Genomic DNA, 490,909 nt, shown 5'->3' with positions numbered 1-490,909 from the left:
AATAATGACTGTTGTTCAGGATGGTTGCGAAACATGGTCGCATACTCTAAGGGAAGAACGTAGACTGAAAGTGTTTGAGAATAAGATCCTAAGACGAATATTCGGGCCCAAGGTGAAACGGGAACGTTGAATGGCGGAAACTGCATAATTTATATGGTTTGCCAAACATTGTTAGGGTCATCAAGTTTATGAGGCTCAGGTGGGTAGGTCATGTAGCCAGAATGGAAGGAAGTAGGAACGCTTTCAATTTTTTTTTTTTTTTTTTTTTTTTTTACTGGAACTCAAATCAAAAAACTACTATTCGGAAGACCTAAGCGCAGATGAGAGGACAATATTAAGATGAATCGAGCAGAAATAGGAACAAAGTAGAGGCTGGGTTCAGTTGGCTAAGAATCTAAATCAATGGAGAGCTTTTGTAAACGCAGCATTGAACCTTCGGGTTCCATAGGTCATAGAGTGAGTGAGTGAGTGAGTTAAAGTCAAGGAATATTATTAAAATATTGCTGAAATTAAAGACTACTTAATTTCCTCAGTGTAAATGTTTTGGTACTGAGAAAATACTGATAGGTGAATATTTCGTATTATGGAATGTTAGCTGGCTATATTTTAATCAGCTTATCTAACCACTGAGAATGTCACCATCGACTACGTGGAAGGGAAAGCTTCACATGGTATCACTGCTGCCGGAAGTAATGTAAATAGTCCAGAGTTTCAGTTTCAGAATGAATGAACGAATAGGTACGCCAACATCGAAGCTATTTGTGCCCGTCATGAGTTACAATTCCTGTTTCATTCCAGTAGGGAGCAGGTCAAAACTCCCACACTCAGAAAATGTCAAAACGCTCACACAAACGGTCATAACTTCCACACAAATGGGCAAAACTCCCACACATAACAACGGTCACAATCCCCACATAAATGGACAAATCTGTCACATAAATGGACAAACTTCCCACACGCAGTAATTGTCACAACCACCACACAAATGGACAAAACTCCCACAGCAGAAACTCCCACACTCAAGAAATGTCAAAACGACCACACAATCGGTCATAATTCCCTCACAAATGGATAGATCTCCCAAATGCACGAACGATCAAAACACCCTTGTACTTCTTTTTATTGTTTTTAGCGTGTGAAACTTACAAGACGTGCAACCAGGATCATTTCAAAGTGTGGGAGATTTGTCCGACGTGTGGGAGTTTTGTCCATTTGTGAGGCGGTTGTGACAATTTCTGCGTGTGGGAGTTTTGTCCATTTGTGTGGGGATTGTGACCGTTGCTATGTGTGGGTGTTTTGTCCATTTGTGTGGGAGTTATGACCGATTCTATGGGCGTTTTGACATTTCTTGAGTGCGGGGGTTTTGGCTGTGAGAGTTATGACCGTTCGTGCATTTGGGAGATTTGTTTGTTTGTGTGGGAGCTATGACCGATTGTGTGGGCGTTTTGACATTTCTTGAGTGTGGGAGTTTTGACCTAGACTCTTTCAATAGACATGCTGTTGTATATCCTAACAACAATGAACACTTATGTATCAGCTGCAGTAACTTAAATTAGGGGTGTGGCCACTGTAAGGCAAATGAAGGTCCAGCCCTCCAAACGATTTCGTGCTTCCCTTTCCTAAATGGGGTTCGTTTGTTACTTCTTTATTAAGCTTGTTTAGTGCTTACAGCGAACGAAGAATGTTTACAACAGGATGTGAAAGAAAGATATTCAGAAATTAAACTTTAAACCATCGCAACTCGTTAAAGTAATTAAACAACTGAAATTAATTATCCACTTTGTACTCCTATTTGCGTAACCAAATGCACAGAGGTGCGAATTCATTACTATATTACTGCGTAGCAGGTGATAGAACACATAGGTAAAACGAAACACATGGTTGTTTCATGACATTAGTCTTGAACCAAACGAGTCTTTGAAAACAATACGTTTAATTGCTTGATGTAAACATTCGTAATACATTCGACTCAAGCAGTGTGTGGGCAGTTACTGTTATTGTTTTAAAAAATAATTTCTTTTCTTTACGCTCTTACGAACATCATTTTGTAGATTAGAAACATATTTGGTAATTTCTTCATATAAACTATATACATATATCTTTCGCTACTGGAATTAAAAGAAAACCACAAATTACTTCCGTCTCCACCTTAATGGTAACATTTCTGTAATTGATAGTACCGTAAGTAACCATATTCCAAATGTTCGAAATGCGACATGTGTCAGGAATTCATTACTTGTTCATTTATTTAAACGTTTTCGACAGTTACTGGTATTTACATTTTTCCTAAGACAAAGTTACCTAATAGCGTTGCCACGAGACGAGAAGAGTTGAGATTGTAAGCTGTCTCGTGCAAACGCCATCTCGTCTCAGAACTTATGTTTGTCTCATGGAAGTCTCTGGTCGTTATCGAGACGATGCATGAGATATATTTGTCTCGTGGCATCGAAGCGAGACAGTTTAAAATCTCGTCTCGTGAAAATGCCGTCTCGTCGCGAAAATTATGACTTTCTCGTCTTGAATAAACACAACTTAATTAAATGCATTATAGAACTTTCATCTCAATAAATGTTTACAGAGTAAATTAAACATTTAATAGGGGAGTGTGTTATGAAATAAGTAGATAGAAGGGAAAGTTCTATAATGCATTAATTAGGTAGTGATGTCACGAGACGAGACAATCATAATTTTCGAGATTATAGAAATGTGAAAATTGATTATAAAATTCCCTACATTACTGCTTTTAAGAAATAGAATTTACTGGAAGCATTCTATATGCATAAAAGGGCATACAGAAGATAATTACGAAACATTTGCAAAAAGAAAAGTAATACATGTAGAAATATGGCATTTTTTCTTACTTTCATATCGTGATGAGTTTTAAACATATGTAGTAATTTTGTTTATTTTTCTCATATACGAAAAAACAAAAAAATATGATGATAAAAATCCATGTATGAAACTCGAACCATCTTCAACCACACATTTACTAATTAATTTTACGTTCTTGCGCTAACCAACTACGCTATCGATTTCTTAAATGCTGCATATCTGTTCTACTACAAGACATGAGTTTCATTTATGATCATGTTCCAATTCGTCCCTTTTGATAGATAATTTTCACTTTTTGCTTTATTTATACGGAGTCTGGAGACATAAGAAATGTTAGAAATATTTGATTAAATGTCTTGTTTGTGGATATGAATCAACATTGTTCTGTCACTGACGTGGAGCTCTCAGTTCTACGTTGGACTACAGAATCCCCTCCCGGCCTAGAAAAATACCCTTTCCAACAGAGTTGATAATTTTAGTAATTTCGGCCAAATTAATGCTTCTTGCTTCTTTCTTTATTTTAAAATAATATTGAACACAAACATTAACAATGTGTTTCCCATTAATCTTTCATGCTGTGGAAACCTTCCAAAACTTCGAACATATAAAAAAGCTGCGATATTTAAAAAAAAAAAAAAAAAAAAAAAAAAAAAAAAAAACGCTAAAGAGACGCGTCATTTATTTTGTTCGTACCTGTACATACTTTAAATAATAATAATAAAACAGGGCCCTATTTTAATCCATATGATCTTATGTCGCAATAAAACATCATCTTAGTGGTTATTAAGAATATTTAAAATTCCAGTCTCATGCTGATTTAAGTTTGCCACCATATTTAGAATTCATGCTAAATATAAAGTGTTACGTTTGACAATATATAGGAGTCGCATCCGGAAAGTATTTTTTCCAAAATCCTTGAACAGAAACAAAACACAATTGAAGGGAAACATTTATTCTGCCAGATGCAGGATGTGTTCAGTTATTTTTCAACATATGCACCACCGGAATTTAGACATTTGTCATACCCTGGGACCAACATGTCTATACTTGTGTCATAGAACTCGGCCGCTTGAGATTGGAACCACTATTTGACAACCTCCTCCGCATCATTTTGCAAATGTTGATGTTGACCTGACAGGAATATCTTGAGGTGTAAAGACAGATGATAATCGCTCGGAGCAAGGTCCAAGCTATACGATAGATGATTCAAAATGTCCCAGCCAAACTGCTGCAGGAAATTTGTTGTCCCAGAACACTGTGAACAGCACTTCCGTTCGGACACTGTCTGCTTGCTCATGACGTTAGGCCTATAGACCTAGCACAGCTGACGATAGATTTCAATTGGCGCTATGCTCTGTGCATTCAAAAACTTTATCACTGCTCGCACTTCACACGCGGCGGGAGCTGGAATAGGAATGTCCATCTTCAACCACTGCCACGAGCTACTGCAAGGTATATAAAATAACAGGTAGCCCCAGTTCGCGATTAGCGTTCTGATTGGCTCCCTGTCCGTGACGTATTGTGGAGGTATCGGTGACGATTTTTTTCGCTTGCCTGCTTGTTACACTTCGCGCTTTACTCGTAAAACTGAATTCACAACATAATTTTGTACTTTCTTTTCTTTCCAAATACGAATAATGAGTTTTTCTACTCACAGATAAGACAACATAATTTAATAAATAAATAAATACCGTCAATTATCTATACAAATAAAAATGAATATAATGTTTGCTTGCTAACTTATTCTAGACCTTTGGGCCGATTTTACAGTTTTTAGTACATAAGTTAACCTGGCCTGACTAAGATTTTTGTTACATTACTTTGATTAAAGGGCGAATCCTAAGGGGGTAGAAGAGGTTCAAAATTTGTGCCTAAAATATAGTATCTCACGAGCCCATCAAGTTAGAAAGATGAAACTCGGTATATAAATATTTTATGAAGCTTAAGGGAAAAAATGTCCCGTTGTTTTTGAAGTTTTTCGTTCTAAGGGGAAGAGGAGCAATTACTATTCATATAAATAAAAATAAACACATAGGTAAAAATCATTGTAACAATGTTTGACGACTAACTCCTCCTCGACCAACTTAAAATACCAACTATTTTTGGTACTTTAGTGCACCCAGGCCTAAAAAAAAAAAAAAATCATCATTTTTCGGCTAGGGGTGAGAGGAGATAGGAAAGAGACGACAAATAATCGAAAACAGCCGAAATTGGTGTTCAGTTAATAATTTTCGGGGTCACTCTCCCGATACCGTTTAAGTCCAAATCCATCCTCTTTGGGAAGGGGTGACATTATAGATTTTTGTCATTACACTTTCGCTGAAACGTGAATTATAAGGAGGGGGAGGAGTTCAAATAATTTCCATAAACCAATCCTCGCCATGAGAGCATTTCAGGTAGTAAAATACATAAAGCAAACATAATTCAAAGTATTCAGAGATTCCGGGTATGTAATAATAAATTAGATTAGGTTGTGATAGGATAGGTTAGGTTACGTTCCAAATTTAATCTACCCTAACCTAACATAACCGAACCTAACCTAACTTAATTTGGTTAGGTTAGAAATCCAACCTAACCTATTGTATTTAGTGTATATTAATCAAACTGTCACATATCGTCACTGCAAAATATTTCCTTTACAGTATTAATATTCGTTTATTACTCAATACAACACTTTACATTATGTGCTACAGGTTACAAGTTGCACATCAGATGGTTACAGGTTGTAGAGTGGTATACATGCATAAAAAAGCATCTTCACAGGTAAAAATTTGCAGTAATTTGTTCTACACTTTACCCTTCGATTTCTTGGAACTTAGTTTCGTGGCTTAGCCCCCACTGTCGGTCAGCCCTTCAATTATAAAAATAATGGTGAAAGTGCACTTTGAGCAGAACAAGTGATTTTGCCACACAATGTGGCATTGGAGAAAGAATAAAATCAAGGTAATTTGTACGTAACAAGTACGGTTCGTTTAGACAATATTAGGTTAGGCGAAGTTAGGTTCGTTATGAATGTTCTGCTCAAAATGCACTTTGAGCACTTTGAGCACTTTGTCAGAATAATAATTCAGATACTCAACAAAACTTAAGAATATCATTTAAACTAAATAATATATGAGAGTATACATTTATATTCTCGTTGGTACCCCCTTCCACTTCGCTTTACGTACATAAACTCCTTAAGTTTCAGGCCCGCAGAAACAAATGTCAATAAAAGTAAATTATTGTTGTTACATATCTGTTTTCCAAATTGACTAGTTTACCTTTTCCCCATGCTAGTTTGGTATCCATAATGAAGTGACAGCGTTAGATCTTAAACACTACTTTTGCGGGAGATCTTCAGACCCTTTGATTATCTTGTGGTGAAGAGTGAGCAGAACATATTCGTGCGTTATCCATATTAAAAGTGTTCTTTTGCTTACAGTGGGAAATCCATCTTCTTCGAAGTTCATCATTTTTAGGGAATCGATGGTACATTATTTCATTTATATTGCTTCCTCTGTTATTACAATAAGCTAATGCGCAATTAAGATGGTTTTTGCCCATCTTGAAACAGTAGTGTAATTGTTTATGCAGTATTTCACTTGCCTTGTTGAAAAATACTGCGATACCTTCACGTGACGTCACCGCCCTCAAAGTATCCTGGGAAAAATGAGAGCAGAAAAGCTGAATCAAGAGTCCCCTGGAGCTACTGAGAGTATTAGGGACGTTTCGCTGGCGCATGCGCATGCTAGGATCTTACTTTCTCACGTGCATGCAGTCGCTTCGCGCAACATACCGTTTGCTAGCTATGGGACGCGTGGGAAAGTTACTTTCTGGATGCACCTCGTATTTGGCAATTTTTACCTCGTATAAAGGAGACAAACATGGCAATGCAAATCTACAAAAATATATATTCAAGTCCTAGAGAAACTCTAACAATATATATATATATATATATATATATATATATATATATATATATATATATATATTTTTTTTTTTTTTTGACAATTTCTAACTTTAAAACGTGGACTAACATATCCTCCCAAATTTTGAAAGGCGAACTTCAATGTACCCAATTCTATGAGAGAAAATACCCTCTATTATCATCCATATAAGTATATACTACATTAAAAAGGATAACATGCGTCAAAATTATCTTTATTTTGAATTTTTGGCAATTTTTTTCTTAAATCCATAAAAGGGGAGCAGGACGAACTAAATTTACATACTGCAACGGAAGTAATTTATTGTAAGGAAAACGGGTTGTAATTGATTCTGTAAGCTTGTGCAAAAGTTTGAGGGACACTCACTGAAGCTTTTCGCCCCCTCATCTCAGATTGTTGGCAACCCTATTATTCGCCTAGCTGAGTAGGTTTCTCTTAACCAAGAGGCAGCACACGCGTTCATTTAACGTATTTTTAGAGACAATTGAAAGAAAAGCTAATATAAATTAAATGCTTTCATCATTTTGTCATAAGGAAACTACGAAAAGGAAAAAAAAGTTTCTCAGGAATCCTTCTAAAGTTATTGCACGTTATATTACTGAATATACATTGAATATTTGTTATTGTTAACTCACACATATATTTCATTTAAAAAAAATCAATATATCTATTTGCACATTAAATTATGTACTATTTTCAGGAGTTTGCCTTCATAGCTTTGCCTAATAGATTATTAGAAAAGAAAACAAGTTTGGATACCACTCCTCTCTGTCGTCTTTTGGTCTGTCTTTGTTAATGGGAGAGGAAATAAAAAACATATTCATTAAAAAAATATTATTTGCTTGTTTTAACCTCGCTCTTCCTTCCCTGGAGCAGAGAAAGTCCGGAGCACGTGTTTCCATTTGAAAAGAATTCTTTTTATGATTCTCAAATTTAAGGGGGTGCGCCAATGCTCCCCTCCCAAAATTTTATGAGAAGGCAATGTTCCACTGGAAGCTATTTCTTAATTTTTTTTATATGCAACAGTATCTTTTAAAAATGTACACAAGAAATATGTAAAGTGTTTTTCTCCACTATCTTAGCTTACACGCATACCACCGTCGCTGACGCGCCTATTTCATTCGGATGGACTCCCACGCGGACTGATCAAATTCTCCCTGCCTTAACTCGGTTAGATGTACTTCTTGTTGCTAGTGATTAGCTAGCACAGGTTGGTGTGTGTATTTTGCACATTTTTTTTTCGCACATACCCGTCATCACTGTCTACCCTTAGCTTCACCTGTACAAGATTGTATAACGTAACTTCGCTCTCTGGAGAATCGTGAAGGAATTCTAATTTTTCAAAAATTATTTCTGGTGGCTCCTTTGAATTGGATGACAATAATTCTCCAGGTAATCGCTCCAGGTAGGAAAAGTAAAACATCAACAATTATTTCGAGTGGTATTCTTAAACTAAATCTGCACTTATATGTGTTCTAGTGCAGGCCCGTATCCACGAGTGTCTAGGGGGGCCGGGCTCCCATAACTTTTCACGGCAGGTTTGCAAATGAAATATAATATAGTGATGAACTATGTGTTGGATCGGTCTCCCCTAACTTCTACCGGGTCCCCCTACATTTTTGGGCTGGCTACCGGCCTATTTTAGTGTAGATATAGAATTAAAGCATCACAACTAATACATGTTTGCATCGCCACACTTTATTGTTTAAGCAGAAAAGAAATTAAAATGTTCTTTAATAGTTATTTTGATATATAATTATTTCAGGTAATTTTCCACAATAGTCCATTTAAGGATAATTATTTTAAGTAATATGGTACTTGATTTTACTTGTAATTAATATTGATTAACATTTAAAATAACCACGAACTCATAATAGAATGTTTTAAAATAATTAATAATTAATTTTCAGTTAGCTACAGTGGTCAGTGTCAAGGCAGACTAAAGTTACTAATACAGAACTTCAAAAAATATATATTTAGGCCTATATTACAAAGCACTTTATTATCGATCGTAACCCTTCCAGAATTAATCGCACATGAGAATTGTCGAGAATTATCTTTCAATTTTGAGCGAAGAAGAAGAAGAAAGAATAATAGTATTTGTTGAATTGTCAACAAGAAAATTATTTTAATAAAATGAGTTTTAGACTATTTTTATTATTGAAATAAATATTAGATACTTCTTTTTCAAAGGTATATGAATCTGCTGCGTAAGTATTGATATATTATTAGTTTCCTTAAAATACTTCTTTTTTTCATTTATTGTTTATACACAATTCATCAGACCAAGAAGTACCATATAGAATCATTAGGTTATGAACTTAAACTTGCTGCTGGATTTATGTAGAAGGGGAAACGCATTATATAGAGAATATTTTTTTTTTAGAGTATGGAACAATTTAAAAATTAAGAAACCATACATAGCATAGCATTCATTGCATAGTCTACTTAATATCTTTAAGTAAGCAATGCACAGCTTAATGCAAAACAAATACAAGTGCAGCAGTAGTGGCTTTTGAGGGAAACATCCAGTGGCGGCCTCTGAGGCAGTGACGCCGTGACATGTCACTGCCTTGAGAGGTAGAAGATTCAGAATATTAAAAGAAAGCGAGTTAAATTTCATAACTGCTTCTGAATTTCTTCCTTTTTTCTGCCCGCTGCCGTATCTATTTAGTCGCAAGACCTAGCGCGAAAGACCTAGCGGTGGCAACTCTGCTTCAGTGACTGTCACCAGGCCCTTACTTCTGAATGCTGCTTGGCATAGTGGTATCACCATATACGCGCCCTAACAGCTGTGTACGGAAAAGGCTTTCCATTGCTTCTAGCTCGTGACAACGAAAGCAGCGTTGCCAGACTCATAGCTCGGAATTATTCCAAAACCTGATCGAAATGATGCTAGATTTGGTCAAATTATGCTAGATCCTCATAATTACTAATTCAGAAGTTTTAAAAGAAAAAAACGAAGTTGAGATACGATAACATAACAAAATACGCAGAGCGCAAGGATGCGTGAGTAGAACTCAACCCTTCACGCACCAAAGCTTTAACTCAACTAAACTAGTGCAGTCGTTGCCAGACTCAATGGCGTATATATCGTATAAATGAATGCAAAGTGTTTGTTTACATATTTTGAAAGAAAATTACCTCGCAGCATAAGCGGAGTTGGGAATTGTCTGCTGAAGAGGAGGGGGGGGGATTCTGGTCGGTCTTGGACCTTTCATTTCAGGAATAAAGATGGTCATGAAGTCAGAAATAAAGATGGTGAAGTTGTCAAAAAGTTGGGGGGGGGGAGAATGGCCCCCATAGCTCCGCCCATGCCTCGCAGTTAAAGGATTAGAAAACTCTGGGTGGAGCCACAAAAAAAAAAAAAAAAAAAAAAAAAAAAAAAAAAGAAAGAAAAAGCCCAAAGCCGTTTCTAACTTACTTCGGAAAATAAGACTGGCTGTATGGTTTACCGACTGTATGAATCAATGGAAGAGGATACATTTCTGCCGTTCTTTTTCTTCCCACAACCAACTTCTTTCTCATCTCCAGGTTTTGCGGCTTTTTGATAAACTTGCTGAAATTATGCTAGATTTGGGCAGGATGCTAAAAGCAAGATGCTAGATGCTAAAGACATGCAAATTATGCTAGATCTAGCATCATTATGCTAGATCTGGCAACGCTGAACGAAAGCTTGTCACGCAGAATCCGAAAGCAGCCGATATTTTACGATCTCATATATACTGCTTGGGGGTTGCCGCGGGTTTCTCACACCAGGTGGAATTTTCAGTCTCGTGGAGTAAATACAGTTTACGAGTATCGGAAAGATCTAATTGATCTTATGTTAGCAACAGAAAACTGTGAAGATATAACAGTACAAACCACCTTCACTCAAGCTTCCGCGTACAAGCTATTATTAAATGAAGAAAATTTCATATTTTGGTTGACTTTTTTCCACAAGATTATGCCACACGTAGAAATTATTTTCAGCCAACTGCAGAAGAAATGTACTGATCCTGTCAAGGTTCGAGAACATCTGCATAATTTTGAACTTGGTATGCAGTCAGCCAGAGAACAAATTGACAACATTATTCAGGAAGTAGAAACAGAATTAGAAACTGCAAGAGACGGACCATGTGCAAAAATATGGCGAAGTGAGGCATTCTATAACGACAAAAAAAGACAAGAATTAGAAGTTTGTGATGCAATCCTAGTGGAGATCAAATCTAGATTTCACTTCACTGAGCACCTTGTAGCTACGAGATTATTTGCTGTAGAAGAATTTGACAATTACAAAAAGGAGTTCCCCGATAATTATCTCAGTGAGATGGTTAAAAAAATATGCCTTCTTGGAGGAAAAGAAATTAAAAAGCGAACTTCAAGTATGCTATTCGAGACACGAACTGAAAACGGTGTCTGGCGCGGTGTCATTCTTAATGTTCATTATAGACGATGAATTGTGCGACACGTTTCAAGAAACAGTTAAACTCTTAAAGTTATTGATAACTATGCCAATGTCAACAGCAGAAGCAGAGAGATGTTTCTCGATGTTGAACAGAATGAAAACTTTCCTAAGAAATACCATGAAAGAGGGAAGATTAACTGCGTTAGGCATGTTGTTATGTGAAAAGACATTCGTTAATGAGATAGGTAATTTTAACAAAAAAAAAAAAAAAAAAAAAAATTATCGACGTCTTTTCCAGCAAGAAAAATCGTCGCATGGAGTTTCAGTATCGTGCATCTTAACTAGTCAACCAAACGTGTTCAGTTGAAAGTTCGAAGAGAATAAACAGTGCAAGTGAAGTGTTTCTTTTTAAACAGTGTACTCGTGTTTTATTCGATATCAGTGTGTATGTGTCCTTTTTATCAACAAGATAAATAATAAACTTAGTTAAATAAGAGCATCTCAAGATTTATTCTCAAAATTTGATTTCTGAATTCACTTCAATATATAACTGACTGGCATGAAGAAGAATAGAACTTCAGTGAAAGGAGCAAGAGAACCAGTACCTACCTGATTACTGATAATGTAAGCACAATCGATTATAATTAAATTGAAATTCTATATATGTTATAATAATAATAATAATAATAATAATAATAATAATAATAATAATAATAATAATAATAATAATAATAATCTAGTTCTGTCACTACCTAATAAATTGTCACCAGCCGCCACTGGAAACATCAGTAAAAATTTACAATGGGTTAAGCGTTACAGATAGGACCCAGAAAGAAAGGAATCTACCCTACCCTCTACGGTCTAGTTTGGGCTCGTAAATATTGGGATAAGGAGGTGAAAATTCGAAAACCAAAGTATTGGAACTTACATGAAATTTTATGTAAAAAATACGGGGTGCCTGCCATAGTTGTGATATAGGGTGCAGTACTGTGAGGAAAAATATAATATATAGATCCAGTGAAGAGATTTTCACTTTGTATTAGGGATGGCCAATTCCGGAATTTTTACTTTCCGGAATCCGGAAAGTAAAATCGGAAAATTCCGGATTTCGGAAAAATTCCGGAATTCGGAAAAATTCCGGAATTCGGAAAAAATCCGGAATTCAGAAAAATTCCGGAATTCGGAAAAATTCCGGATTTCGGAAAAATTCCGGAATTCGGAAAAATTCCGGAATTCAGAAAAAATCCGGAATTCGGAAAAATTCCGGAATTCAGAAAAATTCCGGATCTCGGAAAAATTCCGGAATTCGGAAAAAATCCGTATTTCGGAAAAATTCCGGATTTCGGAAAAAATCCGGATTTCGGAAAAAATTCCGGAATTCGGAAAAATTCCGGAATTCAGAAAAAATCCGGAATTCGGAAAAAATCCGGATTTCGGAAAAATTCCGGAATTCGGAAGAAATCCGTATTTCGGAAACATTCCGGAATTCGGAAAAATTCCGGATTTCGGAAAAAATCCGGAATTCGGAAAAATTCCGGATTTCGGAAAAAATCCGGATTTCGGAAAAATTCCGGAATTCGGAAAAATTATTTTTTCTTTTTGTAATCCTAAGAATTTTGTTCAAATGCAAACGAACAAATTTCCTTTTTGTAATCCTAAGAATGTATGATGCAAGTTAAGCTGAAACTTACATCCTAAAGTATACACTACTCAATCTTCCCATGGTTAATGAGATGTAGTCCAAAAGTACGATGTACTTCTAATATTTAATTTTTGTTTTACCGTGATATTGTCCAGAGGTAAGACATATATCACACTGAGATAAACAACTTGACATAATGAAGATGTTATCATACGTAGTTTTCCAGAAAATCGTGAGAAACGATTTTTTATGAAGTTAAAATATGCGTCGCTTGTTGCCAGTGTGATGCAATTGATAACTTTTATGCTGGAATAGTCTTATTATTATTATTATTATTATTATTATTATTATTATTATTATTATTATTATTATTATTATTATTATTATTATTAATCGTTTATGTACTGTAAAAGAAAAATATGAACCGTTAAGTAGTAGATTTTATCTGTTGTTTTTTGATATCTTCTAACAGTAATAAGAAATTGCTTGTAAATACGCAATGATTATCAAGGACAATGGCATATTAATGTAAGGACTACTCTGCAGACTAGCAATAAACAATAAACAATAACATAAACAATAGTCCCAAAAAAAAAGTAACTAACTTGGGCACGTCAGAATATTCGCGAGAATATAGGGACGCATTGAGACTAGCAAAAAACGTGGTGTTATTATTACTCAAAGGGCCGTACGATGGAGGCTTTAACGTTAATGTTAATGGCACCAATGAACACTTACTTGCTCTAATGGTTAACCTCACTTTTGAGATGATTCTTAGAAGTGGGCGTGTTGGCATGCAGTTGGAGTACTAACGATTTGCGTCACTATCGAACACTAACGTAGCACTAGCGACGTTTAAAGTCGAAATTGGAGTCTGACATAAGTGGCTTGTCAACTTCACGGACATTATATTTTCCTTGAATGCGAGAATTTTGCGCCCTACCACAAAAATAGGAAAAAATGCGCTCGCAATATATTTGCACTGGAATGTTTGCGCCCTACCCCAAAAAGAGGGGAAAATGCGCCGGCTATATATTTGCACTGGGATGTTAGCGCCCTACAATTCAACTTATTATTGTATTGTGTAAAGTAACTTCCACTCGCACTTGAACTAGGCTTGCCTCTCATCGTCTCAGTGAGTTACTCCATCCGTTATAATATTCCGAACAAATGAAAAAAAAAAATACAATTTTAGTTCACTAAAGGGCAATCCATACAAATACAATTTTTCATTATACTACAAAATTTACAATAAACGTATAAATGACTGATATATAATTATTTATTAATATAATCAAAGAGTATAATTTAATCTACAAAAGGCTGTTTGGCTCTACCCAGATATCTCTGTTCACAATCCTTGAGAGTTGTTTGGCTTTTCAGGACACAAAATATAGAAAAGAAAATGTAAAGTGAATGTAAAATCAGTTCAGTAATATTATCAAGAAAACTATGTACAGTGTGTTTACTTGCTGGAATTACACTTCAAACACACAATTGCGTTCAGTCGTTCTTTCAGGAAAAATGTTCCGGGGGGCACATTTAGTATTCCGGAGGGGGGTCACTGCTGGTACTATTCTATTTATTATTATATTATAGACGTATTATTTTGGTCTCCTCCGAGGGGGCACTCTGAGAGCTCTGGGGAGGCCAGTGTTCCCCCAAAATCATCTCTGGAAGAAGCAGTGATTGCGTTGATCCGTTGTGTTCTTTTGGCTTATATTGAAGTTTATTCTCCCCTTATATAGCCACAATGAAAATAAATCACAAATGGCATGGTTGTGGGGGGAGGATTGTTTATGCTGTAATGTCAGCCCCTCCGAGGAAATGCGTAAGCTCCAATAGGTTCTTTTATTTCGCAGGTCTCAAACTTCCCGGTGGAGGTACATCGCAGGCGCAATTTTCCCTGTTCTTGAGGTAGGGCGCAAATTTCCCAGACGCAAAATTCTCGACACCGTTCGAATGACCTCGGAAGACGATATCTTTTTCAATACTTTTTTTATATTCTTTTACTCGAGATTTCTTCATAGCTTCTTATTAAAATACTTACTAATATATCCTCATTTTATTGTCCTAACCAATCAATATGGGTATGTTGTCAGTAAAATATTTAGATTGATCGAGCCTCTGGTGTGTAACCACAGTATTTCATATCATGCCCCCATTAGAAATCTTGGCTAAACGAATCAATATATGTTGCCAATAAAATAGTTTAGAATGATTGAGCCCCTGGTAAATAACCATAGTATTTCGTGACAGATCCCCCCCCCCCTTCCTATTACCATATTCTAACTACGTGCCTGACTCAGCTAATTCTCTACATTCTTTACCAAGCACACATTTTCTAAAGCGGAAAATGCTCTCTAAATACCTAAGCTCATTATTTTCAGCAGATGTACAAACTGGGTAACATTCTATCTACATGAATGTTATATAGGTATGTCGATTACTGGAAACCGCTTCTCGCTATCTATTACCATATTTACTATATAATGATTAACGTTAAAACCGGAAATGGTTGATTTGTACCGCTTCCGGTTTGAATATTACATTCATCAGGGAACTCGATTCTTAACTATTGACTCTGTACATCATGGCCAAAATTGATTGGTAATCCATCAGATAGTTCTTGAGACTGTTTGTTTCACTGACGGACAGAATGAATATATGGCTATAGAGTTTTCATAAACTAAATTCGTTAATGAGTGATGATGGAACAAATATAAGAAAGGGAACCAAGAGTACCACCGGGAAAATTTTCGAACACAAAATTAGCCATCGAAAACCCACATGTCCTGGGTTAGAATACCATAGATGAAAACTCTACCACTGAGTCATCAATCACCCGCTTATTAGTTTTGTTAACTATTATATTAATATAAATTAATGAATGCCTGCTTATGTTAATTATTGAACAATTACATTGTATACTTCGTAAAGTCAAAAATTATAAATTTGTATTTACTGTACATACAGTGAGCGCAGAAAGTGTTCGTACACCTATGCTATTGAAACGAGAATGCCTGCGAAAAAGAAACAGAAAATTTAAGAAGTGTAATAACACACACAATATGAATAATGAAAACTAAGCTTTATGAATATATCAATAAAGAACCACAAAGACAAGTTTAATGGTCAGAAAGTAAATACATTCCGTAGAAAATATATAGAGTAGACGCAAAAAGTGATCGTACACCTGACGTACGAATACGAAACAAAGATACCACAACTGGGGTTCACTAGTATTCACCTGAGTATACACCTCTGTATAGCATGACGAGTAACAGAATGAGTTTAGTTGTGAATAGGAGTGAAAAAACTGCACGGTGGGCTGTCGAAATGGGAAGCAACCGAACAGAAACAAATGAGGAGACAAGAAAAGTAATTATTAAAGTGCATAAGAAGGGTAAGTCTTTGAGAAAGATAGCAAACCTCAGGGGCAGATCCAGAGGGGGGCGATCGGGGCCATCGCCCCCCCCCCACATGAGGAAACTTTCTTATTTTATATATAAATAAACCCATCCATAACAAGTTTGGAGCTCTTAAAAGTAGCAGTATTACTGCCGACCGCCCCTTCCCCAGAAGTCCGTCCTTCAGCAGCTCTTGAAACAGCTTCGCACACCTCCCCAATCCCCAGACATGAACCCCATAGAACATCTATGATCTGTTCTGGAGACAAGAATCAGAAGGCACAGCTTGTCTACTAAAGAAGGTCTAAGAAAAGCTATTCAAGAAGAATGGGACATAATCAGTCCCGAAGCTACAGAACTACGAACTACTACAGGTGAAATCAATGCCACGAAGACTACAGACAATCATTAACGCACAGGGTAATCCCACAAAATATTAAATAACGTAATATACTTTATAAGCATTAATTCAAGCATAAGTGTACGGTGACTTTTTGCGTTTACAAAAAAGGAATTCTCTCTTTTCTTCTGAACAAAACAGTGATTGTGTTTGTTTGGCCTTTCTCTTGTATATAGAAATAAAATGTATGAATGTGTAGTCTTAATTCTGGTTATATATATATTTTTCCACCTCCCGTTCTCATGCTAGCTGTTTTCAATATAAAGTATGCACGGTGTACGAACACTTTCTGCGCTCACTGTAGGTATGTTGACAATAAGCGAATGTTATTAGAATATTTGTTGAGATTTATTTTCCTTCACTGCCTTTCGCCTGATTAAAAAGTAGTTTGCAGTGCTTTGGAGCAGCTGCAGGTGGGAACGCGATAATGTTTGAGACATACCGGCGACTTTTTTGTGTGTGAAAATAAGATCTTTCTCATAAAGTAGTAAATAACTGCAGTAGCAATTGTCTACGTAAATGATAAAGACATATCCAACTACAAGAAATTAATACAGTATATATAGCCTATTCATTATTGTGTTTCTCTTTTAACAACTACTAGCTAAGGATGGCCAATTCCAGAATTTTTACTTTCCGGAATCCGGAAAGTAAAATCGGAAAAATTCCGGAATTTTTCTAAATTCCGGATTTTTTCCGAATGTCGGAATTTTTCCGAAATCCGGAATTTTTCTGAATTCCGGAATTTTTCCGAATTCCGGAATTTTTCCGAATGTCGGAATTTTTCCGAAATCCGGAATTTTTCCGAATTCCGGAATTTTTCCGAAATCCGGAATTTTTCTGAATTCCGGAATTTTTCTGAATTCCGGAATTTTTCCGAATTCCGGAATTTTTTCGAATTCCGGAATTTTTTCGAATTCCGGAATTTTTCCGAAATCCGGAATTTTTCCGAATTCCGGAAAGTAAATTTTCCGATTCCGGAAAACAAAATTTCCGGAATCCGGATTCCGGAAAATTTTGGCCATCCCTACTTTGTATGGTATGTAATGTTGGATAACATAATGGAGATCAGATGTTAATAGTCCAAACGGCTTGTGTATAGCCCGCTCCCCCCAGTTCTTTGTCACCGGAACTGGAAGAGTTACTACTACTACTACTACTGCTATTACTACTACTACTACTACTACTACTACTACTGCTATTACTACTACTACTACTACTACTATTACTACTACTACTATTACTACTACTGCTACTACTACTACTACTACTACTACTACTACTACTACTACTACTACTACTGCTGCTGCTGCTGCTATTACTGCTACTACTACTGTTGCTATTAGAGGAAAAGGTTTAAATATGGGCTACCACTTTTATTTTCGTTCTCATTTTCAAACAATTTATATAACTGAAAGTTTCAATGTTCAATAATATATTTCAAAGATTAGTCTTTAGTACAAATATTATAAAGTAGATAAAAAGTACATATTTCTTTGCAAAAAACTAAGTTTTTTTAGGAGCTCCAAAATTTAAGTTTTAAAAACTGGTCTAAATATGGGCCCCAGTTTTAAAAATCGAAAATAAATACATAGACCTTAAATGGATACAAACCAAATAGTAAGATTAATCCAAATGCAAATGAACGTCCTACTTGCAAAAATCACATATGTATATGTCAGCATCTGCATCCCACATTCAGTGTGTGCCCACATCAAATACATTTGGCACATAACCCACAATTCGTTAGGACGGTAATCACAAAACATGCAGTTTGCATTGTTCTCTTCTGGAATTTTTTTGTCCTATCGGGAGTTCAATATCACTTTCCCCGCTGTCAATTAATTTACCATCAAAACAATCTCCATGTTCTGAATCATTACACTCCTGGTTTTTACCTTTCTTCTTTCCCAATTCTGAATTTTTTTTCTACTCCTCTGTTTCGATCCATTTCCCTCCTCTGCTTTTCTGGAACAACCTTGTTTTCTCAAATCTTCACTGCCATCTTCTATGTTTTCCTTAGAGTTTTCAAAATCCAAATGCCTTTTTCCTTGTTTTCCTTTCGTTGATGACTTTGCTATCGAAGCGGACAAAGCACCTTTATATGGAGAACCTGTTATGCAGGAGGCGCCTGCAGTCTTCGGACCTCGATTACTAACTTTCTTGCTAATTGCAGGAAGTGGTGAAATATCGAAAGGTGTCATAAGACCTAAGGACGACGTCCCAGAGCATCTTTTGTCACTTACGGTGCGAAGTGACACAGAAGGTAGCTGTGTCTTCGATCCAGAGAAAGAATCCGAAGATGATGGTTCAACTTGTTGGTTATTTGGCCCAGATAATTTGGCAGATCCTATCTCAGTTGGGATTTCTGCAATTGCCTCAGTCTGTGGCATTACTTGACATTCTTTGGCTGCAATGAAGTCAACGTCTGTGAAGATATTTTTATTTAGAGGATAAATCCCAATTATCTTAAAGCCGTTCACTGCTATCTTGCCTGATTGTACCTTCAAATACGCTCTACCAAAAGGTTCCATCATATCATCCGGAGTGATTGGCCTTTGTTGCTGAAGGATCCACATTCTAAGTTCCTCACTATAATAGGCCTTCAGAGATCCCATGAAAGTTTTGTCCAGGGGTTGAAGCTTATGAGTGGAGTGAGGAGGTAGCGAAATTATGGTCACGTGACTATCTCTTGTTATGTCAATCACCTCCATGTTCCGAACATGGCTATAATGTTCCTCCAAGATAAGTAGAACTGGTGAGCTGTCTGTTAGGACAACCTTCTCTATGAAATGGAGGAGCCATTTTGTGAAGATATTGGCTTGAACCCATCCAGATGGGGAAGCAAAACCAATAGATCCCGGATGACAACCTCGCATTAGCTATTCAGACATATTCTTTCTTGGAAATATCACAGCTGGTGGCACGAAATATTCGCTGGCACTCATACATGCAATAATGGTCATTGTAGATCCCCTTTCCGCGGACTTCAAAGCAGCAATTTGTCTTTTTCCTTTTCTTGCTAAGACGTACGGAATTTTACTTTGTAGAATGGTGAGTCCTGTTTCATCTATGTTGAATATCCTGTCGAGTGGGTAATTGTTCCTCTCAAACGCTTCTTGAAGGAGTTGGAAGAATCCTCCAATACTTTCTTTGTTGAACCCTAGTGCACGAGAAAATGACGTACCGCACAGCTTGCGTAAGGATAATACATCCTTATGATGTTGGAGAAAGATGTCTGCCCAAGTTCTTCCCGCTTCAGTGGTTACAAATGGGTGTGGTAAGTTATTCTTTACAGCCAACTGATAGGCCATTCTTCTTAAATCAGCAATTGTGAAACCAAAAAGTCTCTCCTCAGTAAAAAGTAGATAAACTAGCATCTTCTCAAGTTCGTCTCCCAGAATAGTTTTGTGTCCTAATTTAGTTTTCTGCTGCTTGCAAAGGTGTTCCTAAATCTTGCTTACAAAGCCTCCGAAGCGTTGTTCGAGGAACATTGAATATCATTGATGCTTTCTTGGTTCTCATTCTCTTTGCTCTAACTCCTGTTATTGCTTTCTCCATATCATCTTTGTTCCAGTTCTTGCGTCTTCCTGATGCTTCATAGCTTGGTTTCGATCGTGGCATCATGGAAACATGTTTAAAAATGGACTACTAGCCCATATTTAGACCAGTCATTATAGCCTATATTTAAAGAATGACGCCAAATTGTTTTGAAATGTTTTGATGGTGTATCCTTATAAATACTTACGATTTAAACATGGAAACTATAAACGCTATGTAGTAGGAATACAGTTCATATGAGGCAATTGGTTTAAAGCATGTGTGGAAACAAGAAACGTAAAGAATATACATACCTACAAAACTTTTAGCTCGACGAAATTGTCTTCTGCGCACTGAACAGCCAACAAGCACAAGTACACATGCTCCGATCTCGCCGCCAACTGATACTTCGTCTTTTGTGTATACAAGTAACGAGTTCTTACAGTTTCCGCCTGAGTGCAGCACTGTGGAGTGCACATATTGCTGCTAGCCCATATTTAAACCCTTTCCTCTACTACTAATACTACTACTACTACTACTTATATCGAGAGTACTACCCAACCAACCCCTACGGAGCTTTAACCCCTTCCTACTACTACTACTATTACTACTAACTACTACTACTACTACTACTACCACCGGTACTACTACTACTACTACTGCTACTGCTACTACTGCTGCTACTACCATTACTACTTATATCGAGAGTACTACCCAACCAACCCTTGCGGGGCTTCTAACCCGTTCCTACTACTACTACTACTATTGCTACTACTGTTACTACTACTACTTATATTAAAGCTTGCTTACCACAAGATTTACATCTTAAATTTTTATAACATGCGATTCCGATTCATTATGAACTAATATGAATCGTTAGAACTACTATGATTCGTTAAAAATCACTGGGGGCAACGGGCTATACTCAATCCATAAACCTTGTGACGTCATCATTGTATACATAATTTGGACTCCTGAGGATTTGGTATAAGTGAAAATTGAAAATTGTAATTTTGGAAATTGTGTGTGTAACAAAAAGATACGGCAAAATTTCACGGGTAGATTCCTTACGTGTAGGCAAGCAAAAAAGTTCATATGACCATATGCCGAAAAATGTATCGTTACAGAGTTACGGGGATTGAGCCACCTGACGGTTTGAAATAGTCACATTTGGTCGCCCATCCATGTGATTCAATTTGAACCTCAATAACTCAGCTCATAATTAAGCGAGAAAGATAATTTTAGTATCAATGTATTCCTGAAGGACAAAACTTTCCGCCGATATGCATTTTGTGTATGTGGGGGATACCGCGGCGGACGGGAGAGAATAAAGTACCTGCTTTTCCGATTTATGCATCAGGATTTTAATAATGGCATTCCTTCTCCCTTAGGGGTAAACTCATAAAGTTGGTATATGATGCAATGAGATAGTCTACTGTATGGTAATAACCTATATACAGTGGCTCAATAAAGAAGTCGGACATATACATACTTGCACATTCCATGAGGAATAAACATTCCAAGAGTATTCTACATATAACAAAAAATATATTTTAATTACTATACATTATCTACTTATGAAAAATAGAAACATCAATGACAAAACTAAATTTCATGACTATAAAAAATACAAAAAGTCAAAACATGGCGTAAATCCATGTCAAAAAAGAACTCGGACACTTAATTTGTAGCAAAATTTTAGAATGTTATTAGATATTTTTCATATTTTGTAGTTAATCCTTTATTTTTCACGATCGCTTTCAATCTTCCTGGCATGAATTTTACAAGTTTTTTGCAGAAGGAAGGATCATCTTTTGCCCATTCAGTATGAAGTTCTGATTCCAAGTCTTCCTTTGTTCTAATAGTATGATATTTTAACTGGTTTTCCAAATAAGCTCATAAGTGCTCAATAACATTAATATCAGGAGATTGCGGAGGTGTTTCCAGCATATACGGACAATCATACGGGAGCCACAAACGCACATTGAGTGCTTTGTGCTTGGGGTCGTTATCCTGGTAGTACTGGAAATTCTCTATTATTCCCAATGTTTCAGAACTTTGTGCCAAATTTTGCTTGAGAATGTTTAAATACTTTATTTGGTCCACAATACCATCGATTACACAAAGTTTACCTGGACAAGCAGAGGACATACAGCCCCAAGCCATTACCGAACCATCTCTATGTTTCACAGCGGATCGTAGATTATTCGCTCTGAGTTCTCCATTAAGGTTTCGCCAGATGTAACATTGATCATCTGAGCGGAACAAATTAAATTTACTTTCGTGCACGAATAACACAGCGCTCCTAAACAAAAAATCTTTATTTTTATAAACTTTTGCAAAACTAAGTCTCTTTTGCCTATTGCACTTGCTTACGAACGGTATTTTACGGGCTACTCTTCCATGTAACTTGCTTCTCTTAAAACAAATCTTAACGTTTCGGGATGCAAACTTTTATTAAGATGTTCTGATACTTCTTTGGCCAGTTTAGGACACTTGTTTTGAAGTTTTTATTAACCTATAGTACAATCCATCTCTCGTGTGACTTTGAAAACACTCTAGATCTACCACAGTTTGGTGTATTTTCCACTGATTTAGTTGATTTAAAACGTCTAATAATATCATGAACTGTGGACAGTGACCTATCCATTATTTCCACAGTATCACGAACTGATTTTCCCTCTTTATAATGTTTTTGAAAAAGTTCTCTTACTGCTAAAGATGTTTGCCCACGTTGACTTCCAATTTTAACTTTTAAACACACAGTTTCATCGACGTAAAAATAGTACGACTTCAACTCGCTTCTTTTGGACATCTAAAACTGTCAAGTAGACAAACTCTTGGAAATTCCCCTATTAAGCCCAAAAAGAAAGAGAGTGGTGCTAACTGTCCGAGTTCTTTTTTGACATGGATTTTAGCTGTATTTTCATTTTTTGCAGTTTTTGTAGTCATGAAATTGAGTTTTGACATGCATGTTTCTATTTTCGATAAGTAAATAATATAGAGTACTTAAAATATATTTTTTGTTTTTTGAAGCCTACTCTTCGAATGTCTATTCCCTCTTGAATGTGTGAATATGTATATGTCCGACTTCTTTATTAAGCCACTGTAGGTACTTATTGCTTACGTGAGGGGAGAAGAGGAGGCCAAATTTGGCCAATTTTTTTGGATCTCAGTTTGAAAATTACATTTATTTTTAGGGTGGGTCTATATAAGGCTACTACGCAACAAGTACACTTACAGGGTATTACCATATAGTAGACTACTTCATTGCTTTACATACCAAATTTTATGAGCATACCCCAAGGGAGAAGGAATACCATTCCCAAAATTTTGATGCAAAAAAACGATGATACTTTATTGTCCGCCGTAGTACCCCTCACATACATAAAATGCATATCGGTGAAGAGTTTCGTCCTTCAGGAACACATTGATACCAAAATTATCTTCCTAATTAATTAATTATCTTTCTAGCTTAATTAGAGGCTGAGTTACTGAGATTTAAATTGACGGGCGACCAGAATTGAACTATTTCACACCGTCAGGTAGCTTAATGGCCGTAACCAGTGTGCGAATTAGATAATCTATATTGGGGGGGGATAAAATTAGGCCAAAGGACATAGTCTGAAGGTTCAAATTTCAAAATGAGACAATAAATGCCTTACTCCCCATATATATATATATATATATATATATATATATATATATATATATATATATATATATATATATATATATATATATATATATGTGTGTGTGTGTGTGTGTGTGTGCGGCATGTGTAATAAATAAGATATTTATTAATTTAATAAACCTACCGACAATAACTATGCACATATATATTGTGTGAAATACACACACCTCACTAAACCTTTCTGAACGTGTTTTAATGTTGTACTCACTCTTGTCCCAGTAGCTCTCTAAGGTTTATTTAGTTAATAATTTGGCTCGAGCGATAGCCATGATCACAAGCATATGTTAATTTTTCCACTCATGTTGAAAGCTTCCACTTTGCATTAATACATACAGGTTGCGAAAAGAAACCTACTTCAGTCTTGTGAAAACCACTAAAATTATCAGTTAAACCGGACATTTTTTTTAAAGAAAATCTAGATATTAGCCTATCAAATAAGAAATGGATTGTTGCTGGTCCCGATTTCTCACATCAAGGTCAAATCGAAGGCAAAATATTTAAAATCTCTCAATTCAAATTTCGAGCTTGTGCTTCTACTTCCCGCTAAAGCTGTGCTCATCACGACTTTTCCCCTCCAAATATCGATTCCGTGATGGGCACGGAAAGTCAACACTTAAAAATTACTTTACTGTTAGGTTGAAGATGAGTTGATTCACTATGGGCTACGTTATTCAAATAAAGTAAAACATTACACTGAAGTTTTTCAGACAACATTAATTGCGTGGACAGCAAACTGTACAGCGAAAAGATGGAAAAATGAAGGGTTATCTTTTTTTTTTAAAAAAAAAAAAAAAACACCGCTCCAGTTGAAATGCTTATACAGACACGGACAATGACACGGAGAACCAGTCGTATTAACAAATGCTGAAACAAATCTTGAATTATTCGCTTATTCACCTAAAAATCACCTTCATTAACATGTCTGCTCACTAGGAGCGTATCCTCCAGCGTGTACGTTAACATATACTTACGAGAGAATACCTATATCTCAGATTTTGAGTACAGTTTCAAAAGTTCATTTCCGTAAACTGTAAAAGCAGTGATTACTATGCTAATTATCACAAATTAAATGCAACTTTTGAGTTGCATACACACAACCTACTAGGGAATGAAGACCATGTGCTAACAAAGAGTACACTGGAAAATGAAATAACATGTTATAACAAAAATTAAAATAAGATGATAATCGATACAAATATAGAGGATGAATATGACATATCCGAACTTCGCCTAGTATGGTAGAAGAAGCTATTTGTTTACTTCTTCTTGGCCAACCGCTAAGAACATTTATAAATCTAAATGTGGCTTTGTTATACGCAATTAGTACATTCAAATTCACAAACGATGACGAACTGAAGGGTACGAAGGTACAGTTGCAAGTAACAACCGTAGTCATAATAATATAGTTCTACTAAATAACGTTGAAAATAGTGGGTAATTAGGTGGTAAGTAGAAATGACCAAAACTGAACAGTTTACATCGATCATTTCGAAATACAGCTAGAAGATTAAATTTACAAGAAATAACAAAAATCAGTGAAATTTTGAGTTATACTAAGCATAGTTTGAGGGGGAAAGCGAGCATCCCCGGTGGGGATACTTCAGCTAACTTCTTTGGGGGGGAACAAAATGTGATTGAGGGGGAAAATCCCCCTCATCCCTCCCGGTAATTCGCACCCTGGCCGTAACTCTGTAACGATGCATTTTCCGACATAAGGTCATATGAACCGTTCGCTTGTCTACTCATAAGGAATCCCTTTGAAAATTTGCCGTACCTTTTTGTTACACCCTGTATCTCTCTTGGGAGGTGATTCCTCACAGTAAGATAAGGCAAAAAGTATAGTCTGACCTGTGTGCATAAATGCTTTCTTTTGAAGTTATAGGCTGCTGAAAATATAACAAACGAAGCACTATTCTGTAGGGATGCGCAAGAGACGAGTGGAGAGACAGGATTTTCCTGACAAAATTCAAGTCGAAACACGGCTCTTCCAATAGAGAAATATACATTTTTCGAGTCGAAACATCACATTTACAGCACATTTTTGAGACGAGACAGCCACAAATCTTGTCTCGTGCGCATCCCTACTATTCTGGCCAGAAATAGAAATCAGTTTTGGAGAAAACCACAACCGATTTTGAAGGAAACCGAACCGGACCCGGTTTTTGTGCCCACCACTATTAATGTTTGGAACCTTGCATTCAGCGGAAGTGATGAAGTTACTTGACTCATCTAAATGTAAAGGAACCAGACGAGGAGTCTTTCCGTTCTTTTATTGAAGAAGGAATGTCATTCATTACATTGTAACAAAAGTGTTGTTTGTCTCTCTTAACTTTTTTTTACACTGTTGTTCAAAAAGATTAAATTCAGAAGTAGTTCATTCTTGTGATATTTAGATTATGTATAATAAATTGCTAACCAAAGATTTTCATTTTCCATTAATTTCAAAAAATTTGAATCCGTTCTCTTATTTTCAGTATTTGTTTAAACCGATAAAATTGGAGAAATGTCGACTGACTTGATACAACGACTCAATAATAACTTTGATTATGATGTTTTCTTGTTTAATACAGTGCAAGCAAGGCTTAAGCAATCAGGTAAGAAAAAAAAAAGAGTTATAAGCATTTAGTAATAATATATTATTATTAATATTATTACCAAATCTTTTAGAACATACCCATTAGTTCGTTTTAATGAAGTAAAAAGATAAATATTTTGCACACAATTCAAAAATTGCGTTAACATCTTTTATATTTAAGCAATATTGTTAAGAATGGCGTAATGTGTTGTTGGTAGTGTTGCCAAATTTTTTCAGAAAGCAAAAGTTAAGAATTTTGCGATTTTTATGAAAAAAGAAGGAAGTTATGTAATAATTCAGAATTTACATATAACAAACACATTATATAGTTTCACTTACAAAGGAAGTACTTGGGCTCGAACGGATGATTACGCAGAAAAAGGAAAGCATGTATAATATTAGCACCCCGGAAGCAAACAATGATGTCAATTTTTCTGTAAGATAATGTAAACGTCCGCAAGAGCAGGGCAAAGTAGAACACCTGCCATAACTACAGAGCGTCTATGAAGTCTGACCCGTGACATTTTTGCGGGTTGGGTGGATGGAAAAATTGGAGCACACGTATCCCATTATTTTTAGAGACACACATGTTGAACGAAAATGTATTGCTCCTGGGTCCCAAACAGGGTCCACCTCACAATTTTCAAATGGTAAAGGGGTCAAGTAGTATATCGTTGGAAAGGTATTGTGAAAATAAACCAGCTGCAATAATTCCCTAGTCTGTATGCGCACCCTGTGCAAAATGGTGGTCACAGACTCCATGACAACTGTGTTGACATTTGACTGTCTATCGTTTTGTACAGGGTGAACGTAGAGAATCGGGACTTGCTCCATCTAGTTTATTTTCACAATATCTTTCCAACGATATACTACTTGACCTACCTCACCATTTGAAAAAAATGGTTGGATCCTGTCTGGGACTCTCCGGGGGACCCTGGAACACAACTTTTTCATTTAAAACGTGTTTTTCCATCAAACCAACCCTTTTCCGCAAAAATGGTCCGGGGTTAGATTTTATAGACACTCTATAGTTATGGCACGTGCTCTACTTTGCCCTGCTCTTGCGGATGTTTACACTACCTTGCGGAAAAACGGACATCACTGTTTGCTTCCGGGGTGTTAACAATATACATGCTTTCCTTTTTATCCGTATTCACTCGTTCGAACCCAAGTACTTTCCTTGTTAGTAACACAGGATAATTTTAATTGGACACTAGGACAGATTCACTAAAAAAATAAATGCTATACTTACAACTCAAAAAGTATATTACAATACCCGCTGGAAAATTATGTAATTGGCACCTCACGTTAAGATGTAGGTCCTCGTATTATATTGCATCAATGCTAGAAGAAACGTTTAAATCAAACCCAATGAACCAATTATATTACACAAATCTTCGTTGCCTTTCAATTCCATTTTAATGAAGATTTTCCATTTGTTAATATTCCCACATCCTTTTTTATACGTTCAAAAACTCATATCAATATCAGATATCAAGGTCATATCAATATTTACAATCACTTGGTGTCTTCCTTTTATTATTTCACAGTAGTTCCTGACATCAGTGTATTCTGCTTTTATTAGTTTACAGTATCTATATTCTATTCCTGATATCAATATATTCTGCTTTTATTAGTTCACAGTAGTTTATATTCCTGACATCAGTATATCTTGCATTTATTAGTTCACAGTAGCTTCTGTTGCTGACATCAGTATACTCTGCTTTTATCAGTTGCCAGTAGTTTCTTTTCCTGACATCACTATATTCCGCTTTTATTAGTTTACAATAGATTTTATTCCTGACATAAATATATTCTTCTTTTATTAGTTCACAGTAGTTTCTATTCCTGACATCAGTATATCTTGCATTTATTAGTTCACAGTCGCTTCTGTTCCTGACATTTGTATATTCTGCTTTTATCAATTGCTAGTAGTTTCTTTTCCTGACATCAGTATATTCCGCTTTTATTAGTTTACAGTAGATTTTATTCCTGACATCAGTATATTCTTCTTTTATTAGTTCACAGTAGTTTCTATTCCTGACATCACTACATGCTGTTTTTATTAGTTCATAGTAGGTTCTGTCTCTGACATCAGTATATTTTACTTTTATTAGTCCACAGTAGCTTCTATTCCTCACATCAGTATATTCTGATTTTCTTAGTTCACAGTAGTTTCTGTTCCTGATATATATATCTTGCTTTTATTAGTTCACAGTAGCTTCTGTTCCTGACACAAGTATATCTTGCTTTTATTAGTTCATAATAGTTTCTGTTCCTGATATATCTTGCTTTTATTAGTTCATAGTAGTTTCTGTTCCTGATATAAGTATATCTTGCTCTTTTATTAGTTCACAGTAGCTTCTGTTTCTGATATCTATATACTCTGCTTTTATCAGTTACCAGTAATTTCTTTTCCTGACATCAGTATATTCTACTTTTATTAGTTCACAATAGCTTGTGTTATTGACATCAGTATCTTCTTTAGTTTACAGTAGCTTGTTACTGACATCAGTTTATCACGATCAAGCAAAATTTTCATATGATTGAAATGGTATTGACAAACGAAAGCTAAGATGCTACAAAATTATTCTTAAATAAAGTGGGGAGCCGGCTAGGTAGGAGATAGAAGTGCAACCTGCTGCAATTTATGTCTGAATACTGATTTACATTGAGTTGTTAACAATATATGAGAAAATCAGTTTCTCTAAATACATAAAAAAAAAAGCTTATAAAAGTATTGTAGAGGTGACCATAACTATTATTTCTGTTATTTAATAGAACAAAAGAAATCGTTTTACGGGGGAAACAAAAACTTATAAGGTAAATCGTGCCTAATTGTTGAGTACCTTGTGTAAATGGTGTTTCAATGAAATGATTTTGAAGTGCAATAACGTATTTTGTTAATAACCATAGTAAGAGAAATTTACATGATACGATAAGGGAAAGACTAAAGTTTAACGTAACACATGTTCGAAGTGTCCATCCTGACGATTGGATACTTCCCTGACTCTGATGTATATGTTATCAAAAACCTTACCAAGGGTGACATGACTAACCACTGCCATACACTGCTCAATGTTTGCTCCTAATTCATTTCAAGATGGGGTTTAAGCTTGAATAGCTCCTGATTGAGTTAACGCGCATAAAAAAAAAAAAATACCAGGGTTAATGTCTGAACCACATGGAGGGCACTCTAAGCTTGTCCCTCCCTCCCCCCCAAAAAATCATGGATAGAGATTACAGATCACACGATTGCGGAATTTGTATGAAGGAAATTAAGGACAGATTCTGTTGTACGCGGTTTAGCCTCATCCTGCTGGAACCATTGCCGAAGGCCAAGATAGAAGTAATACTCAATCATTTCCAAACAATTTTCTGATGTGACATAGCCATCAAAGAAGAAGTTGCAATTATGCCACGTTTTGATACAGCACACCAAGCCAAAACCTTTTCCGGATGTAGAGGTGAGTCTGCCATTTCATGTAGGTTTTCTGTTGCCCAAAATGTTACATTTTGTTTGTTTACTTCACCTGACAGATAAAAGTAAGCATTTGTTTGTACACCACAAGTTTTCAATAATGTCCGGGTCATCAGCAGTTAACGCACTGAACTGATTTGTAAAATGCAGACGCCTTCTTTTTGCAATGTCTGTTAATTTTTGAAGCATCTGCATTTTGTAGGGAAACATTTGCAGGTCTTTTCGCAGAATACGCCAACATGATGTTACGGACATTGCGTTTGCTGCTGTCAAACGTCGCTGAGATTTTAAATCGAACTATTCACAACAGATGCTCGCACTACTGCAATACGCTGTTCTGTACGCACAGTTGGTCTGGATCCCTCTCTTCGAAGTCCTGTAACATTACCAGTCTTATTGCACTGATCAATACAACGCCATATGGACTTCGTGGTTGGTGCCCATGCACAATGAGTAGGACTCGTCGTTGGACACCAACAAGGAAGCGTGATTCAATGAACCAAGTCACCAATGAGATCATCTGCTGCAACATAAGTCTAGGGTCCGCCATTATTATACTGGACTATGCAATCTGAAACACAACAAAAACAAATTGTGAAACAAAGTTTATACTTTGTTTACTGTGTATTTACATACATGTATTACTATGTTATTATTCAAATAAATTTTGTAGCCGCCAGAAATCATGACTTTTTGGATAAAACACCCTGTACAATAACACACTTGCGATTATTGATATGATTGATTGTCTCTATCTTTCGCAATCTCACAATATTTTGCGATTATGAATAGTTGAAATCGTGATGCTACAGAATCAACCTGATATGATGAAGAAAATATGTACTATGAGTAAAACATAACAAATTTTAAAGCGAACATTTGTATGCTATTGCAGGATTGAGCTCCTTCGTGGCTAAGAGGTTAGCATACGCGCCTTGGCGTGGGAGACCCGGGTTCGATTCCCGGTGGGAGCTCATGTGGTTCGGATTCCACGTTAATCAGTAGGTCCACGTCTCATATAGCCTCGCTGCTGAACGGGACGTTAAACTCAAAATCAACTCAACTCAACTCAGCTATTGTAGGATTCTTTATTTAATATTGGTACTATTAAAACATAATTATAAACTATGCTACAAAAATAACATACCACCTTGTAATAGATATTTACTTAACTTCTGAAACAATCTTGAAATAAACACACACACAGAAATAACATGTAGTCACGGCAGGATTTCTATATGGGCTGTGCACCAATAACTACCACTACATTTGATTTAAATTTTTAAGTTTTTAAATGCCTTTAGGCATCTGTGGTGTGAATGAGGAATATGACTTTGTTCAGTGACTCCTTTTCCTTCAATCTTCAGAAAATCGACTTAAACTATTGCTTTTGCAAAACTAAGTTTTCTTTTAAGCCTCAAACCTACATATAACAGCAGAAAGTTTCGGAGAATGTTGCTTTTTCACTGCTAGGTTCTCATTTTAGATAGTGTATATTTACAGTGAAGGGAGTGCATGTACTCCTTTGCACCCCCCTAAATCCGGCCCTGCATGTAGTTATCGCATATCTTGTCATCACCCTCCCTCTCCCTCACTTTGGCGGACACGGACAATATATTATTTATCACAGGTGCGCAATCTCTCCTATTATTGCATTCAATGAATGTACTGCGCCATATCTCCTACTTCATGATTGCATGAATTTTTCTAATGTGGGTAAGAGAGACACACACCTGTATACGTCAAAGGAATTTTCCAGATGACGGTAAGCTACGTAAAAAAGCTAGTTTTGACATTGAGCTAATTTATTAATTAATTTCTTGATTATCTGACATCAAACCTTTCCTGTCAATTTATATCTAACGCTTGTGAAAATGTAAGTACCGGTACTTATTTTGTTCACTCATGCAAAATGTGGATCATATTTCTCAGCGAAGTTCTTATATCGACACATGAAATGAACTGACACACTATTTGCGTAGTTCCAATTTTCTGTTCGTTCTTTTCATTAGCCAGCCTCTGTCCTTCCTTGCCCTCTAGCCTTCGGGCAATCTCTCCTACCGAGCTATCTCTCCCTGCTTTACCTTATATTAAATACGATGTATATACTTCAACTATCAAAAGAAAAGGACATTCGCTATTCAAAGTGTTTTTCGATAGTTTTTATATTATTATTTTATTTTCATGTTTAATTTATGTTATGTTAAATGGTTTGTTGTTTAATGCATATGTGATATATTTATTTATAATAGATGCAATTTTGTGTAGTAGAAATTGCAATTGAACATATTGTCTGTTAATTCCTGATTCTAATAAATATTATTGTTATTATTATTATCATTATTATTACTCTAGAAAGGATGACTGCTCAAAATTGGATAACGAAATTGAAGAAGCAACAGCGTGATGTTGAGAATTTGAAACTCCGAAACCATTACATGAGGCTGCTACTTACGTACGCACAAAATGGCACCCTTAAAGCACCTTTCACAAGCAACCCACCTGCTGGAGTATTGCCAGATCTCGACGACAAGAAGGTAAGCTCAATAAATCAATATGTTTTGTTTTAGGCAACACACTTAGAGATATTCTACAATTGAAGACCTGAATTGATGAACATCTCAAGTTTACTGGAGTATTTTTTTCTGGAGGAACAATATATATTGAATGTTTTTTGTTTGAAAGTGCCTTTTCGTGGTTTGCCCTATTAATTTGTTGTCCTGAAAGTGAAACAGACATTTCAATTGAAAATATACGTATATAGATGCCTGTGGGTTTGGGATAGTTTTTCAATTCAAGTTCTCAATTTGAAATATTTTTTTTTGTTAAGTACCGTTACATGCTCAATGTATGAATAGCAGAGTAGTAGGCCCCCCGTTATGCCCGAATGACTCATCCTCACTCTCTTTTATGACCGGGGTGAAAGGTCAATGACCTAGGGGGACATAGGACCACCCCCTCTTAATTTTGGCAGGGGTACCATGGCCCACCCCCTAAATTTTGGCAGGGGTACATAGGACCACCCCCCTTAAATTTTTGGAAATTGCCAAATCTAAAAATTGGGTATGGTAGCATAGGACCATAGTATGTACCTCTATTAGTATTGGGTGTCTATGTCGTTCCCTTTTATGCGTAAAAAATTGCCAAAAATTCAAATTTCGGGGGTTTTTGACCTAATTTATCCCCTTTGATGAGGTGTTATTACCTTATATAGTTATATGGGCGTATACAGGGGTCCATTCCCTTTCATAACATATGTGTATATTAATGCACCCCTTGAAAAATTTGGGAGGGGTACCTTGGCCCACCCCTTAAATTTTGGAAATTGACCAATTTAAACATTGGGTATTATAGTACAGGACCCTAATATGTATTATGATAAATTTGGGTGGTCCACCTCGTTCCCTTCTAGGGGTACAAAATTGCCAAAATATAAACGTAAGTAATACGTTGTACCACGTGTTTGGTTTCGACCTAAGTTATCCCCTTGGATGAGGTCCTATTACCTTATATGGTTATATGGGCGTATACAGGGGTCCATTCCCTTTCATAACATATGGGTATATTGGTGCACCCCTTTAAAATTTTGGAGGGGTACCTTGGCCCACCACCTAAATTTTGGAAATTGCCCAATTTAAACATTGGGTATTATAGTACAGGACCCTAATATGTATCATGATAAATTTGGGTGGTCGACCTCGTCCCCTTTTAGGGGTACAAAATTACCAAAGTATAAACGTAAGCAATACGTTATACCACGTGTTTGGTTTTGACCTAATTTATCCCCTTGGATGAGGTGTTATTATCCTATATGGTTATATGGGCGTATACAGGGGTCCATTCCCTTTCATAAGACATAGGTATATTAATACACCCCCGGGAGGGGTACCTTGGCCCACCCCCTTAAATTTTGGAAATTGCCAAATCTAAAAATTGGGTGTGGTAGCCTAGGACCATAGTATGTACCTCTATCAGTATTCGGGGGTCTATGTCGTTCCCTTTCATGTGTAAAAAATTGCCAAAAATTCAAATTTCGGGGGTTTTTGACCTAATTTATCCCCTTTGATGAGGTGTTATTACCCTATATGGTTATATGGGCGTATACAGGGGTCCATTAGCTTTTATAACATATGGGTATATTAATGCACCCCGGGAGGGGTACCTTGGCCCACCCCTTAAATTTTGGAAATTGCCCAATTTAAACATTTGGTATTATAGTACTGGACCCTAACATGTATTATGATAAATTTGGGTGGTCCACCTCGTTCCCTTTTAGGGGTACACAATTTCCAAAATATAAACGTAAGCAATACGTTATACCACGTGTTTGGTTTTTGACCTAATTTATCTCCTTGGATGAGGTCCTATTACCTTATATGGTTATATGGTTATGTATAGGGGTTTATTTCCTTTCATAAGACATAGGTACATTTGTGCACTCTGGGAGAGGTACCTTGGCCCACACCTTAAATTTTGGAAATTGCCCAAGTTTGTGGGACTCATTAGTAAAGAACCGGAACTGTTAGAACTAAAACCTCTGGCAACATTGTGGTGCAATAGTACACGTCAGAACATGATAATGCAACGTCATCAGTTTGGATCATATATAAGTATCGTTCGAGTTAGTATTCACGATAACGTCATCATGGCTACTTGTCTGCAGTTTCTAAACACACGTGATGTGATGAAATCATTTACCAAGATTACTGATTTACAACAGAATGTACCTTATAGAATCTTAGCTAGCCAAATGATCCCTACAAAGTTTGGATTAAGGATCGTAGTGAAGCTTGAAAATGATAAGAATATAATTTTACCAGCAAGATATTTTCCCATGGAAGCATCAAAACAAGAAGAACTGCTGCGTTTCTTAAATACTGGATCTGTATCTTTATGTTACAAAGGATTCTTGGGTCGAAGTCATCGATTTAAATTTAGTACACAGCCAGATTCGTCAGCAATTGTGATGAAATCATGAATTCAAACGTCAGCACATCAGACATAGTTGTATGAATTTGGTTGGTCAGCATGACGTCAGCAACTGTGATGAAACCATGAATTCAAACGTCAGCACATTCCTTTCCAATGGCGTCAGCAATAACTATAAATCAACCAATACACTATCATCCCACGAAATCATTTGAGCAAGTGCTTTTCAGGAGGAAAGATGTGTACTTCTAACGATAAAGAGTTCATCTTCGCAAGCTATTATCCAATAAATATATTTCAAACAAAACATGTGATGATTGGTATCAGTGCTAGAACATTTGAACCTGTGATTCGATTGGGCAAAGCAGAACAATTTGGTGTACAACTGACCTGTGAAGAATGGCAAATATTATGTTCACGAATCGACCAAATGAACGATTATTTTCATGATGAGCTAAATGTGACCATAGTCAAATCATTAGGCTCAAATCATGAAGTGGTGCTGCGTACAGTCCTCGAAGAGAAGATGGTGCTCTTACGTAAAAAGAGTACATTGCATGTCCCTCGCAACATGGTGTATCTAACACAAACTTTTAAAAATGTCAAACCAAACTTTGAAACAAAATTTTTGAAACGAAAAAATTTGGAAACGAAAAATTCAAACAAAATTTTAAAACGAAAAAACTTTTCAAACAAAATTTTGAAAAAAAATTCGAAACAAAAAAAAATTAAACAAAAAAATTGGAAAGGAAATATTTCAAAACAAAAATTTCGAAGAAAAAATTTTAAACAAAATTTTCAAATAAAATTTTTCCAACAAAAAATTAAAAATTTTCAAACAAAAAATTTTGAAACATAAATTTCAAACAAAATTCTGAAACAAAAAAATTCAAACACAAATTTGAAACAAGAGTTTTCAAACAAAAACTTTCAAACAAAAAATTTTCAAACTAAAAAATTTCACGTTTCACGGTTAACCGTCAAACTTTATCCGGTTTTTAACTATTCGATTAACAAATAAACGGTTTTGATCATATTTATCAGTGAGTGCAAAATGTTGAACGAAACCAAGATTTTTAAATGTTAAACAAAACTTAAAACTGAATGCAGCAAAGATTTGAAAATCAGCAACCAATCAGATTGCACGAAAGATAGTGATCAGCCAATCAGATTGCACGAAAGATAGTGATCAACCAATCAAATTGCATCAACAATAACTTTGCCAGTGTTGTAGCATGTATTCCCTTAAGACTATGAGTCATAAGATTCAATAAGGTTAGCTATGTATCCCTGTACACTACCTCATCAAGGTCAATCACGTGGTACATCGCATTGCTTACGTTTATATTTGGCTGTAATAATCAATACCAATGACGCAATTTCATTTGACAATTCTCAAATTATCCTACAAAGTTTAAATGTACCAATGTCCTGGACTCCTAATCCCATCATAGGTCAATAACTGATCACGTGATCATAATGATTTACCCAATGAATGAGATACTATCCAATTTTAAGAACAATTACCAATTATTGATATGACAATAAGAAATGTACCCCTCCCAAAATTTAAGATTGGTACACAAATGCACCTGTGTCTTATGAAAAAGTAGTAAATCCTGTAGTTATTCAATAATAAAGCCGGTCAATAACCTTTAAATTTTGAATATTTGGCCATAAGAGGAACACCAACATCTACAATGGTCCTAGAAAACGTTTACCGAATTTTGTTATCTGATAATTCCCAAATTTAAAAGGGCACATAAACATATAAAGGTAATAAACCGTATAACGTGCTAAATACTTATCAAAGGGGTCAATAACCTCCGAAATTTGATTTTTGGTAGTTCTTTACCCATGAAAGGGAACGATGTGGACCATCCAAATTTATAGTGGTACATATTTGAAGACCTGTACGAAGATACCAAATGCTTATATTAAACAATTTCTAAAACTGAGTGGATGAGCCAAGATACCCCTCCCAAATTTTAAAGGGTGCATCAATGTACCCATGTCTTATGATAGGAAATGAACCTATATACATGACCATATAACCATATACGGTAATAAGATCACATCAAACGGAATAAATTGGGCCAAAAACCAAACACGTGATACAACATATTGATTATGTTTATATTTTGGCAATTTTTTTACCCATGAAAGGGAACAAGGTGGACCACCCAAATTTATCATGATACATATTGAGGTCATGTACTATGATAGCGAATGCTTAAATTGAAAAATTTCCAAAATTTAAGGGGGTTGGCATTGGTACCCCTCCCGGGGTGCATCAATGTACCTATGTCTTATGATAAGAAATAGACCCCTATACATGACCATATAACCATATAAGGTAATAGGACCTCATCCAAGGGAATAAATTAGGTCAAAAACGAAACACGTGGTTTTACTAAAATTTGGCAATTTCGTACCCATGAAAGGGAACGAGATGAACCACCCAAATTTATAGTAATACATGTTAGGGTCCAGTACTATAATACCCAATATATAAAATGAGCAATTTCTAAAATTTAAGGGGTGGCCAAGGTACCCCTCCCAAATTTTTAAAGGGTGCACAAATGTACCTATGTCTTATGATAGGGAATAAACCATTATACATAACTATATAACCATATAACCATATAAGGTAATAAGACTACATCAAACGGGATAAATTGGGCCAAAATACCAAACACGTGGTATAACGTATTGCTTACGTTTATATTTTGGCAATTTTGTACCCCTAAAAGGGAACGAGGTGGACCACCCAAATTTATCATAATACATGTTAGGGTCCAGTACTATAATACCAAATGTTTAAATTGGGCAATTTCCAAAATTTAAGGGGTGGGCCAAGGTACCTCTCCCAGAGTGCACAAATGTACCTATGTCTTATGAAAGGAAATAAACCCCTATACATAACCATATAACCATATAAGGTAATAGGACCTCATCCAAGGAGATAAATTAGGTCAAAAACCAAACACGTGGTATAACGTATTGCTTACGTTTATATTTTGGAAATTGTGTACCCCTAAAAGGGAACGAGGTGGACCACCCAAATTTATCATAATACATGTTAGGGTCCAGTACTATAATACCAAATGTTTAAATTGGGCAATTTCCAAAATTTAAGGGGTGGGCCAAGGTACCCCTCCCGGGGTGCATTAATATACCCATATGTTATAAAAGCTAATGGACCCCTGTATACGCCCATATAACCATATAGGGTAATAACACCTCATCAAAGGGGATAAATTAGGTCAAAAACCCCCGAAATTTGAATTTTTGGCAATTTTTTACACATGAAAGGGAACGACATAGACCCCCGAATACTGATAGAGGTACATACTATGGTCCTAGGCTACCACACCCAATTTTTAGATTTGGCAATTTCCAAAATTTAAGGGGGTGGGCCAAGGTACCCCTCCCGGGGGTGTATTAATATACCTATGTCTTATGAAAGGGAATGGACCCCTGTATACGCCCATATAACCATATAGGATAATAACACCTCATCCAAGGGGATAAATTAGGTCAAAACCAAACACGTGGTATAACGTATTGCTTACGTTTATACTTTGGTAATTTTGTACCCCTAAAAGGGGACGAGGTGGACCACCCAAATTTATCATGATACATATTAGGGTCCTGTACTATAATACCCAATGTTTAAATTGGGCAATTTCCAAAATTTAGGTGGTGGGCCAAGGTACCCCTCCAAAATTTTAAAGGGGTGCACCAATATACCCATATGTTATGAAAGGGAATGGACCCCTGTATACGCCCATATAACCATATAAGGTAATAGGACCTCATCCAAGGGGATAACTTAGGTCGAAACCAAACACGTGGTACAACGTATTACTTACGTTTATATTTTGGCAATTTTGTACCCCTAGAAGGGAACGAGGTGGACCACCCAAATTTATCATAATACATATTAGGGTCCTGTACTATAATACCCAATGTTTAAATTGGTCAATTTCCAAAATTTAAGGGGTGGGCCAAGGTACCCCTCCCAAATTTTTCAAGGGGTGCATTAATATACACATATGTTATGAAAGGGAATGGACCCCTGTATACGCCCATATAACTATATAAGGTAATAACACCTCATCAAAGGGGATAAATTAGGTCAAAAACCCCCGAAATTTGAATTTTTGGCAATTTTTTACCCATAAAAGGGAACGACATAGACACCCAATACTAATAGAGGTACATACTATGGTCCTCCCGGTCATAAAAGAGAGTGAGGATGAGTCATTCGGGCATAACGGGGGGCCTACTACTAGCAGGTTCCATTTTAATATACTAATGAAAAACCGTAAATTTTTTGCTTATACCGGAGACTTTTACCTCTTCTCTTCCGAGAAAATCCTGAAATAATACAATTGTGATTGTATTATAATATTGTTAAGATTGCAATATTACGTATAAAAATGCACAAAAATCAAACACCACACCAAAAAAGTATTGCCGCACAGACTTCAAAAGGTGTCAATAATGTTGTTATTAAATGTCTGAGAGGCAATTAACACAGTGGTCCCAACGTGGAACCTTATAGAACCCCATCTCGAGAGACAGAAATTCCCATTTTGCTTCTTAATTTCTCACGCGTTATAATAATTAGAAAATTTTCAAAATTTATAAAATATGAAAATTGGAACTACTATAAATCATTTACTGTTTTCAATATTTGAATAAGTTTTTAATAAATTCCGATCTTCTAAATTCCTAATAAGTATTTTCCTTAATTAAAAGGAACTATTGAAATTGTTGAGGAAAAAAATACATTTTATTATCAGAATTTAGAACTTCCATCAGGCTTTTTGTCCTATAATATACTACTGAACGTTATGAAACTAGGCTCTCCAGTTAATTTTGTAGAGATGTTCTAGAAGTTGGCTATTTCTCGTTTGATAATTTACTTTCTTCCGTTTATGATTCTCTTTGGGGGCGTAAATAAGGGCCCCGCAGACCTCTTATTGCGGAGGGCCCTAAGCTTTCAGGGTCCCCCCAAATCGTGAAGTGGGACGTAGAGAAGGGGCTCACTTCACGCTGTTTACGGGAGTTCCCCCAAACTTTTAGTTACGCCACTGATTCTCTTTTAAACTTCAGAGTACAACTAAAGTTCCTTGTTGCTTTTTTTTTAAAAAAAAAAAAAAATAGATTCACAAATTTCTGCATAATTCATTTTCACATTAACATGCACTTTCCAATAACAAAATTTGACAATTAGCACTGATTTAACGTTTATTCAAGCATCATTAGTCTACTTCCCGCTCACAGAGAATTTTGTTGGTATCGATGAAATAAATATATGGAAAGTCCCATATATGCTGCGTATTTTGGTAAAAATTCCCTTAATCCCTTTTTAAAAATAGTTTAAAAATCCCACAAAATGGGATTTTCCCCGCGGGTTGGCATCATCGAATTATTCTGGGTTTCTCGGTGTTTGCGACTAAGGTCAAATAATGCAGTGTAGCCGATTTTTTTTTCCCAGTCATTAAATCTCGTAAAGATAATCCAGTACAGGCTGACAACTGTTTTAAAAATATATAAAATCTTACGAAATAGATGTGCACACTTAATTAGGAAAGCAAAATGAAATTTGTTCGAATCTAGCAAACAACACTGGTAACTCGAAAATTTTGTGGGAAAAGTTAAATATATTAGGGATCAAGAGCAGTAGGAAACAAAATATGGCTAACAATAAATTTATTGTAGATGATCTTAATAAATTACATATGACGAGAGTCCAGAATGTACAGAAAGCGTTTTTTCCTTTGAAGGTGTCAGTCCTCTAATAGTCATGAAGGCCATCAATAGAATAAAATCAAATGCTACTGGAGCTGACCAAAGTAGTATTAAATTTATTTAAAAAATTTTGCCTTTTATACTAAATCCTATCACTAATATTTTAAACCATTCTCTTATGAGCGGCACTTTTCCATCTGCTTGGAAAACAGCTGAAATCCTAGCGTTCTCCAAAACAAGTAATATCACCAATATTAATGATTTTCGGTCAATTAGTATTTTACCTGCTCTTTCAAAGGCATTAGAATACATTGTTAGTGATCAAATTCGAACCCATCTAATGAAAGACAATTTTTTTTATCCATTTCAATCAGACTTCAGAAAGTACCACACTAGTGCTACAGCTGTTACTTGTCACTGACGACATTAAACTAGCAATAGATAGAAAGCAAGTAACTATTCTTGTTCTACTAGATTTCTCTAAAGCTTTTCAATCAATTGTACATAAGATTCTCTTCCATAAATTGGCGACGAAATTTAACTTCTCCAATGGTGCTGTGAAATGGGTAAAAAATTATCTACAGGGATGGAAGCAATTTGTAACCGTAGCCGATACTTCTTCTGCACTGCGGAATCTCTCACGGCGTCCCTCAAGGAAGTGTCCTTGGCCCTCACTTATTCTGTCTATACATTAACGACCTTCCTTCTGTCTTACAATACTGTAAGTATCACCTATACGTAGAATATTTTCAAATATACCTCAGGTCAACCCGAAAACTAGAACAATTCAATTCAACAAATGAATGACGATTTACATCGCATTTACTTGTGGTAAAATTAAAATGGGTTAACCATAAATCCACTTAAATCGAAGTACATTTGTGTCTCCTCTAAGCGACTTATATAAATGCACCGTTCGAATATACCAACAGTAGAGATAAATGAAACAATTATTCCATTTTCTGAAACTGTTACAAATCTTGGTGTAATAATAGAACAATCCCTTGGGTGGAAACTTCACATTAACGCTGTATGTAAGAAAGCGTTCTGGTATTTGCATTCACTCACTAGGCTAAAGAAAATTCTACCCACCGAAACAAAGCTACTACTTGTAAAATATCTAATGCTTCCTCACCTTGAATATTGTGATGTAGCTCTATCAGACTTAAATGAAGAATTAGCGTACCGTTTGCAATGTATCCAAAATGCCTGTATACGGTTTGCTTATAATCTCGAACGATCAAATCATTTAACTCCATAATACAGAAAGCTGGGCCTTTTGAAACTTTCTGATAGACGTTATTTGCATCAACTCACACTTCACTTTAAGACTTCGCACTTTCAACAACCTTCCTACTTATTTCAACGTTTGCAACCACTAAATGCTCACCACCATCACAATACAAGATCAGGTGTAAATAAACTCCTTCCTCTTCCTCTACATTCGTCAAAATTCTACTCGAATGCGTTCTTTGCATCCACGATCCGTGCGTGGAATGACCTTCCATCCAATACAAGACAATCTCAGTCAATCAACCTATGTAAGAAGTCGGTTGAGCAGATCCTCCATAAGTCTATCAAGGCTTACTAATATCTGAAAAAAAAAATGCTGATTTTTACACCTCCTACTTTTTCTTTTGTTCACTAAATGTATGTGACTATATTATGTGGTTATCTGTAGTAATCTAAGTAATCTATGTGTGCATGTGATGCGATGCGTGTGTGTGTGTGTGTGTGTGTGTGTGTGTGTGTGTGTGTGAGTGAGTGTGTGTGTATGATTAGGAGTGTTTTATATATATTTTATTATTATTATTGTTACTAATCATACTATTGTATTGCATGGTCAAGTGGGAGACAAAGCATGATTAGCCTTATCTTCGCCATGTAAAATAGGGCTAAATAAATAAATAAATAAATAAATAAATAAATAAATAAATAAATAAAGGTTTCTGTTACAGCGATGTGATTCACCTGAATACAAAAACGTTCCAAGTTAATCTATTGAGCTCCAATTATTTTGTATTAAAAGTAAAATTGGATGTAATATTATGGAAGTGAATAGCCCTTGGAGAGCACAGATGCCGAGGAATAAAAACACTGAAAATACGAAAAAAAAAAAAAATGACTTGGGATGTTTTTCAATCAGGTTCTCAATTGCCATACCAGTTACTATTTTCCTAATATACTTGTGTTTTTAAATTTTTGGGAGTGGGATTCCTTAGATATTTGCGTAAGTACTTGTCAGCTGCTGTTAAAAGTACCCTGACTTCAGCGCCGTAACTTGGGGGTGGGGAAAGCATTAATATTTGAGCCCCCTAGAAAAAGTTGTTTTGGGCCCTCCCGCAAAATTAAAAAAATAAGCCCCTTCTTTCCATCCTTCTCTTACTCTTTGTGGGCCTCCTGGAGCTTATGGGCTCTCCTCCACGCTTCTGGGCCGTTCCATACATGACAAATTAATTAAGGGGACAATATTGACAAATCCCAAAGCCATACGAATAAATATTATTTCTAGAGCCCCTAATAGTAGACATTTTTTTTTTACTGGAATGGGCCCACGACTGATTTTTATTTTATTTACCTTCTGTGTGCTGTTTTGTTTATGTAATGTAGTGAAATGTTTGATGCTTCATTTATAATTTCATGTTCATATCATATATGGAATAAGAAAATTTTGTTTTTAAGTGGTCCCCCTCGAACGGCTGGGAGCTTCCCTGGGAAGGGGGCAGTTGCCCCCTGCCCCCAACAAGTTACGGCCCTACCTAAGGTATTCTTGTGGAAAAGGGATTTAGGTCAGTATATTACATTACTCTTCTAAATATGGTGTTTGTATTATATTGTATGAATATTTATAACTCATTCATACATACATTCAACAGTAAGAACTATAAATAGAGGAAATCATAATTAAACAATAACAATAAAATAACGAAATGTGAAGTTCGCAGGAAACTAGTAAATAAGTGAGAAGAATAACAAGAATAAATGAAGGCTAACATCATAAAGAAAAATACAAATAACAACAGATTCTAATAACATAAATAATATTAAAAAGTTATTGTCAGGCACAAAACAATTTTCTTCTTCTTCTAACAGAAAAATTAGACAACATAATTAACAGGTGCTTTTAAAGTAGGAAAATCTAGTCTAGGTCTTTACCTGGCGGTATGGTTCCCGATTGCATAGACTTCTTTGTACTGCCATATTTATTCTTTGAATTAGGAAGGTGTTTGGTTTATCATTACTGGATAAATGGCTGATGCGTTTAACTACTTCCTTTTTGATGTTGAGGCTTTCTTTTCCCCACGATCTACTGGATTCAATGGCAATGGGTACAAATTGGTACAGGGTTGGGTAAGTGCAAGTGGTCCGAGGAACAGAGTTCTAGGATACAAGGAAGCACAGTAAAGGAAAGGACATAGTTCTCTGACCTGCTTATAGCAGATGTTGAAAATGACCACCATGCATCTCTTAGGCCCTGGTCAGCAAGTTGCAGAAGGCAGATCGAAGCTAGGGTACTGGAATTGCTGCAATCTCATCAGAAATGTTCTGCTGCAGTTTTTGAAGACTATGAGGGTTGTTGCGATACACATTAGACTTGAGGTTTCCCCACAAAAAGTGATCGCACATGGTAAATCAGGTGATCGGGATGGCCAGCTAGAGCCGATACCGGACTGACTTCTGCTGATAACTTTGTCAGGAGTAAAGATTGTGTAAATGTGATCCATGGTTCGGCGGGCTGTATGGGCAGTTGCTTCATTGTGATGGAAGTAACCGTATGTCTTTTCCTCCTCCGTTAATGCTGCCACAATGCTGCCTCCGTTAATGTACATGTTTCGGAATGTTTTTCCCCTTGTTTAAACATCCTGTCTGACGCCATTTAATGAATAGTCGCTGCATTGCATTCTTTGTTGTCATTGTGACACCATGAAATTCTTGAGCAAACAATTGACCACACATTTTCCACGAATTTGTTTTCACGTAACTTTCCACAACGAACATCCTCTGGTGCACTATGAGTTTCATCTTCACCTGTGCACTGCTCAACCCACAGTGACACAGCCCGCACAAGATCTCAACTGGCGGTGTGGTTCCAAGCATACATTCACGTCCAATCTTATCCACTTGTTCGAGGGGCGTCATTTAGGAAGGGGCAGGGAGAGGAAATTGCCCCTCCCCCTGCGTTTGAGATTTATACAGATGTTATCAATAAAATAGTAGAAAATCAGTGAAAAACGCGAAATTTTACTTATATCAGGGGGTCTTGCCCTCCCCAAGCAAAATCTGAAATGACGTTCCTGACTTGTTCAGGCTATTTTTATTTGCCCCACCCTGGTACTTCTCCGTTAGGTTACTGTATTTTTTCTTTTTTCTCTTTTCTTTCGACTACGACATTGCCCGCTTGAAATGAGGACAAAGGAGGATTGGAAGGAGCGATAGTGCCCTCTCTCCAAAGTATTAAGGTCATCCCATCTGGTCTTTTATCTATCAAAAATTACCAAGAAATGGGCATTTAAATAGACTTGAGGAGGATATCAGTCAAATCAAATCATTAAAAGTTTAGATCATTTAAAAGAAAACTGATAAATGATTCCTGAGGTAAATAAACAGCTTAGGGACAATCCTACCATCTTCTGATATCTGTCCGATATAAATATCCTCCTGACATCTTTCCGATAAGTGTTCTACAATGTCCTGATAACAATCAGGTGGCTGATAAATCCTATCAGCTGGTTGGTACTTTGACAGGAAGTTCAATTGCCTGTTAACAGCTATCAGCTACTTGTTAGTTGTCGTGTAGTGAATCATGGACGAAATCGAAGAATTGTTGATGGTGTCCGAGGACGATGAGGAGATTGTTCAATATATAGTGAGGCCTAGAAGACCAAAAATCATCAGACAACGAATCGATCACTTTGATAAATGGGCTGAAGAAGATATTTCGATTGACAAAAGACAGTTGTCGTCAGCTGCATGAGGAAATTGCTGACAAGATAAGAACTCAAACTGATAGATAAGTTTTAGTTCGAATATATGGCAATTTATAACGATAAATAGTACCCGTTGGGTACAAGTGCCCGCATATAAGCGCCATGTAATTTGTGTAGTTAGGAGATGAAGAAATATATTCTATATAAAATATAGAGTTTAATTATTGAAATTGAATGATATATAAAACATATCTAAATTATTAATCTAATTTACATATTTTTAGAGGTGGAATATCAAATAACTGAATTAATTAAAAGCTCAGATTGTGTTATCACATGTAGTATTATAAAATGGAGTGTAATATATAACGAAATTAACGTTATAAATTTTAGCATTGCTTCTTAGGTTGTAAGGACGAACAGCAATATTTCTATGTATATGGTACCAATGCATATGTAAGTGTAGCCTAAAAAGTGTTTATTACTTAAGTTTGTGTTTGCCTTTACGATAGTGTACCCCTAGACTATAACATGCATAATCAAAAAATACCGGTACTCATTTCTGTTTCCCATGTTTTCAATAGGATAATTTAAACAAGCACACTGAAAACGCACTTGACGTTTCAATTGTTTTCAGTATGAGCAACAGAAAACCAACCAACCAAATGGTCCGTTAGAACCTTGCTTCGGGTTAACTATCTGACAGAGTATATATCAGGCACAGTACATTGTAGAACGAACCACGGGTTAAAGTAACTGACAACTTCCTGATATCTAATTCTGACTGATAGTAATCAGAAAGAATATCAGGACATTGTAGGACTGGCCCTTAAACAATAAAGCTGGTGCAAGTATTCAAGACGTTAACGCATCCGAGCGATTAATTTTGATTTCTTGTGTTTCAGATTCAGGAATTGAACGAGACTTTCCTGGCTTCAATGCAGTCGGAGGAGAAAGGAGAAGGAGTTCCAAGCCCTTTCCAGGCCTCTGAAGACGCCGCTCGTTTTCTCCAAGCGCATCCAGCGCCACGCTGCGGCGCCTTTTGTTACCTTGCCGTGGTCAATAACAAAAGGGAGCAGTAAATGGAATTCTTTGAGGAACCACTGCATTTTCACCAATGTAGGATTAACAATAAAAAAATCACCGGAAATAGTCGTTAAGATTCTACGTAATAATTGAATGACCTTACGAGAAATTCGGCTGCATGTATTATTTTTCATATTACTGCAATATTTTGGTTTAATTTTCACTTTTCAGTTCAGATATTGTTTCAGGGTCTGAGATTCTCTTCAATAAGTTACAATGTTATTTATTATTTTGAAAAAATCAAAATTTTCTCTGACTAATATAAGAAAAAAATAGAGAAATAGTGTACCAAAATTCATTACCTAATTTCTTGTATATGAAGGGGAATTGAATAAAGAAAATTGAATAGAGTAAGGCGATTTAGGCTTTTTAATTTCAGAATGGAAATTTGAGAAAACATTAGAAGTGATGATTGTGAGAAAATTTCCAGGCACAGATCATTGACAAAACTACGATGAACATAGGAATGGAAGCAGAAGAATGGTACACTTCTGGTCATAGAAACCTAAACAGCGAAAAAAACTAAGCTCGAAAAATAATACTTAGATTCTTAGGTCCCTCAGATCTGTGCTTATAGGGAAATCTTATTTTCCTTTCGTTCTGCTACAGAGTAGCATTATCATTTGGAGCAGAAATATTGAGGCAATGTCCAGAAGTGCGAAGTGCACACTTTGAGTACGGAAGCTTGAAGTATAGAAGTGGAATGCACACCAGATGTCAGGTTAACTTTTGATCCGCACTGTCCCAGCACCTCATCGTGGTAGAACATGGGACATTGGTAACAAAAGAAAGGAGAATTTCGTGTGCTGTAAAAATAAACTAATGCTCATTTTTAAAGGTGAATAACATTCAGGTTACTTTAAAAATTTAAAATAATATCGTACAGATTGACAATATGGGGAACCATAAGATGACAGAAGTATTTTTCATGTGTGCTAACAGCTTTAGAAGTTGTATTCGGTCGCCATATATGTAAATATTTATAATTTTGGATCTCTCATGTGAGGGTTAACAAGAACGGAGCGTAATGGCAATGGTTATACACATATTGGGCCTTATGCATGCACTAAACAAAACACCGAACTATTGACGATGTTCTATTTTTATTAGACATGCTTGTGCGAGGGAACATTTCTTAACACACTGGGAGTTAGGAAGCTGATGACATTGCTGTGGGCCCTATTTACAAGCAACGTGACTTAACTTCTTACTTGTTAGTCTTTAAAAGTAAGTTAGAAAATTTATTGCAAGCGAAGGCAGGCAACTTGCAAGTGTGTTAGGAGTGGAAAGTACCGAGGGGAGCGCTATTTACAGAAAATGTGGCACAAAATTACTTTGGAATATGCGTAATGCATCAGATCTAAGATAACTCATATTGTTTATAATTGTTTCCTGTATGATGGGTTACACAACAATGACACCGTAATTGTACTAGTCTTACCGTATTGCTTTATTCACAGGCGTACTAATTGGGATATTTTTACCTATTGCGCTAATATTTAAGTTCCTCAGATGTTACTCTTTCTTTGTGAATCTATAGATTTTACCAGTAATTCTTCTAAATAGTGGCTCCATATTCTTAATCTGCACCAAATATTAATATTTGCAAGGATAGCAAGGAGAGAAGTGTTATAGTTGAGGATTAAAATTTACTGGAAAAAGCTATTATATCACTATGAAATACCAATGTAGGCCTATAAGGAGCACACATAGACTGGATAACTCAAATATGATAAAAAGAACAACAAGTGTAAGATTATTATCTAATAAACCTCCTTAAATGTAGTCCTGTGCGTTGTATACACACTTTAATCATTGCATGCACTTTACTAGAGTATTCTGAGCCACAACAAGTAATGCGGGCTACTGAGCTTTCGGCGCCCTACTTCTCTCTTGGCATACACCTACGTATCTTCTCTCTCTCTCTCATGCTCACCGCCCCTCGTTCAAGTACAACTATAAATAAAAAACTGGAATATAATAAGAACTTTATGAAAATTGAGCGACGGTTTTATGAAAGAAATACAGCATGTATGTGATGTAATGGCTTTCATTGTTCAACTACACGGAAGGGATCATTTCTTCATAATCGTTTCATAGTGCGTACAATAATATGTTTATAGGCCTGTGAATTAAGAGGAACTTGTAAAAAAACTTGATAAATGTGTCTCACTTTTGGTCAGTTATCAAAAATACAAAATGTACGGTAGTTTGGCATATTACAGTCCCTCACACAGATCAACTGCAAGGAAATATGGTAGCCTTAAAAGGAATTTATTTGTTTAGAATCAAAGCTTGAAAATTATGCGTTACTATCTATCTACGAACTAATAATTTTTAGCTGTCGTGGTAACCATACAATGATGAATAATATAGGTATTCATTATTCTATTCTGTATCTTAAAGTTTTAATTCATATGGCATTAAAGTTTGTGAATTACGTGCCCTACGGCCCTTTTAAATACAGTCAATTTTAGCAAGTAGCAGCATAGAAGCACATAATATAACAGTGGCGTATTTAGGGGAGTGCTATCGGGCTTAGTCTCTTCCGAAATAAATTTGTCAGTTTTTCGCATTCCACATATAAATAGGGGAGGATCCAGGACGGAGTTCTGGGGGGGGGCGGTGGGTTGTAATACTGCTACTTAGAGCTACTTTTAAAAGCTCCAAACTTTGGGATGGGTTTTATTTGTATATAAAATAAAAGTTCCCTCTTCTGGGGGGCAATTGCCCCCGTGGTTCCGCCACTGCATATAACAATAATCCTTCTTATCATTTCTAAGGATTTTATTGACTTTCCGTTTTCTAATGTTCTTTGTTCAGAAATAATACTGTATTTGTCATATTTCATTCCATATAAAAACTGCATTTTTTCGTCCATTCCACTCTTCTGTTTATTTTTTAGTTGTTATTTTCTTTCGTTTCTCCTACCATACTTTCGACTGTTGTTAGTTGTGATTCAAGTCGATCGTTGTTAGTTTTGATTCAAATCGGCCGTCGTCAGTAACACCAGAGCTGATAAGCGAAACTGGTGCTCCACACCAACTTATACGGATATGAATATAACAGGACTTTAGTTATTATAGCAAAGTAATATTTACATCGTTCAGTTATAAACAAAGGTAAATGTTTGAATTAAAGAAAATCAAGAGGGAGAAATAAGTAGCCCGAGAAACTAGGTAGGACAAGAAGATGCTTCCTTTTTCTTCTATGAATAAAACAAACGGTTAGATTCACTCCTAAATTTTTGTATCATATCTCACATGATTCACCAGTCTGCAAATTCTTGCCATTAGAACTTCAATTTATACATAAATTAAAATATATTTAATTGTCCAACTCAGGGGGCAATTGCTCCCTGCTTCCTCGTGTTCTGCATATCCCTCTCCGAAACAAAATCCTAAATACGCCACTGAATATAATAATAATAAAATATTTGAAAGAAAGAAATCTGAGTTTTTAAAATTGTAAGACTACAGGGTTGGTCCAAAAGGTAATGAGACTGAGTCTATTAACAGAGATTTATTCTTTCGATTTTAACAACTCAAAATTCTTCAAAATAATTCCATTGGGCGTTGATGCACCGCTGCCTGCGCGATTTTCATGATTCATATGCTCCCTGGAAGCCAGCTTCCGAAATGCCTTTTAAAAATTTGGTTACGGCCTTCTGGATGGCGGCAACGTCATCAAAACAGCGACCTTTCAGGGCGGTTTTCATTTTGGGGAACAGGAAAAGAAATCTACTTTACCTTCCACAACCTCCACTATTTCACGGCACACGTCAACCTGTCGTTGTTTTTGTTCATCACTCCAAACTTTTGGCACCAATTTTGCACAAACTTTTCTCGTGTTCAAATTCTCAGTTACAATGTGGTGTACCGTTGACTTGGACATGTTAAGTTCTTCCGCTACTATAATCGCAGAATCTGCCGACGGTCAGAGTCCAAGGGTTTTTCACCTTTCACACGTTTTTATCCGAAGATCTCGTCGAACGGCGTCCAGATCCATCTTTATCCTCAAGTGTCCCCCGCCCGTCTTTGAAGCCGTTATGCCAGCGAAAAACCTGGGCTTTTGACATGGCATTGTCTCCGTATGCCTGTTCAATCAAGGCAAAAGTCTCTGAAGCAGTTTTGTCCAAATGAACGTTGAATTTGATGGCGTATCACTGCTCTATCGTCCGCTCCATTTTCCCCTTTTTATCCCGTGACCAAAATGAAAAAACACACTTTGCGCAACGATCGACCCTCATTCTCTCACTGCTCAGAAGCGACTGCTGCGCAGTGTTTCTAAAGTCTTTTCAATCTTAGAACAAAGTAGACGTAAACAAAGCGAAATGTATTACTCCGCGGCTCATACGTGCTTCGGCAGCGAGAGACGTGAACAGCAAAATCGTCTACTTACTTACTGTCGTCACATAATTTCCAAAGTGTAAAGCTACAGTTGGTTGGTAAATAGTAACGCACTGACACTGACCACTGCTATGTTGCAAATATGTATTTTCTTAAATCCTTATATAAACGAGATTGCCTCTGTTCCTGTTGTCCTCTTTTGTGTTTTATAACACGAGACGAAAATGGATTTTTGTCACACATCGTCGCCATGAAACTGCATTCTACAATAATTTCAAATGAGTGGGATAGGCAGGAGAAGGCATACGCATGTGCAGTAAATACTATTACGGGTGAGGTTGAAATAAAGCTACAACTGTTGTTAAATATTATATATATTGCGTTTATTATTACAAAATGCAGGACAAATTCAGATATCTTTATTTGAAATTATTATTTTAGTAGGGATTATATTGCGGTAGGATACTAGTGCAGTGAGACTAACAACCAATCACTGGTCATCGACCTACTGCTAGTCAGGTGGGTTTGTTTACATCTACTTTTTTCTAAGGCTGGAAAGAGAATAGATTTCTTTAAGAAAATTTCCCTCGACTGGCAAAAATATTCCCATTTCTTATCAATATTTCCCTCATTTCTTGCTTGTCTAATTCCTATGACAGAAGTCATAAAATTAATTCAGCTATATTATACGATGTGCCAACTACATTTGCTTTATTCATTTAATTTTTGATTCTATTTTTCAAAACCTTTTCCTTCACTTCTTTAAAAACAAAAATACAAACTACACCCAGCTAAGGACGGATGTAAATTATGCTATTTTGAACACACACACACACACAAACTATTGCTATGTGCTGGTTTATTTCTGAAGAACAAAGAAGCATTTAAGCACTTATTTAAGTCAATCAATTTGTGCGAGAATTTCCCTGGATTTTCACATTTTATCGAAAAAATTACCTTTTTAGTAAATTTACCTATGAAATTTCCCTAGATTAGGGAAATTTCCCTCAAACTACGAACACTGCTGCTGCACAGTGCTATGGTTAGATAAGACGCCCACCACCGATACCACCCATTGAGAGCTCTCTGGTGTTGACTGGAGCGCTGCGCAGCGGTCAGTCTCATTACTTCTTGGAGAAACCCTGTATTCAGGCCCGCAACCAGCCACAGAGGTTGTGTTGGCCAAGTCATTAAAAATGCATTTACAAATAGCTAAATTGTGTTTTTTGTATTAATAATAGTAGTTTGTGTTAAAGCCTGGAGGGGCCACGAAAAGTTTAGGGGAGGCCAGGCCCTCTAGCCCCCTCTGGTTGCGGACCTCCCTGTATTACTATTTTTTGGACTAATAAAGTGTAACGTACCCCTTTACGGTACCTTGCATTGTTGTTGTTTTCCGTTGTTTTGTTTAAGTGGCCCCCATTTAGTATAGTCGTGCCATTGGTTTAAATACACGTTTTATTTGTTTTTACATGTTAGCTATTAACGTTAGTTGTTGAAATGTTTCTTTACTATTAATACAAGCCTTTGGGTGGCAAGGTTATTCAATAACTGCACACTATATTCGTATATAACTAATATTAATTGCGAATGATTCCTAACTTTATATCGGATTCTTTTAAATTTTCTACGTGAAATCTATGATGAATGTGTTAACTTCTTATTATCTAAAACTTACTTATGATATTAATTGCAAACCTTTCGTAGTTGAACAGTAGTGATTAGTTTTCTACTGTCGTGTGTTGATGCATCATGGGTAGTGAGATAAATATGGCGCCTTACATCGTTTACACTCCGAAGAGGTGGGGGGCGCCTATTGGTTTATTCGACCGGGACGGAAAGGAACAAGTAAGTGATGTGTACAAATATTTTGGTTCTTAGCTTGAAGAATTGTTAGTTTAACTTAATATATCATATTTGTTGATAATCCATTAGATTTTCAAAATTTAAGATGGTAATTATGATAAAGTTTATGTTTTGTAATATGAGATATTGTGGAGTAGCTGGGTTTGTAGTGGCCAGGAAATGCATGACGCTCCACTATAATGTATTAACGTGAAATATGTGACGCTATAGGACCTCCAGGAAAAATTCGAAATTTAAAAGCCTAAATTGCTATTCTAGGACCAAAGTGTATAAAATTTTTAATTCGAAATAACCTGTGATGCATTAGACAAAAGAAATTTTGGAGGTCTTACCTAAATTATGAAGAACCTATTGTGAACCTAAGCGTCACCATTACCATTATCTCTTCGTTGTGAAGAAAATAGAAGGATATGGTACATCTGTTGTTTCTGGCCGAGACATTTTGGGACCGGCCCCTGCAACTTAATGGAGAGGTAGGATCCAGAATAGTCTGGACTCGCCCCACAACTTATAGCAGGTAACGTTAAAGTTTACCTTTTCTTTCATGGGAATTATTCCGAACTGAATTCACCCTAATACATGGTACCATTTGCGTTTTAAACTTTGAAATATTGAAAGACGTTAATTGCTGGAAAATTTCATTCGTACGTGTTAGTAACATGACAGCTATGTGCGAATAGTGTTTCGTATTGCGTTACGCATCTAACAGCCTCATCGTGATATTACCGATGATCTGCTAATATTATTATCAAAATTTCTAGTATGCATCGGTACGACTATAGAATTAGTTTCCAGTACAAAATTTTACCGACTTGATTAAATGATGTAACTTGAAAGCTTAGGCTAGCTCAGGTATGGTCAACTTGTCGTTTTCTTTTGAGTAGTGCGATGTATTGATCCATATAATTAAATAGTATGCTTATAGTATAATCAGGAAAGTACTAAACATTGTATTTTTTGTTTCATATTCATTTGTATATATTGCATGCTCATTAGTAGGGATAATCAATGTAGTTTTTTTATGTTGTAAAATGTGGCCCATGACATGTAAGCCAAATTTTATAATACAGAACAGATGAATTATGAAACAATTCCCAAAGTGGAATATTAATGTAGTATATAAGTACGGGCACATATGCAATATTTGATGGACGTGCACGGAACATTTTCCGTTATCATTTTACTTTTAATCTCTTCCCTGTACTTTCCTGAGTTTTAAATGAAGGATAAATGGATCAATGTATAATAATATGAAATAGTGGTAGCCAAACATCGCATTTTGATGAGTATTGTTTCGTTAAAAGGTAGTAAAATATTTTGATCTGTTTGACCTGCCAAAAGAAGCTATTAATAATGTATCATTTATATGTTTATCTTTTCTTCCTTGTACTGGAAAGCTATGAATATAAAAATCTTGTTATAATAACAACATGTATATTGAAATCTATGTAGTGATAAAACGTGAAAATTGAAACAGTCCAAAGTCAAGATATTTGAAATCGAATGTATTCCGAAACCAGTAATTTTATATCAACCTTTCTAAATTGAAATTCGATTTTTTTTTTTTGTGAATCAATAAATAATAACTTCCATTTTGAATCTATGATTCCATTCCAGAAATTCATATTAAATATCTAGATTATTTGATAATAACAATGTACATCGTAAGCTCGTGTCGAACATGTGCTAGATGGCACACCAATTAAAACCTCATTGTGGGTCTACCACTATAGCAAGAACCTGTGATAAATGTTAAATTTCCGTTGCGCATGTAAACTAGAAACTAGTATGCGTTTATCTTCCACTATTTGGCTTGATATTCTTATACTGAAATTTTTTTATTATTTTGGCTTGGTACACAGAATGAGGTTAAATTAGCCAAGCTACTGAAACTTTAAAATACGTTGATTTTTTTCTTTTAATCCAAGATTTTGATTTGTTTCGAGATTTTTCATCATTCCTGAAAAAGGTTGTTACAAAAGTAAGAATATTACTACACATCTAGTTACTAACCAAGATTTTTATGATAATTATTAACATTAAGGACACTAATATAATATAGTAAAATGAATGACAGAAAAAAAGGGCTCATAGTTCTGAATGTGAAAAATTCGTGAACCTTAATATATATAAGAATCATAAATATTAGGTGAAGTGGGCCAATACCAACACCTTTTTCTTCTGATGTTTTTAGAAGAAGAAGCAGAAAGAAATTTGGTAACATCAACGTTCTTTTATAGGATCAGTTACCGATAGTTTTGCATATACTTTAAAAATCAATTAAATCCTAAAAGAATTGATTACTCCTATAAAAAAATTAAAGAAATTTATTGAGTAACATATATGTAAGTATTCATTATTAATAAAATAAATGAATTCCTAAGAACAATAATAAGTCAGAATGATATTGTGTAGCTTAATGGCTGCAATTATGTGCTACTATTTACTATTGCTAAATCATTTAGTCCTATCATTGAGATTAATATTGCAACAATATAATGAAAAAAAAAGTATAGCGTTCAAATCGAAAATGGTTAATTTCTACCAAGGACAATGTTTAGCAGAAGGGGTCTAGCTATTTATTTCTAAAAGATGTTATAATTTCGGTAGTTTATGTTCACATTAGGTTAGTTCAGGTTAGTTTCGGTTGGGTAGGTTACTATATGTTAGATTATATTAGCGTAGGGGTCCGACATAATTTTCGAAAAAATAATCTTCACTTATTTCTATTAATATTAGGCTAGTTTAGATTAGTTCAGGTTAGTTTAAGTTAGTTTAGGTTAGGTTATGTTAGGTCTAAGTGCTTGCATCTTCTATTTCTCCCGTAAATTTCGCATTTTTACGTACTTCTGAATCCCTTCTGCTAAACATTTACCTCTACCAATTGTGGTTTAAATAGAGTGTTAAGGGAGGAGATGCAACCTTTAGACCCCAATTAATTAATTAATTTTCAGGAAGCCGCATCGACAAACGTGCACTCTCAGCAGAACATTCATAGGAACAGATTCACCTGAACCGGTTCCTCATATAAAACAGGTTCGTAACCTAACCTAACCTATTACGTACAAATAACAGTGATTATACTTCTCCAATGCCACACATCCTGTGACAAAGTCACTTGTTCTGCTCAAAGTGCACTCCTACCACCGCTTCTCGAAATCTTTTAAAGTTTTTGTTGTATGGAAATCAATACTAAAACCAAAGAAGTATCAAATTTCAACCACTTCAGGTTTCGATAGAATGTTGTAGGTGATAACATGTTCTCTTGAGATGCTGAATCAATTACTAAAACCTCTTATCGCTGTCTATTACCGTTTTCGTTATATGGCCATAAACGTTGAAACCATAAACACTTAATTTAAACCACTTCCGGTTCGAGTAAAGGGTTAGCGGAAGAGATAGAACTTATTCTTGGGACGCTGAATCGATTGCGGAAAACCGCTTCTCCAGATCTGTTATCGTTTTTGCTTTGATACTTGTCAATAGACAACGTTCTATAAGACTACCAATCTTATGCGTGGTATATTTTGGAAATTTAATGATAATAAATTTTGTTTCATAAGTTAAGCTACGCTTAGAGATGTGCATGTTTCGCCTCGAAAATATGTCATAAAAATTATATATCATCTTGCAAAATGTCTATATTTCTGTATTGGAAGAGTTTCGTCTCGCCTTGAATCTCGTCTCGAAAATTCACTCATGTTGTCTCGTGTAGCCCTGGCCATTAGGGATGTATGCAGTGGGTGGGTGCTAGGAATGCGGATTTTATGGCATTTTCACTTGAGACCATAAAATATTTCAAAATAATAATAATAATAATAATAAAAGAAAAATAAAACCACTTGTCCAGTGACGTATTTTGAAACTGAACGTGTTTACCGCAGCTTATATAGGATAAAATGTTTACAGTACAACAGCATTTCTCGACAGTCTACGTATTATACTGTATTTTGATATAGACCCTATATACAGCATCGAATGCATAGGCTTAAATACTGTCTTCGCAATAATCATGTGCTTACTATAAGTGTAATTTAAGCCTTTTACTTGAGGCTATGAAGGTTGGAGTCAGAAAATAAATTCCGAAAAGATGTTTCTGTAAATTTAGTCTTAATTTCATTTTTTTTTTTTTTACAAAATTTAATATTTATCTTCATATTGAATTTGGACCCATCCCAAAATAAATTCTTGCGTATGTGTCCACTGGCCATAATATATTTGCGTTAAGAATGATATGTCCAAGTTTTTTAATAATAAATAGTCGAAATTTACCAGTTGATAAAAAAAATAGCTTATATTAAAGACAGAGGGAGACAGATACAAAAATGTCCAAGTATGACTCCTTATATAGTTAAAACAAGATTTTCAAATGTTACTATTTAGGGATAGGCACGAGTCGAGCTAAAACTCGACTCGAAACTCGAAGCGAATTCGAGTCGAGTCAAAGGTAATTTTCTCGAGTCGAGTTCCGAGCCGAGTCACTATTTTGAGGTCGAGTTTCGATTCGAGTCGAGTTTGAAAAATGGCTCGCTCGTTTAGCTCGTTTTAACTCGTTTTGAAATCATGGCCTGATTAGACTGGAAAGCGAAAGCTATGAGAAATGTAAGCAGTAATGTGGAATATTTTTAGTGTTGCTCACGAGGTGAGACACTGCTCGCATCTCGCCTCGTCTATAACGAGACAGTCTCAAATGTCGTGAGCATTAACATAAGTATATACTGTAGTTCTCACCACCAAGGCTGAGACCTGCACGGTGCAAGTTTTGAGCCGAAGCAGAAGCTCAACCCGTGAAGGGATGTTAACCAGCTTAGCTCGGTTCAACTGAACGAACAGCTCGAGCCGGCTTGGTTGAGATGAAGCACCGACTCGGCTCAGGTGAACCATCGTCTCGAGCCGGCTCGTTTGGGGTGAGCTGTTGGCTCGGTTCGATAGGGTATGAGTTGTGAGCCTAGTCGCACGAGCCGTTGACAATCCTAAAACCGGACCAAGCAGTTTTGAATATGTGTGGCTGGCGCCCTCTAACTTTTAACGATTTTTGGTTCGAGCTCGGATACTTGCCCCTCCGGAATTCAAACCCAGAACCTCGTGAATGATGTCCTTGCCTCCTAGATTTCACGACTACCGAGGTCATCAGTCAACTAGTTTTTAGTATTCAGATACAAACCACTTATATTTCATGTTTATACACGGCGTTGTTTAATAATAATAATAATAATAATAATAATAATAATAATAATAATGTTATAGTAGTAGTAGTAGTATCATTGATAATAATTATATTGTCTATGTAGGATACTTGAAGAAAGTACTTGAAAATACACACAGCATTTGGCTCGATTTGGCTCAACTCGAAACTCGAGTCGAGTTTGATAAAATTTTTCGAGCCGAGTTCGCGAGTGGAGCTCAAAGATGTCTGTTTCGAATCGAGTCGAGTTTCAATGAAAACTCGCTCGAACTCGCTCGTGCCCCGAAGAAAGAATCAACTTGCCTCAAAAAAATGTCAGTGTGTCTTTTCAAATCACACCAATATTATTTAAAGAAAAATATCAGTCACGTAATGATGTTTTGAAAGCGTTAGCAAGGGTTCCCACAGACAGGTTTTAGGGTGCAACTTGAACGCATGAGATTATTTAGTGGACATAATTTTTCATTGAAAATGGTACTAGTAAACCGAAGAACGGGAAATTTTGGTGAAGCAAAGGACAAAATGATAAATTTCGGAATCGGGCCCAAACCCTTAGTGGAGACTCGGGGTTGAAGCCCCTTTCTAAATCCGGACCTGAGTATCCTAGATTTTGCCAGACCCCAGTATGTAGTTAGCATACCAAAAAGTAAGTATTATGGCCAAACACCATGTGGGTTTGTTTTCTCGCGGTTTTCCCGTTTCTCCTAATTTTCGTAATTTCAACATTATCATCCATCTCATCATCTGCGCCTTCCTTAGCCTCTTTACATAATCGTAAACTAAAAGAAAGTAACTGTCAATTTGCAATGGTTAAGACTAACCTTGCCATCTGCAGGGTGTTTTAAAATAACACCCACAACATTTGGTAGGTGATTCCTGACACCAAGATAAGAAGAGATAAGTATAGACCAACCTGGGTGCACAAATGCTTCCTTGCGAGTTATATTCTGCCGAAAACATGGGGAAAAGAAAGAACTTTAAAGATCCATAGCTCCAAAACCATGGGACCTTCCATAGTCGGGTCAAGACTTCACTTAGGAATTAATATGTGCCCTATATAAGAGTAGGCCTACATGTTTCAGAATCCTGCAGTACTCACGCAACAATTTTAATAGAGGGAATTTGGTTATGGGCATATAATTTGAAATACTCACCAACCCCCTCTATAAAAATTGTTGCGGATGTACCGCAGGATTCTGAAACATGGATATTTGGATAGGGCACATAATAGTTCCTAAATGAAGTTTAGACCCAACAACGGAAGGTTCCATAGTTTTGGAGCTATGGACCTTTAAAGTTCATTTTTTTTTTCATGCTTTCGGCAGTCTATAACTCCGAAATAACGGATTTCTGCACCCAGGTAGGTCTATACTTTTTGTCTTATCTTGGTGTCAAGAATCATCTCCCAAACGTTGTCGGTGTTGTTTTGAAACACTTTGTATATAAATTTTATTACATTTACCTTCTCTTTCAGTCAGTTTTCCGAATCATGTCTTCAGTGTTATATCTGCTTTGTTCATCCGAATAAAAAATTAGATAGTTACCCTTCCAACCTAACTTCACAGATATTTATTTATGGAGTTATACAAATATGAATCATAGAAAGGATAATTAATAAATTCAGCATTGAAAACTAACCTATAAACATACCACTCAAGTACATACAATTCTTTTAGATTTTCCGTCTTATTCTTATATATATATATATATTAACTGTCTCGTTTTCTCATTTCAGAGTTTTCTTGTAGTTGAAGGGAAACCAAGCTTGCACGATGAATTCGCCTGAATTGAATCCAAATTTAGGTCGTATTGATGACTTAAATGAGATGTTTAACCTGGATTTATTTAGCTTCCACACTTATCAAGGTGGTTTGACTAAAAAAGGTTAGAAAATATATTTTTCTGCTCAGTTTTATAATATGTACAAGGCTTTACAGCTAATTAGTAAATTAAAAATAAACATAAATATGTTTTAGGAACAATATTCAAATATTTTGTTGTTTCATATAAAAACGAATTAAATGAAATACGTTTGAGATGACGTTTAAACAACAGAGATATTGTTATTATTATTGACATATTTATACCCTAACACAGTTAGGTATTTTAATAACTATTTGTATTACGATTTTCATGATTTCAGTATTTTCTTGTAGTTTATACAGGGTGTTTCAAAATGAATTTCGAAGTTTTAAGCCTTTGTATCATTTATTACATTTAACGTACAATTATAAATAATATATCAAATGAAAGAAACTCAAACAGTTTTTGCTACAAGTGTTTAATGTGAGTACCATTCGTCACACGGCACACATCGAGTCGATAGGTGAGAAAGGCCTATAAACTTTCCGTCGGGATATGGCACGAAACACATTCAATCTAGGCGAGCCTAGTTGTAACTGTGCCATCTCGTGGAGATTTACTAATCCCCAGATGCGAACACTATGAGTGTACACATCGTCGCTTAGGTGAAATATCGATTCATCACTGAAGATAACACAATGCAGAAAATCTTTATCATCATGCAGCAACATTTCATCAAACATGTAAACCGTAGTCTGTAGGTTTTAGAGCTTGTAGCAACTGCAAGCGATAAGGACGTAGTTGTAAGCTTCTCCTTAAAAATTCTCCACACAGATGATTGCACTATAGCTACAGATTCATTCTTTGCAAAATGCAAAAACGCATTTATGGTCACTAATCGCCATCTTTGCTACTAGCGCTTTCTAACGGCAGATAGAGGAAACAGTAGATGTGCATGCGTACGTACAAAACTGTTTGAATTTCTCTTTCATTTGATGAAACACCCTACCTAGCTATGATAGAAAACAAGACGTCTTCGTGCTGCAAATAAATGCTTGTTGATTTCCAGTGGATTTATCTTCATCCAAAGTGTCCCAGAATTGTGCTTTGTTTCTTCCGTTAAATGTAAATTCCGAGATGGGACTATCTTTTTCCGCAAATAAATTGAATTTAAGAACATGCAATCCCACATTATTTTATTTTGTAATATTAAAAAATGTCTTAAATAGATTACTTTACTATTCGTCACAGGTATGTTAATCCCTTTCTGCATGATTTTTTTCTTTTAGCGAAAAAAAAAATAACCAGTATTGGAAATCCTCATATGGGAACTTGAAAAATGAATTACAACTTGAATTTTAGATTTTTCACTTAATTTCGACGAGAAATAAGTAAGTGCCATATATGACACACTTACAACTCACAAAGAACATGCCAGATGACTCCAAAATCTCTTATTCATACACGTCAATATCTCACACAGCAGACAAAACAATCATTTGATGCCTTTGATAAATCACAAAAAAGCTAAAGTGAAAAAAGGGGTATGTGTCATATATGGCACGGCAATGCGGTAAGGGGTTAAATTAAAGCAATTGAAATAAAATAAAATAGATGATTTGTTATTGTCGTACCATCAAAGTTCCGGTGCTGACGAATGTAAAGATTGTACTGCATTTTCCTGGAACCGAAAAATGTCTACAGTAGACATGGATAGTGCGGAATACTCGTTAACAGACGCTAATTTGGTCTTTCTTTTTATCCGTGTTAAAAAAAAAAAAAAAAAAAAAAACCGAAGAAGCTTGATTTGTAACGTTGAGTAAAAATTTTAATTTACTTGAATGACAAATTCAAAACTTATTTTCAGTGTGAACAGAAACAGTTAATTTTGCGATCCCTTTCTGTTATAAAAAATACGTAAGAAGTAATCATGACATTCTAATACCTTTTTTTTCTAAAAAGAAATAAATCTTCCACAGTAACGTTAATAGTTATTATCATCATGTTTTTGCTTCAGAGAGGGAACAGGCTCAGAAATGGATGCTGAAACTGGTGTCAATCCCACAAGAAGTTGAGTTTTACACGCGACGAAATGAATACATGCGCCTTCTGGTATCGCATGCACAGAAGCACAAATTGGGGCCTCCATTCACTCAAAATCCACCTACAAACCCACTTCTGCCACCACTAACGGAGGCTTACGTAAGTTTTAGAAATATGGTGTCAGTTCTATAATAAAGATTTGAAAACTTTAAACTAGCACTACTATCTCTAACTACCACCTTGTTTTTGTGTGTGTGTGTGTGTGTGTGTGTGTGTGTGTATTGTAAACTAAATTAGTGTAGAAGTGTAAATTGGTAGAATTCATAGAATTTAGTTAATAATTCTTATTTACTGTAGTATACATGTGAAGTTCGATTTTCAGTGGAGCCTCAAGTTATTCTGAAAGGCATTAGACCTGCATTTGACATTTATAGTACGCTGGGCACACTGTAAGCAACCACTCAGTCCCATCACTCGTTTTGGCAATCAAAAGGGATTTTTGCCGTATCCCTCCTTCGAAACTACTTTTGATTATAAACCTATGGACAAGCCATGTCCCTACTGACAACCGCATAAATAATAATACTGTAGTAACAATAAATGCATGTTGTTTATGTAGAGATCGAAAATTTTTTAATGGTATCAGATACCCTTCTCCCTCCCAGGGAAGTAGTAGGTAACGGTAGGAAGATTGGACGAGGGCGAACTAATTGCGTATTCTACTCTGATGTATTATACACACCTATAAGTCGTGGTAGGTCAAGCTGCCGCCACTCTTGCTACACACAAAGCCAGCATTAACTTAACCCTTCACTCTCGGTAGCTGATAATACGTTGTTATGAATAGTACAGCAAGGGTAAAAAATAATTCATAATAAGGGGTTAATCTCGATACTGTCGATACACTTTTATTCATCAGCTCTTATTTATATTTTCTGACCTCCTAATACAAGCCAGTATTTTATAAATATTTATGTTCTTACGTTTTAAAAATTTATTACAGAAACAAGGAACTCCGCGAATAAAAATATTGTAAGCATTTTAAGATAATTTTTGTAATGTCCAACTTAATCGTAGGGAACATAAAATGATGTACACTGTACATATGAATAAATACAATTTTTCAATAAATAATAACGTAAAACGTATGAATTAGGCAAATTTACTCCAATCAAAGCGAGAAGAATGGACTTAACTAATTAAGGTGACTATTCGGATAAAATGTTCTACATTATTTTTGTTTATTTTTTAAAAAAACAGAATTTTATTTAATTTCATGTCACATAGCATTTGCATCTAAAGTTATGATGATTAGTCAATGAGTGCAGTTTATATATTCTCTCCGATCGTTCGTACTGCAACACCCGAAACCAGAACCCACCGGCTGCCACTGGTGTTACCCAGGATTCTCATATCCAACACTTGTAACGTCCATAAAAACCTTCCCTTTTTTCTTTCCAATCAATTTTTTTTTTTTTTTTTTTTTTTTACGGTTTCTGCACAAAATAAATACGCTTTACTTTATTACATCATTTTCTAAATAGCTCTGTATATAAAATAAAGTGATTTCCAAGAGAGAAATGGGTATTTATTAAGTGGTTAGACTTATTGTTGCAGTTGATGGGAAGTAGTGTAGTGTTACTTAAGTCATCAAATGTGAATTAAATAACTAGATAAAACCTCTTGTGCACTTTTTCTCAACCGACTAATGTACTATTATTATTTCAGATGGATGCATTGAAAGCTCATGAAGCTAAGAAGGTTGTGCCACCAAAAGGAGGAGACCCCAACCTTCCTCTGATCTTTAAAGTCTCTCCTGATGCTGGGAAATTCCTTGCGTCTCAACCTGTTCCACGATATGGATCCTTCTGTTACATAGCTGTTGTTAGTGAGAAAACCACTTGAGTCAAGTCACCAAGTCACAGATTTTCACATACAAAATGACTGTCTGAGCTCCTATACTATTTACTTTGTAAACCTGTTCTGCAATATTATTTGTACTGTCTACATGATACCATTCTGAACACTTTTCGCATTGGATGAACTTGGTAAAGCTTTGAAAAGTTATTTTTGAAAATGTAGCCTACAAATCATTTTGTTTACCCGTGCAAAATATGTAAAGGATTTTAAACAGCGACGATGTTTCAGACATAATAAAGATGTTTTATTATATTTATTGTTATTGCATCATTAATATTAAACATGAACAAGGAAAATGCACATTCGTGTAATTTTCTAATTTTTAAGTATGGATACGCTTAATATAGAAGAATAGTTGTTATAAATCTGTTGACCCATGTGTTAACCAAGTGCAAACGCTTCTAGGTCATTCCTATGGTCTCACTTGTCTAGAGAGACAATATGGTCACTGAAACTGAACAACTTAAATCCCTCATCCTTCTACTGTTAGTGACGTTACTTTGCTATATTGGCACAACGTAGTATTAGCAAACATTACAGCGAGCTGTTTTTTTAATTCGAAGTCCAAGGAAGCATGGCAAACAAATCCAATCCAATATCCATATACAATCCAATTATCCAATACCTCACCATCATCATCATTATCATAAGGTCTTCCGCTAACCTCTTCGTCTTCACGTACGATTTCTCTGTTTTGATATCGTCCAACCAGTTTCTCTTTTGGTGTCGCTAAAATGAACAATGATACTTCCGATGCTGTTTAATCCAAATTCAGCCTGGCAACTTGGGGAAGATATATATATATACATGTAACGAAGCGGGTAACTGACACTAGGTACTAATATTAACTACCAGTACTATTATTAGGAGCCAAACTATAGTTTAAACGAAATGAAAATAAATGAACATAACTAAACTAGCCAAACTAAATGAAAATAACACAAAATATTAAAGACGCTTACCTAATTGTTCAAATATATATATATATTTTTAAGCTCATGTTGCGTCAGAGTCCTATTTTCCAGAAATCTTGATAAGTCATTCTGAAGCTCATCTGAACACAAATTTCGGCTGTTCCAGGTTCTGTTGACATTCTGTTCGTATCATTTGACCATGAACGCTTTAATTTCACTAAACACTTGTTCGACATATGTATTACTTCCAGTTTCATGTCCCACAGTTATGTCGTGTAGGCTAAACAAGACAGTTATGATGAGAATGAATGAAATAGTGGGATGAAGAATTCGGAAGGAAACGGGAGAACCCCCAAGCATTACTGACTAGTATAGCGACAATATACTGTATTATTTTGAACAAGTTGATCCACCTGTTTTCTCCAAAAATTCACTTCATAATTTACAATAATAATAATAATTCTTCTCCAGTATTATAGATTTCGAAACAGAAGCCTCGTTCTACAGTTCATTTCTATCGAAACTTATGTTAACTTTCATCTCCACATCTTTAAACAATAGAATGAAAACAATGTTGGTGGCGCACTATTATACAGGTGTAACAATGAAAATAATTTAAACCTAGCCCTTTTGTTACAATGACAATTTAATCCTTGTAAATAACTGTAAAATACGACATATACGAGGGACGTTCAAGTTATAGCCGGAATTTCTTCTTTTCTTTCTGTTACGTACTGAAGACAATATGCGAATCTGTTCTTTTTCAAAGAACTCCCCATCTACACGCATACACTTGTACTAACGGTGTAGGAGTACCCGTATCCCCGAGGCACAGAATTCTTTGGGACGATCATTCAGTCATTTCACCACACACACATTTTGGCTTCGTCGTCGGTGTGGAATTTTTGTTCACCCAAGTGCTCCTTGAGGAGACCAAAAAGATGAAAGTTGCAAGCCAGTAGATCGGGGCTATACAGGAGATAGTGTAGGATCTCCCAATCAAGTGTGGTGATATCTGTGGCTGTATGAGGACGCGCGTTGTCATGCAGGATGATGATGCCATTCTTCACAGTTTGTGGCCGTTTTCTTCTCAAAGCCTTTGACTTTGGTTCGGTGGAGATTTTGTAGTACGCCACATTGATTGTAACCCCGCGTGCCAAGAAATTAGTGCATATCACCCCGTCTTTGTCCTAGAATACCATCAGCATCACTTTGCCAGCGGATATTTGTGTCGTAATTTTTTTCGGCGGTGGAGAGTCTAGATGCTTCCACTCCATACTGGAGCGCTTTGACTCTGGAGTGTAATGATGCACTCAGTTCTCATCGCAGGTGATTATCTTTGCAAGGAAGCTCTCGCCTTCTTTATGAAATCGCTGTAGATGCTGAAAGGAGACATTTTCCTTACACTGCTTCTGGTCGAACTTGAGCAATTTTGGGACCTATATGGCTGTGATTTTCCGGATTTGCAGGTGTTTGTGGATGGTCATTTCCACACTTTCCATACTGATGTTTGTTTTTGCACTCAAATTTGTCACACTGATGCGTCTATTACACAGAATAAGCTGCTTTTTGGTTTCGATGACTACAGTAGCTTGGCGTGGAATACGGGCCACGTTGAGAACGGATTCTCTTCCTGCTTTGAATTTTCAACACCACTCGTACACTTGCGACTCAGGAGGAACTTGATGATACAGCGCTGCTCCACTGGGGCCGCCAGCTCCACACTGCCAAGCTTGTTGCTATCATCAATCGCCGCTCTCTGAGACCACCTCCTCAACTGCCCTTTGTAGCAGAAAAGTGTCAGGACTGCCCTATCACAAGATCCAGTGGTGCCCACCCCCCCTTATGTCCATGACGCACCCCCCCGCAATTGTCTATCCATAGGTATTCTTCCATGAAAAAAAAACTTTTCGATTAATTTTACCCCCTCGCCCGTCAAACATATTTATATAGATTTTTAACCCCCCAAATATTTCAATGACGCAGTTTGCGTCATAGCCCCCCCTTGTGGGCACCCCTGCAAGATCGGACACGCACGCCAAGCTGCTCATTGCAACAACATGTAGAAAAAGAGACTCCGCTTATAAATTGAAGTTCCCTCGTATTATGACATCAATTGCATAGATAAATTAATTATATTAATTTGATATTTATGCACGTACATTTAGTTGGTTGGCCCGTAGACCCGTAGAACGCATTTAGAAACCGAGGATTTTGGGCGCCGTCCGTAGATCTGGCAATGCTACTTCTTTCCCTCGTTTCCTGACTATATGGTAAACGGTATTGTAAACGAGTGAATTACTAACTACTCTCTATGGGCTGTCTATGCTCTGACTTTTGTTACTACTACTACTACTTGTTTACTGTATTGCGCAACTTGATGATAATAAGGATGATGATGTCACCTTTCCACATTACCATGGACGAGCAGTTACCCGAAGGGGTCAGTCCTCCGTACTAGGTTAGGCCTACACCCGTTCAGAGAACAAGCCCTTCGTGTGTATGCTACTTCAGTGCAATATGGAATGGAAGACTCAAATACAAGCCTGGATTCGAACTCGGGACAAAGCCTTGACTCAATCTTGGTCGTTGACTCTCACGGCTCGTATGCATACCTCCGACCTTTGACTGTGATTTGAGAACCCAATCAATTGCCAGGCATGGATACAAAACGCGAGTACTTCAACTTTCCAGATTAAGCAAGCGCTCACAAGGAAAAAAAAAAAAAAAAAAAAAAAGTAAGCTCGAAAATAAAATTAATTATTTAATAAAATATTGCTTTTGAAGCCAAAAGTTGTCTAACATGAAGAAGATTCCACAAACTGTTTTCCAAGCACGGTTTCCATTCTCATACAACGCAAATATGAGGTTTACTTATATTTGAAATAACCCTTGCACTAGCTTCCGCTTCCTAATGAAAATATATTAAAACACCAGCAAATCTCTACCTAGCAATACGAATACAGTTCTGCTTGTGAAATGAAAAGTTTCTTCCACTGAATTATTTATTATAAACTCCAAATAATAATAATAATATACACAGTAACGTTACATTATTCAACTTCCAAAACAGGTTTATCCAAATAGTTTCATGTACCGTACTTCAAATAAAACTGTCCACATTTAGTATAGGAAAATTAGTTCGAAGTGCGGAAAAATAGTATAACAAGCTGAAAATTGGTGGATGTGTTCTTTGGATACCCCTGATTAACATACTTAAAATCCCAAAAAATCCCACCTGGGCAACATGCCGCCATCTTGGAAAATGGCCGCCATTGAAAATTTTTTTACTTAGGTTCCTTTTGAAGGCCATAACATCGGACACAAGAGAGATATTGATGTGCGGTTTGCGCGAGGTTATCGCAGACACTCCAGACTATTCACCGAAAACAACATTTGAACCTTTAATTGGAAATCTATGTAAACAAAGTATATAAAAATTACAACTGCGAAACTTTTTCGATACATATTTTCAATACAACTCGATTTTCGCTCTTTTCCGTCCGTTTTATCAAAAAAAGTAATGAAGCAAATGTTGTAGAGCACACAAAATTACACAAGAATATATCCTAGTTTTGTCCAAAAACTCAAGTCTGAATGATTTAATAGAGCGCGCAGTAAACGCAGTGTCACTTGCTTAGCCTTAGTTGCTGCACAAGAATGTAACAAAACAACTTCCAGATGGGCAATACTTCCATATATTTTACTTCGAGCATTTTCTTTTGAAGGCACCTACGGATTTAGAGCATCCACGTCGTTTGCTTGCGGTTGATATCAGGTTCGGCATTTCGTTATCGGTCAGGTCTTCATGTTCTTCATAGATCATTGAATCTGCAGTATCCTCTTGATTTGTACATCCCTCAATTGCACAGTTGCTGCAAAATGGTGAGCATCGAAGTCCATCTTTCCGACAACCAAAATATTTTTCACACCCTACGTGGCAATTGCAGCTTACAAGGTTCATCAGCATATCTCGAGCTGGAGGTTGAGTGCTAGGGACAGGTATTAACTCACCATTACTGTTTTTCTTCCTGGACTGGAGGGAGGGACACACCACGCCATTCCTGAACCTCATGATACACTCTTAAGCAAGGTTGCTTCGCTGCTGCTGATGTTGGAGGAAGGGTTGCTAAATCGAATGTTGCACCTATTTTCTGTTTAGCAACAGTCCTGACGTAGCACTTATATCGAGTTTTGTTAAGCCCATCGGAAATTTTTCCACCGTACATAGCGACAAGAAATTCTTCACCAGCCGTCACGATCTCATCAACTGCTGCATTCTCCTTATTAAAAATGTCCACTTCCTTGCGAAGGTTTGGAGATGCTTCCAGTGTCTTAAAAGCGAGTATTTTTCCTCTTTTGAAAGGTGCCGATGTGGTGTCACAGCCAGATATTGCGTAAAGGAAAAGCATATGATTATACATGTCACCCAGGGCCAGCTGCAATTTCGTAGATTCGAACAATTTTGGGGGGTGCGACTTCGAGCCCGGTATAAGCAACCGAATGTTATTATTCGTTGGTGCAAATGCCGTAAGAAGTACTAGCAAGTCGGTGTCTGTGCCCACAATAACAGGGTTTTCCTCACTTTTTCCCAGTTCGATAGCAGTAACTACTATGAGACGGTCAGCATCACCCGAAGCGTTGATCACAGTAATTCCATTTTCTTTTAATTGTGATCCTAGAAGCGCTATGAAGCTTGCCTTGTTCGCTTCATTTCCTAAAAATTGATGCTGTAAAGTACTTGCTTCAGTTTGCAGCTCTACCAGCACTTCTGAAGACGAAAGTTGTGATCTTCGTCGCATGCGCTCTGTGGCTTTTGTTGTACATTCCGTATAACCATCAAAAACTATCGTAACCTGTCCTTTATAATTTGCTTTGATGAATGAAACATAGCTCTGATATACATCACTGAAAGTCTCTGGTCTTGGCCAGTGAACTCGATGCAGTAAATCTCCTCCGTCTAGAACAAAGCTTGAAGTTTCAGGAAAGGTTTCAGATGGGGGGCATATTTTCTCCATAACACCTCTTAAAGTTGACTTTGTGCCTTTCCTAAGCATAGTTGCGTCGAAGAGTGCTGGTGGCATCGATGCCAGTTCGTAGTTCATACAACCTTCCAGTTCCTCTTCACTTCGAACAACGCATGCCATTCGATGGAACAGCTGGTTAGGATTCACAGGAATCAATTCACCCCGAACAATCATGGCATTCGTCATTGCTGCAAGAGTGACTACCTTGTCCTTCCGTTGAAGCTTGATGTCCGAAAAAGATTTCCCATTAAGCTTCTTTAAGGTCTTAATTCCCTGTTCGTAAGCTGAATCACAGTTCACTGTTTCGTCTGCTATAACACCACTGTGCAAAGAAACTAGAAGATCGGGAGGTTTCTCAAAAGGAGAATGCGTTCGTAACCACATTGCGAATATTTCTATGTGCCTTAAGTCCCTTTTTTGGCAAGCTTGTCCAAGTTCTACATGCTGTTGTGATATTGCGATAGCTACACCTGCGAAATCTTCCAAAGCATCAAGTACCTTCATTGATGCCGGCATAGAATGTATCCAGCGTGCGAGAACAGAGTCGGATATATCACGACCACGAGTTAAGCCTCCGGTCGTCTTTATATTCTTCATCAAAACCTGCTCAATGGTCAAGTCTGACCAAACTCCGCTCCAGAATTTCGATTTCCGTCGTACAGTGAAAAGTCCCTTCTTCACGAATTCTTCATAGTCGGAAGATGACAAACATGATTTCAGCTTTGTCATCTGCTGCAAATACATTTGAGCAGATTTCGCATAAATAATATGGCCACCGGCATGCAAATAAAGAAGGATTTTTTGTACGCTGAATAAGTGCAGTGCCCAATCCCCTGTGCGTTCTGCTCTAACAACATTACGCATGATTTCTACCTGCTCAAAGTACTGGACCCATAGTTTGCCTGTCCTGCTTTTCAGAGCTTCTACTTCTAAAGCTGTTTTAATCGATGAAATAAGCTTTCTCACTGCATCGGTGCGTAGAACATCATCTACTTTTTTCTTCCCCTGGAATAAAAGTTCATAATCTTCTTTAACTTCTTTCAGTCGTTCTTCACACAGCACTTCATCGTTAATGATTTTGGTCACAAGCAATAAGCAGAGAGCATTTTGAGTTAAGAAGTGAGCTCGTAGTGCTCTAGCGTAAGAATGTTCTGTCAACATACAGAGTTTTTCGCAAATAGTTGCTGCCAAAGCTCTTCTAAGCCACTGCCTTCCATAATTGTTCCAACGGCACCCATGAACGACATTAACAAATGTAATCCTCCAAGACGTACAATCACTTTTGAGAGTGGGCTGTCAACATTTGCTGCTAAAACGATGTCCATATCTTTAACGTAAAATGGCTGATCAAATGTTACGATACATGATGACTGATTTTGTTTCTTGCACTGCTCCGATGCAAACTCTAAACAGGAGTATATAGTCGACATGTTACTGGGTATAGTCGTATATAGTCGACATGAAATTTTCTTTTCCATATTTGGGAAAATAAATATACTCACATACTTGGTTTTCTCGTACGTAAGAAACTAACGAACTTATAATTTGCGAAGATATAGTTTTGTACTTTCAAGTGCAAATATTTTGATTGCTTTTCATATAAATGAAAAAGGCACATAACAACCGGAGAAAAAAAAATACTGCACTACACATGGTGCCGTGTTTACTGCGCGCTCTATTAAACAATTCAGACTTGAGTTTTTGAACAAAACTAGGATATATTCTTGTGTATTTTTGTGTGCTCTACAACATTTGCTTCATTACTTTTTTTGATAAAACGGACGGAAAAGAGCGAAAATCGAGTTGTATTGAAAATATGTATCGAAAAAGTTTCGCAGTTGTAATTTTTATATACTTTGTTTACATAGATTTCCAATTAAAGGTTTAAATGTTGTTTCCGGTGAATAGTCTGGAGTGTCTGCGATAACCTCGCGCAAACCGCACATCAATATCTCTCTTGTGTCCGATGTTATGGCCTTCAAAAGGAACCTAAGTAAAAAAATTTTCAATGGCGGCCATTTTCCAAGATGGCGGCATGTTGCCCAGGTGGGATTTTTTGGGATTTTGAGTATGTTAATCAGGGGTATCCAAAGAACACATCCACCAATTTTCAGCTTGTTATACTATTTTTCCGCACTTTGCCCAATTTGGGCCTAATTTTCCTATATTAATTAACATGGATCCGCCAAGCCGTGAACCTCGAACACCACGTTCAAACAGATGACAGAACTGTTTTATACAACCCTCACTGACAAATCAGTTTACATTCAAATGTAGACATTCCCCTAACATCTTGAAAGCATAATTTTAGTTATCTTGAGGGTTGAATCACTGATTGCATTGTTTTCTTGAAAGTTTCCCAGGAACCATTCAATACGGGTCCCTCCTATGATACAGCATCCCGCCATACAAGCGTCTAGAAGCCTATTACAACAGAACTATGGGTAATTAAAAGCGAATCATAGAATTGTTTTCATGATGACGTAATTGAAAACCAATTAAATCTACACCTTTTCTTTTATCCTTCTAGAGTCTAATTGATTATTGGATACCTGGATTAGAAAAGAAATATGTTTCCGAAGAACGTAAAATGTTAAATATGGCCGAACAAGAAATTTTGAAGATTAAAATAAATTCAATCCATTCCAAAAAAAATTCAATCCATTTCCTACTTCCCTCTTAGTCATTTCGAAAACCCTAGCAAATAAAATAATAATAATAAAAAGTACCATCCTTGAAACGAATTTCCTTACTACAAACTGTATGAAATAATAAACTATTACAACAAATCCTACACTACCTTTCCTCTACAAACAAAATATTGAAATGACAAATAATAATTAAAAATGCTAATATGAAGAAATAAAATCAACTGCGTAATCAATATCTATTACATGAGCATATTCTCATGCGCCATGCTTGACATTACTCACTTCTTTTTTCTCAGCAGTTGGATTTTTTTTTTTTTTTTTTTTTTGCGAAATATTCCAAATGCTCCATGTATATTCCAGATTGGAACATCCAACTGGGATGTTACAGTAGAATTCATGAGCTTCCATTGTTGGCAATTTCATTGCTATGAAAATAGTCGAGTAACAGTTTAAAAGTAGCCAAATTCCTGTATTACTGATGGACTACACTTTATTGTTGTCATCGAAAGGTGTTTACTAAGTCGCTAAATCAGCATATTTCAAAACCTAATTTCACTTAATTTAATGTCTAGAAAACTTATGGCCATTTTGTTCCTGTCCTGAATTTCAGTTTTCTAAATAATTTAATGAACTTAAATAATATACTGTTTGTACCAGACTTAGAGGTGCTATAGAAATTTCATGGAACTATCCCGTTTTGTGCCGAAGAAAAAAGAAAAATGGAGAGAGTAAAAATGAAACAAAAAGAATGATTATGTAATGAAAAGAACAAAAATTATTAAAAATAATGTTTATTATTATTTATTAAGTTTATTAAATTGTCTTTGGGAATGATATGATTGAATTGTATAATCCGACTGTGACTTGTATTAATCCTTGACTGAGAAAAATAAAAAACCTCTAGGTTTGGTGACTTTAAAATTGAGCCGGAAGTTACTTAGTAACACAGCTCATTCCACGTGGTAGGTGGTTCTTTGGTTAGTTCGAGCAAAGATACCAACGGAATCGGAAAATGGACAGCAGGAAAGACAAGGAAAAAAAAAAAAAAAAAACGAGTTTATTCCAAAGTTTATTTGTAAAGGTGTACTTGGTTTCGAATTAAGTCGCAAGTTGGCTCATTCAAGTATCCTTTAATTCCTCCTTGTTTTGTTGATTATATTTTTGGACCCGATATATTAACCGTGAGCAGGGATTTATTTGTAGCCAGGGAAGCCTGGGAATTTCCCCTCTTCTAAATTTTGACTTCCCTGTCTATCTAGGTTTAATCCAGACTTCCCAGCCTGGGAGATGTTTTCCCCCTTTCTTAAGTTATAAACTGGTTTGGAGTGCAATGATTCATGTTTTAGTAGCGATTCTTTATTTTTTTCAGTATATTTATTGTCACGAGCTATGTTGGTCTTGTTTATAAAATTGCTTCCCGAAGAATTGTTCATAGAATTGCTTTCAGTTTCTTCTGCAGAGTGTAAGAGAGGCTTTTCCAACTTAAACTTACAGCATACTGATGCTAGAAAACATTTATCTGTAAAAACCCTCGAATCTCTTCTTTCCATAAACGTTAATGGGCCAGACATTACCTCTTTCAATGGAGAAAAGTATGCCTTCAGCTGGATAAAAAGTGAATATCATGTTGCTACCGACAAACCAACTGAAAAAGACGATATTGCATGTAAACCAACCTCCTATTGCTTCACTATTCTAAAGTGAGGTACGCTGTGAAAATATTAATTTCTAAAGACAGTGTTAGATAACACGCCGTAAGTCATGCTTTAGCTTAACTCAAGGTGAAATTGGCAGTCAATCATTTCTTGTGATTTTGTTGTAAAAACTGTAAATATTGTAGGCTACAATGGCTGTTTCAATTTCGAGAGTAAAAGTGAAGGAAAAGGTAAAGTATTTTTTCCTAGGTAGCATCATATTGGTAATTGTTTAATACATGCTCATGATTCGTCGGAGATCAGATTACAGTCTTTGTTCAATTCTGGATTCGTTTTAATACCAGTATGTTTTGTTGACCAGAAGTTTACTTTCAGCAGAACAATGCTAGGGTCACACACCCCTGAATCTAATTTTATTAAGTAGAAGGAGCAAGTGCAAAAACTCATTCATGATATGACGAATGATATTTAATACCGTCTTTCCCATTCTATTTAATAAAATCAGGTTCAAGTGTATGTGCACCTATCACTGTTCTGCCCAAAGTAAACTCTTACCTTTTATCGTATTTATTGTTCGGGCGAGGAATTTGGTTTTCAAAGACCAAATTAGAACGCACTAAAGAATTATTTGTCATAACAAAACTGTTTAACGTAGGAGTGTGACACTTGTTATGACAAGTTGTGCAGATTGCAATGTAACTATAGGGCTTTTATTGGATGCTGCACCCTTGTCTTCAGCAGTAGGACGAAAAGTAGCAAGGTAACACATGTAAACTAATCTACCTAACCAAATCTTATCTAACGTAGCTACCCGTATTTATCACAAAACTTTTTAAAAAGGTGAAAAAATGAACTTGGGGACCGCCTATCAAACTAGTAGCATTATTTTAAAGTAGGTAGGTTTAAAAATAACGTTGTCCCAACCCGACTTTAAAGTTGTTCTGTAATACGGAACACAATTTTGCATAAACATTCCCCCCTTCTACAAAATCCACAAATAAATCACTGACCGTGAGGCATTTGTAGTCTTAAGAGTCTTCACTACAGCGAAATAAACTACCGCTAACTTTAAAGTTTTTCTGTAATATCTTTAAAACAAATAAACATATTCGAAAACCAGAAACGTAGTGAACTAGACAACATGATTTTGCATGTGATACCGTTACCACACCTCATCTATCTGCTTTCGATTTGGAACTGTAGAAAAATTTGGAATTTTTTCGGGTTCAGTAAATAGCGGCATACCCAAAGCAGATAGGTGGAAAGCAGCATGTGGTGAAGGTATCACATGCTAAATCGTATTGTCTAGTTCACTACGTTTCTGCTTTTCGAATATTTTTATTTGTTTTGAAGATATTACAGAAAAATTCTAAAATTAGCGGTAGTCTAATTTCGCTGTAGTGAAGGCTCTTAACACGGTTTTGGTCGGGAAGAAAGTCTTGCTCTGGTCTGAATTGAGACATGGACAACAATTTTGTGTAGGACTAAGGTAAGGAAATCAGCAGCCTGCTTGTAGTTTCTTTATTCAGTATTAAAGCACCTTATTTTAACGTATCTGATCCCTGATTAATGTTTTATTAACGAATTTATTCACCTTGATAAATTTTCGACTTTTCTTTTGAGGTTCATTTTGACCACGTGTGTTGATCGTTTGAAGCTGGCTTTAGAGTTGATTTCTTGTTATAACTTGGTTCATTTAGGATTAGTTTATATAATAATTTATTATTTTTGTTTCGTTTTCGCGATTAATTTGCATTAGTTTCAATTCACTTACGTTTTCTTATGCTAATATTATAACTGGTCTACTTTTCCGTTAGATTCCATTATAGTTTAAAATAAAAATAGTGTGAAATAAATACAATATATAATCGTTGTTGAACAGTATTTTGTATTTAAGTGTGTTACTGAGAGAGAAAAATACTCAAGTAGCTAATTTTTTAGTTTGAATATTTGAAGATTTTTGAACTTTGTAACCGCTAAAACTGTTGTGTAAGTTTTAGACTTAAAATCGCATCATCTATCATTTTCAATCAAAATTTGAAAAAGTTGATTTTTGATGAGAATCTTGGTTTGTACACTCGGGTACAAAAGTTGTTAAGTTGGCGGGATAACATAACTCCCAGTCAATGTTGTAAAGTATATATATATATATATATATATATATATATATATATATATATATATATATATATATATATATCTTGGTTTAATCAAACGTACGTTAACCATACCGTTATAATTCAAATTTATATCGTATTTCATGTACATTTGATTGAATATTATTCGAATATTACCCATAATAAATTGTTACTTCTGGAATTTTCAATTTTTCAATCGTATTGAACATTTCAACTTTGCTTTCATTCTTTAACTATTGTCGACTCATGTGTTAACGTATTAATAGAATCTGGGCGTAAAATTCTTTCTAGCTTGACCGCATTCCATGGCCACCTCTTTTGTACAGTTGTTGCGGTTTCCACTTAATATTTTCCCCTTTTGGAGAAAGTAACCTTAAAATAATCGGGACTGAATTGCTGTGACGTGCAACGAAGTGTTAATATTTTCATGGGCGTCTGGGCCTCCCGACACTTGTCAGGAATGCCTCCTCTTAGGGGTGACCATAATTGTATTAAAAGGTTATAATAAATGAATATAAATTAAGACAACTATTACAAACAAACATACATTTATTATTTCACAACATAATACATACTTTTTTCTTAAAAAAATATAATACATAACGAATACTTTGTATACATATATATTTATTGGAGGAAGTTAACAACTTAGTCCTTTTTCGAGGTGGTTGTCACAAGAGCCTCGGCTTCTGTGGACAATGAGTCAATGATACTATTCACGTTTCCTGAAATAATATGCACCCGTTCCTTATTCTTTGGTCCACTAGTCCTTCGGTCGATAAGATTGCTTTCACTTCCGTCGCTATACGACGAACTCTCGTCGCTGCTGGAAGATGAATCTACAACAAAGAAAGAAAAACACGTATCAGAAAATTGAAAATTCTATTATATTATTCGTGATAAAAAGTGACATATAGAGTATGTCCCAATAAAATGTATACTATAACACTAATAATTATTATGATACGGAAAAGTTTCAAAATTCAAGTGTAATGTGAACAACTGTAAAAACCAGCCATTTATAAAAAGTGTTCAAATTGTTGGCCATTGTGATCCAGGCACAACTAATACAGGGTGTCTATCGGTCACGAAAGTCACGAAAAAGTCACGAAATTTAGCTTTTGGGTTACGATTTTTTTTTTTTTCTTTTTTTAACTGTTCAAATGTAAGTGCAGATTGGAAAATTTTGTTCTATAAAACGTCAAAGTTCACCACCAAAAATGTCTATGGTCGGCTTTAGACACTACCAAATCGCAAGTAAAGTATGTTTTAATCGCATGGATGAAAATTCGACCTAATTCGCACCCAAATTCGCTCTTGAAAATATTAGGAAATTTTATGATTTGGTAAAGAAAAGGTCACGAAAAAGTCATGAAATTTCATTTTGGAATTTTAGTAGACATCCTGTGATAACGCTGACAAATGGAATCCAAAACGTTCCTAATCGTTGTGACTGGTATTTCAGCACATTTCGTTTTCAATGGCTGCTTTCAACTCATTGAATGTAGCTGGTCTTGCTCTATAAACATTGTGCTTGACATGCCTCTTCGTCCAATCCATCTGTTTTCAGTAGGTGTTCGTCAAGATAGGTTCCTATACCGTGATGGTAGTGGGAAGGTGCTAGAAATCCTATTGGTAATACCATTTTTAACAGTTACGAGCTGTTGAAAAATGTAACATTTAAATATAAAATGTAAAAATGTTAAACAATGTATATATTTTATTGGAACACCCCATATACACTACAGGGGCGGATCCAAGGGCGGCTATAGGGGCTATAGTCCCCCCCCCCCCCTTCTTGACGCTCAGGTATACACTGGATAAATGGGTTTCAATCCTGCTTTACACTGGACAAAACGGCAAACTATGGTTTAGCCCCTCCCTTGATCATATCCTGGATATATATTAAGGTTATACGGGTCTTCAGACCACGCTTGATGTAACCATGTCTTTCCACACCATGTGCTTGAAGTAAACAGAACACACTACAGACAACAGCAATGAAGAAGACCTCGCCAACATCCGACAAGTGACGCAGAGGTAAGCTGTCAGCAACATTTTGGTATAAAAGAGGACAGCACATCATAGAAGACAACAATCTCGCCCGGTTGATTAAACTACCAACTCTCTAAGACGCCTGGTCATTGAGAGAAACCTAATCAACAAATTTTAATTTCAATCTCTAAGACACACGGTCATTGAGATTCACCCAAACAAACACACCCTAAGACAAATGGTCATTGGGCTCCTCTAAAAATTTAGCTACAAACCTCCAAGTTATTAGAGGAAATTTGTATCATTTATAATATTGTATTCAAGACTATAATTTTATAACAAAAGTTGAAGGGGAAGTACAAAACTCCCGTGTACCATCATTAGCTCTACCCTATAGATAGAGAAAACTTTACATGGTACAAGCGTCGGAGTCTATCCGACAGACATTCTTGAGAACTTTCCTATGGGACACTAATTTTCTTAACATAAAACGAACTTAGAAAGTTTTTTTTTCTGATAATATAAAGTGCAGTGTGTTAGCGTTAGTGAAAATAAGACAGTATCTGTGTCGTTACAGCGCTCTCATAACACACTTACAATACAGGGATAATTTGAGAGATGGAACATATTCATCTGACGATGAACACGCATCAGAAACAGTTTCTTGCTTTCCCTCACAATCATTACTATATAAAAATCTATACTGAAACCGGAAGTTCTAGCATTTCTTACTACTTCCGGTTTCAGTAGAAGAATAAAGCTGAGATGAAATGTATTGTACGGATACTGAATTCATACAAAAAATAGTTTGTTACAGTTTTCACTTCATGGAAAGCAATACTAAAACTGGAACTAAAAGTAAGCACCCCGGACAAAAACTTAGTCACCCCCCTTGGTACTTACGTTAATACCGTGTAGCGCCACCCCTGGCCTGGATGCGGTCGGGAAGGGAGTCCACAAGAGTCTGCAAGGCCATCACATCCAGTTGAACCCACTCACGGAGGATAAGATCACGCAATTCCACCAAACGTCGGGGATACTGATGTTGACGTTTCAACCGCTGTTCCAACTGGTTCCACAGATGCTCAATTGGGTTGAGGTCTGGCCATTTTGCGAGCCATTCGAGGTGTGGTAGGCTACCTGAGTGTTCCTCAAACCAGTCACATATGGGTCCAGCTCTGTGAACCCTGCTGTTGTCGTCTTGAAAAATGGGGGTGTCTATAGCAAAGTCATCGCGAAGAAAGTGACTGAAGGGCAACACCTGCTCGTCCTGGATGTTAAAATAAACGTGCTGGTTCATGTTCGTGGACACCTAAATGATTGGGCCCACCCCATAGTACGAAAAACACCCCCAGAACATGACAGACCCACCCCAGCCTGCACCTGACCTTCCACACACTGCGAGTGAAATGCTTCATGTGGCACAATGCCGGGCATCATTCGAATAGAGGCAAAATCGTGATTCGTCAGACCATATGACACGGGGCCAGTCTGCTATTGTCCATGTTTGAAGAGTATTGGCCCACTGCAGACGAGCAACTTTATGTGCATGTGTGAGCAGTGGCCTTTTGCGAGGTACCCGACTCCATATGTTCATTATATTTAGTTCCCGTCGCAATGTTCTCTCGCTGACAGGTTGGACTGGGACTGCATTCACGAACTGCAGTAATTCCTGACGGGTTTGGAAGCGATTTCGATTCACAACGCTGGACACCCGTCTTCGGGCTCGATCTGTGGGGATCTTTTTCCGATCACAGTTCTGGCGTTGTGTTTCATGGCCACATGTTTTACACCACTGCTTGTAGACACGTTGAACAGTCCGCCGGGAAACACCAACAAATCGGGCAACTTCAATCACTGTGTGACCATGGGCACGGCCAAACACGATTGCCCCTTTTATGCCACTCCGCCACGTCCGCACTCTTCCCCATCTTGCCGCACACACATAGCTTCGATCGGTTCTGTCACTCCACAAAAATGCCATCTGATGTCTCGAGGCAGTGTATGCACGTTTGGCCATGTGATTCGACCAATACATCATCTGTACCTGTTTGCCGACGCAGCCTTGCTCTCGTGCGGGGGTGACTAATTTTTTGTCCAGGGAGCTTATATTTCTATAATTTCCAGTTACAATAGAAGAGATAAAATTTATACTTGAAGCGCTGAATAAACACCAGAAAATAAATATTCACTATATTTTACAGTCTTGCTCTATCGTAATCAATAAAGAAACAGAAAGTCATAGTATACGGTATTTATACCACTTCCGGTTTCAATAGAGAAATAGAGTCAAAGATGAAACCTATTCTTACGTACCAACTCTATATAAATGGAGTCACTTCTCTGCATCTATTACCACATTGTACCACTGTAACCAGTGTTGAACCACAAAACTTCCAACTGACATACAAGACTCGAAAGACCACTTCACGACATAACTAATCGTTTTGGGCCTATCGAGAAGAATACTTAAAACAGAAGTACGAATAAATTTCTGATACTTTCAATCTTAAGAGAGATATAAGAGAAGATGGAATCTTTCGTCGGTCTTTGTAAAGAGATACAAAACAAGATGGAATTATTTGTCTGTCTGAGCAGAGAGATATAAGATAAGATGGAATCTGTATGTCAGTCTTAGTAGCGAGATAAAAGACAAGATGGAATTTTTCCTCGGTCTTTGTACAGAGATATGACAAGATGGAATCTTGTGTCGGTTTTAGTAGAGAGATACAAGACAAGATAGAATTTGTTGTCGATCTTTGCAGGGAGATACTGGATGGAATCTTTTGTCGGTATTAGTAGAGAAATACAGGATGGAATTTTTTGTCAGTCTTTGTAAGGAGATAAAGGATGGAATCTTTTGTCTATCTTTCTACGGAGAAACATGATGGAATCTTTTGTTAGTTCTTGTAGGGAGAAACATGATGGAATCGGTGTTTGCAGGAAGACAGCAAGATAAGATGGAATCTTTTGTCTCTGTTTGTTGGGAGATAACAAGACAAGATGGAATCTTTTGTCGGTGTTTGTAGGGAGGTAAGACAAGATGGAATCTTTTGTCGGTCTTTGTAGGGAGATAACAAGGTGGAATGTTTTATCGGTTTCTGTAGGGAGATAACAAGACAAGTTGCATTTTTTTTCGGTCTTTGCAGAAAGATAACGAGTTGGATTTGTTTGTTTGTCTTTGTAGAGAGATAAAACACAAGATGGAATCTTCTGACGGTCTTAGTAGGAAGACAAAAGATATAATCTTTTGTCGGTCTTAGTAGGGAGATAACAAGACAAGATGGATTTTTTTGTCGGTTTTAGTAGGGCGATAACAAAACAAGATGTAATCTTTTGTCTGTGTTAGTAGGGATAGAACAAGATGGAATCTCCTTTTCGGTCTTAGTAGGGAGATAACAAGATAAGATGGAATTCTTTCTGGATCTTACAAGGGACGTATGCGAACCGTTACAGCTAGATATTTGTGGAAATTGGTATCCTGACTAATTGTGAATCGTAAATTATCGTAGTGATAGTCACTCCTTCCGGAAAGACCTTGTTTACCCCCTATGTATTATACATATATCAAGAAATGACAAGGTTAGGCTGTGTTCAGTTATACTCCAAAAACACCGGAAGAAGGCAAAAAATGAAAAAATCTGATACCTAATGGAGGGTCACACGCAGGGATGTAATGGAGCGTATACGCGGGTATACGGCGTATACCCACCTCAAATTCTTGGAAAGTATCGTATAGCCACCTAAAATTTAGGAAGTACGCAAGTATACGCTACGTTCGATCAATAGTATACTCACTTCATTGGAACAAACAACTGCTTTTCATGTACTTTATTATTATTATTATTATTATTATTATTATTATTATTATTATTATTATTATTATTATTATTATTACTATTACTATTACTAAAACTATTACTATTAGTAGTTTTTTTCAACTTACTGAACAAAAAAAGGGCCGGAGTAAAAAATAAACATTTTTCTTCGTTGTTTCCTCTTCTTTCAGATAAAAAGAAAATTGAAGAAAATTTGTTAACAGGAAGGAGTAGGAAACAAAAGTCAGGAAAGATTCGGAGCGTATGAGCATGTCACAGCAATCTTTGATCATTTCGATACAGTCGTCACTTCGAATGGGAATTTTCCGGGAATTTATGTACAATCACAAAGAAAATATGCATTCTATTACTATATTATGATATCAAAGTTAAATTCGTTTTTATTTCACAGTATATTCTTACTGTTGTCCCCAAAGGAGTGTTTAAAATGTATATTCTGAACGGTATTATGTTATTTTATTAATATTTTATTATATTTAGAGAGTGCATAAATGTGTATTTATTTACAATATGTTCTATGCAAGTAAATATGAATGAAATAATGGTATAGAAGTCCACATACTTTTAAAAGGCTAAACAGTTTAAAGTTATGTGTAAGTGGATTTTCTAAACTTGACTCTACTACTGATATTATAAACATATTAAAGTTTTAAATGTTATAAACAAATTAGGTTGGGTAACTGCCAGAAGACACATGTCCCACCATTTTATCAACATTTGCACATAAATATTTATGTTCACAATATTTGCAAGATACTGACTTATCTTTATAATTTTGCAGGTAACATTGCCCCACAGGACCTTTCTTCCTACCCATTTCTCGAAATTTCCATGCGTTAATTCACTATGTAAGAGAAGTCCGAGTAGCTCTTCAGAAATTCGAGTCAGAGACAGGAGACAGACTGACGTCTATTACTAACGGTGGCTCGGAGTGTATTAATTGTACTTGATCTCTATTTCTACACAATTTCTACATTACTTTACAAAATGGTTCCTTTTCATCACTTGTAAATTAGTACTTTGCTACTTTTTAGTGCAATTGCTACTTTTTAGTGAAAATGGAAATGAAACTTAAAAAAATCATATTATTAGTTATGTAAAGTACAGTCAACGAATTTTATTTTTTTTTTAACTTCCAAATTATTTAAAACCTAGAAGTAAATAATAATAAATAAAAATAAAGTAATTAGTCATACGGTTTTTATAATTTGGAAGATAAAGTAAAGAAATGGAAATAAATACCTTCCTGGGAATTTATGTGCCAGGGAAAAAACCGGGAATATTCCCATTTTTTATTTTCCTTCCCACCGGGACACATTCCCACTGCCCATCACTACCCGAGATGCGTTTTGGAACTGGATGGTAAACTTGACGGTGCCAAGTGGAAACGGAGGGGTGTGACGTCCCCTCTTAAGGGAAATTAAAGGGAATCTTTCTTTCTTAAGGGAAATTAAATAAAAACACCCTTAGTTTTCAAGATGTCAAGATTAAAATTTTGCATACGGATTGTGTAGTTTTTTATACCCAATTACCTGAACCCGGTTCTTTTAGGAGGAGAGCATTTTTTGTCTTTATCAATTTTTCCTTTTTTTTCCAGGGTGCGTCTTTATTTTATATATTTAACAATCACCAGATACAGCTCAGAGGCTAGTTTATACTGCATATCTAACAAAAATAATAATAGAAAGGATTTGGGAAGGTATCATCCAGGGCTTGTTTAGTAGGTACTATCCTGGTATTCGCCTGGTAGCACTGAGGAAAACCACAGTCAGGATGGTTGGCAGCGGGAATCGAACCTGCGACCTACCGAATGCGAAGTCACGCTCTACCACTTGAGCTACTTCTCTCGGAAAGATTGTCGTCTGTGATTTTTAAAAATTGCTTCTGACGGGAAACCAAAACCTCCAATCGAAAGAAATTATTGGACTAAAGTTTTAGTTGGGTATACCGATAGTATCCAACTCTAACTTCAGCGCTAGTATCAGGGCTTAATTCAACCATAAATTGGCCTCGAAAATGTTCTCTAAGGTGCTTGTTTGCTGTTTGGTCGAAGCGGCTCTTTTAAATCGCTTCTGAAAAAAAAAAGAAAAAAAAAGAAAACAACGTTTAATTGAAAAAAAAAACTTATCGGACCAAGTTGCAACACGAAAAATATTCGATCATAACGCCACTGTAGGCGTCATATGCTTAATTCGGTTTAAAATTGTCTTAAAATTGGCATAGACCCGATGTGATTACCCTCAAGAGCTGCCCCTTTATACGAATTTGTTGAAGTTTACCGTCAGTTTTCAACACCGTGACTGTATGACCTATTGTCCTACATTTTAAGGTGGAATCCCAGAACCATCGTAATGCATTAAAAGCAACAAATTCTAGATTTGATCTTATGACAGTGGTATAACCTAAGTTTATTTTTGCTTTTCCGAGACATCTAAATTTCTAAGTTCTAAGTGTGGTAGTTCATGAAAAGCTTGTCTTCGTATTATTGTATTGTTTATTTGCCTATTCTTTATACTTAGCTATTAACGCTTCAAGTCATTAATTATTTGCTCATTGGGACATAGCTGTCCTTATTTTAATTGAATAGTTGAGTAACATAGTAGCCTAAGTACCAACAACAATAAGGCCAATATTAGTGTTAATACGGATACTAATTTCGACATTATTGTTGTTGGTACTTAGGCTACTATGTCACTCAATCTATCAATTCTAAAACGGTCATGCGCCAACGAAATTAAAATTAAACTTTTTCTATTTTAATGCAATTATGATCCGACAAAAGAAAGCTAAATCCATTCTCCGAGCAAAAGAACAACAACTAAACACAATTTGGGAGAGAGAGAAAGAAAGAGGTTGTAAGCTGCAGGACGGACAAACTACAGATTGAGGGCGATGATTCTCTTCTTGGTTATGGCATTTTCAAAGCAGCAAGTAGGCTGTGGTACGCGACCGATTTGCAATGTTCAAATTTAAAATTACTCCAAATGTACTCAGCATTTTAACTCAAACAAGATATGTGTAGTTCTGTGTACATCAAGTACATCCTTTGAAAGTGTCATAGCGACCAAAGGAATGAGCAAGGTGGCGGAAACAATATTGGTCCAAATCATTTTTTTTCTTCTTATAGTTACCAGTCATACAAGTACAACCACTTCTACAGCCTGATCTATTTAACGCAGAGGGCTAAATAAGATCTTAAATTAATCTATAACATATAGGTAATCTTCTTCTTAGTCTCAGGTTGATAGGTCAAGTGGTTCGGTAACTGCTCTCCAAAACATAGCTTTCCATTCAGACTTCTCTTGTTACATCATATATATATATCCTGCTTGTTATGCAACCGATACGCGCGCAGAGCCAGTGTGAGTTGCCTATAAGCAAGGCTATTTAATAACTTTCTTATGAACTTTGAACTTTAAATCTTAATAGTGCAAAGACTAATAGTATTGAAAGGCCCGATATATAATGTTTGTGTGTGTGTGTGAAAAGGCATAGAGCGTATACCCACCTAAAAAATTAGCATTACATCACTGTGACCAAGAGTCATACATGTACAACCACTTCTACAGCCTGATCTATTTAACGCAGAGAGCTTAATTTTATGGCATTAAAACAGTTGGCAAAAAAAAAATCTTTGAGTTTTACGTCCCACAATTATGCCGGCTAGGCTAAAGGAGACAGATGATGAGAAATGAATGAAATGGTGGAATGAAAAAAGTGAGAAGAAACGGGAGAACCTCGAGGAAATCCATGCACACGGTTTTTGTCCACGACAAAATTCACTTGGCGTGATCTGGGATCGAACCATGGACCCCATGCACCAGATTTGAACGCTCTACCACAGAGCCCCCTCGGTCCCAAAACAGTTAGCATAAAAGTGAAAAGAAAATAAGCAAAAGGTGGGTCATTAGTGTTGCCAAACAAGAGAGATATAAGGCTGTAAAGTTGAGAATTATGGGTTTCGTAGATAGAAATGAACAAATGTAGAACAAGACTGCAGAAGGAACCAATGTACAGTAGGGAGTACAGCATGCACAGCATTCAGTGACTAACGGACTTGATACAGGATTCATTTAAAAAGGGCACGGTGATAGATGTGAATCGAGAGTATAGGGAATGTTAGCATAAAACACACTGCATTCAGGTTACCAGTAATATACAAGCGCAAAATATTTTAACATAATATACCAATACATATAACAGAAAAGCCATAGAAAGTATGACAAAATACGTACATTTCTCGTCCTAACCGCACACTTGATATGAAGTATCAAATCCGTTAGTCACTGGATGCTATGGTTTATTTCCTATTGTACATCTGTTCCTTGTGCAATCTTGTTCTTGTTGTACATGTGTTCGTTTCATTGTACGGACCCTATAATTTCTCAACTTCAGAGCCTTATATATTCATTCTTTAGAAACAATGATAACCTAGTTTTTGCTTATTTTCTTTCACGTTTTATGCTAATTGTTTTAATGCTATAAAATGGTATACGTTCTATTTGAAAAACTATAAGTTTGTGTTGGGATGGTTAGTCATGGGTATACAATTGCTTTCTCCTGAAATAGTAGAGTTAATAAATTAATAGGTCAACACTGTTCATTAAACGTCACCTATCCCGATCACTGTAACACAATCCACCGGTCAGTCGTTTTCGAGTAGCGCGAAAGGAAACACGTCGAATGTAACCGAAGTGCCTGCCTAGTATAACGGTAATTAGGTGCTATGACTGCCGTTATGATAAGTTAATTATGCATCAGTGGGATGCCTGTCACGTAAATAAAAGATTAAGAGGTTGGTTTTTATATTTTATTATAAAATAGATGATGATGATGGTAAGATGGATGATTAAACTGAAAGATCCAGAGTTCTTTAAACAAAGGGGAAGAATTTAAATTTCTGATTACACCGGTCTACACATTGACCAGAAGGGTCTCGGTTTATGACCGGGTGTCTCGTTAGCTGAAGGCTAGATCGAGACGGGAAAGTGCCAATGCAAGGCTATGCGTAGTCATAGAGTGATGACTTCCTTTTTCCTCAAATGAACCTCTTTGAGAAAACAATTCAAATATGGTTTTGTCTACTCACGTATATCACTGCCTGATGCTGTCCAAGGAACTGGCTACTGATTACGAATCTGTTATTGCTTTTGGAACGTTTAAGCGACGCACTAACACTTGTCTTCGGTTGACGAGGTCCTTGGTTCAAACTCGCCGGGGAAATTGGATCCTCTTCTTCTTTCCTCGATGGCGTTGCCTCGCAGACTCGCTGATCTCGCTGCTCGGCTTGGAACCGTGTAGTCTTGGGTTCGAACTCGGCTGGCGGCTGTCCTTTGGCGTCTACCTTCAGCGGATCTGGACTGAAACCTTGGAGTCCTTCCTGTAGGTCGTCCTGGGTATAGACGGTTCTGGACACTCTGACTGGCCGGTTCAGCTACCTGGACCTCTGATTCTTGAAGTTACATCCCTGAAGACTGGCGCCGGGTCCTATGGGTCCTCGCGCAGAGCGACGGCGTTGACACACTATTCACTCGTGTGAAATGGATGAGACTGGACGAGTAAACTTTCTAATTCTGGGCTTATATATGAATAAGCATCCTGGTTTACTCATATAGGTTTTTAATTTTAATCTGGGGAAAGTGTGTAACTGTGACATCTTCGTTTCTATTTCCAGAATAACAGTTTGTACTGAAATCGTACTTGATGTCTACAGCTTCACACAAGAAATGTGAATTTCTTGATTCCCAAAGATGATTGTTAAAATAAACGTATAATTCACTCCATTTTATTCGCATGTTCGCTACATTCCTCCGACCAAGATATGATGCGGGCGACATCGAAGTATGCGCTAAGGCTTGTATAATTCGTCCATTCGTGTCTGAGGCAAGAAGATCTGGTTAAACACCTGTATGAACAGAGTTGTCTGTATACTTTGTCGGGGAACGCATGCACTGTTTGGACGGCAGAAGTCAACGTTAAAGGTAACGGTGAGTAAACAAAACCTTACAAAATCATGGATTTCATATTCCACGTAGCAAGAGGCTTGACAAAAAAGGAAGGTGAAAGGGTAATATCTTCATGTAAAAAAAAGGCATGAAGGATGAATGATATATACAGAGAGGTATACAAAAAATAAAATTGAAAAAAAAAATGAATGCCTTTTTGTGGCTTATTGCAAAAAGTGCAAAATAGTTCTCGCTGGTTCTTGCGATATGGTGAAAAAAAAGGAAAAAACAAGGAAAAATGTATATTCCATCACAAAAAAAAAAAAAAAAAAAATCAGTGTTTACACAAGTTTTGCACTGAACGTCCACAATCAAGGGGAAGTCCTGGACTGGCAACTTCAATGTCCTTGCCTCTCGTCGCCGGTGACAGGAAGCCTTGTTTGGGGGAAAACACAAAAAATGAAGAAAACAAATACTGCATGTTGAACACATGTCCACAGGGGAGGTGATGAACCCTGACGAAAGTCCTGTATTCGTCTGGGGAAACAGCACTTGAAAAAAAAAACACACAATTCTTCACTATAAGATGTTCCATGCGAAATCGGTGTGAGCAAGAAAACCATATTCGAGCTCTCGAGGTTCAAATCCTGATTATATAGCTATGGATCACATAGTGGAACTGTCTTGAGTGAACTCCAGTAAACCTTAGAGAGAGTAATCTATTACTACTAAGTTAGGTATGGAGTGGGGGAAAGAGCACACACGTAAACGAAATACAATATTCCTAAAAAAAAGGATAAAATGTTTGTAAAATCGTTTTCCTACGGGAAGAAAATGTATCCCAAGGCTCCAACGGGATGCTCCTGTGGGACTTCCGGGGGGGTGGGGGAAGGGTTCCCGTGGGTATGGACATTTCCCATAGCAGGGGCAAACGTGACGTGACGTTTCGCGCGTTGACTGTTAACTAAAAGATGAGTTGCCGGAGAGAAGTCACCACGGAGGGACATGGGCGGGGATATGGGGGAGGGGGACATGGGAGAGGACATGTTGGGGGACATTTTGGGGAAAATGGGAGGGGATGTGTTGGAGGACACCGGTGTCAGCAAAATTTCGGGGGGTGGGGTGTTGATTGAATCGCTTTCGGGTGGTTGTAAAGCATCAAACAAATGATCAAGTTCAGCGTCATTTGTGTGTTGTCGTGGTGTAGCCCTATATTGTGACGTGATGTTACGTCTGTAAAAGTGCGAACAACAGTTGCGGTTTTTCGTAAAAAAGCAAAAACAAAAGATGAGCAGAGTTAACAGTCCAGCGACGACGATACATAGCAGCGTAACTATTATGACATCTGACAATTGCATATTGAACATGACTCCTGAAAAGACAAAAGGAAGATGTCTGCAGGATAAGGAGCTACCGTGAAATTGGTATTGGTACTGTAATGCTTTTTTTTTTTTTTGACCGACTCATGAGAAGTGACACTGCAGAGAGGGGGGAGAGAGAGAAGAAAAGCACAATTTTCTGGAAGTAATGTGGTGGCCAGCCACAGCTTCAGAAAACCGTGTTGTTCTCTATTTTCGTAATGATCCTGACGTATTGGCATACCAAGGGAGGTCAGTGCACTTTGACTTCCTGGTGAATCCCATACGTCACAAGCATACGAACAGGGAATACAGGGTTGCAGGTTGTTGGTAAAACAAAGTTGAAAAAAAAACACCTGCATGTAGAATTTCAAAACATGCGTGTCGATAGGAAAAAGAAAGGGGGATATAATTTCGAGTTATTATACCAAAAAAAAAATCCAATGGTGATACGATTGCATATTGAGTGGGGCGACGTGGAAAAGTGTCACAAGACAATGCTGGGTAATCACAAACACTGGCAAACCTTGTAGTGAAAGTTTGAGTGAGAAACACGTAATTTGCATTGGTAGTCACTTGCAATTTGTAAACGTGGTTCCTACCGTGCGAAAAAAAAGTAACGCGTGTGAAGTAGTGATTCATTTTCGAGGAAAGCACGTGTTATTACATGAAATGCATTCATCTGTTGTTACCACGTGTTGTTAAGTTACAAGTGTGTTGTGAGACTGACAACTTTTCAATGGGACGAAAGAAGAAAAAAAAAAAAAAAAAGGAGGGACAGATGCGGAAGGTGTCTAAACGGAGTACCACATGTAAGTACCTCAACCTTTTTTTTTTTTTTTTTTTTTTTTTTTAATGAGCGAAGTTGTGTTCATTGTTTCGTGATTTTTCCAGGTCTGAAATGATGCGCTGATAGCTTTACAACTACTCAAAAGGTTTACCTAGTCAATTCAATATTAAACTCTCGTGTACATATGGTGGAATGAAAAGAGAGGAGGAAATTAATACTGAATTAAGAAGGTAGGGAGGAGGAGGGGTTTGAAACACAACAGAGTGATTCGCAAGCAAGGATTTGTAAATGACAAAGGAGAAAATCCAGAGAAAAACCCATAGCAGGAATTAGCAAGAAACGTACGTTGGACGCTATTGACTAAGCTATGGTTTTGTGATGGAGTTCGAGCCTTGCTTAGTGCAAATACTGCCTGTATTTTGTTTCAAAATGGGGGTCAGATCGGTCTTCAGGAAGATAGAGCTTTAACCGATTTTTAGCAACTGGAGTCGGTTTGCCTTCAATTGACAATAAATACGAGTTTTCATCCAGTTTAGCCAAAACTTGATACGGTCCTTGGAATAAAGCTCTTAAAGGTCCTGCTTCGTTCTTTTTTGTGTACAATCGACGAACCATCACCTGGGATTGTGGGACAAACTCAGTCGGAGTTTGTTTAGCGTGTTTCTTGTCACGAAGACGCTGAAACACTTTCTCTTTCTTGTAGAGGACATAATCCCGGAGGTCGGCTAGCGTTGTGAGTCTGTCCTGTAGAACCTCGTTATTCACGGGGGCTTGGAGTACCCTGTCAACCGCGAACACAGGTTGAGCACCGTACAGGAGTTGGAAAGGAGAGACAGCAACGGACGTAAGCGGGGTTTTGTTCACACTGGCGACAGCCATTTTAAGAAACGTTGGCCATTTCTTATGGTCTTCTTTCGTCAGAAAACGGAGCGCGTCTTGTGTAGTTTTCACGTGACTCTCAGAAAACCCTAATGTCTGATGATTTGCTGGTAAGGTGTATCGAACCTGCACTCCTAATGCGTCTAGAAACTGCTTTGCTTTCGTAGACGTGTGGCTAGATTGTCTATCGGTGAATAAAACTTTAGGGCATGAGTACGGAATGATTATTTCTTCCATAAGGAAAGAAATGAAAGCATCTGAAGTTGGGGTGACTATTGGGTGAACGACACAGAAACTTGTGCTGTGCTCCACTGCAACGTAATAGTACTGATATCCTTCAGGTTCGGAAGGTATTAATTTACCACATAGATCCACTGACCATGCCTCAAAGAGACCGTAATTCGGGTGTCTTTGTACGGCGTCAACAGTAGTTGGTTGAGGTCGTTTAAAAATCGCACACTCAGTGCACCGCTTTAACCGATGGTAAAGCCATTTTTTCATTTGTGGTATAAAATATTTAACCTTCAAGATATTGTACATTTTACAAAAACCTGGGTGTGTCAGAGAATGCACGTGAATTTCATCAAAAACTGCATCTCGTAACTTAGCTGGAATGCATAACAACAACCGGTTTTCAGGAATTGCAGTGACTTTTTTGTACAGGATGCCTTTAGATAACACAAAATTATTGGTATAATTCTTGTATTGTGGGTGGTCCTTGTCGTCTGTTGACAACACTTGCCAAATAACAGAAAAATACGGGTCTTCCCGCTGTAGGGCAGCGATATCAACATTTCTGTCTAATGCTAGCAACTGAAATGCATGAGGTTCTTCATTCGCTTCTCGTTCTGTCTCACTTGTGAGGGGGAGGGGGTGACGCGACAATTGATCAGGTATTGTGTTTAGAATTCCTTTGACATGTTGAACATCAAATTCAAAACTGAGGACATACGCTCTCCAACGTTGTAGTTTGGGTGGGAGGTAATTTGAAGATTTTAGTGCTGTTGTAGCTGTGGAGTCTGTGAAAATTGTGAACTTTTTACCCACTAAATAGCGATAGAATTTTTTCAAAGAAAAATAAACGCCAAAATATTCCAGTTCATACACGGGTGGTTGAGTTTTTCGCTCGGGGTGTCGACTGGATGCATACATCACAGGATGATATTCGGTTCCTCCTATCTTTCTCTGTAAAAGACACGCACCGACGCCGTGCAGGGATCCGTCGACGGCGACTGCGTGTTCAGTGTTTTCCACTGAATAGATCTGTAAGAGAGGAGGGGAAGTGAGTTCCTTTCTCATCCAATTGAAGCTGGCTTCACGGGCCTCATTCCAAACTAAGGACTTTGGTTTTCCACGCAAAGCCTCATATAATGGTGCTAGTTTTGTGGCCATATCTTTAAAATGGTTTCGAAAGTAGTTGACTGAAGACAACCAACTACGTAATTGTTTGACTGTTTTAGGTTTTGGAATGTTCAAAATTGCCTCAATCTTTTTCTCATCGGGGCGAATGTTACCATCCCTAATTTTAAAACCAAGGCACTTAATTTCTTGTGCACCAAAAACTGATTTTTCGAGGTTAAAAAGAACTGAATATTGCTGAGCTGCTTGTAGCACTTTTTCAAGATTTTGCAACAATTGTTCGAAATTTCACGAACCTAAGTAGAGGTCATCAATATAGGATGCTAAAACTTTGGGGCAAACGTCTTCAAAGATTTGACGTATCACACGCTGTAGATTAATGGCAGAATTTTTGTGACCCATTGGTACAGCGGTTAGCTGATACTGTGAATGGTCAAGATCTAAAGACGGCACCGAAAATGCAGTGAATTTCCTATCTTTTTCAGCTAATTTCAACTGGAAAAAGGACTGATGGAGATCCAAGGATACAAACAGCTTAGCATCTGCTAATTTCTCTATTGTGTCCGAAACTGAGGTTATTGCGTCCGATATTAAATCGCATTGAAGGTTAAGGCGGCGAAGATCAAGGACCAGTCTCGTATCCTGCGAGTTAGGCTTCGGGACAATCAGAACGTTGTTTCGAACGTCAGAGTCCGACTTCTCAATAACCCCTTGACGTAAGAGTTTGAGAATCTGTTCTTTAGCCTTGGGCCTAAGCCTGTGAGGGATTGAAAATTGGGGTGTTTGGAATGGTTCGCGAGAATTGAGATTTAGACTCGCCTCAAATGCAGCAATGGATGTAAAGTCATCTGGGTGCCATTTAAACACATTTGCATAACGTGTTAGCAACTCACGTAACTGTTCCTGTTGGTTCAGTGGTAGGGTACTGTCAATGTTAAACTTGGATGGATCCACTAAATGCGCTATTTTGTTCCATCTCTCACGCGTAGCTTTTCGAACCTGGTCTGGGGTGGGGGTGTACAATTTCTTAATTGTATTCACCTGAACACGCTTGTCATTTTGTTTAACAAAAACTTTTGCTAGCGCTATGGGCGTGTTTTTCAAAAAATAACGAGCCACTGGTGACGCATTCACCACTGGTACAAAAAGCTGCGTGGTTTTCGCTACAGTACACACGATCACACATTTATGCAAATTTCGTTCAATTGGAGAGTGAATGTACAAATCCTCTGCAGTGATGTTCAGTGGTAAAATCAAAGGAACTAACATGGCAGTTCGGGGTGGAATTAGAACTGTACGTTGAGTACTTAAAACAAAATCACAATTATTCGTAATGTGAAAAGAAAGCAAATTAGTTACTTTCGTTTCCATGGCAACCGAACTATTTTGGTAAGTGGGCCGAAACCCGTGATGCTGCAACGTAATTGTATTACTTTCATAATTTATACTCGCGGATTGTTGTTTTAGAAACGTATTCGAAAGTATAACCGGAAAATCTCTAATAGGAATTAACCGAAACAAAACTGAAAAAGATCTATTATTAAGTTTTATCGGGATGACACACGCTTGAGAAATCTGAATCGGAGTATTAGCAATGCCAAACAAGGTAGTATGCATCTCAAAAGGTTTCGCGCCAGGAGGCAAATTGTAGTAACTCAAAATATTCGACTCAGCGCCTGAATCGAGGAGAAACATTGTTTGTTTACTTGCTAAATCTCCCTGAATAAACATTAGGTCGCCTCTGTGTACTAATGGTAAAATAATTTGTTCTTTACTGTTATTGTTATTATTATTAGACGTCTCGCTAACGGGAGTGTCAACGGAAGCATGAGGCACATAAGCAGGAATGTGCTGTGTGCCGGAAACAGAGTCACGAGAAGGAAGGGTTGTTTTCGCTGGAGAATGAACAGGAAGGTGTGGAGGGGAAAACGGGGAGGGAAAATGCACGCTGGCTGGAGAAGTGAGCGACTCACCTGCCTGAGCAACTGTTACGGAGGCCGGAGGAGCGGGTGGGCTCTGGGCAGAGTGCATTATAGTTGATGGTGGTGGGGGAGGGGGTCCAAGACCCCCCTTCACAAGTTTTTTGGATCAGTAATCTGAACTAAAGAAGAAGTTTGTGAAGGAAGCGCTGGGAGGGAATTTGCACCAAATGTATTGACACCTGGGAAATTTGGCAAAAAACAGGGGTGTGGAGGCCAGAAAGGTGCTTGCACCGCCATGGCGTGCTGGAAAGATTGATTGTTTCTGTTAAATTTCCCTTTCTTTTTTCGTTTCTCGTTTTTCTTTTTCTGAGAGCTGTTGGAATTTCCACTTTGCTGATTAGAAAAAGGAGTATTGCTCTTGCAACGACAATCACAGCAAGAGGACACAGCGCGCGAAGTAGGGGAATGTGATTGCTTACGAACAGTTCTTGTAGCTTGAGGGGATGCAGAACGGTTTCGATGCGTAGTGGAAGTCTCATACTTCCTATCAAGCTTATTTGCTTTACTAGAAGCAAAGTGAACCCGTTCCTGCGACTCAATATGTTTGTTGAACTGTAGTTGCAAGTGCTGGATTTGAGAAACTATTTCTTTCAGGGTTTCACTGGTGTCTTGAGTTGAAACAGCAGGGGGAGAGGGGAAAGGAACCTGTCCTAATTTCTGATCTGCACCTAATTCGTAGGCTGCTTGCCGCAGGCGAGCTTCTGAAATAAGCTTTTCAAATGTATTAATAGGTAACTGCGCGAACTGCTGTGTGTATCTCGGTAACATAGAAGAAACAGCTTCCAAAATAAACTCTTTATCTGGCATATTTCTATTCAAAAGATCTGCTAAATATTTCTTTTCGTATAGAAAGAGAGTTAACGGTTCTCCTGGTTTCTGCACACGCGACCTGAAAGCACGGAAACGTGAAATTGTATTGCGAGTTGCACCAAACTCATTCAAAAAATCTGTTTTTATTTCATCCCACGTTTTATTGCGAAAGGTCTCTTTATGAGCCAAAAACCAAAACTTACTAGGACCGTGGAGAGATGACTGCAAAACGCTTAGAAGTTTTTGATGATCCCAATTATGCAATTCAGAAAGACTATTAAATGAATCGATGAAATCTTGGGGATCTTCAGTTTCTAACGCTGAAAAGGTGGGAAGGGGCGATGACGGCAGAACAACCGTCGTTGTTTGTGGGGGATGTGGGGATGTCTGCCTATGTCTTGACATCTCTAAAATTTCTCTCTCTAATAATTCTCTCTAATAAAAAACTATGCAACACACACAAAAAAAGTTGAGAGAAAAAAAAGGAGTTCCAAAAGTACAGTAGCACAGTAAAATACAAGATTATTGAAGCATACAATCAGGATTACGTGTTAATCTGAGGAAAAAGAAGCCAAAATACTCTATTATTAATTAATGCGGGGAGCCATATAACGGTAATTAGGTGCTATGACTGCCGTTATGATAAGTTAATTATGCATCAGTGGGATGCCTGTCACGTAAATAAAAGATTAAGAGGTTGGTTTTTATATTTTATTATAAAATAGATGATGATGATGGTAAGATGGATGATTAAACTGAAAGATCCAGAGTTCTTTAAACAAAGGGGAAGAATTTAAATTTCTGATTACACCGGTCTACACATTGACCAGAAGGGTCTCGGTTTATGACCGAGTGTCTCGTTAGCTGAAGGCTAGATCGAGACGGGAAAGTTAGAACATGCCAATGCAAGGCTATGCGTAGTCATAGAGTGATGACTTCCTTTTTCCTCAAATGAACCTCTTTGAGAAAACAATTCAAATATGGTTTTGTCTACTCACGTATATCACTGCCTGATGCTGTCCAAGGAACTGGCTACTGATTACGAATCTGTTATTGCTTTTGGAACGTTTAAGCGACGCACTAACACTTGTCTTCGGTTGACGAGGTCCTTGGTTCAAACTCGCCGGGGAAATTGGATCCTCTTCTTCTTTCCTCGATGGCGTTGCCTCGCAGACTCGCTGATCTCGCTGCTCGGCTTGGAACCTTGAAGTCCTGGGTTCGAACTCGGCTGGCGGCTGTCCTTTGGCGTCTACCTTCAGAGGATCTGGACTGAAACCTTGGAGTCCTTCCTGTAGGTCGTCCTGGGTATAGACGGTTCTGGACACTCTGACTGGCCGGTTCAGCTACCTGGACCTCTGATTCTTGAAGTTACATCCCTGAAGACTGGCGCCGGGTCCTATGGGTCCTCGCGCAGAGCGACGGCGTTGACACACTATTCACTCGTGTGAAATGGATGAGACTGGACGAGTAAACTTTCTAATTCTGGGCTTATATATGAATAAGCATCCTGGTTTACTCATATAGGTTTTTAATTTTAATCTGGGGAAAGTGTGTTACTGTGACATCTTCGTTTCTATTTCCAGAATAACAGTTTGTACTGAAATCGTACTTGATGTCTACAGCTTCACACAAGAAATGTGAATTTCTTGATTCTCAAAGATGATTGTTAAAATAAACGTATAATTCACTCCATTTTATTCGCATGTTCGCTACACTAGTGTAAAGTGTGTGTTGTAATTCCTTTCTCTAGGCAGAAGGGAATAATACAGCTGCAGTTCGTCGTCAAATGAGAGCTTTACGAGGAGGACTTTGATTAATAGTTGTTTGCGAAAGTGTTCCAGAAAGTTTTAAGAACGCACATACACAAGAACAGAAGTTTGTTGGAAAAAAAAAAAATCGTTGTTGAATGCGTCAATCACGTGGTTCATGAAGGATCAGCTCACTATTACATTATGACCATGGCGAATGGCTACAAGAAACTATGTATGGTCCATTCCAGAATTGTTCACCACCAATCAGGTTCAGTAATCCGGCGGAAACTTTCTTCGCGGAGCTCATTGGAAAGTTTATGCCAGGGTATGGTAAGTGCCTTCACGCAGTTCCTAAACTTATTCTACGTTGAAAAGGCTAGCCATATGAAGAGATCTAGAAACTAATACAGCAGATTGATCGGGCCATATCCGACCGTTTCAAAGTATACTTATTCTATAAAAAGCCGTACCACTACCATCACCGATTGTGTTCTATCGGACCACCAGCATTATGGACTATCGCTCAATATCGTAATTTACTGCAGCAAACTACGCTGGAACACAGGTATATATATATATATATATATATATATATATATATATATATATATATATATATATATATATATATATATATATATATATATATATATATATATATATATTCTATCCCATTGTTTCCTCCATTTTTTCCACAGATCATTAAGAACGATGTTACAGACGTTGTTTTCAGAGTTCAAATGTGCAGAAATCCATTGGGCTTGCGTCAGAGCTTTTGACCGGAAACTCAAGAAAGGGAATAACATGGAATTCCGTTTCCTGCTTCATGTCATGATAAAACCAGAAGGATATTGTTGGACGCTCTATCCCTGTGAATCCGCATCTGGTTGTTGTTGACTATCGACACTCCGGCATCTGCAAGCTGACACCACACTAATAACGACGTCAGTTTCACGGTTAAGGCACCGGATATAAACCGATCAACTTTTCATATACGCATAGAAATCTAAGAAAAAACACAAGAGAGGTTTGAGATGACTAACTTACCTTGGAATAAATGCTCCAACGTATCTCCATCTCTGAAGCACACAAATACTTTGCTATCAAAGCCATGACATATCTCGGCCACTGATTTATTCCAATTCCACAGAATAATCACTTGTTGCCTGTCGTTGAAATCTTGAAGTAACGTTCTCAGACCCTGAGAAAAAAAAGCCACACATCACATAAATACAAGAATGATAATGCCAAGATAGAGAAGCTTCCCTTGCCCGCCCGAACTTCCGACCTATATTTGTTTTTGAAAAATCTAATTTAAATTTTGAAAGAGAAAAATTCATTTCTAAAAATTTTCCGGTCATTCTTTTCTCCCTCTTCTTTTAATAATTTAGAAAGAGAAAGATGGAAGACGAAAGTCTTTCCTTAATATCGGGAAAGACATAAATTTACTCCCTTAACTTTCTCTCTATTTTTCGCACAAGCTAGTGGAAGAAACAAGGAAAAGTCCCTCGTATTTTCTTCCTGCCTTACCGCTGAATTGTTTTCTTATTTTGCTCTTCTTGATCGCTTTACGATTAATCCTTCCTTATTTAAGGTCTGAGGATTGAGTGGGCCATGGAATATATTGTAAAAATAATAATGTAAATAATAATAATCAAATAATAAATACTTAATATAATAATCAATAATTATTATAATCAAAAACTGATACAAACTGTAATCAAACACTTATACTAACTATGATCAAAAACTCATACTAACTGTAATCAAAAACACATACTACCTAGGTATAATCAAATTCATACTAACTACATTCAAAAACTCATACTAACTATAATCAGAACTCATACTAACTAAATTAAAGAAATCATTAACTATAATCAAAAACTCACACTAACTATATGCAAAAATCCTATTAACTATAATCAAAAACTCACACTAACTATAACTAGAAAGTTATATACTAACTACAATCAAAAACTCACAACAGTTAATAGCTCATACAACTATAATCAATAACTCATACAGCTATAATCAAAAACTCATACAACTATAATCAATAACTCATACAACTATAATCAAAAACTCACACTAACTATAACTAGAAAGCTATGCTAATTACAATAAAAAAAACCACAACAGTTAATAACTCATACAACTATAATCAAAAACTCAACAGTTAATAACTCATACAACTATAATCAAAAACTCAACAGTTAATAACTCATACAACTAGAATCAAAAACTCACAACAGTTAGTAACTCATACACTGTAATCAATAACTCATACAACTATAATCAAAAACTCACAACAGTTAATAACTCACACAAGTATAATCAAAAACTCATACTAACTACGAGGGTAATTCAGAAAGTAATGCTTCCAAGCCCACTACTTGGCCAATAGTATTGCAAAACTTCTGAACTGTTTATCATTAATGCGCTGATGTTTAAGCTATAGCATGTCACTTGTTTCACCTTCCTATCTCTTCTCGTTCCAGAGTAATAGAGGAATCTCTGACATCCACTGGTGACGTCCGGTTACAACAGCTGGCTGTCATTGAATTTCTGACTGCGGAAGGTTGTGCGCCCAGGAACATTCATCGCCGGTGACGAGTCGTGGATACACCATTACGACCCGGAAACGAAGCTTCAGTCGATGGAGTACCGCCACACGTCCTCTCCTCCGCCAAAAAATTCAAAGTTGTCCCAACTGCTGGGAAAGTGTTTGCTGACATTCTGCCTTATCCTGCCTATAATCCGGATCTTGTGTCCTGTTACTTTTGGCTCTTCCCCAAACTTAAGGATCACCTTAATGGCCAACGCTACAGTTGTGACGCGGAGGTAGAAGCACAGTTCAGCAATGGTGTCGCCAGTAGCCACCACAATACTTTGCCGAAGGTATTAAAGGCCTTGCTTTCGCGTTGGAGAAAGTGTGTTGCTCGTAATGGGGACTATGTTGAAAAGTGATGCCACCATTCGTAGCTGACATTGCAAGCTTTCCACTGATACTTGTATCTGTGCTATCTGTCACACACAAATAAAGACATCACCTTAGAGGCATTACTTTCTGAATCTCCCTCGTATAATCAAACACTCATACTAAATATAAACAAAAACTCATACTAACTATATTGAAACAGTCATTTCAAACGTTTCAGCAATTTTCCCGTGATGCGACCACAAACAAGATTTCTCTCATGTTTATTTACATAATTTCCGTACTATTGTGAACAAAATATAGGGAAGAGATTAACGAATATCCTAAAGTTGTTTTAAGCTACCCCACGTAGTGAGAAAGTTAGAAAACAATAATACCACTTTCACACAACAATGTAAGTTCTACCAATTCTGATTTTAATGACAAATTTTAGTTGGAAAAAATGAAATGAAATCTTTAAGTTTTACGTCCCACGGTTAGCTAGGCTAAAGGAGACGGTGACAATGAGAAATGAATGAAATGGTGAAATGAAGAAAGTGGGAGAACCCCAAGGAAACCCACACACACGGTCACCAAATTTTAATCTGATACAATATTGTCATTATCTGAAACGAAGTTACAATATCACAGAAAAAGAATTCAACAATGGCAAAAGTGAAAACATAATAACCTTAGCAACAGTAGTGTCAATGTGTTGAATATGCCTTCCATCTATAACAACTGGTATTTGAGTTCCTTCCTCCACAGAAGTCTTCTTCAAAATCACTTCGTTGACGTAGTCGGAAGATGGGAAGATCAGGCTACGGTTTGGAGTCACCAGTAACACATTTCGGGACGCTACCTATATAATGGAGAAAAATTCAGATAAACTGTATATAATACACATATTAACACACAAAACAGAACACAGCTTATAGATTCTTCATTACTTGCAAAATGCAAGAGAAGTCTGATTGACCTGCTTCATAATTAGACTGCGAAATTTTAGATTTTAAAAATTAAATTGCTAGCTAGGATAAAAGTATTCAGAGCTGAAGTTAACTCTAAAAATGGTAAAAATACGCATTAAAATCAGAATATAAAAGATATATTCGCTATGATTTACATATATGCCTTCTTCATATGGTATCCTCTTTTCTTGTTTCTGAGATTAAGGAGCGAATTTTTCAGTGATAATCGAAAAATACTCGCAAATGTAGAAAAAAACATTAGCATCTTTTTTTTTTTCAGAAAAATATCTGCTTCCGATTTTTTTTATCTAGTTTTACTATCGCACACATAAAGTAATCGTGACTAATTGCTAATTGTTTAAGTACTTTTGCTACGGTGACTTACTTATTACATACATTTTACGTGTTCATAAAACTATATTACTTTCTCTATTTTAATCTAAAGATAGTTAGTCAGTAAAGCACTTAAATTATGACGGAAAACTGATGTTATGTCTTAATAACCAATTGTCACCATCTTCATGCATGTATTAATTAATTAATTAATTACACAATTCGTAGTACAAAATATTTTGTGGTCTATAGTGGAAGTGGACATGGAAGTCTAATGTTAACATTGAATTAAGCTAGTATTTTTAAAGTAACTTGTTAAGTAAAAATTAAATTAAAGTTCAGTGTAGTGATCTCGTTAAGATTGATAATACAATATTTATTAAATTTAGTGGGTTGTTGAAGGGTAAAAATGAAATGAAATCTTTGAGTTTTACGTCCCACGGTTATGCCGGTTAGGCTAAAGGAGACAGTGATAATGAGTAATGAATGAAATGGTGGAATGAAGAAAGTGGGAGGAAACGGAAGAACCCCGAGAAAACCCACGCACACGGTGTTTGTCCACCATAAAGTTCACTTGGCGGGGGCTGGGTTCGAACCCGGGACCCCAAGTGCCAGAGGTGAGCGCTCTACCACTGAGCCACCGCGGCCCCCTTGTTGAAGGGTATTTGAAAAGAAAATGTAGAACCTTAGACTAGTCTAAATTAGAATTTAAGCGTTACTTTCAGCAGCGAGGCTATATGAGACGTGAACCTACAGATTAACACGGGATCCGAATTACATGAACTCCATTGGAAATCGAATCGGTCCCTTACACCAAAGACCGAGACTCTGCGCTAATTTAACATAGTCACGAAGCAGCTCCAAAATGCAGAAGTGGACGTAGTAGTCTTATATAACATATTTTTATAATAAATAGGTGAAGTCCCGTGTACGTTATTGACTCTACCTACAGAATATTACAACATATGTAACATATTTTAAATAACTAATTTTAAATGAGCATTACATATACATTTAATGTGTTCATGCAGTTTTATGGAAAAGCAACTGAAAGTTGGTATCTATACTACTTGTTTATTCAAAAGTGGATACGATGCTTTCACTTGCGCAAAGCGATACATTAAGAGTCCCCATCACTGCGAAATTAAAATACCGCTAATTTTACAGTAATTATATGATATCTTCAAATAGATAAAAGATAATCGAAAAGTGGATCAAGACCTCCCTAGACGATGTTATTTTGCATTAGGTACCGTTATCACGAGTCACCTAGGAGCTCTGCGTTTGCAGTTATTTAGAAACGCGAAAATAAATGCCGAGTTTCTAAATGGCAGGAAATCGAAAGCAGATAAATGAGTTATGATAACGGTATCTCACGCAGAATAATATTGTCTAGGGAGGTCTTGTTCCCACTTTTCGATTAACTTTTATCTATTTGAAGATATCACATAATTACTGTAAAATTAGCGGTATTTTAATTTCGCAGTGATGAGGCCTCTTAAATTCCTTTGCACCTTAAAAAGAGAACAAAATTAAATACATAGCTTCGTATTTCAAACATATGTAACGCACTATACTCAAGCATTGGAGAAACTTGTAAGATGAAAGAAAATAACTACTTACGGTGACTCTTCGCACATCTACACCAGGTCGTGCAGTGTCATAGAGAATAAATAGCAAATTAACAACTACGCCTATTAGTATGCCATACTCTAAACCAATGAACAGACAGCATAGGAAGGTAGCGAAGAGCGGGATTACATCAGTTTCTGAAAATAGCAACAACAAATAACTACATGTTGATACTATCTATTAATAATGCACCTACTCTACAGCTCAAATCTACTACTAATTTTTCGTTTTAATGATAGAAGAGAACGTATCAGTGCCAGTACTTTTCAAGAAACTAATGTAATACTAAGTCTTTTCTTGAATTCAAATACGGAGAGCGTAGCAGCATAGGATTTTCAGCACTAGCTGTGAGGTAATTGGAGAGCTACCTGAATTAAGATGTAGGAAATTCCGGTCTAGAAAGCTGGAAATAATGAGAAGCCAAAGTACTGATCAGACACCATTTAAACAAAATCTATCTGGTGGGGCGTAGCCTTCATGAGCTGTAATATCAAGAAATTGTTTTTAGTGGAATATCGTTAACATCGAAACCGTGATCACGAATAATAATGAGTCCATTCATTCTAAGTGATCAAGCATGTGCCGCTCGACCATCTCCAAAAAATCTATTTTTTTCATGAATGTTTATCCTATATCAGAGTACTTCAAAACCACAATTATTTTTTACAAAATCCCATGGCGACATAGGGGCTGGCGCCATTTTGCGTTTTTTTCGATTTTAGGCGTTTACGTTGTTTTCAATATCTCAGCATGTATTTGTCCTAACAAATTGAAAATTGCTGGACGTCTCCAACTCGTAAAGAGCTAAAACTTTGATCTCTTAACATTTTTGCCTAAAACCACTTGAAGAGGGTGAAATCAGGGTCTCCAGTAGCAACACTTTTGGGCATTGAAAACATGTTTGGGAAGAGGAAACAACTGACGTAGAAGTATGAATTTGTGTGTGTATGTAGTCCGGGGACATAAGTTAATAAACAAAAATTTACAGACCTGTAGTTGCTTCCAAAGGCCTGAAAAAAAAAAAGAAAAAGAAAGAAAGAAAAAAAGAAAAAAGAAAGAAAAAAATCGTAAAGTTGAGGAATTATGCCAATTTAGCATATTTCACTGTCCAATATCTCCAATGGGCCTGGATAGAAAAATCTGAAATTTTGGGAATAGTTAGTAATTTAGTATACCATAAGGGACGTCAAGTCTAGGAGGCTTAGGTGGGCAGGTCATGTAGCTAGAATGGAAGAAAGTAGAAACGCTTTCAAAGTCTTGAATGGAAGACCTATCGGAAAACGACCATTAGGAAGACCTAGGTGCAGATGGGAGGACAATATTAAGATGGATCTCGCAGAGATAGGAATACAAAGTAGAAACTGGATGCAGTTAGCTAAGGATAGAAGTCAGTGGAGAGCTTTTGTGAACGCGTCGTTGAACCTCCGGGTTCCATAGGCCATAGAGTTAGTTAGGGGTCAAAGTACTAAGTAATGACGTTATACTCTAGGAGGTGTTTTGTTCATAAAATCTACTGGAAATTTGTCAGTGTTTACAGTCAGTAAGCGTACACTGACTTGAGAATGTAGATCAAAAGAAAGAACAGCAGTCTCCCGCATGAGTTCACAGTTAAAACAAGAATAAACATGATTGAGTATCATTGACATAGCAAGCAGCAAGAGCAAGGAATACTTACGGACTTTTTTGTCAAGGGTGCATTTTGACTTTCCTCGCCTTTTGCTGATAGCGGTATTCTTCACCAGTGCTGCTGTGGGTCTGATAAGACAGTGTTACAACTAGAGGAAAGAAACGGGCTTGAGAGCCTTGACTGGATTAAACATTCATCCTACTTTATTTTACTTCACAACAACAAATTTAAAGTAGATTTTATGAACAAAACACCTTCTAGAGTATGACGTCATTACTTAATACTTTGACTCCCTTCTGCTCAAAAACACAAAACGCGCTTTGTTGTGTGCTATGGTATGGTATGGTATACTATGGTATACTAACTACTCCCAAAATATCAGATTTTTTTTTTCTTTCTTTTTTTTTTTTTTTTATCCAGACCCATTGGAGATACTGGACAGTGAAATATGTTAAATTGGCATAATTCCCCAACTTAAAGATTTTTTCAGGCCTTTGGGGTCAACTACAGGCCTGTAAATGTTTGTGCATTAACTTAAGACCCCGGACTACATGCACTCACTCACCCTGATATAGGATAAACATCCATGAAAAAATTAGATTTTTTTGAAAAGGTCGAGCGGCACTTTTTCTTTTTTCTCGATCACTTTGCATGGATTGACCCTATTATTATAATAATAATTATTATTATTATAATTAATAAAATTGAAGCGACAGTTTGTTATTATTAATAACTATTAATACTTTACATGCTATAAATGGAGGAAATGACTAATTTTATATCACACCAAATTCTTCTCTAGGTGCAAATTCAATTATATGGGGTGTGCTCAAAAAGTATCGAAGATTTGGTTGGCAAATATACATTTATTGATTTGGAAATTAGAAACACTAAACCCCTTCAAAGTAGTCTCCTTGGTCATGCACACGCTTCTCTCAGCGCTCGCACCATTGTTGGGAACACTTCTGGAACGCAGTTTTTGGAATGGTGAGCAACCGTGTCGTCGCGTTTCGTATGATGTCTTCTCTTGACTCAAATTGAATGGCATTTTCAGCTTGAGAAATAACCAAAAGTCACACGGAGCCATGTCGGGTGAGTAGGGAGCCTGATGACTCACAGGAATGTTGTGTTTGGCTATGAATGCCTGAATCAAATTTCGCGGGCACTCTCCTCATGCCCAAATTCTCGCTGAATGTGCCGATCGGACTGAATGATTTCTGCTTGGGTATCGCCAAGCTTTTGGCACAATTTGATGCAATATCGATGTTAATAAAAGAAATCGGACGACCGCTCACTACACGTCTTCACTCGTTGGCCTACTGCCACAGACTGACGCATTCTGTGGGCGGGAAAAAATTTACGATCGCGCATGAGTGTCTTCTCTACATTTACACTGAAGAAAGTCTCCTGCCCTTCATTGGTTTACGCGGGAAAAAAATAAGGTTCGATACTTTTTGAACACACCTCGTATTTATTCAAAAAAGAAAAATGCACGACTGGATTGAAATTTGATATCGTGTCTCTGACTAGACCATGCTGATCCGTTAACCATTACGCTACCCCGTCGGTTCCCTGAACAGTCATACAATCCATTATTCTTGAGGTCGGCAATTCAACGGTCAGAAGTGTTTTGAAATGCAAACACTGGGTTAGGGTTTCCAGATTTCTGGACAAAATGTAAGGATACTTTCGATTTTTACTGAAAATTGCGAAATAACTTAAGTAAATGAAATTATACCGTCGCTTACGCTTTACATTAAATTAAAATTCTACCATCATAAAATTAGTATCTTGAAAGTGAAAACAGCTAACTAATCTGTTTATGATATTCAAACACACACGACACAGAAATGCTTTTATTTTATTTTTTTTTATTTTTTTGTAAACTTAAAATGATATTTGGTTCTTTACATGTTATGTTTTCAAATGTGTTAAACAGAGGGACAATCATGGGAGCTAAGGGGCTTCAAGCCCATATCTGTGATTGTCCTTTCAAGGCGACGCTTCTTGCCCGGGGTTCGAAATAACAGATTTTTAGATTCACTGACGCCAAAAAATGGCGCCAGAGTGCAGGCAATTTGCATATTTAATTTCAACTTAAAAACAGCATTGTTTGAATTGAATTATTTGAAAATAGGGCAAAGAACGGTTTTAAGCTATAGTGTTTAGCCAGCTTAAGGGTTGTGTGGAACAACAATAACATCAACTAATAATAATAATAATAATAATAATAATAATAATAATAATAATAATAATAATAAGTTTGTTTGTTTCTTTGTTTTCGATATAGGCAGAAAATTCGTGTTTCATTGATTTTAGCACACAACGTTTCACAAACAGCGTTGAAGTATAAACAAACGTCTGTACATGAAAACAATCGCATGAGTATCAAAGAACATCAAAGTCTATCTACATGCAACATTTGGTAAATATATATTGTTCTTATTAATGGTTGCTGTTTTATGAACGAAGAACAGTAATAAAAGTAATAATAAGTACACCACATATAGAGTAAATTGAAATATACGGGTGCGTAAGTTCATTTGTATGTGTATCCCATCTTTTAGATATTCTACCCCAAACTTCCTGCCGCTACAGTTTACATGAAAGGCGGATGAACCACGTTCTATTCGAATGTTTCACGGTCAGCTATTGGCTCTCAACACCATTATTTCTGTGTTTCTAGATTGAAGTTCCACTTACTATTAACTAAAGTGACTACAGAATCAGCTGACGCTGGAATCATCATATACAATGCATCATATGCGCCATCCATTTGTTAACAGACAGGATTTCCACTCAAACCTAAGTAATCGAATTCAAGGCTGAATTCAAGGCTTTTTCACTGATTTATGGTCCAAAATTTTCCAATTTTACGTTCGGAAAGTTTATAAAAATAACTTTTATTGACCGTACAACGATAATAAAAACCGCCCGGTGTGGCTCCTAGTAAGTTTATTTTTGTTATTATTAATTTGAAAATTTTCTTGATTTTCAAGGTTTGATAACGAAATTTAAGGCTTATTCTAGTTTCATATACAGGGTTATTACAAATAATTGACCCGATTTCATAAATTCACTGTAACTTTATTGGACATATTGTCACAAAACTTTGAAGACATATTCAAAAACTCAAAATTTGTTTGTGTTGCAGATTCGCTTCTGATTTCTGCCACGAGAGCGCAGCAGTGAGCATTTATTCAAGATGGTGACAGGTGCAGAAAAAGCACTGTTGATGCGAGCTCTTGAGTTCTGTTAGGTTTATTGGCAAATGAGGCCTAAACACTGTATCTTTCACATAACCCCCCCCACACACACACACACAAATTGCATGGGGTTAGGTCCGTAGAGCATGGAGGCCATAACAGGAATTGCTTATCATCATCCGCACTACGACCGATCCATTGGTTTTTCAATCTCCTGTTTAGAACTTCATGAAGATCGAGATGGAAGTGAGGCATCCTGAGACCATAAACTGTGCATAATATCGCCCAGTGGACTTGACAGTTGGTGAATATTTGTCGAACTTTGTTCGGAAGTGTCGCTGCACTGTTAGGACAGACTGATGTGAATGGAACTCAAGCACAACATAAGCTTTCTGCAGCTGTCGCAATCTTGAATAAACGTTCAATGCTGCGATCTCGAGGCAGAAATCAAAAGCGAACCTGAAAAACAAACACACACACACACAAATTTCGAGTTTTTCAATACATCTGCAAAATATTGTGACAATATGTCTAATAATAAAGCTACACTGAATTTATGAAATCGGGTCAATCATTTGTAATAACCCTGTACATGAAATCTACCGCTAATTCACAGTTTCATCGTTAGGTGAGCACACTGACGGAAATACCTTTTAATATTATACTTTAAGTCCTACTGTGTAATACATAATACGATAAAAAGGACAATAATTAAAGAAAAAAATCATACTTACTTTTACTCCTCCATAGAAGTGGAACAGCTTCATATTCAACCATGAACAGCACTGCACAAACTATAACGGCTGACAACACTGCTTTCGGAATGTAATAGAAAGAAGGAGTCAAGACTTTTAAAGCCAACAGCACTAGGACACCTGGAAAACAACATTACAGTTTCAAAATTACTACAAATGGCGCTTTAAAAAAAGAAATTGAATTAATGGAGCTTACAGGCAACGAGCACGCAATGTACAAATTGTATTGAATCAATGTAAAACCTATCAGAGAAGTCACCGGTTGCTAATTTTTTCAAGGAGTGTTGATGTCTCTGTCGCTGACAGAAGTAAATATCCATGAAATTGTTGGAAGTTGGACAAAAGATACAAGCAGAATCCTCCATATACATGGATTGTAGGTGGGACAGCCTAATTTGCCATCATTGGTTGTTGACCTCGTCAGATATTAGCGGTAGGCTACATGAACTTTGTGGATATTAAATAATAATTACATAGGTGATTAAGCATTAGCAAGAATAGTACATTAAATCATATTATGGTGATACTACATCAATGTATGTGTATTAACGCACTAATATACAGGGTGTTTCAACGAGGTTTTAAGGCTTTGAAGTATTTATTACAATTAACTTACTGTTTTGTACGCAGGCAAGCGCATGCACTGTTTGCTCTGTCTGCCGTTAGAAAGCGCTGGTAGCAAAGATGACGACTAGAGAGCAGAGAGCTTTTTAAGTTTTAATTTTGCAAACACTGAATCTGTAGTTACAGTCAACCATCTGTATGAAGAATTTTAAGGAGACACCTACAACTACGTCCTTAATTCTTTGCAGTTGCTACAAGCTCTAAAGCCTATAGACTACGGTTTACGTGCCAATTTTGTAAATGAAATTTTGCTGCACGACAATGAAGATTTTCTGGATCATGTCGTCTTCAGTGATGAATCGACATTTCACCTAAGTGGCGATGTGAACACTCATAGTGTTTGCATCTGGAGGTCAGCAAATCCCCACCAGATGGTACAATTGCAACGAGACTCTCTTAAATTGAATGTGTTTTGTGCCATATTCCGGCGGAAAGTTTATGGTCCGTTCTCGCCTATCGACTCGGTGCGTGCCATATGACGAATGGTGATCACAATGAACACCTGCAGCAAAAACTGAGTTGCTCTTTCGTTTGATCTATTATTTATAATTGTAAGTTAATTGTGATATATACTACAAAGCTTTAAAACCCCGATATTCTTTTTGAAACTCCCTACTGTACCTAAAGAGTGAACATTGTTACCTTTGACGCAACACATAGGAAACAATATTTACTATATACATATTATAATCGTTTGTTGTAGAAATTTAAATTTATGTTTAATTATGGAGCGGAATTTATGTTTATTTTGTCTTATGCACTGTGTGTTTTGGATGACCGTATAATATTTAATATAACGTGAGACCAACTATAACCCCACATTAATTTTAAGCATGTACACATATGTAATAAATACCTACCAGTACCAGAAGTAACTCCTACCTTTAAACTTAGGTTGTGACTGTAATGCGAATCTGATATACAAAGCGCGCACACACACACACACACAAACACACAGAAAAAAGCCGGTGTTTTATTATAGTTTACATAAATTCGAAACTAATTAGTTTCGAGTTTCCTGACTGAAAGCAACTATTTTTGCTTTCCTGTGATTTAAAAACGGCCCACAGTGGACCGACAACTTTCACGTTCATTAAGCAATATAAGACAACACGAAAGCACCTTATACTTTTACTCATAATAAGATTTATTTAAAGCCCTAAGTTATAGGTGGCATTCAAGGATTACTTCAACCAAAACTGGCTGAGAAATTCTGTAACAAGTATAGGGAAGTACATATTACAATATTTCGAATGTGAAAACAATACGTTACCTGTAACCGCTCCACCCAAAGGAGTACACACGCCACTAGCGTTATTAACAGCAGTTCTTGTAAAAGAGCCTGTCACTGGGAAGGAACGCACAAAGGATCCACAAAAATTGCAAGCACCCAGAGCTATTAACTCCTGTGTGGCATCTATGGCTTTTCCTTTAGCTGGAAGAAAAGAAAAATATCTGTAATTAACTCAAAGTTCAGTGTTATCTCAAAGCATTTTAGTCTTTTTTTTCTTTCTTTTTTCTAAATCACTGGATAACTGCCTAACTAGTAACATTAGAAATCTATTCCTGGCACTTGAGTCCTGTGTTAACGGTGTTGAGAAACTTTTTTTAAAGCTCATTGAGTTGTACGGGGGAATTCTTTCTTTCAAATGAGTTGGGCAGTTATTTTCCAGCTCTGATATTATTGTGGTTATGCTATGATTTACACAGAACAGGACGTATGCAAGAGGTATCATAGCAATAACCAACTTTCTTAGTAACTTAAGACATCAATAATTTCGTACACCAATATTCATGATTAATCTTTTCTATTGAAATGAAAGAATAGGATTTGTGGGGAATGTTTTAAGTGTGTGTAATTTTAGTTCAGTAGTGTCTATTTGAAACGTCCCAAGTACTGACTCATGACTAGGCATTGACAAATATGAAACAGGTACACTCATGTCCAAAATGATTGTCGCATATCTATAACTGACTTCTTGTAAGAATATAATTTGATAATGATTTTGCAGGGTAGTTTTAATACTTATACTATGTGTATAATCAGGAAATGTATAATTGTGGTAAATTTCATAAGAAAGGAATTATAAATACGAAAATTAGAATGAGTAAAACAAAATGTTGCTAAATGGACAAGAAAGTTTTATTTTCGTTTTATTGTTCTTATTTACCGCTCTTTTGACATGAAATTTGCCACGTACATGTCTTTGGCAATTATACACATAGTAACATTATAAGAAATACCGGGCGAATTCGTTATCATATTATATTCCTACAACAACATATTTATAGACATGCGACAATAATTTTGGACATGAGTGTACATACATATCTTATCGTTGCTTGATATAGTACACAATTAGTAGTAAAGTGTTCCTCCTCGTAAGTCTTCGTCGGTATTACTATGACTTTGGAAAAGCCAAGTAGTTTTTGATACTCGACTCGAGGTGAGGTTATTTAACTTCCTGTATTCGTGGTAAAATACGTAAAGACGTGTACCTCTGAAATCCACTTCTTTTATCATATTTGTCAATGCATGATAATACACGCTGAATTGTGAAAGCTAGCTGACTTTAGTGCTTGGCAACGATTTCAAAGACAGAATTACATAAGCAGTTTTACAGACAAAGAATTCATTAATTAATCAGAATTTCGTTTTGAAATATCCACCATTTCCTTTCGCTGTTCGTTGAATGTCCTTCGAAGAATACTGAACTAAAAGTAAAATCACGGACAGAAGTTTAACAATGATATTGATGAGCGTCTGTGATATTGTTGACTTCTTCTTCAAAACTAGTTAAAAGTTCATTGCTTTTTCAAAATGAATTTGCAATATTTATAAATTTAGTATCACTTAAATTAACATTTGATTATTAAATATAAAAAAAATCATATAAAACAAAATTTAATTTTCACAAAGTAAGAGAAATGCAAACAGATTTGACAAAAAAAAAAAAAAAAAAAAAAAAACTAAATCGAATTATAAGTTTTTTTCTTTTTTTTAAGAGAGAGAGAGAGAGAGAGAGAAAAAACAGAAAACGTAACCTTCCATATAAACCAATAGACTAAAAAACACATCAGACTTTTATATTCCGGACACCCTTCCTTTAAGCCATTCGTTTTTAGCCAAGCGTTACCAATCTTCGCTAATGTTTCATATCACATTCTGTAACCCTCAGGAAGAGGGGGGGGGGGGGCACGGTGGCTCAGTGGTAGAGCGCTTACCTCTAGTGCGTGGTGTCCCTGGTTCGACCCCATGCTGAGTAAGTTTGTGGTGGACAATATTGTGCCCGTGGCTTTTCTCGGGTACTTCCGTTTCCTCCTACTTTTTCATTCCACCAATTCTTCTATTATCGTCCACTTACTTTAATCATCGTTTCCCTTTATGCTAAAAAGGTTAACGTGGGACGTTAAACTTATTGATTTTGAAAGCCTCAGGTTTTCAATCCTACCTTATCTTAAGCTAACGTCATGATTTTTATTTTCCTTTAGTTTTCGGCAAACACTCATATCATTTTTTCGACAGCTATTTCAGAAGTGACTTTTCGTATTGTGTATTTTTCTACACTGATGGGTCACTACGAAGAAGACATAGAAGCCTTAAATGTGGCAGACAGTCCGCAGCAAAAGACCTGCAACATGAGGATGTAAGTTTATTGTGAAACGACGAAGTCTTTTGCTCCAAAATAAGTGTGAAGGGGAGGACCCGGATGTTTCTTCTGGCGTTATTTGTGTCACTTAGACACTATGTTGATTCCCTGGGCTGTTAGGCGTAGTTTCACAATAAACTTACATGCTCATGTTGCAGGTTTTTTGCTGCGGGGTGTACAAGTGTGAAAGAATTCATAGCCGCGAAAGTCTAGCATAAAGTCCAGAAGTCAGTAGATCCATTATAGATGTCCAAGATGAGACACAGGGACAACGAGACCTTGGATGTCTTCTGAGCTATGGGAAGAAATAAACTGCAACACACAGCCAAAGTAAATCAATTTTATAGCTGGGGAGTTCTCCGATGTGCGAGTACTGGGGAATCACGAGCCATATCAATCGACAACAGATCAAGTGAATACGCCAGTCAAGGAAGTACTGGTATGTCGTGAAAGAGTTGCATATCACAATGCGTGAATTTCACTCTCCCCTCCTCCTTAAAGTATCCGACCAGGCTCTAGAAGTTTGCTCCTTCTCTCTGGCTAGACATCAAGAGAGTTTCATAAGAATCATTGGATGGGTATGGCTGTGATCGTTTCAATATAAAGCATACTTCTTTAGCCTCTTCGTCAGGCAGATTATAGCATCAAAAGACAACGCGTCTAGGAAAGCAGGTAGGAAAGGAAACAAACAAAATTGTACAGCAATGGGAAATCTAGTTATGACTAAAAGAAAGTGACATTTCAAAGGGCACAGAGGGTGACGTTAAATTAAAGATTTCATTTCATTTTTTAAAACAAAAGAAACTTCGTTTACTAAATTACTTGTATCACCTTTTCGAATATGCTAAACTTTGACGGTAATGAACTTACTAAGTACTTACAGAAAGCTTTGGCAATAGCAACGCTCTCCAGAACGGATATTAACGGAATTACAGCAATCGATGATCCAAGTTCTTGACACATCTCTGTGAAAGTGTACGTCACATTATTGTGTTCGGTCCAGAACGGTGGAAGATCAAATGATGGGAAGCCCGCTTTGATATCACCTGAAAATAATAATAAACAATAAGATATAAATAAATATAGGTAGCGACTGGAAATAGGGCTGACAAAGTTAGGAACTTGCAGGTAGGTGATGTCATAATCAGAAAGATACAGTACGGATACTGGTACGGATGTAATTTAAGCATAAAACATACCTGTAAAGTCAATAATAGTGAAGAAATAAATAAACAAAATAAATAAATAAATATAAATAAAAATTTAAAAAAAAATAAAATAAAATAGAAAAAATGCCATAAGGTTCAATGGAATCTTGGCATAAGGAAAGCATTATGCAGAGTATTAACGATCAATATGTTTCACTGTTCGGACATATTGCTCACGTTGAAGTTTGGAAAGTGCGAGCCAGTACTGAGAGACCGTGTGAAATGTAATAAAATGACACCTGTGAAGAAAAAAAAAAAAAAAAAAAAAAAAAAAAAAAAAAAAAAAGAGGGGGTATCGTAAAGTTCTAACTATCACCAGGAAGTTATTAAGATACGATGATGCCATTTTGTCGGTGTTGTTTGGTTTTTATGTGCATGATGTTAAGGAAAGAAGAAGAAGAAGAAGAAGAAATAGTAGTAGTAGTTGTTGTTGTTGTTGTTGTTGATTATTATTATTATTATTATTTTTACAGGGTGAGCCAAAAGTGACCAAAGTGCAAGATGGATAAGATTGAGGCCCGCAGTGCGATAAAGTTCCTGCATTTAAAGAGTAATAATGCCAGACAAATTCATGACGAGATGAAGACTGTGTATGGTGGTGACTCCCATTTTATGACACCATGGTAAGGTGGAAAAGGAAATTCCAAACTGGTCGTATGTCCTTCACAGACGCTCCATGACCTGGAAAACCGTCCCTGACGGACGATGCGGCCACTGTGAAGAAAGTGGAGTGTTTAATCCTCGAAGACAGACGTGTAACCATCCAAACGATTATGAATGAGACTGGTCTCAATTATAGTAGTGTGTGGAAAATTGTCCATGACAAACTTCACATGTCTATACTATCTGCGCACTGGGTTCCTCGTTTGCTGACACCTTTTCAGAAGCACCAGCTCACTCATTTCAAGTTTCTGTCGATAAAGCAAGGGCGTGTTGTCTTGTAGGTATTGCAGCATCCGCCTTATTCTCCCGACCTCGCACCCAGTGATTTTTTTCTTGTTTCCCCAAATGAAGAATCCGTTGCGTGGTCGCCATTTTAATCACACAGATGACGTCATTCATAAGGTGGAAAAGTGATTTAAAGCACAATGTGCAGACTTCTAAAATGACGGAATTCGTAAAGTGAAGGGACGCTGGAAGAAATGTGTAAATCTATGTGGTGTCTACGTAGAGAGGAGTTAACAACAATCCCTGTATCCTGATTTTTTTTTTTCTTTTTTACTATGATAATTAAAACTTTATGATACCCCATCGTAAAGCACACAAGGTTGATCGACAAAGGGTGTAATAAAATAATAAATATCAGAAGCACTTATGAAGAAAACAAGGTAGAGTAAATAATGTATTTTACCTAAAATTAAGTGTACAGGGAGCCCATCACAAAGTTTTCGGCGCTGCAGCCCTCCATGCTACGCTCAAAATAAAACTAAAACATCTAAAACATGAATAAATGCTTGTTTTTAATTCTCTAAGTACAGTAGAACTTCGTGTACGAAAATCATAAAATAATAAAAATTTAGTCAGCAACTATCATTGATTGATTTAGTATGAATTTATCCTTAATACTTATGTTCGAAAGCAAGTCTCTTCCCGTTAATACTGTAATCATCAATGATTGTATATAGAACAGTCAATATTTGTTTTTCTTTCTTTTTATATTCTACGCCTAATGCCCTAAGTTCCCATGTTACAGTGGAGTCCCGAAAACTCTGCCTAATGTGGACCAAAAGGTGACCGAGTTTGTGAAAATGCCAGGTTATCGGGAATTGGGTTAAAAAAAAACAATAAGTACGAGTGTTTCTTTAGAAAATACAATACTGTACTTGTATGTATTGTGTGCTTGAGAATACAACAGAGAATAAACAGCCCAATTACCCTTAAACAAAGGAAATGTACGTACTTTATGAAGTCAAAGAGCCTTTACTATACATGAACATGAAAATTAATGAATACACACTGTACACTAATTTACCTGATATGACAAACCTCAGAAAAATATCCGGCAATGACCTTCAACAGATCTGCGCGCGGGCTTTTCCGCCCTGCCAGGGTGTAAACGAGTTATTCGGACTGTCGCATTATCAAGTGCAGAGTTTTAAGGAGTCTATTGTATTACGAATTTAAGAAAAAAAGAAAAAAAACTTTACCTGTTAACTTAAATGGTTCTTTTCCATAGACATCAAGTATATAGGCAATAACGCAACCCAGAATTACAGCTATTGCATTTCTTCCTAGAGATAGTAGCCAAATGCTTCTTTTACCAATCTTCTGCGCCAAGGTGTACTGAGTATTTCTTTTAAGCGTTGAATAATCTTTCATTTTCTGGAGGAAAAAAAGGAAGTTTCATTTAGTACACTTTTTTTTTATTATTATTGAAACATCAGGCCCGTATTTAGGTAAGTGCTATTCTGTGCTCGAGCACAGGGCGGCAGAATTTAGGAGAGACAACATTTTGGACTTTTCTTTTAAGATTTAAAACAAAGTAATATTTAAAACTAGAAACCCGCAGAGTCCCGCGCAAGCGCGAGAAAATATGTTAATGGTTTAATTCGTTCTAATTACGATAGTTACTAATTAGCTAGCTTATTTCATTATTAAAAAAAAAAAAAAGTCATTCCCACCCCGACCCCAAGGGGTGAGGGTGAACTTGAACATCATAAAAACCGATATCGTTAAACTTTGCCACCTCGAAAACTATGAATTCAACACTATCTGTCGTTTTCCATTACTTTTAAAATCTCGCTCCCTCCCTGGGAAGTGTAGTATGACCTTGAAGTTGAATTGGATTAAAACTGTTACTATTTATCTCTGCGACCCCAAAAACTATGAATCCAACTGTAATATTGGCCGTTTTCAATTATTTTTAAAATGCCTCCATGTTATTATTTAATTATTATTTAAATATTTAAGAAATTCAATCATAATTCAAGTGAAATTATGAAATATAAAAATGACATAACAGTTGATTACGAATTAATAGAATGCATCTTCTCCGATCAGTAAATAAGGTCCTACATGAATAAATTATATGTCAGAATTGAGAAAATGTTTCCCAAATGGATGAATGGTTAAACTTGTTGCCTTGTAATACAGAGGTCCTGGGTTCGATTCCCGGTGGGGACACAAGTGATTCGGATCCCAAGTTAAGTTGTAGGTTCCGTCCTTAGTACGTCATCATCATCTCATGGAAGGCAATGGCAAACTACCATGGGTTCACTTTACCCAGGGACCTTCGGGTCAAACATCTATTTTCGGGTGGAACACCACACCATAATCATCATTGAGAGAATTAGGCCATTTAAAACGACGTTGTAACATTTGTAACTTGTAATACCTAAACTACTACTCAACAAGAGCTGGTTTGTTTGCAAAAACAGGTCTTCTTTCCTTGTTTGATAAGTTTGTGCGTGGGGCGACAAATTGTTTAAAGCACAGGGGCGCACAATATATAAATACGAGCCTGCAAACATGACTATATACAACGTAAGGAAACACGATGAACGAATACACCACTGAAATACTAATGCGGGCATATAATTGTCATTACGAATTTTTTTTTTTTTTTTTTTTTTCAAATCTTTAAATCTAACGTAAGGAGGATGCTTCACAATGGCCACATAGCCCGGTCAACTACGCTACAAACACACATACTGATCCAAAATAGCTTAAGAGTCTTCATCCCGGCGAAATTAAAATACCGCTAATTTTACAGTAATTATGTGATATCTTCAAATAGATAAAAGATAATCGAAATGTGGAACAAGAGCGCCCTAGACAATATCATTTTACGTGACAAACCGTTATCATGACTCACTTATCTGCTTTCGATTTCGAGCCATTTTGAAAATCGGCATTTATTTTCGCGTTTCTAAACGGCTGAAAACGGAAAGCTATTAGGTGTCTTGTGGTAACGGTACCTCATGCAAAATAATATTGTCTAGGGCGCTCTTGTTCCATATTTCAATTATCTTTTATCTATTTGAAGATATCACATAATTACTGTAAAATTAGCGGTATTTTAATTTCGCCGGGATGAAGAATCTTAACAGAGATCAAATCTAACTTTGAATTCATATGATGTCAATACATTTAAACGTATATATATATATATATATATATATATATATATATATATATATATATATATATATATATATATATTATTTTCTGATATAAAGATTTACATAGTACAGGGTGACCCAAAACAATCTCCCACATTTTAAAGGATAATACCCCAAAAAGTATTGCAGATAGAAACTTAGTCATTCAAAAATATAAAATAGTATTGAAAACAATCTGAAATTACTTTGTCCTGATTTGAATTGCTCTGTTCTATTGTATGTTGAAATGACTCAACAATATACAATTATTGTCAATGGTATCAAATAAAATCTCTCCCCCCTTTTGATCCCCTTTAGCGTTGTCAGAGGAGGGGCAAAAGAAGTGGGGATCGCCGCTTCCACTCTCCTGCCGTTTTTAATTGTCATTATAATTTAGTCAGCAACTCATAGGGCGTACACAGTTGGAATGTTTTTGTTGGACGAGCAGCAGTTCTGTGATTACAGTGCAAAGAGCTTTTTGCCTGAACTTTGCTATCCCACGTAATGAATATGTTTCTGATCGGAAGACTATCTTGCAGCGGGTCGAGAATTTCCGAACAACGTTGGAAATATAAATATAAATATATATATGGTCTAGGAATTAATTCGTGCGGGTGGACAAGAGATGGCACAACGAACGGAGCGTCCCACAGTTCCGTGTATCCACACATGTGTTGCAAACCCCTGTCATCGCGTATCGTTCGTAGTATAGGGCAGTGGATTAAAGCGTCAACAACACCAGTTTGTAGTTAAGTGAACATGGCGCAATTTGTGCCTGATAAAGTGTTTTTGCGGGGTGTCCTGCTGCATTCCTTTAACATGCAGAAAAGTGCGACTGAAAGTCATCGTATTTTGGTGGAAGTGTATGGTGACCATGCTCTAGCTGAGCGAACGTGTCAGAAGTGGTTTGCACGGTTTAGAAGTGGTGATTTCGGCTTGGCAGACCAAGAGCGAGCTGGACAGCCAAAAAATTTCAAGACGAAGAATTGACAGCATTGCTCGAGCAGGATTCGTGTCAAACGCAGGAACAACTTGCAGCAGCATTAGGCGTTGATCAAACAACAGTCTCCAAACGCTTGAAAGCCATGGGAATGATTCAAAAGATGTCGCATTGGGTTCCACATGAATTGAAAGACAGAGACGTTGAAAGACGAAAAACCATTTGCGAATTGCTGCTTCAACGACAGAGCAGAAAGGGGTTTCTGCATCGAATTATTACGGGTGATGAGAAGTGGATCCATTACGAGAACCCTAAACGAAAAAAGGCCTGGGTGAAACCAGGTGAACCAGGTCCATCACAACCAAAACGAGATATTCACTGTGCAAAGGTTATGCTGTGCATATGGTGGGATATGAAAGGTGTGGTGTACTATGAGCTGCTGCAACCGGGTGAAACTATGAATGGAGAACGTTATCGACGACAATTAATGCGTTTGAAGCAAGCTCTGGCCAGAACACGACCAGAATGGGAGAACAGACATGATAAACTTATTGTTCAACATGATAACGCTCGCCCATATGTCGCAAAACCGGTCAAAACCTATTTAGAAAATGTCGGATGGGAAGTTTTACCCCACCCGCCGTATTCACCAGACGTTGCTCCTTCGGACTACTACTTGTTCGATTGCATGAACAACGATTTGATTGGACAGCGGTTTACTTCTTCAGAAGATATCGAAACATGGGTCTCTGACTGGATCGCTTCCAAGGATGAGGACTTCTTTCGCCACGGAATCCGTACATTGCCTGACAGATGGGCGAAAGTGGTGGCTAGCGATGGACAATATTTTTCTTAAGGTATATATGTATTTTGTGTTTGTACTACAGCTTCAATGTGTGCGGACCAAATATATATATATATATATATATATACACCTGGCCAGCATGCTGCAGCTGTTGGGCTTCTAAAGAGAGTGTAAGAATAATTTTACAAGAAGTCCTGCACCTTCACCAAAACTTTGCAATGCCATTTTTTATTTTTCAATAAACATCTTTTTACTTGTAATACTTTTTGTTTTATTCTCCTTAGTAGTACTGGTCCCACTATAGCGAGCCAAGTCAGCAAAAAAATTTGTGACGTCATAGGTCAAAGGTCAATGTCACTGGCCCGTCAAATGACCTAGGGATACCTAGAAAAATCTCCTCTACATTTTGGCAGAGGTACCTTGGGGTCAACCTCCTAAATTTTGGCAGGGGTACATGGGACCACCCCGTTAAGTAATAAGACCCCATCAAAAAGAATAAATTTGGTCAAAACCCTTCGAAATTTGAATTTTTGGCATTTATTTCTTTTTTACCAATAAAAGGGAATAAGATGGACCTCCAAAACATAGAGAGATACATACCCTTGTCCTATACTATCATGCCAAATTTTTAGATTTGTTAAGTTCCAAAATTTAGAGGGTGGCCAACTACCCCTGCCAAAATGTAGAGGAGGTGGTCCTAGGTATCCCTAGGTCATTGATCTGGGCCAGGGGTATTGACCTTTGACCTACAACGTCACAAAAAAATTTTGCTGACTCGGCTCGCTATAGTGGGACCAGTACTACTGCCTTTCAAATGTGGGAAGTTGTTATGTGTTACCTTGTTGAATGATTTTCACACTGTTAAATGAATTTCACTGATTCGATGTAACAATATGTAATCTGTAATATTTAATAATGTACTATGATTTCGAAAGCCGCTCTTGCTCTCTTTGCCTGTCACTCGATAATAGATGAACACAAACATTGCAGAAGTCACTTGCTTATTGGTACTTACGTAGCACTGCCCGCCAAGTGAACTTTGTGGTGGACAAACACCGTGTGCGTGGGTTTTCTCGGGGTTCTCCCGTTTCCTCCCACTTTCTTCATTCCACCATTTCATTCATTACTCATTATCACCGTTTCCTTTAGCCTAACCGGCATAATCGTGGGACGTAAAACTCAAAGATTTCATTTCTTTTTTTTTTACGTAGCACTGCACTTAAACATAATCATTCTATTAAAAAACTAGTTGGCCAAATAAAACCTGTTCTTATATATATATATATATATTTAAAAAAGAAACAGTAACAAAAAAGTACATTCACATGTGGCATAGCATGTCACAAAATATAACCGCTGCACAATTCACCAACAAATTGCTCATTCATAGCATTTTTGAAGAAAAAGGTAAAAAGAATTGTTATGTAGTTTTCACGTCTACCAGATTCAAGGAGAAATTTGTTCCTGGAATATAGGAATTGGCAAGACTCTGATATTCTGTTTACTATTTAACATCGTTCGGTTATATTCTATCAAGTGTTACGTGAATGTATTGACATATTTCTTTTGTTTGCGCTCTTATCTAACACTGCATTTTAGCATAAGTCATTCATGGCTTGAAACTCTCCCGGAGAAAATGAATAAACAAACTTATCATATGTCGAAGAAATATTATAATTATTATACGCACCATGTCGAAGAAATATAATTATTCTACGCATTATGTCGAGAAAATATTATTCTACGCACCATGTCGACAAACTACTACAATTATTCTACGCACCATGTCGAGGAAATATAATTATTCTACGCACCATGTGGAGGAAATATAATTATTCTACGCATCATGTGGAGGAAATAATATAATTATTCTACGCACCATGTCGAGGAAATATAATTATTCTACGTACCATGTGGAGGAACTATTATAATTATTCTACGCACCATGTGGAGGAAATATTATAATTATTCTACGCACCATGTAAAGGAAATATAATTATTCTACGCACCATGTGGAGGAAATATTATAATTATTCTACGCACCATGTGGAGGAAATATTATAATTATTCTACGCACCATGTGGAAGAAATATTATAATTATTCTATGCTCCATGTGGGAGAAATATAATTATTCTACGCACCATGTAGAGGAAATATTATAATTATTCTACGCACCATGTGGAGGAAATATAATTATTCTACGCACCATGTGGAGGAAATAATATAATTATTCTACGCACCATGTAAAGGAAATATAATTATTCTACGCACTATTTCGAGGAAATATAATTATTCTATGCATTATGTGAAGGAAATATTATAATTATTCTACGCACCATGTGAAGGAAATAATATAATTATTCTACGCACCATGTAAAGGAAATATAATTATTCTACGCACCATGTGGAGGAAATATTATAATTATTCTACGCACCATGTGGAGGAAATATTATAATTATTCTACGCACCATGTGGAAGAAATATTATAATTATTCTATGCTCCATGTGGGAGAAATATAATTATTCTACGCACCATGTGGAGGAAATATTATAATTATTCTACGCACCATTTCCAGGAAATGCACCATGTGGAGGAAATATTATAATTATTCTATGCACCATGTGGGGGAAATATTATAATTATTCTACGCATCATGTGGAAGAAATATTATAATTATTCTACGCAGCATGTGGAGGAAATATTAAATTATTCTACGCATTTAAAGCAGTAAGTCTCCTTCATTCCCTAATATTTTCGTGTATTAGCTTTCAAATTCACAGCTCACTCCTATACGTAACTTCTACCTTCTACAGGGAACATGCTGGATTAATAATAGAGCACTCTTGTGCAATGGTTTCTTTGTTTGGTTCTAAACCATATGTTTTTGTGGTGGACAGTACATTGTTTGCAGGTTTTCTTGGTGTTTTCCCATTCCCTTGGTATCTCCACATTCTCATTTCACTAATTACGATATCTTTATCATTTCAATTTCACTAATCGTCCGCCTCCTCTATCCTAAAGAGCTTAGTCGTAAGATTTAATATTTAATTTCAATTCACTTTACCAGCTTATACTATTATTATACGTAAATTTATAGAAAATTTACCAAAATTTAGCTGCCTTTCGAAAAATAAGTAAATAAAAAGTAAATTCAACAATGTAAGTCGCTGTTTATTAACTTACCCTAGCTATGAGAAGTATTATGCAGGTTGAAAATCCGAGAACAGAGTCCCAGAGTCTGGTATCTTGTATATTCTTAAACAACAGCTCCCACGACTCAAGAAATCCTTCACTCTTGTAACTTAGGCCAAGTAAACCTTTCACTTGGGAAGACGCAATGGTAATTGCTGCAGCCGAGGTGAATCCTACAGTCACTGGCATTGAGATAAAGTCGACTAAGAAACCTACCGAAAATAAAACAGGCAATTAATTAATTAATACTAAAACATAAATACAGGACATTTCAAAATTAATATCGGGGCTTTAAGGCTTTGTAATATTTGTTACACCTGACATACCATTATAAGAGCAACTGAAAACAGTTTTTGCTACAAGTGTTCAATATGAGCACCATTCGTCACACGACACACATCGATTCCATAGGCAAGAAAGGTCCATAAACTTTCCATTGGGATATGGCACTAAACACATTCAATTTGTTTGGGGAGTCTCGTTGCAACTGTACCATCTCGTGGGGATCTGCTGACCCCCAGATGTGAACATTATGAGTGTTCACATTGCCACTTAGGTGAATTGTCGATTCATCACTTTAGACCACACGATAGCCACAAAATCTTCATCGTCATTCAGTAACATTTCATTTGCAAAGTTGACACATAAACCGTAGTCTGTAGGCTTGTAGCAACTGCAAACGATAAGGACGTAATTGTAAGCGTCTTCTTAAAATTCTCCACAGACTGTTACACTGTAACTACAGATTCAGTCTTTCCAAAATGTGAAACATACAAACAGCTTTTTACTCATTAGTCATCACCTTTGTTATTAAATTTAATTGTAATAAATACTACAAAGCCTCATAACCCCAATATTCATTTGAAACACTCTGTGTTTAACTTGTTCATTTAACTTAAAAAGAGGAAGGAAAGAAAACCACGTCTTTGCAACTAGACTGAGAATTAACTCAAATCTCCGGCTTACCGTGCTAATGCGTTAACCAATACACTGTGTCGCATCCCTGAACAGCCATACATTCTACCACCCTGGAAGCCGGTGTTTAGCCAATCAGGCCACACGGACTGCAGCACAGCTTCTGTTGTGCTTGGATAACCCAATGTTTATAGGGACCCTATACGTTCTCTTGAATACCGTTATTAGGGATGAGATATGGATTTTTCAATATGACCCTCGACAAAACTTTTTTTTTTTTTTTTTTAACGATAGTAAGGGTATTGTGCCTACAGGACGAAAGTTAATGCCTCATTTTACCTTGAGGTATTGAAGCGGTTACCGCAACGTATGACACACGTAAGACCCGAGTATCGGGGTAATGTTCAGTGGCGTCTGCTCCATGGCAATCTCTTAAATCACAAGACAGTGATCGTGCAAAACTTTTTGTCCCAAAAGGGGATCCGTGTTGTCGTACCCTCTCTATTCGTCAGATTTGGCCCCGTGCAATTATTTTGTATTTCCTAAACTCAAAATCTGCACTCAAAGGTTTGCACTTTGATGACGTAACGGCCTTCGAGGAGGATACGACAAGAGTTTTCAACAGCTTCCAATAAAAGCACTTTCTGCAATCCTTCTATGCACTGACGTCCAGGATGCAACGACGTATGGATGCAGTAGAGTCGTACTTTGAATGATCTAAGGTAAGAAACTTTCTCAGTTCACTGTCTTTCTTTTTACAGCTCCAGTTCCGATTTCAAATTGCCGCACTGTATATATAAAACTGAAAAATGTTAAGAAGATAAAGATATACGAGGTGTAACGATTTAATTCCAGGAATGCCTAGTTCGTGCCACTATAGTGATGAGCCATACTGCCATCCTCATTTAAGTATGTTTCGAAATGTTCGAACATGCGATCAACTAAATGGAAGAGAAGAAAATAATACATGTGTGCATTGCGCCGTTGGTGATAATCTGGGCCAGCGATTAACATCACATTTCACGCGAAACGGTAAAAAAAATGTGACTCAAATAGCTCTGTTACAGCATTATGATGAATATGTCATGTGGGGATTAAGTTGTTTTTTAAGTAGCAGAGGCGGTTTAAGGCGGTTAAGCGGAATATTTCACGATTCCATGAATGTAAGGGTGTAAAACATGCTATTCCCATCATTACGCGCAAACTGTATTACGCAACCAACGGAAATCAAAATAAACCTTTTTAACGGAAAATTTCAAGTTCCGGAATGCAGTGTTTAGATTTTTTTTCTTTTTAGAACTCCTGTTAATAAGGGAAATGAGGATGAACAGCAGGAGTAATAAAACTACATTAATGAAGCTGCTTTCAATTATTGCTATGTGAGGGCAACGTCAACATAGACGGTGATGTCTAAACCGAAACAGACAGAAGGGATTTAGATTTTATAACTGGCAATTGAACGGAAAGTTGGAAAAGAGATGAGAAGATAAAGACTAACCAAGATGCTATCAAACGTTTAAAGGAACTGCATCAATTTGCCTTACTGCGAAATAACTTGATATGATTAGTGTGGTTTTTCACGCTAAAGTGTTGGTAGAGAGTCGAGCAGTTAAGCAGTAAATGTACGTAGCAAATAAACTTTAACTATTCGAAAAAATAAAGAAAACGTGTATGTACAGTACTTTTTTTTTTCAGTTCATTGTTAAGTCTTGCGTGTATTAATTAAAAATAGATACTGTAATTGAATAAGATATGTACAGCATTTTATTAGGTGTACAACTCTGCTTCCGCCGTTTTCCAATAGATGGCTTTAGCAGTATGAGGTGGTGGAAATAAGCAGATATAGATGTCACACAATAAGATTGAGCATTTGTCAATATAACCCCATCGAAACATTCATCGATCTGTGTTCGCATCATAAGGTTATTCTCGATTGAAAATGTCAGTTTACGAGGCAAATTCTCGTCATTTGCGGGAGGTTTTAATTTTCTGCTTCAATATGAAGAAATCTGCGACTGAGGCTCATCGAATGCTCTCACATACTTATGGTGAGACCGCTATTAGTGAAAGAACTGTCGTGAATGGTTTCAACGCTTCAAGAACGGTCATTTTGAGCCATGCGAATAATTTAGAAACAAGGAAATTGGGTATCATTTGTTTGCTTTGAGCAGCTGCTTGAAACGCAAAGATTAAGATTTCTGCATCACATTGTGACTGGGGACAAAAAATGGGTTCATTACGATAACCTCAAGCGCAGAAAATCATGGGGACTTCCCGGTTATGCTCCAACGTCCATAGCCAAACTGAATATTCACTACTCCACGGTCATGCTCTGTATTTGGTGGGATCAGCTCGGCGTAGTGTATTATGAGCTACTAAAACCGACTGAAACAATCACAGGCGACCTGCATCGAAAGCAATTAATGCGTTTAAGCCAAGCATTGAAAGACAAACGACCTCAATACAACGAGAGACACGATAAAGTCATTTTATAGCTCGACTCCATGTCGCAAAGGCGGTCAAAACATACTTATACTTGGAAACGTCGAAGTGGGAAATCCTACTCCACCCGCCATATTCTACCAGACATTGCTCCCGCTGATTATTACTTGTTTCGATCAATGGCACACAGCCCGGCTGACTACCACTAATGTTCTTATGAAGAAGTCGAAAACTGGATCGATATGGACTCGACTCAAAGGATGAACAGTTCTTTTCGACGCGGGATTCGTACGCTGCCCGAACGATGGGAGAAAATAATGGCCAGCAATAGACAATATTTTGAATTGTAAATGTATAACCAGTTTTTTTTTTTTTTTTTTTTTTTTTTTAAATAACGCTTCGAATGTCGGAAAAAAAAAAACGATGAAAGCAAAGTTGTACACCTAATATTTTATCTTACAAGGGAACATTCCAATTTGGTGAATTCAATTGCTGAACGTAGAAAATGTCTAGAAATGCCATGTTAATTTTGAAATAAGGCTATAAGGCTATAAGGCTAGTGCTAAAAGACACTTTAACTCTAAAGGCTTAATACAAATTTACTATGGGTCCTTATACCATACCTACCATAAAGTATGATATCCTATTTTGGGGTAACGCAACTGAAAGCAAATCTATATTTATTAAACAAAAGCAGGCTATCCGTACCATTGCAAATTTACATTACGTACACTACACGCCGCAAATAGCATTTTAAAAAGCTAAAGATATTAACAGTTCCATCTATTTATTTTTACATGAAGCATCCGTTTTCCGTTTTCAGTCTAACGCTAAATGAAGATGAAGCGAAAAATCATCATTACAATACTAGAGGTCAAAACAAAAAAATCTTACTTTACTAGGTTATCACTGGTACAACATGGCCCCAGACATATGGCAAATAAAATATTCAATACTTTGCCCAATCACATAAAAATGGAGAAAAACTTAAATAAATTTAAACTGAGCTTAAAAACGTATCTAATAGAGAAAGAATTTTATAGCGTTAAAGAATATCTAGAAATATATGTATAACAATGTAAAATATTTTATCTATATGTATAATCACTTCTGTAAATCATTTTGTTTTGTTTTATAATCTCACATCAATACTATGTACACATGAACTGATTGCCCGAATACCACATATTGTTAGATGGAGTAAATGAATAAATAAATAAATAAATAAATAAATGAGTAGAGGGTTTGAGGTCAAATGCTGGATATGAGGAATGCATATAGAGCTCCACTGAACAGGCGTAATGTGAATCATGGGAGACATTTGAAAAGCCGCCATGTTGAACTTAGCGCAAGAAATATATACGGGAAAGGGGTCATGGGGTACGGGTTCTTGACGCACGCTTGCAGGTTCTCCAAACAACACATCACATGCAAGGGTGCAAAATGAAGCAATACGGAACATTAACCCTCTCAGGTGTTCTAAGCACTAACAACAAATTGTTCCTAATAGTACTGGTGGTTGAACAAAATAAGCAGTTTGCACTGTCAATGCTCTCTGTGAGGGAAGAAACTAACCAGTGATTCCAATAATAATATTAACCGATAGGTGTACATAATAAGACGTTTAAGCGACGGGTGCAAATAATCAATTGCTCATGCACACAAGACGACGACGAAACATCTATGAAATCATACGAGACGAGACGAGGTAGAGCAATACCAACATCATAGGCCAAACGAGGTGAGTCAGACTGATCTGTATTGAAAACGAGACGAGACAGCCCGAAATCTTGTCTCGTGTGCAACACTACAATCAACAGTGTTTTAACTACCAACTGTATGTAACTGGTTGTGAGAAGAAGCATCAGTGTTACAACCGGCACGTTTTGTTGGAAGGTGTCAATAATATATCAGAACCTTGAATGGGACAGGTGCCTGTGCAACGTACTACGCCATCACCCAGTGGAACTCATTCCATTACACGTTGCAAACATTCTTCTTCATGTTCCAGGATTCGATTCTATATCTTTCTACCCCTCGTGCATACAACGTGCCCTTGGACCGTACTACAGAGTCTCTAGCTCCTCATTCACATCACCTTTACGAAAGTATTGATACATTGCTATATCATGGAACACCTCTTGTTACAGAGGTCTCAAACTATACTGACCACACTTGATTTCAATTTCAATAGACACTTACATTTTCTCAAAGTATTCACCATTACACTGTACACACTTTTGCATCCTCGAAAACCACTTTTGGAAGCAGTGTTGCCAGTCTTTTTCTTCAAGTGTTGAAAGTTCATTCTCGTAAGCCACTACAGCTTCTTTAGGGCTGCAAAATCTCTTCCCACGCATGCGATCTTTGGTCCTGGGGAACAGAAAAAATCACACGGGGCCAGGTCAGGGCTATACGGCGGATGAGTAATAAGTTTGACCTCCGTAGATTCTAAAAATTGAATTGTGATGTTGGCCCTGTGTGCGGACGCGTTGCCATGATGAAGCAGGATCCCACGCAATCCAGTTCTTGGACGCCGTTCCCGAAGCTTCTGGAACACTTTTGTTAGGGAAACAGTGGTGTGCCATTGAGCAGTAACAGTCCTTTGTTCTTCAAGTGGAACAGTTGCAACATGGCCAGATTTGGAGAAGTTGCGACCATCTTCTTCCCCACACTTCGCGGTCGCTTCACTTTCGTGGGTGGATTTTCGTCTGGAAAGATCCAAACTGTAGACCGGTGTATATTTGCAGGGTCAAATTGATAGATCCAAGTCTCATCACCAGTAACAATGTCAGAGACGCATCGAGAATTGCCTCCATCAAATCTTGCAAGCATTTCTTTACACCATTCCACACGCATGCGCTTCTGCTGTTCAGTCAAAGTGTGAGGCACCCAATAAGATGAAATCTTCCTGAGCCGAACATGATCATGAAGAATTTTTGTTACTGCTGGCGATCCAATGTTCACTGTAGATTCAATATCCTTGAAAGTTGTTCGAGGATTTTCTCGAATAATTTGTTCCACAGCGGCAATGTTTTCATCTGACACAGTTGTTGCCGGACGTCCAGCTCTCTCTTCATCTTCAAGCGATGTCCGCCCTCTTCTGAATTCACCAAACCACCAAAAAATTGTAGCACGGGAAGGAGCAAGATCCCCAAATGCCTCCTGCAAACGGTCAAGGCTTTGTGTCTCGTTCAAACCACTTTTGAAATCGTAAAGGGTCATTGCCCGAAAATGTTCCCTTTCGAGCGCCATTCTAGACAGCCGAATACTGCTCACATCCACAAACAAGTGAAGGCGATACGGCCACGCCGATAAGCGAGGAGAGTTGAAACTTGCTTCGCTTCTTTGCTCTGGATGCCACTACCGAACGCAATTGTTGGAATTCAAATACTGAGCCACAACAATGCGTATCTCAAAACTTTCGTAGTGACCCTCGCATATGCATGTACACGGTTTAATTTTTTCTTTGCAAAGATCTACCTTCGTTAACCGAAAACCTACCTTTAACGGAAATTTTTGTGTATCCCGTTCGATCCCAATAAGGCAGGTTTTACTGTACATATTTATTTATAAGATAGCGTACATTTTATGTGCTTAGTACGAGGCTGAGACGGATAAAATCGTACAGCACATTCGTATCATAATTTTAGTATATGTATTTCATATATATTTTAGTATATAGTATACAGAATTTTAAAATTTCTTACCTAGCTGTAAAAGTCCAAGCACTAAAATAATACATCCAGTTAGAAAACAGAGCAATACTGCAAAATCTGGTCCTGCGTTGTGCACATGGTCATAGGTCATTAACGCCATAATGGCAGTGGGTCCTATCGTAATGTCTTTGCAACTGCCGAATATTATGTAGACAAAACAGCCCATAAATGCAGAGTAGAGACCATACTAGGAAAGACAAGGAAAACAGTAATGGTAAGAATGCACAGTCGTTTACAAATTCAAATACATTGTATAAAATAAAACCATTTTATAAAATCACATTTGGTGAAGAAAAATCATTAATTGTAATTATGTTTTACAACTGAACTCCCCACATAATTTTATTTTGCTCCGTATGATCAAACCAGTGTTCAAGTGGAAATTCGTTATTTTTTTTTAGAATTCGAAACTATGCTATGCATAACTGTCAGAAATACCATACAACGGGTTTGTCCGTCCGTCTTTCGACAGATATCAGAGCAAAAACTGTACGAGATATCGAGCAATCTGCAATCGATTCAATCGTTCCAATGATACATTCCATCTCCTACGCTAACTCTCTATTCGAACAGAAAATGGTTCAAATTAGCCATTCCCGGTTTTAACGTTTATAGCCATAGAACGAAAACGGTAACCAGATAACGTTTTTTTTTTTTTTTTTTTTTTTTTTTCCAAACGATTCAGCGTCTCAAGACAACACATCATGACTATTCACAACAAACACACTATAAAAGCCTGTGGTTCAAATTTACTATTGCTTCCGGTTTCAACGTTTATTGGCATAGAACGAAAATGGTAACATATAGCGAGAGACGGTTTCCTGCAAACAATTCAGCGTCCCAAGACAGCATACCATAACTATCCACAACACTCTACTGAAACCGGAAGTGGTTCAAATTTACTATTACTTCATCTTTCAATACTGATTTCCGTGGAGGAAAAACGGTAAAAGATATTGAGAAGCGGCTTTTTGAAATCTATTCAGTGTCCCAAGAATATGTTCTATCTTCTTCCTTAGCCATCCAATCAAACTGAAAGTGGTTGAAATAAACGGGATTAGGATTCTGGGCTTTCGGCATCTATGTCCATGTTATCCCATCGCATATGGGGGGATGACGTCCCTCGGTGAGCATACTATCCCGAGAAAGGGAAGGAAGGAAACGGCCTGGAACCTATAAGCTAGGTACAAGCCCGGCATTTGCCTGGTGTGAATGAGGAAAACCCAGGAAAACTTCATTCAGAATGGCTGTCCTGAGAAAGTTTTTTTTTTCACCTTTTCGGCCGAGTGACCCCACCAGGGATCGAACCCGGGTCCTCACGCACCGGAGGGTCACTTGAAATAAATGATTTTTGGCTTTAATCTTTATTGTTATATCGAGTAATGGCTTTTTGATGTGGATTCAATATCCGAGGAACAGGTTATATCTTTGGTTTTATTATTCTGTAGCAACCAGTACATATAGATGCATTACTTCAAGTTTCAGTATTGAATTCACATAGTTTGGAAGTCTTAGTTTCACACTGTGTATACTCACTTGTTTAAATAAAGTAATTAGTCAACTTCCCCCCCCCCCTTTTTTTTTTATTAATTTCCCAAATACATACTACAATCTCGCATTTAAAGCTTTGCTGGGCTGAAAATTATGCTAGACAATAAGTGTATGTATTTTTAACGCGCAAGAAGCTGAAGTTTATTTTTATTCTTATTATTATGTATTTATTACTTTTACATACGTTAGCAACATCAGATCTGCTATAAATAAATAAGCTATCATGCCACGTACTGTTTATGTTTATCCAACTTCTGCCAGAAGCCTAAGATTTTTGATATACCTACCTATTACGACTAGAAAGACTTTGAAAAGAAGCGAATAGGACAGAACTGCCTGATTATCACTCAGCTTACTTATTTATTATTTATTTTTTGCTTGCATTTAAATAGTCCTACCTAACATTGTCGTTTAGCGCTAAATCGATTCGCTTTCAGTATCACTTGATCAGGTACTAGTTAACGACGATATAGAACACTTCTTAAAAGCTGACGGTCTTTACACACAGGGTTATTACAAATGATCTTCCTGATTGCAAACTTAAATAAATCTTGCTTAAAAGCACTCAGACACGAACATGAGTGGATATAATTACTCACTGCATTTGAAGAGTTTATATTACGATCTATATAATAGTTTTTGCTTCAAAATACATATTCTGTGAGTTTGTCACTTGTATGCCACTTTTCAATGGAATTTCGTTCCGTGAGAAGTGGTTACGAGGTGTCGGGCGTAAGATGTTGTACCACACCGAATCATGAATTACGTTTATTAGCTAACATGAATTACCCCCGTACTGTTTAAATGAAATAATTATACACGAATATTAACAAAATTGTTAGAACCGTTTTGTAAAAAATCGTCTCAGTAACATTTACAGTCACTGAAATTACTTTTCTGGACGTTTCGAGAGACATGAATACTATAATAACTACCAAGATATTTATATATGGTAAGAATAAAATCGCCGGAATCACTTTCAAGAAGACAGCAGTTTTCGATTATCACATACCATAAACCACCCTTATGTTTTGGTGTAGGAATAAATCATAATAAACGGGACAGGACGTTTGGGCGCGGACGTTTTGGCGCTGTCGTTTGGGCGCCGGACGTTTGGGCGCAAAGCCGTTTAGGCGCCAGACGTTTGGGCGCGAGGTACATAGTAAAAATCACAATTTACGACATATAAAGTAAGCTAGGCACTGAAAACTAAGCGCCAATCAAGATATATACATTTCCTACACTTCTATCTTTATCTCACCTCATTTATCTGTATATTTTCTATTTCTATCTTATTTATTCATCTAAATTAAATAGTTTAATGCGTTTGTGGCATTTGTTGCCTAACCTCGTCATGGATTGATTTTTCGCTTGTTCACGATTCTTGTACTTCTGATCTAATTTTTGTATTATATAAGAAAGCTAGGAAATAAAGGAATCAGACGAACTGTTAATTTTCTTAATGTTAATTAAAACATATTGATTTAATTTTTGTATTTTTTTAAAGAAAGTTAATAATTACATATTTATGAATATTAAAATTTGTTTTCTTTCGTATTACGTTTGCCAAACTTTTCTCTTCCTTAAGTCCAATAAAGAACTACCAATAAAAGATTGCAGGTGGAGAATCCTATAAACTTTCAATTCAGAATTTGGTGTCTATACGTCGTACATTTTGCCCTCTAGGTTTCTGTACATAGAAACAAGTCGACAAATCGACCATTTTTTCGTATAGTTGGACATCCTTTTTTTTTTTTTTTTTTTTTTTTCGTATAGTTGTCACGACAAGTCTAAACTCAATAAAAGCTCGAATTGAGCTCATTTTCAAGAATACAATATTTTCTTCATACTTACCATCGAAAGTAAAATAGAGATAATGAAAAATCTTACCTGAGGCTCAAGACCAGCGACTGTAGCGTACGCAATGCCTTGTGGGATAGCAGTGAGACCAACTGTTAATCCTGCCATTACATCATGCAATAAGAAATTGATGTTGTATGTAGGTAGCCATGCTAGGATGGGCAACCGTTGAGTAAGACACTTTTTAGAGCACATCCCTCGCCGCCACTTCTCACACCAGGAGGCGTCACGGGACTTTTCCGGGTAGCTTTCACTCTCATTGATGGGCTTTTCTACAAAGATAAAACACGAATAAACTAAACTTGAACTTTCGACATTAAAAAATCTTACAAAAAGACATTAAAATAATCCAAATAATTTACGTATGTGTGTCTATACCTGAATTCCACATGGTGAAGGTTTCGGTCTAATTTTTAAATTTTGTTTTTGAATCGGAATATTATTTTATGAAAATCATTCTAACAATTTTTGTTCTTTCTTCACTTGCAAAATAGAAACCCTATTCTTTATTAACAATTCATTTGTATACTCTGTGGTAAAGCCGACTGGAAATGAAAAATTTCCACGTTTAAAAAGTGAAAAATTCTCCTTACTAAGCAACTGGAAAAGAATTTTAAAGTAAAATAATTTACAACCTAATTTTAAAAATAGTTTCAAAACCATTTTTTTAACTAGTATTTTTTTTCCCCTGTTGCCATTAATTTGCTCTGTAAAACTAATGACTTTCATTACGATAACACCTTTACTCATCTCGCTACCAAGAACGTCTGTACTTAAGTCGATGAAATATACAATTGTGCGAAATGTTTTCGAAGGAGAAAACAACCGGTTTAAACTTATTTTTACACACTTACTTTTGTTTTCTCCTTTCATTAAGATATATGATATTACAACCGCCAACAGGTGTTCTCAATATGAGGATATTGGATTGTCCGAGCACAGGAGCTAGGCTGTGATACAAATCATGTGGTCTGAACGGAGAGCACCGACTGCAGGAGTGAGAGAGTGTTTAGCTGGTTTGGGAAACGGACTGTGTGGCGTAGCGGTTAACGCATCGGCACAGTATGCCGGAGATCTCGGGTTCGGATCTCAATCCAGTCATTCACCTTTTCAGTCTTTGTGTGTTATTAAACCACTTGCTTTACGTTACTACTTTAACTTTTAGTAGACATAACAATTAAAAATAAATTCCTCGATAGGTACACACTTAACCATGTATTTGTACTTCATCTGATTAAACAAAAATTACCAAATGTGAAGAACTGAGGAAGTAACAATATACCAGAAATGGTTTTTTCAGATGATTTCTGTGTTCTTATAATTTCCCAGGGCGACAATTTTCAACAATGATTATTTGATAAACCAAGTGCTACAACCAGTATTGCTTTGGCTTGAGACAAGATGGCATCAGGGTTAGATGGCCTGTTTCGACCTTCAAATTCATAGCTATTTATTTATTTAAATTTAATACAAGTGCTGTTTTAAAGTAATTTTCTTTCCTATTTAATGTGTATAATATGTGAGCATACCTGGAGTCAACGTATTTATTGTCCTTCAGTTTGTAACAATATATTATTTAGTGCAGGCGGATTCAGGCTTATGCCCGCGCCATTTTGGTTGCGACTTGTAGTGACTAAAGTTATTTAGTGACCACGTAAATGAAATCAGACTTGACTTGCTACATTTTTTTTTTTATGAAGTAATCAAGCATTGTAGAAATATTTTATCACCTCCCGCTTGCATTTTCAATGACAAGCATACCTTATTTTGTCTCTATGTTATTTATCGGTTTGTGTTCGTTTTCATGTTTGTATTTGTATGCTTGTTTCTTCTTTCTTTCTTCATTTCTAGTACTAGTGTGTGTGTTTTGTTAAAAGTAACACTTTTTTCTTTTCTTTTTTTTTTATCATCTTAATGAATACCAGTACTTTTTGTTGTATATCACCGTATCTTTTATACTCAACTGATTTTCTTTTCTTTCTTTCTTTTTGTATATTGATTTTTTACTGAATGTTCTTCGATAAGGGTTAGGTGGTAAAGCAGCAATATGCTGAACCTCGGTCGCTTGAATAAAGCCTTTTTCAATTCAATTCAATTCAATTCAATTAGTGCAAATAATTTAATACAATTTCCTACTTTGTGACAATAATTGTACAATAGTCGATTTGGCCAAAGTGCTGCAACTTTAATATTAAAATCACAACGTCGAAAATGAATGAATAAATGCAGGGGACTCTCGATTCAGCCTTTTTATCATTTTTCCCAGGATACTTTGCGGTCTGTGACGTCACGTGGAGGTATCGCCAATGATGTTATAAAATAGAGGATCCGCCCATATCACAAAATCGTGAAGCCATACGTATCCTATGATTGGTGATTTTCTTACTTGTGAAAGGTTATTTCGGATATTTTTTTCTTACTCCTATTTGTACATCCATACGTGCAGCATGTAACCATTGTATGATACAGTATAAATCTGAAGCAACAATTTAAATAAAAACAAACGACAGACACACTACATGTCTACATATGAAGAACACAATGTTTTGACCCAACATATATGATGGTCATTCAGTTACGTAATAGACTGACGATGCACATGGACAGATCCTCTATTTTATGACATCCTTGGGTATCGCGAAGTATCGTTCAAAAGAACAAGTGAAATACTGCATACGCAAAAGTTCCTCCACAAGAAGTCACCGACAGGGAGCCAATCAGAACGCTAAAAACGAACAGGGGCTACCTGTTACTTTATATACCTTGGAATAAATGAACCAGTATTAATGCTGAGGAAGATAACAGGGCTAACCGCTACCATTCACGAGCAAAAGGAAATTCGCCATTGGATACAGAGTTACGCCTACTATATATTTAAGAGATAAGTATATGTATCTGATACGTAGCGACCCTAAGCGATATTATTTAGCTATGCTAACAAAGAATAAAAAAAGTTTCTGTGTACAATAAAGTAAAGTAAATTATTTACCTGTCGTCTTCTTTATTTACGCTATACTTCAGTAACTCCTGGCTGTTGCAGGAACATGTGAATAGTGTTCGTTTATCCTCAATTTCATCACATTTTACTTATTACTTATTTATTTGTGGTGATTAATACAGTAAATATTTATTAAGGAAGAGCTTGGTGTTGTTTTTAAAGGAAATTTTTAACAATAGGATACTGGACCAGGAATTTGGAAGAGCATAAAATCAAAACAAGAATGTAATCCATAAGAAAATCTAAGTTTTCGTCGAATTTTTCATCTCTTGAAGAGGTAACAGCCAGGAGATATCGAGATAACGGATAAATAATAATAATCAGTGTTTTTTTTTTTCTGGCGGTAGGCAACGGTACAGCATACCGGCACCTTTTTCATGAGACCGGAATATTTCCTCTTTTGTCTTAAAAAGGGATTGGTGAGAAACTTGGAGAATACTAAGTAGTAAATATATAGTTTTATTGAAAATCAGTGTTTTTATTGTTTTTATTTTCCTTTTTTTTTCTTTCCTTCATGAAGTCAGTTACTTGTATTCAGGGACTAGAAATATTTGGACCCTTCTGTCTATCGCTCGCTGGCACGTCCTCGCGCCTCCTTTTTGAGAACAAACTATAGCAGCTTACTTTCGCTCGTTTACAAAAAACAAGCAGCAAATAACTAATAAGAAATATTGATTATTATTACGTTTATTTTGTTATAAAATTAAGATGTAAGAAATATATATATATAATGTGTGTGTGTGTGTGTGTACGTAAGAATTTTTATTTACAAGACTGCAGTGATATGCTACTGGACATTATTATTATTATTAAAACTCTGAAAGGAATGCAACTTTTTAACCATCATGAACCTGAGGTCCAGCGTATCGGCACCTTTATTTTTAGAAAAGAAAACGCTCATAATAAACAATAATAATAATAATAATAATAATAATAATAATAATAATAATAATAATAATAGAAGACGTACAGATAAATAATTTACTTTAATTTATTATACACATAAATACATTATCGCTTAACAAAAAGTTTATCTGATTGGATAGAATAGCAATTATCTGTTTCAATTAGAAGATAGGCCTATCACAAATATCAGGAGCTAGCTGCTACGTTCAGTTTGTACAATTCGTGGTTCCGATAACTAATAAACAAATTTAAAAAACTCTAAACGTAATACTATTGATAAATGATTTATAGAAATCAATCAAAATTATCACTGATTATCTGTGACTCACTGATAACAGAACTAATTACTCCTCTATATGATTCACAGTGGTTGTCAAAGCATATTTTGCAGTACTTTGTTGTAGCCAGTACGTAAATAGACGAATCATTACGAAAAGAAAGAGGCCTTGGTAGCTTAATGCTAGAGTGTTCATCTCTGCCGCATGGAGTCCCTGGTTCGATGCCAGCTCTCGCCAAGGCGGACTTTGTGATGGACGAACAGTGTGTGCATGGGTTTTTTGGGTTTGTCCCTTTTCCTCCTACTATCGTCATTCCACTATGATCATCTCTCTCATTGTCAGTTATTCCTTCGCCACACTGCACAATATGGAACGTTAAACGAAACAATAAAAAGAAAGAAAGACGCAATTATTTCAGTTATAAGTACGGTGTTGCCTTTATGCTAGAAAGTAATCGGCATTCATAATTTTTTTTTTTAAGGAGTCCTTACCAATAATAATAATACAAGGAATAATGAACAGTTGGTACGCGTTTAAGAAAGTTTAAGTATTATCCTTTATCACCATAGGCCCTGCCTGCTGGTCTACAGGTGGCTAACGTGTGTTCCTTTGACGAACGTGATTCTGGGTTCGATTTCTGGTGGCGCACCACAATAATTTCATCGCCATTCATTTTCATTAATTGGCCTATAGAGCTCTTTAGCACTAAATTGTTTAATCGATGGAAGTTAAACTAAAAAAAAAATATATATATATATTTTTCACCACATATTTCACTCTCATCATCACCTTTAGAAACATAATAGAATTGAATCAGGGTAGGGCGAAGCTGGTGGTCCCGTGTGATAGCACGGGGTGTCCTCGAAAGGAATAGGAGCATCAGTGATGGTGGTTATGCGCGCAAGCAAGGATAGTGGAAATAAGTGTTTCAGCAATACGAATTTCAATGGCACTTTTCATGGTTTTATACTAGTAACGCTGTATTGTAAACATAAAATACAAATCCTGTACATTGTTCGGAAATATACCGCTGGTGGAAAATAGCATCTAATAGAGCTATCTTTCATATGCGCTCACTAACTGTATCTGTCGTAAATACTTATAATGATTTTATACTTAGTAACCCTACACTTGTAAAGGTAAAATACAGCTGTATTACTATGTAGTTAATTCTGACGCCTGCAGAAATTTGTTCCTAATAAACATGTCTCTGCATGCAAAGTATTGAATTTTACGTGTAAATATTCCAAAATATGGTGCACCAAAACTACACCTGCACCACGTTTGTCTCCCTAATTAATCACCCTACACTGAGGACCTTTATTACCTTTTTTTGTTACTCTTATTCTCACATTTCGCCTGATTCTGTTCGCGTATTTTGTACTTCGGGACCGCCATCTGCAGCAATAAACCACTAAACTAACTCAACCTAACCTGAACTAACTTCCCTAACCTAAACTACCCTACACCTTAACATGCTCTATCTACTCTGCGCCACAAAGGCACAAGTTATTTATTTTATACTCAGCCATCCTAAAGTAAATCTGCACCTGGCAATGCAACTCCTCCCTTAAGAAACACTAAGACAGGGGGGTTAAGTTCCAAAGTTGGGCGTCCGTTTCCAGCAATATTTTTAAAATTTTATGGAAAGATATGGAATATTTGATCGTTTGTGTGCTTGATAATATATAAGGGTTTCGAAAAATCTGTTTATTTGATATATATAAGCGGTTATAAACATGGGAGCACGGATTAATGGACCTAATAACAAACTGCAGAAAGTGTGGAAAGGAGATAGCGAAAAAGCGTGGCGAAAGCGGACGCCCAACTTCGGAATAAATGCCAGACAGGGAGTGCATTTACTGCTGAAGAAAGTTTATATTTCATGAATATAAGTATGCCTCCATAAAATGGGTCAGCACCAGTCTTTAATTTTACTTCATTTCTTTATTATTATTATTATTATTATTATTATTATTATTATTATTTTATAACCTTCCTCATAGAGGTGGATCGCAAATAAATATCGTAATTGAAAACTACTTAGCACACTACGACAATGATTTTCAATATTATACTTACGGTTTCTATTCTATCATTTTTATATGTTACTGTTTTCTAAACAAACAATCTTCATTTACATACAAATATGTCATTATTTTTAACCTGAAATCGTAAACGCCAAAGAAACTCGCAGTCGCACTTTCAGCGCATATCATTGTTCAACTGTTCTTGGCAGAGTTGCCAATTATTGGAAGCTGAAAAACTTCTCACCAAATTTGCCGCATTTTGTTTCTGATTCTTTGAAAAGATCATCGATGAAACAAACACTAATTTAAGTTTATGTTAGCCATAGAAAGATGGCACACATACGATAACATGCGTGTATAACAGCACCTATAACAGTTTTAGTGTACTGAAGTGGAATGAACTGACAGAAGAAAAAATTCCCAAAAAGTGAAAGGGGAAGATATGATTAAAAACAAAAAAAATCATTTATGCTTTGCGACACATCCACGTCTCACATTTAGCTATATATGTTTGTTAGAATGGTTGAAACTTTTATGATTTAGAAAATTTGGCAAGGTTCTAGAACACAGCCCCCCGCCCCAAGGTCCACCATCCAGAGACCAAGTTAGGTGAATTACTATAAAGTAAACTATTTCAAACTATTAACAAACCAAAATACCACTTGCATAAAGGGAATTCTTCCAATAATCTACATTATCAAATATCAGTGGGGCAAAGCCCCCCACACTCCCAAACGTCACGGCGAAAGTGCAAATCCTCGTAACTCATCAAAACCAACCTCTTCAGGAGAGCAATAAAACCGTTCTGCTTTTACATTATCTTTTATGCGATACGAGGTTTTAAAAGTTACAGTAGATTCAGATGTCAGGAATTGAATGCAACCAAAATCTAAAATTCCATAAAGAGTGGAAATACGAGGTTTGCACTTTCGCCATGTCATTAGAAGAAATTCATCAATGTAATTGGAATATTGATTAATTAATAGTTTCGAATAATTTATTTTACCGTAATTCACGCAATTTACCCTAACAAATAAAAGTGGCCAGGAATAGAATAACACCAGACAATGCAAAACAATAGATATACTCATTGAGAACAAATGAACTTCAAAGCACCACACTGTATGCTACAAAAAAAAAATGTAAACCCATAAAAATCCAACAAATATACAAACCCAATAGTATCAAGAAATAGAACATTAAAGAAACTATAAAATATACATGGAATACAGGAAATATAAAGCAATATATAAATACTTCGACAGATTCACACAATACAATCACATACCACGTCCACCACCAAAGAACAATTCAACATCGACTCCGAATGCGAAAACGAAACTGAATGGAATTTCGAATAAAATAAAAAGCAAACTAAAATAAAATGTATGCATAAAAAGCAAACTAAAATTTATTCACGTAAAATCAAACAAATAACAAAAAACTTCTTTGGGCCTATGCAGAGTCGTTTTGATGAATGATTAACGTCATATTAAAAGCCTGACTACTGCAGGAAACATATGGTAGTCGAACTCTTTAGTATAGCATTAATCACACGTCAGAATGACTCTGCATAAGGCCCCTTTTATCTAAAATCATAAATAATTAAAACATTGTTATTACTTTATGTATAAAATAATAGAACGTAAAATATATTTCATTAGTTCCAAAATTAGGAACGTGACATATATTTCATTAGTTTTATAAAGGGGGACTCGTGTTCTAGAACCTTTCCAGAAAATTTAAGTAATTTCCTTTTGTTTAGGTATGTCTCAAAATATGAAAATATAACATTGAAAATCTTTGTTACGCTTCCAATATATTAAAAAACAATAACATAATAACAATAATGCAATATCAAGATAAATAACTTAAATATGAAGTTATCAGGTGCTTCCGGATTATGAACTTGAATGTCCGTCTGTAATAGGTAATCGAACGTCCATACGTCATTATGCTGTTTTATAAGAACATTACGACAAGAATTTAATTGCAGATAGTGTAAATCAACTCAAGTAGACCAATAACATGTGGCATATCAGACGCTCATTATCTTTATCAGAGCGTTTGTTGTCAATTGTACTTCACGTGCAACTTCTACAATCATCTGAAGTGGTCATTTACTGTCGTGCTTTATTAAAATTTTGAGATCGTTAAATAATATCGATCGATATTTTTAAATATCGAAATCTCGAATACTACCAATTATGGTATTATATCATATCAATATTTTTCCGTCTCGATATTTTTGATTATGTGATATTTTTCGATATTTAATATTTTGATATTTTTTGATATATCGATAAACTTTCGACATTTTTCTGATATCGATTTCGATATTCAAAACTGGACATGATAAATTCTAGGTTTAATATGAAGTTTGTTCAGTTGCAGCTATCATTGTCTAGTCGATGTGACATGGCATGTTCCTACCATTTTCAATAAACTGGACGAAAAGATGTCAAGAGTAAAGATATAGGAACAAATAATAAGAAAGTGTAATTTTAATAACCTTCTGTTTATTACAAAATAAATACAAATATTATTTAAAAAGTAGTTAATAAGGAGCCAATACAACATGATAAGTCATCAATTAACCTTGCGTTCATTTTTCTACCGTTCACTTTTAACCTAGATTTTTGGGTAATTCATATTTTAATTACACTGTAATTTTTATGGATATCAACAATGACAATTCTTCCGATTCGTATTTTCGGGTGTAGAATAACATTATCTATTATTATTGTGGTAAGTTGCATTTCATTATCTCTTTTTGCTTACGAAAAACGGGCAAAAGAAAAATGGTTAGCTTTTGTATTTTTTTTTTTTAGTAGTCTGTCCTCTTAACAAGTAGAAGTGCCACATGTAGGCTTACACCACGTGAAGAGGTTTAGTTTGTATTGTAACGCGTGATATTTTCTGAATTTAGTAGAGAGATTGGAGTGAAAATGGAATATTTTCTTAGGACACCTTATTGACTGCAGAAAACCGCTTCTTACCATTTACCTATGTATTGTAAAAGATTAACTGTATAAATTATATTTTCTTGCTATGTTGTCAAGAAATTTCTCGAGTATTAATAATAATAATAATAATAATAATAATAATAATAATAATAATAATAATAATAATAATAATAATAATAATAATAATAATAATAATAATAATAATAAACTGTCATCCTTTTTCTCCGCCTTTCTCCATGCTTATACAGGGTGTTTAAACACAACACCGACAACGTTTGGGAGGTGATTCCTCACACCAAGATAAGACAAAAAGTATAAACTAATCTGGGTGGACAAATTCTTCCTTCCGGAGTTATAGGCTGCCGAAAACATGAAAAAATGAACTTTAAAGGTCCATTGCTGCAAAACTATGGGACCTACCGTAGTCGGGTCAAGACTTCACTTAGGAATTAGTATATGCCCTATCCAAATATCCATGTTTCAAATCCTGCGATACTTCCGCAACAATTTGTATAGATGTAGTTGGTGAGTACTTGAAATTATATGCCCGTAGCCAAACTCCCTCTATAAAAATTGTTGCGTGAGTACTTTAGGATTCCTGAACATGGGTCTTTGGATAGGGCACAAATTAGTTCCTAAGTGAAATCTTGACCCAACTACGGCAGGTCCCATAGTATTGGAGCTATGGAACTTTAAAGTTTTTTTTTTTTTTTCATGTTTGCGGCAGCCTATAATTCCGAAAGGAAGCATTTGTGCAACCAGGTTGGTGTATATTTTTTCTTATCTTGGTGCCAGGAAAATGAAATGAAATCTTTGAGTTTTACGTACGTCCCACGGTTATGCCGGTTAGGCTAAAGGGGACGGTGATTATGAGAACTGAATGAAATGGTGGAATGAAGAAAGTGGGAGGAAACGGGAGAACTCCGAGAAAACCAACGAGCACGGTGTTTGTCCACCACAAAGTCCACACGGCGCGTGCTGGGATCGAACCAGGGACCCAAAGCACCGGAGGTGAACGCTCTAGCACTGAGCCACCGCGCCCCTTCTTGGTGCCAGGAATCACCTCCCATGAATTAACTATGAAGCAACTATTAAGCCGAATCCTCTACAACAGCAGAAAAGTTTCTTAAAGTGAACAGTGAGAGCAATGCCAGACTGGCCACGTTGGCTACTTGGCGATCGCCAAGGGCCCGAGAACCTAGGGGCCCCGCAGGGAACACGAGGCACAGGACCTGTTGTCCTTGGTCGAATTTTCGCGCTTCCTTGAATCTTACTCCCAAATAGGTTGCCGAAGCCTAAGCTCGTCTTTCCGAAAGACGTATTCTCGGATCCCCCTTGTTCATATCAGTACGGCCACGTGATCCAGTAAAATTTCGTACTTAGAAACGGCCCCCTCTAGTCGGTAACGGTCCCTTGCGCTTATTGGCTTTTACCTGTTGTCTCAGGCGTATACCGTTCAAATATACTACCCATCTTTCCTCTGGAAAATGGACGAGTTAGGTTATATATATATAATATGTGTGGGGGCCTTTAAGGATCCGCGCCAAGGGCCCTCGACTTGGCCAGTCCGACAATGAGTGAGAGATAAGTAGAAAATTTCCAGTGTTCTAAGTGTTACACACAATTGATCGATAAATTATCTTCCCTTATAATGATAAAATTATCACCAATATTAATTGACTTTTACTTGTTCACACTCTAAATACATCCATCAGAAATGAGCAAGTAAATTATAATTCTATTTCGTAATTATTTATAGTGTTGTGATGCAACTAGAAAAAGAAATTCGAATTTCCTACTTAATATATTTTCAATTCTATAGACTACGCATGCGTACATCTAGTTTTCGTAGTTGCCACATTTATTTTTCTCACATGATGTATTAGGGTTATATTAGTTAATCCAAATCAAATTATTAATTGAACTCAATGCTGACTCTGACAGCCTTATTCAGAGTCGTTCGGGACCGTGGTTAGTGCCGTACTAAAACGTTCGACTAACATAAGTTTCCTACAGAAGTCAGGCTTTTAGTATGACTCTAATGATACTTCAAAACGACTATATAAGGCCCTGAATGTCAAAAGATACTCTTCTTAATACAGAGCTAATAGGATACTAACTAATCTCATGAAGAAGAGTTTATTAAGGAATTATCTCTGAATAACGCCCAATGAAGCACATTTAGAAAGTTTTGACATGTGATTAGCACCGAACTAAGATTTTTGACTAACGCGAAATTAGATTTCCGTCTGACAGTTAACATAAATATTATAATAACGCGTTAGCGAAAACTTTAGTAATATGCTAATCACACGTCAAATCGTCTCTGAAAATAGTAGGCCTTATGCAGAATCGTTTTGACGTATTATTAGCGTCGTACTAAAGGTCTGACTACTGCAGTAAAAATATGTTAGTAGAACTCTTTAGTATGGCACTAATCACGCGTCAGAACGACTCTGCATAAGGCTTAATTTGTTTCTTCTTTTTGAATGAGATACAGACTATGTTGACACAAATAGGTTATCCATTATTTGCTCCGCTGCCATACCTCAATTCTTCTTCTGATAATCACGTTCTTAGTGTTTTGTTTGTTATCACAACACGTGCTAGATCAATAACCTTGATAGTTTTGTATAAAAAGGCCGGTACTGTATAAAGGTATGACGTTTCTAATCCTATTGATTGATAGCCTTACTACTATTTCTACACATTCTTCATTATTCAGTTTTCTGAGCTCTCTTCTAATTTGTCTAATTTTCTTTCATTACTATTTTACTGTCTACTATTTCATAACCTGATCATAAATACTCCAAAATGAGTGATAAAGCCGCCTCGTGGCCAGGGCCGGCACTAGGAAATTTACTGCCCCGTAAAAAGCAACATTTGCTGCCCTCCCTTTCTCTAGAAAGAACAAATCGTAAAAGCCACAATTGTAAGTACCTATGCTACGGCATCATGAATAACGAAAAGGAGGGAAAGGGTACTCGCACTCAGAAAGCCTTAAACAGCACAAATGCAATCTCGTTCTGTCTGTTTTCTTTAAATAATAAGCTATTATGTTAGTGAAAGATAAAGCAAATACATATGCAGAGGAAAAATGGTAATCCTTTTTGTAGAATTCAATATCAAGCTTCAATCTCAATATATCAGTTTGCATTTCCAGTGTAAATAGCTCTTTTATCTTTATTTCTTGATTCTCTTTCCTACATCTATTAAGTCTTAATCCTGGCGAAATTAAAATACCACTAATTTTACAGTAATTATGTGATAACTTCAAATAGATAAAATATTATCGAAATGTGGAACAAGAGCGCCCTAGACAATATTATTTTACATGAGAAACCGTTATCACGACTCACTTATCTGCTTTCGATTTCGAGCCATTTATTTTTGCGTTTCCAAACGGCTAAAAACGGAAAGCTACTAGGTGACTTTGTGGTAACGGTACCTCATGCAAAATAATATTGTCTAGGGCGCTCTTGTTCCATATTTCAATTATCTTTTATCTATTTGAAGATATCACATAATTACTGTAAAATTAGCGGTATTTTAATTTCGCCGGGATGAAGACTTTTAAACATTTTTTTAAACTGTGATAACTAACTAAATGGAACAAGTGTTCGCTACTGTTTGAGAATTGAGTTCTTGTATTTGACAACAATCAAGCAATTCATGCAATGATTTGTCTGACCATTTGCTTTAGCACTGTGTGCGTGACTTTAAACTAATGCGACCTAAACATGATTTATGAATGTAGGTATTCAAATGTCAGCTTAGTCAATTTAACTACCATCATCTTGAACTCTGTTTCCAACAAGAAATATTTATTTTAAATAATATAATTATGACAAACTTTGCCTCCCCCACCCTTGAAACTTGCCGCTCCGTGTAAATGCACGTGTTGCACATATGGTAGAGCCGGCCTTGTTCGTGTCTAAGCATTTAGCGTAAGAGCCTTTGGTATGGGGGACGCGGGTTCGATTCCCGGAGGGAGCACACGTGGTTCGGAGCCAACGTTAAGCTGTAGATCTACGTTTCATATAGCCTTATTATTGAAAAGGACGTTGAACTTAAAATCAAATCAAATTCAATGACAAATCATTCAATTTAATTTTAAAATACTCTGGAAAAGCCATGTCTTTATATTAAGCTATTGTCATCCTGAATGCCACGAAGTTTCTAAGTATAATATTTTTAGTGGTAGTGAGCCGTGCTCTGTGAAAGCAGTTGTAATATTATTTCTAAAGACATGTGTTTATACACGAGCGCGCTCACTGCTCCAGAATGTTACTTCAATATTTAGAAAATAGGAATACGAATTTCTTCTCCTTCATTTTTATATTTAAGCTATTGATTTAAGGTCTCGGTGCCCATTATTATTATAATATTCAGCTAATATTCACTTTCAAAGATTACATTAGGCAGTCTAAAAAGTACTGAACCTTTTGGTATTATTGTCCCAAATCTCATGGCATACGAGTCGCAGTAGGTGAGGCGTAACATTATTTGACAGCTGATAATTGAAGGTAGTAGATGTGCAAAATCGGAATTCTTATAATGAGACGTAACTTATTGCACCGTTAAGATGAGTGAATTTTCTGTGTAATTGTGCTATATTTTATGATTTTATTCGATAGAAGCGCAAATTTAGTCAGCCATGAAGCAGTTCTTATTATTTATAACCAAATACGTTTTGCATTCGTTCTGTAAATTTTGATGTCGCAGATGCTTCTCGTAGTGGCCGAGCAATCATAGCTAAAGTGGATAAAAAAAAAAACTCTAGCAAAAGTCGAACAAGAGCGTCATCCATGACATTGTCAATGACGAAACCATCCATTACGAAATCGTATTAAGAGTCTTCATCCCGGCGAAATTAAAATACCCCTAATTTTACAGTAATTATGTGATATCTTCAAATAGATAAAAGATAATTGAAATATGGAACAAGAGCGCCCTAGACAATATTATATTGCGTGAGGCACCGTTATCACAAGTCACCTAGCAGCTTTCCGTTTTCAGCTGTTTAGAAACGCGAAAATAAATGCCGATTTTCAAAATGGCTCAAAATTGAAAGCAGATAAGTGAGTCTTGATAACTGTTTGTCATGTAAAATAATATTATCTAGGGCGCTCTTGTTTCACATTTCGATTATCTTTTGTCTATTTGAAGATATCACATAATTACTGTAAAATTAGCGGTATTTTAATTTCGCCGGAATGAATACTCTTGAGCTATTTGGAGAAATTTGGATATAAAAAGAAGCTCAACATTAGGAAGCTACATGATCTGACTCACAAACATTTACGTACTTGATCGAATTTTTATCTGCTAGTCTCTACTGAAACAAAATGAACTCGAGTTATTTGTGAAGCGGTTGATCACAACAATGTGCGGAAAAGATTATGGTCGAAGCCAGAAGCGTGGCAAAGACCACACGGACGCTTAGGAACGTTGTGCTGTGCGTTTGGTGGATTGGAAGGGCATCGTGCATCACGAGCTGCTGTCGCTGGACAGAAGGATGGATTCGAAGCTCTATTGTCGACAATTAGCGCAAGTGCATCTAACAAGTCAAAAGAAATGAACGGAACTGATCAACAGAAAGGGTATCGTATATCACGCTGGCAACGCTAGGCTGAATACATCTTTAACAACCCGTCAGATATTGGGAGAACTTGGCTGAGATATGTTAATGCATCTACCATATAGCCCAGACTGGGACCGTCAGCTATTATTTGTTTCGGTCTATGCACAACTTCCTGAATGGTGCTAGGTTAGCTTCAAATTTTCCCTAGTAACAAATAAGCTTTCTGCCAGTTGGCGCGTGGTTGGCTTTTGGCTTTCTACGCTTGCACTTGAAACGCATGCTTTTATTCAATCTGCCTTTTGTTGTATTTGCAAGCGATGCTTTAGACCTTTCGCAGAGCGTTATATTATCACTAGCCGTTCATTGACTGTTGACTTGCCTTGCCTTGTAAAACGCTTGCGTCAAGCTTGAATGGAACACTAAATGCAATTTTGCCCCTATGTATAGTCGAGACGTTCTATTCGTCCCCAACCGGCTTCCTTTGTACTCAAGCAGAAAATTTGCCCTAACCGCCCTCATAAATAACACTCCAAATAAGCCATAAACGGCACGTGTTCGGTGTCGAAGTAATACGTTGTTGCCATCGTTAAACTTTTATTATCGATGGATACATTATATAACAATAATAATAATAATAATAATAATAATAATAATAATAATAATAATAATAATAATAATAATAATAAAACACAACAATCATTAAAGGAATTCAGTATAATAGTATGGACAGGGGCGGTCAAGGACGGATTTCTGGGAGCGGCAAAGAAAGATTGTATTTTTTTTTCTCATCAGGCTTTTGCGGCACTGCCTTGCGGGGGGGAGGACAGGGGCGAACTACTTAACATGTTTGGTTCGTACAAGCGTTATCGTTATGGAAGTTACATAATATTAACAATATGCTATATTTAAGAGTAATATAAGCACATATCATGAAACTAATGATTCATTTCTTTTTTCTTTTCATTACAACGAATTCAAATTAAATTAAATATTTCAGTTTAACGCCCCAGAATTATGCCCTCCAAGCTAAAGGAGACGGAAGGAGGATGCAATGAAAACAAAAGTAACGAAAAAACAACTAGATAAATCTGTCTTTCTGCGAAGACTACTGAAGAACAGTAAGCAAGAGGGTGAAAATTGCAACATCGCTTTCTTTTTCAGCAGGTCAACTGGCAGGCCACCCTCAACTGGAAGGACATGTTGAATTATCACTCCCATGTAACAAAGAAACACGCGGTTTCCTTCAATTGTGTTCCGCTTCCTTTGTAGCCGCGTGGGGATGGTTCGAGCGATTTTACTATAACTTAGTTCAGTGTTCGAAGTGGAGAAAAAGCGGAAGTGGTATATTTTATTACAATTTTAACCCTCCATAGCACGCGTGGTCAATTGTAACATTAAGGCACGCGCACGGAGTCTCAGTCCGCAATATTTATTTATTTTATTTTAATGTGTATTTTGTTTTGAAGCGATATTAAACTGTTTAATATTTTCTTTGCAATGCTTCTGACAATTTACCACGTATATTTTAGAGCACAAACTCCTTTAACAGTGGGGGCCGCGGTGGCTCAGTAATAGAGCGTTCACCTCTGGTGCCTGGGGTCCCGGGTTCGATCCCAGCCCCCGCCAAGTGGACTTTGTGGTGGACAAACACCGTGTGCGTGGGTTTTCTCGGGGTTCTCCCGTTTCTTCCCACTTTCTTCATTATACCATTTCCTTCATTACTCATCATCACCGTCTCCTTTAGCCTAACCGGCATAACCGTGGGACGTAAAACTCAATGATTTCATTTCATATTTTCCTTTAACAGTTCTAAGAAAACAAAAATATCTCTATCCGCGGAGTGTGACTTCGCGGCGCGTGCTACGGCGGGTTAACTCGACATACCGGCTATCTAAATGTTGAAATACAGTTAGGGTATGTTGCCTAAATGATTGCATTTATATTTACATAATGATTGAAAAACACTGGAGAGCTTCTCTTTAGTTAAGGGGGGAGGGCATGGAGAGACTTTGATCCCTCGCTATCAACTTTCTGAAAATTATACACGAAAATGTTAAAAATAATAATAATAATAATAATCGAGTTTTTATGTTAATTTTTCTGTGGGAAATGTGCCGCACCCCCCACTCAACTGAATTGTATTCGAAACCCCCGGCAGAACCGCCCCCACTATAGACAATCCCTAAATCCGCTCATGCTCAAAACACATTTAGCTATATGAATTAAGACAAGAAGACACACACATGTGCATACGAAATAAACATTTTAGTATGGCACATCAAAGTATTTTGTCACTATAAACCTGGGGGATCTAGCCCCCCCGGCTCCGTGCTAGTTCCGCCACATTAAACAAGTATAGTTTTATTGAGAAAATACGTAAATGTATGTTGAGTTACGAAGTTATATGAGAGTTCGGACCCAGTGAACCTCCCATTGGCTGCACTCCTAACTCCCTGTGCCTTCGTGAAAATAAATCGATTTAAATTCAATTCGAACTTACTATACGCTCGAATTTCTTTCTCTTCTCTATGTAAGATTATTTTGTGAAACATTCATTGACCTTTCTTATCGCTCCTTGGTCACTTGCCCGCTATGGATAAAATAAAAGCTGAGCGAAGCGTTGCTAAGCGGAGAAGTTCGTAACTATCCGCCTTATGCAGAGTCGTTATGACGTATGATTAGCGCCATACTAAAGACCTGACTACTGCAGCAAACATATATTAATCGAACTCTTTAGTATGGCACTAATCACGCGTCAGAACGACTCTGAATAAGGTCTTAATGATACTAAGAAGTAGACCGCTAGTCGCTGTCAGCTGTCTGTAAACGCTTATATATGAAAATGAAATCTTTGAGTTTTACGTCGCACGCTTATGCCGGTTAGGCTAAAGGAGACGGTGATGATGAGTAATGAATGAAATGGTGGAATGAAGAAAGTGGGAAGAAACGGGAGAAGCCCGAGAAAACCCACGCACACGGTGTTTGTCCACCACAAAATTCACTTGGCGGGGGCTGGGATCGAACCCGGGACCTCAAGCACCAGAGGTGAACGCTCAAGCACTGAGCCACCGCGGCCCTTTGTAACCGCTTACAGAGAAGATAGGAATGATGCAAAATGTGCTTTTCTATGTTAAGAAATAGAGGCTACTCGCCCACGGCCGTAATTTGTGGAGAGGCAGGGGCAACTGCCCCTCCAGGAAAGTTCCCGCTGTTCGAGGGGGACCCACTTTAAGACAAAATTTTCTTACTCCATATACTATACGAACACGAAATTATAAATGAATCATCAAACATGTTCACTACATTACATAAACAAAAACAGCACATAAAAGCTAAATAAAACAAAAATGAGTCGTGGGCCCATTTCAGCAAAACATGTTTACCATTAGGGGCCCTAGAAATAATATTTATCCGTATGGCTTTGAGATTTGTCAATATTGTCACTTTAATTAATTTGCCATGTATGGAACGGGCCCAGGGGCGTGTGGGAGGGCCCACAGGCTCGGGGGGGGGAGAGCACAAAGAGTAAGAGAAAGATGGAAAGAAGGAACCAATTTTCAAATTTTGCGGGAGGGCACCAAACAACTTTTTCTAGGTGGCCCAAATTTTAATGCTTGTTCCCTCAGAAGAAAATCTAAGTTACGGCGCTGTATTCGCCATATATCCAACGTTACTAGATGTGCAAGGGTTTCTCATAAGTCATGCAATATTCTGGTACATAACATACCTGTATTTATTTTAGTACAGTGAAAGCATCAAAGTATAGCTCCTTGTCTAGGACTGTTTGCAGTCAATTTCCTGCCGGTTTCTCGATTTCAAGTCCATATCACGTGTTCTCCTTAGAAGCAAAAAAGTCAATTCCTACTGTTGCCACCTCTTGCTGAATTGTGAAGCATAGTGATTTTAGAAAGTATGCTATGGACCGAATCAGGTAGTAATCAGAAGGAAGATAGGTCAAGACTATATGGTGGGTATGGGATTAGTTCGATACCATTAAATTCTTGAATTTTTGTTGCATTTTTCGAGTCGAGTATGGTTTTGTTGCTTCACTAGTGCAGGATATTTTTGATGTAGTGTAGCATACCTCCCCTAAAAGTGTTCAGAATGAAGATTGTTATTGATGATAGGACCGTTAGGAATGAACTCGAAGTGAATTACCTTCTCGTAGTTCCACCATACACAGAGCTGAACCTTAGGCTCGAAACGGCTCTCTTTGACGACCAGTTCTTTAAGTTGGCCGTTGCTCAACCACTTTTTTGTTTGTGCTACGTTCAGTACAAGAAGTGGCGGATCTAGAAAGTAAAAACGGGGGCAACCAGAATCCAGACGATGAGAGGTATGTCATTAGTTTACGCAAATCATTTTAATTTGAAATCCGTTTACGCATTTAACACCCCCCCCCAAATTTACATGCCAGAGACGCCAGTGCTGTCTTCTGACCAATTCGTTTATGTACTGTACTTGTAAATGCCTACAATTTATTAATTGCTAGTTTGTACTTCATGTCTAACTGGTGAAAGGCATGATTCATTTGTTAATCCTATAGTGCGTCCAGTAAGAGAACGTCTCTGACAGCTCGCAGTGACATTGCCACTACTCGCGTGTCAAGGTTTTTTTCGGTGCAACTGTAGTGGCAATTTAATTAATGGTATAAGACAGAGCGATCGTGATTGGTAACACTGGTATCAAAGTAGGGGCTGCAATGTCCCACCGCATGTGGTAAGAAACGTCAGAGACCATCTCTTGTTGGCCGTGCTATAGTTCCTGTTAACCCTTTCGGGATCCTGGGTTTTTGGGGTATTTTTTAGACTTTCAGTCAAGCAGCTATTGCATCGTCACTATTTACCCTAGGATCATGGCTCATACCTCATTCTCTTCAGAATAAAGCTGGCTTTCAAATGGTACCACTTACATACCCATATCGTATACCAGAAGAGATAAAATTGATGTCAAAGGGAAAATTTCGGAGGGAATTTTTTTCTCACACTTTGGGTCCCTCTGGAGCGGCCCTGTGTGAATGTAACCCTTTCGGGATCCTGGTTTTTTGGGGTATTTTTTAGACTTTCAGTCATGGTGCTACCTAGCCCAACCTGTTTATTATCCTCGATTCCATTTGTTACCTTTCTGCTTACTTTCACGGGCCCCCTCAGGTATATCAAGAATCCTGTTATAATCGTTTCACAACCTGAATATTATATTCCAAATTATTATTATTATTATTATTATTATTATTATTATTATTATTATTATTATTATTATTATTATTATTATTATTATTATTATTATTATTATTATTATATGCCATTCTGTCGTTAGTAAATAAAGTAAATTAGAATAAAATATTCTATATTCTGTACTACAAAATATTGGGTTGAGGGATCCCCTTCGTCCCCCTACCAGAGACGGCAAGTGGAAGAAAGTACACTTAATATGGCAAAAAAATTGTAATTAACATTCAAGTTAGAAATTGTCGGAGAAAATAAATGTTGATTATAAATGTACAACTTATCACTATTAATGTTATCCTAGAAATGTCTAATAAAGAATAAAAGGCAACTTACTATAAACTTTCAAAAATATATAGAGTGTTTCAAAACAACATCGACAACTTCTGGGAGTTGATTCCTGATACCAAGATAAGACAAAACGTATAGACCAACCTGGGTGCCGGTGCACAAATGCTTCCTTTCGGAGTTATAGGCTGCCGAAAACTTGAAAAAATGAACTTTAATGGTCCATAGCTTTAATACTAGGGGATCTACTGTAGTCGACTCAAGACTTCATTTAATAACTAGTATGTATCCTATCCAAATACCTATGTTTTAGAAGCCTGCGGTACTTCCGCAACAATTTTTATAGAGGGAGTTGGTGAGTACTTCATATCATAAGCCCGTAGCCAAACTTCCTGGACTAGTATTTAGGAATTTGTCTGGTGAGAAAAGCCAGGAGAACCTCAGTCAGGATGACTGGCCTGAAAATCCTTTTACAGTTTTTCGACTGAATGTCCCCACCGGGAATCAAATCCGGGCCCGCTCGCACCATAACAAGAGCGTAAGCGACTACGTTACACGGGGTTACACATTATTTTACGACTCATTTTGAAGACGAACAGGCTCAACTCTTGTATCGTTCACATATCAATTCCCAGTAAATTTATTGGATCAGAATAAAACATAATAATAATAATAATAATAATAATAATAATAATAATAATAATAATAATAATAATAATAATAATAATAATAATAATAATAATAATATCAGTAGATTCTTTCCTCATGACGAAACACGATAAAATGATCATTAATCAGTAATTTCCCTCTTTAAAACCTAATTAACCATCATTATAATATTCAATCAATGTTGAAATAAAACATTTCTCGCCCACCATGAATATACTTTTTCACAAAGATCTACATAACAATCAAGTTGGCGCAGACCCCTTTCTGTAGTTTCAAAAGCTTCCCACGAAAAAAAAAAAAAAGTTTGAATTCAGCACTATGTAGTAATATGGCTTTCGGACGGGGGATAAAAAGCAAACTTAGCTCCTGAGAAAAAAGGAGATCCATAATTATTTAAAACGTAAACGTAAATGGACTTCGTTTCTTTTTAAAATGGCGGAGGATCTTTCCCTTTCAGTAAATCTAGGTTAGTGGTTGGTTGCTGGTTGATTTGGAATTTAGCGGCCTGTTTAGCACCGAGGCGATACGATACATGGACCTATAACTGGTGGGTTTCGAACCATAGGAGCTCTCACCAGGATTCGAACTCGGGTTTTTCGCACCGGAGGCGTGTACGCTAACAATACAGCCAAGAAGGAGTACAAAATCTAGATTATTATAAGGATGACTCCCATTTATTGCTCCTTTAGAGAAACGTTGCAAACGTTATACATGCTGCATGTTATATGCACTTCCACAATGTATATTAACCCTACGTACAGCAAGGGTTTAGCGTATCGCACACCAAGGAAAAAATATTCACACATAAATGATTATTTTTTGTAGCAGTTAATGTAATATTCTTCTCTACTTTATGTCTTGAGTTGTCTTAATTTATATTTAGTACAAAATAGAGAAGCTAGGATAGAAAATAATGCTTTCTGTGGTGGTGGATATTTTTAATCCTCTCTTGGTTTGCGGTGTTATGCGTGTCCTTTGGTGTACGTAGGGTTTTCAATTTTAATGTCACCACTCTGAAACCAGCAGAGCAGGTCTTTTCCGTTTAGATGTACGACGCTTTACGTCAGCTGTACCCGTAGCGACGCCTAGTTTCGAAATCTTTGACTTTAACTGGAAATAACCTCATGTACCCCCATTATGGTAACCCGTTGCACCCAGTGAGAGTACTTTATGTCCACCATGGAAACTTTTTTTCTTAAAGTGGGTTATGTTGTAGAAATTAATAGTATTGAATGGCAGAAAATAAAATTTATATGACGTGACATGATATTTTAAAAAAAAAAATCTTATCCTAATAAAAGTGAGGATAATTTTTAACCCACCTTAGTGTACGTAGGGATAAGCCTCGACGGCTTCGAATAGTACCCGCTCCTGCCATTGACCGGCTAAACTCTGTACTACTCGCCTGTTCTCGCTCTCTGATGTTCACTCGCACTTCTCTACTTCCCAGTTGGTATTGATATAAAGCACATCCCGAGAGTAATCGCAAAAGAACTAGAGAAATTCTAGGGTATTTTTTATAAAGTTCAAGAGGAAAATAACAGTATTCAAGAGCAGTATTTAAAAAATAGTACAACGTAGTAAAGGTTATAGTATATTGTTCAAGTAGAGAAAACACCATTAAAATTCGAAATAGGGAGAAATAGATATGCTTGATTAATTTATTTTGTCACAGTATAGAAGAAACTCTCAGACGCACAATTGTAACCATAATATATACTCGTACATATCTTTTGGTATATGACTTATGAATTTAGAAAAGAAAATTGAAATTATATTGCATGCGAGTTCGCTATATTTGTAAATATATTTACTATGAATGATAAGACATTATAAACAATCCACCACTTTTATTAATTTCGCTGTTCTCCGATCTTTTATTTGACTAGAATATATCTTTGGTGTGTTTATACTGTATTCCTTAATTTTATACTATACATTATTACTTTCTCTACTTACATTTATATTCTGATATCCTTCGCCCTCTTGCTCTTTAAGTTCCCCGAACTTAGGTTTCCTAACCACGTTGTCCCACTACTTTCTATGTCCTAATATATTCGAGATGCCCTAAATTACATAGATTAAGACTCCCTCAGTGAGATCCTGTATTGATTTATTTAGGCTATAAAATAACTTTACACCGAATGTTCTACAAGTTAAGAAATAATTATTGAGAATCAATGAAAGTGCTGTCAATACAACTATTTCAGCATTCTTGACCAAACTCAAGAACTCAAGATGCCCGAACTCAAGAGGTCGGCGCTCATAAGTTCGGAACTCACGCTCACTTGACCTCATCCTCATGAAGTGAACGTGAGTTTTAATTCATGGTGTGAGCGTGATGTCGAGATGATGATGTGAGCGTGAGGTTGAGTGAGCGGAATGTCGAGATGATGATATGAGCGTGAGGTTTAAAAGATGTTGTGAGCGTGAGATCGAGTGAGCGTGATGTCGAAAAAAATCTTGTGAGCGTGAGGTCGAGATGATATTATGAGCGTGATGTCGAAAAGATGTTGTAAGCGTGAGATCGAGTCAGTATGATGTCGAAAGGATATTGTGAGCGTGATGTCAATATGATGTTATGAGCGTGATGTCGAGATGATATTATGAGCGTGGGATCGAGAGAGTGTAAGTGAGCAACGTTTTTTATCGTGACGGGGACATATAGCCTCGTTGCTGACGTCATCATTAATCCCCATTCATCCTTCATCATCATCATCGAGAGAGTGTAATATCGAAAAGATGTTGTGAGCGTGAGGTCTAAAAAATCTTGTGAACGTGAGGTCGAGTGAGCGTGATGTAGAAAGGATGTCGGAAGCGTAATGTCGAAAAAAATATTATGAATGTGAGCTCGAAAAGATGTTATGAGCGTGAGTTTGAGTGTGGTTAGTCCAAAATGAGCCCTTTTGTTCTTGACTACGCAGATCTTGTAGAACGAACAAGTTAAGAATGACGTATTTCCGCCACATTTGTTGTTCATTTGTTTCTACTGGGTTCCAAAGTCGTGAGCTACATACGGAAGTCAACAATGGTTACATTTTGCATTAACTTATAAATATTATAATGAACGAGAGAATTGCAATATTTGTTTAAGTTTCTCAGAGAGAGAACTTCAAAGAGCAAATAGATCACAGATAAGTAAAGAAGGGAAACAGTTACATGACAAAAAAGTGAAATATCCGCCGGTCTATTCTTTGTTTAGCTAGCAAACGTATTGTTTGGAATCGAAAATTGCACTTTGACAGCGGATGTGACGAAATCACTTCACTCGTCCATTGACCTTAAAATTCTTGCTAAATCAATATGAAATATGTTAATATGAGATCATCATCATCATCAAAATATGCTGCCATTATTGGCAGGTTACTTCCTGCAACTGAGAAGCTTCCATGCTCCACGGCCTTCTGCTAACCTCTTCGTTTTTACGTACGATTTTTGTGTTTTGATATCGTCCATTAATTGTAGTCTCCTCCCCTCCCCTCTTTTCTTGCTACATGATCCTCTAGCACGTCCCTCATGATACAGTTCATTCTCAGTCAATGTCCTAGCCAGTTCCTCTTCCTTTTTTAATTTCGTCTAAAATTGACCTTTTCGCTCCCACTCTTTCTAACACCTCCCTCGTCCGTTAGATATCTTGACAGATGAATGTCTAGATCTTGTCAGATATGAATTGCAGTTAGCCTATTTATTCCTCGACGTAGTTCCCTCCACTGCGACATATTTTTTGCCATTTGGCCATGAGCTTCTTTGTTTCGGGAGCTCTCTTCTTTCCTTCGTCCCTGCATAATTTTATCATCGCGGGGAGGCATAATGGTTCAGTGGTAGAGCGCTTAGTTCTGGTTCAAGAAGTCCCTGGTTCGATTCCCGGCCAGTAAGTTTGTGGTAGACAACATCGAGTCTGTGGGTTTCTCGGGAACCTCCATCTCCCACATTCTTATTCTACCAACTTTTCAATCATCATTCATCCGTCTCCCTTAGCCTCAATCATCCGTCCCCTTAGCCTCAATCATCCGTCTCCCTTAGCCTCAATCATCCTTCTCCCTTAATCTCAATCATCCGTCTCGCTTAGCTTTAATCATCTGCCTCCCTTAGCCTCAATCATCCTTCTTCCTTAGCCTCAATCATCCGTCTCCCTTAGTCTCAATCATCCTTCTCCCTTAGCCTCAATCATCCGTCTCCCTTAGCCTCAATCATCCGTCTCCCTTAGCTTCAATCACCCGTCTCCCTTAGCCTCAATCATCCGTCTCCCTTAGCTTCAATCACCTGTCTCCCTTAGCCTCAATCATCCGTCTCCCTTAGTCTCAATCATCCGTCTCCCTTAACTTAAATCATTCGTCTCCCTCAGTTTCAATCATCCGTCTCCCTTAACTTCAATCATCCGTCTCCCTTAGCTTAAATCATCCGTCTCCCTTAGTCTCAATCATCCGCCTCCCTTAGCCTCAATCATCCGTCTCCCTTAGCCTCAATCATCCGTCTCCCTTAGCTTCAATCATCCGTCTCCCTTAGCCTCAATCATCCGTCTCCCTTAGCCTCAATCATCCGTCTCCCTTAGTCTCAATCATCCGCCTCCCTTAGCCTCAATCATCCGTCTCCCTTAGCCTCAATCATCCTTCTCCCTTAATCTCAATCATCCGTCTCGCTTAGCTTTAATCATCTGCCTCCCTTAGCCTCAATCATCCTTCTTCCTTAGCCTCAATCATCCGTCTCCCTTAGTCTCAATCATCCGCCTCCCTTAGCCTCAATCATCCGTCTCCCTTAGCCTCAATCATCCGTCTCCCTTAGCTTCAATCACCCGTCTCCCTTAGCCTCAATCATCCGTCTCCCTTAGCTTCAATCACCCGTCTCCCTTAGCCTCAATCATCCGTCTCCCTTAGTCTCAATCATCCGTCTCCCTTAACTTAAATCATTCGTCTCCCTCAGTTTCAATCATCCGTCTCCCTTAACTTCAATCATCCGTCTCCCTTAGCTTAAATCATCCGTCTCCCTTAGTCTCAATCATCCGCCTCCCTTAGCCTCAATCATCCGTCTCCCTTAGCCTCAATCATCCGTCTCCCTTAGCTTCAATCATCCGTCTCCCTTAGCCTCACAGACATGACGGAACGTTAAACTGACACATTTCATTTTCATTTGATCACATTTTAATTCTTTAAACTCATGCAGCCAAACTCTATGTTATATTCGTATATTATTCACACAATTTGCATTTTCTTCCAATTAAACTACAAGAACGTACTACTTACTTCTTCCTTTTCGGGTGAAGAAAATTCTACATACTCCACATTTTGTGTATCAGTTCTTTACATGGTGTATCTCATACAGTATTTACTAGATCTATGCATCTGTCGAAATTACAGTTTCTCCTCGGAAGTGGAGGCATGGCGCCTCAGTAACAGATCGTTCGCTCACCTCTCGTGAGAAGAAACCCTGATTCTAATTCAGAACATGTTAATTTGTGGTAGACAACATCGTGTCCGTGAGTTTATTTACGGGTTTTCCCGTTTCCCGCCACACTCTTATTCCATTCATAATATTTAATTTTAATCAATCATCCATCTTCGTTAGCATAAAGGACATATTGTGAGACGTTAAAGATTTAAGTTCATTTTAATTCTTTCTTCGAGAGTTTATTCAATCTGAGACCAAATAGATTAATAATAATCACTAATCTGAAATGTCTAGTTCTTCTTTCCAATTCTAACACGGCATGGCGCACTCACGTGGAGGGTCAATCGGGTCCGAACCAGCCGGTAGCCAGCCAAAAACTGTAAGGGGAACAGTAGAAGTTAGGGGTATCCAACCATAGTATAGTTCATTACCATATTCTATTATAGTTCATTTTCTAGCCTACCGTAAAAATTTTAGGGGGCATCAAAAATTTAGGGGAGGCCCGGCCCCCCTAGCCCCCCCGTGGATACGGGCCTGGTCCGAATTCCCCCAAACATCGTAACCCGACGTATCTCTTCTACATTTGTCCACTCTCTTAATAAAACTATACTTTGTTTAGCAGAGAAATTATTGGTGTAAGGTAGAGATTTGATCTTACACTTCATCCATATATACAGGGTGGCCCAAAAGTAGGTATACAGTCCCGTACTGATCAACTCATTGCTTTTTGTATAATTTCTCATTGTTATCCATCAGGTAGACTTAGTTTCTTTATTATTTGTTCTTAATATCTTTTACTTATATCTTAAACTCGGAAGAGCCGATACAAATAAACCTATAAGCTAGAATGTTGTACTTGATCAATTCAGGGGTGTATACTTACTTTTCGGTCACCCTGTATACGCTTTCTTTTCTTATAAAAACAGTTTGGTTCTATCCTGTTTCTGAGAATGTAGGTGGCAGTGCTTAACAACTAATTATCCTACTTTTGGGTGCAAAATAACACCAGTTCAATACTATAGATGTATCTTCTTGTAATATTGGATCCCTCATACTTTGGACCCCTTCCAACAAAAATTTCTGGGTGTGCAGCTGTAACAGTATTCTTCTAACTTGAATAATGCTCTATTATTTTTACTCATTGAAATATTGTGATTGAGTATTACTTTTCCTCCCAGTGTTTTTTCCGGACGTATTTTTTGGGGGACACTCCCTCCGGAGCTCTGAAAGTGCCCCCCGGAGGAGATCAAAATAATAGATCTATAATATAATAATAAATGGAACACTAGTACTCCTCCGAATACTCAGTGTACCCCCCGGAACATTTTTTCTGAACAAAACACTTTCCTCCTCTTCAGCTTTTGATAAATTATCAAAGAAATTCCTTATTTTTTAAATGAGTTTACCCTTACGCCGCCCTAAGGAACTCAATTGTATTTTAATGGAATCCATGGCTAAAAATAATAAAATATTTTCTTTCACCCGACTTTGATCCAACATTTTGTTATCGACTTATGGCTCTTTTTATGCTTTTTTTCGGCAAATTATCGGCTGGTCATAACTCCACAAGAAAACATTTCCACATACAAATAGATTGGTTTACGCATTTAGCCTGATCTTTGCGTCAGAAACCACTTTAAAAACATTGTAGGTATTTTACTAAAATATAGATATGCGCAAGAGACGTGACGAGACAGAATTTTCCTGACAGAATTCGAGTCGAGACACAGCTCTTCCAATAGAGGAATATACATTTTTCGAATCGAAACATCACCTTTACAGCACATTTTCGAGACGAGATAGCCTCCAATCTTGTTTCGTGTGCATCCCTACTGATATTCTCAATCTACATGTGAGTTTCTAGCAAACTGAATTGATTAAATGCATAAATCACGTTAACAAAGAATAAAATAAATAATAATAATAATAAAAACTCACCATTCAGAGGATTTTTGTGACTTATATTGGCGAGTGTTACCGTGCTTGTCATTCTTCTTAAGAACTAGGCACTACACTGTGTGAAAAAAAGACTGTCAAACGATGAGATTCTACAAAATATATCGCTGTTCTTGATAATTATTGATAGGCGGCAGCACAAGAATGCCTTGCATTAATCCCTTATCATCTTATTATCTAATTATATTTATCTTTCTTTTTCATTATGTCTTTCTTGTTTTTTTTTTTTAAAGCGTATTGTAGCCTAACACAATGTTAACTTCCTTTTTTTTTTTTTTTACCTTCTTGTTTTTCTGTCGTTTGTAATCATTATAGACTATGTATCACAGAGTACTTTTCAAACGTTAATCAAGTTCTTAAAAGATTTACTCAAGAGGTCGCTTCGCTCGTGTTGATAGCCTCCTAACCCAGCTCAAACCTGTAACATCTGTACTTTCTTCTTTTCTACTGTCAGTTTTTATTTTATTTTATTATAGATCCAAGGACAATTTTAGGACTTCGTACCTGAATTCCGTGCTTAGGTTCTCTTTGTTTCTTTACTTCGTTAATTTATTATTACTGACATTCTTAAATTAATAAACCTTGGAATTTCCCACATTCAATAAAAGCTTTAAAAGAAAAAAGAAAAAAAAAAACATCCTCACACATACTGTTTAATATACAACTCAGTGGAAAACTCAAATGAAATCTTTCAGTTTTACGGCCAACGTTATACTTTGTAGGCTAAACGTTACGGATGATTAATGAAAGTGAATGCTTATAAAATAATTGGAAAATGATGGTGGGGGAGGAAACGGACGAACGTCTAGTCACGAGGTTGTCCAAAATTAACTTACATGGCCTGAAATCAAAACAGAGATTTCTGGCAACAGTGACGAGCGTTCTACCACTGAGCCATCTTATTTTTTAGGTCTACAATTTGAGGAATTGCATCAACTAAGTCAATGATTCACAACCTTTTATGACTGACGACACATTTTACTCAATGCCGATACATTTGTTTAATTTTTTAAAATTAATAATCACATAAATTATGATAATAAGCTTATAAATTTCTATTTCAGTATTACATAGTACCAACACTACATAATACTGAACTTTGTTGCTGCCGTTGGAGACGCTGACTGGTACACTTTGTCTCACAGTTGATTTTTGACTAGTTATTGATTGCTTCATGATTTTAAACTCTAAAATTTTGCGACACACTAGTGTGTCGCGATACATTGGTTGGGAACCACTGCACTAAATGACTACATTACAAAGTCTAACTTCACTCACTGTAAAGTTTTACGAAGTATTCAAACCGATGGATGTAACCCTAAACCTGATTTTATCTATGCATATCTTATAAATCTTTTATCAAGTGCTTTCGATATATCCTATGGCTATCAATTGGACGTCCATATGATGTACTATTTGTGTTACGTCCCATGTTCATGCAATATATATCGATGAGGCATTGGTTTGTACCGAAAAATGAATCAAGTAGGGCCTATAATTGAAGGCAAGAATAAGATGTTGGCTTTGAACTTCCGTTTCAACACCGAGAGCTACATGGGACAGTGGACCTGGCTCAGTGGTTTAACGTTGGATACAAGGATATGTTGTAAAATGGAGGATCTGCCCATACAACAAAATCGTGAAGGCACATGTCACAGCTTCTTTGAAATGAGTTGAATTTTAGTTTAGCGTCCCTTTCAGCAGCGAGGTTATATAAGACGTGGACCTACTGATTAACGTGGAAGCCGAACGACATGAGCTCCCGCCAGGAATCGAACCCGGACGGCGCGTACGCTAACCACTTAGCCACGAAGGAGCTCACGTCACAGTTTCGCCACACCTACTCTGCCCACTCCGCGCCACTAAGATCGCAATGTTTCGAGCTAACAATCATGGCAGAAACGAGAGTAGCCAATCAGACGTTCCGGCTTAGACGATGCTCAGTTGTTTTTTTGGCTTCATTCAGTTCATATGATTAAGATAGGTATTGGCAGATTCTCTATTTTATAACATCCTTGCTTGGACACGAACCACATGAGCTCCCACCTAAATTGAACTCAGGTATGCAAATCCTAAACCACAAAGAAATTCACGAGGGTGACAATTTGATACTAATATAGTTTTTTGTGCTTCAAATTGCGTTATTCTTTATACGGATACCACTTAGCGAAGAATGAAAAAATAATAAAATAAAATAAAAAAAAAAACGAAATAAATATAATGCAGTGTAAGGTGGTTCGTACCTGAATGAAACTAAAAGAAGGCTGCAAGTGGGAATGCTGACGTGTGTATGAAGTTCCGTTACGTAAGTTATTGCAGCAACATATGGAGACTGTAGAGAAAACAGAAGTCAGTGAACTCTGTTAGAAATTTCAATTTTAAATCAAATTTCATTTGACTTTCGGAGTTTTCTAATGAGATAAACATTACGTGTGAACATTATTGTATAGATAAATAATGCGAGCCGGGAAGAAGAAAAAATCACCACACATCTAAACCATAATAAAAACTTACACGAACTAAATCAAAGTTACAATTAATTATGGTATATAGCAGTAGACAAAAATTCAAGTTAATGCACTGCTTATCACTACTAGACCATATTAACTCTGGAAGTTACTCAATTACTTATAGACAGGTCCAAAATGTAAAGTTTTAGGCTATTACGATCTAATTTGTATTGTTTTGCTTTTCTGGCGCAATTTAATCAACATAATCCGAACGTCAATGTTACTATTAGAAAAATAGGGAAGAGTGTTCGCCATCTTGAATTCAAAATGGTGGACATTTAAAAAAATGAAAAATGTCTAAATGTACAAGGGTAGTCGATATGAGTATTAAATTAAAGGATTTTCATTAGAGAACATAAGTATGTGCATTAGAGTTCTCAAAACCTCCTATGTGGCCGCCATTTTGAATCAAAGATGGCGGATTTGTAAAAATCAACAAAATTCAGAAAACATTATGAAGATCGACAATATACTCGTAATTATCAAATTAAAGGAGGTTTCACAGATAAACACATATTTGTCCATTAAATGACCCTAAACTCATTCATGTATCTGCCATTTCAAATTAGATATCGTGTTGCATACAAGGATATGTTATAAAATAGAGGATCTACCCATACAACAAAATCGTGAAGCCACACGTCACCACACCTACTCTGCCCACTCCGCGCCACTAAGATCGCAATACTTCGAGCCAACAATCATCATTACTATTCAATGGAACAAACAAGCAAAACATCATTATTATTCAATGGAAAATCATTAAGAATTATGCAAAAATAATGTATTTTCGACTAGCAGCGTTCACCCCGCTTCGCTGCGGTCACCCCGGAACGCAATAAACTTTGTTACTTAGATAATTTTTACTTTTTCGCTTTCAAGTGATATGATAAAAACCATAGAAGATTGCACTAATGTTAACATTATATCGCCTGTCATTTATGTTAACCCGCCCCGCTTCGCTGCGGTCACCCCAACCCGCCCCGCTTCGCTGCGGTCATCCCGGAACGCAATAAACTTTGTTACTTAGATAATTTTTACTTTTTCGCTTTCAAGTGATTTATAGCGCCTGTCATTTATGTTAACCCGCCGAGTCACAGGGTCATGCGGGTTGCATATAAGTACGTTTATTTTTATATGATGAACTAATAACAAAGGATTTGTACGTATGGACACCTGAATGGTCAATTATCTCAAGACACTGGTAATTGAAAATTAAAGTGATATGATAAAAAACATCTAGGGTCCAAATCCTAACAACCCCCCAAAAATGAAAGAAATCGGTTCAACCGTATTAGCGTAATGAGCGGACAAAGGATTTTTTCTACGTATGAACACCTGATTGGTCAATTATCTCAAGACACTGCTAATTGAAAATTAAAGTGATATGATAAAAACCATCTAGGGTCCAAATCCTAACAACCCCCCAAAAATGAAAGAAATCGGTTCAGCCGTATTAGCGTGATGAGCGGACAAAGGATTTTGTGCGTTCTCTTTTATATATATAGATTGGGAAAAACATGTGTAATTCAAAACACTATAAATCAATTTAAGTTCTCGTAGTTTGGAATTCAAGACGGCGGATGTTGTGGCTTTGAATGTAAATCTGAATAATTGTTTATGTGAATTTTTATTATTGTTTTTAATTATAATCACTTGAACTAAAAACAGCATATGTAATCAAAAATTGCATTCAAATACAAAGCATTATTTGGCTTTATGTCATTTAATCCTTGGATTTGGATAAAATTTTAGTTGCTAATGGTTCACTTTATCTTTCACTACACTATTTAGTAAATTGCATTGTCTATTACGTACTCTGTCTCATCAAATTCAGTGCTATCACAATTACTTGTATCATCACTACTGAGGTCATGCTCCTCTCCAGTTTCAGGTTTCTGCACAAACATTTCGTTCGAAGGTAGTTGAGATCCATCATACCAAAGAGATTGCTATGATCCACTCCTTCTTTTCCATCCATTTTCCTCAGGATTTAATTCACATTAGATGTCATATTAGAGCCCGTAATAGCATGCACAGACAGTATAAATTCAGACAGATAAGACCTTAAAAAGGAACAGATCTTCATGACATTGACAAACCTGTCATGATCAAACTTATAAAACCATGGATAAACATTGTCTTTTTCTTTGAGTTTGTTATATACATGGATACTAATGACTCATACATTAGTATCTTTAGGGAAAATCACAACAGGTGTCACTTTGGAAACTGCTGAGACATTCAAAATCAATCGAGTATCTTCCTCTTCATTGTTGCATTTATCATTTCCTTTCGTAAGATCGTAAGGACTTAAAGTCCAATAGTCCTCACCATCTGTGACAACTACTGGATATGTCATTTTTCCTCGAATTGAATTCTTTTTCCAAAATTCTACCAAGAATATTGTAAGCTCAGCTTTGTTCTCGTTTCTTCGATTTAAATCTCTCCAGTTTGTCCCTTAGGCATGGGTGTTTCAGCTGACCATATATGAACTCATGTTCCAGCTTCTCCTTTTCTTCTTGCGTATTTTTCTTATGCTTTCCTTATGGTATACATCCAAAAGAATATTAACAGCAACAGCCGAAAGTAAGTCTGGTTGAAAACATATAAGTACTGCCAGACCATATTTACCCCAAGATTTTCGGCTGGACAGTGTTAATTGTTACCACACCATCAATCAACAATGTCGCATTCTCTGGAGCATGATTTTTCTCAGGTTTTCCTTCTTGCATCAAAAACTTCGAAGTTTATCTTTATCATCAATTCACATGCTGCAGTCTGGATCAGCAATTAATAGTGATAAGCTGGTCACGCAATGTGAAAATGCTTCCTCTTTTTTTGGATACTGAGAATAAAGTAATCTAAAGGGTTCTTTGTCTTCCTTGATTACTTCTACAGCTTTTATTGTCTTCATTTCAAACCCAGTCATAGGATTGTTACGCTTAATAGGTGCAAAGAAATCTACTTCATTGGACTTCAATCTATCATTATGAAAGTTTTCAGCTGTATTTTTCCTTTGCTATGAGATCGCAAAAGATCTTGTACCAATTTTGATGGAACTTCAATCCTGTACATATATTCCTGGCTGGACATTAAAAGCATGTTTTCTTAGCTCATGGAGCATACAGGACACGTTTTTCATTTTGATTAGCTTTCATTTAGTTTCCAAAGTGACACCTGTTGTGATTTTCCCTAAAGATACTAATGTATGAGTCATTAGTATCCATGTATATAACAAACTCAAAGAAAAAGACAATGTTTATGCATGGTTTTACAAGTTTGATCATAACAGGTTTGTTAATGTCATGAAGATCTGTTCCTTTTTAAGGTCTTATCTGTCTGAATCTATACTGTCTGTGCATGCTATTACGGGCTCTAATATGACATCTAATGTGAATTAAATCCTGAGGAAAATGGATGGAAAAGAAGGAGTGGATCATAGCAATCTCTTTGGTATGATGGATCTCAACTACCTTCGAACGAAATGTTTGTGCAGAAACCTGAAACTGGAGAGGAGCATGACTTCAGTAGTGATGATACAAGTAATTGTGATAGCACTGAATTTGAAGAGACAGAGTACGTAATAGACAATGCAATTTACTAAATAGTGTAGTGAAAGATAAAGTGAACCATTAGCAACTCAAACTTTATCCAAATCCAAGGATTAAATGACATGAAACCAAATAATTCTTTATATTTGAATACAATTGTTGATTACATATGCTGTTTTCAATTCCAGTTATTATAATTAAAAACAATATTAAAAATTCAGGTAAACAATTATTCAGATTTACATTCAAAGTCACAATATCCGCCGTCTTGAATTCCAAAACACGAAAACTTAAATTGATTTAAAGTGTTTTGAATTACACATGTTTTTCTCAATTGAAAATACACTATTTTTACATAATTCTTAATGATTTTCCATTGAATGATAATATTTTGCTTGTTTTCGCCGTTGCGTGATATCTAATTCAAAATGGCAGACATATGATTGGGTTTAGAGTATTTTAATGGACAAATATGTGTTTATCTGTGAAACCTCCTTTAATTTGATAATTACGAGTATATTGTCGATCTTCATAATATTTTCTGAATGTTGTTGATTTTTACAAATCCGCCATCTTTGATCGAAAATGGCGGCCACATAGGAGGTTTTGAGAACTCTAATGCACATATTTATGTTCTCTAATAAAAATCCTTTAATTTAATACTCCCACCAACTATCTGTGGACATTTAGAAAGTTTTCAATTTTTTTTTAAAATGTGCGCCATTTTGAATTCAAGATGATGGACACTATTCCGTATTTTTCGAGTGGTGACATTGATGTTCGGATTACGTTGATTAAAGTACGCCAGAAAAACAAAACAGTACAAATTAGATCGTAATAGGCAAAAACTTTTACTTTTGGACTTGTCTATTAGTAAGTCACGGTGATTCAGTGGTTGAGCATTCACTTATAGTGTATCGGGTCCCTGGTTCCATCCCAGCTCGCAGTAAATGAGTTTTGTGGTAGATAAACATCGTGTGCGGTTTTTTTTAAAAAATTGTGATTCTCCCGTTTCCTCCCAGTTTCTTCATTCTACCACTTTATTCAGTCTCATCATCATTGTAGCCTACACGACATAAGCGTGGGACATAAAACTGAAAGATGTCATTTTCATTTTCTCAATAATTTAGCAAATAATTTGTTACTATGTTTATATTAATATAGGGAAGTGAAATTCAATTTTTGGTGACCATGTCTTTTTACCTGATGTTCTACCAGGGATGTATCAAAGGGGGATCTATGAGAACCAGATCGCCCGAAAATTAAGTGGAAAAGGAAAAAAAAAAATGAGACTTTACAAAATTAAATAGCAATTTCTTGACATTAATTTTTAACAGGTAAAAGTATGATTCTCCTCGAATGAAATTTCTGGTTACGGTCTTGTAGTTCTAGTATAAAAATATGAACACTAAAGAATCTTCTTATAACTTCAAGACAACATCATTTAACAAGCATTATTATTAAGCCCCTCTAATTTTTCTCTCCCCCCAAAAAACCTAGTTGGTATCTGCAATCACATACTTTTTCCACCGATGTTAACGACTTGACTGCGTGCCGAAAGAAGCCAGGTAGTCTTGGATGTGAAGAACTCTTCAACCGAACACTGCACCGCCATAAGAAATTCTTTAAATAACTGATATCCTAGTCAGAAATCTTGTTTGGATACTCGATAACACCGTTTACATATTGAAACAAATAGCAGGCGACTGCTTTTTGTCATACAAGTAGAAACCAAATAACTGTTCAATTGCCAACGCGTTAGTAGTTGGAATCACATAAATAGTGGAGCCAATTGTGCCTCTAGTGGTTATTTTATAACTCTATGGTGCTAGCAGTATTTTCATAGTACTAGTACTACTTTTCATCTCCGTGTATTGAAGTCTCCCTTGGAGCAAGGGTATCCTCCTCCTAAGGATTTTGGCATAAGTCCCTTTACCAATTTACCTCTCAGACATACTTTTTCTCACCCGGGTCATTCCACGCCGAATCGTACAGGGGTGTCACCCGACCATCTCCGATTGCAATGAAATTTGGTATACAGTATCGTTAGACAAATACAGTATAAGAACCAGTATTTTTTATTTTGCCCATATTACCTCTGGTTTGGTTTTGACAGCCTTCGAAAGAGAACTCTGCCCGACGATTTTGTGTATGCTGCGATAAATGAACGGCACGTCACTCGGAACTTCAACTGAGCACCATAAGACCACATTTGACCCAAATGTATTCAAATTCATCAGACTAAATGGAAATTGCATGAGGATTTTACAAATCAGGTTCAAAACGGCATAATGATATTTCCAAACCATGAAAATTTAGTTTCAAAATGGCGGAATAGAATTTTTCGAAGGTACTTATTAAATTACGCATAACTTTTTTTCTCTAAGCGGGGAATTCAATGAGTAAATGCCGGTTAAGGGAGTGCATAATGCTCTATTAGGGGAATAAAAAATATCCGTGGGTTTTGGCTTGTAACAGCCTACAGAGCGCCTAAGTCAATTTATGACCTTAGGTTTGAGAGTACGAGCAATACACCGTAGATGTTACAAAATATTGCATTTCGTAAAAGAAGCACGGCACTTGGTAACTGGGGTAGTAGTTTCCAACAGAAACTATTTTAGTACGAGGCCCCATGAAAATATACCTTAAAAACCAAGATGGCGGCATTGCAAAATGGCGGCACATGGTAGCTAGTTTTGCGTCACACAAATACAAATTGACGTAGGGCCATGTAACGATATAGGCAACGCAAATATTCATACGAACGCTACGAATACAAAATCACCAGACCACAAAGACATTGAAAATTCAAGATGGCGACCTTGTTTGGGATCGTACGCACTGTATATTGCAATACAAGCGCTCATTAGTATTCGATTTTAGAGTGTCAGCTGACAGTAACGCGTCACGAGCCGCCACTGCTGCCTAACTACGTACAACACATTCAGTTATCCAAACAAACTTTCAGTTATCCCGGCAAGTCTGCTTGTGATGGTATAGGCGGAACTGTCAAAAGAAGTGTAACCCGTGCAAACTTGCAAAGACCTTACAAAGAACAAATATGTACAGTGCAGCAAATGTCACAGTTTTGCAGTGAACAGTTTGCACCTAAAGTGACCATCCAGTTTATCAAGGAACAGGATGTTACTGCCGTGGCAGCTAATCTAAACTTGCGTTTTTCAAAACATAAAACTGTACCAGGAACCCGTTCCTACCATTATTTCAAGCCAGTCTCCACAACGGAAATTGCTACAAAGAGGATGAGCAACATGAAAGTTTTTCTCTGAGGTACAGATTTTCATAGGTGACCAGATTCAGAAAATTTCAACTTAGTTTCTACGTTGGTTGTGTATACGAAGAACAGTGTTATATCGGGATAATATTAGAACTTGACGACTACAGCAACGATGTATGGATCAAATTTATGCATCCTCATTGACCTTCAAGGAGGTTGTACTGGCCAGAGGATAAAAACCGCGGCAGAGAAGACAAGTGCTAGGTTCCACTTGCGAATATTCTATGTGCGATAGAAGTTCCTGACGTTATCACGCAGTTCGGAAGGCTGCAATACAAACTCACTGCAAAGAGTGTTAAGGACATTCAGGCAACATGCACTAAACGAAATTAAATGTACTGTCAGCATAACTCAAAGTTAAGTATTTAAAGTTAGGTACTTCATGTATGATTGTTTGACGTTCTATTCACTTCAACTTATGTACACATAGGATGTTGTGACAAATTACTAAACATACAGTTTCGAAACAGCCGCCATCTTGAAACCTAACGTGTATCTTCTGAAGGTGTTATGTTTAAATATTAATGTGAATACATATTTTCCTATGCAGAAGTTATATGCCTTTTCTTGGATTTGTAGTGTAGATATAAGGAAACCATTACTTACATGCTGACATTTGCAGAGGCCGCCATCTTGGATCCTACGGGAGTTTTCTTGTCGGATTTCGTTCTAAAATAACTTAGGTAAGTATGCTTTCTCAAGTGGTATGCTTTTTTGTTAAATACAGTGAACATTTCTTTTGGAATTTGCAGTACATAGATCCCAAAACAATAATTTAGGAAAGGTCACCATCTTGAATTCTCAGTGTCTTTGTGGTCTGATGATTTTGTATTCATAGCGTTCGTATGAATATTTGCGTTGCCTATATCGCTACATGGCCCTACGTCAATTTGTATTTGTGTGACGCAAAACTAGCTACCATGTGCCGCCATTTTGCAATGCCGCCATCTTGGTTTTTAAGGTATATTTTCATGGGGCCTCGTACTAAAATAGTTTCTGTTGGAAACTACTATCCCAGTTACCAAGTGCCGTGCTTCTTTTACGAAATGCAATATCTTGTAACATCTATGGTGTATTGCCCGTACTCTCAAACCTAAGGTCATAAATTGACTTAAGCGCTCTGTAGGCTGTTACAAGCCAAAACCCACGGATATTTTTTATTCTCCTAATAGAGCATTATCCACTTCCTTAACCGGCATTTACTCATTGAATTCCCTGCTTAGAGAAAAAAGTTATGCGTAATTTAATAAGTACCTTCGAAAAATTCTATTCCGCCATTTTGAAACTAAATTTTCATGGTTTGGAAATATTATTATGCCGTTTCGGTCATGATTTGTAGAATCCTTATGCAATTTCCGTTTAGTCTGATGAATTTGAATACATTTGGGTCAAACGTGGCCTTATGGTGCTCAGTTGAAGTTCCGAGTGACGTGCCGTTCATTTATCGCAGCATACACAAAATCGTCGTGCAGAGTTCTCTTTCGAAGGCTGTCAAAACCAAACCAGAGGTAATATGGGCAAAATAAAAAATACGGGTTCTTATACAGTATTTGTCTAAAGATACTGTATACCAAATTTCATTGCAATCGGAGATGGTTGGGTGTAAATTGCATTTTCGCTGTACGATTTGGCGTGGATTAGCCCACCCCAAACTTACCATTTCACAGTTTGATTGCATCATTTTCAATGGAAAATAATGTCCTTCCAAATAATTTCATGTGCATAAAATGCGCTCTGAGACCTTTCTGTGGGCACCTTTGTTCGGGGAAAATCTACTAAAGCCATTAATGCTTTCCATACCTCAAGGTCACTTTTCCTAGTTAGCTAGCCAGAAGCCTACTTTATACTTTAAGGAATAGAAGAAAACAAGGAAAGACGGTTTCTTGTTGAGTTTATTGCTAAATGTGATTCTTTTAGGTTTTTTTTTCTTTTTGTATAGAATATAAAGTGATTAAAGATCAATCTCAGAATCAGAAAAAGAAAAATAGATCTTATGCAGAAAATGAGAAATGAAAAGCATTAGCTGGTTATTCCGTTCACAGCAATGTTTGGTCACAATCGCTAGCATTAAACAAAATACTTCATTTAATTTGTATGGAAACGAACAGAAACACGCATTTCTCACTAATTTCTACTGTTAACACAAAGGAGCAATTCTTTTCACTCAAATCTGTAAAAAGTCATATAAAGAGATCTTACAAACAATAGCTATTCATTGCTAGAATTAACTTACATACAGGTACACAATGACTTTGCAGTGACGTAGCAAGATATTATAAAGGTAACCAAGAAAGTACTGTCGCTTTTTGTGGAGGTCTGTGTTTAACTGACCCTTACACCATGAGTTGAATGCGAATAGAGTTAAGGCGAAGGTCAGTTGTTGATGCGGATAAATCATACATACTACCTGGTTGGGGCAGTTCAGTTACACGGTGAACTTGCGTGAGCGTTATAAGGGCGTGTATGCTGTACGAGTTCAAACTGGGGTCAAACGCCGCTGCAGCGGGTCGAAAGATATGCCAGGACTTTGGTGAGGATGTTGTGACTATGTGGACATTCCAGCGGTGGTTTAACAAGTTTAAGGACGGTGACGAAACACTCGAAGACGCACCACGTGTCGGAAGACCAACACATGTACAAAATGAAGATTTTCAGGGGGCAATTGAGGCAAACAGTGGTCAGTCATGTGAGGAACTGGGACCACAATTCAGTGTGAGTGGAGAAACCATTCGGCAGTACCTACATCAACTTGGGAAGCACTACAAGTTGGGTCGATGGGTCGTACATGATTTGACTCCGGGCCAGAAGGCAATGCGAACATACACCTGTGTTTCTTTGCTGTCTCGTCTGAGGAAGGTGCCATTTCTGGACAAGCTGTTGACATGTGATGAGAAGTGGGTTCTGTGCGAAGCTCCATGGCGCCGTCATCATTGGTTAGCATCCCATAGACCGGTTCCAAAACAGCCGAAACTAGCACTGCACTGGGAGAAGGTCCTCTCGAGTGATTGATAGACTGCTCGCCGCATCGTGCATCGAGCCGCTACCAGCTGGTCAGAGCATCAATGCAACTGTGTACTATCAGCAGTTGAGCCGTGTTCAGGAAAAACTCAAAACTCTAGGGCCACACTGAGAAAAAAAAATGTAGGTGGCGTACTTAAAAAGGTAGGTTACATGCGTAATTCCTGTAGTTTTTGGACTTAACGTACAGCAGACGTATAACTGAAAACGGATATTTTATAATACTTTCTGTATAAGTGTTCCATCTCTACGTACTTTCCGTATGAAACAATGTAGGTGGTCAGGATCTCACATACAAATGGACGTATATAACATATAGCTGAGGAATGTAACGTAAGTATATGCATGTCATATACGGAAAACTGTTAGATGTCAGACATCCTGCAACGGCATGATGTAACATCTAAGGGCAGTGACTATGTAGCATATGGATAACGTATGCTCCGTACTGATTTCTATAGTAAGCAAAAGGATACTGTATATTTGTACAATATACCGCTGTCCGGAGAACGGATTTTTCTCTGTGCAGCACTTCTGAATCGCAAAGGGGTCCTTCTGTTACAGGACAACGCTAGGCCCCACGTGGCTGGGATGACCCGGGACACCATTCTACGCCTTGGATGGGAAACACTATTGTATCCGCCATAGTACCCGGACGTTACACCGTCCGATTATCACCCGTTCTACTCCTTGGACAATCACCTTAGAGGACGCCAGTTCAAATCCCTAGTAGAGGTGCAAAATGCACTAGATACCTTCTTCGCTTCATGGCCCACCAAGTTTTACCGCGATGGAACCCATTGCCTTCCAGAACGTTGGCAAAAGATCGTCGATGCTGATAAGGACTATTTTTGATCTTCCAGGTACGACTTAGGTAACATATCGATGTTCGAAGGTGGTGGATGAAAAAGCAACAGAACTTTCTAAGTTTCCTTTATATTTTCGAGAAGTTTCAAATTTCTTATTGATAGAAATGAAAAGTTGATTCTAGGTTGTACGAAAGTGGATTGGAAAGTTGGTGCACTGACCTACAAAACTAGAAAACATTTGGATAAGTTGCTTTATTTCTCCACGTAATCTTCCTCGACCGAGATATTCTATATTTACACCACCTCTCCGGTAACGCTTGTATATCACTTTTAAAAAATGATTCCTCAAGCCCTGCAAAATATCCCAGCACAGCACTTTTCACCTCTGCATCCGAGGAAAATCACTTCCTGAAAATAACTTTTTCAGGTTTCTAAACAAGTGAAAATCTGAGGGAGCCAGATCGGGCGAATAGAGCGGGTGCGGTAACAATTCGAACCCACAGGAATGAATTTCTTTTATGGATGTAAGAGACGTATGAACCCACGCATTGTCCTAATGAAACAACACTTTTCTTCACAGAATTCCTGATCTTTTAATTCTGATTTCCTCACGTTAACGTCGCAGATGGGTGCAATAGTATTCAGAATTAATGACCTTCCTCTTTTCCAAGAAATCAATCAGGCTAATGCCTTTAACTTCCCCCAAAATTGATGTCATAACCTTGTTGGCCGACAAAACTTATTTAGCTTTCTTTGGGATAGGAGATCCATGTTGTTTCCATTGCTTCGATTTTTTTTTATTCCGCTGTATGGTGGTGTACCCATGCCTCGTCCATAATCACAAAACTGTCAATAAACTAATCCGGATCACTTTGAAGCAGTTCCAAACAATTATAAACTCTTCACCTGAAACAATAGAGAAATGAAATTTTACATAGTAACTACCAACGTATACGCAGCTAATGTATAAACGGACTTTTCAATCCAGTATCCAGTACCGGTACCTCGCACTACGTTTTTTTTTTTTTTTTTTTTTTTTTTTTTTTTTTTTTTAGATTTTTACTGGCAAAAAAGGCTAGGTGCAAAAGGCAATACCCTCTCTGTAGCAGATGTATAGAGGTTGATCCTCTTCCGTCTGAATAAAATGCACTTGTCGCAATCCCACAACCATAGATCATACTCAATATGATGACCACCGGCATGAACTATTCCATAACATCGCAGTTCCCACTGTAGACGACTTCGTTGTAGCTGTACATGGTCAAAAGTGCGATACAAAACTTAGTAGCTGCTATGTAAATTTAAATTTGTTTCGCAATTTGTTACACAAAAAACAAAATTTTAAAAAGGCTGCTAATATATATCCAATATGTGTTAACTAGATATTTTATAAGTTTAATCATGATTTTTTTTTTTTTTTAATGTGTAGCATGTGTTGGCTCTGATTTGATCAAGACGGGAAAAATGGTCTCGCTGCTAATGTCCCCTCAATCAATTATTCCTGTATTTTGTTTGTCTTGTATCAATAAATAAAATTACTTGCTACAACACTTCGCATTAGCATTGTGTATTCAATATTTATAAACACTAACAACCAACTGCAAATACAAGTAACTAATGAAAATAGCATATCAGCAAGAATATAATTTTGTTTTGTTCGAGCTTTAAACTGCGAGTTTAGCATACGCTGTTAACTCAGTATACTTCATATGAAAAGAATTTATTTCATTATTTAAAGCGAGAAAGTATGATTTTTCGTTTTCTCTTGTTTCATATTGTTCTTGTATTTTAAATTTCCAGTCAGCATCTCGCAGCGAGAAAGGGGGTTTTGACATCATTAAAGGCAGGCTTAAGTGCACGTTTAGTTATTGTGTTCCTGTTATCACAAATATATTGTTTCCCTAACTTGTTTATAGTTCAACTAGCACTAAGGAAAAAAAAAGTCTATGTTTCGAAAGTTGATCACGTTATAGCTCAAAAACGATGGCTTGATGGAGGCAGAATTTGAAACTGAAGTTAAAATATAGTATAAAAAAGGCAATAGATCGTCAAATAGGGAAGATATTAGACAAAATGTTGTAAATAGATATCAATGCATGGTTGCTTTCATAAATTACAGTTATTTCAGTTTCTAACACATCAAATTATTTTTGTCGGGTTATGTGAAACCCGCGAAAATGATGAAAAACTACTAGAAACTTTCGAAATATGGTTGTAGAGGAAAAAAGGAGAGAATTAACTGGATAGAGCGGAAAACGAATAAGAAAATGTTAGAAATGGTGAGAGAACAATTTAAATATTATTAAGAAGAGGAAGAGAAATTGTTGGTTAGCCAACATAAACTGTTGGATAAATGATAATAAATTGTCAGTTGGCTAATGTAAACTATTGGATAAATGACGGCAAATTGTTAGTTGGACATCATAATCTATTGGATAAATAACGGCAAATTGTTAGTTGGGAACATAAACTGTTCTATAAATGGCAGTAAATTGTTGCTTGGTCAGCATAAACTGTTGGACAAATGACGGCAAATTGTTGGTTGACCAACAAAAACTGTTGGATAAATAACAGCAAATTGTTGGTTGGCCAATATAAACTGTTGAATAAATGACGGCAAGTTGTTAGTTGGGCAACATAAACTGTTGGATAAATGACAGCAAATTGTTAGTTGGCCAACATAAACTGTTGGATAAATGATGCAATTGTTGGTTGGCCAACAAACTCTTAGATAGATGACGACAAATTGTTAGTTGGCCAATATAAACTGTTGGATAAACGACGCAAATTGTTGGTTGGCCAACAAACTGTTCGATAGATGACGGCAAATTGTTGCTTGGTCAACATATACTGTAAACGACGTTGAACCAACGAATTTTTCAGCTTAATTTTTATTTTTACCCATGCCAACCAGAATCTACGTTGATTCTACCAATTGTGCTCCAAAGGTGTGATTTGCAAGAAACTGAATAAAAAAGAAGTGGCGACGGGGTTTAGTTGTAGTGCCTGTAACTAGGTCTGCATTTACAATGTTTCCATCGGCACGCCCAGAACACAATGGCTCCTTTTCATCATTCTGTCAAATTTTTGCTTTGACCCACCTTGAGGAACTGTTTACATGCGTCAAACTGGCACATTGATTCCAACTATAAGTGCAATTGCCAAGTGCTATTGGTGATGGCTCATATAGTCATGGATTAACGGTGAAACGGTATCTATAACGAGAGAAACGAACAAATGTTAGTCTTAGAGAGGGGATAGCTAATTTTTTTTTGTCTAGTGAGATTAATTTTCATTACGAGCCGTCCCAGATAACCTGCTACTTTAGAAACAATAGAGGAGGATATCAAGGACACCATTATACTATATTATGAGATGTACGAACCACTGACAAGTAAGAAGAATATGCAGACAACAATTTATTATATACATAAATTCATACATATAAAATTGCAACGTCATTATCAAGTTGTATTGCACTTTCCACAAAAACCGATAAGTGCAGAATGTTTTCCATTAAATCGTGGCACTTTTTCTAACAAACAACAAGTGCTTACTCATCACCTCATCTACATTAAGAGATATCGAAAGGATTATGCTGTTACTAATACAATTGATTAAGATTTATAAGCTTATCTTATTTCTAAGCCAACATCAAAGACAATGGTTTGTTTTTTCCTGCACTTTAAATAGGGTCTTATTATGTGCACTTGAAATTTATCCTTTTTATATAATTGACAAAGATATAAGTGAACGTTCTTCTTCTTCTTCTTCTTCTTATTTTTTTCAATTGTAATAACACTATTACACTGAGAAAAAAATTGTAGGTGGCGTACTTAAAAAGATAAGTTACATGCGTAATTCCTGTAGTTTTTGGACTTCACGTACAGCAGATGTATAACTGAAAACGCATGTTTTATAATACATTCTGTATAAGTGTTCCATCTATATATATTTTCTGTATGAAACAATGTAGGCGGTCAGGATCTCACATGCAAATGGACGTATATAACATATAGCTGAGGAATGTAACATAAGTATATGCATGTGATATACGGAAAACTGTTAGATGTCAGACATCCTGCAATGGCATGATGTAACATCCAAGGGCAGTGCCTATGTAGCATACGGATAATGTATGCTCCGTACTGATTTCTATAGTAAGCAAGAGGATACCGTATATTTGTACAATATACCGCTGTCCGGAGAACCGATTTTTCTCAGTGTATACTAGTAGTAAAGTACTTTTTAGTTTTACGTTCTACGCATACGTTATGTAGCTGGATGGATCATAGAGGAATCAAAGGAATTGATGGAATGAAGATATTGAAGGAAATGGGTGATCCCGAGAAAATCTAGGGACACGTTATTGTCCATCACCAACTCATATAGCTTGAGATCGAATCAGGAACCCCACCATAGGTGAGTTTTCTACCACTGAGCCATCTTGTCACTCTTGCTATTTCGATAGCGATCAATAACGGCAATTCGAAGTAGGGTTGCTAGATTGATCAGGATGCAAGCCCGATGACCAGCAAGATTTGGGCAATTCGGGACACAAATTTGGCTCTTGAGTCTACAAGGAAACAATGTTTCTTCTGGGCATACTTTTCTGAGGGGCTGAGCCTCCCTCGAGTTGCTCAAGGAGGTAGAAAAAAATTAAATTCCTTTTGCCAATATACCAAAATAGTGTCCCAGTGCAGCTCTCTCATATTTTGATTTTGTTCTCCCATTTCCTCCCACAACCTCATTCCACCAATTCTTGCATCATCATTCACTTGCTTTATTCATCCGTCTCCCTAGCCAAAAGGACGTAATCATGATACGATAAACTAAATGATTTCGGGCGGTATTCAGAGAGAATTCGTTAATCGAGTTTTAGTTACAGTCTAGTTAGAGTCATACTAACTCTTTACTAAGGAAGGTGCACATTTTGGTATTCAGAGTCTACTTTGAGTACAGCTAAAAAGATGATTTGGGTATGATTAACTTATTAACCCCAATGCATCGGGTGAGAAAAATAAATGTGGCAACTACGGAAAAGTAACTGAGCGCATGCGTAGTCTGTAAAAATAAAAACACATGAAATACGAAATACGAAATGTTGTGTCGCACGCTAAACCGTGGGTAAAAGATTAGCCTCTGCTTTAGATTAATTAGGCACTTGTGATTAACTTCGTCAAATACTACGTCCTAATCAGAGACTCTGAATACAATTTTGATAACCATCCGTTAGTCAACCTCGTAGTATGGCGTTAATCAGACTTCAAAACGACTCTGCATAAGGCTCCTCATTTCTAAGTTTGAGAAAAACATGATTTTTAATAAATGGTATAATAATATGTTATTTAAAAGTTGTGTAACTTTTATTACGTCAGTGCATAGTGTTGCCACATTCTTCTGGCAAAATCTGAATTGACGCTACTGCTTTGGGGTTTCAAAATGGCAGCACGCAGTATTTACACACTAATAAACCATGTTGCTGTTTGTTCATTAGTAGATATCGGATTTTTATGCACTTATAATTCATCAAACATACATGCAACTATGCTGTTAAATGTGTTAAAATATGCACTTAGTATGCAGCAATAATGCAATAAACATTAGCATTTTTCAAACATGCAGCAAAGTTGTGACAAAGTTTTGTAGGTGAAAAATAACATCAAAAGTGACAATTACAGTTTATATACTTTTAACTTTTTAAAACATACACAATTATGATATTTAATTAAATACAGTGATTTGAGGCTACGATCTCTAGTTTTTCTTAACATTTGTACTTAGAGTATATTTAGTTTATACAAAATAATACAATCCTCGATTTTCCACCCGTTTTCATTGTACGATTTCGTTTCTAAGGAATTACTCTTTCCGTAACTAGCCTTACAGTGCACCACAAGATACTTCTCTTCATTTTTTTGTGTCAGTTTGTGACATTTGTAGGCAGAAAATGACCTGTTAACATTAGTAAATGTTACTGGACAATATTTATAGAGAGGGGCAAGCCTGCTATCTATATTTTCTGGCAGATAAAAATTTAACCTTTGAATGTATTTTCCTATGACTTCAATTGTTTTGTAGTCAGAGCTTCTAGCAATAACATCTGTCAGTTTCTTTTCCATAGAGCGTCCAATTTCACCAGGGACTGATTTGAGCTCGTGCTAAACTTCGTCAACTAGATACAAGCATTTACTGAGCAACATTCCTCACGTTTTTTTGATTTGATGTCGACGATATTATTATTACCAGATTTCTCGTAACGTCTTCGCAATTATAAGCGTCTTTGCTTAGCTGATCGATTGCTAACATTACTGGTCCTCTATAAACTAGGCATTCTTCCATATCCTTCCATGGAAAAGGCTATTCTGTTGCATAGACATGTCAACGCTCGAAAATACAAACTAAAACTGAATTTATCCTATGTTATAAGCATACATATGAAATAAAAGCTTATAGAATATGCTCATAAGTACTAATATATACTCTAACCTTTGAAACATGTACTTATATGCACTATAAAACTTCAAATTCGAGCTGTATTATTGTTGTTAGCAGCGGCGGCTGGTACTATATGTTGCATGGTTGTGCAACCGCATATTTTTTTAAACTAAAAAAATATTTTTTAAGTATTAAAGTAGTGTACCAATAAAAAATAAACCTTTGCTCTTGAGTGCAAAACAGTATTGATTTATTTCTTTAAAAAAATAAATTAAAAAACAAAGAAAAGAGAGTGATTTACATTTCCAGTTGCAGAGAGCATTGCCACTGGAAGCAGTAACATTGAGCATATGGCAGCAAGCTCCTATCTCTTAACATGGGAAAGTGGATTTATTCTTGCATCGCTCCTATCTTCCCGTATTACCCGCTTGCAGTTGCACCTTCTTTCGCAACTGGTCAGCTTCTGTAATAGTTACGAATTTCTCCGCTTGGCAGCGCTTGACTCAATTGATAGGGTGAGAGAGATACAGACGCTCGGAAGAAAGAAGTTATTCACAAAACACAAACTCGCAAAGAACAAATACAGGTCTGGTGGTAGCAGGGACGGATCTAGGCTTAAAGTTTGGGAAGCGGTCGTTCGAAGTCAATAAATTTTATTTAACATTTATAATACAAAGGTGAAAATTCTTGGGTTAAGTTTTATTTTTAAAATAAAAAAAAATATCCTATTCTGGGGTGGGGGAAGATCGAGTCTCGAAGAAGAAAATGTCTTATCGCGGTCTAATTCGTAGCTCTGTGTCTTTCGTGCACATGATCCCGTGTTCGATTTCCGGCGGAGAACATAAAAAATTAATCTCAAATCATTCACTTTCAATAATAATCATCTGTCTTCTTTAGCCTAATTTGCTGGAATGTTAAACTATTATTTTTTTTTTTTCATTTTCGAAGGAACACATCTTAGATTTTGATGTTTCTTTATAGTAGAACAGGAGATAAAAATACGTGGTTTTTTGTTCCTTATTTTCATACAAAGAAATGCTAACAAAATACATATTGTCGGAGGAGAAAAGTGTTTCTCTACCCTAAAGAAAAGAAAGCGGAAAATATTTGCGGTAGCGATGCTTTCTATTCAGAAAAACTTGGCGAGCAGCATTTCAGATTTCAATGAAGTCATAGAAAAATTTGAAGCTCGAAAAGAACGAAGAAAGAACTTCCATTTTAAAATAATACATTCTTTATATAATTAAATAATTTTGTTTAACTGCGTGCATGAATATATGCAATTTTCTTGCTTTTTTTTCTTCTTTTTGGGTTAACGCCATCATTCATGGCTTACAGCACATGCTACATATTTTATTTATCTCTTGTTCAATAACATGAGTGTAGAGGTTTTGTAGTGTATAGACGTACATTGATAGTGGTTGTTTCGACAAAAAAAAAAAAAAAAAAAAAGGAAATAGCTTATATATTAAATCAATATTAGAGAAACACTTTAATCAATAATATACAAATAGAGCTTAAAAGACTTTCCTCTTCATACTTCCTAAATATTTTTTTATAAGATTCAAGAATGTTGGGAGAGGGGAACACTTGCGCACAGTGTTGAATTCAGACATTTTCACATGGGGAGAATGTGAACTCCTCAGGAAGAAGGGGAGTTTGGGTGAAGTAATTTCTACATTGTGTGATTGATGCTTTGAGTTTCTCTGGGGGAATAACTTTTCTTCGGGGAGGCATTCCCCCTGGACTATCCCTGAATTCATCCCTGCTTGCGCGTACCTACATAACTTTGATATTGCAACATTGCAACCGGTGCTTGTACAGACTACGAATCGCTACTGGTTGTTAGAAAACCCTACCAAGATTAACAGAAATGCATATAAGCAACAAACTATGCATGTGCATAAAAATCTGATGCTATTTATTACGACTCAGCTGATCAAGTATTATACGATACAACTTTATAATAATTCTAATTTATTTATTTATTTTTACAAATAATGCGGTTATTTGCACTTAAACTTATTACCTGAGAATGAAAGCAGTATTCCGTCTTGGCGCCCAGTTATGATTGGCCACGGTCATCCTGACAGCTTGTGTAATTTGGCTTTCTAGATCATAAAACTATTGCGATTCAGGAAGCTTTTGGTAGTTTGTTACGAGGTATAACTGAATAGATAACTTGATTACTTACACTAGTTCATTCAAACATTTTATTGCGTAACTTCGCTTAAAATTTAATAGCACTTTAGACGAACAATTTTGACTTTGCTCACTGAGTAGAAACTTGACTGCCATCTATTGAGAATATATTTAACTAATTCCATTAACCTCATTTTTACAGAACACTGGCGACGAGCTATTAATTGAAAATCTGTGCACATTTTTTTTTTTTTATAAACTCACATTATTGTTGCAAAGATTTGTGATTTGAGTTAGGAAATTTAGGTTGAAACTTGCCGAAACGAATTTTAAAATTTGTAAAATTTAGTTTTGAGTCTAACGAAACATGCAAGTTAACGGGAAGCAACAACTGACGCCATCTGTTGGAAATCCAAGAAAACTTCCTTCTGATGTGACATATTATATATATATATATATATATATATATATATATATATATATATATATATATATATATATATATATATATAGAGAGAGAGAGAGAGAGAGAGAGAGAGAGAGAGAGATGGATAAAAGCCGGCTTTTTTGAATCGATGTTTTTTTTTTTCACATAAAAAGCCGGCTTTTTTGGGAAAAAAACGAGAATTTTGGAAACTTTGGCTTTTTTCATTTTCATGATTTTTCTATCTAAATAGCTTTCTTATAGTATATTCTATAGTTAGATAAGAATTCCATGACCTAAATGCCATATTTCGCTCTGAAATTCACCATCAAGATGAATGGAGCACATGTTTTACGAATTAAAGCTAACATGTCTAACATGAAGAATGTAGTATTTGAGGGCAATTTTAGAGGCTATTTAACTTTATTTTAACTTTTGAGTTATCGACATCTTTTTTCTTCTCTAGATCATTTTAGTTTGTCATCCGTGTTTCGTTTCTAAGAGCTTAGTACTCTAGCTTCTAGCACAAAAGTTAAACTTGCCCGTTTTTCTATTTATCCGTCAAAGCATACGTTTATTAATATATCCATCAAACCGTACTTCCACATTTCTGTTATACTGTAGCTGTGAAGTGATTTAGCAATAATTTTAAGGACACAACCTTGAATACCAATTTATACAAATAATCAGTAGCAGATTTAGAAAAGTACTTTAGGAGGGTTTTTCTGATTGTTTCGTTTTCTAAAAAGTCCTAATTTTATTTGGGAGGTACTTGAAATTTATGAGTACAGGCTTAACTAATATTTCGTTTCGTTTATATGTTTAGCAATAATCTTCCGGATACAACCTTAAAGATCATTTTATACTGAGAATTAGTGGCGGATTTAGAAAAGTATTTTGGGAAGGGTTTTTCTTACTAATGTTTAGTTTTTCTAAACATTCGTAATTTTTATTTGACGGGAGCTTTAAGTTTATGAGTAAAGGCATAACTAATAGATATTTCGTTTGTTGCAGACATTCCGTAACTTTGGGGAACGGGCTTCAGTCCGAAAGACCGCCCCGTTAACCTTCGCAAAACCGTCACTGCTGGTAATTAGTAATAATAACGATTTAAAAACAATAAGAAAGGAAGTCTGCCAACTCACAGTACACGCACTATTTCTACATTCGCAGATGGAATGAAGAAAAGCTTTGTCAGAATGGTCGAATGCTTGTTGAATCCCGGACTTCCCGATGGAAGCGCAAAAGCTAATCACTTAGTCATGTTTGTTATGCAGTTAACTTAAATATCTTCCGTAGTCTTTTTTTTGTGGGGGTGTGGGGGTGGGGGGAGTTTCGTAATGATATGTTAAATACCTCTTGTTAAAAATTCAGAAAACTTGAGGATTGGGTAAATCGTGATGGTGGTTATATAAAACTTAACTGTAGATTTTCAAGAATATACAGAACCAAAAGCTCTAGGTGTGCAGCCTTTAAGTGTATCATATAAATCTAAGTATTTCTCTTATGTTTTATTTTAATTTTATTTTGTTTCAAAAATGGTATGGAATATTTTGATGTAAAAATACTACGTACTATTTTGCTAGTTATTTGTGTATTCTTTTAAAAGAAGTGTTTACTTTTAGGGTTGGCTGGTTTACACCAACTTTTTTTTTTTTAATAACTGGTTTAAACCAAGAAAATAAAAAGAATGAAAAATGCGAATCGTGTGAACTTTATGGTGACGTTTCCAGATATCAAACCACCTGCAACAGTTTTATTTCCCTTTCACCTTTTAATCAAGGTGTCCCATGTTCAATTCTCGGTCGAACCACAACCCTTATTTCATGCGTAAACCAAGTAGCGGTTTGGATGTCAGTTTAAGCGAAAGTCTTCTCCTTGATAACCTCGGTATTTCGTAAGGATGTTAAGCCTAAACATATGAAACGAAACGAAATTGTATATTTCTGCATGCCTGAATGCCTGTTGTTTTATAAAGAAGCCAAGGTTATTTAAATATATTGATATAAATTGGCAAAATTTATCGATTGGCTACGGTCAACATTAGCTTGGATTGGACTTTCAATGATATCTACGTACTAAATTTGTAATTTAATACCTCGGTTTTAGCGTACTGATTATGATATGTTGACCTTTAAATTTTACATGCAAAGGAATAACATGATTTTCCCGTTATTGTCTTACATTTCAAGTAATGACGGGATTTTTTCGATGACTAGGGCGGGAGATTCTCCATTTAAGAAATTTACTGACCGGACTTCTTTAAACTTATGGGAGTTCTTCCGACATAACCCCGCTATTGCATAATAACACCAAGGCGAAACAAACTTATTTCTGTGAAAATGTAATATAAATACATAAAGCAAAAAGCTAAATAAAAAAACCTTGTTTAAACCAAAAAAGCCTGGTTTAAACATCCCCCCAAAAACGGGTTTTTGGCATTTTCAAAAACAACCACGGTTCTTGCCAACTCTGCTTACTTTTGTATATAGGAGGTTAAAAAATTCTTATTATATACATTGGTTAATCCTGTGGAATTCATAATGTATATATGCCGAAGAAAAATTGTTTGAAATATCTTTTCGAAATTCATAGTTTATTTTCGGGGTTTTATATTACTATCAGCATCAACCACTAATTAAATGACTTTTTGTGTTATAGAGAAGCGAAACAAAGTCTGCTTTATCAATTTAAAGCAGAATTTTGAAAAAAGCCCAAAATTTCCCAAGCAAAAAAGCGAAGCAGAAGAAACCGAGTTTTTTTAAAAAAGCCGTTTTTTTAGCCCTTGCATATATATATATATATATATATATATATATATATATATATATATATATATATATATATATATATATATATATATATATATATATATATATATACAACAGACTTTTTTAAAAGTAGGTTGCGAAATCCTGGAGCAATACGGGAGAATTTCCTGCAGTTAAAGTTTTTGAAATAAAATTCCGCCATGAATAAATTACTGAAGTGTGAATAAATTGATACTATTGCCAAGAGTTTGTAAATTAAAGCGTGTGACAAACATCTTGGCATTTCAGCTAAAAGAATAAAACGCAAGCTCTGGTGCGACGTTGCCAAGTGGTAAAGGGGTGTAGCTATGGCTAAGCAGACAAACTACAGCGCGATCAGGTGGAAGGGGACAGACGTGGATGTGTGGAAAATAAACGTGGGAATACCGCTGGCATCTCATTTGCTAACAGCATTTAAAGGGAACTTGGAGCGCCGCTTTCAAATGCCAAGATGTTTGTCAAGCCGTTTAGTTTATATAATTAATGATTGAACTACTGGTTCGTGTGTGACGGGGGTTAAAAATTCCGTTCCATCAAAATATTATCTGTAGTGCAAGACAACCAGGCGTCCCGTCCCATCTTTTTCTGATACTATAACAGGACGGCTAAATGTCCCGTTTTGGTGCAAAATACGAACAAAGTATCCCGTACTTGTTATTCAAAATATGTAAATGATTAGAACTCTCTCGTTAAAATTGTGTATCAGGCTTGCCAACATTACGATAATTTATCCTGATATACGATAATAATTTAAGTCTTAATACTATATATGAAAATGCTGTTGCGGTAATAGGTGAATATACAATAACTTTAAAATAGACACTTTTTTGTAGTTTTTGAATGTGCTAATAAATTGTAGATGTGCATGTAAATAATTATAAAACATATACTGAGGTTTTTAATAGCCATTCCCGCTAAAATAAATCAATAACGATTTGAGAATTGGTAAATGGCAACCCTGCATCTATTCCTTAAATTTAATTACTTTATGAGAGGGTGAAAATATTGTTATTATTCAGAGTACTGTTAATAAGGATTTAAAAATATGGAGGAAGTGACGCAGATTTAGAAGTTCGAAACTGAAGATTACTAGATAAGTTTATTAAATATTATTGTTATTATTTGTAGTATTTTACTTGTTTCTATAATTAGTACGTGCGTAACGAATATCTGATAATTTTAAAGATGAAAATCGATAATTTTGTCTTCAGCGTCTGGCAACTCTGCTATGTATAGTATTATTTTGGTATCAATACTTAGATGAAACTTTTAGGCCGTCTATGTAAATAATTATAAAACATATACTGAGGTTTTTAATAGCCATTCCCGCTAAAATAAATCAATAACGATTTGAGAATTGGTAAATGGCAACCCTGCATCTATTCCTTAAATTTAATTACTTTATGAGAGGGTGAAAATATTGTTATTATTCAGAGTACTGTTAATAAGGATTTAAAAATATGGAGGAAGTGACGCAGATTTAGAAGTTCGAAACTGAAGATTACTAGATAAGTTTATTAAATATTATTGTTATTATTTGTAGTATTTTACTTGTTTCTATAATTAGTACGTGCGTAACGAATATCTGATAATTTTAAAGATGAAAATCGATAATTTTGTCTTCAGCGTCTGGCAACTCTGCTATGTATAGTATTATTTTGGTATCAATACTTAGATGAAACTTTTAGGCCGTCTATGTAACTGGATCTTGTTGGTATTACTTAAGAAATGCTACGGTACCATTTTCGTAAATCGAAAATAGTGCTGGTGTCCAAAAGTGTGTGCAGTTTTACTATACAGATCTATAGTATAAGTAGTAATAGGAGTAGGAGTAGGGGTAGGGGTAGCAGTAGGAGTAGGAACGGGTTAGAAGCCCCGCAGGGATTCGTTGGGTTCTGTTCTCGACATAAAATAGGCAAATTAAAGACTTGCCCAAATTTTTTCGTACATTTTACAATCTGTGGATCCGTATAGTAAAGCTGTACCCAAAAGTGTAATTGTGAATTTTATTCTCCCTGCCGCTATTCTTAAGCGTTGTAATACTCCACTAAGTGAAGTTTGCGTTAGAGGCGCCATTATGATTTTCATTCACATTTGGTGTTATATAATTAATTATGTTTTTTTTTTTTAATTTTGCTATTTGTTATGGTTACGCAAGATGACGCCTTATGTAAACACTGAATAAAAATAATAGTTGGCGAAAATAATTTTTAATTTTGAGCCTGAATAAGAAGAAATAAATAACTATTATTATTTAGAATACACAATTTCTACAAGAATTAAGACACTTGTTAAAATATTATTCTTCAAGTATTTAATAATTCTGCAACAATATTATAGTTTCTTTAATTATATAAAGCCTTTGTTAAAATTGCTAGGATACATACATAAATTATCTTTTACTCGCTATTGTTTTAGTATTACATTTTGTGAAACAGTCGCATATGTCATGTTTAAACATCTGATAAATGTAAAAAAAAAAAAAAAAAAAAAAAAAAAAAAATTCATCACACACTACTACACCTAGCACTCCATTTTCAACAACGACAAACACATTCAATATTACCAGAACACAGAAGAGGAACTGGAGACCACAGTTTAGCACTATAAATTTTTTAAAAAGATAGAAGTCCGTCTAAGTTCAATATCTTAGGAAAATCTTTTCGGAATTAGTGATAAAAAATTGAAATAAGAATATAATGCCAGCGAAGAAGTATAAAGGGAAATAGAACGGATTTACTAAATAAACTTAGAAAAATAAATCGCTGACCATCACCATGTTTATACTACTTATTTTAAGTAAAAAATTTCATCCAGCTCTTGTGTTGATGGGAAAGATTTTAAAATGCTGACTGCATTTCCTCTCTGTATTGCTAGGCTTATTCGTTGTATTATATAGTGTTTGCTTCTTGGGTCGCCTGACTTCTTAATTAAACAGGGGTGCCCACAAGGGGGAACTATGACGCAAAGTGTGTCATTGAAATATTTGGGGGGGGGGTAAACATCTGTATAAATATGTTTGACGGAGTGTAAAAATTAATCGAAAAGAAGATTTTTTCACGGAAGAACACCTACGGGTAGACAATTGGGGGGGGGGGGGGTGCGTCATGGACATATGGGGGGGCACCACTGAATTAAAGTTGATCCTAACTCATTCAAAAATTCACTGGCTTCTTTGCTAAAACCCCCCATCGTTTCTGTAGCAAAGGCAACAAAAAGATGGTCTTCTTTCAGTCTGGAGTACTTTGTATGTTTACGTTTAACCGCTGCTTCTGCTGCATTTCCTGCTTCCTGACAGGTTAGTGTTATGTATGAAGGAGCGAAAGTATCAACACATGTTACATCCCATACAAGACTCTGGCCCATTTTCCAAGGGATTAATATTACTCCGTCCGGTCTTTTACCATCATTTCGACACAATCCTTGTGGCTCAATGATGCTAGGAACATCGATGCTGGCGAGTGCTCGTTTGATTATTTGGTTTAATTCCGTGTGACGTGTAATTCTACCCCCACTTCTAATGCAGCTCAAAGCATGTAAACCTTTCTCGTCCACTCGATCTTGACACGCACATGTGAATGGGTGGCAAACATTTAGTCCCAAGCGTAATGCTACACAGTAGCGTACACAGGAATTTATTTCGGGGGGGGGGTTCAAACTAAATATGAAGCTATTTTATATTAAAATTGCTAAAATTGCCCCTAAAATTAGGCAAATTTTTTAAAAAGTCGAAATTTCGGGGGGGGGGGGGTCCGGACCTCCGTGTCCCCCCCTTCCGTACGTCCCTGATGCTACACATATTTTGAAAATATTATCGTCTAAAACAGTTCCGATGTTTTTTGAAGGTGTAGTTTGTAACCAGGCGCCAGACTTTTTTCTGAAGCGCTTTTTGACGAGCAACGTCAAAACTATTTTGTGAAATTACCTCCTTCCCAGCTATCTCGTTTAGTAGGATTTCATTCCATTTTCTTTGTGATTCCTTGGCCTCCGGAATGGTATTATTATAGATGCCTTTCCATAATTCCAATGCTTCTGACAGTTGAGGAATTTTCACTTCGTCAACTGAAATTTTCAAAATGTTGGAGACTAGTGACAACACCCCACAGCAAGAAGACAGAAACTCAGGAAGGCTCAAATCGGATGCTCTTCGAATATTTAAACCACCGAATCGTATTGGTAAACTTGCCTGAGCACATTGACTTTCATTTAAAACTTGATTTATTATTGTTTGTAAAGATGTTTTCAGGGAGTTAACCAACTGAAGAATTTTTGATGGGAGAAGCCATGTCGGAGTGGTTCGCAAAAAGTAAGTTAATTTGGGGACACCTAGACAATTTTTTAGGAGAAAGAAGGCTATATGTGATGGCAGTCCTTTTAATCTGTGTTTTATCATTTTTAAACTGTTCAAATGGTCTTCAAAATAACTTTCATAGCTATCTTCAAGTAGTGGTGTTCCTAATAACGATAGCTCGTGAGCTTGTGTTGTCCGAATTCCAGGCAACAAATTCTGAAACTGGGCTTGATTTACCCTGATTTACCCGACGTGAAGAACAGTTCGCATTTAGAAGGATTAACTTGCAGACCTATCTTCTTAGATTCTGTCAATAAGAACTTTAGATCTTGTATAACCGTATCTGGTGAGCCCCCTAATGTGCCATCGTCTAAATAAAATAGATTTATTTCAGAAGAAAGCAAGCGCACTATTGGGTGGATTGCTAAGCTAAAAATCATCGGTCCAGCAGGGTCACCTTGTTGGCATCCTACTTGTGGTGAAATAGTTCTATTTCCATAAAATAACAATGATGGGCTAGAATAGCTCTGCCATAAATATGGATATAGTTCAGGTAGAATTAGTTTCACTTCCTTTAACATGGAGTCTCTTACGACTGAGTTAAAAGCATTTTTGTAATCTATTTTGAGGACTACCTTGTTCGAGTCTTTATTTGCTTTTATGAATGTTCTGGTAGAGTGGATAATGGCCTCATTGCCCTTTTTTGTGGCAAATCCCAATTGACGAGGTTGTAAATACTTAGTACAACGATTGTAGACCAATGAAACAGCAATCTTTGAAGCCAATCTTCTAAAAACACAACCTACTGCTATTGGCCTGATCCCACCATCTTTCTTTCGTAAGGCACATAAATTTGCTCCGTAGAAATATTTACATATATCCGGATTTGCCTTTCCATTTAAAATTAGATTTGTCATTCTAGTTATTGAATTTAGTAACATGAGCGCTGAATCACCTGCTGATTTGGACGTTAGGTCTTTTAAATGTTGAGGCGACAGTCCGTCTATTCCTGAAGCCGAACCGCAGGGAAAACTATGGGAAAACTATACATCATCCTCATTAACTTTTAAGCATGGGTCTAATTCATTTGGAGGATCTGGCATTATTTGAACTCTAGATGGTGATGGATGTTTTCCTTGCAGGAGTTTATAGGTTTCCTCATTTGCAGGAGCCAAGGTATCATCTGAAGCTAGTAATCTCAAAGCCCGTTTTGTATCCAATTCAGAAATTTTGGATATTATCCTGTTTGTTAAATTAAAACTACGTTTTCTACTAGGAGCGGGAGGAGTGTCCATAGAGAAGGTTTCGTTTACATTTTGTTTTATGATGTTTGTGACAGATGTTGAGCTACGATTTCTGGGTAGACATAAATTGTGGAAAGAGAATAATAATGATTTCTTCCACGAGACAAAATCATTCTTGTCGATGCATTCCTCTACTACAGATGAGAGTTTTCTTGCTGCTGCGTTTCTAGCTCCTCTTGGGATTCGTTTAATCAGCCAAGTGCTTGATTTTTAATTTAGTGAGCTCTTGAACAAAATCCTCCGTATTGGTTGTAGGTATTTCCTGTGTGCCATGTTTTTGTGTCTTATGTATGCTCAAACCCTTCTTTGTTGGAAATTCCTTGCCACATTCCGAACATGTTTGAGCTTCGATTTTAATTGACAAAGGTATGTTTTGCGAAAAAATCACGTTATTATTTTCCATATGAAACAACAAAAGTACAGATATTTCGTTGAAAGAATGTTCATTGTTAGAAAGTTTTGAAAAATTTAACGTTAGCACACTAACCGAATTCTACATTTTCGATTATGACACTTCAACCGATTAACCAAATTAAAAACAGATTTCACAAAAATGATCTAGAAGACTTCAAAGATGTTTCGCGTCACATTCCACACATTCAAAAAACCTGCTCCCTCACTTTTTGTAAAATTTCTTGCACAGAGACATTTTCAACTCACAATATTTAACAATATTATAGTTGTTCAAATTACACAATATACAGGGTTATTTTTTAAAACTCACGAATTTCATTTGGGTCTAGAATTTCTAACTGAAGTCCGATTTGGCCTATGTTTAGCAGAAGGGGTCCGGCTCTTTTCTCTAAAAAATGTTACAATTTTGGTAATTTCTGTTCACATTCGGTTAGTTTAGGGTAGGGTTGGTTAGTTTAAGTTAGGTTAGGCTAGTTTAGGTTACGTTAGGTTAGTTTAGTTTATGTTATATTAGTGTAGGAGTCCCGCATAATTTTCTAAAAAATGATAGAATTTCGCTTATTTTTACTAATATTACGTTAGTTTAGGTTAGTTTAGGTTAGCTTACGTTAGTTTATGTTAGGTTAGGTTAGATTTGGTTACGTTATGTTACGTCTAAGTACTTGCATCACTCATTTCTCCTGTAAATTTTGTGTTTTTTACGTACTTCTGGACCCCTTGTACTAAACATACCCCTCCGATTTTTATGCGGCTTGTGGCAAATGATCAAGGAAGGATGAGAGATTTATCGCATGGGACATGTTTACTGGCTTAAATTCATCGCGGGTAATATCGACCACGCCTCAAGAAAAACAGCAAATATTCATCAGTATACCTTACAATTGGAATGATGTTTTGGATTTTTGTAGAGGAATTACGGAATGCAAATTTAGTGTTAGTGAGAACACAAATGTTGGTGATAACACTCATAAAACACATGTTGAATAGCTATAGCCGGTTTCTTGGGACAAACGACGGAGAGATTTCTTGGGCGACGTAAGGAGTCGATAACTGACATCCTCCACAGCACCGGCCTGGGCGATCCGATAGTTCTATGTTTAACTCAGAAGATATTCTGTTTCTTCCAAGTTATTGACTAGCGACTATATTATATTCCTGTCAGAGGTAGAACTCGAGACAAATTTGTTTCTCGATGCCCTTCCGTTCTCCCAACAGCAGATTCCGTTCTCCAAAACCTCTAACGCTCCAAAGAATACACTATTCTGACGTGTGTTCTGATCATACTCACACGGTAGCACAGAACTGTACAGCACAATTGCCAATACAACGCCTATTTCCTGTTTATTATTGACCTTAGCAAAGTTACATTCTAACGAAGAACACTCAAATATTCACACCGGAACGCACCTCTTTCCAATTGTAAGGTACACTGATGATTATTTGCTGTTTTTCTTGAAGTGTGGCCAATATTATCCTGGGCGAATGTAAACCAGTAAACATACTTCCCTTAAATCTCTCATTCTTCTTTGATCATTTACCACAAACCCCATGAAAATCGGACTTCAGTTAGAAATTCTAGACCCAAATGAAATCCATGAATGCCTTCCCCGTATGAATGATTTAAAAAATCACCCCGTAGAACATAAGACCAAGGGCGCCGATTTCTCTGTAAATTTTGGAGGGTGCATTCAGATGTGTGTTTGGTTGTAGAAGGCCTATATGAGGATTTTAAGAGAAAATAATTCAAATTACGCCAAATATTGTATATTCATAAATAAATGTGGTTGCCCACTTAAGCTTTGGGGGATTGGGCCCCCTTCCCCCCAGGACCGGGGCTTGCATTACACTGTGTCTACAATAGGGTAATATATAGCCAAATACAATTTAATTAACTGTAAATAACTGTGTTTGCTGTTTTAGAGGCTTTTAACTAACATCATGTTTAGCAGATAATAATAAATAGAAGGGGGAAGCTATAGCCTGTTCGAGTAAATACGCTATTTTGGACTTATTTATTTTCTACAAGCGTAGAATTAGTATTAATACAATATCGTAATTTGTTCTGTTTACCCTCAAACAAGAAATTAAACAAAAACTTAAGATGTTGAAATAAATTAATGTTGTCCATGAGATATTTTTAATTTCGAGACGAGATGAGAGACGTGACAACTTCTGTCTCGAAAATGTGACCACGATCAAGACGATACAAAAATCATCAATTAAAAATACTCGTCTCGTCTCGATACTCGAAAAAAATATGCCCATTTTTTTAAAATAAAAAGATGTCTGTAGACGAGGTACCGGTATAACACGAAAAAACTACTTTGTATTTCGAAGCTCATTGAATATCCAAGGAACAGAAGAAAAAATAGGTAGGCTCTTACTATTATGCTTGTTATGTACATATACGGAGTTTGTTTCTCTTCCCTAATATGACTGAATATGTTATTTAATCTGCAATTTAATACCTGATATAAATATTCGTTTCCAGAGATGCCTGTTTAAAAAAAAAAAAAAAAAAACAGTAAAAAGAATAGATTTATAAATATATAAGCCGGGAAGTGTTAAAATTGTTGCTTCTATGAAAAACCATTTTACATGTCGATTATTTTGTGGGTAATCTAAAAATTATTCTAATCGCTTTCTTTTGCAACCGAAATGTGACAAAACTAGTTTATGCAGTTCCCCAGTGTATTATTCCGAAGTCTCCAGGAAAACGGCCAATATATTTTGCGCCGTGTAAGGGTCTCCTGACTTTAGTCTCGGTCCGCCACTGGTAGTATTTCTAAATTCATCTACTAAGACTACTATTTTCATTATTTCGAAAAATCACGTATATACATTTAGACGAGAAGTTAAAGAACCCTGCGAGATTCGAGACGAAACGAGACGGGACAAGAAAATTTTATTTTCTCCTTTCGTCGCCAATGCTAGAAATACTGATGAGCGCAAGAGTCTTGGTTTTGCAGTTTGTGCAAGAGTCTTGCATGCAAAACTAAGACCAAGGCCAGGAATCTAGATGTAAGACCAAGACCAAGACCAAGACCAAGACCAAGGGTGCAAGACCAAGACCATACCTGCAAGACCAAGACCAAGGTTCTTGCGTAAGAGTCTTGCACAAGTACAGGTATTACTTGATTTTTTTTTATAGAATGTAAAAAGCAGAAAAATCATTACATCTTTCACTTGAATTTCTTGGCCTCAGTAAAAATATCGCTGGAGTGAATATGTTCATAGTATTTTATGGAATCCTTATGACTCGATATGCCCCTGTAGCATATAACTACAGTATGTCGTTTTCTGAATCGGTTATTTGCGTTTTCTGTATTTATGATAATACTCGTATTTGAAAACAAGTATTTGAAAACAAGATCCTGAGACGAATATTCGGACCCAAGAGGAACGGGAATGGGGAATGGCGGAAACTTCATAACGAGGAACTACATAATTTATATGGTTTACCCAACATTGTTAGGGTCGTGAAGTCGCTTTCAAAGTAGAGACGAAGAAAGTAGAGACGCTTTCAAAGTCTTGACTGGAAGATCAATCGGAAAACGACCATTAGGAAGACCTAGGCGCAGATGGGAGGACAATATTAAGATGGATCTCGCAGAGATTGGAATACAGAGTAGAAACTGGATGCAGTTAGCTAAGAATAGAAGTCAGTGGAGAGCTTTTGTGAACGCGGCATTGAACCTCCGGGTTCCATAGGCCATAGAGTTAGTTAGTTAGTTAGTTATGATAATACTCGTTTTCAAGACACACATGCGTCATTCTAATCAAATCTTGTTACATACAGAGAAATGTGTCATTGGTGCTGGGTTACAATGCATTTGTGTGTTTTTAAACAATGAGGATTACTTTTCAGGAAATTAGACACTATTTTACAGGTGTAGGGATGCATTCGAGTCGAGTCGAGTCGAGATTTAAGCCTGTCTCGACTCGTCTCGAGAAAATGTTGTCTCGACTCGTGTCTCGACTCGAAAATATGGTGCTGTCTCGACTCGTGTCTCGACTCGACAGTCTCTGTCTCGACTCGACTCGAATTCGAGTCGAGACGTCTCGAAATTCGAGTCGAGACAAAATATACGAGTTAAAATATACACACACATCAGCCAGACCGTTATGACTATCTACCTAATTGTTAGTATGTTCAACTTTTGGCACGAATAACAACGGCAACGCGTCTTGGCATGGTCGCAATGTTCCTCGGTGGGTCGCTGGAGAGAGTTGGCACCACATATGCACACACAGGTCATCTAATTCCCGTAAATTCCGGGGAGGGGGTGATGCACCCTCACGTTACGTTCAATCACATCCCAGATGTGATCGATTGGGTTCAGATCCGGAGAGTTTGGGGGCCAGCACATCACTTGGAACTCGCTCCTGTGTTCCTCGAACCCCTCCATCACACTCCTGGCCTTGTGACATGGTGCATTATTTTGTCGAAAAATTCCACTACCGATGGAAAACATGGCCGTCATGAAGGGGGTGTACGTAGTCTGCAAGCAGCGTGCGACACCTCGGCCGTCATGGTGCTTTGCTCGAGCTTCACTGGACACATGGATGCTGACCTGAATGTTCCCTAGATAATAATTAAGCCGCAGCCAGTTTGTCTCCGTCCCGCAGTACAGATGTCAAGGAGCTGTTCCCTTTGAACACGACGGATTCGCACCCACACATCGTCATGATGAAAAAGATATCGGGATTTATCAGACAATGCAATGCTCTGCCATTGTGCCAAGGTCAAGTGGTGATGGTCACGTGTTCATTTCAGTTATAGTTGCCGATGTCGTGGTGTTAACATTCGCCATCGTTAGGAGTGTTCGGTGCACTGTGTGTTCAGGCTAGTGTTGTGAAGCCCTGTAAAAAACGGAAATTTTGGGTAAAAAACAGTTTTTTTACTGTTTTCCCGAGCTAGGGAAAAAACAGAAAATTTGGGTATTATCAGAATCATCATTCTTGTTAATCACAGAATCATTTTAGTTAATATGTTAAATCAAACATATATTTCATAGAGATATCTTTATTGTTCTATGTAAAATTCCGGAAATTTTGAAACCATTAGAAAAAATCATTTGTTCGGAAATATTGGCAAAAACAGGAAAATATAGTTTAAAAACTATTTGTTGGCCTGATGCTAGTGATCTTACTTGCTGTAACATGTCTGCAACATATACAGTGGGAAGTGGAAAATCCGAACTAATTGGGACCACAGGTATTCGAATTTTCAAATTGTTCGGATTTTCGAAAATTTCCAAGAAAATGCCTTTTAGGCTTACATATACTGTACGGTATGTTCTTCTATCGATACAGTGGTTATTCAGTACATACAGTAATTACAATACCGTACGTAAGGCTACTTACATTTAATGTTTCTGAAGAACTTGCTTGTACTCTAAGTCACACTTAAAACTTATAGGCCTAAGAAAAAATAAAAATAAAAATACATGACAAACAATTACATATAAATGAAATTTTGTAAAAACACTGACTTCACATAACGTCGATAGACACGCTATTGTTTGTTTATCGCTAGCGTTAAGAAAAAATGTAAAAAGCTTCTAGGGACCGCGTTCGGATTTTTGACGTTAGGATTATCGACGTCCTAGTGTATATACAATGTATTTCGCTAACGGAAAAATACTTAGAGCAACAGGTTTTAATTCTACTTTACACACATATACCGCACAAGTGAGTAAATTTGTGCAGCGAGAAATATATTAAATGAAACTTCCGTTGGTTATTACAGACTAGCAGAATATCCGTTCTTCGCACGGGGAGAATAGTTTCATTTTTGGACACAAAGGGCACCAAAACTGTCACCAATGAACTTGTGGAGCCTCAAAACTATGAATTTGACATTAATATCGATAATTTTCAATTATCTTTACATGTCACCATCCTCCTTAGAGTACTAATGGGACTGAATTTGTAGATTTAAACGGTATCTTCTGTTCATCTCAGCGAGTATGGATTCGAGGCCATTTTCGATCATGTATATATATATATATATATATATATATACAGAGTCGGATCCAAGGGGGCTATAGCCTCCCCCTTCACACTCAAGTATACACTGCATAAAATGGGCTTTAATCTTGCTTTACACTGGATAAAACTGCAAACTACGGTTTAGCCCCTCCCTTGATCATATCCTGGTTCCGCCACTATATATATATATATATATATATATATATATATATATATATATATATATATATATATATATATACTGTATATAATGCTCAAAAAAATTAGGGGTTCAGCTGAAATATCACACAAGACCTTAAGATAGTGTATGAATAAGCTTGTGTTTGACTCATATTATCATACAAGAAGGAATGCTTTAAGATACACTAGAAAAATGGGGCACATACTGGTGTTGGGGCACGGAAAACCTTGTTCACATAGCTCATGACACAAGACGGTTATGTGTGCACCTCTCGAACTGCTCACAAACAGGCAAAGCAACAACACTGATTGTTCCTTAATATGTCATATGATCACTTCGAATAGCCAACTGGGCCTCGCACCTGCGTGGCATGGATTCAATCAGATTATCGATGAGTTCTTGGGGGATGTTGTGCCACTCATCCAGAAGAGCGACTTCCAGCTCTGGAATGATTGTTGGATTTACTGGCCTAGCGACAATTCGTCTGCCAAGCATTATCCAGACATGCTCAATTGGAACGAGATTCGGAGAGCATGCTGGCCACTTCATCCGAGCGATACCCTCAGCATCCGGCATCTCATCCACTAACCGAGCTATGTGAGGACGAGTATTGTCATCCATAAAAAGGAACGAATCACCAATGGCACCAGCATAAGGAAGAACAAGAGTTTTCGTGATCTCATCCCTATATCTGAGAGCCGTCAAAGAGCCATTTCGGATGATGTGGAACTCAGTACGCCCACCAATGCTGATTCCTGCCTACACTATCAGTACACCACCATGATACTGGGATGTTTCTCGCATAAACATGGGATTGTGTCGTGTTCCACACTCTCTCCAGATGAAAACACGTCGATTATCAGGCTCTACACTGAATCGAGACTTGTCAGAGAACAAAACATTGCCCCATTCATTGCGTCCCCACCCACGATGTTCCTCCGCCTACGCTCTTTGATCAACACGGTGTCATGCAGTTAATGGGGGTTACATGCACAGGACCGACACGGCGTAGGATCGACACGGCATAGGATCGACACGGCGTAGGATCGACACGGCATAGGATCGACACGGCGTAGGATCGACACGGCATAGGATCGACACGGCACAGAACCGAAACGGCATAGGATCGACACGGCATAGGATCGACAGCAGAACTTTCATACGATCGAAATAATAAAAAATACATTATTTTATAATTACGCAATATTAAGTAACAATTATTTTCTCAAGGATATATAGGAGAGAACCGTCATACGATCGAAACGGCATAGGAACGAAACGGCGTAGGATCGACACGGCATAGGACCGAAACGGCACAGGGCCGACACGGCACAGGATCGACACGGCACAGGACCGAAACGGCATAGGATCGACACGGCACAGGATCGACATTCTGTAGGGTGGTCAACACTTTCTGAAAATATCAATATCGCATATCCCTCACCTTGAATTTGTGGATATAAAAAATTGTAAGAATAAATAATTCTAAATGGTCTATTTTTAAAAAAATTATATATATATATATACAAATTGTATAAAAATATTGTGCGTAATATATCCATGCCGTAATAAATACACCTTTAATTTTGTGATATTAAAAAAAAATACGCTAAATAACTCCAATAGTTGATTCGAGGTTTTCAATACCGAATAAATAATATTATTTGTCTGATATTTTTATAATGCTGTAATTTTTTATGTATACTAAGTTGAAGTATGTACATGTAACTGCAATTTTAAAACTGTAGGCTTAGAATTTGCGTTTGAATTTTTTTTTTTTAAGCGAAGCAATGCACCTATGTTAAGTTGCCTCCTTTCAAATTTCGAATTGAAATCGGAAGCCAATCGTTTGTTTTTCGTTTGTTATTGACTTTTTTGAAGAAAAATAGTAAAAATCGTATCTTTCTTAAAACATAAAGAGATGTTTACAAAATAAAGTTGGTATATGGCCAAATTTACCCTTGTTCCTCCACTTAAAATTTTGATTGAAAATCAAAATCAATTGTTTGATATGCGTATGCTACTAATTATTTTGAAAAAGAATAGTCTGTTTCGAAAAACATAAAGAGTCTTTTCAAGAGAAATGGGTGATGGAATTTCATATTGGCTCCACTTTAAAGTCTCGAATCAAAACCGAAGCCAAGCGTTTCTTATTGGTTGTTTTTAAGAGCAAATCGCTTGTTTCGAAAAAATAGAGAAAGAGATTTACAAAATAAATTTAGAATGTGATCAAATTCAATCTGATTCCTTTACTTACAAATTTCGATTCAAGACCAAAATCAATCGTTTGATATGGATTTGTTGTTGCTTGTTTGGAAGAAAAGTAATTTGATTCGAAAAACATAAGAATATAATTAAGAAATAATGTTGATGAAGGTGATTTGTTTCGGGGCGGTTTGCTTATTTTGAAGAAAAAATCACTTGTTTCAAAACAACCAGTAAAATATATCTATCTCCAGGATACATTTGGTGGTCAACTTCATACTGTTTTTTCTGCTTTTAAATATCGATTCAATACTCAAGCTAATAACATGTTTTCCTTTCTTATTGATTGGTTTGAAGAGGAAATAGTTTGTTTTGAAAATTATTAAGAGTCATTTACAAAATAAGGTTGGGTGGGCCAACTTTTTGGTGGTATTTCAAATTTCGATTTAAAATCAAACTCAATCATTTATTTTTCGTTCGTTATTGATTGTTTTGAAGAAAAACTAAGAACCATTAAAGAAATTTTTATAGTAAAGGTGGTCACCTTCACAGGGTTCCTGCACTTCAAATTTCGTTCAAAGCATAAAACGGTTCAAATAATAAGAGAAACACAATCAGTACTCTACGCAAATGTTTAGGGGGTTCAGGGGCTTTAGGAACACAAGTTTATATAATATCAAGTGTTTATATATATAAACGTGCTAATATGATAAACGTGCTTAATTTTGCATAATACCTTGCTCAAGGGGGGTTTCAAAGTCCTTAATCCCTTTACTTCAGTACGCCACTAAACATCAATTATAAGTCATTCGTTATCCAAATTGTACTTCTTGTACTGATTCAATCCTTAATTTTAAAGTTCAAAATTATATGAGCACTTATTATGCTATTGGAAAAGAGCACATATTTTATGACAGTGCAAGGTAGTTTCTTGTTTTAACAATTGAAAGAAAGGAAAACACCAATAAAAGTAATAATAATACCTGACACGAATTCCGATAGTAAATCATATTTTATTATCTTATTTGAAACTTTGAGAAAATTGAAGCTCTACACCGAATACAAATTGGATAATAAGCAATGCTTTATAATTGCTTGATAAATTTCAAATTGAGAACAAAGAGAGTGATACTGTTTAAAAGAAAGATTGGATAAAAACAAGAATTTTAGGAATGATCTAAAAAATGGATCAAAGTATTATGATCTTGGCTAATATTAATTTTTGGATCAGTTACCATAAAATATTCGAACGGTCTCTAAATCGAGTTTTCTCCAGATATGTAGTTCTCCAGGTATAAGGAGTAAAAGAAAAATTTCGATTAATTAAATATTTTGGATTTTTTTTTATAACGGGCCACAAAATTTTTGGACGGTCCCTAAATCGACTTTTCATATTTTTTACGCAATAAGCATATCACACTGAGTTAAGTGATATCTTGGGTTGGGTTACACTATATGTAGTTCTCCATATATAAGACATACAATAAAATTATTGATTGAATGAAATATATTGGACTTTTTGGATCAGGGGCTACAAACGTTTGGACGGTCCCTAAATCAAGGTTTCGTATTACTTTCGGAATAAGCACATCATGCTGAGTTAAGTGATAGTTTTGGTTTGGCTGCACTATATGTAGTTCTTCAGATATAAGACGTACAAGATTTTTTTTTTTTTTTTATTGAATGAAATATATTAGATTTTTTGGATCAAGGGCAACAGAATTTTTGAATGGCCCCTAAATCGAGCTTTCGTTTTATTCAGGCACTAAGCACATCATACTGAGTTCAGTCATAGTTTAGGTTTGGGTACACTATATGTTGTTCTCCAGATATAAAGCCTACAAGAAATTTATTGTCTGAAATATATTGGATCTTTTGATCCAATAATAGTCCTTCATCCTCCATTTATACATTAAGCAAGTAACAGTATAACGTGTACATTACGTGATACACTTTGTATTTTATGGTGTGATGTTTAATAATAAATTATTAACAGAATACCCGTTCTTCGCACGGGGAGAATAGTTTCATTTTGAGCATAAAGGGCAATGGAATCTGAGTATGGATTTAAACTGCATCGGGAGTGTTACTGTTCGTCTGAGTGACTCCAAATACTATTTCATCGACACTAATATCGGTATTATTTTTTATCATTATATATATAGTGTGTAACTTCATTAATGTAATGAACGTCTGGAGGTGATTCCTGGACTCGGAAGAAGAATTTAAATGAAACGAAGTCTTTAGCTTATCATAATTATAACTTCTATGCCAATGGTAACGGATGATCAATCAACGGCTTCCTGTTCAACTTAAGAGTGTGTAAAAATGAGAAAAAAATAACTTTGATCCAGAGTAGGTTTATAACGACTGTGCATAAGACAGTCAGGGGCAAAAGATCATGTACGATGAACTAGAGTATAAGGGATTCTTCACATAACAACAGTGATTCCCACAAATTATGTGAATATAATTTGAGCCAAAGTAAGCTAGATTAAAAGATTTCCTCCCCGTAATGCGTAAATCCGTGGAAGATAATAACTACGAGTACAGAAGGAATGAAATTCGACGATACTCAAGGTGTTGCGCGTGTTGCACAAGGAAAGAAAGAAATACAATTTCAAATTATCGATTTATTCTGTTTCGTACAAGGTAGGATAACTGTGAAATACTCAGAGGTACCTTGTACAGTATTTGCGCAATGCAGTATGTGTACACGAGACAGCTATGAAGAATAACAGTTCACAGTCTGATATTGTCGACCGTTGACCGCATTGCAAAGATGACATCGGCGAAGCAAATTTTTCCGCCTGTGATCAAGCACATCTGAAATTTCGTAGATGATTGCCGCAGCTATATTACATCGAGCTACAAGTTCTTCGACTGTCGTGGCCGGAGTTTCATACGTATCCCCGAAATAAAAAATCAAGCAGCGTGAGGTAGAATGAACGAGGTTGTCATAACACAGGTTTTTCTCTCCCAATCTGGGAATGTTTCATTTAGGTAAGTCTGCACATTCCTGTCAAAATGTGCAGGTGTACTATCATACTGAAATCACATCTGCTGTCTTATGTTCAAGGGCACATGTTCTATCAATTTTGGGAGACAATTACGTAAAAATAAAAGATACGTACTCCCACACAGGCAGACCGATAATAAATAAGATCCTACCACAAAATTATCCACCACACCACACCAAATTTCTGCTGCTGATCGTTTACTAGAGTTGCATGTGGGTTTTTACGCCATACACATGATAGTTTCAAGACGGTTTTGATCATTCGACGTACGCTGTCTTCAAGTTCAGCTGTCCATATGGGGCTATTTCCTCCGATTTCACGTACGAGAAACCGAAGGGACCCCTCTCTCGAAGTCGAATATGGAGGCGTGGAAAAATACAAGGAAAGTTACTCTCTTTTGAGGGCGACGGTCACGATGTAAACGCCTCACTTCTGGGCTATTGCCCTTTGCTACTCCATAAATGAGTTGCATATCTGCCAGCTCGTGGACAGGGTAATCTTCCATCGCGCAGGCGTGTACAGGTTAACACAATCAATTTTACTTAAACACCAACGTCTACACTTTTACACGACCTTAAATACCTGGACACAACCCTCTACCGTTGAACACAACATTTCCCATCCTGTTATACAGCAATTACACGTGTAACAGTAGAGCATCTGACTATGTATATCACTCACAAGTTGCGTAGATGCTTATTACAACTCAGCTATGCTAACTGAAGCCATTCCACAATAAAACTTCAAGACAGCCTTCTGTAAGCCACTCGCAATTGGCAGACAAGGGACGATAGTTCCGTAGGTATTCCTCCGTGTAGGTATTCCATACAGCTCTAAGGTATGTACATTAGAATGTCGAAAAAAGACTATCCTTTTTTTAAAATGTACTTTCAACGAGCTTCCTTTGAGAAAATTTCTCCGGCAATGATAAAATCAAAATGTAAGTGGTCTACACTAGGATAGTATTTTGGTATATTCACAATAGCAATGAAGTTTTTCATAGCTCAGGGAAAAGTTGAGGTTTGCCAACTCGAAGGAAGGGGAAAACGCCATCAAAAGTATTCCTGGGAGAAGATTCATCTAACGGATAAATCAAGTATACTATTCCAGCGCACTTCTTGGTATCGTTATGCAACGTGTACAACATCCCTTGTTTCCCCACTTTTGTTGCTTCTGTGCACAGAAGTACCATATTCCACGGAATTACATATTACGAGGAAGAAACCGTTTAATGCAGCTTACTTTTGCCCCATATCTATTCACACAATATTTTGAATCCCTGGGTCATGTGGAGAATTCCTTGTACACTCGTTCATCACATATGATCTTTGCATTTTTCGATGTTATATTTATTTACATGCCGCCTGACTGTCCTATGCACAGTCGTTTTAAACCTAATCTGGATCAAAGTTATTTTTCCTTTTTCACACACTCTTGGACAGGAAGCCGTTCATTTATCATCCGTTACCATTAGCCTAGAAGATATAAGTGTGATACGTTAAAGACTTCGTTCCATTTAAAATCTTCTTCCGAGACGTCATTATGTACTGAGACAAAATAGATGAATCACACATGTGTATCTCTCTTTCTTTCGAATTCTGAGTGTTCTTCTAACTTGAACGATGCACTATTATTTTTTAATGTTAAATCTTGTACTTGATTGATCATTTCTTCATTCAACGTTTGATAAAATACTCAAAGGAATACTCCAGTTTCTTTGGAAGTCACCCTTGCATCGTCACTGTACACTAATCGAATCTACGACTAAAAACAATGGACATTCTTCTGCCCGACTTCAATCCGACGTTTTGTTCATGAGTTATGGCGGTTTATACATTTTTCCGACAAATTTTCGGGTGTTACACCCAGGTTGTTGTATAGCTTTTGTTTTATTTCGGTGTCAGGAATCACCTAACGACGTTTGTTATATTAATTAAGTTACACCCTATATATATACGGGCGCCATTTTATGTATTAAAAAAACCAAATTTGTTTAGTAACGTAAATAGCTAAACTATGAAAACGTATTTGCTAGAGAAACACTTTTTAGTTCTTGTAATAATTTTCTCTCAAACAAACTGAAGGTAAATATATACCAATAAATCAATACAGCTATATTTTAGAAAATGAAATGAAATCTTTGAGTTTTACGTCCCACGCTTATGCCGGTTAGGCTGAAGGAGACGGTGATTATGAGAAATGAATGAAATGGTGGAATGAAGAAAGTGGGAGGAAACGGGAGAACCCCGAGAATATCCACGCACACGGCGTTTATCGACCACAAAGTTCACTTGGCGGGAGCAGGGTTTGAACCCGAGACCCCATGCACCAGGGGTGAGCGCTCTACCACTGATCCACCGCGGCTCCAGCTATATTTTAGAAATACAATAGGCACTGATTTTTCGAAGACTGCTCTAATACATAGGAACAATCAAATTTGTAAATAGAGAGTTTTCTTTTTAAATAAAACAAACTGAATTGCTTAAACTGCGCTATATCGATTGGTTTCAGCATCTGATTTTTTAAAAATAAATAATTAGCAGCACGAAAAATTCCTATATTATCTTCGAAAATAGACCTACATGTTAATTGCTTTACTGGCTTTATACATTTTTTTTTTTGAAAAAGTGATTGTAGGGGAAGATGGGGCTAGTTGCAACAATTTTCAGGTCTGTTTTTTTACTCGAAAATTATTATAGATATAAAAACTATATTGAGTGTACTAAAAGGTACATGCCTTAACTACATACCAAAAAAAGAGAAGTGCAAAACATCGAACGGCAGTTTTGATAGCATCCACTTTTTGAACTAAGTCCGACTGTTGACACTTGCCCCACCCATGGGGTAAATTGCAACATCATCTGGGGTAAGTTGCAACAATCGGACTTGATTCAGAAATTTAATGCTATCAAATCTACAGCTTGAACATCGCTTCACTCATTTTCACTGTGGCAGTCAATGTCTAGAATCTATACAGATGTAGTACGGATTTCTCTCGGAACACGACCAATGAGACCACTTCTCACAACATAAACACTGTACCCAGTCTTCTTCTGTATCCTGTTCTTCGTACGGTTCTTCAGAAACCAAACAGACGACTTGAGAATAAATTCTTCTCAGCTGATGATTTTACGTTTTCGGTTGCTTTTAGATGCTTCTTTTTCATTTCGAAAGTACTTTTTTCTAGAGTGTTTGTAAGAATAGCACATCTCTTCCTTTTCCGAGCTGTCAGTTTTCTAGTTCCAGATTTTGGATAGAACCATACATGTTCAGGAGATCATCTGAAGGATTCTACACTATCTTCTTAGATGCATTTGCAGGTGATCCATGAAGCTCACTTTGACCTGCAGTCTGAAGTTCTAACTGAGAAGATGAAAGGAAACAACTACTACTAGGCACTGCAAGCAATAAGCCATCACTGTTGTCCTATAATAATAATAATAATAATAATAATAATAATAATAATAATAATAATAATAATAATAATAATAATAATAATGGAATAATAATAATACTCTTAGTTTTATTACCAACAACAATTGTTCATATAACAATGCTTAACCGCAAAAATTTCTATTTCAATGGCATGCGGCATGTTGCAAGTTACCCCATCGAAATATTTATATATAAAAGCTTTCCTCCCCACTAAATAGCAGGTAACATGGGAACAGAAATATAATGTCATTGTACTTCAACTGTTATACTATTTGGGTACTACATCTTACTTATTGTTATTACATATATGTAAGGAGTAGTTAGTGCTCTCAAATGGGTCAGGTCGGGTCGGGTCAACTCGCGTCGGGTTGTCGTGTCGGGTCAGTCGGGTCAGCTCAAGTCGGGTTGTCGTGTCGGGTCAGCTCGGGTCGGGTTGTCGGATCGGGGTCAATCGGGTCAGCTCGGGTCGGTTTGTCGGGTCGGGTCAATCGTGTCAGCTCGGGTCGGGTTGTCGGGTCAGGCCAATCGGGTCGGGTTATCGGGTCTGGTCAATAGGGTCAGCTCGGGTCGGGTTGTCGGGTCGGGTTAGTCGGGTCGAGTTGTAGAGTCGGGTCAATCGGGTCAGCTCGGGTCGGGTTGTCGGGTCAGGTCAATCGGATCGGATCACTGGTCGGGTCACTCGGGTCGGGTCGGGTCAGTCAATTCTAGTCACGGGTCGGGTCGGGTCGGTCTTGAACCCGACCCGACCCGTTGAGAGCACTAGGTATAGTAAAGAAAGAAATGGTACCAGGTTATGCGTACGCTGATGATGTAAATTTAATAGGGGATGATGGGAGAACAATAGAAAGAAATGCAAAGGTCTTATTAAACGCTTGCAGGACAAGGGTTTAGAAGTAAATGCAGAGAAAACTAAATACATGGAAGTGAGTTGGGAACGTAATACGGCCAATTATGAATGCGTTAAAATATTAAATAATACTTCTGATAAAGTGGATACTTTCAAATATCTAGGATAACGAAAATCATTTTCACGAAGAAATTAAATGTCAACTAAAACAGGGAATTAGTGTTATTATTCAGTTCAAAATCTCTTGTCGTCGCGAATTCAGTCGAGGAGTTTGAGGCTTAAAATATATAAAACAGTAATCATACCTGTTGTTCTGTATGGTTTCGAAACATGGTCGCTTACTCTGAGGGAAGAACATAGACTGAAAGTATTTGAGAACAAGATGCTCAGACGAATATTCGGACCCAAGAGGAATGGCGGAAACTTCATAACGAGGAACTACATAAATTATACGGCTTACCAAACATTGTTAGGATCATTAACTCTAGGAGGCTTAGGTGGGCAGGACATATAGCCAGGCAGGGGTGAATTCAGGGGGTGGCCCGGGGGAATCTCCCCCCGAAGAAAATTCATCCCCCCCCGGAGAAATTAAAAAAAAATTCAGTCACAAAATGTAGAAATTTGCTTTTCTTTTCGTGCACGTGCAGACAAAATCCGATCTCTCAATATACATATAAATGACGCAGACCCATTCTATATAAGTATTAAGCATATAACATGTAAGATAGAATACCAAATAGCAGCGGCGGCTGGTACTAATGTTGCATGGTTGTGCAACCGGACATTTTTTTAATACTTAAAATATTTTTAAGTATTAAAGTAGTGTATCAGTGAAAAATAAACCTTTGATCTTGAGCGCAAAACAGTATTGATGCATTTCTGAAAAAAGTCAATTAAAAAACGGAAAGAAAGAGATGATTTACATTTCCAGTGGCAGCCAACGTTGTCACTGGAAGCAGTAACATTGAGCATATGGCAGCGAGCTCCTATTTCTTAACATGGAGAACTGGATTTATTCTTGCATCGCTCCTATCTTCCCGTATTGCTCTCTTGCGATTGCATTTTCTCCCGCAACTGGTCAGCTTCTGTAATAGTTACGAATTCCTCCGCTTAGCAGCGCTTGACTCAATTGATAGGGTGAGAGAGATACAGAGAATCTTTATTAAGCCTATTACTAATATTACATATTAATATTAGCAATAATAATAATGATAACTAAATTCATGGCGCAACAGCCTTTAGAAGGCATGGACTTATGGCACTCATTTCTGTGGGGTAATGTGTTTATAGGTCTGCACGGGCTCGGGCTACTATGATAACCGTAATGGGGCTAGCCATACTGAGAGCTTTATACAGTTCTACCTGAGTTAGAGCGGCAACGCCGGAATCTGGTTACAATGAAGGATTTATGGTAGGGACAAGTAAACCCTTAGATCTTTACTTACTATATATATATATATATATATATATATATATATATATATATATATATATATATATATATATATATATATATATATATATATATAGATAGATAGATAGATAGATAGATAGATAGATAGATATCGAGTGTTGCAAAATAAGTGTTACAACTCTTGAGAGGTGACTCCTGCCACTGAGACAAGAAAAAAAGTTCTCTTGAACTTTCGGCTATCGGACATAGTTTCGGATCTACAAAGCGTGGAAAAATGAGTTTCGGACGCCAATAGTTCGGAAACTAACCAACATAAAGAGGGCGGGTAAAAAATTCACTGAAGAAGTCATACCTGCTCCATTGAATTTTGCTTGTTTCACAATCCTACCATGCACGCGCAAGGGTTCCCCAAAGGAACGTAGGGAGTCCCGGATAATCTTCCAAGTGAAACTTGGTCTAAATGGATATGAATTGATAAGCTTGTACCAGGTAACAATAATTCGTTTGTATTAAGTCGATATCTGGAACAAATATAAAATGGCGGACACCATGCCCGTTGTGTGTGGTTGCATAATCGCCAGGTATGGATGCCGAACAACAGTGATGTTCTGAGTATTAAGTATAGCGAATTTGTACTCAAATGCTCTAGAAAGACATCTGCAATGTCGGTAGAGCATAACAGTGAAACAGGGTGATTCAAATGTGTGGAAACACTTTACGAAAAATCCCCAGAATGCACTCATACTCAGTAAACGTGAGTTCAAATCGTCGGAAATGTAAGGATTAGCGTCAAGAACATGAAAGCCATTGCCAATTCATCAATAATATTCCCTCAAACTGATGCCATGTGATGTGCACGGTTGCATACCAATAAGGATGCGATAACTGAAGCCAAGTTACTTTACATATATATGATTGTTATTAGTAAGAAGATAAATAAGAAAATAATCAGGCAGTATATTATAAGGAAAGAACATTAATGATCATAACGAAGGATTAGGTATAGAATGCACGATACGTATGATATAGTAATGGGCGTGAATGATGTGGCGAGATGCATACACAGGACAACACGTGGGTGATATTAGTTAGACAAATGAGCTTATCTTTAGCCTAGAGGCTGCTCTATTCAATGATGAAAATGAATGAGTCCCATGTTAGTAAATAATGGTAATCACTGTACTGGAAATGATGGGTGAATGAGAGGAAGATGTTCATGAATGACGTAATCGGCGATGATAAGTAAAGAGGGATCTAACGGTGGTAGATTATAGGAGCGAAAGTGGAGAATGATAGTAACGGTGAGGTGTTGGGTGAAATGCTAAATAACGCATTGTATCCTGAAGTAAAGGATGTCGGTTTTCCAAACGTCTGGTGATATATGTTAGCCGAAGTTTTCCAAGAAAGTATTGTAAGGTCGGAAAGGTAATTTGGCGGAGTGTGCAATTAAAACAGTTATCGTGGAATATGAAAAGAACACGAGAAGCTGACTTCCAACACGAGGCCGAAACGTGTAAGTAGCCAGTAATGAAATTTAATGCATAAATGATATATTTACTCTTAAAACAATTCTAAGCGATATAGCCCAAGACTTATCCTATGTCTGGCGTGTTATTTCAAATCATTTTGCTAATATGATAATCTTTGTAAGTCAAACAAAATATCTATTATTATTTTAAACTCTGTTAAACTAACCTTTGTGACACACAGAGTTTGACCCTGGTTTAGCAGATACACAGTAGTGACCAACAGATTCCCTTTTGTTGTATGTATACCTTATGTAAATAAACTATCATCATCATTATATATTTTCTCAATTATTCCATTTTGCAATTGTTAAATAAGATTAACAAAAGGTTGTAAGAACTAATAGCGTTATATTAACAAAGGTTCACCAAGTAGTTTATAAAATAATATCGTCCTTATTTGTAATGGAATTGCAGGGGCTTATCGCCCAGCCTTGTTAGGAAGAAGAAGCATATACAGTTTATTGCATTGCAGATAGCATACCCTACAGGGAAATAAAATCATAGGTCACACTCTATCACTGTACTACCAAACCAAACTAGTAATATTCCAAGACAAGAACCATTGTCTTGTTCTAAAAATAACACTAGACTAGTAAGTGATAACACAATACGTGTACAGAAACCAATACATAGTCATTCAGGGTATAGCCAGCAAGTTTTTCTAGAGGGCCTTCATTTTTACAAATTAAAAACAAATCAAAAGTTTCTTTCAAGATTATGAAAGAATTAATAACACATAGATACATATGTATTTCAGAAGTACATATTATTATTATTATTATTATTATTATTATTATTATTATTATTATTATTATTATTATTATTATATTATTATTATTATTGTTATTAATATTTAGTAGTAGTAGTAGTAGTAGTATAGTAGTAGTAGTAGAAGTAGTATATTTCATATATGCTACATTTCTGAGACTTGAGTCTTGATAGTACGTGAAGTTTAAATCAAAGGTTATGTTACGGACGGCAAATGATGGCTTAACACCAAAAACATATTCTGGCCGGGACCGGAGGTTAGTCTGTTTTATGTTTATTAAACGTGTTTAATAATTACAGCAAATGAAATATGTTTATAATAGAATGTGAAAGAATACAGTTTTAAAAGAATTAAACTACGTCAACATGTTAAAATAATTAAAAGAACCTAATTCATCAGCCACTTTGTACTCTCGTTTGCTTAACTGGATGAACCGAGGCCTAAAGGAAAAAGAGTTTTCTGCCCAAATCTCATAAGCAGTGGGATATTTTAATATTATAGAAACTGACCCTCCTTTCGCTTAGAAGTGTAATTTTCAAGACGCTGAAACATATAGTATTTTATTACTTTTAGTTAAAAGTTCAAATGCCGAGTTTCACGCATCTAGCTTAAACAAATCCTTCCTTAATTTATTTACATATTTTCTGAGTAAGTAATGGGGAAATCGAACATAAAAAAATGTGCTCCCTTTGCTCTTTCCCTTTTATGTGTTCAATTTTCAATTTTCAGTTTTTTTTTTTTTTTTAATAGGAAAGCTTATATGCCAAGTTTTATTTTACTAGCTTTAGAAACTTGCGAGATACACTACCCTTTTAAAAAATCTTACCCCACCCTTTTTACGATACTTATTTCCCAAAATTCTTTCTTATGTACTGCATTCATAAGAAAATTATATTTTATAACTAAAATTTATCGACTCTACTTGTAGTAGTATGCCCAAAAATCACTCATCTTTACTCTTTTATATAAGAGTACAGAAGATAAATACAGTCAAACAAATGGACTTCCATGAACAGTTTCCGATTTCTTATAACTAACTTATTCGTACATTTCCCACAAGCTGTGGTTTTAAATTTACGCTCTGTCAAGGTCCAGGTTTCAAAAAGGAAGTAACTGGAAATACAATAATATTATGTATTTATGTACATGTGTAATATGTATAAATTTATTGTCTTATTGAAGCTTTTGTAATCTGAAAATAAACTTTTGATTTGCTTTTAATATATAAAAATCAAACTCCCCTAGAAAAAATTGCAGGCTACACCCCTAAATGACTATGTAGTAATTTCTGCAAAAATGGCACACGACCTAAAATTTAGGTCTAGTGCCTATATTTTTAGGACTTGTGCCGTTTAGAACTTATGAATGTCACCCAATGTATTGCATAGTAAATGTTCTTTGTTCAATTTTAAATTTACTGCGTTCTTTATGTATACCGTTGGTATTTAATGTTCACTCGTGAAATGTCTAGTGAGCTTTTGTCTTAATTAAGTAAACTTTGGTGGATTTTTGTCTTACTCTTAATAAAATTCGCTCCACACAGTATATATTGAAATTCTGAATGTTTTCTTGCTTTCAGAAGTCTCGTAAAATATGCTTTTTAAACATTTTTTCAATTTTTTATTTATTTATTTTTGTTTTAGGAATTTGTCTTGGGATTCTCGTATCTCCATTCGAAAGAAACGAATTTCTTAACTAATTATGTAATTAATTCTTAGAATGAAATAAGTTGTATTATGTAATTCACGTATAAGTGCAGAACAGATAGTGATAATAATAATCTTAGTAGTACAAATATAGTTGTTATTGTTGGAATTAGCTACGTTCGTGACATTATTGCCAACTAGTTGCTGCATCGTCGCAATTTCGTGGGGTGGTGGCGAATTTCAGAACTAAAGCAAGTGAATGAAAAAGGCACAAGACCTAAACGGCACAAGTCCTAAAAGGCAGAAGTCCTAAACGCCAGAAGTCCTAAAAATCATATCGCGACACAAGTCCTAAACGGCAGAAATCCTAAAAATCATACCGTGCCACAAGTCCTAAACTGCAGAAGTACTAAAATTCAGGTCTAGTGCCTATATTTTTAGGAGTTCTGCCGTTTAGGACTTCTGGATGACACCCAACACATCATGCTGCCTCAGTGATGGTTTGGTGGGGAGTGAGCTACTCAAGCACAACCCAGCTGTATTTTTGCGAACAAGGTGTTAAAACATCTGCCAAGGTATACCAGAACACAGTGCTAACACCTATAGTGTAACCACTATCTGCTACCATGTTCCCTGGAGAAAGGTGGACCTTCCAACAGGATTCCGCTCCAGGCCACACAGCGAAACCAACTTAGGACTGGCTGGCGCGGAACGTCCCTCACTTCATTTCTACCATTGATTGGCCTTCTAGCAGCCCGGATCTTAACCCGTTGGACTACAAACTTTGGGCAGTACTTCAGGCAAAGGTCTGCCATAAACGGCATCCATCTGTCGACAGTCAGAAACAATCTTGGCCCGAGCAGTGAACAATTTTCCCATGGACAGTTTTGGGTAAGTTACATGTAAAAATGTAACGCGTTACAAGTTACTTTACTTTTTCCTAAAATGTAACGCGTTACTTGCCCCCAAAAAGTAACTGTTACTTTACTTCGAAAGTAACGCGTTACTTTTAGGTCTGAAACTTAGAATATGTGAACAAATGTTATCACTTCAATTTTCCGTACTACTATTACTATCGCTTTTATTATTATTATTATTATTATTATTATTATTATTATTATTATTATTATTATTATTATTATTATTATTATTATTATTATTATTATTGCCCTTTCTGAATTGCTTTATGTAAATGCAAGGACACATTTTTACTTGACAGCTATAAGTTATGAATATTTTCATATAAGGTAACATTGGCTAAAATGCCATACTGCGTTACTCGTACGGATGGGCTAGGGTAACCAGACGTACTGATTTTCGCAGTACAGTACTGTTTTTCAAAGAGCTGTCCTGCGTGTTGCGAAGATGTCTAGGAAATCGAGAAATATCCTTCTTCTTTAAAATGTCCTGCGAAATGTCCAGAGTTAATTTATTTGCAATATCTTAATGTTTCATTCTTTATTCACAACATTTTGAATCAAACACACTCTTTTCCTGAATGATGAACCGCTGTGTTTTCTAACACTCCTCAGAAGACTAGGGATGGAGAACAATCAACAAACCATTTTTTACAATACATCGCTTTTACTGAGAAGGCCTTGTTGAGATATCGGTAAAGTAGGAAAGGTTTCTTATTGAACTTATGACAGTCATGCTAACCAAGTTAAATAGAAGTTCCTTTGTGCCGGTCTAAATTTTCTTTCATTTCTTAAAATAATACCACGCTTCGAAATTTATTATTATTATTGTTATTATTATTATTTAGCCCAACACGAACTTTGACTGTACGTTCATAAAATAAACCAATTTGTTATTCATCAAAGCATTTGGAGTTGTGTTTAATTCCTTTAATAATTTTGTTCAGTGCTTCTTCTTAACAAAAATGTTCATTAACTTAAGGTTAACATTAATTGAAATAATGATATGCGTATTGCCGACGCAGTAAGATATCATATACAGTACTATTATACTTGTGTCCTACTTTTCGATTGTTAGAATGTGGTCATCCTACGATGGGCACGAGTGAGTACGAGCGAGTATTCTTTGAAACTCGATTCGACTAAAAACAGACATCTTTGAACGCGATTCGAAAAATTTCCTCCAACTCGACTCGAATTCGGGTCGAGTCGAACCAAATCTGGTTTGTAGTTTCGAGTATTCTCTTCAAGTATCTTGCATAGACAATATAGGTTATCAATGATACTAGTACTACTACTAGTACAACTTTTATTATTATTATTAATAATAATAAATAATAATTATAATTATAACAACACTGTGTTTAAACATGAAAGAAACGCGGTCTGTGTTTGAATACTAAAAAACTAGTTGATTGCTAACCTCGGTAGTCGTGAATTCTAGGAGTCAAGGATATTGTTCACGAGCTTGTGAATTTGGGTTGAGGGTTTAGGTTGAGTATTCGGGCTCGAGCCAAACATTGTTAAAAGTTATAGGGCACTGGCCAAATATCTTCAAAACTGTTCGGCCCGGGTTTACAATTGTAAACAACTTGAGCAGCTGGGCTCACAGCTCACTCACTATGGACCCGAACCGAGAAGTGAGCCGAGCCAACAGCTCACCGAACCGTGTCAGCAAGAGCCTTCGGCCCAGATGAGCCGAACCGAGCAGATGGTTCATCCAACCAAGCCAGCTCGAGCCAATGGTTCACCCCAAGCGAACCGGCTCGAGCCATCGGCTCAGTTATTACTTCCCAACTGAGCTTCTTATTAAAAAAGTCTCTTGTGGTCTCGATATCGAGACGAGAAGACATGCGAGCATGTTTCCTCTAGTGAGCAACATTAAAAGTATTCCATATTACTACTTAGCTTACATTTCTCATGGCTTTCGCTTTCTAGTGGAATCAGGCCATGATTTCAAAACGACTTAAAACGTAGTAATAATAATAATAATAATAATAATAATAATAATAATAATAATAATAATAATAATAATAATAATAGTAATAATAATAATAATAATAATAATAATAATAATAATAATAATAATAATAATAATAATAATAATAATAATAATAATAATAATAATAAATATAAGTATTCCATACATATAGAAATGCTTTTGACCAAGCACACAAGAAATTATATTTTGTCCATTTAGCACTATCATTCTTTTGTCACTCACAATTATTAATATTCATATAGTAAATATCTTATAATTCTTATATTTTAAAATCAATTGACAGGTCTCTGATGCTTTTATGAGAAATAAATATTTGGTTTTATAGATACTACGCAGTGGGGATGATCGTGCGTCGTTTCGGTCCTATGCCGTGTCGATCCTGTGCCGTGTCGATCCTGTGCCGTTTCGTTCCTATGCCGTGTCGATCCTGTGCCGTGTCGATCCTGTGCCGTGTCGATCCTGTGCCGTTTCGTTCCTATGCCGTGTCGGCTCTATGCCGTTTCGATCGTACGTATTCTATGCATATAACTTGCACAGGCATAGAATCGACAGGAGTTTATAATTTGTAAGAGCAAAGATTAAACAGATAATAAAAATATTATTTTTTAGGCACATGATTAAAAGTTAAATTATTTCAGAGCAGCGGCGTGAGAGCAAAACGGCACAGGATCGACACGGCATAGGATCGACACGGCATAGGACCGAAACGGCACAGGATCGACACGGCACAGGACCGAAACAGGTTTCTGAGCTGAATTGTCGGTCGTATGCCGTGTCGATCCTGTGCCGTGTCGATCCTGTGCCGCATCCCCGTTAATGGGACACACGCCATAGGCCTACGTGCGTAGAGACCACCTTCTCGAAGGCGATTGCGGACCGTTTGAGTGGATATTGTGCGTCCTGTTGTTGTTCGGAAGACTCGCGGCAACAGAGTTGTATTCTGACGTCGGTTTCGACGGGCTGTTAACAAGAGATAACGATCGTCTCTGGCTTTGGTTCCTGTCCTTGTCTTCTTCGAACACTTCCAGTTGTTTGAAATCGATTCCTGAATCGGGAAATCACACTCTGTGCCACTCCTATGGCATGGGCCACCTCCTGCCATGACTGACCAGCTTCCAACCTCATTGAGGGCCGCGGTGGCTCAGTGGTAGAGCGTTCACCTCTGGTGCTTGGGGTCCCGGGTTCGATCCCAGCCCCTGCCAAGTGAACTTTGTGGTGTACAAACACCGTGTGCGTGGGTTTTCTCAAGGTTCTCCCGTTTCCTCCCACTTTCTTCATTCCACCCTTTCACTCATCTCTCATCATCACCGTCTCATTTAGCCTAACCGGCATAACCGTGGGACGCAAAACAAAGATTTTTTCCCGGCCCGCATACAATTATAGCTTAATTTGCAAATCATCGCAAATGGAAGTGTCACCATCGCTATTAGTGACCGCGAAAACTATGGATTTGACACTAATATCGGTCATTTTGGATTACTTTTACATGTCTCAGTATCAGACCCCCCCCCCCCGGTGACCACCGGCCCGAATAGGGTGAATTTGTATGTTAATGTGATCAGAGTTTCACCATTGATTTCAGTGACCGCGAAAACTATGAATTCGACAGTAATATCTGCCATTTTCTACCACTTTTACATGTCCCTGTAAGCGCACCCTGAGACCCCCTGGTTCGAACTTTGAAAAAAAAAAAAAAAAGATTCGTCTTGATCTGGGGCCTGGGCCAGAGTACCCCTGACTAAAATTTGGTAACTCTAGGTCCACTCGTCTGGTCCCCAGGCTGCATACAGACAGACAAACACAAACAAACTAATTATTTTATATATATTAGACTAGATAGATTCTTGCAAATTATGCCAGATTTTCATATTATCTTTCCGAACTAATTTTAAAGACCCGCTCCTACTTATATATATATATATATATATATATATATATATATATATATATATATATATATATATATATATATATATATACAGTATATCTATATTTATATCTATGTATATCTATATATGTATATAACAAACGCAGGAATTACACCCTAAATAACGCTCCTGGAGGACCCCTTTTCTCAAAAAAATTGCTGGGGAAACACTTGTAGAAACTTCAGTTTTCTTGCCAGACGATTACCGAGACCTGGTAGAAAAAAAAAACCTTCTTTAGCGATCGAATTAAAAAAAAATAGTTCTCCTCAGGTTAGTATTCACTGAGAATATTGTTATAAAATTTAAATTTTATGGGTAAATCAGTAGACTTTGAATACATCCATATCGTATCCATTGAGTTGCGAAATAGTGTCGCAGATATGGGCGGTCGAAGAAAATTTTCTAGGGGGCATCTTCAATGTTTGCTATATTAGTCTTGCATTTAATATGCATGGTTTGTTATATTACGTATACGTGAGCCAGGTAGGTTCATTCTTATCAAACACGGAGATTATGAAGGTGTAGATCTACTGTACAAAATATAATAAAAACATCTCTTTCGGATTTCTATCATCCCGCAGTCCAACCCCGAGACGGAAACATAAGAGATAGGCTTTTTGTTTTTAAACAAGATAACGTGCCTAGCGAATGCTTTACATTGTGAAGATTATATTAGTGAAAATTAAACGAATACAATTTTACAACTTAATATACATATCACTAAATGTTGAGCTCCCCGTTGCTATGTGCTTAGCGTATGCGCCTTTCTCGAATGATTCATGGTAGGAGCTCGTGTTTCAAATCCGACGTTAAACTGTATGTTCACGTCTTGTAGAGCTTTGCTCCTGAAAACGACGCTAAACTATAATCTAATTTAATATTACTAAATATTAAAAAATAATGACTTACCAAGGTGACGTCAATTTGGCAGTCATCAAATAAATTTTATACTTTCACTTAATCCAGTGGATATTAATATAACAATTACAAGACATTCGCGCATATAAATACTCAGAAACAAGTACATACACACGTATACATACACAAATATGAATCCTTCAAATCTATTTACATGTGGTAGACTGCGCTGCATCAAGCAATGTTATCTTCGTCATCATCTTCTCATGTATCTGCATTATTTGATTCATCCACAGATTTGTTATTTGTACGCATCATTCATTTTTGCATTTTCGGGAGGGTTCAGGGTTCTTTCTTCATTTAAAGAGTCGGTTCTCTGTATTGGAAAGAGAATCAGGGGAGGAAGGGGGAATTTATACTTTAAGGCTGTTGCTACCTCTTCGCTGAGTCGAGTTTTCCCCTATCTAATAACATTGGAACTTTTTTCGTGTTTTTCCCAGCAAGCAATGAACAAATCCTTATAAAAATTTGCATAGAGTCAGGTCGATAATAAAGGATTCGTTATATGAGCTTATAATTTTACTAAAAGCCTCCAATTAAGTTATTCATTCCCCCTTTTTTTTCATGTGAAGATTTGCAACAATGCGATCTCTGCTTCTCCCTGTTTGTATTAGCAGCGTCAGGGAAATTCGGGCTAGCCATTTAAAACAGGTTTTTAAACTCTGTCCATATCACATCTGTGGAATAAAATTTTCTAGCCCTCTCGTCCTTTTCGAGGACAGATTTATGGCACTGAGAAGGAGGGGGCGCTCTTTATTTTCTTTGCTAAACCTATTGCTTTTAGTATATTCGTCTAGTCTCATTCGGAGTTCTTGTGGTTACTTTCAAACATAGCAAGATGCCTCTTGCATCTCATGTATTTCAGTCTTATACTTGGTGATTGGTTATACAAATATAAATTAGCAGACGATTGTAATAGCAGATAAATTTCCTGTGTGGGGGCCGCGGTGGCTCAGTGGTAGAGCGTTCATCTCAGTTGCATGGGGTCCTTGGTTTGATCCCAGCTCGCGCTAAGTGAACTTTGTGGTGGACAAACATCGTGTGCGTGGGTTTTCTCGGGGTTCTCCTGTTTTCTCCCACTTTCTTCATTCCACCATTTCATTCATTACTTATCATTACTGTCTCCTTTAGCCTAACCGGCATAACTGTGGGACGTAAAACTTACAGATTTAATTTTATTTTCAAATTTCCTGTGTGAAATAATAATAATAATAATAATAATAATAATAATAATAATAATAATAATAATAATAATAATAATAATAATAATAATAATAATAATAGAAAATTCTTGGCACAAGAGATTGTAACGAGCAAGGAATATCAGTGCGGCTTGGCACTAGTAATTTAGTTAAAATTTGTGGTCACCACATCGGTTTCTCCTTGCCGGTGTTTCCTTGACCAGAGACTGGCCGCGCTGCCGACACCAGTGGGGTTTTCACATTGAAAACATCAGCGCTCTTTGACTTTTGTAACCTCACGGAAACAGGTAAACCAGTGGAGATAGCATTTTGGAATAATTATATATATATCCCGTATTCAGGAGGATCTAGGGGTTCGCCCCCCTAAATTTTCGCTGGCCTCCCTAAACTTTTCACGGTAGGCTTGCAAATGAAATATAATATGGTGATAAACTATGATATGGTTGGATCGGGCTCCCCTAACTTCAGCCGCCCCCCTACATTTTTGGACTGGCTACCGGCCTGTGTATATGTATTTGAAACTGTGAATAGTAGTATAGAATGTTTATGCTAAATAATAATAATTTCATTTTTACCACATACGAAGGAAATTTAGAAATAAACTTTTTTGTTACACAAATGTGTTCTTAGCGTGAATGCTGTCGAATTCTATTCCTAATGATGACAGATTTTTTGGTGTTGTTTCAGTATCGTGAGGCAACTGGGAAACTGAAGAACTGACCACACATTACCCTTCTAACAGAGCACATTTGTAGGGAAAGTGAAGTGTAATATCAGGGATTCTTTTACTAAACAGGAAAACATCTATACATAATGAAATATGTAGTGTTAATGTAGATACAAACGTCATTTTCTTGGTAACGTCTTTTCTTGGTTATTACTTTTCGAAATATGAATAGGGACTTATTTCTTGGTAACAGGGAATAGGGACTTATTAGTGTTACCTGCTAATAATAACCTTGTAACTTACGCATTCAAAACAAATAAGAAATATTTATTTTCCAGATGGTGAACGCGAAATTTCATCTATAGCTACAACAGATATATATATATATACCTATATCTATATCTATATCTATCTATCTATCTATCTATCTATATATATATATATATAGTACACCACACATTAACAGAATAATTTTAATTTTATGCATTATTTTTTCATGCTTCATTTTAAAATATAGGGCTTTTTTTTGTTGAGGTACACCAATTTGTCGTTGTTATAGACCCTACATATTAAACTAAAGCATTACCGTATGAGTATAAAAATATGTGATGGAATACTTCGTTACATCAAGCCACAACATTATGTAAATGAAGTTATTAAAAAAATAATAAACAAGCAGTATAATCAAAATACTAAATATCACCGAAGCACTATTCACAATTTAAATATCTATGAGCATACTCCAAAATCCCTGGTAAGTTTCTACATTGAAAAAAAAGTAAACAAAATTCACAAGGCCACGCTAAACATAAATACAGGAAAAGTTAAATAAAAAAAAATGTTATCAGTAAAATTTCTACTCTTCCCCTCCAAAATTATGTCTCAAATCAAGTAAGTAACTTGCTTAAATTATACTGGTCTACGACTTTTTAATTTTGTTGATAAGTGGTCAAAGTTACACTCGAAGTATTGACTTCAATCAATACAAATAAATCAAACAAACACTAATATTTCACATTTATTTATACAATGAGTATGTCATAGTTTTTTAAAAAAACAATTTTCATTTCATGTATAAATTTTAAAGAAATAATTCGGTTTCAAATGTTACTTTCACGCAAAAAAAAAAAAAAAAAAGAAAAAGAAAAATATACTATGGTAAATTAAAGTGAGATTACAGTGTTACGTTAGTTCAAATAAGATATTAACGAAATTTTGCGGACAACTCTCGAAACTTATCTCAGAAGCAACTTTAAAAATTGACAAAAGTTATAGATATACTTCATGAGTGAGTAAAGAAAGAATACAAATGTAGATTAAAAAGAGATCTTTTTAAAAAATCTGCAGTTAACAGGAATATAGTTAAATCTAAAAGATTCTATAAAATAGATTTAAACAAATCTTCAATCAGATCAATTGATTCCCTAAATTTTCTTTGTATCACCTTATATATAAATATAAAAAATATATAAAAACAAGAATTTTAGGAATAATCCAAAAAATGGATCAAAAGATAGCGATCTTGGCTAAGAATTATAAAAATGATCCAAAAAGTGCATAAAAAGATTGCGATCTTGCCAAATAATTAGTTTTTGGATCAGGGGCCACAAAAGTTAGCAACGGTTCCTAAATCGAGTTTTCGTATTTTCTACGGAATTAGCACATCATACTGAGTAAATTGTTAGTTTGGGTTTGGCTACACTACCTGTAGTTCTCCAGATATAAGGCGTACAAGAAAATGTTTGATTGTATGAAATATATTGGATTTTTTGGATCAGGGTTCACAAAATTTTTGAATGGGCCCTAAATCGAATTTTCGTATTTTTTACGGAATAAGCACATCATGCGGGCTAAATTGTTACTTTTTGGTTTGGCTATACTATATGTAGTTCTCAAAATATGGAACGTTCAAGAAAATGTTTGAATGGGTGAAATATATATTGATTTTTTTGGATCAGGGCCCACAAATTTTTTGAATGGCAGCTGTTTTTTTTTTTTTTTTTTTTTTACGGAATAAGCACACCATGCTGAGTAAATTGTTAGTTTTGGTTTGGCCACACACTTTGTAATTGTCAAAATATGGGGCATACAAGAAAATTTTTGATTGAATGTAATATATTGAATTTTGTGGATCAGGGCCCACAAAATTTTTGAACGGTCCTTAAATCGAGTTTTTGTATTTTTTACGCAATAAGCACATCATACTAAGTTAAGTCATAGTTTGGGTACGCTATATGTAGTTCTCGAGATATAAGGCCTACAAGAAAATTTTTGTGTGAAATAGATTGCATCTTTTGATCCAATAGGGTCTAAATGTATACAATATATATTGGTGTTGTTGTCCATTATTATGTTTGATCTAATCTATAGTTGACTGGTAATATGTACTATTTTGAACACTATTCGTTGTTACAAACGATACACTTTATTTTAAATTGAAATATAATAAATAAAATACAAATAATTCTCTTAGCAAGATACGTCACTATAAAAGTAGCTTTTCTTTTAGCAGTATAGAAGTTTATTATAAATACCTCATATATAGATAAAATGGGCACTGGAGTCAAGAAAGGTATGTCTCTTCATGTTTTGAAAAATGTAATACTACTACTACTACTACTACTACTACTACTACTACTACTACTACTACTACTAATAATAATAATAATAATAATAATAATAATAATAATGATAAAGTGACATTCGCTTTCGTATACATTAAAAGTATCTTTATTCAATAGAGACAGTTTGCTTCTAATTGCTTATAACTGTCTATACTTGACGGGGGGAAAAGCTAATGTAAAGAAGAATGGATCTGTTCTCGCTGTGTTTATTTTTTTCTGCTTTCAGGAAAAAAAAGTACTCCAACGCCTCCTCACTGAAATGCCATAAATATGTCATTGTTGAAAAGGGTCCCCTCACAGCTGTGGACAATGTTGAAACTTCAAAGTAACCCTCAGTTACTCGCCGCAACCTGCTAGAAGAGAGACCGCAGTGTCGTCAATGCGTTGTTGCAAATCTTCACATGAAAAAAAAAAAGGGGTGAATGAATAACTTAATTGGAGGCTTTTAGTAAAATTATAAGCTCATATAACGAATCCTTTATTATCGACCTGACTCCATGCAAATTTTTGTAAGGATTTGTTCATTGCTTGCTGAGAAAAACACGAAAAAAGTTCCAATGTTATTAGATAGGGGAAAACTCGACTCAGGGAAGAGGTAGCAACAGCCTTAAGAATGGATAACATTTTAAGAAATATATACAAAACATGCCGCTTCCGACGCAGCACTGAAGCATTTCTTTTAGCGGTCATACCCCCTCCCCTCTCAAGTTGTAAAGTGAGAAAGGACTGAAACATCCCAGACACTCAGGTTTCAGTTGACAATAATAAAACTATGGGTAAGTAAACATCTTGTACAGTCACGTTTTGCTTATTTTTGAACATTTCTGTGAATTCAACAATACAACAGCGGAAATACTAACTGGTTTTATTACTCCAACCATCGCTTCAACTAAGGGATAATTCCCAACGGTCAGTGAGCCATCTAAATTTTCGTTCTTTTTCTGTTCTCCAGAGGAATGAATGAGATTTTGCCAAGATGCTAAAGTCAAGATGTTATATGCTAAATGGGAGTGAATTATGCTAGATCTAGCACCAAGATGCTAGATATGGCTTCACTGGCGGGCTTCGATATCTACAGACCTTTCTGTCAAAGCAAAAAAAAAAAAAAAAAAAAAAGCACAATAGTTTCGATAACATATGTGTGATCCTTCGGTAGGCTACACATCTGGTAAGAAGCTCATCCCAAAGAGTAGTTTGGATAAAAGACTCGTAGCCGGCTTGTATAGATAATTGAATTCAAATATTCAAGTATCCATTTACTGAATGCCCATATCGTGTATGTATGCATTTGCATGCATTATTTAATAAGTAAATAAAGTACACACACAATTAATTATGTCAGTGATAAACGGTGTTTATTGAAAAAAAAACCTTACCAAACAATGAAGATTAATCTTAGACTGGAGAAATGGTTATCCTTCGTTTTCATTATCATTTGGCCATGAAACAAACGCCTGACAGATGTACAACCCCTATATACAACTATGTGATGTTGGAATATATAACTCGTAGGGTATGATGCTTTACTTTTTCAGAAATTTCAGTACTTCTAGTGTAATGAAATCTTTAGTTTTACGTCCCACGGTTATGGCGGTTAGGCTAAAGAAGACGGTGATGATGAGAAATGAATGAAATGGTGGAATGAAGAAAGTGGAAGGAAACGGGAGAACCACGAGAAAACCCACGAGCATGGTATTTGTCCACCACAAAGTCCACACGGCGCGATCTGGGATCGAACCAGGGACCCCATGCACCGGAAGTGAACGCCCTACCACTGAGTCACCGCGCCCCCACAGTACTTCTTGTATACCCCTATAAATGTAATAAAGAACTAATGGCCATGTTTTTTTTTATATAAAAATATTCAATTAGAACTGGACAATTTACATAAAATTTGGAATCGACAAATGAAAACGGCACGTTTCTAGCACTTGTGGGTTTGAGATCTCATTGTTGAAAGGATAGTAGACAAACATATAAACTTTTCTGTGAGGAGAAACATATACGCGTAAATCTAGTATTTTAATATATAGATAATAATTGGAATAGTTTTATTTTCGAGTGCTATTTTTTAATATTCGCAATATTGAAATTTTTGAACTTAAATTTTTCGCGTGTTTGAAAAAAAAAAAGAGAGATATCATTACTAGTAAAATTAACCTAATACAAACATATTTATTTTTTTCAATTTTTCCGGAAAATCGAAAAAAAACGTTTTTTTTAAAAAAAGTTCAAAATTTCCGGAAATTTGACAACACTAGTTCAGGCACACTTGTACTTTGCCCAGCATTAAACTCTGATCTTAGTTCCGACGCAGTTCGCCGCCTGTTCTGTTTTACCAGTCTGCCCAGCCTGCGACGTTCGACATCTGTAATGAGGTGGGGGCACCCAACCCCTCGACATTTAGACGTCTTTTCCCCTTGGTTTCGCCACTTGCTGAAGACAACCACCATAGCACTCCTCGAACACCTGACAAGTCCTGCAGTTTCCGAAATTCTCGTGCCGAGTGTTTCTGATCGAGCACTTTCTTCAAAATAATATTAAAAATTATAGAAAAATTTTCGAGACATTCGAGTCGAGTCGAGATTTTTACCAGCTGTCTCGACTCGACTCGAGTCTCGACTCGAAAATTCGAGTCGAGAAATACGTTTGTCTCGACTCGTCTCGAATTTTACAGAGTGTGTCTCGACTCGAATCTCGACTCGAATTCGAGTCGAGTCGAGTCGAGATTCGAGACATGTCTCGACTCGTGCGCATCCCTATACAGGTGTATGTTGATAAAATTTCGTTGGCTAACTCAGTTTGTCTTCTCGTCCAGGGATAAATATAGCAAAAGAGGGATTTGTTTTTCACCTTTCAGTAGCTTCAGGCGTGGTGGCTCAGTGGTAGAGCGTTCATCTTTTGTGCATTTTGTTCCTGGTTTGATCCCAGCTTGCGCCATGTGAGCTTTTGGTGGACAAACACCGTGTGCGTGGGTTTTCTCGGGGTTTTCCCATAACCTCCTACTTTCTTCATTCCATCATTTGATTCATTTCTCTTCATCACTGTCTCCCTTAGTCGCGGTGCATAAACGTGGGACGTTAAACTAGATATTTTATTTCATTTCAAAACATATTAGTGGTGTTCTTCTTCCCAAACTATAGAGAAATGTAGTACTGAAATCCGTAATTCCGTACACCATAGGTGCCGATTTCATGGGTATGGCCTTGGCTCCGAAGCTCAAGCATCCGTTGAAAATTTTTAATGTGTGCTCATAAAATTAATATTGAAATAACATTTTCATGACATTGACAAAAACTCAGTGCATGTGACCGCAAGTTTGATTTCATGGGCAGATGCTTATACGTTGAATAATTGTTTATCAATGTAACTTTTAGCCTCCTTAGGTATACGGCACATCGAAAATTGAGCGATATAATATTATACAACAATAAGTAATTCACATTCACAAATGAGAGTGATTTTGTACAGCTATTTTCAATAATTTCTGTTGACATTATTTTGTATTTCTAATATAGGTCAAAAGTATTTATATAAATTGAGTTTAAACAAAAGACATAGGCAATCGAGTAATTTTCAATTTTCATTCAAATTATTTTAAAATGTTAAGAGGCTTGATTTTAATCATTATTACTTTAATTTTATGTCTCTCTTTTTTGGCAAATATTGCTTTGCTGAACATATCATCATCATAGCTATTCTGCCATTATCGGCAGATGACTTGCTGCAACTAAGAAGCTTCGATGTACGCTTGTCCTCAGCTAGTCTCTTCTTGACGTAGCAATTTTCTGTTTTAATACCTTCCTTCAACTAGTCTCGTTCCCCTCCCTCTCTTTCCTTCCACCATACTCTCTAGCACGTCCCTCATAATACAGTTCCTCCTCAGCCAATATCTCAACCAGTGCCGCTTCCTCCTCTTAATTACTGTACATCTAAAATTCTTCTTTTCTCCCCTGCTGCTACTAGTTCTAACAACTTCTCATTCGTTTTCTGTTCAACTGAGCTAATTCTCTCCTTTTATCTCCATGGCCACGTTTCGAAAGCCTCCATTTTTTCACCGCTTTTGCGTAACGTCCATGTTTCTGTCTCATAGAGAACATATTAGAATCTGGAAAACAAAATCTCAATATTTAATTGGAAGTTTGTTCAATACAAAGATTAGGTAATCGTGATTGAAAAAACTCTGACGCCTTTAGAGTGTAGCCTAAAAGTAATTTTGAAATTCATGATATTTCAGTAATCTGTGTCATCTTGATTTACTTTCATGCATCTCAGGGGTAGCCTCCCCAGTTTGTGAATCAGTGGGGTAATGAATCTGTTAAAAAATATTTTTAAAAAATTACGAAACGTTGTGATTTATAAGTAGTGAAGCGTGGGCACCCATTGAAACAAAAATAAAGGTTGTTGTACACTATCATCATACACGAAGATAAACTATTACATTTAGAAACATACATTGTACTTCTGTTAGTATTGGTACATAGAAGAATTTATAATCCCCTCTATCTTGAGTAAAATTTACCTATGGAAAACTTGAGATATCTTAAATGCAAAACTTGCAAGACTCTTGCATGCAAGATCAAGACTGGGTGTGCAAGACCGAGACCAAGGGTTCCAGTGCAAGACCAAGACTAAGACCAAGACCTTGGTCTTGCATTTGCTCATCACTAGCTAGAAACAATTTAAGTATAACAATTCATATTTTTATAAAAATCAAGTTTTGAGGCTTACAGAAATGTCTTTAACGTAAAAATACCTTAAACAATGTTTTCAACGAATTTTTGAAAAACTCTCTCTCCCTAAAAAAAAAAAAAAAAAATCCATCTACTAAAAATTGTTACCGGAAAATTCTTTAGAAGGGAGTCCTAATCAGTCCACAGAGGAAATTCGGGAAAATGCAACATCAGTATGGACGCTATAAAAAGAAAAAACAACAGGCATTCAAAATTGGAAGAAATAATGGCAACGGTGTATTAATAATAGAGCGGAGTACTTCGAAGGAGATAATGGTTGAAAGTTTGTATAATGAGCAATAAAGGAAGAGCAGCAAAATTTCGGTCTTTTTTGAACACACCTCGTATTCTTTCTTCGCAGTTACAGAATCTGTTGTTTTAAATTCAGAACACTGCAACACAATATTATAAGTGTACATAGTATTACATTCTTTTATCACCTAGGAATATATATCCTTACATTTATCACTTACAAGTACATAAAGGCTTGGGTTATTTGGTAAACCAATAAGAAAAGTTGTTATCACAAGAACATTTTTAAGTTTACGATAGAACAGCAATATTATCATTTTAACTACGTTGTAACACATATATACATATGCAGCAGACGCTTTATCACTTGCTAAAAACTGGATACGATACTTTTCCTTCAAGAATTGCATTCGTATTTAACTCTTTGCGAATAGAGTTTTAAATAAAGGTCCTGCCGGGGCTAGGTCGGCAAAATAGGGTGAGTGATGCACAACAGAAGTGGTGTTTGACAGATAATTTGAAACTTTTTTCACTTAGGATTTGATAGTCAGGTTCTATACTTAAAACCAGTTAGGTTTCAGTCCTCAGCAACCTCTCAAACAGTTAAACGAGAATTTTCACTAATTATAGCGCACACAATCTCAGCCTGTTGGTAGTCTGTTGATGTGAAAGGTCGTCCAATTCTGGGACCTTTGACAACTGAACTTTTACCCTCCTTAAAACGCCTAAACCAATCAATCATAGCACTGGTTTGGCTTATGCAGTCATTGTTCTATGCTTGGTTAAACATTTCGAATTTTTTCGTGAAAGTCTTTCCTAGTTCTACTCAAAATTTCACACAAGCGCGCTGGTCCTCCAAAGCTTTCATTCTTGATTTTTACTAATCCAACGAGCAGGTTTATGCACGACATCAGTCAGTGTGTTCTTACTCGACATCTAACACATAGATAGGAACTCAATAAAAAGTGATCTTTTACCAAGATATGCTGCTACGCGCGCACGGTGATTGAATCCCGCTACTTACAGATTAGATCTTTTTTGAACATACTTCGAAATACTGTAGTGTACTGCATAATAGGATTGTAATAAGGAAACCCGAGAGCATAAGATTGTGTGTATATTTATACATAGACGTACCTAAAGGAACGGTTTCAGTTAGTAAATTTGTGGTCGATTCTGTCGAAGTGACGTCTCTTTCGATTTCGCCGGCTGTGTAAATGGAAGTTAGTCTGAATCGACTATTGATCGAACACTACAAATCGATTTTCAACGTAAGTGAAATATATTTCATTATCTGCGGTTGATTTGATCTGACTGACCAGTGCAGTAGGTTACATTGTCTAATAAAAACATCTGTTGTAAGAAAAGTTCGGTGAGAAACGGCAAAGTAAAAATGAAAATGAAATAAGCCTATTTCAGTTTTACATCCCACGATTATGCCGGCTAGGCTAGAGGAGACGGTGATGATGAAAAATGAATGAAATTGTGGAATGAAGAAAGTGGGATGAAACAGGAGATCCCCGAGGAAATCCATGCACCTGGCCCTGAGGCTAAGGGAGACGGATGGGATGATTAAGGTATAATCGTAAGCAGGTTATATAAGTAATTTTTGTGGACGCTCTGTATATTTTGGAAAGAGAAACCATTCTTAGATTTATACTTTATTTTTTGCGACGCAAATAATTTCTTTTCTTCGATGGGAACTGCTAATATCTCAATTTCACTCTTACGAATTCGAACAAGAGCCTTTCATCGTTCACCAATGCATATATGTGGAACATTTTCTTGGATACCTCAGTGTTTCTTCTTTACTCATTAATATGCAAAGACTACATTCTATAGTTATTTGGAATTAAATTAAGTGTTTTCTTTAATCACTTATAGTAATACTTAGCATGGCAGATGCGGCATAGCCAGACTGTCGCCTGGCAATATTGTTCAGCCACTTTTTATCTAGAAGCTCTCATGACCAAGTTATCGTCGTTTCCTTCTACATTGTGGCCAGTGAACTGTGAATTAACGCAGATTGTTTCAACATTTAATTTGAATATCCATACAGGTGGTTTAACCTGATCACATTTTAAAATGAACTGCCAACAATGACCAGTCGGTCAACCCAGCTCGTACCTGGAGCACCTTAACTCTAGGAGTTTTCTCCGAGTGTTGATACTGCCAACATGTTCGTTGAATTCGCTATAGAATTAAGTAAAGGGGCATAAGCCAAGTAGCCGCCCAAGGACTTGTACAGTGGCTATCCCCCATTTAGTGAAGTTCCGGGTCCGCTAACCCAGTGCGAACCAGTATTCCATGGATACTTCACCTTGGATTTTTCGTGAATTCTCAGCGTAGCAGCAAGGAATCTACGTCGTGAGGTTACCTTCAATGTTACCCTACAGTGCTAACTCCAGTGCATTAGTTAGTAGTGTGAGAAAAATATTTGTGATGAACTTCCAAATACAATATTTCATTCATCTATATACGTGATACAATTTTAAAGGGCTATAACGTTGTGGTCAGTGTTTAGTGTTGTGATTGTTTTCCCTCCTACAAACTTTTTTTTTTTTTTTTTTTTTACACATAGTGCATTTAATAAATAAACATAGTATTATTTCATTTAATGTGTTTTCGTTGCATGTATGCATAGTATTTTTGTGTGTCGTGGTCTGAGCGATCATTTGAATTTCCGTGAGGATTTCGAGACGAAACATCCGAACCTCTCGGTGCCTTATGCTCATTTCATTAGTGAGACCAGAGAGCGATCCGGGAAAAGTTCTGTAATCCCTTTTTGGAAATGTTCTTTTATGTCTGAAGGGTGTTCACTACAGCAAAATTAAACTGCAGCTAATTTTAGAGTTTTTCTGTAATATCTTCAAAACAAATAAAAATATTCGAAAAGCAGAAACGTAGTTAACTAGACAATACGATTTTGTATGTGATACCGTCATCACAATTCATCTATCTGATTTCGACTTGCAACTGTAGATAGATTTAGCATTTTTTTTTTTTTTTTTGCGAGGTCTGTAAATAGTGGCATACCAAAAGCAGATAGGTGAATTGAGGTAGTAGGTATCTCATGCAAAATCGTATTGTCTAGTTCACTACGTTTCTGTTTTTCGAATATTTTCTTTAATTTATTATGAAGATATTACAGAAAAACTATAAAATTAGCGGTAGTTTAATTTCGCTGTAGTGAAGACCCTTAACCAGGTAGGTTCAGATCTGAAAATACTCGTTGGTGGAACAGCAGGGGCAGATCCGGAAAGCGGTTACAAAGGCAAGTGCATGATGATGGAAGTATTGCTAGCATGAGAATGAGGGAGGAAACGGGAGTACTACGAGTAAACTTATAGACACAATGTTATCCATTAGAAACTTACTTGGTCGGAGATTGAACCAGGGACCCCATGGACCAGAGGTAAGCGCTCAACCAGTGAGCAAACGTGCCCCCGTGGCCGTTTTTAACTTCTGTTATAGTACCTTCCTCGATTGCGTGATTTATAAATCACCCTGTAGTAGAAAACAATATCTTCGTTAACAACGTGTTTCTACAGAAGGAAAAGGAATAGAGTTATATTTCTTGAATGTAACTACATAATATTTCGATAAATGGGAGTTCGTAAAAGAAAGCAAATTATAAACCAAATGAATCGCAGTACATTACGTAACGGTAATAACGCTTGCATTTAATACTTTTGCTTTTATTTGCTTTGCTGTGGTCATAGAAAACACCAACAGCGCCTCTAGTGGTCAAGTCCTAAGTGTTTTTGCAATCTATAGTATAGACACGTTCCTTCGCTCAACTTAATTTCACGCGAAAAATAAACGCAAACCTAAGAACGTTTTCCCCCGTGCATATATTGAGAAGTTAACAAGTGTGGTGTTCCCAGCTTGTTGTATTATGTGTGAGTTGTGTTTGTTACTTTAAATAAAATCTTTCACGAGAACTAATTTCAACAGAAAAACCAGTAAGTATATTTTATAAATGAAATAGTTTTTTTTAAAAAAAATAATTATAAGTTTTTACGTGTCTTTATCAAACACTTTGCTTTTCTTATTTTAAATATTGTCGTAATTTAATGGTAAACTTTGTTAAAATATTACTTTAACCCGTTCTGGTCCATAAGGATCGTAAGGCAGGTAGAACATATTTTTTTTATTTTATTTATTTAACAATCACCAGATACAGCTCACAGTCAGATGCCATTTTATATTGGATATCTAACAGTAGCGTACGCAGGAATTAATTTCGAGAGGGGTCCAAACTCAATATGAGGGAGTTTTATATTAAAACTCCTAAAATTGCCCCTAAAATTAGGCTAAATTTACACAAAAGTCGAAATTTTCGGGGGAAGGGGGGTTCCAGCCCCCAGGACCCACCCTCTGCGTACGTTCCTGATATCTAACAACAACAACAATGGAAAGGATTTGGGAAGGTATCGGCCAGTGCCTGTTTAGTAGGCACCATCCCGGCATTTGCCTGCTAGGACAGAGGAGAACCCCGGTAAACCCAACTGAAGATGATCGACAGTGGGAATCGAACCCACGATCTCAAGAATACGAAGCCAACGCTCTATCACTGACCTAATTCGCGCGGTATTTAGTCTAAATTTGATATGTAGATTCCAGAAGTCGTCATAACAAGTGTATCGATTCAACGCTTACCTAATGATAGCCTGGGATAAATATGTCCCTATAGTCAATAATAAAGCATTTTTATCTCGAACAAATAAGCATAAACAATTCTACGTATAACAAGTTCTCTTGCCACCTTTTTATACTTATGAATAGTATTAACAATTACAATGTTTGTGTGCTAATAAAGTTTTCTATATACTGTACTTCATAAAGCCATGAATAACTAGCAAAGGTTATAGAAGAACAGAGACAGAGTTTCAAACGATTATTCAGCAATTCGTGCTTATATTAATTTAAGCTAAAAATCCTTAGCTAATTCCTGAAGCGTTAACATCCAACACACGAAATTGAAACATTTTTATCGTTACGGTAGAAATTGTAGCCGCCCCTTCACATTGCCGGGTCACAACTATGAACATCACCAAGGCAACACGAGACGGTTCCAAATAGATTTAAAATTTATGTTGGCCTGGATATCGAAAGGTACGCTACCAAGTCCCCTGGTCGTGGTGCGCAGCAATGTGAAAGTGATCGGTAATATTCAGATGGTCTTCTGAAATACTGATGGCTATTAAATATAGCTGGAATGGCAGTTAACCGTTGATCAATATCACAAAAAAGAAAATTAGGATGATAGACGGGAATGAAGTACGTATGACTATAACGCCTCATACTACATGTCTCAATCAGGTTTTACAATTAATTATATGCCACAGACGTGAAGTCTTCAAAGAGAACAATACGCTACATACGCAATAGACAGGGCTCTATTGGCACCATGTGGCTAAATATTGCAGCGTTGCCTCAAATATTTAGTTTCACCGTGACTATTATAGTATCCTGAAAAACATGCATTAGCGACTATCGTTGTACTATGCTATTCGGACGCATCCGCCATCTGTACGCTTCACCATTATAGACCAGATATACTATCATCTGCCAAGAACAGTTACCTATTTTCACCTGCTTATTACTCATCTCGAAATACATATAAGTAAACGACAGAGAAGTACGACGTATTCAGATGATAAAATATTGTCTTAGGACAATTAAAAAAAAAAAAAAAAAAAAAAAAATGAGACAACTATGTCTCTTGGACGTCAAAGTTTTTTGTTTCTTGTGTATCGTATTGTCGCGTATACTAGCGGCACAATTAATTTTTGCCTTTTAAAAAATAAAAGTCGATGACAGTGTGGCCCTGATGTCGAGCTTTTCGATACAAGATAGCGTGGTAATTGGTTGATTGATTGGTTGTAGATTAGTGGGGGCGTACCCACGGGGGGACCACCGAGCCCGGAGCCGGACTACCCCAAAACTTCCTAATTCAAAATACATTTGTACACTTTCTTAATAAAACTATAGCTACTCGTTTAACAGCTAATATTTTGATCTTACACTTCATCTGTACTCTTTCTTTTATAAAAACAATTTAGTTCTATCATTTTTTCTTTGAAAATATAGATGGAAGCATTTAACAATTACTTATCGGGTACAGAATACTATCTGTTCAATGCTACATAAACGTAGTGATTTGTAATATTGGACCCTCAAGATTGGACTCCCCCAACAAAAAAAAAATTCTGGGTACGCGTCTGTAGATTAGCTTCCCTTTTTAGCACTGGGGCTATATGAGACATGGATTTACAATTCAAGATGAAATTTAAACCACTGCTAATGTTGTCACATTTAATTGCTCTCTTACTGGGAATCGAACCAGGACCCACGTGCTGCAAAGTTGCACACGGTAGCCACTGGATTAGCAATGACGGCCAACAATGGTAACTCATGCTTCAAGTATACACAGATATGGGTCGTAGTGGCTCAGTGATGGAGCACTCGTCTCTGGTGCGTGAAGTCTCAGGTTCGATCGCATGTCGAATCAAGTAGCCTTGGTGTGCGCGTGTTTTCTTGGGATTCTTCCATTCCGTTCCACACTCTTCAATCCATTTCATTCATTATCCATTATCACCGTCTTTCTTTGCTTCCGTGCATAATCGTAGGACGCAGCCTACCCCCTCCCTCCCAGTTTTTTGAGTGACAAAATTAATTCAAGCTATTATTTATATATTTTTAAAAGTTTATAGTAAACTCATGATATACCTATCATAGTCTGGGTTCTGGTTGGCCCCCAGTTTTTACCTTCTAAATCCGTCACTGGTAAGTTAAACTATTTTTTTAAAAAATGTATTTGTACCAAGTGCGGCTGTGTATCCCCAGATTAGTGCTTCTTGTGATTCGCGTACATAAGCCGCGACTTTAATTTTTGATTTTTTTTTTTTTTTTTGGAAAGTGCGGTTTATGCTTGCGTGTATGCCATATTTAAAATATGGAAACTTGTCACAATAAAATGCGAAAAGGAAAATGAAGGTATTTTGGGTTGGTCATGACTTGTATGTCTTTGGGTCGGTTTGGGTACAAAACCTCGCGGCCAGAACCTCGCGGTGACAACTTCGCGGACCAAAACCTCGCCTGGCCAAAACCTCGCCTCCCAAAACCTCGCGGCCCAAAATCTCGCCAGGCCGAAACCTCGCCTGGCCAAAACCTCGCCGCCCAAAACCTCGCGGGACAAAATCTCGCCGGGCCAAAACCCCACCTGGCCAAAACCTCGCCACCCAAAACCTCGCGGGCCAAAACCTCGCGCCCCAAAATATCGCCATACCCAAAATCTCGCCTGACCAAAATGTAAATGTTCCAACAGATGATAAGGATGACGGTATAAAAGACGCTGTTTCAGAAGAAGTATCACGGGTATTTGACCAAGTCCCGCTATACCATATGAAAATTCTATTTCTGTATTAGAGGATTTCAATGTGAAGGTAGGGCGACAGGATGTTTTAAAACTGGTTATAGGGAAAGAAAGTCTGCATAAGGAAAGTAATGACAACTAACGAGGTTAGTTTCGTGAACTTGGGAACATCCAAAAACTTAAAATTTTAACAAAAATCTAATAATATTTATGAAAATATGAAACAATATATGAGTTTTTACGACGTCCCTTGATTATGTCCTATAGGTTAAAGGAGACGTAGATGACCAGGATGAAGGAAATGATCGAATAAAGAAAGTGGGAGGAAACGGGAATAACCCGAGAAAGCCCACGCACACGATTTTTTGTATATTATTATTATTATTATTATTATTATTATTATTATTATTATTATTATTATTATTATTATTATTATTATTATTATTATTATTTGTAATGTGGAATTGCATATTAGGAAACACATTGGGTAAATTTTAAAGAAAAGTTTCATTCGCGGCGAGGTTTTGGCACGGCGAGATTTTGGGCGGCGAGGTTTTGACCCGGCGAGATTTTGTCCCGCGAGGTTTTGGGCGGCGAGGTTTTGGCCCGGCGAGATTTCGTCCCGCGAGGTTTTGGGCGGCGAGGTTTTGGCCACGGGAGGTTTTGGCCCGGCGAGATTTTGTCCCGCGAGGTTTTGGCCGGCGAGATTTTGGGGGGCGATGTTTCAGCCGCGAGATTTTGTCCGTATACCCTTTGGGTCATATACCTATTTCCAATGGTAGCGTATCCTCAACGGTGGAATTAGTGTCCTGCACACTCGCAGCCCAGAGGATAAGTCAAGGGAGCCCTGATCGAGTACTTTAAGGATTTTAATTGTATTTTAAAACAAATAAATAAATATGAGAAAGAAGCTTAAAATAGATAAAGTAAATAATTTGTAGAGTAAATCGATGTAAAGTAATATTATCACAATTCACATTGGAAAAAGTTCCTCTAAAAATTTATGAATTGTATACAGTATATGATGACTCATACAGTATTTCTACACGTGTACCAAGAGGAGCTATGTTTTCGGATTACGTGCTCCATATCATTTGAGAATGTAAGCCGCGCCCTTAATTTTGATAATTGTGGAAACTGTAGCTTATGCACGGAAGTATACGATATTCAAAATATGGAAATATGTAAAATATTTTTTTTTCTTATTCCTTCGTTTTAATCATTTCAATTATAGTATATATTTATTCTGCATGCGTTTTTGAAATGTATTGACACCATGAACAGGCTTTCTTCCATTTTTTTTTTTTTTTTAGTAGTACCGTAGATGCGGGCTACTTGGACCCAATTTTGCAATAAATTCGTTCTTTCGGCCTGTTTTCATCCACGAAAACTTGAAAGTTATTGTCATAACCCATATTAAGTGGAACTACAGGCTTTATTGTACATATCAAGGACAGTTTTAGTTACATATATTGAAAACAAAGCACAGACGATTATTGTAAAAAATGGGTCCAAGTAAGACTCGCGTTCGGGCTACTTGAACTCACCACCATATTTTCCTACAGAAAACCATTGAAATCTGCTCTGAGACTAAGTAGGACGTAGGTGTTCCAAGAACAACACTTTTTATTTACTGCAAACCACAAAGAGAACATGTTAAGAGGTACTATCAAAAATAATGACTGTAATACCTGATTACGTTTTCTTCTACAGCTGCACTAGCCCTATCTATATTAGCAGCGAATCTAGTCGTTGACTGGAGGTGCAGTTTCTAAAATAACTTCACTCAATCTCGACTGGGAAGATTGTCTTAGAAAGCAATGACAGTTCTTCCATGCATGGCTAAATAGGACTTCACAATAAATCTGAAATCAAGTTAATTAACGAGGAATCAGAAATCACAAACTTTATCAAGATGACTAGCGAAGGCTAATTCTTTTTCTTCAGTGAACACTTTCAGATGGCCCGGATTCTGCCTTGACCTGTTCTTTAATCTTCTTTCTGTGGTGGAACGACTTATCTTGAAGTGAGCTTCTGTTTCTTTTTGCGACATTTTCCTCGACTGAATTGCTGGTAAACATTGTTCAAGCTGTTATGAAAAATCATCATATTTTCGACCTGCAGGCAATCTTTTATATTGATGTGCCATTTTGTACCGGTATCCTTAAGGAAACAATAAATAGTCCTTACTTGTGTGATACGTGACAACAGACCTTTATTTTTCATTGATAACGATAACAAAGGATGGGGTGGGATAAAGTTAACAAAAGATGTGGTGGGACAAAATATCCATGTTTTCCAGGTCATATGTACTGTACACACTTCATAAATAATGCAATTACGCACACATCTTATTGTATATGAGAAAGTTTACCATGTCAGTTTCATTAACCTGTATGTAACTACTTATGTGTTTACTTAGCATTGGTTCCACTTCCTTGCAAATAGTGTCCACACATAAATGTTTGGCGCTCAATAAATACACTCTTTTCGTCAACGACCTTTCTCACCAATGCTGCTCAACCGTAGCCTACCACAGAACTAGTTTCAATATGTGTACGCCTGCATTTTGATCCTATCTAACGGATCTAACTCTGAACTCACTCATTATTGCATTGCATATGGGACTTTAAACGAGTTTTTGGTATGGGTCCAAGTAGCCCCTTAAGGGTCCAAGTAGCCCGCAATTACGGTAGTGAAAAAATAAAAATGTGAGAGGGCTACACAAGAGTAATATGGAATTGGAATTTAATTAGTCTAGGCTCCGGAAGAGTGCAATCAACCAGAAATATGCTTGGAAGCATTATGAAATAAATCTTTTTCACAACTTTCAGTATTCGCAAAACTTTTTTTTTTTTTTTTGCTTTCATTCGCGACTTAAGCAAGCATAAGATTAACACGTAACCGCTCATTAAATACACAGAACGTAAATTAGAAATCTCGTTACGTTTACTGTTATACATCAACAGTGAGGTAACATGCATATATTCCTGCAGGCACCGAGTAGCTTGCCAGTCAACATTAAATACAGAAGACGTCATGAATCGTTACAAGATAAAAAGAAAATGAGGAAAAATATTTTCTTTCTTGTTAGTAGTGGAAACGTGATTTGCATATTTGCTTTCAACAGTGGAGTTAATTTTGAGTTTAACGTCCCTTTCAGCAGCGAGGCTATATGAAACGGAATCTACTGATTAACGTGGAAATCGAACCACATGAGCTCCCGCCGGGAATCGAACACGGATCTCCTACACCAAAGGCGTGTATGCTAACCGCTTAGCCACGAAAGAGCTCCTTTCAACAGTGGACTGGTTAAGACATGTGCTATTCTTGAACCTGGTACTGGTTTTAGATTTCCAAGCTACGCTTATGCATAAGTATAGGATGCATTATAGTACGGTTATTTCTGTCCATCTGTCGACAGGTATCAGATCAAAAACGGTCAGAGATATCGAGAAGCAATTCTTTGAAATCATTTCAGCGTCCCAAGGATAGCTTCCACCTCATTGGTCAACCCTCTATTCAAGCCGGAAGTGGTTGGAATTACTCATTTCCGGTTTTAATGTTAATCGCGAGAGAGAGAGAGAGAGAGAGAGAGAGAGAGGGGTCAGAGCTAGGTGGCAGGGACTTTTTTTTTTAATCGATTCAGCGTTTCAAGGAAATATATCATTTTCATTCACATTTTACTTACTAAAATCGGAAGTATTTCATTTCATTTAACAAGCCACACGGTCTGTTCCTGTGTTACATCACAATTATAAACTAACTAACTCTACGGCCTATGGAATTCGGAGGTTCAATGCTACGTTCACAAAAGCTCTCCACTGACTTCTATCCTTAGCCAACTGGATTCAGTTTCTATTTTGTATCCGTACTTCTTCGAGATCCATCTTAATATTGTCCTCCCATCTGCGCCTAGGTCTTCCTAATGGACGTTTGCCGATTGGTCTAGCAGTCAAGAATTTGAAAGCGTTTCTACTTTCTTCCATTCTAGCTACGTGGCTTGCCCACCCGAGCTTCCAAGACTTGATGACCCTAACATTGTTTGGTAAACCGTATAAATTATGTAGTTCCTCGTTATGAAATTTCCGTCATTCCCTATTCCCGTTCCTCTTGGGTCCGAATATTCGTCTAAGGATCTTTTTCTCAAATACTTTCAGTCTATGTTCTTCCCTTCGAGTAAGCGACCATGTTTCGCAACCATACAGAACAACAGGCATGATTATCATTTTATATATTCAAATTCCTCAACAGAATTCGCGATGACAAAAGATTTTGAACGAAATAATAACACTAAGTTCTCTGCTTTTAGTCGACATTAAATTTCTTCGTAAATATGATTTTGGTCTCGCCGATATTAGCTCGACGATATATGCCATTGACAAAGCTCCAGATGGCACTCAGGTTTAGAGCTCTGGTACGAGAGATCCCTAGTATGATCCCGGGAAATGTAAATTTGTGGTGAATAATATTGGCTTTCAGAAATAGTTTATTTCCGTTGATCATCTTTCATCTTTAGCATAAAAAGCGTAGCATGGGACGTTAAATTAAATACAAGGTATATCAAAAAAGACTTTACAACTTCGAAAACTTAGTTTACAGATATGTTTCTGAACTAGTGTAGTACGTGAGTCAAGACTTGATGTATTTTGTAGGGATGCGCACGAGACAAGATTTGAGGCTGTCTCGTCTCGAAAATGTGCTGTAAAAGTGATGTCTCGACTCGAAAAATGTATATTTCTCTATTGGAAGAGCCGTGTCTCGACTTGAATTTTGTCAGAAAAATCCTGTCTCGACTCGAATCGTACGCATTCCTAGTATTTTGTTTCAAAATGACACCAAAACATATCTATAAGATAAATGAATAAATTAAAATGTGTTTTCAAAGTTTTAAAGTCTTTTTTTTTTATACATCCTGTATTTCATTTCATTTGACAAGCCGCACTGTCTGTTCTTGTGTTACATCACAATTATATCATCTTGAAATATGGTTAAAAAAATAGCATTATTTGAGCAGCAGAACTATTTTAATAGTGGTTGTATATAACAGTTCCCTTCCTAATAGACAATGAATAATCTTCATAGTGGTTAACCTTGATTTTTCATTATTGTTTTTATATTGAAACGCTTGAGAAGACACGGTTGACATTGAACGAGAGAAAAATGTAAGAAAAATTTATTGCATAGTTAGCACCTCAATATTATTTAACAGAAAACTACTGTTTGCCTCCCTACGTGTGTGTGTGTTTCATTCTCCCTGGATTTTCGAGCCTACCGAACTGTGACTGCTCTGTCAAGGGCGAATGCCCTCACATCAACAACAAAATGGCGAATCCATTCAGGAAAAATTTATTATGTAACACAAAAATAAAAGTATCCTTTTTATCTGCACGCAAATCTCAACAATATAGTCAAGAGTCTGTGGGGGCGGAACTTGATGTCACTTTTCCTGCAATATTGTTTCTTCCTCTTCATCTTCCGTTTTTTTTTTTTTTTTTTAATGTTAAATTGCAGTTGAGGGATTGTCGTTTTCAACGTCCGTCCTTCATTTTGAGTGAGATGTGCTAGAAGAGAGATTTATTATAGGCTGAAATTTGTCATCGAATTGTAAGTATTGTTATATAAACTTTTTTTTTTTAAATACTCTTTATTACTTTATTTGGAGGAATGTGTCGAGATAAAGTTCGAGTTTTCTGATAGTATCTAATCATTCATTTAAAAAATCTATCATCCTAAAAAAACACTGGATATAAAGCGTATCAAAAAAAAAAAGCTTCAGAAATTTTTATACGGAGCACATAACTATGCTGAACACTTCTAGCAGTGGCGTATGCAGAATTTGATAAAGGGATTCAGGAATCAATTTCATTATCTTATAGAACAAGGTATACGCTACAATAGAGCCCCCAACTTGACTGGAGCAGCAAGTATGAACTACGTGTGATAAAATTAGAAAAATACACGAAGGTATTCAACTTGTGTTTGGCAGTATGAATAGGAAGTTAGAGTTGTATGTTCATCGCATATTCATTATATTCACGTAAATGATATCGAGAGAACCGTAACGAAGTGCATTAGGAAGAAAATATATATCACCTGTTTATTTCAAGAATGACATATGTAACTCAAAATTCCTAACTTTTCAGGAGAAGCGTTTGGAAGTTTCGAAACGCAATGAAACCAAATGAGAGCAAGAACGACACAAAGTGCTCTCTAGCGCCCAGTTTTGCAAGCACATTTGTGAAATTTGTACCAGAGCTAGACGTCAAGATTAGCTTTCATTTTCTGTCCATAAGTCAATAAGGGCGATTTTTGAGTTACGTCACTTTTGAAATAAACAGGCGAATGTGTTGTTATGGAATGAAATAATAGTTGAAGTGAATCCAAATTCAATTGTTCTTTAGTCTTCCTATTGTTTCTAAACACATAATAGAGAAAAAATAGAGATTAAGATTTGTACTGGTATGAATGACATAGATTTTAAGCGGCCTTCTTGGACTCAAAGTGGCCATAGATTTTCAATTAAGCTTTTGTTTACATTTTGACCCGCTGCCATTTTACACAGGGTTGTCGTAGAAAGTTGAGACTTGCTCCATCTTCTTTCATTTAACAACAGTTTTCAAACGATGTGCTAGTTAACCCCTCTTGCCATTTGAAACTCTTTAGTTGGATCCCACCTGGGACCCTGTGAGGGCCCTGGGACAAGACGTTTAAACTTAAATAGTTGTACATTGAAAATAATACCGACACTTCCTTTCCTGTTTTCCCATTTGTCTCATTGTTTCCGATTTATAGGGGTTTGACCTACCGCCATTTTGCAAAAGGTTGTCGTAGAGTGTCGAGACTTGTTTCATTTTCTTTCATTTTACAACAGATTTCAAACGATGTGCTATTTAACCTCCCTTGCCATTTGAAAATTTTGAGTTGGACTCCGTCTGGGACCCTGCGGGGAACGCTGGGGAAAAGTTTCTTACCCCAAAAAGTGTGTCCCTGAAAATGATGGGATATGTGTTCGCCGAGTTGTCCATTTACCCAACTGTTTCCGAACAAATGACTCGATTCAAACTATTCTGCCAGGTAATTTTTTGTAGTTTTTACATTACAAAATATGTTGTAACTCACGACATTCCGCCCGGTGGCACGTATAACTTTGGAATTCGTCTAGTTATAATATATCAGATGCAAACATAATTATCTCGTTCGGATCTCAGCGGAGCCACTTCGTGACCTCCCTTTCAGTGTCATACAAAGAATAAGAATGAATTAGAGAGTGGAATGAAGAATTTTGGGGAAAACGGGAGAACCCCAAGTAAACCCATGCAGATGGTAATTGTCCACCACAAGTCCAACTTGGTGCGAGCTGGAATCGATCCACGGACTCCATGCGCCAGAGGTGAGTGCTTTACCAGTGAGCCACCGCAGCCCTTCCTTTAAAAATACAGATTTATACCACAATGAAGAGAGTGGTTGGTACTCCATCTAAAAAGTATTTCGGTAATATTTTCTATGGCGTAACGATTTTTTTTTCTGATAAAGGGATGCAAATATTTCTGATGGGACAGTCCATTGACGAATAAATCAAACTTTTGATCTTGGCGAGACTTTGGGTACTTCTTTGCGAGCTCAGTTTTTATTTTATTAACAGAATTTATATTTTAAAATAATCTCCATGAAGAGAAACTTGTCTTAATTCATTCTAATAAAGGAATGAGTTATTATTTTATATAGTTCGTGTATAACTGCAGATCAGCAATAATAATAATAATAATAATAATAATAATAATAATAATAATAATAATAATAATAATAATAATAATAATAATAATAATAATAATAATAGTTTTAGTATTAAACTATTGCCGTTGGATTTAACTATCTTCGTAACGGCATTGGGCCAACTTTTGCACTGTCACAGTTCTGTGTGATGATGGCAAATTTCAGAACTAGAGCAAGTGAATAAAATAGACAAAATGATATTAACCTTAAAACCTAAATGGCGAAAGATCTAAAATTTATGGTTTGTGCCCATATTTTTATCATTTATGTTGTTTAGGTCTTATGAGCGTTATGTCTTATGAGCTTCCTCCTGCTGTCACCTACTTTCTCGTAAGATATTTTTCCGTTATCTGGATTCCTGTGTACTATACAAACAATGCTTATATGGAAATATCTTTCTGTCTTCTGACTGATATATATTTTCACAACCTAAATTTTCTTCTCGGAATGTATTATTGGCAGAAAGTAATATGGGGCCATATTCTGTAACGGTTTGCGTCATTAACGCAAAATTTGCATTTAATTCACGATTTTTTTTTTTTATAAAAGGATTGTTTTGAGTTGCGTTGCGTTAGTTTACGTTATACGTATTTTGCGAATGCTCATGCGGAATGATGCCTATAGTCCCTTTTCATTTATTTGTCTTGCAGGTTAGCTGCAAAATTCTTATCAAGATTTGTTATACATTCTTCTACAGAACAAATGGTTTTAACAATGTAAATGTTTACATAAGGTACTTCTTTGAAACAAAGTTTTTTTTTTTTTTTTTTTTTACCCTGGTAGGTTATTTTAGACATATAAACAATATCAGTTTTTACCTAACAAGATACAACGATTTCCTGTTCTTCTGTGCTACAATGTCTTTTACAGTATTAACCTACAAAATATTCTACCTATAATACCCAATTATTCTTTGCTTATATCTACGTGGGAGACCCGGGTTCGATTCCCGGCGGGAGCTCATGTGGTTCGGATTCCACGTTAATCAGTAGGTCCACGTCTCATATAGCCTCGCTGCTGAACGGGACGTTAAACTCAAAATCAACCCAACTCTTTGCTTATATCTATATCGCTTTTCTGTGACCACGTGTAGCGTAGTCGTTAACGCTCTTATCTTTGGTGTGAGCGGTCTCGGGTTCGATTCCCTGTAGAGACAGTCGGTCGGAAAAGTGTGAAAGCTATTTCAGGCCAGTCATTCTAAGCAAAGTTTTCCTCATTCACATCAGGAAAATGCCGGAATGGTATCTGAGATATAGGTCCCAGACTGCTTCTTTCCTTCCCTTTCCTCGGATAGTGTGATTGCCGAGGGATGTCATCCCTCATACGTCACGGACTAAAATCGCCACAGATGCCAAATGCACAGAAATTTAATTCCCAATATCCGCTTGGTTACTTTTGTAGTTAACAGTTATTCCCAAAAGGCACTATTTTTATTTTTATTTTTATTTTTATTGATGCCTCCAAAATGATTGATAAGCAGGTGGGAGCCGCTATATTTATTTATTCCTCAACTTACGTAAACTGCCATAAATACACCAATTTTTATCGAACAACGCAGTATTCCAGTATATGCTCTGACACAGACTTCTTAAGTGTTCTGAAATTATTAGAATCTTGAACATGGGGCAGAAATTTAACATAGACTAGTGAGGGGTCTAAAAAGCTTACTCACTGTTTACTAGTCTATATTTCATGACAAATTTGACTTGATCTGACAATTTTTGGTAGTGAGAAAGGGTTATGGTATTTGTTCGAAATTACCAGCAGTAGCTTTTATACAGCGCCCATAACGCCAAACTACACACTGAATTACGGCTGTTTGTGTATCTGGCGTAATGGAAGAACATGATTCAACAGCAGCCCAGGCTCGTATCCACGGGGTCTGGCTCCTTAAATTTTTACTGGTCCCCTAAAATTTTCACGGTAGGCTTATCAATGAACTATATAATATGGTGATTAACTATAATATGGTTGGATCGGGCCCTTCTATATTTTTGGACTGGCTACGTGTCTGCACCAGGCCCGGAAGATTTACTGCTCTGTCCACATGGGGAGACTACTTATATAGTAGGGGAAAGTGGTCGAATTCTGCGCACTTAAGGAAAAATCGCTATTTCTCCTCTGTTTTTGTAAGCATAACTACATAACTTTGCACAGCCATTGTTTGGTGTATAGTGGACAAGGTGAACACGTAGTTTGAATAAAAGGTCACATCAGTACTCGATAATAGACCCCCAAAAACCCCACCGAACTATACATCTGCGCAGAATTACCCAACTAGGTGGGTAATACTACGCCTAATCTGGGATAATTCTGCGCGAAACAAATGTATATTTTTAAATCAAGGAAACCTTTTCATAACAAATAACATAGTTATATATGTAGATTGAGTAGGTTCAGAAAAAGAACGATAAGGTGGGCTACAAGTATTACTATATACTTTATTCTCTACTTGTTTTATAACTGAAAAAAATACGTATTTTTGATTGTATTGAAAACAAACGTGCGATGAGAGGGGAAAACAATGGCGTAAAGAACATCTTGGATTCACAATAATGGAACTTACAATGCAAAGTATGAATTTAAACTTATGACATGAAGTACGTATACATTAAGCAAAAACTCCTAGCTCCTTTTAAAGAATATTATTATACTAAAATGTAATAACAAAAGTATATGAAATAACTGTATCTTCAATTATTTTAATAGGTAAACCTAAAGAATATTATATAATATTGTATCAGTAACATTAACACTACAGCAAGTGTCAAGCTTATCGAGAGTTCTTATTGGCTTAAAGACACAGTAACCAATTACTCATTCGCTTTTATCCTTTTTCAAGTAAAAGTCACAGGTATAATTGTTTGCTGTGTCGAAACCGCTGCACTCTGCGTGCGACCAAAAACCACAAAGCATACAACGATACCATTCCAAATTCCCCGACCGAAACACAAAGATCTTTAGAAAACAGACTGGACATAATCATCATCACAAAGCTGGTGTTCATCTAAAGATGATACAAAATCTTCCGAGTGTTGTTCATAGAGTTGAAGTTGATGCTTTTCCTGTACTTTCTTCTTGGATCCATACGTTTCTTTTTATTCTTCTGTATACTTTATTCCTTTGTAATTTTATTTATCTGCTTCACGTACCTCTTGTTCGATTTACTCTTTTCTAATCGTTCCCGTCTCATATAGCCTCGCTGCTGAAAGGGATGCTAAACTCAAAATCAACTTTTCTAATCGTTCTTTGATGGAAGTGGATGTCAAAATTTCTGACTTGCATTTTGTTTGTAGCTATCTTGGGTGTATATTTCAACGGAAGAGGAGAAATGTCAGTAACCTTAACATTTTACTTTCGTCTGCAATCTTTGAAGATGAAGGATGTGGTTGCTTGTAGGATTTTGAATTATCTTGCTCCATGTTAGGTCGAATAACCGATGTAGAAAGTCTTTGTCATTTTGAGATGCTATACCAAAACTATGTTCTGTTGAAGTATTAATTCCACAATCACGGCTAGTTTACTCGCGTTTTGCACCAACCTGTCCTCATCATTTCCGGTAGTAATGACTATGTTAGGTGCCTCTGCAGTGACATTGTGAAAAATCAGATTCTGAAAATTTGTCAGAATTTAATGACACTATTCCTGCAGCTCTAAATCTAGCTATGGCTTTGTCCATCATTGCAACTTTGACGTATGCTGCATCGAAAATACTAGCGAGATCGTAGTGTGTAACTTTATCGTTTTCACAGTCTTTGCTACTCGTTGATGACTTATTTCTCATTGTGTTCTTTGATTTCAAAAACAGAGAGCATTGTAAAACGCTGTTTCCAGTGGTACGTAGAAAGCAATGTCTAACGTCTGAAGTCTATGGGATCTATGGTTAGGTTTGATAACATTATAATGTCATTTTCTCTACAATAGATGTGAATTCGAAGTGAAATATGGCTATCATGGTTATCAAGTATTAGAAGTACTGGATTGTTCGAAATAGGCGCACAAAATTTCTGAAATGATAAATCTTTTTGCATAAACAAATCGTCATTAATGCATCCATTCTTACTGCAGGCATATTTGGACTTCTTTTCTAGGTGTTGTGATATGTGACGCCTTGGGAATATAAACATGGGTGGGACGAAGATTCCAGATGCATTACAAGCACACACAAAAGTGGCTGTCTTTCCACGTTCGCACGAAATAACAGTTCCTACCTGTTTCTGACCTTTAGGTACTAAAATTCGACCAGGGTTTTCTACGTTCGAAGTACCTGATTCGTCCACGTTGAAAATTCTACTTGGGAAAAATGGTGCTTTTCCATTACTGTTTCCAAGTTACTGAAAAATAGCGTCATGGCTTCTTCGTTGAATCCCTTTATCCTATTCAAACTTATTCCCTCAGGTTTTCTTAGGCTTATTAATGAATTTCTTTTAAGAAAGTCTTAACCAGTCCTTATCAGCAAGTTTGGTAGTTCCATCAAAAGTATGGGCAATTCGATTTGATTCAGCAAATTCGTATGCCAAACGCCGAAAGTCTGTAAGTTTGATACCAAACAATAAATTTGCAACGGTAATCACATAGTCCGCCAAATCGCGTTCTTGTTCTCGCGATAACCATGGTTTCTTCCGAGAGTAACACGTTCCGTATTTCCAGTTTTTATCCATAGACGAATAGTAAATTCTACTATTTCGTAAAATCTTCCAACTTCTCGAATGGTACAGCCACTATTAACAGCACTGACAGCTTCTCTTAGTTGTTCGTCTGTATAACTACCTCTCGTAGTTGCTCTTTCTCTTCTTTTCGGCATCTGTAATTCGGCAGAGAGAGACGATATTTTGCGACTTTATTAAGTACGCTTCTCATTAACATAAAATAGAATTATCTCATCGATTTTGCACAGAATAACCTCACTCCGCCAGTTAACAAAAAACACAAAGATACGACATATTATATACTGATTAGTACTACGAATTGCCGTGATTATAATGTCCATTGTACACTATAAATGAAACATAAAAGTAAGTACCTAGAAAGGTACAAAATATAGAACGTACCTCTTAATTTTTTTTGAAGAAAATTTAACATCAACAGGGAAGAAATAATTCAATTGCCACTTACAGCCTAAACATTTGACACAATGGCTTCTCTTCTTTCATGTTAGTTACTAGTAAGGACCGCATCGTAGCTCCAGCAGTCAATGTGTCGTAAAGGATCTCCAAGTTCAAGAAACACGTGCGCGCAGAATTATCCGCTGCGCAGAATTCAACTACCTTCCCCTATAATCATATCAAATTATAAAAATCATGTGCACATTTAATAATTCCGTCTTTTGTTAATGTGTTGAAGAAACTAAAACAATTATTAATTATAATGACTAGAGACTAGATGTTCAGGCACAAAAAAACTGGAAAATAGGCAGGCAAATAGGCACTTAACATTTAAAATATAGGCATTTAAGTAGGCACTAAAATGTAACTCGAAATAATGAAGAAATAAAAAATAAATTGAAATAATAATGTTCAAAGAATATAGAAACATAACTCATAGGCTATAGCACTCCCCTTGACGCTCAGGTATACACTGGATAAAATGGGCTTCAATCCCGGTTTACACTGGATAAAGCTACAAACTATGGTTTAGCCCCTCCCTTGATCATACTCTCGATCCAACACTTATATATATATATATATATATATATATATATATATATATATATATATAACGCCACTTCACATGCATTCATATACATTTCTTAAATACATTCTACAGTACTTTATCACTACACTTAGTAGTCCAAAATTTTACATCTTATCACTACAAGCAGCACTTATATTTCTCGGAAGAGGCAGAACCCTGTATTGAAGTACTAAATTTAATACTTTTCCGCAATAAAGCCTTCTTTTGAAGAAAATGCATAGAATTGGGCAATATTAGGCACTGAAGCAATTATTTAGACAGGAATGGGCGAAATAGGAAAAATAGGAAGAATAAACTTGGCATAAATTGAAAGCATGACCCGCTATATGAGCTTTAAAATGCTATTTTTGATCATATCTTTAATATTAAGAATAGGTATTTTGTCTAACATCCGGTCTCTAATAATGATATTACCTGGTGATTTAGGCGACTGGGATCTAGGTCTGCACCTGATGATATAAAACAATCTTTTGAAGCGTAGAATGAGAAAGAAAAATCTGAGAACAACCAAGCTATTACAAAGTACTCGATTAAAGGAGGTGCGAAACGCAAGGGTAAACAGAAATGAAACAAATTATGAGTCATTTCATATTAATTTCCTTCTTGATTTGTTTTGTTAGTAGTTACCCACATACACAATACTTATCTAAACTCGTTGTGCAAATATGGACTTTTCCAAATCGCAGTGTTTGCATTGGTACTATTATCACATCAGATTTCATACTAACTGTTGAGGAATGTGTGACTGAAGGATCAAATCTTATAGATAAAAATAAAATCAAAATTTATGCAGACAAAGTACTCACCAATCCTGATGATAAAGATTTTGAGTACAAAAGAGTCTTGGACGTGATAGCATTTCGTGGTATCGCAATGTTAAAACTTGATACGTTCGTTTCTGGGAAATTACTTCCAAATATATCTTGTGCTACAAATGACTATAACCAGTTGAACCCATTTTTTGTCACATTCGGTTGGTATTGGCAGAACAGATCGCGGTTTCAAATTGTGCCATTTTACCAAACTGTCCAATCAGAATCTTTCAGACATAGCACTAAAGTAATCAACTGTTCAAATTTTAGTCAGCGAAAACACGTGATCTGTTATTCTAACTCATATGCATCGTGCATATATGCTCCAGGAGCACCTCTATTAACTGTAGAAAAGACAGATGCAGGTGTCACGGTAGCAATTGCAGGAATAGCCATCACACATGAAAGATGTGTCAAGCTACCACGTAATAATGCGGTGTTTTTGAAAATTGGACATCTGTATCCATTTTTCGAGCGTTTTATGGGTATAAAACATCAGTGTTTACATTTAAAAGAAAGTAGCAGTTTAACTAATAACCTAAAATCTGATGAATTGGTTGCAATTATTATTTTGAATATGTATTGTATATTTATTGTCTGTTTTAATGCTTTAATGTAATTAAGAACATAAGTTAGTTTGTTCACAATATAAAATATGTAACTAACTATGGATTTGAAAAGAAACTTGGTTTAATTATGGAATGATTATTATTAACAAACACAGAAGTTAGGTTAATTTCGGTTCCAAAGTTCTTTAGTTCTATGTGTATGCAAGTTAATTGGATTTAACTCATTCGTTCTTGAAAGTTGCTATTATTGTTTTGATCGGTCATTTCATGTTATTTATTATCTGCTTTAATATTGCACTGTAATTAAGAAGAAAATTTATTTTATTCGCAACATAATATATGTCAGCAACTACTGATTCCAAAATAGTTGTTTTAGTTATGGAATGATCATTATTAACTGACACAGAAGTTAATTTCTGTTCCAAATATGTCAATGAATATTAGATTTAACCACTGGCGCAAGTTTCGGGGGGATAAGGGGGACATTTCCCCTCCAATCTGTCCCCCCCAATAATCCGATTTGAAATGTGCTTTTTGGAAGAAATGTGACGATTTGTGTTCGATTGTCACAAAGGAAAGTGAAATGAAATTGATGTTTCCCCGGAATAAGCCTCCCAATGTTGAAGGCAACTTTGTTCCCCTGATCCTGTACAGCATTGTTTCTCAACTTTATAAATATTTTGAACATATATATATATATATGGGAACGGTATTATCCGTCCCCCCAATGTTGAAGACAGAGTTGCACCGCTGGATTTAACTAGTTGCTTATCCCTACTTAGCTTATTGTACTGAAGCAAATTAAGTATGAAACACCGTATATTTGTGCATCCAAGACAACTCCGAGTCCAAGACAATCTCTTATTCTTATTATTTTTTAAACAAAGCCTTACAAAAAATCTACTGCACATACTGGGTATATTTACAGAACTTACAATAAAATTACACTAAGAATATTAAATGAGATGCAGATCTTCTTTAGATTTTCACTGGAAATATCCATTGAATCTGAAGAGTCTTTGTGACCTTGGTCTTGTTCCAAAAGTTCGCCCTCAAGCCCACATATATGTTTGAAAAGCAAGACGACCTCATACTTTTAGTCAAAATGCGGCAAAAGAAAACAAATCTCGTCTTGCATTCTGATATATAGGATAGTAAAAATGATATAAGGAATTCGAACTACTACTTAGGTTTGTATCCGAGACAAATACAGAAAACAAACATGGAACTTCATGCATAGAAAGCACTCGTGTTGGCTGTTCACCAATTCCTGTCTTCGCATGGACCTATAGTTTGATGTAGAATCCAATCCACATATATTGTCAAAGAAAATCGAACCCATAACTGCCATACCTTAGGCGATGAAATTAACAATTAAACTAATTAGCCATTTAAGTTCCTTGTGGAGGTATTGGACCTTATGCAGAGTCGTTCCGACGCGTGATTACTGCCATACTAAATAGTTCGATTAACATATATTTCCTGCAGTAGTCAGGTCTTTAGTACGACGCTAATCATATGTGAAATGATCTCATTCAGATTTTTGAATTATATTGGTGCGGTTGCAAGACCATCCAAGTTTATTGAAATGATTACAATATCAGTTTAATCTTACAACGTATTTGATTGTACGAACGTAATACGTGTTGCATATCAGTAAATTGTAGTACCCCTTCCGGGACAGATATATGCGTTAATGCGGCTTGGAAGGGAATTGTAGAGCAGTCCATAGCTGTTATAACTGTGCCTTGAGATCTTGTAGATCGGCAGTGGTGAGAAGTTAGCATTCGAACTGATCCCAAATGTGTTCAGTTGGGGAGAGCTCAGGTGTTGTCACTGATCTGGGGACAACCTCAGCATGACGTAGACAATCCATAGACACACGTACCATATGTGGCCAAATGTTGTCGAAAGATTGTATGAGCGTGCACTCGCAGGAGGGGTAACTCATCGGGACACAGAATCTCACCCATGTATTGTGTTGACAAGGTCCCGCAAATTACTACGAGAAGTGACCGAAAATCACACAATGCCAGGAGCAATGCCACTGTGCCGTTTCACAATGTTGGTTGGTTCTAGATGAGAAGTGCAGACGTGACAGGGCTACGAAATACTTCAAGCATAATGTAATGATCCTCTCATGTGGTCTATCATGGTCGACTGAAACCTTAACGTCGTATGTTGGTGCTTTCTCGTATTCACCAACCCCAACATGGAACTATAGGGACATCGGAATATTCCGTGATAGTTAATTTAATTAATTAACTCTACTCACAACAGACAGCAACAGACAAAGATCAATCCATATTCCATGAAAGTTGAATCACTGTTGGAAAGTTTTTTTTTAATATTTTTTTTCAGTATCGTATTATTTCAAGAATGAAACCTTTGAAGTTTTGGAAGCTAACTGGTTTTTAGTAATTTATACCTGATCGGTTTAAGTTTAGTTAAGCTGATTTTGAGCTTAACGTCCCGTTCGGCAGCCAGGCTATATGAGACGTGGACCTACTGATCAACGTGGAATCCGAACCAGATGAACTCCCAGCGGGAATCGAAGTGGGTCTCCCCGCCAAAGGTGCGTACGCTAATCGCTACCCACGAAGGTGCTCTTTGATCGGTATGAAACGTAAAAGTTGTTGATAAGTGGAATACTCTAAAGAAAATATGCACAACGTTTTAGCGAATTCAAATCATGTTTGCGTAGTTTCTACCAAATAATTATTTTCCATATGTGAAAGTTTCCAGCATAGGAGGGGATTTTATTTCCTTTTAATCCCCGTTAAAAGATTCTTGCAAAATCAAACAATGAAAATAAACTAGCCGGACAAATCGAACGAAGGCCTTAGTCTAGTGGGAAATCTTTCATTCTTACATTCATAGAAGGTATATTTTTACATGTTGAAGTAATTAGCGTTCTTTCTCGTCGCACAATCATAACATCGTATCTCCTCAGCACTTTATGATGTATAGGTTCTTTCCTTTTTAAAGACTTCGCAATATTCACTTCATTTATAATATCCTGACACTGTTCATCAGTTAAATGTATGCTGTTGCTACTACGAGTTGATAAGTTCTCAGCCTCACGAAGAAACCAACTAGATAGGAAGGGAAGCTTAGTGCTTTTTTCAACATATTTCCCTTGTAGTGCAATGCACATTTCACATCGCTGCTGAGTAGATTCGTATACAAAAATAAAGCAAGTTCCTAATTACATATTCATTACACGTTGCAAGCTGATGTCCTTTTTTGCATTTTAAAATCAAACTTGACATGAGGAGATTTTATTATGTATTTATTTATACAATAGATTTTAATTATGTATTTACATTTCTGTTGCATATGAATGAGTTATACATCCGTTGCACGTGTTTTTTTAGATACGACACATCAGACCGTTGAATTATATTAGAATGAAAACAAAAGAAGCGGCTCTGTTGGATACTGAATTATGTTGATAGTTCATAATTATTTTTCTATGTAGATTCTTAGCATATATTAAGAAGGGTTGATATTGCTTTGTGAAAAATGAATAATGTGTTTGACGTATAATGAATGTTTTCCGCTGTTAGAATGGTTAAGAAATGCTAATGTGACAAGCAGGATATAAAAAAAAAGACCTTTAGAAAATGAAATATGGAGATCACACACGTATAAGAAGGTAATATATTGTTTGTTTCGTTTATAAACATGACATTTAACACTGCAGCGGATGTTTGTTGGTCCTCGGAAGGGGGAAAGAACATTCTGGAAGTTTGGTCGTTGGAATGGGGGAAAGAAGCTTCTGGAAGTTTCCAGATTGCTCTCAACGTTATTAGAATTATATAAATACCGATTCATTTGCATGATCCTTACAACGTATACGAGATAAGAAGCTTAAGAATAGTGTTGGAAGAAGAAAATCGACATGTAGAAGGCACTTGAAGAGAAAATTATTGATAGGTACTAACTTTGTAGTATTTCCATCTTTGTTTTATAGTTGTTCATTTTTCTTTTTATATGGAAGTGACATTGTAATCGAAATACTTGTAAAACACTCGTAATTGCCGGGAGTATTAGGAGACGGAAGTGTTTGTCTTTTATCAGGAATTGATTGCTGATTTTTCGGCATTGAATACCATATGACTTGGTGTACTTGTATGTAATTATAAATTAACTAAGGTATAATGTAATGTAATATGTAGGCTACAGGCAATCAACATTGTTCATTGCACCGGGACTCGAACGAGGATTCTCCCACGTGAAGAACCGTACGCTAAACCTTTTGCTTGCACTGCGGAATTTTCATTTATAAATGTTATAAACTTTACTGTGTATAAGCAAACATATTGAACAGGCAGTTAACGGGTTTACAGGGAATCGAAGCAGGGCTCTCCCACATGGAGAAACCGTATGATAAACCTTTTGCTTATTATACATAAATATAATTAACATAACATAATTTATATATACCAGTCTTACACAATTCATAGCTACATATAAGTAACAATGTATAATAAGCAAAAGGTAACAATGTATAATAAGCAAAAGGTAACAATGTATAATAAGCAAACCAATCTATAACTCCTTTTCACTAAAACACCGGGTATTTAATAAGCTTCGTCCATCATGTGATATCCCATTCCACATCAACCGGATTTCCACAAATATATTACCTTCTTATACGTGAGTGATCTGCATATTTCATTGTCTGAAGGTCTTTTATATATATATATATATCCTGCTTGTCACATTAGCATTTCCTAACCATTCTAACAGCGGAAAACATTCATTATACGTTAAATACATTATTCATTCTTCACAAAGCAATATCCACCCTTCTTAATATGTGCTAAGAATTTACACAGAAAAGTAATTATGAACTATCAACATAATTCAGTATCCAACAGAGCCGCTCCTTTTGTTTTCATTCTAATATCATAATTCAATGTTAGAACAACCTAACGTGTCGTATCTAAGAAACACGTGCAACGGAAGTATAACTCATTCATATGTAATAGAAATGTAAATACATAATTAAAATTTATTCATCAATGTCAAGTTTGATTCTAAAATGCAAAAAAGTAAATCAGCTTGCTACGTGTAATGAATATATAATTAGGAACTTGCCTTACTTTTGTATACGAATCTACTCTGCTGCAGTGCTTGCATGCCAGACAAATAGAAATCGGATGAATGCCATGCAAACCAGGGCTCTGTTTGAGAAATGATGTCATCGACGCCATTGAAATGCGTTCCGTTTAAAAACATTTTCAATTTAGGAAAGAGATAAAAGTCTGATGGAGCCAAATCAGGCGAATAAGGTGGATGTTCCTGTATTTGAAACCGTAGGTCCTCCAATTTTGTAATGTCAGACGTGCCTTGTGTGAGGGTGCATTGTCCTGGAGGAAGATTGCCCCTTTTGACAGCTTTCCACGTCTCTTCTCCTTCAGTGCTGGTTTCAGGTTGTCCAAAAGAGATGTATAATAAGTTGCATTGCTGGTTTCACCCGATTTCAGATAATTCAGCAATAGAATTTCTTCATAATACGAGAAGACTATAGCAAGGACCTTAGCAGAGGAGCGCTGTGTCCTAGCCTTCTTCGGACGCGGAGAACCGCTGTGGCGCCATTCCGCCGATTGCTGTTTCGTCGTGGGTTCGTAGAAACATAACCAGGTTTTGTCTACTGTTACTAGCCGTTGCAAAAAATTGGCCTTATCCGCTTGAAATTGGAACAGAACTGCCTTATCTGTCTCCACCCGTTCACGCTTCTGATCTGCGTTCAAAAGTTTCGGAATCCATTCTGCCGCGACGTTCCTCATATCCAAGTCTTCATTGATAACTTTCCACAGCCGTTCATGACTAATGTGTTCTCTATCTATTTGTGCGGGATTCGGCGATTGTCGAGAATCATCCGGTGAATGGCGTCAATCGTCTCGGGAGAGCTCACTGAAATTGGTCTGGCACACTTTGGATCATCCTTAAGACCAAACTGCCCACGTTTGAAGTTCGCTGCCCATTTCTTCACAGTGGCATACGATGGTGCCTTGTCCCCCAATGTCGTGGCAAGGTCATTGTGGATCTCCTTCGGCGAGAGTCTCCTTAGGAAGAGGTACTTGTTGAATGCACGGTGTTCAAATAATCCAATTTCTGGGAGATGGGCTGACATCCTCACTTTGGACCTGAAAAAAAAATTAAAATTGGTTTAGTCAAACCAAATTTTGCACAGTAGCTTCATAAATTATTAGCCTCATAAGCGTATATAACTTTTATATCTGGCTTTGTTTGAACCTGGTTAGGCTGAGAACTTATCAACATACCCTTATACTTCGTTCTCTTAATTTCGATAGTTTATTGTAGAAGTGCAGTTTCATTGTAAGTTCTTCGTTCTCAATTTGAAGAGTACAATGTTTACTTTCTACACTCTACAGAACTTTAAACAAGAAGACTATTATTGGTCAGTCTGACTGGTTTGTAGAATAAGGTATTAAACGCAGAACTAAGCATAAAAAGGAAAAGTTAATTTATTTTCATGGATATCGTCACATAGAAGTATGTTGAAGAAATGGATACTGTAAACGAGATTAAATCAAAGTAATTCATATACCAGACATCTGCTAATAATTAGTAATCCGTTATTATTGAATCAGCAGCTTCATTTGAGATATTGCTAAAGGGTAAGGCAACAAAATGGACTCCCGGTATGAGTAGAGTATTACATTTTCTAATAATATACCGTGTTTAGTCTCGTAATAGTTGCACTTTTTGTACCATTTTTTAAATGCAAAAATCCAACTGCGACTATTATGTGAGGAAAGCTGCCATTCAATTATCGCTACAATGAAAACTTTCGAATTTCGATACATACAGCATTGTGTCAACATAAAAAAATAAAACAAAGCCTACATACGATAAAATATTAAAACTCGAAAAAATTAAATTCGTAATTTTCCGAAAGGCGCTACGAAAGGCGCTATTCATTCTCATCCGAAGTTTCACTTTCTATCATATCAGCATCTGACGAATGTGGGTAACTGTTCCACAGAGCATCGTCTTCACTTCCGTCCAAAAACATTGGATATGCCGTTTTTTTAAAGCTTTTTGACACGGTGTCAGATGTTATTGAGGACTAACTTTGTACTATTAACGTGCATAAAAGTTCGAGAAATGGACGCTTTATTTTGCCACTCGGTGTTTCCTCTTAAATGTTGTTGACCATCCAATCTCCATACATCCAATGCATGTGATCTTTCAAAGGCTTGCTAAGAGACATATTTAGAGGCTGCAAAATAGACGTGAGCTCACCAGTATAGGTTACGTGATCCGTTCTTTTGTCTTGAAGTTCCTTCTTCACACCGTCAATAAGATGCCCTCGAGGGCTATCGAGAACAAGCATCGATAATGGTTTGTGCAATGCCCCAGGCATTTTGTTCTAAACATTGTGAACCCAGTCTTTCCTTAATGCTTCATCCATCAACACCGTTTTTTGGAATCGTACATGAATACCTGCAGGAAATTTAACCCCATTAGGGACAGTTTTTCTCCTAAAAATAACGAATGGAGGTAGCTTACGATCATCTGGTGTAATTCCCAGAATCACAGTGTTTTTTTGTTTTTCATTTCCAGTCGTATGCACTGAAACTTTTGAAGTGGACTTTTCTGCCATCGTCGTGTTGCTTGGCGTGTCAAAAAACAAAAACCGTCGTTGATCGACGTTTCTAATCTGTGATGGGTGATAAAATTTTGTTAGTCGAAGTCAGATAAGAAACCTATGAGAGTTTATCCATTTTTCCGTGTAATCTGATGGCAATAGCTGGCAGAGGAGTTGTTTGTCGGATTGCCAGACCACTTCGACGCATAAATCTTGTTAACTACCGCGGACGTGCTTTGACTCGTGTGTGGAATATCGTTCGTTCTTGCAATTTTGCTTGCTTTATTTGCAGGATTTCACTTGAAATTGCACACCCATTATTTCGCACGTCACGCATATAAGGAAGAAGTACCTCTTCCTCACTGGAAAAATTCCAGGGTTGAGTTCTCTAATTTCACGCCTGCCTACACTACTATCTTGCAGCCAGCGTTTAGCTTTCGTCCAGTGTCTGATTAACTTTTCATGTACACTTCATTCTCTTTCTGCAGCTCTATTATCATTCTTTTCTGCATATTCAACACCTTCAGTTTATAACCCGCCGTATAATCATTGTTGTTTCTGAACTTCTTTATTTTTGTCCAAGCAAAAACACACAAGAAAGAATTTTCCAAAACCGAAGTTTCCGCTCCCGTAAGTCGCACTCGAACACGTAATGGCCAGGTCATGCTCTCTTGCACCTACCGTAATGATGAACGTCAACGAACTGAAAGTCGCGTTGCAACGAAGGTAATTTGTATCGCTTTGGCGAAAGAGACTCTCTAATAGCCATGAAGTGATTTTTGGAATTACAACCAGATGTTTGAAACCCTCGAGGCAATACGATGGAATGACAGAGCATACGAAATAGTTGTAAACAGATGACATACAAGGATCAGACATACTTTGACGGGGGCGCGCAGAATGGAGGGTAGAAGTAGGTTGTATGATCATATTGACAGATGGGTCACGATATTACGTGTCAGCAAACACGAAAAATTTCATTTCTCGGACTCGAACAAGACTAGCAATTTCGAAAAAAGTCTTGTTCACAAAGACAAAAATCTCGTAGACTGCGACTTTTATGCGGGAAAATTTTTTGGCGAATGTTTTTAATTCAAACTTAAGGTGCGACTATTATGCGAGGGCGATTATTACGCGAGTAAACATAGTATTAGCAAGCTATTGACTAAAATATATAGAGCTCAAACTTAGGGAGGAAATTCCTTCCTCTCTCTCCAAGTGACGTCCCTGGTTAAGCTGTCATGTGAATAAGATTAATCTACAGCTTAATGTTAGAGAATGAAGATTATTAGAAGGAGTATTGTACCGCTTTTCCGGAAGGCTACTTTGATAGTACCTTACACTACTTAGATATTATCAACAATACCTAGGCAAAGTAGGTGATACCTGTATTAAATATTTCCAATTTTGCTTAGAGATTTCATTGTTAAAATCCCTGATTACATACTTTGCCACACTATTTTCCTAAAAATAGTTCGTAATTAATGTTCACTCGTAAAATACTCCATCTAATGTGTTTTTGCCCTAGTCAAAAATATTTGGTGGTCTTTTTCCTACCTGTGGAAATTAAGAGTGGGCTTTTGTTCTACTTTTGACCCCCACACTCCCCATTGGATCACAAAAACATTCGTTCGTGCATGTGTGAGCAGGAGATACTGTAAAAAAAGTACCTGCTCATATCTGTTTCTTCTAAAGACATATCATAAACTCTCACTCAGTTGGTAAGCAAACATCAAGAAAAGTAAACGACATTTGGATAGTAGGCCCTAATTCCATGAAGAATAGTGATGTTGAAGTGTTGTAGCTAGATTTAATCTCCACGAAATTAATGAAAGTGAAATAAAGTTGCGACATAAATGTTGGATATTTCCTTTAATTTATTTAAAACTATTTATATGATATATTGACAACAAATAATTTAGATCTGCACCTGATGTTATAAAATATCAATTGAAGTGAAGAATGAAGAAGAAAAATCAAAGTACAATCAAACCATAAGGGTAAGTGATCTGTGATCAAGCTGCTATGAAGTGCTCGATTAAAGGAGGTGCGAAACGCAAGGATAAATAGAAATGAAACAAATTATGAATCATTTCATATTAATTTCCTTCTTGATTTGTGTTGTTAGTAGCTACCTACGTACACAACACTTATCTAAACTCGTTGTGCAAATATGGACTTTTCCAAATCGCAGTGTTTGCATTGGTACTTTTATCACATCAAATTTCATACTAACTGTTGAGGAATGTGTGACTGAAGAATCAAATGTTATACATAAAAATCAAATCAAGATTTATCCAAACAAAGTAATCACCAATCCTGATGATGATTTTGAGTACAAACGTGTCTTGAAAGTAGTAACATTTAATGGTATTGCTTTGTTAGAACTCGGTACGTCTGTTTTAATGAAAATACTTCCAAATATATCTTGTGGTACAAATGAATATGACCAGCTGAATCCATTTTTTCTTACATTTGGTTGGTATCGGCAGAATAGATCGCTATTTCAAATTGTGCCATTTTATCAAACTGTCCAATCAGAATCTTTTAGACATAGTACTAAAGTAATCAGCTGTGCAAATTATAGTCAGCGAAGACATGTGATCTGTTACTCTAATTCATACGCATCGTGCATGTATGCTCCAGGAGCACCACTATTAGCTGTAGAAAAGACAGATGGAAATTTTAGGGTAGCAATTGCAGGAATAGCTATCACACACAGAAGATGTACCCATAAACCAGATAATAATGCGGCATTTTTGAAAATTGGACATCTCTATTCATATTTCAAGCTTTACGTGGACAGAAACCTTCGCTGTTTACACTTATTAGAAAATGGCAATAAAATTAACAACCTAAAATCTTCCTCTTTTAAATTATTTGCAATTAATACGTTGAATATGTGTTCTATATTGTTCGTAATCTGCTTTAATACTGCAGTGTAATTACGTACAAAATTTATTTTTTCCACAAGATGATATGTTAGTTACTATAGATTTTTTTAAAAAAAAATGGTTTTAATTATTGAAGATTATTATCAACTAACTCACAAATTAGGACAATTAGTTTCGGTTCCAAGAGAAAACAACATTGTTTTAGTTCTATGTGAATGAATATTAATTAAATATAACTAATTGCTTCTTGAAAGTTGTCTTAGGGCTAGAGAGTTAGCTGCAGTTATTGCTTTGACTGTATATTTCATATTGTTTATTATCTGCTTTAATACTGTAGCATAATTAACAATAAGATTTAGTTTATTCACAGGATAATATATATCAGTAACTATTGATCCAAAAAAGTTGTTTTAATTACCGAATGATTAACTAACAGTCAAATTTGGCCAAGTTAACTTTGCTTCCAAGGCGAAAACAATATTGCTTTATTGCTATGTGAATGAATGTTAAATTTAACTGGTTGCTTATCCCTACTGACCTTATTCCAATCAATTGTTGTAATATATATATATATATATATATATATATATATATATATATATATATATATATATATATATATAAACAATAACTTAAGTGACGCGATAGATATTTTTGGAAGTGGGGTAACGACGTCCTCCCAGCATACTCCTCACTTTTACCCTTCTTCCAACCCAAGTCCCAATCTAAACAACACTTACTCGTAAACCTTACAGTAAGTCATAAAGATCGCCAACCATCATACATATAGGAGATTACGGACAGTTGTATCCTTGTATTCATATTATATAGCTCTATAACTATATGCTTCTAGAGAGCTTTGTGTATGTATACAGAGAAATTTCCTCTTTTTATATAAGGAAAACATGAAAATTCAATATTAATAATAATATATTTCTTTAACTTCTCGAGCAAGGAAAAAGAAGGAGATTGTTCGCTTTTCCTTTTCTTTCGCAGTAATCAGTAGAACGTAGAAAAAGCAGGAGATCTCCTGCAAAATCAGTAGCTCTGGCAACACTGGTTCTACAATAACTAATGTCAGGTTGCTGAATCTAGTGCTGATAGTCGGTTCCATGAAAAATCAAGCAGTTAAGCAGTAAGGGCACCACTTCAGCTCATGGAATATAGGCTAATTTTCTAGAGAAGGTATGAAAAGAAACGGAAAATTTGAAATGTTCAATGTAGTAAATGTGATTAACGATTGACTATACGACATGTAGAAGCTCATACGAATGCCTTACGTTAATCACAGTGTTGCAAACTCATTGAAAATCTTGCGTGAAAATAGTAATGGAAGAAAGTGTCAAAATAATGCGACTATACCAGCATGAGAAGTGTTTGTTGTTGCAAACTCATTGGTCCGGACACAAAGATCGTTCACTGTTACAAGAGTGTTTCCCAAACAAAGATATAATGTTGAAGAAAATACAACTCAAGACAACGAAATATTGTCAACCTCCTGATGGGTGGTTCTTTCGTCAATAGAAGCTCTGTTTCCGGCGGATCGTTGATTTCTTCCGACTCCAATGTGACAAATCTCTCATGAATTTACACGAACTTTATTTCATTATCAAGCTGCACTCCGTGATCTACATTCAACTTTCAGCACCGATCCACAAGCCCATGTTTCAGTATGCTTGGAAAAAGGCAGGGGACAACATCGGGGCAGTCATATTGTCATTTGATGTCATTAGTGTAGCATTTGTCGTAGGATTGTTACCATGCAGAGATGATGCTAACTGTGAGTCCATAGCGATAGTCAAATATCCATACTGTACACTGTCTTCGTGCATGGACTACTTCCATGGCAACCCACATACTTGTTGAGAGTTAACTGGTTCTTACACACTTCAGGCCAATGATAGAAGGATATTTTTAAGTTTTTCCATATTGTATCATTTTATTCGCGTGATCGTCAGCTCGACGGTTTCATGTTTATTTTGGTCCTTATAATAATGTTTTTTTATGGCGGTACTACTCTGTTACTCTTAATGTTCATACACAAAGATTTCGCCTGTTACCAGATGCTGCGTATTACATAGAAATAAGTAACACCACTCTTTCTTTCGGTGCCTGCTGATTCACTACCACTTGTCTTCTTTGATTGAAAGTGTTTCTTTGCTTATACCTTACGTTTATTACCTCTTTTATATTTTATGAAGTTAGCAACACTGTTTTATAACATTACAAGGCCTCATTCCCGAATAATGTGTCGGTTCTTTATGTATTACAATACATTGCATTTTTTGACGCTTTCTTCTATACTATTTTCACACAAGATTTTTAATGAGTTGGCAACACTGTGATTTACGTAAGGCATTCATATAAGCTTCTACATATCGTATAGTCAATCGTTAATCACATTTATTACATTGAACATTTCAAATTTCCCGTTTCTTTTCATACCTTCTCTAGAAAAATAGCCTATATTCCCTGAGCTGATCTGGCGCCCTTACTGCTTAACTGCTTGATTTGCATAGAAACCGACTATCAGCACGAGATTCAGCGACCCGAAATTAGTTATTGTAGAACATTTCATCAGGTTTCTCTTGTTCAAGTTCGCGGGTGTCCCTTGTAAGAATTGAATCAGACACTGAACTCCCTTTGTTTTTGTTTGTTACCCTACATTATTTGTCGCAAAAGCAACAGTTGTCAGTTCCTAGCTCATATAATTGTGTTCTGAGATGTTATAGTTCTCCAGTGGCGCTGATTTGGTGTACGAACTGGACCGAAACGTGTTCAATGGGGGAGAGTTCAGGTGACGTCGCTGGGCTGGGAAAGATCTCAAAATGATGTAGACAGTTCACCGACACTCGTGCCATATGCAGCTGAGTGTTGTCTTGTTGAAAGTTTCTATCAGCGTATGGTCGAGGGAAGGGTAACAGATGCGGACACATAATCTCTCCCACGTATCGTTATGTCTCAAAGTTGCGTAACTTACTGCGAGAAGTGACCGAAAAATTATATGATGCCAGTGTGCTTATATCATGATACCAGGAGTAATGCCAGTCTGGTATTTCACAATATTAGCTGGATGTATCATCTCTTCCCCGCGCTGCCATACACGCAGGCGATGATCATCTGTCGTGATGCTGAATTAAGAGTCATCAGCAGGCTCGTAACCAGCCCCAAAATATAGGGAGGAGGGGAGGCTGCAGTTAGAGGGGGCCGATCAAACCAAATTATAGTTCATTTGCAAGCCTACCGTCAAAATTTTAGGGGGGCAGCAAAAATTTAGAGGGGCCTGGCCCTTTAGACTCTCCCTGGATACGGGCTTGGTCATCACTGTACACGATTCATTGTTATTCATGAGGATTCCATGCTGCCTGAGTGCTACACCACTACACACGTGTCCTTTATGCACTGGTGTTAATGGTAATTTACGCAGGAGACGGTGCAACAGCAATCAAGCTGTTACCAGTCTTTTGGGCACGGTGTGTGATGAATGGTACAATCTCTATAAACCAAAAAGCACTTTCGCATTTTGTGGAGGTCTGTGTTTAACTAGACCTCACACCGTGAGTTGAATGCGAATGGAGATAATGCGAAGGTCAGTGGTTGGTGTGGGTATATCCAACATACTACCTGTTTGTGGCAGTTCAGTTCACCGTGAACATGCGTAAGGACAGAGTGAAGATGGGACCTCGACAGAGCGTCATAGTTGCGTGTATCCTGTACGAGTTCAAACTCGGGTCAAACGCCGCTGCAGCGGGACAGAAGATATGACAGGCCTTTGGTAAGGGTGTTGTGATTACGCGAACAGTGCAGATGTGGTTTTACAAGTTTAAGGACAGTGACGAAACACTCGAAGACGCACCACATGCCGGGAGATCGTCCAAAATGAAGATCTTCAGGGAACAATTGAGGCGGACAGTGGCTAGACATGGGAGGAACTGAGACTACAATTCAGTGTGAGTGGAGAAACCATTCGACAGCACCTCCAGCAGCTTTGAAAGTTGGATCGGTGGGTCCCACATGATTTGACTCCGGGCCAGAAATTAACGCGAGCAGACACCTGTGTTTCTTTGCTCTCTCGTCTGAGGAAGGAGCCGCTTCTGGACAGGGTGTTGACATATGATGAGAAGTGGGCCCTGTACGAAGCTCCACGGCGCCGTCATCATTGGGTAGCATCCCATGAACCGGTTCCAAAACAGCCGAAACCAGCGCTGCACCAGAAGAAGATCCTTCTGTGTGTTTGGTGGACAGCTCGCGGTATCATGCATCGGAAAGTGCTTCCAGCTGATCAGAACATCAATTCAATTGTGTGCTGTCAGCAGTTGAACCGTGTTTAAGAATAACTCAACACTCTGGAGCCAGTACTTCAAAGTAGCAAAGGGCTCCTCCTATTATAGAACAACGCTAAGCCACGCGAGGCTAGGATGACGCGGGCACCATTCTACGCCTTGCATCCGCTATACTCCCGGATAATGCACCGTCCGATTATAACCTGTTCCATTCCTTGGACAATCACTTTAGAGGGCGCTACTTCAAATCCATAGTAGAGTGCAAAATGCACTTGATACCTTCTTCGCTTCACGGCCCACCAAGTTCTACCGTGATGGAATCCATGGCCTTCCAGAACGTTGGCAGAAGATCGTCGATGCTAATGGGGACTTTTTTTAATCTTCCAGGTACGTCTTAGGTGACATATCGATGTGACATAACTTTCTTGGTTCTTCATAATACATGCCATTCTGCTCGCAAGGGCCCCAAATATTTGTAACATATTGCAGTACAGGTATATCCATGGACTCCATAAGGGAGGGTATGGCTTCTCCCTAACAAGTAAATAAATACTTTGTATTAAGTTTCCGGACATAAGTAAATATTTTTTGAATTTAATGCTGCAGTAGTTTCTTTTTTTTTTTTTACGTTTACAACTTCTGCTGTAGAAATATATATTATGTCCAGGGAGTAGGAATGCGCACTAGTCGAGTCGAGACGTCTCGAAATTCGAGTCGAGACAAAATATACGAGTTGAAATATACGCACACATCAACCAGACCATTATGACTACCTAACTAATTGTCAGTATGTCGACCTTTGGCACGGATAACAACGGCGAAGTGTCTTGGCATGGACGCAATGATCCTTGGTAGGTTGCTGGAGAGAGTTGACACCACATATGCACACACAGGTCACCTAATTCCCGTAAATTCCGGGGAGGAGGACGATGCGCCCTGACGTCACGTTCAATCACATCCCAGATGTGTTCGATTGGGTTCAGATCCGGCGAGATGGGGGACAGAACATCACTCTTGGAAGTCGCTTCTGCGCTCCTCGAACCACCCCATCACACTCCTGGCCTTGTGACATAATGCATTATCCTGTCGAAAAATGCTATTACCGTTGGGAACCATGGTCGTCATGAAGGGGTGTGCGTAGTCTGGAAGCAGTGTGCGATACGCCTCGGCCGTCATGGTGCCTTGCTCGAGCTCCACTAGACACATGGATGCTCACGTCAATGTTCCCCAAATAATAACTAAGCCGCAGCCAGCTTGTCTCCGTCCCGCAGTACAGGTGTTAAGGAACTGTTCCCTTGGAATACGACGGATTCGCACCCTCCCATCGTCATGATGAAGAAGTTATCGGGATTCATTAGACAATGCAACGCTCTGCCACTATACCAAGGTCCAGTGGCGATCGTCACGTATTCATTTCAGTTGTAGTTGCCGATATCGTGGTGTTAACATTCGCACATGAATGGGTCGTCGGCTGCGGAGGCTCATTGTTTGGAGTGTTCGGTGTACTGTGTGTTCAGACTAGTGTTGTGAAGGCCTGGGAAAAAACGGAAATTTTGGGTAGAAAACCAGTTTTTTGCGGTTTTCTCGAACTTGAAAAAAAAAAAAAACGGAAAATTTGGGTAAAACTGAAATTTTCGAATATTTTATTATATTATGCTTTCAAAATTAAATCTATTTTGTATTTACTAGTTTAGAGTTAAGATAATTGAGTACTTATGTTTCTTGTATTAAAATAGGGAAATTTTGTGCACAACCCATCCAAACACTTCAAAGTTAGCACCGTGATAGAACGGAGTTATGGCTACAAAATAAACTAAAATATAATCCTAGTTAGCTTAATTAGTATGGACGCATTAAAATTATCTTGAGCAATCTTATGAAGTTCCTCCTTGATGGCAGGGAAGTGTTAAAATAACAGGGCCAGAATCATTTCAGTTAATATGTTAAATCAAACATGTATTTTATAGAGATGTCTTCCTTGTTCTATGTAAAATTTCCGGAAATTTTGAATCCATTGGAAAAAATCATTTGTCCGGAAATATTGGCAAAAACAGGAAAATATAATTTAAAAACTATTTCTTGGCCTGATGCTAGTCATCTTACTTGCTGTAACATGTCTGCAGCATATACAGTAGGAAATCGAAAATCCGAACTAATTGGGACCACAAGTAGTTCGGATTTTCGAAAATGACCAAGAAAATGCTATTTAGGTTTACATATACTGTACGGTATGTTCTTCTATCGATACAGTGGTTATTCAGTACATACAGTAATTACAATACCGTATGAAAGGCTACTTACATTTAATACTTCTGAAGAACTTTCTCGTACACTAAATTAAACTGATCTTGTAAGTCACACTTAAAACTTATAGGCCTAAGAGAAAATAAAAAAAAAAATAAAAATATGTATGACAAACAATTACGTATGAATGAACTTTTGTAAAAACACTGACTTCAAACAATGTCGACGAACACACTATTGTTTATCGCTAGCGTTATATTAAGACAAAATATAAAAAGTTTCTAGGGAACGCATTCGGATTATCGACGTCCTACTGTATATACAATGTATTTCGCTAACGAAAAAATACTTAAAGGAACAAGACTTAATTCTACTTTTTAGTTTTCTGATTTCTGGTAAACTCCCTCTTTATTCTTTATGTATTTTTCGAATAACTCAAAAAGAGAGATGATCTTATTTACATATACACACATATACCGCACAAGTGAGTAAATTTGAGCAGCGAGAAATATATTAAAGGGTTGAGTATATGAAACTTCCGTTCGTTATTATTACAGACTAGCAGAATACCCGTTTTTCGCACGGTTAGAATACGTTTCATTTTGGACACAAAGGGCACTAAAACTGTCACCAATGAACTTATGGAGCCCCAAAACTATGAATTCGACATTAATATCCGTAATTTTCAATTATCTTTACATGTCACCATTTCCCCTTAGAGTACTAATGGAACTGAATTTGGATTTAAACGGCCGGAAGTGTCACTGTTCATCTCAGCGACCCCGAAAACTATCGATTCAACACTAATATATGTCATTTCCCCTCTCCCCTTCCCTCAAGTTGCACCTTCAAAGTGAAATAATAAAAACCATCCCGAACCTCATCTATGTTGAAAATTTTATCGAGATCGGTAAAATTTCCAAAAATTTTGAAGCCATTAATAAAAAATAATTTGTTCGGTAATATTAACAAAAACCGGAAAATATAATTTAAAAAACTATTTCTTCGTCTGATGCTAGTAATCTTACTTGCTGTAACATGTTTACAGCATTATACAATGTATTTTGCTAACATAAAAAAATACTTAAAGCAACAGGTTTTAATTTTACTTCTTTTATTTTTCGGATTTCTGGTAAACTCCTCCCTCTTTGTTATTTGTATGTTTTTCGAATAACTCAAAAAGAGATATGATCTTATTTACACATATATTAAAGGGTTGAAAATGTGAGACTAACTAACTAACTAACTAACTAACTAACTAACTCTATTTCCTATGGAACCCGGAGGTTCAATGCCGCGTTCACAAAAGCTCTCCACTGACTTCTATCCTTAGCTAACTGCATCCAGTTTCTACTTTGTATTCCAATCTCTGTGAGATCCATCTTAATATTGTCCTCCCATCTGCGCCTAGGTCTTCCTAATGGCCGTTTTCCGATTGGTCTTCCAGTCAAGACTTTGAAAGCGTTTCTACTTTCTTCCATTCTAGCTACATGACCCGCCCACCTAAGCCTCCTAGACTTGACGACAACAACAATGTTGGGTAAACCATATAAGTTATGTACAGGGTGCCCGAGAAGTCCTTCCCTGATTACAGAAATTGATAACTCAGGCTAGAAATAAGATAGAAATATGAAACTGGTGTTGAATTGTTTACAAACTATAAAAGTTTTTGTCTGTGTTAGGTCTACCGAACACGTGTACCAGATCTTGAAACCCTGCAGCAACGAATAACCACAGTCGTTGCATCGATCCCTCCAGTGATGTTGGCTAATGTGTGGATGGAAATTGAATATCGCCTAGATGTGCTACGTGCTACCAAGGGTGTTCATGTGGAAGTGTACTGATGTGACCAAAACTTTTATAGTTTGTAAACAATTCAACACCAGTTTCATATTTCTATCTTATTTCTAGCCTGAGTTATCAATTTCTGTAATCAGGGAAGGACTTCTCGGACACCCTGTAGTTCCTCGTTATGAGGTTTCCGCCATTCCCCATTCCCGTTCCTCTTGGATCCGAATATTCGTCTCAGGATCTTGTTCTCAAATACTTTCAGTCTATGTTCTTCCCTCAGAGCAAGTGACCATGTTTCGCAGCCATACAAAACAACAGGCATGATTATCGTTTTGTATATTTTAAGCTTCAAATTCCTCGACAGAATTCGTGACGACAAGACATTTTGAACCGAATAGTAACACGAATTCCCTGCTTTTAGTCGACATTTAATTTCTTCGTGGATATGATTTTCCTCTGTTAATATTGATCCTAGATATTTGAAACTATCCACTTTATCAAAAGTATTATTTAATATTTTAACGCATCTATAATTTGCTGTATTACTGTCCCGACGCACTTCCATGTATTTAGTTTTCTCTGTATTTCTTTCTATTCTTCTATCATCCCCTATTAAATTTACATCATCAGCATATGCCATAACCTGGTGAATACCGTTCAACTCTAGGCCCTGGTTGCTATCTTTAATTTTCCTCCAGAACAAAGTTAAATAATGATGGCGACAATGCATCTCCTTGTTTCAGGCCATTTTCGACATGAAAGCTCGTGGACAAAAATTTTCCTACCCGGACTTTACTTTGGGATTCATTTAAACATATCTTAATTAATCTAATTAGCTTTCTCGGTATTTCAAGTTCTATAATGTTTCTCTCCTAACCGAGTCGTACGCCTTTCTGAAATCAATAAATAGTTGATGCACCGGGGTATTGTATTCCCACTTTTTTTCGACTATTTGGTGAATGGTAAATATTTGGTCGATAGTTGATCGATTTCGTCTAAATCCGCACTGATAATCTCAAATAATTTCATCTGCGTATGGGGTCAGTCTTGCTAATAGAATATTTGAAAGGATTTTTTAGGATGTTGACAGAAGAGAAATGCCTCGATAATTATTACAGTCAGTTTTGTCGCCTTTCTTGTGAATTGGAACAATGATTGATTCTTTCCACTCTTGTGGCAATTCTTCCTTGTTCCAGATAAGGAGAATGAGTTTGTGTATCTTGTTCCACAATTTTTCGCCTCCAGCTAAAATTAACTCAGCCGGAATTTCATCTACACCCGGAGATTTGTGTTTCTTTAATTTCTTTATATCGGTTTCTGCTTCTATTCGGTTGGGTTCTGGAATATACGGTTCTGCGGTGCGTATCTCATTTTCTCTACGCACCAGGGGTGTAGCCAGCTGGTTTGTGTAAGGGGGGCCCGTCGTTTTTGAGGGGGGGCCAGCTACAATGCACAAAGCAAAAAAAAAAAAAAGTGTTGCTGCTAGTGTTTTTGAGGTCTGAAAGAAAGGAAAATTTTGGTTTTCTTCTGGAAAACTAAATACACTATTTTAGCTTATTATTATTATTATTATTATTATTATTATTATTATTATTATTATTATTATTATTATTATTATTATTATTATTATTATTATTATTATTAACCATAAATTATATTCAAGATAGTTTTTATTATGCTTAATCAAGAACTACTGCCCGGGACCAAACGCTATACTTTTGTGCATAACTATAAAGGTAACCAATAAAGTTCTGTCCCTTTTCGTGGAAGTCTGTGTTCAATTGGACCTCACACCGTGAGTTGAATGCGAGTGGAGATAAGGCGAACGTCAGTTGTTGGTGTGGGTATATCCAACATACTACCTGGTTGTGGCAATTCAGACACACCGTGAACTTGCGTAAAGACAGAGAGAACATGGGACATCCACAGAGCGTCATAAGAGCATGTATGCTGAACGAGTTCAAATGGAAGTCAAACGACGCTGTAGCAGGACAGAAGATATGCCAGGCCTTTGGTGAGGGTGTCGTGGCGACGCGGACATTGCAGCGATGGTTTAACAAGTTTAAGGACGATGACGAAACACCCGAAAACATCACGTGCCGGAAGACCCACACATGTACAAAGAGGAACTGGGACTACAATTCAGTGTGTGGAGAAACCATTCGGCAGCACATCCATCAACTTGTGAAGCACTACAAGTTGGGTCAATGGATCTCACATATTTTGACTCCGGGCCAGAAGGAAACGCGGCAGTCGCCTGTGTTTATTTACTGTTTCGGAGCTATTTCTGGACAGGGCGTTGACATGTGATAAAAAGTGTGTCCTATACGAAGCTCCGCGGTGCCGTCATCATTGGTTAGCATCCCATGAACCGATTTCAAAACAGCCGAAACCAGCACTGTACCAGAATAAGGTCCTTCTGTGTGTTTGGTGCATCGTGCATCGGGAACTGCTACCAGCTGGTCAGAGTATCAATGCAACTGTGTAGTGTCAGTAGTTGAGCTGTGCTCAACAAAAACTCAAAACTCTGGAGCCATCACTTCTGAATTGCAAATGGGTCCTCGTTTACGCGACAACGCTAAGTCCCACGTGGCTAGGATGACTCAGGACACCATTTTCCGCCTTGGATGGGAAACGATATTGGAACCACTATATTTCCCCGGGTAGTGTACCGTCCGATTATCACCTGTTCCATTCTTTGGACAATCACCTTAGAGGACGCCAGTTCAAATCCCTAGTAAAAGTCCAAAATGCATCTGATACTTTCTTCGTTTCACGGCCCACCAAGTTCTATCGCAATGGATTCCATGGCCTTCCAGAACGGTTTCAGAAGGTCGTCGATGCTGATGGGGACTATTTTTGATCTTCCAGGTTAGGTGACATATCAATGTTCGAAGGTGGTGGGTGAAAAAGCAACAAAACTTTTCTTGGTTACCTTTAAATTTAAGACCTTGTATACAGAACCTATCTACACAAGATTGGTTTTCTTTGAAATTTCACTTAATTTCTTTACGGTTTCCTGACAAAAATATTTATTATTCGTGACTTAAAAAAAAAAAAAATATTACAATGAGTAGAAATAAAAGAGAGAGCGAATGAAATCCAAATTGAATAAAAACATTGTTTCTCACCAAATTTTCCATCCTCTATATCTTTTAAAACACATGTTAAAGCATATAAAAATATACTTGTTAAAGCATATAAATCGGAGTAAGTTGTGTAACCTGCTGTCACAAAGAAAAGTATCCTATATTTGTATTGGTATAAGGAAGAGATACTATACTATTTTTCGATCGGTATGGAAAAAACAATATTTCTCCTTACTATTTTACCATAAATTATTAATTGTCAATAAAATTTGTTACTTGTAAATGAATGAAGCGAGATAATTTTACTATGATGTTTTAAAAGCTGGTCATTTGGGGGGGGGGCAGAAAACCATTTGGGGGGGCCCGGCCCCGATGGGCCCCCCTTGGCTACACCCCTGCTACGCACATTAGTTTTTGGTTGCGTGTTAAGCAAATCGTCAAAGAAATCTTTCCATCTATCTAAGATGCTATCCGTGTCAGTGAGAACTGTACCGTCAGATTTCTTTAATATATAATCACGAGGTTGATAGCCTTTCTTAAATTCGTTGATTCCCTTATACATGTCCCGGATGTTTTTATTTTTGCTATTATCTACAAGTTCCTTAATTTTAGCTTTCAGAAAATCGCGTTTCTTTGTTCTAAAAGTTTCCCGCCTGATATCTGCGAAATTTTGTGTAGTTATTTCATTCGGATTTTGTAGCCAGCGTAATTTTGCTTGTTTTCTCTTCTCTGCTAATTTTATGCATTCCTGGTCGAACCATGGTTTGTTCCTACGTATTTCCGCGTGTCCCAATTTTTCTTTTGCTGGAATTTTAATGCTATATCTAATTTCAATCCAGGTATCCTCAACACTAGTGCACTCCGAATCTTCTAAAACCGAGAATCTATTCGAAACAGGGTGCGAAATCATTTGAAAATGGTGGTGGGGGGGGGGGGGAGAAGTTCAGCGATCCACACTAATGCTTCATGGAGTCTCCAAAAAGTTGAAATTTTAATGGATTATTATTATTACTTGTAATAATAATAATAATAATAATAATAATAATAATAATAATAATAATAATAATAATAATAATAATAATAATAATTAATGTTCAAACTAGTCAACATTATTATTATTTAAAAATACTTTAATGTTATTTATTCATTTAACCAAAACTGATAACATATCTACAACATTTAATATACACTTCGGTGCGTATGGTCTAAGGTTAGAGTCCCGTGGGACCACAGTACCCTTGTGTTTACCATCATATTGAAGACTGCATTCACGAAAATGCGGTAGAGATCTATAAGCCAGAAATAATAGTCCCTGAGAACCGATGTCCTAACCAAGCATTAGAACTACTAACTTGAAGCGCTTCACCTGGCCAGCCATAGATCCCCATGAGCTGTAGAGTCAGAGCATAGTTTTTATTATTTATGAAATTCCCGTTTCTTCGCGAAGTATTTAGTATTTAAGTTTGGTCGCTCAGATATCCGGTCACTTATGTAAGTCTAAATAATACTATGTATTTATATTGTATTATTAGCAAGAATATATTATTATAAATAACAGATATAATTTTAATACAAATACTTGATAGACAACAAAAAGCCGTGCTACTTCAGTGGTTGAGCGCTCACCTCAGGTGCGTGGAATCCCTGGCTGGATCCTAGCTCGCGCCAAATTCTGCTTGTGGTATACAAACAATTGTGTGTGGGTTTTCTCGGGGTCCCCCCGCCTCCTTCCACCAAAACTGTCACCAATGAACTTATCGAGCCCCAAAACTATTAATTCGACACTGATGTCGGTAATTTTTAATTACCTTTACCTTTTCCCGTCCCCTCTTAGGAGTACTAATGGGACTGAAGCTGTGGATTTAAACGGCATCTTCTGTTCATTTCAGAGACCCCGAAAAGCATGGATTCGACCGCCATTTTCGATCATGTATCTTTCTCTGTATATATATATATATATAATAAAGGTACCGGTACGCTGGACCTCACGTTCACAATGGTTAAAGAGTTGGAAAGTTAAAAGAGTTAGTTGCATACCTTTCAGGGTAATAAATAATAATAATAATAATAATAATAATAATAATAATAATAATAATAATAATAATAATAATAATAATAATAATAATGAGCACAATATATAGGACAATTAGTTCCCAATGTTCAGACTTCAAACCCTACACTTTTGAATAGAACAGCATTTTCATTAAAGGATAACTGAAATATAAGCACGTACGCAGCAATTTTTTCGGAAGAAAAATGTAATGAAATCTTTAAGTTTTACGTCCCACGATTATGCTGGTTAGGCTAAAGGAGACTTAGATAATGAAAAATGAATGGAATGGTGGAATGAAGAAAGTGGAAGGAAACAGGAGAATCCCGAGAAAACCCAGAAGCGCGGTGTTTGTCTACCACAAAGTCCACACGGCGCTAGCTAGGATCGAACCAGGGACCCTAAGCACCGGAGGTGAACGCTCTGCCACTGAGACACCGCACCCCTATTTATTTCGGAAGGGTCAAAGGTATTCGGGGGGTTCAAGTTCAATTTGAGGATAAATTATATTAAAATTTTTAAACTTGCCCCTAGAATTAGACTAAATTTGCACAAAAATCGAATTCGGGGGTTCGGACCCCCAAATTCCATCCCCTGCGTTCGTCCCTGTTGAAATATCTACGTTTTATAGCGTATTCCAGACAGCAACGTAAATACGAAAAGACAACATAATATTTTAAAACATGGTTCATAGGATTAGAAATGTACTCACATGGTCCTTGGCAATTTTAAAATAGCGATTATATTTTTTTGTCATATTTGAAGATAACTACTCGACGTTCCTCTCCACACTACACGCTTATACGTACGTTTAAGATTCAATTAAAATTTTCATAATTCGAAAATATTTACAGCTTTCTTATCTGCCACACCACGCAACAAATCACATGACCAACTAAATGAAAGATACTTCATTGCTCAAATTCATCCCACGACGTTTTAGTGTTCCCGAAACCGAGGCCGCTTGCAAAATGTTCAGATTCACACTATCTCTGGAGCCACTGTGGTCGGAATTTCAATCTTTCCCACCTGTAATTGAGCACAATCTCGAGAGCGCGACGAGTTGAAGTTGCCTCTCAATGCGAAAAAAAAACTAATATTTTAGACAGAAAGCTTGATTTGCTAAATTGCTTTTCTCAACGTGTCCGCAAGCAACAAAAGTGAACGGGCTTCGATATCCAAAGAAGTTTCTGCCAAAACATACAAAGAAACTATAGCACAATAGCTTCGGTAGCATCTGTGTGGTCCTTCGGTAGGCTACATAGCCCGTAAGAAGGTAAATCCTAAATCGTAAAATTGGTAGGGGGAAAGGGTAGTTTGGACTGAACCCGTGACCAAAACAAAAGACTCGTAGCCGGCTTGTATAGATAATTGAATGAATGATAGAATGATGAATAATAGAATGAACATCTATATATATAAAAGAGAACGCACAAAATCCTTTGTCCGCTCATCACGCTAATACGGCTGAACCGATTTCTTTCATTTTTGGGGGGTTGTTAGGATTTGGACCCTAGATGGTTTTTATCATATCACTTTAATTTTCAATTACCAGTGTCTTGAGATAATTGACCAATCAGGTGTCAATACGTACAAAAAATCCTTTGTGCGCTCATCACGCTAATACGGCTGAACCGATTTCTTTCATTTTTGGGGGGTTGTTAGGATGTGGACCCTAGATGGTTTTTATCATATCACTTTAATTTTCAATTACCAGTGTCTTGAGATAATTGACCATTCAGGTGTCCATACGTACAAATCCTTTGTTATTAGTTCATCATAGGTATAAAAATAAACGTATTTATATGCAACCCGCATGACCCTGTGACTCGGCGGGTTAACATAACTGACAGGCGCTATAAATCACTTGAAAGCGAAAAAGTAAAAATTATCTAAGTAACAAAGTTTATTGCGTTCCGGGATGACCGCAGCGAAGCGGGGCGGGTTGGGGTGACCGCAGCGAAGCGGGGCGGGTTAACATAAATGACAGGCGATATAATGTTAACATTTACTGCAATCTACTATGGTTTTTATCATATCACTTGAAAGCGAAAAAGTAAAAATTATCTAATTAACAAGGTTTATTGCGTTCCGGGGTGACCCCAGCGAAGCGGGGTGAACGCTGCTAGTTTTCTATATTTCTGCATCTTGAATGCACATTTCCATTTACTGAAAGCCCATTTGGGAAAGAGAGAGAGAGTCTGATTTTTGCTCACCGTCCACTTTTGCCTTATTCCTTTATTTATCTAAGAATTCAACCCTCAACTTTCCATCTCTAATGGCCATTGAATTAGCAACAGACAAATTTGTTGGGAGATATCAGTGTTTTCAGAAAAAAATCTGGTCGGTTCAGAGCCTTTGTGGTTCATATTACTGTGCGAAAAAGGAATAAACAAATGGAAGCAAGAGGACGCACCAGCGAGGGAAAGATCCCTGAATATTATTAATTGGCTTCAAGAAGGAGCAGAGATTCGCAGCTCTTTCTCCTGAAAGAAAAAAGAAAACGAAAACAAACAAACAAAAACTCTGATTTTCAATAAACCTATACATTTACTATTTGATATTTTTTAAGTTTCTTGTCAACCCATTTTAAGACAGAAAAGGAAATATTCCGCTACCATTACAAGGTGCCAGTATGCCATACCGTTGCGTACTGACATAAAAATAGACATATATATATATATATATATATATATATATATATATATATATATATATATATATATATATATAGGGGCGGATCCAGGATATGATCAAGGGAGGGGCAAAACCATATTTTGCCGTTTTATCCAGTGTAAAGCAGGATTAAAGCCCATTTTATCCGGTGTATACCTGAGCGTCAATGGGGGGCTATAGCCCCTATAGTCCCCTTGGATCCGCCATTGTCTATATATATATTTCTCCGTTCCGTCAAGTTGCGGGGCTGAATTTGGATTTAAACTGCAACAGAAGTGTCACTGGTCATCTTAGCGTCCCCGAAAACTATCGATTCGATACTACTATCGGTCATTTTCAATAATTTTTATATATCTCCTCCGTCCTCCAAGTTGTGGGGCTGAATTTTGATTTGAATGGCATGGAAGTGTCATTGTTCATTTCAGCAACAACGAAAATTGTGGATTCGACACTAATGTGTCATTTTCCTTTCTCCCCTTCTCTCAAGTTGCACCTTCAAAGTAAAATGATAGAAACCATCCCGAACCTCATCTATGTTAAAATTTTTATCGAGGTCGGTCTGATGATTCAAGAGATATTGTTAGAAACATAGTCACTTTCATTTTGATTGTAATAGATAATCTGTCGCACTAGAAAACATGTATTTGTTTACATTCAGGATTTTGTACATAAAGTTTATATGTGTCTACATTAAAATATTAAAAAAATAGTAATTATATGTTTTAGTGCATGAGTATTAGTGAAATTTGCCTACTGCTCTTTCTCTTAAGAAGTAATTTGGTTAAAATTAACAAAACTTCCCAGAGTTTTATTCAAGAGACCTATTTGTTGCAACAGAACACTTCATGTTGGTAGGTTTGTATGTAACTGTAATTAATGCATGTAACTGTAACTGTAACTTCTGTAATTAATGCACATCCACGAATAAAGGACATAACAGAAATAAGTGCAGACTATTAATTTTCAACTAGCTGAACCTGTGCTATCTACACAGCGCATCATTCACATATAAGCATGGATCTCCTTGTCATTCCTCATATTTGTACATGTCCCTTTACAGATACAAGCGAAGAACGCCTTCATAAAAATCGGCAAGGGGTATCATAAAGGGGAATTTTTTTGAATATTTTTTTTCAATATCTCGCACCGTTTTCAAGATTTGAGCCGACTTGTGGTTGGAATTTCTAATTCATATATAACCAGTGTTTTCTTTCTTTTTGCATGCATTATGTAATAAGTAAATAAATTACACACACAATTAATTATGCCAGTTTTATACGGAGGTCATTTTTTAAAAAAACTCCAAACCATGAAGATTCATCTTAGACTGGAGAAATGGTTATCCTTCGTTTTCTTATCATTTGGCCATGAAACAAACACCTGAGAGATATACAACCATGTGATGTTAGAATATATAACTCGTAGGGTATGAAGCATTACTTTTAAAAAGTTTTAGTACTTCCAGTGTACCCCTAAAATCTTAATTAAGAACTAATGGCCATGTTTTTTTAAAAAATATTTATTAAAACTGGACAATTTACACAAGATTTGGAATTGACCAATGAAAAGGCACGTTTCTAGCACTTGTGGGTTCAATATCTCATTGTCGAAAGGACTGGAGACAATCATATAAACTTTTTCTGTGGGGACATAAATCTAGTATTTTAATACAGATAATAATTGGAATAGTTTTATTTTCGTGTGCTGTATTTTAATATTCGCAATATTGAAATTTTTGAACTTATATTTTTCACGCTTGTGAAAAAAAGGACTCATTACTAGTAAAATTGACCTAATACAAACATTTCTTTTATTTCTTCAATGTTTCCAATTTTTCCGGAAAGAAATAAAAAAAACGTTTTTTTACCAACAGGTTCAAAATTTCCGGAAATTTTATACTAGTTCAGACACACTTGTACTTGGCCCAGCATTAAACTCTGATGTTAGTTCCGACGCAGTTCGCTGCCTGTCTTGTTTTACCAATTTGCTCAACATACAACGTCCGACATATATACGTGGGTTGTGGGCGTTCAAAACCTCGACATTTGGACGTCGTTTCGCCTTGGTTTCTCCACTTGTTGAAGACACTCACTACAGCACCCCTCGAACACCTGACAAGTCCTGCAGTTTCCGAAATTCTCGTGCCGAGTGTTTCTGAATGAGTACTTCCTTCAAAATAATATTAAAAATTATAGAAAAATTTTCGAGACATTCAAGTCGAGTCGAGATTTTTACGAGCTGTCTCCACTCCACTCGTGTCTCGACTCGTCTCGTATTTTACAAAGTGTGTCTCGACTCGAATTCGAGTCGAGTCGAGTCGAGATGCGAGACATGTCTCGACTCGTGCGCATCCCTACCAGGGAGTATTCTGCACCACCTCAATATCCCTAATACTGCCCAACAAATTTCCTCACACACTCCCCTGGGCATAAAAATATTTTCTTTGACTTTGTGTGAAAATGTATGTCATTATTCTGGGTGCACACCTTCTTTTATCTTGAACACCCACTAAGTAAATGATCCTGGCGTTCTTACTGATTATGTGATTCTACCGTGAATACCGAGATGGCATCTAATAAATCAGCCTTATTTGCATATCCTTTCTCTTATTATAGCTATATTAAAAATACAAAACCAGAGGACAAACCTTGCCCTATCCTGCGAAAATTCCGTGTATGAATTTCGTTTCTTTTTCATTAAAAAAAATAAAGGAAAACGAAATGTATACTAGTGCCTACTGAATAAGTGGCTGCTTATGAAAGTTTGTCTTTTAACTCAAATAATCAAATCGAAAATATGTCATCCAAGGGCGCCCATGTTGTGGTTTCCAAGGGGGGCAAGTATAAGTAACGTTTCAAATTTTGCTGTAACTAATGTAAAAATTCTATTGGGTTTTCGATATTCCCAAGTAGAATTTCTTCTTTTTGGGGGGGGGGCGAGCGCCCACCTTGCCTCCCCTGTTGGGCGCCCTTGATGTCATCCATCTTCCATCAGTTCCTTAAGGTTTGTGCTCGATTCATCACCATTTCATTTTGTCTGCGGTCGATAACGATTTCAAGCTGATTATACCTTTCATAAGTAGCTACCTACGATGTTCTCACAAGCGTACATTAGGTTTTCCTGACTTGAATTCTTTTCAAAAAGATATAGCTTTTAAGAAATCTTTGAACCAACGAATTCACATCAATATCCATTTCATTATGTCTTAGAAATATACACTTATGCAAACATGGACTTCACCATTGTATTTCTCGTAAAATTCAAGCTCAATTTGATATATTACATGACCTCTTCGTATTTAATAAAGTTGAGAGAGATACAAGATGGCAGCAATGATAAGCATACCCTCAAATAGATGTCTACTTCCTCCCGTTGTCGGTTAATGTGTTTCCGTTTTTCATCAATTTACCTGTTTTACAAATAAAATGAAATTTTCAAACTTGAAACATATTGTTATGGCTTGTTTCGATCAATCAGATTTTTGCCCACTGTGGCCGTCTTTATGGATGAAAGCATTTTAAATTTTGCTTACGCTCTTTTCTTGATATTCCACACTTCTCTGCCAAGTTTAGTCAGGAAATTAGATTTCGACATCGATAGGTTTACTTGTAGGAGAAGAAAACTGGTGGAGAAGAAAATGAAATACTGGTACCAGGGGCGTAACTACTATAGCGCGAAACCGACACTTCCAAGGGAGCGCATAAGAGTTTAGAATTCTGTGTTTGATCTAACAAGGCTTTTAATTGTGAAATATAAGTCATTGGCGTCTACCTTTTCATAATTTATTACCGAGTATTTGTTGTTTCTGACACCCCCTGTCTCTGTCAGCTCTACGGATAGGTCGTTCTCAAAATCGAAATCAATAAAAAGAAACGATATGGGAAGCACAATGGTCAAAAATAAATTAAGTAATCTAACACTGTTCCCAATAAATGCGGACGAAGCTGAAAACATGGATATACGGGAGTTAGTAAAGGATTTTGCTGACAAGAAAGCAAGAAGGACACCATTCAATTGATTCCCGCTACTCTTCATGAAGACTGACTTCACTGACTGCAAACAGCTAAGTCCAGCTTCCATTCTGAAGCTTATTGAATAAATTATAACTACCCAAATAAATAAATAAAAAAGTAATTATTACGCATCTGAGTTGTGTCTTGTATGACGTTCACCTTCCCTGGATTGAGGTGTGTCCAAATGCATTGCAAGTTTAACCAGTCACAAGTCTGTTTGGGCCCCCACAGAAATGGGTCTGGCAACCCACAAAACATTCGTGCACTCCCCTATCATGTCGGAACGCTGAACTCAAAAGGGGTAGTGTGTGAAAATTTTGAATAATTCCGCACAACGACGGAAAGGAAAGAACAAAATTTGGAAAGGTTGTTATGTCTACTTTTGGGTTCCCCTCAAACGTTATCTGTACCATTTAACTTTCTGTTAACCTTTTCTCTGTAATCACTACAAACCCTTGTTTACTGAATCTACCCTTCTACTACTTCTATTCAAACATATCTTGATTTCCCTAAATTACTGGTTTTTCACTTTATCTGTTTGAAATAAAAAAAGTATTTTGATTGTTATTAATTTAATTGATGTTTTAGGATATAAAATTAATGCGTACAATTATGTTACATTTCTTTGGTTATTATATATTGCATGTTCACCTTCTCTCTTGGCATTACATTTAATATATTAAATCCGACAAAGCGTATTTTACCGTAAAAATCAAAGCATTCATCACCACAAATGTTTACTTAAAATTTTACAAATTAACTTTGTCACTACGTCACCGCTAATTATTTCCATTACGAATTAGTATGCATTAGCAACAAACTTTCAGTATATATCTGCAATGCAGGGAATTTGACATCCTGTTCCTTCATTTTTGTGTGTTGCATTACTTCTTTTACACAAATTATACGAGTATTCTAGTCATTACGAATTTCTTAAGCAGGAATACTAAACTGCTATACAAATATTTATTACATATCAGCTGATAATCAGCACACATCAACATTATATTTTTACCCTAATTTAACCTAAACTTAAGCTACACACAAGTACGGTTTATACATAAACAAAACAAAAAAAATCACATTATATGTATCTGCACATATTAGCTGGTGAGGACGTCTCGGAAAAAGTGAACAGGTATATTTACTCTGGCTAGGTCCTATTACTTTCTCTAATTTAGCTTTCAAAATTCTTTTAAGGTGAACAGCAAAACTTTGATTTTTTTTTTAATGAATGAATATAAGAGACGAGATGCGAGCCCCGTACCATCAGTGAACTGGTGCAACTGTACACACAAATACATATCTTTCCATTTCTTTTGATAATGTATAAAATAATAATGAAAAAATGAACTATAGCATTTCAGAACACGTTACTACCGAATTCTCATTTTAATCTGTATGTATGATTACGATACTACATGGTTAATTTTGTATGTATTTCTTATTTTTTTAAAAAATCTAATGTTATGCAAGCCTAAAATGTGGTATAGAAATTTTCTATATGGATTTATTTATTCTCTACATCGCATATTGAGACGAAAGATACTAAAGATACTACTAAAATCGTACATGATAGATAATTCTGTAAATCCCCTTTTTCCAAAGAGAAGCTGTTTGTTTACATGTGCGTGCTCGGAAAAGCAGCTCTATAGGGAACAAAGAAATTACTCTTGTCTTCTTCACCATCATCGGTGTTCCTTATACAGCATCAGCTATTATAAGCTAGTATGCTATAAATGTAAGTTGTGTGTTTATTTAGTAAATCCGTGAATTCTTTATCATGGTTGAATGATAATTTTTTGAAGCTATATTGCTTATGCTGATGGAAGAGGTTTTTATTTTATTTATTTATTTTCCAAATTGCCCATGTCCAAATTTAACTTGGTTTCTAATTCCTGCTGTATTGATTGCATTTTTCTTGATCATAATATAGCTTCGTTGACTTTAAGTTTCTATAAATATGTCTTCTTCTTTTTTTTTAACTAATCTTTTATTGTAATTCTTCCTTTTGAATTGTTATGTTAATTTTAATTAATTCTTGTTGATTCCTATATGTTTATGCCTGTAGAGTTGATAGTATGAAGTGATTTTATATATATATATATATATATATATATATATATATATATATATTGATACCAGTTTCTATCAAGAATTTTATAATCATTTTTATTGAATTCCAATTATGAGATGCCAATATAAATTTATATGAAATTGGAGTATTTTCATGAGCTTTGATCAAAATTTCATATAGGTTTTTCTTAGATTTTGGTACAATTCACATTCAAATAATATATGGTTCAGAGTTCCAATACCTTTGTCGCACCAACAGTGGTAGGTTTCCTTTTTTTTGATTTGATATAATTTGTATGGAGTCAAAGCAGTACCAAATAGTAATCTATAGTATATAATAACTTCTCTTCTAGACCAGGTTTGTAGAGTTTGATAGAAATTTTTATTTCTGTTATAATGTATACTCCAATATAGCTTTCCTGGAGGATTTGTATGTTGAGTTTTGTAACTTTGAATTTCATTTTCTACTATGCTTTTTAATTCTGAATTTAGGTTTTGAGGACTGATTTTTAGTGATATTCTGTTTCCTTCTGTACATGATTTCTTAGCGGCTAGGTCTATTATATCGCTATTTTTTATGTTTACATGTGATCTTATAAATAAAAAACGTATTGAGTAGTTCTCTTTAATCAAGGATGAATAAAGATATTTTATATTGAGAATAATCCATGAAACTTTATAATTCTAGTGAGTATTACCTAGAGCGTTGATTACACTTAAGGAGTTCGTGCATATTATTGCTTTGCGTATATGGTTTTTTTTAATGTATAGTAGAGCTTGTCGTATGGCGAATGCTTCTCCATCAAAAATTGTCAAATATTTTGGAAGTTGAAACTTTTGAGTAATCTTTCTTTCTTCTACGTAAATAGCTGCACCTACATTCGTATTTTCAAATTTTGAGGCATCTGTATAAATTAGTGAATGTTCTTTACCATATTTTTCTATATAATATTCCCAAATATTTTGGTAAATACTATTTTGTATTCCCACATTTCTAAAATTGTAGTATGGCGGAATTATCGATTTTATTTGAACCAAATTTATTGAGTATTTCCATGCATAGCATGGGATTGATGGTATTTTATGAATTATCAGATCATATTTTTGTAATTTAATGTATGACATTAAAATCCATGGTTTGTTCTTCTTGTAAGGCGTGTTAGTTTTTCTTAGTATCATATTTATTTTTTGTAAGTTTGCTATGAGAGATGATCTTGATTTACTAAAGCTTTTTATAATAAATTTATCTGATATCTTGGAAGTTTCTATTGAAAAATTAGTATATTTGGATTCATTTAATATCGCCAATTTTGGGCAGTATGAGGGTTGTGAAAAGATGATTTTTGCTATGTTGTATACAATTTGGTCCACTTTGTTATTTATTTTATTGTTGTTGTGAAGGAAGATGCTCCCATACAATAATTTTGCTTGGCTAGTTTGTTTCATTATTGTTATTAATGTTATTGGGTTAATCCCCCATTTTTTCGCTGAAAGGCATCTAAATAATTGCGATTGTTTTTCTCTATTTCTTGTTAACTGAGAAATATGTTGATTCCAGTTTAGCTTTCTGTCTAAATACATTCCTAAATATTTGATATAAGGTTCTGACTTTAATTTTATATTATTGTATGATATTTCCCTTTGTACATTATGTCTTTTTCTAGTGAATATGATAAATTTGGTTTTATTCCAGTTAAGATCGAAACCATTATTTTTCATCCATGAAACCAAGTATGTAATGTTGAATTCTAGTGTATTTATTCCATTGTCTATTGAGGAATTGAGATTATATAAAATTACGTCATCAGCAAATGATATTATTTTACTATCCTTCCAATTATGTTTTATTAAATCGAGTACATATATGTTAAATAATACTGGACTTAGTTTGCTGCCTTGCAACAATCCTAAGGAAGTTTCTCTAGGTTCCGAATACGTATTATTAAGTTTGATGAATACTTTTCTATTTATGAGAGAATTGTGAATTATACGAATTATTTTTTCTGGAATTTTTAGGTTTGCCATTTTTCCTATGAGAATGTCCAATATTACATTGTCATACGCTCCTTTTATATCAAATGAAATTGTTAACATTGACCTCCTGGTAATGAAAGCTTTATAAATATCTGATGTAATTAAAGCTAATGCATCATATGTTGATTGATTTTTTCTAAAACCAATTATATTATACGGGAAAATTTGGTAATATTCTAGAAACCAATTTAATCTATTTAGAATTAAATTTTCAAAGATTTTATAAGCACATGGAAGTAGCGAAATTGGTCGAAGGTTGTCTGCAGAATATGGAGACGCTTGTGATTTGGGAATAGGTATAATTAATACCTTTATCCATTCTGGTGGAATATTACCTGTATTCCATATTTGGTTATAGTATTTTAGGAGTAATTGCTGTCCTTTTAGTGGCAAAATTTTATAGTGTTTATAACCAATTCCGTCAATTCCAGGTGTTGTGTTTCGATGAATGTTATTGAGTACTAATTGTAATTCTTTCATATTGAATTCTGAGTTTAAGTCTGATGAATTATTGCTAAATAGTAATTTTGTTAACCCAAGACGATTATTATTTGCTGAGCATGGAGTTAGTTTTTGATGGAATAATTCTAGCCAGTCTAAATCTTGTAGATGTAACGGTGAATCTTGTTTTGAATGATAATTTTGAAATTTTCTCCAGAATGACCAGATTTTATATGTCGAAGTGCGTTCCGATAAAGAATCACAAAAAGATTGCCAATTTTGATTAATAATTTTCCTTAGTTCAGCCTTCTGTTGTTGATACTCGATGAATGTTGTTTTATTCCTGTTATTGAGAAAGTTCTTATAAGCTAGGTGACAAGCATTGGCATATTTCTGGCATATTTGGTTCCACCATATGGGTTTTTTCTTATTATATGCTTTATATAAGCCTATATTCTCTTTATTTTTATTTATTTGTTTATTTAATTCCGTTACTGAATTCTTTATAAGTTTGAAGATACTCTGAGGGGGTGATGAATTTAATATTTTCCTTTCTATTAATTCTTGATACTCGTTCACATTGAAAATTGTTTGTACATGCTGCAATTTGGAATTAAAGTTTTTAGTCATTTGTTGCGAAGATGAATCCAAATTTTTGATGAAATGTGTTTTAAATATGATCGGTAAATGGTCACTGTTGTAAGGGTGATGTTAAGTGCGCCAATCTGTTTCAATATAATAAGTATATTTAGTTAGTGTTAAATCCGGTGCACTATAAGAATTTATGCTGATTCTAGTGGGAGATCCATCATTGAGATAAATGTAGTTCGAATTAGTTAAAGATTTTAGCAAATCATTACCAGATTTGTCATTTTTATTAGCTCCTCATAGTTTTGAGTTGGCATTGAAATCTCCTATAATATAATCTATGTTATGATTTGAGTTTAATAATTCATCCCAAATTTTTTGATTAGTTTGAATTTTTGGAGGAATATATAAATTAATCAATTTAATATTCTGAACTTTTATTCCTAGGGTTTGAATGTGGGGATGAAAATGACTGAAATCTATCGAAAAAGATTGATACTTAATATTTCTTTTAATACAGATAGAAATTCCTCCGTATTCATCATGTCTTATTTGATTGATGCAAGTATATTCTTTCAATTTTAAAGGTATCCTAAAATTTAACCATGTTTCCTGAAGGAATATTATATCCGGTGAAAAAATATTAATTAAAAATTGCAAATAATATAATTTTCCATATATACTCTGAATATTCCATTGAAGGATAGTGTATCGTTTATATGCATTTTTATCCCTAGTAGAGTCTATTGTAGGCATGATTGAATATTTGATAAGATTATTTCTAGTTGTGGATTTGGACTATTATCCAGAGTATTTGTAAAAAATGGCACTAAGCATTTTTTTTATTGCTTCCATGATCTTGTAGTTGTTTGGATTGGATCGTTCCTGTAGTCTTTGATCCAGCTTAGTATTTTGTGATGATGTAAATTGTTTACTTTGATTCAATTGTAGCTGATTTATCGAATGGTTCGGCTTAGGAGTTAATCTCTCATTTGATTCTAATTGGTAGGAGTCTTTCTCCATTGAAATTTGTTTTTGCTTTTGAGTATTATGATATCCTACAGATTTTCGTTTGAAATGACTGTCTTCTTTAGTAGTGTTTGAGTTCAGAAATGATTCTTGCATGTCAAGTTTTGGGTAAGAATATACAATTTTGCTATTATTTGATTGGAATGTTGAACTTTTCTGGGAGTTTTTACGTGAATTAGAGAAATACTCTTGGAAATGAATTTGCATCTGATCTAGTGTATGTGTTGTCAATCTGACTACGTCTTCTTTTTTCCGGAGGAATTTCCAAAGTTTCTAAATGAGGAGTAACTAGTGGGGGCATGTTCTCAAATATTACCGCTGAGGCATAGGTTTTGGTAGGTGATGTGAAATTAGTATTGGGTTGTATCTGACTACCTCTCGTTGAATTTCTGCCCATCAATTGTGTTATAGATTCATTTCTGTCTTTCTTGCCTAGTATTAAGTTGGCCTCATTAAAAGATAATTTATCTCTGGCCATCAGTTCCATTATTTTTTGTTGACGAATGCGTTTTGGACATTGAGGATAATTTGCTGCATGTTCATTACCACAATTGACGCACTGCAAGGGATTATTACAGGTTTCCGGTGGATGATTACCTCCACATTTAATACAGGTGAATTTTTTGAGACGGCAACTGGTCCGCCTATGCCCAAATTTATTGCATCCATTTACACATTGACGTATTGTTGGTATGTAAGTATAAACTATTCTCTTTATGTAGTATAATTTAATTTCAGCAGGAAGTGATTGTGAATCAAATGTAAGAATTATGGTTGAGGTTGGTTGTAGTTGTGATTGATCAGTTCTCCTATAAATTCTACGCGCAGAAGTTACTGATACATCACATTTGATGTCATTGAGAAGATCTCCAATTTCAATTTCTGGATCTACTCCCTTTATAACTCCTGTAGAATAAATAACGTGATATGGTATGTAAGCGTCCCAATCATTTGTTTGAGTATTTCGTGTTCTAGAAAATTATTAGCTTCTTCCCCTGATCTGAACTGTACTTTAAGAAGATTTCTACCTATATTATCTAATTCCTCAATTCCTGGTATTTCTGCCAGAGATAATTTCCTACTAATACCCATGATATGTTTTTTCCCAATGTCATCTTTAGTTGACTTTAAGAAGACATAATACGGTGCTAAGTGATGCGGTTGATATTTTACTTTTTCTAATTGGAAAGAATTATTGTTAGTAATGAAAGCACTTTTACGGCTGTTAATAGCCGAAGTCGAAGTCGATGCTATGTTTGTATTGTTTGAGATTGGTATAACTACGTTATTATCTATATTGGTTTCCGTACTTGGTGAATTATTTTCAATTTCCATGGTTTCTGAGGATTGATTCCCCTCATTAATGTCTTTGCTTGGTTCATCCATTTTCTTTACATGTATAGATTGATACCGTATCTATACATTTTTATTGTAAACCTTGCAAATATAAACTTATACACTAACACAAATATTATTAACACTAAACATTAAACAAACAACGAACAAAGTAAAATTCTTGTGACACTCAGAAATAAAATGGCAGATGGAGTAAAATAATATATGGAATCGTCTCACCCGCTTTTCCAGAAAGTTACAGATTTCTCAAATCGAGCACACTTATTGTTTTTTTTTTTTTTTTGTCTCTAATTATCAGTTTTTGTGATTTATTTTACTGTATCACACCTAGGTGCAATTGTAAAGTTTGTTATTATTTTATTAAGAGCACTGAGTATATAATCTTTAAAGCTTGTACATTTTTTCCACACGGATTAATTCCACCTTGATAAACACTTCCACCATATTTTTCCATGTCCCAGTACACCTGTCAAGAAATTACTCAGACATATAGCAATTGGATACCATCGCTATAATTTTCACTACTTAATCGTAACTGCCACCCAAATTGTAATATGCAAGGAAATCACTTTTGATCACTAACCGGACGCATCTTCAAAACATTCAACATACTTACTATCTCCAGATTATGGAGGGTATTTCGAGACTAATCACACCAAAAGAAAGGTCTGGGTTCAATTCTTCCCGCTTGACGTCGAACCTGGACAATAGGACGACACGGCCTCACAGAGTTTCAGCAAGCGTACATAAAGTCAAGATATCAACTTCCACCATATTTCTGATATGGTTACTTATTTTTCCGATTGGCTGGTCCGCAAATGTTCTCAGCTCTCAAAAATTGCGCTGTTGGGATCCAGCGACAGCACCAAACAAAATTTTAATGCTCCATGTCGTACATAGCGTTGAGGCACGCTATTCCAATTTTATCCCTTTTTCGTTCCGTTACTCTGCTTTTTATGCTGTTTTATAACTAATTTCAACGTTCACCACTTTGGCTCCTTTTCTAAACTAGTCTTTCCACTTAAATAATCCAAAAACTTTTATAATTTGCCGAAAAAGATTCACAATGATAAAACCATGTCATCCACTATGGATGCTGCTTTAAAAGACATCTTGCTCACAAAAAGATTACGGGGATTGGCTGATAAATCTCGACAACAATAAAATGAGCAAATCGTGATTTAAAATGAAAAGTGCCGACCAATTAACTTTTGACACCTGATAACTCTTCTTTTACATCAGATGATGCATGAAGAAGAAAGCAATGTTTGGTCTAAAGGAATATTTGAAAATTAATGTTAAAGATGGCCGAAAATATAGAATTTAGAAATTACTAAAATTTACGAAGTAAATTATAAAATTTTTATAGATGACTTCTAACTGCAAAAAAAAAAATCGATAGGAAAATGTTCTAAAGACATTAAAAATACTGAAATACGAATTTTTATCACGAGAAAATCATAAAACACAGGAAAACATACATAATGACACAAAAATTAATATACTACAATTCACGGCCTAACCTAACCTAACAACAATTTTTTTCTTGACACTAAATACGACCAAATCAAAAATTACACCAGAAAATACACTTCTACCTACAGCCCTAATTTTTATATTATATAGGGTGATCCAGATTTTACCGCAATATGATACCTGACATATTGGGAGGTGTCAAAATTATATGTATAACAAACTGGTTTCCATTTATAAACATTTAGGCCTAGTAGTTGCATGCATTTAACTCCTTATTCACACACACAAGGAAGTATGGTGATTTATTATGTTATCTATCAATCCACAAAGGAAGTTAAGGCGGAGGCCCTGGTTATTCTCTAGCGGGGGTCTCATAAAACGTAGTTACGCCACTGACTGGTACACAGAACCTTCTTGAAAAATTGCGAGTCACAAGAGTGAAATGTGTATTTTAAAATGCATTCACTGTCTGCATTTCCATTTGAGTTATGTCTGCATTTCCATTTGCTTATTATATATATATGTTCTACAGACGTTGGTGCCCCGTAAAATATTCCCAATCGGGCCTTGCACCACCTAAGGCCGGCTCTGATCATAAAATAATCTATCTAGTTGTTTGCTTTTGTCCTGCCCCTGGAAATTTGAAGTGCGCTTTTGTCCGTTAGGTTTTTTGTCGGTGGAATTTTGTCCTACTTTCGGTCCCGATATTCTTTGCTGGGTCGTAAAACTAATCCGCTCGTGCAGATGTGAGCAGGAGACACTGAAAAAATTGTAGTTTTTCGTATCGATTTCTTCTAAAGGCTTGTTGTAAGTTCGCTCCCAGTTGGTGAACAGATGCCAAGAAAATTAGATGGCATTAGGATAGTATTGCCACGAAGATTTGTGATGTTGAAGTGTTGTAGCAATTTTAATCTGCACGAAATTATTAAACATGAAATACGGATTGACATAAGTAGAGGAAAACAGGGGGTTATCGAATATCATTTACATATGTGAAAATAACTGTCCGAGGATAAATGTTAATCAAATAGTATATAGTATATAGGCTTGAAAGATTTTTAATGAGGACTATAATATAACAATTAGAAGTTCCTAGCAGACGTAAGAAGAACATAAAAATAAAGAGACTAAATCAAGAAAAAATGTACAGGTTATGAAATAGGGGTCTTTATATGGAATAGTAGCGAAGTCCATCAGAAATTGTCTTCCAAGGAGGAAAATGTGTTTCTAGGAAAAGTACATATACATTGTGCATGGTTTCGCAACTCGCATACTCTTCACATTGCCATTTGTGTAATTCGCATATATACACGTCCTTATCGGACCTAGAGCACTCTTCATGTGTCCACATTGTGCAAATCAGACACTTAACCCACACTTCTCCACGGACATCGTCCGAAAATTTACTGTTACAAAAGATACACTTAACATCTCCATCTTCTTGTTGAATGCACGGAACCACGACCTCTTCGGCAGTGGAATCTTGAAAATGCAGTTCATCAGATTCACTATTAGAGTCAGTAGATGAAGATGGTCCTGTTAACCTCTTCGCCTTCTTCGGAGGAGCACGCCTTTTAGAAAGTCATTCAGGGCGACGCTTGGATTCTCGTCTCTCACGCAACGTGCTACGTGTTCCTTGTGTGGCGAAGAAGTAAGAACATAAGCTGAGACCCTTGGGCGTCCACATGTAGATAGTTTCCGTTTCTGTAATGGTGGTAGTGAAATGTCATAGGGAGTGCTAAATGAGTTTGTCGAAGATAACTGTCCTGAAAATAAGAGAGAAACTCTTTCAGCAAAGCAATATATTGTTGAAAGAACTGTTCATGAGCAGTTTTAACGACCAAAAGAATCCAATCTAATCTACCGCTTCTAATAGACTAGTCTATAATCTATTCTATTCATCCAGAAATATGTATAGTAGCTACATACTGTAGAGTTCACATTTTTATTGAAATCCAAGTTAAACTGTGAGACAATTTCGTCCATGGCAATCGCCACTGTTTTGTGATACAAAAAGTTTCTGGGCATGAAGAAAAACAACGCCTATACTAATCAATTACAACTGTAAGTTTCTATGAAATGGTTCGCTGGCGATCTACGTCTAGTGTACTATAGACCCCTATTAGGCCTATATCTAGTCTTTCTCAACTAGACATATACTACTCTACCAAATCTACTAACCTGGAATCGGTTCTACCTCCTCAGGTTCGTCGTCCTAGTGTTCCGAAATATCTTGCAGAAGAAACTTTCGTCCACCGGACGTAAAGTAGATGCAACTTCGTTATCTGCAGAAATGAAATCAGTGGAACCTCTTTTCGTTTGAGCGTAAATTCTAATAAACATTGCACTGATTTAGCTGTAATAGATCTATTCATATATACTATTAGAATATTGATCATATTAATTTCTTAACCGCGGGACGTAAAACTCAAAGATTTCATTTTCATTTTTTAAAAAAAAATTCTTAACAATACAGTACTGGACTCACAAACCTATGCTGGAGGTCTATTATTATGCTGGTCGTTTTCACACAGCTGGGAGAGGACTAGGCATTATGAACAATAGAAATATTCCATAACCACCTCCCATGGCCAACTTGTAAAATACTCAGACATCAAAAAAATCGTGCACAAAGCGACATTTCGTTCTATTCTCTAGAAGCACAACATAAGGAACACACACTACTGTAGAGTTGGGCGTTTAATTTGCAAAATCATAATATGAAATTAGTAATGAAAACTTACCTGCAAAAGTTTTTTGGAGGTGCAAATTTAAAAAAGACGAACTGCAGGAAGTCATCCAGTAGTAACAACTAGCGCAATACTATCACGTCATGCAGCTACTTCGAGAACACAGGTTCGCTTATCCCCGTGAGTGTACAGCTCACAACAGAGGCAATAAGCCACGATTCCATAACCCCACCCCTATTTCATAACCCCCTGTTTCCCTCTATTGAATACTTAACTACATTTCATTAGATTTATAACTACTTATAGAGTATATTGAGAACAAACAACTAAAAAGTATATGTCAATTTTATAATTTCTTTTGTTAATTTGTTGGAGAAACAAAAAAATATTAATGATAATGACATTACTTTGGTGATGTATGTGACTAGTCTCTAGGTCTGTACCTGAAAATATAAAACCTCAATTCATGCGAAAAAAAGAAAGAGAAAATCAAAGGACAAGCAAGCAGTAAACATGTGCTCGATTAAAGTTAGACAGTCAACTTGGACTTAGTGCTGTGACTTTAATTTTAAAATCTCCCGCAAGGGAGATGCATAGATAGATAGAAGTGCACGATTAAAGGAGGTGCGAAACGCAAGGATAAATAAAAATGAAACAAAGTTTGAGTCATTCCGTAATTATTTTCTTGATTTGTGGTGCTAGTAGTTACCCTTATACACAAAACTTATCTAAACTCGTTGTGCAAATATGGACTTTTCCAAATCGCAGTGTTTGCATTGGTACTTTCATCACATCTGATCTCATACTAACTCTTGAGGAGTGTGTGACTGAAGGATCAAATCTTATTGATATAAATCAAATCAAAATTTATCCAGACATAGTAATCACTAATCCTGATGATAAAAATTATAAGCACGAAGGAGTTTTTGACGTTGTTATATTTGGTGCTATCGCTTTATTGAAACTCCTTACGTCTATTAGTATGAAATTACATGTAAAAATCACTTGTGAGACAAATGACTATAACCAGTCGAACCCATTTTTTGTCACTGTTGGTTGGTATAGGCAGAATAGATCGCTATTTCAAATTGTGCCATTTTATCAAACTGTCCAATCAGAATCTTTCAGACATAGTACTAAAGTAAACAACTGTTCAAATTTTAGTCAGCGAAAACATGTGATATGTTACTCTAATTCATACGCATCGTGCATATATGCTCCAGGAGCACCTCTATTAGTTGTGCAATGGTGGAATCCTTATTTGACGGTAGCAATTGCAGGAATAGCCATCACACATGAAAGATGTGGTCAACAAGAAGATGAAAATGCGATATTTTTGAAAATTGGACATTTATATCCATTTTTAAACCGACATATGGACAACAGAAGTCAGTGTTTACACTTAAAACACAATTACAGGTAAATTTAATTACCTAACAGTAAATGCCAATAAAATTAATAATGTTAATTCTTTTCCTAATGAAAGAGTTGTAATTATTGCGTTCTTTGTGTATTGCATATTGTTTCTTATCTGCTTTTCTACTATAGTGAGAGTAATTAATAAACTTTAGTTGTTCGCAAGATATATATTAGTAACTATGGATTTTTAAAAAGTTGTTTTTATTATGGAATGATTACTATTAGCGGACAAACAATGGGCGAAAATTAATTACGGTTCTAAGAGAAAACAACATTTGTTTAATTCTCTGAGAATGAATGTTAGATATAATTAATTGCATCTTGAAAGTTTGTCTTAAGAGAGTTAGTTGGTATTATTGCTTTTATTGTATATTTCATGTTATGTATTATCTGCTTCACTGGCGTCTCTGGCATGCAAAATTTGGGGGGGGGGGACATCAAAGAAAGTGATTTAAATGCTCAACCTGTTTATCAGCTTCGATTCCATTTGTTACCTTTCTGCTTACTTTCACGGACACCCTAAGGTATATCAAGAAATCGATAACAATCGTTTCACAGCCTGAATATTATATTCTAAATAAATATAATTATCATTATTTATATGATATTCTGTCGTTAATAAATAAATTAAATTAGAATAAAATATTGAATATTTTGTATTTCAAAATATTGGGGGGACGCGTCCCCCTCGTCCCAATTGCCAGAGATGCCCGTGATCTGCTTTAATATTGTAGTGTAATTAAGTAAGATTTAATTCGTTCACAATATAATATATGTTAGTAACTATTGATTAAAAAAGTTTTCATTACGGAATGATTATTAACTAATACGCAAGTTAATTTTATTTTTAAAAAATAAACAACAGTGCTTTAATTCTATATGAATGAATGCTATATTTAATTAATAGTTTATCCCTACTGATCGTATTCTAATCAATCGTTGTAATATGTAAAACAAACCAATTTTACGGTCATAAAAGAAATGAATACATATCAGGCAAATCCTGGATTGGATCGTCAATTATAACAACACCACTTTGGGGCATTGAAAAAAAATCAATTCAAACATACGCAAGAAATTTATCAAAAGATTTCAGATTCTTGTTTAGTGGCTAATCGAAATGAAAGAAGACTCAACGTCGTTAACTTAAATTCAACGAAGAAAAAAAATAAGATCAGACTTGCATATGCTTAACTCTATGAGCAGTATTCGAAATTATAAAATCAAATTTATCGTGATTGTTTATTTGTGCCAATCAGTCAACAGTTACATTGTAACAAGTATCAGGAGAAACAGAATAACGTTTGTTAAATATTTGCCTACATCACAGTATGTTCAAACCACTTACGATATTATGTTATTACATTGACTCAATATAAACATTGTATCAATTCTCAAATTTCAATATCTTTCATGATACAGATTCAGTTCGTGATCACTCAAGAACTAACGGTCCATACGCTCTAGTTACTCATTTAACAAAATGACATTATTATTACTAAGATTATTACTAAGTAGACGTTCATTATTTATAACCCTGTCATTAATTTAAATGAGGCGACAACATAAGCCCTACATGACTGCTACTACATTCTCATTATACTTTAAGACAAGTAAGTAGCATATATCAACAGTACATAATACATCTACAAAAAAAATCTACTATTAATGAGATGAGATACTTACAAATGAAAAAAAAATGTTCTACTTCTACTTCTCTATGACAGGGTTTACATATCTTATGAGAGATTAGAACGTCATTATCAACATTATTATCAATTTTAACTTCACAATATAATGTCATTAATTCTTAAGAGCAATGGACACATGATAAATTTCAAATTGTGTTTAAGAACGACAAATTGAATAACCATAAGTAAGTATATGTTTATAAATAAAGTCGAACATCAGTCAGCTATATTAACTTCCGATGAGGCAAATATGTAATAAATTTCATAACGCGTTAATGGCACCTTTAAACTAAATATGTGCCCAAAACAGAGTCTTGCACGAAAGCATATTCGAATAATAAAAAAAAACTACAACTTGAGGTTAGCTGAAATCTGCACAGACCGAGTATGCACTCGCATATCATGAGACAACATCAATGGAAAGCGGCACATTTACTAAAATTTCCTAACTTACCAAAAACCCTTTGACATTTAAAAATACAAGTTACATAGACGAAATCACGTTCAGAATGTAATTCCCTAACCTATATAAAGCCATAAACTACGCATTTGAAATACATATTTTCCAAAATATATCATGGGACAAAACAAAAGGACATTATTTAACAGTAAGCACACAAGTTCAATTTACCTAACCTAAGCAAGCAATTGAAATATATAATTTCCAAAATATATCATGGGACAAAACAAAAGGACATTATTTAGCAGTAAGCACACAAGTTCAATTTCCTAACCTAACAATCAAGGTAGATGTATATTATGGGACACGTTCAATTTAAATCTTACCTAACCTAAGTAACCTAAGCACATTATTTAATGGGGCACACGTTCAAAATGACATCTTACAGTGAAAATCTTACTTAATCTAACAATTAAAAGAAATATCTCACAGGGAAAATATTAGAGACACATTAATATCAAGCGGTGCGCTCAAAGTAAAGTTCACCAACAATTTTTCAATTATACGTATCAAATATATTAAATTTAGCGAGTTGATCACATATGCTTATAACATCTTGTTATGAGTGGAAAAACGTGATGAGCTGTCTAAACGCGTAACGCCCTTCGTTTTAATTACACATATTTATTTCGAAGCACTCCATTTGGTAAATTCGTGATTCTGTTTATAATCGAAACAAGAAGAAAACAAAATAAAATGGATGGATATTACCAAGTTAGTGGAGGTTCCTACAAAATAGTCCTCTCGGTCCTTGTCACCTGGATCTCTGGCTTCACAGGATAGACTAGATTGTCAAACCTGTTTATTTACACGTCGAAACTGATCTCCTCGGGTATTAGTCCCACGTCCTATTAAATATGGGACATTGGTTCTATTAGCCGACGAAATGAACTTCAACCACTATACTTCCTGCCCATTACTTTATATCACTCGTAATGGCGGAAGTAATACTCGATGGCTTTTAGCCAAAACTTGTTTTGATGAATTTTACTTCGGTCAGACTCCTCAGTGTTTCCTTTCTTCCAAAATAACTCAGGTTATCCCAATTAACAATTTATACTAGGTTGACTTCCAAAATTTTATACTTTTGATTACGAAATTTCTACGTTTTGAGGAGCCGACCTAAGCCATCGTCTTTATACACTGTAAAACGGCGTTTCACTGCGTCATCATACTCGCGTCACCAGACCTTAATAATAGCGGTTTTAATATTGCATAGTCGACTACGAACAAAAACAAATTTATATTCCTTCTGTTACTATACAAAACTCTAGATAAATAAGCAGTCGTTTTACCTATTAAATAACATCTCCTGAGTATTGGAAGTAATCATGTAATGAAGTTTTTTAAAACTCACCTAGTTAGTTCTTGCAATCGTTGACGTTGCCATCGCAACGATTTTCTCCAATTTGGTTGCGGCATCGCCATTTTGACGATGTTAGGTTCACGTATAGCGATTCAAATGCCCTCTTGCGGTCGTAACCGAAATGATCGCTATGTTCTTAACAAAAGAACGACGTAAAGCAACAGAGCGAAATAGCATGAGAAGTTAAATTTTCTTACAATCGTAGTTCTGGATTGATATTTCTATGAGGTAAAGTAAATTGAGGTAGAGTAAAAGTGTAAATTAAATTTCACTATATTAAGCTATAACATGAGTGGAATTATTACAGTAACGCGAAACAATTATAGAAAGAAACAGTTCGAAATTTTCGTGGTAAATTATTGGTGTGTTTGCGTATCTCATATCAAATTAATCACATTTGTGCCATTTATTTTATTGGCAACGGAAATAAATTAACATTAGAACAAATCTTTAAAAGCACTAGGGTGCAGTATTACAATACAAGAACCAACTTTAACGCAACACAACAACCGGTAAACATTACAATACGGGAGCCAACCTAAATATAATGACGCGTCTGAGAATAAGTGAAACGGTTGGTCGAAATTAGGTTGACTGAGCGCTGGAGGCTCACTCAAGAATTCTCTCAATTGTTGAAATCTATTCAACAATTCCTCAGTTAGACAATATTTCTTGTCTTTCTTTAACAAATCGAAAAATGACGCTGTTAGAGCGGCGAACTGAGGAATAAATTTCCTTCGCCAAGAAAGAATGCCTAAGAAGGACCTAATTTTTTTTCTTAGTTTTAGTGCAAAATTCCCAAAGGTTAAAAATTTTCAAAAGTTGTTCCAAATGAATAACGGGTTCGTCCAACTTAGAACTAAAGCACATCACAAATCGTAAAGAGAAGCGAACCTATTAATAGTTCAGCCTTCATTTTTAGCTATAATTACCGGTATACTTTAAATGTACACTGGACACAAGTCGAGCTTAGCCGCACGAAAAGAATTTTAAAAAAATTCCAAATATTATAAATGAAGAGATTCAGTTCAGCTCTTGTGTTCAGGATACATTTTATTTATATTTCGATTCGCGGTACTTCCTTCAGAACAAAGTACGTCGATAAATTTTAAACAAGGCAGTACAAAATCACTTCGTCTCGGAATGAATGCATTTTAATTTCAAAATATTATTTCGAGGAGAGAAGTTCAGTCGAGCACTCATCGCTTTCCTTTAATGACAACTGCTCGATCTGTTTTCCCGTATTAAGACCAAAATAGCTAACAAAATGGGAACTTTATTATTATTATTATTGTTACTAACCAGCTTCGCTGCAACAAAGAATACGGCGATATAACGAAGATGTGATCGGAGTCCCTATTAGTACGTTTGAAGGAAAAAAGCACAGGAATCATCATTGGACCCGAACGGAATTAACTGACAGGTAGGTTTATACTGTTAAATTATACATTTCTGATACCACATACTATACTGATACATAAACAATCCTGAATATTCAAAGTTAGTCCTAATAATCCCTTTTCAAAAAGAAAATATTCTTTTCCGCGAGTTTAGCCAATATATTTTTTTTAACTGAAATTATTATTCCCACTAATTAAAGGAATTTGACTCAACTTGCCGTTCTTTTACAAAATTTTCAGTTCTTAGGTTAAATAAAGCCACTAAAAGAGAAGTTTCTAGATCAAGATTCTAAATTCCCATTTTGTTATCGAATATCTATATAATCTTTTACCTCCTACATTATTCACGAAACATCATGAACACAAATTAAACTACTAGAAACACAACAAAAGGAAAAGAAAACAAAAAGTCACGGTTACAAATTCAGTTATAGGAGGAGCTAATACAGGTGGTGATATCTTTGCCTGTCTTATCCTATGGAGTGCCTCTAACCACTTCCAACAGTGTTTTCCGGTTAACGTATGTCTCCGCCCCTGGCTAGAGCAATTCCCTATTAGCCACCTAAACAGCTTCGATCTATTTACATTAGCATCTGTATTAGGTATCCCATTAGGGTTTCTTACATCTTTTCTCCCTTTTCGAAATCTATCCATTCTTTTGTCATCAATATCAAAAGGAGTATCAACATCGTCACTACTTAGTATATGAAGCTTTATATTTTTCACTCGACTACCATTCGCTACCCCATCATACTTCTTTCTTTCATAATAAACATACCTAAAAGAGCTATCGTTAACCTTATCGCGCATTATCTGGGGCTCACATAACAAATATTTATTGACACATATCCTATACCTACTACTAAATACTAAATCTAAATCTACATCTACTTCATCATAATCCTCAGTCTCATTAGTTACATCATCATTAATAACATTTAAATGAGAACTAAGTTCAGGCGCTCCTAATGCAGCCATATTATTTTGTAAATTATTATTTATCTTATCTAAGACATCACAACAATTATTATTTGCTAATTGTAAATCTGTGCCTTCAACACTATCAGTTTCACATAACCCCATAGCTCTGATTTCTAGTTTAGTAGTAGCGAGTTCCGTTACTTCATCATTCTTAACTGTTGATACTGGTGACATCTCCATTCGAAAGACTGACATATTGGACGATAATTCATTTTTCAGCGCTTTTATCTCATATGAATATTCACGCTTAAGCGCTTTCACATCAGAAATTATTTCACCGAATAACTCATCCATAGTACTGACTATGCGTTGTGGGCATGGAACACAAACCCAGCATGAATCTACTTTAATACTTTGTTCAACTCCGGGCTGTGATAGTTTCAAACAGTCAAAGTGAACTTCTTTGCTACAATTCGCACATGCCATCGTTTTCACATTATTTCGATATAAGCTTTCTTGACAATAAACACAAGCTTGAACTTCCTGATCGTCACTGACAGAATCACTTAACATTATCTATTTACATCAAAGCAGTCACGCGTCCAACAACTCATTATCATTATATCCACTCATTGTTTACATTTCATCTCAGTTAGCACACAAAACAGAATACTTTATCAAGTAAACAAATATCCTGAAGCTGAAGTCGCCAATTAAAACAAACCAATTTTACGGTCATAAAAGAAATGAATACATATCAGGCAAATCCTGGATTGGATCGTCAATTATAACAACACCACTTTAGGGCATTGAAAAAAAAATCAATTCAAACATGCGCAACAAATTTATCAAAAGATTTCAGATTCTTGTTTAGTGGCTAATCGAAATGAAAGAAGACTCAACGTCGTTAACTTAAATTCAACGAAGAAAAAAATAAGATCAGACTTGCATATGCTTAACTCTATGAGCAGTATTCGAAATTATAAAATCAAATTTATCGTGATTGTTTATTTGTGCCAATCAGTCAACAGTTACATTGTAACAAGTATCAGGAGAAACAGAATAACGTTTGTTAAATATTTGCCTACATCACAGTATGTTCAAACCACTTACGATATTATGTTATTACATTGACTCAATATAAACATTGTATCAATTCTCAAATTTCAATATCTTTCATGATACAGATTCAGTTCGTGATCACTCAAGAACTAACGGTCCATACGCTCTAGTTACTCATTTAACAAAATGACATTATTATTACTAAGTAGACGTTCATAATTTATAACCCTGTCATTAATTTAAATGAGGCGACAACATAAGCCCTACATGACTGCTACTACATTCTCATTATACTTTAAGACAAGTAAGTAGCATATATCAACAGTACATAATACATCTACAAAAAAAATCTACTATTAATGAGATGAGATACTTACAAATGAAAAAAAAATGTTCTACTTCTACTTCTCTATGACAGGGTTTACATATCTTATGAGAGATTAGAACGTCATTATCAACATTATTATCAATTTTAACTTCACAATATAATGTCATTAATTCTTAAGAGCAATGGACACATGATAAATTCACAAATTGTGTTTAAGAACGACAAATTGAATAACCGTAATTAAGTATATGTTTATAAATAAAGTCGAACATCAGTCAGCTATATTAACTTCCGATGAGGCAAATATGTAATAAATTTCATAACGCGTTAATGGCACCTTTAAACTAAATATGTGCCCAAAACAGAGTCTTGCACGAAAGCATATTCGAATAATAAAAAAAAACTACAACTTGAGGTTAGCTGAAATCTGCACAGACCGAGTATGCACTCGCATATCATGAGACAACATCAATGGAAAGCGGCACATTTACTAAAATTTCCTAACTTACCTAAAACCCTTTGACATTTAAAAATACAAGTTACATAGACGAAATCACGTTCAGAATGTAATTCCCTAACCTATATAAAGCCATAAACTACGCATTTGAAATACATATTTTCCAAAATATATCATGGGACAAAACAAAAGGACATTATTTAACAGTAAGCACACAAGTTCAATTTACCTAACCTAAGCAAGCAATTGAAATATATAATTTCCAAAATATATCATGGGACAAAACAAAAGGACATTATTTAGCAGTAAGCACACAAGTTCAATTTCCTAACCTAACAATCAAGGTAGATGTATATTATGGGACACGTTCAATTTAAATCTTACCTAACCTAAGTAACCTAAACACATTATTTAATGGGGCACACGTTCAAAATGACATCTTACAGTGAAAATCTTACTTAATCTAACAATTAAAAGAAATATCTCACAGGGAAAATATTAGAGACACATTAATATCAAGCGGTGCGCTCAAAGTAAAGTTCACCAACAATTTTTCAATTATACGTATCAAATATATTAAATTTAGCGAGTTGATCACATATGCTTATAACATCTTGTTATGAGTGGAAAAACGTGATGAGCTGTCTAAACGCGTAACGCCCTTCGTTTTAATTACACATATTTATTTCGAAGCACTCCATTTGGTAAATTCGTGATTCTGTTTATAATCGAAACAAGAAGAAAACAAAATAAAATGGATGGATATTACCAAGTTAGTGGAGGTTCCTACAAAATAGTCCTCTCGGTCCTTGTCACCTGGATCTCTGGCTTCACAGGATAGACTAGATTGTCAAACCTGTTTATTTACACGTCGAAACTGATCTCCTCGGGTATTAGTCCCACGTCCTATTAAATATGGGACATTGGTTCTATTAGCCGACGAAATGAACTTCAACCACTATACTTCCTGCCCATTACTTTATATCACTCGTAATGGCGGAAGTAATACTCGATGGCTTTTAGCCAAAACTGGTTTTGATGAATTTTACTTCGGTCAGACTCCTCAGTGTTTCCTTTCTTCCAAAATAACTCAGGTTATCCCAATTAACAATTTATACTAGGTTGACTTCCAAGTCTTTATACACTGTAAAACGGCGTTTCATTGCGTCATCATACTCGCGTCACCAGACCTTAATAATAGCGGTTTTAATATTGCATAGTCGACTACGAACAAAAACAAATTTATATTCCTTCTGTTACTATACAAAACTCTAGATAAATAAGCAGTCGTTTTATCTATTAAATAACATCTCCTGAGTATTGGAAGTAATCATGTAATGAAGTCTTTTAAAACACACCTAGTTAGTTCTTGCAATCGTTGACGTTGCCATCGCAACGATTTTCTCCAATTTGGTTGCGGCATCGCCATTTTGACGATGTTAGGTTCACGTATAGCGATTCAAATGCCCTCTTGCGGTCGTAACCGAAATGATCGCTATGTTCTTAACAAAAGAACGACGTAAAGCAACAGAGCGAAATAGCATGAGAAGTTAAATTTTCTTACAATCGTAGTTCTGGATTGATATTTCTATGAGGTAAAGTAAATTGAGGTAGAGTAAAAGTGTAAATTAAATTTCACTATATTAAGCTATAACATGAGTGGAATTATTACAGTAACGCGAAACAATTATAGAAAGAAACAGTTCGAAATTTTCGTGGTAAATTATTGGTGTGTTTGCGTATCTCATATCAAATTAATCACATTTGTGCCATTTATTTTATTGGCAACGGAAATAAATTAACATTAGAACAAATCTCTAAAAGCACTAGGGTGCAGTATTACAATACAAGAACCAACTTTAACGCAACACAACAACCGGTAAACATTACAATACGGGAGCCAACCTAAACATAATGTAAACAGCCGTTAAACGGTGGGTTACATATGGAAGGAATTAAGTATATTGTACGTATACTTCTCCATCCAAGACAATTATGAGGCCAAGATAAGCCCATATTTTTTAACACACGGTTACAAAAAAAGATCTACAGCATAAACCGGGTATAATCTCAAAACCTAAGCCCATATTTTTTAACACACGATTTAAAAAAAGATCTACAGCATAAACTGGGTATATTTTCAGAACCTACAATAAAACTGCACTCAGAATTAAATCAGATACAGACCTTTCACTACAAACGTCCACTATTCAGAATCACTGTGACCTTGGTCTTTTCCCAAAAGATCGCTCTGAGTCACACGTTATGTCACTGAAGCAAGTCAATCCGATACTTTTGAGCAACTTCCGGCAAGAAAGCATTGTTTGGATTTATGTAGGCCTAAATACAGTACTAAAAAGTACTATTTACTGTGGAATCTGAACTACTAATTAGGCTTGTATCCGGGACAAATACAGTAAAAGAACATGAAATATCACGCACAAAAAACGTGCGTTAGCTACTCACCCATTCATGTATTCAGGCCCGTATCGAGGGGGTCTAGGGGAGCTTCCCCCTTAAAGTTTCATGGTATGCTTGCAAATCAACTATAATATGGTGATGAATTATAATATGGTTGGATCGGTCTCCCTCTAACTTGAGCCGGGCCCTCCCTATATTTTTGGGCTGGCTACCGGCCTGCATGTAATTATAGTTTGATGTGAAATCCAAACTACATGTATTGTCAAAGAGAAATCAAACCCGTAATTTCCATATCTTAGGTGATGGAACTAATCGTCAATCTAAGTAACCATTGAAGTTCTTTATGAAAATATTGTATCCCTATTAAATAGTTTCATTCAGTTTTCCGAATTATATTGATATGGGTTGCAAGATCATCCAACTTTGTTGCAATGGTTACAATATGAGATACATCCTTTAACGTATTTAGTTGTACGAGTATGACATGTGTTACATGCCAGTTAGTTATAGCATCCCGTCTGGGACGGATACATACGTTAATGCGGCTTGGAAGTGAGTCGTATAATTACATCGTTCCTTGGGGCAAGCCAGTCCATAGCTGCTCTAACTGTGTCTTGATATCATGTAGTTGGTGTCCTGTTTCCAAACGTGTTACATTGGAGATAGCTCAGGTATGTTGTTATTGTAAGTTGGGATTTTTCGAAACACATTTATGGCAACAGTGTTGTGAGTAGATGACTTTTGGATTCTATGATCGCTATTGTACTTGCACCTGATTTGCACAAAATTATGGTTATCAATAAAGGTTCTGTGGTTTAAATCTTGCGTGTCATTTCGCAAATTATAACATTGGTTATGGGCTCCAGAGAGATAAGTATTTAAACCCAGTGAAATGTCGGTGAAGACAAGGAAAATGTAAACGAAGTGGTTTAAAACTGTTAAAATTGTATCTGTGATTTTGATGTCTCGCAGTCATTAGGATCGATCGTTTTTTTCTCATTGGCTCAAAACTTGTACGAAATGGCGGACACAGCAAAAATTTTGTTTCCAAAGGTAAACAATATAGCAATTACAGTGTTTGGAAATATAAGATGCAGTTGTTTCTCATGAAAGAAGAACTGTGAAATGTACAAAAGCCAAAACCGGAATCTCCTGATGCAAAATGGTGCAAGAAGGATGGGGAAGCTAGAGCAACGATCGGACTGCTAGTTGAAGATAATCAGTTAGTTCATTTACGGCGACAGGAAAGTGCAAGGGACTACTGGGAAGCCTTAAGGTCGTATCATGAAAAATCGACTTTGACAAACAAGGTGTTTCTGCTGAAAAGACTGTGTCGTATGCAATTAGAAGAAAATGGTGACATGGAAAAACATATTAATAGTATGTTAAACATCGTGGATCAATTTACCAGACTAGGAGAGACATTGGCCGATCATTTAGTAGTGACGATGCTATTATGCAGTTTACCGGACAGCTATGAAACTTTGATATCACCATTAGAAACACGTCCAGGAACGAGATAAAACACTAGAATTAGTCAAAGGAAAGCTCATAGACGAGTACAAGAGGCGAAAGGAAGTGCAAGGTCACAACAGGAATGAAGAATTTGCCATGAAGGTGGACTCAAAGAAGAAAGTGCAAAGAAAAGAAGAAAAATGTGTTTTTGGTGTAAAAAACTAGGTCATTTCAAACGTGATTGTGCAAAATTTAAAGCTACCGTAGTAAAAAGAAAATATTTTCCAGGGCAAATAAAGTGCAAAGTGCTACTGAAGTGATTGTAGAAACGCATTGTTCACAAGGAATACAAGAAGATGAAGATGCATATGCATGTTTTATGGCTAGTGCAAGGGAAGTAAATGTAGGTGAATGGCATGTAGATTCTGCTGCTACTTGTCACATGACAAATGATAAACAATTTTCAAAACATTAAACTATGATACAAAAAGAAAAATTTACTTGGCAGACGGTAGAATGTTAGTAGCCAAGGGTATTGGGGAAGGTACTTTTAGTGCAAAATGGAAAATGTAATTTTATAGTAAAGGATGTTTTGTATGTGTCAGACTTAGATGGTAGTCTCTTATCTGTGAATCAACTAACAAAAAAGGGTTTTGATATATATTTTTCGGGGAATAAATCTCATATTAAGAAAAATGGCAGCATGATCGCTAGTGCTACAGAAGACGGTTGTTTGTACAAACTAGATGTTTGTAAACAAGAGCACACTAATGATATACAAGCGTTAAAGGTTACTCAAGGAGAAATAAACAATTGTATTCATGTGTGGCATAGTAGATTAGGACACAGAAGTCCAAAGGTACATGGAAACATGGTTAAAGATGACTAAATTTGTGGGGTAGTATTAAAGCAATGTGACGCTAAAAAGATATGTGATGTTTGTTTACAAGGGAAAATGACAAGAAAGCCATTTTCGGAAAGAAGCTATAGGGCCAAAGAAATTTTAGATTTGGTACATTCTGATGTTTGTGGGCCTATGCAAACACCAACTCCAAGGAGAAAGAGGTAAATTTTAACATTTATTGATGATTGTAGTAGGTATACTGTTATTTATTTACTGAAAAACAAAAATGAAGCTGAAGAAAAGTTGAAAGAATATGTGGAATTCACCGAAAACTATTTTCAGAAGAGGCCAAAAGTGCTAGGTAGAGATAATGGCGGCGAATATGCATCGGTTAGTTTACGAGCATTTCTTAAGCAGAAGGGCATAATTTACCAAAAAACGGTACCGTGTACTCCAAACAGAATGGTGTAGCGGAAAGAAAGAATCGAAGCATTACAGAAATGGCACGATGTATGCTAATTGAAGCAGACATGGAAAATAAATTTTGGGGTGAAGCTGTACTAACAGCAAACTATCTTCAAAATCGTCTTCCCACTAGAGCGTGTAAAGTGACACCATATGAAAAATGGTACGGCGAGAAATCATATCTTGGACACATAAAGGTTTTTCGATGCATTGCATATGCGATGATCCCTAATCAACAAAAATCAAAGTTGGATGTCAAGGCAAGAAAACTGATTTTAGTTGGATTAGTTGAAGTAAACACAAAAGGGTACAGGCTACTAGATGTCACAACAAAGTAGTGATAAGTAGGGACTGTTAGTTTTTTGAGAATGTATCGCATGAAGTACCAACCTGTGAAGTTCTTACTGTAATAGACACACAAAATCATCCCAAAGAGGATGCAGTATTACAAGACGAAGATGATGGCCTTGTACCGTTAAGTTTAAATAACGGTGAAGCATGTGAAACTCTGGAAACCTCAGGAACTACCGGTAGTTACCACGAAGAAAGAGCTCAAGATGAAATTTGTACCGGTAACAATTTAGGAGCAGAGACAGTGAGATCATCGCGTTCCACCAAAGGAAAACTACCTGACAGGTATGCCAGAGAAGGTGGTGGTAATGACAAGAAGAACCAAGAAACTTTCATGAAGCTATGAGTAGGACGGACAAAGGAAACTGGAAGATGGCAACGAAAGAAGAGATTAGTTATATGCACAAAAATCAAACTTTCGATTTGGTAAAATTACCAGAAGGAAAACAGCATTAGGTAGCAAATGGGTTTATAAATTAAAAGAAAATATGACAGCAAAGGTTTATAATATAAGGCTAGACTTGTTGCACAGGGGTTTTTATCAATCAAGTCTTGGGGGAAGACTATGATGAGGTTTCTGCACCGGTTGTTAAACAAACCACTTTGCGTCTGTTACTTACTGAAGCAGGAAAAAGAAATGAAAGTAAAACATTATGACATAAAGACAGTTTTTTTGTATAGCAACTTACAAGAAGAAATTTACATGAAACAACCTGAAGGTTTTGAACAACCAGGTAAAGAAAACCTTGTATGTGAATTGAAAAAGACCATATATGGTCTTAAACAGGCTGCTCGATCTTGGAATAAAAAGATAAATGATATCCTCCTAAATAATGGGTTCAGGAGGGGAAAGTCAGATCCTTGTTTATATTCCAAGGAAGTAAATAATACAAATGTGTATGTGTTAATATATGTTGATGATGTATTCATAGCTTGTACCGATAACAGGATTATTGATGAAACAGCAGTTGCTTGCAAAAGAGTTTCAGATTCATTGTCTTGGCGATTTGAACAGGTACTTAGGGCTCGAAATGTTGATGGATATTTTGTGATTTCGCAAGAAAGTTACATCAATAAAGTGCTAAAAAGGTTTAGGCTAGAAAATGCCAAAACATCAACATTTCCATTAGATCCTGGTTACATTAAAAATATCTCATGTGTAGAATCATTAAGTAAAGTTGATGAAAGTTTGTATCAAAAGGCTATTGGCGCATTATTGTATATAAGCAATAATAGTAGGCCAGATATTGCTGACAGTGTTTCCATATTAAGTAGAAAAACTAATAATCCTTCTCAACAAGATTGGGTTGAAGTAAAAAGAACTCTCAGATACTTGAAAGGGACCAAATGTTTCAAATTGCAGTTGGGTAATAAGAAAAAATGTAACAGCAAACTAATAGGGTTTGTAGATGCAAATTGGGCAGGCAATTTAACTGACAGAAAATCAAGCAGCGGTTATATTAAATATGCCAGAGGTATTTTAGTTGGGCAAGTCGTAAACAGTCATTTGTTACATTGTCATCTACTTGAGCAGAATATGTTGCAATGTCTGAAGCTTGTCAAGAGGCAAAATGTCTTAAAAATCTGTTGAGTGATTTGTATGAAAGCTTTTGTGAACGATTGTAATTAATGAGGATAATCAAAGCTGTCTAAAACAAATAAGTAGTGACAAAATAAATCCCAAAGCCAAGCACATAGAGGTAAAAATTCATTTTATTCGTGATTTGGAATGTAAACAAGAGGTAAAATTCCAATATTGTCTAACTGATGTAATGGTAGCTGATATGTTAACAAAACCACTGCAAGGCGTAAAAATAAAACAGTTTTGTACGATGTTGAATTTGTGTTAAAATCAAAATTGCAACATTGACGAGGGGATATGTTGGTATTGTAAGTTGGGTTTTTCAAAATACATATAATGACAACAGTGTTGTGAGTAGAAGAATTTTGTATTCTCTGATCGCTATTGCACTTGACTTGCAGAAAATTATGATTATCAATAAAGGTTCTGTGGTTTAATTCTTGCGTGTCATTTCGCAAATTATAACAATGTGACGTCATTTCCCAAGGAAGAACATCAACATTACGTGGACAGCCGATAGACGCTCGAGCCATATATGGCTGTATGTTGTCTTGTTGAAAGATTATATCAGCGTGTGCTCGCTTGGGGGGATAACACATACAGATACGAGCCACGTATTACGTATCGTTGTGTCGTCAAGGTTCCGCGAATTACTACGAGAGTTGACCGAAAAACTTAAGGTGTCAATGTGCCTATACTACGATGACGATGCCGGGAGTAATGTCAGTGTGCCGTTTCACAATATTAGTTGGATGTAACCTCGCTCCCCAAAGCGGGCACACCACACGCGCAATGGTCATCTGTCGTACTGCAGAATTAACAGTCATTACTAAGGACGATCCACTGTCATTCATGAGGATTCCATGTGCCTGAATGAGACACCATTCCACACGCTGTCGTGTATCCACAAGTGTTAATAGTAAATTACTCAGGAGGCGGTGCACAGCATTCAAACTGGTACCAGTCGTCGAGACATGATACTGAATGAGACAGAGTACTGTAGAAAGTACACTAATAGTGTCTGGATGGGAGCGCAGACGTCAAAGAGCTACGTAATGTTTCAAGCACAATGTCACGATCCTCCTGTGGTCTATCGTGATAGATCTATACTTTCATGTCGTGTGTTAGTTCCTTTGTGTATCTAGTGGACCAAACTTTAAAAAATTATAGCATGGGAAGATTTTATTCCCTTTTACTCCCTTATTTGTGATTTATTCTTGCAAATCAGACAAGATCTGTATGCAATTCCTGAAAACAATGAAAAACAAACTTTGAAATTATCGTGATGAGTTTATGTACGTAAAGCGAGGTGGAAAGAGGTACCAACAAGAATATAAATGCATACTCTCATATATTTTTTAGTTTAAATTATATTCTTAAGTTTTGTTGAGTATCTGAATCATTATTCTGGCAAAGTGCTCAAAGTACACTTTTAGCAGAACATTCATAGGAATCTATTACGAACCGAACTTAACCTAATCTTGACTAAACGAATCGTGCTTGTTACGTACAAATTACCTTGGTTTTATTCCTTCTCCAATGCCACATCGTGTGATAAAATCACTTGTTCTGCTCAAAGTGCACTTTAACCATTATTCATATAGTTGAAGGACTGACCGACAGAGGGTGCTAAGCCACGAAAAGTAAATTCCAAGAAATCGAAAGTTAAAGTGTAGGACAAATAACTGCAAATTTTCCCCTTTGAAGATGGTTCGTTTATGTATGTATACCACTATAGATTCTGCGCAACTTGTAACCTGTAATACATAATGTAAAGTGTTGTGTTGAGTAATAAACGAATATTAATAATGTAAAGGAAATACTTTGCAGTGACGATATCTGACAGTTTAATTAATACACACTAAATACAAAAGGTTAGGATAGATTAGATTTCTAATGTAACCTAACCTATCCTAACACAACCTAACCTAATTGTTATTACATACCTGGAACCGAATCTCTGAATAATTTGAATTATATTTGCTTTATGTATTTTACTACCTAAAATGCCCTTATGGAGAGGATTGGTTTATGGAAAGTATCTGAACTCCTTCCCCCCTTAGAATTCACGTTTCAATGAAAGCGTAATAACAAAAATCTAAAATGTCACTCCTTCCCATGACCAAAGAGGATGGATTTGGATTTAAACCGTATCGGGAGAGTCACTATTCATTTCAGTGACAATAGAAGTTATGGACTGGACTCTAATTTCGGATGTTTTCGATTATTTGTCGTCTCCTTCCTTTCTCCTCTCACCCTCGAGCCGAAAAATGATAAGATCCTTAGTTAGGCCTGGGCAGGGGCGGCTTTAGGATTTTAATTTTGAGTAGGCCCGCTGCCTCGCTGAAGGATACATATACACATTTGATTGGTTAATGACAGTAGGAAATTACTTTTACAGTAATGGTTGATGCTATTGGTTAAATAATTATCTACCATTAATATAAATAGTGGAAAATATATTTACTCGTTAGTGTATCTTTTAATGTTTATATACTTTTCAAAATTTTTGGATAGGCCTGTGCCTGCCAGCCTAGTCGCTGAAGCCGCCACTGGGCTTGGGTGCATTAAAGTATCGAAAATACTTGGTACTTCAAGTTGGTCGAGGAGGAGTTAGCAATGGACTATGAGTCTATGAGTGAATGGACTATGAGTGAATAAAGAAAGGAGAATACTGAAGATAGTTTACTGTTTTACCTAATTTCCCTGAAGAATGTACACAACAGTAAGAACTCTCTATAATACCAAATAAACTTTGGGCAAAGAGAGTAGCAAATATACCCACATAGTACACGGACGTGCACCGGACATCCAAGACATCCGTAATGAACAACGGGACATCCTGGGACCATCCGAATTTGCTCCCGGGACATCCATAGGACCTCCACGGGATATACAGATGTCCGTTAATATCCCGGAAAATGGGATATTCAACGGGAACTCAAAGAAATGTACACTGGTAAATCGTGGGATAATGTGGTCCTAGATATGTTTGGCGTGGGATTTCCCTGGGATCTCCTGTTCCATCCGGGAGGTCCCATGGATATCCTGTGGAAATCCTTTAGGACAATCCTTGCAGGACGTCCATAGGATGTCTACTCATCGTCCCGATAATCCCGGGAACTATATGGTATAATTGGGATCAAAATGGGACGGCATGTGCTATAGTAAAATAGGTTATCATTTATCACATAATTTATTCTCTCTTGGTGACAGCGTTTTAACGCACATAAAAATATAAAAAGCAGACTATCATATAGAAAACTATATTCGGATGTTAAGGGAAATATTTGCACAACTTCTGTCTACTACAAGTAATGGTATCCTAACAGTAGTGCCCTCAGTAACCATAAGAAATTTAATGTCGGAATGTTTATTATTATTATTTATTTATTTTCTTTGCTTGATGTTTCTTTTAGCATTTTTGTGTAACTTCTAGCATTCTTATTGTTTAGGCCTACATAGATTTGGCATCTTGCCCAAAATTTTCGCCAAGTGACTCCCCACAAAGGTTGCAGTAGCAGCAGAGGAATATCAATGAATGTAGACGCTGAAGTTTGATTTAAAGTGATATTAATCGGAGCTTCATCTGGACGATTATTTTCTTGAGAGCGATCACCTTCATGCATGGATTCCAGAATTATTTCGAATGCTTCTTCAGTGTTGATAGTATCCAGTACTTCCCTGGGAAGAGTTGAGTTGCAAAGTCCAATCTTCATTTTGCGTCCAGATAGAGCCTCACATGGTGATCTCTCAACGTCTCTGTGATAAATACTGTTCTTCATTGGTTGGACAAATCAAACAAAGGCTTCACTTCAGTGCAACGTTTTTCGTTCTTGCATCCATATGGAATGAACACTTTTATATTTTGAAGAAACCTTCTCTTTTGTCGTACATCCCTAATGTCGTATCTCCTCAGCAGTCTATAATGTGTAAGATCTTTTCTTCTTAGACTTCGCAATATTTAGTTCATTTATAATGTCCTGATACCGTTCGTCAGTTAAATATATGCTGTTACTACTACTTCGTACTTTCGTATTGTTACTACTACTTCGTAGATCTTTGTAGGAATGTGTTACATTGTAAGTTCTTCATTCCCTATTCGGACAGTACAATGTTTACTTTCTACACTGAACAGAGCACTAAGGAAAGAAGACAGCTACTGGTCAGCGTGTTTGGGTTGTACGAGGAAATAGTAATCTGTTTATCACAAAAAACTTGTCTATATATATATATATATATATATATATATATATATATATATATATATATATATATATATATATATATATATATATATATATATATATATATATATATATACGGTAGTAAATCACGCACAGAAAGTTCCCCCGTTAGCTACTCACCTATTCATGTGTTCGCATGGACCCATAGTCTGATATGGAATCCAAACCACGATGTATTTGCCAAAGACAACCAATCCCACAACTTCCATACGTTGGGCGATAGAACTAATCGTTAAACTATTGTGTCCCTATTAAATTGTTGCATTCAATTTTCTGAATTATATTAGTGTGAGTTGGAAGTCCATCCGATTTATTGTGTTAATTACAATATCAGATAAATCCTAGAAAATATTTTGTTTGTACGAGCGTAACACGTGATGCAGATCAGTAAGTTATAATAATACCCCCTATGGGCGGATACATGCGTTAAAGCGGCTTGGGAGTGAGTTGTAGAGTCATATCGTTGCCTGAGGCAAGCCAGTCCTTAGCTGCTGTAACTGTGTCTTGAGATTGTGAAGATCACCAGTGGAGCGGAGTTGGTGTCTGAAACTGGTTCCAAGTGTGTTCAATTGGGGAGAGCTCAGGTGACGTCACTAACTAGGGAAAAACATCAACGGTATGGTGATAGTCCCTAGATATGTTATATTATACTTTTGTATAACATATCCATTTCGTGACTTTCGGAATACTCTGTACAAGATTCATTCTAATATGTATTACTAAGGTGGATCACTAGGTGTTCCCAGTGCTATACTAAACGCTGCTTAAATAGTGTGGCGTTGCCAGATAATGTCGAGTGTTTACTGATGCCAGATAATAAAGGAAGTAATCATGGAATTCTGCTCGGATACTTACTAGAGAAATTAGTTTTCGACCCTTACCGCAATTCCACTTCTCGAACTGCGACGCTAGAATCCAGGAGTTTTCTTATTGTGACTACTACAGTAAACGTACAAATTTGGCAACAACGCATTATGGCATTCTGCACAAGTTTCGTCTCAAAATCTATTTCCTTAAATGTAAATTAATATTTAAATAAAATATGAAACATAACACGAAAAACTGTCAAACAATATATCTATTTCGTAATAAGATCGTTACTTTAAAATACTTTACACATACAAATAAACACTTCGTAAAACTAAGCACTTCTAATAAGATCTTACAGCAAGTGCCATCTTGTGTGCTCATTGTAAAACGAATCAAATATTTACTTTTATTTGTTACATTTTTCGATATCAGGAGATACAACCAAATGAATTAGTATCTTGTGCTGTAGCTCAAACAATACTCTATCTTATAGTACAATATTTATAATATGTAACGTTTCATTGCGCAGTAGTTAAGGAAATGAGTTAAAATATGTACTGACTTCCGGGTGGTGATCCACCTTTAAAATGATCAAAATATTAACTGTAGTATACAAGTTTCATTTATATGTATTAATATTAATGTCCTATATTTTTTTTTGCATATTTCGCCATAAATATTTGAATATTATGCTAAATAAGAGTGTATTTCGTAATTTTTATCGTTTCTGTGAGAAAATTGAAATAGGAAGTCTTCCTAAGAAAACTCAAAATTTATTTCTCCAAATTTCTTCTAAAATTTAATATTCTAACATCAGTCATGTTATCTTCATAGACAAGCTGCTGTGTTTTGGTAAAAAATCATCCTGATTGGGAGATACAAATCGTGGTTATGTCGAGATTTACTCCAGATTTTGTCATTGGATCATTATCCTTTCATCTCTCGAGATTTACGAGCATTTTCTCATTGTGACATGACAGTTGAGTCAATTAAGGATCTTCTCATTGTCATTCTATGTTTCTCATGATCGAAATCTGTTTGAAGGAGGAAGACGTAGAACTGTATTCGTCCAAAAAATATTCTAAAAATTTAGTCACCTCGAAAATCACTGAGAAATTGTTGTGAATTGCAGTGTAATGGTGATATCCTATTTGTAAAATGAGAAACATGTTCGTTGTTGCGTGCTCAATGGAGAATGGAGCAGACTGTTTGAGCAATTAGGAATGTTGTGGCAGTTGTATCCGCCATCGTTGTTGTCAAATGTGATTTTATATTTTTAACCCCTTATCGCATACCGTGCCATATATGGCAGATACCCTTTTTCACTTTAGCTTCTTTGTGATTTATTAAAGGCATCGAATGACTCTTTTGTTTGCTGTGTAAGATATTGACGTGTATGAATAAGAGATTTTGGTGTCACCTGGCATGTTCTTTGTGACTTGTAAGTGTGTCATATATGTCACTTGCTTACAGTATTTCTCGTCGGAATTAAGGAAAAATCTAAACTTCAAGTTTTAATTCATTTTTCAAGTTCCTATATGAGGATTTCCAATACTGATTTTTTTTTTTTTTTTTTTTTTTTGCTAACAGAAGAAAATCATGCAGAAAGGGGTTAATCACCATTATATATTCCTCTTTGGAGGGATAAGGTACAGTGTTTTAAAGTAAATTTTAAAACCTATACTCACTAGGGACATCACTCAAATGTCCGGCTCCGATGAAATTTTCTTTTCTGGTAGAGGGCATGTATACATTATATGTAATGACAGAAATTTTAGCCATGGTGCATGTTTTCTATTTTTTAAAAAATAATTTTTAAGAGTTGTGATGTGGTTATTAGAGATTACTGCAGAAGTACTTTACTACCTCTTGTAAACGGAGCATTAATGAAAGAACAACCATGTAGATACATATAAGGCCTAGGGGAAGTCGTATGATAGGTATGACCTTAACGGCAGCCGTCTTGAAATCCACCATTTTGAATTAAGGTCAAGTTTCTTTTATAAAAAAAAAGTGGGAATAGCGTAATATGATAAATAATTTCGGGCTAGAATTTAATCAGAAAAACAAAGGTGAAGTTAGTTTTAAGATACGCACGTTTGGGGAAAGGTTACAGGCATATTAATTGTTTATACTTACTATGTGCGTAAGTCCCTTATATCCACTTCTAATGCACGTATTAATGATAATAAGTGGATAAAAGCTTCGGTAATACATATTATGCCTAGAGGCAAGTGGTACGGTAAGGGTAACCTTGACAGCAGCCATCTTGAAATTTGCCATTTTGAATTAAAGTGAAGTTTTGAAAAATAAAAACCATAGCATGTGTCACCTCATTTTAATAGCAAATTTTCCCAAAAAGCCAATGATATGCTTAATTTTTTTCTATGGTTAACCACTATGAATTTAGGACTGCTTCTAATGTGCACCAAACGTCCATTATTCGATCTTTCAAATCGGCAACACTCCTAATTTTCACCGTATGTTTTAAGATTCCAACTGGTACTTTGCAATTGTTGCCATGGCGTATGTTTTCTAAATTTATTACATTTTTTAAGAGTTGCGATTTGTCAGTTTATGAATAGTGTTGGTATAAGCATCCAGCAATCTTATTGAATTTTGAAGACTTGCAATGTAATTATTTATTTCCTATACCTGCCCTTCAAAAACTCGTTTACTGACGTGAATAATCGCACAACGAAACACTCCAACTTTGTATTCAGGTAAACCGAAGACGTAGCTTCTAGTGGATAGTAGATGAGACGAGAAATCAAATGAAAATTCATTTCAGAAAGGAAAACGAAATATGATTGTTGTGCAAATTAATGGACTTTTGTTTTGTTTTATATTATTTATTTATTTATTTATTTTCTATGACAATTTTTTAGCTAGTCAGACAAAAATGTCATTCGTTTTCTAGCGATTGTTGTCGAAGCTTCATGTTTGTAAGTTTTATGATCAGTATTGATTGGAAACTTGATTAAGTGACACCTCTTTATAAACAAGTTACCTGTTTTCATATTATGTTCATGGTACAAACAGCATATTGAGAACAATCATATGACGCCTCTTTGATATTTTCTATCATTCCTGCTGTTCCTTTAAAGCTGTATTTATTAAAAATATTTTATTGTTTGTCGTTTGTGCAACATGTAGGCTACATTTCCTGATAATTTCGTGTTCATATAACAACAATTTGTTATAATTTCATTTGTATTTCTTTACGTCACATAGGTCCATAGGCTTCTCATGCATTCTGGTTTGAAATAAACAATTAGATTGCAAGTCTTCAAAATTCAGAAAGATTGCTAGATGCTTATCCCAACACTATTCATGAACTGACAAATCGCAACTCTTAAAAAATGTAATAAATTTAGAAAACATAAGCCATGGCACAATTGCAAGGACCAGTTGGAATCTTAAAACATACGGTGAAAATTAGGAATGTTGTCAATTTGAAAGATCGAATAATGGATGTTTGGTGCACATTAGAAGCAGTCTTAAATTCATACTGGTTAACTATAGAACAAAAGTAAGCATACCATTGGCTTTTTGGGAAAAAATTGCTATTAAAATGAGGTGTCACATGCTATAGTTTTTATTTTTCAAAACTTCACTTTAATTCAAAATGGTAAATTTCAAGATGGCTGCTGTCAAGGTTACCATTACCGTACCACTTGCCTCTAGGCATAACATGCGTTACCGAAGCTTTTATCCACTTATTATAATTAATACGTGCGTTAGAAATGGATGTAAGGGACTTACGCACATAGTGGGTATAAACAATTAATATGCCTGTAACCTTTCCCTAAATGTACGTGTCTTAAAAATAACTTTACTTTTGTTTTTCTGATTAAATTCTAGCCCGAAATTATGTATCATATTGCCCTATTCCCATTTTTTTTTAAAAAACTTGACCTTAATTCAAAATGGAGGATTTCAAGATGGCTGCCGTCAAGATCATACCTACCATACGATTTGTCCCTAGGCCTTATATGCATCTACATGGTTGTTCTTTCATTAACGCTCCGTTTACAAGGGGTAGTAAGGTATTTCTGCAGTAATCTCTAATAATCACATCACAACTCTTAAAAAATATTTTAACAAAATAGAAAACATGCACCATGCCAAAAATTTCTGTCATCTCAAATAATGCATACATGCCCTCTATCAGAAAAGAAGATTTCATTGAAATCGGAGCCGGACTTTAGAGTGATGTCCCTTTTCAGCGTTGATGCCTCTAATGAGAAAGAAGATATCTGCAATTCTTCAACCAAGTAAGAAATTAAGTGAGAGTAAGTTAAAAATTGCAAAGATATATGATTTTCTAAGAAATTGTCGCCCTCGTTCTGATATCGCGTCAAATGGTTCAAGTGATATTTCCGTTCTGTTGTGTCGCTGTTCTTTGGACAAACACTTCGGGACCCAAATGAGCACAAACCTTCCGGTAAGCAAGTCTATTGCGCACATTATCATGCACACTGCCATGAGACACCTGTGCTTGAGCACTAATGGAATCCAAGGAGACCCGTCTATCAGCTTCAATGCAATTGTCAATAACAGCAACTGTCTCATCAGGAATACTATTCGTCACCTGCGTGTTTCGCGCATCATCAGTCAGTATCTTCCTGCCACCATCAGAACGCCGACACTACTTTCGCACTGTTTTGTCTGAAACACACTTCGCACCATACACACCCTGCACTCTCCTGTGTATGTTCACTGGATGGACACCTTCCATACAACGAAACCGTATCACAACCTACTGTTTTTCCTTGGTAACATTGGTCACTGGTACCTCCATTGGTGTGTCACACGGCGGCATATCTTATCTGGGGGAGAGAAAGGAACACTGATAAGTAACCAACCTCTGTTAATGTGCCACACTGTGCTCGTGCGCAACAAATCTACCCAAATGTAACATTTATTATGGCTTACACATATTTTTATATAAACAGCAAACAGGACTAACATCTCCCTCAACACGTTGTCCACATTTGCAATTGGACCTTTTCATTTGACTGAACTTTATATATATCATTTATAGTATCTATGGTATGTATAGCATAGTATATAGAAGAAATATTAGGGTAGAATTTCTGCGAAGAATCGTAATCTACGAAGAAGTGATTTTAATCTCCACGAAATTATTAAGTATGAAATACAGTTGTGACATAAATACTGGATATTTCCTTAAATTTTACTATAGATTTAAGACCTGACAACAAATCATAAAAATGTATGTGCCAATTTAATAATTTCTTGTTTTCTTAATGTGTTGGAGAAACCCAAAGAATTATTAATTATAATGGTATTACCTGATGATACATGGTAGATGACTGGGACCAGTGGTGTAGCAGCTGCCCCCGCAACCCCCGCAGTGCGGGGGACCCCGAGGTAAAGGGGCCCCGAAGTCTTGCGATGAATAAAGTTCTAAAGAAATAGAACTTCAACCTTACTTCTGTCGGCTTTACAAGTGGGGCCCCTTCTCTTACTTTACGGGGGGGGCGCAAAATTGTGCTACGCCACTGACTGGGACTTAGGTCTACACCTGATGATAAAACTTCAATCGAGGTGAAGAATAAACTATGCAATTACGTAAAATCTTGGGCTAGACGAAAAATTATACTTCATTATAGATTAGTATTTGGCATGGCATTAACTAAATCAAAATTATTTCAAATACAGATAAAAGAAACCTATCACTGTTGGTGTGATAAAAGAATTGGCACCTAATTTTCGAATGTGATCTACTTCAAATCTACTAGGGCAAAATTGCTTGCTCAACTTCAACAACTTCATGGTTACACTCTTCTCTCCTATAAATATATTCTGGCGAGTTGTAACTGGACTTCAATCAAGACTCTGATACAATTTCTAATGAATGCAGAACTAAATCTTTATATATATATATATATATATATATATATATATATATATATATATATATATATATATATATATATATATATATACAGAATATTTCCAATTCGTTCCTTTTGAGGAAAGCAAGGATACAATGGCAGAAGAAAATAAAAAAATCAGCAACATTAAACTAAATATATGGAATAAAATTAATTATTCCATTCTCCAAATCACATCCTTTCAAAGAAGTAATATATATAAAAAATCACAACTAATGTTACACTCAGGCCATAAAAAGGCAAGCTGTATTTAGATAATAATCATAACGGAGCCAGGAACTCAAAATCAGTTTTTAGTCCTTTCGATTTATATAACCTCTATTACATTTAAATCAAGAAGTGATATACGTGTATTAAAAAATAATCTAATAACTCTTCATCTGCATTTTTAGCACACGAGGACGGAAGTCTGGTGCACCTATCAACCACTCATAACAGTGAAGAAGACAAGAAAATCAAAGATCAACCAGTCTGTAATGAAGTACTGGTTCAAACGAGGTGCAAAACGTGAGGAAAACTAGAAATGAGACTAATTTTCGGTCATTTTGTATTAATTTCTTTCATGATTTGTGGTACTAGAAGCTACCTTTATACACAACACTTATCAAAACTCGTTGTGCAAATATGGAGCTTTCCAAATCGTAGTGTTTGCATTGGTACTTTTATTACATCTAATCTTATATTAACGGTTGAGGAATGTGTGATTGAAGGATCAAATCTTATAGATAACAATCAAATCAAGATTTATCCAAACGAAGAAATCACCAATCCTGACGATAAAGATTTTGAGTACAACAAAGTCTTGTATGTGGTAACGTATGATGGTATCGCTATATTAAAACTCCGAGGGTTCCTTTCTAGGAAATTACTTGCTAATATCTCCTGTGCTACAAATGATTATAACCAGTTGAACCCATTTTTTGTTACATTTGGTTGGTATTGGCAAAATAGATCGCTATTTGAAATTGTGCCATTTTATCAAACTGTTCAATCAGAATGTTTTAGACATAGTACTAAAGTAATCAGTTGTGCAAATTATAGTAAACGAAACCACGTAATCTGTTACTCTAATTCATACGCATCGTGTATATATGCTCCAGGAGCACCTCTATTAGTTGTAAAAGGGAGATACCCTTATTCCATGGTAGCAATTGTAGGAGTAGCTCTCACACACGAAAGATGTGCCCATGAAGCAGATGATAATGCGGTGTTTTTGAAAATTGGACATCTGTATCCATTTTTGAAGCGTTATATGTACAAACATCTTCAGTGTTTACACTTAAAAGAAAGTAGCAGTAAAATTAGTAAGTTAAACTCTTCGTCTAGTAAATTAGATGCAATTATTGAGTTGATTGTGTATTGCATGTTGTTTGTTATCTGCTCTAATACTGTAGTGTAATTAGAATAAAATTTAGTTTATTCACAAGATAATATGTTTGTGACTAGAGATTTAAAAAAGTTTTAATTATGGAATGCTTCTATTCACAAACACACAAACTGGTATAAGTATTTTTCGGTTTCAAGAGAAAACATTGCTTATTTCCATGTATATGAATTTTAGACTTAGCTAATTGCTTGTCTTTATTGAGCGTATTCAATCAGTGATTGTACTGAAGCAAATTAAAGATGAAGTACCACATATTTCCGTATAATGTGTGTTCCTGTCACCACGATATGGCGCATCTTCAGATTGCGGAACGGGGGGAAGTTCCCTACATATAAATATAAAATAGCTCCGAATATGTTGGATAAACAGTTACGGACAGATGACAAGGGGTGGTCCTCCAGCTTGAGAGTCTTACGTGGGACTAATAACTTCATCCTGTAAAAATCTGAACAATTAATCTTATTCAGAAACGTTCACAGAAGCTTCGGACCAGGATTAATAACTTCGCACGATCTCAGCAAAGTAAAATAGATATGAGATGTAGAACATGGAATATAAAAAGTCTTTCTAAGGGAAGCGCGTTTAAATTCGTAACGAATGACTTAGAGAAACATTGTATGGACCTAGTAGGAGTTCAGAAAGTTAGATGGGAAGGAACGGGAGCAACAAACACCGGAAATTTTACGTTCTTTTACAGAAAATAATAAACATCGCCAACAAGGAACAGAGTGTTTCGTTCACAAACGAATAATATCAGCAATTAAACGGGTTTAATTTGTTAATGATAGATTTTCCTTTATTGCTTTTAGGGATTGGTGATGTGAGGTTATTGTCTTAAGCGTTCATGCCCCAACAGAAGATAAAATGACGATATAAATGACATTTTTACGAAGAAGCAGAACTGGTATTTTCAATTCCCCGGGATACCATATGAATATTGTGTTAACGGATTTAAATGCGAAGGTAGGAGAAGAGAATATTTTCAGACTAATTATGGAGAATGAAAGTGAGCACAACTAAAGTAACGACAATGGCGTTAAACTTGTGAACTTTGCAACATCCAAAAACCTTATAATGAGTACAAAATTCCCACATCGCGACGTTCATAAATATCTTTGGACCTCTTCAGACGGAAAAACACATAATCAAGCTTATCACCTTATAATGGATGCAAGAAGATAGTTTAGATAATTATGTTCATGTTCGTAGGATCTGACTGTGACACTGCTCACTACTTGGTACTCGTGATAATAAAAGAAAGATTGTCGTTGAAGAAAGGAAATATTCAACATCTGAAAACGGAGAGGATTAACTTAAAGAAATTAAAGTCAGTTGAAAGGGGAATTTCAGATTGAAGTATCGAAAAGATTTTCGGTTTTAGGTTACAGTGCACCAGTGTAGAGGATACTTGGATTGAAATTAGGAACAACATTAAAATTTCAGTAAGAGAAAAACTGGGCACACGGAAATATATAGGAACAAACTATGGTTCGACCAGGAATGCACTAAAATGGCGGAGAAGGGAAAACAGGCAAAACTGTGGTAGTTACAAAATCCGAATATTATAACTACACAAAATTTCATTGACATCGGGCGCGAAACTTCCAAAACTTTTAAAAGAAAAAAATCGCATTTTAAAAACTAAAATTAATGAATTTGAAGATATTAGTAAAAACGAAAACATTCAGGAGTTGTAAGGTCATAAACGAATTTAAGAATGGCTATTAATCTCGCGCCTATATATTAAAGAAAACCAACGGAAAAATATCATTGATACAGATAGCATCTTGAATTATCAGCGCAAGAGTCTGGTCTTGCGTTTTGTGCAAGAGTCTTGCATGCACAAAAGACCAAGACCAAGAATTCCGATACAAGACCAAGACCAAGACCAATAGGTGTAAGACGAAGACCAAGACTCTTGCACAAGAGTCTTGCAGAAGTACGGGTTCAGTGGTAGAGCATTCACCTGTAGTGCATGGGGTACCTGGTTCGGTCTCAGCTTGCGCCATGTGAGCTTTCATGGTTTGCAAACACCGTGCGCGTGAGTTTTATCGGGGTTTTCCTGTTTTCTCCTACTTTCTTCATTCCATCATTTCATTCAATTCTCATCATCATCGTCTCCCTTAGGGTCGGTGCAAAATCGTTGGACATTAAAATAGATACTTCATTTCATTTCAAAACATATTAGTGGTGTTCTTCTTCCGAAACTAAAGAGAAATGTAGTATTCAACATCGGTAATTCCACACACCATAAGTGCCGACTACATGGATATGGCCTTGGCTCCGAGGCTCAAGCATCTGTTAGAAATTTTTAATGTGTGCTCATAAAATTAATATTGAAATAAAAGTTTCATGACATTGACAAAAACTTAGTACATGTGACTGCAAGCTTGATTTCATTAGTGGATGCTTATACGTTGAATAATTGTTTATCAATATAACTTTTAGCTCCTTAGGTATACGACACGTCGAGGAATGAGCGATATAACATTATACAATAAATAATCCATATTCACAAGTGAAAGTGATTTTGTAGTTTTGGAAGTTGAGTCGTTTTCAGTTTTCACTCAAAATTATTCTAAAATATTAAGAGATGTGATTATAACCATTATTATTTTAATTTTTTCTTCCTTTTTTTCTGGCCAATATTGCTAAATATATCGTCATCATCATAGCTATTCTGACATTTATGGTAGGTCACTTGCTGCTACCGAGAAGCTTCGATGCAGTGGTGCTAAGCTAATCTCTTCGTCTTGAAGCAGCAATTTTCTGTTTTAATACCTTCCTTCAACTAAAGGAAGTCTCCTTCGTAACTTCTCTCTCTTTCCTTTCACTATACCCTCTAGCACTTCCCTCATAATAGAGTTCCTTCTCAACCAATGTCCCAACCAATTCCTCTTCCTCCTCCTAATTACATCTAAAATACTTTTTTCTCCCCTACTGCTGCCATTTTTCTAACACCTCATTTGTTTTCCGTTCAACCCAGCTCTGTCCTTTTTCTCCATGCTCACGTTTCGAAAGTCTCGAAATTTTTTCATCGCTTTTGTGTAATGTCCCTATGGAGGATATATAAGAATCAGTAAAACAAAATCTCAATATTTAGTTGGAAGTTTGTTCAATACAAAGATTAGCTAATCATGGTTGAAAAGAAAGAAAAATCTGACGCTTTAGAGTTTAAAAATAATTTCGCAATTCATGGTATTTCAGTAACCTGAGCCTTCTTGATTTTCTTTCATGCGTCTCAGGGGTAGCCTTCCCAGTTTGGGAACCAGTGAAGTATTAGATCTTTTAAAAAGTTTTAAAAAATATTACAAAACGTTGTGATTTATCTTACAAGTAGTGAAGCCTGGGCACCCACTTTTTAAAAACGGTAAAGGTCATCGCCTATGTTATACACTACATCATACTTTCACGAAAGTAAACAACGTTCGTATATTACATTTAGAAACATACATTCTATATCCGTTACTATTGGCGCATTGTATAATTTATGATCTCTTATATTCAGAGTAAGATTTATCTATGAAAAGCATAAGATTTCTTAAGTGCAAGCAAGACCAAGACGAAAACCAGGACTGTGTGAGCAAAACCAAGACCAAGACCAAGGGTACCAATGCAAGACCAAGACCAAGACCACCCGGGTCATGGTCTTGGCCTTGCATTTTTTACAATTTAAAAAAAAAATAATAATAATAATAATAAAATGAATTGAATTAATTTGTGTTTTCTTGTATGATGTTCCCTTTCCTTGAGATTACATGCTATGTTGAATGTATCACTGACTAGTGACACCGAACCTACCGGGCCCGTATGGGCTCGTCATCAACAGCCACTGATACACTCACCAAGCCAATCATCTACGGAAAATAGAACTCAAATTTGGCCCGAAATATAAAGCTTCCAAACTCTCTTCCATCTCGACTCACAGTCCGATATCCAGGCCTGCAGTTCATCATCCACATCCCATCCGGAAATAGGTTGTGAACCACGACTACAGACACAGGACACCGACCTCCGAGTGGAGCTGGCACTGAGCACAAAGAAGATCTTGATGTTGTCTGTGAAAGCCCTATCTGAATTTAAAAAAAAAAAATCTTGAAACAGAATTTTGTAAATAAAAAAAAAATCCAAACTGAGATTTTGATCGAAACTGATAAAATGAGAAATTTCTACAGATTCGGTTGTTTTCAACTCGGTCACACTAAGGAAAGTCTTTTCCCTGAATTTCACAGCTATTTCATTTCCCCAGCAAACTTATTCTGTACATACTGCTCTTTGTTTTATCATGCTTCGCATGCATACCGAAAACATCGACTACATATTTCTATCACTTCTTAAAATTACAAGTTAATTAGATTTCGTATTCGAAAAGAAAGATGCGTTCACGGCTAGTAAGTTTTATTCTTTAAAATATTCATGAATGTATTATTGGACAAAATATTCGATAATAAGAAAATATTTACATTGAACTGACATACCCATCTAAATAAAATTAATAAAATCGATTTCTATACTTTTCAGAGCCGAAACATTCTTTACTTTTGCTCATATTCTCGAAATATTCATATTCTTTAATATTCATTTAATATTCTTGCCTTCTAGAACATTGACATTGTATCGACACGCAAAAACAAACAAAAGGACACAATAGAAAATACAAAACACTACTGAAAATAATAACTTCACTGCCTACATGTTGTGGTTAGCTAATTTTGCTTCTGTTTACATATTCTTTGGTGCTTACACTCCTCTGTGCGTCGAGATTGTGGCCGGCGTAGAGGATTTACGCTCTTCGCGACCTCTCTTCAGCTCGGACCCACATGACAATCTAGCACAGGCAAAACATTCATGTACATATTGACATCACACTTAAACCTAAAGCCCTAATCTAACTATACTAACTTAACCTAAACAAGCATATATATATTTAAAAAAAAAAATCACACATATATTTCATAAAGCACCATACTTATTTTGCATTTATATTTTGTTTCGTATCCGCTACCACATTCCTACCGAAGACGCAGTGGTTATTTTTGCATCAGTGTCGCTCTGAATATATTGAATTTCTTAACAAAAAGAACGAAAGGATATTTACTAGTAATTAACAAAAATTGCAATTTCTAACTTGATGGGTATCAGAATTTTAAAATATTACGTAGGTTTAGCCTATTGATGAAAGTTTTCAGTTACCGGTACGCAAAATGCATGTACCCTTGCACTTGACAGTAGCCGTGAATCCGACACTTGTTTACATCTTCAACATTCATAATCATTCTATTTCAAAAACCAAAGAAAACATGCCAAAACAACTAAAAGTTGAATTTTGAGCAGAATTACCGAAATGAATACTTTCTAGATTTTGGGGAATCTAAAACATCTTTTCATCACTGGGGAAAATGTGTGTGTGGTACACACATTTTTTTTCTTGAGATTACAACAATCGCTCTGTGCTGAGATTCTAGCTTTCTTTTTCCCCCCATCGAATGAAAACACGATGTCACATTGCCTGAATCTACATGTGTGCGGCGTTGAGGGAAACTTTACGAACTTAATGCTTCATATTACGAATATTACACGTACACCAGAAAATATATTCACACATGTTTGTCAGAACAAGGAAATTTTGACGCCAAATACCTGGATTGAGTTTCACTTTCACTATTCCTTACTTACTTGAATCCCCTTCTTACACAGCGACTGAACGGATATATTAACAACAAAAAAAAATTCCTGACGACTTCTCCACCCGAGATTCCTGGGAACCTCGGAAAACGTGGTCTCAAAACAGTTTTAGGATACTAACTCCTACAGCACCTATCCAGAAAAAGCATCGAGCGTGGCTTGACTTCTTCTTCCTCGATGTCTGCACCACTACTCAACGTTCTCTCTCCTTCACCGTCTCCTCTGGCTTCTCTTAGGCTCTCTGGCTGATCGAGAACGCAAAATTTGCTAAGGAGCTCATTCCATAACACTAGACATCTACATGCTAGTATCCATTATGTTATACGAAATCACTTCCCAATTGGACTATTTCTGGATTAATAATCTGTTGAAACACCAAACACCGTACGTTTATCTCTGATGACAATTTTCAATATTCGCCAAAACGAAGAATTTAACACAATTTAACGTGATCACAAATTATTCCACTTTTCTGCAGACGCTAAACACTGCACGTCTGACTCTTGAAATGGCTGACGCCGTAAGACCAAGAGTTACAAGAAGATGATCCCTAATTGGAAGATAATCATGACGTAATGATCGGATGATAGGCTTCTGTGCGAAGATCAAAGAAAACCGAAATCTCAGCCGCAGCTGTGATTGTGGATTATCCAATCAGATAATTTTACTTCGAAACAAAGAGATGCACCAAGAAGAAATTATGGCTGACTTTATTAATTTGGAATTTTGAAGAAGATTTTACGAAATAAAATTTCTAGCTTTCTTGTGAAGATTCCCTATGCCGAAATATGAATAGAAATGAACTGAAAACCATTGAAAAAGCTGAAATATACACTTATTTGTCTAAAATAATAATATATTCATGAATAAATGCGTAAAATATATAAAATATAATTAATAATCATGTAATCTTCATATAACATCTATCGAAACGCTCTGTTGTACTAAAATTACGCAAAATTCTCGATCTACGGTTTTCTACTATAAAATAAAAGTTTCTCTTAACATTCTAAATAAATTTTAAAATTTTCCTACCAACATACAAGGTGCTCAAAAGCATCGGGCCATGTTACGTTATGCTGGGCATAAGGTAACATCCTCCGGGAGCTTCGGAGAAAAAAAAAATCTGAACTTATGAGTTCTTCTTAAGTTGGTTTTTTTTTTGTTACTACTTAATTACTAGAGACTATACAAGATAAAACATCCTTCTTTTTTTTCTCTCTCAATTCTAATTACAACTATACATTCTAATCAATCCTAACCTAACCTTAACCTATAAACTAAGTTTTTTTTTTTCATCCTTCTAATAATTCCTTTCTTTTCTCTTCTGAGCAGCGAAACAGTTTCAGATTGTCAAAACTCTGAACTCCTATGTTTTCTCCCTGCAGAGTCTGCAATCTCGCCGAATTTCGAGATAAAGATACCACTTTGTAAGGTCCGACGTATGTGTGCATAAATTTAGCAAACACCTTTTTGGGTATTGACGATATATGATGAGTTTTCACCATCACCAAAGAACCTTCTGTGACGATGTCTTGCTGTTTCCGCAGCTTTCTCTCCTTCTTCGGTTCTGCTGCCGGAACAGAAACTACAAATTTCTTGTCTTCATTTACTTGCACCGTCTCTTTGGGCCAAATGAAGTTTTCCTTGAAGCTCTTGGATGCCGAATACGTTAAGAAACGCTCCGCTGGAGTACATCCGAGAGCATCACACCAAGAGTGATTGCACAAATCTTGGGCCGCTTTTAGGAAATTACTCCATTTGGACTGGTTGTCACTGCAATATAGGCGGAGAATGCGATGAAGGTCACGATGTCTGCGTTCGATAATGCCATGGGAAGCTGGATGGTATGGCGTGGTAAGTATATGTTTTATCCGGTGTTTTTGACAAAACTCTTTCCAGACGCCCGATAAGAACTGCGGACCTTGGTCACTCACCAAATACTTCGGGTATGGTAGCTGATAATAATATCTCTTTTCAAGGACCGCCACAATCTCTCTTGTGTGTGCCGTCCGAAGAGGGAAGAAACACAAAACGACTGTAGACGTCCAGGATGGACAAGATATATTTATATCCCTGGCTCTTAGGAAGAGGCCCGACCAGGTCGAGGCATTGCTTCTCAAAGGAAGAAGACGCCTCAACATGACAGGGCTCCTTTCTAGTCACCCTGTAGGAGTATTTGGTTCGTGCACAAAGAAGGCACTCTTGAATATACTTTGTAAAAGTCTCACGCATACCTCTCCAATGGAACATGGCCTTAACGAACGACAAACATCGCTTCACTCCAAAATGGCCTTTGTTGTGAATTGCCGAAACAATATTTTTCACTGAGCTGGAAGGAATGACCAGCAACCAAACAGAATTTTGAGAATTTCTGACATAAACTAAATTATTCTCCACACGTACCCTAGTATTGTTTTGACAACCCTTCCAAATGGCATGTAGTTTTCTACAATACGGATCTTTCCGCTGTTCTCGCTTCAGTTCCGTGACATTCAAGAAGTCCGTGTCCTCCGCGGTCAAGAAATTTACAAAATGATCCTCTTCTGCCTGAGGAATCTCTGGAGGATAGCGACTCAACAGGTCTGCGATTTCATTGTCCGTGCCTTTGATGTGAATGAACTGAAGATCAAAGCGTTGCAGTTTAAGCAGAAGACGAGTTGTTCGAGCATCTAGGTTCTTTAAACTGAAAGCATATGTGACTGCAGCATTGTCACAGTGGACCGTAGTCCGACGACCTAATATGAAGTATGAAAATTTCTCGCAGAGGAAAAGAACTGCAGCTAATTCCAACTGGAACACCGACAACGAGGCCTCGTGCGGTTTTATTCGCCGACTCGCATATGCAATAACCTCCGGATCATCCTGTCCCGGGGGATATTGCGCCACATAGCCGGCCAACGACTCCGCAGATGCATCGCTGTACAAATGAAAATCAAGATTGAAGTCCGGTTGCGCAAGTGCGGGAGGACTACTTAAAAGTTCTCTCAACTGATCGAATTTTTCCAGTAACTCCGGAGAGTATTCAATCTTTCGGTCCTTCTTCAGAAGATCATAAAATGGAGCTGTCAACCCCGCAAAGTCAGGAAAATGTCGCTTTCGCCATCCCACGAGGCCAAGAAATCTTCGTAAAGCTTTCTTAGTCCGCGGCAGAGGAAAGTGACGGATGGCCTCGTTACTTTTGGGATTAATTTCGACTGAAGATCCTGAAATTATGTGGCCAAGAAAAGGAATTTGTGATTGAAGGAAATTACACTTTTGGAAATTGAGCGAAAGATTTGCCGAACGAAGAGTTTCAAAGACCTTTTCCAAATGCTGAAAATGTTCGTCAATAGATGATGAAAAACAAAGGACGTCATCAAGGTATACAATAAGAAAGTTTTTGAAAGGTTCTAAGCCGAAAAAAGTATGCATGATTGATTGGAAAACTGCTGGAGATGATTTCAAACCCATGGTTAGACGAGTCATTTGATACTGACGACCTTTGTAAATGAAACTGACGTATTTGTAAGAGTCTGGATGGATCGGGACACTGTGATATGACTGCGTACAGTCCAATGAGGTGAAAATGGTTGCACCACTGACTCGCGCGATTAGATCGGAGATCGGTTCGACTTGAATCTTTGGTGCAATCACACGCTCATTGATACCACGCAAATCAACTACAGGCCTTAACTCTCCAGACGCCTTACGCACAATATGAACAGGGCATCTGTAAGGTGAAGGACCTTCTATGATGATTCCGAGTTTCAACCATTTGTCCAGCACTTGCTCAAATTCTTTCTGGAGGTGAACAGGTACAGGATACAACTTTCCTACCACGGGAACGTCGTCTGAAAGCTGTATTCTATACGGCTCAACCTTCACGACTCTGGGATTCTCTGTAAAAAGACAACGAAACCTGATCAACAAAGAAAATAAACGATTCCTAGAATCCGAATCCAAATCAGTTCTCTGAGAAACAAAATTTTGAATGTCTTCTTTCGAAATAGCTGGTTGGTACAAAGAGTCTTCCTCTTCATCTGATGATACTTCCGCAACTGTGACTCGACAACAATGCTGCTTTTCCATGTTGATGGAGATGGTCTGACCAGAATCAGTCTCAAGAGAGACTTCTTTCGTTTTACAATTTAGAAGAACATGATACCGAATGAAAAAGGGGAAACCTAGAATACAATCTGTTTTCAATTTCTGAATCACATATACTGGAACCTCGAAAACGTAACCTTGAATCGTGAAATTTAAAATTTGAAAACCCTTGACCTGAAAAGATTCGTCTCCTGCGAAACCTCGTAATGAAATGTTGGATTTTGGACGAAGTTTAGCTGACGGATAAATCTCCTTGATCCTCCTCCAAACGTCTCCAGACAACAAATTCGTGTCCGCTCCAGAATCCAGAATGCAAACCAGAGTTAGACTTCCAACTGAACAACTTAACGTGGGCGAAGGATACGTTAGAAGGATACCTTTTCCCGCACTGGAGTCACACTCCTTCTCGTCGATCACGAAACGAATCGAGAACAGAGGCGTGCCCAATTTTGTTTCCCGATTTTCGGAATCTGCCAGAATATTGAATTTCGAATTTGGAAGGTTAGAATCAAAATCGAACGAGGTTGTTACCAAATTGGAATTTTGACTACTCGCGAACCGATCTTGTTCTTTCTGGGGAGTTGAGGAATCCACATCGCAGTCCACACTCTCCCCTAATGAGGGCTGCGATATGCATTTCCCAAACTATTCCCGTTCGTTTCCGGTGGCTGAGCCATCGTAGGTACGAATGTCGTATATTGCGGAGGCCATCCAGTGGACATCGCCATGTTCACTCCCGGGGAAGAAGTGGACGTGGGAGCCGCCACTCCCCCTCCAGGAAGTAAATTCGGCGCGTATCCCGGATAGGCTTGCGCTCCTGCTGAGTTCATCGCGTTTGGCGCGCATGTCTGAGATGTACCCCGCGGATACCCATAACTCATCGCTGCTGGATAGTAGCGTTGGTTGTACCCATACGGAGCATTCCGATTTCCATTACCATCTCTTACCCAATTCGGTCTTCCTTGATTGGGCCATGGTCTTCGAGACTGAAAATTCCTTCTTCGACCCCGGTTTCCGGAAAATCGGTCATCTCCTTTGCCATTGGAACTTCCTTCCTTCCTCTTGCTTTCGTCTTCCTCCGTCTGAGACGAAGTATCTTTGGTGGCTTGTTTCCCTGACTTTTCTGTCTTTTTGACAACTTTCGCCTGACGTACCTGAAAGCGTCTAAACTTCTTGTCCGTGACCGGTTCACTAGGCTCTGGATGTCCCTCTATCTCAGCTATTTTCACCATAAGGTGTTGAATGTTCTTTGGCTCAACAGCCCTCAGCAACTTGGCATCACCAGCTGGTAAGCAATCCAAGACTATCTCAATCAGTTCGGTTTCATCCGGGTGTTGTGCCACAGCATAATATTCTGCTACAATTTTCCACGCAAAGTCCGTTAATCGGCTGTACTTCGCTCGATCGTATTTCATTCCCTGAATGAACTTCTTTTGCAACCTTTCCATTCTCGCAGAAAAATAGTGCTCTCGGAACAGACGCACAAAATCCGCATAACTATTAATGTCTTGACATACAGTCTGAAACCATGTCTTGGCCCCAGCTGTTAAGCAACAAGGTACCAAGGTTAGACGTTCGTGTTCTGATGCCGAAATTACCTTAAAAGTTTGTTCCAAATTTTCTAGAAATGTTCTAGCCAAACCGTATTCACCAGAAAATGTGGGTAAGTGATTTAATTCAGAAAGTCTTAAATTTAGAGTTCGCTTGCCAAAGCCTTCCTCGCTTCTACTGGGGTTCACGGGAGAATTGTGGCCAACGACGGGGCTCTTTGCACCCAAGTGATTTTGACCGAAAATGGAATAGTGTTGGTAATTTTGTCCAGAAATTAAGTTGTCTGGCATTGATACCACCGCGTGACCACATATTCCCTCCTGAACTCCAGCGCACGAAGGAGTCATGTCTGCTACATTACTAGAGGACACCACATGGTTCAACCGACAACTAGGATTGGAAAATCCTGACACCTGAGGTGAAACTAGCAATGGATTCGCCCTCCTGGACAACGCCTGACAACCTATTGTCTCAACACAGGACGTATGTGACTTGTTTAAGTTCAACGTACGGGAAGATAATTCAAAGGGAAGGACATTTGTGCCGTGAATGTTGGTCGGCTGACAGACAGAGACAGTCACCGTGGGAATAGTACGAGTCTCCCCAACTGAAGAGACCGGTACATCCACTTGGATGTCTGACTCGGTCCCGTCAGACTCGATTTCATCACCGACAACAAAGTCTCGCGCTCGTTTACGACTACACCGTTTATCTTTTCTTTGGTTTTGTTTTCCCTCTAACGTCTGAATCCTGGCTTCAAGTGCCTGACACGACCTTTGGGTACTTAGTTCGAGATGTGAGAACTCCTTAGTCAAGTCATCACATCGTCGATTCTGCGCTTCAACCGATAACCGGAGACCTTCCTCAACGGCATCTACCCGCGCGTCTATTTTATTCTGATAGTTCCCAACAGAGGTATATAAATCGCGAACTTCCGACCTAACAGCCTCTACGTCTTCGTTCACATGGGCTACTTTTTCATTAATCGTTTGTAACAACTCAAACTTAACATTGTCGAATTTCTCATTCATATCCTGAAATTTACGGTCGACTTGATTGCTCATCGCCTGAAAGTTACTATTAACATCCTGAAATTTACTGCTAATATCCTGAAATTTATTGTCCACCTTTTCGAATTTTTCATTTAGGGTTACAGTTAAAGTTTGACTGAAGCGTTCCATCATGGCCGCAAAGTCCGTTAATTGCACATTTGGACCGGAAGCTACGTTTCCTCGACTTCCTTCCTCCTTATCAGAATCATTCGGGCTACCCCGCGTTACACGTTCGCCTTCATCACTCTCAGTTTCCGGAGATTTCGGCAGTGGCAACACTGTCACCTGCTTCGCCAGGCAAGGCTTACATAACCACGGCTCACTGCTTTTGTCTAACTCCTGCACTTGTTCCTCTGACAAACCATAACACTGGGCATGTACCCATCTAAAACAACTGTCACAATAAACACTAAACCCTGCAATTTCATCAGAACAGCATATGTATTCACTCGGATGACGAGATTCGTTGCTTGATCTGCTACCCACAGACATTTCCACTTTCATGAAGGTTGTTTCCCACAACATCACGCACATACAGATTCAGAAGTGACCATGTTTCATTCAATGTAGCGATTGTCGTAATGATCCCCATTACAAATACTCTGCTGTGATCGTTTGTTTTCCTTAGCGCTCGCGTAGGATTGAAACAACAGAAATCCTGGATAAGGGTCGCCATTTTTACAATTTAAAAAAAAAATAATAATAATAATAATAAAATGAATTGAATTAATTTGTGTTTTCTTGTATGATGTTCCCTTTCCTTGAGATTACATGCTATGTTGAATGTATCACTGACTAGTGACACCGAACCTACCGGGCCCGTATGGGCTCGTCATCAACAGCCACTGATACACTCACCAAGCCAATCATCTACGGAAAATAGAACTCAAATTTGGCCCGAAATATAAAGCTTCCAAACTCTCTTCCATCTCGACTCACAGTCCGATATCCAGGCCTGCAGTTCATCATCCACATCCCATCCGGAAATAGGTTGTGAACCACGACTACAGACACAGGACACCGACCTCCGAGTGGAGCTGGCACTGAGCACAAAGAAGATCTTGATGTTGTCTGTGAAAGCCCTATCTGAATTTAAAAAAAAAAAATCTTGAAACAGAATTTTGTAAATAAAAAAAAAATCCAAACTGAGATTTTGATCGAAACTGATAAAATGAGAAATTTCTACAGATTCGGTTGTTTTCAACTCGGTCACACTAAGGAAAGTCTTTTCCCTGAATTTCACAGCTATTTCATTTCCCCAGCAAACTTATTCTGTACATACTGCTCTTTGTTTTATCATGCTTCGCATGCATACCGAAAACATCGACTACATATTTCTATCACTTCTTAAAATTACAAGTTAATTAGATTTCGTATTCGAAAAGAAAGATGCGTTCACGGCTAGTAAGTTTTATTCTTTAAAATATTCATGAATGTATTATTGGACAAAATATTCGATAATAAGAAAATATTTACATTGAACTGACATACCCATCTAAATAAAATTAATAAAATCGATTTCTATACTTTTCAGAGCCGAAACATTCTTTACTTTTGCTCATATTCTCGAAATATTCATATTCTTTAATATTCATTTAATATTCTTGCCTTCTAGAACATTGACATTGTATCGACACGCAAAAACAAACAAAAGGACACAATAGAAAATACAAAACACTACTGAAAATAATAACTTCACTGCCTACATGTTGTGGTTAGCTAATTTTGCTTCTGTTTACATATTCTTTGGTGCTTACACTCCTCTGTGCGTCGAGATTGTGGCCGGCGTAGAGGATTTACGCTCTTCGCGACCTCTCTTCAGCTCGGACCCACATGACAATCTAGCACAGGCAAAACATTCATGTACATATTGACATCACACTTAAACCTAAAGCCCTAATCTAACTATACTAACTTAACCTAAACAAGCATATATATATTTAAAAAAAAAAAATCACACATATATTTCATAAAGCACCATACTTATTTTGCATTTATATTTTGTTTCGTATCCGCTACCACATTCCTACCGAAGACGCAGTGGTTATTTTTGCATCAGTGTCGCTCTGAATATATTGAATTTCTTAACAAAAAGAAGGAAAGGATATTTACTAGTAATTAACAAAAATTGCAATTTCTAACTTGATGGGTATCAGAATTTTAAAATATTACGTAGGTTTAGCCTATTGATGAAAGTTTTCAGTTACCGGTACGCAAAATGCATGTACCCTTGCACTTGACAGTAGCCGTGAATCCGACACTTGTTTACATCTTCAACATTCATAATCATTCTATTTCAAAAACCAAAGAAAACATGCCAAAACAACTAAAAGTTGAATTTTGAGCAGAATTACCGAAATGAATACTTTCTAGATTTTGGGGAATCTAAAACATCTTTTCATCACTGGGGAAAATGTGTGTGTGGTACACACATTTTTTTCTTGAGATTACAACAATCGCTCTGTGCTGAGATTCTAGCTTTCTTTTTCCCCCCATCGAATGAAAACACGATGTCACATTGCCTGAATCTACATGTGTGCGGCGTTGAGGGAAACTTTACGAACTTAATGCTTCATATTACGAATATTACACGTACACCAGAAAATATATTCACACATGTTTGTCAGAACAAGGAAATTTTGACGCCAAATACCTGGATTGAGTTTCACTTTCACTATTCCTTACTTACTTGAATCCCCTTCTTACACAGCGACTGAACGGATATATTAACAACAAAAAAAAATTCCTGACGACTTCTCCACCCGAGATTCCTGGGAACCTCGGAAAACGTGGTCTCAAAACAGTTTTAGGATACTAACTCCTACAGCACCTATCCAGAAAAAGCATCGAGCGTGGCTTGACTTCTTCTTCCTCGATGTCTGCACCACTACTCAACGTTCTCTCTCCTTCACCGTCTCCTCTGGCTTCTCTTAGGCTCTCTGGCTGATCGAGAACGCAAAATTTGCTAAGGAGCTCATTCCATAACACTAGACATCTACATGCTAGTATCCATTATGTTATACGAAATCACTTCCCAATTGGACTATTTCTGGATTAATAATCTGTTGAAACACCAAACACCGTACGTTTATCTCTGATGACAATTTTCAATATTCGCCAAAACGAAGAATTTAACACAATTTAACGTGATCACAAATTATTCCACTTTTCTGCAGACGCTAAACACTGCACGTCTGACTCTTGAAATGGCTGACGCCGTAAGACCAAGAGTTACAAGAAGATGATCCCTAATTGGAAGATAATCATGACGTAATGATCGGATGATAGGCTTCTGTGCGAAGATCAAAGAAAACCGAAATCTCAGCCGCAGCTGTGATTGTGGATTATCCAATCAGATAATTTTACTTCGAAACAAAGAGATGCACCAAGAAGAAATTATGGCTGACTTTATTAATTTGGAATTTTGAAGAAGATTTTACGAAATAAAATTTCTAGCTTTCTTGTGAAGATTCCCTATGCCGAAATATGAATAGAAATGAACTGAAAACCATTGAAAAAGCTGAAATATACACTTATTTGTCTAAAATAATAATATATTCATGAATAAATGCGTAAAATATATAAAATATAATTAATAATCATGTAATCTTCATATAACATCTATCGAAACGCTCTGTTGTACTAAAATTACGCAAAATTCTCGATCTACGGTTTTCTACTATAAAATAAAAGTTTCTCTTAACATTCTAAATAAATTTTAAAATTTTCCTACCAACATACAAGGTGCTCAAAAGCATCGGGCCATGTTACGTTATGCTGGGCATAAGGTAACACATTTGCTCGTCACTACTTGAATAGATGGAAAGATACTGTATCTTCGACGATTTACTTATCACACAGCCAAAAAGGAATGTTGTTGGAGAAAGGGAAATGCACACTGCAGAACCGTATATTCCAGAGACTAACTAAGCATAAGTAGAGATCGCTGTAAAGAAATTAAAGAAACACAAATCTCCAACTGTAGACGAAATTCCGGCTGAGTTAATTTTAAGTGGAGGGGAAAATTGTGGAACAAGATACACAAACTAATTTTCCTTATCTGGAACAAGAATAAATTGCCACAAAAAAGGAAAGAATCAATCATTTTACCAATTCACAAGAAATGCAACAAAAATAATTGTAATAATTTTCGAGGCATTTCTCTTCTGTCAACACCCAAAATAATCTTTTGAAACCTTCTATTAGCAAGATTTCCCCTTCAAACCTTCTATTAGCAAGATTTCCCCTTCAAACCTTCTATTAGCAAGATTTCCCCTTCAAACATTCTATTAGCAAAATTTCCCCTTCAAACATTCTATTAGCAAGATTTCCCCTTCAAACATTCTATTAGCAAGATTTCCCCTTCAAACATTCTATTAGCAAGATTTCCCCTTCAAACATTCTATTAGCAAGATTTCCCCTTCAAACATTCTATTAGCAAGATTTCCCCTTCAAACATTCTATTAGCAAGATTTCCCCTTCAAACATTCTATTAGCAAGATTTCCCCTTCAAACATTCTATTAGCAAAATTTCCCCTTCAAACATTCTATTAGCAAGATTTCCCCTTCAAACATTCTATTAGCAAGATTTCCCCTTCAAACATTCTATTAGCAAAATTTCCCCTTCAAACATTCTATTAGCAAGATTTCCCCTTTAAACATTCTATTAGCAAAATTTCCCCTTCAAACATTCCATTAGCAAGATTTCCCCTTCAAACATTCTATTAGCAAGATTTCCCCTTCAAACATTCTATTAGCAAGATTTCCCCTTCAAACATTCTATTAGCAAGATTTCCCCTTCAAACATTCTATTAGCAAGATATCCCCTTCAAACATTCTATTAGCAAGATTTCCCCTTCAAACATTCTATTAGCAAGATTTCCCCTTCAAAGATTCTATTAGCAAGATATCCCCTTCAAACATTCTATTAGCAAGATTTCCCCTTCAAACATTCTATTAGCAAGATATCCCCATATCTTATTCGAGATTGCCAGTGATGATTTTGCGAAATCGATTCACTATCGATCAAATATTTAGCATTGGACAAATACTTGAAAAGATATGGTAATACAATACCCCAGTACATCAATTGTTTATTGATTTTAGAATGGGGTATGACTGTGTTAGGAGGGAAACATTGTACAACATTCTTACAGAATTTGGTATACCGAAGAGGCTAATTAGGTTAAGTAAGATGTGTTCAAATGAATACCAAAGTAAAGTTCAAGTAGGAAATTCTTGTCCACGAGTTTTCACGTCGAAAATGGCCGGAAACAAGAAGATGCGTTATCACAATTATTATTCAACTTTGTTCTGGAGTACGATGTAAGGAAAATCAAAAACAGGACCAGGGCCTAGATTTGAATGGTATTCACGAGGTTATATCGTATGTTGATGACGTAAAAATAATAGGAAATGATAGGAGAACAATAGAAAACAATTCAATTATGGATGAGTCCAATTATCAAACAATAGTTACAACAAAATAGATACTTCCAAATATTTAGGTGATTAATCTTAACAGACCAAGACCACACTAACGAAGAAATTATATGTCGACTGAAAGCAGTTACCTTTGGAGCAAAGTGAAGGATCAGTGTTTCGAAGGTATTATCAGGCCCGTATTTAGGTAAGTGCTATTCTGTGCTCGAGCACAGGGCGGCAGAATTTTGGATTTTTTTTTAAAGATTCACAGTAAACTAATATTTGAAACTAGCAACCCACAGAGTCCCGCGCAAGCGCGAGAAAATATTAGTGTGTTTAATGCGCTCTAATTACAGTAGTTACTAATTATCTAACTTAACTGACTACTTTTAAAAACTCCCACCCGAAAGGGTGAGGATGAACTTGAACATCATAAAAACTGATACCGTTAAACTCAGCGATCTCGAAAACTAGAAATTCAACACTAATATCTTTCGTTTTCAATTACTTTTAAAATCTCACCCCCTCCTTGGGGAGTGGAGTATGAGTGAAGTTGAATTTGATTAAAACTGTCACCATTCATTTCAGCGACCCCAAAAATTATGAATTCCACTATTCAAGTAACCTAAAACATATGAGAAAATGCATAGGAGAAAACAGTTTCTTTGCAAATATTTTGGGAAGAATTTTTTTTTTTTTTTTTTGGTAATCTAACATGAGAAAACGCATACAGCGAAACTTTTTTTTTTTTTTTTTTTGCAAATTCTTTGGGAAGTTTTTAAAAATTATTATTCAAGTAACCTAAAACATGAGGAAAGAAAATGCATACAGGAGAAAAAATAACTTGCAAATACTTTGGGAAGAGTTTGTCTTATTCGTTCGAGTAGCTTAAAACAGAGAATCCATATTCATTATGTAAACTAATATAATTTTTTACATATAAAGTTTTATAAAATGCTTTTTACTAAACTCATTAAAACTTTATTTATGTGATAAGTACAAAATAAACAATGTCAAAAAAACTGTCTAGTTTTTCTTAATTCCATATTTTACTATTACAAAGATAAGAGTAAATATTTGAGAAATAAACAATCATAATTCAAGTGAAATTAAGAAATTTTAAAATGACATAACGGTTGATTAACAATTAATATAATACATTTTCTCCGGACAGTAAATTAAAACCTACATGAATAAATTACATGCCAGTATTGAGAGAATGTGTTCCCAATAGAGTAGTAGCTAAGCTAGTTGCATTGTAATCAAGAAGTCCCGCGAGTTCGAGTCCCGGTGGGGACAGAAGTGGTTCGGATCCCAAGTTAAGCTGTAGGTCCCGTCCTTAGCACGTCATCATCATCATCATCCCATGGAAGGCAATGGCAAACTACGATAGCTTCACCTTGCCTAGGAACCTTCTGGTCAAACACATATCTTCGGGTAGAACACCACATCATAATCATCATTGAGAGAATTAGGTTATTTAAAATTTCGTTGTAACTTCTGCAACTTACAGTACCTAAATTGCCACTCAACAAGAACTGGTATGTTTGCAAAATCACAGCTTGCTTCCTTATTTGAGACAAGTTTGTGCGGGGGCCGGCAAATTATTTAGAGCACAGGGGCGCACAATGTATAAATACGGGCCTGGGTATTATTAAGAAAGAACAAAACGTGCTAGAACCTTTTATGTTGTTTTTTTTTAAATTATGTTTTCGACTCTTCCAAATCATACCACACACAGACATGAGGGGTGTAACATAAACTACAACAAAATTGTTGAACTTGGACAAAACTTTATTGTGCACATATTCCGGATATTTCCAGTGCCTAAATGAAAACACATAAGATTTGTTTTGTGCTAGGAATAAATACTATGGAAACATGACATTACAGTAAAAATATTATTTCCTACCTATGTGTACACCACAAGGGAAAGTTTAGCATGAGAAAAGTGAAACCTTTAGAATTGGACTATTTTCAGAAATTATTATCTCGAAAACCCCATCTTGAATTTTCATTTTTAAAAAATACACAAAGCATTCACACAACATTGTTTTTCAATTCTGTAAAAACAAACTTGATATTAATTTTCTGCGAACAGAGATATGAATTTTTATATTGCACCTTACGCAAGTTGATAAATAATAGTAATGAAGAAAGTGTGGGATTGGCAACACTGCTTTTGGTTTAAATTCCACATCTAAGTTGTAATATCACCATAGTAACAATGTAAGTAAATATATTGACCAAGAACAAGTTCAATAAAATCTAGTGTCAAAAATACGTGACTGGCAAAACTGTGTCGAACCATTGCATAAACAAGTTTGAGCCATGCCTGCAGTTGAAGCATAGCTGTGTTTCCGACGATGCAGAAGTGATGGTCTGCAGTGAACATGTCTGTTAGTACATTTAGCAGTAAACCAAGTGACGTCAATGGTTAGATGTCAGTGTGGATAAGGTTATTATACAGCGTAATGTGCGAGAGTGACAATTATTAGAACTCGTATTGTTCGGCTTCTCCGGAGAACTATTTTGATAGTATTTAATTCGCCTTATGGATTACCAGCAATGCCTAGGCAAAGTAATATTAAGGATATTCCATTTTGCCCAGAGATTTCAGGTACCGTATACAATATCTAGGCTTGTTAACAAAGCCTGATTTCATACTTTGCCAGTAATATATGAACCATTTTCCCTATATATTGAGTATTTAATACTATTTACTCGTAAAATATTCTATTTAGTGGACTTTTGTGATTCTAAAAACTTTTCGTGGGCTTTTCTCCTACCTTTTGGAAATTTAGAGTGCGCTTTTCTTCTACTTTCTACCCTAATACTCCCTCCCGGGGTAATATATATATATATATGCAATAACACATTTGCAGGAGGCTGGAAAAATTGTAGTTTTTCATATCAATTTCTTCTAAAGGCATATTATGAGTTTGCACTCAATAAGCAGGCGTCAAGAAATTTGGACAGCATTAGGAAAGTATTTCCACGAAGAATCACGATGTTGAAGTGTTGTGGCGAGTTTTGATCTCCACGAATTAATAAACATGAAATACACTTGTGACATAATTGTTGGAATTAACTTTCATTTTATAAGATTTACGGCTACTTATATGGTATACTGACAACAAATAACTAAAATGTATTTGCACATTTAATAATGTCTTCCTTTGTTGATGTGTTGAAGAAACCAAAAGAATTATTACTGATATTGAGATTACTTGGTGATGTAGGTAACTGGGACTCCGGTCTGCACCTGATGATATGGAACATCAATTGAGGTGAAGAAAGAAAAAGAAAAATAAAGAAACAACCAAGTTGTTAACATGTGCTCGATTAAAGAAGCGGAAAACGGAAGAATAAATTGAGATGAAACAAATTTCAAGCTATTCCGTATTAGTTTCCCTCTTAATTTGTGGTGTTAGTAGCTACCCATATACACAACACTTATCTAAACTCATTGTGCAAATATGGACTTTTCCAAATCGCAGTGTTTGCATTGGTACTTTTATCACGTCTCATTTCATACTAACTGTTTATGAATGTGTGACTGAAGGATCAAATGTTATTGATATAAATCAAATCAAAATTTATCCAAACGAAGTAATTATAAATCCTGATGATGATGATGAAGGTTTTCAGTATAGGCCTACACATGTCTTGGACGTGGTAACATTTGGTGGTATCGGTATCTTAAAACTGGATACGTATGCTTCTACGAGATTAAAAGTAAATATACCTTGTGCTACAAATGACTATAACAAGTTAAACCCATTTTTTGTCATATTAGGTTGGTATAGGCAGAATAGATCACTATTTCAAATTGTGCCATTTTATCAAACTGTTCAATTAGAATCTTTTGAACATAGTACTAAAGTAATCAGTTGTGCAAATTATAGTAAGCGAAAACATATGATCTGTTATTCTAATTTATACGCATCGTGTATATATGCTCCAGGAGCACCTCTATTAGCTGTAAAAAGTAGACCTTTTTACACGATAGTAATTACAGGAATAGCTATTACACACAAAAGGTGTGCCCAGGAACCAGATAATAATGCGGTATTTTTCAAAATTGGACATTTGTATCCATTTCTCATGCGTTATACAGGCGTAGAAGATGAGTGTAATAGATTTAAATGAAATGTCAGTAAAATTAATAACTTAAAATCATCGTCTAATGAAATAATTTCTATTTTTACAGTGATTGTTTACTTTATGCTGTTTGTGGTCTGCTTTAATACTGTAATGTAATTAAGGAAAAGTTAGTTTGTCCAAAAATAATATATAGATATGACAATAACTACTGATTCCAAAACTGATTAATTATGGTATTATTATTATTAACGAACCCAGAATTTAAGTCAAGTTTGGTTGCAAGGAGAAACCAACATTGCTTTAGTTGTAAGTAAATGGATGTTAATCGGATTTTACTGATTGATTCATGAAAGTTGTCTTACAGTGTTAGTTGAAATTATAGCTTTTATTGTATATTTCATGTTAATTATTGTGTGCTTTAATGTAATTAAGAATGAAATTTCGTTCATTTACAAGATAATATATGTTTCGTAACTATTGACTCCAAGAATAGTGGTCATAATTATGAAACGATTATTAACAACTAACACGTAAGTAAGGACAAGTTAATTTTACTTAAAAGGAAACAGTAGCATTACTTTAGTTTTATGTGAAGGAATGTTAGAGTTAGCTGACTGCTTTTCCGTACTGAGTGTATTTCAATCAATCATTGTAGTAAAACAAATTAAGTATGGAATTGCGTATACTTCTGACATCTCCAAGACGACTTCTCATTTTTAAGAAAAGGATTACAAAAAAAAAAAAAAAAAAATTACTACACATACTTGTCCATTATTATGTTTTCAGAACCTACAATAAAATTACACGAAGAATTAAATGAGATGCAGACCTCCTTTAGATTTTAACTGGAAATGTTCACTGAATCTTCAGTATCATTGTGATCTTGGTCTTCTTCCCTGAAGATCGTCCTCAATTTCACATTATGCGTCACAAAAGCGAGGCAACTCCATTCTTTTCAGCAAATTGTGGGAAAAGAAAAAAACTTGTCTTGGATTCGTTGTATACGGTAGTAAATTACACACAGAAAGTCTCCCCGTTAGCTACTCACCCATTCATGTGTTTGCATGGACCTATATCTGATATGGAATCCAAACCACATGTATTGCCAAAGAGAACCAATCCTACAACTTCCATGTGTTGGGCGATGTAACTAACCGTTAAAACAGCGGTTCCCAACCGGTGTGCCGCGAGGAAATCGAAACAAAATTATTAATTCTATTACAATCAAATTGCAAGACATTGAGTCTCACATTATATTTATGAGGAAAAATGTATATCTGTGTTTCACATTACTATGAATCTACAATTTTAAGTTTCATACTCTGTTAACATTCTGTACATTTTTAATGTTAGAAAACTATTTGGTATCGTTTCTATCACCATTATTGTTTCTTTATTGTTGCAGATTATTTCGGAACTTGAAATTTTAAAATATCATTTAATCCTTTTGACAAAGGAAACATGGATACAAATGACCTACATTTGTGTTTTAAAAGTACAAGAGATTTGTTTCTTTGTTCTTTAATGATGTTCCTTCTTAATGAAAGTTTGGATACAGTTTTCAAAAAAGAAAGCGTATTTTTAAAAACCTGAGTGCTATACTTCATTGTAATTGTTTTCTATTTTTAAATTAGAATGAAAAGTAAGCATAATGATTTACCACGGAGCAAAACAAGTGATTGAGCTTTCTTCTCTGTGAAAAGGATATCAGTAATCACAGAAAAAAATTACCACGGTATTTTATATTTACAAATAATAATAATAATAATAATAATAATAATAATAATAATAATAATAATAATAATAATAATAATAATAATAATAATAATAATAATAATAATATCTATATGAGTGTGCCGCGAGAATTCAAGTTACATCTGTAGTATGCCGCAAGTTGAAAAAGGTTGGGTAACGCTGCGTTAAAGTATTGTGTCTCTATTAAATAGTTTCATTCAATTTTCCGAATTATATTAGTAGGAGTTGGAAGACGATTCAACTTTATTGTATTGATTACAATATCAGATCAATGCTACAACGTATGCTGTTGTACGAGCTTAACACGTGTTGCATATCAGTAAGTTATAGCACCCTCTCCTTGATAGACACATGCATTAATACTGTTTGGAAGTAAGTCATTGAGTCTTACCGTTGCTTGAAACAAGTCAGTCCATAGTTGCTGTGTTTGTAGATCGGCAGTGGCGCAGTTGGCGTCCAAACTGGTCCCAAACATGTTCAGTTGGGGTGAACTCAGGTGACATCACTTGCCACGTTGCCAGGAAAAACGTCAACATGACAGTGACAGTCTATAGATATATTATATTATACATTTTTATACTGTATCATAGTTTGAGACTTTTGAAACACTTTGTTTAAGATTCAGCTTACGAATGATCAACACGAAATTACTTGTAGTAGACTAGTTAGAGTATTATATATCATTTGCGAGTATTAATATTAATATGCTATATTTTTCTTGTACATTTCTCTATAAATATTTGGATGTTGTACTGAAAAAGTGTATTTTGTAATTTTCTGTCGTTTCGGTGGGAAAATTGAAATAGGAAGTCTTCCTGAGAAAACTGAAACTTTGTTTTTTCGAAATTTCTTCTAAAGTTTAATTTTCTAACCGTGTAATGTGGGTTCCTGTCACCACAGCATGGCGCGTCCGCACGTTGCGGATAGAGGAGAGGGCCTCTAGATATAGAGAGATTAGCTGAGAATATACTGAATAAGCAATCGCTGACAGACGACAAGGAGTGGTCCTCCAGCTTGCGGGTTTGGGTGAGCCTAACAACTCCATTATGTAAAAAAAAAAAAAAAAAAAAGGCAGCTGTTCAGAAACATTCACAGCAAATGTCACTGAAATTGATAACCTAAACTTTTTGTTTAATAAATTAGATGCAATTATTGAGTCGATTGTGTATTCCATATTGTTTTGTTATCTGCTCTAATACTGTAGTGTAATTAAGATTTCCGGTTTTAAGAGTAAAAAACATTGCTTTAGTTCATGTGAATGAATTTTAGATTTAACTGATTGCTTATCTCTACTGAGCGTATTCAATTCAGTGATTGTACTGAAGCAAATTAAGTATGAAGTACCACGTATTTCCGTATAATATGGGTTCCTGTCACCACGATATGGCGTATTTTCAGGTTAAGGAACGAAAAAAAAAATCTAAATATAAAATGGCTCCGAATATGTTCGATAAATAGTTACGGACAGATGACAAAGGGTGCTTCTCCAGCTTGAGAGTCTTGCGTGAGACAAACATTTTCAACCTGTGAAAATCTGAACAATTTCACTTGATCCATTAATAATTTCGCATGACCTCAGCAAAGTAAATGATACGAGATAAAGAGCATGGAATATAAGAAGTCTTTCTAAGGCAAGCGCGTTTAAATTCGTAACGAATGAGTTAGAGAAACATTGTATGGACCTAGTAGGAGTTAAGGAAGTTAGATGGGAAGGAATGGGAGCAACAAACACCGGAAATTTTACGTTCTTTTACAGAAAATAATAAAAATCACCAACAAGGAACAGAGTGTTTCATTCACAAACGAATAATATTAGCAATTAGACGGGTTGAATTTGTAATGATAAAACTTTCCTTTATTACTCTTAAGGATCGTTGTTGTGATATTATTGTTTTAAATGTACATGCACACAACAGAAGATAAGGATGACGATATAAATGACAGTTTCTACAAAGAAACAGAACGAGTATTTGCCAATTCCCCGGGATACCATATGAAAATTCTACAATGGGATTTAAATTCGAAGATGGGACGAGAGAATAGTTTCAAACCAATTATAGAGAATGAAAGTGAGCACAACTAAAGTAATGATAAAGTTATGATCCTTGGACCTCACCAGATGGAAAAATACATAATCAAACTGGTCACATTTTAATTGATAGAAGAAGATATTCTAGCATAATTGATGTTCGGTCGTTCATAGGAGCTGACTGTGACACTGATCACTACCTAGTAGCAGCCATAATAAAAGAGAAACCTCGTTGAAAATAGGAAATATTCAACATCTGAAAACGGAGATACTTGGATTGAAGTTAGGAATACCATTAAAATTTCATCAAAAGAAAAATTGGGGATGCGGAAATACATAGGAACAAACCATGGTACGGCCAGGAATGCACTAAACTAGCGGAGGAGAGAAAACATACTAAACTGTGGCAGCTACAAAATCCGAATAATATATCTACACAAAATTTCATTACCATGAAATGTGAAACTTCCAAAACTTTTAAACAATAAAACGCATTTTTCAAACTAAAATTAATGAATTTGAAGACATTAATAAAATCAAAAACTGTTGGGATGTTATAAGGGCATCAACGAATTTAAGAAAGGCCATTAATCTCGCACGTGTATATTAGAGAAAATCAACGGAACAATTCTTACTGATACAGATAGCATATTAAATAGATGGAAAGATTTCTTTGATGATTTGCTTAACACGCAACCAAAAACTATTGCGCGTGCAGAAAGGGAAGTGCACACCGCAGAACTGTATATTGTACAGCGTACCCAAGCAGAAATAGAAATCGCTGTAAAGAAATTAAACAAATACAAATCTACAAATGAAGACGAAATTCCGGCTGAGTTAATTTTAGCTGAAGGGGAAAAATAATGGACAAGATACACAACCTAATTCTCCGTATCTGGAACAAGGAGAAATTACCAGAACAAAGGAAAGAATCAATTATTTTACCAATTCACAAGAACTACAACAAAAAATTGTAATAATTTTCGAGACATTTCTCTTCTGTCAACAAACTATAAAATCTGCTTAACCACCCTATTAGGAAGATTTTCCTCATACGTGCATGAAATTATTGGGGATTATCAGTGGGGATTTTTGCGAAATAGATTCACTATCGACCAAATATTTAGCATTGGACAAATACTTAAAAAGATATGGTAATACAATACCCCAGTACATCAATTGCTTATTGATTTTAGAATGGCCTATGACACGCTAAGGAGGTAAATATTATACAATGTTCCTCCAGAATTTGGTATGCCAAAAAGGCTTATTAGATTAAGTAAGATTTGTTCAAATGAATACCAAAGTCTAGTTCGAGTAGGAAAATTCTTGCCTACGAACTTCCACGTCGAGAATGGCCGGAAACAAGAAGACGCATTTTCGCCTTTATTATTAAACTCTCTTCTGGAATACGATGTAGGAAAATCAAACACAGCAACCAGGGTCTATAGTTGAATGGTATTCACGAGGTTATACCGTATGTTGATGACGTAAAAATAATAGAAAATGATAGAACAATGGAAAGGAATTCAGAGGTCATTGTTAAAGTCTTGGAAGGACACGAGTTTGGAAGTAAATGGAGATAAATTTTCATACTTGGAACTTCGTCGGGATCGTATTACTACAAATTACGGATGAGTCCAAATATCAAACAATAGTTACAACAAAATAGATACCTTCAAATATTTAGGTGATCAATCTTAACAGACCAAGACCACACCACCGAAGAAATTATATGTCGACTGAAAGCAGGAAATTTGTGTTATTATTCAGTTCAAAATCTTTTGACGTCACGAATTCTATTGAGAAATTTTGATTCTTAAAATATACAAAACGATAACAATGCCTATTGTGCTTTATGCTTGCGAAACACAGTCGCTTACACTAAGAAGAGAACGCAGACTAAAATATTTGAGAATAAAATCTGAGACAAATATTCTGACCAGAGAGGAACGGAAATGGGGAATGGCGGAACTTCATAACGAGGAACTGCATAATTTGTACCGTTTATCAAACATTGTCAGGGTCATCTAGTCTTGGAGACTCAGTTAGGCAGGCCATGTAGCCAGAATGGAAGAAAATAGGAACGCTTCGAAATTAGTAAGTAGAAGTCCAATCAGAAAACGACCATTACGAAGACCTAGACGCAGATGGGAGGACTATTAAGACAGATCTCCCAGAAATAGAAATACAAAGTAGAATCTGGAATGAATTAGCTAAGGGAAGAAGTTATTGGAGAGCTCTGTAAACGTGGTATGAAACTACCAGGTTCCATAGGCCACAAGAGTACCAAATATTTCTGAATTCAAGACAACTCCGAGTTCGGAATATTAAGCTTTCTGGAAATAAATATTTTCGAGGCAGCATTGTGGCAACTTCTACAGTGTCACAGTTCTGTGCGGTAGTGACAAATTTCAGAACTAGAACAAGTGAATTAAAAAGGACACAAGTCCTAAATGGCGTAAGCACTAAACAACGTAGGTCATAAACGGCACAAGAACTACACACTGTAAGTCCTAAACAGCACAAGTCCTAAATGACAGAAACCTAAAATTTACTGTAATATTTTCCATAAGTAGAAGCTTTGCTTTGTATATACTTAAACACAAACAAAACTATTTGCTGAGCAAAACAATATATTCACATAAAAAAACTACATACGTATTACAGTTTCGCCAACTAACACTTTGGCTTCATCAGACGCTATCCCTTTCGGTGTATCTGTTCCACTAAACACATAGTGTCTGATGAAGCCAAAGTGTTAGTTGGCGAAACTGTAATACGTACATAGTTTTTTATGTGAATATATTGTTTTGCTCAGCAAATAGTTTTGTTTGTGTTTAAAATTTACTGGTTTCCATACTTTTATCATTTATGCCATTTAACTCTTATGATCTGCTTCATTTCAAATCATACAATGGGTTTCCATCTACCATTTTAAATTCTTATATATTAAAGATGGACATCGCCGAATACAGTAACAAAATTGTTTTGTTCTCTGATGATTTGGAACAATGTTGCAACCTCTTAAAAATTCACCAGATATAGTTACTTTGAAGTAGATTGAGGAATTGGCGTTTTGAAGGTATTATTAAGAAAGAAGAAAGAGTGCTAGAAACCATTTTTGTTGTTTATTTCATACTATGTTTTCAGCTCTTCCAAACCATACCAAACAGAGACATTACACGTGTAATATAAACTGTAACAAAATTGCTGAACTTGGACAAAACTTTGTTGTGCACATATTTCGGATATTTCTAGTGCCTAAATGAAAACACATGAGATTTGTTTTATGCTAGGAACAAATACTATGGAAACATGACATTACAGTAAAAATATTATTTTTTTCTCTATCTCTACACCACAAGTGAGAATTTACCATGAAAAGTGAAACTTTCAGAATGGGTCTATTTTGAAAAATTAAAATCTCGCAAACCCCATCTGGAATTTTCATAAAAATTACATAAAGCATTCACAAAACATTATTCTCCAATTGTTTAAGACAGGCTTGGTATTAGTTTTCTGCAGAGATATAAGATTTTATATTGCACCTTACAAACTTGTTAAATAATAGTAAAATAATGAACAAAGTTTGGGATTAGCAACACTGCTTTTGATTTAAATTCCACACCATAGTAACAATGTAAATAAATATATTGACCAAAAATATATTTTAGTGTCAGAAATACGTGACTTGCAATAGTGTCAAACAGATTAGATCATTGCATAAACAAGTTTGAGCCATGTCTGCAGTTGAGGGATGGCTGTGTTTTCGAGGATGTAGAAGTGATACTCTGCAGTGAACATATCTGTTAGTACCTTTAGCAGTAAACCAAGTAACATCCATGTTTAGATGTCAGTGTGGATAAGATTATTCTATAGCATAATGTTGGAGAGTGACAATTATTAGAACTCGTATTGTACCGCTTCTCCGGAAAACTATTTTGATAGTACTTAACTCGTCTTAGAGATTATCAGCAGTGCCTAGGAAAAGTATGTAATGTTAAGTACTTTCCATTTTGCCCAGAGATTTCAGGTACCGTATACAGTACCTAGGCTTGTTAACAATGCCTGATTTGACAGTAACATATTCACTATTTTCTCTATACATTGAGTATTTAATATCTACTCGTAAAATATTCTATTTAGTGGGCTTTTGTCCTACTCAAAAAAAAAAAAAAAAACTTTTGGTGAGCTTTTGTTGTACCTTTGGAAATTTAGAGTGCGCTTTTGTCCTGCTTTCGGCCCAACACTCAGAATACAAATTCATCCGTGCAGATGTGTGTAAGAGACTATTGAAAAATCGTAATTTTCCACATAAAATTCTTCTAAAAGTCATATGAATTCGCACTCAAGTAGTAAGCAGATATCAAGAAAATTGGACGGCATTAGGATAGTATTGTTTGTTCTATTCGATGTCCTGAACAACATATCAAAAGTCCCTTAATCTCCCGTGGTCGCTTCCTGGAATTCCAGATGGTTGAAGTCTGGAGTGCTGGAAAAGCAGAAGTTATCACTGGAATGGCTGTTACTTACAAACGGTTAAATCCACAAAGCTAAAATAGGTCTCAAATGAAAGATAGGGCTTCAGTTCAAGCTAATAGGCTTCAGTTCAAGCTATATATTATTTTAATTGAACACCATTCAGGGCCGCATGAAACGATTGAACCCCTCAAAAGTTGAAATGAAACGAACTCACTTTTTCTTTGCTTGCTTATGGACGTTTTGCTATCGCAGATATCGTAAAACTACCCCGATTTAAAAAGTTTAAGCAAACTTTCATGTTTCCATCGGTATCTTTGTAGTGCATGTACGACTAATATTGGTGGATAATTTCAAGAATTTCTATTGAATTGCGGGCCTATGTTTTCATATAGCATTAAAGTGTATAATTTCAATACTCATCCATTTGAAATGCCGATATACAAGGTTTACATTAAAATAATGTATGAATAAAGATATTATTTCCCGAAATGTAATTCCTACTAGATTATTCCGAAGCTTTCACATTGATTTTAAGTATAGAACAAATGAATTTACTATGTGGACCGAAAATTATACATTGAAAAATCTACAGTACGCATTACCTTCAAAAAATATTGGGTCCCTCCAAACAAAAATTTCTACACCTGCGTCACTAAGGCTTCCAGAGTAAAAAAAAAAAATTAAGGAAAACAAAGGGTTATTTTAGTTGTTTTATAAGTTTTATTTCTTTGTGCGACAGTAAATGATGTAAAATGAACACCTCACAATAAATCCTATTCTTTTATATTTCATTTGAGCTTCATCTGAACTCCGTAGGCCCTATTCGTTTGGATTTAAGAACGATTCCAACGATTCCAACGATTCCTTGCGTTTCTCCAGTGTTCCAGCACTTCAGCCATCTGGAATTTTATGAAACGACCACGGAAGATTAGGGGACTTTTGATATGTTGTTCAGGACATCAAATACAGCAAATATACCTATTTTCAGCTTGATACAATTATTTGTAATGTTATTACGTAAAGTATTTTACCTACAGGTACTCACATAACGGTCGCGTGAATGACGGGCTATAGTGCAGCGTGTGTCACTTAAACACACGTAACTCCGTAACTATTAGTCGTACATGTACTACAAAGATACCGATGGAAAGATGAAAGTTTGCTTAAACTTTTTAAATCGGGATATTTTTTACGATATCTGCGATAGCAAAACTTCCATAACCAAGCAAAGAAAAAGTGAGTTCGTTTCATTTCAACTTTTGAGGGGTTCAATAGTTTTGTGCGGCCCTGGATGGTGTTCAATTAAAACAATATATAGCTTGAACTGAAGCCCTATTATTTATCTTTCATTTGAGACGTATTTTAGATTTGTGGGTTTAACCGTTTGTAAGTAACAGCCATTCCAGTGATAACTTATGCTGTTCCAGCACACCAGATTTTAACCGCCTGGAATTCCAGGAAGCGATCACGGGAGATTAGGGGACTTTTGATATGTTGTTCAGGACATCGAAAAAAACAAATCTGCCAATTTTCAGCTTTAGACTTTTTTCGCAAGGTTCAAACCTAAAATGACTTGGCTATTACCCATAAGCCAAGTGCTTGCGGTAACAAACAACATTTAAGAAATGTATTATGTACTTACAAACGCCATCTGCTGTTTTGCAATGTTGCCAGACCCAACTAAACCTAATAGTATGTCATAGAATCAAAACACGCCGAAGCAAGGGAAAGGTTGGAATGCAGCCGGTGTATTACCGTGTGACGCCAGGGAAATTGTTTATAAGTTCTTCCTTTCTTAATGTGTTAAAGAAATCAAATGAATTATTCTGGTAATGAGATTACTTGGTGATATATGAGACGGAAACTTAGGTCTGCACCTGATGATATAAAAGCTCTATTGAACTAAAGAATGAAAAAGAAAAAATCAAAGAACAAACAAGCTGTTAAGATGTGCTCTAAAACAAATTTTTTAAGCCGGAAGGATAAATAAAAATGAAACAAATTTTAAGTCATTTCGTATTATTTTCTCTCTTATTTTGTGGTGCTAGTAGCTACCTACATACAAAACACTTATCTAAATTACTTGTGCAAATATGGACTTTTCCAGATCGCAGTGTTTGTATTGGTACTTATATCAAGTCTCGTTTCATACTAACTGTTTATGAATGTGTGACTGAAAAATCAAATCTTATTGATATAAATCAATTCAAGATCTATCCAAACGAAGTAATCATCAATCCTGATGATGAAGATTATCAGAACATAAAGGTCTTGGATGTAGTAACGTTTGGTGGTATCGGTATCTTAAACCTCGACCAGTACGTTCCTTCGAGATTAAGTGTAAATACTATAGCATGTGGTCCAAATGACTATAACCAGTTGAACCCATTTTTTGTCACTCTTGGCTGGTATAGGCAGAATAGATCGCTGTTTGCAATTGTGCCATTTTATCAAACTGTTCAATCAGAATCCTTCAGCCATAGTACTAAAGTAATCAACTGTTCAAATTATAGTCAGCGAAAACATGTAATCTGTTACTCTAATTCATACGCATCTTGCATATATGCACCAGGAGCACCCCTAATAACTATAGAAAACAGGCATTATTACAAGGTAGTAATTGCAGGAATAGCCATCACACATAAAAGATGTGTCAAGGACGCAGAAAATAATGCAGTATTTTTAAAAATTGGACACCTGTATCCATTTTTTAAGCGTTATATGGGCGTAGAACGTGAATGTACAGATTTAAAAGATAATGGCAGTGAAATTAATTACCTAAAATCTTCGTTAAATGAAATAGTTTCAAGTTTTGCGAGGAATATTTATTGAAAGTTGTTTGTGGTCTGTTTTAATAGAACAATGTATTTAAGAATAAAATTTAGCTCAGAAGATAATACATGATAGTAATTATTGATTTTAAAAGGAGTCAATATTCCGTTAAGGGAGTCCAGTAATTTCTTCGACACGAAATTTGCAATTTCTCCACTTCTTTCTATTGATTTTCCTTTGATTACATAATATAACTTTATATTAGGTTAGGTCAGGTTAGCTTTGGACCCCCTTAACGGAACATGGACCAAAAAAAGTTTTGGCCTATGTTTAGCAGAAGGGGTCCAGCTCTTTTCTCTAAAAAATGTTACAATTTTGGTAATTTCTGTTCACATTAGGTTAGTTTAGGGTAGGTTAGGCTAGGATAGGCTACGTTAGGTTAGTTTAGCTTGCGTTATATTAGTGTAGCGGTCCCGCATAATTTTCCAAAAAATGATAAAATTTCGCTTACCTCTACTAATATTGGATTAGTTTAGGTTAGTTCATGTTAGCTTAGGTTAGTTTATGTTGGGTTATGTTAGATTTGGTTACTTATGTTACGTCTAAGTACTTGCATTATTCATTTCTCCTGTAAATTTTGTGTTTTTACGTGCTTCAGGACCCCTTGTACTAAACATACTCCAAAGTTTTAATTAGGGAATGATTATTATTAACAAACACACAAATTAGGTCAAGTTTGGTTGCAAGGGGAAACTAACATTGCTTTAGTTCTAAGTGAATAAATATTAATCAGATTTAACTGATTGCTTCTTGCAAGTCGTCACAGAGAGTTAGTTGTAATTATTGCTTTTATTGTATATTTCATTTATTCACAAGATTATGTTGGTAACTATTGACTCCAAGGAAAGTTATTTTCAACGAACTTAAAAAGCTCGTTACTGAATTTTCTATGTATGTGTGTCTGTCCGTCTATTATTTGCGATTGTTTCAATTTCGACCCATCCATTCAATATAGTATGAAAAACTATCTATCTAATCAAGCGATCTTTGAACAGACATCTTTGAACTCGATTCGATAACTCGACTCGAAAAATTTCCTCCAACTGGACTCGAAAGTCAACTCGAATTCGGATCGAATTTCGAGTCGAGTCGAGCCAAACCGAGCTAAATCCTGTGTGTAATTCCAAATACTCTCTTCAAGTATCTTACATAGGGAATATAGTTATTATCAACGATACTACATTATTATATTCCATGTCAGAAGGGCCCGGACAAAAGGGCGAGGGCAGAAAGGCCCGAGTCAAACCGGCCCCGCGTCAAAAGGGCCCGGTCAAAACGGCCCAGCGTCAAAAGAGACCGCGTCAAAAGGGCCCCGCGTCAAAAGGGCCGGGTCAAAAGGGCCCGGGTCAAAAGTGCCCCGCGTCAAAAGGGCCCTGCGTTAAAAAAGCCCGGGTCAAAAGGGCCCCGCGTCAAAAGGGCCCTGCGTCAAAAGGGCCCGGGTCAAAAGGGCACCGCGTCAAAAGGGCCCCGGTCAAAGGAGCCCGGCGTCAAAAAGGCCCGGGTCAAAAGGGCCCTGCGACAAAAGGGCCCGGGTGAAAATGGCACAGCAACAAAGGGCCTGAGTCAAATGAGCCTTCTGTCCAAAGGGTCCCGCGAAAATGGGATTGAGTGGAAAGAGCCCGGGTAGAAATAGTCCCACAGCCAGAAAGCCTGAAATCTAAACAGAAGTGGAAATCAAAGATGCACGAGGGGATAGTGCCACCTTAGTAAGTATAAGTGATTGTCCAATAGAAGGAAGAATATCAGTGGTTATAGAGACAAAAAGGAAACTTGAATAGTGAGCTTAATTAGGTTTGGTTGCTGTTTGTTCTGCAACAATCCCTATCGCTTAAGTCGGTTCTCGATGAAAGTATGTTTCAACCGCGTCTCTCTGAGTTTGTAGACGTGGAAGACCCGGGTTCAGTTCCCGGCGGGATCTCATGTGGTACGAATTCCACGTTAATCAGTAGGTCCACATCTCATACAGCCTCGCTGCTGAAAGGGATGCTAAAGTGAAAATCATATCATATCATATCTCTACGTTTGTATTCTCGAGGCCTAGTCCAATCAGACTATCTATTGATGACTGTTCGCTTAGTTCTAAAATTCAATTTCTGCCCCTGAATCAAAGTAGAAAAATACGTGTTATATGAATAATATTATCTTGAAAACGTTTCTTTAATTTTGGTGTAAGAACATACATGTGGATCTCCTTACAGGGTTAGTCAAAATTATTGGGACAGAACAATAATAACGACACGCGTGGACGGGGGAAAATCAATTGTTGCAATTGGTGTTATTGCAAAAACTGCATTGGCTTGGAGTGTGGTCACCGTGGAAGCCATTTTGAATTACACTATATTGCGGATCGTACATTTTTTAATGGAAAAGGCTATGATCTTACACTTCAGTTTAGGCTTTAGATTTCCACAAATGTGAAGGTGAACTCATTTTTGACACATTACCACTTGTTTATGAGACAGGGTGTTTGACATATGTATCTAATAGAAAAAAGTATCATGACAGGGCAGTAACAAAGAGACAAATGGACAAAGGAAAAGTAAATGTTACAGGTTGGTATTGGTGTTAAAACTGCGTTAAATGATCATGACACCCAACTTGAATTCCGCATATTATATACCATAAAATATTTTCAAATAGACAAGGGTACTTGTGTCACATAAATTTCGGCTAGAATCTTGCTACAAACGATAATCTGAATTAGGGATGCGCACGAGACAAGATTTGAGGTTGTCTCGTCTCAAAAATGTACTGTAAATGTGATGTCTCGACTCGAAAAATGTGCATTTTTCTATTGGAAGAACTGTCTCGACTCGGATATTCTCAGGAAAATTCTGTCTCGATTCGTCTCGTGCGCATCCCTTACTGAGTCTACTTTTGACCGATCTCTATTCATTTACGCGATAGTGTGTGCTGAGTTTGACATTTGTTTCTAGTAGAAGAAAGTATGTAGACAGGTAACTAATAAATAGTACTTCATTGTGTTCTTAACGTTTCTGTTCGTTTGCTTGCGTTTGCAAAATATTGAGAAGTTACCACATATGTATAACATATTTTAATAGTAAGTATATTTGTGATTAATTGTTACTTTACGACTATAAAGCAATAGAATGGTTTTAATGTGCAGTTTCGAATATTTGGTAGAGCTCAACAAGGTCGTTCAAATAGTAGTGGGTGATAACGATGTTTCTTCTGGTCAGTGTGTTGTACCATGTAGAGTTAATACGGGAAGGTCATAATGGTAGAATATCTAGAAAGCAACCATGTATTGCCCAAATTAGAAATATAAGATACTTAAATTTTCTAGAGCTTTTGAAACTAAACCCGAAAATTAATGGGAATGTTTTTTATCGACGAATTTAAGTTAAACCTCCATGAATATGATGGTAGAATAATAGTGTTTCGACAAGTAAATACAGAAATAAATGTCAAGAACTTCCAGCCTGCATTAAAATACAGAAGAAATATATCTTAACGTTCTTAGAAGTGTCCACATCCCCATTCAATGTAGTTTTTGCAACAACACACACTTGCAACATTTGCTTTTCCTCCGCCACATTATTATTTTATTGTCCTGATACTTTTGTCTACTACACACTAATGTCAAACATAGCACACTTTCCTCGTAAAAGAATGAGGATTGGTAAAGAATGAATCATATTCTCGTTTGTAGGAAAATTCAATCCAAAATTGATGTGCTAAACATACTCCTTTCCATTCAAAAATATTATGTGATATCCAATATGGCGAATCTAGGATGGCTGTCATTATGTCCACGCCCTCACTCAGTGCAGTTTTCGCATCAACCTGCAACCTTTTTTACTTTTCTACGTGTCTCTTTGCCTGTCCAGATACTTTGGTCTACTAGATAGAAATGTCAAACGTAGCACCCTATCTCGCAAACGAATGAAGATAGATTTTTTTAAAACAAATGAGTTATTCTTCTCATCTGTGGGAACATTCTAGCCTTAATTGATGTGTCAAACCCACCTCTTTCCATTCAAAAGATATTGTGTGATATCAAATATCGCAGAATCCACTATCTGCAATATTTACTTTACCTCCGTCCACGCGTATCGTTATTACTGGTCTGTCGTAACATTTTAACTAACCCTATATTTTTTCCACATGTATATTCTTTCAACACAAATAAACAGGTATTTCCACGTAATATTTTTCATCTAATAAGTATTTTTATACTTCTGAAGTTTTGCAGGCTATATCTCAGATTTCTTGACGTGGGGCCTTTTTGTTAGGGGGCCCTTTTGACTGGGGCTCTTCTGACCAGGGTCCTTCTGACTCAGACCCTTATGATTGGAGCCCTTTTGACTAAGGCCTTTCTGTCCTCGCCCTTTTGCTCAGGCCCTTCTGACGTGACACCTGTTATAGGATAGGAAGATATCATATACAGAGGTACAACAGTTATTTAATGCTACATTTTTCGATCGTAACCCAATTTCGAAGTCAACTGCCTAAGAGACCATTGAATGTTTTGCAGAAAGGTACCGCATGCGATCAGGAAGGCCGAAACAATGTAGCAATTTGGCAGTTTCTTTTAATTTACAATCTTTTGTGGAAATTCCACATTCATTGATAACCAGAGTTGCTAACAAGCTAGGTGTTTCCCAGAGTTCAGCACGATGAATTTTTGTACACTATGCTCTTTATGTAAAGTCATTCTGAAGTATGATTAGTACCATTCAAAAGAGTTCGATTAACATATGTTAATTGCAGTAGTCAAACCTTTAGTATGACGCTAATCATACGTCAAAACGACTGTGCATAAGGCGGTATAAGTTGAAACCATAGGAGAATGCGTTTAGTGCATGAAATAACGGAAGACGACTTTGATCACCGCATTGAGTTTTGCGAAGTAATGATATGAAATATCGATGACAGCAATATTGTCGTAAATGACATGGTATTCTCTGGTAACTTTCAGACTGTCAGTTTAACGTCCCACATTATGCCCTTTACGATGACGATGATTAAAGCAAGTGAATGATGATGAAAGAACGGGTGAAATCAAAAGGAAACGAGGGTACCCCGGGAAAACTCACGTATACAATATTGTCCACCACAACCTTACTTGGCCGGGAATCGAACCAGTAGTCCTACACACCAGATTTAAGCGTTCTACCACTGAACCACCGTGCCCCTCCCTCCGGTATTCTTTGAGGAAGTGATATTTACTTTATATGGTCTGGTGAACCGAAAAAATTATCACAATTAGAGCGATGAAAATCCACATTGATGGGATGTTATTTCCAAGAACAGAAGTGCAGAAGCTACTGACAGAAATAAACTACATTCTTAATTAGAAATATTACGAACGATGTAAGAGATATGTTAAATTAAAAGTAGGAATGCAAAATATTTTTTGAATACGAACTGTGGTTTAATTAGGAATACAGCTGGTAAATAATAATATTGGACTACAAAGGTATTCAAAAGTCTTGCTAGAGGAAATATAAATATATTGAGTTTATTATTATTATTAGTATTATTATTATTATTATTATTATCGGATTGAAAATTCAATGGTGCATCTGAAATCAGGTAAAAGATGAGAAAAATTACGTGTAGCCAACAAGCGGTAAGAAATGTGTGAAGTATTAAGGGCTTGCATTGAGGGTGCCAGGTAAACATGATTGGAAGCCACTGATATACGATATTGCATTGAGGACGATCCCTTCTGTACACCTCATTCTTTGTCTAGGCCTTACTGACATGGAATCAAACAAAAAAAAATAATGAAACAAGAAATATATTATAAACAAAAAATCCTTACTAAAAACTATTATATATATTTTCTCCACTAAATCTCATCAAATTATATATATAGATATATATATAATATTAACAAGTTGACTTCGGTGAACATTACATTATTCTTATTATATATTAACGGTGCTAACCTAACAAGAAGCCTTATAATAAGAATTTAAAAACAGCTGAAAGACAAATGAGAAACATTACAAACAAATAGCATTTGTTTGTATTTTCTGTTGCATCTGATCAGATATTATACGTATATAATTATTTCACTCGAGGCCACCCTCGCGAGGGTGAACATCTCTGCTCCAAAGTACTTCGTGTTGACATTAGCCCTTTTAGTCCCAAGTCGCAGACATTTAAAGTATGTGAACTTAGATTGAAAAATTCTGGCTACTTTAATCTGTTTTGAAATTCTTCCAACTTATATTGGACATAAGTTTATTATCAATTTTGCTTAACTTTCCAAATGCCAAATACCATTGACATTTGTCTCAAACTGCTTGCGTGGATTGCAAATTAAAGTTGTGAACCAAGCCACGAAGATAGTTCTCTAAAGGTCTTTGAGCATACTCCTGTACAATAATACGTACTCGACTTGCAGTTACTCTGTATTTTTTTCTTCTGGTGGCCAATACTTGTTTAGCAACTTTTATTAATTTGATCAACAGAGTGCTCCTTTAACAGTGTATATTGGACGGTAACCGTTTGCGATAAGATAAAATTCGTTGCGCCATATAATTTTATGATAAAATTACGCGCATCTCTTTACTTTATTTCATAGTTCTACCATATTCAGTTTTTAATTTTTGACGACAGTTGCCATCGAAATTCATACAGTTATACGCAAAATAGTAATAATAATAATAACAGAATTACAATATCAATTACATAAACAATACCTTCGAATTATGAAAAAATAACTGTCACGCTGGGATTCGAACCCGAGTCACTGAAATGGCAGTTCTCTGCTTTCACACTGATACAAAGATAAGAAAATAAACTAGTAGCTATATTACATAAATATAGCACATACTATTTCTACACGTGTTGATGCAATTCAAAGAAAGCGAAAACAATGTCTGCCGGCTTTTCTTCTTTAGAAATTAGAAGTTACGATGAGGAAGAATTGCAGTAATATAAATCGGGACCAGTTAAAAACAATGAGGTAGCCTCATCTTGAAGAACGCTTCGCGATATTTTCCTCATTGACGAAGGTCTATATCACTTGTTTTTGAGTTCAAGAAGGAAACCTCGAGTAAGTCACTGTGACACTCATAAGGAATGTCTCCTTATACGAGTGTTAGTACGAGTATTTTGTGTATAGTCTTACATGCAATGCTTTTAACTAGCTAATAGTTTAATCGGAAGATGAAGTGACGAGGTGGGTAAGTGTTTAGCGCATTGAACTTATATTCGGCGGACCCGCGTTCAAATCCCGGTCAGGTTCTAACTTTTTCAAATGTTTCAATTTCAATACATACTCAGTGTGACAAGCAAGATTTTCTCTCCTCCAGAAAGAAAAAAAATGTTGAAATGAGTTGAATTGGAGGTCTCTCAACGAAGGCAATCATTTACTAACTTATTTCCAGCAGTTGTTCTAGATTTGATATTTTCGTCTACTTTCAAGCATTTTCTGATTCATGTGTGATCAGTGTTTTTATTTCTTTGAATATATAGTATATAGTGAAATAATGCATTACATACACAACAATATTGAGATTAACATATGATGTTCATTGGACAACACGCTCTGAACCAGAGAAGTTCATATCAGAATGGAGAAATGTTTCGTGCGTCATCTACTCACAATTTTACTTGCATAAAGACTGGATTCAGTGCTACCAACTGTTGTCAGTGCCGAGAAAAGTTACGTGTTAATTGGGTTGCATCTGTCCAGGCGTTCTCACAACTGCAAATTACCTGGACCCCAAGTTATGGAATTAGAGCACTTAGGGTGGAGAGACTTTTGTTGTTGGGTCAGGGGCGGATTAAAGGAGGGTGCGAGGGGGGCAATCGCCCCCCCCCAAGAGTCCCTTAAAATATTAAAATTACACACACTGCCGCTCGTAGCCTACCGTCACATTAATGAAAATTTGGTATCATTTTTGCATTATTTCAAAAGAGGGTTAATTCTTTAAATTCTATTTAAAAATAGTCTCCGTTTAGCATGCCGCGTTTACGCTAATGATAATTCGAGTCATAATATCAGATAAATCTCAGGAAGAAGGACGATGTTACTTGAGGCCAGAACATCTGGAAAACTATCCATGGCTGGTTCTTTCCCATAAGGAGAGGGATCTTTTTTGTAAATATTGCTCACTTTTTGCAACGGGTTTTGGGCGGGAAGGCTATCGAAGAAACGTGCCTCTCCAAACTCTTGAGATTAAACCTTTGAAGAAATTCGCTACTTTCTACGGTATTTTAGAACAAGGCACAATATCAGATTAACGCTCTTGAGGTCGGAAAAGCTTTTCTGGAAAACTACTAGGAACCAGTGAAATCAGTCGAGAATCAAATCAATTCGTCAAGAAGACAAGTCATCCAAAATCGCGACAAACTGAAATTAATGTTGAGAAATGTGATATTCCTTGGAAGGCAAGGTATGGCTTTTCAAGGCCACATGGACGAGGGCACCGATTTCTCCGTAAATCTGGGGGACCATTCAGATGCAGAATTTATATATATGAGGATTTTAAGACAAATTGCATTCAAATTATGTCAAATATTGTATATTCAAAAATACAATAGGGAGGCCCACATGAGATTTTGGGGGCCCGGCCCCCAGGATCGGCGCCCTTGCACAAGGACGGTGCGTGTTCGGATAATTGGACCACCAGATAGTGACAGTGCAGAAACTAAGTTCAACTAGGGCAATTTTCGAGAATTGCTCAAATTTAGAATGGCTTGTAGTGACGATCTCTTAAAAAATCACTGGAAGAAAGCATCGGAAAGGACCATTTTTGCCAATAAAACCACACAAAATGCCCTCATTGAGGGTTGGGGATGAGAAATCACGTCTGTAAAATGGTCAAGCAAGTGCGAGAGGATTAGTTTTATTCTTTTAGTATGTTTGATGAGACTACGGTCGTTTCGCACACATCTCAGCTGTCTTTGATTCTAAGGTAAGAAAACATGGCTGAAATAAGAGAAGACTGTTTCGGTTTCTTTGATCCTCGATCAGCAGAGCTGAAATGTGAAGACATTGGTTCGAGCTCGGAATCCGAAGACGCAGAACCTCCAGAACTCTCACTGACTGGAGGGAAAATTGGAAAAATTGTTCTATCTTTACTACGAGACTTCTCAATCGACCCGAAAAACTGCGTTGGTATTGGTACGGATGGTTGCGCCGTCACGACCTCTCAATGTCGCCGGGCAGTGCAGGAGTTCCAGAAGGAGGCTTCAAACGCGCTGCACTGTTCATATTGCAGTCACAGCCTCAACTTGTCCATCTTCAGGTCGTCGTCAGTACAGTGCATGAGGAACTGTCTGGGAACAACGAAAGAGATCATTACGTTTTTCACAGCATCGTCAAAACGTAATACTGTCCTTAAGCTTATGGTTAGTGGCCAGTTGGAGACATTGTGTGAAAAGAGATGTGTTGAACGGATCGACGCGGTGTTACAATTTCACGTGAAATTTCAATAAATAAGTGAGGTTCTACAGTGTGTTCCAAGTGATCCGAGTTTGATACAGCAGTCAAAGCATGGGCACTTTCTTCTGCCATGCATGACAGCGAGTTTATCGTAACTGTCTTCAGGGTGTTCTCACGATAACCCTCTCCTCAATCGACTTTTGCAGAAGACAAATATAGACATGAACGCAACGTCAGATACCATTCAGGACACTATCACAGGATGAAACAAGAAGCGTTCAAACAGCAAAGAATTCAAGGCAACTTTCGAAGCAATATCCAGAATGGTTACCAGTGTCGACGTGTAGATTCAAACTCCTCATCTCACCCACAGACAACACATCGTACGAACTTCAGGCCAGATGACACGGTATCTTACTACTGAAGAACTGTCTACATTCCGTTGATAGAGTCGTTGTAGAAGACCTTAAATCTCGTCTTTCGCAGGAAGATTTAAATGTATAAGGACTCAACATTCTATTGCCAACACGCGCAACTGACTAAACTCTGAGCAACAACTTCCGCGTTCTAGCAGAAAGATTTTACAAAACTATCGGAACTCAAGAAAAAATGCTGTTTTCCCTCTTTAGTTCTGAATTTGCAATCTGCACTCCTAGATGGAAGAGAATTAAAGAAAAATGTGGAACTCTATCACGGACTGTGTTGGAGGCCTTGACCACCACTGACGATCTTCACGTGACTATTCGAAAACTGCTGCGCATATTTGTAACCCTGTGTACGGATTCCACGTTAATCAGTAGGTCTCATATAGCCTCGCTGCTGAAAGGGACGTTTAACTGAACATCAACTCAACTTGTAACTCTGCATTCAAGCGTGGCCAGTGCAGAACGATCTTAATCCACATTGCACCGACTGAAAACGTGGTTGCGATCTCGTTCTGGCGAAAAGCGGCTGAATATACCAGCACTTTTAAATGTCATAGGGACATTGTCGTAGATCGCGACAGTATTATATCGACAAATACGCTTTGTGCGATATTCGCCGAAAAGCGTGTTTTGCGTTGTAATTTGTAAGTTCTTTTGTCCTTTTGTTGAATTCACTTTACTAAAATACAGAAACATTATGAGCGTTCTAAAATATGTTTAACCTGATATTTTTTCTAGCGAAATATTTAGTAAAGCATAGCCACGACCAGGCCTGTAGACAGAATGGGCCTTATACTGAATCGTTCTGACACGTGATTAGTGCCATACTAAAGAGTTCGACTAACATATGTTCCCTGCAGAAGTAAGGCTTTTAGTATGACGCTAATCATAACGTCAAAATTACTCTGCAGTAGACGCAAAATGATAAGGCGGAATATCTTTTTCGGGGAGGGGGCATTGTGGTGTAAATTCCGTAGCAATTATATCTTTCAAGCTCTTTTCCTGAATCCGTTTTACCTTTATTTTTTGGGGGGATTTCGGGAAACATATCCCACTCTACAATAAAAAGCCCCCCTAAGATTTTTGCTTAATCCGCCAATGTGTTGGGTGTACATAGATTTTCCTAACACGAGTAACACTATCTGCTATTGATCTAAAATATTCCAAGTAATTTTTCCTCTTTCTTTTTCTTTCCTTCTTTCCTTTTATTTCTTACTCCCGAATTTTGCGCCACCTTACTTCGGCAGCCAGGGTCGTGCTCCGCTCACCCGCACAATGACACGGCACTGATCAAAACCTACCTGCAACACTTTTCTCTGTTCACATGAATCGTAACTGGGCTGCCGTAATAACTTTGACTAACACTGTATACAGATCCATATGTACGTTCTTTCAACACAAATCAGGTGGTGTCTACTGAATACTTTTAATCTAATAAGCATTTTTATATTTCTCATGCTTTTCAGGCTATATCTCAGGCTTTTTTTACGTGAGGCCCTTTGATCGCGGGGTCCTTTTGACTCGGGGCCCCTTTTGGCTCAGGGCCATTTTGACTCGCGCCCTTTTGCGGGGGACCCTTTTTACCCGGCATCTTTTGACGCAGGGTCTTTTTGACTCGGGCCCTTATGACCGGGGCACTTTTGACGCAGGGCCCTTTTACCCGGGCCCTTTTGACGCGGGGCCCTTTTGACTCGGGCCCTCATGACCGGAGCTCTTTTGACGCACGACCGTTTTGACTCGGGCCTTTTTGTCGCGTGGCCCTTTTGACGTGGGGCCCTTTTGACGTGGGGCCCTTTTGACTGGGGCCCTTTTGACTCGGGGACCTTTTGACCGGAGCCCTTTGGACGCGGGGCTCTTTAGACGTGGGGCCCTTTTGACTCGGGCCCTTATGACCGTGGCCCTTTTGACGCGGGGCCGTTTTGACTCGGGCCTTTTTGTCCTCGCCCTTTTGTCCGACGTGACACCACATTATTATTATTATTATTATTATTATTATTATTATTATTATTATTATTATTATTATTATTATTATTATTATTATTATTATAACAATGTGTAAAACCATGAAAGATAGGCGGTTTGTTTCTGAGTAGTTGACTGCCGATCTCGGTCCTGGACAAGTCTTCAGGAGGCAAGGACAACGTTTACGGGAGGAAAAGACATCTGGGTCAAACATATTCACTGGAACAAACATATTCAAAACTGCTCGGCCTGGGTTTACGGTTTTCAACGGCTCGAGTGGCTTGCCTCACAGCTCATTCACTATCGAGCCGAACCAACAGCTCACCCAACCGAGCCGGCTCGAGTCGATGGTTCACCTGAGCGGTGTCACGTCAGAAGGGCCCGGACAAAAGAGCGAGGACAAAAAAGCCCGAGTCAAAACCTGAAAACCATGAGAAATATAGCCTGAAAAGCATGAGAAATATAAAAATGCTTATTAGATTAAAAGTATTCAGTGGACACCACCTGATTTGTGTTGAAAGAACGTACGTGTGGATCTGTATACAGTGTTAGTCAAAGTTATTACGACAGCCCAGTTACGATTCATGTGAACAGAGAAAATTGTTGCAGGTAGGTATTGATCAGTGCCGTGTCATGGTGCGGGTGAGCGGGGCAACAGCCCTGGTTGCCGAAGTAAGGTGGCGCAAAATTCGGGAGTAAGAAATAAAAAAAAGAAGGAAAGAAAAAGAAAGAGGAAAAATTACTTGGAATATTTGAGATCAATAGCAGATAGTGTTACTCGTGTTAGGAAAATCTATGTACACCCAACAACAAAAGTCTCTCCACCCTAAGTGCTCTAATTCCATAACTCGGGGTCCAGGTAATTTGCAGTTGTGAGAACGCCTGGACAGATGCAACCCAATTTACACGTAACTTTTCTCGGCACTGACAACAGTTGGTAACACTGAATCCAATCTTTATGCAAGTAAAATTCTGAGTAGATGACGCACGAAACATTTCTCCATTCTGAGATGAATCTCTCTGGTTCAAAGCGTGTTGTCCAATGAACATCATAAGTCAATCTCAATATTGTTGTGTATGTAATGTATTATTTCACTATATAATGTATATTCAAAGAAATAAAAACACTGATCACACATGAATCAGAAAATGCTTGAAAGTAGACGAAAATATCAAATCTAGAACAACTGCTGGAAATAAGTTAGTAAATGATTGCCTTCATTGAGTGACCTTCTCCAATTTTCCTCATTCCAACATTTTTTTTCTTTCTGGAGGAGAGAAAATCTTGCTTGTCACACTGAGTATGTATTGAAATTGAAATTGAAACATTTGAAAAAGTTAGAACCTGACCGGGATTTGAACGCGGGTCCGCCGAATATAAGTTCAATGCGCTAAACACTTACCCACCTCGTGACTTCATCTTCCGCCTAAACTATTAGCCAGTTAAAAGCATTGCATGTAAGACTATACACAAAATACTCGTACTAATACTCGTATAAGGAGACGTTCCTTATGAGTGTCACAATGACTTACTCAAGGTTTCCTTCTTTAACTCTAAAACAAGTGATATAAACCTTCGTCAATGAGGAAAATATCGCGAAGCGTTCTTCAAGATGAGGCTACCTCATTGTTTTTAACTGGTTCCGATTTATATTACTGCAATTCTTCCTCATCGTAACTTCTAATTTCTAAAGAAGAAAAGCCGGCAGACATTATTTTCTCATTCTTTGAATTGCATCAACACGTGTAGAAATAGTGTGTACTATGTTTATGTAACGTAGCTACTTGTTTATTTTCTTATCTTTGTATCAAGTGTAAAAGCAGAGAACTGCCATTTCAGTGACTCGGGTTCGAATCCCAGCGTGACAGTTATTTTTTCTTAATTCGAAGGTATTGTTTATGTAATTGATATTGTAATTCTGTTATTATTATTATTACTATTTTGCTTATAACTGTTTGAATTTCGATGGCAATTGTCGTCGAATATTAAAAAGTGAATATTTTAGAACTATGAAATAAAGTAAAGAGATGCGCGTAATTTTATCATAAAATTATATGGCGCAACGAATTTTATCTTATCGCAAACGGTTACCGTCCAATATACACTATTAAAGGAGCACTCTGTTGATCAAATTAATAGAAGTTGCTAGACAAGTATTAGCCACCAGCAGAAAAAAAATACAGAGTAACTGCAAGTCGAGTACCTATTATTGAACAGGAGTATGCTCAAAGACCTTTAGAGAACTATCTTCGTGGCTTGGTTGACAATTTTAATTTGCAATCCACGCAAGCAGTTTGAGACAAATATCAATCGTATTTGGCATTTGGAAAGTTAAGCAAAAGTGATAATAAACTTATGTCCAATATAAGTTGGAAGAATTTCAAAAAGATTAAAGTAGCCAGAATTTTTCAATGTAAGTTCACAGACTTTAAATGTCTGCGGGACTAAAAGGGCTAATGTCAACACGAAGTAGTTTGAAGTACTTTTCATATTAACATTTGCTTTTCTTGCAAAAGAAAATATCCATTTATAGGCGTTAAAATTTGACGAACATCTCATTTTTTGCCAAAAAGTGACATTGGCCCTTTTAGACCCGAATCACATGTTATACATATACATATATATATATATATATATATATATATATATATATATATATATATATATATATATATATATATATATATAATTTAATCGACAAGATATGAAGATTTTTCTTTCTAAGAATTCATGTTAAGTAGTTTATCTCAAAAATACTTTTTGTTAGTAATGTCTTTTTTCACTCTTTTTATCTTACTGTAAGCCTTTATACAACATTGGTACTTCTAAAATATAATGATCATAGTGTAGTGTTATTCAAAGTCAAGTTCTTCAAAAAATATACTGTAATGTAAAATAATTATATACGTATAAAATCTGATCAGATGCAATAGAAAATACAAACAAATGCTATTTGTTTGTATTGTTTCTCATTTGTCTTTCAACTGTTTTTAAATCCTTATTATAAGGCTTCTTGTTAGGTTAGCACCGCTAATATATAAAAGGAATAATGTAATGTTCACCGAAGTCAAGTTGTTAATATTATATATATCTATATATATGATTTGAGGAGATTTAGTGGAGAAAATATATATAATAGTTTTTAGTAAGGATTTTTTGTTTATAATATAGTTCTTGTTGCATTATTTTTTATTTGATTCCATGTCAGTAAGGCCTAGACAAAGAATGAGGTGTACAGGAGGGGTCGTCCTCAATGCAATATCGTATATCAGTGGCTTCCAATCATGTTTACTTGGCACCCTCAATGCAAGCCCTGAATACTTCACACATTTTTTACCGCTTGTTGGCTACACGTACTTTTTCTGATCTTTTACCTGATTTCAGATGCACCATTGAATTTTCAATCCGATAATAATAATAATAATAATAATAATAATAATAATAATAATAATAATAAACTCAATATATTTATATTTCCTCTAGCAAGACTTCTGAATACCTTTGTAGTCCAATATTATTATTTACCAGCTGTATTTCTAATTAAACCAAAGTTCGAATTCAAAAAATATTTTGCATTCCTACTTTTAATTTAACATATCTCTTACATCGTTCGTAAGATTTCTAATTAAGAATGTAGTTTATTTCTGTCAGTAGCTTCTGCACTTCTGTTCTTGGAAATAACATCCCATCAATGTGGATTTTCATCGCTCCAATAGTGATAATTTTTTCGGTTCACCAGACCATATAAAGTAAATATCACTTCCTCAAAGAATACCGGAGGGAGGGGCACGGTGGTTCAGTTGTAGAAGGCTTAGCTCTGGTGTGTAGGACTACTGGTTCGATTCCCGGCCAAGTAAGGTTGTGGTGGACAATATTGTATACGTGAGTTTTCCCGAGGTACCCTCGTTTCCTTTTGATTTCACCCGTTCTTTCATCATCATTCACTTGCTTTAATCATCGTCATCCTAAAGGGCATAATGTGGGACGTTAAACTGACAGTCTGAATACCAGAGAATACCATGTCATTTACGACAATATTGCTGTCATCGATATTTCATATCATTACTTCGCGAAACTCAATGCGGTGATCAAAGTCGTCTTCCGTTATTTCATGCACTAAACGCATCCTCCTAGGGTTTAAACTTACACCGCCTTATGCAGAGTCGTTTTGACGTATGATTAGCGTCATACTAAAGGTTTGACTACTGCAATTAACATATGTTAATCGAACCCTTTAGTATGGTACTAATCATACTTCAGAATGACTTTACATAAAGAGCATAGTGTACAAAAATTCATTGCGCTGAACTCTGCGAAACACCTAGCTTGTTAGCAACTCTGGTTATCAATGAATGCGGAATTTCAACAAAAGATTGTGAATTAAAAGAAACTGCCAAATTGCTACATTGTTTCGGCCTTCCTGATCGCATGCGGTACCTTTCTACAAAACATTCAATGGTCTCTTAGGCAGTTGACTTCGAAATTGGGTTACGATCGAAAAATGTAGCATTAAATAAGTGTTGTACCTCTGTATATGATCTCTTCCTATCCTATAACCGGTGTCAGGTCAGAAGGGCCTGAGCAAAAGGGCGAGGACAGAAAGTCCTTAGTCAAAAGGGCTCCAATCATAAGGGTCTGAGTCAAAAGGACCCTGGTGAGATGGGTCCCGGTCAAAAGGGCCTCCTAACAAAAACGCCCCACGTCAAGAAATCTGAGATATAGCCTGCAAAACTTCAGAAGTATAAAAATACTTATTAGATGAAAAATATTACGTGGACATACCTGTTTATTTGTGTTGAAAGAACATACACGTGGAAAAAATATAGGGTCAGTAAAAATGTTACGACAGACCAGTAATAACGATACACTTGGACTGAGGTAAAGTAAATATTGCAGATAGTGAATTCTGAGATATTTGATATCACACAATATCTTTTGAATGGAAAGAGGTGGGTTTGACACATCAATTTAGGGTAGAATGTTCCCACAGATGAGAAAAATAACTCTTTTTTTTTTAAATCTATCTTCATTCGTTTGCGAGATAGGGTGCTACGTTTGACATTTCTATCTAGTAGACCAAAGTATCTGGACAGGCAAAGAGACACGTAGAAAAATAAAAAAGGTTGCAGGTTGATGCGAAAACTGCACTGAGTGAGGGCGTGGACATAATGACAGCCATCCTAGATTCGCCATATTGGATATCACATAATATTTTTAAATGGAAAGGAGTATGTTTAGCACATCAATTTTGGATTGAATTTTCCTACAAACGAGAATATGATTCATTCTTTACCAATCCTCATTCTTTTACGAGGAAAGTGTGCTATGTTTGACATTAGTGTGTAGCAGACAAAAGTATCAGGACAATAAAATAATAATGTGGCGGAGGAAAAGCAAATGTTGCAAGTGTGTGTTGTTGCAAAAACTACATTGAATGGGGATGTGGACACTGTTGATCACATAAATATTCAGATATTATTTAAAAAACTACTATAAAATGTCCTCTAAAATTATTTTATTCCTCCAAGTTAATGCAGTTAGTATTTAATAGCAAACACACAATGATTTATAACTTTCTTTAAGCGTTTCGGCATCGTTGTTACAATTTTCCTGGCGTAGTGTGGGGAAATATTGTTCCAATCTCTACGTAATGCTTTTCTCAAACCTTTCACCGCAACTCGTATATATTGACCTTACGTTGCAATTCGTTCCAAAGATTCTCAATGGGATTAAAGCCGGTAATGTGTGGTGGGGTTTAGCGAACTTTTGGGCAGTTTTAAAGCATTCTTTTCTTTACAACATATACTTTGTTTGCGATCAATATCTTGATAAAATTAGAAGTCCTTCTAAGAACGTTAAGATATATTTCTTCTGTATTTTAAAGCAGGCTGGAAGTTCTTGACATTTATTTCTGTATTTACTTGTCGAAACACTATTATTCTACCATCATATTCATGGAGGTTTAACTTAAATTCGTCGATAAAAAAACATTCCCATTAATTTTCGGGTTTAGTTTCAAAAGCTCTAGAAAATTTAAGTATCTTATATTTCTTAATTTGGGTAATACATGGTTTCTTTCTAGCAATTCTACCGTTATATACTTCCCGTATTAACTCTACATGGTACAATACACTGACCAGAAGAAACATCGTTATCACCCACTACTATTTGAACGACGTAGTTGAGCTCTACCAAATATTCGAAACTGCACATTAAAACCATTCTATTGCTTTATAGACGTAAAGTAACAATTAATCACAAATATACTTACTATTAAAATATGTTATACATATGTGGTAACTTCTCAATATTTTGCAAACGCAAGCAAACGAACAGAAACGTTAAGAACACAATGAAGTACTATTTATTAGTTACCTGTCTAAATACTTTCTTCTACTAGAAACAAATGTCAAACTTAGCACACACTATCGCGTAAATGAATAGAGATCGGTCAAAAGTAGACTCAGTAAGGGATGCGCACGAGACGAGTCGAGACAGAATTTTCCTGAGAATATCCGAGTCGAGACAGTTCTTCTAATAGAAAAATGCACATTTTTCGAGTCGAGACATCATATTTACAGTACATTTGTGAGACGAGACAGCCTCAAATCTTGTCTCGTGTGCATCCCTAATTCAGATTATCGTTTGTAGCAAGATTCTAGCCGAAATTTATGTGACACAAGCACCCCTGACTATTTGAAAATATTTTATGGTATATAATATGCGGAATTCAAGTTGGGTGCCATGATCATTTAACGCAGTTTTAACACCAATACCAACCTGTAACATTTACTTTTCCTTTGTCCATTTGTCTGTTTGTTACTGCCCTGTCATGATACTTTTTTCTATTAAATACATATGTCAAACACCCTGTCTCATAAACAAATGGTAATGTTTAAAAAATGAGTTCACCTTCACATTTGTGGAAATATAAAGCCTAAACTGAAGTGTAAGATCATAGCCTTTTCCATTAAAAAATGTACGATCCGCAATATAGTGTAATTCAAAATGGCTTCCACGGTGACCACACTCCAAGCCAATGCAGTTTTTGCAATAACACCAATTGCAACAATTGATTTTCCCCCGTCCACGCGTGTCGTTATTATTGTTCTGTCCCAATAATTTTGACTAACCCTGTATGGAGATCCACATGTATGTTCTTACACCAAAATTAAAGAAACGTTTTCAAGATAATATTATTCATATAACACGTATTTTTCTACTTTGATTCAGGGCAGAAATTGAATTTTAGAACTAAGGGAACAGTCATTAATAGATAGTCTGATTGGGCTAGGTCTCGAGAATACAAACTCAGAGATTTGATATGATATGATTTTCACTTTAGCATCCCTTTCAGCAGCGAGGCTGTATGAGATATGGACCTACTGGTTAACGTGGAATTCGTACCACATGAGATCCCGCCGGGAACTGAACCCGGGTCTTCCACGTCTACAAACTCAGAGAGACGCGGTTGAAACAAACTTTAATCGGGAACCGACTTAAGCGATAGGGATTGTTGCAGAACAAACAGGAACCAAACAAAATGAAGATCACCATTCAAGTTTCCTTTTTGTCTCTAATAACCACTGATATTCTTCCTTCTATTGGACAATCACTTATACTTACTAAGGTGGCACTATCCCCTCGTGCATCTTTGATTTCTACTTCTGTTTAGATTTCAGGCTTTCTGGCTGTGGGACTATTTCTACTCGGGCTCTTTCCACTCAAGTCCTTTTTCGCGGGACCCTTTGCATGAGGCTCGACTCGGGCCCTTTTCTCGCGGGGCCGTTTTGACGTGGGGCCCTTTAGAGTAATGTTTTTTGTTGTGGGGCCCTTTTGACCGGGGCCCTTTTGACGCAGGGCCCTTTTTAACGGGGCCCTTTTGACGCGGGCCCATTTGACCCGGGCTCTTTTTACGCGGGGCCCTTTTGACCCGGGTTCTTTAGACGCGGGGCCCTTTTGTCCAGGGCCCTTTTGACCGGGCCCTTTTGACCCGGCCCTTTTGACGCGGGGCCGTTTTGACCGGGGCCCTTTTGACTCGGGGCCGTTTTGACTCTGGCCTTTCTGTCCTCGCCATTTTGTCCGGGCCCTTTTGACATGGAATCACCTGAGCCGAACCAAGAAGTAAGCCGAACCAATAGCTCACCCAAGCAGGCGGTTCGAGCCATCAACTCAGATGAGCCGAGAAGAACCGAGCTGATGGACTCATTTCAACGGAGCTGGCTTGAGCCGACTCGAGCCATCGGCTCAATTCAGCCGATTCGATGGCTCGTTCTAACCGAGCCGACTAGAGCTGTTCGCTCAGTTAAACAAAGCCGAGCCGGTTGACATGACTACCCGGGTTAGTCTTCGGCTTCGTCTCAAGAATTCGTCTGTGCAGTTTGATGGTAAGAACTATAGTATATACTTATAATGGTGCTCTCGACATTTGAGGCTCTCGTTATAGAAAACAAAAGAGTACGGGAAGTTACTACTCTGGATTACAAGAAAATAAAGCAGAAGATAAAAGAAACAAAATGGTCCGAAATTGGAGTGTACACTACAGTATGCCCATCAAAAGCTTTATAAATTCTTCAAACAACAATAGAGAAATGTATAGAAGAATGCACTGTAACGAAAAGGTGTACTAATAAATACAACATACAAATCCAACCGTGGATGACGATGGCTATACCTAACTCAATTAAGAGAAAGGATACTCTTTGGAAAAGAAGTACTCAAAATCCATTCAATTTAGGGCTTCGCGAAAGATACAAGCAATATCGCAATACTTTAAAGAAAGTTATCGAGAATGCCAAAAACACCTATTATATGAATAATCTGATAGAAGCAGGGAATAATATCAAGAAAAAATGGGAAATAATCAAATCAGCAATAAATATTCAAACAAAGGGAAAACATGCGGAAATAAACATCATTAATGAATGTGGAACCCTTATTAATGACCCGATAAAAGTAGCAAATGAGTTCAACAGTTTTTTCGTAGGAGTTGGGACGGACTTGGCGGCCAGTATAAAATCATTACCAGGGGACCTTTCTCACTATATATCTCGAAATGTTGAGGCAAGTCTATTTCTCAGGCCTGTTAGTGAAATTGAAATATGCAGCATAATTAGGGCTTTACCTAACAAATCAAGTACAGGACATGAGAATACAAACAAAAATTATCAAAGATTCTAGCAAGGAAATAGCACCCATTCTTGAACATACAATTAATAGAACTTTAGAAACAGGAATATTCCCTGATGGATTGAAAATCGCGAAAGTAATACCAGTGTACAAAGGCGGTAAGAACACATGTAAAACTAATTACAGACCAATTTCGATACTCCCTATTTTGAGCAAGATATATGAGAAAGTAATCTATTCCAGATTAATAGAGTTCATAACAAAACATAAAATAATAACTCAAGAACAACATGGGTTTCAGAAAAATAAGTCTACAGAACTTGCCATTAATAGTCGTTCAAACTGCATCTCAGATGCTCTTGACGAGAGTAGTTATGTGATAGGTGTGTTTATTGATCTTAAAAAGGCGTTTGATACCGTAAATCACAAAATATTACTGCAGAAACTACAATGTTATGGAATACGGGGAGTCGCTTTCAATCTTATGAAAAGCTATTTAAAGAACCGGTTGCAATACACTAATGTGAATGGACACACATCAACCACAGCACTTGTAAACTGTGGAATTCCTCAAGGTTCCATATTAGGGCCTCGTTAATATATATATTCCTTTTATATATTAACGACTTGCCATGTGTATTGAAAAATTCCCAGTGCTGTTTGTTTGCGGACGATACAGTTATATTCATGAAAGGACCAGAGCTTAAAACAATACAGAAATCGATTAATTTTGAGTTAGACAGATTATCACAGTGGTTTCGAATTAATAAATTAACTTTAAATGTTGAAAAACTAAGTGCGTATTTTTTTAGAAGCAGACATAAAATGCAAAGCATAAATAACTATCCTATTACAATAAGCTCTCAAAAAGTAACAGTTGTTGAAAACATAAAATACCTAGGTGTTTGGTTTGATGAGCACTTCACATGGGAGAAACATTGTTCTGAAATCACGAAAAAAGTTTCGGTACACACTGGGTTATTGTTTAAAATATCAAAAAAATGTTTCCGGAATCTATCGCAAGAATATATTACTATGCATTCATCCACCCATACCTTTCATACGGAATCGAAGCCTGGTATGGACACTTAAGTGCTGAGCTTAAATATAAGCTTCTTGTTCTTCAGAAGAGAGTCATAAGAATAATAAAAAATGAACATTTTCTTGCACATACAGAACCGTTATTCCATGAGCTGAACATACTAAAAGTAGATAAACTTTATCTTTACAGGATAAATTGTCTAATGTACAGAATCCTCAAGAAAGATGCAATTATATTTTCAACACAATTTGTTGAAATAAAACACTCAGTTAGTACACGTGCAAAGACAAACAAAGAACTTGAAAAACCAAAACCACGATTAAGTTATGGCATCAAAAGCATCAGGTACCAATGTATTAAGGCCTGGAATGCCCTTCCCCTAGGTATCAGAGAACTACAAACATTTAGCAAATTTAAAAAACAGCTCAACGAGTATTTAAAAAATTGAGACAATACCATGTTAATGTGTCATTGTTATTGTTATTATTTTTACTATGAAGTAATTAAGTATTTATAACCTCATGTAACTTTGTGTTATCTACATATATTAAGTATTTACCCGCCATCCTATAATATGTAAATAAATTCTGAAAGGGAGAACCACAAACAACAGAAGCTCGGCCTCTCCCTGAATCGCTATAAAGATTGTTAAGTAACTGTTTTGTATTCATATACATATTAATAAATTCTAAATTCTAATATATTGTGGTCTCGTTATCGAGACGAGACGAGATGCGAGTAATGTCCCTTGTCGTGGTCAATACGACACATACAGTATTTCACATTAGTGCTTATACTTCCCGTCTCTTTCGCTTTCTAATCGGGGCATGATTTCAAAACGAGTTAAAATGAGCTGAACGAGCAAGCCATTTATCAAACTCAACTCGACCTCAAAAACAGTGGCTCGGCTCGAAACTCGACTCGAGAAAATTACTTTTGGCTCGACTCGAAACTCGAGTCAGGTTTTAGCTCGACTCGTGCCCATCCCTACCACTGTCCAACTGTCCGCTAATTAATATTGGTACCAACGTATTTACCATCCTCTTAGGTATTGACTAACAACGTCATCTCTCTATGATTTACCGTTCCCGAGATATTGGTCAAAAAATTCAATTTCGGGAGATTTAAGGAGCCATATCTCGGGAACCGTAAGTCATAGAGAGATGATACTTTGCGAGAAACAGAAAGTGTGGATAAAAAGATTTACATGTAGGAACAATCACAGTTATCCTTCCCTCTCCATTCTTTTTAAGTTAGTTCTGGCATCTGAACGTTTAATTATGGAATGATTATTATTAACAAATACGTAAGTTAAGAAAAGTTAATTTTGCTTCCAAGGAGAAAGTCCCTACCAAGCGTATTCCAATTAATCATTGTATAAGCAAATTAAATATGGAATACATTATATTTGTGAGTTCTTTCCTTTCTGACTCCTGCAAGACGACTCCCCATTTTTAAGAAAAGGGTTACAAAAATATCTACAGCACATATTTGGTACTTTTTCAGAACCTGCAATAAAATTACACGAAGAATTAAATCAGATGAAGACTTCCTTTAGTCTTTTACACTTGCAATGTCCACTGAATCTTCAGAATTATTGTCATCTTGGTCTTCTTTTCGGAAGATCGTCCTCAGTCCCACATTACATGTCGAAAAAGCAACATGACTTCATACTTTTGGTCAAATTGCGACCTCGTCTTGGATTCGGACTTATACGATAGTAAAAAAATAATAATAATAATAAATAAAAAGACTATTTAGTGTGGAATCCGAACTACTACTCCGGTTTGTGTCCGTGAAAAATACGGAAAGCAAACAGAGAATTTCATGCACAGAAAGAACTCGCGTTAGCCAGTCACCCGTTACTCACTCGTTACGGATTTTAACGCGTCTGCCCTATAAAGACTTCTAATACTCCATGTTCCAAATCTCATGTCCATTTTCTTTTGCTGAGGTCGTGCCAAGTTATCAGTCCTTGTCCGAGGCTTTTGTGAATATTTCTGAACAAGTCTTGCAAGTAATATAATTCGGAGAAATGAATGAAACTATTTAATAGGGACACAATATCTTCACAAGGAATTTCAATGGTTAAATAGTTTAACGGTTAGTTCCATCGCCCAATGTATGGAAGTTCTATGTTTGATTCTCTTGTCGTTTGGATTCCAGATCAAGCTATAGGTTCATGAATTCGCATGAACCTATAGCTTGATCTGGAATCCAAACGACAAGAGAATCAAACATAGAACTTCCATACATTGGGCGATGGAACTAACCGTTAAACTATTTAACCATTGAAATTCCTTGTGAAGATATTGTGTCCCTATTAAATAGTTTCATTCATTTCTCCGAATTATATTACTTGCAAGACTTGTTCAGAAATATTCACAAAAGCCTCGGACAAGGACTGATAACTTGGCACGACCTCAGCAAAAGAAAATGGACATGAGATTTGGAACATGGAGTATTAGAAGTCTTTATAGGGCAGACGCGTTAAAATCCGTAACGAGTGAGTTAGAGAAATACAGGATGGACCTAGTAGGAGTTCAGGAAGTTAGGTGGGAAGGAAATGGATCTGTGAATTCCGAAAATTTTACGTTCTTTTACGGGGAAGGAAATAAAAATCACCAGTTAGGAACAGGGTTTTTCGTTCACAAACGAGTATTAACAGCAATTAAACGGGTTGAATTTGTTACTCACAGACTTTCTTTTATTACTCTTAAGGGATGGTGGTGTGATATTATTGTTTTAAATGTACATGCCCCAACTGAAGATAAGGATGACGATATAAAATACAGTTTTTACGAAGAAGTGGAACGGATATTTGACCAACTCCCGCGATACCATATGAAAATTCTATTAGGGGATTTCAGTGCTAAGGTAGGACGAGAGGATATTTTCAAACCGATTATAGGGAACGAAAGTCTGCATAGGGAAAGTAATGACAACGGTGTTAGACTCGTGAACTTTGCAACATCCAAAAACTTAATCGTGAAGAGTACAAAATTCCCACATCACGACCTTCATAAATACACTTGGACATCACCAGACGAAAAAAAACACATAATCAAATTGACCACGTTTTAGCAGATAGAAGAAGGCAATCTAGCATAATTGATCCGATCGTTTAGAGGGTCTGATTGTGACACTGATCACTACCTGGTAACAACGATAATACGAGAGAGATTATCGTTGAATAAAGGTAATATTCTATGTCCGAAAACGGAGAGATTTAATTTAAAGAAATTAGAAGAGAGCCAGGTAAGAAAGGAATACCAAATTGAAGTTTCGAATAGATTCTCAGTTTTAGAAGATTCGGAGTGCAATAGTGTTCAGGATACTTGGATTGCAATTAGAGATAGCATTAAAATTTCAGCAAAAGAAAAATTGGGACACACGGAAATACGTAGGAACAAACCATGGTTCGACCATGAATGCATTAAACTAGCAGAGAAGAGAAAACAGGCAAAATTACGCTGGCTACAAAATTCGAATGAAATAAATACACAAAATTTCGCAGATATCAGGCGGGAAACTTTCAAAACTTTTAGAACAAAGAAACGCGATTTTTTGAAAGCTAAAATTAAGGAACTTGAAGATAATAGTAAAAATAAAAACATTCGGGACATGTATAAGGGGATCAGCGAAATTAAGAAAGGCTATCAACCTCGTGCTTATATATTAAAGAAAGCTAACGATGCAGTTCTCACTGATACGGATAGCATCTTAAATAGATGGAAAGATTTCTTTGACGATTTGCTGAACACGCAGCCAAAAACTAATGAGAAAAAGAGATACACACCGCAGAACAGTATATTCCGGAACCCAACCAAATAGAAGTAGAAACCGCTATAAAGATATTAAAGAAACACAAATCTCCGGGTGTAGATGGAATTCCGGCTGAGTTAATTTTAGCTGGTGGCGAAAAATTGTGGAACAAGATACAGAAACTCATTCTCCTTATCTGGAACAAGGAAGCATTGCCACAAGAGTAGAAAGAATCAATTATTGTTCCAATTCATAAGAAAGACAACAAATCTGACTGTAATAATTATCGAAGCTCTTCTGTCAACATCCTATGAAATCCTTTTAAATATTCTATTAGCAAGATTGACCCCCTACGCAGATGAAATTATTGGAGATTATCAGTGCGGATTTAGACGAAATCGATCAACTATCGACCAAATATTTACCATTCGCCAAATACTCGAAAAAAAGGGGGAATACAATACCCCGGTACATCAACTATTTATTGATTTTAGAAAGGTGTCCGACTCGGTTAGGAGAGAAACATTATAGAACTTGGAATACCGAGAAAGCTAATTAGATTAATTAAGATATGCTTGAATGAATCCCAAAGTAAAGTCCAGGTAGGAAAGCTTTTGGCTACGAGCTTTCACGTCGAAAATGGTCTGAAAATAGGAGATGCTTTTATCGCCATTATTATTTAACTTTGTTCTGGAATACGCTATAAGGAAAATCAAAGATAGCAACCAGGGCCTAGAGTTGAACGGTATTCACCAGGTTATGGCATATGCTGATGATGTAAATTTAATAGGGGATGATAGGAGAACAATAGAAAGAAATGCAGAGATCTTGTTAAACGCTTGCAGGGACATGGGTTTAGAAGTAAATGCTGAGAAAACTAAATACATGGAAGTGCGTCGAGACCGTAATACGGTAAATTGTGGATGCGTTAAAATATTAAATAATACTTTTGATAAAGTGAGTAATTTCAAATATCTAGGATCAATATTAACAGACGAAAATCACATTCACGAAGAAATTAAATGTCGACTAAAATCAGGGAATTTGTGTTACTATTCGGTTCAAAATCTCTTGTCGTCGCGAATTCTGTAGAGGAATCGGAAGCTTAAAATATACAAAACGATAATCATGCCTGTTGTTCTGTATGGTTGTGAAACATGTCGCTTAGGCTGATGAAAGAACATAGACTGAAAGTATTTGAGAACAAGATCCTGAGACGAATATTCTGACCCAAGAGGAACGAGAATGGAGAATGGCGAAAACTTCATAACGAGGAACTACATAATTTATATGGTTTACCCAACATTGTTAGGGTCGTTAAGTCTAGGAGTCTTAGGTTGGCAGGTGATGTAGCTAGAATGGAAGGATGTAGAAACGCTTTCAAAGTCTTAACTGAAAGACCAATCGGAAAACGACCATTAGGAAGACCTAGGCGCAGATGGGAGGACAATATTAAGATGGATCTCGCAGATATAAGAATACAGAGTAGAAACTGGATCCAATTGGCTAAGGATAGAAGTCAGTGGAGAGCTTTTGTGAAAGCGGCATTGAACCTCCGGGTTCCATAGGCCATAGAGTTAGTTAGTTAGTTATATTACTTGCAAGACCATTCACTTTATTCTAATGGTTACACTATCAGTTCAATCCTACAACGTATTTGCTTATACGAGCATAACGCGTGTTGCACATCATTAAGTTATAGCATCCCCTGCGGGACGGATACATGCGTTAATGCTGTCTGGAAGTAAGTCGTAGAGGCTTATTGTTGGTTGAAACAAGTCAGTCTATAGCTGGTGTCACTGTATCCTGAGATCTTGTAGATCGCCAGTGGCGCGGAGTTTGTGACCGAACTTGTCCCAAACATGTTCTATTACGAAGAGCTGTGTTGATGTCACTGGCCAGGGAAAAACATCAACATGACATGGACAGTCTACAGACACTCGTGACACATTTGGCTGAGTGTTGCCTTGTTGAAAGATTGTATTAGCATGCACTCGCAGGATGATTAACACATGCGGACGCAGAATCTCACCCACGTATCGTTGTGTCGTCAAATTTTCACGAATTCCTACGGGAAGTGACTGAAAATCACATGGTGCCAGTGGTACTGTAGCACGATGCCAGACGTAATGCCAGTGTGCCGTTTCACAATATAAGTTGATTGTAACCTTTCTCTCCCGCGCTGCTACACATGTACGCGATGGTCATCTGTCGTAATGCAGAATTGAGACTCATCTCTGAACACGATCCATTGTCACTCATGAGGATTCCATGCTGCCTTAGTACGACACTATTCCACATACTGTCCTTTCTGCACAGTTCTTAATGGTAACTTACTAAGGAGATCGGTGCATCATCAATCGAGCTGGTTCCAGTCGTAGAGACACGGTACGATAATGCACAGGGTGTTGTAGAGAGTTCACTAGTTGTGTCCGGATGAAAGGCGCAGACATCATAGGGCTACGTAATGCTTCAACCACAATTCAATGATCAAATGACAAATTGTGGTCTATTGTGGTTGACCGAAACCTTCACATCTTATGTTGCTATCTTCATGTGTAAACTGGACCCAACATCGAACCACCGGAACATCGGAATACTCTTTATTTATTTATTTATTTATTTAAACTCTACCTCCAACAGAGAAAAAATCACTCTATTTAAAGATGGTTTACATTGAAATGCACATATCGTTAAGACATATAAAATAGAGCCGAAAATAAAGTTTAAAAAACATGACTATTAACATCTCTGCGTATTAATACATACGTAACATACAATAAATAGCTCCGAGTGTTACAAAGCGTAAGTACAATCTTTATGTACTTGCTTAAGTAAGTGGAGATATTTATCAGATGGGGGACTGAAATCCATATCCTTGTAATTACATGATGTTTTATTTTGAGTGGAACACATTCTTGGTACAGGCGATTTTTTATATTTAAGATAAGTGGTCTTGACCTTAAATTAGCTTTTCTAGCATTGTATCCCATTTAATATATATCTAGAAGAGATAGTGAAAAAGAGTCTACATGATGATAACGGTATTTCGGTAGAAGGTAGAATGATTATATGCATAAGATTAGCACACGATATGGTGCTTGTTACAGAATCTGCAAAGAAAATCAATAAAATGTTAAAAAGCCTGAGGAAGGGCTTTGAAGAATATGGGATGAAAATAAATGTTAGAAAGACAAAAGCCATGGTGATTGGAACGAAGCGGTCTGGGTCAAATATAAAAGTGGGAGGGGAGAAAATAGAACAAGTGAATAGTTCTCGATATCTGGGTAGTATTCTTAGTATTGACATGAAGTGCAAACGTAAAATAAAAGCAAAGATAGGAATGGCGAAAGAAGTCTTTAGTAGGAAGAAAAGTGTTTTATGGGACCTTAAATAAAGAGTTCAGAAAAAGACCCCATAAAATGCTTCGTGAGGAGTGTTGTACTATATGGGGCGGAAACATGGACATTACGTAACAGTGATGAAAAACGACTGGAAGCCTTCAAAATGTTGGTGTGGAGAAGAATAGAAAGAATTAGTTGGGTGAAGCTGAAAAGGAATGAGAGGATGTTAGAAATGGTGGAAGAGAAAAGAACATATTTAGATATTATTAAGAAGAGGAAGAGAAACTGGTTGGGACATTGCCTAGAAGAAGAAATTGTATCATGAGGGACGTCCTAGAGGGTATGGTGGCAGGAAAAAGAGTGAGGGGCGAAGGGGACTCCAATTAATGGACGATCAAAACAGAAAAATCGTACGTGAAGACGAAGAGGTTAGCAGAGGACCGTGGAGCAGGAGCATGGAAGCTTCTCAGCTGCGGCAAGTAACCTGCCAATAAGAGCAGAATACTTATGATGATGATGATGTGTATTGTATCCTGTTTTTCATACAAGTCGCTATTATCAAAGTCATTAACAACCAATTTATAAGAGAATATTTTGTCAGCCTTTCCAACAACCTGTTATATTCAAACCCAATCGGATATCTTCTATAAGAAACTCTGTTCAAAATATAGAAATCGGAGAAATCATTTTTGAGCTTCCTGAAGCCTCTCAAGTGTAATTATTGGGAAATGATTAAACGGCTTTCTAAAAATACTGGAGATGTTTTGTTAATGCTTTCAAGTCTCACCCTAAACGAAGGAAAAATTCCAACTACACTTCATCACGGGAGAAAGTGGGCAGTGTTTTAGGTGGCTAAGAAGATGGGGACCGACTGACTCCCGGGATACAGATTCAACTCTACGAGATGCAAACTGCATCCTCGGAGGGCGGAGAAGTGGTAGTACTGAGGATGCCTTCTTGTCCTTAGGAGGGGAAATTGTCCTAAAAGGTGGATGAACTACAAGGTGATCAACGATAGTGAGTGGAAAGGAAATGGAAATAAATCCACATTTTTTCCAGGAAGGTCGAGGGAGAAGATAAATATATAATGATGGTTCTTCCTTAAGTAAAACATTCTGGAGGTGAAATAGTCCCGTTCGGATCTTCAGTTGGGGACTACTCTCGGAAGAATCATCAGAGGAGAAAATACACATAGGAATCTGGAACATACGAACTTTATGACGTGAGCGTAAACTTGAAAATTTGAAAGTGGAAATTGATAAATGTAAAGTGAATATAGTGAGCTTGAATGAAGTGAGATGGTCAGGAAAAATTGAGATAGTATAGAGAAATTATACAATATTCTATTCGGGTAGTGCTAAGACTGCGAAGGTGTCGCAATAGCAATGAAGAATGAAGTAGCAAAATAATCGTAATAATCCTGGAATCGTAACAAAATTGGAAAAACTGCAGTGACGGCTTGATGTTTGTAAAATTAAGTGCAAAAGCATCGCTTCAGTGATAATACAAATGTATATTCCAATAACCGACCTTGACGACAATGAAGTAGAAGTAATATTTAAAAAGATTAGAGAGATATTGCATCAGGAGGGAGAGGGTTAACGCCATAGTAAAGGGAGTAGGAGCTACGAATAAGATAGTAGGACCATTTGGACTAGAGAGAAGAAATGCTTGAGGACAAATATTTATCCCTTACTGTAGGCAATATGATATGCTGGTGACAAATAGGTAGTTTAAGAAAAGAAGAAACAAGCTGTACACTTGGCAAACTACAGGAAATAAGAAACGCTACTAAATCGATTACATTCTTGTCAAGCAATGTTTCAGGAATAGTGTACGAGACGTGAAGACACTACCCGAAGCAGACATTGATTAGGATCATAATCTCCTAGTAGCGGAAGTGCAAACCTGTTTACAGTCAACGAAGAAAAATGGAAGCAGAAATGGAAAAGAGTGACCAAGAAATGTGGAAAGTAATGTGAAAGAAGTGATTGAAAAAATCTTTACATTGGGCGATATGGTTGGTAACATAGGAAATAGATGGGGAAAAGTTAAATAGATTCTACTAGACACACTCCACAGCGACATTGGCAGCGAGCACCAAGAAAATCATGAATAACTCAAGCGATGCTTAAGAAGATGAAGGAAAGAAGAAGGGCGAAAAACATGTACACCAAAGAACACAGAAGGCTAAATAATGAATTGAGAAGACCCTATAATTTGTATCGAAAAGTTCACAAGCATATAGACCATCATGTAACTACGTTTCAGAAAGAACTATGATATAACAGTTACTGCTAGTGGTATACAGATTCAATCAATCCACGTTTTGTATTCAATCCACGTATATTCTGATAATGTATTGAAATTGAAATATCATCAACACTCCTAATCTACTTATATTTGGTAATATCATCAGTTGATCTAAATACAGTAATACTTCTATCCCCATCACGCTTCTTTAGTTTTATACTCCCTGTATTGTCTTTCCATAGATATGCATACCCCCTTTCCTTCTTGCCTCTTCTTGTCCCAACAAATATTCATTTTATAAAAAAAATGTCAGACTTTGATATATATATATACAAAAGGAGAGAGAGAGAGAGAGATTTACAATCAAACCTATGTCAATTATATTTAGGTTTCTCTTGGCCTGAATTTCCGAAATATTTCGTCCATATCTGCCCTCCTTACAAACTACACAATGATTCCCTCTTCTAAATGATTTGGTAATTTTTAAGCCTAAGACATGCATCCATTTGCTCGTTTGAATTTTTGACGTCTAATGCACGACCTACATCCTTTACATTATTACAAACATTTTCATTGTTTTGTTCAGCATTCCCATATATTTCAATAGTATTACGACGCCTATCTTGTTTAAGTTCTTCCAGTTGGAGACACGTTTCATTCAGGTCATTTCTTTATTGCAGATTTTCTCCCTTCAGCTGTTCAATTTGTTGTTAACATTCACTTAACTTGACTCACTGATTTTCTTTAATTCAGCATTCTCATCAAGTTTTTCATGTTTTATAAGTTACCCAAGTCTCATTCAGTTTCTGTACTTGATTCATGCAGATTGTGAAACTCCTTTTTATAGTTCCGATAATGATTTGTGAAAATCCCCAATGGTTGGATATCCTGTTGGCTGTGGACTTTCATTATAGAATTCTTATGTCCCACATCGCTCTCACTTAAACTTACACATTTCAAACGGTTACATTTTAAACACTCAGAGCACATTTCGATGGTTCTTGCCTTGAGATCAAGTATTACACTTCGAACACGCACTCATGCTTGAGTGATTCAATGTATCGATCTCTCGAGAATATGCGCACTCCAATCGCTGAATCAGTTACCTGGTAGTATTGGCACTGATATCGATTCCGTTTGTTTTCTTATTTTCATTTGAAAAATACACTTTAACAAGCGTTATTTCAGTATATATGTTTCTTGAACACAGTTTAGTTTAATAAACGTGGACATTAACATAGGCATCTATATAGAAGGCATGTCCAGAAAGTATGTTTCCTTAGGATGGTAAACATAAAGAATATACAGCGATCTTGTAACACTTATTGCCACAGATACATTACAGATGGCACTATTTTCAACGTATCCACCATCGGAATTCAGACACTTGTCATACCGTGGGATCAAATTTTATGTCGAAAAATCAGAGTGATGGAATGGTGTGGAACCAGTGCAAGTTCCTTCAGGGCCCACCTAGCACACAATGTCTTGAAACCCACGTGTGTGTCGTGACAAATTCGTCTAACAGAGTTCGGAAAATCTGTGGGAACTGGCTGAGGTCAGGTATCGTGAAGCGATATATATATATATATTTTTAAGAATGCAGTGCCGCACCATGTTTTAAGGTCCTCTGCCACAAGAAATGGCCGCAATTCCCGGTCCTAGTTGCACGAAAATTGTCACGACACACGTGAGTCTCAAATAGTTGTGTGCTAGATGAGTGCTGAAGCAACTCGTGCTAGTTGTACACTCAGGCAGCAAACTTTTACATGAGAATACAAAACTTGATTCCACTATGCGATAAATATCAGAATTCCGTTGGTGAATGTGTTGAAAAGTAGTACCATCTGTACTGTATCTGTGGTAATAAATGTTCCAAGGTCACTGTGTCTCCTTCGTGCTTACCGCTCTAGGGAAACTTACTTTCCGGATACGCCCCATAGAATTGTATCAGCCTCCATATAATGTAATAGTTTTGTTATAAATATAAACGTGCGTTATAATATAATATAATCTTTATTTATTAGGTCATGATACTCACTTCCAAAGACTGCCTCTCCAAAACTTGTAACAAGAGATTACTGCTAAGACGCATTCCCATATTATCATGGTTACCTCGCTATTCGTTAGATGATGCTGTGTCTGATTTAGTAGCTGGTATCACTGTTGGGCTGACGTTGATGCCACAAGCTATTGCGTATGCTGCACTCGCCAATCTCGGACCTCAGGTAAGTAGGTCTATAAGTTGTTAAAACTGTGCAGTGCGATTTTTTAAATCTCTCTCTCTCTCTCTCTCTCTATATATATATATATATATATATATATATATATATATATATATATATATATATATATGGCCTATGTTTAGCAGAAGGGGTCCAGCTCTTTTCTCTAAAAAATGTTACAATTTTGATCATTTCTGTTCACATTCGGTTAGTTTAGGGTAGGTTAGGTTAGGTTAGGCTAGTGTAGTTTATGTTATATTAGTGTAGGGGCCCCGTATAATTTTCCAAAAGATGATAGAATTTTGCTTATTTCTAGCAATATTAGGTTAGTTTAGGTTAGTTCAGGTTAGCTTAGCTTAGTTTATGTTAGGTTACGTTATGTTACGTCTAAGTACTTGCATCATTCATTTCTCCTGTAAATTTTGTGTTTTTTACGTGCTTCTGGACCCCTTGTACTAAACATACTCCATATAAGTTGTTTTCTGTAAATTTGCAGGAAACATGTGCAAATTTGTTGTCAATCATAGGGCGTTGTTTTGGCGATAAACATACAAACTCTTATTTATACATTATATATATTGAAAATTTCTACGTTGAGCCCCTTTGGTTCCATCCAAAAGTAGCCAATTTAGACAGGTGTCCAACTTATAGAGAAGGGTGTATTTTAAAGCAGAAACTATTTGAGAATGTATCATAATCACTTATGATACAGTAACTTCTACACAAACTATTATGGATTGTAATATAACCACTTCTGGTGCAGTAACTGCTGGAACTTATCTACCTATCACTTTGTAATTTATTTTGTAAATAATATATAATAAAAATTATTTATTGTATAATAAATATGTATCCTATATTGACATTCGTATGCTACTTTAAATGTTGCAACTTCAATATGCCAATTAGAATACTACAGGACGCTTGATTTTGTCAGAGTAAATGTAAGTTAAACGAGTAAAGACATAGCAGCCATTTTGGGAATTGTTTCAGCCATCTTGGTTGGCTACTTTTCTCTTTCAGCGTTGTACAGTCAGAAACAATATTAAGTAAAGGTTGGAAGTATAAGAAATAATAGCTCCTACTTAATATTGATTCTGATTGTACATTGGCCATTTCATTCTCGATTGGAGAATTGGTGGACTTTCTCGTACAATTTCCATTTATTTTAGATTTGTTGATCGAGTGTCTTTAAGGGGCCGCGGTGGCGCAGTGGTAGAGCGTTCACCTCTTGTGCATGGGGTCCCGGGTTCAAACCCTGCTCCTGCCAAGTGAACTTTGTGGTGGACAAACACCGTGTGCGTGTGTTTCCTCGGGGCTCTCTCGTTTCCTCCCATTTTCTTCATTCCACCATTTCATTCATTTCTCATCATCACCGTCTCCTTTAGCCTAGCCGGCATAATAATGGGACGTAAAACTCAAAAAATTCATTTCATTTTTACGAGTGTCTCTTTACTTGCCTTACTTCCACAATTTGCTTGGCGTCACTTGTCTGCATGCCTCAACAGCAATTCTGAAAATTCTCAAAAAAAAAAGTTTATGGTAATTAATTAACTATACAGTAAATAGTACAGAAGAGTTCAGCTCAAAGTGAAAATGTAATAACATAACTTGTGTCTTCTTTCTCTCGTTTCAATGCTCTGCAACTTGTCTCTGTTCTGCTCCCTCTAATATAAAAAATGTCTTCTCTTTCCATACTTTTAACTAATTAGCTGGTGTCAACTTTAGGATCGCTGTCTTCCACTTTTTCTTTTTTTTGTCTTGTATCCACTGTGATACCACATTGCACCTTATCTTCCTTCACATACACACTCACACACTCAATGTACTTCCTCTTTGGTTCACCTCGCGCTCGTTTCCCATTCAGTTCTATAGCATCCACTCGGTCAGCTATGTACATAACTCGTATTTCAAAGGTCCCCTTACCACATGCCTATACCATTGAAGTCTCGTTTCCCATTCAGTTCTATAGCATCCACTCGATCAGCTATGTATTTCAAAGGTCCTCTTACCATCCAATTCTCGTTTCCCATTCAGTTCTATAGATCAGCTATGTATTTCAAAAGTCCCCTTACCACATGCCCATACCATCGAAGTCTATTTTCTTGCAGTTTTTCCATTACTCGTCTCACTTTTACTGTTACTTGAATCACTTCATTTCTCACTCCCGCGTCACTCTACATCTTCCTCTCAGCAACATACAACTTATTTTCCTCTCTCTCTTCTACATCGTTCAACATTCTACTTCGTATAATCTGGCAGGTCTCACTACTGTTTTGCAAATGTTTCTTTTTTTAAGTATTAGTACCCTACAGTTCACAAGACTCCTGACATTTCTCTCTATTTTGTTCAAACTGCTAATTCTGTTGTTTCCATTATATTCCTGTATTCTCCTGTATTGTTGATCCCAAGCACTGAATTTCTTAGTCTGAATTTCTCTTCTCCTTCTTCTTCGTCCAGGCGTATTCTTTACTTCCGATTTCATTTTTGTGGTTTGGGCAATGCAGATATTCTATCTTAGTTTTATTGATTCTAAGCACTTTGCTCTCGAACGCTCTTCTCCAGGTGTAACTAACTTGTCTTGAGTACTCCCTTACTCTTACTAATCAGCACAATGTCGTCAGCAAATAGCATAATCCGAAGTGCTAAAACTTGGATATCCTTTATAATCTCATCCATCACAACTGTAAGAAGATATGGACTAGTCCATACATGTTGGAGTCCCACTTCAAATGTGAACTCTTCCGTTGTTCCATACGCGCTCCTCACTCCTGTCCGACATCCATCAGACATATCTTGAATTATATACATATATATATGTTCAAGACGGATTCTTTCTTCAGTGTCCACCAAATTAGACCCGGTGTGCACTCTATCGTTTGCTTTCTCTAAATCGATGAAAATCATATGGTGATCCTTCTTTTATTCTGTGCACTTTTCCATTAGCATTCTAAGTGCGAACATTTGTTCCACTGTTCCGAACGTTCTGGCATGAAACCCAAATTGGTTCGCTGTTATTTCGATCTCTTCCCTCAATCTTGCTTCTATCACCCTCACCCATGGCTTTATTACTAGTATATGGCTCATGAGTTTATAGACTGTACATCAATCGATGTTCCTAGTTTCAATTTTACGCTCAGATCTAAAAACCATAGGTAAATCATTCAAGGGATCGCACATAGGTGAAACAACTAAAAATTTTAACATAGGTATGAACCTGAAAAGACAACAAAATTTGCAAAATTCGGTATGCCATATATGCCCCTTACCAAGATATTGATGGATCAACCCAATTAAGATGCCCGAAATGATTGGTGGGGGAAAGAACAATTTTAGATATAAGAAGAGAAACTGGTTGGAACATTGACTAAACGGAACTGTATCATGAGGGATGTGCTAGAGGGTATGGTGGCAGCAAAGAGAGGGAAGGAGTGAAGGAAACTACAATTAATGGATGATATCAAAACAGAGAAATCGTACGTGAATACGAAGAGGTCAGCGGAAGACCGTGGAGCATGGAAGCTTCTTAGTTGCGGCAAGTGACCTGCTAATGATGGCAGAATACCTATGACGATAATGATGAACCAAACTTTAGATGGAAAAATATAAGTAAACAACTCAACAACTCATGAAAAGGGACAATTTTGAGAGGTCAATTACCAGCCCTTGGGAGTAACATGTTCTCATGCTGAAACTTAACAGAGGAGCAGGTGTTCTCTGGTGATAGTCATACTCCCCTGGAGGGATACAGGGTAGGTCAACAGTTTCAGATTGCACCCCTGGTAAAATATAGAGTTATTCGAAGTCAAATGGATTCAAAAGACCTAATTAATAAGTCTCTGCTGTAGAGATAGAAGCTGTAAAAAATGGATCCTCAAATGTAGAAAAGAGTTCAGTGAAAGACCGTGAAACATTTCAGGAAATGTATGTAAATTCGCAGCCCAACATTTGAATTCAGTTTGCTTTAAGATCTGGCTGTTCAGTTCTTTCATTTTCTCTGTTTATAAATGGGAACTGGCTACGTAAACGGTATAGCTCACGCTTTCAGTAGCCAGTAACATATTACAGGACACATTATGACTTTGGAAAAGGATTTCATTTCATGTGTTCCCACACTGACAACCAGCTTTAATTTTTTTCGGAAGGGGTAAGTTGTTGGGAGAGAGTTTTTTTTATACACGGATTATAATTGTCTTTATATTCTTTAATCTACATTATAATACACTATGTCTGGAGGAGCGGATGATACCCCAGGCAGTTGGCGCCTTCCCCCTTGCCCCTGTCTTGCATCGTCATTGCCGAAAACTAATAAATTACCAATTTATTTCGAGGGTTATAATTAATATTACTGGTCCCTATGGTTCTCCTGGTAGCCAATCCTTAATACAGGCCAATTTGCGTCTCATAAATTTGATAATATTATGGTTCAGCTTTGTAACTTCAAATGAAAGATCATTTATAGAATATGACATTTTAAGTAATTAAGATTTTATTTGTTCCCAGAAACAGTTCATTTATACCAATTGTTTTTATACAGGTCTAATACAACTATACACTCAATATTTTACACATTAAAATCGAAAGAATTATGGAACTTTTTATTGACCCACGACAACTCTGGTTCTTTCGTCTCCTTTCAAAATTAGCGAAATTTCTACTACATACGCCTCCAGGAAGATGACAGAGGAACCCTTCCCTCCTAAACGAATTCCTAAATACGTGCCTGTTTATACCTGTAAGTGTTGAGAATTCCAACCAATCATGAAACATCATTCTGCTCAGAACCGAATTATAAGTAACTACAAACTAGTTGAAAGATATTAGAACTACAATCTAGTACTAGAACTAGTTTGTAGTGATAGAAACTATATTTTCTAGAGTTTTTGTCTAGAACAAACACGATAAATAACAGGAGAAAAATAAGAAAGAAGTAAGTTGTGAATCAGTTTCTAGCCATAAAGGCTAGTCAGTGGCGAATGCATATCTTTTATTCGGATCTAAAAATTGTTTGCAGATCATCAATATTAATGTGATAATTTCATATCATTAGTTTGTTCCCATTGAATAAAAAGTATTGTTGTGGCCCAGTATTTAATCATATTTAAGTAAGAGTTTTTTTAAAAAATCTTAATTTTGTTTTAGAAAAGACAAAACTCTGAAAATTTGTTACAAAATTTATATTTTTATGTAACTAGTAAGTATAAATAAATTTACTTAATATGCTAACAATATACATATATTTATGTAATGTAAATCTTCATTCCATAAAGTGCACGTACACATTTTTTTCTGATGAAATTTCGTTTATATAATTTAAAAAGAAAAAAAACATTAAATTATACTGTACAAACGTCATTTTGTAGCTAAATCAGGCTTAACCTAAGCAAAAATCCTAATATAAGTAACATCGAAAATAGCAGTCATTACAAAAGACATTATTCTACGCTATAATCATCATAAACCTCTAAAGAAAACACCTCCATTACTCAATAGCCTATGCTATTATACATCAAAATTCGTAAGCTATCTATGTAAAATAATAATAATAATAATAATAATAATAATAATAATAATAATAATAATAATAATAATAATGGTGTACTAGGTTCTCACCAAGTAACTACAAAAAAGTAATAAAAATTAAGCAATAAAGGTTAATCTTATTCACGATACTTAAAGCAACACAAAAAAACATAATTCATTTATTAATTACTCTATTAAAGCTTATGTTATCTATTTATTCTCCGTACTTACCCTATAATGTATTTTACCAATACATTAATAAAATTCTTGTTTCTCTATGGTACACATTTTCACAATTATTTTTAATACAATATGAAGAGCTTGACAATATACGACTTGAGGAAGGTCTGGAGGTTTTATAGAGAAAAACGCTCCTCTAAGTTACACATGTAATGGGCTTTAGAGATAATAAGGCATATTCAGAGTCACTCTCATAGTGATGTGAGGTGGAAAATTTTCCGCTATATTTTTCCGGAAAATTTTCCGTTCTAAGAAAATATCAGTAATCAAGTAACAATTCCCCAGTATTCATAAAATTGATTGAATTCATGTATAGAAATGTTAAAAAGTGAAAAGTCGTTTAAAGAATCTGATTTTTTTTGGCTCAGACAATTTTCAGTACTATGTAGGAACAAGTTAAACAATTTTTCATGAAATATTTTCTGTCTTATATGGAAAAATTGAAGAACTTTTTATGAGTCGGAAATTTTTTATCATTTTGAAGCAAAAAGTAAAACAACTTTTTGTGAATCAGAAAGTTTTATTGGTCTGTAGAAAGAAGTGAAAGGAATTTTCATAGATCGGATAATTTTCATCACTATGTAGAAACAAGTGGAAAAAACTTTTCATAAGCCGGACAATTTTGGATATTATGTATAGTGGTGTTAGGTGAAAAATTTTCCACTATATTTAACTGCACATTCAGCTGCAAAATTGAATTTCTGTAGAGGAAAGTTAGTCAGCAACAAATTATAATTTTCCTATTAGCTTTCGTGAAACGAACAATTTTCTAATATTTCAAGTTGGAAAGTAAAATTTTACAGTGTTTCTCTTTCTCTCTTCATCTGCGAGCTTCTTCGTTGCTAAACGGTTAGCATACGCGCCTTTGGCATGGAAGACCTGGCTTCGATTCCCAGCGGAAGCTCATGTAGTTCGGATTCCACGTAAATCAGTTGGTCCCGTCTTATATAGTCGCGCTGTTGAAAGGGACGTTAAACTCAAAATCAACTCAATTCCACTCCTCTCTTTCTCTCTCTCTTTGTGTGTGTGTGTGTGTGTGTGTGTGTGTGTGTGTGTGTGTGTGTATGCAAAGAGCAGAGAACATGAGTTCGTAGAGTACAAATATCCCATTCTATTATTTAAAATTTCAATTTATTAAAAGTCATGAATATTTTCTGATTCATAAAAATATACTCCACTTATTCCTACATCGTTGTTTAGCCGTAAAATTTATTGGTAATAAATATTGTCTTAAAAAGTTTCATGAAGCGAAAATCTAACGATTTTTTATTTCAATAATGTTTCAAAAACTTCAATGTGTTCTTCCCTCAGAATCAACCATTGATCTTACAATATTAGATTTCGTCAGTTTAATACGCATAAGACGGTTTTCTCATAGCTTTACTACTTTTATAGATTTATGTACTGCAACATTTATAAATAACTAGATATAATACAAAGTGCCTACTGTAAATTTTTGACTACCCAAAATTCGAGTTTAAGTAACTCATGAAAGCAAATACTGACAATTTTCAGAAAATAAACATTTATTTATTCATATATTCATTCAGAATAGAAAGTGACATATAACTAATAAGGAAGCTGATTTGTGTAGTTGTTCTTTCAATTAAATAATAAATAATAAAAGAAACATAAAAAGCAGCACTATAAGTGCTGCGTTCTAAAAGCAAGTAATTTCATTTTAATTTCCAAAATAAAAAACATATTTCTTATATATATATACATATACTTGTTCTATCGAATCGTCATTATTTCTAATACATTTTTATACATAATAATGGTAGTTTTACAATACGAATATATGCTCTAAGATGTTAATTATACAAAATTCCAATATTGAAATCATGTCTTACGAGTGTTAAGCAGAATAAAATCATTTTCTAAAGATTATTTTCTGTTACAAAATGACCTTCATAAGGAACTTTTATGTAGTTGTTTCATGACATAGGCAGGCCTACATGTGAAAAAGTAGTGGAATTTTCTGTTTCTGAATTTCATAAATTCACAAAGGTTTCTTTTCAATTTCTTGTTACATTTTAAATATGGAATGGGATATTTGTTCTCTACGAACTCGATGTATGTTCCCTGCACTTTACATACACACACACACACACACACAGAGAGAGAGAGAGAGAGAGAGAGAGAGAGGGAGAGAGAAAGAGAAACACTATATATTTTTACTTCCCAACTTGAAATATTAGAAAATTTTCTGGTTTCCGAAAGGTAATTAGAAAATGGTAATTTGTTGCTGTCTAACTTTCCTTTACAGGAATTGAATTTTATAGCTGAATGTGCTGTTAAATATAATGGAAAATCTTCCACCAAACACTATACATAATATCCAAAATTGTCCGGATTATGGAAAGTTTTTTCACTTATTTCTACATAGTGATGAAAATTTTTCTATTCATGAAAATTCCTTTCATTTGTTTCTACAGAGCAATAAAACTTTCTGATTCACAAAAAGTTGTTTTACTTATTACTTCAAAATGATGAAAATTTTCCAACTCATAAAAAGTTCTTCAATTTTTCCATACAAGACAGAAAATATTTCGATTCATGAAAAATTGTTTAACTTGTTCCTACATAGTACTGAAAATTGTCTGAGCCACGTAAATTTTCAGATTCTTTAAACGATCTTTCAATTTTTAACATTTCTATACATGATTTCATTCAATTTTATGAATATTGAGGAATTGTTACTTGATCACTGATATTTGTTAAGAACGGAAAATTTTCCGGAAAAATATAGAAGTAAAATTACAACCTCACATCACGGCTAAACAACTATGTAGGAATAAGTGGAGTATGTTTTTATGAATCGGAAAATTTTCATCACTGCACTCTCACATATCATTACCGTCATACTAAGGTTCTTATAATATATGTTAGTGGAACTTTTTAGTATAATGCTAGGAATGTGTCAGAACGACTCTGAATACGACCAAATATGTCTTGATAATTGATTTTGGAAGTGCATTTCTGATGCCATATTTCATGCCCGGTTTCAGTAGCTTACCAACCACTCATTTTATGGGAGGTAAAATGTTGTGTTACCAGCTACCTGAAGCGCGAAAGATTACCGTTTGTGTAGTCTACTTTATATCCCCCGTTCCCAACACATCACCAAAATGAATCCGCTCTAGCAACATCTCTTGGCTTAATGTGGGAGACAGTCCAGCTAGCGCCAACTATTAGCCTGATTATGAACTATTAGTAGCTTAACAGATAAACTGATGCATCTTGTATTTATAATAAGAACTAGTAATGCCATTGATTAGCCTGATCATGACCTATTAGAATTTTAACAGGTAAACTGAGGCATCTTGTATTTATAATAAGAACTAGTAATGCCAATGATTAGCCTGATTGTAACCTGTTAGTAGTTTAACAGATAAACTGAGGCATCTTGTATTTATATTAAGCACTAGTAGTGCCAACTATTAGCCTGATCACGACGTATTAGGAGTTTAACAGGTAAACTGGGGCATCTTGTATTTATAATAAGGACTAGTAGTGCCAACTATTAGTCTGATCATGACCTATTAAGAGTTTAACAGGTAAACTGAAGCATCTTGTATTTATAATAAGAACTAGTAGTGCCAACGATTAGCCTGATTATGAATTATTAGTAGTTTAACAGATAAACTGAGGCACCTTGTATTTATAATAAGGACTAGTAGTGCCAACTATTAGCCTGATCACGACCTATTAGAATTTTAACAGGTAAACTGGGGCATCTTGTATTTATAATAAGGACTAGTAGTGCCAACTATTAGCCTGATTATGACCTATTAGAATTTTAACAGGTAACTGAGGCATCTTGTATTTATAATAAGAACTGGTAATACCAATGATTAGCCTGATTGTAGCCTATTAGTAGTTTAACAGATAAACTGAGGCATCTTATTTTTATAATAAGGACTAGTAGTGCCAACTATTAGTCTGATCACGACCTATTAAGAGTTTAACAGATAAACTGGGGCATCTTGTATTTATAATAAGAACTAGTAGTGCCAACGATTAGCCTGATTATGAACTATTAGTAGTTTAACAGATAAACTGAGGCATCTTATTTTTATAATAAGGACTAGTAGTGCCAACGATTAGCCTATTTATCACCTATTAGGAGTTTAATAGATAGATTGAGGCATCTTGTATTTATAATAAGGACTAGTAGTGTCAACTATTAGACTGATTATGAACTACGAGGTGCTACCCAAGATGTCCGAGAAATTTTTTACAGGGCAAAACAATAGCAGTACGATATTCTACCGTTAGATGTCTACAGGTACATGCAATACGACTCTTTTGGGGAAGTAGTACTCCCGGAAGTATTTTTTCGCGCACTACCCTAGCCAACTGACGTATTATCAAGGGTGTTAGGGTAGAACAAAACGAACTCTATGGGGTTTCTGACCGCTTCGCTCGCTGCTGCTCGCTCAGCTATGATTCATAACGTAAGTAAATTATTTTCATCTTATTTTAATGATAAAAGGGTTATGAAAATTAAAAAAAACTTTCCTTTGTCCGGGTTTGAACCCACGCCAAAAGCGACTTTCATTACTAGCCTGCTGACTAGACGCTCGGGTACGAGGGCGACAGCATCTGCTGTTTGCTTTTTGCTATATGTATGCTACGTGGCGAGAAATAGATAAAGCCAACCAATCAGAACCGTGTATTTAGTTCCTACTTCTGGGAGTATTACTTCTCTGAAGGGGTCGTCATGTATTAGCTACTGAACCATGAAGTTGCGTCATCTTTGGCGCATTCAGTTGTGAGCAGCGTGACCACCGCTAGTACTTTCGTACTAGATCTAGTATCTTTTATAATATTTTAGTGTTCTAGTACGTTCACCAACAAATCTAGTACTTTTCTCTCCTCTTCTTTTCACATAAATACATTTGGCAGAGAAAAAAGAATCTCACGAAAATTTGGCAATGCACGAAAATTTCAGTGTTCCTGGTAACTTTTTCTGCCTTTCTTTTAAACAGTGTATTTACAAGAGCGGAAGTAGGACATAGGTACCATCCGGTCGTCTCCTCCAACGAGAAGGAATTCTGGCATTGGTTAGTTGTGCCTCGCTTGATAATTCATAGGGCTCGTGAAACGGGATGAGACTTAGTGTTTCTTTATGAATCGCGGTAAATGCTTTTGGTGCAATTGGTAGAGGGGAGGGAGAAATGAACTATGTAAACTATCTACAATCTTGAAATAGTAGATGTCAGCACAACAATACGAAGAAACGGCACGGCAGATACCATCTATCGAACTTTGACTTTAAAGAATTTAAAGTTGGGGGTTCTTTTAAGAACGTGGGGGTGACTTCTTCGCCCACAGGAGGGGAAAGCTGCCGGAAACCTTCTAGTAAGATATTGATATAGTAAAATGTCCTAAATAGTGTGAAACGGGAGCAGACAAAATTTTAGTACTTTTTCCCCCATATCTAGTGCTTTTCTTTCTGCATAGGTTAGTACGAAATAGTTTTGGTGGGTGGTCACACTTGTTGTGACTTGTAGTTGTGTGTGTCAGGATGTATTTCAATGCTTGCGATTTGTCAAATGGCTCTCGTTAAAAAGCAACGGATTTGCATCAAGTTCTGTGTCAAGTTAAAAAAAAAAAAAAAAAAAACGCAGCCAAAACCTACCGCGTGCTGAAAGAGGCATTTGGTGAGAGTGCACTGAGTCAAACACGAACCTTTGAGTAGTTCAAGTGTTTCAAAGAAGACCACGAATCTGTGGAAGATGATAAACATTCTCGTCGACCGTCAACATGCACAACACCGGAAATGATCATGAAATTACATGATGTGATTCGTGGAAAAAGAAGGGATAGAATTCACGATGTTTGTAACAGAATTCGACTGTAGTACGATACATGTCAACGAATTCTACCGATGAACTGAACGTGAGACGAAGTGCAGCGAAGTTTGGTAACATCGACCAAAGAACCTTAGGATTCGGCTGTGCACTGAGCTGCAACAAAAGGTTCGAGAGTATCCAAACTTCTTACCAGAGTCATTACAGGTGATGAATCTTGGATCTATGGTTATGACCCGGAAACGAAGCAGCAATCATTACAATAGAAGGCACCATCCTTTCCAAGGCCGAAAAAACCTCGACAGGTTCGCAGGAACAAGCTGATGTTGATCATTTTTATTTTCGATATTCGAGGAATTGTGCATAACGAATTTGTTACACCTGGTCAGAATGTCAATGGGAAGTTTTACTGGATGGTTTTGAAGAGATTGAGGGAAGATTTTCGGAGTAAACGGCTAGAGCTGTGGCAAACGGAAGACTGGTTGCTGCACCATAACAATGCGTCCGCGCACACTTGGCTCCTTGTGAGGAAATTCCTGCCCAAAAACACCATTTCAACGATCCTCACCCTCCCTACTCCCCTGACCTAGCCCCATGCTACTTCTACCTGTTTCCGAAGGGGAAACTCGCATTGAAAGGGCGACGTTTTCACTCTATTGAAGAGATCCAAATGTAATCGCAACGGGTCCTGAACACCCTTCACCCTGTGGACTTCAAGGAGTGCTTCCAAAAGTGGGAATAACGCTAGGATCTTAGCATACAGGCCAGAGGGTGTTACTTTGAAGGTGACGGAGTATATTAGGATGTAAGTATAGTTTTCTGATTTTTACAATTACATTCTCGGATATTTTGAGTAGCACCTGGTATTAGGAGTTTAACAGGAGCTTAACTGGTGCATCTTGTTTTTATAGTAAGGACTAGTTGTTTTCAACCAAGCCTTCAGTTTGTCTACAAATTGCCTACAAGCTAGCGATACCTCTTGGCATCATGCACCAGCCAGTCCTGTTACTATTAGGCAACCGTAAACTTTTAGAAGCTTGTCTTTCTTTTTTAAATAACGTTAAGAATTTAAGATAACTAATTATAAAGGTGATGTATACTTTATGTCTACAAAACTATGTTATTAGAAGATTCAAATAACTATGACGGTAGCAGCTTAGTTCATGCTCTTCTCTCTTCCAGTACGGTTTGTACTCTGCATTCGCTGGTAGCTTTGTTTACATTATATTTGGAACATGCAAAGAGGTAAACATTGGTCCCACAGCACTTATGTCACTTCTTACGTTCAACTATACTCATGACAAAAATGCAGATCATGCCGTGCTGTTGTGTTTCCTGGCAGGATGTGTGGAGCTTCTATGTGGAATTTTACAACTCGGTAAGTAGACTGATTTTTTTAAAATTATTATTATTTCAATTTATCTCTCACTATCATGGCTAATGCAGAATATTAGATTCTAATGAGCTCGAATTAATTAATTATAGTGTACAAAATATAGTTAAGCAAGCACGAATTTATGCCGTGAAGTCAATCCATGTTTGAGTGGCTCAGGCAAACATTAATGGTAAGTGCCATTTGCAGTGAAATTGAGTAATAGGTGGAATGGATTGTGATCGAACTACAGAAGAGTATGTAGGTAGTTTTATTTTGAAAATATATCTGTATATGGCGTGTTGCATTGCATTGAATGGGAATTCTCGATCTTCTTTCCGAGTGTACTCGAAATTAAGTGAAAAATGGAAGACAAAGTGGCTCAGTGGTAGAGCGCTTACGTTTGGTAGGTGGAGTTCCTGGTTTGGTCTCTCTCCTGGTAAGTTTGTGGTGGTCAACATCGTGTCCGTGGGTTTTCCCGGAGTACTCCCACTTTCTCATTCCACCAATAATTTCATCATCATTCACTTACCTTAAACATAATCTTCCTTAGCCTAGAGGGTATAACGTGGGACGTTAAACTCGAGGATTTCATTTCATTTCGAAAGTTAGAAAATGTGACTTACCTGTATCATTATGTTTCTCCCGAGCGGCTCATTTAATCTTGTCTCGCCATCTTCTAATAACGTGTATACTACCAGTGTTGCCAACAGGAAGTAGCTAAATAACATAGAACGTACCTACAAATGGTTACAGGTTTCTAAAATCATAAATAAGTTTATAACTGACAGAATGTAACAATAAAGCGAGCATGTAATATCTGTGTGTAATATTCTTTCTGACATTAGGGGCCGTGGTGGCTCAGTGGTACAGCGTTCACTTCTGGTGCATGGGGTCCCTGGTTCGATCCCAATTCGCGCCAAGTAAATTTTGTGGTGGACACACACCGTCTACGTAGGTTTCCTCGGGGTGCTCCCACTTTCTTCATTCCACCATTTCATTTCTCATCATCATCGTCTCCTTTAGCCTAGCCGGCATAAACGTGAGACGTAAAACTTAAATACGGTATTTCATGTCATTTTCTTTCTGACATTCTCAAATCAAACACTTTTACCTTAATTTACATTTTAAAATTATTTACAGAACGCTCTGCTCGTATCATTGCCCATAAACATACTTTGAATTATTTTCTCCGCTGTCAATTCTTGCAGTATTAATTGTAATAAACAAAATTGCAAGATCGAAACTGTTGGCTAAATGATGGAAAATTGTTGGTTGGCCACCATTCACTTTAAATTACATGAATCAACGTATCCTTCAACTTTGCTTTTTGCAAGAACGTCGATCATTGGGATAAGTAGGGCGCGCCAAAAAGTAGGACGTCTTACTAGGGTCCTCTCTTATTCCTCTATTGGTTATTTGGTTTATTGATTGGGGTTACGTTTCCTTCTCAACATCAAGTTTAAATGACACGGAGTACAAAGTTTTAAATTGGAGTTCGGATCACTACTCAAGTTTACATCCCAAATTCCACTGGGAATCGAACCTAAAACCTCACATACAGAAAGCAAGCGTGTCATTAGTGTTGCCCACGAGCTAAAAAGTACCTTTCGAAACTAAAGACGAAAAACTTAACAATTCTCGTCTCGTTTTCGAGATGGGACCAGGGCCGTGCCGTGGAAAATCAGCGCCCGGGGCGAAGGTATACGACGGCGCCACCATACATATATTCCAAACAATTTTTCGTATCTTTTTTCCTTTTTTCTCCCGAATTTTTCGCCCCCCTTACTTCGGCGTCCGGGGCCGTCGCCACGCTCGCCTTCTCTTCCCACGACACGGCCTTGGATGGGACAAGAAGTTACTCGAGTCTTCGTCAATACTGGTTCATCCAAGTCTTAGATCGCAAACAGTGCTTTAGTACTATATAATTCGTAGTATAATTATTTCTAGTGTAAGTTCGTAGTATAACTATAAATTCATAACGTGATTGTTCGGAACACAATGAAGATCATTCTATCAATGTTTAAAGATACGCAGGTCATTATACAATATATTTCAATAATAAATATCATTTAAATGTATTATGATTTAATATAACATATATTTCGTGGACCTCTCGTGAAGTAAAAGGATTCTAATGACTTTTAGATAAAAATTTTTAAAAAAATCAGGGCAGAAATTTGGAAAATGAGCCAAGGAAAAAAATCTTCGATTAGGATTAGGAATTAGATTTCTGGGCTTTATGCATCTAGGGCATGTTAGCATGTCACGTATTAGGGATTACGTTCCTCGGGACTCACACTATCCGAGGAAAGGGAAGGAAGGAAGTTGCCTGGGGTCTATATATTAAATACTATCCCGGCATTTGCCTGGAGTAAATGGGAAAAACCCAGGAAAATCTCACTCAGGATGACTGGCCTAAATAAACCTGTATACTTTTTCAACCGAGTGTCCCCACCGGGAATCGAACCCAGGACCGATCGCACAGAATTCTTCGAAAATCCAGACGAGACTTCTACAAACTTTTTGAGATGAGAACACCTAATCTCGTCTCGTCTCATGGTCTACACTAAGTCATTGCTTACAAAGAATCATTTTGTCCCTGTACTGAAATCTGATTGCACTCTTGCGGATCAGAGTAGAACAAAGAGTACTTGAAGATTTCGATCATTTCAAATATCTGAGAAGTATTTTGACGAAAGACGCGTACTACACCAAAGAGATAAGGTCGAGACTTGCCGTAAGCAAAAAAAAAAAAAAAAAAAAAAAGAAGAAGAAGAAGAAAAAAGAAAAGGTCACTCTTAACTAGGAGCCTTAATATTGGACTACGGTAGATATTGGTCAAGTGCTATATATGAAGTATTGGACTATATGGTTCAGAGACTTGGACATTTCGGAAGTTAGAGAAGAAATACTTAGGGAACTTCGAAACGTGATGTTGGAGGAAGATAAAATGGGCAGAGAGAGTGACAAACAAATATGTTTTAAGGGCCGCGGTGGCTCAGTGGTAGAGTGTTCACCTCTGGTGCTTGGGGTCCCGGGTTCGATCCCAGCCCCGCCAAGTGAACTTTGTGGTGGACAAACACCGTGTGCGTGGGTTTTCTCGGGGTTCTCCCGTTTCCTCCCTCTTTCTTCATTCCACCATTTCATTCATTACTCATCATCACCGTCTCCATTAGCCTAACCGGCATAAGCGTGGGACAAAAAACTTAAAGATTTCATTTTCAAATATGTTTTAAAACGGATAGGAGAGAAGAGGACGCTTCTAGCCACCATCTTTAGTAGAAAGGTCAATTGAATTGGACACATCTTGCAAAGAAATTGTCTTTCTCATACAGCGATAGAAGGAAAGCGAGGAATAGGAAAAAGAAGAAACACAAGGGATCGATGATTTGAAAAAAAGAAGAAAATATTGGGAGTTAAAAGAGGAAGCTGAAGATCGAGAAACGTGGAAGAAACATTTTTCAGACCCAAACTAAAAATAAAGGAGAAAAGAAAAAAAATCTTATTCGTCCCAGGCCCTGCCAAAAGGCAGAATTCTTAATAATAATAATAATAATAATAATAATAATAATAATAATAATAATAATAATAATAATAATAATAATAATAATAATAATAATAATAATAATAATAATTTGGCGGTGATAGCTTTTCATTTTCTGTTTCAATATTAGATATCTGTAGTTTGAAGAGTTACCGAACAGTATGGAACAAAACTCAACTTGGTCTGATTCAGATAGGAGCAGTGCACAAACATAGATACATCAATTGTAAGTACAGCATAATAGCCAATCTTCAGATTGACAAATCACGAAGTCATGTTGCTTTCTAAGATTATCAAGTGGAGTGGATTTTCCAAACTAAGGCCGTGTCCAAAAGATACAAGTGCACATTTGAAGTACGCTTATTTCCGGAAGTGACGTCACCTAGTGTGCGTCAAAAGGTCCAAGTTCACAAGTGTGCGAGTGCATAGTGCGTAGTGTGCGAGGATGTACACTACGTTAGTATACTTGTGTGCTTAATATGGCGATTTCTCGTAGAATGACCTAATAAAATTTTAATAGGCATATTCTTAATATTTTTGTTTAAGTAAATATATTTGTGGACTGATTTTATAATAATTTACTTGATAAACATACAAGTTAGTGATTTTACAAGTCGAATATAAAAATATTACGCAAATAACAAATGTATTTACGTTATGTTCTTTGAGTATGCAATAAAATTTAAAATAGTATAGGGAAAACAAACAAATAATTTCTTTATTAATGCTATAAAGACATTTGTGCTTAAGTATTACATGGTTTATGTAGCTTAATTGAAATAGTTGCACTATCGGTAATGCGGCTATTTGCACGTAAATGACAAATTTTAATGGTGTATGAATATATTAAGTTCTAGCATAGTATACATAGATTATTCATTTCTCTATAGCTACAGCTACAGCCGCAGCCGCAAAGGTTAATTCATAGACACATAAGCCTAATTTTATAGTTTTGATTCTAAACGAATTCCTTTCAACGATACCATATTTCCTTGCACTTGAGAGAGACTGTAATATCCCAATTACCATACATTGTGTATTTTTGACAGGTACCGAAAAGTGAAATACAGATCAAAAATTCCTTTCTCCACATTTATCAAAGATTTCACAAATTACTCCTGGTAAGTCTTTACTATGGCCATTTCATTTTTTTTATTCTTCGATTTAGCGATTTGATCTCTTGGTTCCGGTTTTAACAACTTGCCTCTTCACCCATATACTGTATATAAGGTAGTAGGTAGGTTGGTTCCTTTTTGTACCAAAGTATAATATTTACTTCACATAATATTGACGAGCGAGTGTTAGCGAGTGATGGCTGGTTGGAACCCCGCAGAGCACTTTCTTTTCCGTCTTCGTTACGAATCGGTTCATTGAACGATTCATTGAAAGAAATGTCCAAAGTAAAGACTCGCCTTCCTCTTAATTCATATAATCCCATTACTGTACCCAGTATTAAAAGATTATGAACAATAATTTCTTCCGTATAGTTGAACAATGAGAGCCATTACATTACATACTGTATTTTTTCATAAAACCGTCTCTTAATTTTCATAAAATACTTATTATATTTTTAGTAGTTTATTTTACGTTTATATTTGGACGAGAGGATTTGTTTCGTTACTGAATAACCATTTTCGCAGTGGGAAGCATGTAGGAGAGTATATTTCAAGAGAGATGTAGGGCGCCGAAAGCGTAGTAAAATGCACGTAAATGTTGAAGTGTATACAATATACAGAACTCCATTCAAGCAGGCTTATAAGATAGTAATCTCACTTTTTGTTGTTGTTATTTTTACCATACTACTTTCATTAGGGTTATTCGCCTTGAGTATGCATTATCCTTATAAATTGGTATTTCATAGCGACATAATAGCTTTTTTCTGTAATTTTGGTCCTCATGTTGTTCAACTTTACCATTTCTTTCCTTGTCATCCTTCTATGTGTTAACTTTTGCTGTAGATTAAGAATACAGAGACACAATTTCGATGATTTCCAGGTAAAATCAATAAATTCACAGTGAAAGAATAACATCTAAGGAACTTCAATATTAGCACAATATGGTAGAAAGAGTTCAATCAGTATGCCTGAACTGAAAGAATACAGTAGAACTACAACAATTATACTGTCATTGTTGTGAAATCTACCGTACAGGAAGCAATTATAATCAGTATCAACCCTCTCCCAAAGTAGTTTTGTGCCACATTATTGTAAATACCGCTCTCCTCGGTGTCCTAACGCTCTTGCACGTTGCCTACTTTCAGTTGCAATAAAATTCCTAAACTAATTCGCAAAAGTGTCTTCAGCGCCCTAATCACCAGTGCTACTCTTCTTTCGGGAGATTATTAAATATTCCCTCCGCAAGCATGCCTAATAAAGTAGAATATCGCCAATAGTTTAGTGTTTTTTATGTTGTTACGAGTTTATTGTGCACATAAGACAACGCACACATATATTATATATGTATTGCATTTATGCTCCGCTCTTGTTAATCTGCGCGTGAAATACCCAAAATGACAAATATTTGCAGGCACGGCAAAGCTGAAGTTGTTGGCATACATGAAAAAAACTCTTAAATCATTTTATGGTTACCCCATATAGTCAATCTGTACGGTTTATTTATCTTTAATATAACTGGAAAGTCATTCATCTAAAGAAAAAAAAGCATGCTAATTTTTTCTAGTACGCGAAATTCTCCCTTCTTTTATCATCAATGTTCCATATTCCACCACAACGAGGCGCTGTAAGCAAGTGCTGATCAAAAGCTAATTTTACGAAGTGTACACTATTTAGTGTGCACTCGATTTGTAGACTTCGAGTGTGCATCCTCGAAGTGTGCACTATGCACTTTTGGACACGGCCTAAAAATGAGATTATGTATTTTAAAAAGGAAGAAGAAGAAGAGTAGCATAGAAAGAAAAGAAGGAAATCATTAAAAGAGCTGCCAAAGAAGGTAGGAAGAAGAAGAAGAAGAAAGTAACTTTTATTGTTTCTTCTCGGAAAATTAACCTTGAGGACTACAATGAGCATCACTGAGAAAATTATACTTACGTAAGATGGCGTCAAAAGAAATTCCAACTAACACCTTCCACAACAAAACATTTCATTTCCACCAAAGTGTACAAGATGATGCAAACTCATCTTTAAACTCAAAAGTGTAGTGTTTTAGTTTGATTAAAGGAACGCCACGTCATCATCAGTTTATTTGTAATAGCTTCTCCCTTGATAGTGTAACACCAGGTTTTAGTCTTACAAATTAAAATACTGTGCTTAACTTTCTTATAGAACGGCTATGTCCGTCCGACCGTCTGTCTATTTGTCGACAACTATGAGAGGAAACTGGAAAATATAGCGAGAAACTATTCTTTTTTAAAAGAAAGCATTCAGAATGTCAAGAAAATGAAATGAAATCTTTGAATTATATATGCTGGGTGGGCTAAAAGAGACGATGATGATGAGAAATGAATGAAATGGTGGAATGAAGAAAGTGGGAGGAAACGGGAGAACCCCGACAAAACCTACGCTCACGGTTTTTGTCCACCACAAGGTTCACGTGGCGGAGGTGGGATCGAACCCAGGACTCCATGCATCAGAGGAGAACGCTCTACCACTGAGTTATCGATGTACCAGCATATCAAGAGTGGATCCATTCTCCATTCTTACCATTCAACTGAAATCGGAAGTGGTTCAAATCAATATCGATAATTGTAGAACAAAATTATAATACAGTGGTGCCCCCCCTCATGTCCATGACGCACCCCCCCTCAATTGTCTATCCGTAGGTGTTCTTCCATGAAAAAAAAACTTTTCGATTAATTTTTGCATCCCCTCAAACATATTTATATAGATTTTTAACCCCCCCCAAATATTTCAATGACGCACTTTGCGTCATAGCACCCCTTTGTGGGCACCCCTGTATAATACATGGGTATAATGGTTTCTTGATTTGAATTTAGTGATCCAAGAATAAGTTCTCACGTTTTAGTAGATACAGTATGTCCATAAAGTCGCGGAACCCGCAATATCGCAAATTTATTCAATTTTCTGATTAAAAGTTAATTTTATCAATGTTGTGCAAATTCTCATTGCTTATCATTAATTAACCTAAAACACACCTGTTGCAGTAATTTTACAACAGTGATGCAGTTTCTCCCCCCCCCCAAAAAAAACACCAATTTCACGGACTTGCATTAAATAGTCTTTTTATATAGCAACACTGCATCAATATTGTCACATTTTCGCATCAATGGATAAATGTTGAGGCATACTATACATATACACAGGAATTTACCCGCAGAAAATCAGTTTTGTGCAACTGAATGTTGATTTTCTTCATTTTGCACATTTTTATTATTTTTTTTTTTTTATTTTACACTTATGCTAATTTCTTTCGTTACTACACAAAAATGTTACAAGGTCCAGCATTGATCATGATCTCGAAAATATCTACATAGAACATGCTTACATTTGTTTTAAGTCTCAGGTCTTTATCATTCTTAGATCAAAAGATATACGCAATCAAACTTTGGGTTGCGCGACTTTACGGACACACTGTAGAAGAAGATAATCTAGCATTATTGATATTCAGTCGTTTAGAGGAGTTGACTCTGACATTGACCACTAGCTAATAACAGCAATAATAAGAGAGAGATTATCGTTAAATAAAGGAAATATTCAACTTCTAAAAACGGAGAGGATAAATTTAAGAAATTAGAAAGAGGATCAAACGAGAGGGGAATACCGTGCCGAATAGATTGTCAGTTTTAGAAGGTTCGAGATAATAGTTTTGAGGATAATTGGGTTGAAATTAGAGATAGCATTAACATTTCAGCCAAAGAGAGATTGGGGTACGAAAATACATAGGAGCAATCCTAACAGCACAATTACATAGCAGGCATATGCCTATCATGTTCCCTCAGGTACATGGGAATGTGTCCAGTATGTGCCTTATATACTTCTGACAAAGAAATCACATGGATGGCAAATGATAGTCACAGTCTATGTCCGCCCTTAGGAACATGCCTGATATGTACCTGGGGGAACGTGCCTAGTATGTTCTGGGTCTTTTCCATACCGTAAGCGTCAATGAACCACAAAATTATTCCCCCAAAATATGTTACATCGCCTATATGCATAATGTGTTTACATTAAGGTGAGTCTAAAAAACACTTTTAAAAAGTAAAAAAAATGTACTCCATGGTGGGCGCGAACCACCAACCAGTGGATTACTAGCCGCGTGCTCTACCGACTTGGCGATGGAGGCAATAAAGACAATGTAGAGGCAGTAGAGGGATAAATTGTTGAGGTCTTTTGAATTTGGTTAATCAGAGTGCTCCTTTAATCGCGTATATTCGATGATAACCGTTTGGAATGCGATAAAATCTACTCGCCATGTAATTTTATAACAAAATGACGAGTGTCTATTTACTTTATATCATGGTTCTTCCACATTCAATTTCAAATGATCGGCGACAGTTGCCATCTAATAAAGTTGATGCGTTTGTTGCTTTGAATACACAATCGCTTAGAAAAAGAAGCAACAAATGCATCAAATGTGGGAGATGAATTTAGAACAACAAAATGTAGCATGCCTAGCACATCTTGTGTTATTGGAGTAACTAAAACAGTATGGTACCTAGAGGACGTACCTAGAACATGACAGGTATATGTCCCAAGTGACGACATAAAAACAAATGACTGTTAGAGTGCCAAACTGAGACAGGTATATAAATGCTATATTTGTGGTACATAGTTGCAAATATCAATTAGGTGTAACAAGTACCTAAAACTGTAGGTAGTTGAAGTACATACTTAACACATGGATATCACATGTGTCAAGTGTCGGGGTACCTAAAAAGTAGCTGGGATATCTAAATAACACATGCCTAGCACATCCTGCGCTGTTAAGGAAACCATGGTTCCACCAGGATTTTACTAAATTAGCAGAGAAGAGAAGACACAGGATACCAAATCCAAAAGATATATAAGTGCACAAAATTTCGTGACATCAAGCGGAAAAGTTCCAAAACTTTTAGAACAAAGAAATATTATTTTTGAAAGTTAAAATTGATGAACATAAAGATAATAGTAAATTCAAAAACATTCGAGACATGTATATGAGCATCAACGAATTTAAGAAAATCTATCAACCTTATGCTTATATATTAAATTGAAGAAAGCCGATGGAATAATTCCCACTGACACAGATAGCATTTTGAATAGATGCAAAGATTTCTTTGACTACTTAACACGCAGCCAAAAAAAACTAACGTACATGGATAAAGTAAATGTACACAGTAAAACTATATGTTCCAAAGCCTAATCGAATAGAAATCCCTCAAGTTCTAATATTTCCTCCCCCCCCCCCCAATTTGGAAAATATAGCTGTAGTATGTAGGCGATAAATGTATTCTTGGCCTAGAGCTTTAGATTCCCTCTGAAGTCGAGAAGACTTATTAAAGAAAAACACAATGTTCTTATGATTTCACACCCTGATTCCATATTATATAAACTACATGTGTTATATATATATTATATTTTATAATGATTGTGTTTTAATTTTGATCATCTCTTGTGACAGGATTCTTGGTGGAGTTTGTCTCGGTTCCAGTAGTCTCAGGGTTCACATCCGCTGCAGCCCTCATCATAGCCAGCTCACAGCTGAAAGGAATTCTGGGAATCTCATTCAAGTCAGAAAACTTCGTTGACACGTGGTACAATATTTTTAAACACATAGGAGAGACGAAGTTATGGGACTTAGTCCTAGGAGGCGCATGCGTCATTATTCTTTTAACACTTAGGGTAAGCACTTAATTATTCTTTTATTAAATCTTAAAGATTTCATTAAAATTAGCAACCGTTACAAACTTTAATTTTCTGAAAGTATTTAAAATGTTGGTATAAATTACTATGAGCGCTACATGTCATATGCGGCTCATTATCAGTGGCGCAATATTTCAGTGTCACGTAGGAAGCTTTTGAAAATACCCTCTTAATTCAACTAGTTTCTAAATTCTACGTAATCCAGTCCGACAGGGATATGAACACAGACATTTCGATGACGGTTAGGAAACTTATGCTGTTTAGAGGAACTCGAATCTCCAATGGGTCTTCTCCTAACGATCGTCAGAACAAAGTAGCGCTTGTAACTAGTTAATTGATTTATACTTTTCTATGTATTCAAAAACAGAAGTAAAGTTTTATACTTTTTATCTATTCAAAAACAGCAGTGCAGTTTCACACCTCCTAATCTATTCAAAAACAAGTAATTTTATACCTTCTATCTATTCAAAAACAGAAGTGTTTATATCTTCTATCTATTCAAAACATAATAAGATTATACTTTCTATCTATTCAAAAACAGAAATAAGGTTATATCTTCAATTTATTCAAGAACAGAAGTGAAATTTTATACTTTCTATCTATTCAAAAACAAACGTGAAGTTTTATACCTTCTATGTATTCAAAAACAGAAGTAAGTTTATAACTTCTATCTATTCAAAGACAAAATTGAAGTTTATAACTTCTATCTATTCAAAACAAAGTGAACTTTACAACTTGTATCTTTTCAAAAACAAGTAAAGTTTATGCCTTGTATCTATTCAAAAACAGGTGATTTTATACCTTCTATCTGTTCAAAAACAGAAGTGAAGTAACTTCAGTTCATGAGTAAAGAATAAAAAGCACATTTAAAAAAAATGGCTGTTGCCTCTAAAGCAAAGATGACTCTTAAACTACCAGATTTCAATACATAACTCACAAAAAATTTATCTTATATTAGGAATTCGTTTCTTCTCAGTTAAGAATTGTTAGCTTAGCTCTCTAGCACTTCATCGGAGCTCTCTTAGATGATGAAATAGCGGAAGCTATAATTATGCCACTATAGTGGAGATTCATAATACGCGAAATTATACTTTATTTTTCGTGTAACTTTTTAAAAAATCATATATGTATAATTGCAGAAATTCAAGGATGTAAAAGTTGGACCAAAGGACTCAAAGAACCTGACTAAACGCCAGCGAGTAATAAACAGATTTTTTTGGTTCCTAGCTACTGGAAGAAATGCAATGGTGGTGGTCATTTGTGCTTCCATAGCTTATGCCTACGAATCAAGTGGAGGAGCTCCTTTCAGACTTACTGGTAAGTTCATTTTCATCTATATGAAGTGTACCTCACGATTTAATCTCAAAACGCATGTTATCTTGTCTTGTCTTCATCACCATTAATGGTGTTTAATTATTTGATGCACCAACAACTAAGGTTTTTTGTGCTACAAATGTAGAAATAGTGAATTATTTGTGTTGAAATGAATTATTTATATAGAATTGTATTTAAAAAATTGACAAATGGCGGACACCGCCATTTGCAATTATTGGCCGACTTGAGAGTCAAATTGCCTGATTTATATAGTTAAAAATTGAAATAAGTTTTTAAAAATTACATTCAGTATAATCGTGAAATTAGTGTGTAGTATGCCAAAATCGGGAGAAGTATAAAATTGTCATAGTAGGGAAGTATCAAAGTCAAAATCGGGGAGGAGGTCCAGCGGGACGAAGAGGGCCAGCTACCCAATTGATCAGGGTGTAAAAGTTTAAAAAAGGAAATGAATGAAATATAGATGAAAAGAATAGTTGTGGTTGAAAGTATGTGTGTTTGTAAATAAATATGAATATGTATGTTAAATGTAAGATGAACACTTTTCACTTTAATCACTTCCTCTTCTCTACAACACTGCAAGAGATGTTGTCACTAATGAGGTCACCGCTGAACTCCCGTGTTATTCTTCGTCAAACACGTACCTATTTGTTTCCATAGTAATAATTTTGAAGCAAAAGTAATGAAAGAAATTAACTCCCGCAAACAATAACCCAGCTCGATCTGTTGTCTATGGTTCTTCTTTACTTGTTGAAGGTAACAGTACTAGTATTGTTATTTGCATCCTATTATTATTAGAGATTCCTCATGGTCATGTGGTTAGTGTATGCGCCTTTGACGCACGAGACCCGGATTTGATTCCCGGTGGGAGTTCATTTGCTTTAGGTCCCACTTTAAACTGTACGTTTTATATAGCTCAAATGCTACAAGGGATGATAAATTTCAATCCAACCAATTGCTATTATTATTATTATTATTATTATTATTATTATTATTATTATTATTATTATTATTATTATTATTATTATTATTATTATTATTATTATTATTATTACATCTCTACGATGGAGGATCAATAAGCAATACTAAATTTTTTTCACACAATTTCATACTGATCTGACACGTGGAAACTGAAAAAAGAAAAGTACTTTCAAGTCCGCATTGTAGTCGACAGTTGTTTGATTAAGTGTATCTCTACGGCAGAAATGTGAACTACTGATTAAAGAAAGCAATGTGTTACGGTCTTCTGCTTTTGAAAAGCGGAGAGGTGTAGTTTTCTTTCTTTTTTTGGTAGCCATAAGGAGAAATCCGGAAGAAATTCACAGAGATAGTATACATGGATGGGGAAGACCATATGGACCTTAATAACATATCCAAGTACTGCAAAATTCTTGAAGAAAGCCTTGTAAATCTAGCGGATTTGCCAAACGCTGAGCATTCAGTAACAGCATCAAGGGAACAGAGTGTCACAGTCATTGAAGAGACAACTCGTAATGACCGGTGAATCCATCTTCGAACTTATCAAAAATGCTCAGCATTTCGTACGATACCATAACCAACCATACCTGGCCCAATGAAGAACTTGGCCGACTTATGTTTCAATTATGATGAAGAAATCAAATCGGTTGTACGCAAATGGTGATACTCCCTATTCCAAATTTTGAAGATTTCTATGAGCAGAATATTTTGAGATTTGTGCTACCAATGGGGAAGATGTGTTGAAAAACTTGGCGACTATGTTGCAAAGTAGTGTTAATACGAGTCTTTTATTTTGGTTAGGTTGTTGTCATGTTACTACACTTCCTTCTACACAAATAAGTGTGGATTATTTATTGATCCATTCTCGTATTTCAATATTCATTGTTTTTGTACCTAAGTATTTAATAGTCTTAGTTGTGAGTAGTTTAAGTTACGATTGAAATATATACGTAAAATACCTTCAAGTTCCAAGTGAATACTTGAACAAAACATGACAAAAAGTTCATAATAAAGTTATTCAACATAAAAAAAAGTTATATTTGACAGAGACCGTGAATATGTGTTAGTCTGTGTTGCATCTACTCTCTTGGATTCCTGATTTGGATTTAGGATTCCAAAAATAGGTTCCATTTCAGCTTTTATTGCTTCTATTTACACCGGAACAAGTGATAGGAACCTACCACCATTACCGGTTTCAATGTTGATACCAACAGAGGAAGAACCATAAGAGAGAGCGAGAAGTTGTTTTTAATATAAACTAAGGGTCTCAAGAACAGATTTATCTCCCCGAAACTGAATGATCGACCACTTTCCTTTTGAATTAAATCCCCTTACTTCGGAAACTATAGTGTGACGTCGGGTAGCATAGTCGCTAACTGGAATTATTGACTGGAATAGTAGCATAGCTGGAATGATCGACTATCACCAAATAAAACACAAATTTCCATTTGTTGACACAAACCATTACGGGAAAAAGCCCATGGTCTCACTTTAACAAGTTATTTAATAATTCTGCTCTATTTCTGCCCAAGTGAGCTATAATGAACTTTCTAGCTCATAGTTCAAGAAGGGTGTGTTGTAAGTAAGGAACCTTGTGGAATGGAACAAATTCGTAAAAACTTATGTTGAGTAATCATAGGAGCATATTTTATAGTTCTTATATAGATTTATGGTCACCATGGTTCGAAATTGCTAATTAAAAAAAATATGTTGGCCAATCAAACGTTTACTGACATTGATCCAACAGTTTCGACCACGCACTCCCAAAGATAGTTTTACTTCTTTTGTAATGGCTACGTTGGCCATTCAATCAGCTAGCAAATGATTCATAAAATTGTTAATCCCAACTTTGGGCCAACGTTAGTGCTTGGTTGGCTTACTATTTCCAACTATTGCGCGTACTATCAACGCTGCTGGATAATTATTATGCAATTCTATGGATTTTAATGTAAAATTTAACAATGAATGTGTAAGAAAAATAATTTTCTCTTTACAATTAAGGTTTATAATTAAGAACTCATGAGGCGGGCCAGGCACGTAGCCAGGATTTGGTGAAGGGGGGGGGGTCCGTGACATGAAATACTGTGGTCATCACACCAGGGGCTCGAACATTCTAAACAGTTTTATTGGAACATATATTGGTTCGTTTAGCCAGGATTTCGTAACGGGGGGGAGAGAGTGACAAGAAATTCTGAAGGCCCAAGAGCTCGATCAATCTAAACTACTTTACTATCAACATATATTGATTTGTGAGGATATGTTGGTAAGTAATTTAATATACTATGAAGAAATCTCGAGTAAAATAAAAAAAAAAGTATTGAAAAAGATTAAAGAATATTTACACCCTTCCTCTGCTTATTCAAATATAACAATTTTCGTTTCATTATGACCTCAACTATTATAGAAAGTACATATTCACTATTATAAAAAGTACATACTCAATAATGTCTTGTAAAATATTTTGCAATATCTGCGTTCCTTTTTATGTTGAATCAAATGTTAACAGGGCTTTCTTTCCACATATATTTTTGTTTTATTATTCCGTTAACTACTGTCTGTTTCAAATGACAGGTTAAAGGAGCAGTAGAAAATTGTTTTTGAAATAAATTGCAAGGATGCGATGACGAAAAATTATGATAAAAAAATGCCCACGATATTACACAACGGCATTATGCTTTCGGAAGCTTGAAATCTCCCTGACTAGTAGCAGAAATTCTGAGAATTTCGCAACTTTTCTAGAAATTTCAAATTCCCTGACTCTTCCAGAATATATCGCTCACCTCGCAATCATGTATTGCAAGTAATACAAATTTCCTCATAAGAAAGAGTAACCAAAAGCTTCCTGTAGTTTATTTTTAACACTGATCCTTCTTTTTCTCATTTCATTTTGTTTCATCCTTCCTTATTTTTCTCATTTCTGGTCTCGAAGGGGGAGTCCCCCCTTGGCTACGTGCCTGGGTGGGCGCATAGACGTAACTAAATGGGAGACCTGACCACCATAGAGCACTGTTTGCCCTTCTAAGATACCAATGGATCATAGCTAAGGTTCTTTTAATTCTCGGAAGTAAGGGGCCATACCTCCCTATCAAAATATCCTAGTAGTAGGGGTCCGCGTATATCTCGCCGAGTCAGCAAAAATTTTTGTGACGTCATAGGTCAAAGGTCAATGACCTTGGCCCGGGGTCAATGACCTAGGGGTACCTAGGACCACCCCCTCTAAATTTTGGCAGGGGTACCTTGGCCCACCCCCTAAATTTTGGCAGGGGTACATAGGACCACCCCCCTTAAATTTTGGAAATTGCCAAATTTAAAAATTGGATGTGGTAGCCTAGGACCATAGTATGTACCTCTATCAGTATTGGGTGTCTATGTCGTTCCCTTTTATGGGTAAAAAATTGCCAAAAATTTAAATTTCGGGGGTTTTTGACCTAATTTATCCCCTTTGATGAGGTATTATTACCCTATATAGTTATATGGGCGTATACAGGGGTCCATTACCTTTCATAAGACATGGGTATATTAATGCACCCCTTGAAAAATTTGGGAGGGGGTACGTTGGCCCACCCCTTAAATTTTGGAAATTGCCCAATTTAAACATTTGGTATTATAGTACCGGACCCTAATATGTATCATGATAAATTTGGGTGGTCCACCTCGTTCACTTCTAGGGGTACACAATTGCCAAAATATAAACGTAAGCAATACGTTATACCACGTGTTTTGTTTCGACCTAAGTTATCCCTTTGATGAGGTGTTATTACCCTATATGGTTATATGGGCGTATACAGGGGTCCATTACCTTTCATAAGACATGGGTATATTAATGCACCCCTTTAAAAATTTGGGAGGGGTACCTTGGCCCACCCCTTCATTTTTAGAAATTGCCCAATTTAAACATTTGGTATTATAGTATAGGACGCTAATATGGATCACTATAAATTTGGGTGGTCCACCTCGTTCCCTTTTAGGGGTACAAAATTGCCAAATTTTAGTACAACCACGTGTTTGGTTTTTAACCTAATTTATCTCCTTGGATGAGGTCCTATTACCTTATATGGTTATATGATCATGTATAGGTGTTCATTCCCTATCATAAGACATAGGTACATTGGTGCACCCCGGGAGGGGTACCCTGGCCCACCCCTTCAATTTCAGAAATTCTCCAATTTAAGCATTTGGTATTATAGTACAGGACCTCATTATGTATCATGATAAATTTGGATGGTCCATCTCGTTCCCTTTCATGGGTACGAAATTGCCAAATTTAGGTACAACCACGTGTTTGGTTTTTGATTTAATTTATTCCCTTGGATGAGGTCCTATTACCTTATATGATTATATGGTCATGTATAGGGGTCCATTTCCTATCATAAGACATAGGTACATTTTTGCACCCCCCGGGAGGGGTACAATGGCCCACCCCTTTAATTTTGGAAATTGTTCAATTTAAACATTTGGTATTACAGTATAGGACCCTAATATGGATCACTATAAATTTGGGTGGTCCACCTCGTTCCCTTTTTAGGGGTACAAAATTGCCAAAATATAAACGTAAGCAATACGTTGTACCACGTGTTTGGTTTTTGACCTAATTTATCTCCTTGGATGAGGTCCTATTACCTTATATGGTTATATTGTAATGTATAGGTGTTCATTTCCTATCATAAGACATAGGTACATTGGTGCATCCCTTTCAATTTTAGGAGAGGTACGTACCTTGGCCCGCCCCTTAAATTTTGGAATTTTTTTGATTTAAGCATTCGGTATTATAGTACAGGACCTTAATATGTATTATGATAAATTTGGATGGTCCACATCGTCCACTTTCATGGGTACGAAATTGCCAAAATATAAACGTAAGCAATACGTTGTACCACGTGTTTGACATTTTGACCCAATTTATCTCTTGGATGAGGTCCTATTACCTTATATGTTTATATGGTTATGTATAGGGGTCTATTCCCTATCATAAGACATAGGTACATTTGTGCACCCCTTTAAAATTTGTTAGGGGTACCTTGGCCCATCCCTTAAATTTTAGAAATTGCTCATTTTATATATTTGGTATTATAGTACTGGACCCTAACATGTATTATGATAAATTTGGGTGGTTTACCTCGTTTCTCTTTCATGGGTACATGTTATATGGGTATGTACAGAGGTTTATTACCTTTATATGTTTATGTTCCCTTTTAAATTTGGGGAATTATCAAATAACAAAATTCGGTAAACCTTTTTCTAGGACCCATTGGTGTTCCTCTTATGGCCAAATATTCAAAATTTAAAGGTTATTGACCGGCTTTATTATTGAATAAGTACAGGATTTATTACTTTTTCATAACACACAGGTGTATTTGTGTACCAATCTTAAATTTTGGGAGGGGTACATTTCTTATTGTCATATCAATAATTGGTAATTGGATAGTATCTCATTCATTGGGTAAATCATTGTGAAATATGAGTATGATCACGTAATCAGTTATTGACCTATGATGGAATTAGGAGTCCAGGACATTGGAACATTGAAACTTTGTAGGATAATTTGAGAATTGCGTTATTGGTTTTGGTTATTCCCACCAAATATAAACGTAAGCAAGACGTTGTACCACGTGATTGTCCTTGATGAGGTAGTGTACAGGGATTCATTTCCTTTGTTGTTTTACTTCTTAAGTTTGAGTACACACACACTTCTAGAAAACAGTTGGTTCTACTCAGGTAAACAATTGACGGACATTATTGACATTATTGAACATATAATGATATGATTAACTCTAAGACTTAGGTATATCAAGAGAAGTATTCTTTAAATTTGGGAATGGTGATAAACAGAATTTTAACATAAGGTGCGAAATTTGAAACAATACATTGAACTTTAGTCACAGCTCATAGTCTAAGATCATTGGTGGTGATTGATTTGAAATCTGATAGCTAACCTTATTGAATCTTATGACTCATAGACGAAAGGCAATACATGCTACAACACTGGCAAAGTTATTGTTAATGCAATTTGATTGGTTGATCACTATCTTTCCTGCAATCTGATTGGTTGATCACTATCTTTCGTGCAATCTGATTGGTTGATGATTTTCAAATCTTTGCTGTATTCAGTTTTAAGTTTTGTTTAACATTTAAAAATCTTGGTTTCGTTCAACATTTTGCACTCACTGATAAATATGATCAAAACCGTTTATTTGTTAATCGAATAGTTAAAAACCGGATAAAGTTTGACGGTTAACCGTGAAACGTAAAATTTTTTTAGTTTGAAATTTTTTTGCTTGAAATTTTTGGTTTGAAAATTTTTTCGTTTCCAATTTTTTTTTTCAAAATTTTGTTTGAGATTTTTTCGTTTGAAATTTTTTGTTTGAAAATTTTTGTTCGAAAATTTTGTTTAAAATTTTTTGTTTAAAATTTTTCGTTTCCAAATTTTTTGTTTCAAAATTTTGTTTGAAATTTTTTTCGCTTCAAAATTTTGTTTGAATTTTTTTTTGGCTTTGAAATTTTTTGTTTGAATTTTTTTTCGTTTCAAAATTTTGTTTCAAAGATTTTTGTTTGAAATTTTTTGTTTCAAAGTTTGGTTTGACATTTTTAAAAGTTTGTGCACTCGTTAGTAAAGAACCGGAACTGTTAGAACAAAAACCTCTGGCAACATTGTGGTGCAATAGTACACGTCAGAACCTGGGGTTGTACTTGAAATGAAAAAAACACAATTCATTGAAATGGATCATTTTATTACACTCCACATACATCCATACCAGATAAATTATCTGGATATTGTCGATACAATGTATTTTGAACTTCTTGCACTAGTTTGTCTTTAGCGTATAATTTTAATTCCAATTGAAGTCTTTTAAGGTCTAATGCAATATCAATTGGTGGAAACTCAATGTCCATTTGATCACAAATAAACTGTTTATCAATACAGGTATGCACCCACGAACGATGTTGACAACCATCACAATATCTAGATACATGTTGTACAATATGCATAACACATTTTTCAAAATAGTACTTTTTCAGGAATATACTTGTTTTGTTGCACACTTCCACTGCATGTTTCACACACTGAAATACGCTGATGAATTTGTTCCATTCCGTTTGTGTTAGATACACCATGTTGCGAGGGACATGGAATGTACTCTTCTTACGTAATAGCACCATCTTCTCTTCGAGGACTGTACGCAGCACCACTTCATGATTTGAGCCTAATGATTTCACTATGGTCACATTTAGCTCATCATGAAAATAATCGTTCATTTGGTCGATTCGTGAACATAATATTTGCCATTCTTCACAGGTCAGTTGTACACCAAATTGTTCTGCTTTGCCCAATCGAATCACAGGTTCAAATGTTCTAGCACTGATACCAATCATCACATGTTTTGTTTGAAATATATTTATTGGATAATAGCTTGCGAAGATGAACTCTTTATCGTTAGAAGTACACATCTTTCCTCCTGAAAAGCACTTGCTCAAATGATTTCGTGGGATGACACTGTATTTGCTGGTTTATAGTTATTGCTGACGTCATTGGTAAGGAATGTTCTGACGTTTGAATTCATGATTTCATCACAGTTGCTGACGTCATGCCGACCAACCACATTCATACAACTACGGCTGATGTGCTGACGTTTGAATTCATGATTTCATCACAATTGCTGACGAATCTGGCTGTGTACTAAATTCAAGTTGATGACTTCGACCCAAGAATCCTTTGTAACATAAAGATACAGATCCAGTATTTAAGAAACGTAGCAGTTCTTCTTGTTTTGATGCTTCCATGGGTAAATATCTTGCTGGTAAAATTATATTCTTATCATTTTCAAGCTTCACTACGATTCTTAATCCAAACTTTGTAGGGATTTTTTCGCTAGCTAAGATTCTATAAGGTACATTCTGTTGTAAATCAGTAATCTTGGTAAATGATTTCATCACATCACGCGTGTTTAGAAACTGCAGACAAGTAGCCATGATGATGTTATCATGAATACTAACTCGAACGATACTTATATATGATGAAAAAACTGATGACGTTGCATTATCATGTTCTGGCGTGTACTATTGCACCACAACGTTGCCAGATGTTTTTGTTCTAAACAGTTCCGGCTAGTGCATACCTGTATTGATAAACAGTTTATTTGTGATCAAATGGACATTGAGTTTCCACCAATTGATATTGCATTAGACCTTAAAAGACTTCAATTGGAATTAAAATTATACGCTAAAGACAAACTAGTGCAAGAAGTTCAAAATACATTGTATCGACAATATCCAGATAATTTATCTGGTATGGATGTATGTGGAGTGTAATAAAATGATCCATTTCAATGATTTGTGTTTTTTTCATTTCAAGTACAACCCCAGGTTCTGACGTGTACTATTGCACCACAATGTTGCCAGAGGTTTTTGTTCTAACAGTTTCGGTTCTTTACTAACGAGTGCACAAACTTTTAAAAATGTCAAACCAAACTTTGAAACAAAAAATTTCAAACAAAAATCTTTGAAACAAAATTTTGAAACGAAAAAAAATTCAAACAAAAAATTTCAAAGCCAAAAAAAAATTCAAACAAAATTTTGAAGCGAAAAAAATTTCAAACAAAATTTTGAAACAAAAAATTTGGAAACGAAAAATTTTAAACAAAAAATTTTAAACAAAATTTTCGAACAAAAATTTTCAAACAAAAAATTTCAAACGAAAAAAATTTCAAACAAAAATTTCAAACGAAAAAATCTCAAACAAAATTTTGAAAAAAAAATTTGGAAACGAAAAAATTTTCAAACAAAAAATTTCAAACTAAAAAAATTTTACGTTTCACGGTTAACCGTCAAACTTTATCCGGTTTTTAACTATTCGATTAACAAATAAACGGTTTTGATCATATTTATCAGTGAGTGCAAAATGTTGAACGAAACCAAGATTTTTAAATGTTAAACAAAACTTAAAACTGAATACAGCAAAGATTTGAAAATCATCAACCAATCAGATTGCACGAAAGATAGTGATCAACCAATCAGATTGCAGGAAAGATAGTGATCAACCAATCAAATTGCATTAACAATAACTTTGCCAGTGTTGTAGCATGTATTGCCTTTCGTCTATGAGTCATAAGATTCAATAAGGTTAGCTATCAGATTTCAAATCAATCACCACCAATGATCTTAGACTATGAGCTGTGACTAAAGTTCAATGTATTGTTTCAAATTTCGCACCTTACGTTAAAATTCTGTTTATCACCATTCCCAAATTTAAAGAATACTTCTCTTGATATACCTAAGTCTTAGAGTTAATCATATCATTATATGTTCAATAATGTCAATAATGTCCGTCAATTGTTTACCTGAGTAGAACCAACTGTTTTCTAGAAGTGTGTGTGTACTCAAACTTAAGAAGTAAAACAACAAAGGAAATGAATCCCTGTACACTACCTCATCAAGGACAATCACGTGGTACAACGTCTTGCTTACGTTTATATTTGGTGGGAATAACCAAAACCAATAACGCAATTCTCAAATTATCCTACAAAGTTTCAATGTTCCAATGTCCTGGACTCCTAATTCCATCATAGGTCAATAACTGATTACGTGATCATACTCATATTTCACAATGATTTACCCAATGAATGAGATACTATCCAATTACCAATTATTGATATGACAATAAGAAATGTACCCCTCCCAAAATTTAAGATTGGTACACAAATACACCTGTGTGTTATGAAAAAGTAATAAATCCTGTACTTATTCAATAATAAAGCCGGTCAATAACCTTTAAATTTTGAATATTTGGCCATAAGAGGAACACCAATGGGTCCTAGAAAAAGGTTTACCGAATTTTGTTATTTGATAATTCCCCAAATTTAAAAGGGAACATAAACATATAAAGGTAATAAACCTCTGTACATACCCATATAACATGTACCCATGAAAGAGAAACGAGGTAAACCACCCAAATTTATCATAATACATGTTAGGGTCCAGTACTATAATACCAAATATATAAAATGAGCAATTTCTAAAATTTAAGGGATGGGCCAAGGTACCCCTAACAAATTTTAAAGGGGTGCACAAATGTACCTATGTCTTATGATAGGGAATAGACCCCTATACATAACCATATAAACATATAAGGTAATAGGACCTCATCCAAGAGATAAATTGGGTCAAAATGTCAAACACGTGGTACAACGTATTGCTTACGTTTATATTTTGGCAATTTCGTACCCATGAAAGTGGACGATGTGGACCATCCAAATTTATCATAATACATATTAAGGTCCTGTACTATAATACCGAATGCTTAAATCAAAAAAATTCCAAAATTTAAGGGGCGGGCCAAGGTACGTACCTCTCCTAAAATTGAAAGGGATGCACCAATGTACCTATGTCTTATGATAGGAAATGAACACCTATACATTACAATATAACCATATAAGGTAATAGGACCTCATCCAAGGAGATAAATTAGGTCAAAAACCAAACACGTGGTACAACGTATTGCTTACGTTTATATTTTGGCAATTTTGTACCCCTAAAAAGGGAACGAGGTGGACCACCCAAATTTATAGTGATCCATATTAGGGTCCTATACTGTAATACCAAATGTTTAAATTGAACAATTTCCAAAATTAAAGGGGTGGGCCATTGTACCCCTCCCGGGGGGTGCAAAAATGTACCTATGTCTTATGATAGGAAATGGACCCCTATACATGACCATATAATCATATAAGGTAATAGGACCTCATCCAAGGGAATAAATTAAATCAAAAACCAAACACGTGGTTGTACCTAAATTTGGCAATTTCGTACCCATGAAAGGGAACGAGATGGACCATCTAAATTTATCATGATACATAATGAGGTCCTGTACTATAATACCAAATGCTTAAATTGGAGAATTTCTGAAATTGAAGGGGTGGGCCAGGGTACCCCTCCCGGGGTGCACCAATGTACCTATGTCTTATGATAGGGAATGAACACCTATACATGATCATATAACCATATAAGGTAATAGGACCTCATCCAAGGAGATAAATTAGGTTAAAAACCAAACACGTGGTTGTACTAAAATTTGGCAATTTTGTACCCCTAAAAGGGAACGAGGTGGACCACCCAAATTTATAGTGATCCATATTAGCGTCCTATACTATAATACCAAATGTTTAAATTGGGCAATTTCTAAAAATGAAGGGGTGGGCCAAGGTACCCCTCCCAAATTTTTAAAGGGGTGCATTAATATACCCATGTCTTATGAAAGGTAATGGACCCCTGTATACGCCCATATAACCATATAGGGTAATAACACCTCATCAAAGGGATAACTTAGGTCGAAACAAAACACGTGGTATAACGTATTGCTTACGTTTATATTTTGGCAATTTTGTACCCCTAAAAGGGAACGAGTTGGACCACCCAAATTTATAGTGATCCATATTAGCGTCCTATACTATAATACCAAATGTTTAAATTGGGCAATTTCTAAAAATGAATGGGTGGGCCAAGGTACCCCTCCCAAATTTTTAAAGGGGTGCATTAATATTCCCATGTCTTATGAAAGGTAGTGGACTCCTGTATACGCCCATATAACCATATAGGGTAATAACACCTCATCAAAGGGATAACTTAGGTCGAAACCAAACACGTGGTACAACGTATTGCTTACGTTTATATTTTGGCAATTGTGTACCCCTAGAAGTGAACGAGGTGGACCACCCAAATTTATCATGATACATATTAGGGTCCGGTACTATAATACCAAATGTTTAAATTGGGCAATTTCCAAAATTTAAGGGGTGGGCCAACGTACCCCCTCCCAAATTTTTCAAGGGGTGCATTAATATACCCATGTCTTATGAAAGGTAATGGACCCCTGTATACGCCCATATAACTATATAGGGTAATAATACCTCATCAAAGGGGATAAATTAGGTCAAAAACCCCCGAAATTTAAATTTTTGGCAATTTTTTACCCATAAAAGGGAACGACATAGACACCCAATACTGATAGAGGTACATACTATGGTCCTAGGCTACCACATCCAATTTTTAAATTTGGCAATTTCCAAAATTTAAGGGGGGTGGTCCTATGTACCCCTGCCAAAATTTAGGGGGTGGGCCAAGGTACCCCTGCCAAAATTTAGAGGGGGTGGTCCTAGGTACCCCTAGGTCATTGACCCCGGGCCAAGGTCATTGACCTTTGACCTATGACGTCACAAAAATTTTTGCTGACTCGGCGAGATATACGCGGACCCCTACTACTATCCTAATTATGCCAATAGGTGGGTACAAAAACTGAAAAGATGGAAACTCCTAAACTTTACCTTACTCCCTAACTCTGTCATAGGTTTCTCCCAAGTTTGGTATAATTCGCGGAATGTGTTTTATGCACGTTTATCCTCTGATAGCGATACAAATTATTTAAAAAAAAAAAAAAAGCTTTGAAAAGTGTATCAGTCAATTAAGAAACTAAAGTTTACGTGAAGACAGTAAAACATAAATTTTCCAGTTTAACGTCCCACGAAGGCTAAGGGAGACGGATGATGAAAGCAAGTGAATGATGATGGAACAATTAGTAAAATGAGAATGTGGGAGGAAACTGGAGTACCCAGGAAACCCACGAACACGATGTTGTCCACCACAAACTTACTTGGCCCGGAAACGAATGATGGACCCCACGCACCGGAGGTAGGGACCCTACGGCTCTACCACTCAACCAACGTGCCCCCCCCCCAGCAAAACTTAAATATAAGGCCAACGGAATCGTCAGGTTTAAGAAGGGAATAAGTCCAAAAACCAAAATGGTGGGAAACCGAAGGAAAAAAAAAAACAACTGAACAACCACCAAGTTTGTACTGAAGCTTGAGAACTATACGCTATACCATGCATGTGTAGAGCGGAACTTGGAAATAATGTAGATGTAATTTTGCCATTTTTTGGTCTTCTTTCCCTTCTGACGATTGAAGTATCATATACTTAGTTTAGATAATATCATTATAACACGTGTATTCTGTATTGTCTCTTCCAGGAAGAATCGACTCAGGATTGCCTCCATTTGGCCCCCCGCCCTTTGAAACAACAATGAACAATCGCACCATTTCATTTGGAGAAATGTGCAAAGGCTTGGGTACAGGAATAGTTGTGGCTCCGTTAATAGCTATACTTGGCAACGTCGCAATTGCTAAGGCATTTTGTAAGTATTTCTTTACAATACTCAATACGGTTATAAAATAATATTGTAGTTGAATATTTGCGAAATATTTGGTTTTAGTTTTAAAAATGACGCCCACGAACTACAGAACGCTAATCTACAAGTCAAAATAAAGAGAAAAATGTACTATTTAACTGTATACCTTTTGGATCTTTATCTGGAAATGCGAATTGCACCATGCGACAACGTCGCAGATGAAGATCTATGTAGTAGATCTACCAATCTTTCAAATTATATCGATTCTTTCCATATGGCAATTAAACGCGATAGACGTTGACACTAGCTCCATCTACTAGCATAATAAGCGATGTATCTGCTTAATAGGTTCGTAGAGTATTGCTAATGGTTCCAAGTTAATCTACAACGTTACCAAAAAGTGAAACTTTTGATTCCCCATAGCGGCTGAAGGTATTTCGTTATATATATATATATATATATATATATATATATATATATCACATTTTCGCTTTATTTTGACCTGTAGAATAGTACTCTGTTGGTTGTGGGCGTCATTTTTAGAATACCCGGTATACAGGGTGTAAGAAAAAGGTACGGCAAAATTTCAAGGGTGGATTCCTTATGGGTAGACAAGCAAAACGTTCATGTGACCATATGTCGGGAAATACATCTGTACAGAGTTACGGCCATTGAGCCGTCTGACGGTGTGAAATAGTCACATTCTGATCACTCGTTAATGTGACAATTTAAACCTCAATAACTCAGTCCCTAATTAAGCTAGGAATATAATTTTGGTAGCAATGTGTTCCTGAAGGATGACGCTTTCCGCCGATATGCATTTTAAGAGTGTAACCCGAAAGGGGAAGGAATGCCATGCCCAAAATCCTGAAGCAAAAAACAAACAACACGTAATTACCCTCCCCATCCCTCGTGGTACCCCCACATACATAAAATATATGTCAGCGGAAAGCGTCATCTTTCAGAAATAGACAGATGCCAAAATTATGTTTCTAGCTTAATTAGGAGCTAAGTCACTGAGGTTTAAATTCAGTCACATTAATGAGCAACTAGAATGTGACTATTTTACACCGTTACTAGGCTCAATGGTCGTAACTCTGTAACGATGAATTTCCCGACATATGGTCATATGAACTTTTTTGCTTGTCTACCCATAAGGAATCCACCCCTGAAATTTTCCGGCACTTTTTTGTTACACCCTGTATATAAGTTCCAATATAACTGTATGATGTCAAAATTTTCTAGTAGTAGTAGCAGAACAACACAGAATCAGGATATTTGATTTTTTAATTAATAGTTAATTCTTTCCTCTCTTATCTCGTGCATGTACGGTACGTAGCAGCTGAAGTGTGCACTTCACGTGTCTGCGACGCACTTAAGGCCGTGTCTAACGTTTTGAGCTGTTATAATCGATCCCTATATAATAACATGGTGAACTTCTTTCCAAAATATTATGAAAACTATTTGTCTTATGTAGTTCAAATTCTCTCCAGATGTTAATATACCCCAATACTACATGTTCACTTTTTTTGTTTTTAAACTAGGTCTTATAGTTTATAATTATTGCTTTTTACAAGTAAATATGACAGCGTTGTAAGCAGGCTTTCTTTTCCTGTTCGTGGAGGTGCAGATAGCATATTTTCGAAATACACTCAGCCCTAGCCAGAAGGCATTAGGTTTGGCAACATCGCACGGAAACGAATGCTCAATTGCATTCTAACCAGTTCCTACTATTATTATTATTATTATTATTATTACTATTATTATTATTATTATTATTATTATTATTATTATTATTATTATTATTATTATTATTATTACTACTACTTCTTTTACTATGGATCTGTATAAGTACAAGGGCAAACTTATTTTAAGGAAAGAAGTTTAATGAAAATTTTAAAAAATAATCGTTAAATCACTTTTTCAATATTATTTTAATCTTATTTTAACGAAAGAAGTATTATAAAAAAAATTTTAAAGTAGTAAAAAAAGTTCCTAAAGCAGGACTTGAACCCACGCCAACAACGATTTTCTTTACTAGTATATTGCGCTTACCCACTCGGCTAGCAGGACCGACACCCGCTGCCGTTTACTTTGTGGTATATGTAGGTCATGACTCGTGATCGCGATATAAACGTCATTCATTTTTCCTACATTGTTGCCAAGCGTAACCCCGCTCACAATGCCTTCTGGCTAGAGTTCAGTGTATTTCGAAAATATGCGTGCAGATACCTGATCCATTCACACCATTGTTCCTCAGTGATCTTCAAAAAAGTTGGTAGGGTGGGGAAACAAGTTACGAAGTGAGATAAGATCGCTCATCTAAAAATGCGGAGAATGCATATCTTCGAAGTTATGTTGGTTGACATGCTGATCATATGGTTCGAAGAAGAAAGGGTTGCGGGAGGCAAGACTGGCTGCTGTCAGAAATGAGACAATCTTATCTACCTACACATCTTTTTACTTGTATTTTATAACAAGCCTTCTTGTCAAACAGGGAGCATTTTTCCTATTTTTCTATTTCAACCATTTTTGATAATAAATCTTGATTCTTGAGCGCTGGAAAAAGGAGACCCGTCAGAGGAAGCGCAAAACAAAAAGCATTATCACCAATATTTTGCTTTCAAAAATAAGGAATGTAACTTTAAAAGAAATCTGGGAAAATGAAAGAACAAATCATGGCATATCATGAGTGTGTATAACAGTAATAGACCTATACAAAATAAATAAATAAATATTACAATATTACTGAGGGTTTAGATCATTTGGATCCGATATTGGTATTCCAAGGATAAGCAAGTGAAATATTTTTCAATTGATTTTGTCTGAAAACCTGATTTACAGAATTATATATATATATATATATATATATATATATATATATATATATATATATATATATATATATATATGCGTGTGTGTGTGTGTGTGGCAGTGCATACTGGAAAATATTTCACTATAGCGTAAGAGAGACAAAAACTGGATATTGGTCGATATTCGTGATGTATTTAAATTTTAGCAATTCGAAACGTGTGTATTTTTTTTTTATTTCTATTCACATAATGATTGGATAAACTTCTAGTTTATGCGCATACCCACCGTTGCTAACGCACCTGCTCCCTACAGACCAATGGCGGCCGGTAGATTGTGGTTTCGGGTGTTGCAGTACGAACGATAAGAGACAGAAGATATAAAGTTGACTCATTGACTAATCAGCATAACTTTAGATGCAAATGCTATGTGACATGTTCAATTAAATAAAATTCTGTTTTTAAAAAATAAAAAATGCAGAATATTTTATCCGATTAATCACCTTAATTAATTAGTAAGTTCATTCTTCTCTCTTTGATTGGAGCAAATCTGTCTAATACATGCTGGTTGAACTCTGGTATTCTTATGGTCAAAGTATTTGAGGGAGGTCCAATACGTCTACATAATATGGAACCTGTCTTATACTGCACCCGAAAAGACGATAAGTAATTCTTACTTACTGTCATCTATATTTTTAGAAAAAATGATAGAACGATTATTTTTTATAAGAAAAGAAGAGTACATGATGAGGCGTAAAATAAACTATTTAACCTACATCAATCGTTTCTCTGTTAAACAAGTATAGTTCGTTAAGAAAGTTCTACAAATGTTAGTCAAGTTTCGAAATTTTCGGGAGGTCCGATCCCGGTGGAGAACCCTCGTGGCTACCTTCCTGAGCATTGCTAACTAGTCCCAAATTCAATGTGGCGTTCCCCATCATACAGTTTTATGTGGAAATTATCAAGAGTATAAAATATACTTATTTTATAAAGGAAATATGTTTATACTAAAATACTATCCACAGAGGAGGGGAGCGATTCTACATACTGACTTATTAATATTTGATTCACAAATTACTGTAGAAGAAGCCTTCATTATCAATATAAGCTAAGAATTGACTTGTAAATTCGGGTCTACTTTCATTTGTTTTCTCCTCTACTAGATATTTTCTTTCTTATTTTGTAATTCTGCAATCACTTTTTTTTAATTGTCATTATATTGATTTGCTTCAGTATGGTCCCGTAATTTAAAAATATGAAAACATAAAAACAAATTCTATTTGTTAATTGCTAGTGAAAGAAAATTCAGAAATCTTATTTAGAATGAAAAACCTTCTCGTTCACTGGAAACCGTGCTGTGTTGCAGAAGCACTGCAGCGACCAATCCCTTTAACTTCTGAGATAGGGGGAAGGAGACTTAACATTTGCTCCAATTCCCGCGCTGAAGGAATCTAGTCGTTGCATGCTCGCTGCAACACAATATAAATTAGAGACTCTGTGACGGATTATTTTTCGGTTTTTAAAACGGATTAACGAAACGAACAGTTACAGAAGTAAAAAATATGTTATTTAAAGTGTATATATGCAAGTATTAAAAAGTATTTTTTCTGTTCTTTACTACTATTGATAATTTTGTTTTCTTGAAATACTTTGGTCGTTGCGCAACGCTGCAACACTAACATTAGCCGCCACTGCTACAGACGCACCCCCGCGCAAGTCCACTAGTTCATCCTATTCTGAAAGTAGTGTTGTCCACGAGACCAGAAATTTCTCGTCTTGATTATAATCTCGAAAACCACACGAGAAGTATCTTTTTAAGTTCGAGACGGCGCAAGAAACACAACAATTATCGTCTCGTTTTCGAGACGAGAAATTTCTCGAGTCTCGTGGACAGCACTAATTCACCCAAGTTTTGATCTCAAACTCTGTTTTAGTGTTGCATGATTTATATGTAAAAACTTACAAATTGGTAAAATACGAAAGCAATGAAGAGTATTTTTCTACTTTTAAAATATGCAAGTCGTTACACAATTTAGTCCAATCATAAGTATGGTTTAAATGTTGTTATATCACATTATTCGTGGACCAATCGTGACGCGGAATGGTTGTGATGAAATTAAGGAAAAATTAGGGCATATTTTTTTAAAACGTAAATTACCAAAAACAGAACAATAACATTTCGAGACAAGAGCGAAAGAAATCTTTGATAATTGGGACGAGACGAGATCTATTAAATTTAAGAGACGAGACGAGAAAACCTTATTTCTCGTCTCGTCTCGTCTCATGGGGAACACTATTTGAACGAAATAGATAGATTCTTGCTTGGACTACCTGGCAGATATTGGTGCAATATTTTTTTGGCATGAATACTCGATTTTATGGTATATCAACCTGCAAGCGTCTCGTCAATCTGTACGCTATTATTGGGGCATTAGCCAAGAACAGAACCCCTGTAGAATGCATTAGGTTATTAATTAGAAATGAAATGAAATCTTTGTGTTTTACGTCTCACGGTTATGCCGACTAGGCTAAAGGAGACGGTGATGATGAGGATGGATGAAATGGTGGAATGAAGAAAGTGGGAGGAAATGAGAAAACCTCGAGAAAACTCACGAACATAATGTTCATCAACCACAAAACCCACTTGGTGCGATCTGGGATCGAACCGGAGAGCACACACACATCAGAGGCGAGTACTCTATCACTGAGCCACCACGGTAATCGTTATTCTTTAGGGGATAATAATTTATGTAAAAGAATCCTTGAAATTCCCATATTCTTAATCCGTACGAAAATAGATTTGATGAATACTATTTCTTCTACCTGGGTTTATTAAACTCCCAAACTATTCTATGCATAAGTACCGGAAGTCTAATAGAACGGCTATGCCCGTCTGTCTGTTAACAGGTATCACACCAAAAGAAGAAAATATACCCTCTCTATTGAAAACCGGAACTGGTAGAAATTTACTACTATTTCCGGTTTCAATATTGATTTTCATATAGCATAAACGAAACGATATATCGAAAAGCAGTCTCGGTCGTCCTTCTTACACATATATTAACTATTTTGCAGTTCGCTATACATCACAACAGGATAAATCCTCTTCGATCTCTATGCAAACATTTCTCAGTTGATGCGACAAATAAGCTAGTGTACTCTACACTATACAGGTCGAAACTACTTTTATAAGATGAACATTTCCCTCACTTGAAAGCAACAAAGACAGATTTTCTAAAACGTTCAAACGTCGTTAGCTCCAATATGCCTCTACAGGTAGCTATTCGCGGAGATGTTTACGTAGAATCAATGAAGTCTTTAACCCTTAAGAGATCTTGGGTTTTTGGGCTATTTTTTAGACTTTCAGTCAAGCAGCTACTGCATCGTCACTATTTATCCTAGGATCATGGTTCATACCTCATTCTCTTCAAAATGGAGCTGGCTTTCAAATGAAACCACTTGCATGCTCATACCATATACCAGGAGCGAGAAAAATGATGTCAAAGGGAAATTTTCGGAGGAATTTTTTATTCTCGCACTTTGGGCCCCTCTGGAGCGGCCCTGTGTGAACGTAGCCATCTAATAAAAATCTGATAAATAGTACTTGTTATACTGAACGCGTGTGCCAAATTTCAAGTTTCTATCTTGAATACCAAGGGCGGGAGAAATTTTATCAGGAATTCCCACGATGCCCCAAATTACCGTAAAACACCATGATCTCAGGTAAAAAATTTCCTGAGACATCCCTAATTACCCTAGGGTCATGTTTCGCCCATCATTCTCTTCAGAATAGAACTGCCTTTCAGGCGGTATGACTCGAGTGTCTCCATCATGTATCTAAGGCGGGAAAATGAGGAAAAACGGGATTTTTGGGTCTAAATATTCTTTTTTCAACTTTTAGCCCCCCTTGATCCCCCTGTTTTAACGCAGAGATCTGAAAAAAATCTGGTAAATACTACTCGGTGGGCTGAATGTTTATGCACAATTCCAATTTTCTAGGTTCAAAAGTAAGCCCGCCAAAAAAAAAAAAAATACCGACAATGTCCCATATTCCCGTATACAGAGGGAATTTCCCTTTTTCAACGTTTAGCCCCTTTGTACCCCCTGCTTTAACGCAGAAATCTTTAAAAAATCTGGTAAATACTACTCGGTGGACTGAATGTTTGTGCACAATTTCAATCTTCTAGATGCAAAAATAAGCCCGCAAAAATAACACCGAAAATGTCCAATATTCCCCTATACAGAAGTATATTTTGATAAAAATTCCCTGACACTTCCCTAATTACCCTAGGGCCATGTGTCGCACATCATTCTCTTCAGAATAGAACTGCCTTTCAGGCGGTACCATTCACTTGTCTCCATATCTAAGGCGGGAAAATGAGGAAAAACGGGATTTTGGGGTAAAAATATCCCTTTTTTCAACTTTTTGACCCTCTGGATCCCCTCCTGTTTTAACGCAGAAATCTGAAAAAAAAATCTGGTAAATACTACTCGGTGGACTGCATGTGTGTGCAAAATTTCAATCTTCTACGTGCAAAAATAAGCCCGCCAAAAATACTTTACATAACCCCCCCCCCAAAAAAAAGTATTACACGAAAATACAAATTTTAGACTTATGACGTCATCACCTCCTATGTCTCGACGCAGGAAAGTCTGAAACCATACGTAATGTCTTCTAGAATGCCTCTGGACTTGAAAAAAAAAAAAAAACACGGACGAAAAAGCTCAAATAGAAGAGAAATAACGCAACGTACCATGAAAAACGCATATGGAACAAATTGTACCAAAAGTTCCCCAAGGTCTATGAAGAGAGAGAAAACAGATTTTGCTCTTATCTGCTGTCAATCTGCATTCCATCGGTTTCTTTATCTGCGGGGACAACTCGAAGTTCGCGCAAGTGACCTAGCGGGGGGGGGGGAGAATGAAACCTACCTGGTTAGCCTCCTATCTGCTGTTCTGCGTTGTTCAAAATGTACTGCCATATATTAAACGGCTTTTAAAATGGAAGAAATTAATTTTTAATTAGCGTTCTCTAATATTACCCTAGTAAGAAAAAGTAAAATTGAACATGCAATATTGATACTAACAAACATTTCGACGAATTTTGAAAACATGAAATGAAATCTTTGAGTTTTACGTCCCACGGTTATGCTAAAGGAGACGGTGATTATGAGAGATGAGTGAAATGGTGGAATGAAGAAAGTGGGAGGAAACGGGAGAACCCCGAGAAAACCCACGAGCACGGTGTTTGTCCACCACAAAGTTCACTTGGCTGAGGCTGGGATCGAACCCGGGACCCCAAGCACCAGAGGTGAACGCTCTACCACTGAGCCACCGCGCCCCCTCGACGAATTTTGAAAACGCATTCGAAGTGTTGGACACAGCCTTAAGTAGTAATTCGATCTGACATTTCAAGATAAATTACTGAAGAAAGTGTGTGAAATGTGAAAAGAACTATTTTCCCTTAAAATCCTGGCTAGCGTTGCCAACTTGAAAAGGTGCCAATTACGCTAGTTCAATTCTATGGCTGGGTAGCCAGCTTGAAAAGCAACACTTTCATTACCTTGAATTGTATCCGTAGCTGACATTTGGGAAATGAAAGAAGGAAAGGAAGAAAGAAAAAAAAAAGTTGGGTCGCCGTTATTCCTTCTTACGCTATAGTTCATAGGCCAGTAAACACAACGCTACTTACTCCAGATTCTTGTACACTATTGGCATCGTCGATGCTGAGGAAAAGAGATGAAAAAAAAAATCATTTAGGACAACACCATATATCTTGCAACTCTGTTTATTTACTTTCCTTGGTATAACGTATAATACTAAACTCCCATTAACAATTAAGGTCATGGACAGCTAGATTCAGAAAAAAAATCTTTGTATTCCGTTAAAATTCCTCAAACCTTTAACGCCAACACAACTCAAAGGTAAGTAACAGCAGCAGTTAAACAGTGCTGTAAAACAGTAAAAGAGTTGTTTACATTTTACTAGACAATAGCACCAAAACCTCGATGGGCTACTTCACCAAAGGGAAATTTACCAATTACATTACTGCTCGTAAACATCTCACTACAGAGAAGAGTAGACCTACGGCTGTGTCGATTGACCTTCCCCCCCTTTTCGTACATAACTTCTCCACTTTGTCCGCATCCAACTGTTAAGAAGGCATTTCCCTCAACATAATTTACAATTAACAGCGGCGGTAATAACAATACATTCTGTAGCACATTATGGGGAATACAAGACCAGCCAGTGAAATTTAACTCAACTTCTGACACTTTCGCATTAAAGTACGAGCGGTATCGTACACCCACCGTCTCGACGTGCCTCACTGATCTAGTGAGCAGCATTATAGCTATACATGATATGAAAACAACTCGAGGATCTAATACAAATTTTGTGGTGTGGCGACTTAATACTTAGATTGTGGAATATATATATATAGATATTAATAGACAATACGGAATACCCGTTACTAGACAGACATAAACTAGCCATCGCTAGGCTCACTTCACTTTGTCAAATAAAGTACCTGAGAAATAGACAATACGGAATGCCCACTACTGGGCGAACATGAGCTAGATGGTATCGAATGATACGTTATACATCTAAACATCTCTGGGGAATGACTTTATTCAGAGCAAGAAAGGAACGGTGTTGATATCAGACTACCCCGCCGGCGTATGATTCGACTTACTGGATAGAGACTCACTTTCGTTTACTCGGACATGTTACGGACAGAACTCACTTCAGACAATATTATAGACATTGTGAACTGACGCAAATAATATATGAAAGCACTGAAACCCAAGAATTATTGAATGTATATTATTGTTTGTTTATAAACGATGGTATCAGTAGAAGGAACACGCGAAAATATTAATATGACATTAAATATTGTGATTAGAAACGATTTGGACAGATTATAAACGGTGGACAGATTTCTTTCACAACTTCCTGGACGACATCAGTTTCTTCACTAGACGGAATAAAGAATAGTAGACATAATTACCTGGGAAACAGCTACCAGAGCTTACCAAACCTTACTTTCACTTCACTAGTAGGAACACTGCAGAAACGTTGTGCAACAATGTCTCAGGGCGGCGACAAGTCCTGACGACTTCTCCAACATCTCACCATACAGCAATCACAACCACCATTCGGCACAGATTGACCAAAGGGTAACGTCTCCTTAGTTGATACCAAGTAAGCACCTTTCCACCACTGCTCAGGTAGACAGAAGTTCGCTGTAAAGTTGCCACAACACTGTTGGTAAGTGAATAGGCGACGGATCACTCAAGAAACTTCAACAAAATTGGATGAGAACCGTTTGTCCATTGGCAGTCCAGGAACGTTTAAATTCCACAGGAACAGGTATGACCAATAACCGGTGACATGGGATGGAGTCCCTTACTAAGAAGGTCTGATGACAATGAATCGTTGTGTCAGAAGACGAGGAATCCCTACTTCAAGAGGACGAAGCCATACGTAATCGAATGTGGTTTGGAGACAATAAAGAGAGGCTATTAGACTTCAGATCTCATCACAGCAGTGATTTACGAGTATTGCACCGATCCCAGTAATACGTCAGACACACACACGCCGAGCAAGTTTTAGACGAGTCCTTTATAATTCACGATATATTCATTCCTCCAACACAATGTTTAACCACAGTAATACTTAAGATGGGCACTGATAATAAACACACACTCGTTTACTGCATAATTCGCAAGGAACTTTATGTCCAAAACATGGACATTTGTTCTTCCCTCTACACCTCCGCCATGTTCGTTACAGTACAAAGAACTAAGTCGAAGAGGGGGGCACGCTCCACGGCCTGCTCGCTCCTGATTGGTCATTCCATACTGCGCATCAAAGCATAGTATGGAAACGACAGCTTTAATAATAATACAGATATAACTAAGGGGGAATAAAAATTATATATGTAAACGTTTATATACTTACGTTTATAATTAATCTCTCGGTTTAAACGAAACACGAAATTCGAAATTATTTCAACCAGTCAGAGCTATTCTCAAAAGCCGCTCAACGCAAAACATAGACATACAAAGAAAAGTAGCATACTATAGCTACACACACTGGTCCAATTGTCGACCATCTTGAATCCTTCATGAGAGTCGAGAATTGAGAAAATATAGAAAGAAATAACATTAACTGAGAGCTAATTAACATTTCCGCAAATATTCTCTTTGAGAAAATGTAACGCTCAAAGAGGAACGTTACAAATGTAGTGGCATATGTATAGTATTTTAATGATGTAATCAACGAATTTATTAACCTAGTATATGGTTATCAGTGCTGTACGGAGAATTTCATCATGGGGACAAACACCCAATTTCATACATTTTCAGGACAGTTGTGATTTATATATACTGCTACTGGAAAGTTTTAGTATCAACCAATCCTTTTTGCAGCTTCAGGAGCGATGTTGGATGCAACACAGGAGATGATTACATTGGGACTATGTAATCTCGCAGGGTCCTTTGTTCGATCTATGCCTGTTACGGGGTCATTTTCACGAAGCGCTGTGAACAATGCCAGTGGAGTTCGAACTCAAATGGGAGGATTGTATACAGGTAAGTTACTTTCATTTCATCATGTTATCGTAGCTACGATGAGTTTTTAATTTGTCAAATATGTAGTAGGTTCATTTTGATCGGTGAAAATTTGAAAATTGAAATTGTCTGGTGAGGCGTATTTGTCAGTGAGGTCTTGGTATACGTGACCAGAGTGAGAGATTTGCAGAGGTTGATAAGATTTATTATTGCATAGGCCAAATATAACTGAATCAATTGCCAAGATCCGTAATACTCAATCAATTAGGAACATGAAAGGGACGTATTTTGGGTGAGGATTGAGAGAAATCCTGGAAAAATCAGTCAAGGTGACTAAACGCAGGATTCGAAGATGAGACCTCCGAAGTGCTAGGCGAGAATTCATCTAATCTACTCTTAACTGAATTAAAGATGTCACTATTGAGTTGTTTTTGAAACAAAGTGTCTACAACGTTACTTTGAGTAACATCAGCAATATTTGCTTGTATGATACCAAACATAATTTGATTTCTCTCTTATGACGATAAAATGAAATTGGTTCCTGTGGAAAATGTTTTATCAATAGTTTTGCTTTATTTTCTAAACAGGTATAATGATAATATTGGCTTTGACCTTCCTGACGCCATATTTCTTCTACATTCCACGTGCTACATTATCATCCGTTATAATTTGTGCTGTGATATTTATGGTAGAATACCAAACAATTCTTCCCATGTGGAAATCAAACAGTAAGTATAATTGGGTTTTCTATGTCCTATTTTAACTGTTTATAGTAATTCTTCAAATTGATTTTTCTCAGATTCACTATCAAATTTTGATTGGCGTAGGTAGCTAGAGATGTTCTTGGATCAAAAGTTCCAATATATTTCAGGCAAAAAATTTTTTGAAGTCCTTATATCTTGAGAACTACATTAGTGTAGTCTAGGGTGACCAACCGTCCCGTAAAAACGGGATTGTCCCGTTTTTTCACTACCATTCCCGGTGTCCCGAAAAATTCTCTCGGGACGCCAAAATGTCCCGTATTTACGTACATTCGGTACAAAAAACCTTTCGAATCGCTGAAATGTCCTAATTTATATTATTTTTTCTAAGCTATGTGATTATATTGGAATATGTCTAATTACTAAGCAACGTCATTACGACATTTGCGATATTGGATGTAGTAGCTGCACTGTTTTCCCTCCTAGGCCTCTCCACTCCGCAGACAACAGTGCAAGGGGCTGAAAGTCTTACGAAGAACAATGTAACCTGTTTTTACTCTCTGTTTGGGCGATTTGAGGCGCTGTCATCAGTATTTCCGTGATTTGACTAAGATGTAACATACTACGAAAGGGTAACAAAGATATAGAACTATAAAAGTAAAAAGAGTTGGAATCCGATGCTGAGAGTAATTATAAATCCTGTCGGTGACAGATTTGAGCGCTCATATATTTTTAGTAATATTTTCAAATATTTCATTTTTTGTTAGTTGCTGATAGTTACTTGTTATTTAATTAATTCTACAATCTTTTTAAATGGGTTTTAAAACTAAAAAGTGTAAATTTACCATTTTTTGTGGGGGATACAGAGAGAGGGGGGGGGGGCGATAAGGCAAAAAGATATATATATATATATATATATATTGACAACCTAGCCACTCAGTGCCTAATTGGGGATGCAAAGTTGAGTGCAACTAGGCGCCTTCCACTCACCATCTAGAATGAGTGGGACAAACGCTGATATTAACTTGCGAGAGGTTTCTCATTTGGGGATAATTTAAATAAAGATACGTCCACTTCATTAAAATAAAAACACTGTATTTCGTTATGCTTGAGAGTGTACTGTAAGATTTCAGAACGTTAGTAATGACGGATATTAAGATTCATTTTGCCAGATGAGTACAGAAACGGTCAAGTATTGAGCTTTTGAATACTGAATCGGTGCTACACATACCTGGATGAACTGGTGTATTTCCCTCGTTGTTCCGGCGTTGAACTCGGCTCCTTTACGCTGAATCTCCTTGCTGATGGAAGACGAAAATGAGCATTGAGGTATGGCTCCTCTCAAATGCTACTCTCTGCGTGATGTCCTACGTTGTTAGAATGATTTGGAATATGAAGTATTTTCTCCTCCTGTCATCTGGCTGATTCTCGAATAGAACTTGGTTCTCCAAACTCGAACCAAAGAATGATCACTGTAACTTGATCATTGACTCTACAATAGACTTCCTATCGACTCTCGAAGTACTCTCTATCGAATGTCCAAGATCTGTCGAATCTCTACGAACTGTCGAATCTCTGAGAACTGTCCCAAAACCTTCTTGTCCTCCAGTTTTGTTTCGCCTTGTCCAACCTCCGTCGTCTGCTTGTCGTCTGCTGCAGCACGTGCAACACCGTTTTCACATGGAGAGACAAATTCTTTCCATGTGTCAAAACTCAAAATTGCAATCCTCGACACGTTCTGATTTCCCGATTCTAAGCAATTCTCCGTACATCCGTAATCTCATGAAATTCGTGAAATCTTACAGATTCACTTTATACAATTTCTAGAATCTGGCTAATGTGAGGATAGACACATTGTCAACATTTCCTTCCTACATTGCCAGACTCTCAACGATGACATTCTTGTACACATGTGTTTACAATAAACTGCTGACACAAACATTAGCAACTTTGTGCAGCTTGCATTTACTCGCATATACAACATTTAATTCCCATAACCTCAATAAATGATTTTGTGACATAAACACAAAATAGAATCAAAATATACAAATTACTTTCCTCGAAAATCGAGTCCTGCTACATGGCCCCCCTTAAAAACTTGGTTGCTCCGCAAACCAAATTAGACCTCGTAAGAGGGCGATTTTCCATAAACACCCTGTACATCATATATAAACTGAATCAATATTGAAATATAAATATATACTTGAAATAAAATAAAATATGTATTATTATGCAGAATAATTATATAAATTGTAATCAATATTCCTTCACCTAAAATTATTCAAAATGTATATATTTAAATTTTTAATCTTTCTCTTAATCCTATCATTATAAAATACAAAAACTTCAAGTGTAATGTAGCAAAGTATATCCTCACGACATTTAGTGAGTTTTCGCTGAAATACTTGCTCATCACATTTAGTCCAGAATGATTGTGCATAATTACATATATGTTAGTTTGCAAGTACTCTTGAATTATCTTCTCTTAACGACAACGCTTTTAGAGTGTCAAGTTACCAAAAACTTCCACTACTCTGTCTGTCCATACGTGCCAACCAATGAATTTATTGGCCGTATCAGTACTGGATCAACTTCATTTATTTCCACCTCTATGTCAATGGAAATCTAAAACAAAGAACTTGTAACATAGTTTTCAGAACATAGTTAGTTAATATATTCACATTTGCACTGTAAAAACTTGAAAATATAATTGTTTTATTTTCATCAAAATTTTATTCACTAACATTTTAGCATGAACGGAAATATAATCCTGCCGCAGGGCGTTGGATATCCTGTAGATACTTCCAGCATAGTAACTGCAAGATCAACAGTTTTCAATCAAGTTTGTCAAGGTTAACCTGACATCATTTCCTGCCTTTCTGTTCGCGCGTCACTGTTGACTGGATAACATCGAGTGTTAATATTCCGTAGCAATTATTACGTTATTAGTTTTAAAACACTGTAATTTATAATACAACGATGTCACACGGATAAAAACAATCACTTTTTGTTTTTCGGGCACTCAGTTTTTCCGTGTTTGTCGGAATTTTCGTTGAAAACGTCGGTTTTCGTGAATTTATAGTGTCCCATTGATGTATTAGTGTATTTCTCATCTTCTGTAGTGATGTGGTGCAAGTGTGTGTTTTCCCGTTCAGTTTCAGTGCTCTTACTACAATCCGCTATACTACCATCTGGCAAATTCTTAAAAATAGTGATATCAGTGCTTTGTGGGATAGTTTTTAGTGTAGATTTGCTCTTATTAAAAATAGTGGCATAAATTGGTGATACTTGGGAAACTGCGTAAGTCTCAGACTCATCTCTACCATTTGCTTCTACATCTATGTTTGATCTTACATTATTTTTACCATTTCTTATACTATTTTCGTATTTTCTCTCTATCCTATTTAATCTTAACAAAATATAACATGTGATAATTACTATTACAACTAATACACTTCCTAAAACTAACGCTGATATTAATAATAATATTGTATTGATGTCCATTTCCTTCGCTTTTGGATATTATCTGAAATAGACGAGAAATAGATAAAGTCGGGATAGGCCTACTTAAAATTCGTAGAAAATTACATTTATTATAGTTAATTAAATAATTAAAACTCCTAACTTGTGTCTGCCTACACTCTTTTGCGTTCTAAAAGTCGCATTTTTTTGAAGCAGTCTTATTTTGTTCTTTCTGTGTCGAGCACCCTTGTTACTTTCCTAGTAATCATTGTGCATGACCGTTAACACTTTAGCTATGTGTGATGTTCGTCTAACCATAACTTGGAGACTATGTTTCACACCTAAAAACTCGTGTTTTCACTCTTTTTCTCTCATAAATATAGCATTAAATTATACTCGCTATATCTCTCTATATTTAAGCTTTTATTACTTATTTCATACGTATTTATGTAGTTTAAACTTTATTTTAATCATTTACGTGGTTAAATATTATTCATTTTATTAAATACTAATTTTTCTTGAATTTCTAAAAACATATTATATGAATTTACGCTCGGACTTGGATAAATTTTCCTGTTTACGGAACTTCAGCGAGGCTGGATAGAGCGACTCCTGTTCGTGTCCGCTCGAGTTCACTCGTAAACTTTCGTATTTACCATGTGCTCGAGACCTGGAGTGGAGACTAGCGTAGCCTCTCGCGGAGCTACTCTCTCGCACGGGTCTCAGTTCTCATTCTTACCTCTTGCTGCTCAGAGTATTCAAAGCTGTTTGACGCAAATCCATACAGAATAATATGTGAGCCTTTACTCATATCGTTTACAAATTACGTTCTACAATAAAATTAATAATTCTAATGATTCTTTTCAATCAATATTGATTGATTATTACTAATTATAATAAAATACATTATTTTCTTTTCTTTTCTTTTCTAAAACTTACAAAAATTTTCGGACTTTAAAAAATAATGAATAAATACGTTATTACTACATACACTAAACATTCTTTAACACTATTTGTGAATTATTTCTAGCTTTATCTACGCTTATTTGCATCTTTTAACCTTTTAATTCACCATTTACATACAATATAAAATTTATTATTCGCTATTTTATAAAAACACTTGTAGTAATTATACATATATACTATCTACTATTACTATAATAGTAACCCATTACTAATTCGTCTATTTTTATCTATTATTAACTATTTTCTAGTGTTGTTATTACTAATATTATTACTTTCTACATTTATTTTCCTTATCCCTTCTTGAATGTTTGAATGTTTTAGACTTTATCTATCCTTGATTGATGTCACTATCCTAGATTCATCTAGGTTATCTATTCTCATCTATTTCTATCCTTATTTCACAATTTTCTTCATTTCGTTCACACTTTATACGGAAATGGGACATCGTTTGGTATACCGTATTACAATACAACCTATCCGGTTTGGGTAGTATGACTGTTATGGACTATCATAGACTATAGACTTTGTTTACTTAACCTTATACCTTCATGTGGTGATGGTGTTTACTATTGGTGATGGCTTTTTGGTGAGTATGGAATGCATAATTTGAATACACTTTGACACATTTACATGTTTGTTTACATTCAATTTTTTTTTTCAAAATTACCAATACTTAATTTCAATGTTTACGAACTGGTTTACAACCTGTTCTAGACTTTTCTCGCTCTAGTTCACGGAATACAAACAATTTTTATACAATATGATCCTAAATAATGTTATTATTATTGTTATTATGATTATTATGGTTCACTATTTTCTACTTTATATTTTCTTATCGATCTATACAGTCTGCAGTACAACGTTATTAATGCAATGACTGAAATAATTAATACAAATATGATTGCTGCTATTACATACATTATGTAATTCGTTCTAATTATTAGTAGTGGTACAGTGGTATCCACTTTCAGTTTTAATAAATTTCCAGCTAGATTGTTGAGTTCCTCATGGGGTATACTAAAATTTAATTGCTTTAGCGTCCAATTCCCTATCAAACTTAGATGCTTATTATTTACCCTTATTACTTTTCTTGTTGGAATCGCCAATTCTCCAAAAATTAGGTTATCAAATGAATCGTATTCAATGAATTACGAGCAATTGTTCCCAAAATTTACCTTCGTCGATGTAACTTCGTGATGTTTACCTAACTTAGTCACATATCCTTCTACCAATGATGAGTATAATACTCCAGCATGAGTATATTTATACACTACCTTGCCTAGGTATTTCTCGGTTTGTTGTTCGCAACCACTTAACGATCCATTGAACACAATATTGTTCAAGCATTTAGCTGCATCATCTAGTGATATCTGCTCGCAAAAATACAAGAAACTCTTGAATTCACATTTCGATCGATCTAGTGTGTGATATATTCCATTAGCTAAGTATACCACATCCGGTAACTTATAGTACGTTCGAAAATTGTTAGTTAAATAACCCATTGAAATTACATTAAACATTTTTGATACAGTATTTTCATAAACAATAGGCGTTTTTAGCAATAAGTCGATGTTGTTTTCATTATAGTCATATTTCATTAAATAAATCGACGATACTCGATAGAACATTCCTATATCAGAACGATAAATTGAATACTTCAAAATATCATGACTATTTATAAATTTATTCACATCTAAATTCGACAAAATATGATAGGATAATTGGTTGCTAAGTATGTCGTTGAATATTTTATTTACTCTTTCTCTAGCTAAATGAGAAAATAGATTAGTCAAAATTTGCTGCTTGCTGCAAGCCTTTGAGCTTGCTGCAAGTAGCAATACATCTCTTGCAGTTTACTCCTTACATTCTGAAGAACATGATGTACCTTAACTACCACACCATGCATTATTGAAATTTCTTCGTTATGCGACACTTTTAATTTGTGAATTTCCTCAGCCAATACATTTTCGTGTTCAGACAATTTTTGAATTGAGGTCGACAACTGTTGTGTGTGTATCAGGTTATAGGTTGACAACCCTATAGACCCAAATCCTAATAGCATAGACCAAATTGAACGTTTAGTTCTTGTTGACTCCATACATTTAGAACTACCATTTATGAATACAAACTGACATGGTATTGAATTTATTATATTAATTCTAAATTGTCTTTCCCTTTCTGCGTACTCTTTTAGAATATCATATGATTCACTACACACTTTGTGCATCGGCACAGCTTCGTGAAAATTAACATGTAATCGAATAGTTGTATAGACCATATTTGACGCATGAACAGCCAACGAATCTTGCGTTAGGGCTATCCCTACATCCTTCATAGTTACTTGATGATGATCATCTGATTTTCCAAAATGAACCATAACTATCAACTTTATATAGATCACCCACATTGTTGTTTCCATATTCTAATGTTTCCTTTTCAGTCTCGAATAAAATTCTGGAATTAGTAAAACCTAATATTAATTTCCTGTTACTATTCATTTATTTATTTATTTGTGTTTTAGCCTACTGTCAACAATTTATTCAATCCTATGTATTTTATATCTTATTTTATTTTTCTAGGTGTCGACTGATTTTAATTAATAATTTTAATTTTACATTCCATACATTTATTATTTATTCACAATTCTAGTAACTATAATTCAAAAAGTGTCTACCGATTCGGGAAATTTCCTGATGGAGATTAGCATTTCCTCCAATCTCGGGATTAGGGTTTGGTTGAGAAAGTGCCCACTTTCTGACACTTCATCGGTAGACCCAATTTGTACCATAGTTACATTAGACCCTATATTAAAACTTTTTTTTTCTCACCAAATCAAAATTTATTCATCACCATCTGATGTTTTATCTGTCTCACCATACCTTTCACCATTTTTACTCTCTACAAATAATTTTAATCGTCTTAAGTCTATAGTGTCACTCTTCTTTTCACCATTTTTAGTTTCATACTGTACTTTGTATGAATTATTGTTTATCTTGTCCACAATTACCCCTTTTGTATTGTAACGGTTACCAAAACATGCGGGCAAACCTGCTCTCTTTCTTTTCTGTATCTGGCAACTTATGCATTCTCCTATCTTCTCCATAAAGAATTTCTTCATGTTCGGAAAATATATTAATTTTAATGCACGTCTATAGCATTTCGTGTACGAAAAATGTCCGCCACCATATACCGAACAATGTAGGTTCTTGAATACCTGTTCTCTTAACGCATAAGGAATACATAATAATAACTTTGTACCACCTGCCATTCTTTGTGTTCTATAAAGCCTATCGTCCTTTACCGTATACCATCGGGCTTGCTTTTCGGCCTTTACGTCAGCATCCTCTGGGTGTTCAATTGCATGCATAATCGGTCCGAAAAAGGAATCTTTTCTTTGTAACTCGCCAACATCAATGTCCTTATCGAAAGTCAAATTAACTTGGAGATCTTCGGAATTTACTTTCAACGTTTCTAACTCAACATCGTCTACTGTTGGTTCAATGTCTGTGTTCCTGGACAAAATATCACTAGGATTCTTTTCTCCAGGACAATGCACCGGTGTATACTTATACTGGGCTAAGTCTAAACTCCATCTCACCAATTTCGGAGCTAATTTAGGTGACGTTTGCAAATACTTTAATGCCTTACAATCGGTGTACAGCTCAAATTCTTTATTGAACAAGTAATAATTAAATGCTCTTAAAGAACTTATCACTGCCAATATTTCTAATTCCACTATGTGTCTGGTCTTCTCTTGTGGACGTAACACACGACTGTAATACGCTACTGGTGTCCATTCACCATTAGCCTGTTTTTGCATTAAAACTCCACCAATCGAACTAGTCGATGCGTCTGTGTACACTCTCGTGTCCAAATCTTCCCTAAATGGAGCTAGTAATGGTGCATTCAGTAGTGCTGATTTTAATTGATCGAACGCCTGCTGGTGTGATTCATTCCATTCGAACTTATGACCCTTTTTCAAAATTGGTTAAAACGCTGATGTGATTCTGGCATAGTCCTTACAGAATTTTCTAACGTAATTTGTTAAACCAAGAAAAGATTGTAACTGCTTTACATTATTCGGGGCCTTACATGCTTTTATCGCCTGAATTATCTTCGGGCTAACCTCGTATCCTGCGTCACTGACAATGTGTCCGAGAGCCAAAATTTTCCTTTCTATGAACTGACATTTTTCTACAGATAATTTGAGTCCGTAATGTCTCAATCTTTTGAAAACTGATTGTAGTACGTCTACCATTTTCTCCTGATTATTCGTATATAAAAATACATCATCCATATAATAGGAAACTGACTCTGGATTTACATTTGCCAGGGTCATCGCCATTATTTTTGTATATATGGCGGGCGATTGTAAGTATCCCATCGGAAGAACACGATACTGATAAGCTCCTACGCCTGGTATATTGAATGAGGTATACTCCCGTGACTCCTCAGAAATAGGCACCTGATGGTAAGCTGATTTTACATCCAAAATACTAAAATATTTATGTCCTCCCATACACGTTAAAATTTGATGAATCGGAGGCAGCGCAATGCTATGCAGTTTGACGCATTTATTCAAAAACCGACAGTCCAAAACTGCACGAATACCCCCTGACGGTTTTTGTATAAACAACATCGGAGAGTTGTAAGCGCTTGAACTTTCTTCAATTATTCCTTGCCTTAACAAAATGTTAATTTGTTCCTTAACTTTATCTCTTAACGCTATGGGAATTGGATATTGGTGTCGTCTAAATGGTACTTTCGTTTCTAACTCAATGTGGTGCTCAAAATGCTTTACTTGGCCTAATTCGTCGTCCTGCCATGCAAAAACATCCGCAAAATCATAGCACAAACTCTCAATTCTATTCCTAATTTCCGGTTTTGTTTCATTCCCAAATTTCAATCGAGATTTATCAAAATTTCTACGAGATCTTAAAATACTATCTATATCTTCGGTTGATAATCCTTCGTTCTTCAATTGTTCTTCATCCACACATTCTTCAGCTTTTCCTAGCGTTACATTTGGTCTTAATAAAATTGCTCTATTAGATGGATTAATAATTTCGATCTTGTTATTTTCAGCCGATAAAAGTGCACGCGGAATCAACACATTGTATTGGGCTTCTATCTTCCTGTCCGGTTCTAACAAGTATTCCCTGTTATTCCAAGAACTAACCAAATTCACTTCCACAGTTGTCTTAGTCCTAGGTAACAACCGTACCTTATGACCTAATACCCATTTTGGTCTAATACAATGTTTTATTCCTAAAGCTGCATTATCAGACACAGTCACAGATTCCTGTTCTTCCCTTTTCCTTAATCTTGGCTTTCCAAATCTCTGCAATGTCAATTTATTCTGACCGTAATTTATTTGGCAATTCTGACTCTGTAGAAAATCATTCCCGATCAAAACTTGATACGGAAAATCCTTCACTACGCGAAATTCCAAATGAAATGTCTGTCCGGCCATTTTAAATCTAATCACAGCGATCTTATTTACTACTAACACATTCTGTGTTATTCCACGAATACGTGTAGATCTAGGGATTACCTTCGCACTAGGTGGGACTAGCTTTTCATTTACAATAGATATCTGCGATCCTGTATCAATCAACGCCTTATGACTTCTACCATCTACTTCTATCGGAACATAGAGCATATTATTATCAGTTAACGTAGAGGCTACTATTTCTCTAACTTTTAATTTACCACCTGTAAATGTGCCTCTGTCATTTACAGTTTGACTTAGTTTAAATTATTTGAACGTGTAGCCTGATAATAAGTTGTACCATTTATCTGGTTCGGTACCACTGGAACATACTGTACGGGACTATTTACTTGGCTATGATTTTGGCACCATGATGGACCATTAACACCATTCGCACAACAACTATTCCCTCTTTGTTGCCAAAAACCTGTCTTCCTTCCACCTCTGTTATTACGCCAATTATTTCTAAATCCTCTTCCATTATTGTATCCGCTAGAACCTCTATTCCTATTATAACTATTATTATTGCCATTCCGATTCCAATTCCTATTTCCATTATTCTTGTAAAAATTTCGTCCTCCATTCCGAAAATTTCTATTTCCTCTAAAATTATTACTATTATTCTTCTGTTGCTTCGAATCACTACCACTTTTATCTTCTCTACTATTTCGGTAGTAGTAATCGCATGACTTGGCCTAACTTTTTGGCCCCTGGGTCCCTGCCCCAGGACCCATGGTCCCTGGCCGGGGTCAATGACCTAGGGGTACCTAGGACCACCCCCTCTAAATTTTGGCAGGGGTACCTTGGCCCACCCCCTAAATTTTGGCAGGGGTACATAGGACCCCTTAAATTTTGGAAATTGCCAAATTTAAAAATTTGGTATGGTAGCCTAGGACCATAGTATGTACCTCTATCCGTATTGGGTGTCTATGTCGTTCCCTTTCATGGGTAAAAAATTGCCAAAAAGTCAAATTTCGGGGGTTTTTGACCTAATTTATCCTCTTGGATGAGGTGTTATTACCCTATATGGTTATAAGGGCGTATACAGGGGTCCATTCCCTTTCATAAGACATGGGTATATTAATGCATCCCTTGAAAAATTTGGGAGGGGTACCTTGGCCCACCCCTTAAATTTTGGAAATTGCCAAATCTAAAAATTTGGTATGGTAGCCTAGGACCACAGTATGTACCTCTATCAGTATTGGGGGTCAATGTCGTTCCCTTTCATGGGTAAAAAATTGCCAAAAAGTCAAATTTCGGGGTTTTTTGACCTAATTTATCCCCTTGGATGAGGTGTTATTACCCTATATGGTTATATGGGCGTATACAGGGGTCCATTTCCTTTCATAAGACATGGGTATATTAATGCACCCCTTGAAAAATTTGGGATGGGTACCTTGGCCCACCCCTTAAATTTTGGAAATTGACCAATTTAAACATTGGGTATTATAGTATAGGACCCTAATATGTATTATGATAAATTTGGGTGGTCCACCTTGTTCCCTTTTAGGGGTACAAAATTGCCAAAATATAAACGTAAGCAATACGTAGTACCACGTGTTTGGTTTTTGGTCGATTTTATCCCCTTTGATGAGGTGTTATTATCCTATATAGTTATATGGTCATGTATAGGGGTCCATTACCTTTCATAAGATATGGGTATATTTGTGCACTCCTTTAAAAATTTGGGAGGGGTACTTTGGCCCACCCCTTAAATTTTGGAATGCGAATGAAGTAGAGGTATTTGGTTTGAGCTAATGTGTTTGTTTGACGTCGGGCAGACCCTATTTCACTTTTGGGACCCCCACACATGGACCATAGCGAATGAATTAGAGATGTTTTGCCCCGGGATTGCATTACCTATTGAAATATTTTTGCTTATGTTTACTCAGGGGCAGGGATCACTCAGGACACATAAGATCACATTGATTTACATCAGGAGTTGGGGGAGGGAGGGAGGGGAGTATCGCACCTCGTACTCTTTGATGAGTATAAAAATATTAAAATTTGGACGTTTTTTAACTTATCCTATTATCTTTCACGAGACATTTTCGTTGTATAATAGAGTACAATGATTTATTTTGGGAGTTGTCGTTCCCTTTGGAGCCTTATTACGTTATATGGAGGCGTATTTAAATATTCCCTTAAATTTGATAAGCACTTTGTGATCTATTTTGTTCCGGTTCAGGGGTGAACATGGATACCTTGGAATCGTCCCGAGTTCGATTCTTGGAAATGTTGAATTTAATGTCCCCTTGAAACGATGATGAGAAATGAGAAAACATCATAAACTTACTTGCTTGCGGATTGAAGCAGAGACCTCACATCAGAAATAAGAGCTGAGTCACCGTACTCCATTGAGAAGTTCAGTTTGTTGATTACTATGTAATGGTCCCGAGTTCGATTTTTTTTGTTAGTTTCAGTGCGAACAGTTTCGCGTATGAAAAGAAGACGAGCGGATTATGTTACATTACACATTTCATTGCGAACAGTTTATACTAGGTTTATGTTTCATATAGAAAGATAGCAGATCTGTGTTGTCATCTTTTTATTTCGTGTACGACTTTGACCTTGAAGAAAACCTTGTTGACTCAGTGCAAAGCATTGACGTATACACATAATCTTATTGTTTAGTTGGCTGTATTTAGAGATGAATCAGACATGTAAGGTTGTTGGTTCGAATCTAGTTGTGTTCGCTGTAACTCAGGGTCTGAGCGATACTTACCGAAATTTTTCCAGTGTTGCCAACACTATCAGAATGAATCGATTCATTTAGTCGGAGCAGTTTCGTGACGAAAACTGATTTTTGTTTTGCACACAAAAATTTTTTCTGAAACAGAATTTTGTTTGTACATAAAAATTTTTCTGAAACAGTTTTTGTTTTGTACACACAAAAAAATTTCTGAAACAGAATTTTGTTTTCGTACACAAAAAATTTTTCTGAAAACATTTTTTTTCGTACACAAAAATTTTCTGAATCAGTTTTTTTTCGTACACAAAAAATTTTCTGAAACAAAAATTTAGTTTGATTTTTTTTTTCCGCAAAACATTGATTTATTTTACCGGTAAACTGATTCAGAAAAAAAGAAATTGAAATCGCTGTACAGGAAATAAAACACAGAATCATGTTTTTGTACATTTATTTTTAGCATGTGAAAATGAATACAGAATTTTTTTTCTTCAAAGGAAGACGTGTCCGTGACGGGTACAAATTCTGTAAAGAGAAAATAAAACATATGAATATACATTGTAATATTTATTTTGTTTCCTGTGAAAGAAGAAAAACAGATTATTAACATCGAACTAACTGATCAAGAGAGAGTGAGGTGAGAAAAGAAACGCAAATGTGACGTACTTGAATTCCTTTTTTTTCTCCACTGGTTTCTGCAAGGTGATGTCATCTGAGTTTTGTTTCCGCTCGTGCATCGTTGAAGCATGTCCCGTGTTGCGTTGATTCTTTGCCCCGTCTTTGGGAGGTGATGTTGGTGGGATTAGGGAAAAATATGGCTGTTATTCTGTTCTGGCTTTTTTATACCCATAGGGCAATGTCTCGTATGTGTCTGGTATTAATCGGCGTTTTTTATAGTTGAAACTGTACTTCTTTTCTTCAGGTTTTGTGACAAGATGATGATCGTGGGTTCTGTAAATTTTGTGCGGCGTGCTAATGGAGATTTTTTCATTCGATTGATTTATGATCATTTGCTCCAGACTGTTAAAATTTAGCTTTTGACTTGCAGTATAATTGAGTGTGAATCCACGAATTTTGCATACATAACTGGTTGATTTCGTGTCGGGGTTGTAGATTTCCAAGGCGTACTGTTTTGGGCCACCAGACACGAATTTTTTAATGTATGCTTTTGGTCCAATTGATTCAAGTTCATTTGACATTGAACCAAGAAATACTTCTGGTTCTATTGTGGGCTCTGATGGTCGCTGCGTGAATATTACGGAATCTGTATCGAAATATAGTACTCTTTCTTGCAGCAGTTCTAAATATTTGTAGAGTTCCAGACGAGCTTGACACGTTGTAAATGCTCCAAGGACAACATTAGCATTGTGATTTTGTACTGGAACATCATCTTCATACTGCCAATAAAGGTATAACATCGAATCGTTAACAGGTAAAATTTGGTTGACTTTTATGTCTGGAGCAGTTAATTTCTGATACAGTTCTTTGGGGTCGTTAATGATGGTCGTTTGGCTGAAATTGTCTCTTATAGCGAGTCGTCCCCAGAAGGCATTCAAACAGAGTTTTGCAAGACTACGACGTGCTGAATTTGTCATTATATTTGCTGCATCTAAAGTTATGCCTTCCCGTTGTTGTACCACTTGAATATACTGCTACTTTTCTTCTTCGGTGACGCAATTGGCAGGCCATCCAGAAGCTTCCAGCTTAGATTTCAAAAATGTGTTAATGTATTCGCTGAATAATCCGCCAGTCTTGGTTTCTGGATCATATACGGTGATGTCGTAATCCCAAATTTCGTAAATTTCAATGACTTGATACCCAAGTTCAATGGCTTTTTGAATTTCATAGGACACCCATGTTCCTGTTAGGCTTCGTTCACTGTCCGAATGTGTACATTCAGAATCTTGATTTAATGCTGTGGCACAGGCAGCACAAAGTGGAAACAACAACTTCTTATTTGAACGAAATGGCAGCACTGGATGAAACACATTTCTGCTAGGCAAGATCTTCAACTTGACCAATCCGTTGACAGTTTGAATGTCGGGCATTTCTGGATCTCCCTGTAGATATATTCGTGGATGCCCTATTGGATACCGTCCACATTTATTCACATAAGGATACAGGGAGACGATATCCAAGAATTTTATTTCTTCGCCTTCATTTTCATTTGCGACGTGGTACAATTTAATGACATTAACACGGCCACCATAGAAGCTGTCTCTTGGATTTAATGGTGTCTTATTAGTATAAGGATGTGTGCTTAAAGAAGATGCCAATGCTGGATTGGATTTTAACACTTGACGAATTTCACATTCCCACATTTCATGTACTTTATATCCCATGGATCGTAATAACTTCATTTTACGCTGTGTTCTCTCGTAGCGATAGTTCATTGTTTCTTCGGAGTTCTCATAAATGGGTTGATCACGGCCTGTAGGGACACATAGAGGACAGCCGTGGAATCTGCACCCTTCAAATTCATACACGTGTTTCTCTTTAGTGTCAGGATCTTTGTAGTAACCGTCCAGATGAAAACCAGCAACATAAACTTCTTTTCCTCTCGCAGCATGTTGAATTGAATGACCCTCTTTTTCCTCCATGTAGGCAAGCCACTGCAAAGCAATCCGTGACTGATTGTTTCTGTGACGGTATCCACGTGCAGGGAGAATGCAAATAGTATTAGGTTTTAAGAAATTTCGTCGAAATACTAAATTGCACGCACTCGCCAAAGTGATAGCCTCCAGGAAAGGATTGACGTGAGTTTCTTGTTCAAAAGTGGTCATGAAAGATATACAAGCCAATCGAAGTACGTTGACGTCCTGGATACAATAGTTCACCAATTCTTTTTGGAAAATAAACGTATCGTTCTGGTGTTCGTTATACCATGTCATGAATTTTTCTCGTTCATCCACTTTCATTTCATCTGCACCATAATAATGGATGTCCGGTAATTTTCCCACATACGTTTGATTTGCAGCAGTATTAAAAAAGTGTGGAAAATATCCTTTGGTCGCTGGTAAATGAAATGCCTTGGATAATTTACTTAAAGCCATTGGCATGAAATTTAAGGAGTCAATAAACGATAAGTGATTCACTTTCATGCTTAAAATTTTTGCTCCGTTCAAGATCAAAGTAGGTTTCAATTCATGTTCTTCCACTAAAGATTTAAGAATAAAATGACCATCATATCCCTTACAGTTATGTGCCAAAGATACAATAAGTTTGATGTTGGGTCGTGGTTGACGTAAATACGCAAGAAAGGCATTGATCGGATCATCTTGAAAAATATGTTCTCGCTGTCCACAAACTTCACACGGATGATGTATATCCTCATCTTGAACACAGTTGTAACATACTTGTTGGGCCACCAGTAAATTGGGCTTATGAATGAACGTGTCTTCATCGAAGAAAGTATCCTGTGTGGCTTCGATATCATAGAAGACAATCATAGCTTTCTTGGCATGTAACACTGATGGAACTCCAGGTTTTAATTGAGTCGTATCAGGCTTCATGTAGCATTGGTGGGTAGACGTAACGTGTTTATGACATACATTACAAAAATAATCTGTACAATCATGTTTTCTTTCCCCTGTACGGACAAACGAATAAATGCGTAGACATTTGGAACACTGTTTTACCATCTTGCATATTGGTTGGCCTTTATGGTATGGTACAGTTAGATGATTTGTATAGCATGTTTCACCATAAAATTCACGATTGCATTCTGGGCACTGCTTCTCCGTATTGGTCTTACTGCATGGCGGTTTTTGCAAACATTTTTCACACATGGCCGAACAGTTCTTAACGTGTCTATTAAGATGATCATATTTTTTGTGGCATGCTACACAATAATATCCAGTAGAAAAAACAGACGTTAATGACGTGATGATGTCATAATGAGAATTGATGCACATTAAATTGATTGGAATCTTGTCTTCGCCACCCGGCCCTTCATACAGAATATTTTCTCCGGAAAAGCTGGTGTATACGGTAAGTTTATAATTTGTCAAGTAGCGTTGCAATTGTCGTAATTCTTCCACAGATCCCCCATGGTCTAAATTCACTGATGATCTGGACAAAAGTTCATGTACGTCTGGAATAACAACACACTTGCTCTGGTTGTGATATTGTCTGTACAGTTTCTTGTTCGTATCCTTATATTTCTTTAAACCAATAGCAATCACAATTGCATACGCTAAACATTTCTTGTCGGTGTTTTTTACACGTAAAATGCCAGTCTTGCGTTTTAATAATTCGTCGTTTGATAAAAGACCTCGACGCATTCTCCCAAATCCACGGGGCACATCCACATGATGAAAATGGACAATGAACGGTTCGTTCATGAGAAAACTATCGTTACTTTGAAGGATGCGATCAAAGGATGCCCATAAAGTCTCCAGTGTCAAATTACTTGCATGCCGGAAAGATAAATAAAATGGCTTGTTCTTCTCATCGTGAGATAAAATCGACAATCCAACCATCGATGATTCGTCGACGTTTTCCAATAAATAATCCAACATCTGTTGAAAGGAGGCCTGAACACACTCAACAATATCGGTGCCACTGGCCGGAGCATTAATTTGAATTTCCAGCATTCGTCCTTCGAGATTAAAACGCCGATAATGTCTATTGATTTCTCGCAAGACAGTAAAGCCAGAAGTAGCCATATTCAAATAGGAAAAAGGTAAGGTAAGCAAAAAGGAATAGGCAAAGAAAACAAATATCTAAAACGAAAAAAAAAAGCACGAATTAAATTGAATTCAGAGATCACTACGTTATCAAAATGACTACACGATCATATCTCAAATAGTTCTACTACTGAAACGTTTTATTGTCGTCATACTGGAAATCAAACCCGGGACCAACATGTAACTGACCTAACTTTCTGTAGTGATAAAAAAGAATGAATGAAATTGTTTTTCTAACTGTGCTGAAAGAATCATTGTAGTAAGCATTTTTTCCTCTGACACTGAACTTTAAAACGTATGACGAACATGAAACGAAAACAAAATCTCATGCGCTTGCTTTTCTCGAGCTAAGGCAAGAAAGACTCGAATTCGTTTCTCGGCGGGAGATCAGATCCCACATTAAATTGTAGGTCCACGTCTCACTTTCGGGGAACAAAATCGTGCGTAGTTTCTTTGTTTACTTTCAGAAACTGAGCTAAGTGGTTAGCGTTACGCAACTCTGGCCCGGGTTCAACACCCAGTATGCGATCAGATTCAACATTAAGCTGTATTCCTAACCCCCCACTACTGAAGGGACGCTAAAACCAAAATCAACAAATTTCTCGTGCTTACTTCTAATGTGTGGGATGTGGCCCGGGTTCAACACCCAGTATGCGCTCAAATTCAACATTAAGCTGTATTCCTAGCACCCCACTACTGAAGGGACGCTAAAACCAAAATCAACAAATTTCTCGTGCTTACTTCTAATGTGTGGGATGTGGCCCGGGTTCAACACCCAGTATGCGCTCAAATTCAACATTAAGCTGTATTCCTAGCACCCCACTACTGAAGGGACGCTAAACCAAAATCAACAAATTTCTCGTGCTTACTTCTAATGTGTGGGATTCCTAATTTGATCCCCGGTCAAGTAAGTGAGGGTTATTTTTCCATTTGCTAAATAATTCATGCTAAAATAAAAACAGTGATAACAATGTTATGCTCATGCAAAAGCACTCCATTGATGTTAAGAAAACGCGGTCGATACTTACCTCAAATTCAAGGAACGGAGTAAAGTCACGCTGTCACTAGAGGTACACCTACGTTCATTCACGATCTTCGTGGAAGTAGGACTTCAAAATGAAATTAAGAATTTTATTTAGATCTGAAACGGTTCAACTATAAAGTGACAACACTATCAGCCAATCAGAAACGAGGAAAATGAATCAATGACATCACGGAGAACCAATGAAAACACAGCTTTCATCATGTATCATGAGCCGAAACGGGATGTAAGAAGCAATCTGATTGGTTGTGACATTATTCACGTTTTTCTCCTTACACATCAATCGTTACGACATCTAGTATCGCAATTTTTTGATCATGACATCATACCGTTGACTCGTTAGTTTCTTACGACATTCAAATTACCACATCTAAAATGTGATTCATTTTCCTTAAACTTGATTGAAAAAATGTAACACTCATCGATATGTTACGAAACTGTCTTTGACATAAATGTAAAGTTGAGCTTTAAAAGTCCGTCAGCTGAGAAAAATGCTGATGTAGTAAAAGCACATGCTGCAATTTCACAATAACAAACTTCTATGCTTAACAACGAGCAGAAATGTGTAATGTAACATAATCTGTTCATGTTCTTTTCATACGCAAAACTGCTCGCACTGAAGTTGGCATGATGGCTCAGCGTTTTTTTTTCTGATGTGTGAGGTCTCTGCTTCAATCCGCAAGCAAGTAAGTTTATGATGTTTTCTCATTTCTCATCATCGTTTCAAGGGGACATTAAATTCAACATTTCCAAGAATCGAACTCGGGACGATTCCAAGGTATCCATGTTCACCCCTGAACCGGAACAAAATAGATCACAAAGTGCTTATCAAATTTAAGGGAATATTTAAATACGCCTCCATATAACGTAATAAGGCTCCAAAGGGAACGACAACTCCCAAAATAAATCATTGTACTCTATTATACAACGAAAATGTCTCGTGAAAGATAATAGGATAAGTTAAAAAACGTCCAAATTTTAATATTTTTATACTCATCAAAGAGTACGAGGTGCGATACTCCCCTCCCTCCCTCCCCCAACTCCTGATGTAAATCAATGTGATCTTATGTGTCCTGAGTGATCCCTGCCCCTGAGTAAACATAAGCAAAAATATTTCAATAGGTAATGCAATCCCGGGGCAAAACATCTCTAATTCATTCGCTATGGTCCATGTGTGGGGGTCCCAAAAGTGAAATAGGGTCTGCCCGACGTCAAACAAACACATTAGCTCAAACCAAATACCTCTACTTCATTCGCATTCCAAAATTTAAGGGGTGGGCCAAAGTACCCCTCCCAAAATTTTAAAGGAGTGCACAAATATACCCATATCTTATGAAAGGTAATGGACCCCTATACATGACCATATAACTATATAGGATAATAACACCTCATCAAAGGGGATAAAATCGACCAAAAACCAAACACGTGGTACTACGTATTGCTTACGTTTATATTTTGGCAATTTTGTACCCCTAAAAGGGAACAAGGTGGACCACCCAAATTTATCATAATACATATTAGGGTCCTATACTATAATACCCAAAAAGGTCAAAGTTAGGCAGAGTGTCGCCCTTACTACTTCGGTCTTGAAAATTAGCAGCTAATGTCAACTGTAAATTCTCTATTTTCTTCTCTAGCTCACTCAATTGAGTGATACTCGGTGACTCTTGCTTAATTTTTACGTCTTCCCTATTTTTAATCTCTTTCTTTAACAACAACTTGTCAACTTCCACATCGCTATCTTCCTCTTCTACTTGTTCTCTCATTTTCTTTAAAAGGTCTTTGACAGTAACCTTTCCATTTTCCCGTTTAACGCGTTTCTCTACTTTGCACTTATTCTTCTCTATTTTCTGAAGATCCTCTACAAATTTATCAATTGTGGAATACGAGTTAGTTCCTACTCGTTCCATGAAATATGGTTGAAGACCACCTACAATTATCCCTATTTTCTTTTTGTCCTCCATGCTAGCGTCTAATCTTTCGCACAAAACTAGCATATCATACACATAATTTATTATAGGTTCATCCTCGAGATGCAACCTTTCTCTTATACGTTCCTCTATATCTAATGTTACATTTGTACGTGTAAATTCTTCTATTATGCTTTTCTGTAATTGCTTATAACTAGTTTCACTAACATTCCGTCTCTTTAAAAATACCTTCATCCATTGTCTACCATTCCCTTTAAATACACTAGGTAATAGCTCTTTTCTTTTTTCCTCACTCACGCCTGCCATTTGACACGCGTCGTCAAACTCATCAAAGAAACCAATTATATCGCTATCTATCTTCAAGTCAAACTTCGGAAGTTTGTTTACATCGGAATAAAATGTTACACCTGTCGCCATTTTATCTTCTTTTGTACTACTTGACTGCTTATTACTATTGACAACCTAGCCACTCTGTGCCTAATTGGGGATGCAAAGATGAGTGCTACTAGGCGCCTTCCACTCACCATCTAGAATGAGTGGGACAAACTATAAGATTAACTTGCGAGAGGTTTTCATTTGGGGATTAGTTAAATAACGATACGTCCACTTCATTTAAAATAAAACACTGTATTTCGTTAAGCTTATGAGTGAACTGTAAGATCTCAGAATATTAGTTATAACGGATATTCAGATTCATTTGCCAGACAGGTACAGAACGATCAAGTATTGAGCTTTTGAATTCTGACTCGGTGCCACACATACCTGGATAAAAACTGGTGTATTCCCACGTCGTTCTGGCGTCGAACTCTGCTCCTTTAAGCTGAAACTCCTTGTTGGTGGAAGACGAAAATGAGCATTGAGGTATGGCTCCTCTCAATGCAACTCTCTGCCAAAGTTCTGCGTCGTTATGATGTTTTGGAATACAAAGTATTGTCTCCTCCTATCATCTGGCTGATTCTCATGTAGAACTTGGTTCTCCAAACTCGAACCCAAGAATGATCACGGTAACTTGATCATGGACTCCCAAGAATTGTTCAATCTCAACTCTCTTCGAACTCTCCTAGAACTGTCCTAGATAACTGTCGGTGAACTCTCCAAGAACTCTCCGAGAACTCTCCAAGAACCTTCTCGTCCTCCGGTTTTGTTTGGCGTTGTCCAACTACCATCGTCTGCTTTTTCGTCTGCTGCGGCACGTGTAACACCGTTTTCACATGGAGAGACAAATTCCTTCCATGTGTCAAAACTCAAAATTGCAATCCTCGACACGTTCTGATTTCCCGATTCTAAGCAATTCTCTGTACATCCGTAATCTCATGAAATTCGTGAAATCCTACAGATTCACTTTATACAATTTCTAGAATCTGGCTAATGTGAGGAACGACACATTGTCAACATTTCCTTCCTACATTGCCAGACTCTCAACGATGACATTCTTATACACATGTGTTTACAATAAACTGCTGACACAAACATTAGCAAGATTGTGCAGCTTGCATTTACTCACATATACAACATTTAATTCCCATAACCTTAATTAATGATATCGTGACATAAACATAAAAATAAAATCAAAATATACAAATTATTTTCCTCGAAAATCGAGTCCTGCCACACTATTCACGTTACTTTCAAATGGAAAAATTGATGTAAAATATTCCGTATAAGATTTTGCTATAGGACTGGACGGAAAATTCTCGACTGGTCCTAATTTCAAATTTGGTTTCACACTTTCTTGCTTTTTCTTACTCGAACTTGCAATATTAAACAAGTTTCCGACCTGTACTCCTTTTGCCGCTTTTTGTGCTCTCGTACGAATTCTTTCGTTACTCATTTACTTATTAATTACTTAAACTTATTCTTATAACACGTACTTTCGAGCTACTTAATTAACTTGTCGGGAGAGTCGAATAACTATTTTCTTATTGCAAAACCTTAAATTCACTATATCAATTAACACATTATAACTTAATACCTTAACCTAATTCGAGAAAATACGATCACAATACTTAAAATTACCACTCATCGTAGAGAAGGGTAGGAAGGGTGGGTTTTATTTACTTAAATCAACTGAGACTGAAACGCAAAACATCTCCTACCGAAGTTAGTATGTCTACTGGGAACGATACAATTGCTAAAGCAAACCAGCATCTACAACCATGACAACCTAGCCACTCAGTGCCTAATTGGGGATGCAAAGTTGAGTGCAACTAGGCGCCTTCCACTCACCATCTAGAATGAGTGGGACAAACGCTGATATTAACTTGCGAGAGGTTTCTCATTTGGGGATAATTTAAATAAAGATACGTCCACTTCATTAAAATAAAAACACTGTATTTCGTTATGCTTGAGAGTGTACTGTAAGATTTCAGAACGTTAGTAATGACGGATATTAAGATTCATTTTGCCAGATGAGTACAGAAACGGTCAAGTATTGAGCTTTTGAATACTGAATCGGTGCTACACATACCTGGATGAACTGGTGTATTTCCCTCGTTGTTCCGGCGTTGAACTCGGCTCCTTTACGCTGAATCTCCTTGCTGATGGAAGACGAAAATGAGCATTGAGGTATGGCTCCTCTCAAATGCTACTCTCTGCGTGATGTCCTACGTTGTTAGAATGATTTGGAATATGAAGTATTTTCTCCTCCTGTCATCTGGCTGATTCTCGAATAGAACTTGGTTCTCCAAACTCGAACCAAAGAATGATCACTGTAACTTGATCATTGACTCTACAATAGACTTCCTATCGACTCTCGAAGTACTCTCTATCGAATGTCCAAGATCTGTCGAATCTCTACGAACTGTCGAATCTCTGAGAACTGTCCCAAAACCTTCTTGTCCTCCAGTTTTGTTTCGCCTTGTCCAACCTCCGTCGTCTGCTTGTCGTCTGCTGCAGCACGTGCAACACCGTTTTCACATGGAGAGACAAATTCTTTCCATGTGTCAAAACTCAAAATTGCAATCCTCGACACGTTCTGATTTCCCGATTCTAAGCAATTCTCCGTACATCCGTAATCTCATGAAATTCGTGAAATCTTACAGATTCACTTTATACAATTTCTAGAATCTGGCTAATGTGAGGATAGACACATTGTCAACATTTCCTTCCTACATTGCCAGACTCTCAACGATGACATTCTTGTACACATGTGTTTACAATAAACTGCTGACACAAACATTAGCAACTTTATGCAGCTTGCATTTACTCGCATATACAACATTTAATTCCCATAACCTCAATAAATGATTTTGTGACATAAACACAAAATAGAATCAAAATATACAAATTACTTTCCTCGAAAATCGAGTCCTGCTACAATATATATATATATATATATATATATATATATATATATATATATATATATATATATATAGGAGAGCAATCTATCCAGAAATAAAAGGTGTCCCGTTTTTTCTAGTTGACGATTTGGTCACCCTAGTGTAGTCCGAAAAAAAATAATAATCGAAAACTCGATTTAGGGGCTGTTCAAAAATTTTCTGGTCCCAGATCCATTAATGCATCAAAAGATTCAATATATCTCAATCAAAAACTTTCTTGTACAGCTTATATCTGGAGAACTATATATAGTGTAGCCACACCCAAGCTATCATTTAACTCAGTATGAGATGCTCATTCCGTAAAAAATAAGAAAACTTGACTTAGGGGTCGTTCAAAAATTTTGTGGCCCTTGAACCAAAAACTAATTTATTGGCCATGATCACAATCTTTTGATGCATTTATTTTATTTTATTTATTTATTTTTTACTATTCCAAAAATTCTTGTTCTTCGTATTTAATAGACTGTGTAAATTATGCGTCATGTGAGTAGCGTAGGATCCTTGCAGACATTGAGACATTGTTTATCCTTTAAAATAAATAAATAATTATGGTATTTTCTTATTACTAAGAAACGATATTCGTTTCACTTCATTGTTCAGTTTCAGAAAAATATAAGCCACATGATGCGTAGTAACAATATTGAGTTAGTGAATAATTCCAGTTCCCAAAATTACAGAATAGTTATTTTACCATTATCGAAGGAAGTTGCTGTGAAACACGTCTTCAGGCCTAGACAATACGGACGCTGTTAACGCGGCATTAGCAACGCAAAAAAGTGGGCGTTATTTGTTTGTACTAATCACAAGTTAAAGATGTAGCGTATGCACGATATGCCAAAATCTCTTTTCAATAACTTCAAATAAACCCCATTTCAATGTTATATTTTCATATTAATCACTTTTGTAGTACTGCACTAAACTTTGTACTGGAAGGACACTACTTCTTGCTTCCAAATTTTGAAAAATACTTCTGTATGCAACGTGGATTGCATTTTTCACAATATTAATGTTTACTCGCTCTTCTACTAAACTGTGGGATTCCCCTAATCCCCTATTCTTTGCTACCCCACTGAATATTTCTAAATTTCGCTACTTCGTATACATGTAAGTATAAACTATAAACGCCAAATTGTTAACGCACTCAGATGCGTTGAATATTCTCAGCACTAAGTTAGTGACTACTCGTTTGTCATTATCCTTAGCATTATACAATATATATCGGGTCTATGAAGTTTGGCTGAAAGAAGAAAGCACAATATTTTAATACAGAGTGATATTTTTTAAAATAAAAACTTATGGATTTCATTTGGGTCTGGAATTTATAACTGAAGTCCGATGTTCGAGGGGTTTGTGACAAATGATCAAGGAAGGATGGGAGATTCATGGGACTATGTTTACTGGTTTAATTTCATCCGGGGTAGGATAGACCACGCTTCAAGAAAAACAACAAATATCCGCCAGTGTACCTTACAACTGGAATGAGGTTTTGGATTTTTGAAGCGAAATTGCAGAATGCAAATCAGGCCCGCAACCAGCCTCAGAGGTTTGGGGGAGCCATGAATATATTAGGGGGGTAAAGTCATTAAAAATTCTCCTACAATTTTTTTTTTTTGTATCAATAGTAGCATTTTGTATTGAGGTCTGGAGGGGCCACGAAAAGTTTAGAGGGGGCCTGGTCCCCGTAGCCCTCTGGTTGCGGGCCTGATACAAATTAAGTGTTAGTGGTAACACCCATAAACATCCATAAATCACATGTTGACTAGCTATAGCCGATTTCTTGCGACAAACGATGGAGAGATTTCTTGGGCGACATAAGGAGTTGATAACAGACATTTTCCACAACACCCACCTGCGAGGTCCGATGCTTTTGTGTCTCATTTAGCGACACAGACCTGTTCCTTCCAATTAGCGAATCCTGTTTCTTCCAATTAGCGACAATATTCTGTTCCTGTCTGGAGCAGAACGTGAGGCAAATTTGTTTCCAAATGCCATTTGATTAGCAACAACAGATTCCGTTCTCCAAAAACTTTTAACAATAAACTAATTTTGCTCCAAAGAGTACACTATTCTTATTCTCACTGTGTCCTGATCATACTCACACAGTACCAATGAACTGTACACCACAATTCCCAATACCACTGCCCAGTTTCTTGTTTCTTATTGACCGTTGCGAGGTTACGATCTAACGAAGAAAAGTCAAATCTCCACACCGCACCGTACTTCTTTTCAGTTCTAAGGTACACTAGCGAATATTTTCTGTTTTTCTTGAGGCGTGGCCGATATTATCCTGGATGAATTTAGACAAGTAAACATAGTTTCATAAATCTCCCATCCTTCCTTGATCATTTGTCACAAACCACATGAAAATCGGACTTCAGTTAGAAATTCTAGACCCAAATGAAATATGTGTTAAAAAAAATTAACCCTGTATAAACGATAGATAAGTTGTGTTGCCCGTTTCCAAAATGTCTCTTGTTCATTTTATAAAACTTTCGTAAAATCATTTTTTTTTTTTAAATATTAATCATCTTAATTTCTACACCTGAAGATAAGTAAAATTAGTTTTGTAAAATGTCAAATAATTAACCTGAACACATTAAATATAATTTATTATTTGAAATTAAGTATTGGAAAATAAAGAACATGAAAAAAATGCATTCGCGAGAAATGGACAAGAGATGTTTTGGAATTGGGGGACTCAATTTAATGGAACTTCTTTCCTTGTAAGTTTTATGTTTTTTGACATATTTTACGCTATACTCTTTTTATTTTCCTTGTAAAATGATTTCTTCCTTTTTTTTTAATAATCAATACTGGACACTTTTAACAGGTTGACTGCCACGAGGGTAAAGTGGTTTCCTTAGCTTGGGGCCACGCCGCGAAATTTTAAAATTACCATTATTTCTGTGATTTTTGTTTATTTCTATATTGTAAACACATACTATAAAAAAAATCCACGGACTACGATCACTTTGCAACTTTCTGAGGCCAAACGAATATTTCAATCCATATTATCAAGTACGAGGTGAGGTATTGATAAAGACCTCAAGGCCTGAAGCAGTTGTTGGAGTGAAACCTGAAAACAGGTCTCGTGGCCTACACAAGATATGTATGTGAGACCAGATTTCGTGTCTCATGGCAGTCAACCTGTTTGTTATATACTACTGGAAAGATATTTTTTAAATATTTTAGATAAATAAAAACAAATGTATATATTAGTACGAAAGAGTGAAATATTTTGTTACATTTAAGAAGAGAACACAAAGATCAAATCATTACTTTTAAGTAGCTTACGGCTATAATTAAGTATTGTGTAATAAATGGACTGATATAAGGAACAGTACTAATAAAAAGAGGAATCCTAGATGATTGTGAATTTTGAAATATTGATAAAGCAGTTTTTTTAATGTATAAAAAGGAATATGGAATTATTAAGAAATGTAAAGTTTTCATTAAAATTAGAATTATAAGGCAACGAAGATTAGTGCAATGCACGTTTTTGTGTTCAACGAACTTACTGAATTCTCTATGTCTATGTCTGTGTGTGTGTGTGTGTGTGTGTGTATGTGTGTGTGTGTCTATTATTTGCGAATTTTTCATTTTTGAGCCATGCATTCGATAGAGCATTAAAAACTATCTGAGAAAGTTATGTAACTTTTCACGTCACTCTTACCGCTCTTCAGATATTGGCCCCAAAAAAGTTCGGATTTCGGGAGAGTTATGGGGCCGTATCTCGGGAACTATAAGTCATAGGGAGTTCATATTAATGTTGATCAATACCTAAGACGATGGTGAACATTTTCGTACTAGATAGTAATCTGTGGCCACTGGCCAATAGACCACCGCTCCCCAGATATTGTCCAAAAAAAAAGTGCTGACTTCGGAGATTTAAAGAACCATATCTCGGGAACCGTAAGTCATAGAGAGATTATATTGGTGTTGACCCATACCTAAGAAGATGGTGAACATTTTGGTACCAAATAGTAACAGGTAACCAGTGGTTATATCTGCATTTTCAGTATATATACGTTGATAAAAAGTGATAGCTCAGTGTAGCTAATTCAACAGATTCCCTAATATACAGGTTCCAAATATGTAAGTGTATCATTTCATATACATTTCGAAAAAAAAATCTTTTTATGTTCATTGTGGCAATGCTCTTCGAGCATTCTCAACTAGTTTTTATCTTGGATTCTTTTTCAAAAATGACAATGCTTCAATTTCAATCAAAATTATTCGAATGTACTATGTGAGAACTGAATTTAGATTGTTGGTGTAAAGGGTCTTTTCTAGTAAGATAGTGAAATCTGTCTTTAATCCAAATTAGGCCGCTACTCACCCAAAAGATTACCCTTGACCTAAAACTGCCTCAAAATTTTTTTTGATCTCCTACCCCTTCCCCTTACCGAATTATCGTATCATACGTGCTCAAAATTGAATATTTTTTAAATGTTGGTGGAGGTGGTCGAAAAATTTTGAAAGTTTCACAGTTTATAGATACTATCTAGATGTAAATGTGCTATTTTTTTTTTCAAAACCATCGTGGTAGAGAGCGTCACTGTGTGTGGCCACTGAAGCAAGCACTGATAGATACGAGGAGCCGACGCGAGGTGTGTGTAACTTCGTTGTGCAAGAGTCGCCTGAAGTGGAAGCACTGTTACGGAGATATATTTGGTGTTTCTATTCCGAAATGGACACAATCGAAGCAGCCGAAGAACGACAAAAGCGGAAGGGACGCAAAAGAGAAAGGAAAATTGTGAACTTTGGCAAAGGATTGTTTGATGGGGCCCTCACCTTGAGGACCCTAAAATGGTGGGAAAACTGTGCAAAAAACACGTTTGTTTTCAGTTTTATTTCTTTTTGACAATGTTTCCATCACTTTCAGGCCACGAAAAAATATTTGTTGTACCTAATGGTATAACAAATTTTTAACCAAAAAATTAGTGACGTATCCCTTCCCAAATTGTTTCTACAATTTTTTGACATTTTCAACACGCAAAAAAATAAAGAAAATACGCATCGATGGTTTTGAAAAAAATGCACACTGACATCTAGATAGTACCTACAATCTGTGAAACTTTCAAAAATTTTCGACCACCCCCACCAAAATTTAAAAAAAAATTCAATTTTTAGCATATATGATACGATAATTGAGTAAGGGGAGGGGGAGGGGTTCAAAATTTTTTTGAGGTAGTTCTAGGTCAAGGGTAACCTTTTAGGTCAATAGCAACCCAATTTGGATCATGGACCGATTTCACTATCTTACTAGGAAAGACCCTTTAGAATTTCACATATCGCTAAAAGTCTTCCTGTTTCTTCTTTGAAAAAAATCTGGCATTCCCAAGCAGCTGTTACAACAGTAGCTTTATGGACATGTTAAAGTGGTAGCTTATTATATTAAGAATTTACTTCTACATGAAATAAATATATATATATATATATATATATATATATATATATATATATATATATATATATATATATATATATAGGGGAAGGTAGTACACAGTGGATCAGTGTACACAGTGGATCAGAAGGCGTTATTCATTTATTTATTGCACAAATTCAACTAGCGCATGTCAGTTATTCTGTTTTCACATTACACACTTATGAACGAAATGTCAACAACAATGGATGCTTCTCATTTGTGGTGAAGTGAAAAATATGTTTTCCTTATGCTGAAGTAAAAAATGAAGTAATAGGAGTGAATGCTCTGACGCTGTGATTTATCTTGTAATTTAGAATATCACGGACACGGGAGGTAGGTAAGAATGTATTTGTAATGTAGCATTGTTTATTTTGTTCTTCTACTTTAATAGTTCCTTGTTGTGGGAAACTGTTTGGGTTGACACCAACAAGTACACAGTGGATCACATCGGTGTGGTACACAGTGGATCACATCGGTGTGGTACACAGTGGACTGATCCCTCTGTACCTCATTGTGTTTATAGAAGTCAATGTATTTGGCATACTCGTTTAGAAACAAGTCATGGTATTGGCATTTCACGGAGCTTTTAATATCATGTTACACGTTACAGATTAATGGTTTAACCACAAGGAAATATACGCAAGGCAACATGAAAGACATTTATTTAAATGAGAGAAGCAGTGCAATTAGTGGTGGAGCAGGTATATTCTATTAGCAGCGTTGGTAAATTGAAGAACATTGCTTACACAACTTTGAGCAGATGTGTCAAAAAAATAAGAAAGTACCAGGTGACAATGTTAAAATGAAGTCAAATTATTCTGTACGACAAATATTCACTTCAGAGTTGGAGCATTTATTTCCGAAATACATAAAAATGTGCAACAAGATGTCTTAGTCTACGTTGCCGTGAGGCGTTTGGCATATGAAATTGACAAGAACAACAATATATCGATACCTGCTTAGTGGGGAAAAAAGCAAAATTTCAGGTCTAGAGTGAATCGTAATAAAGATCTTAGTATTCGAAATCCCTAAGATGTGTTGAATAGCGTCAATCTTAGACTCTCAAGATTGATGTCATTCAACAAACACAATTTTGAGGCATTCCTTAGTAATTTACGTAACTTATCTACGAAATATCCCAAATTCTGTAGCCTTTCACGTATTTTCAACTTGGACATGAACTAGAACAGATCAGACATCCAAGAAAGTAATAACAGAGAAAGAAGCTAGTGAAAAAAAGGAGTTCAAATTCAGCAGCAATATGAAGCAAAACGGATAAAATAAAGAAAATGATTTTTAGATTTCGTTTCTAAGAAGTGAGAAGATACACGAAAGTTTCGTCCACCCAAATAATCCAGATATTTCACCCACACACAATATTTGAATAGTAAGACGACTTCCAAAACCTCTTATTGTGAAGAATAAAATACTGTCTGTTAATATCAGGTTGCCGGTAGAGTTCCATGGAATTGATCTCCGTTAACCTTTTGAAGTTTCAAAGGATGATATTGTCGAGCTGGACATATATTTTTGTCGTCATAGTGAAACTAATAATTTGCATAATCAGACTAATTGAATTCAGTACAGAAAGTTAAATTCTCCATTTTATAACAAATTGATTATGCTATTGTGCATAACTACTAAATTTACTAATCCAAAATCAAAGATTCTCCGTACAAAATATCAATTTAATTGTCTAAAAAGTTTGTTTTATAACAGTCGTTTGTATTGTTTATTTTGGTAATCAATTTCTGAAATTAATGCTATGCTATTAAGATGCTTGTAATACTTCGATTCTAACTATTATTTAGAATTTTAAAATTTATTTTGTATTGTGAATAATAAAGATTTTGACAATAATGTTTACAATTTTATGTAGATTTGGAGATTTTCAGATGATGGGCCCCTATCATACGGTTTCTATTCATTACTTTCAATACATTGTTCCTTTGATCCACTGTGTACGCATATATGATCCACTGTGTACGATGGTGGTACACAGTGAATCACTTTACAAGCATTAGCGTTAACTGTAACTGTAAAATACAGAGCAGCGCTTCATATTAATAAATTACTTACGAATGTAGTGGAGACATGTGTCCATGTTCTACACTAAACAAATTCCAGTAATAGTTGCATTAAATGGATTTATGCTGAAAGTTTTAAAAATTGATCCACTGTGTACTACCTTCCCCTATATATATTCATTAAAACACCAGAATTCAAAAAGTAATGGAGTGCATAGGGAGATCTTCATTCTGCTATATTTTTCCTTCACATATGAAAAAATTGTTCCAATACTATATTTTGTATTAAATAATAATGTTTTACTATTTCAGAGAGGGACTTGTTGCCTGCTGTAACAGCATTCATTGCCTGTCTCGTGGTAGGAGTAGAATACGGAATTCTGATAGGTATTGGCGTCGACATTGCTTTCCTTTTATACATCAATGCCAGGCCAACAGTTCTCGTGGAAAAAATTATGGTAAGTGCGGTAACCTTAAGATAGGAAATCGTCGTATCCGTTTATAGTCCCAGATATTTACATTTTTTAAAACGTTTTTCTGCTATAATCTACTATCATAATAGGTAGGAAAAAGTTGTAGTATTAATCTCTAGTCCTTCTTGAACATCAATCTGTAAAAGTTTGGAGAATTCTACAATTAGAACCGAGTGAATTTGTAATTTTCGTTATAGTCATAATTTTAAGAGCAAGCACCAGTTCAGAGAGTATTACAGCAGAAAAAGATTCAGATTTTAACGTAAGGCTGAATATTTTGAGTGACTGGAATAAGTGCAAAAGTTCGTGTACTTTTTAAAAAAAAGAATTTGATAAGCTTTTTGGATACCTTTTAACATCAATATCTGTTTTAATTATTATGATTTATATCGAATCTATCGCTAATTAACAAATTAATACTCAACTTTCATGACATGGCTTGGCACTTGCTGAATATTACATGTCTTATCTCACAATTAAAACTAAACTATGAGGTCAGCCTCATTCACGATAAAGCACACAGTAACATTAACCAAACGAATTTGCAGCCACGAATCTCATCAGGCAGACAGAAACAATACCATCAAATATCAAAACTCCCTTTTAACCCTGCACCACTCGCGCGGTGTTAGGTATCAACAACCCTCGCGTGGGGTCACAGTGACCCCACTTTATATTAAACGTAATTTTTGTGTACGAAAAATGTTGCAGTAAACAACTAACTGATTGTTGGCCTTGAAGTAGACAATACAACAGACAGCTAGTAGGGTGGCCGGGTCAGAATTGCCAACTGTCTAGGAGAGCCAAACAAAAAATATCCCTCTGGGGTTATATTTACCCCGCGCGAGGGTTGCAGGGTTAAATAAAATGATATATTAATCCAACAATGGTAACTGTAAAATACAATATATCCAGGAAACTTCTACTAGGACATCTCCATTACAACAGATCGTATACTTTCGGAAACGTAAAATTTTACAAATGGATTTTAACATTATGCACTTCCGAACTTACATTACAAACAGAATTATCTATTACTACACTTTCCAAAACTCACCAAAAAGACAACCCATGATATGGACTACATTATCTTTAAATGTAATTTAACAAATAATAATAATTTCTTTGACGCTAGTATACAGCATTTAAGGACAGGGCTCTTTTTTTTTTTTTTTTTTTCCACCAGAAACATGTTAAATCGTATTGCTCTTGAGGAACGAACAAAAATAAAAATTTACTTTAACACCCACAACTTAACAATACCATATCATAAAAAAAGAAAACAATAAAAACTTTTATGCGTTAGGGAATTATACATGAATATGTGTACATATAATTACGGTAGTAGCATATCAGCGATTAATGAGTTTCATAATCAGCTCCAAATAATCTCTTTAGGTTCTGATGATATTTACCTGGAACCTTCATGAAAATTTAATCTTTCAAACAATAGAAGAATCATTCAGAACAGTACCTCTATGCCCGAGTTATGCCTTAACACAACCCACAGTTGGATTAAGAACCTCTTCCTTTCTTGAAGTTAGTTAGTTGATGGTTTTGCAGGCATAACTTGCATCTGTGGATTTATGACCTGTGTACACTGGCAACACTTTTTTATGTCATTTTCCTACGTCATTTCCTTCCCTGTTTTCCTCATTGTGTTTCTCAAGGCGAATATTGTAAAAGCGTGCTTCTACGTCACACATTGGCCAGTTACGCTATAAATAACCAAGGATGTTATAAAATAGAGGATCTGCTCATATGTATCTTCACCTATTAAGTCAATGAAGCCAAAAAATAACGGAGCATCTGCAAGTATGATTGGCTACTCTCGTTTCCGCCATCGTCTGATTGGCTACTTTCGTTTCCGTCATGATTGTTGGCTCAAAACATTGCGGTCTTATTGGGCGGAGTGGGCAGAGCAGGGGGTGACGAAACTGTGACGTATGGCTTCAAGATTTTGTTGTAAGAGCAGATCCTCTATTTTATAACATCCCTGTAACTAACATATTTTTTTTACAATGAATCTTCTCATTTATTTCTTTTCAGAGTCCAATGGGACCGGAATATGTTCAAGTAACTCCAAGCACTGGCTTACTGTTTCCGGCCGTTGATTTTGTGAGGGAAGCAGTAGCGAAAGCAGGCACAAATGACGACTCTGAACCAATTCCAGTCGTTGTCAACTGCAAGCATGTTCAAAGAGCAGACTTCACAGCAGCGCAGGTAAAACAGGAGATTATTTTTCTATTCCACCTTCGTTCTAAATGACTATAAACAAATCCATTATAACTAAAGCATGCTGATTTGCTGCTGAGTAACTAGCACAACTAAGTTCATCAATAAAAATATAATATTACTTGTACTATACAATAAGAATATAAAACTAACATACTATACTGAGATAAATAACAAAATAGAAATTATATACCAATTCTGTAATCAAGCAGTTGAGTACTTAAGGAGGGTTTTGGGGTACACTGCCTGTGAGCAAGATATTATAGAAAACTAAATATTGACAACATATATGACAATATTTACTATGAGATTGAATGATTGAACCCCCCTTGATGAACTTCTGCGTACGCCACTATAATCAAGTATTTGTAACGAAATAATTATTGAAGAATTGCGTGTAAACATGCGTATTGATAGATATCCTTTACCCAACACTTCTGTTCTCTATTCTGCTTTAATGTTGGGAAGGGGTTGGTGATTCCGACTTCCGGAAAAAATGTCTTTACTAAAACTGTGCGATTTCTACATTTGGATATCGAAAAACTAATCGTGAATACTCTCCATCTTAGGAACAAACATTTTTTTTTTTTCGAGTAAGCAACTTGTGGCCGGGTGCCAGGCCCGTAGTCAGCCCAAAAATTTAGTGGGGCCGTAGAAGTTAGGGGAGCACGACCCAATCATATTACACTTCATCACCATATTATAGTTCATTTGCAAGCCTACCGTGAAACTTTTAGGGGGCCAGCCAAATTTTAGGGGAGGCCGGCCCCCTAGCCCCCCGTGGATACGGGCCTGCCGGGTGCCCCTGTGGAAGAAGTGTTGAATAGAGTCAATGCTGCATCCTCTTGGACCGATCAAAAGTAGTCGTTTTCCAACTTCCGCTGAACTCCCAAATCAAATGGAAACCACATGAGGACAGATCAAGGCTATAGTATAGGTAGACCAGAACCTCTCAGTGGCATACTGTTGGTTATATTAAGTCTAGTATGATTGTGGAATAGAATAATGTCCCTCGTTGGCACTGTAAAATGAAGGTACTTTAATGTGAGCCGTCTACGCTGATCTACTAGCTAACGCGCGTACTTTTCTTGCACAGAGTCTTTTTTTTTTTTTATTCTCATTGGAAGATTATTATACTAATAATGGTAATTCGGATTTCACCTTGAACTATAGGTCAATGTCTTACGTAGCCTCGGTGCTAAAAAGAGGCGCTAAACTCCAATCAAATACATGGTCACAAGCGAATGTTTATTGATATTGCAGAATGTTCATCATACATATTATCTTAAGGAGAGGTATTTTAAGGATGACGGAAGATGAATATATCTGGAAATATATGTGGCTAATATTTGAATATATATGTCTCGAAAAATAAAGTAGTAAAACATTAGCGAATAAGACTACGTCTGCTACGCAAATACTGCATTTGGGGCACACATGAAACGAGAATATAGATCTACATAAAGTGCCTATGCTATAGCAAAGTATGCCAGTTTTTCAGATAGTTTCGTCAATATATTGTGTGGTGTGATTGATGATAGGTTATTTAAGTGATATACTAGTTAAATGATGTATCGGCACACATTATACAAGGCATGGCTCAAAAAAATACCTTCATGCACAATACGTTAAACAGTAAATCATATTGCTCGGAAGACTGCTATGGTTCTCCGAGCACCGGGATTAAAAACTTTCGACTATAATTTCTGTGACTAGATGAGGGACTAGCAGGTATTATAAAGTAAATGTCAATATTTCTCAGGAGCTCATTAACCGGAGAACAGACGCTGTCCTATTAATCCAGTTGATTTCGATGCGATTCATTAGTGTTATGTAAGTATTCAGGTATTCGTGCAGTGTGTCCAAAGACGTTCTTCCGACGTCTTATAATATATATATATATATATAATATAAGACGTGCAGTGTGTCCCTATAAGAAGGCCACTTGAACACTTGTGATCTGAAATATTTTATAAGTAAAGAATGTACTCAGAAGAACATCTCACAAATCTTTCAATTGTAAATGCTTATAATAATATATTTTCTCACGTGTATCCATGTGTTTGCGCCACTAATTTCAAAAAGAAATCGCTTCGACTGTGTTTTTTTTTTCATGTTTTAAGCACGGGTAAAAGTGAGGAGGATCGCAGGTGGACCGCATATATATATAGTGTGTCCCAAGAGGAACGGGCAATATTTTGGTAAATGGTAGTATGAGTGATTCTAAGCAAAAAAGTTCATTTGAACATAGGTCCTAATCTCAACGGTTTGAGAGCTACAGGTTGTGAACCATTTTTACTTTATATTGATTATCGCTCACCCTGTAATTATTCTACAGAGGTGGTACATAATGGATTTGAAGGGTGATGATGAAATGACCTTTCCAATGATATGCAATATGTGGCAGTGGTATCTTTGAAAAAAAAAAAAAAAAGTTATTGAGGGATATTTTGGAATCAGTGTTGCCATCCAATTTCTTTAAATAACCTTAACTTTCTCAAATTTCCCTAAGTAGCTTCCCTTCTGAAGACAACACTGCTACATGCTGCATACCGTTGGAAAGGTCATTCCATCACCTTTCAAATCCGCTATGTCTTACCTCTGTAAAACAGTTACAGAGTTAGCAATACGCAACAAAGTCAAAAGTGGTTCACAACCTGTAGCTCTAAACCGTTGAGTTTAGGACCTATGTTCATATGAACTCTTTTGCTTCGAATCACTCATACTACCATTTCCGAAAATATTGCCTCTTCCTCCTATATATATATATATATATATATATATATATATATATATATATATATATATATATATATATATATATATATATATATATATATAGAGAGAGAGAGAGAGAGAGAGAGAGAGATAGGTAGGTAGATATGAATGAATAGAAATTTTATAGTATTACCTACTTTTTACCAAAGTGTGTTACCTTTCATACAATACATAGTATCTAATGTAATACTGTACTTAATTTTAGAACGAGCTTTATTTTTTCTAATTCTTCCAATTCTATTACAAGTCGCTTAATTTTATTAACTAATCAAATAAAACTTCTTTAAGATATTATAATATTTCCATTTGTAGGGATTCCTGGCGTTGATCCAAGATTTTAAGAAGAAAAATCAACATGTGATATTTCATAACTTGAAACCTGGAGTCGCAAAAATACTGCAAGGAGTATGTCCACCTCCAGAATTTATTTATGCGACAACAGAAGTGGGACTAATTCAACTACTAAAAGGTAAAAACAAACAAACATTTAGATTTCTTTAGACAAAAGTTCCTTACAGTGCATGTATAATAGATTATGATTAAACATCGGACTTTTATGCGAATGCATATTTTGTTTGATTCTATGCATCTGTGTTAAACTTGATAGAGGTTTCTAACAACAATAATACAGCTCGAATTTGAAGCTTTACAGTGCATATACATAAATGGATATTTCAGAGGTTAGAACCTATATTAGTGCTTAAGAACATATTCAACATATTCTATAAGTTTAGGCCTATATTTCAGATATACACTTATAGCATGCAACAGTGGCGTACGAAGGGGTGGCTATCAGGCTCAAGCACCCCCCCCCGAAATAAGTTTTTATATGCACAGCTTCATTAAAATTTATCGACACCCTACAGAAAAAATAAGTGCTTATTCACATGTTGTGCATACCCCCCCGAAACTAAATCCTAAATACGCCACTGGCATGCAAGAAATCCAGTTTTAGTTTGTATTTTCTATGCCTTTACATGTCTATGGAACAGAACGTCTCTTTCCATGAGAGGATGGAAGAATGCCTAGTTTATAGAGGACCAATAATGTTAGCAAACGATCAACAAACCAAAGACGCTTATAATTGCCAAGATGCTAACAGAAATCTGATAATGATAAAGGCATTTGTAATATCGTGTCGATCAATTCAAAAAAACAAGAGGCGTGAGAAATATTGCTCAATGAATGCTTAACTCTAACTGATGAAGTTTAGCACGTTCCTGGTAAATTCGGACGCTCTGTGGAAAAGAAATTGACAAATGTTATTGCAGAGACTCCAACAACAAAACAATTGAAGCTATGGGAAAATACTTTCAAGGGATACATTTCAACTTGCCAGAAAATATAAATAAAGTATGGGACAATAATAAAGAACCGGGACGTAAAATGCCATTTAAACTAACTGCGTTTTTGGTCGTTTATTCTTGCCCCATACTTTACTAATTTCTCTATATAAATATTGTCCAGTAACCTATTTATGTTAAGAGGTCATTTTCTGGCTACAAACGTAGTAAACTGACACCAAAAATTGTAGAGAAGCATCTTATGATATTACTGTAAGGCTAATTACGAGGAGTAATTTCTTAAAAGCGAAACTTTTTCTTTTTCTTTCTTTTTTTGTGTGTGTCTGTGTGCGTGTGCAGTGGAAATGTGTACAAAAATGAGGGTCGTATTATTTAGTGTAAGGTAAATGCTCTAAAAATACAAATGTGAAGAAAAACTAGAGATCGTGTTCTCATATTAGTGTTTATTCTAATCTCACCATTTGTGTGTGTGTTTTAAGAAGTTAGAAATATAGAAACTGTTGCTGTCATAAAAATAAACTCTGAATAGAAGTCCCTAAAAGTTAAACGACACTTTCGAAGTTATATTCCACTTACAAAACTTTGTCATACTTTTGTTGCATGTTTGAAATTGCTCTATTTTATTGCATTGTTAGTGTATATTAAGTGCATATTTTAACGCATTTAACAGCATAGCTGCATGCATATTTAATGAATTTTAAGTGCATAAAATTCCGATGTTTAATTACGATACAGAGTAACATCAAGTTTCATAAGCGGTTATACGATGCTCTACATCTTACGCAAGTGACATCTAGCAAGTGTAATACAAACCATTTAGATCCATATTTGTGTTTTATGCCAGTAGATGGCAGCAAAACTTCTACTGTCAAACAAAATGAGGCAAAATATACCAATAAATCTATATAGCTATATCTTGTAATAGGCACTGATTATCCGTCCGAACCAGGGTGCGAATTACCGGGGGGATGAGGGGAATTTCCCCCTCAATCACATTTTGCCCACCCCCAAAGAAGACAGCTGAAGTATCCCCACCGGGATGTTCGCTTCCCCCCCCACAAACTATGCTTAGTACAGGGGTGCCCACAAGGGGGGGCTATGACGCAAACTGCGTCATTGAAATATTGGGGGGGGTTAAAATCTATATAAATATGTTTGATGAGGGGGGTAAAATTAATCGAAAAGAAGATTTTTTTCATGGAAGAACACCTACGGATAGACAATTGGGGGGGGTGCGTCATAGACATAAGGGGGGTGGGCACCACTGTATAACGCCAAATTTCACTGATCTTTGTAATTTCTTGTCAGTTTAATCTTCTAGCTGTATTTCGAAATGAGCATGTAAACTATTCACTTTTGATCATTTCCAATTTCCTCACTATTTTCACCGTTGTTTAGTTGAAGTATATTATTATGATTACGGTTGTTACTTGCAATCGTATCCTCATACCCTTCAGTTCGTCGTCGTTCGTGAATTTGAATATACTAATTGCGCATAACAACAATCACATATGGATTAAAAAAAGCTCTTAGCGGTTGTCCAAGAAGAAGTAAACAAATAACTTCTTCCACCATACTTAGCGAAGGTCAGACATGTCATTCATCCTATACATTTGTATTGATTATCACCCCGTTTTTATTTTTGTCGTATTTCATTTTCCAGTATATTATTTGTTAGCGCATGGTTCTCATTCTCTAGTAGTTAGTATGTATGCAACTCAAAAGTTGCTTTTAATTTGTGGTAATTAGTATAGTAGTTACTGCCTTTTACAGTTTACGAAAATTAACTTTTGAAACTGTACTCGAAATCTGAGATATATTCTCTCGTGGCTATATGTTAGCGTACACGCTGGGGATGCACCCCTAGTGAGCAGACATGTTAGTGAAGGTGAGTAGGCGCATAATTGAAGCTTTGCTTCAGCATTTGCTAATACGACTGGTTCTCCATGTCATTGTCTGTTTCTGAATAAGCACTTCAACTGGAGCGGGCTTTTTAAAGTTCACCTTTCATTTTTTCATCTTTCTTTTCGCTGTACAGTTTGCTGTCCACACCAATAATGTTGTTTGGAAAACTTCAATGTAATGTTTATACTTTATTTGAATAACGTAGCACACAGTGAATCAACTTATATGTAACCTAACAGTAAAGTAATTGTAAGTGTTGACTTCCTGAGCTCCGTCACGAGATCGAGATTTAAAAATAAATAAATAAATAAATAAACATGAAGAGCGCAGCTTTCGCGAGGAGTAGAAGCACAAGCTCGAAACTTGAATTGAGAGTTTTTAAATATTTGGCCTTAGATTTGACCTTGATGCCAGAGATCGGGACCAGCAACAAACCCTTTCTCGTATGATAGGTTAATACGTAGGTTTAGAAAAAAAAAAAAAAGAAAAAAAACGTAAGTCCGGTTTAACTGATACTTTTAGTGGTTTTCATAATACTGAAGTAGTTGTCTTTTGTAAGGCTATGTGTAATAATGAAAAATGGAAGATTTCAATATGAGTGGAACAATTAACATATGCTTGTGATCATAGCTATCGCTCGGGCCTAATTATTAAGTAAATAAACCTTAGAGAGTTACGGACAAAAGAGTAAGTACAGTACATTTAAACACGTTCAGAAAGGTTAGGTGAGGTGTGTGCATGTCAGACAATATATACGTACATAGTTATTGTCTAGATTAATTGAATTAATAAATATCTTATTTATTACAGATGTCATATTTATGTGTGTTGGGGGGGGGAAGTAAGACATTATTGTCTAATTTTGAATTATTGCACCTTCAAACTTTACATCCTGTTGGCCTAATTTATCCTCTCCCCCCCCAATATAACTAACTAACTAACTAACTCTATGGCCTATGGAACCCGGAGGTTCAGTGCCGCGTTCACAAAAGCTCTCCACTGACTTCTATCCTTAGCTAATTGCATCCAGTTTCTACTTTGTATTCCTACTCCCCCCCAATATAGATTACCTAATTCGCACATTGATCCGAACACTGCTCTCAAACACACGGGAATAATCAATGTACGCGGATATGTGGATGTAAATTAAGACTGTACATTCTACAATGCTGCAGGGGCGGATCCAGGGCCGACTTCTGGGGGAGGCGGTGGGTTGTCATAATGCTACTTTTAAGGGCTCCAAACTCTGGGATGGATTTTATTTATATATATAAAACAAGAAAGTTTCCTGTTCTGAGGGAGCAATCGCCCCGATCGCCCCCCTGGATCCGCCCCTGCAATGCTGTAAAAGTCTTAAATTAGAAAGAGAGTCTACTGTGTCAATGTAGTATTTCATAAATTTATCACAAGTTTGATTGTCCAAACCATGCTTGATATCTCACAATAAATTTGAGAAATGATATTCTTCGTACTGTCACAAACGAAACGTATCGCACAGACATATTGTGAATATAATTATCAATGCACATAATACAACGCTGAGTATTCTAGTGTTGTTTCGTTTTCAATATCTGCTTGTCTACTAAAGTTGCATTGTAACTTCATAAAAAGTATACAGTGAATATTTTGTGTCTCCAAGTACTGTAAGAAATAGGTAACTTGCATTTTTTGAATTCAACAGATAAAATAAATCTTCAAATGCTTTGTCGATTTGTTATCCATTATCTTTATGTAATTAAATCATTAGTAATCGCTTCACCTCGGACCTAGATTCACATAACTTTTTTTTTGATCAGTTCACTGTCAACTGTATTTAGGGTATCCTTTTTAATTGTACATCGAAACAAACGCTTCGTTTGCCATTTTTGATCTAACTGTAAGTCTGTTTCTGATTATGTTCACTTTGGAGAACACTGTTTCAGAAGTAATTTGCGTGAGCGGAATTATTAGTAAATATTTGTACACTTCGAAGTATTCACTGTACTGGAAAGAATAACATTTGTTATTGTAATATAAGTGCACTTAAATTGCACATTTGATGTAAGTGTTGCATTCCTTTGAATGAGTACATTCCAAGGACTGACTCTCAAAGTTCTCAATATTATTATCATCACTGCAAAACCTTCCTCAACATAGCCAGAGGGCGCTGTGGCTCAGTGGTAGAGCGTTCACCTCCAGTGCTTCGGGTCCCTGGTTCGATCCTAGCTTGCGCCGTGTGAACTTTGTGGTAGACAAACACTGTGCTCGTGGGTTTTCTCGACGTTCTCCCGTTTCCTCCCACTTTCTTAATTTCGTTCATTTCTCATTATCACGGTCTCCTTTAGCCTAACCGGCATAAACGTGGGACGTAAAACTTAAAGATTTCATTTCATTTCAACATAGCCGTCATTAATAGATATCTTACTGATATCAGGCCATATTTGAATTAAGGAAACGAGTTCTTGAAATTACCCTCTATCAAGAGATGGTATAACTTCACATATTTTGTCCACCGTTAGTAGGTGGGATATCACCGATATCAAATCTGTTTGCATCGAACCACAGAAGAAATAGATATAACTTTTTATGTTGGCCAAATGGAATCTGCATATTTTGGACAACGGTGTCCAAGACTTGTCATAGTTGTACGACTTTAACGCAGAACACATCTTCCGGAATTAACCCAAACTTTCATAGGCAGCAACTTCAGTCACAAAACAGTTTAACTTTCCTTCGAGGACGCTTTTAAAATAGCGCTCCTGTATTGTAGGTTGAAACTCATTCCTATTTCAATTCTGGAAAATGTTTCTTCTAATAATCTTCTTAGGAAGCTTTGCCTCATCTCCTGGATTTGGTCAACCCCGTAGCTGACTTGGATAAATTGTGATTATATTTCATTTTGAGGAGGCAACATCCTTCAGCAAATAGTGTTCCAGTGCATTCCGCTCGCATTTTAATTTTTCCTCGATTGCTTCCGAAAAAGAAAAGTATCAAAGAAAGACTGACTGATAAAATTGTTTGATGTGCTATACTCTAAGCTTTCCCTGGAATGTATTTTCTTTGTATTTTATACTTTAGAGATATACTTTCATTATTTTACTATATAAGAATAGATACTATTGGGTACTGGGAACTTCTAAAACAAACATGTTAATTTAATAAAATTAATATCAGCGAAAATAATGATCTGCGAAACAGAATGAGAGACTTGGCTTGTAGAGTGTTACCATATCTTTCTTTATAGAAAAACGGATGCTCAATCCTCTGTGGTCACACTCAGAGAAATTACTTTTAGTTCTAATTTTTTTTCCTGTTGTTTTTTAAAACGTTTCTCATTGATGTAAATTCAACTGGCAACACTGCCTGTTGTTATGGCTGGTACTCTGCGTCTGTCACAGGATAGTAAAAACAAAAACACTAACAAAAATGAAGAAAGGTATTTAAAACATTAAATAAGACAAAAAGTTTCTGAGGTCCAATGAACCCCAGTGTGACTTCCGTGTCACAAAATATAAGTGTCACCACGGAGGGTTAAATATAACATTAATATTATTTTGGAAAATTATTTACAATAATATGGAAATACTACACTCTCATATACAGTGTCAAGTGACACCTCGTTAGTAGAAATAGTAACTGAGTAAATGTTTATAAGATTTTCTAAAGTGACATTTACTGGTTTGAAACCTGAAACGTGTCTATCCTGGCTATCATTGGTTCTATTGAAAAGTCTGCAGAAAATAAGTGTATTTTGAAGCAAGAAATGATGTAGATTGTAATAAACATATTTTTAATCCATAACGTATCATAATTACGTATTATCTATTTATTAGTAAATATTTTACTAAAAAAAAACTGATTTTTTTTTTGTCTGAGATATAAAACAAACGTAACAAATGCTGTGTCTACCTTAGTTTGTGATTTGTACACTGTGACTTATATATTATCACTTTCAATAAAACGAACACATATGTTTTCCTTCATTACATGAAATCATACAAAAAAAAAAGAAAAGAAAGAAAAAAACTCGTCATGTGGAGCGTTCAGAGTTCAAGGAAATCAAATCAAATTATCAAAATTGGGGGAAAAAACGAGACAAAGTCCGTGTGGTATGCTTAAACACATTTTTTTTTAACATTAGAAGAGTTTTTATCAATATCTGGACATGAATCTCTTAAGCTCTGAAAGGGGCTTCAGATAGAGATGTTAAAGATGAAATATGCCCATAATGACCAAAAATTGACTTGATTGCGCCGTGCACTGAACATACCAAATATTTATTGTTATTTTCTGTTCTCCAAATCACTACAGGTTGGCCGCAAAGTCCCGTTAGCCTTGAAAATAAGTAATATAAACCAGCAAACGTACGTAAATAACTACACGGAAAGAACTGAATGACATGAACAACAATGCTTTCGAGAAGTTTTGTTGAGATAGGAAACATTAAGTATCCAAAGGATCACACTGTCTACCATGTCTACCAACATTCTCATGACAAACGATAATACGCCGCCAGATTATGTGCGACATTTTGCGGAGCATTGCTGGTGTAACTTGAGTGAAAGCTTGTTTCACAGCTTCTGTCAGTTCGGCAGTGGTATCGTAACGGTTTTGTGCAACGATGTCCTTTATGAACCCCTATACCACATTATCACAGGTGGTGAGGTCCGGGCTTCGTGGTGGCCAAACAAGTGGTACAGGCAGAGCTGGACTACCACGACCAATCCAACGCCCAGGAAAGACTTCCGTAGAATATTCGCGTACGACGAATACTCATGTACTCATGTAACGTACTCGCGTGCTGAAACCAAATACTCATGTAACGGGAAAACTTACATTATCGTTTATCTAGGAGTAACGGGACTTCGTGGCCACCCTGTATTATGTTATATCCATTCAATTGATCTTTCATTTCTTTTCCAGGTCTGAAAAGTTCTGTTGAGACAGCTGACATGAAATTGGAACTGGAACCTCCAGACATCACATCTACAAGCAATGAAACGCGATGTTGACGTTTTAAAAAAAAAATAATTAATAAACTTTGTTCAGTATTATATACTTTCTAAAACAAACCAAATACGTATTCATTGTAGACATCACATATTCTGCCATCATTATCAAGTATCTGTTGTTTTTTTTAATAGTTAACATATTATATTTTTTAAATTGAATAAAGGATCTAATTGGAAATTAAGTTAAAGTGAATTCTTTATATTTTGTGTTCGTATATCATAATGTGACGTCCCCTTCGGTTTGTTTCGAAACAACAAAGGACATACAACTCGTTGTCCCTTTTTCACCATCCTTCAGTAACTGAAGAAAACGAGGGTAAAACGAAATGAGGTAAGATAGTTGAATGAGCAAATGTAGCGAGTGACTCAGAGGCAAATACCAACCTCTTAATAATAGGTTGGTTAATTTTAATAATAGGGCGCAAGTACCAACTGCAGGCGATTCACTTGTGCGATGTTAAACTAATGTATTGAGGTATTCGGTCAGAGTACTTCTGCAGAATGTAGTAAAGCTCAAGGGCGCCGATTTCTCTGTAACATTGGAGAGGAGGCATTGAAATGTAGAAGGCATATATGAGGATTTTGAGACAAATTTAATTCAAATTATGCCAATTTTGTATATTCATAAATACAATGCCAGGAATCCCAGGATCGGTGCCCTTAGTAAAGCTGAATTTTATGTTTACAAGCGTATGGTTAGCTCAAAGCATGATAGCTGTTATAGCACAATTAAAATGAGCGAGTCTTTATGAAAGAGGACTGTATTACATATTATTTTACGCCGGTGTGTAATTTCTCCAGTGGAAGCTATCTTTAATATTTACAAGTATAGTGTTACTAATATGAAACGATTACAAGTGCTATAGGAAATCGTATCACTGTGAAAACCACATATTTGCTGAGGAGCTTATAAATGCAACATACAAGTACTAACTTAACCCAGCATTTTCTATTAAGTTAACTTATTATAATGACCTAACTTAATTTAATCTACTTCATTAATCTAAGAATCTTTTTACCTAACCCAAAGTACTCTTCTAACCCAATCTAACTTTCCCTATTCTACTAATGTAACCTACCATATTAACATAATTTCTGATTAAAACGAGTAAATTCGTAGAAAGAGGATTGTCTAGGATATTAATTTCACTTCGGAGCATTTCCGCACAATGTAGCAAATAAGTATTCTAAGTTTACAAGTATAATTTTACTAGTGTTGAACTATTACAAGGGTTATTCTAATCTATGTGATTTTATCCGATAACAAAATTTTTGTATTATCCTCATTTATGTTTATACTCTGCGCCGCTGACGCGCACATTCCATGTGAACGTCCTCCCTGCTGCTCTCCTACCCTGACTCAGTTAGATAGTATTGGGTAAGTGTTCTCGTTTTTACTATCCACTTAGCACGAATTAGTTTGCGATTTGTTGCCCTGTCGTTTTTATGACATAGTCCGAACACGTATTTTGAACTCATAAGGGGAGCTCTTGTAAAGTGAATCTGGACCTATGAATGCAACTCGCACTCTAAGAAACAATTTGTAAGGCATAACAAGTGAATTTCCTTTTGAAGAGACGATGTGAACTATTTAGCGGCAACATTGGAATGTTGAGGTCTGTTGTCAAGGAAACCCTCCACCCACTGTTGCTAAAATGATGTTTATAATTCGACCCTCACTGAGTGACCGCAATGACTACTTGACGTAGATTCTCTTCTTCAAAACAAATATGCATGTGTTTTTCAGCTGTCAGATTGTTTCTAGTTTTGAAAGCACTTTAATAGAAATTGAGATAAAATTTTAAGTGATGTCCTGTTTGATGCCAACATATATTTATACGAAAGAGAAGCATATCAATAATGTTTTTGGAGTTTAAATGTTCCTTGAGGAACTCTGTTATGCAATTGTAAAAATTTCTTGGAAATAATTGGTGTTCGTAGGTTTTTCTTGAAAGCATGAAGTTTTGGCTGCCTTATCTATTATGTTGCTGTTCTTTTTAATGTTGACATGTGCTTTGATGGTCGTAAAAGATATTTTATAATCTTTCTTCAACATTATAAAATATAGGTATTTAATATTTAACAGAATCCAAGCTGTAGAACTATTCCAATCAGTTGACTCTAATGCTGTTAAAACACTTAGTGAATCTGAAGATATAAAATACTTTGTTATTTTGTGTTTCTTAATGTATAATAGTGCTTGTCGTGTGGCAAATGCTCCTCCTTCAAAAATTGTATTTTTAGGCAATTTATATTGAAGTGTTGTTGTTCTGGCGGGTATGTCAACTGCTGCTTCTACATTGACATTATTATATTTTGATGCGTCTGTATATACGAAGATAGTGTCCTCTTGAAATTCTTGGATGAAGTCTTTCCATATATTTTGATTTTTTTTTTTTAAGGTCCTCTTTTGTAATTGATATGTACGAAGGTTTCACCACTTTGATTTGTACCAAATTAATGTTATAATTCCGGACAAAACGCGGTAGCGTTGGAACTTTTTGTATCGCTGTATTTATTGTTTGAAATTAAAGTATGCCTGGACAACCCAAGGATAGTTTCGAGTAAAAGGAACGTTTTTTTTTTCTTAAAGAGAAGTTCTATCTGCTGTAGTTTGAAGGGTATTGGAGAGTTAGATTTACCAAACGCTTTTATTATAAATTTAGGTGCCAATTTAAATAATACTTTTGGTATTTCGAAGTATTAGCGGTATAAGCTGATTCCTTTAAAAGTGCTATTTTTTGGACAAAAAGATTTTTGAGAGAAAATTAGTTTAGATAGCTTATATATGTTTTGTTCCAAGCCATTGTAATATTGTCCAAATTTGTTATAAAATATAGAACCATATGATATTTTCGATATGTATCCTTGATGAAGAATATTTAGTAATGTAAACGGGTTGATGCCCCACCTTTTAAAAGAAAGACATTTTAACAAATGAAGATATTTTTTTGTTTTCTTGAGAAATATACTATATATATATGAGCTTTCCAATTTAACTTGCGATCTAAAAATAAACCAAGGTATTTGATGATGGTTTCAGATTTTAATTGAACATTATTATACTGTAAATGATATGAATGAAGATTTGTCTTTCTGGTGAAAATTATAAATTTAGTTTTATTCCAGTTGAGTTCTACACCATTATTATTCATCCATGTATTGATCGGATGTAAGCTATTCTCCATGCATGGTAATGTGCGTTCGATATTGGCTATATAAGAACTTACTAATACATCAAGCATTTTCGCGGATCCCAAGAGTTTCAGATATCCTCTGATCTTATTGGCCGATACAGATAGAACATCAAGAGTCATGAGTTGACCTACATATAGCGGAAAGAAAAGGTTCACTGCTGTCGGCCCTCGTAGCCGAGCGTGCTAGTGTAACATACTAGTAATGAAAGTCGTTTTCGTTGTGGCTTCAAACCCTGCCCAAGGAAAGTTTTTAAAATTTTCATGCCACTCTTATCATTACAATAAGATTAAAAATAATACTCAAAAAAGTGATATACTGATTAGTTTTTTTAAATTTTCATAACACTTTTTTCATTAATATAAGCTTCCAGTTTTACTATACAGATCCATAGTAAAAGTAGTAGTAGTAGTAAAAGTAATAATAATAATAATAATAATAATAATAATAATAATAATAATAATAATAATAATAATAATAATAGTAACGGGTTAGAAGCCCCGCAGGGGTTGGTTAGGTTCTGTTCTCTTGCCGAAATTTTTCTGTACGTTTTACATGACCAACTTCAAAAAGTTGGCTAGGGTAGCGCGCGAATGCTGAAACTCTTGGGATCGGCGTAAATGCATACATCAGTGGTCTAATTGGTTTTTGAATAACTAGTCCTTCCCCATCTCCAAAACCACTAATCGTTCTCAAGATAGATACCTCGGACATATATATACATGTAGGCTACAATCATAAATATCACAGTGTGATTGGGCAACATTTTCTTCTGAAAATCTGGAGTGTTACACCCCAAATCAACGAATGCATTTACTTTAAGAGGGCAAGAAATAAAACTGAATTTCTTCTCTCAGTTTAACTTCATCAAAAATATTTAGGCCCTACTTCTAACCGTTTATTTTCATCACTTTCACTTTGGAAATGTTCTGTTATTGGCCTAGAGCGTGAGGGTTAATTCCATATGTGCATTTAAGTTCTTTATAAAGTTTTCTCAAATGACTCAGCGATGCAAGGGACAGTTATTCGTGCTTTAAACCATGTTTATATTTTTCGGAGATTTTATTTTTAACAACAAGCTCTCCAATATAAATCTATTGGTCTATCTCATCCTTCTGCAACTTTTAACTTGACATTTTAACACCGTATGTTATTTCAATTTCTATGTTTTGCTTATATGATTTGAGATGTTCTGGTATGGCTAAAACTTCATTCTAAAAAATTAATCCTTGCTTTAGCTGGCGACAAATGACGAATTCCTGTAGCTAATTTCCAGTTGAGAGTTTTCATTTGTTTCTGAGAGATCAAATGACAGTGACACGAGTATCTAAAGCGTTCAGTTTTCACAAAGGAAAGCGGTAAATACTGGAATGAATTAAAACTTATTGATGAACTCGCTAGGTCAAATCACATTACTAGAGCCCGGATTTCCATGCACAAATAAGTCCCGAGATATACATGCAAATATGCAAGAAAAAATAAAAAATATGCACTAAAATTTTATCATATACATTGAAATAAACACTAAGAAAATAAAATTCCAATTTCTTATGACCTGTGTTGCTTGAACTATGAACGTCTTTCTTAGGTAAATCCTCTGCGTTCCTCAGTGAGAAACGTTTTGTACTGTAGATGGAAAAGTTCCTTTCTACATTAACAGAAGTCGCTGTTGCATGTGAAAAAACACCAAATTGTCTTTCTGTGTTAGGTCAACATGCCACGGTTTCAAACAATTCCACCGAAATAAAGAATAACGTGACCTATTTTTTTAAATGTGGTCCTGTAGTGGCCAAACGGTCATTTATTGGTGGCTGCGTCTGTTGAGACTTTTTTTTAAAGGATTATAACATCTACAACATATCACGGTTGCAAGCAATTCCACCGAAATCCAGAATACCGTCATCTTCAGCCTTTTTTTTAAGTGGTCCTATAGTGGCCAAACGGTCAGTGATGGATGCTTGTGGTGCAACATATGACAGTTTCAAGCAATTCCACCGAAATCCAGAATAACGTTACCTTCTGTTTTTTTTGTTTTTTTTTTAAGTGGCCTTGTAGTGTCCTAACAGTCAGTGATTGATGCTTGTGCTTATTGACACTTTCCCCCCCGTATCTCCTACTTTGAAGTCATCTTTGCATCGGCAGAGTTTCGTTTCTTTAAAGTGGTCTTTTTAAACAAAGGGACCATTTTTTGAAAATGGACCCTTTGCCCCCCTTAACTTATTTTCCGGAAGAAACAAAAAATATGTACCGATTTTTAAATTTTATTTTATTATTTTTTTGTCTAGTATATACTGTATGTGCGAAGTTTGAAGAAAATCGGATGAAGAGAAACCCTTGTGAAGCTATCTCCTTTACACTTTCACTTTTTGGACTTGACGGGTTTTTGCCCCAAAGTCTTCAATTGGTTGTGTATGTACTTAATTTTATTCTCAATATCAATATCACTTGTAGACAAACATGTTTGTGACAAATAGCGTCTGCATCATCGAAATGTAGTGAGTTTACAATTGTTGTCACCTCATTTAAGTTTACTGCATAATACGACACAGCTTCTAGCCACGAGCCCCATCGGGTTTAAACGTGTTGCGGAGATAGCGGAACATTTTACGCGAGCGAATCCGAAGATACGTACACGCGATGAAGCTTTCACAAATATATATATATATATATATAATACAAGTGCGTTTACTTCCACATATTGGCATCTGATTATTTCTGCTAAGCAATGAAAACCGTGTGCAAGACAAGTCAGGTGAACTAATTTTGAATAGGCCTACAACACTTTATTCTATTATTCTATACAACGTTTTCTACTTCTTCGTTTACAAAGTGATTCCGTTCACTTTTAAATATAACAGACTTTCTTGTGATATACTCTGAAATATGCTAGTATGCAGCAATAAAATTCAGAAATATGCAGTATCCTGCGAAATTTACAAATATGCATGCACATAAAAATTCATTCAAAATATGCACTTATATCAGGAGCGTCATTTAGGGGGGGGGGCAGTTGCCCACCAAGAGTTTGAGGAATACGTATACTTTAATCGATTGTCTACTAATATACTAGTACAAAACACGAAAGTCTAATGTCGGTGGTGCTCTGCCCCCCAAGCGAAGTCCGAAATGACGCCCTTGACTTATATGCGCAATCATATGCGTCTCAAACGAATCCTTACAAGTCCGTCGGAAATTAAAAAAAAAAAAAAAAAAATCATATGTTTCTCTATGTTACTATAAACATGCATTTTGCATATAAATCCGGGCTGTACTGCGAGCTAGCATCTCGACAGTATTTCATGAACATGAAAACACAACCATGCGTAACTGATTACATAAACAAACAGACATAACAAACAATAACAATAACACGTGCCATTCCAACATATCACAATTTCATATCTTTGTAGTTTCTTAACTTAGAGTTGACTTTATTCAACCCTTTCACTGTGGAAGGCGACGGAAAAAGATTTCCCTAATCTGCGAA

General features: G+C 36.3%; 5 protein-coding genes across 13 annotated transcripts; 4 read left to right on the top strand and 1 right to left on the bottom strand.

Annotated features, from left to right (window-relative positions):
• Window positions 1-8,831: 8,831 nt before the first annotated feature.
• Window positions 8,832-46,946, top strand: LOC145663809 (uncharacterized). Of its 2 annotated transcripts, none has more exons than XM_081729901.1 (4): window positions 8,832-8,954; window positions 26,309-26,428; window positions 32,246-32,427; window positions 46,416-46,946. In XM_081729901.1, exons 2-4 carry the CDS (start codon window positions 26,338-26,340, stop codon window positions 46,590-46,592), a joined length of 450 nt encoding a protein of 149 aa, XP_081586027.1. In that variant the 5' UTR covers window positions 8,832-8,954; window positions 26,309-26,337; the 3' UTR covers window positions 46,593-46,946. The 2 variants fall into 2 exon arrangements, with proteins under 2 accessions (XP_081586027.1, XP_081586026.1); XM_081729900.1 differs by having other exon boundaries at window positions 8,835-8,971.
• Window positions 46,947-52,667: 5,721 nt separating this feature from the next.
• Window positions 52,668-64,011, top strand: LOC145664961 (uncharacterized). 4 transcript variants are annotated; one of them, XM_081732104.1, is made up of 4 exons: window positions 52,668-52,790; window positions 59,729-59,877; window positions 61,814-61,998; window positions 63,568-64,011. In XM_081732104.1, the coding sequence occupies exons 2-4, from the start codon at window positions 59,766-59,768 to the stop codon at window positions 63,742-63,744; spliced, it is 474 nt and encodes a 157-aa protein (XP_081588230.1). In that variant the 5' UTR covers window positions 52,668-52,790; window positions 59,729-59,765; the 3' UTR covers window positions 63,745-64,011. The 4 variants fall into 4 exon arrangements, with proteins under 4 accessions (XP_081588230.1, XP_081588231.1, XP_081588232.1 ...); XM_081732105.1 differs by lacking the exon at window positions 52,668-52,790 and adding an exon at window positions 52,974-53,325; XM_081732106.1 differs by lacking the exon at window positions 52,668-52,790 and adding an exon at window positions 55,004-55,153.
• Window positions 64,012-76,675: 12,664 nt separating this feature from the next.
• On the bottom strand, window positions 76,676-183,375 carry LOC145664957 (sodium-independent sulfate anion transporter-like). 3 transcript variants are annotated; one of them, XM_081732096.1, is made up of 12 exons: window positions 183,244-183,375; window positions 133,336-133,577; window positions 129,886-130,081; window positions 122,810-123,030; window positions 115,926-116,100; window positions 113,452-113,616; window positions 110,194-110,355; window positions 108,276-108,416; window positions 102,700-102,845; window positions 100,464-100,634; window positions 97,900-98,053; window positions 76,676-76,983 (listed from the first exon to the last, which is right to left on the bottom strand). In XM_081732096.1, exons 2-12 carry the CDS (start codon window positions 133,498-133,500, stop codon window positions 76,793-76,795), a joined length of 1,887 nt encoding a protein of 628 aa, XP_081588222.1. In that variant the 5' UTR covers window positions 133,501-133,577; window positions 183,244-183,375; the 3' UTR covers window positions 76,676-76,792. The 3 variants fall into 3 exon arrangements, with proteins under 3 accessions (XP_081588222.1, XP_081588220.1, XP_081588221.1); XM_081732094.1 differs by lacking the exon at window positions 183,244-183,375 and adding an exon at window positions 161,573-161,826; XM_081732095.1 differs by lacking the exon at window positions 183,244-183,375 and adding an exon at window positions 139,570-139,713.
• On the top strand, window positions 85,689-484,385 carry LOC145664959 (sodium-independent sulfate anion transporter-like). Of its 2 annotated transcripts, none has more exons than XM_081732100.1 (12): window positions 85,689-90,093; window positions 388,389-388,589; window positions 401,351-401,546; window positions 411,664-411,884; window positions 413,045-413,222; window positions 427,234-427,398; window positions 438,635-438,796; window positions 439,363-439,503; window positions 470,854-470,999; window positions 473,064-473,237; window positions 476,340-476,496; window positions 484,139-484,385. In XM_081732100.1, the coding sequence occupies exons 2-12, from the start codon at window positions 388,392-388,394 to the stop codon at window positions 484,225-484,227; spliced, it is 1,827 nt and encodes a 608-aa protein (XP_081588226.1). In that variant the 5' UTR covers window positions 85,689-90,093; window positions 388,389-388,391; the 3' UTR covers window positions 484,228-484,385. The 2 variants fall into 2 exon arrangements, with proteins under 2 accessions (XP_081588226.1, XP_081588227.1); XM_081732101.1 differs by lacking the exon at window positions 85,689-90,093 and adding an exon at window positions 232,740-232,847.
• On the top strand, window positions 293,962-322,099 carry LOC145664955 (uncharacterized). Of its 2 annotated transcripts, none has more exons than XM_081732090.1 (2): window positions 293,962-294,890; window positions 321,067-322,099. In XM_081732090.1, exons 1-2 carry the CDS (start codon window positions 294,121-294,123, stop codon window positions 321,107-321,109), a joined length of 813 nt encoding a protein of 270 aa, XP_081588216.1. In that variant the 5' UTR covers window positions 293,962-294,120; the 3' UTR covers window positions 321,110-322,099. The 2 variants fall into 2 exon arrangements, with proteins under 2 accessions (XP_081588216.1, XP_081588217.1); XM_081732091.1 differs by lacking the exon at window positions 321,067-322,099 and adding an exon at window positions 313,149-313,723.
• Window positions 484,386-490,909: the final 6,524 nt, after the last annotated feature.

This window comes from Thermobia domestica, chromosome 11 (genome assembly GCF_964235325.1).
Source record: "Thermobia domestica chromosome 11, izTheDome1.hap1.1, whole genome shotgun sequence".
Classification (NCBI taxonomy): Eukaryota; Metazoa; Arthropoda; class Insecta; order Zygentoma; family Lepismatidae; genus Thermobia; species Thermobia domestica.
The sequence above is the reverse complement of the archived record's forward strand: the minus strand, read 5'-3'. Positions and strand labels throughout refer to the sequence as shown.

Excerpts from the sequence above, each read along its gene's own strand:
- LOC145663809 (XM_081729901.1), top strand. The coding sequence starts at position 26,338 with ATGTCGACTGACTTGATACAACGACTCAATAATAACTTTGATTATGAT. Across the intron at positions 26,429-32,245 it reads AGCAAGGCTTAAGCAATCAG|AAAGGATGACTGCTCAAAAT; the intron begins GTAAGAAAAAAA and ends TTATTACTCTAG. Across the intron at positions 32,428-46,415 it reads CAGATCTCGACGACAAGAAG|ATTCAGGAATTGAACGAGAC; the intron begins GTAAGCTCAATA and ends CTTGTGTTTCAG.
- LOC145664961 (XM_081732104.1), top strand. The coding sequence starts at position 59,766 with ATGAATTCGCCTGAATTGAATCCAAATTTAGGTCGTATTGATGACTTA. Across the intron at positions 59,878-61,813 it reads AGGTGGTTTGACTAAAAAAG|AGAGGGAACAGGCTCAGAAA; the intron begins GTTAGAAAATAT and ends TTTTTGCTTCAG. Across the intron at positions 61,999-63,567 it reads CACCACTAACGGAGGCTTAC|ATGGATGCATTGAAAGCTCA; the intron begins GTAAGTTTTAGA and ends TTATTATTTCAG.
- LOC145664957 (XM_081732094.1), bottom strand. The coding sequence starts at position 161,624 with ATGACAAGCACGGTAACACTCGCCAATATAAGTCACAAAAATCCTCTG. Across the intron at positions 130,082-133,335 it reads TCGCTGGTCTTGAGCCTCAG|TATGGTCTCTACTCTGCATT; the intron begins GTAAGATTTTTC and ends TGTCTTTCCTAG. Across the intron at positions 116,101-122,809 it reads TAATACTTCTCATAGCTAGG|AAAATGAAAGATTATTCAAC; the intron begins GTAAGTTAATAA and ends TTTTTCCTCCAG.
- LOC145664955 (XM_081732090.1), top strand. The coding sequence starts at position 294,121 with ATGAAACAAAGTTTGAGTCATTCCGTAATTATTTTCTTGATTTGTGGT. Across the intron at positions 294,891-321,066 it reads CACTTAAAACACAATTACAG|CACACGAGGACGGAAGTCTG; the intron begins GTAAATTTAATT and ends CTGCATTTTTAG.
- LOC145664959 (XM_081732100.1), top strand. The coding sequence starts at position 388,392 with ATGATACTCACTTCCAAAGACTGCCTCTCCAAAACTTGTAACAAGAGA. Across the intron at positions 438,797-439,362 it reads AATGGGAGGATTGTATACAG|GTATAATGATAATATTGGCT; the intron begins GTAAGTTACTTT and ends TTTTCTAAACAG. Across the intron at positions 473,238-476,339 it reads CAGACTTCACAGCAGCGCAG|GGATTCCTGGCGTTGATCCA; the intron begins GTAAAACAGGAG and ends TTCCATTTGTAG.